The 576,716-nt window shown below is 43.3% G+C and overlaps 8 protein-coding genes, 1 long non-coding RNA gene and 14 other non-coding genes across 34 annotated transcripts in view; 11 read left to right on the plus strand and 12 right to left on the minus strand.

The window, feature by feature from the left end:
- The first annotated feature begins 27,505 nt into the window (after nt 1-27,505).
- On the plus strand, nt 27,506-27,577 carry trnae-cuc. The gene has a single exon. It is a non-coding gene; the product is annotated as a tRNA-Glu (tRNA).
- Nucleotides 27,578-27,972: 395 nt separating this feature from the next.
- Nucleotides 27,973-28,044, minus strand: trnag-gcc. The gene has a single exon. It is a non-coding gene; the product is annotated as a tRNA-Gly (tRNA).
- Nucleotides 28,045-29,112: 1,068 nt separating this feature from the next.
- trnae-cuc lies at nt 29,113-29,184 on the plus strand. Its single transcript has one exon. It is a non-coding gene; the product is annotated as a tRNA-Glu (tRNA).
- Nucleotides 29,185-29,580: 396 nt separating this feature from the next.
- On the minus strand, nt 29,581-29,652 carry trnag-gcc. The gene has a single exon. It is a non-coding gene; the product is annotated as a tRNA-Gly (tRNA).
- A 1,069-nt stretch (nt 29,653-30,721) lies between these two features.
- On the plus strand, nt 30,722-30,793 carry trnae-cuc. The gene has a single exon. It is a non-coding gene; the product is annotated as a tRNA-Glu (tRNA).
- Nucleotides 30,794-31,188: 395 nt separating this feature from the next.
- Nucleotides 31,189-31,260, minus strand: trnag-gcc. Its single transcript has one exon. It is a non-coding gene; the product is annotated as a tRNA-Gly (tRNA).
- A 1,068-nt stretch (nt 31,261-32,328) lies between these two features.
- Nucleotides 32,329-32,400, plus strand: trnae-cuc. Its single transcript has one exon. It is a non-coding gene; the product is annotated as a tRNA-Glu (tRNA).
- A 395-nt stretch (nt 32,401-32,795) lies between these two features.
- On the minus strand, nt 32,796-32,867 carry trnag-gcc. The gene has a single exon. It is a non-coding gene; the product is annotated as a tRNA-Gly (tRNA).
- A 1,535-nt stretch (nt 32,868-34,402) lies between these two features.
- trnag-gcc lies at nt 34,403-34,474 on the minus strand. Its single transcript has one exon. It is a non-coding gene; the product is annotated as a tRNA-Gly (tRNA).
- A 1,068-nt stretch (nt 34,475-35,542) lies between these two features.
- On the plus strand, nt 35,543-35,614 carry trnae-cuc. The gene has a single exon. It is a non-coding gene; the product is annotated as a tRNA-Glu (tRNA).
- Nucleotides 35,615-36,009: 395 nt separating this feature from the next.
- On the minus strand, nt 36,010-36,081 carry trnag-gcc. Its single transcript has one exon. It is a non-coding gene; the product is annotated as a tRNA-Gly (tRNA).
- A 1,069-nt stretch (nt 36,082-37,150) lies between these two features.
- Nucleotides 37,151-37,222, plus strand: trnae-cuc. Its single transcript has one exon. It is a non-coding gene; the product is annotated as a tRNA-Glu (tRNA).
- A 395-nt stretch (nt 37,223-37,617) lies between these two features.
- trnag-gcc lies at nt 37,618-37,689 on the minus strand. Its single transcript has one exon. It is a non-coding gene; the product is annotated as a tRNA-Gly (tRNA).
- Nucleotides 37,690-39,210: 1,521 nt separating this feature from the next.
- Nucleotides 39,211-39,282, minus strand: trnag-gcc. Its single transcript has one exon. It is a non-coding gene; the product is annotated as a tRNA-Gly (tRNA).
- An 11,455-nt stretch (nt 39,283-50,737) lies between these two features.
- Nucleotides 50,738-64,236, plus strand: LOC121635717 (aspartyl aminopeptidase). 3 transcript variants are annotated; one of them, XM_041979029.1, is made up of 15 exons: nt 50,738-50,852; nt 51,246-51,336; nt 52,524-52,612; nt 52,684-52,797; nt 56,062-56,187; nt 56,825-56,949; nt 57,015-57,099; nt 57,187-57,294; nt 57,475-57,552; nt 58,631-58,711; nt 58,942-59,102; nt 60,022-60,061; nt 60,144-60,245; nt 62,954-63,121; nt 63,964-64,236. In XM_041979029.1, the coding sequence occupies exons 1-15, from the start codon at nt 50,847-50,849 to the stop codon at nt 64,012-64,014; spliced, it is 1,425 nt and encodes a 474-aa protein (XP_041834963.1). In that variant the 5' UTR covers nt 50,738-50,846; the 3' UTR covers nt 64,015-64,236. The 3 variants fall into 3 exon arrangements, with proteins under 3 accessions (XP_041834963.1, XP_041834964.1, XP_041834962.1); XM_041979030.1 differs by lacking the exon at nt 50,738-50,852 and adding an exon at nt 50,961-51,060; XM_041979028.1 differs by lacking the exon at nt 50,738-50,852 and having other exon boundaries at nt 51,224-51,336.
- A 1,247-nt stretch (nt 64,237-65,483) lies between these two features.
- On the plus strand, nt 65,484-132,674 carry ptprnb (protein tyrosine phosphatase receptor type Nb). Of its 4 annotated transcripts, none has more exons than XM_041978379.1 (23): nt 65,484-65,680; nt 77,639-77,689; nt 88,652-88,762; nt 88,842-88,941; nt 89,020-89,176; nt 89,283-89,667; nt 106,515-106,661; nt 106,758-106,792; nt 106,887-107,065; nt 109,741-109,827; nt 112,213-112,292; nt 112,542-112,606; nt 113,069-113,278; nt 113,402-113,701; nt 115,317-115,464; nt 120,994-121,067; nt 121,603-121,680; nt 121,771-121,890; nt 121,964-122,130; nt 125,996-126,049; nt 128,843-128,907; nt 129,036-129,109; nt 131,941-132,674. In XM_041978379.1, the coding sequence occupies exons 1-23, from the start codon at nt 65,605-65,607 to the stop codon at nt 132,007-132,009; spliced, it is 2,832 nt and encodes a 943-aa protein (XP_041834313.1). In that variant the 5' UTR covers nt 65,484-65,604; the 3' UTR covers nt 132,010-132,674. The 4 variants fall into 4 exon arrangements, with proteins under 4 accessions (XP_041834313.1, XP_041834316.1, XP_041834315.1 ...); XM_041978382.1 differs by having other exon boundaries at nt 113,417-113,701; XM_041978381.1 differs by having other exon boundaries at nt 89,286-89,667.
- LOC121635364 lies at nt 85,532-86,004 on the minus strand. The gene is made up of 3 exons (XR_006009436.1): nt 85,992-86,004; nt 85,673-85,792; nt 85,532-85,563 (listed from the first exon to the last, which is right to left on the minus strand). It is a non-coding gene; the product is annotated as an uncharacterized LOC121635364 (long non-coding RNA).
- A 5,299-nt stretch (nt 132,675-137,973) lies between the features above and the next one.
- kynu (kynureninase) lies at nt 137,974-157,481 on the minus strand. The gene is made up of 14 exons (XM_041978421.1): nt 157,286-157,481; nt 154,274-154,452; nt 154,079-154,199; nt 153,919-154,001; nt 152,956-153,017; nt 152,799-152,870; nt 150,911-150,985; nt 150,632-150,778; nt 150,461-150,559; nt 149,328-149,401; nt 148,390-148,442; nt 148,141-148,226; nt 147,829-148,059; nt 137,974-138,329 (listed from the first exon to the last, which is right to left on the minus strand). Exons 2-14 carry the CDS (start codon nt 154,440-154,442, stop codon nt 138,210-138,212), a joined length of 1,392 nt encoding a protein of 463 aa, XP_041834355.1. The 5' UTR covers nt 154,443-154,452; nt 157,286-157,481; the 3' UTR covers nt 137,974-138,209.
- Nucleotides 157,482-164,686: 7,205 nt separating this feature from the next.
- Nucleotides 164,687-431,952, plus strand: dmd (dystrophin). Of its 5 annotated transcripts, XM_041978350.1 has the most exons (82): nt 164,687-164,934; nt 255,805-255,866; nt 269,903-269,995; nt 271,323-271,403; nt 271,662-271,754; nt 279,244-279,345; nt 283,152-283,222; nt 283,308-283,423; nt 287,409-287,605; nt 292,930-293,058; nt 298,039-298,134; nt 298,216-298,314; nt 300,986-301,167; nt 301,329-301,479; nt 304,253-304,372; nt 307,275-307,376; nt 314,794-314,901; nt 315,065-315,244; nt 316,011-316,180; nt 317,879-318,002; nt 321,563-321,641; nt 322,075-322,187; nt 322,279-322,407; nt 329,053-329,245; nt 332,020-332,165; nt 334,978-335,078; nt 335,480-335,591; nt 335,669-335,782; nt 335,881-336,036; nt 336,111-336,281; nt 336,355-336,537; nt 336,652-336,786; nt 338,458-338,607; nt 344,615-344,776; nt 346,430-346,540; nt 349,539-349,712; nt 349,797-349,952; nt 350,035-350,205; nt 350,861-351,040; nt 351,120-351,242; nt 351,312-351,482; nt 351,564-351,686; nt 351,758-351,892; nt 352,820-352,972; nt 353,619-353,789; nt 357,618-357,740; nt 358,855-359,027; nt 359,111-359,246; nt 359,329-359,504; nt 360,706-360,853; nt 361,353-361,478; nt 362,142-362,291; nt 362,408-362,506; nt 362,727-362,826; nt 362,938-363,107; nt 363,272-363,389; nt 363,532-363,743; nt 363,931-364,085; nt 364,537-364,726; nt 366,219-366,391; nt 366,506-366,662; nt 367,987-368,098; nt 368,760-369,028; nt 369,988-370,134; nt 381,077-381,137; nt 386,102-386,162; nt 393,730-393,791; nt 394,158-394,232; nt 405,609-405,810; nt 405,899-405,984; nt 406,094-406,251; nt 406,398-406,564; nt 416,088-416,199; nt 416,797-416,933; nt 417,756-417,794; nt 418,690-418,755; nt 421,665-421,730; nt 424,005-424,163; nt 425,485-425,728; nt 426,560-426,674; nt 426,744-426,833; nt 430,185-431,952. In XM_041978350.1, the coding sequence occupies exons 1-82, from the start codon at nt 164,853-164,855 to the stop codon at nt 430,292-430,294; spliced, it is 10,914 nt and encodes a 3,637-aa protein (XP_041834284.1). In that variant the 5' UTR covers nt 164,687-164,852; the 3' UTR covers nt 430,295-431,952. The 5 variants fall into 5 exon arrangements, with proteins under 5 accessions (XP_041834284.1, XP_041834285.1, XP_041834286.1 ...); XM_041978351.1 differs by lacking the exon at nt 292,930-293,058; XM_041978352.1 differs by lacking the exons at nt 164,687-164,934; nt 255,805-255,866; nt 269,903-269,995; ... (28 more) ...; nt 336,652-336,786; nt 338,458-338,607 and adding an exon at nt 344,339-344,499.
- Nucleotides 431,953-489,917: 57,965 nt separating this feature from the next.
- Nucleotides 489,918-491,157, minus strand: LOC121635924 (golgin subfamily A member 6-like protein 7). Its single transcript, XM_041979342.1, is given in 3 exon segments — nt 489,918-490,022; nt 490,704-490,778; nt 491,098-491,157. Coding segments are annotated over 3 exon segments (240 nt in total).
- A 3,728-nt stretch (nt 491,158-494,885) lies between these two features.
- Nucleotides 494,886-504,435, plus strand: LOC121635257 (NACHT, LRR and PYD domains-containing protein 3-like). Of its 2 annotated transcripts, XM_041978372.1 has the most exons (11): nt 494,886-495,195; nt 495,787-495,879; nt 496,379-496,471; nt 496,566-496,644; nt 498,962-499,178; nt 499,259-501,062; nt 501,148-501,321; nt 501,821-501,994; nt 503,574-503,620; nt 503,730-504,336; nt 504,386-504,435. In XM_041978372.1, exons 1-10 carry the CDS (start codon nt 494,984-494,986, stop codon nt 504,293-504,295), a joined length of 3,459 nt encoding a protein of 1,152 aa, XP_041834306.1. In that variant the 5' UTR covers nt 494,886-494,983; the 3' UTR covers nt 504,296-504,336; nt 504,386-504,435. The 2 variants fall into 2 exon arrangements, with proteins under 2 accessions (XP_041834306.1, XP_041834305.1); XM_041978371.1 differs by having other exon boundaries at nt 494,887-495,195; nt 503,730-504,435.
- Nucleotides 504,436-523,368: 18,933 nt separating this feature from the next.
- The window catches only part of LOC121635255 (NLR family CARD domain-containing protein 3-like), a 1,000,352-nt gene continuing 947,004 nt past the window's right edge, over nt 523,369-576,716 (plus strand). Inside the window, exons 1-14 of one of the 2 annotated variants that reach the window (XM_041978365.1) lie at nt 523,369-524,094; nt 524,170-524,274; nt 526,152-526,301; nt 526,869-526,985; nt 528,511-528,630; nt 528,702-528,797; nt 531,159-531,248; nt 535,270-535,348; nt 535,484-535,685; nt 535,811-537,596; nt 537,808-537,981; nt 541,217-541,375; nt 544,088-544,134; nt 544,241-549,583. In XM_041978365.1, coding sequence (XP_041834299.1) covers nt 523,982-524,094; nt 524,170-524,274; nt 526,152-526,301; nt 526,869-526,985; nt 528,511-528,630; nt 528,702-528,797; nt 531,159-531,248; nt 535,270-535,348; nt 535,484-535,685; nt 535,811-537,596; nt 537,808-537,981; nt 541,217-541,375; nt 544,088-544,134; nt 544,241-544,779 — 3,777 coding nt within the window. In that variant the 5' untranslated portion in view covers nt 523,369-523,981 and the 3' untranslated portion in view covers nt 544,780-549,583. Of the gene's footprint in view, nt 524,095-524,169; nt 524,275-526,151; nt 526,302-526,868; nt 526,986-528,510; nt 528,631-528,701; nt 528,798-531,158; nt 531,249-535,269; nt 535,349-535,483; nt 535,686-535,810; nt 537,597-537,807; nt 537,982-541,216; nt 541,376-544,087; nt 544,135-544,240; nt 549,584-576,716 lie in introns of those variants that run through there. The other variant, XM_041978364.1, reaches the window with a different exon arrangement.
- The window catches only part of ftcd (formimidoyltransferase cyclodeaminase), a 7,713-nt gene continuing 3,109 nt past the window's right edge, over nt 572,113-576,716 (minus strand). Inside the window, exons 7-14 of the mRNA XM_041978415.1 lie at nt 575,367-575,498; nt 575,231-575,292; nt 575,025-575,151; nt 574,112-574,273; nt 573,958-574,001; nt 572,597-572,735; nt 572,322-572,417; nt 572,113-572,244 (exon numbers count right to left, since the gene is read on the minus strand). Coding sequence (XP_041834349.1) covers nt 572,158-572,244; nt 572,322-572,417; nt 572,597-572,735; nt 573,958-574,001; nt 574,112-574,273; nt 575,025-575,151; nt 575,231-575,292; nt 575,367-575,498 — 849 coding nt within the window. The 3' untranslated portion in view covers nt 572,113-572,157. The remainder of the gene's footprint in view (nt 572,245-572,321; nt 572,418-572,596; nt 572,736-573,957; nt 574,002-574,111; nt 574,274-575,024; nt 575,152-575,230; nt 575,293-575,366; nt 575,499-576,716) is intronic.

The raw sequence follows: 576,716 nt of genomic DNA on the forward strand, positions 1-576,716 counted from the left end.
GTTACATGTGTTGGACATGTTATATGGGTTTCACATGGTATATGCGTTGGACATGTTATATGGGTTTCACATGTTACATGTGTTGGACATGTTATATGGGTTTCACATGTTACATGTGTTGGACATGTTATATGGGTTTCACATGTTATATGCGTTGGACATGTTATATGCATTGAACATATTATATTGGTCTCGCATGGTATATGTGTTGGATATGTTATATGCGTTTCACATGTTACATGTGTTGGACATGTTATTTGGGTTTGACATGTTACATGTGTTGGACATATTATATGGGTTTCACATGTTATATGTGTTGGACATGTTATATGCGTTTCACATGTTACATGTGTTGGACATGTTATAATGGTTTCACATGTTATATGCGTTGGACATGTTATATGGGTTTCACATGTTACATGTGTTGGACATGGTATATGGGTTTCACATGTTATATGCGTTGGACATGCTATATGGGTTTCACATGTTATATGTGTTGGACATGTTATATGCGTTTCACATGTTACATGTGTTGGACATGTTATATGGGTTTCACATGTTATATGTGTTGGACATGTTATATGGGTTTCACATGTTATATGCATTGGACATGTTATATGGGTTTCACATGTTATATGTGTTGGACATGTTATATGGGTTTCACATGTTGTATGCGTTGGTCAAGTTATATGCATTGGACATATGATATTGGTCTCGCATGTTATATGTGTTGGATATGTTATATGCGTTTCACATGTTACATGTGTTGGACATGTTATATGGGTTTCACATGTTATATGCGTTGGATATGTTATATTGGTCTCACATGTTATATGTGTTGGATATGTTATATGCGTTTCACATGTTATATGTGTTGGACATGTTATATGCGTTTCACATGTTACATGTGTTGGACATGTTATATTGGTTGGACATGTTATATTGGTCTCACATGTTACATGTGTTGGACATGTTATATGCGTTTCACATGTTACATGTGTTGGATATGTTATATTGGTCTCACATGTTATATGCGTTTCACATGTTACATGTGTTGGACATGTTATATGGGTTTCACATGTTATATGCGTTGGACATGTTATATGGGTTTCACATGTTATATGCGTTGGACATGTTATTTTGGTCTCACATGTTATATGTGTTGGACATGTTATATTGGTCTCACATGTTATATGTGTTGGACATGTTATATTAGTTTCACATGTTATATGCGTTGGACATGTTATATGGGTTTCACATGTTACATGTGTTGGACATGTTAAATGGGTTTCACATGTTAGATGCGTTGGACATGTTATATGGGTTTCACATGTTACATGTGTTGGACATGTTAAATGGGTTTCACATGTTAGATGCGTTGGACATGTTATATGGGTTTCACATGTTACATGTGTTGGACATGTTATATGCGTTTCACATGTTATATGTGTTGGACATGTTATATGGGTTTCACATGTTATATGCGTTGGACATGCTATATGGGTTTCACATGTTATATGTGTTGGACATGTTATATGCGTTTCACATGTTACATGTGTTGGACATGTTATATTGGTCTCACATGTTATATGTGTTGACATGTTATATGCGTTTCACATGTTACATGTGTTGGACATGTTATATGGGTTTCACATGTTATATGTGTTGGATATGTTATATGCGTTTCACATGTTACATGTGTTGGACATGTTATATGGGTTTCACATGTTATATGCATTGGACATATTATATTGGTTTCGCATGTTATATGCGTTGAACATGTTATACGAGTTGGGCATGTTACATGGATTTCATATGTTATATGGGTGGGGTATGCTTTATTGGTTTCACGTGATTAAATGAGTTTCTGAATAGATTTTTGATTTTTTCATCTGTTATATTGTTTTCCTGATGTGATCATACGCGTTTCGCTTGTCATTATAACAGTTTCCCATGCTATTATATAGGTTTCATATGTTATTGTATGAGTTAGACATTGGATTGAATGGGTTTCACATGTGATCATTTGGGTTTTTACATGCTGTTATGTGAGTTGGGCATTATACAGCAGGAACGACCAGAGGAATAAAAAGGTAAATATCTGTAATATTTAGGATAGAACAGAAGAGAGACAAACTAAAATGTAAAGTGTAAATCAGAACAGAAAGGAGAAAAAAGGAACTAAGAGATATGATAACATACTGAGAGTCTTTCTGATGCTAATTTGCAAAAGGTTACCAGTGAAGGACAAAGGGATTAACGATGGTAAATGAGGACAGGAGAGAGGGAAAGATGTAGAGAAAGAAATATACTTTGTGGAAAGAAAGCATAGTTTTTTGTCAACAACTTACATTTCTCCTGATGTAAACACTTAAAGTGGTTCGTTTTATGTTCATTTTGTGCTCATTTCAGGCTAATTTTAATATGACGAGTCCACAATGTCAGGAATTAATCCAGCATTTTTCACAAACCCCTTTATTTATTTTATATGGATTCTCTGCGTAGGCCCTCACATCAGCTTCTGCCAGCAACAAGCTGAATGAGACTCTTCCATCCCAAGCCCCGCCTCCCCCTGATGCAGGCTGCTTCTGATTGGTCAACTGCCGAGAGTAGTTGTTGGGCGTGTGCACTGTTTTCATTATACAAAACACTCGTAAACAAACCGAATGAAGCCGTAAATGTTCGAGCCCAAATCAGATCCCAAAAACGAGAGTGAACAACCTTGATTGTAGAAACAGATCCTCCTTTCAGCTAAAGCCTGGTCGCAGATCCCTGGTGGTCCTGGCTCTCGTTCATACAGCAGTCTTCAGTAAAATGCCAGTCACAGATACAAGGGTTTGTGCAACTCTGGCTGGCTCCCAGAAACCAACTCTATCCATTGCTGTTTAACCGTTGTTAGCTTTGGAAACTTGAACAAATGTAGTTTTCCTCACAGCTGAAGAAGCATTTCTTGTGTAACATGTTAAAACAAACTTATACTCACCAACATCTTTCATTAACTATCAGCTTGGTGAAAACTGTGGATGCATGACTAATGGAGGAGCAATGTAGCTGCTTCGAGCTACAACTTCAAGCTAGCATCGCTCAAATCTCCACCACCACCCAGAATGACTCACTGTCCATGTCCTTTATGTCTCATTTAGTCCTCACACAATGCCCGTCTGAGGTCTCGATGTCATATCCTTCGCTGCTGTTACGGATGGACCGCTTGGAGACAAAGGTAGGTTAACATAACTTTATTTACAAGGGAGAATGAGTGTCATCTTACGGAGGCAGGCAGCGGGAGGGCTGGCTGAAGAGCCACAGAGCGAAAACAGGAGAGGAGCTGGGTCCATGCAGGGATGAACGTCAAGGTCCGACGGGGAATGAACATGGACCTGGGGAATATGAGGACTAGTGAGTTGATGGGAGACAGGTGTGACTGATCAGGGATCCGGGGAGTGATTGGCTAAAGAGCAGGACTGGAGTGAATGTGGCAGGGTGAGATGATGAGGAACAGATGTGGAAGATCAGGGAATTGGATGTGGTGGCTGGCTAGATCAGGTGAGGGCGTGACAGCTGCCACTTAATGCTGGGATAATAGTTTTAAAATGAGCCCTTTTCATTTAGCTGAGTCTCCTGTGTTCATTTCTATGAGCTACTGGTTTGTTCAGTACCTCTCTTTTGGTTAAATATACACACAAAGTAGAAATTGGGGATACAAACTTACTGTTTGATAGATCCAGCAAACGGTCCTCCAGTATTACACAGTATTCTCAGTAATGACATCGAGCTTAAATAATTTAAGTATATTTTATAAAACTGTTGAAGTAAAGAAAAGATGTCGGATGAGTGAATACACCCATACACCTATGCACCATGGGTGAGGGGGGATTGGGGTTTCTCATTTACTTCACCTGCTCCTCATTACTCATTCTGTGTATATATGCCCCTTGGTTTTCAGTTGTCTTTGTCAGATCCTTATGTGGTTCCCAGGCCAGCCGAGACATGTAGTTCGTCCAGCGTGTCCTGGGTCTTCCCCGGGGCCTCTTTCCGGTGGGACGTGCCCGGAACACCTCGCCAGGGAGGCGTCCAGGAGGCATCCTAACCATATGCCCGTGCCACCTCATCTGGTTCCTCTCGATGTGGAGGAGCAGCGGCTCTACTCTGAGATCACCGAGTTTCTCACCCTATCTCTAAGGGAGAGCCCGGCCACCCTGCGGAGGAAACTCATTTTGGGCGCTTGTATTCACGATCTCGTTCTTTTGATCACTACCTACAGGTCGTGACCATAGGTGAGGGTAGAAACATAGATTGGCCGGTAAATCGAGAGCTTTGCCTTTTGGCTCAGCTCCTTCTTAACCACAAATGACCGATGCAGAGTCCGCATCACTGCAGACGCCGCACCGATCCACCTGTCCATCTCCCGCTCCATCCTTCCCTCGCTCATGAACAAGACCCAGAGATACGTAAACTCCTCCACTTGGGGCAGGACCTTATTGCAGACCCGAAGAGAGCACTCAACATATTTCCGGCTGAGGACCATGGTCTCGGACTTGGAGGTGCTAATTCTCATCCTAGCCGCTTCAAGAAGATACTGGCCCGATGAAGCCAACAGAACCACATCATCCGCAAAGAGCAGAGACCTAATCCTGAAGCCACCAAACCGGATCCCCTCAACACCTCGACTGCACCTAGAAATTCTGTCCATAAAAGACAAAGGGCAGCCTTGGTGGAGTCCAACCCTCACTGGAAATGATTTTGATTTACTGCCGGCAATGCGGACCAAGCTCTGACACCGGTCGTACAGGGACCGGACAGCTTGTATGAGTGAGTCCGGCACTCCATACTCCCGGAGTACCCCCCACAGGAGTCCCCGGGAAACAAGGTCAAATGCCTTCTCCAAATCCACAAAAAACCATGTAGACTGGTTGGGCAAACGCCCACGCCCCCTCAAAGACCCTGAAGAGGGTGTAGAGCTGGTCCACTGTTCCACGACCGGGACGAAAACCACACTGCTCCTCCTCAATCCGAGATTCAACTAGCCGATGGACCCTCCTCTCAAGCACCCCTGAATAGACCTTACTGGGGAGGCTGAGGAGTGTTTCCCCTGTAGTTGGAGCACACCCTCCGGTCCCCCTTTTTGAAGAGGGGGACCACCACCCCAGTCTGCTAGTCCAGGGGAACTGTCCCCGATGTCCACGCAATGCTGCAGAGGCGTGTCAACCAAGACAGCATCCAGAGCCTTAAGGAACTATGGGCGGACCTCATCCACCCCCGGGGCCTTGCTTTTTAACCACCTCAGCGACCTCAGCCCCAGAGGTGGCAGAGCCAGCACCAGCTACCCCAGACTCTGCTTCCTCACCAGAAGACGTGTTGGTGGGATTGAGAAGGTCTTCGAAGTAATCCCTCCACCGCCTCACTACGTCCTGAGTCGAGGTCAGCAGCTCCCCATCCCCACGGTACACAGTGTTGACGGAGCACCGCTTTTCCCTCCTGAGACGCTGAATCTCCTCGAAGCCGTCCGGAAGTCAGTTGCCTCTGGAGTCCCACAGGCCAAAAAGGCCCGATAGGACTCCTTCTTCAGCTTGACGGCATCTCTTACTGCTGGTGTCCACCAACGAGTTCGGGGGTTACCGCCACGACACGCACAGACGACCTTACGGCCACAGCTGCGGCTGGCCGCCTCAACAATAGAGGCACAGAACACAGTCCATTCGGACTCAATGTCCCCCACCTCACCTGGGACATGGTTGAAGCTCTGCCAGAAATGGGAGTTGAAACTCTTTCTGACAGGAGACTCTGCTGGGTCTACCAGCCTGACCGGCAGCCTCCCCCACCATCTGAGCCAACTCACCACCAGGTGGTGATCAGTTGACAGCTCCGCCCCTCTCTTCACCTGAGTGTCCAGGACATGCGGCCCTCCCCTAGACACCTGTTTGCCATGGGTGACCCTACCAGGGGCATGAGCCCCCGACAACATAGCCACTAGGATCGTCAGGATGCACAAACTCCTCCACCAGCCGCCACCTTATCGTGGCACCAATTCTGCCTCCTGCCTTATCCCCCTGCATTTGGGTCCTCACCTCTGCTCACACGTGACAATCAGCCTGTACTGATCATAACTTATTTTCTTGGATTCTGTTAGCACTTGTCTTGATTAGAAAAGTCTTTTTATTTTACAGATTCAGCCTAAAGTTTAGCACTTTTAACTAAAGTGATCCAGACTCACAACAGAGTAAATAATAATGCCATGATTACACAGCAGCACCGGGGCCTTTAGAGGATTTCCTAAATTATCCTAATGCATTTGTTCTTCAGCCTGTTGCTCACACATCTATTAATAGTCTGGTTGAGTGTTTCCATCCCCCTGGGCTTTTTCAAGAGCAGCTGAGACGATGTAAACTGACAACTGAGGCAAAAATCTCTTCATCGTCTGCCGAGTCTCCTCCTCTTCCTCTGTCTCCCGTTTGCTCCACATGTCCCCTCCACCCTCTGCATTCACAACTATATAAGGCTGGATCCTGTGGAGATTTAGTGATAAATAGTGACATGGTAAGAGGGCCATAGATAAACCTTAAACAAAGAGGTCTTTGGGCAGACAGTAGAGCCAAAACAGAAAACAAATGAAAGGAAATTGCTCTCATTTGTCCTATGAAAAAATGAATATGGAATGGCATTTCTAAGATCCATTATTAACATTGGAAACATTTCAAATCAAGTCAAATTCGACATCTTTAAGTGGAGCTTTGCTACAGCATTCATGTCCAAGTTTACAGAAGTCTGTTATTAGGCATACGTATATGATATATATATATATATATATATATATATATATATATATATATATATTACAAGCATTTTTAGAACCAAAGATATAGACATGATAATCAGAGGTGTAACAGATGGATAGATGGATGGATGGATGGATGGATGGATGGATGGATGGATGGATAGATAGATAGATAGATAGATAGATAGATAGATAGATAGATAGATAGATAGATAGATAGATAGAAATGATAGAAATGATAAATAAATATTAGTAAAAGCAACAGTTTAATAGCAGTTTATAATGGTAGCAGCAACACATCGCTGCAGTGTGATGGGCAGCAGGTGACAGAGTTAGGCCAGGTGTGGCTCTGACAGGTAGAGGAGTTGTAAAGTGTGACTGCAGCAGGTAGGGAGGATTTCCTGCATCGGTCTTTAGAGCAGCGGGTGAATGAGTCTGAAGCTGCTCTTTAGCTTGTCCAGTGGAGGGGGTGAGAGAGATCGTCCATGACTGCGAGCAGCTTTGCCAGCATCCTCTCCTCCGCCGCCTCCTCCAGGGTGATCAGTTTACAGCCAACCACAGACGGAGCCTTCCTGATCAGTTTGTCCAGTCTGTTGGAGTCCTTTGCCTCGATGCCTGCACCCCAGGACACCATAGCAGAGAAGATGCTCACCACAACAGACTGATAAAACACCTGCAGCATCTGGTTGCAGACATGAAGCGACATGAGCTCATCAGGAAGTAAAGCCAGCTCTGTCCTTCTTGTAAACGGCCTCTGTGTTGGTGGACCAGTCCAGTTTATTGCCCAGTGTTACACCCAATCACCAGTCATTTAGCAGACGCTTTTATCCAAAGCGACTTACGTTTGAGAGTAAGAGCAACAAAAGAATTTGCCTCTGCAGTTCAGCACCTAACAGCTTGTCCTGCACAGTTGCCAGAAGAGTGTCTGCCTTTTTCTCTTTCCCGGAAAAAACAGAAAGGTTGGAGACAGATACTTAACACACAGCAACTATAATCAAATACTTTAAATTCTAATATAGTGACACTCAAGAAGATGCATGTACAATGAAACAGGATGCTGGATAAACATTTTAGAATAAAAAGACAAGTTATAAACATGAACGTAGCTAATAAAGTCAACCTTTCATTATAATATATAGTGTAAAATCCTTTCTTTTTTAAACCTGTCCTTTCCAGCATCATAGCAGCAAAATGATGATCTGGTTGCTGTATCGTGCTGAACAAATTTGCATCTCTTGATAATCAGATTAATTAATTTATTTATTTACTTTGAATCACGGAATCTATGTAATCTTGCTGGACCTGACCGGAGGGGACAGAAAAAGATGGAAAATAGCAAAAAGAGCAAAAGGGAAAGAAGAAAGGAGACAAAAAGATCACAGACAGAAGGAAACGACCCTTCAATCCACACCATCACCAGACAACAAACTGTTACACCTGTACATGAACACACCAGAAAATTTCCTACAACTTTTACAAAAAAACAGAGCTGCTAGTCATTAAGATTTTTAAATAATAACCAAATCAAAAAGTCATATCATGAAAGTACCACAACAGCGACCAGATACTAACTCAGAAAAAAAGAAAAAGAAAAAAAAAGATGAATTATCTCTTAGTAAATAAACCCAATGGACAACTCAGTGACTGTCAGCATGCAGAGGATGAGGAAGAGGAGTGATCAGCGATGAAGAGTGGTGAGTGAGATCGAGAAATGTGACCATGCCTCTACGGAGGTCAGAGGCAGACCAGGGCTGCCCAGAGACCCAGGCCCTCAGCAGCAGCCCTGGAGCACTAACCCAAGCTACCCCATCACGAAGACGACTCCAGCCCCACCCAAAGGGCAGCAGAGGAGAGCCCCAGCAAGAGCCCCCCACGGTCTTGGGGCACAGGTCTCAGTGGGCCAAGATCGGCAGCCGCCAGCCCCGCCAGGGACCGGCCACCCAGGGCAGCCCAAGCGAAGGGCCCGGGGCACACACAACTCACCCACCATGCTCTGTGAGGGGCATCCCAGGCAGACCAGAGGGCAGCGAGCCCCAAGCACGCTCCACACCAACATGCCCCCCCCCACACACACACACACAGATGCAGCAGACTTGGCACCCCCCAGAGCCAGCAGCCCACTAGTGCAGCCAATCCGAGGCCACGACGGCCATGCACTACATGACACGCCCCCCAAAAATTGTTTGTGCGTTGTGTTTGATGTTTTGATGTCTAAGTGTAATTAAAATTGAGAGGCGAGTCACCACAGGGTGCAGCCAAGGAAGCCACTTCTGTGGCCCCCCCGCATGATGTGCTCACCTCCCAAATCCCTACGTGTTTGTGTGTGTTTCTGTGTGTGTGGGTGTGTCAGAAAGAGAGAGTGGGGAAGAAGAGGGCTCCGGGGATGTAAGTCCGAAGGGAAGCAAACCTCCCTCTGGATAGCAAGCTGCTAGCAGCACTAGGCACCCCTGCTCCCCAGGAGGCACACCAGGGAAAGACAGGCCAGGAGCAGCCGCCCCCCACGACCAGGCCACGCAGCGACTGCCAACGAGCTGCCACCGACCCCTGAAAACACCCAACCACCAGACACCCAAGGGGGAAGGAGAGGAGCAGAAGGAGAATAGAGGGAGAGAGCTCAAATCCACCCCCAGCCCCCAGACAGGGTCATGTCATCACTCCACACCCACCTACTCACCTATGAGCTTACACACTCCCACTCATCCTAACACATGCATACGCACACACACAAACATGCCCCCCCACACACATCATCCACAGCATAAACACATATACAACCTACAAATGTCCCTGTCTCACACCCCAGCACCTCCCCCTACAATCCCTGAACTCCACTCAGCCCTCCTTCAAACCTCTACATGCCTCCTGCCCCAGGGAGGAGGTCCCAGGGTGGCAACCAGACACCAGGGCATGCACCAACCCACACCATGGCAGCACATCCAGGCAGGCCCAGACCCCCAGCACATGCTGACCCCACCACCTCAGAGGGAGGGGGGACCACCTCCAGGCACCAAAGCCCAGAACCCCTGCCCAGCCCGCCCCGGAATAGTCTGGCTGCCCAGCCCAGGGCTGACGCCCACTGACCCAGGCACCACCAGTGGCCTCACCCCCCGACACAAGGCAACCTCAACCACTGGCCCCCACAGCCACCAACAGGGCCAGACCCAGAGTCGCCCCCACCGCAGAGCAGCCCTGTCCCAAACCATGGGAAACCACGAAGAACTCGCAACCACCAGTCACTCCTGGCCATTTTCCAATCCCCAAAACGACAAGGTCACAGTCCTCCACCTACACTAAGTGATGGAACTAAGCACAGGGGACCAGAGGGAATGAGATTCAGCTAAATAGTTCTTTGAGGAGGCAGACATTGTCTCACTACTGATGTGGTCAACTAAGAGATTCCTAAACTGCTGAATACACAGATTATTTTTGTTTTTCCAGTTCACAAGGATAGTTTTCTTTGCGATGCATAATGCTGTGTGTACCATGTGTGCAGAATTAATTGCCATATTAATGTCACCCAAGTCACCTAGTAGACATAATGCGGGGATTGTAGGAATATTACATTTAAACCATGTTGACATGTCCACACATACCTGAAGCCAGAACCTGCGGACAGGTGTGCAGGACCACAAGGCATGGAGATAGTTGTCAGATGTGTTTTCATTGCAGTGTGTGCAGATGTTTGATTGTGACAGACCCATCCTGAACATCCTTTGTCCTGTATAATGAGTTCTATGCAGAATTTTGAATTGTATTAGTTGCATATTTGAATTCTTAGTCATTTTAAAGGTGTTTAAACATATTTGTGACCATTTATCTTTATTAAAGTTACTGGATAAGTCACCCTCCCATTTTGAAGTTGGAAGACAGATTGAGTCTTCTAGTTTAGATAATAGTCTATATGTTTTTGATAATAGCTTTGGGGCATTGAGATTCATGAATTCTGCCACCCTAATAGGTAGCTGTAAGTTTAATTGATTAATGGTATATTTTTTACATATAATAGATTTAAGCTGGTGATATTCTAAAAATGTTTTGCTATTGATTCCATATTGTGAAGTGAGAATATTAAATGACAAGAAGTTTCCATTTTCTATTATATGTTCTGTTTTATTCCTTTATTTTTCCATTGAGTAAAATTGATAAGCTTTTTGTTTTGCAGGATGTCAGGGTTGTTCCAGAGGGGTGTAAACTTACATGGAAAAAGTGAGAATTTGGTTATTTTTAGAAATTCCCACCAAGCCACTAAAGAGGAACTGATATTGATGTTTTAAAACACTTATGTGTTTTGATGGTTGAGCTGATGAATGGCAGGTCAGAGAAAAACAGATCCTCACACAATGCTTGCTCTACATCTAACCATGATTCATCCAGACTGCTAGGTTTAAGCCATTTGCAGATATACTGCAGCTTGTTAGCTAAGAAAACATGATTAAAGTTGGGTAGCTCCAATCCGCCTCTATCTTTAGTCTGTTGTAAAGTTTATAGTTTTTAGAATGGCTTGCTTCACGTCGGAAGGTTTACGCCTCCACGTCGTCCATTAATTCATGATAATCGACACCTCGGTGGGCATTATCTCTTACTTAATAAGTTGCTGCTCCTTTTAGCCTAGAATTGTAACATGTGCAAACTGGGCTGTTGAGAGAAGATCCATTCAAAGTGTCCGACATCTGACAAATAAAAAAAGAGCTACATGCATTTCACTGAAGCATGTGTGTGCGTTCCACTGCCTCTCCGCGTGCACGTGTATCTGCCGGCTGAGTGTGTGACATGGCTGTGTTTTAAATGTTTGTATGTGTGTTTGTGCGTTTGTGTGAATCATGCAAAGTGCTAATGTGTGCTAGCAGGCTGGGCCTCATGTTCAAGTGTGCGTGCGACACGAGTGGCATTAATATAATGACGGTGGGATTATCGTTACCTTGAAAGGGTCGGAGAAAAGAAGAGTGAGAAGTGAAAAGATTGACAGTGCCAAAAGAAAAAAATTATTAAGAAAACACATCCGTGTTGAGAGCGATGCTGTGGAGACGGTGCATTTACTGTTAATGAAATGATCTTTTATGGTGGTTTCATGCATTGACAGGATTTAATAAGAAAGTCCGGGTTGCGGTACAGCTGTCCATTAATAAATAATTTATCCACCGCGATGACAGCGTGAGCACCTTCCGTGATGGATTTCCTCCTGATGGGAAACAGGACTCTTTGTCGGTCCAGAATCTCTCTGGGATATTGGTCATTTAATCCGAAGTTGGTTCCCTTCAGTTCGCGGCCCTGCTGCTCCTTCTGTTTGAAGCTGACGAACTTCGCTACAATAGGTCTTGGTCTGCTGGACCCGGGTTTCCTCCCGCCGAGCTGATGGACTCTGTAAAAGGAGATGTTTTTCACCGTTTCCTCCGGGAGCTTCAGGTGGGTTTTGATGAAGTTTTTCACCGTGGTCTTGGGGTCCTCCTCCGTCTGCTCTGGAATCCCTGCAAATACCAGGTTCTCTCTCATGCTCCGCGCCTGCAGATCGATCACCGTTTCCTTCATCTTCTTATTTTCCTCTGAGAGACGGGTCAAGCCCTCGGTGAGGGATTTTATCGACTCTCTGAGACCAGCATTTTCTACAGCCAGAGTTTCCACCTGCTTCTGGCTGAATTCTAGTGATTCAAGTAGCGCCTGGAACTCCTTGTGGAGAATTTCTACCAGGCTCAAACACGCATCAAAACTACTGAGTTTCTTATCTATAGAGATCAGAACATCTGTTGAGTCGTTCCCCAGTGGTGAAATAGCTCCAGGTGAATCCTCATTTCGCTGTCTTTTGGACTTGGATGAGGTGGAGGGGGTGGACGTATTGTTTGGTTTCCCCATGACGATTCTGTCGTAAAAAGGATCTATAAAATCTGTCAGGCTGGCCAAATCCTCCCCTCTGTGCTCCAGAGTTAACCTTTTAAAGACACTGTTTTCCTACTTTAAAGAATATTTTGATTAGGCTGGCACAAAATACAATTGAATAAAAGTATAAATGTTTGGGCGCGCCTAGTTTGAATCTGCCGTCTCCCCGGAAACTACGTCACCTACAGCATTAGCGTCACTTACCTGCCACCAGCGTCACCTACCTGCCACAGTGTAGAATTCTCAATTGTCCAGGAGTAGAAAAGTTATAGCAGTCATTTCAACTGGAATTAAACATTAAAAAAAAGAAGTTTAAGTCCAGTTGAAATAACTGATCCTGCTATTACAATCAGTTCTGTGTGGTTCCATCAGTTCCCCTTTTTCCATTTAAACCAGCATCTGTATATCAGCACATGCTCTGTTTACGTTTGACTTTGTTATCTCTATTAAATCAAGAGCAGAGATTTTTATGAGCATTAAAGCTGTTTTATTTACTTGATGCTAGTGGCAGCAGGAGCATCCAGGATGCTGTTCGGCTGCGTCTCTGATGAAGTAAACATGGATCAGAACCAGATTAGACACAAAAAAGATGGAAACATGCGAAGTAGATCAGCTCAGCTATCTGGGTGGTATCTGAGAACAACTCATAGGTCTATACATAAGCTTTAACGCTTCTTGTCCTGTTTACTAACCTCCAAACTCCTCTGAAGATGCTGTGTTTTGCTGCAGATGATCGCCTCCAGAAGCCCCGCCCAGAAGTCTTTTGCTGTAGCGTTGCCTGAGTTGGCAGGTTGGTGTTTCAAGGTGTCGAATCATTTTCTGGTTTTTCGGTTCGTCCCACTCCGGTTGTTGTGGTCCTTAATTTATTTGTTGTCTTGTGTCTGAGTTTTCTACATGCGCTGCTTCACGTTGTGATAAATCCCCGCATTCTCAGACTGAGAACTGATCATTGTGAATATTTTTATATTCTGCTGTGAGCCTTCAGAACATCTCTGAATATCCTCTGTGGCATACATGGTCAGAAGAGCTTTGACCTCCTCGTCGGTCCATTTATCCCATGCACTGTCATTGTTGTCGTCCATGGCTGCAACCGTGGCATTTTAAATATGGCGGACACAAGAAGTTGAAATCTGGCAATGGGCAGAGCTACCAGTCACCAAACACCTACATCAGGAGGGTTCCTATGGAACTTCGAAAAGACCCTGCCTTGGAGTAGGAGCTAAAATGGTTCTAGGAACTGAGGACTTTTACCCCTAGTTCCTATATGTCTGAATGCACAAAAAAACGGCCTGGTTCCTGAAAAGGTTTTAGGAACTGCAAAAGGTTCCTACAGTGGGAAAGCTCCTGTTGATGAGTATGCTGTGAATTGGCTTTTAACTATAGACAGAACCACGTCAATCTGCTAGATGGAATTTTTAGTTTCAATTATCTGAGAAAAAAGCTAAATTCAAATCACCGAACACTATTATATCAAATGTTCAGGAACACAGCAGCGGCAGTGGGACGGCAAAGGCTTCTGAACTTCTCATTGGCTCAGGACAACCAGCAGCCAGCTTCTCCAGTCCTCAGAGCAAATGTCTCTTATTTCAGTACTTTACGTAGAAACCTGCAACTAGTCTGATGGGCAGCAGCACAGGAACAGATGCAGCGATTGTCTTCACTTTCATTAACCCCCAATATTTAACTCATAAATACAAAGCTGTACTGTTTTTGGTGTTTATTTTACAAAAATTAGCACCAAATCAACAGATCTTCTGTTATATATTTTGTCCAGTTTCTAAATTTGTGTATGCATGCATGTATATTTACATAAGACTAAAGATCTCTCTGGAGACGGTTGACTTTATAAAATATCTGATCAGCTTCCAGCATCCCGACCACTACACATCCTGAGTTTTCCACATATGGATGGGTTTGTAGGTTTATTTGTGATACCAGAACGTGAAAAGTTATCTCAACAAGCAGACATTACTCCAGTTTAATGAGCGCTTTTACTGCTCTGTGAGGAGGGTTGGTTTAAAAACATCTGATCACTGATCACATTAAATAGAAACATCTGTTTATAACGACTGGTAGCTGATTGATCAGAATATATTTTCTCTAAAGACATCATCATCAAGATTTTCTCCGTTAAAACTGAACATTTCTTCCATCACATTTAACTGCATTCAGGCCATCAGCCCTCGCAAAACAAAGTTTAATGTATCAGGATATGATCAATGTGACTTGGTCTTCATCAAATTTCATGTTTTTGTTCATTAAATAACAGCATGGTTAGAGTTGTGTTTTTCATCTGATGGTGTATTTAACTCATTTTTAGAGCTGGTGAGGAGCAGATAACTTGTCATTATGTCCTGATAAATTCCACATTTGGACTCAAAGAGGCCGGACTGTCTGGTCCACATGACTGTAAAATTCAGGTGTCATGACGTAAAAATGTTTTATTTATTTATTTAATTTATTTAATACGGACAGATACAATAAACATAGATTATTGTGTGAAAATAATCTGATGCATGTATCACAGTGTTTATAGCCATGGCTAATTCGCAACACCTGTCCCTAGAAGGGCTTTAACAGTTTAAATGAAAAGTGAAAATTAACAGTAAATACAATAAAATGTCCTGAGACCAGTTAGCAGTAGTAAAAATCCGTGAGGTATATATATACACACATACTCAAGCTCACACATATGCACACCTCACATACACACACATACACACTTCAAATGACATGGTTACACTGCTGTTGCTCCATGAGCCAGGATTTGGTTTGTTTTTTGAAGGTGGACAGTTTAGTTATTGTCTTTATATTAGCCGACAGAGAGTTCCACAGATTGGCTCCTTTCACAGAAACAACATTCTGGGCAAAAGATGTTTTACAAAATGGAACTTTACCGTCTCCACATGTAGCTGCTCTTGTTGCTCTGGATGTTTCCAGTCTGTTCACAAATTTACAAAGTGGCTGAGGTGCAAGTCCAGTCAAACATTTAAAGAACAACTTTAAATGGCTAAAATGACCAAAATTAATAAAGTTTAAGATTTTGTGTTTACTTAAAATATTGCAGTGATGGAATTGAGTGGGCTTTTCATCTAAAATTTTGAAGGCCCTATTATAAAGCCTGTCAATAGGCTTTAGGGTGGTTTGACTGGTCTGAGACCAAACAGTGGTGCAGTACGACAGATGAGACAGGATCATTGTGTTCAGAAAGACATGAGCACATTCAAATGTGAGACAGCTCCTAATCATTCAGAAACAGTTTATACTGGCCTTCATTTTATTTCAGATGCTTTGGATGTGATATTTAAAGTTTAGCTGAGAATCTAATATGACTCCTAAATATTTTTCTTGCTCGTTCGATGAATTCACCATTCATTTTGATATTTAGGTTATTTGATGTTCGAATTCTTTTTATGGAAAAACAAATAGATTTAGTTTTCTTTATATTTAATGTTAAATATGAGGTTTTTTAGCCATGTTGACACTTTCTCAAGACTTTTAGTCAATGTACTGCCGATAAGAGCAGGAGTTTTTCCAGACACATAAACCACAGTGTCATCGGCGTACATTTGGAGGCAAACTTCAGGACACACATCAGGCAGTTCGTTCACATACAGGCTGAAAAGAATAGGCCCCAGTATGGGTCCCTGAGGGATTCCTGTATTAATTTTACATGGGGCAGATTTTAAATTATCAATGACTGCACATTGTTCTTGAATCTGTAAATATGATTTGAACCATGAGAGTGCCTGGTGTGACATATTGAAGGATGACAGTTTTGAGATAAGATGTCTGTGGTTTACGGTATCGAATGCCCTCTTCAAGTCCAGGAATACTGCACCCACCATGTTTCCTTTATCAAGTGGCTGCACAATATTTTCTAGTAACGTGCAAACAGCTGATTCAGTCAAATGATTCTGTCTAAAACCATACTGTTGTGGGTGTACATAGCGATGTGTTTCTAAGTACTGAGTTTGCTGTACTGAAACTATTTTTTCCAATATTTTTGACATCACTGGAACTAGACTTATTGGTCGATAGTTACTGATGTCTGTGGTATCTCCGGACTTGAAGATGGGTTTAACTAGTGATTTTTTACAAGTATCTGGAAATTTCCCAGTTTTTATAGAAACATTTATAATATGGGTCAAAGGCAAGATAATAATTTGGGCATATTTTTTGAGAAAAACTGCATCTATGTTATACATATCCTTAGGGTGGTATTCAGGTCTGATATAGCTTTCAATACCATTGACTGATCCACTTCTCTGATATTAAAATAATTCTCATCTACTGCTGGTATTATACTTAAATTGTTACTATTGGGCTCGTCATCTGAAAATTTAGAAGCAAGATCCTGTACAGATTTAATGAAAAAATTTTTAAAGAATTAGAAACTTGGATCGGGTCTAATATGTTTTTTTTCTTCTAATTTTAGTTCATATGAATTGTTTCTATTGGTATTAGGTTTAGTCAGACTATTAATTTCTTTCCATATTGCTCTACAATTTCCCTTAGCTTCAGTTAAATTTTCATGTAGTAGTTTGCTTTTGAACTCCATAATTCCTTTACTACTCGATTTCGTAAGCCTTTAAATAATAATAAATCTGTGTCATATCTGGTCTTGAGATAGGTTTTTAGAGCAAAGTCTCGTTTTTTTAATTAGCTGTCGCACTGCATCACTTACCCATGGAAGCTGTACTTTTCTTTGTGGCCTTTTACATAGTTTTAAGAACTTCTCTAAAATATTACTCATAGTTGAGGAAATATATCACAACAGTCATTCACTTGACTATGTTTCAAAACTTCATCCCAATTGTTATTTGTTAGCTTATTCTCAAATTTAGTAGTGTCCTTGCGTGGAATTATTAACTTTAGTACCTTCTGATTATTTTTATATTCAGTTAGATGCTTTTTTGTGAGTTTTCTGGAAATTAATATCATTATCGTTATCGTTATGATCTGATAAACCACACACCAAATTGTATGTTTTTAAGACTCTTTCAGGTTTATTTGAGAACACTAAATCTATTGGGGTCTGTGATGTTTTTGTTAGGCAAGTTGGTCCATTTATAAACTGATGAAAATCATATTTCAGTGTTAATTCTTTAAGTTGTTTCCTACCAGATTTATCCAACCAATTAACATTAAAGTCCCCATAAATAAGCACTTCATCGTTGGATTTAAAACTTTTGAGTATTTTTTCAAAATTTTGATAAAATGTTTTTAAGCAGCTAGATGGTGTGTTATACACTACTAGGATGTTAAACACCATATGTGGGGATAAATCAACATTTACACATACACTTTCAGTTGATAGAGTTTCATCTAATTGGACTTCCTTAGTGTTAAAAGAGTCTTTGATATAAACCAGAACCCCTCCTCCTCTTCCAGTAGCCCTGTCCTTTCTATAGCACTTATACCCAGGAACATCTATCAGTGAGGTAGGAATTCTATTGTGCAGCCGCGTTTCACTTATACACACAAATTCAATATTGGAACCAAGTAAAAGAATTCTGATTTCATCACATTTTGGAACCAGGCTTCTAATATTTAGATGACCACCCACTTGAATAGGAGTAATTCATTATCCATCTGGCCAGTTTGACGTATGTCACCTTTATAAACAGCTGTGAGACGCTACTGTACTGCCATGTTAACGGCTAAGGAGCCCTAGTTTCAAGATGGACATACAGATAGACAACAAACTTAAGTAGAAAAAACGTTTTAGTTTTAGTGAAAATGAACATCATTCAAAATAAAATGCATAGATTTAGTGTAAATCATCTTCACATGCTCTATTGTACGAGATGTATTCATTCTGTTTTTATTCTAGGCTGTATTCCTGACATCGTGTTGATACATGCTGTCCATCTTTGCTGTCCTTTCTGGTCATGGCCACCCTTCCTGAGTCGTTTATTTCATCCCACTATTTTTTTTTTTTTTTTTGAAAATAAAAAAATAATAACCATATATTCAGCTAGAACGGAACACACAAGGTTGGAAAGCAGAGGCGGGTTTGGTTTTGTTTTTCCACTTAAGGAGTTATAGACACAAGAGTGCATCCCCCTTCCTAAAGGGAGGCAGCAGTTCCCTTTTTTTTTTTTTTTTTTTTTTTAACCTGTCTTGTCCAGCATCGTTGCAAACAGAATGAATGTCTGGCTGCCGTCTGGTGCCGGGCAATTTTACTCTATCAAGCAGGGATTTATACTACATGTATAAAGTACCTCTTGATGATATGAAAAACTTTATTAAATCAAACTGTTAATGCTGGACTCGACCGGAGGGGACAGAGAGAGAGAGAGAGAGAGAAAAGAAGGGAGAGAGAAGAGGGAGGGGAGGGAGAGGGACAGAAAGGGTGTGGGGAGTGCAGGTGGGGACTTCAGACATCATACAAAAGACCATGTAATCCATACTACTTACAACATATATAGCTAAGATCATCCTAGCCAGTAGGTCATTACACAACTAGTTGATAATAGTAACAATAATAATAATCACAATAATAATAATAATAATAATAATAATAATAATAATAATAGTAATAATAATAATAATAAGAGTAATAATAATAATAATAATAACAGAAATAATAATAAAATTTTAAGAATAATTATAAGAATAGAGAGAAAAGGTATATTGAAGAGAAAAAAGAAGAAAAAGAAAAAAAAGAAAAAAAAATGATAATAGATATAAGTGAAACTGCTGTATTCAAGAACACGCGCAGAGAAACCTGTGTGGATGTGCTGGAGGACTCGGCTACACGGCGACGCAGAGACTGTGTCAACATACCGAATATACGGAGTGGAGACGTTCAGGAAGGAGTGACCATGCAGAGTGATCATGCAGATGCCACCTCACCTGAACAGAGGCCAGAGTCAGGCCAGCGGTCCCGAGACCCAGGCCACCAGCCCCCCCCTAGGCAACAGACCCCGACCGGTCCACAGAGACGACCACTCGCCCGCCCAGGAAGACAGCAGCAGGAGACCCCAGCAGGAGCCCCCCCGCGGACACAGGGCACCGGCCCCGGCAGGCCGAGGCCAGCAGTCCCCGACCCCCCCTGAGCACCGGCCGCCCGGGACAGACGGGGCAGAGGGCCCGGGCCCAGGAGCACAGGGACACCCCCCACCCCCACAGGCCGAGGGCCAGCACGCCACCCGGAGGGACCCGGCCCGCCCAGACGGCCACCGCCAGAGGCCAGCCCCACACCCCAGTGCCCAGCCGCACACCCCGAGAACTAATCCTGCCCCCCCTAGACCAACACACACACAAACAAACACACACACACACACACTCTCCTTCCACTCCTCCATTCATCCTCCCACGCATACACCATCCTTCCACCATACATTCTCCCACACATACCCCATCCTCCCACACATACATCATCCTTCCACCATTCATCCTCCCACACATACACCATCCTCCCTCTCATACACCATACATCCACCTTCACATACCCCATTCTCCCACACACACACACACACTATCCTTCCACTACCCATCCTCCCACACATACACCATTCTCCTACACATACACCATCCTCCCTCTCATACACCATCCATCCTCCCACACACACACCATCCTTCCACCATTCATCCTCCTACACATACCCCATCCTCCCACACACACACACACTATCCTTCCACTACCCATCCTCACACCATTCTCCTACCCATACACCATCCTCCCTCACATACACCTTCCTCCCACACAAACACCATCCTTTCACCATCATCCTCCCGCCACCTTATGTCCCGGGGGGACAGCCTCAGCCAGGAGGCGAGGAGACATGAGCCAGGCCCCCACCCCCCCACCCCGCCCCAGCCCCCCACTCCCCACCCCCAAAACAGCACCTTCCCCCCAGGGCCAGCAGCCAGAATCCCCCGGGACAGCCCGCCCACGCCCCGGGCCAATGCGACAGGCCACCCGGCCCGCCCCGCCCCGCCCCCGGGCCATCCATGGAGACAGGGGCGCTTAAAGACCCCATCCCCCTTCCCTCCCCCACTAGTGAGGGAATATATTATGTGCTGTTTGCAATTAAAAAAAAAAGAGTTAAAATTGGGGGGCAGTAACTGCATTGAGGAGGGGGTGGGGCCACCTGAGCAGTCCCACCCACCTGACCTCGCATGTTCCGCCCCCCAAAACGTGTTTGTATGTTGCAAATGTTATTTGTGCTCAGTGACTAAGTGGAATTAAAAGCTGGGAGGCATGCTGCCGCTTGGCGAAGCAACGGGGCAACTATGATGACCCCCCTGCCCCGCCCAGCGCAACAAGCACACCTCCCACAGCCCTACCTGTGTATGTAGTGAAGAGTGGGGGAGGGAGGGGTCAGGAGATGTAGGTCCAGAGGGGAGTAAACCTCCCCCCTGGAAGACGACCCGCCAGCGGCTTAGGGCGCCTCCGTCCTCCGCCGGCCCCGAAGGGCATCACAGGCCCGGAGCAGCCACCCAACCCAGGCACGCCACGAACCCCCCCAGGGGCCAGCCACCAGCCCAAGGGGCCACTTTCCTCTTTCTGAGTGGGAGGGGGGCGAGGCGAAGGAAGGGAACCCCAGGCCCACGCCCCCGACACCCGGCCAGGGCGCCCCCCAGAGGACACGTCCTAACCCCTGCAAACACACACACCCTTTTTTTTTTTTTTTTTCCTCCAGCCACTCACACACCCTCTCACACACCTCTATACACAAACACCTCAATACGTGCACATACCTCCACACACACACGTCAGGCACATACCTATAAACAAACACACCGGTGCCTCCATACACACACATGGAAACTTTCATACACACACGCCCACATACACACACACTCTCATACCCCTCCATACACATACACCACTACACACAGACTCACATACATACCTGCATATACACACAAACACCTCCATACATACTCACGCCTCCACCCACACCATCACTCCTCCACACACACATCGACCTCCACATGCACACACTCACATATACACACCTTCACACACACACACATACATCCCACATAGACCTCCACACATACACCCGCACACCCCTCACACACACACACATAGACGCACACACCCAGACCTTCATACACACCTACACACACGTACAGCACACACATCCCTCTACACCCACCCACACACACACATACCTACAGACACACACACACACACACCCACTTATATACACACACACCCCCACCCAGGTTCCGGGGCTGCGACCAAGCACCAGGGCACGGACCAACCCCCGGCACGGCACATCCGGACGGGCCCAGCCCCCCCCAGCAGCGGCAGACCCCCCACCCCCAGGAGCGGGGGGAGACCCGACGCCCCAGAGCCTGGGGCCCCCACCCGGCCCACCCCGGGCCCGACCGGCCACCCGGCCAGGGGCCGACGGACACCGACCCAGGCACCCCGGCAGCCACCCCCCACCGCCACGAGGCAGCCCCACCCCGGGGCCCACCCAATGCCGCCCGCCCAGATCGGAACCCCCAGCCGACCCAACAGTGGAGCAGCCGAGATCCCCACCCAGGAGACAACCGGAGACCCGAAGCCACCAGGGACCCCCCACCCACATCCACCGTCATCCCAGCGAAGCCGCAATCCTCCACCTACATTAAGTGATGTAGCCAGTCACAGGGGACCAGAGGGAATGAAAGTCATCTGATTGGTTCCTGGAGGAGGCAGACATTGTCTCAATGCTGATGTGATCTAACAGGAGATTTCTAAACTGCTGGATAGACAAATTATTCTTATCTTTCCAGTTCACAAGAATAGTTTTCTTTGCAATGCATAAGACTGCGAGGACCAAGTTTATGGAGTGTATTCCTATGTTGGTGTCACCCAGGTCGCCCAGTAGGCAAAGTGTGGGGTTTGCAGAAAAACTGGTTTTAAACCATTTTGAGAGATCTTCACACACCTTAATCCAGAACCTTTGGACAGGTGTGCAGGACCACAGCGCATGGATGTAGCTATCAGAAGTGTTCTCAGAGCAGTGTGGGCAGATATCTGATGGTGAAAGGCCCGTCCTGAACATCCTGTGTCCTGTATAATGAGTTCTATGGAGAATTTTGAATTGTATTAGTTGTATATTTGAATTCTGAGTCATTTTAAACGTGTTTAAACATATTTGTGACCATCTTTTCTGATCAAAGTGATTAGATAAATCATCTTCCCATTTTGAAGTTGGGAGAGATATCCTGTCTTCTAGCTTTGCAAGTAATCTATATATTTTTGATAATAATTTTGGAGTATTAAGATTCAAGAATTCTGCTATTCTGACAGGAAGCTGCAAGTCTAACTGTACAGGGGTATACTTCTTATATATAATTGATTTTAGTTGGTGGTACTCTCAGAATTTATTACTGATGATTCCATACTGTGAGATTATTGTGCTGAAAGATCCCAAGTTTCCATTTTCTATTATCTGTCCTAACTGTTGTATTCCTTTAGTCTTCCATTGAGTGAAGTTTATCATCTTTTTGTTCTGTAGGATGTCAGGGTTGTTCCAGATGGGTGTAAGTCTACATGGAAAGAGGGAAGATCTGGTTATCTTACAGAATTCCCACCAAGCCATTAAGGAAAAACGGATGTTAAGGCTTTTAAAGCACTTATATGGTTTAATGGTTGAGCTGATGAACGGCAGGTCAGAGATGACTAAGTCCTCACACAAAGCCTGCTCCCCATCTAGCCACGGCTCATCCAGATAACTGGGTTTGAGCCACTTTGAGATGTACTGCAGCCTGTTAGCTATAAAGTAGTGATTAAAGTTTGGTAGGTCCAGTCCTCCTCTATCTTTAGTCTGCTGTAAGGTTTTAAGACTGATACGTGATGGCTTGTTTTTCCAAAGAAACTTGGATATGAAAGAGTCCAGAGATTTAAACCAACTGGTGGAGGGTTTAGTGGGTATCATTGAAAATAAGTAATTAACTTTAGGTAGGATCATCATCTTAATGGTGGCAACTCTCCCCATTAGTGAGATGGGTAAGCGCCTCCACCGTAAGAGATCATCTTCTATTGTTTTTAGTAGCTGAACATAGTTTAATTTTGTTAAATCTGATAATCTGGGGGAAATATTTATACCTAAATATCTAATGTTTCCTGTCTGTATTTTGATATTAGGGATGTTTTATAGGTCACAGTTGATGGACATGGCTGTAGTCTTAGCCCAGTTAATAGAATAATCAGATATTGATGAGAACTTATTAATAACCGTGATTGTCTGAGAGAGTGATGTTTGTGAGTTCTGAAGGAAGAGTAATACATCATCTGCATAAAGACTTATTTTATGTTCTATATTTTTGCCCTGGATTCCTTTAATTTCTATATTTTGTCTAATAGCAGCTGCTAACGGCTCTATGAAAATGGCAAAAAGTGAGGGGGAGAGTGGGCAGCCCTGTCTGGTGCCTCTCTGTAAGCGGAAGCTTGGAGAAGTTTGATCGTTGGTTTTCACACATGCATTTGGGTTATTATACAATATTTTAATCCTCTCTATGAAAGAAGGCCCAAACCCAAATTTGTCTAGTGTTGCAAATAGAAACTTCCAGTTTACCCTGTCGAAGGCTTTTTCTGCATCTAGAGAAATGATTGTGGATTCTAGATTATGTAAAGTAGAGTAATCTATGAGGTTAATTAGTCTACGCGTGTTAGTAGATGAATGTCGACCTTTTATAAAACCTGTCTGGTCCGGATGTATTATAAGAGGGGTTATTTTTTCTATCCTTCTGGCAAGAGCTTTACTAATTATTTTCAGGTCTAGATTTATTAAAGATATGGGACGGTAATTGCATGGAAGTGCGGGGTCTTTGCCTGGTTTTAGCAATAGTGTTATATTAGCTAAGTTCATATTTTGCGGTATTTTTTGTTTTTCCTGTATTTCTAACAATATATTATAAAATGTAGGAGCTAGCGTTGTCCAGAATTCCTTGTAAAATTCTGCTGAGTAACCATCTGGACCCGGGGCTTTATTGTTGGGCATATGTTGGAGAGCTTCGTGGAGTTCATCTACAGTAATAGGTGCATCTAAATTTATTTTATTTTCATTTTTTAGTTTTGGTAGATTAATGTTGTTTAAAAATTGTTCAATATGTTCATCTGTTGGATTAATCTGTGATTCATATAATGTTTTATAGAAGCTTCTAAACGTGTCATTTATCTTGTCTGGGTCATGGCTGATGTTTCCGTCTTGATCTTTAACAGAGGAGATTGTTGTTTTCTCCTTGTTTGTTTTTAGTTGATTTGCTAAAAACTTTCCAGATTTGTTACTATGTTCAAAGTTCTCCAAGCAAAGTCTTTGCACTAAAAATTGTGTTTTTTTATCTATAATTTCTTTAAGTTGCAATTTAGTTTTCCTTATATTATTCATTGTGTGCTCTTCAGGGGAAATGCGGTAAGCCTCCTCCAATGATTTAATCCTGAGTTCTAATTCTAAAACTCTTGCTGTTTCCTTCTTCTTCTTATGTGAGGAGAAGGAAATTATTTTCCCTCGCATTACTGCTTTTCCTGCTTCCCAAAGGAGACACGCTGAAGTTTCAGGCATGTCATTTTTTTCTATATAAATTGACCATTCTTTTTTAAAATAATCAATAAACTCAGGATCTTTCAATAAAGAGGTGTTAAATCTCCAGCTTTGACCAATCGGTTTATTATTTTTGTTTCTCAGAGTGAATGAAACTGGTGCGTGATCGCTGATGCTGATTGGATGTATCGGAGTCTCTGAAATGTCGCCCATTAGTGAGTTACTATTTAAAATATAATCTATTCTAGAGAAGGAGTGGTGAACTGAAGAGAAGAAGGTGTATTCTCTTAGTTTAGGATGGTGAGAGCGCCAAGCATCGCAAAGACCAAAATCCTTCATGTACTGTTTGATAGTTTCTGACGACTGCCAGACTCGATGACTGCCTGATGTGCTGCAGCGATCTTGTTCAGTCAAGACTACATTAAAATCACCAGCTAACACTATTCTGTTATCTGAATAATTCTGGAGTGTAGCAAACAGGGAGTGGAAAAAGGAGGGATCATCTACATTGGGACCGTACACATTGGTAATACATAATTTGATATTGCAAATAGATAATAAAGTTATCAGAAATCTGCCTTCCGGATCCACTACTGTGCTATCTATGTCAAAATTTAGTCTCTTATTAATAAGAGTAGCTACTCCTCTCTGCCTAGAATTGTAACAAGCTGAATAAACATGAGGAAACTGAGCTGTTTGAAGAAGATCTATGGTTGAGTTTGTTAGATGAGTCTCTTGTAGTAAGACAATGTCAGCCTGCAGCTCCTGTAATTTATTAAAGATCTTCAACCTCTTCTCCCTGGAACCGGCTCCATGTACATTCCAACAGACGATTTTTAACATGGTTATTGTGAACGGTTTAATGCTTCATGCGTGTTACTGACGCGTGTGTCTTTGTGCGCCCCTCTGCGTGTTCGCGCGTCTTTGCGTGCAGCCTGACTGCGTGTGTTTATCCGTGTGTTAAATATCCGTATATGTACCTTAATGCGTGTTCTCTCATACATAAAACGCGAGTATTTATATGTATCATGTATGGTGCGGCTGTGCGTCCTGACGGTGTTCGACCGGCTGCGTGCGCTGCTAATATTACGAGCTGGATTACAATTAACAGTGAAGGCGTGAAATAGAAAGAGAGTGAAAAGTGAGAGTGGTTGTGTGTAAGAGAAAAACAAAACAGAAAAAAAATACATCAATCTAGGTGTAGAGGCTGTGGTGAGGACGAGCGGTGTGTTCTACTGTCAGTGATCTATAATGGGTTAACTGCTTGGCAAGCAGCTATGCTGTCCACTATACCACCAATGCATATACAGACCCTGCCAGGAGGCAATATGTGGCTCAAGGCATGAGTTATCCGGCCTGGTGAAAATGCAATCCTTAATGCAACCGTGCTATTTAACATCATTGAACCGTCTGGTGTGGCTAAATAAATTCGATTTACCACTCAGTAGCAAACGATGTACTCACATGCAAATCACACGACCCAGCCTTAAGAACCAAGCCCATTGCAAACAGTGACAAAGGAACCTGAGAATGGGACCCATTTCACTGTTTAGCAAGCAGTGATGACTACCAGAAAATCTACCAGGAATGCTGCGTTTGCGGTTTAGTACTTGGGTTCCACACCAGAAAGTCAGATTTTGGTTTCCCAGCTTGGAACCCTTCCATCTTGTCACTCTTCCACTTTAAATAGAATGGAACACACAAGGTTAGAAAGCAGTTGGAGAGAATAGAAGAAAGCAGAGCAAGGCAGAAAAGAATAGAAAATTTAAGAACAGATCATTAAAGAAGCAGGGATCCAGGGAAGAGCACCTACTCAGCACATACAATCCAGCCCTGACCATCCTCCCCATCCCGTTTCACAGCCACTCTGACCTTGTTTGGTGAGGCAGGAAACCAACTCCCAGTGGTGGAGTGAGTCAGTGTTACCTTAAGGACCCTCCAAGTGTAAACGGTCTTTTGAGAATTTAAAAGCAGAAATGCCCCATGAAAAGGTTACAGCTGAGGGAGCCATTGGGATGGGAGTAGCTGTGTACATGCAGAGCATGCTGTGCCGGGTTCGTTGATGTTCTAGTGGCCAGGATTTGGCTTTTTCACTGGCCTAGGTTAAATTGCCTGTCAGGGATCTCTCGCTTGATCCCCGAACACACTCAGGTGTTTTTTATATTCCTGAAAAGGGTGAAGTTTGCCAAGCGTGCACACCGTGCTTGTTTGAGTCAGTGTTTGAGCCTCACAAAATTTGAGTGAGATCACTAACATGCTAACACTGCCAGCATATAGTCAGTGTAAGGCGGGTTTGGTTTTGGTTTTCCACTTAAGGAGTTATAGACACAAAAGTGCATCCCCCTTCCTAACAGGAGGCAGCAGTTCCCTGATTGTCTAGTGGTTAGGATTTTGCGCTCTCACCGCCGCGGCCCGGGTTCGATTCCCGGTCAGGGAATAAATAGATCTTAGGACAGTCGCATCAGACTACAGCCAAAGCCGGATACGCACATAGAGAATGAAGGGCTTCTTCTGCCCCAATTTTGCCCCTTCCCAGCCAAGGATGGCAAACACCTTATAATCTTAAGTCTCATAAGATTTTCATATAAAATAATCGTTTCGTCTGAGGTGTGTTCTGTTAAGCAAATTCGTCCCGACAAAAGCGTTCCGAAAGGGCTCATGGCCGACTAGCGGAAGTATTGAACATATTCAATATTTACAACCAAATATCTCAGCTTGTGTGATGAATGATGCCGACTCCTGAGTTGTGACTTTTCTTAGTCGGGTACATTCTATGGACAGTCTAACCCTCTCCTCAGGATGTTACCAAGGCCCGTACAAATGTACGCATCTTGCATTGGCCAGGAATCGAACCTGGGTCAACTGCTTGGCAAGCAGCTATGCTGTCCACTATACCACCAATGCATGTACAGACCCTGCCAGGAGGCAATATGTGGCTCAAGGCATGAGTTATCCGGCCTGGTGAAAATGCAATCCTTAATGCAACCGTGCTATTTAACATCATTGAACCGTCTGGTGTGGCTAAATAAATTCGATTTACCACTCAGTAGCAAACGATGTACTCACATGCAAATCACACGACCCAGCCTTAAGAACCAAGCCCATTGCAAACAGTGACAAAGGAACCTGAGAATGGGACCCATTTCACTGTTTAGCAAGCAGTGATGACTACCAGAAAATCTACCAGGAATGCTGCGTTTGCGGTTTAGTACTTGGGTTCCACACCAGAAAGTCAGATTTTGGTTTCCCAGCTTGGAACCCTTCCATCTTGTCACTCTTCCACTTTAAGTAGAATGGAACACACAAGGTTAGAAAGCAGTTGGAGAGAATAGAAGAAAGCAGAGCAAGGCAGAAAAGAATAGAAAATTTAAGAACAGATCATTAAAGAAGCAGGGATCCAGGGAAGAGCACCTACTCAGCACATACAATCCAGCCCTGACCATCCTCCCCATCCCGTTTCACAGCCACTCTGACCTTGTTTGGTGAGGCAGGAAACCAACTCCCAGTGGTGGAGTGAGTCAGTGTTACCTTAAGGACCCTCCAAGTGTAAACAGTCTTTTGAGAATTTAAAAGCAGAAATGCCCCATGAAAAGGTTACAGCTGAGGGAGCCATTGGGATGGGAGTAGCTGTGTACATGCAGAGCATGCTGTGCCGGGTTCGTTGATGTTCTAGTGGCCAGGATTTGGCTTTTTCACTGTCGCGGCCTAGGTTAAATTGCCTGTCAGGGATCTCTCGCTTGATCCCCGAACACACTCAGGTGTTTTTTATATTCCTGAAAAGGGTGAAGTTTGCCAAGCGTGCACACCGTGCTTGTTTGAGTCAGTGTTTGAGCCTCACAAAATTTGAGTGAGATCACTAACATGCTAACACTGCCAGCATATAGTCAGTGTAAGGCGGGTTTGGTTTTGGTTTTCCACTTAAGGAGTTATAGACACAAGAGTGCATCCCCCTTCCTAACGGGAGGCAGCAGTTCCCTGATTGTCTAGTGGTTAGGATTCGGCGCTCTCACCGCCGCGGCCCGGGTTCGATTCCCGGTCAGGGAATAAATAGATCTTAGGACAGTCGCTTCAGACTACAGCCAAAGCTGGATATGCACATAGAGAATGAAGGGCTTCTTCTGCCCCAATTTTGCCCCTTCCCAGCCAAGGATGGCAAACACCTTATAATCTCAAGTCTCATAAGATTTTCATATAAAATAATCGTTTCGTCTGAGGTGTGTTCTGTTAAGCAAATTCGTCCCGACAAAAGCGTTCCGAAAGGGCTCATGGCCGACTAGCGGAAGTATTGAACATATTCAATATTTACAACCAAATATCTCAGCTTGTGTGATGAATGACAGCCGACTCCTGAGTTGTGACTTTTCTTAGTCGGGTACATTCTAAGGACAGTCTAACCCTCTCCTCAGGATGTTACCAAGGCCCGTACAAATGTACGCATCTTGCATTGGCCAGGAATCGAACCTGGGTCAACTGCTTGGCAAGCAGCTATGCTGTCCACTATACCACCAATGCATGTACAGACCCTGCCAGGAGGCAATATGTGGCTCAAGGCATGAGTTATCCGGCCTGGTGAAAATGCAATCCTTAATGCAACCGTGCTATTTAACATCATTGAACCGTCTGGTGTGGCTAAATAAATTCGATTTACCACTCAGTAGCAAACGATGTACTCACATGCAAATCACACGACCCAGCCTTAAGAACCAAGCCCATTGCAAACAGTGACAAAGGAACCTGAGAATGGGACCCATTTCACTGTTTAGCAAGCAGTGATGACTACCAGAAAATCTACCAGGAATGCTGCGTTTGCGGTTTAGTACTTGGGTTCCACACCAGAAAGTCAGATTTTGGTTTCCCAGCTTGGAACCCTTCCATCTTGTCACTCTTCCACTTTAAGTAGAATGGAACACACAAGGTTAGAAAGCAGTTGGAGAGAATAGAAGAAAGCAGAGCAAGGCAGAAAAGAATAGAAAATTTAAGAACAGATCATTAAAGAAGCAGGGATCCAGGGAAGAGCACCTACTCAGCACATACAATCCAGCCCTGACCATCCTCCCCATCCCGTTTCACAGCCACTCTGACCTTGTTTGGTGAGGCAGGAAACCAACTCCCAGTGGTGGAGTGAGTCAGTGTTACCTTAAGGACCCTCCAAGTGTAAACAGGTCTTTTGAGAATTTAAAAGCAGAAATGCCCCATGAAAAGGTTACAGCTGAGGGAGCCATTGGGATGGGAGTAGCTGTGTACATGCAGAGCATGCTGTGCCGGGTTCGTTGATGTTCTAGTGGCCAGGATTTGGCTTTTTCACTGTCGCGGCCTAGGTTAAATTGCCTGTCAGGGATCTCTCGCTTGATCCCCGAACACACTCAGGTGTTTTTTATATTCCTGAAAAGGGTGAAGTTTGCCAAGCGTGCACACCGTGCTTGTTTGAGTCAGTGTTTGAGCCTCACAAAATTTGAGTGAGATCACTAACATGCTAACACTGCCAGCATATAGTCAGTGTAAGGCGGGTTTGGTTTTGGTTTTCCACTTAAGGAGTTATAGACACAAGAGTGCATCCCCCTTCCTAACAGGAGGCAGCAGTTCCCTGATTGTCTAGTGGTTAGGATTCGGCGCTCTCACCGCCGCGGCCCGGGTTCGATTCCCGGTCAGGGAATAAATAGATCTTAGGACAGTCGCTTCAGACTACAGCCAAAGCCGGATACGCACATAGAGAATGAAGGGCTTCTTCTGCCCCAATTTTGCCCCTTCCCAGCCAAGGATGGCAAACACCTTATAATCTTAAGTCTCATAAGATTTTCATATAAAATAATCGTTTCGTCTGAGGTGTGTTCTGTTAAGCAAATTCGTCCCGACAAAAGCGTTCCGAAAGGGCTCATGGCCGACTAGCGGAAGTATTGAACATATTCAATATTTACAACCAAGAATCTCAGCTTGTGTGATGAATGACGCCGACTCCTGAGTTGTGACTTTTCTTAGTCGGGTACATTCTAAGGACAGTCTAACCCTCTCCTCAGGATGTTACCAAGGCCCGTACAAATGTATGCATCTTGCATTGGCCAGGAATCGAACCTGGGTCAACTGCTTGGCAAGCAGCTATGCTGTCCACTATACCACCAATGCATGTACAGACCCTGCCAGGAGGCAATATGTGGCTCAAGGCATGAGTTATCCGGCCTGGTGAAAATGCAATCCTTAATGCAACCGTGCTATTTAACATCACTGAACCGTCTGGTGTGGCTAAATAAATTCGATTTACCACTCAGTAGCAAACGATGTACTCACATGCAAATCACACGACCCAGCCTTAAGAACCAAGCCCATTGCAAACAGTGACAAAGGAACCTGAGAATGGGACCCATTTCACTGTTTAGCAAGCAGTGATGACTACCAGAAAATCTACCAGGAATGCTGCGTTTGCGGTTTAGTACTTGGGTTCCACACCAGAAAGTCAGATTTTGGTTTCCCAGCTTGGAACCCTTCCATCTTGTCACTCTTCCACTTTAAATAGAATGGAACACACAAGGTTAGAAAGCAGTTGGAGAGAATAGAAGAAAGCAGAGCAAGGCAGAAAAGAATAGAAAATTTAAGAACAGATCATTAAAGAAGCAGGGATCCAGGGAAGAGCACCTACTCAGCACATACAATCCAGCCCTGACCATCCTCCCCATCCCGTTTCACAGCCACTCTGACTTTGTTTGGTGAGGCAGGAAACCAACTCCCAGTGGTGGAGTGAGTCAGTGTTACCTTAAGGACCCTCCAAGTGTAAACGGTCTTTTGAGAATTTAAAAGCAGAAATGCCCCATGAAAAGGTTACAGCTGAGGGAGCCATTGGGATGGGAGTAGCTGTGTACATGCAGAGCATGCTGTGCCGGGTTCGTTGATGTTCTAGTGGCCAGGATTTGGCTTTTTCACTGTCGCGGCCTAGGTTAAATTGCCTGTCAGGGATCTCTCGCTTGATCCCCGAACACACTCAGGTGTTTTTTATATTCCTGAAAAGGGTGAAGTTTGCCAAGCGTGCACACCGTGCTTGTTTGAGTCAGTGTTTGAGCCTCACAAAATTTGAGTGAGATCACTAACATGCTAACACTGCCAGCATATAGTCAGTGTAAGGCGGGTTTGGTTTTGGTTTTCCACTTAAGGAGTTATAGACACAAGAGTGCATCCCCCTTCCTAACAGGAGGCAGCAGTTCCCTGATTGTCTAGTGGTTAGGATTCGGCGCTCTCACCGCCGCGGCCCGGGTTCGATTCCCGGTCAGGGAATAAATAGATCTTAGGACAGTCGCTTCAGACTACAGCCAAAGCCGGATACGCACATAGAGAATGAAGGGCTTCTTCCGTCCCAATTTTGCCCCTTCCCAGCCAAGGATGGCAAACACCTTATAATCTTAAGTCTCATAAGATTTTCATATAAAATAATCGTTTCGTCTGAGGTGTGTTCTGTTAAGCAAATTCGTCCCGACAAAAGCGTTCCGAAAGGGCTCATGGCCGACTAGCGGAAGTATTGAACATATTCAATATTTACAACCAAGAATCTCAGCTTGTGTGATGAATGACGCTGACTCCTGAGTTGTGACTTTTCTTAGTCGGGTACATTCTAAGGACAGTCTAACCCTCTCCTCAGGATGTTACCAAGGCCCGTACAAATGTATGCATCTTGCATTGGCCAGGAATCGAACCTGGGTCAACTGCTTGGCAAGCAGCTATGCTGTCCACTATACCACCAATGCATGTACAGACCCTGCCAGGAGGCAATATGTGGCTCAAGGCATGAGTTATCCGGCCTGGTGAAAATGCAGTCGTTAATGCAACCGTGCTATTTAACATCACTGAACCGTCTGGTGTGGCTAAATAAATTCGATTTACCACTCAGTAGCAAACGATGTACTCACATGCAAATCACACGACCCAGCCTTAAGAACCAAGCCCATTGCAAACAGTGACAAAGGAACCTGAGAATGGGACCCATTTCACTGTTTAGCAAGCAGTGATGACTACCAGAAAATCTACCAGGAATGCTGCGTTTGCGGTTTAGTACTTGGGTTCCACACCAGAAAGTCAGATTTTGGTTTCCCAGCTTGGAACCCTTCCATCTTGTCACTCTTCCACTTTAAATAGAATGGAACACACAAGGTTAGAAAGCAGTTGGAGAGAATAGAAGAAAGCAGAGCAAGGCAGAAAAGAATAGAAAATTTAAGAACAGATCATTAAAGAAGCAGGGATCCAGGGAAGAGCACCTACTCAGCACATACAATCCAGCCCTGACCATCCTCCCCATCCCGTTTCACAGCCACTCTGACCTTGTTTGGTGAGGCAGGAAACCAACTCCCAGTGGTGGAGTGAGTCAGTGTTACCTTAAGGACCCTTCAAGTGTAAACGGTCTTTTGAGAATTTAAAAGCAGAAATGCCCCATGAAAAGGTTACAGCTGAGGGAGCCATTGGGATGGGAGTAGCTGTGTACATGCAGAGCATGCTGTGCCGGGTTCGTTGATGTTCTAGTGGCCAGGATTTGGCTTTTTCACTGTCGCGGCCTAGGTTAAATTGCCTGTCAGGGATCTCTCGCTTGATCCCCGAACACACTCAGGTGTTTTTTATATTCCTGAAAAGGGTGAAGTTTGCCAAGCGTGCACACCGTGCTTGTTTGAGTCAGTGTTTGAGCCTCACAAAATTTGAGTGAGATCACTAACATGCTAACACTGCCAGCATATAGTCAGTGTAAGGCGGGTTTGGTTTTGGTTTTCCACTTAAGGAGTTATAGACACAAGAGTGCATCCCCCTTCCTAACGGGAGGCAGCAGTTCCCTGCATGTCTAGTGGTTAGGATTCGGCGCTCTCACCGCCGCGGCCCGGGTTCGATTCCCGGTCAGGGAATAAATAGATCTTAGGACAGTCGCTTCAGACTACAGCCAAAGCCGGATACGCACATAGAGAATGAAGGGCTTCTTCTGCCCCAATTTTGCCCCTTCCCAGCCAAGGATGGCAAACACCTTATAATCTTAAGTCTCATAAGATTTTCATATAAAATAATCGTTTCGTCTGAGGTGTGTTCTGTTAAGCAAATTCGTCCCGACAAAAGCGTTCCGAAAGGGCTCATGGCCGACTAGCGGAAGTATTGAACATATTCAATATTTACAACCAAAAATCTCAGCTTGTGTGATGAATGACACCGACTCCTGAGTTGTGACTTTTCTTAGTCGGGTACATTCTAAGGACAGTCTAACCCTCTCCTCAGGATGTTACCAATGCCCATACAAATGTACGCATCTTGCATTGGCCAGGAATCGAACCTGGGTCAACTGCTTGGCAAGCAGCTATGCTGTCCACTATACCACCAATGCATGTACAGACCCTGCCAGGAGGCAATATGTGGCTCAAGGCATGAGTTATCCGGCCTGGTGAAAATGCAATCCTTAATGCAACCGTGCTATTTAACATCATTGAACCGTATGGTGTGGCTAAATAAATTCGATTTACCACTCAGTAGCAAACGATGTACTCACATGCAAATCACACGACCCAGCCTTAAGAACCAAGCCCATTGCAAACAGTGACAAAGGAACCTGAGAATGGGACCCATTTCACTGTTTAGCAAGCAGTGATGACTACCAGAAAATCTACCAGGAATGCTGCGTTTGCGGTTTAGTACTTGGGTTCCACACCAGAAAGTCAGATTTTGGTTTCCCAGCTTGGAACCCTTCCATCTTGTCACTCTTCCACTTTAAATAGAATGGAACACACAAGGTTAGAAAGCAGTTGGAGAGAATAGAAGAAAGCAGAGCAAGGCAGAAAAGAATAGAAAATTTAAGAACAGATCATTAAAGAAGCAGGGATCCAGGGAAGAGCACCTACTCAGCACATACAATCCAGCCCTGACCATCCTCCCCATCCCGTTTCACAGCCACTCTGACCTTGTTTGGTGAGGCAGGAAACCAACTCCCAGTGGTGGAGTGAGTCAGTGTTACCTTAAGGACCCTCCAAGTGTAAACGGTCTTTTGAGAATTTAAAAGCAGAAATGCCCCATGAAAAGGTTACAGCTGAGGGAGCCATTGGGATGGGAGTAGCTGTGTACATGCAGAGCATGCTGTGCCGGGTTCGTTGATGTTCTAGTGGCCAGGATTTGGCTTTTTCACTGTTGCGGCCTAGGTTAAATTGCCTGTCAGGGATCTCTCGCTTGATCCCCGAACACACTCAGGTGTTTTTTATATTCCTGAAAAGGGTGAAGTTTGCCAAGCGTGCACACCGTGCTTGTTTGAGTCAGTGTTTGAGCCTCACAAAATTTGAGTGAGATCACTAACATGCTAACACTGCCAGCATATAGTCAGTGTAAGGCGGGTTTGGTTTTGGTTTTCCACTTAAGGAGTTATAGACACAAAAGTGCATCCCCCTTCCTAACAGGAGGCAGCAGTTCCCTGATTGTCTAGTGGTTAGGATTTTGCGCTCTCACCGCCGCGGCCCGGGTTCGATTCCCGGTCAGGGAATAAATAGATCTTAGGACAGTCGCATCAGACTACAGCCAAAGCCGGATACGCACATAGAGAATGAAGGGCTTCTTCTGCCCCAATTTTGCCCCTTCCCAGCCAAGGATGGCAAACACCTTATAATCTTAAGTCTCATAAGATTTTCATATAAAATAATCGTTTCGTCTGAGGTGTGTTCTGTTAAGCAAATTCGTCCCGACAAAAGCGTTCCGAAAGGGCTCATGGCCGACTAGCGGAAGTATTGAACATATTCAATATTTACAACCAAGAATCTCAGCTTGTGTGATGAATGACGCCGACTCCTGAGTTGTGACTTTTCTTAGTCGGGTACATTCTAAGGACAGTCTAACCCTCTCCTCAGGATGTTACCAAGGCCCGTACAAATGTACGCATCTTGCATTGGCCAGGAATCGAACCTGGGTCAACTGCTTGGCAAGCAGCTATGCTGTCCACTATACCACCAATGCATGTACAGACCCTGCCAGGAGGCAATATGTGGCTCAAGGCATGAGTTATCCGGCCTGGTGAAAATGCAATCGTTAATGCAACCGTGCTATTTAACATCACTGAACCGTCTGGTGTGGCTAAATAAATTCGATTTACCACTCAGTAGCAAACGATGTACTCACATGCAAATCACACGACCCAGCCTTAAGAACCAAGCCCATTGCAAACAGTGACAAAGGAACCTGAGAATGGGACCCATTTCACTGTTTAGCAAGCAGTGATGACTACCAGAAAATCTACCAGGAATGCTGCGTTTGCGGTTTAGTACTTGGGTTCCACACCAGAAAGTCAGATTTTGGTTTCCCAGCTTGGAACCCTTCCATCTTGTCACTCTTCCACTTTAAATAGAATGGAACACACAAGGTTAGAAAGCAGTTGGAGAGAATAGAAGAAAGCAGAGCAAGGCAGAAAAGAATAGAAAATTTAAGAACAGATCATTAAAGAAGCAGGGATCCAGGGAAGAGCACCTACTCAGCACATACAATCCAGCCCTGACCATCCTCCCCATCCCGTTTCACAGCCACTCTGACCTTGTTTGGTGAGGCAGGAAACCAACTCCCAGTGGTGGAGTGAGTCAGTGTTACCTTAAGGACCCTCCAAGTGTAAACGGTCTTTTGAGAATTTAAAAGCAGAAATGCCCCATGAAAAGGTTACAGCTGAGGGAGCCATTGGGATGGGAGTAGCTGTGTACATGCAGAGCATGCTGTGCCAGGGTTCGTTGATGTTCTAGTGGCCAGGATTTGGCTTTTTCACTGTCGCGGCCTAGGTTAAATTGCCTGTCAGGGATCTCTCGCTTGATCCCCGAACACACTCAGGTGTTTTTTATATTCCTGAAAAGGGTGAAGTTTGCCAAGCGTGCACACCGTGCTTGTTTGAGTCAGTGTTTGAGCCTCACAAAATTTGAGTGAAATCACTAACATGCTAACACTGCCAGCATATAGTCAGTGTAAGGCGGGTTTGGTTTTGGTTTTCCACTTAAGGAGTTATAGACACAAAAGTGCATCCCCCTTCCTAACAGGAGGCAGCAGTTCCCTGATTGTCTAGTGGTTAGGATTCGGCGCTCTCACCGCCGCGGCCCGGGTTCGATTCCCGGTCAGGGAATAAATAGATCTTAGGACAGTCGCTTCAGACTACAGCCAAAGCCGGATACGCACATAGAGAATGAAGGGCTTCTTCTGCCCCAATTTTGCCCCTTCCCAGCCAAGGATGGCAAACACCTTATAATCTTAAGTCTCATAAGATTTTCATATAAAATAATCGTTTCGTCTGAGGTGTGTTCTGTTAAGCAAATTCGTCCCGACAAAAGCGTTCCGAAAGGGCTCATGGCCGACTAGCGGAAGTATTGAACATATTCAATATTTACAACCAAAAATCTCAGCTTGTGTGATGAATGACGCCGACTCCTGAGTTGTGACTTTTCTTAGTCGGGTACATTCTAAGGACAGTCTAACCCTCTCCTCAGGATGTTACCAAGGCCCGTACAAATGTACGCATCTTGCATTGGCCAGGAATCGAACCTGGGTCAACTGCTTGGCAAGCAGCTATGCTGTCCACTATACCACCAATGCATGTACAGACCCTGCCAGGAGGCAATATGTGGCTCAAGGCATGAGTTATCCGGCCTGGTGAAAATGCAATCCTTAATGCAACCGTGCTATTTAACATCATTGAACCGTCTGGTGTGGCTAAATAAATTCGATTTACCACTCAGTAGCAAACGATGTACTCACATGCAAATCACACGACCCAGCCTTAAGAACCAAGCCCATTGCAAACAGTGACAAAGGAACCTGAGAATGGGACCCATTTCACTGTTTAGCAAGCAGTGATGACTACCAGAAAATCTACCAGGAATGCTGCGTTTGCGGTTTAGTACTTGGGTTCCACACCAGAAAGTCAGATTTTGGTTTCCCAGCTTGGAACCCTTCCATCTTGTCACTCTTCCACTTTAAATAGAATGGAACACACAAGGTTAGAAAGCAGTTGGAGAGAATAGAAGAAAGCAGAGCAAGGCAGAAAAGAATAGAAAATTTAAGAACAGATCATTAAAGAAGCAGGGATCCAGGGAAGAGCACCTACTCAGCACATACAATCCAGCCCTGACCATCCTCCCCATCCCGTTTCACAGCCACTCTGACCTTGTTTGGTGAGGCAGGAAACCAACTCCCAGTGGTGGAGTGAGTCAGTGTTACCTTAAGGACCCTCCAAGTGTAAACGGTCTTTTGAGAATTTAAAAGCAGAAATGCCCCATGAAAAGGTTACAGCTGAGGGAGCCATTGGGATGGGAGTAGCTGTGTACATGCAGAGCATGCTGTGCCGGGTTCGTTGATGTTCTAGTGGCCAGGATTTGGCTTTTTCACTGTCGCGGCCTAGGTTAAATTGCCTGTCAGGGATCTCTCGCTTGATCCCCGAACACACTCAGGTGTTTTTTATATTCCTGAAAAGGGTGAAGTTTGCCAAGCGTGCACACCGTGCTTGTTTGAGTCAGTGTTTGAGCCTCACAAAATTTGAGTGAGATCACTAACATGCTAACACTGCCAGCATATAGTCAGTGTAAGGCGGGTTTGGTTTTGGTTTTCCACTTAAGGAGTTATAGACACAAGAGTGCATCCCCCTTCCTAACGGGAGGCAGCAGTTCCCTGCATGTCTAGTGGTTAGGATTCGGCGCTCTCACCGCCGCGGCCCGGGTTCGATTCCCGGTCAGGGAATAAATAGATCTTAGGACAGTCGCTTCAGACTACAGCCAAAGCCGGATACGCACATAGAGAATGAAGGGCTTCTTCTGCCCCAATTTTGCCCCTTCCCAGCCAAGGATGGCAAACACCTTATAATCTTAAGTCTCATAAGATTTTCATATAAAATAATCGTTTCGTCTGAGGTGTGTTCTGTTAAGCAAATTCGTCCCGAAAGGGCTCATGGCCGACTAGCGGAAGTATTGAACATATTCAATATTTACAACCAAAAATCTCAGCTTGTGTGATGAATGACGCCGACTCCAGAGTTGTGACTTTTCTTAGTCGGGTACATTCTAAGGACAGTCTAACCCTCTCCTCAGGATGTTACCAAGGCCCGTACAAATGTACGCATCTTGCATTGGCCAGGAATCGAACCTGGGTCAACTGCTTGGCAAGCAGCTATGCTGTCCACTATACCACCAATGCATGTACAGACCCTGCCAGGAGGCAATATGTGGCTCAAGGCATGAGTTATCCGGCCTGGTGAAAATGCAATCCTTAATGCAACCGTGCTATTTAACATCATTGAACCGTCTGGTGTGGCTAAATAAATTCGATTTACCACTCAGTAGCAAACGATGTACTCACATGCAAATCACACGACCCAGCCTTAAGAACCAAGCCCATTGCAAACAGTGACAAAGGAACCTGAGAATGGGACCCATTTCATTGTTTAGCAAGCAGTGATGACTACCAGAAAATCTACCAGGAATGCTGCGTTTGCGGTTTAGTACTTGGGTTCCACACCAGAAAGTCAGATTTTGGTTTCCCAGCTTGGAACCCTTCCATCTTGTCACTCTTCCACTTTAAGTAGAATGGAACACACAAGGTTAGAAAGCAGTTGGAGAGAATAGAAGAAAGCAGAGCAAGGCAGAAAAGAATAGAAAATTTAAGAACAGATCATTAAAGAAGCAGGGATCCAGGGAAGAGCACCTACTCAGCACATACAATCCAGCCCTGACCATCCTCCCCATCCCGTTTCACAGCCACTCTGACCTTGTTTGGTGAGGCAGGAAACCAACTCCCAGTGGTGGAGTGAGTCAGTGTTACCTTAAGGACCCTCCAAGTGTAAACGGTCTTTTGAGAATTTAAAAGCAGAAATGCCCCATGAAAAGGTTACAGCTGAGGGAGCCATTGGGATGGGAGTAGCTGTGTACATGCAGAGCATGCTGTGCCAGGTTCGTTGATGTTCTAGTGGCCAGGATTTGGCTTTTTCACTGTCGCGGCCTAGGTTAAATTGCCTGTCAGGGATCTCTCGCTTGATCCCCGAACACACTCAGGTGTTTTTTATATTCCTGAAAAGGGTGAAGTTTGCCAAGCGTGCACACCGTGCTTGTTTGAGTCAGTGTTTGAGCCTCACAAAATTTGAGTGAAATCACTAACATGCTAACACTGCCAGCATATAGTCAGTGTAAGGCGGGTTTGGTTTTGGTTTTCCACTTAAGGAGTTATAGACACAAAAGTGCATCCCCCTTCCTAACAGGAGGCAGCAGTTCCCTGATTGTCTAGTGGTTATGATTCGGCCCTCTCACCACTGCGGCCCGGGTTCGATTCCCGGTCAGGGAATAAATAGATCTTAGGACAGTCGCATTCAGACTACAGCCAAAGCCGGATACGCACATAGAGAATGAAGGGCTTCTTCTGCCCCAATTTTGCCCCTTCCCAGCCAAGGATGGCAAACACCTTATAATCTTAAGTCTCATAAGATTTTCATATAAAATAATCGTTTCGTCTGAGGTGTGTTCTGTTAAGCAAAAGCGTTCCGAAAGGGCTCATGGCCGACTAGCGGAAGTATTGAACATATTCAATATTTACAACCAAAAATCTCAGCTTGTGTGAGGTGAGGTCTGGTGAGGCAGGAAACCAACTCTTAAATGACACATTTAACCTATTATTTAATGATATATTTAATTATTTTATCATGGCACTTTTACTCCTCTTTAGTCTCCACGCTATAACATGCTATGTTATGATAAACACAGCATGTCAAAATTCTGCAACACACTAACAAAGACCAATGTCATCCTCATGACAGAGATGAGGCTCGTACACCAAAGAATGTTTTTATTGTGAAACTAAATCCTTGTAGAATTGTCGGCCGGAAAGTTTCTTGTCCAAAGACATCCATCTTTTAGGCCCCTAAAGATCAGATGCGTACACTGGCCAACCGTGGCAACTGCTGGCTGTCTTGGCTTGGCAGAGGGCCATGAACCTGTGCCGTAGGCTGTAGAAAAGCTCAGAGTTTCTGAGCTGTGCCCCCCTTTCTCCACCTCAGAAGTCATGCTCATAAATGCTTTGACCTGGTGACTTTGGTTGGGGGGGTGAGTTCTGTGATTGAATGGTGAATACACATCTCCCCAGAAATATCAGAAGTTCAACAATGTGGAGAAATCTACTCACAGTTCTCTGTGTGTGTGTGTGTGTGTGTGTGTGTGTGTGTATGGGGGGGTTAGACTAAGGCCAGTCACATTCTGCACTGGAAGGGAATCAACCCCGGGTCAGCTACTTGGCAAGCAGTGATGTTCACCACTGTACCACCAATGTTCAGGCATTGTCACTTAAATTTCCTGAAATAGGAAATAGGCACGGTTTCCCATGCAGGCCATGCTTGTTTGGACTGAGACCACTAACAGGCTAATTTTGCTAGCATATAGTCAGTGCAAGGCGCTGAGGAATTGTCCACCATAAAGAGCTCCCCCTAGCATGCGTATGGATTGAAATCTTTAGGACATACTGACTGAGATTCAGCCTTGTAACAAGGCAAGGCAAATTTATTTCTACAGCACATTTCATGTACAAGACAACTCAAAGTGCATTACATAAAACATTATACCATCACAGTCGGAAGCAATGACAAGTGCATTAAAAAACATTAAAAGAAAGAAAATAAATAATAACAGAAAGAAAAAGCTAAGATAATGCAGATAAACATGCAAGAAATAAACTTACCACTGTGGGGAAAAACTTGATCAAGAAACCAGATACAGACCAGGGGCCTCATTTATCAAACTGTACGCAGCAAAGCTAACTACAGGCGGCGTTCTGCCGCACAACAAACAAATGCTGCACTTCTACTTCCACATTTATCAAAGCGTGGCACACACACGTCCTCCAACCTGTTTTCTGTTTTATAAACCAGAATCAACTCTAAAGCTGGTTGCAGGTGAGGGACGCCTTGCCCCGCCACATGGTGGGCTAATAAAAAGCGTCAGGTGGTACCGTCTGTAATACAATATTCATCAACATCATTTCATGATGGACTCGGGAGGGAAACAAGAGGGAACGAAGTGGAATTGTTTATGGGGGTGTGAGGACTGAGATCCTTGATGGACGCACGTTGGAAAAGTTAAAAATGTTTTATTGGTGTGGGCTTTAAAACCTGGTGTTGAGAAAGACAGAATAAGTAGGCAAGTCAGGTAGAGATGGCTGTCAGTCAAGAACAAACGCGTCAGAAGGGAAAGAAACACACCAGAGGAAAGTTGGAAACATAGGGATGGATGTCTCAGTTGGTAGAAATCATACCGTCTGTCATGCAGGAGGTCAAATGCGATTCCGATATCGGACCAACAGGGGTGAAGGATCGCTTGGAGAATAGCGCATGGCTTGCTAAACTGACAGTAATGATGCTGGTAATTTAGTCTTTGTTTAAATGTCTAAAATAAATATGTACACGATCACATCTGATATTGGTACAGTTTCTTTAGTGTTAAATAATATTTCTTTCTAGTTGCTGGGTGCTCCAGCTGGGTGGGCGGTGCAGAGGGACACCATCACCTCTATAAACCAGGTAGACAATGAGTTGTAGGAAATAAAGACCATCCGGACATAAATTGGGACAATAATAAAATCATTGTGTAAGAATAAATAAAGGAAATCCTCCTCTTGTGTGTTTTGTTAGTGTAGCATCACTTCTAGACCTCCAGCCTCCAGTCTGGTCCCGCTCTGCTGGAATGAGGGACCAAAGCTACTGTAGTGAGTGGGCATGGTGACGTGCCCTGATTACTGGAGTGGGATCACCTGTGGTGGAGGGGAGTGGTGAGAGGTATGAAAAGGAATTGTGTGTGTGTGGCCAGGTTGTTCTGGAGAGTGGAGCTTGGCGTGTGTCAAAGGGGAAACCCCGCCAGGCAAACCGTAAGCGTTCACGGACTTGGACTGTTTGGGAGGGTGCCGATCGCAGCCAGATAGGGCTGCCGGCGGCGAAGATAGCTAGAGGGGCTAGCGGGTTAGAACCGCCAATAGGCAGGCTAAGGTGGGTTAGAGAGGGAAAACTTAGGAGCGCGACTTTGCCACTCTCCAGCGGAAGGAGGACCCCTCCTGCAGTCAGTGGAGGCGTCTCGCAGCGCTGGACCGGCATCCCGGGGAATTGTTATATCTGTTGAGCCGGACCAGCGCTAAGCTCAGACCCCGGGGGAGGGTCTCGCAACCCGGGAAAGTTAAGTGTTTTGTTTATTCCTATTTGTTATCAGATGTATGTGTGTATGTGTGGGAGGGTGGGGTCTTATACACAGCCGCTTCGCCCACGGTGTGGGAAGCAGTGTTGGATTGGGGCGCGCTGGGCCCGAGGTGCGCGTAGCTTGCCTCCTCCTCACAGGTGTTTGATTCTTCCGGTTTGGGGGTAGAATCCTGAGTGGCAGATTGATGTGCACTTAATGTGTGGTGCAGTGCCTCGTTTATAGAGGGTGGTGTGACACTGAGTGGCTTGCGGTGTACCCTAACGCATGCTAGGTGTGTGTTTGGAAACAGTGCGTCTCCTCTCTGTAATACTGTAGGCTCGCCGGGCTAGCGCAAGCTGTTTTTATATATGCGTGCAAATAATAAGGTGTTGATTATTTCTATGATCTCCTTGTGTTCTCTGCTCCTGGTATATTAACCTTCAGAAGGCATTCCTCTAAATTACTGAGTATTACACTGGTGGCAGCGGTGGGATTGTTGGAGCCCACAGACTCAGTAGGGTGCCCTGATGATGTCAGAAGCAGAGGAAATGCAGCGTCCCGATGGGGCCCGTGACAGTGATTCCCCCTCTACTAGTGGAGGGGGTAATATACAACCGGCTGCGGTGAATACGCCACGCCCCGTGTTCATGCCGGATACCTTTACCGGGACGGGGCGAGATTGGTCTGATTGGTCAGAGCAGTTTGATTTAGCTGCAGAAGTTAATCACTGGGATGAGGCACTTAAAGTTAAATTTATGTCCCTTTTGTTGGCTGGGCGAGCCAGGGATATGTATAGTGGTCTGCCCCAGGAAGCTAAAAATAACTATGCTCTATTAAAAGCAGCCCTGACGCGATGCTTTGAGCCCCAGGACAGTGATGACTGGTGTCGGGCCAGTTTTACATCTCGTCGTCGTCAGCCCAATGAAACGGCAAGAGAGTTTGGAAATGCGCTGAGAAGGTTGACTGCCCGAGCATACCCCAGTGTTGATGGGATTACCCGAGATATGTTAGCCAGAGATCAGTTTATTCTGTATTTTGCGACAGGAGACTTCCGGGTAAATTTAAGAGCTGCGACGCCTAAAACCTTGGAAGATGCAATTATTTTGGCCTCGGAGATGGAACTGCTGAGAAGTTTAGAGCAGACACATTTGGCTGCAGAGCCTAGAGTAATGGGGGTGTCAGTAGTGAAACCTAGTGGTGAAGAGCAGATGGGGGTGTTGGTGGGGATGGTAGAGGAGCTCAGGCAGGAAGTTTGGGGCCTACAGTCGACTGTTAGACAATTGCAGTCTGCCCAGTTGACAGCAAATCCCAGGTCAAGTGAAAATGTTGCTGGTAATCGGGCAGGGCCCTCTTAGAGTGCCAATAATAAATCTAAGGAGATAAGGGGGGGATGTTGGGAGTGTGGTTGTAATAGACATATCAAACGGGATTGCCCCTATCTGCAGGGAAACTAGAAGGGGCAGGTACAGTAGGCCAACTGCCTGCCCCTGATTGCAATTTTGCTGCCGTGGCCGCCGTTAGCAGACATGGTGCTGCAGGATATATTACAGGAAAAGAGGGGGGATTGGAAACCTCGTTGCTGGTAGATAGTGGTGCAACACTGTCGGTCATTCCAAAGTCGATTTGGTTGGCTATTACAAAGGGGGGGTCAGAGTTGACTGGTTATGAGGGAAATGTTTCTGCTGCAAATGGGGGAGGAATGGGAATTCTGGGTAAGTGGCAGACAGTATGTCAGTTTGGATCACTAGCATTAATAGCAGAATTTTTGGTGGCTGATATCCCTGCCGAGGAGATTCTCCTTGGATTTGATTTTCTGTGTAAATACGGGGTAGTGCTTGATTTTGGAAAAAAAGAGTGTGCCATGATGGGCAAGTCACTTCCTCTTTTTGTGCCAGCTGACATGGATAAGCCAAAGACAGTTTTAGTCCCAGCTGACACGGTTATTCCCCCACGTAGTGAGGCCATTATTACTGGCAAAATAGAGGGGGTGTTTGTGCCTGGGCAGGTTGGCATGTTGGAGCCTATGGACTCTGTGGCCGATCATTGTGACATCATGGTGGCTCGAGTAGTCTGTACTGCAGAACAGGGCTCTGTGCCAGTCCGGGTGATTAATGTGACTAAGGATCCCCTCACCCTTAAGGAAGGAATGAGATTAGGGAAGTTGCATACTGACATTGAAGTGGGAAATAAGGCAGAACATCTGGGGGCAGAAAAGAGTGGCAGAGCTACGCCGGTAGCTTGGATAGTTGATGCACTGTTAACACAGTTGGGGTTGCATCAGGGAAATTTTAAAGCACCAGAATGGGCAGCTATCCGGGATTCACTTTTGCATAACCTGTCAGTGTTTAGCACAGGAGATCATGATTTGGGTAGGACCCATCTGACCGCACATGAGATTGACACTGGGGATGCTAAACCAGTAAAGTTGCCCCCTCGTAGGATTCCCCTCCACCTCCAGCAGGAGGTGTCGGAGCAGCTGGAGCAAATGTTGGATAATGACATCATTCAGCCATCTCATAGCCCCTGGGCAGCGCCAGTTGTTCTCGTGCGTAAACGTGATGGTAGTCTTCGTTTCTGTGTAGATTATCGCAAACTGAATGATGTAACCCGCAAGGATGCCTATCCTCTTCCCCGCATAGATGATGCTCTTGACTGTTTGAGTAAAGCCTGTTGGTTTTCTACACTGGACTTAGCTAGTGGCTATTGGCAGGTGGAGGTGGATCCTAGTGACAGGCAGAAGACGGCTTTTATTACGCGACAGGGTCTCTTTGAGTTTAAGGTGCTGAGCTTTGGGCTGTGTAATAGCCCAAGTACTTTTCAGAGGCTGATGGATTTAGTGTTGGCAGATCTGCAGTGGACCACATGTCTAGTCTATTTGGATGACATAATTGTGTTTGGGCGTACATTTCATGAGCATCTGTCTAGGTTGGATGAAGTTCTGACCAAGCTGCGGCAGGCTAATCTTAAGGTGAAGCCGGCCAAATGTCATTTATTTTCAACACAGGTGAAGTACTTGGGACATGTAATTTCAGCCGGGGGGGTAGAGGCAGACCCTGAGAAAGTGGAGGCAGTGCGACAGTGGCCGACACCAAAGAATCAGACCGAGGTCAAGAGTTTTGTGGGGCTGGCCTCTTATTATAGGCGGTTTGTGAGAGGGTTTGCTGAAATTGCTCGACCCTTGCACCAGTTGACTGAGAAGGGAAGGCAGTTTAAGTGGACGGAGCAATGTCAGTCAGCCTTCGAAAAACTTAAAGTGAGTCTTATGTCAGCTCCAATTCTGTCATATCCTGACCCTCATAAAATATTTATATTGGATACAGACGCGAGTGATGCTGGGATTGGGGCCGTATTGTCACAGGAGGAGGCAGGACAAGAGCGAGTGATTGCTTATGCCAGCCGGGCCTTGACAAAACAGGAAAGGAGATACGCTACCACAAAAAAGGAATTATTGAGTGTGGTGACTTTTACAAAACATTTTAAGCATTATTTGCTTGGTAAGGAATTTGTGCTAAGAACGGATCATAGCTGCCTTAGGTGGCTGCACAATTTTCAGGGGTTAGAGGGACAGTTGGCCCGCTGGTTAGAACAGCTAGCTAGTTTTCAGTATAGGATTGTGCATCGTCCTGGCCGAGTTCATTCTAATGCAGATGCGTTATCGCGACTTCCAGCTTTTCTGCCATCCTCTCCCCCTTGTTCAGAAACGGCTGGGGGGATAGGGCCTGGGGGGAATCAGGTCATATGTGCTGTACAACCTAATGCAACCAATGGGCGGCAGAACCTACCAGAAATGGATGAGCTGGCTCAGGCTCAAAAGGAGGATGTGGATCTGAAAAAAATTATTTTGCTGAAGACGAGTTCAGAAGGGCATAGTTCAGGTCCTCCGGAAGAGTTGAAGAAATTTGCACCAGTGTGGGGCCAGTTGTGCATGGAGGGTGGTAGGTTAGTGCGGGTACCACCTGCAGGCTCAGATGCAGCCAAGTCGGTCCAGGTGGTGCTTCCTGAGGCACTGGTGCCCGAAGTGCTGAAGCAGCTTCATAACTCGGTGACGGCTGGACATTTAGGGGTGCAAAAACTGCAGGCTAAAGTGAAAGATCGTTTCTACTGGCCGGGATGATTTAAGGATGTTAGGCGCTGGTGCAGAGAGTGTTTAGAGTGTGGTTCCCGCAAATCAACAGGGGCGCAGCCTTGTGCCCCTTTGCAGATAACTCCTGCTTCAAGGCCTTTCGAGCGGGTGGCCTTGGATATTTTGGATCCCCTACCAGTTACACCATACCATAATAAGTATATTTTGGTGATTGGGGACTACTTTGCCAAATGGACGGAGGCTTTTTCCCTTCCTAACCAAGAAGCCCAGACTGTGGCTAAAGTCTTAGTGGAGCACTGGGTGTGTCGATTCGGGGCACCACGGACAATTCACACAGACCAAGGCAGGAACTTTGAGTCGGGGTTGTTTAAGGAGATGTGTCAGTTATTGAATATTCACAAGACCCGTACTTCACCATACCATCCACAGTCTGATGGTATGGTGGAAAGGTTCAATCGGACACTGCTGTCCATGTTATCCCTGTTTGTGCAAGAGAACCAAACTAACTGGGATGTACTACTGCCATATGTAATGTTGGCATATAGAAGTAGTGTTCATGCCAGTACAGGGTTTACACCCTATAAGGTAGTGTTTGGACAGGAGATTGTACTCCCAGTGGATGTCATGTGGGGCCTTGGGGAGGGGGAGGGGTTCTCAGCTGTTTCAGAATATGTGGCGAGACTGAAGGAGACATTGTCTACAGTGGTTGACGCACTGAAAAGGCACCAGGCACGGGCTTCGGGATGGCAGAAGGAAGCTCATGATGTACAGGCTCAGTGGCAGTACTATACGGAGGGAGAGTTGGTCTGGGTGCGTTCTACGGCCAGGTGTAGGGGTGTGTGCCCTAAGTTGCAGAAGCGATATAAGGGTCCTTTTAAAGTGCTAGAGAGGATTACAGATGTGTTGTATAGGCTGGCGCCAGTGGCAGGGGGAGCAGAAATTACTGTTCATTACAACCGTCTCAAACCTTGTCTTTCCCCTGTACCAGAGTCCCCGGTACCAGAGTCGGAAAATCCAAGGATGGAGGAGAGACGTAGTACCAGCTGGGTCCCTTGGCATGTCCCTGGCTCAGTTGCATTGGCGGAGGGGAGAAAGGACAGGCAGCCGGCACGCAGGCCGCAGGATCTTTTGGTGAACCCCGATGCGGATGCTCAACAGACAATGGAGTCAGCAAACCGGCAAGGCCACGATCAGGACGACACGCCAGATGAGGGCAGCCTGCTGGTGGGTGGTCAGTCTGAGGAGGTAATCCAGGGGGACAGTGACAATGAACAGAGCGAGGACCACCAGCAGGGTTCACAGCTACAGCATCAGCGGCTGCCTCAAGAACAACGACCACAGCGACAAAGGCGACCACCAGTGTGGTCTAGGGACTATGTGTTATGACTCTGGGACGAGTCACGTTGAAGGGAGGGAGGAGTGTAGTGAGTGGGCATGGTGACGTGCCCTGATTACTGGAGTGGGATCACCTGTGATGGAGGGGAGTGGTGAGAGGTATGAAAAGGAACTGTGTTTGTGTGGCCAGGTTGTTCTAGAGAGTGGAGCTTGGCGTGTGTCAAAGGGGAAACCCCGCCAGGCAAACCGTAAGCGTTCACGGACTTGGACTGTTTGGGAGGGTGCCGATCGCAGCCAGGTAGGGCTGCCGGCGGCGAAGATAGCTAGAGGGGCTAGCGGGTTAGAACCGCCGATAGGCAGGCTAAGGTGGGTTAGAGAGGGGAAACTTAGGAGCGCGACTTTGCCACTCTCCAGCGGAAGGAGGACCCCTCCTGCAGTCAGTGGAGGCGTCTCGCAGGGCTGGACCGGCATCCCGGGGAATTGTTATATCTGTTGAGCCGGACCAGCGCTAAGCTCAGACCCCGGGGGAGGGTCTCGCAACCCGGGAGAGTTAAGTGTTTTGTTTATTCTTATTTGTTATCAGATGTATGTGTGTATGTGTGGGAGGGTGGGGTCTTATTAGTTTTAAATACACAGCCGCTTCGCCCACGGTGTGGGAAGCAGTGTTGGATTGGGGCGCGCTGGGCCCGAGGTGCGCGTAGCTTGCCTCCTCCTCACAGGTGTTTGATTCTTCCGGTTTGGGGGTAGAATCCTGAGTGGCAGATTGATGTGCACTTAATGTGTGGTGCAGTGCCTCGTTTATAGAGGGTGGTGTGACACTGAGTGGCTTGCGGTGTACCCTAACGCAGGCTAGGTGTGTGTTTGGAAACAGTGCGTCTCCTCTCTGTAATACTGTAGGCTCGCCGGGCTAGCGCAAGCTGTTTTTATATATGCGTGCAAATAATAAAGTGTTGATTATTTCTATGATCTCCTTGTGTTCTCTGCTCCTGGTATATTAACCTTCAGAAGGGATTCCTCTAAATTACTGAGTATTACACTACTTTCCACACTGGCTGCTACATACTGGCAGCAGACTGGCTCCTTATTTATCTGGATGGGTTTTATAACATGAAGTTTTGTTTCACAATGACAGAACATGTTTTAGTGGTTGAGGTTCTTAATAATATCATCTCCCTTTTTCCTGAAATCCTGGTTTCCCCGAGCGTGGCTCTAAGGAGGATTAATATGGAATGTGTGTTTATTTCTACAAACAGCTTTAATATCTAACATGTGGTGTGAAAGGTAATAGTGGATTGTGTACAAATGTCTCACATTTCACATCATTTCCTTGATTTTATTCTGGACCGTTGGTGTCACCGTTTCCCGTTTTCCCAGATTATATGTACGCCTGGGTCAGAGTTGCCGTAGAGGTAGGAACATTTTTCTGTTAAGTTTGGTTTTCATAAATCCCAGATGTTGACTAGGTCCCTGACTTCTAAATAAAAACTAGTCCATGCAGCAGAGAACAGGTGGGTTTTTAACCTGGATCTAAATAAACTGAGTGTTTCAGCTGATCTGAGGCTTTCTGGGAGTTTGTTCCAGACATGTGGAGCACAGAAGCTGAATGCAGCTTCTCCATGTCTGGTTCTGACTCTGGAACTGATAAGAACCTGGATCCAGATGACCTGAGGGTTCTGGTAGGTTCATACTGGGTCAAAAGGTCTCTGATGTGTGTTGGTCCTAAACCATTCAGAGCTTTCTAGACATATATATATATATATATATATATATATATATATATATATATATATATATATATATATATATATATATATATATATATATATATATATATATATTTCAATTGTGAATACAAATTTTTTTTTTATCTCGGTGAGTAAAGCTGATTTTGAATGGAAAATTGGGGGGAGTATAGTAGTTTCTTCTGACTAGTTTTCTTCAGGCTTATCGCTCGTTTTACTTGCAAGCTAATGCTGAAGTGAAATGTGTGATGTTATTACACCTCCTGTCCGCGGGGTGTCGCTAGCGTCACGTTTTACAATCAGTAGCTGCTGTTTATTCTACTGCTTCCAGTTTATCTCTGGCTTTCTTTTCCTTGCCTCACTGCGCCGGAGTTCAGACTTTGGAAAGTGCATTTAATGCAGGTAAGGGCCATAAACATGATTGCTGTTGGTGTGTTAAGTGGAGCGGTTGACTCTGAGCTGCCTTGACTTTGGTCAGCAGAGAAAAAGGAGCGCAGAAGAAGAGACGGAGAGTTTTTCCGTTCAGGTTAGCTAGCAGAGGGTTATCATTGTCCCGTGCTTCCATTATCAGACTAAAGCTGTTTGTAGGCGGTTCTTTGTGTTTCTGAAGGTTCGGTTGCATCTTAGTTTGTTGCGGTTTTATTTAGCCTGCTAGATATTTTAATTTGTTGTAAAGTTGTAAAATGTTTGTAATCGGAGCTTGCAGCAAGAAGCTGATTACTGCTAGCTGTGGCGTAACTGAGCTGGTTTTCAGACATTCTTCTCTCTTTTTTCTTTTTCATGTTTTCTCTTCAGTCTTCGATCATGAAGAGCTCCAAAGAGGCCGTTCAGTCTGCAGCCAAAGAGTTTCTGCAGTTTGTCAACAGAGGAGTGTCTCCTTATCACGGTAATAGACAAATCTGTGGTTATTACCCGGTAACTTATTAAAAACCATGAACTAGAACACATGCCGAAACGATGATGTTCAGATATGTTTATACTGCAGTATGAGATGCTGTTACTCTTCCTCTCTGGTTGATGCTGCTTTAACTCTACCTGTAACCGGAATAATAAGAATAATGAGCTCTTTGTTTAGCCCAGTTCACCTAAAAGTTGGTTTCCTCTGTTAGAGATTTAAGATGTTAAAAGAATGGAAAAGTAGATTTCTGCCACATTTTTTACATGTTCGGAGTATTTTCGCAGTAACACAAACAGCTGATTTTAACCCCTGAGGTAAGCTGAGGAGCCTGTGTGCGCGAGGCGTTAAAAAGGTGCACGTGTCAGCGCAGGTCAGCGGCTGCTTCATCTCAGCAGCTCTTATCGTTGTTTTCTGACCTTTGTCCAACGAAATAAAGCCTCAAATCTGTAAATGATCTCATCTCATGTAGGAAGGAATTCTGGCCACAAATCTGCTCATTTAAAGCAGCTTTCTAGGATTTTTTCTGGCCTTCCAGTTGTTTTTAAACCCTTTTTGCTGCTGAAGTAAAATTACTTCATCACTAAGAAATGGTTATAAAATGATGGGGGAAAGCCGCTTGTATTCGCGATCTTGTTCTTTCGGTCTCTACCCACAGCTCGTGACCATAGGTGAGGGTAGGAACGTAGATCGATCAGTAAATCCAGAGCTTTGCCTTTTGGTTCAGCTCCTTCTTCACCACGACAGACCGATGCAGAGTCCACATCACTGCAGACGCCGCACCGATCCGCCTGTCCATCTCCCTCCATCCTTCCCTCACTCCTGAACAAGACCCCGAGATACGTGAACTTCTCCATCTCTTTTCTCACACTCGGCTGTGAATCGCTTCAGTGAGAGTTGGAGATCACAATCCAATGAAGTCCACAGAACCACATCACAGACCCAATCCTGAGGCCAGTTTAAAATCGGACTTTTCCAGCTGTGGCGGGTCTTAGTAACCATAGAAACAGATTATAGAGATGATGCTAAAGCTAACATGTTGTGTAGTAAAAAAAGCTAACGCGTGCCGTCAGCCTGGTGACTTCTCTGCACCGTGGAGTCATCCCAGGTCCAGCTGTCAGAGCAGAGCCGTGTCCGGTGTCACACAGGGTTAGCCAGAAACTCTTCTTCTTCTGCAGTGGTTGATGAATGCAGGCGGCGTCTGTTGGAGGCTGGATTTATCGAGTTGAAGGAGACAGAGCAGTGGGACATCAAGCCAACCCGCAAGGTGGGTCGGGGTTAGAGGTCCAGGTGGGTTTATCCAAGGTTCTGGTCTTCATATAATCCTCCTCTCTGCAGTACTTTGTGACCAGGAACTTCTCCAGCCTCATTGCCTTCGCCGTGGGCGGATGCTACCTGCCAGGAAATGGCTTCTCCATGATCGGGGCCCACACAGACAGCCCCTGCCTCAGGGTGAGAGCCCGCCCACCTCCACCTGTCAATCACAGGCTGCTGCTTTTAATCTGACATCCTCTGAGCAGCCAGTTGCACCATGAGTGGTTTTTATTTTCATGTCTGAGCTTCTGGAGAGTGAATCTACGCTGCCAAACAAAGATCCTGTTTCAGTGTTTTTCTGTCCTAATCACATTTAGAAAAACTCGTTATTTGACATGTCTGGACAAGTCTCGGAGGTCTGATTTCTGCTGTTAGTGGCACCAAGTTTGTCCTCATATTCTATTCTATTCTATTCTACAGTCATTTAGCAGACGCTTTTATCCAAAGCGACTTACATTTGAGAGGAAGAACAACACAAGCATGAATTCAAACAAGATGGGACGTCATCATTAAGTGATAGTCAGACCGCTTTTGAGTCCAGTTGGACCCAGGTGCTGTCGTGTAGTGCTAGTGCAGTGCATATAATTTTTTTTTTTTTTTTTTTTAAGTCATTTTATTTAAATACAGGATCACGATTTCATCACACAATATCAACTAGGTCATAAGTGCATGATTTCATCACACAATATCATCTTGGGCATAAGTGCACACAGCTTCTTCAGTACTTGGTTGAGCCAAAAAGCTGGACAAATCTTTCTGACTCATTTAGTTAAGCTAAATGTGGAAATGCTCCTTAAACAACTGAGTCTTTAGCTTGGTCTTAAAAGTGGATACGGACTCTGCGGATCGGACGGAGTTTGGTAGATCGTTCCACCACCGGGGAACAACAGAGGAGAAGAGTCTAGCTACTGATTTTGCGCCACGTTGTGGTGGGAGCACTAGGCGTCTTTCACTGGTAGAGCGTAAGTTTCGAGAGGGAGTGTAGCTCTGGATTAAGGAGTGAAGGTAGCCCGGAGCCGTTTGGGTTATTGTTTTGTAAGCCAGAAGCAGAGCTTTGAATTTGATGCGTGCTGCAACTGGAAGCCAGTGAAGAGCAATTAGCAGTGGAGTGACATGATCTCTTTTGGGCTGGTTGAAGACCAGACGTGCTGCTGCGTTCTGGATCATCTGCAGAGGTTTAACTGAGCATGCAGGCAGGCCAGCCAGTAAGGAGTTGTGTGATTGAGTCAAGCTGCACACTTATCTGTGGTGGTAAAGAAGGACTGGCTGGGAAGACAATAAGCTCAGTCTTGGACAGATTTAGCTGAAGGTGGCGATCCTTCATCCATGCAGAGATATCAGCAAGGCATGCTGATATTCGCATTGAGACGGTTGTGTCGTCAGGTGGGAAAGAAAGGAAAAGCTGAGTGTCATCTGCATAGCAGTGGTAGGAGAAACCATGAGAGCTAATGACTGCACCGAGTGAGGAGGTGTATAGGGAAAAGAGAAGAGGGCCGAGCACCGAGCCCTGAGGCACCCCTGTTGTCAGCCCATGTGATCTGGACACGCCCCCTCGCCAAGATACTTTGAATGATCTCCCTGTGAGGTAGGATGTAAACCACGAGAGGACAGATCCTGAGATGCCAAGCTCTAAGAGTTTGGAGAACAGTATATGATGGTTGACAGTGTCAAAGGCAGCCGACAGGTCCAGCAATATAAGGACTGAGGATTGACCAGTGGATCTGGCAACCCGTAGGGAATCAGTAACTGACAGGAGAGCAGTTTCAGTAGAGTGACCTTGCCTATATCCAGATTGATATGGATCTAACAGGTTGTTGTCTTGGAGGAACTGTGAGACCTGACTGAAGACAGCACGCTCTAGTAATTTAGACATGAATGGAAGCAGTGAGACCGGCCGGTAGTTTTCAACCTGAGCTGGGTTGAGTGTGGGTTTCTTCAGCAGCGGGTAACCCGAGCTTGCTTGAAGGCAGAAGGAAAGACACCGGATTTAAGAGAGGAGGTGATAATATGGGTTACTGCAGGTTTGATTGTAGGTAAAATGCTCTGCAGGATGTCAGAGGGAACAGGATCAAGAGGACAGGTTGTGGGTTTTGAGCTGACTAGAAGTTTAGAGACTTCGTCCTCATTTAGAGAACAGAAGGAGCAGAGTGAGGCACCAGTAGCTGGTTTGGTAAGGCTAAGTTGGTCCGGCTCAGTGAATTGGTTACTGATGGTAGCAACCTTTTCAGTGAAGTAGGAAGCAAACATTTCTGCAGTCAGCACAGTGGGAGGCTGAGCAGGTGGTGGAGATAGAAGAGAGTTAAACACCATGAACAGTAGTCGTGTGTTGGGAGCATTGCGGATCTTGTTCTGATAAAAGGCTATCTTGGCTGCCTTTAGGCTGGATGTGAAAGTTACAAGTTTTTGCTGCTACTCAGACAAGTCAGTGTGCTCTTTTGATTTGCGCCACTTTCTTTCAGCCGCCCTGAGTCCGGCTCTGTGATCCCTTAGAGCCTCTGTGAGCCATGGACTGGGAGGGTTTTGTCTGGCTGGTTTTGACACCAGAGGACAGAGTTTGTCCAGAGAGGAGGCGAGAGAGGAGCAGAGTGTTTCTGTAGCCTCATTAACAGACAGTAAGGAGAAGTCTGAGTGGGAAGGGAGGGCAGAGTAAACCTCATCAGACAGCTGTGTAGGTCTGAGGGATCTCAAGTTTCTGCGGTAGGACACCATTTTTGGAGCCGCTTGATTGACATGAGGAAGGAAGGCAGAGAATTTAACCAGGAAGTGGTCAGAGAGGTGCAGCGGGGTGACAGACAGGTCGGCTGTGGAGCAGTTTCTGGTCAGTACCAAGTCAAGAGTATTGCCAGCTTTGTGTGTTGGAGGAGTCTGTACCAGTTTGAGATTGAAAGAGTAGATAAGAGCCAGAAAGTCAGTTGCCTGTGGTTTGTCAATGTGAATGTTCATGTCTCCCATGACAATTAGTGGTGTGCCATCATCAGGAATGTCAGAGAGAATCATGTCCATTTCAGAGACAAACTCAGCTATACTGCCACCCGGAGGCGGTAGATGACCAGAATGTATGCAGTGATGGGTGTAGAGACCTTTACTGCGTGATACTCAGGTGATGAGCAGTTAGCCATAGGACGGACAGAAGTTAAGTTCCACTTTTTAGAAATAAGAAAGCCTGTTCCACCTCCTCGTCCAGCTGAGCGAGGTGTTTGGCTAAATTCTGCATTGACAGAAAGGGCAGCTGGTGTAGCTGTGTTTTCTGGACGGATCCAGGTTTCAGTCAGGGCTAGGACCTGAATGTCAGAGAGATTTATCTTATATTATATATTATATATTAACCGTGGAAGACCCTTTAGCAGGTGTTCATTTTCAGATGTTGGCTGTAAACGTTGTCGGGTAACTTTTTGTTTTCAGGTGAAGCCAAGGTCTAAAAGGACGAAGCAGGGCTGTCTGCAGGTGGGGGTGGAGTGCTACGGCGGCGGCATCTGGAACACCTGGTTCGACCGAGACCTGACCATTGCTGGTCGTGTGATGGTCAAGGTAACACTGCCACAGAACCAAAAACAAGAGAAGAAGATGTGAACTGGTGTGGGTGGGGTTTGTTTACAAATGCTTGTAGGATTATATAAATATGGGAGAAATGTTTTTGACCAGGGTTTAACTCTTGGACATCCTTTCCCTGGAATCAAAGAGGCCTCCACAGTGTCTTCCTAAATCAACATCACATCACAGGAAGTGGGCTGGATCAATTCCAGGGGTAATGGAAACGCAGCTAGAGTCTCACCAACTGTTGGATAGGAAGCAGTGGTGACAAGGAAGAATACAGATATGAAGCTACATACAACCATTTTCCTCCTTATGCCACCCGGGTTAGTCTTCCCAGCAGGACCCCGCTCTGTGGCCCAGCCAGGAGAAGCTAGGTCCGGACGGACATCACATGATGTCCAGCTCCACCTCCAGTCAAACACTGGAGGAGAGCACGCCACTAAATCCTGATTTCTGAACATTCTTCAGTCAAAACTTCATTATTCTGCGAACGGGGATTTATTTCCCTCTAATTTATCCCGTTCTGTGTCATTCTGTGATTTAGCCATGACAGCAGTTTAAAGTTATGCTCCAAAGAATAATCAGTCTGATATGAAAATTCTCACACCCAAGCAACACTTTCTGCCTTCAGAGTGGAGGCCGGCTCGTCCACAAGCTGGTCCACGTCCCCAGACCTCTGCTCCGGATCCCCCATCTGGCCATCCACCTGCAGAGAGACATCAACGACTCCTTCGGCCCCAACAAGGAGAACCACCTGTAAGTCAGACTTTCACACCATCATTGTTTCCGTGGAACGTGTTTAATGCGTGTTTCCGTGTTAGCGTACCCATCATTGCCACCGTGGTCCAGGAGGAGCTGGAGACGGGATTGGCCTCCTCTGGAGACACCTCCTGCGGCGCCAACACGGTAAAAACAGAGAATCACATTTGATAAAAATCAACAGAAGATGTGAGGTCAAAGATGGAAGCTGACTGAAAGTTGCCTCCTCATCAGGCAGAGAAGCACCAGCCGGTGCTGGTGAGGGCGCTGTGCTCAGAGCTGGAGGCCCAGCCTGAAGACCTGCTGGACTTTGAGCTGTGTCTGGCTGACACGCAGCCGGCGGTGAGTCCAGAAACCCGTCGCCAGTAGCCCTCGCACACGAGTCTAGTAGAAACTGGTCACAAGTTTATGCTGAAAGGTCTCATTTTGGATATTAGAAGTTTTAAATGTTTTTCTCTGGTGGATCTGAGCTGGGAATAAGAGTTTAGCTTAATTTGTGTCTCCTGTCGTGTCCTCCTCCAGGCGTTGGGGGGCGTGTACGAGGAGTTCATCTACTCGCCTCGTCTGGACAACCTGCACAGCTGCTACTGCGCCCTGAAGGTCAGACTTCGTCCTCGCTCGCATGATGCCGAGGACCTGAGCAGTAAAAAAACTGAACCTTTCAGAAGGTTTTTATTCCAGAGTCATCTTCTGGGGCTGAGGAAGATTTTTCAGTAGAGTTTTAGAAATATTTCAGACTTCAGTAGACAAAAGGGCTGAAAACAAAGATGGAAAAACTAAATAAACTAACATTAAATTATTTAATTAGATTGTATTTAGATTTGATTCTATTTAAAAAAGAATAAATAAAGAAAAATATATAAAATAATCTAACATAGTTAAAATATTTCATTTAAATTATGTAATTTTTGAATAAATGGAAAAAAATCCAATATTGTATTAATTTTAAAATAATAAAAAATGTTTAAGAATACTAGGATATAACAAATGACATAATATAACTTACTTTATATAAAATATTTCATTTAATAGCATTGAATTAATAAATAATTGAATAATCTATTTAATTAAATAAATAAGATCAAGTAACAGATTATTTTATTTATTTTAATTTAAAGAAATACAAATTCAAATATAGAAAATGTCACATATACTTTATACAAGATATTTAATTTAATTGAAAAATGAAAATAACCCGTAACACGAATAAAAAATTACATAACAAAATAAAGATATGACCAACAAAACAGATAATAATTTCCACTTGGGGAATATTAAAGTATTTTTAGTTTTTATTTCTCATCACCAGCTGATTAAGTAGTATTTTATAAAGAGGGCATCATTTGGAAGCATCCATGTTTTCTTTAACTGGAGGAGAGAAGCTGCTATAAATAACTGGCTGTGCTGAAGATGTTTTCTGATCCACATTCAGAACAGATTTTCCTTAAAGTCGGACTTCCCGCAGGTTTCAGCCACTCCGAACAAACGTCTCGGATCAGGTTTACTTTCATTTTATGTTTGTCATTTGATGACATGGACTTCGCTGAAGTTTCTGGGTCTAGAAGACCAAGAATGTCTTGTTTATCTCAGCGAAGCAGCCAGCATGTGAGGCCCTCCTCTTACTGCTTTCTCCCAGGGCTTCTCCATTCTTAGCTCTATTTATCACCTCCTGTCTCAGGGGCTGGTGGAGTCCTGCTCCGGAGACTCGCTGGACAAAGACCCCAACATCCGGATGATCACGCTGTATGACAACGAAGAGGTGGGTGCGTCACCCGTCTCTGATGGACAGAGATGGCTCCCTGTCTTAGACCTGCATACTAACTTTATCCACATCCACTGAATATCCGTCCATGTAAATAAGCTCAGTCTGATTCTAGCTTTTTCTCCATTTTATGTCCATATAAACGGAATATCTGCAGGTTTTGTCCCGTTTGTCAGTGACGTTTAAATGCTTCCTCGTCATGTCTGGAAACTTGTGTTTTCCTGCAGGTGGGGTCAGAGAGTGCTCAGGGGGCTCAGTCCAACCTGACGGAGCTCATCCTCAGCCGGCTCGCCGCCTCCTCCTCCAACCTCACCGCCTTTCAGCAGGCGGCGCCGCTCTCCTTCATGATCAGCGCTGACATGGCGCACGCCGTTCACCCCAACTACCAGTCAGTACCAACATCACCACGCCCTGCAGGCCTGCTGCAGAGGCGTCCTCCAATAACACGCTTTCATCCACGTCCCCACCCAAAGCCACTTTATTACCCCTCTACCGCAGCATCCAGGAGGAGGAGGCATAGCTCAGGAGGAGCCGCCATAGATAGGGAGGAGGCGTAGATCAGAAGGAGGAGGCGTAGATCAGGAGAAGGTGTAGTTCAGGAGGAGGAGGAGCCGTAGATAGGATGGAGGAGGAGGAGGTGGCGTAGCTCAGGAGGAGCCGCCATAGATAGGGAGGAGGCGTAGATCAGAAGGAGGAGGCGTAGCTCAGGAGGAGGTGTAGTTCAGGAGGAGGAGGAGCCGTAGATAGGGAGGAGGAGGAGGAGGCGGCGTAGCTCAGGAGGAGGTGTAGTTCAGGAGGAGGAGCCATAGATTGGAAGGAGGAGTCGTAGATCAGGAGGTGTAGTTCAGGAGGAGGAGCTGCAGTTTTAAAGGGTTAAAGTCCTAGAAATGGATTTTTTTCTGAGCAGGACTGAAGTTATTTCTGATTTAAAAAGTGAAAGCAGACATGGTGACGTGGTGAATGGATGGTCCTTATCTGCCGCTCTTCCAGTCATGTTGGCTACTTAAAGCGCTTCACACTCGTGTCACATTCACCCATTAACACACATTCATGCCCCAGGAGGCAACTTGTGGACTCTGACATAGCAAAGAACCCTGAATGATCTTCATCAGTTTGAGAGATTTTACCAGCTGGAACAACCAAAACCAGCATAAACACCAGAACCTTTCCAGCCCTCAAGAACCTGTCCACCACACCTGGACTCGCTGATCTTAACCTATGACAACTATGACATTTCACTTCCTCCTTTCTGTCACTTTTAGTCTTTTATTTATTAAATTTAAAGTTTGATGATGTTTTCCTCTCAGGGAGAAGCATGAAGAGAACCACCGCCCAGCTTTCCACCAGGTCAGGGTGTTTAATAATCCCAGAGATGAAGCAGAAGGACCGGGAATGTCATGAACTTCACTTTTTTTTCCTCCATCTTCAGGGTCCAGTGATCAAGTTCAACAGTAACCAGCGCTATGCCACCACAGCCGTCACCGCCTCCGTCATCAGGGAGGTGGCCAGCCGGGTTGGCGTGCCGCTGCAGGTACCACATGTCTGCGTGGTGGCGGTGAAGTGTTTACTCAGCAGTGGAGGCGGGTTTAGACGCCGAAGAAGGAAAAACCCAGGGACACACGTTAACCCCTAACCATGAAATCAGTATTAAATATTAGATATAATGTTGAGCCGACGTGATGATGGATCACCGTCACATTAAATCTTCTTTTTAGCAGGGAAAGATCTTTATCACATTCCTGCATGAAGAGACAGAGAAAAGAGGAGGAGTGTCCTTCGTAGGCTTCAGAGTGTCCTACGTAGATGTCGAAGTGTTCCACGTAGGCTTTGGAGTGTCCTAGTAGGCTACACACTTCGAAGTCCGCTTACCATTCGTGAAATGGGACGGCCTCCCTAGCCAACGAGTGTTTCCCATAGCAAGACGTAGGACGATGAATCACTTAACCCTTTTTAACACTAGTTTTCTTTCCTTTCGGGTCATCGCAGGACAAAAAAAAGTCCCCTTCCAAAAACTGCTATTAAAAAATGATATTTTTTACCACTTTTTTTTGGCTCAGATGTTTTAATCATCTTCAGCCCTTACCAAAAATATCCAGTATGAAATAATTTAAATATTTTTTAACCCTTTAAATGCCAGTTTTCCAACACAGTCATTGTTCTCATAAAACTAAAAGCAGAAAAGTTGCAGTTTTTTTCATATATAATAGATTTTAGGTGGTTGAGGATTTAATTTTAAGATCAGTCTTAGATATACTAAAAATGAATAAAACTGATTTAGCTGCATTTTTAGATTTTTGAGCATAGATTAATGATGTACTATCTCATTGGATTACAAATTCCTATTGACTTCCATTAATACCACACTTTTTAAATATCTCAACCACAACACAATATAACCATGCATTCGCTAATGTCGTGGTTTTATTTGAAAGAAAATGGTAAAATTTGTCATTTGGACTGTTCATCATGATGTTGTGCCATTTTCCCATCATAGGCCAATGCTTGAAAGACGTCATTTGTCAAAGGTAAAACCGTTAAAAAACTCTAATAATTCTCCTTATGAAACACTTTTTAAACCAGCATCAAATTTCTCAAATAGAACATTTCATTTGCACTTTGCAACATTTTTAATCCACAATCAATACATAAAATAACAAAATAACATTGAAAACACCAACAAATACAAAGATTGTTCCAAAAAGACTTGCTTATTCGTTTAATAATCTTTTAATGGCAGTTTTTGTCTATTTTGTCCTCCGACTGCCCAGAAGGATAGTAATTTGTCCCCAGTGACCTCTGAATATCAAAGTTCTTCAAAAGAAACTATTTCTTACAAAAAATCATACATTTAGAGCAACACAACAAAAAAAACACACAAATCCCTGATTACCCAGAAGGGTTAAAGCTCTGAAATTCCTGCTTATCAGGACACTTTAGTGACTGTTAACAGTGACCGGGTAAAAATGTAAAAAAAAACATTCTGTTGTTTTCTAGCCAGTAAATTCGTCATTAACCCTTAAAAATCCACGAATATCACATATTTACCCAAATTTCCCTGAAGGCTCTCTGAAGGGATTAATAAAGTATTTCTATTCTATTCTATTACAGGATTTTAATGCCACCATTTAACATGTTTTTAATGTGCTTGGTTTCTACCTTTCTACAAACGGCTAGTTTAAAAAATAAAACGATGTACCCTTCGGAGCTCATTCGCCACCGTCTTGTGTGCAATGAATTCTGGGAGAAAAGCTGCGTCGGTTGCACCACCAGCAGCCTTCCTACAGGCCAGACGAAGTGCGGGTTGATTGTGGCTTCGGAGGTGCAGGCGAACTTCTAGGTGCTGAGACCCTGAATCTGGACATCCTGTACAAGCCAGCAGTCCGCTTGTAAAGCCACGGGGGTGATTTACGTCCACCGCCCCCCACGCTACATGCAGCCCACCAGATGGAGTAAACTATAGAACAACGTGGATTATTGTTAAAACTAGATGAATTAAAAACATTTAAAGCGGTCATCTTTTAGATGTTTTGGTCTACAGTCTGGCACTAATCTCCCACTGTACGCCGGGGCGGGGCCAGCGAGGACCCGCCTCTTAGCTCTTCCGGGCAGGGGAGGAGCCTGCGCTAGAAGAAGTTGCTAAATTTATTGCTAAAGAGTAAAGAGTCGCTACAGAGGTCTAAAAACTGGCTAATTTTAGCGACAAGTTGCTCAGTTGTAGGGGCGGGGCTGCCCACTGCAGTGCCAGTTTATAATGGGTTGAGGGGGCTGTGTTTTCCTGAACCAGCAGATGCCAAAGTGGCATTTAAATACCGATACTCAATCTAAGAATCTGAGAATCTTTTTACACTAGCTCACGGTTAGCATCGTAACCTGCTGGTCCCAGTAGGCGGCTGTGTGGGTCGGACTGGAGGAACATCTGGACCTTGTCCACGTTGTGTTTTTAGATCTCAGTCAGCTGGCTGCTGAATTGGCCAATCACGGGGAACCTGACACACGCTGCCTCATGATTGGCTTAGCAGTAATAGGAGTGGGTCTTTCTGTCCGTGTGCAGGACGTTTGAAGGAACTGGTCTAAACTGGTCTTGTGTTGAGTGAGCTGGGTATTTTTATGTAATCGTTTATCTGATGGAACAGTGTGAACTAATGTGACAGAACATTGCTGTAAGTCCGGCGGGGAGCTGTAAACGTGGACCTTTCAGACAGAAAAGCTGGAGAATGAAGATGTGTTCTGGTCCTGCAGGACGTGATGGTCCGGAACGACAGCCCGTGTGGGACCACCATCGGGCCCATCCTGGCCGCCCGCCTCGGCGTCCCCGTGGTGGATGTCGGCGCTCCGCAGCTGTCCATGCACTCCATCAGGGAGATGTGCTGCACCTCCAGCGTGCTGCAGAGCACCAGCCTCTTCAAGGTAACATCCACCTAAAAATGTGGATCTTTACTTCGTTTAGTCAAGAAATCCATCAGCTGATCTTTATTTTCCTTTAAGTTCTTTTTGCATGATCATGTTTTTCCTCTTCTAGTCTGTCCAGACGTGGTTTGTAGTTCTTCCTTCATTGTGGTTTTCAGTACTTACATTTGCTTTGGTCTCCTCGTAGCTCCTGCCTGTAGCTGTTGGGTTGTGTTGGAGAAAACCTTAAAAATAAAGAACAGTTGATTCTTCCCACAGTGTTAAAACAGGCAGGTTCTAATTTCCCACCTTCCTAATGAATCAGGTACTGTTCCACACACTTTTTATACCTTTCTCTTTAGGGTCTTCTCCTGCATGTTCTTTGATGGATGAAAATATGACAGACTACTTCTCTCAGTTAACTAATGTATTAATTGATATGAGAAATGTGCAAATACAGAATCCTGGATTGGTATTGTCTGTCCCCTGGACTATTACAATACGGAGTCTGCTGCTGCTACAGTCAGAACTCCCTCTAACTGATCCTCAAATCCTTCATAGGTCTGATTATACACAGTTTTGCTGACTAATGCTGCAGAAGTCTGGTTGGCTGCAGTCACAGGTCCTAAAAAACAGGAAGAAGGCAGCAAGCAGGAGCTCTCCTCTGGACTCTGGTTAACTTCGACACTTCCTGTAACAAACATGTTGTTTTACCAGCAGACACAATTAATCAGCCCCTCATGTTCATGATTTACAGTTGCCAGGTGCAGGTCTTCCTGCAGGTTTTAGTGATTTCCATGAGTCTCTCTGTGGTTGCGTTTGGTTTAGGCTGATGCTAACTGGCCGTCTGCTTCCTCCTGCAGGGTTTCTTTGAGTTGTTTCCCTCTGTGAGGAGCTCGCTGGTCGTCGACTAGAAGCCTCAACAGCTGACACCAAGTCAACTCCACACTGTTTCTGTTGGAGCTGCAGATGCAACACAACAGCCCTGAGCTTTAACTGTGACGAAAGTCACTATTTTTTATAAAAATGTAACTGTTTTATTCTTTCATCTGACACCCCACCATGCCAGGCAAGTCACTGGAAGATGCAGCACTTGGGAACTTGTTTCTTAGATAATAAACTCCTTTAAGTTCTTCCCTCGTCTCCAGTTTCTGTTTCTTGCTGCAGATTTAATGCACAGAAGGTGTAAATGTCCTCCATGCTGCAGCAGAGGCTGCAGTAATCTAATCTCACCTCAGCCCTGACAGTTTCTGGCTCGGTGAGCTGGACCTGTGAGCCAAGTCATCATGCAGAGACTCTGCTTCGAGCTTCTGTCTCAGGAGGGGAAACAATGTTATTATAGTCTCTAAGATCCCAAAGTAAGACGTCCAGGTCACTCATGATGTAACGGAGCAACCTGCTGGTGGACAGAGATGTTCAGAGATGGTCTCCTGGTCTAAAAAGGTCAACCAGAGTTTGATGCGTCAGTCATCCAGGATGGGGGTGGTAAGGTCCAGCTGAGATAACCAAAGAGGAATATTAGCATGGATGGTCCTGTCCTCAAGAAAGGTAGAAGAAAACACCATGACCAAGCATCTCAGGCTGGAGACAGATACATGACTCAGCAGTTTTTGGCCTAGAGTTTATTATAAAGACTTGTGCTGATCAGAGTGCCTTGATGCTAACGTTGCTACAGAATTGCTGTCTGCAAATCAATGACGTCGGGACATGTTTCTGTTTTTGGACAAATTGCATCTCCACATAGATGTTTTATATTTCTAGTATTTTGGTGGACTAACAGTTTTTCCTGCAGTGCTGTCTAAAGGTTCAAAGATCCTCCAACAGTAGTTTCTGTCCTTTACACACTGAGATTTCCTCTGACTCCTGATTCCTTTTTTACAGTATTATAATCTATAGTTTGTTCTTTATTCGTTTGCTTGTTTTTTGTTTTGCACTGAAAAATATTGAGAAATGATTCTCAGATGGAGTCTAACACGAAGTGGTGAAGCAATTACCCAGTCTTGCTCGAAAAGATCTAACCTTTGTTGGAGGCTGCTTTTATACCAAACCCTGGCACCCTCACCATTTAATTATCGTTTTCTTTTGGGTTTTAGATCCAGTAGCTGCAGTCGTATTTAGGTTAATGGAAATGTTGTGTTGTTTCTCCTCCTGGATAACTGGCATCTCTTGACAGTCATCAGTCTTTTAGATGTTTTTATAAGCCAGTAACCGAGAACATTCCCAGTTTATCTGGTTAGATATGAAATATTTTTATTTATTATAAACATTTCATCTTTGGAGCGCCCTTTATTCTGAGAAGTTTAGTTTCCTCCTTCCTTGCCTCCTGCGGCCTGTATGTTTCCAGCAGCCCTCCCCTCCTCTGCCCTCCCACTTCTCCTCCCCTCCCCATCCATCTGTCCTCCTCCTCCAGCAGCAGCCTGTCTTCAGACATGGAGAGCTGGTAGAGGCGGCGCAGCAGCGGCGGTTCTCCCCTCCTCGCTCCGGTGGATGTTGTTGTGTGTACCATGAGGTCTCCGCGGCTCCGGTCGGCTCTGTGCCTCCTCCTCCTCACCGCCTCCTCCTGCTCCGCCACCAGACACGGTAAGAGAAGCCGCGTTTCTGCTGGTAAAATGTGATGAAAAGCAGGTGGATGCGCGGCGCGTTAATGAACTGCGAGGCGTAAATCACGACTTCCTGTTGCTGCTCCTGACAGAAGAAAGCTTAGAGCACTTTGTGCTTCTGTTTGACCCACTTCATCACATTTTGTCCAGGTTTTAAGAACGTTTGCATATGAATATTTAGATTGTGTTTGTGTAAGTTTTTCTTGTCATGGATTCTGTATTAAAGTCGAATAATGAAGCTGAAAGAAAAACATTCTCCTTTAAACGGCACAGAGTTCATTTCTCGAGTTTTTAATCAGATGATGAGCTGTGTGCGCAGCAGCTTTCCTGTTCTCCTCCCTTTAACCGTCCTCCATTCATCTCCGTTGATCTTTCTTCTGTTTACATCGGCGCCAAATCGGTGCGTCACTGACGCAAACGCTGTGACCGGGTCTGATGCTCCACTCCATGAATCATTTTCTTGTTTGTTATGCAACAAAGCGCGAGGTGAGGACGCTGCTGTCCTGTCTAGTTGTAAAATCATGCAAAGAAAAACAGACCATGAGAATTTATCTACTGGAGGTAGATGGGCCAGAAAGGAGCAGCAGTCAGGATGGAAATGCAGATAAAAGGTGTCTTTAGATGTCTGATGACCATATAGACTATACTGGATAACACAACTCAAATCCAACAATGTTAGATTTAAATGAAAACAGAATTCATCTATTGACAGATCTCATCAACCCACATTTTATTCCAGTAGAACATAAAAACATATCAGCTGTTGGAACCCGGACTGATGCAGGATTCTAGCTGCTCTACAGTCCTGGACCTTGGTTGCTGGATTCCTGCTTCCATGATGCTCCAGATGTTGTGTACTGGTGAAAGGTCTGGACTGCAGGTAGGCCAGTTCAGCAGCTGGACTCTTCTCCTGTGAAGCCATGCTGCTGTGATGGATGCAGGATGTGGTTCAGCATCGTCTTGCTGAAATCTGCAAGGCCTTCCCTGAAAGAGACGTTGTCTGGATGGGAGCAGATGTTGCTCTAAAACCTCCATGTACCTTTCAGCATTGATGGAGCTTCACAGATGTGGAAGCTGCCCACGCCATAGGCACTAATGCAGCCCCATCCCATCAGAGATGCAGCTTTTCACCTGTCCACTGATAACAAGCTGGATGCTCCCTCTCCTCTTTAGTCTGCAGGACACGCCGTCCATGCTTTCCACAAACTACTTCACATCTTCATCCAGGTTTCCACTTTGCCTCAGACCATTTTAAATGAACTTTGGTCCAGAGAAGACGGAAGAAGCTGGTTCTGGATCCTGTTCACATCTGGCTTCTTCTCTGCATGATGGAGCTTTAACCTGCATTTGTGGGTTTCAGGGTGAACTGTGTTCACAGACAGTGGTTTCTGGAAGTCTTCCTGAGTCCATGCAGTGGTTTCCAGTAGAGAATCATGTCTGCTTTGATGCAGTGCTGCCTGAGGACCCAAGATCACCAGCATCCCTGACGCACAGAGATTCCTCCTGATTCTCTAAATCTGTACACTGTAGATGGAGGATCTTCAAAGTCTGAGGAACATTTTTCTGAAATTGTTCCAGTTTTAAATCCAGTTTGTCTCAGATTGGTGAAGCTCTGTCCATCTTTCCATCTGAGAGACTCTGCCTCTCTGAAATGCTCCTTTTATACCAGTCATGTTACTGACCTGTTGCCAGGTAACCTGGTTAGTTGTTAAATGCTCCTCCAGGTGTTTCTGGTTTGTACCAGGTACTTTTCCAGCCTTTTGTTGCTCCTGTTCCAACTTTTTCCATCAGATTCACTATCAGTTCGTATTTTCATCTCATGGTGAAACGTCTCCGTTTCTTCTGACATGATGTTTATCTTCTACTGGGAATAAAATATGTTTTGATGAGATTTATAGATCATTGTTTTCTGTTTTAATTAACACAGTGTCAGAACTCTTTAGGAACTGGGCATTTATGAGATGTTTTTTTCACCATGTGTCCATGTACAAACGAGGAAGGAGGAACTGGACATGAAACCAGCAGCAACGTTAAAGACCCAGGAGACTCCCAGCCTATCAGAAAACGTTGCCTCTGTTCTAGTCTGAGCTGTAAACGAGATCCCTGTCAGCATGAAAGCTGGTGCAACATACGTCATCCAGTTATGAGTCATAACTGATCTCCCTCCTTCGGCTCCCGGTAATTACACCGACTTCCTGCCTGAGACAGACTGAGTGGGCAGATCCCAGCATCATGTTGTAGGAAGACTGGGAGGACTGGGGGGAAAGGAACGCCTGCAGGGTCCAGCAGGTCCTGCTGTTTTACTGCTGCGTGACACGATGTGTTGGTTCCTGCTGATCGTTGTTCCATCCAGATGAAGTGATTAATTCTGATGTGACAGCCATCTGCTCCTCAGCATTACAGGATGTCATGACAACGATGGGATATTAAACCAGGATGGAGAGAGGGGGGTGAAAGCAGGCTGCACAGCAGTCCAGGTCCAGACTGAATCCAGACGAGCTCAAGCCTGAAACCAAACAACACCAAGTAATGGTAGCATGCCCAGACCATCACGTGGCCACCTCCGTGCTGAATGGACCAGGCAGGCAGGATGAAAGGCTTCTTTAGACTTCAGCCATGCTAACACCTAATCTATCGTATGAGACCTATTGCATGACTTTATGGTGAAACCGCTGCTGTATTTAAACTGATACTAGTCTTCTGCCCCCTGGTGGTTGCTGTTTGCACTGCAGTAATTCAGATGGAACACGAGCAAATTATTATTTTTTTCCTTTGTTTTTGTTTTTATTTCTACATTTAGTTAACCCTTAAAACTCCACTAGATCTCCAGCGCCCTCCACCCCATCACTGATGTCATCACCACCGGCGTCTCAGGAGCGGTGGTGTGTAGCTCTGTGATGGATATTTTACCTTTTAGCTGATCTACAGAAGTTTTCCAGCATTTCTATCCGTCCAGGAGGTTTACAATCCAGCCACTAAATGTAGTTTTATTCAGAGACTCTATCTGGTAAATCCACAATGATCCATGATAACAGCATTATTTATCACATTTCACCATAAAAACATCACCATCACTACTATGTTGCTAAGAGACCTCTATTTAGACCTGGACATGATGATGAAGCCACTTCCTGTCAGACTTTCCACCAATCAGAGAGCTTAGATTGATGGTAACGTCCAATCAGGAGCAGCCAAAGATCAACCAGTGAGCAGAAAGTTCTATGTGTGTGTGAAAAGAAGAAAAATAATGCTCCTCTATGGCTGGAATAAAGCCAAGAAGACGTTTCTGATGCACGGTGGCGCCACAAAGCAGCTGAGCTGGAGTTGGTTTAGTGAGGATAGCAGGTAAATAGTAGCAGGAATAACTGGAAATGAGGAAAAAGTGGAAACATGGAAATAGTTTCATTCATTTTACATCATTTTAGCCTCATCACCTGACAGCTGAGACGCTCCAGTGAAACCAGCAGCTCCAGCTGCTTCCACCACTTTTGACTCCCCCTCTAAACTTTGCTTCCCCTGATGATGTAAAAACACCTCACAGATGCTTCCTGAGACAGCTGCCAGCTTTCACCTCATGCTAACTAATTAGTGGGAAAGCAGCATTAGTAGAGGTTCCAGCTCCAGGCCCAGAAAAACTGGCTCTGGTGCCGGACGGCCACTGGAGGCCAGATGTTATTGGGATTGTCAGTGTGTGAAGGTACGAGGTGAAAGGTCCAGCTGAGACGTGGGGGCTGTGAACCAGCTTCGAGTCATCCACCTTAAATCCCGGCCGGCCTGCAGGTAAAAGCCAGACGCTCGTACGAAGCTACGACTCCAGGTGCTCATAGCTGATGATTGACACTCAGCTACCTCCTTCCTCCTCTTGTTTTTCTAGCTTCAACACCATCATCATCATCACATTGTGTCCGAGGTGAAATGAATAAACGATGCTTCTCTTCTGGCTGCAGCTCAGACAATAAAGAAAAGCTGAACAAGCAGCAAAAAAAAAAAGAAATTCAGCTTGTTGATCTGCTGATTGATTCATCAGGACATGAGAACTAACAACATGCTGATGAAGAGCTTCATCCTGGGGAGGAAGAGCTGCCGGCATGTCTGCATGTACGCCCGGATGCTCCAGCATGCCATGCGTCTGGAGTTAGATCGATCAGACATGTCAGATGCTCCATGAAGGCTTCTGACTCACCATGGCAACCAGCTGGTTTCACCCACACCATTTTATAGTGATTTAACTCTTTATGTTCCCCTAATCAGCCTGTTGCTGAGGACTATCTCTGCAAACAGGGTCGTTTCACAGCTTCTGGAGTCGTAGGAAAGGGAGATTTGTTAATATGAGTAAATATGAGTACATATGTTTCTGGTGAAGAAGAAATGAGAAAAGTTCCAGGCTTGCCTAACAACACAAAACACTTCCAGGAGGAATATCTCCTAGGAATGAAGCAGCTGTAGCTCTAAACCTCCATCGGGTCATAGAACAATGTGTGAACTTCATCTCTGCAAACACCAACTCTGAAAGTCGGGGAGGTTTTCTCCAAGATGGCAGGTTCTGCCCGACGGGAGGACCTCAGGTTTTAAAGGTGAACATCGCTTTACTTTTCAAAAGTGTTAGACATGTGTCTGTGTTAATACGCAGAACTAGTTTCTGTTGTGTAAAGCAGGCTGTGATTCTTTTTGTATGAAAAGGGCTTTATAAATACAACTTGTCCACATCTGTCCTGGTCTGTCCTGGTCTGTCCTGGTCCATCTCAGAAGCAGCTGTAAACCGGGCCAGTGGGTTTTATTTGGGTAAAAGCTGAACTTTTTGACTCTGTGCTCATCTGGTTGTAATTTCAGCTTTTTATCTGTTTGCTGCCTAAATGTTGATGGAGGAGGTTTTGGTTTCTGAGGTTTCGGTTTCTGAGGTTTCGGTTTCTAAGGTTTCAGTTTCTGAAGTTTTGGTTTCTGAGGTTTCGGTTTCTGAAGTTTTGCTTTCTGAGGTTTCGGTTCCTGAGGTTTCGGTTTCTGAAGTTTTGGTTTCTGAAGTTTCGGTTTCTGAGGTTTCGGTTTTTTCTATTCCTGAGGTTTCGGTGTCTGAAGTTTCGGTTTCTGAGGTTTCGGTTTTTTCTATTCCTGAGGTTTCGGTGTCTGAAGTTTCAGTTTCGGAGGTTTCGGTTTCGGTGGTTTCGGTTTTGGTGGTTTCGGTTTCTGAGGTTTTGTTTCTGAAGTTTTGGTTTCTGAGGTTTCAATTTCGGAGGTTTCGGTTTCTGAAGTTTCTGTTTCTGAGGTTTTGCTTTCTGAGGTTTTGCATTCTGAAGTTTCGGTTTCTGAGGTTTTGGTTTCTGAGGTTTCGGTTTCTAAGGTTTTGGTTTCTGAAGTTTCGGTTTTCTGAGGTTTCGGTTTCTGAAGTTTCGGTTTCTGAAGTTTCGGTTTCTGAAGTTTTGGTTTCGGAGGTTTCGGAGGTTTCGGTGGTTTCGGTGGTTTCGGTGGTTTCGGTTTCTGAAGTTTCGGTTTCTGAGGTTTCGGTTTCTGAAGTTTCGGTTTCTGAGGTTTCGGTTTCTGAGGTTTTGGTTTCTGAGGTTTCGGTTTTCTGAGGTTTCGGTTTCTGAGATTTCGGTTTCTGAAGTTTCGGCTTCTGAAGTTTCGGTTTCTGAGGTTTTGGTTTCTGAGGTTTCGGTTTCTGAAGTTTCGGTTTCTGAGGTTTCGGTTTCTGAGGTTTCGGTTTCTGAAGTTTCGGTTTCTGAAGTTTCGGTTTTCTGAGGTTTCGGTTTCTGAGGTTTCGGTTTCTGAGGTTTCGGTTTCTGAGGTTTCGGTTTCTGAGGTTTCGGTTTCTGAAGTTTCGGTTTCTGAGGTTTCGGTTTCTGAGGTTTTGGTGTCTGAGGGTTTGGTTTCTGAGGGTTTCGGTTTCTGAGGTTTCGGTTTCTGAGGTTTCGGTTTCTGAGGTTTCGGTTTCTGAAGTTTCGGTTTTCTGAGGTTTTGGTTTCTGAGGTTTTGGTTTCTGAGGGTTTGGTTTCTGAGGGTTTCGGCTTCTGAGGTTTCGGTTTCTGAGGTTTCGGTTTCTGAGGTTTCGGTTTCTTAGGTTTCGGTTTCTGAAGTTTTGGTTTTCTGAGGTTTCGGTTTCTGAGGTTTCGGTTACTGAGGTTTCGGTTTCTGAAGTTACGGTTTTCTGAGGTTTCGGTTTCTGAAGTTTCGGTTTTCTGAGGTTTCGGTTTCTAAGGTTTCGGTTTCTGAAGTTTCGGTTTCTGAGGTTTTGGTTTCTGAGGTTTCGGTTTCTGAGGTTTCGGTTTCTGAAATTTCGGTTTCTGAAATTTCGGTTTCTGAGGGTTTGGTTTCTGAGGTTTTGGTTTCTGAGGTTTCGATTTCTGAAGTTTCGGTTTTCTGAGGTTTCGGTTTCTAAGGTTTCGGTTTCTGAAGTTTCGGTTTTCTGAGGTTTTGGTTTCTGAGGTTTTGGTTTCTGAGGTTTCGGTTTCTGAAGTTTCGGTTTCTGAGGGTTTGGTTTCTGAGGTTTCGGTTTCTGAGGTTTCGGTTTCTGAGATTTCGGTTTCTGAAGTTTCGGTTTCTGAGGGTTTGGTTTCTGAGGTTTTGGTTTCTGAGGTTTCGGTTTCTGAAGTTTCGGTTTCTGAGGTTCCAGTTTCTGAGGTTTCGGTTTCTGAGGTTTTGGTTTCTAAAGTTTCGGTTTCTGAAATTTTGGTTTCTGAGGTTTTGGTTTCTAAAGTTTCGGTTTCTGAGGTTTTGGTTTCTGAAGTTTCCGTTTCTGAGGTTTTGGTTTCTGAAGTTTCTTTTTCTTAAGTTTCGGTTTCTGAGGTTTTGGTTTCTGAAGTTTCGGTTTCTGAGGTTTTGGTTTCTGAGGTTTTGGTTTCTGAAGTTTTGGTTTCTGAAGTTTCGGTTTCGGAGGTTTTGGTTTCTGAGGTTTTAGTTTCTGAAGTTTCGGTTTCGGAGGTTTCGGTTTCGGAGGTTTCGGTTTCTGAAGTTTCGATTTCTGAAGTTTCGGTTTCTGAGGTTTTGGTTTCTGAGGTTTTGGTTTCTGAAGTTTTGGTTTCGGAGGTTTTGGTTTCTGAGGTTTTAGTTTCTGAAGTTTCGGTTTCGGAGGTTTTGGTTTCTGAGGTTTCGGTTTCTGAAGTTTCGGTTTCTGAAGTTTCGGTTTCGGAGGTTTTGGTTTCTGAGGTTGCGGTTTCTGAAGTTTCGGTTTCGGAGGTTTTGGTTTCTGAAGTTTCGGTTTCTGAAGTTTCGGTTTCGGAGGTTTTGGTTTCTGAAGTTTCGGTTTCTGAAGTTTCGGTTTCGGAGGTTTTGGTTTCTGAAGTTTCGGTTTCCGAGGTTTCGGTTTCTGAGGTTTCGGTTTCTGAAGTTTCGGTTTCTGAAGTTTCGGTTTCTGAGGGTTTGGTTTCTGAGGTTTTGGTTTCTGAGGTTTTGGTTTCTAAAGTTTCGGTTTCTGAGGTTTCGGTTTCTGAAGTTTCGGTTTCTGAGGTTCCAGTTTCTGAGGTTTCGGTTTCTGAGGTTTTGGTTTCTAAAGTTTCGGTTTCTGAAATTTTGGTTTCTGAGGTTTTGGTTTCTGAGGTTTTGGTTTCTGAAGTTTCGGTTTCTGAGGTTTTGGTTTCTGAAGTTTCGGTTTCTGAGGTTTTGGTTTCTGAAGTTTCGGTTTCTGAAGTTTTGGTTTCTGAGGTTTTGGTTTCTGAAGTTTTGGTTTCTGAGGTTTTGGTTTCTGAGGTTTTGGTTTCTGAAGTTTTGGTTTCTGAAGTTTCGGTTTCGGAGGTTTCGGTTTCTGAAGTTTCGGTTTCGGAGGTTTTGGTTTCTGAAGTTTCGATTTCTGAAGTTTTGGTTTCTGAGGTTTTGGTTTCTGAAGTTTTGGTTTCGGAGGTTTTGGTTTCTGAGGTTTTAGTTTCTGAAGTTTTGGTTTCTGAGGTTTTGGTTTCTGAGGTTTTAGTTTCTGAAGTTTCGGTTTCGGAGGTTTTGGTTTCTGAAGTTTCGATTTCTGAAGTTTTGGTTTCTGAGGTTTTGGTTTCTGAAGTTTTGGTTTCTTAGGTTTTGGTTTCTGAGGTTTTAGTTTCTGAAGTTTTGGTTTCTGAGGTTTTAGTTTCTGAAGTTTCGGTTTCGGAGGTTTTGGTTTCTGAGGTTTCGGTTTCTGAAGTTTCGGTTTCTGAAGTTTCGGTTTCGGAGGTTTTGGTTTCTGAGGTTTCGGTTTCTGAAGTTTCGGTTTCGGAGGTTTTGGTTTCTGAAGTTTCGGTTTCTGAAGTTTCGGTTTCGGAGGTTTTGGTTTCTGAAGTTTCGGTTTCTGAAGTTTCGGTTTCGGAGGTTTTGGTTTCTGAAGTTTCGGTTTCCGAGGTTTTGGTTTCTGAAGTTTCGGCTTCTGAAGTTTCGGTTTCCGAGGTTTTGGTTTTGGAGGTTTATTTTCAGCTTTCTAATTGGCCTGTGGGAACCCTTCGGATGCTTTCGGAGCCTAACCAAGTCAGAACCGAACCAGTGAAGGAGCTTCTCCTGACTGACCCAGAAATGGGGAAATCTGAAAGCACCATGCATGCCGTGTTGCACCAGCCCTCATTTTTCCTCCTTAAAAGACTTTATAGCTTAAAGATGAAGCTCATAACGCCTGCATGGTAAGGACCATTATGGGCTGCGTTTATTTAAGTCGTAGGATTTGTCTGTTTATAGAAAGTGTGGAGGAAACTTTTCACCAGCAGACATTCCTGACGTTTGTCTGGTGTTCGCCTCGTCTAGAGGCTTCCTGCATGGAAATCTGGATCCGGTGGGATTAGAGTTCCAGTGTGAGGGTGTGCGTGGACGTTCCTGTGGTGTGGTGTGAAATTGTGCAGCTAGATGCAAAGGTTTGGGCTCTGTGGCAGGCCAAAGGTTTCCTTTGTTCTGTTGGAGGTCTGTTTTATTCATAATGTAATAAACCTCTTCAGTTTAAGGGCAATCCAGCCTGACCGATAGCTCGGGTTCTCCTCCTGATCTGGCCTCCCCACCTTAAGGAGACTCGTAGTACTGATCTCATTTAACCAGACTGAGATTCTTCCTAACTGGTGTGTGTTTGAGGTGATGGAGGGATGCTTCTAGAAGGAGCAGGGAGCGATGGATTGGAGGCAGAGTCATGGTGGAGCTTGGCTGGAGGCAGCGCAGGATGAATGGAGGCAGCAGCATCTCAGGCCTGATGGTAAACGGAGGTTCCCTCTCTGACTGTTGTACCATATGATACATTTTTCAACAACTTCATACGGGTGTCAGAGGTCCAACAACATTGTTTTCAAAGTGTTTTACCCCAAATTCAGCCTTGGTTCTTCATCTCAGCCGTTCCAGATGTGTCTCTACTGAGAACAGCTGTTTCTGTGTCTGAACCTTTAAATGTTCATGAGTGGAGCCTGGCCACGCCCCTCTCTGGAGAGGATCCGGCTTTCGCTGGCGCCTGCTCGGTGGTTTTAGAGGCAGGCTCAGCTGGCTGGGGGGCGGGTCAATGACAGGATCCACTACCAGGGGGAGTGGTTATTTCTCTTTGTGAGGTCACTAAGGGAAAGACCTCAGCCTCACCTGTTTGAGCCCACATTCACTAGTGGTGCAAGCAGGTGAGAGAGGAGACAGAATTTTCTCATTTCTGGAGCTCATACAGGCTATGAGGACACACATGATGATAGAAAACCGTTAGAAAAAGGTTTGCATCATGTGGGAATTTAAAGTTTGATTTCAGACATTTTATGATTTTTAAATGATATAATAATATTGATAAAATCATCTAATTATTCTTTAATGTTTCCAGTTTTCAACAAATTTTTACCAAAATCCTTCAACACTGAGGATTCAACAGGAAGCATTCACACACTTTTTATTCAGATTTTTCTTTGAATGACTGAAATGCAGAGAATTTCTCAGCCAATGAGGCTTTCGCCCCAGCTGCATAAGCATATAGGCAAAAGAAAATAGTGCGGATAATTCACAGACCATGCAGGATAAAAGCGATAAGAGCCTGGAGATAAGCAGCATGACAACTGCACACATCAGTAGATGAAAGAAAAAATAGAATAAAATCAGAAACAACATCCTTGATATTTGTACCTGATGCGGGGACGAAGGAGTGCTGCACCCTGCAACTGCTCGTGTGCAGAACATGCTGATTATTTTATGGGCTGTCTGCGAGAGGCCGGCTCACGGATGGCCTGCAGGGGCTTCTGGTGCCCAGCCAGGTTACCGAACCAAGCAGTGACGCTGTATCCCGAGGCTCCAGAACAGCCCGGAAAACAACACTTCCGCTCCAAGAATTTCAAATCTGCTTGTTCCAACCCCTACAAGGTCCAGGGAAAACAGGAGGCAACACAAGCTGTCGGAGTCGGATATGTACAATAGAGGCAGATTTATTCACAATATGTGTATAAAGATAACAAAGGAATCAAAAAAGTATCCGAAGGTCTGCGTACTAAATAACTAAACACAAACTTCGACAACAAAACAATCAACATGTTTTTTGTCATTGTGTATGTATGAGATGTGTGGTGGCAAAGAAATTTCCCCTTTTAGGGTAAGAATAAAGCTTACCTTACCATACCTTATCTCATCTTATCTTATCTTATCTTATCTTATCTTATCTTATCTTATCTTATCTTATCTTATCTTATCTTATCTTATCTTATCTTATCTTATCTTATCTTATCTTACCTTACCTTACCTTACCTTAACTTAACTTAACTTAACTTAACATGAAGCCTCCTGTGACGGGAGTTAAACGCCTCAATGGCAGGTACCAAAACCACGACCCCAGCGGCAAACTGAGCTCCAATCTCAGAACGAAGGTGACCAGGGGTTCAAGGTTTGTCAACACTGGTGGGCGGGGCTTAGCCTGGAGGCAAAGGCCGAGCTAGAAGCTATGTTAACAAGTGGCAGCTAGCTATTCCCAGTGGTATTTTTGAAAATGGAGGGTTTTCAAGCAAGAATTGTCGGAACTGTACAGACACTCGTTCTACCAGACCGGGCAGCTATTTTATTTTTATTTACGCTCTTGCTAAAGCGCAGATAAAGGTAACGTCCACATATATCCCCAACATTTCATCTGTTGATGAGGGTCTCTGTCCAGGCCTTTTATCTTATTGCATTCAGCCTTAATTGCCTTTGTATTTCTACTGATATCCTAAAAAACTGTAATTTACTGCCACGGGCGTTGTTACTCCTATTCTAGCACCCAAACACACAACAAGACGACATTTTAAAGTTGTAGTAACACTTGAGACAGCTCATTTCTACAGTGCTTTTATGCGCTCCGGCTACAGTAGTGGTACAGTACTGATTACGTAGGCCATGAAAGGGTCTACTGTCCGGAGTCTTCATGGCTGAGCCGAAGCTGCCGGTGACCAATCCTGGAGGAGGAGGGCGGAGCCACAGGCACAGGGTCAGCGTCCAATCACCTACAAGCACTGGCACAGTCCCATTTCCATTCAAGCCCAGCAAGCTGACAGGCCCAGTGCTGTCACACTGCTGCAGAGCTGGTCCAGGCTGTTATTCCTGGATCAGTCGGAGCTGACCTGTTCAGTGTAGATGCCCACTGTGGTCATTTACACCATCGCCGTTACACAGCAGGGAAAAAGACCAGATTTGTTCATGTTAAACAGAATCCATTCAGCTTGGTTGCTTCCCCTCCTCTTCTGTTACGTTCACAGTTATCCGTTGGTGCCATGCTGGTCCCACAGCGTCCCGGTGCTCATTGACGACGGTTTATATTCACAGTTCTTCTCGTTGTAGTTTGAGTTCGTTCTGTTTTTTTGTTTCTTGTTCTCACCGTATAAAGATATGAGCGGTTGTTTCTGAGGTTTCCATCGTTCACGCTTGGTCTGGAAACGTCTCCAGTGTGCTCCATGCTGTGTGCGATGGCTGCTGTTACCACGACTACACGAAGGCCGAGTCAGCGAGAGCGAAACCAGGCTGAAAGCCGGACCATCGGCTCTAAAAAGTTCATGATGTTCATGGGTTTTTTGTCTTTTTGTGTCTGCAGGTTGTTTGTTTGAGAAGAAACTTTGTCCCAGAGATCAGCTGTGCGGTGATGGTGAGTATTTAACCAACTCTGGCTGGCTGGATGATATCTTAGTTTGAAGGTTGGTGAGGTCCCTCTGACTCTGTCAGGAATCTGACTCTGGAGGATATTAAAGTTGACATTTCCACCCAGAAACAATATGACAAACAATCATCTGTGTCTCATTTACCTGGGAAGATTGTAATATTTCCTTTTCCTTCACCTCTGAGTAACAGTTCATCTGAAAGTCACCCGGACTCCTGGAGTTGGAGTAAACCTGTTCGGGGTTTGTCTTATAACAGGCGTATGTGTTGCTAAACACTCAGCCAAACATCAGCTAAATTAAATAAGCTCTCAAAGTTTGAGGAAATCAGCAGTTTTTCCTGCTCTCAGGTAAATAATATTAACAGTTAGTGGGTTGCCAGGTCTGTGGCAGCTCCACATTTTGGCTTAAAGAGGTTCTGGGATCCAGGGACAATGTGTTTCCATGACGGAGGCAGCAGGCCTGAACATAACACCCCAGAATTAGCTTAATACCAGAGTTTCAGTTTAATTCAATTCAATTCAATTCAATTCAGCTTAATTCAATTCGGTTCTAATCAAATTCAGTTCAAAGCAGTTCAGTACAGTTCAGTTCATTTCAATTCAGTTGAAATCAATTCAGTTCAGTTAATTCAATTCGGTTAAATTCCATTTAATTCCATTCAAATCAATTCAGTTCAGTTTATTCAGTTCAGTTTAGTGCAATTCATTTAATTTTAGTTCAGTTCAACTTAATTCAGTTCAATTCACTTCAGATCAATTTTATTCAGTTCAGTTCAATACAATTCAACTCAGTTCAGTTTAAATCAGTTCAATTCAGTTCAGTTAATTTCAGTTCAGTTCAATGCAATTCATTTTAATTCATTTCAGTTCAGTTTAACTAATTTCAGTTCAATTCAAATCAATTCAATTCAGTTTAATTCAGTTTGGTTCTATTCAATTTCAATTCAGTTAAGATCAGTTAGTTTCAGTTCAATTCAATTAAATTAATTTCAATTCAGTTCAATTCATTTCAGTTTCATTTCTGACACAAGTTAAGCATAAATCATCTAAAGGGACTTTTACAGACACAGTCCAATTCAATCCAATTTATTGTAGTCCAGCTCTAATCCAGGTCAAACAAGTCCATTATATAATCCTGTTTATTTATATTGTATGATAATAATATAATAATAGTCTAGTTATAATAACTGTTCATTTAAACCAGCTCGTAAAAATAAGAACCAGGCTGAGAAAACCTCCCATCAGAGCCAGAATCAGAAAATAAAAACCTCCATCAGAACCAGAACCAGGAAGAAAACCTCCATCAGAACCAGAATAAGAAAATAAAAACCTCCATCAGAACCAGAACCAGGAAGAAAACCTCCATCAGAACCAGAATCAGAAAAGAAAACCTCCATCAGAACCAGAACCGTCACAGAAAACCTCCATCAGAACCAGAATCAGAAAAGAAAACCTCCATCAGAACCAGAACCGTCACAGAAAACCTCCATCAGAACCAGAATCAGAAAAGAAAACCTCCATCAGAACCAGAACCGTCACAGAAAACCTCCATCAGAACCAGAATCAGAAAAGAAAACCTCCATCACAACCAGGAAGAAAAACCTCCATCAGAACCAGAACCGTCACAGAAAACCTCCATCAGAACCAGAACCAGGAAGAAAATCTCCATCAGAACCAGAACCAGAAAGAAAACCTCCATCAGAACCAGAACCAGGAAGGAAAACCTCCATCAGAACCAGAACCAGAAAAGAAAACCTCCATCAGAACCAGGAAGGAAAACCTCCATCAGAACCAGAACCGTCACAGAAAACCTCCATCAGAACCAGAACCAGGAAGAAAATCTCCATCAGAACCAGAACCAGGAAGGAAAACCTCCATCAGAACCAGAACCGTCACAGAAAACCTCCATCAGAACCAGAGTCAGAAAAGAAAACCTCCATCAGAACCAGGAAGGAAAACCTCCATCAGAACCAGAACCAGAAAGAAAACCTCCATCAGAACCAGAACCAGGAAGGAAAACCTCCATCAGAACCAGAACCATCACAGAAAACCTCCATCAGAACCAGAATCAGAAAAGAAAACCTCCATCAGAACCAGAACCAGGAAGGAAAACCTCCATCAGAACCAGAACCAGGAAGGAAAACCTCCATCAGAACCAGAACCAGAAAGAAATACTCCATCAGAACCAGAACCAGGAAGGAAAACCTCCATCAGAACCAGAACCAGAAAGAAAACCTCCATCAGAACCAGAATTAGAAAGAAAATCTCCATCAGAACCAGAACCGTCACAGAAAACCTCCATCAGAACCAGAACCAGGAAGGAAAACATCCATCAGAGCCAGAACCAGGAAGAAGACCACCACCAGGACCAGAACCAGGAAGAAGATCACCACCAGGACCAGAACCAGGAAGAAGATCACCACCAGGACCTGAGTTTCAGGCCTTTTTACTGGATCTCTCTACATGAGGAAAACAGATGTGGCTCCGTGATTCTTTCCAACACATAAAACTTGTTTCCAGACAAATTTCTGTATTTACTTGACCTGGACTTCAATGCTTGTTTATTATCTGCAGCTTCCCACAACATCTCCATGACAACCAGACTGCACAACCTGACTCTGTTGCTACTGGTTCCTCAGTATGGAACTTACTGGTAAACTGGGTGACCATGACCGATGCCACTGGGCTCCACCTGCAGCCTCATACCTCACAACCGCTCAGACACGACTGCTGTCCATCATTCATGTCTTTAATCGTCTGTGGGTTTCTTGTTTACTTCCAAGCCAAGCTTGGCCAAGCCAAAATGAGCAGAATGAAGCGTGCATGTGCACGTGCATGGGAAGAGGTCCTGCATTACTGATAATGGTTTGTTTGGTGCCCTGGGTGGAGGAGGCTTTGTTTCCTGTTCCTGTATTTTGAGTGTTGGTGGAGCAGGGGAAGAAGATGTTGCTCTGCAGTGGAGTTTAGGGGAAACTGCATGCTCTGCATCTCTGGATGTTTTGACCTCAAGGTCCAGGAGAAAGAGATGACAGTCCATCATCCTGAAGACGTGGCTTATCTGGATTCTGTGTTACTTGCTGTCAGAATTAGAGGCCGGAGAGAAAAGTAGAACCCAGTTTATCAATCTGCAGGATATTTCAATAAATATTTCATGCTCATTAACCAATCCGATGTAGTCTGCAATATAACTTATAGATTTTGGACGCTGTGTGAAAAATAAATAAAAAATATAATGCAGTGATTTCCAAATCCCATCAACTCATTTATTCCGAGCAGAAGATAAAAACATCTCAGATGTTAAAACGGAGACGTTTCACCATGAGATAAAAATACGAGCTGATAGTGAATCTGATGGAAAAAGTTGGAACAGGAGCAACAAAAGGCTGGAAAAGTACCTGGTACAAACCAGAAACACCTGGAGGAGCATTGGACAACTAACCAGGTTACCTGGCAACAGGTCAGTAACAGGACTGGGTATAAAAGGAGCATTTCAGAGAGGCAGAGTCTCTCAGATGGAAAGATGGACAGAGCTTCACCAATCTGAGACAAACTGGATCTAAAACTGGAACAATTTCAGAAAAATGTTCCTCAGACTTTGAAGATCCTCCATCTACAGTGTACAGATTTAGAGAATCAGGAGGAATCTCTGTGTGTCAGGGATGCTGGGGATCTTGGGTCCTCAGGCAGCACTGCATCAAAGCAGACATGATTCTCTACTGGAAACCACTGCATGGACTCAGGAAGACTTCCAGAAACCACTGTCTGTGAACACAGTTCACCCTGAAACCCACAAATGCAGGTTAAAGCTCCATCATGCAGAGAAGAAGCCAGATGTGAACAGGATCCAGAACCAGCTTCTTCCGTATTCTCTGGACCAAAGTTCATTTAAAATGGTCTGAGGCAAAGTGGAAACCTGGATGAAGATGTGAACTAGTTTGTGGAAAGCATGGACGGCGTGTCCTGCAGACTAAAGAGGAGAGGGAGCATCCAGCTTGTTATCAGTGGACAGGTGAAAAGCTGCATCTCTGATGGGATGGGGCTGCATTAGTGCCTATGGCGTGGGCAGCTTCCACATCTGTGAAGCTCCATCAATGCTGAAAAGTACATGGAGGTTTTAGAGCAACATCTGCTCCCATCCAGACAACGTCTCTTTCAGGGAAGGCCTTGCAGATTTCAGCAAGACGATGCTGAACCACATCCTGCATCCATCACAGCAGCATGGCTTCACAGGAGAAGAGACCGGCTGCTGAACCACATCCTGCATCTTATTTACATTTTACAGTGTCCCGACTTAATCAGTCTAATTTCAGACCTCAGACCTTGTCTGGGCTTCAACATCTGTAATTTTCCATAATACATTCTGCTGCAGAAAAGCTGCATAAATGCAAAAATGGTTCCTGTTCTGTGTCCTTAAACATCAGCAGTTCGTGTTTCGTCTGCCATGTTCTACATTCTGTTTAAAAGAGACGTAATCATCTATGTCAGTAAAAACACAAACATTTTATTGGAGCAGATGAAGAATTAAGCGAACACACGTCTACATTTCAGCTTGTTGTGTGAGCGGTTGTTCATCACAGCAGCAGAGAGATAGATGGAGGGAGGCGGTGAGAAATAGATGGCAAAAAGGAGCGAGAGCAATGTAAACAAAGTCTCCCTCCGTCAGCCACTCTCTGCCAATCGCAGCTCCTCACGGCCGTCTCCATGACAACACTGACATCACTTGCCTGACAACCGTGTGTCGCCCTCGTGTTTCTGTGTGTGATGGGAGGTGGGGGGAGAACCAGAGGTGATGACTCACCGTGGCCTCAACACACGACTATCCACAATGATGCTACACTCACCGGCCACTTTATTAGGCACAGATCCAACAAGGTGTTGGAAACATTCCTGAGACGTTTTGCTCTATATTGATGTAACAGGCCCAGACAGAACCAGACAGAACCTGGCAGAACCTCATAGAACCTGATAGAACCAGACAGAACCTAATTGAACCTGATATAACTTGGTAGAACCAGGCAGAACCTAATAGAACCAGACAGAACCAGATAGAACCTGCTACGACCAGACAGAACCAGACAGAAGCAGACAGAACCAGATAGAACCAGACAGACCCAGACAGAACCAGATAGAACCTGGCAGAACCTGATAGAACCTGATAGAACCAGACAGAACCTAACTGAACCTGATATAACTTGGTAGAACCAGGCAGAACCTAATAGAACCAGACAGAACCAGATATAACCTGCTACAACCAGACAGAACCAGACAGAAGCAGACAGAACCAGATAGAACCAGACAGACCCAGACAGAACCAGATAGAACCTGGCAGAACCTGATAGGACCTAATAGAACCTGATAGAACCAGACAGCACCTGATTGAACCTGATAGAACCAGATAGAACCTAATAGAACCAGACAGCACCAGATAGAACCAGATAGAACCAGACAGCACCTGATTGAACCTCATAGAACAGGATAGAACCTTAAAGAACCAGATAGAATCAGATAGAACATAATAGAACCAGACAGAACCAGATAGAACATGATAAAACCTGATAGAACCTGATAAAACCAGATAGAACCTAATAGAACCAGACAGAACCAGATAGAACCAGACAGCACCTAATAGTACCAGATAGAACCTGATAAAACCAGATAGAATCAGACAGCACCAGACTGAACCTGATAGAACCAAATAGAACCAGAGAGAACCAGATAGAACCTGATAGGACCAGATAGAACCTTATAGAACCAGACAGAACCAGACAACACCTGATTGAACCTGATTGAACCTGATAGAACCAGACAGAACCAGAAAGAACCTGATAGAACCAGATAGACCCAGACAGCACCAGACAGAACCTGATAGAACCAGATAGAACCTGTTAGAACCAGACAGAACCTAATAGAACCAGAAAGAACCAGATAGAACCTGCTACAACCAGACAGAACCAGACAGAAGCAGACAGAACCTGATTGAACCGGATAGAACCTGATAGAACCAGACAGAACCTGATATAACTTGGTAGAACCAGACAGAGCCAGATATAACCTGCTACAACCAGACAGAAGCAGACAGAACCAGACAGAACCAGATAGAACCAGACAGGCCCAGACAGACCCAGACAGAACCAGATAGAACCTGGCAGAACCAGGCAGAACCAGATATAACCTGATAGAACCAGATAGCACCAGATAGAACCTGATAGAACCTGATAGAACCAGACAGCACCTGATTGAACCTGATAGAACCGGATAGAACCTGATAGAGCCAGACAGAACCTAATAGAACCTGATATAACTTGGTAGAACCAGACAGAACCTAATAGAACCAGACAGAACCAGATAGAACCTGCTACAACCAGACAGAAGCAGACAGAACCAGACAGAACCAGACAGGCCCAGACAGACCCAGACAGAACCAGATAGAACCTGGCAGAACCTGATAGAACCGGATAGAACCTGATAGAACCAGACAGAACCTAATAGAACCTGATATAACTTGGTAGAACCAGACAGAACCTAATAGAACCAGACAGAACCAGATAGAACCTGCTACAACCAGACAGAACCAGACAGGCCCAGACAGACCCAGACAGAACCAGACAGAACCTGGCAGAACCTGATAGAACCAGACAGCACCAGATAGAACCAGATAGAACCAGACAGAACCAAACAGCACCTGATTGAACCTATTAGAACCAGATAGAACCTTAAAGCACCAGATAGAATCAGATAGAACATAATAGAACCAGACAGACCCAGATAGAACATGATAAAACCTGATAGAACCTGATAAGATCAGATAGAACCTAATAGAACCAGACAGAACCAGATAGAACCTGATAGAACCAGACAGAACCTGATAGAACCAGGCAGAACCAGATAGAACCAGATAGAACCTGATAGAACCAGATAGAACCAGACAGCACCTAATAGAACCAGATAGAACCTGATAGAACCAGATAGAATCAGACAGCACCAGACTGAACCTAATAGAACCAAATAGAACCAGAGAGAACCAGACAGAACCAGATAGAACCTGATAGGACCAGATAGAACCTGATAGAACCAGATAGAACCAGACAACACCTGATTGAACCTGATAGAACCAGACAGAACCAGATAGAACCTGATAGAACCAGACAGAACCAGAAAGAACCTGATAGAACCAAATAGTCCCAGACAGCACCAGACAGAACCTGATAGAACCAGATAGAACCAGACAGAATCAGATAGAACCTGATAGAACCAGATAGAACCAGACAGCACCAGACAGAACCTGATAGAACCAGACAGAACCAAACAGCACCTGATTGAACCTATTAGAACCAGATAGAACCTTAAAGAACCAGATAGAATCAGATAGAACATAATAGAACCAGACAGACCCAGATAGAACATGATAAAACCTGATAGAACCTGATAAAATCAGATAGAACCTAATAGAACCAGACAGAACCAGATAGAACCTGATAGAACCAGACAGAACCTGATAGAACCAGATAGAACCTGATAGGACCAGATAGAACCTGATAGAACCAGATAGAACCAGACAACACCTGATTGAACCTGATAGAACCAGACAGAACCAGATAGAACCTGATAGAACCAGACAGAACCAGAAAGAACCTGATAGAACCAAATAGTCCCAGACAGCACCAGACAGAACCTGATAGAACCAGATAGAACCAGACAGAATCAGATAGAACCTGATAGAACCAGATAGAACCAGACAGCACCAGACAGAACCTGATAGAAACAGACAGAACCAGACAGAACCAGATAGAACCTGATAGAACCAGACAGCACCAGACAGAACCTGATAGAACCAGATAGAACCTGATAGAACCAGACAGAACCTAAAAAACCAGATAGAACCTGATAGAACCAGAAAGAATCAGATAGAACTTGATCGAACCAGATAGAACCAGACAGAACCTAATAAAACCAGACAGAACCAGATAGAACCTGATAAAACCTGACAGAACCAGATAGAACCTGACAGAACCAGACTGAACCAGATAGAACCAGACAGCACCAGACAGAACCAGATAGAACTTGATAGAACCAGACAGAACCAGATAGAACCTAAAAAACCAGATAGAACCTGATAGAACCAGACAGAATCAGATAGAACTTGATAGAACCAGACTGAACCAGATAGAACCAGAAATAACCAGATAGAACCAGACAGCACCAGACAGAACCAGATAGAACCTGATAGAACCAGATAGAACCAGACAGCACCAGACAGAACCTGATAGAACCAGATAGAACTTGATAGAACCAGACAGAACCAGATAGAACCTAAAAAACCAGATAGAACCTGATAGAACCAGACAGAATCAGATAGAACCTGATAGAACCAGAAAGACAGATGTTTTAACACCCACACTTTTCCCTCATTTTTTAAGATAATCCTTTTTTCGTAGTTTTGCGCAAATGTCTGGTCTTCTCTGTCTGCGCAGCACGGCTGCCTCCCCCTCCACCCACAGGTGGTAGAAATAATTTATACTTCAGCTTTGCAGGGACAGGCCTAGAAACGTTTTGATGAAAAACAATAAATAAATAAAACAAGTGAGCGTTGATACAATACAATAAAATACTGTTATAAGTCGGGAATGGTGATAATCACGATTAATTAATTTGTAAGTTGTGATTACGAAGATTAAAAATTGTAATAATTTAACAACCTTAGTAAAAACCAAGTCCTACAGATGGATGTAATGCAGCTCTGTCACAACAAAATATCCTTTATAGGACGCTGTTTGGTTCAAAGTTTTATGCTTTGACCAAAATTGGTTCAGAGCCTTTGAAAGATTTTTATACTCCATCAAGACCAATATGAGTCTTGACAGCACCAGTAGTCAGTTTCACATAAGCACTCAAGTTGAAATATGTGGTGTTAGGCCAGGTACACACACAAAGTTATATTTTAATCTGATTAGATTTTTATCCAGTCAAATCCTCACACGTGAGGAGAAAAGATCAGGCATGTACCAATTTTGATCATTCTGTGTGGTGTGCTCAGATAATTTCATCACAGAACAACACACTGGGATGCTGTCCCGCAACTGATCGAGAATCTAGTCCTCCAAGCCTGAATCTCTCTTGACCACACGTGATCTAACAAAACCATAGAAGAAGAACAATAGCAACAACCGGGAAAAACAAAGAAGCAAAACAATAGCAACAACTTCGCAAAACTGTAGAAGACCCATGGCAACAACCGGCAAAAACATAGAAGAAGAACCCTTGCAACAATCGGCAAAACCAAAGAAGAAGAACCATGGCAACAACCGGCAAAAACATAGAAGAAGAACCCTTGCAACAATCGGCAAAAACAAAGAAGAAGAACCATGGCAACAACAGGCAAAAACAAAGAAGAAGAACCATGGCAACAACCGGCAAAAACAAAGAAGAAGAACCCTGGCAACAACCAGCAAAACCAAAGAAGAAGAACCATGGCAACAACCGGCAAAAGAATGGAAGAGGAACCATGGCAACAACGAGCAAAACCAAAGAAGAAGAACCCTGGCAACAACCAGCAAAACCAAAGAAGAAGAACCCTGGCAACAACCGGCAAAATCAAAGAAGAGGAACCATGGCAACAACCGGCAAAACATAGAAGAAGAACCATGGTAACAACCGGCAAAAGCAAAGAAGAGGAACCATGGCAACAACCGGCAAAACATAGAAGAAGAACCATGGTAACAACCGGCAAAACACAGAAGAAGAACCATGGTAACAAGCAGCCAAAACAAAGAAGAAGAACCCTGGCAACAACCAGCAAAACCAAAGAAGAAGAACCCTGGAAACAACCGGCAAAAGCAAAGAGGAACCATGGCAACAACCGGCAAAACATAGAAGAAGAACCATGGTAACAACCGGCAAAACACAGAAGAAGAACCATGGTAACAACCGGCAAAACATAGAAGAAGAACCATATCAACAACTGGCAAAACTGTAGAAGAAGAACCATGGCAACAACCGGCAAAACAGAAGAGGAACCATGGCAACAACCAGCAAAATAAAATATGAAGAACCATAGCAACAACTGGAAAACAAAACACCCAGTATCGAAGGGGATATATAGGACAAGGGAATGACAGTGGTCTTGAGACTATTGTTAACAGAAAAAGAACTGAAAATACAACAGACTGGAGACGGCATAAACAAGGACTTTGTATCCTTCCTTGCTCCCCAGCCAGCTCGCTGTCTGATTGGCTACATTCCGTACCACATCACCATCCACGCAGTCACAACTCAAGAGTAGTCGGTTTTTGGCCATGACCCATTTTGGAGCTGATTATCGGGATGAATACGCTCTTAACACACATCAGACCACATGATTATTTTTTAGGAAATTCTTATAAGACTCAAAGTAATCAGGCATTTGCTGTCCTTGGTCGGAAAGAGGCAAAACTGGGACAAAAACAGCCTGATAATCTTTATGTGTGTACCAGGCCTTAGTCTTCTAACACCAGATAATACTCCGATAACGGGGCAGTATTTTATCCTGGCAATGATTAGTCAATATTTAGACAATTAAGAAATATCTTTAAACAAGTTTTGAAACACTCATTTCAAGTCTTAGTTAAGTTTAAAAAGGAACGATCTTTAAACAAGATCATTCTTCCTAACTCAAGAGGAGTTGTAATTCAGACTGAAGCAAAGTCAAGATTTGACACGATCTTTTGGTCTTAGGCTATTATTTATTATCGGTTAGCTTGTATGAACTCCCAGAGATGGTGTTGTTGTGAATTGGTGCTATTCAAATAAAACTGAATTTAACTTTATTATTTGCCTTTTTTTTTTTCAAAGTTCCACCATGTCACCCATTTCCACTACTTGTCAACACAGGGATGTTGGTACAATTGTACATGCAACGTTGAAATGTGTAAGTATCGTTTGTCCACGTCAACTTTCTTGCATCTTTCTGTCTAGATGGTTTGTTCGGACAGTGCCAGGCTCCTCACCAGGACCCTGTCCAGTACCAGGTGTCCGTCCCGGTCCTGCACAAGCTGCAGGAAGTCCTCAAAGACCTGATGGTGCAGGGTGAGTCTCGGATCTTTAAAGTCTGCTGTGAAGCAGAGATGTAGAGGCTTAAACTGGATGTCTGTGTGTGGCTGCTCAGGTCTGACCTGGAAGGACGACTTGACCCAGATGATCATCAGTCAAGAGCTGAGTCATGTTCCCACCGTCACTTCTAAACATCAGCAGAAGTCGCCCGTACAGTAAGGCCAATCCCGTTTCCTCTGGTGTTAGTGTGGGGTCTTCTAAAATGACTGAACTCTTATTTCTTGCTGGTCCAGGCTGTTGGGCCCCAGTCCACCAAAGGTTCAGGGTAAGGAGCCCTCTGGAGCTGATCCAGAGATGATGCAGCAGTACATGGACTACCTGGTGCTTGATCCGTCACGGTCCTCCGTTCACATGCAGACACCCCTGCTAGACCCGTACACCTACCACAAGGTATGGGAGGAATAAAAGCTGAACTTTTACAGCTGGATGATCAGAGTTGCTGGTTTTCTGTCACCTAGTGGTCAAAGGAAGCAACGACATGTTGTGTGTGTTGCAGCAGCAGTACGGCTACCAGGATGAGGAGGAACGCTCCCTCAACTCCCTGGACGATAACTCAGCCTTCCCTCACTCCAGATCTCCAGGAAACTCTCTGGACCGGGACCGGAAGCTCCTCCAGGACTTGGTGTCGTTATTACTCACCTCCCCTTCATCGTCCTCATCATCCTCCTCTACCTCGCAGTCGCGCCTCAGAGGAGCAGCAGCAACAGGCCTTCCCTCTTCACTGGCCTCCTCCTCTTCCTCCTTCTTCCCAGAGCTGGACTTCCCTCTGGACTACGGCGAGGATTACATTTCCCAGGTAACACAGCTCCGCGAGCAGCCGCAGCAGGAGCAGGCGGAGAAGAAGGCGCAGAAGGAGTATGACGTCCTGTCGGGACTGGACGGTGAGCTTTGACTTTCATAGTATGTGTCTGTATGTCGTCGTTACTCACTTTATTGATTTTTTTGTTTTTTTTCCTGATTTTTTTTTTTCTGTTTTGTTTGTTTTGTTTTTCTTTGTGGCCATTTTCCAACTCCCTTACAACCGTTTTCCAGCAACAGCTTTGCTGCGTAAAACTGAGATAAAAACATAATCCAATGATTTTCAAATCACATTAGTCCACATTTTATTCCCAACATGTCTGTAAAAAGTAGTTCCAGGGTGATGTTCGGCACGATGTAAAAAGTAGTTCCAGGGTGATGTTTGACACAGTGTAAAAAGTAGTTCCAGGGTGATGTTCGGCACAGTGTAAAAAGTAGTTCCAGGGTGATGTTCAGCACGACGTAAAAAGTAGTTCCAGGGTGACATTCAGTATGGTGTAAAAAGTAGTTCCAGGGTGTTGTCCAGCGTGGTGTAAAAAGTAGTTCCAGGGTGATTTTCGGCACAGTGTAAAAAGTAGTTCCAGGGTGATGTTCGGCATGACTGAAAAAGTAGTTCCTGGGTGATGTTCGGCACAGTCTAAAAAGTAGTTCCAGGGTGATGTTCAGCATGGTGTAAAAAGTAGTTCCAGGGTGATCTTCGACACGGTGTAAAAATGTAGTTCCTAGGTGATGTTCGGCATGGTGTAAAAAGTAGTTCCAGGGTGATGTTCAGCACGGTCTAAAAAGTAGTTCCAGGGTGATCAGCATGGTGTAAAAATTCGTTCCAGGGTGATGTTCAGCACAATGTAAAAAGTAGTTCCAGGGTGACATTCAGTATGGTGTAAAAAGTAGTTCCAGGGTGATGTTCAGCAGGATGTAAAAAGTAGTTCCAGGGTGATTTTCGGTACAGTGTAAAAAGTAGTTCCAGGGTGATGTTCGGCATGGCTGAAAAAGTAGTTCCTGGGTGATGTTCGGCACAGTCTAAAAAGTAGTTCCAGGGTGATGTTCAGCATGGTGTAAAAAGTAGTTCCAGGGTGATCTTCGACACAGTGTAAAAATGTAGTTCCTAGGTGATGTTCGGCACGGTGTAAAAAGTAGTTCCTAGGTGATGTTCAGCACGATGTAAAAAGTAGTTCCAGGGTGATGTTCGACACAGTGTCAAAAGTAGTTCCAGGGTGATGTTCGGCATGGTGTAAAAAGTAGTTCCTGGGTGATGTTCGGCACAGTGTAAAAGGTAGTTCCAGGGTGATGTTCAGCACGATATAAAAAGTAGTTCCAGGGTGATGTTCAGCGTGGTGGACAAAGTAGTTCCAGGGTGTTGTCCAGCGTGGTGTAAAAAGTAGTTCCAGGGTGATGTTCAGCACAATGTAAAAAGTAGTTCCAGGGTGATATTCGGCATGGTGTAAAAAGTAGTTCCAGGGTGATGTTAGGCATGGTGTAAAAAGTAGTTCCAGGGTGATGTTCGACATGGTGTTAAAAGCAGTTCCAGGGTGATGTTCAGCACGGTGTAAAAAGTAGTTCCAGGGTCATGTTCGGCACAGTGTAAAAAGTAGTTCCAGAGTGATGTTCGGCATGGTGTAAAAAGTAGTTCCAGGGTGATGTTCGGCATGTTGTAAAAAGTAGTTCCAGGGTGATGTTCAGCACGGTGTAAAAAGTAGTTCCAGGGTGATGTTCAGCATGGTGTAAAAAGTCGTTCCAGGGTGATGTTCAGCACAATGTAAAAAGTAGTTCCAGGGTGACATTCAGTATGGTGTAAAAAGTAGTTTCAGGGTGATGTTCAGCGTGGTGGAAAAAGTAGTTCCAGGGTGTTGTCCAGCGTGGTGTAAAAAGTAGTTCCAGGGTGATGTTCAGCATGGTGTAAAAAGTAGTTCCAGGGTGATGTTCAGCATGGTGTAAAAAGTAGTTCCAGGGTGATGTTCGACATGATGTAAAAAGTAGTTCCAGGGTGATGTTCAGCACGGTGTAAAAAGTAGTTCCAGGGTGATGTTCGGCATGGCTGAAAAAGTAGTTCCAGGGTGATGTTCAGCACGGTGTCAAAAGTAGTTCCAGGGTGATTTTCGGCACGGTGTAAAAAGTAGTTCCAGTGTGACATTCAGCATGGTGGAAAAATTAGTTCCAGGGTGATGTTCAGCAGGATGTAAAAAGTAGTTCCAGGGTGATTTTCGGCACAGTGTAAAAAGTAGTTCCAGGGTGATGTTCGGCATGGCTGAAAAAGTAGTTCCAGGGTGATGTTCAGCACGGTGTCAAAAGTAGTTCCAGGGTGATTTTCGGCACGGTGTAAAAAGTAGTTCCAGGGTGATGTTCCGCACAGTGTAAAAAGTAGTTCCAGGGTGATGTTCGGCATGACTGAAAAAGTAGTTCCTGGGTGATGTTCTGCACAGTGTAAAAAGTAGTTCCAGGATAATGTTCAGCATGGTGTAAAAAGTAGTTCCAGGGTGATGTTCGGCATGGTGTAAAAAGTAGTTCCTGGGTGATTTTCGGCACGGTGTAAAAAGTAGTTCCTCTGTGATGTTCGGCACGATGTGAAAAGTAGTTCCAGGGTGATGTTCGGCACGGTGTAAAAATGTAGTTCCTAGGTGATGTTCGGCACGGTCTAAAAAGTAGTTCCAGGGTGATGTTCGGCACAGTGTAAAAAGTAGTTCCTAGGTGATGTTCGGCACGATGTAAAAAGTAGTTCCAGGGTGATGTTCGGCACGGTGTAAAAATGTAGTTCCTAGGTGATGTTCAGCACGGTGTAAAAAGTAGTTCCAGGGTGATGTTCAGCATGGTGTAAAAAGTAGTTCCAGGGTCATGTTTGGCATGGGTGAAAAAGTAGTTCCTCGGTGATGTTCGACACGGTGTAAAAAGTAGTTCCAGGGTGATGTTCAGCACGGTGTAAAAAGTAGTTCCAGGGTCATGTTCGGCACAGTGTAAAAAGTAGTTCCAGAGTGATGTTCGGCATGGTGTAAAAAGTAGTTCCAGGGTGATGTTCAGCACGGTGTAAAAAGTAGTTCCAGGGTCATGTTCGGCACAGTGTAAAAAGTAGTTCCAGAGTGATGTTCGGCATGGTGTAAAAAGTAGTTCCAGGGTGATGTTCAGCACAATGTAAAAAGTAGTTCCAGGGTGATGTTCGGCATGGTTTAAAAAGTAGTTCCAGGGTGATTTTCGGCACGGTGTAAAAAGTAGTTCCTTGGTGATGTTCGGCACGATGTAAAAAGTAGTTCCAGGGTGATGTTCGGCACGGTGGAAAAAGTAGTTCCTGGGTGATGTTCGGCACAGTGTGAAAAGTAGTTCCAGGGTGATGTTCGGCACAGTGTAAAAACTAGTTCCAAGGGATGTTCGGCACAATGTAAAAAGTAGTTCCAGGGTGATGTTCAGCACGGTGTAAAAAGTAGTTCCAGGGTCATGTTCGGCACAGTGTAAAAAGTAGTTCCAGAGTGATGTTCGGCATGGTTTAAAAAGTAGTTCCAGGGTGATTTTCGGCACGGTGTAAAAAGTAGTTCCTCGGTGATGTTCGGCACGATGTAAAAAGTAGTTCCAGGGTGATGTTCGGCACGGTCGAAAAAGTAGTTCCTGGGTGATGTTCGGCACAGTCTGAAAAGTAGTTCCAGGGTGATGTTCGGCACAGTGTAAAAACTAGTTCCAAGGGATGTTCGGCACAATGTAAAAAGTAGTTCCAGGGTGATGTTCGACACAGTGTGAAAAGTAGTTCCAGGGTGATGTTCGGCACGATGTAAAAAGTAGTTCCAGGGTGATGTTCGGCACAGTGTAAAAAGTAGTTCCAGGGTGATGTTCGGCACGATGGAAAAAGTAGTTCCAGGGTGATGTTCGGCATGGTGTAAAAAGTAGTTCCTGGGTGATGTTCGGCACAGTGTGAAAAGTAGTTCCAGGGTGATGTTCGGCACAGTGTAAAAAGTAGTTCCTACGTGATGTTCGGCACAATGTAAAAAGTAGTTCCAGGGTGATGTTCGAGACAGTGTAAAAAGTAGTTCCAGGGTGATGTTCGGCGTGGTGGAAAATGTAGTTCCAGGGTGTTGTCCAGCGTGGTGTAAAAAGTAGTTCCAGGGATATGTTCAGCACAATGTAAAAAGTAGTTCCAGGGTGATGTTCGGCATGGTGTAAAAAGTAGTTCCAGGGTGATGTTCGGCTTGGTGTAAAAAGTAGTTCTAGGGTGATGTTCGACATGGTGTAAAAAGTAGTTCCAGGGTGATGTTCAGCAGGGTGTAAAAAGTAGTTCCAGGGTCATGTTCGGCACAGTGTAAAAAGTAGTTCCAGAGTGATGTTCGGCATGGTGTAAAAAGTAGTTCCAGGGTGATGTTCGGCATGGTGTAAAAAGTAGTTCCAGGGTGATGTTCGGCACGGTGTAAAAAGTAGTTCCAGGGTGATGTTCAGCATGGTGTAAAAAGTCGTTCCAGGGTGATGTTCAGCACAATGTAAAAAGTAGTTCCAGGGTTACATTCAGTATGGTGTAAAAAGTAGTTCCAGGGTGATGTTCAGCGTGGTGGAAAAAGTAGTTCCAGGGTGTTGTCCAGCGTGGTGTAAAAAGTAGTTCCAGGGTGATGTTCGACATGATGTAAAAAGTAGTTCCAGGGTGATGTTCGGCATGGTGTAAAAAGTCGTTCCAGGGTGATGTTCAGCACAATGTAAAAAGTAGTTCCAGGGTGACATTCAGTATGGTGTAAAAAGTAGTTTCAGGGTGATGTTCAGCGTGGTGTAAAAAGTAGTTCCAGGGTGTTGTCCAGCGTGGTGTAAAAAGTAGTTCCAGGGTGATGTTCAGCACGGTGTAAAAAGTAGTTCCAGGGTCATGTTCAGCACAGTGTAAAAAGTAGTTCCAGAGTGATGTTCGGCATGGTGTAAAAAGTAGTTCCAGGGTGATGTTCAGCACAATGTAAAAAGTAGTTCCAGGGTGATGTTCGGCATGGTTTAAAAAGTAGTTCCAGGGTGATTTTCGGCACGGTGTAAAAAGTAGTTCCTTGGTGATGTTCGGCACGATGTAAAAAGTAGTTCCAGGGTGATGTTCGGCACGGTGGAAAAAGTAGTTCCTGGGTGATGTTCGGCACAGTGTGAAAAGTAGTTCCAGGGTGATGTTCGGCACAGTGTAAAAACTAGTTCCAAGGGATGTTCGGCACAATGTAAAAAGTAGTTCCAGGGTGATGTTCAGCACGGTGTAAAAAGTAGTTCCAGGGTCATGTTCGGCACAGTGTAAAAAGTAGTTCCAGAGTGATGTTCGGCATGGTGGAAAAAGTAGTTCCAGGGTGATGTTCAGCACAATGTAAAAAGTAGTTCCAGGGTGATGTTCGGCATGGTTTAAAAAGTAGTTCCAGGGTGATTTTCGGCACGGTGTAAGAAGTAGTTCCTCGGTGATGTTCGGCACGATGTAAAAAGTAGTTCCAGGGTGATGTTCGGCACGGTGGAAAAAGTAGTTCCTGGGTGATGTTCGGCACAGTGTGAAAAGTAGTTCCAGGGTGATGTTCGGCACAGTGTGAAAACTAGTTCCAAGGGATGTTCGGCACAATGTAAAAAGTAGTTCCAGGGTGATGTTCGACACAGTGTGAAAAGTAGTTCCAGGGTGATGTTCGGCACGATGTAAAAAGTAGTTCCAGGGTGATGTTCGGCACAGTGTAAAAAGTAGTTCCAGGGTGATGTTCGGCACGATGGAGAAAGTAGTTCCAGGGTGATGTTCGGCATGGTGTAAAAAGTAGTTCCTGGGTGATGTTCGGCACAGTGTGAAAAGTAGTTCCAGGGTGATGTTCGGCACAGTGTAAAAAGTAGTTCCTACGTGATGTTCGGCACAATGTAAAAAGTAGTTCCAGGGTGATGTTCGAGACAGTGTAAAAAGTAGTTCCAGGGTGATGTTCGGCGTGGTGGAAAATGTAGTTCCAGGGTGTTGTCCAGCGTGGTGTAAAAAGTAGTTCCAGGGTTATGTTCAGCACAATGTAAAAAGTAGTTCCAGGGTGATGTTCGGCATGGTGTAAAAAGTAGTTCCAGGGTGATGTTCGGCTTGGTGTAAAAAGTAGTTCTAGGGTGATGTTCGACATGGTGTAAAAAGTAGTTCCAGGGTGATGTTCAGCAGGGTGTAAAAAGTAGTTCCAGGGTCATGTTCGGCACAGTGTAAAAAGTAGTTCCAGGGTGATGTTCAGCATGGTGTAAAAAGTCGTTCCAGGGTGATGTTCAGCACAATGTAAAAAGTAGTTCCAGGGTGACATTCAGTATGGTGTAAAAAGTAGTTCCAGGGTGATGTTCAGCGTGGTGGAAAAAGTAGTTCCAGGGTGTTGTCCAGCGTGGTGTAAAAAGTAGTTCCAGGGTGATGTTCAGCATGGTGTAAAAAGTAGTTCCAGGGTGATGTTCAGCATGGTGTAAAAAGTAGTTCCAGGGTGATGTTCGACATGATGTAAAAAGTAGTTCCAGGGTGATGTTCAGCACGGTGTAAAAAGTAGTTCCAGGGTCATGTTCGGCACAGTGTAAAAAGTAGTTCCAGAGTGATGTTCGGCATGGTGTAAAAAGTAGTTCCAGGGTAATCTGCGGCATGGTGTAAAAAGTACTTCCAGGGTGATGTTCAGCACGGTGTAAAAAGTAGTTCCAGGGTGATGTTCGGCATGGTGTAAAAAGTCGTTCCAGGGTGATGTTCAGCACAGTGTAAAAAGTAGTTCCAGGGTGATGCTCGGCATGGCTGAAAAAGTAGTTCCAGGGTGATGTTCAGCACGGTGTCAAAAGTAGTTCCAGGGTGATTTTCGGCACGGTGTAAAAAGTAGTTCCAGGGTGACATTCAGCATGGTGGAAAAATTAGTTCCAGGGTGATGTTCAGCAGGATGTAAAAAGTAGTTCCAGGGTGATTTTCGGCACAGTGTAAAAAGTAGTTCCAGGGTGATGTTCGGCATGGCTGAAAAAGTAGTTCCAGGGTGATGTTCAGCACGGTGTCAAAAGTAGTTCCAGGGTGATTTTCGGCACGGTGTAAAAAGTAGTTCCAGGGTGATGTTCCGCACAGTGTAAAAAGTAGTTCCAGGGTGATGTTCAGCACAATGTAAAAAGTAGTTCCAGGGTGATGTTCGGCATGGTTTAAAAAGTAGTTCCAGGGTGATTTTCGGCACGGTGTAAAAAGTAGTTCCTCGGTGATGTTCGGCACGATGTAAAAAGTAGTTCCAGAGTGATGTTCGGCATGGTGTAAAAAGTAGTTCCAGGGTGATGTTCAGCACAATGTAAAAAGTAGTTCCTTGGTGATGTTCGGCACGATGTAAAAAGTAGTTCCAGGGTGATGTTCGGCATGGTGGAAAAAGTAGTTCCTGGGTGATGTTCGGCACAGTGTGAGAAGTAGTTCCAGGGTGATGTTCGGCACAGTGTAAAAACTAGTTCCAAGGGATGTTCGGCACAATGTAAAAAGTAGTTCCAGGGTGATGTTCAGCACGGTGTAAAAAGTAGTTCCAGGGTCATGTTCGGCACGATGTAAAAAGTAGTTCCAGAGTGATGTTCGGCATGGTGTAAAAAGTAGTTCCAGGGTGATGTTCAGCACAATGTAAAAAGTAGTTCCAGGGTGATGTTCGGCATGGTTTAAAAAGTAGTTCCAGGGTGATTTTCGGCACGGTGTAAAAAGTAGTTCCTCAGTGATGTTCGGCACGATGTGAAAAGTAGTTCCAGGGTGATGTTCGGCACGGTGGAAAAAGTAGTTCCTGGGTGATGTTCGGCACAGTGTGAAAAGTAGTTCCAGGGTGATGTTCGGCACAGTGTAAAAACTAGTTCCAAGGGATGTTCGGCACAATGTAAAAAGTAGTTCCAGGGTGATGTTCGACACAGTGTGAAAAGTAGTTCCAGGGTGATGTTCAGCACGATGTAAAAAGTAGTTCCAGGGTGATGTTCGGCACAGTGTAAAAAGTAGTTCCAGGGTGATGTTCGGCACGATGGAAAAAGTAGTTCCAGGGTGATGTTCGGCATGGTGTAAAAAGTAGTTCCTGGGTGATGTTCGGCACAGTGTGAAAAGTAGTTCCAGGGTGATGTTCGGCACAGTGTAAAAAGTAGTTCCTACGTGATGTTCGGCACAATGTAAAAAGTAGTTCCAGGGTGATGTTCGAGACAGTGTAAAAAGTAGTTCCAGGGTGATGTTCGGCATGGTGTAAAAAGTAGTTCCAGGGTGATGTTCGGCACAGTGTAAAAAGTAGTTCCAGGGTGATGTTCGGCACAGTGTAAAAAGTAGTTCCAGGGTGATGTTCAGCACAATGTAAAAAGTAGTTCTAGAGTGATGTTCGACATGGTGTAAAAAGTAGTTCCAGGGTTATGTTCAGCAGGGTGTAAAAAGTAGTTCCAGGGTCATGTTCGGCACAGTGTAAAAAGTAGTTCCAGAGTGATGTTCGGCACAGTGTAAAAAGTAGTTCCAGAGTGATGTTCGGCATGGTGTAAAAAGTAGTTCCAGGGTGATGTTCGACATGATGTAAAAAGTAGTTCCAGGGTGATGTTCAGCACGGTGTAAAAAGTAGTTCCAGGGTCATGTTCGGCACAGTGTAAAAAGTAGTTCCAGAGTGATGTTCGGCATGGTGTAAAAAGTAGTTCCAGGGTGATGTTCAGCACAATGTAAAAAGTAGTTCCAGGGTGATGTTCGGCATGGTTTAAAAAGTAGTTCCAGGGTGATTTTCGGCACGGTGTAAAAAGTAGTTCCAGGGTGATGTTCAGCACAATGTAAAAAGTAGTTCCAGGGTGATGTTCGGCATGGTTTAAAAAGTAGTTCCAGGGTGATTTTCGGCACGGTGTAAAAGGTAGTTCCTCGGTGATGTTCGGCACGATGTAAAAAGTAGTTCCAGAGTGATGTTCGGCATGGTGTAAAAAGTAGTTCCAGGGTGATGTTCAGCACAATGTCAAAAGTAGTTCCAGGGTGATGTTCGGCATGGTTTAAAAAGTAGTTCCAGGGTGATTTTCGGCACGGTGTAAAAAGTAGTTCCAGGGTGATGTTCAGCACAATGTAAAAAGTAGTTCCTTGGTGATGTTCGGCACGATGTAAAAAGTAGTTCCAGGGTGATGTTCGGCACGGTGGAAAAAGTAGTTCCTGGGTGATGTTCGGCACAGTGTGAAAAGTAGTTCCAGGGTGATGTTCGGCACAGTGTAAAAACTAGTTCCAAGGGATGTTCGGCACAATGTAAAAAGTAGTTCCAGGGTGATGTTCAGCACGGTGTAAAAAGTAGTTCCAGGGTGATGTTCGGCATGGTGTAAAAAGTCGTTCCAGGGTGATGTTCAGCACAGTGTAAAAAGTAGTTCCAGGGTGATGCTCGGCATGGCTGAAAAAGTAGTTCCAGGGTGATGTTCAGCACGGTGTCAAAAGTAGTTCCAGGGTGATTTTCGGCACGGTGTAAAAAGTAGTTCCAGGGTGACATTCAGCATGGTGGAAAAATTAGTTCCAGGGTGATGTTCAGCAGGATGTAAAAAGTAGTTCCAGGGTGATTTTCGGCACAGTGTAAAAAGTAGTTCCAGGGTGATGTTCGGCATGGTTTAAAAAGTAGTTCCAGGGTGATTTTCGGCACGATGTGAAAAGTAGTTCCAGGGTGATGTTCGGCACGGTGGAAAAAGTAGTTCCTGGGTGATGTTCGGCACAGTGTGAAAAGTAGTTCCAGGGTGATGTTCGGCACAGTGTAAAAACTAGTTCCAAGGGATGTTCGGCACAATGTAAAAAGTAGTTCCAGGGTGATGTTCGACACAGTGTGAAAAGTAGTTCCAGGGTGATGTTCGGCACGATGTAAAAAGTAGTTCCAGGGTGATGTTCGGCACAGTGTAAAAAGTAGTTCCAGGGTGATGTTCGGCACGATGGAAAAAGTAGTTCCAGGGTGATGTTCGGCATGGTGTAAAAAGTAGTTCCTGGGTGATGTTCGGCACAGTGTCAAAAGTAGTTCCAGGGTGATGTTCGGCACAGTGTAAAAAGTAGTTCCTACGTGATGTTCGGCACAATGTAAAAAGTAGTTCCAGGGTGATGTTCGAGACAGTGTAAAAAGTAGTTCCAGGGTGATGTTCGGCATGGTGTAAAAAGTAGTTCCAGGGTGATGTTCGGCACAGTGTGAAAAGTAGTTCCAGGGTGATGTTCGGCACGATGTAAAAAGTAGTTCCAGGGTGATGTTCGGCACAGTGTAAAAAGTAGTTCCAGGGTGATGTTCGGCACGATGGAAAAAGTAGTTCCAGGGTCATGTTCGGCACGATGTAAAAAGTAGTTCCAGAGTGATGTTCGGCATGGTGTAAAAAGTAGTTCCAGGGTGATGTTCAGCACAATGTAAAAAGTAGTTCCAGGGTGATGTTCGGCATGGTTTAAAAAGTAGTTCCAGGGTGATTTTCGGCACGGTGTAAAAAGTAGTTCCTCGGTGATGTTCGGCACGATGTGAAAAGTAGTTCCAGGGTGATGTTCGGCACGGTGGAAAAAGTAGTTCCTGGGTGATGTTCGGCACAGTGTGAAAAGTAGTTCCAGGGTGATGTTCGGCACAGTGTAAAAACTAGTTCCAAGGGATGTTCGGCACAATGTAAAAAGTAGTTCCAGGGTGATGTTCGACACAGTGTGAAAAGTAGTTCCAGGGTGATGTTCGGCACGATGTAAAAAGTAGTTCCAGGGTGATGTTCGGCACAGTGTAAAAAGTAGTTCCAGGGTGATGTTCGGCACGATGGAAAAAGTAGTTCCAGGGTGATGTTCGGCATGGTGTAAAAAGTAGTTCCTGGGTGATGTTCGGCACAGTGTGAAAAGTAGTTCCAAGGTGATGTTCGGCACAGTGTAAAAAGTAGTTCCTACGTGATGTTCGGCACAATGTAAAAAGTAGTTCCAGGGTGATGTTCGAGACAGTGTAAAAAGTAGTTCCAGGGTGATGTTCGGCATGGTGTAAAAAGTAGTTCCAGGGTGATGTTCGGCACAGTGTAAAAAGTAGTTCCAGGGTGATGTTCGGCACAGTGTAAAAAGTAGTTCCAGGGTGATGTTCAGCACAATGTAAAAAGTAGTTCCTGGGTGATGTTCGGCACAGTGTGAAAAGTAGTTCCAGGGTGATGTTCGGCACAGTGTAAAAACTAGTTCCAAGGGATGTTCGGCACAATGTAAAAAGTAGTTCCAGGGTGATGTTCGACACAGTGTGAAAAGTAGTTCCAGGGTGATGTTCGGCACGATGTAAAAAGTAGTTCCAGGGTGATGTTCGGCACAGTGTAAAAAGTAGTTCCAGGGTGATGTTCGGCACGATGGAAAAAGTAGTTCCAGGGTGATGTTCGGCACGGTGTAAAAAGTAGTTCCTGGGTGATGTTCGGCACAGTGTGAAAAGTAGTTCCAGGGTGATGTTCGGCACAGTGTAAAAAGTAGTTCCTACGTGATGTTCGGCACAATGTAAAAAGTAGTTCCAGGGTGATGTTCGAGACAGTGTAAAAAGTAGTTCCAGGGTGATGTTTGGCATGGTGTAAAAAGTACTTCCAGGGTGATGTTCGGCACAGTGTAAAAAGTAGTTCCAGGGTGATGTTCGGCACAGTGTAAAAAGTAGTTCCAGGGTGATGTTCAGCACAATGTAAAAAGTAGTTCCAGGGTGATGTTCGGCATGGTTTAAAAAGTAGTTCCAGGGTGATTTTCGGCACTGTGTAAAAAGTAGTTCCAGGGTGATGTTCAGCACAATGTAAAAAGTAGTTCCAGGGTGATGTTCGGCATGGTTTAAAAAGTAGTTCCAGGGTGATTTTCGGCACGGTGTAAAAAGTAGTTCCTCGGTGATGTTCGGCACGATGTAAAAAGTAGTTCCAGAGTGATGTTCGGCATGGTGTAAAAAGTAGTTCCAGGGTGATGTTCAGCACAATGTCAAAAGTAGTTCCAGGGTGATGTTCGGCATGGTTTAAAAAGTAGTTCCAGGGTGATTTTCGGCACGGTGTAAAAAGTAGTTCCAGGGTGATGTTCAGCACAATGTAAAAAGTAGTTCCTTGGTGATGTTCGGCACGATGTAAAAAGTAGTTCCAGGGTGATGTTCGGCACGGTGGAAAAAGTAGTTCCTGGGTGATGTTCGGCACAGTGTGAAAAGTAGTTCCAGGGTGATGTTCGGCACAGTGTAAAAACTAGTTCCAAAGGATGTTCGGCACAATGTAAAAAGTAGTTCCAGGGTGATGTTCAGCACGGTGTAAAAAGTAGTTCCAGGGTCATGTTCGGCACGATGTAAAAAGTAGTTCCAGAGTGATGTTCGGCATGGTGTAAAAAGTAGTTCCAGGGTGATGTTCAGCACAATGTAAAAAGTAGTTCCAGGGTGATGTTCGGCATGGTTTAAAAAGTAGTTCCAGGGTGATTTTCGGCACGGTGTAAAAAGTAGTTCCTCGGTGATGTTCGGCACGATGTGAAAAGTAGTTCCAGGGTGATGTTCGGCACGGTGGAAAAAGTAGTTCCTGGGTGATGTTCGGCACAGTGTGAAAAGTAGTTCCAGGGTGATGTTCGGCACAGTGTAAAAACTAGTTCCAAGGGATGTTCGGCACAATGTAAAAAGTAGTTCCAGGGTGATGTTCGACACAGTGTGAAAAGTAGTTCCAGGGTGATGTTCGGCACGATGTAAAAAGTAGTTCCAGGGTGATGTTCGGCACAGTGTAAAAAGTAGTTCCAGGGTGATGTTCGGCACGATGGAAAAAGTAGTTCCAGGGTGATGTTCGGCATGGTGTAAAAAGTAGTTCCTGGGTGATGTTCGGCACAGTGTGAAAAGTAGTTCCAGGGTGATGTTCGGCACAGTGTAAAAAGTAGTTCCTACGTGATGTTCGGCACAATGTAAAAAGTAGTTCCAGGGTGATGTTCGAGACAGTGTAAAAAGTAGTTCCAGGGTGATGTTCGGCATGGTGTAAAAAGTAGTTCCAGGGTGATGTTCGGCACAGTGTAAAAAGTAGTTCCAGGGTGATGTTCGGCACAGTGTAAAAAGTAGTTCCAGGGTGATGTTCAGCACAATGTAAAAAGTAGTTCTAGGGTGATGTTCGACATGGTGTAAAAAGTAGTTCCAGGGTTATGTTCAGCAGGGTGTAAAAAGTAGTTCCAGGGTCATGTTCGGCACAGTGTAAAAAGTAGTTCCAGAGTGATGTTCGGCATGGTGTAAAAAGTAGTTCCAGGGTGATGTTCGGCATGGTGTAAAAAGTAGTTCCAGGGTGATGTTCGGCACGGTGTAAAAAGTAGTTCCAGGGTGATGTTCAGCATGGTGTAAAAAGTCGTTCCAGGGTGATGTTCAGCACAATGTAAAAAGTAGTTCCAGGGTGACATTCAGTATGGTTTAAACAGTAGTTCCAGGGTGATGTTCAGCAGGATGTAAAAAGTAGTTCCAGGGTGATGTTCGGCACAGTGTAAAAAGTAGTTCCAGGGTGATTTTCAACAGGATGTAAAAAGTAGTTCCAGGGTGATGTTTGGCACGGTGTAAAAAGTAGTTCCAGGGTGATGTTCGGCGCGGTGTAAAAAGTAGTTCCAGGGTGATGTTCAGCATGATGGAAAAAGTATTTCCAGGGTGATGTTCAGCATGGTGTGAAATGTAGTTCCTGGGTGATGTTCAGCATGGTGTAAAAAGTAGTTCCAGGGTGATGTTCAGCACGGTGTATAAAGTTTTTCCAGGGTGATGTTCAGCATGGTGTAAAAAGTAGTTCCAGGGTGATGTTCGGCACAATGTAAAAAGTAGTTCCAGGGTGATGTTCAGCACGGTGTAAAAAGTAGTTCCAGGGTGATGTTCAGCACGGTGGAAAAAGTAGTTCCAGGGTGGTGTTCAGCATGGTGTATAAAGTAGTTCCAGGGTGACATTCAGTATGGTGTGAAAAGTAGTTCCAGGGTGATGTTCAGCAGGATGTAAAAAGTAGTTCTAGGTGATGTTCAGCATGTTGGAATAAGTAGTTCCTCGGTGATGTTCGGCACGGTGGAAAAAGTAGTTCCAGGGTGATTTTCAACAGGATGTAAAAAGTAGTTCCAGGGTGATGTTTGGCACGGTGTAAAAAGTAGTTCCAGGGTGATGTTCGGCGCGGTGTAAAAAGTAGTTCCAGGGTGATGTTCAGCACGATGGAAAAAGTATTTCCAGGGTGGTGTTCAGCATGGTGTGAAATGTAGTTCCTGGGTGATGTTCAGCATGGTGTAAAAAGTAGTTCCAGGGTGATGTTCAGCACGGTGTATAAAGTTTTTCCAGGGTGATGTTCAGCATGGTGTAAAAAGTAGTTCCAGGGTGATGTTCGGCACAATGTAAAAAGTAGTTCCAGGGTGATGTTCAGCACAATGTAAAAAGTAGTTCCAGGGTGATGTTCAGCACAATGTAAAAAGTAGTTCCAGGGTGATGTTCAGCACGGTGGAAAAAGTAGTTCCAGGGTGGTGTTCAGCATGGTGTGAAATGTAGTTCCTGGGTGATGTTCAGCATGGTGTATAAAGTAGTTCCAGGGTGACATTCAGTATGGTGTGAAAAGTAGTTCCAGGGTGATGTTCAGCAGGATGTAAAAAGTAGTTCTTTGTGATGTTCAGCATGTTGGAAAAAGTAGTTCCAGGGTGATTTTCAACAGGATGTAAAAAGTAGTTCCAGGGTGATGTTTGGCGCGGTGTAAAAAGTAGTTCCAGGGTGATGTTCAGCATGATGGAAAAAGTAGTTCCAGGGTGGTGTTCAGCATGGTGTGAAATGTAGTTCCTGGGTGATGTTCAGCATGGTTTAAAAAAAAGTTCCAGGGTGATGTTCAGCACGGTGTATAAAGTTTTTCAGGGTGATGTTCAGCATGGTCTAAAAAGTAGTTCCAGGGTGATGTTCGGCACAATGTAAAAAGTAGTTCCAGGGTGATGTTCAGCATGTTGTAAAAAGTAGTTCCAGGGTGACATTCAGTATGGTGTAAAAAGTAGTTCCAGGGTGATGTTCAGCACAATGTAAAAAGTAGTTCCAGGGTGATGTTCAGCACGGTGGAAAAAGTAGTTCCAGGGTGGTGTTCAGCATGGTGTGAAATGTAGTTCCTGGGTGATGTTCAGCATGGTGTATAAAGTAGTTCCAGGGTGATGTTCAGCATGGTCTAAAAAGTAGTTCCAGGGTGATGTTCAGCATGGTGTATAAAGTAGTTCCAGGGTGATGTTCAGCATGGTGTAAAAAGTAGTTCCAGGGTGATGTTCAGCATGGTGTATAAAGTAGTTCCAGGGTGATGTTCAGCATGGTGTAAAAAGTAGTTCCAGGGTGATGTTCAGCATGGTGTAAAAAGTAGTTCCAGGGTGATGTTCAATATGGTGTAAAAAGTAGTTCCAGGGTGATGCTCGGCATGGTGTAAAAAGTAGTTCCAGGGTGGTGTTCAGCATGGTGTAAAAAGTAGTTCCAGGGTGGTGTTCAGCATGGTGTAAAAAGTAATTCCAGGGTGATGTTCAGCATGGCGTATAAAGTAGTTCCAGGGTGGTGTTCAGCACGGTGTAAAAAGTAGTTCCAAGGTGGTGTTCAGCATGGTGTAAAAAGTAGTTCCAGGGTGATGTTCAGCATGGTGAAGCATCTCTTCTTCTAACATGTCTGGAATCATCTGGGAAGTGAGGAGACCAGTTGCTGGAGTTTTAGGAGAGGAATGTTGTCCCATTGTGGTCTGATGCAGGATTCTAGCTGCTCTACAGTCCTGGACCTTGGTTGCTGGATTTCTGCTTCCATGATGCTCCAGATGTTGTGTACTGGTGAAAGGTCTGGACTGTGCACAGAGATTCCTCCTGATTCTCTGAATATTTTAATATTATTCACTGTAGATGGTGGGATTTTCAAAGTCTTCACTATTTTACATCGAGGAACATTTTTCTGAAATAGTTAAACAGTTTTAGATCCAGTTTGTCTCAGATTGGTGAAGCTCTGTCCATCTTTCCATCTGAGAGACTCTGCCTCTCTGAAATGCTCCTTTTATACCCAGTCATGTTACTGACCTGTTGCCAGGTAACCTGGTTAGTTGTCCAATGCTCCTCCAGGTGTTTCTGGTTTGTACCAGGTACTTTTCCAGCCGTTTGTTGCTCCTGTTCTAACTTTTTCCGTCAGATTCACTATCAGCTCATATTTTCATCACATAGTGACATGTGGCTGCATGGTGGTGTGGTGGTTAGCATCGCAGCTTCATAGCAAGGAGGTCGCTGGTTCAAGCCTCGGTTGGGGGGAGGTTCAAACCTGTGGGGCAGTGGCCTTTCTGTGTGGAGTTGCATGTTCCCCGTAAGTGTGGGTTCTCTCCGGTTTCCTGCCATGGTATATTTCTCTGTAGGAGTGAGTGGTTGTTTGTCCATATCAGTGTTGGCCCTGTGATGAACTGGTGACCTGTCCAGGTGTACCTGCCTCTCACCTGTTAATGCTGGGATGGACTCCAGCTTGCCCACTAATTGGTAAAGAATGAATGTCTCAGATTCCTCTGACATATTGTTGATCTTCTACTGGGAATAAAATGAGCTGATGAGGTTTTTCTGTTTTTATTTACATTTTGTCTCAGTCATTTGTGTTGGTTTTTCTTTGTTTATCTTTGGCCATTTATTAGTTTTTAGAGTAATATTTTGTCATTTTGTGTTGAGCTTTAAACATTAAAGTCTTGATTTTTTTAAAAATTTGGTCTTTTTTGTTTACATCTGCTTTTTGGGTTCTCGTTTGGTTTATGTACAATTTTTTTTTGTCATGTGCATTTTGTTAACTCTGCTGCTATTTGCAAAATGTGAAGTTTATTCTTTATATCTCATAATCTTTCCTTTAGTTTTTCTGTTATTTTGCAGTAATTTTTTGTGTAATTTTTCTCTGTATAAATCTTGTGTGGTAGCTACAGCGGGAAGTAGAGCAGAGGTCTCCAGTAGCTAAATATAAACAATGAAATTAAATGATTGCTCTTAAAATATGAAAGCTTATTGCTCAGTGTGACCAGACGGCATTTTTGTGAGACATTGTAGAGTAAAAACTGAAAGAGTTTTCAGACCACCTGAAGCCTTTGTTGTTGCAGTAGAAGCATGCTGTGGTTTTCTGATCTGTGCTGCTTTCAGAGCGCTCTCTGCAGAGACTGGCTCTGCTGCTCGACCACTACGGCCTGGACATGAAGGATTTGTCTGACGAGCAGAAGGAAAACCTGCCGGCTGCTCTGAAGCAGCTGCAGCTGGAGAGCTCCTCATACGGCCAGAAGCAGAGCAAAGGTGGCAGTCCTCACCTCATCAGTTGCTGCTGCAGGCTACTCTTCATCACTTTAATGTCACATCACAACATCATTAATGACTTTGTTTACTTTTCAGATAAATATGGAAACAACGGCGATTCTGGGAAGAAGGTGAGCAGGTCTCTTCCTAACTTGCACTGTCAAACAGTTTCGTTTGTTGGTACGACATAAATGCAAAGACCTGAATGTCTTTGGCTTTCATCAGGTTTCAGAAGGTTCAATGGCCTACAAAAAGGTTGGACAGGAGGCTCCGCCCACCAACGTTAAACTAGGCGGGGCTCAGAAGGAGGCCACACCCACTGATGGATTGAACCAGGACAAAGCTGGACAGGAGGAGCCGGGGGGTCAGGTGCAGGAATTCGGCTACATCGTCACCAATCAGAGGTGCAGCAGCTTTACTTCCTGTCTCATCAGCCAATCAGGATGACTGATGATGAGGATGGATGAAGAGTCATGTCTTCTGTTTGTTTATTTGTGGAGTAAAGGAAATCAGGAGATGTGGAGGGAACAAAAACTAGTTTTACAGAAGTATTCACAGAGGATAGATATACTTTCAGATCACCAGAGAGGTAAAAAAAGAGGAAAGAAATAACTGTGGGGGAAAGTTGAGAGGAAATGGAGGAAAAAAACAGGGCAAAGGTAACAGAGAGGATGAGGAAAAGGGTGAACTAGTGAGGAAAGAAGAAAAAGAAAGAAAAGCAGGGGATGAGTGCGAGAAAACCAAAGGAAGATGAAGAGAAAGGAAAAGAATATTTAGAACTTAAAGAGTAGAGGATTTAATGTGTGTATTCACCACTGTGAATATGAACACCACTAAAGAGCCTAAAAAGAGAAAGCAGAAAAACTGAGCAGAAATGGCAGAAAAATAAACTTCAAATTCACTATGAGCTGTACAAACAAAGCCTGCGTAACTATAACAATGAGCTGTGAAGGCCAGAGAGCTGCATTTATCTGAAATGATTAACAGGAACATCAACAATTCTCTCTGTTTGCTATGATTGAAAAACTTACTAATCCTCCTATACAGATAAGCCCAGAGCTCCTTTCCACTAAGGAATAAAACCAATTTACCAACTTTTTTAGCCAAAAAATTAAAACAATCAGGCAAAATATTAATTCCAAACAATCAAACAAGAAAAGTAGTCTGTGTCTAAAACCCGGAAATAATACTGAAGTTATGTCGCAATTTAAAATGGTTGATTTAAAAGTCCTACAAGAAACAGTTTGGCATCTGAAATCAACAACATGTACTCTGGACATGATACCATCCGACTTTTTAAAACCAGTTTTTACCTCAGTAGAAAGTGATCTCCTACTGATAGTTAACAGCTCACTGGCATCAGGCATTTTTCCCAAGTCACTAAAGATAGCTGCTATTAAGCCTCCTAAAGAAAAGGACTCTAGACGCCTCTATAATGAACAACTATAGACCGTCTCTAACCTCTTTTATTTCCAAGATTATTGAGAAAGTTGTATTTCATCAGCTTCATGACTTTTTAAATGAAAGTGGAAATCTTGATAAATTTCAGTCCAGCTTCCGACCTCATCACAGCCCTGAAACAGCTCTGGTCACCGTGTTAAATGACATTAGGTTGAATACCGATTCTGGTCAAGTATCAGTCCTGGTTCTGTTGGATCTCAGTGCTGCGTTTGATACTGTAGATCACAGAATCCTGTTGCACAGGCTGGAAAACTGGGTTGGACTTTCTGGAGCGGTCCTTAACTGGTTCAGGTCCTATTTAGAAGGCCGGAGTTATTTAGTTCCGATTGGCAGCTATGAATCTGCAAATAAACACCTGGATGAAGGAGAATTTTCTACAATTAAATGAAGATAAAACTGAGATTATTCTGTTTGGTAGCAAAGAGAAGAGGGTCAGCATTGGTAAACACCTGGAGACTCGGGCTCTTAAAACCACCAACCAAGTTGGTAACCTGGGAGTGTTGATAGACTCAGACCTGACTTTCAGCAGCCACATCAAAGCTTCACTAAGAAGCTTTTTACCAGCTCAGAAAAATCAACAGAATTAAAGGTTTAGTCTCCCAGAAAGACCAAGAGAAACTCATCCATGCATTCATCTCCAGTAGGCTGGATTACTGTACTGGTCTTTTAACAGGACTTCCCAGTAAGACCAGTAAACATCTGCAGCTCATCCAGAATGCTGCTGCTAGAGTTTTAACCAGGACTAAGACCTAAGAGATCAGCCTGAGAGATGATGCCGTTCGGCTTTCTGGAGGTTTTACCGCTGATTCTTGTCTATCTTCTTCCTGAAGGCAGTGGGTAGTAGATGTGAGGGGAGGGGTGTTGTGGGTCCTGATTGATGGAGATAGCTTTCTTGATGCAACGTTGCTGGTGAAACTCCACCAGGTGGGGAAGTGGGACACCATTCATTTTAATGGCTGTCTTCACTATTCTGTTCTGCTTCCGTTTCTGGGCGTGGCAGCTCCAGAACCAGGACGCGAAGCTGTAGGTGAGAATATTTCCTACATTGCCCCTGTAGAAAGAGATGAGTTGTGAAGTAGGAAGGCCAGTTTTCGTCCGTCTGCAGTTGCTGAGGCTCCACCTACCACCAGGCCACTAGCTGCCTCATCTCTTCCTGTACACACACTCATCCTTGTCCTTAATGGAACCCTCCCCCGCTGTGTCATCTGCAGATTTAATCATGTGATTGGTGCAGAGTGCAATGGAAAGATAGAAAAAAGGAAATGAAAAAAAAAGAGAAAAAAGGATGTCAGTTATGGAAAATGACCAAAAGTCACGAAAAATGTAAAAGAACAAAAGGAAGCAATAAAAAGGGAGAATGCATGAAGACAAGGGAGAAAAGGTAGATGTGTATAAAATAAGGGGGGAAAGGAGTCTGTCCAGTCCAGGCTGACCACCAAACTCACCATCATCCGTTGGTCAGCATGTGCTGCCATGGAAACAGGACAAGAAGTGCTGTAGGTGCTCCTTCCACCTCTGCTGTTTGAGTGCCTCAGTCTGTGTGTGTGTGTGTGTGTGACTCAAAGCGTGTGCATGTGTGACTGTGTTTGTGTGTCCGTGTGTGTGTTTGTCACCGCAGCCTCCTCGGTTTGAACGACGGGGTGCGGCTGCTGGTGCTGCTGTCAGAGAGGATCGGCCTCTCCACCGACTCCTTCAGCAACATCAGGTAGGACCGAGGATGGAGGCGTCCTCCAAGCATCACTTAGCTGAACCAATCAAAACTGACCCCTGGACGTTCGGCTTAACATGACTAACCCATGCTGCAGACGAGGCGTAGATGCTCTGATTGTGTGCATGTCATCTGTTTCTGTTTCCAGTCTTTCCTGCTGCTCACCCTCCAATAACCCTGCACCCAGTCTGTAAAATGTTTCTATGAAGGTCATGTAGTAAAAGGAAGGTTTTTAAGCTTAAATAATAATTTTCTAATTCTTCCCATGTCTTGCAAAGGCTGTACCACCCAACCACCCCTCTTTTCTCCTGATGAAAACTTTGTTGCTTCATAATGGACATGGTCCATTATTATGAAGGAAGTGGTTTTTCCCTTCATGATGTCACAAAGGGAAAGATCTCAGACTATAAAGTGGAGCAAGCAAGTGAGAGAGGAGACAGAATTTTCTAATTTTGGGAGGCTATGAGGACACATAACTGTTAGAAAACCTTTAGAAAGTGAATTTTGCATAACATGGGACCTTTAAGGATACAAAGGCAGGAAATACTAAGAATAAAATGTCTCCTGTTAACATCAAGGCAGTATTAACCCTTAGGTGCAAAGGTGGGGAAATAAATTACCTGGTGAGGTTGTTTTTCTTGCACTACTTTCATAATGAAAACTTATCAATTTATATTTAATTGATTTTATACTGTCACCGCCAGTTAATCATAGCTAGCTAACTAAGCTAGCTAACATCACTGAAGTCACTCGGTGTGTCCCAATTTAGGGTCTGCACACTTCGAAGTGCGGATTCATCGGCCACATACGTCATCGCGGTGCGCGAAGCACTGTCCCAATTCACTGAATTTGAAGGACCCTCCGAATCCACCCTTCAAATCTGCACTTCGTTTGGCCTCAAACGAAGGCTGCTGGTGATGCATCCTCTTTTCTCCCAGAATTCATTGCGTACAAGACGGTGGCGAATCAGCAATCTGTGAAGAGTCGTATTAAGTTTAAATAAGATGGTAAATGGTCCATATTTATATAGCACTTTACTGTACCTGGAACGATACCCAAAGCGCTTTACATTTTACATCACATTCACCCATTCACACACACACTCACACACTGATGGCGGAAGCTGCCATGCAAGGATCTCAACCATGACCCATCAGGAGCAATTAGGGGTTCGGTGTCTTGCCCAAGGATACTTTGACATGAACTCGACTTGGCCGAGGATCAAACCGGCAACCCTCAGGTTACGAGACGACCGCTCTACCTTGCTGAGCCACGCTGCCCCCAATAAAGTTTTATTTTTAAAAAAGTACGCTTTTTTTAACTACACTTTAGTCTTTAGGCTACAGAGGACACTCTGTTGTGGTCGCCGTGGTAGTCACATGGTCTGTGGCGAGGAAAAAATAGGCAGCTTTGTGTCTAAATCGCCAAGAGAATGAGTCAGTGTGTAGTGTGCTATAGTGCAGCCCTATGTAGGGAAATAGGGGTTGGGGAGTAGGGTGGGCATTCGGACACAGCCACTGTGTGTGTTTGTGTGAGTCATTCGAATGTGAAAGAACGTGTTATCAAATTAGCCTACCTTAAACGTTAGCGCACTTTAAAGTCAGTTAACACCAGATCACTAAACTAGCTAAGATTACTATACGCACTCTGTGTGTGTGTCATTCATGACTATTGTGTGAAAAGTATTAATATCATGTATCAAGAAATTAGCCTACATGAACGTTAGCACACTAAACACCAGCTAGCTAACTAAGCTAGCTAACATCACTGTAGGTACTATGTGTTTTCCAACCATGACTGTGTGAAAGCGTGAGTGTTATCTTAGGCTACTTAAAAGTTACCTCATGTTAATTTTGTGAACACCTTTTTAGCTAACTCAACAAATTTGTCTTTTTTAGTTTGCTTTACTAGCTGGCTAAACAAGCTAGCTAGTGTTTGGTACATGAGCGTTTGTGTTGGATTGTGTGTCTCTGTGTTTATATTTCCTCATCCAAGGTGCCACGACTGTTAGGTATACAGCTGAAATGGTCGTACAGATGTTGGATGGAAAGGCAGTTATGGGACTGGACTCACACACATACAAAATAAATAATACTGACATTGTTTCTTTTCTAATTTTCAAGATGTTATGAAACTTTTTTTAAGGCGAATAAAAGGGAATAAAAATAAATCAAACCTAAATCATACAAAGGATTATTCTTGACCAAAATGACAAAGTTTCATAAAAAACATTCTCACACAGGTCCTGTTTGACGCACATATTGAAGAGTTTAGTGTGCAGGGTTAATGAGGTTGGATAAAAACCTCTCACACACAGCCGATAGTTGTGTTATTCTGTGAAAATCACCATGTGGTTCTGCTCTGCTGTCTCCTCTTCTGCAGTGTGGTGGGACCCGCCATCACTTTTAGGATCAGACCCAACTCCAAGAACCTGACGGCCGCAGACTTGGCCAACAAAGCAGGTTTGTTTTTCTGTGCAAACAAAGTGAGCAACCTGCTCTTGTTTGTAGCATAGAATAGAGAAAAAACAAGAAAAGATGGAAGGAAGGAAAGAAGGATCTAAGGATGTGTGAAGATTGGTGGAACAGAGTAAAAAGAAAAGGTGGAAGGAAGAAAAAAAAGAGAACATGGATGTTGGAAAGGCTGGATTTCCACCTGGTGAGATCAGAAAGGAAGGAAACGTTCACTAAAGTTTTTCATTTGTTTTGCAGTTGCAGAAAAAAACTTTTTGGAATCTGAGGCAGGCCTGAAGGTGCTTCAGAGTGGTGTTGGAGAGGTAAGTTTTTATTAGATTCATGCCTGTAGAGAATCATATCAGAGATGTTTTCTTGTTAGGATGGGCATACTTAAGATGGCATACTCCCCCACAGGATTGTTTAAAAATCCAAATATTTTAGTCTGTTTTTCAGGTGGTTGTTGCAGCATCATTTCCAGTGTGCGCTCTGTGGTGGAAGTGTAGCACACCTGTATGCACACTGCGCGCCGAGTGTGATGTGAAATAAAAATAGGCAGATCTGTCTGACTGCTACAGCTTGGCTGAAACTGTGTCAGTGGGACAATGATCCCAAACACAGCAGCAGATCTACAACAGAACGGCTGAAAATGAAAATAATCCTTAGTAACGGTCCATTCAGATTCCAAAGCGCAGGTTTTCACTGAATTAGTTTTCAGGTTGTTTTGGTCAGATGTGGGCTGAAGTTTGAATTTGTTGTGCATCTCTTGTTCTTGTATGTCACAGAAAAATGAACCGAAGTCATTGCCCCTGGCAACAAAAGGACAGCCCAGCTCCCGCCGGGTGTTTGCAATGCTGGTGGCCATGGCCTGCTTTGGCAGCGTCCTGGTGGCAGCCATGACCATCGCCTGCCTGCGTCACCATGCGCACAGACTGGCAGCAAAGAAGCTAGGCCTGGGACCAGAGGGAGGCAGCTTCAGCCACCAGGAGTACCAGGTGAGTAGTCTTAAACTTAGAGTTAAATCATAAAACTTGAAGGAGACTCAATAAGCATTTTAAGATAATCTAAAACTAAATAAAGCTGCGTAACAATGTGATGCATGCAAACTGGCTCACCAGGACCTGTGTCGCCAGCACATGGCCTCCAAAGGCGCCTTTGGACGCCTGGAGGCTGCCGCCCTTGGTGCCGTGGGAGGAGCAAGTGGAGCAGGTGGAGGTGTTGCAGGAGGAGGTATTGGTGCCGGGGGAGGAGTGGGAGGGGCAGCGGGAGGCGGAGGCACCGACTCAAGGGTGAGCAGTGTGTCATCCCAGTTCAGTGATGGTGCCCAGCCCAGTCCCAGCTCCCACAGCAGCACGCCGTCCTGGTGCGAGGAGCCAGCGCAGGCCAACATGGACATCTCCACTGGTCACATGATACTGGTCAGTACCTGAACCCTCTATGTGTAAGGGAAATCTCCCAGTTAGTCCTCCAGCGAACCAAGTGGTGGTCAAACAAACCAAAATGGCTACTGTACAAAGAAAGTGTGACGTTGTCTGAGTAGGTTCAATGTTTAGATATGCATCATGCACATGATATCTTAAAGGTGTCATCACCTGGTCTTTTCATGTATCCACTGTCCTCTAAGTGTCCCCTAAGAAAAGAAATCAAACATTGAGCTTGTTCTGACCCTTTGCTCATACCACAACTCATGAGAGTTCATGCAAGCTTTTAACTAATGTAAATGAGGTGTGTGCTGACTGGCCGCAGGGAGGCCAGAGTTGGAAAGGGGGCTGGCCCAATGCATGCACAGTGTCCAAAGACTCCAAAACATCAACAGCTTAGTGATGGTGAGCGAACCTGACTGAGCAGCAGCTTATAGTATTCAGTCATTTATGTCGGAACCAGACTGTGAGCCTAAGAGTGAAGATACCGAGATACTGGAAGAAGCACGTTTACAAAGATTTACATGGCAAAGCACTTCACCCCACTTATAAAAAAGAAAACACGGGGCTCATTTGTACATTGCAGTGGGTTAAACTTTTAGGCTTGTCCCTTAGCATTAGCATTAGCATTAGCATTAGTTGCATCAGGAGTAAAGCATGACTTTATATCTTTTTATCATTCCAAGTCTAAAGCACGACTTCAGGTGTGGAAGAGGGGCTGGCTAATTCAAATAGCCTCCTGTGATGACGAAATCACAGGAGCAAATTAAAATCACACGTTAGCGAGAGTTTACCTTGTTGGCGGTTCTGCTGTGAACAAAGGAAAAACTCCACCGTCTTCAAAAGTCAGGGTAGTTAACGCTTCGGTCCAACACCAATACACATGTTTTAAAAAGTGTAATTACCGTGTGATGACTCCTTTAAAAAGGTTGAGCTATCTGATGACATAGTTGTTGTCCAAAAGATTGAAGATTTCATTGGGTTCAGTTCCCCACCATCTTGATGCTGCTTCAGACCAGCTTCCACACAGCGAAGCTGAACCTAGAACTTCTTGGTGCAGGGATGGGTGAAAGCATTCACAATTAAGACCTTTTTTGACAGATCCTGCTGTGTTTCTGGTCCTGTACGTATGTATTTTGGTGTTCATGGCCTAGATTCTTCATAGGAATCGAGTCTATGTGGTCTTCATCAAAAAGATTGCAGGATATCCTTGGGAATGAAGCTAAAACATTAGCTAGAGACACAATTAGCTCAACTCAAGTGTTATTTTCCTTCCTTCTTCCTTAGCAACTGCAATCCTGATGAGTAAAAGAAAGCAAGGTAGCCACAAGTTGCAGAAGCTAACACAGAGACCCTAACCAACTGAAGTCACTAACAAACCTGCAAACTCTACCATGACTCTTTTCTCCATGGCTTTCAGCAAAGTCCTTGGCTAACTCTCCCTATTTTCTGACTTGAGAAGGAACAATGAAGTAACTATGATCAGTTTCAGACTAGAATAACCAAAGCAACAGGTTCACTGCGCACCACTTTGCGAGGCGGTGTGACGTCATGTTTTCTTTTCTAATGCCTTCAGAGCCCCCAGATCTCTAATGTCACACTGTTTTTAAAGGCTTACATGGAGGACCACCTCAGGAACAAGGACCGTCTGATGAAGGAGTGGGAGGCTCTGTGCTCCTACCAGGCCGAGCCCAGCGCCGTCTCCGTGGCTCAAAGCGACGCTCATGTCAAGAAGAACCGCTGTCCCGACTCTGTGCCCTGTAAGTCCAGGTCCCACATAGTTCAAACTTGACCCTTTAAATCCCACAGGACCTGAGGCAGACCGAGGCAGTCAGGGTCGTGCTAGAATTTTATTTTCAGTGTTTTCATAACAAGTTATTTAAGAACAGAACCAGCCACATGGATAATTCCCTACTTTGTTTTTAATTGTGTAATAATACATTTATTTTTAACGTACACATGGGAATGTATTAAATTATACATTTATTTAAACTAGGTTGTAAAGTATTTTTTTAAATTGTTTAAATGATAGGAATTTCTTTATTTTTGTACAGAAATGTTTTATTGATAATTTATAATCATAATTGATTTATTCACTTATTTTTTTGAACTTGTGAATAATACCAACAATAAGAAAATGGATAAAACTAAGAGAACCAAAGCTGTGGTAGTAACATTGTTTAATTATAAAAAAACGAAAAGACAAGTTAAAGAAAACAAACAAGAAACAGTAAAAATATAAACAATCATATTAGAATTACATTTATATATCCATACGTTATATGTATAAGATTTGCTGTTTGGCATTGACAGAGAAGATTTTAGTCTCATTTTCATCGGAACAGCCCACATATTCAACTCTGATGCTCAGCCCAGAAATTAATTTTCCTTGCACGTGGCTCTGTTTAGATGGGAAATAAACAAACTTTGCAACATTCTCACATTTATTGCTAAGAATCTTTAAAACAAGGGCATTTTAGTTGCGGCACGGACAGAACCCCCTGTGCTCTTTGGGGGACCCCTTGGGGGGCCCGGACCCCAGGTTGGGAACCATCTATCCATCTTCTGCCACTTATCCAGAGTTGGGTCGGGGGGGCAGCTGCCTAAGCAGGGAAACCCAGGCTTCCCTCTCCCTGACCACATTCATCAGCTCATCCGAAGGGATGCCGAGGTGTTCCCAGACCAGCCGAGAGATGTAGTATGTTCAGCGTGTCCTGGGTCTTCCTCGGGGCCCCTTTCCAGTGGGACGTACCCGGAACACCTCACCAGGGCAGCATCTAGGAGGCATCCTAACCAGATGCCTGAGCCACCTCATCTGGCTCCTCTCGATGTGGAGGAGCAGCGGCTCTACTCCGAGCCCCTCCCAGATCGCCCAGCTTGTATTTGCGATCTTGTTCTTTCGGACACTACCCACAGCTCGTGACCATAGGTGAGGGTAGGAACGTAGATCGACCAGTAAATCGAGAGCTTTGTCTTTTGGCTGAGCTCCTTCTTCACCACGACAGAACGATGCAGAGTCCGCATCACTGACGCCGCACCGATCCGCCTGTCGATCTTCCGCTCCATCCTTCCCTCACTCCTGAACAAGACCTCGAGATACGTGAACTCCTCCACTTGGGGCAGGACCTCATTGCAGACCCAGAGAGAGCACTCCACCCTTTTCCGGCTGAGGACCATTGTCTTGGATTCGGATGTGCTGATTCTCATCCCAGCCGATTCCCCAGTGAGAGCTGAAAATCACGGCCCGATGAAGCCAACAGAACCACATCATCCGCAAAGAGCAGAGACTCAATCCTGTGGCCACCGAACCGGATCCCCTCAACACCTTGACTGCACCTAGAAATTCTGTCCATAAAAGTTATGAACAGAATCGGTGACAAAGGGCAGTCTTGGCGGAGTCCAGCCCTCACCTGAAATGATTCTGATTTACTGAAATGTGGACCAAGCTCTGACACCATTCGTACAGAGACGGGACAGCTCGTACAAGCAGGTCCGGCACTCCATACTCCTGGAGTACCCCCCACAAGAGTCCCCGGGGGACACGGTCGAACGTCTTCTCCAAGTCCACAAAGCACATGTAGATTGGTTGGGCAAACTCCCATGCCCCCTCAAAGACCCTGAAGAGGGTGTAGAGCTGGTACTCTGTTCCACAACCGGGATGAAAACCACACTGCTCCTCCTCCGATCAGACCTGAGGCCTGTCTCCATAGAGGGTGTGGAGGTGGAGTCGTTCAGTTCATATAAGTACCTGGGACTGCAACTGGATGACAGACTGGACTGGTCAGAGACCATCAACGCCATCCACAAGAAAGGACAGAGCCGTCTGTACTTTCTAAGGAGGCTGAGGTCCTTCAACATCTGCAAGAAACTGGTGCTGATGTTCTACCAGACTGTGGTGGTCAGTGTCCTTTTCTATGCTGTGGTGTGCTGGGGAGGCAGCATGAAGAAAAGGGACGCAGCACGGCTGGACAGAGTGCAGGAGGGCAGGATCTGTGGTGGGCACAGAGCTGGACTCTTTGGTCTCAGTGGCAGAAAAGAGGACCTTGGACAAGATCCTGACCATCCTGGACTCCTCCTCTCACCCTCTGCACAGAACTCTGAGCAGGCAGAGGAGTGTGTTCAGCCCCAGACTACTGTCCCTGACCTGCTCCACCAACAGACTCAGAAACTCTTTCGTACCCCGGGCCATCCGGCTGTACAACATCTCGCTGAGGGCCCAGGGGTCACAACCACAACCATAGTCTGAATAGTTTTTATGGACATGTGCCTTTTTCTCATTTGTAAGCACATTTGTTTTTCTCATTCTGTAAACACTGTTTCAGCAGTTTTTGCACATCCTGCACTTTTTCACTCATGCACCTTGTTTGACTACCACTGTCAATATATGTAGATACTCGGAGTGTGTTTTTGCGTCACAGCACATCTAGCTGAGTAGACATTACAATGGGTGTACAATAGTTTTTACCATTTTGTCTCCTTTATCTACCTTTGCTTTTATTTAATTTTGAATTAGTCTAGTTATGCTTAAGTACTAACCCCTAATGTCAAGTACTAACCTTTAATGTATGTATATGCTACTGGATGCTTGAATTTCCCTCGGGATCAATAAATTATCTATCTATCTATCTATCTATCTATCTATCTATCTATCTATCTATCTATCTATCTATCTATCTATCTATCTATCTATCTGTCTGTCTGTCTGTCTGTCTGTCTGTCTGTCTGTCTGTCTGTCTGTCTGTCTGTCTGTCTGTCTGTCTGTCTGTCTGTCTGTCTGTCTGTCTGTCTGTCTGAATCCGAGGTTCGACTATCCGACGGACCCTCCTCTCCAGCACCCCTAAATAGACCTTATCGGGGAGGTTGAGGAGTGTGATCCCCTGTAGTTAGAGCACACCCACCCTTTTTGAAGAGGGGGACCACCACCACAGTCTGGCAGTCCAGGGGAACTGTCCCTGATGTCCACGCGATGCTGCAGAGGCGTGTCAGCCAAGGCAGCCCTACAGCATCCAGAGCCTTAAGGAGCTCTGGGCGGACCTCATCCACCCCCGGGGCCCTGCCACCAAGGAGCTTTTTAACCACCTCAGTGACCTCAGCCCCAGAGATAGGAGAGCCAGCACCAGCTACCCCAGACTCTGCTTCCTCATTGGAAGACGTGTTGATGGGATTGAGAAGGTCTTCGAAGTATTCCCTCCACCGCCTCACAATGTCCCGAGTTGAGGTCAGCAGCCCCCCATCCCCACTGTACACAGTGTTGATGGAGCACTGATTTCCCCTCCTGTGCCACCAGATGGTGGACCAGAATCTCCTTGAAGCCGTCTGGAAGTCATTCTCCATGGTCTCTCCAAACTCCTCCCATGCCCGAGTTTTTGCCTTAGTGACCGCAGAAGCCGCACTCCGCTTAGCCCGCTGATACCCATCAGCTGTCTCTGGAGTCCCACAGGCCAAAAAGGCCTGATAGGACTCTTTCTTTAGCTTGACGCCATCCCTTACTGCCGGTGTCCACCAACGAGTTCAGGGGTTACCGCCACGACAGGCGCCGACGACCTTACGGCCACAGCTGTGGCTGGCCGCCTCGACAATAGAGGCATGGAACACAGCCCACTCGGACTCAGTGTCCCCCGCCTCACCCGGGACATGGTTGAAGCTCTGCCGGAGATGTGAGTTGAAACTCTCTCTGACAGGGGACTCCGCCAGACGTTCCCAGAAGACCCTCACAACATGCTTGGGTCTGCCAGGCCTGAACGGCATCCTCCCCCACCATCTGAGCTAACTCACCACCAGGTGGTGATCAGTTGACAGCTCCGCCCCTCTCTTCACCCAAGTGTCCAGAACATGCAGCCGCAAGGCCGACCACACAACTACAAAGTCGATCATCGAACTGCGGCCTAGAGTGTCCTGGTGCCAAATGCACATGTGGACACTCTTATGTCTGAACAAGGTGTTCGTTATGGACAGTCCACGACGAGCACAGAAGTCCACCAACAAAATACCACTCGGATTTAGAACGGGGGGCCATTCCTCCCTATCACGCCCCTCCAGGTCTTGCTGTCATTGCCCACGTGAGCATTGAAGTCCCCCAGCAGAACAAGGGAGTCCCCAGAAGGAGTTCTCTCCAACACCCCCTCCAAGGACCAGTCCAAAAAGGGTGGGTACTCTGAACTGCCATTGGGTGCATAAGCACAAACAATAGTCAGGACCCGTCCCCCCACCCGAAGGCGGAGGGAGGCTACCCTTTCGTCCACAGGGGTAAACCCCAAAGTACAGGTGCCAATGAACATGCCCACACCTGCTCGGCGCCTCTCAGAATGGAAGAGGGTCCAGCCCCTCTCAAGGGCAATGGCTCCAGAGCCCAAGCCGTGCGTCAAGGTGAGTCCAACTATATGTAGCCGGAACCGCTCAACCTCGCGCACCAGCTCAGGCTCCTTCCCCGCCAGAGAGGTGACATTCCACGTCCCTAGAGCTAGCTTTTGCAGCCGAGGATCAGACCGCCAGGGTCCCCGCCTCTGGCAGCCGCCCAGCTCACCCTGCACCCGACCCCTATGGCCCCTCCTGCAGGTGGTGAGCCCACAGGAGGGGAGGCCCATGTCACCCTTTCGGGCTGAGCCCAACCGGGCCCCATGGGCAAAGGCCGGCCACCAAGCGCTCGCCTCCATGCCCCACCTCCAGGCCTGGCTCCAGAGGGGGGCCCCGGTGACCCACGTCTGGGCAAGGTAAACCTTGGTCCTTGCTTTCTCATCATCATAGGGGTGATTTGAGCTGCACTTCGTCTGGTCCCTCCCTTAGACACCTGTTTGCCATGGGTGACCCTACCAGGGGCATGAGCCCCCGACAACATAGCTGCTAGGATTGTCAGGACGCAGAAACTCCTCCACCACGATAAGGTGGCGGCTCAGGGAGGAACAGGTTGGGAACCACTGGTCTAAATGGTACCTACCTATGTTAACCCCTGAGGTGCTAGAGTCTTTTTGCCTTCTTTGTGTATGTCTGTATGTGTTCACTTCATTTTTATTCATCCATCTATTTATTATTCCAACCTTTTTCTTTCTTCTGTCCTCCTTTTTTATTTTTATTCTTTTTTCTTTTTCTTATTGTTTCTGTCTTTCTTTTGTGCTCTCTTTGTTTCAGAAATGATTATGTTGGTGTGTGTACAAGTGGTGCATATATATATATATATATATATACATATTATACAACAGACGCTGAGACGATGACTTGTAGTGATCATATGATTGTATGAATGATCTTATTGGCTTATTTTAAAAGTGCTACATGTGAACTGCATCCTGCAGATGACCACTCCAGAGTGAAGCTGAAAGCGGAAATCAACCCTTCACGGTCCGACTACATCAACGCCAGCACCATTGTGAGTTTGTAGCCTTCAATGCAGAGATCTCTAACTCTGTCCTGCAGGTTTTAGATGTTTTCCTGTTTTATTAAACTTGATTCAGGTTAAATGAATTACCTCCAAAGTTTAAGCTCTGCACAAGCCTGTCAACCTGTTCATTTGAATCAGGTGTGTTGAAGCAGGGAAACATCTAAAACCTGCAAGAGTTCGACACCCCAGCTCTAATGGATGTGATGGATCCAAAACTACTGGATTTTCTTTAAAAAAATTTTCATTGTAACTTTGGTATTTCTGAAACAAACACCTGCACAAGTCTAATTATGCTAATGAGTCTGTAGTTATGAGACACTTTATCTGATTGGCTGTTGGTCCCAAGAAGAGTCCTAAGTGTAAAGGAGTATAATTCCTTCATCTTGGAGTATGGCACAAGATGGCAGTTGTTCCCAGTCAGCTGGGAAGAAGGAAAGCATACAAGTCGCCCCAGAGAGACGTCCAGGTGTCAGGATCCCTCTCACCTCGAAACCTCCTCATCTCATTCTCCACCTGTGTGCAGATTGAACATGACCCCCGGATGCCGGCTTACATCGCCACCCAGGGCCCCCTGTCACACACAATCTCTGACTTCTGGCAGGTCTGAATGAAAAACAACCCAAGTTTCAAATGTAAAAACAAATAAATGGCTTGTAGAGACACATTTAACCCTCATTTTGTTGTTGAGTAGATGGTTTGGGAGAACGGCTGCACCGTGATCGTGATGATGACAGCTCTGGTGGAAGATGGAGAAAAACAGTGCGATCGCTACTGGCCTGATGAAGGGTCTTCCCTCTACCACATCTATGAGGTGTGTGTTTACGAGAAAGTACCAGCGTGAGACTGGGATGGTGGTTTCATTGTTTTCCTGCGTGTTCCTCCAGGTCAACTTGGTGTCCGAGCACATCTGGTGTAACGACTTCCTGGTGCGTAGTTTCTACCTGAAGAACGTGCAAACCCAGGAGACTCGCACGCTCACGCAGTTCCACTTCCTGAGCTGGCCGGCACAGGGCATCCCCACCTCCACCCGCCCCCTGCTGGACTTCCGCAGGTACTGACTACACCTTCATTAACACACAATGTCATTTTTACTAAAGCTGATCTGAAATGAAGCAGAGTGTTATCAGAGCAGCTGCATGGTGGTGTGTTAGCACCATAGGCTTCACAGCAAGAAGGGTTCTGGTTCCAACCTTGTTGCTCGGTGTATGTTCTCCCTGTGATGTATGGATTTTCTGGGTCCTCTGGCTTCCTCCTACAGTCCAAAAGCTTGTTCTAAGTTCTCCGTAGGGGTGGGTGGTTGTGTTAGTGACTGGTTCTCCATTCAGGGAGTAATCTGGGATAGGCTCCAGTCGGTTCTTAACCCTGCAATGGTATAAGTGTGTTCCGACGTTCGTGAACTACAAGGTTCCAGTTTTCAGCCACCACGGGCAGTTCAGTTCCATTTCAATTCTCATTACTGAACTCTAGTTGTAACTAAGTGTGGTCTACAACAAGAAAGAATGAATGCAATCAACAACATAGCCAGAACGATAAGTACAAAATAGTCACCGCTGTATTCATGTAGTCCAGCAGAGGGCACTAAGTGACCAGAACTTAACCTTACATTAACATTCTTTACATAATTCTTCTTAGATTCAATTCAAATTATAGCTCAGTACATGAAATAACATAAATTCGGTGAACTATAGGCCCATTTCTTACAATAAATGTTTGGAGAAGTTACTTTAGTTTCATTAACTCACGCTCAAAACAAGGGGAACTGACTGAGGAAGAACAACGTTTTACACTTGGCATGCTCTGGCCATATTGCACGTAGACCTGCTAAAAGGAGTATTGTCATTGGCTACCCAAGATACATATGAACCAATCATGTAGCCTAATACTCAGTACACTGTGACAGGTCTTAAAGGGGCACACACGTTTATCTAGGGCCTTTTCACCAAAGTGGGTGTAGAACATGGGTTCTGAGAAGAGTGTGATGACCACATTTTAGTGGTTTCCTTGTTTTGTTTTTTTTTTACATAAATACATGATCTTGGATTTTAAATTTTCTATTCACAGTCACAGCTTTGGACACACCTTCCCGTTCTGGGAAAGTGTCGACAACAGTTCTGTTTTTCAGTGTTTTATATGCTGATGCTCCAAAGCTGTAGCTGTTTTTGATGCTAAACTCAGCAGGTTTTATGTTAGTTAAAGAGTTTAAAAAAACAGATTTAACCTTTGACCTTTCTCTCTGTGTTAGTATATAACACCACGACAAATTCTTTTTTTACTGTACCTGGAATTAAAACCTTTGTGATGTTGGGTTAAAGTTTGGTGGTAATCCACCGTATTTACCGTATGAGGTTATGTTCACACTGCAGGACTTCACATTTTCAAGTGTGAATGGTATGCGGCCCTAAAGCAACACACATGCACAGAGGATAACATGGCGTCACGTAGTATTTACAGATGAAATCCATGCTTCAGGTCTTTCCATCAGTTTGGACGTACTTGCCCCCTCTGACCGATAAAATGATGCACAACTGATGAATGAAAGGAGACGGAGAAAAAGGAGAGCACAAATGTTAACATGAGCTTTGTGGCTCCTCCTGCTGTACAGAGGCATGTACAGACAATGTAGCCGAGTTGGTCTCTGCAGAGTCCTGCACGGGTTCAGTTTCACCAACCCGGACCCGCCCGAACCCGTTAGGATGATCACTAAACCCAACCCGTGGAAATCTTCCAGTAAACTCTGGACCCGACTCGACCACTCATCCATCCATCCGTCCATCCATCCATCCATTCGTCTACAGGGTGTGCAGAATTATTAGGCAAGTTGTATTTTTGAGGATTCATTTTATTATAGAACAACAACTATGTTCGCAATGAACACAAAAGACTCATAAATATCAAAGCTGAATAATTTTGGAAGTTGGAGTGGGGCTTTTTTAGTTTTAGTATCTTAGGAGGATATCTGTGTGTGTAGGTGATTATTACTGTGCATAATTATTAGGCAACTTAACAAAAACCAAATTTATACCCATTTCACTTATTTATTTTCACCAGGGAAACCAATATAACAACTCAAAATTTACAAATATACATTTCTGGCATTCAAAAACAAAACAAAAACAAATCAGTGACCAATATAACCACCTTTCTTTGCGAGGACACTCAAAAGCTGCCATCCATAGATTCTGTCAGTGTCTTGATCTGTTCACGATCAACATTGCGTGCAGCAGCAACCACAGCCTCCCAGACACTGTTCAGAGAGGTGTACTGTTTTCCCTCCCTGTAGATCTCACATTTGATGAGGGACCACAGGTTCTCTATGGGGTTAAGATCAGGTGAACAAGGAGGCCATGTCATTATTTTTTCTTCTTTTAGACCTTTTCTGGCCAGCCACACAGTGGAGTACTTGGATGCGTGTGATGGAGCATTGTCCTGCATGAAAATCATGTTTTTCTTGAACGATGCTGACTTCTTCCTGTACCACTGCTTGAAGAAGGTGTCTTCCAGAAACTGGCAGTAGGACTGGGAGTTGAGCTTGACTCCATCCTCAACCCGAAAAGGTCCCACAAGCTCATCTTTGATGATACCAGCCCATACCAGTATCCCACCTCCACCTTGCTGGCGTCTGAGTCGGAGTGGAGCTCTCTGCCCTGTACTGATCCAGCCACGGGTCCATCCATCTGGCCCATCAAGACTCACTCTCATTTCATCAGTCCATAAAACCTTAGAAAAATCAGTCTTATGATATTTCTTGGCCCAGTCTTGACGTTTTATCTTGTGTGTCTTGTTCAGTGGTGGTCGTTTTTCAGCCTTCCTTACCTTGGCCATGTCCCTGAGTATTGCACACCTTGTGCTTCTTGGCACTCCAGTGATGTTGCAGCTCTGAAATATGGCAAAACTGGTGGCCAATGGCATCTTGGCAGCTTCACGCTTGATTTTCCTCAGTTCATGGGCAGTTATTTTGCGCCTTGTTTTTTCAACACGCTTCTTGCGACCCTGTTGACTATTTTGAATGAAACGCTTGATTGCTCGATGATCACGCCTCAAAAGCTTGGCAATTTTAAGAGTGCTGCATCCCTCTGCAAGACATCTCACTATTTTTGACTTTTCAGAATCCATCAAATCTCTCTTCTGACCCATTTTGCCAAAGGAATGGAAGTTGCCTAATAATTATGCACACCTGATATAGGGTGTTGATGTCATTAGACCACACCCCTTCTCATTACAGAGATGCACATCATCTGATATTCTTAATGGTAGTAGGCTTTCAAGCCTGTACCGGTTGGAGTAGAACAACATGCATAAAGAGGATGATGTGATCAAAATACTCATTTGCCTAATAATTCTGCACACAGTGTATCCATTCATCCGTCCATCCATCCGTCCGTCCATTCGTCTATCCATCCATTCGTCCATTCATCTATCCATCCATCCGTCCATCCATCCATCCATCCATCCATCCATTCGTCTATCCATTCATCCGTCCACTCGTCCATCCATCCATCCATTCGTCCATCCATCCATCCATTCGTCTATTCATCCATCCATCTGTCCATCCGTCCATCCATCCACCCACCCATCCGTCCACCCATCCATCCGTCCGTCCGTCCATCCATCCGTCCATCCATCCATCCATCCATCCATCCATCCATCCATCCATCCATCGATTTCAAAATAATTAATACATTGAAAATTTTAATTATCTCAACATCTTCAGCAACTAATTCAGATTTATTCTTCAGTAAGATCAAAGTTTGAACTTATGGCTTCTGTATTTTATTTGCCTTTCTATAAATGCATATTTCTGTTTGTGTTTTTTCCTCGTAGTAACTTTTCATCCAGAATGGACTTTCTATTTTCACTATTCATAATAATTATATGCATTATTATTAACCATTTTCTTTCTGTTTTTTTTCCCCCAGGAAGGTGAATAAGTGCTACCGAGGACGATCCTGCCCCATCATTGTGCACTGCAGGTAAAATATAAATACAATATAACATGTCATTATATTTATAACTTCTGTTTACAAAATTCCACACATTTAAAAAATTAAAGGTAATGGCAGAGAACTTTCCACATGAGGTGAATATTTAATGAAGTTTGAAAGTGTCCTTACATTGGGTTCATGTCTTCTTCCCTAACTTTTAAAGCAAAGTTCAAGTGGATTTAATTTTACAGTTTATTGTTTTTTTTGATCAGAATAAATCTTAATGTTTCTGAAAAATGAACATTTAACCTCTTTAATGCCATCTATCATATTTGGTACAGTTTCTGAGACCTTTTGCATCACTTTATGGTAAAAACTTTGCTCAAAACCCTGTTGTACACAATCTGATACTTGTCTTCTGCACTTGTCTATTGCGCTACAATAATTTTGACATATCACACGGTAATAAATCGTAAATATATATATACATATATATATATATATATGTATATATATATTTTACATTTAGTTAAAGAGTCAAATAAAGATTTCAGACAAAAAAAGAAATATTTTTGGGGGGTCGGGCTTCAAGGGGTGTGTAAAATCAGCCACAATTCTGCATGTTTTCAATGTATCCATGCGCCAACACACTTGACTCAGATTAAATGGATCTAACAGCCTATGGAGTTCTGCTCAATGCCACCCATCCATTATCTGACGCTTATCCGGAGTCAGGTTGATGGGGCAGCTGCCTAAGCAGGGAAACCCAGACTTCCCTCTCCCCGGCCACATTCACCAGCTCACCTGAAGGAATCCCGAGGCGTTCCCAGGCCAGCCGAGAGATGTAGTCTGTCCAGCGTGTCCTGGGTCTTCTCTGGGGCCTCTTTCCGGTGGGACGTACCCGGAACACCTCACCAGGGCGGCATCTAGGAGGCATCCTAACCAGATGCCCGAGCCACCTCATCTGGCTCCTCTCGATGTGGAGGAGCAGCAGCTCTACTCTGAGCCCCTCCCGGCTCACCGAGCTTCTCACCCTATCTCTAAGGGAGAGCCCGGCCACCCTGTGGAGAAAACTCATTTCAGCACTTATATTTGTGCTCTTGTTCTCTTTCGGTCACTACCCACAGCTCGTGACCATAGGTGATGGTATGAACCAACTGTCAACCTCAGGCTGTAAAATGTGAAGCCTATGCGGAAGTGTAAAAAAATTGCAGTTCCCCCCTCATCCACTAGGAGCTCCAAAACAGAGCACATCTCCATAGACTCCCTGTGTTACTTCACAGCAGAAATAAACTTGTTTAAAGCCTGCTACAAAAATCCATTTTAGGATTAATACTTCAAGTTTACCTTCATGACAACTGTGAGGGGGGTGAATTTTTTCTAACTCATTCATTTGGATGTTATTTAATCTTGAAATTCAGCATAATTAGGGGCGTGTTCTTTTGATTAACAGGTATACAATATCTGCAGCAAGAAGAGAGAGTGCAGCACAACCGCGTTTTTTAGCCAGCTAACAGCGTGCCTTAGCTTTAACCCGCCTGCCTCCGTTAGCTGGTTAGCTACCAGTAGCTTCGGGTTAGCTTGGTTAGCTCTTAGCTACAGGCAGCTCGGTGTTTGATGGGTGTCAATCGTCCACCCCCATGCTCACAGCCCCCCTCTCAGCTCTGCCTCTTTGCCGATTTTTATATTTTCCGGGAATGACAACATGCATGACGCTGTCAAGATGGCAAGAGTGGAAACCGCCCATTGAGCTTCAATTTAGCTCTTCAGAAACCTACGGGTGACGTCACAGAGGCTCCGCCCATCTTTTACATACAGTGTATGGCAGGAACGTAGATCGACCGGTAAATCGTAGAGCCTTGCCTTTTGGCACAGCTCTTTCTTCACCACGACAGACCGATGCAGAGTCCGCATCACTGCAGACGCCGCACCAATCCGCCTGTCCATCTCCCGCTCCATCCTTCGCTCACTTGTGAACAAGACCCCTAGATATGTGAACTCCTCCACTTGGGGCAGGACCTCATTCCCAACCCGGAGAAAGCACTCCACCCTTTTCCGGCTGAGGACTATGGTCTTAGATTCTCATCCCAGCTGCTTCACAATCGGCTGCAATTTGCTTCAGCTCACGGCTCAATGAAACCAACAAAACCACATCATCTGCAAAGAGTAATTCTCCATGGCCTCTTCAAACTCCTCCCAGAAAGACAAGGAAAATAACTTGTTGCTGTGGCCATGGTGTTTAATATTCTTCTGGCAAATGTTCAGTCATTGGACAACAAGTTGGATGAACTTCGGAGCGGGATGGCATTTCAACGGGAGATTAAAACCTGTAACGTTTTTGCTTTAACGGAAACTTGGCTCAACCCCTCGATCCCAGACTATGCCATTGTTCCCGTGGGACTCTCGGTTTATCGGCTGGACCGGACTATACATTAAGGAAAGAGCAAGGGAGGTGGTGTCTGTTTCATGCTGAACAACAAGTGGTGCTCAGATATGGGAATTATTTCTATGGGCTGTACTCCGGACCTGGAGCACCTCATGATCAGATGCCGGCCTTATTATCGTCCGGAGGAGGCAGAGGGAGGAACACGACCCCCTTTCCATCAACGAGGCTACGGTGGAAAGAGTCAACATGACAATAAATTCATTCATTCATTCATACTAAACCGTCTCATTAGCGCAGGATCAATCCCAACCCGCTTTCTCATCTACTTGACCTGAGTTTAAGATTAAACTGTGAGATCAGTTTGTAAATGTCCTTATTTTTGGCTTTAGTTTAGTTGGCTTATGATTATCATTAGGTGAGAGAGCAAGTTTCACTTTTGTCTTGTGTTCCCATAGCGACGGTACAGGCCGCACTGGGACTTACATCCTGATTGATATGGTTCTGAACCGCATGGCTAAAGGTGAGGGGTTTTGGTGTATGAGTATAGTCTGTGTGGCTTTGTGCTTATAAATAATTTGCTAAAAATATTTTACAAAAATACATTTAAAACTTTTGTTTGAGAACTGTGGGAACTGTGCTTTCTGGCAGGCGTGAAGGAGATTGACATTGCTGCAACACTGGAGCACGTCCGAGACCAAAGGCCCGGGATGGTGCGCACCAAGGTAATTTAAGACCAGTTTGGTTCTCTAACCTGATGTACCACATGGTTTTATACACACAGCCATCTCTATAGAAGCAAAAACAAATACTGGGTGAAACCTCTGTACTCTGAATGGACTCTAACCAATCACATCAACAAAGTACTGTAAACCCAACAAAATCCCTGAATATTAGCTGCCATCTTTAGCTCCTGTTACACCTGCAACCCATCTGTAGCTGCCAGTATTGGACACTGACTGATACAAACATATGGCAAACCTAGTGAGAATCCATTTCTCAAGGTTAATTGTAAACAGCAGAGAGGTAGATAGAGTTAATTCAAGCTTTCAGTAAGTAGCCCATACTGCTACCTACTGATGAACTACACAACTTTCATACTGTTACAGAGGTACCACTTTGTGTAGCTCTCAATATATCTTTAAAGCAGAGAGACAGGAGTGCAATCCTCTAAAACCAACACAGAGCCTGTGGAGCTGATGCTTTGCATGGCTCAATGATATTGTTAACTGGAAATGGCAGACAGCCTGAATAAGGAAGAAGCTAGAAAACTTAAAGAAAGAGACATGAAAACAACATTTTTTTAGTCACTGTATATCTATTGAACTTTTTGTTTTACATAGAAAGCAAACCATCAAAACCTGACACGATACAAATACAAAAATAACATAATAATAAAAATGAATCAATAAATAAAAAAAAACATACAACCAAAGAGTCCACAGTGTTTATTCTAGAAAACAAATGTAAAACATCTTATATAGTCAGGATGCATTTTAAACTGTTCCACATGGGAGATAAAGGGACGCCATGTTAACTCAAACAGAGCCATTCAGTGTACATCTCATTTTTTCTATTTTCAAAAATAAGATACCATCACAGATCCATCTACCAAAAGAAGGGGAGTGGTCACCTTTCCAATTCAAAAGAATAAGTTGACGTGCCAGAAGGAAAGAGTGGGCTATGCAGCTCAGTTGCAGCTTTCTGAGGAAATGTTATTTGTCAACACACCAAAGAGCCCAATGAAGGGGCGTGGGCTAATGGTAACTCCACAAACTGCTGAATAAATTGCTGTTAAACTGGAACATGACCAAAGCATGTGGTACAGAGTGGTGGGTTCTTGTTGACATCAATCACAAGTGGGATTAACATCAGGAAATATTCTTGACAGTTTAACTTTGAACATATGGAGCCTATGCCTTGCACAGATGGATTAAGACTGAATCCTGTGAAGTATGTCAGCCCATTGTTCATCAGATATATTTGTATCTATATCCCCTTCCTAATGATCTTTTATTATGGATAATGAGGAGTCCTCCATCTCAAATATTGTAGTGTACAACCGTGACATCGTTCCATTCCCCTCAGGTGAAATTTCCAGTATAGAATCAAGTGGTGAGTTTGGTGGTATTAAGGGAAACTGAGTAAAATGTAGATAATGTAGATAATGTAGAAAACTTGTAGATAACTGAAAAATAATGTGCAGGTAACGAGAATTTTTCTCTGGCCTGATCAAAAGACATGAAAATTCCATTCCTGTATAGCATCTTAACATGTAAAATCCCGTTCTTCTGCCCCAAACTGAATGCTTCATCTAGAAGAGAGGCCGGAAACAAATGGTTGGCTGTGACAAGGCAATAAACTGACAGGGAGGCCAGCCAATATTGTTTCCGGAACTGAGACCAGATTTTCAGGGAATGGCATACGACTGGGTTCTGAAATGCCTGAGATGAGAGTAGGGGAATAGAGGAGCACAGGAGAGCTGACAGCGAGACAGAACAGCAGGAGCTGGATTCAGCTTGCAACCAGCCAGGTAGGTCTTTGGAGGGTGTGTCCCATCGCCAGTACAATAAGCTGTTTATGTTGGCAGCCCGATAATAAATTTGAAAATTTGGCAACGCCATCCCACAATCTATTTTGGGTCTTTGCAAAAACAATTTCCTGATCCTGGGTGCCTTGTTCTTCCAAATAAAAGATTAAATAAGACTATCAAGCCTAGTGAAAATGTCTTGGTAAGGAAGCAAGGGATACACTAAAACAAAAATAGGAATTTGGGAAGGATATTCATTTTAATTATGCTAATTCATCCAACTAAGGAGAGAGGCAGAGTAGACCAGCGAGTAAGACTACTTTTAACAAGTGGGGTGAAGCTGGCTTTCGAGAGTTGAGAATAAAACTTGGTGATGCACCAAGATAATTGAACTTATCATTTGTCACTTTAAAAGGCAGGGAGTGAAGCGGGAGGTGACAGGCAGGCTCAGTGATGGGAAAAAGCTCGCTCTTGCTAAGATTCAATTTGTACCCTGAAAACTGCTAAAGACTTCAAGGATACCAATAATATGTGGAATAGATGTGTCTGATATATACAAGAGGACATCATCTGCATATAGGGATATTTTGTGTTCCTGATTGTCTCTAAGAATCTCTTCGATGACAGTGCACTGTCTCAAAGTAGCAGCTAACGCTCCATTGCCAGGGCAAAAAGTAATGGTGACAGAGGACAGCCCTGTCTGGTCCCACGTTGTAGGGGGATATATGGTGAATAAGTGTCATTAGTTCTGACCAAAACGAAAACATTTTTAAACCAAAATTCAACACAAAAACCAGAAACACGAAAGGCAAAACCAAGAGACACATGCATATCAAGTTGCTGCATATTTGGAGTGCTGCCCCCTGGTGGTGGTGAAAGTCAAAAATAGGCCGGCCAACATCTTAACTGTGTATATTTGCCACCTATGTTCAGCCCTAACAGCTGAGAGGACAGAACCTGTGTTGGTCTAACCTGTGTTGGTCTAATGGTAAAGCTTTGTGATTCAATCTTACTCGTTGTTCCCAGGACCAGTTTGAGTTTGCGCTGACAGCGGTCGCCGAGGAAGTGAACGCCATTCTCAAAGCTTTGCCCTAGTGAAATCACCGTGTGACGGACTGAAGCCCCGTACTCAGACCTTTCTTTTCGCTGTGCTGATGAAGAGTGGTGCTTCTTTCTGCACACCAGCTGAAACTATGAACCTCACAACATTACAAAAGAAGGCTTATGTATAGCTCAGATATGATGTTTTAAAAGAAAAAAGAAACAACAGGGAGTTATCAGAATGGGGAATTGTGTTGTTAATTGGTTTAGAATATTAAAAAAATATTACCATGAACTCTTCTCTTCTGACTGCATGTGAATGCACCACAAACCTTTAAACATCACATTTTTCTTCCCTATGCCGTGTTAACCTTCTTTTCTTCCTTCTCTGTCTGGTTGAACTTGTGTTGCTGTTGATTTCAGACTTATAGAGGAAGCTAAATAAAACAAAACACTTGCATATTGGAACGACTTTAAAATTTCAGAAAGCTCAGAGTCCTTAAAAGATGAAACTGAATGTCCACCTCCTGCTGCATCCCCTTCACACAACTAACCCTGCAGAAACAGATAAATATTTGTTTGACTGTGTGCCATTCGGAAGACGTTCTGTCTCTGGTTTGTTGTTGTTTACCTCAAGCAAAACAGAAAATGAAATGTAAAAAAAAAAAAAAAATGCTATTTTGTATCTGTGAGTCCTATAATAAATTTCTTGGTTTTTACGTGCTGCAACAACTCTGTGACTCTGTGATTTTACAACTTTTTACTTTTCCATGGATTCATGCTGACATGGTTCCAGAGCTTCAGTAGAGCTGCGAATATCATCAGTTCACATTTTATTTCCAGTAGAACACAGACATTTTAACATTTCATGGAAAATATGAGCTCATTTTGAAAAGATAGCTTCACGTCAAACATTTACAGAAATTTACACAATTTTAAAATGTGCAAAAGATTATAACAATAACCGCGTTAACCACTGATCTTTGGTAGCACCAGATTTCTTGTTATGGTACAGCAATATAAGAAACTGGTAATAGTAAAACTCCATGTGACTACAACAAGGTCCTCACACGTAAGGCTTTTAATATCCAAAAATAAAGTTTTCGAAGTTGTAATTGACTTACGCAGACTCGGGCTGTTTGGGGTCCGGCCTGAGGTCATGCTCACGTTCTATAATGCTGTTCTTGGTAGCGTCATCAGCTACAGTATGGCTACATGGTTTGGTACACAGTTCACGCGGTAAATTCTGCAGTGTTGATGCAACACTTAGTCAATTTTAACTCCAAGTCAGTGAAGATATGGCCCTGTACATTGTTAATGTTACACTGGAGTCAGTGTTAATTTAACTCTGTTGATTTGACCTTTATAGTAAAACGTGATAGACACTAATGATTGTTACTAAACTTTTACTTTATAAGATAAATAACACACTCACAGTGTTAAGAAATTACACAAAATCTCGAACTGTTCTTCAAAATTAACTTGCTTTATTTATTCAAATAAGCATAAGATTTATGTAACACCATTAATTTATTCATATAAATAATTACTACAAGCACAGTGAAGACTTGTAAGGAATTTCAGTGTTAAAAAGAATTTATTTATTTAATTCTGACACCTAGTTAATAATAATAATAATAAACAAAACACTATGTTAGTGTACTCATGAACAGAATACTTTATAGCAATGTTTTACTTAAACACTTATTAAATATGAAATGTTTGTAGGGGGAAAAAATAGACAATATGTCTTATAAATTTATTGATTAAACGTTACCCATCAAACTCTGTCTCAAATGACTATAAAAAGCTGCCTTACCCCAATGCTTAAAAAAATTCACAAATATAGTGAAAACAGAAAAGAGCTTCAATAATTGGGTCAAACAACCAGTAGCTGTTCTGGGATGCCTACAGTCAAGCCAGCAACGGATGCAGCTGATCCAGTCATCAGTGATCAATAAATCCGACTTGACTTCAAGTCACAGGCTGAAATAATATATGATAATTAAGTTAAAGCATCACTCAGTGACAGAATTATAAATCTTCACCATGACTGAGAATTATAAATCTTCACCATGACTGTAGCAGAAGTAACATGGAAAGATGCCATTGGCTGTTTGTTTTTCAAAATTCGATCCTCCGCACGTCAAGCTCATGTCAAGATGTCCCTGAGCAAGACACCGAACCCCAAGTTGCTCCTGATGGGTCGTGGTCGAGCGCCTTGCATAGCAGCTTCCACCACCAGTGTGTGAATGTGTGTGAATGGGTGAATGTGATGTATATTGTAAAGCGCTATATAAATACAGACTATTTACCATTTAAGCTGTAATATCAGCTAATTATTTACTAAAATCTCATGAAAAAGTCTGGCCCCCTCATAAGAACTTTTCTAGACCCGCCCCTACACCCTTTCCTGTCAACCACCTGGTTAGAGACACAGCACAGCACCAGTGATTTAGAGAAAACATCCCTTTGTTTTATTTTGACACTGGGTAGATATCTGATCAATCTGGCTGTATGACCAGCACATTTTACAGCTGTGTCACTCAGTTAATAATGAAAATAATATAAATGCTAACAAAAGGCTGTCTTATTGAACAGGGCTACTGTTTTGAGTCAATATTCAGCAGTCAGCCATTTATTCATTTATTTTTTCTTTGGATGCAGGTATCCTGCATTTTTTATCGCATCCTGTTACCACACAGTGCCAGATTCCCATCACTCCTTCTGGTGTGAACATTCTTACCAGGAACAACCAAATACAGGGCTTCTTGGATCTCTAGATGGCTACTGCACAGTGCCACATGGGAAAATAAAGGCAAAATGAGTGTGCTGAAATTTAACAATATATGCACCAGTGTATTCAGAGCTTAACACAGAAACAATTCAGAGAAAGAATATACATTACAGTGGCTTTTGTTAACACCTTAAAAACTTTATACAAAAAAAAGGTTTGCTCTTAAGAGTTAATACGTGATGCTAGCTTAATTACAGCACTAGCCATTAGCATCTTAATCATGACCAACATTCAACTGTTTGACTCAACAAATAACAGCAACACAGACGTAATCCAGGCAGCTAACAGGTGAAAGTTTCTTAATTCAGAACAAGAAAGAACCAGAAACTCTCTGCAGTTTTCTCTGTGCACTTCACCACATGCTCAGAAAAGACAGAGCTGGTCTTTGCCTCCATGCACGTTCACTGTGCACTGGGAAAAGTCAGCTCGTCTATTAAACGTCACTCTAAACTGCTGTTTTACATAGCAACATCATACTAAAATACTTTTCTTGAGCAGATTACTGCAAATAAAAATAAAATAAACAACACCTTCAAACTCATGAACATTTGCCCATTTTAGTGGCATATGAGATTTATAGTAGTGTTCTATGCTGACGGGTTACATTAACATGAAACTCCATCGGGAAACTGAATCACAGCTTCCATCCTTAACATTCGAGGCAACTTCGAGGACCAAACATGTACTTTCTGCTTATTTTGTGTTTTTGATTCTCAATATCTGCTTTTGTTTAAAGGCTAATTGTATGAAACTTGACCATTTTTTTCTTTTATGTTTAAAATTCCATGATTTCCTTTATAGACTTTTGTATAGAATAGGGGACAAATATTATGCCAACACTCTAACTCGGGACAGACTAATTTCATCCCATTGATTCCTATTACAAACACATATTTTTGATATTCTGTGTTTTTCTCAATTAAAAAATATATGGAATTCTTATGACAAATGCATATATAGAGATATTTTATATCTATGGTTTGGTCTGAAGAAGTTAAGAAGATCTGATGTGAAAAAAGTGGGAAAGAAAATTATATATTACATTTTTATAACACTTTTATGTCAGGTACCATTTTCGTACCTAAGGGTAAAACTGTAAGTTTTTTTTTTTAAAGTTTTTTCAGAGACCAAATCCAGAAATAAGATGTTCAGTGAATGAGGTTTTGAAGCTGTGGAGATGGCTCAGTGCATCAGATGAGACACTGTAGATGGACAGAGTGCCAGCAGGATAATCCACATACACAGCTACTCTGTTAGAGACGCGAGATGAAAGAGGATGTTTTTCTGCTACTGAATTCTGCAGAATAACCATCTTCATCAGAGCACTGCAGACTCCAGGACTGTGTATACAAGCACACATCATTACTTTGACCTTTCCTTTTGATTCCTGTGGAACTCAGTAGAAATGGCTCCGCCCCACTCCACCTCCCAGTAACAGCGACCAGTCTGGTGCCAGAAATCAAACCTGTCTGGATGATCTGGATATGACTGAAGCTTCTCCACATGTCACCTTCCTGTTGTCATCAGACAGTTTGGTTCCCTGTTATCATTGTTGGTGTCAACTGGAGATCACAATCAATCTGATGGAGAAAAAAAAAACACAATCCAGCTGCAATAATTCATCTATTGACACCAGGGATGCCATGATTACAGATTTTCTTGGTACAACAATCATGATTTTACGATCATTATTAATGTAAAAAAAATCACATGAATCACATCTGTTTGCGCATTCATGTTAGGGAAAGACCTACGTATCTTGATTCTCTTTTGTAGATTCTCTCCACCTTCTCCAGGTGGTAACACAGATTATAAGAGACAAAGTAGGTGTGTTCTCTTCTAGGATGCTCCCATCAGTGATTGGGAGAAGAAAGAAGGTGGTGCCATCAACAAGCTTGTGCTCCAAATGGGACAGCTAAAGTTTAAACCATGGCCGCTCCCCAGTAGTTTATTACTGTCCCGGCCTTCTATTATAGTCACCCTCCATATATCATTCAGACTTGTTGTATTTTTGTTCTTGACCCTCATCTGGGAGGTTGAGATCAGATTAATGGCTTGTTAATGTGGATCCTCCTATATGATATTGTATTTTGAAATGCTAATAAATTGTTAACCTGAGGAAGATTACTAATTTCAAGATGAAACAGGCTCCTATTCTATGATCGTAGCTCAGATAAGACCACATGCTGAAGTGTCCTTGGTCAAAACAACAAACCCCATGTTGTCCAGAAACGTGCTGTATAAGTACAGTCTATTTACCATTTCAGAGCCAGGTTTCCTTCAAATTTTGTAGTAGAAAAAAACATTTTTCTACTTAATTATATTTTCATTTCATTTTCTGTGTTCCAGGTAAAGTTTCTAAAGAACAATGTGTTGATTCAGACACTTCTGTAGTAATCTCCAATTCCCAAAAAGTTTAAACACTGTCCATTTTCAGGGCCACGGGGAAGCTGGAGCCTATCCCAGCAAATAGCTGGCGAGAGGCAGGTACACCTGGACAGGTCACCAGTCTACAAATGCTGAGTAAAACAAAATGAGAAAGTATTGGGCTCGGTTTCTACTTACATGTGTTACACAGGGTATCAACTTTTATGGTATTGAGTTTTTAATAGTTCTATCTTTTTTTGTAGGGCTGTCAAACAATTACAACTTTTAATCTGATTAGCATAGCCGTCACATTCCTAAATATAAACACCTAGCTTGAGGTCTGCCGACAGCTAGGTGTTGCACCTAAAATTGCAGCCAAAACAAATGCGTGCTTGCTGTAGAGAAGGTACGTCAACTTAAAGGTGCTTTGTGAAACGTCTTTCTGCAACTGAATTTTTCTTTTTATTATTCATTCTCAAACCTCCCGTGTAAAGGGCCAACAGGTGTTTCGGGTTCTTCCATCCCACTCTGGTCAGAAGCAGCCATTATGTAGACAATAGCTGCATCTTCTTCTTCTTGGCAACCAACACTTTGGAGCATTACTGCCCTACCTGGTAAATCCTGCATTAAAACTTGCTCATTCCACAAATGAATCTGTTTTCATCAACACGTTGACAGCCCTTATTTCTAAAATATTTTTTCTATTTTTCTGTTTTTCTTTTGTTTGTTTTCATCTTCTTTCGTCACTGCTTTGCTTTTTAAGCTTCTTAAAAACGGATTTAAAACATGGATTGTTATCACTTTGGGAGGTTAAAATACAAGACTTAAAGGAAGACAAAATAATTTTCTTCACGTCTTCTGTCTTCAGCTTTATTTTAAATAGTCCAGTTTATAATCACTTAAACCAGGTGTGAACAGCTCAGTGAGCGGAGGTGTTCAAATAATCTGCTTATCCATCATTACAGCGTCAATATAAGCGATCAGTAGTTTCCAAAGCCTACATATCTGGCAGCAGAACCTCCCTTTACCTGCCAGAATTGGCAGTATTCTGAAGGTTTAGTGAAGTGGTATTTCTAGAGTTTCCTCGTCTTTATTGGCTGCTGGCAGTGAGAGCCGCTCCGAGTGTCTCGATGAAGCGATGTACGTCACTGAAGGAGTTGTAGAGGGGCACCGGGGCAACTCGTAGCACGCTGGGCTCCCTCATGTCACACTGGGAAGCATAAAAAGACAAAAAAGTTTAGTTTAATTGGAGTCAAATGGTCAGTTTATGAACAATGGTTGGTATCAGTATCAATCTGTCCAACTTCATAAACTTAGCAGCCAGATGTAAGAGCTTATCACTGATCTAGTAAACCAAACACCCATGTAATCTCAACTTCAAACTCTTTGCAAGTCAAGCTTTCTTTAGATTAACCAACCAACAGGTAAGTGACGCTAATGCTGTAGGTGACGTAGTTCCGGGGGAGACGGCAGATTCAAACTAGGCGCGCCCAAACATTTCTACTTTCATTCGATTGTATTTTGTGCCAACTTAATCAAAATATTCTTTAAAGTAGGACTATAGTGTCTTTAAAAGGTCCACTCTGGAGCACAGCGGGGAGGATTTGGCCAGCCTGACAGATTTTATAGATCGTTGTTACGACAGAATCGTCATGGGGAAACCAAACAACACGTCAACCCCCTCCACCGCATCTAAGTCCAAGAGACAGCGAAATGAGGATTCACCTGGAGCTGTTTCACCACCGGGGAACGACTCAACAGATGTTCTGATCTCCATAGATAAGAAACTCAGTAGTTTTGATGCGCGTTTGAGTCTGGTAGAAATTCTCCACAAGGAGTTCCAGGCGCTACGTGAATCATTAGAATTCAGCCAGAAGCAGGTGGAAAGTCTGGCTGCAGAAAATGCCGGTCTCAGAGAGACGTAAAATCCCTCACCGAGGGCTTGACCCGTCTCTCAGATGAAAATAAGAAGATTAAGGAAACGGTGATCGATCTGCAGGCGTGGAGCATGAGAGAGAACCTGGTGTTTGCAGGGATTCCAGAGCAGACGGAGGAGGACCCCGAGACCACGGTGAAAAACTTCATCAAAACCCACCTGAAGCTCCCGGAGGAAACGGTGAAAAACATCTCCTTTCACAGAGTCCATCGGCTCGGCGGGAGGAAACCCGGGTCCAGCAGACCAAGACCATAGTAGCGAAGTTCGTCAGCTTCAAACAGAAGGAGCAGGTGAAGACCAGGGCCGCGAACTGAAGGGGACCAACTTCGGAGTAAACGACCAATATCCGAGAGAGATTCTGGACCGACGGAGAGTCCTGTTTTCCCATCAGAAGGAAATCTATGGCTAATGGCGCTCGAGCTGTCATCGCGGTGGATAACTGTTTATTAATGGACAACTGTATCGCGACCCGGACATCACTCCGTGGCTCTTCTGATCCCAGGTGCTGTAAGTCAATCTCTCCAAATGATCACTCTTAACTCGCCATTATAGATCACTGACAGTAGAACACACTGCTCGTCTCACCACAGCCTCTACACCTAGATCGATGTATTTTTTTTCTGTTTCACCACTCTTCTCACTTTTCACTTTTCACTATCTTTCTATTTCACGTCTTCACTGTTAATTGTAATCCAGCTCGTAATATCAGCAGCGCACGCAGCCGGTCGAACACCGTCAGGACGCACAGCCGCACCATACATGATACATATAAACACTCGCGTTTTATGTATGAGAGAGCACGCATTAAGGTACATATACGGACATTTAACATACGGACAAACGCGCGCAGTCAGGCTGCATGCAAACACGCGCGAACACGCAAGAGGGGCGCACAAAGACACACGCGTCAGTAACACGCATGAAGCATTAAACCGTTCACAATAACCATGTTAAAAATCGTCTGTTGGAATGTACATGGAGCCGGTTCCAGGGAGAAGAGGTTGAAGATCTTTAATAAATTACAGGAGCTGCAGGCTGACATTGTCTTACTACAAGAGACTCATTTAACAAACTCAACCATAGATCTTCTTAAAACAGCTCAGTTTCCTCATGTTTACTCAGCCTGTTATAATTTTAGGCAGAGAGGAGTAGCTACTCTTATTAATAAGAGACTAAATTTTGACATAGATAGCACAGTAGTGGATCCGGAAGGCAGATTTCTGATAACTTTATTATCTATTTGTAATATCAAATTATGTGTATTACCAATGTGTACGGCCCCAATGCAGATGATCCTCCTTTTTCACTCCCTGTTTGCTACACTCCAGAATTATTCAGATAACAGAATAGTGCTAGCTGGTGATTTTAATGTAGTCTTGACTGAACAAGATCGCTGCAGCACATCAGGTAGTCATCGAGTCTGGCAGTCGTCATAAACTATCAACAGTACATGAAGTATTTTGGTCTTTGCGATGCTTGGCGCTCTCACCATCCTAAACTAAGAGAATACACCTTCTTCTCTTCAGTTCACCACTCCTTCTCTAGAATAGATTATATATTAAATAGTAACTCACTAATGGGCGACATTTCAGAGACTCAGATACATCCAATCAGCATCAGCGATCACGCACCAGTTCATTCAGTCTGAGAATCAAAAATAATAAACCGATTGTAAAAGCTGGAGATTTAACACCTCTTTATTGAAGATCCTGAGTTTATTGATTATTTTAAAAAAGAAGGGTCACTTTATATAGAACAAACTTGACAGTGCCTGAAACTTCAGCGTGTCTCCTTTTGGGAAAGCAGGAAAAGCAGTAATGCGAGGAAAGATAATTTCCTTCTCCTCACATAAGAAGAAGAAGGAAACAGCAAAGAGTTTTAGAATTAGAAATCAGGATTAAATCATTGGAGGGAGGCTTACGCATTTCCCCCGAAAGATGCACACAATGAATAATATAAGGGACTAACTAAATTGCCAGCTTAAAGAAATTATAGATAAAAAACACAGTTTTTAGTGCAAAGACTTCGCTTGGAGAACTTTGAACATAGTAACAAATCTGGAAAGTTTTTAGCAAATCAACTAAAAAACAAACAAGGAGAAAACAACAATCTCCTCTGTTAAAGATCAAGACGGAAACATCAGCCATGACCCAGACAAGATAAATGACACGTTTAGAAGCTTCTATAAAACATTATATGAATCACAGATTAATCCAACAGATGAACATATTGAACAATTTTTAAACAACATTAATCTACCAAAACTAAAAAAATAAAATAAAATAACTTTAGATGCACCTATTACTGTAGATGAACTCCACGAAGCTCTCCAACATATGCCCAACAATAAAGCCCCGGGTCCAGATGGTTACTCAGCAGAATTTTACAAGGAATTCTGGACAACGCTAGCTCCTACATTTTATAATATGTTGTTAGAAATACAGGAAAAACAAAAAACACCGCAAAATATGAACTTAGCTAATATAACACTATTGCTAAAACCAGGCAAAGACCCCACACTTCCATCCAGTTACCGTCCCATATCTTTAATAAATGTAGACCTGAAAATAATTAGTAAAGCTCTTGCCAGAAGGATAGAAAAAATAACCCCTCTTATAATACATCCGGACCAGACAGGTTTTATAAAAGGTCGATATTCATCTACTAACACGCGTAGACTAATTAACCTCATAGATTACTCTACTTTACATAATCTAGAATCCACAATCATTTCTCTAGATGCAGAAAAAGCCTTCGACAGGGTAAACTGGAAGTTTCTATTTGCAACACTAGACAAATTTGGGTTTGGACCTGCTTTCATAGAGTGGATTAAAATATTATATAATAACCCAAATGCATGTGTGAAAACCAACGATCAAACTTCTCCAAGCTTTCGCTTACAGAGAGGCACCAGACAGGGCTGTCCACTCTCCCCCTCACTTTTTGCCATTTTCATAGAGCCGTTAGCAGCTGCTATTAGACAAAATATAGAAATTAAAGGAATCCAGGGCAAAAATATAGAACATAAAATAAGTCTTTATGCAGATGATGTATTACTCTTCCTTCAGAACTCACAAACATCACTCTCTGAGACAATCACAGTTATTAATAAGTTCTCATCAATATCTGATTATTCTATTAACTGGTCTAAGACTACAGCCATGTCCATCAACTGTGACCTACAAAACATCCCTAATATCAAAATACAGACAGGAAACATTAGATATTTAGGTATAAATATTTCCCCCAGATTATCAGATTTAACAAAATTAAACTATGTTCAGCTACTAAAAACAATAGAAGATGATCTCTTACGGTGGAGGCGCTTACCCATCTCACTAATGGGGAGAGTTGCCACCATTAAGATGATGATTCTACCTAAAGTTAATTATTTATTTTCAATGATACCCACTAAACCCTCCACCAGTTGGTTTAAATCTCTGGACTCTTTCATATCCAAGTTTCTTTGGAAAAACAAGCCGTCACGTATCAGTCTTAAAACCTTACAGCAGACTAAAGATAGAGGAGGACTGGATCTACCAAACTTTAATCACTACTTTATAGCTAACAGGCTGCAGTACATCTCAATGTGGCTCAAACCCAGTTATCTGGATGAGCCGTGGCTAGATGGGGAGCAGGCTTTGTGTGAGGACTTAGTCATCTCTGACCTGCCGTTCATCAGCTCAACCATTAAACCATATAAGTGCTTTAAAAGCCTTAACATCCGTTTTTCCTTAATGGCTTGGTGGGAATTCTGTAAGATAACCAGATTCCCTCTTTCCATGTAGACTTACACCCATCTGGAACAACCCTGACATCCTGCAGAACAAAAAGATGATAAACTTCACTCAATGGAAGACTAAAGGAATACAACAGTTAGGACAGATAATAGAAAATGGAAACTTTGTATCTTTCAACACAATTGTCTCACAGTATGGAATCAACAGCAATAAATTCTTAGAGTACCACCAACTAAAATCAATTATATGTAAGAAGTATACCCCTGTACAGTTAGACTTGCAGCTTCCTATCAGAATAGCAGAATTCTTGAATCTTAATACTCCAAAATTATTATCAAAAATATATAGATTACTTGCAAAGCTAGAAGACAGGATATCTCTCCCAACTTCAAAATGGGAAGATGATTTATCTAATAACTTTGATCAGAAAAGATGGTCACAAATATGTTTAAACACGTTTAAAATGACTCAGAATTCAAATATACAACTAATACAATTCAAAATTCTCCATAGAACTCATTATACAGGACACAGGATGTTCAGGATGGGCCTTTCACCATCAGATATCTGCCCACACTGCTCTGAGAACACTTCTGATAGCTACATCCATGCGCTGTGGTCCTGCACACCTGTCCAAAGGTTCTGGATTAAGGTGTGTGAAGATCTCTCAAAATGGTTTAAAACCAGTTTTTCTGCAAACCCCACACTTTGCCTACAGGACGACCTGGGTGACACTAACATAGGAATACACTCCATAAACTTGGTCCTCGCAGTCTTATGCATCGCAAAGAAAACTATCCTTGTGAACTGGAAAGATAAGAATAATTTGTCTATCCAGCAGTTTAGAAATCTCCTGTTAGATCACATCAGCATTGAGACAATGTCTGCCTCCTCCAGGAACCAATCAGATGACTTTCATTCCCTCTGGTCCCCTGTGACTGGCTACATCACCTAATGTAGGTGGAGGATTGCGGCTTCGCTGGGATGGGGGTGGATATGGGTGGGGGGTCCCTGGTGGCTTCGGGTCTCCGGTTGTCTCCTGGGTGGGGATCTCGGCTGCTCTGCTGCTGGGTCGGCTGGGGGTTCCGGTCTGGGCGGGCGGCATTGGGTGGGCCCCGGGGTGGGACTGCCTCGTGGCGGTGGGGGGGCGGCTGCCGGGGTGCCTGGGTCGGTGTCCGTCGGCCCCTGGCCGGGTGGCTGGTCGGGCCCGGGGTGGGCCGGGTGGGGGCCCCGGGCTCTGGGGTGTCGGGTCTCCCCCCTCTCCTGGGGGTGGGGGGTCTGCCGCTGCTGGGGGGGGCTGGGCCCGTCCGGATGTGCCGTGCCGGGGGTTGGTCCGTGCCCTGGTGCTTGGTCGCAGCCCCGGAACCTGGGTGGGGGTGTGTTTGTATATAGGTGGGTGGGTGTGTGTGTGTGTGTCTGTAGGTATGCGGGTGTGTGGGTGGGTGTAGAGGGATGTGTGTGCTGTATGTGTGTGTGGGTGTGTATGAAGGTCTAGGTGTGTGCGTGTATGTGTGTGTGAGTGGTGTGCGGGTGTGTGTGTGGAGGTCTATGTGGGATGTGTGTGTGGGTGTGTGTGAAGGTGTGTATATATGAGTGTGTGTACGTGGAGGTCGAGGTGTGTGTGGAGGAGTGAAGGAGTGGGTGGAGGCGTGAGTATGTATGGAGGTGCTTGTGTGTATATGCAGGTATGTATGTGAGTGCGTGTGTAGTGGTGTATGTGTATGGAGGGGTATGAGAGTGTGTGTGTATGTGGGCACCGGTGTGTGTGTTTATAGGTATGTGCGTGAAGTGTGTGTGTGGAGGTATGTGCACGTATTGAGGTGTTGGTGTATAGAGGTGTGTGAGAGGGTGTGTGAGTGGCTGGGGTAAAAAAAAAAAAAAAAAAAAAGTGTGTGCGTTTGCAGGGGGTTAGGACGTGTCGTCTGGGGGGCGCCCTGGCCGGGTGTTGGGGGGCGAGGCCTGGGGTTCCCTTCCTTTGCCTCGCCCCCCTCCCCACTCAGAAAGAGGAAAGTGGCCCTTGGGCTGGTGGCTGGCCCCTGGGGGGGTTCGTGGCGTGCCTGGGTTGGGGTGCCTGCTCCGGGCCTGTGACGACCTTCCGGGGCCGGCGGGGGACGGGGCGCCCTAAGCCACTGGCGGGTCGTCTTCAGGGGGGGAGGCTTACTCCCCTCTGGACCTACATCTCCTGACCCCTCCCCTCCCCCACTCTTCACTACATACACAGGTAGGGCTGTGGGAGGTGTGCTTGTTGCGCTGGGCGGGGCAGGGGGGTCATCATAGTGGCCCTGTTGCTTCGCCGAGCGGCAGCATGCCTCCCAGCTTTTAATTCCACTTAGTCACTGAGCACAAATAACATTTGCAACATACAAACACGTTTTGGGGGGTGGAACATGCGAGGTCAGGTGGGTGGGACTGCTCAGGTGGCCCCACCCCCTCCTCAATGCAGTTACTGCCCCCCAATTTTAACCTTCTTTTTTTTAATTGCAAACAGCACATAATATATTTCATCACTAGTGGGGGAGGGAGGGGGGATGGGGTCTTCAAGCGCCCCTGTCTCCATGGATGGCCCGGGGGCGGGGCGGGCCGGGCCGGGTGGCCTGTCGCGTTGGCCCGGGGCGTAGGCGGGCTGTCCCGGGGGGTTTTGGCTGCTGGCCCTGGGGGGAAGGTGCTGTTTTGGGGTGGGGAGTGGGGGGCGGGGTGGGGGGTTGGGGGCCTGGCTCGTGTCTCCTCGCCTCCTGGCTGGGGCTGTCCCCCCGTGGCGTGGGGTGGCGGGAGGATGGTGGTGGGGGGATGGTGTTTGTGTGTGTGTGTGTTGGGGGGGGGGGGGGGGGTGTGGGTGGAGTGGTGTGGGTGTGGGGGATGGGTGGTGGGGGATGGTGGTGGGGGGTGGGGTGTGTGGAGGTGGATGCGTGGTGTGTGGGAGGGGGGGTGGTGTGGGTGTGGGAGGATGAATGGTGGAGGGATGATGTATGTGTGGGAGGATGGGGTATGTGTGGGAGAATGTATGGTGCAGGGATGGGGGAGTGTGTGGGAGGATGGATGGTGGAAGGATGGTGTGTGTGCGGGAGGATGGATGGTGTATGGGAGGGAGGATGGTGTGTGTGTGGGGGAGTGGTGTATGTTTGGGAGAGTGGGTGATGGAGGGGTGGTGTGTGTGTGGGAGGATGGGGTACGTGAAGGTGGATGTTTGGTGTAGGAGAATGATGTATGTGTGGGAGGATGGGTAGTGGAAGGAAGGTGTGTGTGTGTGTGTGTATGGGAGGTGTGAAGGTGGATGAATGGTGTGTGAGAGGGAGGATGGTGTATGTGTGGGAGGATGAGTGGTGGAGGGATGATGTGTGGTGGGAGGATGGGATAGGTGTGGGAGAGTGTATGGTGGAAGGATGCTGAGTGTGTGGGAGGAAGGATGGTGTGTGTGTGGAAGGATGGATGGTGGAAGGATGTGTGTGTGTGGGAGGACAGAGTATGTGAGGGTTGAATGGTGTATGCGTGGGAGGATAAATGGAGGAGTGGAAGGAGAGTGTGTGTGTTTGTGTGTGTGTGTGTGTTGGTCTGGGGGGGGCAGGACTGGTTCTCGGGGTGTGCGGCTGGGCGCTGGGGTGTGGGGCTGGCCTCTGGTGGTGGCCGTCTGGGCGGGCCGGGTCCCCCGGGTGGCGTGCTGGCCCTCGGCCTGTGGGGGAGGGGGGTGTCCCTGCGCTCCTGGGCCCGGGCCCTCTGCCCCGTCTGTCCCGGGCGGCCGGTGCCCGGGGGGGTCGGGGACTGCTGGCCTCGGCCCGCCGGGGCCGGTGCCCTGGGTCCGCGGGGCGGCTCCTGCTGGGGTCTCCTGCTGCTGCCTTCCTGGGCGGGCGAGTGGTCGTCTCTGTGGACCGGTCGGGATCTGGTGCCTGCGGGGGGGCTGGTGGCCTGGGTCTCGGGACCGCTGGCCTGACTCTGGCCTCTGTTCAAGTGAGGTGGCATCTGCATGATCACTCTGCATGGTCACTCCTTCCTGAACGTCTCCACACAGTCTTTGCGTCGCCGTGTGGCCGAGTTCTCCAACACATCCACACAGGTTTCTCTGCGCGTGTTCTTGAATACAGCAGTTTCACTTATATCTATTATCATATTTTGTTTCTTTTTTTAATTATTTCTGTTCTTATTATTATTATTACTCTTACTCTTATTATTATTATTGTTACTATTATCAACTAGTTGTGTAATGACCTACTGGCTAGGATGATCGTAGCTATATATGTTGTAAGTAGTATGGATTACATGGTCTTCTGTATGATGTTTCAAGTCCCCACCCGCACTCCCCACACCCTTTCTGTCCCTCTCTCTCCCCTCCCTCTTCTCTCTACTTTCTTTTCTCTCTCTCTCTCTCTGTCCCCTCCGGTCGAGTCCAGCATTAAGAGTCTGATTTAATAAAGTTTTTCATCAAGAGGGACTTTATACATGTAGTATAAATCCCTGCTTGATAGAGTAAAATTGCCCGGCACCAGACGGCAGCCAGACAATCATTCTGTTTGCAACGATGCTGGACAAGACAGGTTTAAAAAAAAAAAAAAAAAAAAAAAGATTAACCAACCGATAAGCAGTCAAAATGTACTGGTGCAAGCAGTAAATCAGCCTCACCAACCATTAGCTTCAGTGTTTCTCCAACACAACACATAATCTTCCTCTACATCAGATGTTTCCAATCTATTCTTCCTGATGATGTAACTCCCAAAAAGCTGTGGACCCCTGCCCGCCCTGTGTTAAAACCACGCTTGCTTTTGTGCTTTATTAGCTGCTTCTCTGGCTGACTTTGGTAAAACCAAAGTTAAGGTAAGTACCGACATATAGCCTTCCTTTTTTCTGCACTGTGGCATTTCTCAGACATGTCTCATTAATAAAATGGTGTTTTCAAGCTCCCAAAACACTGGTTCCATGTGAATGAAATGCCCAAATGTAAACAAGTACACCTCAGCTCATCTCTGTGTGGACATGGCCTTGATTTAAACCACACTGGCTCTTTGGGGGGACCCCAGGTTGGGAAACACTGATGAGCTACTCACGACGACTCCCCTCTTCTCCAGCTCCTCGTAGACTCTTCTGATGGGAACGGAGAAGGACAGCGACAGCTGGCAGCCTCTTTGCTGAGGGTCAGAGGGGGTTATGATGTGCACATGAGGTTTGTGAGGCTGCATCGGGTCTTTAGTGTAGTAGTACTGAATCAGATACTCCAGGTAGCCTGTCAGCAGAACAGACTTCCTGCGCAACGCCTGCATGCTCGTCATGTCAAAGACCTGCAAAAGGTTTTAGTTGTTAATTAGGGAGAATTCTGTAGCCAGAAAAACACCACAATGTCAGATATTTAACTGCAGTACCTCCAGACTGGCCTGTAGGGGGCAGACTAACAGTATTGGTTGGTTTGACAGTCTGAAGCCGTTTACACCAGGCTGCAAGTCCAGCTCTGAAAATGACTTGAGTTCATTAATATTCAGTATAGTCTTAAAGACTTGATAAAAAAAAGACATGCAGCTGTAATATCCAGTAGGACCACAAGATGGTAGCAAAGAGCAATTCAACAGGCTTGAAAAAGCTTGACTGAGGGCTAATAAAAAGATTTTCTTTACCATTAGTCATCTGGAAGCGAGTTTTCAGGTCATGTCCCCACCAACCCAGCAATCTGAAGGAGATAAATGTTAAATAGGTAATATTTTCATGTGATGATACAAATCAAAAGGGGACTTTTCTGGATACTTTTGTATGTGTGGCCTTTGTTTATCATCGACTCTGTAAAAGCTCACTTCCCACTAACTGTTTAATTTCTCAGTCTGATGGACTGAGATCTGGTGGCTGTGGAGGCCGTTGGAGTCAAGTGAACTCATCGTCATGTTCTAGAAAGCAGGTGGAGATGATCTGAGCTTTGTGACATGGTGCATTATCCTGCTGGAAGTAGCATCAGAAGATGCTCCACTGTGGTCATAAAGGGATGGACATGGTCAGCAACAATACTCAGGTAGGCTGTGCTGGTTAAACCAGGCCACGTTGGTACTAAGGGGCCCAAAGTGGACCAAGAAAATCTCCCCCCACCATTACACCAGCAGCAGCCTGAAGCGTTGATCCAAGGCAGGATGGATCCATGTTTTCATGTTTCCAGCAGATTCTGAGCCGAGCATCTGAATGTGGAGCTGAAATGGAGACTCATCAGACCAGCAACGTTTCTCCATCTTCTATTGTCCAGTGTTGGTGAGTGTGTGTGAATTGTAGCCTCAGTTTCCTGTTCTTAGCTGGCAGGAGGCACCCGGTGTGTCTTCTGCTGCACCCTGGTCCAGACAACTGCTGCTCTGGATGTTTTCTCTTCTTCAGACCATCTCTGGAAACCCTGGAGATGGTTGTATACTAACAACTATGCCAAGTTCGAAGTCTCTTAAATCCCCTTTCTTCCTCATTCTGATGCTTAGTTTGAATTTCAGCAAGTCGTCTTTGCCACGTCTACATGACTAAAGTCTGCTGTGCGATTGGCTTGTTAGGTATTTTTGCGTTGGAAAAGCATAAAAATGTTACTCACGCAGGTTTGATTGTATGTTTATGCTTCTCGTGGATGAATGCTCCAGCAATACCTCCAGCACCAGAGTTTATGTACTGCAAAAAGCCAGACAGATGTCAACTACAACCTCTCCTTTGTGGTGCGTTTTCTTTTTGTTCTAAAATCTTAAATTCTGTTTCTTATGGGGTATTTTTCTATCTTTAATCTAGAGCGTAATTGTTTGCTTTGAGAGTAAGATTTCTGGTTTTCATGCTCAAATATCATCTTGCTCCCTCTCAACACTCTGCTCTTACACTCAGAAAGTCCCTCTTGCTTTCAAATATGTTGTTCTTTCTTTCAAAACTCTGCTCCAGAATTTGTTTGCTCGTGGTGGATTTCTTTTCCTGTACCGTCCTTTTCATTCATGGTGCCAAGTTTAAAATTCAAAGCGGGCAGAACTTTATAACGTTGTTTAATTGTTAACATAACACAGAAATTAAAGCACAAAATTCAAATTCATAGCACAGCAATAAAAAAAAAGGTTCAATTTCAGCTGAATCTGCATCTCCCATGAGCCTTTGCAATCGGGATATGTTGAGTTTTGAAAATAGCCCCGCCCCCTCTGACAGAAATGTTTAGTTTTCTTGGCTAATCATTATTATTACACGGCACAATGTAGAAAACTTTTAGAAACAACTTGTTTTATTAATGAGACACTGTTATATAAAACATAAAATGATAATTAGTCACTACTAAAAAGTTTATGTTCAAACAAAATCTGGGATAAGAGTGTGGAGTCACTGTGTGAAGTAAAACAAGCGCACCCTGAAGAAGGTGAGGACGATTTGCTCGAATTATCTCGTATTCTACTGGCTGGAGGAGGTTTGACAGACAGCTCTTTCAGTAACCCAAGAGAGAGGAAAAAATATCCAAGAGCAGAAGTTTTGAGAGCTGAGAAAGTGTCTGAGGGAAAGAGACCAAGTCTGAGCGCAGAGGTTTGAAAGGAAGAAGAAGATATTTGAAAGCAAGAGGGACTTTCTGAGTGTGAGAGCAGAGTTTAGAGAGAGAGCAAGATGATATTTGAGCGTGAAATCCAGAAATATTGGTTTCAAAGCAAACAATAATGCTCTAGATTAAAGATAGAAAAATACCCCCATAGTTTCTTGTCAGCTGACCTTGTAGGAGCACCAGCAGGCGAAGTCAACACTCCAGTCATGCAGCTTCAACTCAACGTTTCCTGCCGCGTGTGCGCAGTCGAAGCCGACGATACAACCCTGACAAACATAGATTAAAACATCATCAGTAAATGTTGTAACATCAGTTGTGTGAAAGTGTCGCTTTGTTACCTTTCTGTGGCCGGCTTCAGTAATGGTGGCCATGTCGAACAGCTGGCCAGTGTAATACTGGACGCCACTGAGCATCACCACGGCGATGGATTCCCCTTCTTTCTCGATCACTTTCAGTATGTCCTTTGTTCTCAGAGTCTCCTCTCCCTGAACAGACACAAAATAAGCAAACACAAAATTTTGAACCAAACCTGCTAAGAAGACGTGGGGTAGTACAGGCACAACTTTTACTTATTTGAAGATACGTTTGTGGACGATACTAAACTGTGTTTAGCGTACCGGTCTGGGTGACAGCAACCGCATGCTGTCCTCAGGGCTGAATCCTCGGAGGCAGATCTGAGACTGAACAGCATACTAACAGAAGAGACAGTTTGTTAGCTCCGTTAGCGGCTTCGCAATGGTCAGGACTGGTTGTCTACTGATCAAACATCCTGAAAAATAACCTGAGCATGTACATATGCATGCTGGATTTTACCCGTACCCCCTAGATATAATGAAGTAAAGGTCTATTGAGCATTTAGTGGTAGCTAGCAGGCTGCTTTACTCTGAAGCCAGCTACTGATCTGATCAATGATAAGTCTGCACCAGTAACTAAGCAGCCAGAGTGGAAGATGGTCATCTGTTAGGGTTGCCAGTACTAAAAGCTAATACAAAAACCTCATCAACACAACACTAAAAGAGTCTAATATTAGATTGAAGTGAACCTTTTTTCACCACAACTGAATCAGTGAATAACTGTAAGTTTAATAAAGCAGTCTGTTCTGTTGTAACTTGGTTTCACTGTGTGCTCCACGTATGCAGCATCAGGTGCAGCAATTCTCTCTTTTCTGCCTTGGATGTTGCAAAGGATGCGTTGACGTTGCTAGCACCGTTAGCTAATATGGCTGTCTTGTGCTTGTCTGTGGCAACACGCTGAGTCAGGTCATTCCTCACCTCCATGGCCGATAGAGAATTCCCAGTAGCATAAATGCGGAAAGCTTTAATCGCGTCATCACTAACAGGCCTTACCAACAACTTTTTTGCCTCCCACTGTTCATTATAGCTGCACAGTTTTTCTTTTTTTCACATGTTTATCCATATTCCAATTTCCAAGACAGTCACAAATCCACTTTACAAACCGACTTCACTCAAAGTTTTGATTTGACGTCACTAGTTGATGTAATTGGATTCATACCTGTCAGTCACCTGTTATCTGTAATCTGTGGCGTCTGACCGCCATCTAGTGGTGGAAGTGTAACAGCAGCGTAACATCCTGACATGCCAGGGTAAACACTACAAGCAGCACTCAAAATAAGGCACAACAGACATCCCGTCCGGGACAATCTTATTTAGATAAACATGCCGGATTCCTGGCTAATACGGGACCTTTGGCAACCCTATCTGCTGTCCTGGATGTACGTTAGCACCAGAGAGGCTAACAACTGGCTTCTCTAGGCCTACCAGGGGCAGTTTTAGGAATCTCAGAGAGGGCAACCTGCACTCTGTCTGACTAAGATAGAAGAAAGCTAAGATTTGTATGACAACAGTCATGGCAAACCACTGGCTGGCACACAAACAGGATAATTCTACCAGCAAACCACGAGGAAGGAAAAGCCCTAAATAGATATCTGAAATCTAGGAACAAAAAGATGAGAAAAAAAAGCTTTTGAAGATACATCTGAAACTTTTATAGGGTTTTGGCTGATGTGATGATGTAATTCAGTTAATAATTAAGTTTAAAAGTCAAACGCGGGGTCTGATATGATTCCAGATGCTACTAGTACACCCTGGTCGCCAATCCATCACAGTATTAATCAGTTAATGTATTCATACTGATCTTTGTCAGTTACAGAAACATAGATGCACACTTATCAGCCATAACTTTATGACCACCTGCCTAATACTGATCTTCATGCTGGAGAAGAAGCGCCAACCAGTCCGAGTTTGGACAAAGAACATCTGCTGGCGAGCGTTGGGATGTTAGCAACAGAAGGGCTGGGTCTTTTGGGTTGTGGTGTTTGGTCTTCATGGATTAAGTTGCTTCCCTCTGATGAGGGCAACAATCTGAGCAAATGTGACCTCAGCTCCCTACGGATGGTAACAGCTGGAGAATGGTACCACTTGCCTTTAATGGACTCTTTCCCTTAGTTAGGGATCAGGATTTTCAGACACACAAGGATGTACTCACATGATCTGAAGGAAAGGCCTTGTCCTCTAGAAGGATTTTATGTCGAGCTGCAGTGGGTTTGTAAAAGGAAAGCTGCAGAATAACACAATGAAATAACTGAACTTGTGATTTTTCTCAGAATTGTTTGGGTGAAATGTGTCCCAGCAGGTAATCTTACCATTAAAAGGTGCAGATTTACTGTCAGGCCATTCATCAGAGCTACTTCCTCAGCTTTGGCTCCTGTAAGATCAACAAACAGATTATTTTCTGATCTGATCCCTTTCTAAACACAGGACAATATTTTCCTGAAACCAGAGGAAGCCTAAATATCTGGAAGTTTTACGCTGATGATACGCTGCTTCTCATGGAAAAAGCCACACACACAACTAATAAAAGGTCTTTAGAAAGAGTTATTTTAATCTCCCAGGGGAATTTCTGGAAATCCCAAATATTTAAGGTCAAATTGATCAGAGGGAACTATGTGAGCATCACATTTCTGTAACGACAAAACTAGCATGAGAAGGAGCTAAAGCTCAGTTTATGTCATGAAAGCATCATCTACTCTTAAATAATTGTGTCCTATGAAACGACTGTATACAACAGAAACAGAAAAAAATCAAATAAATACAAAAGATATTCTTCTTCTTATGTTGGTTGTTATGTTTAATTAATTAAAATTAATATTTTAGTGGATTTTTCTCAATACTTATTGCTCTGTGCATTTTCTCCCACTTATTTTCCTTTTCTTGTCTAACATGTTTTTTTTTTATTGTTCATTTTTAAATTTTATTGTATTTACAAATGTGTTCATTTCAACCTTTAAAATTAATGTTATTTTTGATTTATTCATTGATTCACTTTATTTAAACATTTAACTCCCCAATCTAATAAATTTCATACTGTTTTTGTTCCCTAAATCCATTTTTGTATTAATATATTATTCGATTTATTTATTTAGCTTTTTGAAATGGCAAATAAACAAGTTTGTTTGTTTTCTATTTTCTCTCAGCATAATAGTTGATTTACACATTTATATGTAGTTAGTTTTGTTGGTGATTTCAGGTATTTACTTATTTATTGAACATTTTGTTGGTGTGTGCTCGGCCTTCTGATCTAATCCATCGCTGCTGCTATTTCTTACCAACAACTTTAGCCATCAGCCCCTCGATGTTGTTTTCAGCCCAAGCCCAAGGTCTGCTGCCCTGCGTGTGACCGTGAACTCCTCTGTAAGAGAACACACAGTTAAACACACACTCTAAAACGCCTCTTTGTAACACTCGTGTCAAAGGTTGAAAACATACGTTTTGGCCCACTTGTCCAGCTCCTCTTCCAGATACTTTCTGGCCATTTTTGGCTGAAGTCCCAAAGAGTTTCCCACAAGGTAAATACACTCCTTGCTGCTATCGACCAATGAGAGATCACCTACAGGAAGAAAAAGTCATGGTTTACATATTATAATTTGTCCACCCATCTTTGACATGATGCATTTTACTCACAGTTTGGTAAATCTGCTATTTTGGGCACCAGAAAGTGTTCCCTGAGATGCTTCAGTTGGTCCTGTTTGTCAAAGTAAGCAGCCACCTTACCAGAGGTGGGACTGACACCCAGATAAGCTGACACTTCCTTCACAACTTTTCTGGGATGAGAGCTAACAAACTGATCCATCTCTGCTGGTCTGCACAGAGAAAATACATCACACATTTATAAAGACATGTTTTTCTGAATCAAAACGAGATTCCTCTCACTAATCTCACAGCATGGGTGACTCACATGTCTGTGATGCCACCGTTAATGTTGAACATTACATGGTGGTTTTGTATGGAACTCAGTTGTATCACGACTGAAACTCACAAGGCACTGAGGCAGATATGTACATATTCATTTAGTCCAAAGCCATGCGCATTTGTTCTCTTTTGTAAATCCTAATCATGTTGAAACTACACATACATGTACAAGCCTGATTTCCTCTCCCATGTGTAGCCAATAGTGGCTGCTCACACCCTCCAATTAATCATTTTCACCACAACTAAAGATGCAGCAGCAACAGAATCAGTGCTGCTAGACAGTTTAGAGAGAGGACATGAGAACACAGCAGATGCAGCTGTAGAGGAATGTGGACCAGCAGGAAGAAAGGAAGGTGGAGAGGAATGTGGACAAGCAGGAAGAGAGGGAATGCAGGAATCAGCTCCTCATCAGCCACATGATTGTCAGCTGCAGGGTCGTCAGCTGCAGGGTCGTCAGCTGACAGCCAGGAACCACTGTTCTTCAGTGTTTCGTCCCTTTAATCCTGGAACATCACCTGGTGGCGGGGCAGTGGCAGAGACGTCTCCCTGTCACTCCCTGCAGCTGATAGGTGATACAGCTCTGCCAGTTATTTCACAACTTTCTTCAGTGTACCTCCTGTCACAATTTAGTCCCTCAAGAGGTGCATGGTTGACAGCCCCACAAAGGCTTGGCGTCCCACCTCAACAGGGTAGATGGTGGTCTTCCACCCTAACCCAAGGAAACAGGATTCCTCATTCCCAAACCACTGGTAGAGATTACAGGGACAGGAAAGTGTGTTGTAGGTTGCACAAATGAAGAAACTGAGCCGTGACTGTGGAATCTTCCACAGGTCTGACCAACTAATGTTCCAGTTGACAACACCCTTACAAATTGTCCAACTTCCTTGTTTGCCCTGTAACACAGCCTTGATCTTGTCTATTCTCTTTCCTCTTCCTCTATCCTCGTCACCACCATCTCCTTTCTCTCCTTGCGGCTAGTTTTGGACCAGAAACGAGGCGCTTCTCCCCACCCTGGTCCTGCTCTGCCTGCCTGGACTGATCAGTGGACTCTCTTAGTTTGAGAACTAGCCTGGTCTTTTCCTGCATGCAGCCTTGCCTGATGGATTGCAGTTGCAGTGTGTTCTTCCTGAAGAGGCCTGTTTATGAACGGCATGGTAGCAGCAATAACCACTTTCAGATGAATGAATTGGCTTTTCTGTCCATCCGTCTTGTTGTGAATGAGAAGATCTCTCTCATTATCAGCGGCCTTTTTATTCTCCTGTAGCTAAAGGACGAACTGGGTGAAGCACACCTTGTACTTTCCCTGGAGATGGCTTTTAGTCGATGCTTGTCAGGCCATCTGTTAGCTTTTGATAGGTTGTTCCGAGAGACGGGGAATTTTCTCTCCCCCAATGACAAAGGTGGTGAAGTCGCCTCTGATTCCCCTCCTGAGTGACAGGCTATGTGACTTGATTTTTATTCCTGCTCAAGCCATCAACTCATCCGAGTTGTGCATGGTGCCGTTTGGAAGAAGTTGGTCACGTCATCCATTTAGCTCCTCAGATAGCCTCTGATCAGATGACGGTTTGATCCTCCAACCATTTGTCTTGCTCTGATGAAGATTATCTCAAAGGCTGCCACAAACAAGACTGAAGAAATAGCACACCCAGTGCGATTCCTACTTGTAGCTGTTGCCACCTGGTGGCAAAGTCTTGGAGGGCAAAGCACATCTGCAGGTCACTGAAGTAGGATGCAATCAGGTTCTTTATGCATGTGGAAGAACTCCATAGTGTAACTGATCAGCTGGTGTAGGACTGATCCAAGGTCCAGCCAGATAACATGCAGGTCAGACTTTACCCCCTTGGCCTTCTTGATCTGGTTCCAGATCATTGTATCATACCCTGGGAAGCCGGGACTCCTGCTTTCTGGCAGTCGGTGTCAGTATAGATATTTTCTAGCAGGTAGGCTTCAGACCAAAATGGTAAAGAACATCTTTCCATCAGGCAATGAACAGAATTCTTTCTGAACTGACTCATCTCTCTGGAATTCGCTTTCTTTGGAGATGATAAGTATCAGTTCTGTAAAAGTAGTTCTGTAGAAATTGAAAATTGTGCAATTAAATACCAGTCGTAGTTTAAGTACCAGAGTTACCCTGTTGTTCATGTACTGCTACAACTTTTATTCATTTATAATGTTTAAATGTAATACATAAACAAGCCAGGCAGATCTATTTATATTATATTTATATTTAAGTCCCACGTCAGGTTGCATCATTAGGTGAGTCAGTTCAGGTAACAGGATTACTACCCATGTGGAAATGTATGTACATGTTTAAATACTTATTAAAATAATGTAGAATAGTGTTTCTGTTCCAGATTCCAGATCCAGTGTAAAAAACTTGTAACTGATAAACTGAGACGAAATAATGTTCAAATTTGACTTAATTTTCTACACAAATTTATGTGGCACATATAAGTTAAGTAAATTAAATATGAACATCTTTTAAAAATTGTTGTGCTTCTTTGTACTGAAAGAGAAAATTTAGGGGTTTTTAGTCCTTTTAGTGGTCTGACAGCCCTGCTCTAGTCTGGACAACAAGTCCACTGGGAAACATTTCCAGCGTTCACGTTGTTACATCTTCACGTTTAGTACAAGTTCGTCTAAATTCTCTGTAATAAGTACAGAAAATCTGCATCAGTCTTTTCTTTCTTCAGTGCAAGGATAAGCTAATGTGCTGCTGTTTACCTTGTTATAAAGTGGAAGCCAGACCTCACGTCCTCTGCAGATCTCAGCTTGAGCACTCTGAAGCGCTCTTTAACCCTCTGGACGAACTCTCAGGTTAATCATTTCTCTGTGAGCAAACCTCACAGTCCAGATAAAAGCCATGGCTGAACACACTGAAAATAAATCACATTTAGCTGCAGTCACACTGCAGTAGCTTCCTCATTTCTCTGCTTTCAGTTTCATGAAAATAACAATGCAGGTGGAATTCCCACGATGTGCAGCTGCAGCCTCCTCCTCTGCTCTGTGACTCCACCGGACTTTGAACTGCAGGATTTACTCTGATTGAGAGCTGGACCCAGCTTGGAAAACGTGTTTTAATAAAAGCTTAAGAAACAAAGGAACTGTTGCCACGCATCATGGAAAGCTGTGTGTTTTCAGTCAGACTCTTTTCTTGTTTTCATTTAAACTTCATCACGCTAATCTCATCCTCTTTTTTCTGCCTTCGGTTAGGGTTGCTTCCCCTTTCTGGGTCTGAGGAAGTTGTGGTGAACTCTGTTGAGGATCTTCATGTGGCTCTCTGTTGAACAAGCCACACCTGTCCACCAGATGGCAGCCAAGTTCTGTCCATTTGCCGCCATTAACAAGTCAAACGTCTCATCTTTAGGCTTGTTTTTCCTGTTTCTTCTATTTATATGTTAAAAAAAGTGTTTTAGAACAAAAGATGGTGAAATGGTGGTTTTCAGCCTTTTCCCTCCATACAGACGTTTTTAGTTCCAAAAGGAAAACTAAACATCACAGAGACAGCTTCCTGCTGCTTTTATTGGATTTAACCATCTCAAGCATTAGCATACACACACACACACACTATACATATATATATATATATATATATATATTACTCATTGACTCTACACAGGCTTTTATTTATTAATTTACTTAGTTTTGTAGCTACTCAAGGTCCTAGATCTTGATTTATATGAATGTTGTTTTGGGTGATTTTCTTTTGCATGTTTTTAATTATTTTCTGTTAAAGCCATTGTGTTGTTGTGTGCTGCTTTTGTTTGAATGACAGTCTTTACCAAAGGAACCCGAACCTGAAAATGCTGTTGAGCCCACATTTATCATCATATTAGAAAATTAGATTAAAAAGTTTCACTGTGTAGACAACATTGTACAGACATGAAAAACTGCTTCTCTGTCAGAGGTTGGTGGGTGGATGTAATCAGACACTTTAAGTTCTTTATAAGTCGTGGAAGGGTTTGTGTTGCATTCATTCTAATTGTTCTCACCAGCTAGTGAGATTAAAGGGTCTAGATGTGAACCAAGACCTGAAACCACGTGGTACACCTGGCAAATGGGACTGGGCAGCACCAGGACCAACCAAGAAAACTCCCACTAATGGGGTGCTTTGCCTGGAGTCTAGGGAAAGGGTGACTTCATTGATCTAACAGCCGGTAAAGTCAGGTGTGTTGGAGCAGGGACACACTGAAAACCTGCAGGACTGCAGCCCTGCTCTAGAAGATGGTGGAATCTTTGAAGTCTTCACAATTTTACATCAAGGGGCATTTTCCTGAAATTGTTTTTCTCAGATTGGTGAAGCTCTGTCCATCTTTCCAACTGAGAGACTCTGCCTCTCTGAAATGCTCCTTTTATACCCAGTCATGTTTTCCTTCTTCTGTTTACATTTTACAGAGTATCACCACTATTTTTGATGTAATGTACTCATTACTCTCACCGGCTCTCGAAGGGGATGTGGTCCTGGAAAAGAGGATGAGTCCAACAGGGGCATTGCACCAGAATCTGCAAAAACTAAATCATAAAATAAGTCTAATAACATCCGACATGGGTTAGGTTAGGCTGGAGAAGTCCAGGAAACAGGCAGGATTGATACCAGGGGGCTGAAAACAACAAGAACAACTCTGGATCTGAACAAGGTCAGTAAGCTGACCGTCTGGCAGGGAAGCAGAGACTGGAGAGTGTTTAAGCAGGCGGGGAGCAGGTGGGGAGAGGGAGCAGTCAGGGCAGGTGGAGCTGCAAACATAAAAATAATGTTCATCTGCTATAAATAAAACTTTAACAGTGAACACCTTTTAAATAATACAAACCCAGACACACAACTTCTGGCAGGCTCCAACTGAATCTATAATATCCAAATATAATAATTTCACATAGAAAATAATAAAATAAAATAAAATAAAATAAACAACATGTTGACTGTTGAACTCTAAATACTGGACCTATTTTTAAAGCCTGCTTACACATCCTTCCTGTGCTGTTGCAGTTATTTTATCACTTACAATAAATAAGAAAATAGAAATAATAAAAAACTCAAATCAGAGAAAAAAATGTATATTCGATCATCATTTTCATAATAATAATGACTAACCAAATATAAATGCCCCACATATTAAGTATTACATGCACTGAAGTCGTGAAGTCTCCTCGAGACCTGCACATGCCAGCCTGCTTCAAAACCTCCACCATCATCAGCCAGGACCTCAAGTCACCAAGAAAGCTGCAAGAAGTTCAACTGCTAAAGACAGTGATGGTTTAGTACTTCTTCACCTCCATCATCGAGTCTATCCTCAGGCTCCTCCCTCACCATCTGGTACGCTGCCAAGGACAAGAGCAGACTGCAAGCGATCATTCGCTCTGCAGCTGACTGGCTGCAAGACTTGTTCACCGCCAGGTCCCTGAGGCCTGCAGGAAGGATGGTGGCTGCACCCTCCCAACCCCGGCCTTCGAGATGCTCCCCCTCTGGTAAGAGGCTGCAGCCTCATCAACATAGACGGGACCCCCCATGACCTCTGACACGGTTCAACCATCACAACCCCACCCATGACTCTGACACGGTTCAACCATCACCCCCCATGACTCTGACACGGTTCAACCATCAACCCCCCCCCCCACCCCATGACTCTGACACGGTTCAACCATCACCCCCCATGACTCTGACACGGTTCAACCATCACCCCCCATGACTCTGACACGGTTCAACCATCACCACCCCACCCCATGACTCTGACACGGTTCAACCATCAACCCCCCCATGACTCTGACACGGTTCAACCATCACCCCCACCCCATGACTCTGACACGGTTCAACCATCGACCCCCCCCCCCCAGCCCCACCCCCCACCCCATGACTCTGACACGGTTCAACCATCACCACCCCACCCCATGACTCTGACACGGTTCAACTATCACCCCCCATGACTCTGACACGGTTCAACCATCCCCCCCACCCCATGACTCTGACACGGTTCAACCATCACCCCCCCCCCCCCCATGACTCTGACACGGTTCAACCATCACCCCCCTGCTCTGCTCTTGTTGGCACCCATGCACCAAAACAAAACAAATTCCTTGTACGAGTAAACCGACGTGGAAATAAACCTGATTGTGATTCTGATTGTAGAAGGTCACCTGAAAGTTCCAGTAACTCCAACAGGGGTGTAGCTGTCACTATGGCAAAGTGGCATAAAAACATAGCACATCACTCATGCTGGCCCGTTAGAACAGAATGAGTCAGAGAGAAACTGGAGACTTCCCAGAGATAAAAACAGAGCGATAACATTTAGGAGAAGGCCAGGAAGCTGCAGCTGATCCCCACTGTCATCCATCTGTGCAAAGCCATGATGGAGGGTTGCCCAGACGTGTTAATCATGACAACCAAAGAGAAACAACATCACAGACAAGACATTTCTTGTTTTATGGAACAAACAGTGTCAAATTTTACTCGTGGCTGGACAGAAACCAGATCTGTCAGGAGCATCTTTCCAGGCCTGCATGGATCACCAGTATGAAGTAAATTTTAGTTTCATCCTTAAAAATATTGACATGTGGCTGTACATTTCTAGAAGAGATTTTGTCCCTGTGCAGGTACAGCTACTGTTGTTATGAACGGCTGTTAACCTGATGTTAGCATGAAGCTACGTAGCAGTGCTAATCTAGTTCTACTAGATTAGTTTTAAGATATTGATGAGAAATCTGGTCATTTTTAGTTTCAGTTAGCGTGTTTAGGGACTACACATCAACTCAGTTAATCCAGATTTTCACAGTGGAAATGAAAATAAGCTATAAAGATGCTCCAAGAGAAGCTCAGTTTCCATGTTACCTGGCACCAAGCGGTAACCTCCGGCGGTAAAATGTGAAGCCTATGCGGAAGTGCCAAAAATTGCAGTTCCCCCATCATCCACTAGGGGCTCCATAACAGAGCAACTCCCCATAGACTCCCATGTTAAAAAGATCAATTTCACAGCAGAAATAAACATGTTTAAATCCTGGTACAAAAATCCATTTTAGGATTAAAAGGTCAAGTTTACCTTCATGACAACTGTGAGGGGGGTGAATTTTTTTCTAATTCATCGGTTTGGATGTTATTTAATCTTAAAATTCAGTATAATTAGGGGCGTGTCCTTTTGATTGACATGTATCCAATTTCTACTGCAAGAAGGGAGAGTGTAGCACAGCCGCGGTTTTTAGTCGGCTAACAGCACGCCTTAGCTTTAGCCCACCTACCTTCATTAGCCAGTTAGCTCATGTTAGATCGGAGTTGGCTCAGTTAGCTCTTAGCTACAGGCAGCTCAGAGTTTGATAGATGTCAATAATCCACCCCAACACTCATAGTCCCCTCTCAGCTCCACCTGTTCTTCAGAAACCTGCGGTGATGTCACGGAGGCTCTGCCCATCTTTTATATACAGTCTATGCTTAGCACTGACTAAGCTAGCGCAACATGAGAGGCTAGCAAGGCTGCTAGTTGGTTTTAAAGTAGTTACAGCATGAAACACGGAGAAGTATTTCCTGTAACCAGCCTGATTGTGTCCAGGAAGAAATAAAAATGAAGAGGAAGGAGATATTTCTGAAGTTTTAGTATAGAAGAAGGACACAGATCAGTTGGAGACAGACCCCAGACCCAGTATCAGCAGCCCCACAGCTCCCAACATTCAGCTAGCCACACTAGGATCCAGTCTACCACCAGCACCAGACCGCAGACCAGAACCGATCTCTCACTACAACATCAGGATCCAGTCTACCACCAGCACCAGACCGCAGACCAGAACCGATCTCCCACTACAACATCAGGATCCAGTCTACCACCACCACCAGACTGCAGACCAGAACCGATCTCTCACTACAACATCAGGATCCAGTCTACCACCAGCACCAGACCGCAGACCAGAACCGATCTCCCACTACAACATCAGGATCCAGTCTACCACCACCACCAGACTGCAGACCAGAACCGATCTCCCACTACAACATCAGGATCCAGTCTACCACCACCACCAGACCGCAGACCAGAACCGATCTCCTACTACAACATCAGGATCCAGTCTACCACCACCACCAGACCGCAGACCAGAACCGATCTCCTACTACAACACCAGGATCCAGTCTACCACCACCACCAGACCGCAGACCAGAACCGATCTCCTACTACAGCACCAGGATCCAGTCTACCACCACCACCAGACCGCAGACCAGAACCGATCTCCCACTACAACATCAGGATCCAGTCTACCACCACCACCAGACCGTAGACCAGAACCGATCTCTTACTACAACACCAGGATCCAGTCTACCACCACCACCAGACCGTAGACCAGAACTGATCTCCTACTACAACATCAGGATCCAGTCTACCACCAGACCGTAGACCAGAACCGATCCCCCTACTACAACACCAGGATCCAGTCTACCACCACCACCAGACTGTAGACCAGAACCGATCCCCCTACTACAACACCAGGATCCAGTCTACCACCAGACAGTAGACCAGAACCGATCCCCCTACTACAACACCAGGATCCAGTCTACCACCAGACAGTAGACCAGAACCGATCCCCCTACTACCACACCAGGATCCAGTCTACCACCACCACCACTGCCATGGACCAGCCATATAACCTCATGGTGTGCTGTGGGTGGTCAGACTCTTCAGAATGACTCAGTTTACAGTTCTGGTCCATTACTCACTGCAGCGCCATCAGCATTCTTGAGCCAAATAGAGCTGTTATTATTAGATTTGATATGATGGGTACCAGGAGCTTCTGTGGGTGGGCCATGGGTGGGTATCTGACACCAAAAAAGAAGCCGTGGCAATCCCAGTAAGCAGGCAAGACGGAGCCCAGTCTGTAAGGAGAAGCTGTGAATGGTGGGGTGGGCTGCCAGGACGGGCTGTCAGTCAGCAGCCCTCCTCCATCATGTTGATCTGAAGAGGGAGTAAACTCCTCCTTTCTCTCACATTTATGTTTTTTTAGTTTTTAGCTTGGTATGACCATCAAGTACTTTGATCAACTCTAGTGGTTTTTAAATGTGAATTCTCTGTTTGTCTTTAAAGAACTACAGTTCCAAAGAAAATGTGAGGATGCGGTGTAAAACATAAATAATAACAAAAAACAATGATTTATAAATCTCATCAACTCATCATTTATTCCCAGTAGAAGAGAAACAACATGTCAGATGAAACATACATTTTATCATTTCATGGAAAATATGAATCTTCAGTTATCACTTCCCTCTCCGTGGAAACGGCTTCTGGTTCGGCTTCAGGAAGCCAACCCCTCTCCCTTACCTTCAGATCAGGCTTCAGAACTTTCCTTTCTGATAAATCTTATAGCAGGTCTGGCTCGGTGACCCTGATCCTTCCCTTTACTCCCTGCTGCTACAGGCCAAGGCTGCTGGGGGACATCCCATGATGCACCTGGCTCTCTCCGCTGGACGTCCCACGGATGGCACCTTGCTCCTCTCCGCTGGACGTCCCATGATGCACCCGGGCTCCTCTCCGCTGGACGTCCCATGATGCACTGGGCTCCTCTCTACGTCTGAGTTATGCTGCTAGTTGTTTAGACATAAACAATCTGAAATGTTGTAATCGGAGTGAAGAAAGCAGATCTTTTCTTAAAACATTGAACCACAGAGATGTTTGTTTCAGCTCCTCTGCAAACACGTCCTGGTTCTGCTGGAGGTATTTAGCCGCCCTGTCTTTGCTCGGGATGGAGGATGGGTTTGTAAGAAGTTACTTTAAGCTGCGTTGTTGTGGATTATATAATGGATGTTTTATAACTGGAGCAGTGAATTGGATTGAACTTAACTGAATTCAGTAGCAGAGCTCAACTTTTATACACAGGTCCCCACACAGACTGTGTCCGGCCCTGTGGGAGGGCTAGTCTGGGTTATAGTCTCAAGCATGTTGATGACTTTGTGTCAGACGACCCCCCTCCACCTGGATATGCTGCTGCTGGACTACATCATCACCCCTTTGAGGAAACAGGTTGAGTATCTGCTGCTGCAGACCTGAAGGGTGTCGAGTTTTACGCAGGGCATCCGCCCATGTTATGAGGCTGTCAGCTAGCCACCTCATAGCAACTTACTATTTAGAGGTGGGAATGCTCCAGCCCCCCACCACCTGCTCCTCTGCGTCTGCCCTGAGTGACAGACCCAGAGGTCCTCCTCTTCCTCCTGCCTTCCACCCGGTCCACATCTCAGCTGTTCCGTGCGCTCGGCCTCTGAAGGTTAGGTCTGGATCTAGTTTTTCCCACCCAGCCCGGTCTGTGTAACTCCTTCACTTTCACACCTCATATCATGGCGGAGGGAGTGCGTCCCGAAGATTACTGCGACGAGCCGGTGGAGGACGAGTTTGGAGAAATCATTAAGTGTCGATCTGGTAAGACATCAAAGCCCCCCCCCCCCCCTCTCTCTCTCTCTCTGTGTGTGTGTGCGAGTCCAGAGGTCTGCTGGCCCATATGTTGGTGAATATAATGGAACCTGTTGGTTCTGCTCCACCTCTAACATCTCCAGTCATCCCAAACTTCCCCAAATTTCACATCAGCTGATTTTCTCTGTTTATGGACATCATCATCATCATCATCATCATCATCATAAACTTCATGATGAACTGATGATGCGTGGTGTGACGGGTGAACCTCAGTCTTTTTCTCAGCTCTATGTTTTTTATAAATGTTGAGGGTTTTTAACAAAGCTGCAGGTTCTGGCATCAAATGATGAAACGTTTGTGGAAAATCAGAAAAACGAGGACTAATCCAGAAGTTCAGTAAGTCTGGGCTTCACACACAGTAAAACTAAACTTCCAGTCAGAGCAGAGTGGAGGTAGTTTTACCGCTGAGCTATGCCATGTCGCACTATTACATCATTTTTAATCCTTTTTTTTGTTTTACAAAGAAATTAAAATGAAAAGTAAAAAGTAAAATGTGTCGGTTGTCCTTAAAGTAAACTTGACTTAGCTGTTTAACCCTTAAAAACCTTCAATTTCCTCCTAAACTGGGTTTTTTACGGATGAAACACTTGTTGTGGTCCAGCTACTGGACCCTTGGATGATTTATGAGGACTGTGTTGCAGTATCATCTGCTACTGGAGTACAGCGTACTGGAGTACAACGTACTGGAGTATAGCTTATTGGAGTATAGCGTACTGGAGTATAGCGTACTGGAGTACAGCGTACTGGAGTATAGCGTACTGGAGTATAGCGTACTGGAGTACAGTGTACTGGAGTACAGCGTACTGGAGTATAGCGTACTGGAGTATAGCGTACTGGAGTACAGCGTACTGGAGTATAGCGTACTGGAGTATAGCGTACTGGAGTACAGTGTACTGGAGTACAGCGTACTGGAGTATAGCGTACTGGAGTATAGCGTACTGGAGTACAGTGTACTGGAGTACAGCGTACTGGAGTATAGCGTACTGGAGTATAGCGTACTGGAGTACAGTGTACTGGTCAGAAATAAGTATTTACTGAAGCCTGGAATGGTCGCGGGCAGACGCGCGGGTGAGTATGTGCACACGCCTGACGTGCACACATCAGTTTGGATGTGGAGTTTTGAGACTCTCACAGCTCGTCACTGATGCTGCGTTCAAGTGCAGGTGGAAAGCTGTATTTGAACTAAATTTGAGTTATTTCCTCCATCGATGCTATGTCGACATAACTAATCTCAATATGAATTATGCTAAAAACAAAAAGCTGCTTTTTAGTCTTTAAAAGTGTTTTTTTCCACTCGCTGTATCAATTCTCTTTGGTTTGATGTTCCTCTGCTGGAGCTCCTCTGGACCTCTGCTGGAACTCATCTGGACCTTCTCTGGACCTCTGCTGGACCTTTTCTGGACCTCTGCTGGACCTCTGGACCTTCTCTGGACCTCCTCTGGACCTCTGGTGGACCTCCTCTGGACCTCTGCTGAACCTCTGCTGGACTTTTTCTGAACCTTCTCTGGCCCTCCTCTGGACCTCTGCTGGACCTCTGGACCTGAGTGACCCTCCACCTCCTTCCTGCACCTTTCTTTACTGCGACAACTTTTGCAATAAGTGTGCTCTCTGTAGTGGTTTGAGAGGGGCGGGGCTTGGTGATCTGCGTTTGTGATTGGCTGGGAGGAAGTAACACCTGTAGTATTAAGCTACATTATAGGATATAGTGAAAAAGGCTATCTGTGTTTTTCTGTTGAACTTTTAATCCTCTTTTTTTCTATCGCATTGACGTTTATCGATCAATATGCATTGTTATTGGATATCAGTTACCGGATATCAGTTATCGGATATCAGTTATCGGATATCAGTTATCGGATATCAGTTACCGGATATCAGCCCTAATTCATGCCTCTGCTCAGATGGACGTGGGGTACATGCTCCACAACATTCTGTACAACATCAACTCCAAAGATGTTGTGACACTGTGTAAAATGTCTCTTTAACCCGTATGTAGTAGTATGTTAGATTATAAAGCACTTTGTTATGGAACCTTATGGTTATATGGTTAAATATAAATGATAAAATTGTTTTAACAGCTGGTACGTTTTTTAGGTTCTACTGGGAATAGAACAGAAATGATTGAATTCTCTTTTATTTCTATTTTACACAGGATCCCAACTATTTTGGGAACTGAGGTTGACCCAGGAGGATAATTCAGGAATCTAAAGCAAACTGGATCATTGTGTGGACGAAGTCGTTCTTATGATGTGCAAACACAACACCAGCTAAAACCACCAGCTAAAACCACCAACTAAAACCACCAGCTAAAACCACCAGCTAAAACCACCAGCTAACACCACCAACTAAAACCACCAGCTAAAACCACCAGCTAAAACCACCAGCTAACACCACCAACTAAAACCACCAGCTAAAACCACCAGCTAAAACCACCAGCTAACACCACCAACTAACACCACCAGCTAAAACCACCAGCTAAAACCACCAGCTAAAACCACCAACTAAAACCACCAACTAAAACCACCAGCTAAAACCACCAGCTAACACCACCAACTAAAACCACCAACTAAAACCACCAACTAAAACCACCAGCTAAAACCACCAACTAAAACCACCAGCTAACACCACCAACTAAAACAACCAACTAAAACCACCAGCTAAAACCACCAACTAAAACCACCAGCTAACACCACCAGCCTAAAACCACCAGCTAACACCACCAGCCAAAACCACCAGCTAAAACCACCAGCTAAAACCACCAGCTAAAACCACCAGCTAACACCACCAGCCAAAACCACCAGCTAAAACCACCAGCCAAGCAGCGTTTTGATGTGTGTTTTGATATTTATAAAGAGAGTGAAGTTGTGGGAACTATTGGGATACCTCGGCTTTGAAGCAAACATCAGGCAGGCTTACAGTAGATGCGACGGCGGTGAGCACCACGTCATTTTCTGCTGCCGTTCATCTTCTTTTGATGTCTCCAGTTTCCTCCTTCTGCCAGCTTCCAGCAACAGGAAAGGCTTTCTGGTCTATTTTGGAAGCATTTTCATCTCTTTCTGGTCCCTCATTGAATATTTCCCTCAGGACGAACATGTCTGTCCACAACCCATCAGCTTTGCCGATCATTAGAAGCTTGGGTCTCAACGTGCCTGGAATAATTTCCAAGCCGGTGTGCCAGGAGAGGCGTTCAGGCTGGAGGCATTCAAGGTGGAGGTATTCAGGCTGGAGGCATTCAAGGTGGAGGTGTTCAGGCTGGAAGCATTCAAGGTGGAGGTATTCAGGCTGGAGGCATTCAAGGTGGAGGCGTTCAGGCTGGAAGCATTCAAGGTGGAGTTTTTCAGACTGGAGCTGTTCAGGCTGGAGGTGTTCTGGGTGGAGATGTTCAGGGTGGAGGCGTTCAGGTTAGGGGTGTTCTGGGTGGAGGTGTTCAGGGTGGAGGCATTCAGCCTGGAGGTTTTCAGGGTGGAGGCGTTCAGGCTGGAGCTGTTCAAGGTGGAGGCGTTCAGGCTGGAGCTGTTCAGGGTGGAGCTGTTCTGGGTGGAGCTGTTCAGGCAGGAGCTGTTTAAGGTGGAGATGTTCAGGGTGGAGGTGTTCTGGGTGGAGGCATTCAAGGTGGAGGTGTTCTGGGTGAAGTTTTTCAGGCTGGAGGTGTTCAAGGTGGAGGCGTTCAGGCTGGAGCTGTTCAAGGTGGAGGCATTCAGGCTAGAGCTGTTCAGGGTGGAGGTGTTCTGGGTGGAGTTTTCAGGCTGGAGGTGTTCAAGGTGGAGGCGTTCATGCTGGAGCTGTTCAGGTCGGAGTTTTTTAGGCTGGAGCTGTTCAGGGTGGAGGTGTTCTGGGTGGAGTTTTTCAGGCTGGAGGTGTTCAAGGTGGAGGCGTTCAGGTTGGAGCTGTTCAGGCTGCAGCTGTTCAGGGTAAAACTGTTCTGGGTGGAGGTATTGTGGGTGGAGGTGTTCAGGCTGGAGCTGTTCAGGGTAAAACTGTTCTGGGTGGAGGTATTGTGGGTGGAGTTCTTCAGGCTGGAGGTGTTCAGGCTGGGGGTGTTCTGGGTGGAGGCTTTCAGGGTGGGGCTGTTCTGGGTGGAGGTGTTCAGGGTGGAGGCAGTCAGGATGGAGGTGTTCAGGGTGGAGGCATTCAGGCTGGAGGTGTTCAGGGTGCAGGTTTTCAGGGTGGAGGCGTTCACGGTGGAGGCGTTCCTGGTGGAGGTGTTTGTGCTGTTTGTGACCCCTGAAATAACCTGTTACATTCAACCTGAAGTGCTTCATGGTGGGCGGAGGTGTTCTGGGTGGAGATGTTTGTGCTGTTTCTTAGATTTAACCTGAAGTGCTTCATGGTGAGTGCAGGTGTTCTGGGTGGAGATGCTTGTGCTGTTTCTTAGATTTAACCTGAAGTGCTTCATGGTGGGCGGAGATGTTCTGGGTGGAGATGTTTGTGCTGTTTCTTAGATTCAACCTAAAGTGCTTCGTGGTGGGTGGAGATGTTCTGGGTGGAGATGTTTGTGCTGTTTCTTAGCTTCAACCTGAAATGCTTCGTGGTGGGTGGAGGTGTTCTGGGTGGAGTGGTAAATACGGAATAAATCGAGGCCTGTTCGCTCCTCAGACTTTTACTTGTCTCTGGAGCCATGTCAACCCCCCCCTACCCCCCCCCCCCCAGTACAGCTGGTGGGTCACCTCATGCTGGAAATAGCATTCAGCTGGCCTGACGGAGGTCGAGGGGTGGTGTCAGATGACTGCGTTGCCTCCAGTCTTCCTGTCTTCTGTAATTTTTTCTCCATTTTTATCAGCTCTGCATTTTCCTCCATGTTTGCACCACCTTTGGTTTTATTTGCTGCCTATCGGGAGACTTCCGTTCCAAAGGCTCCTTCTGTTTTTCCCTGTCTGCCATGTTTTCCCACCCAGCTTGTTTCCCTGTCTGCCATGTTTTCCCACCCAGCTTGTTTCCCTGTCTGTCTGCAGCTGCATCCAGCCGTCTAAGTTCGTACCGCTGTCCTCGCTGTTTGATAAACACGTTTGTTACCGTGCAGAAAAAGATCACAAATTAGAAGTGAGTTCAGGTTTATTGTTCAAGCTGAAGTCCAAAGAGTTGGGTCCAATGATTTATAAATCCCATCAGCCCATATTTTATGTGCAGGAGAAGATAAACAACATATCAGATGTAGAAACGGAGACATTTGACTATTTCATGGAGAATATTAGCTCCTTGCGTCCGTAGAGGTGGAGGTCATGTCTGCGCTCGTCTGGATCACAGCCTGGATCCAGGAATTTGTTAACGGATTCTTTAGTATGGAGAGATTAGGGCTTCTGGCTCGGCAGAGCTGAGTGCTTCTAGTTTTTACTTTATTTACTCTTCTCTAACTGCGTAGGAGAGCAGTGGGCTGCCTTGTTGCTGCACCCGGTAGGGGTGAAGGGCCGTGCTCAGGGGCCCGTTGTGGCTGAACGGGACCTCCCAGTGTCCCTGTCAGGTTCTGTTAGCTTCGCTTCGCATCTCAAGTCTTTTCTGTTGACTTCCTGCTCGTCATGTTTGTCCTCAGCTGTTTGCTGTGTTTAGTCAGTTTCCATCACCAGGTCTGGCTCAGGTTCAGTGAACCCTGACCTCTGTTGTCTCCATAGCAACCGTACCATGGGCTGGATAGTATAGTTGCTTAACAGCGTGATGTCATAGCGGCGAGACACCTTCCATGAATTAAAACAAAGAAGGAGGGAACCGGAACTACGGAGGAGGATGGTGGACATTTAAACATGGAGCTGCTCCTGCTTCCTTCTCATGGCTGAGTCACACAGGAAGTGATGCTTCCACCAATCAGTAGACTGCAGTGTGTCAAGCTCCGCCCTTTAGGGTTGGATCCGTCAGTTTGGACCTTTCCCAGTTTTTGTCTGTAGAAACACAAAGTTTCTTTTTTGACTTGGTCCTATGTTTAGTTGGATTTCCGGTCTGAGCAGCAAGCCGACTGCTCGCCTCAGTCCTATGTCGCCTGGACACACGACTCTACATAACAACGCTGACTGGAACCGACAGGCAGGTTCGAGTTCTAGTGTGGACAAACATACCCGGAGGAGCCACGTGTAAAATGTAAAACAGTGCTCCCAGAAAAACCTTGGAAGGGTCTCTAAATAGTCTCTGACGGTAAACATGGAGAGCAGCATAACACAGCTCCTCACACTGCTTTTATTGACTTGGCTTCGTTTCCCTTAAACCACAGGTTCCCCGACTTTTTCTCCAGGATCCTCGTCTCATCAACAGCAATAATGTGAAGCCCCCCCGATCCCGCTACCGCCCCAATGCAAAGAAATGTGCCACGAAATGGTCTTCAGTTTACTGGCTGCTTCTTCGTTACCTACAGTTAAACCAGCCCCTCTGCTACTGTGGGGTGTTTTAAACCAGGAAAACTACTTCAGGTGAGCTTTCAATGAGCCGGATGCTGCTTCAGTAGAACAACTCTGTGTTCAGGGTGAGACGTACAGCCGCCATTGGTTATTACCATTACTGGACCATTACCTGGTCACACCTAGACCACCATGTGCTCTATACATATTTTGTTCTCGTGTTCTTGGTTATTGAAATATCTCTGGTTGATTCGTCATTGTTTGCCACAAATTTGTCCACATTTTCCTATTTTAAGAAAAAAAAGAATATAAGCTATTATTTTGGCTTAGGCTTTATGGGATGACAGGACTTATTTATGGTGAGAATCTGACTTTTGAAACATAAAACCAGTATGGTTTCAGCAGGGGTGGAGCTGGTCTGCAGCATGAGCACAGACCTGGATCTCCGCTCATTCCCGCCCATCTGAACCCCGATAGGCTGGAATTACGTCAGAAGGAAACTTTCTTCTCTGGTTAAAGGCCAACCTGGTGGCTGGACACACGGGCGACGTCGTTTCTTTGGAGAAAACGGCTGCCCTCCTCCAGCCAGGTGGCCGGCGACTTTCCAGCATTTGAAATGTTGCGCTCGTTCGCGTAGACGTGCACGTGGAGGCTTTGACGCGACACAAGGAAACAGAAAAATGTTCCATTTTTGTTGCTGTCACCTGGTGCTACAAGCAACCCGCAAGGGTTTCACTGCCTGACCAATGAGCAGGCTGGACGGCGCCATCTGCAACCACGGCATCATGGAGGATCAGGTCTAGCTGCGTCTGCCGTTCCCAGACTTTACAACGTTCCACGCAAAGATGAAAGAAACCGTAGGTCCTGGATTGATCCGGATCCGTCTGAAATGATGACGTTCACCAAGTTTCCTTGTTTGTAAAATCGGATGAGCCCAGTGTTGTCTTTTTTTAATAGAGTCAACAGCAGATTTCTGTCAATTCGAGCAAAACCTTCTGGCTCTTCATCCTTCAGGCCTCGTCTGTCACCGACTGCTTGGAAAAGGTCCAAATTCCCTCCAGCAGCCGATCACGTTGCTTGGAGAAACGTGATGCGCGTTCGGTCACCTCCCGTGTGTTGAACCCACAACGTTGTTTCTGCTCCAGCAGCAACAAGCTATCAGTGGTATGAAGAGAACGTAGTGCGATGCTTCAACCTGCTCGTATGTCTAAAGCCCATACAGCAAAGATGGCTGAACTCACCTGTACATCGTTTTTATTTAACATAGCGGGTTTATGGGTTTGAGGCATATTTCTGTGGCAGCAACCAGCACATCAGCCTATAAATGCTTTTCTCTTCCAAATGTGGCTCCATTTAACGAGACTTCCCTTGTGCTAGGTTTATAGGGCATTTCTGTTTGTTTTTCATCATTAAATCCATAAGAATGAACTGACAGCAGCAGCTTCCAGGAACACGACAGTGTTTCAATCAGCCCACAATTTAATCCCTACATTGTCTCATGTTCCCTGTACTTTCCTGCTTCCCCTTCTCTTGATTTACTTTATTTATGCTAATTTATTTATTAATCTTTGTTCCTTTTCTGACTTTTCTCTTCTGTCTGCGCAGATCAGCTGGTTAAATAGGTTCATTGGACATAAAAGCATTAACATGTACTTAAACTCATCTTTTTGGATTACCCCAGGCTAGTTTTTCATTTAGAAACTATACTGGATTAAATTCGACCAGGAAAATCAATGAATGAAAAATAAAACGCAGTCTGGATGAGATGCGTACCATCAGAAATAAGAGGAAAAGGCTGAAACTGAGGTGGAATAACTGGGGGAGGAATCTAAAGTGACGCTGACAGACAGAAGATGGCAGCACAGACAGCTGCTGACCGCTCGTCCTCGGAGACGTGTGAATGGCTGGTGATCAGGAAGCGTGGGAACCCATCCACCAGTTCTTGGAAGATGTGAGTCTGGCTCTGTGTGAAAGAAGGCAGGCTGGGGGTGAAGCAAACACAAAGCAGGAAGACTGCTGGTGAGGAGAGGAGGGGTCACCGTGTGGTCTGACCCACATGGAGTTTTTAGGTCATTACAGACCAGAAAGAAGCTGGGGGGGACGGTGGGGAGGACTGATATAAGGATCCCTGAGGAGCCCCCTCCCACATAATGTGTGAGCTTTGACTGGGATTTGTCGCTGGGGTCGGGGCCGTTTACTGGGATCAGGATTTACATGTTAACGTGTGGTTTAAGAAGTTGAGCTAACTTAGAACGATCAGTGATAAGAATCTGGAATGAACACAAAATAAATCAGAAAGCAGAAAGCACACAACAAGATGTGGTTCTTTCTGTTAAATACCAACCACCATGATGCACACATACGGCTGCAGCGCTGATCCTCACCAACATGGCTCCGGCTGATCAGATTCCACATTCTCATCAGTCACTGATCATCTGAACAGCCGGCGTTCACGCAGACGGAAAAAACAACCAGACACACTTTTGATTAAAGCATTTATCTCCTGAAGGAGTGAATGTGGGTCTAAGAGGCCGTCTGTCTCGTCGGGCCACAACGGCCTGTAACTGACATTTAGATGTTTTTTGGCTCCATCCTGTTACACTGTGTCTGTATATGGATGTTTTTAAATCTCTAAAATGTGTAAATGTTACATTCTTTGTTATCAATCATAAAAAACAAAAGCAGGATTTAAATAAACTCAGCTAAATTTAACTTTACTGTAATTTTTATCGTTCAACAAACGGACCTCATATACATATAATAAAAATGTTTCCCCAAACTTTAAACCAGAGGGGCACCCCAACACTCCCACCAGCAACCCCACTTTAACCCTATAATGCCACTTATGTCATATTCAGTACATACCTTTCGCATCATTTTGTGGTAAGAAATCCAGTTTTACACAGTCTGGTACTTTTCTTCTGCCCCCTGGTGGCAGAAGTAATGCACTACAATAATCTAGACTTATTACACGGTAATAAATGATAAATACACTACAATTATTTTTGCCAGTTATTATTTTACATTTTGTTAAAGAGCCAAATAAAGACTTCAGATTAAAAAATAGACATTTCTCCCCATTTTTTCTTGGGAGGGCCTTAAAGGCTTAGAGCCAGACTCAAACCAGCCCATCCAGACTTTTCTACGCTTCTGCTCTGATTCAGTTACAGGTGGCTGCTTTTAATCAGGCCTTTGCTCTCTACTATTTGCATTCCTTTTCTTATGTTTGCTCTCACTTCTTCTGCTCCTCTCGCTTCTGATTTATTCTGTCTGCTATTGCTGCTTGCCTCCTTTGTACCTTCAGAACTGTCTTAATTCTTGTTGTGACAGACTCAATAAGGACTTGGAGACATTCTTCAGATGTTTTGCTGCATATTGACATGACAGCATCACACAGTTGCTGTATGTCCATGATGAGAATCTCCCGTTCCACCACATCCTAAAGCTGCTCCACTGGACTACAGCGAACTGCTTAACATCTCTCATTTCTTTGAAATTTCTTCATCACTTTGGTTCACTTCCAGCCCTCTCCTAGTGTCATTCAGAGTCTCAGAGACCATTTTCAAGACCAAATTGTCAAAATTCTACAAACTGGAATAAATGTCCAAAGACATCATCACCCACAGATAGTAGAAAGACGATCTGCACATGTTTTAGTATTTTTATGCAGAAGAAACATGGTTTATCCAGTTGTCTTGAGCTCGTTAGCAAGACTCTTTAGCAGCATATAGAGTTGCTGGATTGCCTTGTATGGTTAAGTTCTCCAAGCTCTTACCTCAGCTGGAACATACATGTTATCTACCACAACCATATTAAAATTTTATACTAGAGCAAAGGACTCCTGACTACTGCTGGATGAGAGCTATAACAGATGGGTGAAATAAGAAGCTAGCACAAACCACAAGAAGACAGCCAGGAACACTAGCGGCCGGTAGCCACTTCCCAGGCCCAGCTAGTAGATGTTAGCAGTTTTCCACCAGGACTGGGTCCTGCTAAGTTAGCAGGCACTAACTGAAATCCACCTGGTCAGGAAAGTATGTGGGCGAGCAGTCTACTGCACCAGGTTACATCCAGGCCCTGCTACCATCAGCCTCTCATTCACTAGGCCTGTGTCCAGGGACTAGCAGTTTCTAGCTGGTAGCTGCCGTTCACCTGGATCGAGTCAAACAATGGACAGCAGCCAGAGGTATTTAATGGATTGGCTACTCATCCACTTGGTCCTGTCCAGCTATACTGGGACTGTTTCCCAGCTGTAGAACCCAGCAAGTGGCTGACAGCTGCTGTGGACCACCCAGCCAGGGAAACCCGAGCCAATCCCAACCACTCAAATTGAGCAAGAAGATCCAGAAATCTGGAAACACGTCATCACAAACTGACCAGTCACACTGGAGAACTTCCAGTATGAACTTCCTGCTGCATAGCAGGGGTGCGATAACATCGCATCCAACCCCGCACAAGTCTGAATCCAGCTTTGGCCTCAGGTAACAGCGGTGGAAGCATCATTACCTTTTTAGTTCTCAAAAGCAGATGTTTTTACATCAGCAGGTTTTTATAAAGCTCCCTAATCTGCACTTAATGGAGTTTACCGAAGAAAATCTATCTAGTGAGGACCGATAGGATGAAACTATCCGAAATGTTGCACATTTGCAGCCATAAGAATGTTTGCCAAACAGAACAGAGATGTCTTCCTAAAACTGGTTTACCATGCCGATCTTCACATTTGTGGCTGGTTTCGATATGATTACAACCTGTTTGCAGTTACAATTGATGCAGAGTGGGTGGAGAGCATAAGGCTGGGCCTATCATAGTTACATTATGGTGGCAGTAAGTCAGTGCTTTTTATTTCCTCTTTTGTTCCTGTTAACTGGTTTGGTTGAAGCTACTGACTTTGTCTTCCACATTAAGAAACAGTTAATAGAGTTTGATCCTTGGAGTTGATGATGATGCAACACCTCCTAGTCATATTAAGTCATATTAGCTGGGCTTTGTTTTCAGTGGCTTTGGGACTATTTGGGGGTTATTTGCTTCTCTCTCAGCTCTCTTTTTAATGTTTCTGTAATGTTTCTGTGTTCACATGACCCTGCAGTTTATTACCTCTGATGTAAAATTTGATTATGATTATGTTAGGAATGAACGGAAAATTACGGGGGAAAGGGGAAATTAGGCCAATTTTTCAAGTAACTGAACCATCATTTCCTTAGAGGGCAAAGAGACCACATGAATGCATGGAATAAAAGAGAAGAATGAGACTTATCTTCCTGCCTCTTCTCTCAGTCTTATGTAAGTTGAAAAAGAGTCCCTTTCGGATTTGGAGGTGCGGAAGGTGCAGCGGAGGTTGTGGAATATAATCTGCTTCCTAATTATAAACCAAGGCTAAGTATGAGTGAGCAGCCGCTCTACTGAGCTCAGGGCAGCATCCAGAGGCTGGGGAAGCATTAGCATAGACTGCACATGCACACACACATATACACAGCCTCATAGTGATTAGACCTGCCCTGGCTGTGAACAGCAATTAACTGCAATCAGAGCAATGTCCCATTCCTCCCAGCCCTCCCACCTTCTCTCCCCGAGTCTCTCATCCCATGCTCTTTCATCTGCATGTCAGCCATTTCACAAATTTTTATCTTGATTATTATTCTTAAATGGATCCCTTCAGAGTTTGGATTTTACTTGGTTTCCTTTTTTTAGCCCACACTGGTTGAAAAAAAGAATGACCGATTCTTAAACACTGGTTTAAAAACCTGGACATCATCTACTTCACCCTGATGAAAAAAGAAACACCACTTCAGGCAGGCTGCAGAGAATCATGTACACCCTAAAATGAATGAGCATCCAGCATCGTCTTCGTCCTGTCTTTTTTCCGAGATCTCCCCTAACGACGGCTAATCCGGCATCGTCTTCGTCCTGTCTCTTCTCCGAGATCTCCCCTAACGACGGCTAATCCGGCATCGTCTTCGTCCTGTTTCTTTTCCGAGATCTCCCCTAACGACGGCTAATCCGGCATCGTCTTCGTCCTGTCTCTTCTCCGAGATCTCCCCTAACATCGGCTAATCCGGCATCGTCTTCGTCCTGTCTCTTTTCCAAGATCTCCCCTAACGATGGCTAATCCGGCATCGTCTTCGTCCTGTCTCTTTTCCAAGATCTCCCCTAATGATGGCTAATCCGGCATCGTCTTCGTCCTGTCTTTTCTCCGAGATCTCCCCTAGCGACGGCTAATCCAGCATTGTCTTCGTCCTGTCTCTTCTCCGAGATCTCCCCTAGTGACGGCTAATCCAACGCCGTCTTCTTCCCGTCTTTTCTCCGAGATCTCCCCTAACAACGGCTAATCCGGAGCTGTCTTTGTCCCATCCCTTCTCCAAGATCTGCCTTAACGACGGCTAATCCACCATTGTCTTCGGCATCGTCTTTGTCCTGTCTCTTCTCCGAGATCTCCCCTAACAACGGCTAATCCAATGCCGTCTTTGTCCCATCTCTTCTTCGAGATCTTCCCTAACAATGGTTAATCCGGCATCATCTTCGTTCCGTCTCTTCTCCGAGATTTTGCTTAACGACGGCTAATCCGGCATTGTCTTCGGCATCGTCTTCATCCTGTCTGTTTTCTGAGATTTCCTCTAATGACGGCTAATCCGGTGTCGTCTTCTTCTCGTCTCTTCTCCTAGATACCCCCAAATGACGACTAATCCAGCATCGTCTTTGTCCTGTCTCTTCTCCGAGATCTCCCCTAACGACAGCTAATCCAACGCTGTCTTTGTCCCATCTCTTCTTCGAGATCTTGCCTAACAACGGTTAATCTGGCATCATCTTCGCTCCGTCTCTTCTCCGAGATTTCGCTTAATGACGGCTAATCCGGCATTGTCTTTGGCATCGTCTTCATCCCGTCTGTTTTCTGAGATTTCCCCTAATGACGGCTAATCCGGCATCGTCTTCGTCCCATCTCTTCTCCAGGAGATCTCCCCTAATGACGGCTAATCCGGCATCGTCTTCGTCCTGTCTCTTCTCTGGATCTCCCCTAACGACGGCTAATCCGGCATCGTCTTCGTCCTGTCTCTTTTCCGAGATCTCTCCTAACGACGGCTAATCCGGCATCGTCTTCGTCCCATCTCTTCTCCAGGAGATCTCCCCTAATGACGGCTAATCGGGCATCGTCTTCGTCCTGTCTCTTCTCTGGATCTCCCCTAACGACGGCTAATCCGGCATCGTCTTCGTCCTGTCTCTTTTCCGAGATCTCCCCTAACGACGGCTAATTCGGCATCGTCTTCGCCCTGTCTCTTCTCCGAGATCTCCCCTAACGACGGCTAATTCGGCATTGTCTTCGTCCTGTCTCGTCTCCGAGATCTCCCCTAACGTCGGCTAATCCGGCATCGTCTTCGTCCTGTCTCTTTTCCGAAATGGAGGATGCAGGACTCTGGCCCTCGAGGACCAGGACTGAGTATCCCTGTTCTAGACATTTTATTAAGACCTTGGGAAATTGTGTCAGCTTGACAATAACGAGGCTTTTCCTGCCCCACTCGCTATGGCATCCTCCTGACTGGCTTCTTTCCGTGGTGCATCCAGCTACAGCCCCATGAGCTAACAGCTGCAGTGGATTGTATCCACTGACATCTTATTGCCATAGCTACCATTAAGGTCTCCAGCAAGTATTTTATCCTTATTTAGGATCTTTCTTTAGTTTAACCAAGCAATTTTAATTCCTAGATTTAATAACCTAAACCAACTTGTAACATGTATAAAATATAATCCAGAAGCAACAGCCTGACATTAGCAACTAAAAGCTAAAAAGAAACATTTGAGATTGATGTTTACCCTTAAAGTGCTCATATGGCTCTTATTACCCTCTAGTTGTGCAAAGATGCAGTTATTATGGGCTGTCATGAGTCCTTGTAAAAGGTGTGAAGGAGGCTTGTTTTGATTGGATGGCCGGTAATGATATAAAATAGGCCTTGAAATCAAACGATGGCTAATTTACCTAATATTTCTTTTATAAGTGAATCGAAGAAATGATAGAAATATGTAAGCCCTCACTAATTAAAAACTGATTACTTCAGGCCCGTTGAATTGAATTGATGGAGAGTTGGTTTCCCAGTCATTTCATACAGAGGAGGCCTGAGGATATCAGGTGAATATCAGACAATGTAATTATGTCCTGACCTGGAAATGGGCTGCTGTTTGAATGAATATAAGTAAACAAAACCCAGGGCTGAATTATCCGTCACATTCTCCTCCGCTATCGTCAGAATGTCTTTAATAAAAGATAAATTGATTGCACCTACATAGCCCTTTTGACCTCTTAGACCGGTTTCTAATTCATCAATACACCACCTAATAGGTCTTTTTATTATGTATGTTGCATTATTTATGCATCACTTTGCCCTCTGTTATCACACTAATAACCATAGTGTTGTTTTGCCCAAGGGTATTTTGAATCCTGAATCCTGCTGGGATTGTGCTTCCAACCTTCCACATAGTCCCAGGGTGTCCTATCTGGTATCATATTAACCAAACAACCTGTTTTCAGAGCAGTAAATGCACAAGAAAAACTCTAAAAGCCTCCTCTAAGCGTCTGGATAAATGCTCTCTGTCTCAGTGTAGGAAATATTAAAATAATTTGTCACAGCCAGAGCAGCAAGTGTAATGCCAAGGAGACAATGGAGAGTGTGAGATGTTTATTTATGAAGTGAGCTGGGTAAGCAGGAAATCTGGAGATCTCTCCAGTCTGAGCCACTAAGAAGACGAGGAGTAAATAAAGAGAATTCCACTGGATAATTACTGCAGGGTGATGATGTTTCACACGCTACTTAACCCGAAACGAGTAGCTTCTCATCCTGAAACAACCGTGTAGAAAGACACATCCTGAAAATATGCTAGTCTAGTCCAGAAGGGTCAGATCATCGGCATCAAGCAGGAGAAGCAGAAACTACTAGAACTGGGTTCAGAACTGTCCAACCATCATTAAAACTGGAAGGATGGTGGGAACCATCGTCTTCCAGGAAGAAACCAGAAAAACATCCTGAATGATGGTGATTCAGCGTTTGGTGGAACCAGATAGAAGAAAAACAGCAGTAGAACTCAGGACCATGTTTAATAGTGAAAGTTAGAACATTTCAAGGGACAAGGGACTGAACAGCTGTGGAGCCAGAAGAAAACCACTAACCAGTGAGGCTTCAGGTTTCTAGGGAGCATAAAGACTAGACTCTGGAGCCGTGGAAGAAGGTCAAGTGGTCTGATGAGTCCAGGTCTACCCTGGTCCAGAGTGATGGAGCATCAGAGTAAGAAGAAAGGCGGATAAAGGGAAGCAGCCATCATGCCTAGTGCTGTGTACAAGCCAGTGGGGGCAGTCTATGAACTGGGATTGCTGCAGTGGGTCAGGTCTAAATGCAGTTCTGATGAAGGTTTTACTCCCTGGTTCTGGTCCTGATGGAGGTTTTCCTTCCTGGTTCTGGTCCTGATGGAGGTTTTACTCCCTGGTTCTGGTCCTGATGGAGGTTTTCCTTCCTGGTTCTGGTCCTGATGGAGGTTTTACTCCCTGTTCTGGTCCTGATGGAGGTTTTTCTTCCTGGTTCTGGTCCTGATGGAGGTTTTACTCCCTGGTTCTGGTCCTGATGGAGGTTTTCCTTCCTGGTTCTGGTCCTGATGGAAGTTTTCTTTCCTGGTTCTGGTCCTGATGGAGGTTTAACTCCCTGCTTCTGGTCCTGATGGAGGTTATCCTTCCTGGTTCTGGTCCTGATGGAAGTTTTTCCTTCCTGGTTCTGGTCCTGATGGAGGTTTTCCTCTCCACTGTCTCCTTGTACAGCTCAGGATGGAGAATTAAATCAAAGACGATATTTCGTAGAACCTGGTGAAGCCGTGTTGCTCAGTCAAGAGAAGAAGCTATGAAAGTTTCAAATCAGTTTTCCTCCAGATGCATGAAATAATAAACAGATGTCATGTTGTGATTCACTGATAACAGCAAAGCAGTGCAAAGGTTTGTGGAGGGATTCTCAGAGCAAGGCTTCCAGATGTTTCCATAGCAGTTATCACTGGAAAGCTGGAAAACTGAACGTGTAGCTCTGACTGGAATAGAAGGTCACTCATGGAGGACGAACTAAGCCACTCACACACTGAAGAATGAAAAGATGTGACTCCTTCAAGCTTGTGGAGGGAAGATGTGTGTTTTAGTGTGTCTCGAATTTGGTTCTGCAACCGAGCACCTTTCTGTGGGATTACGTGTCATCTGAGCAGTACTTGTTGAGCTAATGACTCCACCCTGTGCGGGATTACTCTCTGCGGGAAACATGGATTCATTTATCGTCGCTGGCACCTCAACAGTACAGAAACCATAGCAACAGTAGCTGAGATATAATACAGAAGACACTGAGGTCCTTGGCAACCCAAAATGTCTCCCCAAAACCTCCCCGTCAGCCTGATCACAGCTGGATCTGCCACATGGATGCAGAGAGTCCTACGAGTGCTGGGCTTTCTGCCTCCATGCACATCAGTCTTCCCCTAGTTTGAGTTATTCTGTCTAACAAACCCAGTTTAAGCCTTTTATGATTAGAGTTGCAGCTGAATGTTTGCCTGTGGCATCTTGTCATGTCATGCAGAGACATAAGGGCCGAGCTGAAAAGCTGGTGACGCATCACCAGAGGAAACAATGAGGCTGATAACAGCTTGACACAGACCAGTCATCTCAGTCAGACACGTCAAACTCCGTCTTCTCCCATTATGTGCTTTACATTTAATCAGGTCTGTTAGGAAGTTAATTTATCATGGAAATACAAACTGAGCGTGTTTCACAAGCTTTACCAGACAGTTGCGCCTCCTTGCAGGCCGAGGACCACAGCTTTGACCACTGAAGGTATGGAAAGAGTTTCTGTGAAGAGCAAAGAGAATTTAGAAAACAAATAATAATCATATTACAGTCAGAAATACAACCTGTTCTTGTGTACGTCAGGCTGGAGCTGCTCGTGGTTCCACGGGTGGAACTTTGTGTTGTGTTTTTAAAGCCGGTTGGTCGGGACCAAGCTCCTTTATCCTCTTTTGTCCTTCAAGACAACGCCATGTGAAATGGTTTTCTTTTAAAGAAATGATTGAATTTCCTTTGATTTTCTCCTCAGGTTTGTCCCTTCGCATTGATTTGTCACTCTTCATCTGCGCTGCACTTTGACATTTTCGCTGGCTGGGATGACAGGCTTTTATCAGTCACATTGGATAAAGAAAGAAACCAAAACAAGGCTGATTGGTCAGGGAAGCAGCTTGACCCAGCCAATGACAGAGCAGCCTCACGTATGCACCCGTCTGGCCGGCGCCTTCGCCTCTGGAGTATTTATACAGGAAGTAATTTAACACCCAGTTCTCACTGTTAGCAGATTACCGACCAGACACAACCAGGCTCCCTGTGTGAATACAAAGTTTGAATTTCATAATAACTTTGCACATTTTAATTAATTTATGTTTAATGGGGGAAGTAGAAGCTTTGATGGGGCAGCGCCCCGTAGTAACAAGCCACCACTGGTCTGCAGGACGCCTTCCATGCTTTCCACAAACTAGTTCACATCTTCATCCAGGTTTCCACTTTGCCTCAGACCATTTTAAATGAGCTTTGGTCCAGAGAGGATGGAAGAAGCTGGTTCTGGATCCTGTTCACATCTGGCTTCTTCTCTGCATGATGGAGCTTTAACCTGCATTTGTGGGTTTCAGGGTGAACTGTGTTCACAGACAGTGGTTTCTGGAAGTCTTCCTGAGTCCATGCAGTGGTTTCCAGTAGAGAATCATGTCTGCTTTTAATGCAGAAGATCACCAGCATCCTTGTCCCCTGCACACAGAGATTCCTCCTGATTCTCTGAATCGTTTGAAAACATTATACACTGTAAATGATGAGATCTTCAAAGTCTTTGAATTTGACATTTTTCTGAAATTGTTCCAGTTTTAGATCCAGTTTGTCTCAGATTGGTGAAGCTCTGTCCATCTTTCCATCAGAGAGACTCTGCCTCTCTGAAATGCTCCTTTTATACCAGTCATGTTACTGACCTGTTGCCAGGTAACCTGGTTAGTTGTCCAATGCTCCTCCAGGTGTTTCTGGTTTGTACCAGGTACTTTTCCAGCCTTTTGTTGCTCCTGTTCCAACTTTTTCCATCAGATTCACTATCAACTCATATTTTCATCTCTCGGTGAAACGTCTCCGTTTCATCTGAGGTGGTTTTCTGCTGCTGGGGATAAAAGATGAGTTGATGAGATTTATAGATCATTGTTTTCTGTTTTTATTTTCATTTTGCCCAACTTATTTAGAATTGGGCTTGGAAATAAACAATCCTTTAATGAGGGATAGTAAGTGTAAGCTTTACATCCCCCCCACACACACACACACACACACACACACACCCCTAACTGGAACCCCAGAAAGGATTTTCTGCCTCATTAGGACCAGGCTCTGGTCGCCAAAAGGACCACTGGTTCCAACAAGGTCAGTAATTATGCCAGAAGTGGCTTTAATGAGGTCACAAAGACATGAATGAACACACACACATTCAGCCTAGGAAAGACAGGAGCTTGGACGTGTCCATCCCTGGACATGTCCTCCACAGAGCCGACTGCTAATGGCCCCGTTCCACCGTCCCGCACGGCCAGAAGTGGAGTTTAATTAAGACGATATCGAGAATTGTAATAAATTCTTTTAACGACCTGCCAATGATTTCCTCCTGTGAGGAGAGTACAGAACGTGGTCCGGTCCACTTCTGGTTTTTACTCCAACCGTCTCTGCTTCACACACACTTTCAATCGCTGCTCTGTATGTTTGATATGTGGGAAAGACGGAATTTAATTAAGTATTTAGCCTGTGTAATTTAGCATTGTGTGTGTGTGTGTGTGTGTGTGCTTGAGCCAACCCAAGCAGCAGATTGAGGTGATTTCCAGCCAGCTGGTCGGTTGTTTCTCTGTCTGTCATCCCTGCCAACACACACAAACACCTTCACTGCCTCACACCAACTTTTACACACATCATCAACCAATCACAGCTTTCTGAGGAAATCTGTGGGCCAATGATCAAGCAGCTTCTCCGTCATCTCCTCCACCAGCTGACTGACGGCTGTGCTTAATGACTCTCACCATCCCTGTAAATAAAGACGTGTTTGTGAGCCGTTGTCGGCCGTGTGCCATGTTTACTCAGCAGCTGGCCGTGATAAACATCTTGTCGACTCTTACAGGTTCGACTTGTGTGAAGGTGGATGAACTGGAATGTGATCTTCTTAAATCCGGAATCTATGAGCAGGAAACGTGAAATGCTGAGCGTGTCATTGGCTTGCTGGTGAGGTGCTGGTGCTTCTTTAGACTGTCTCTGCTCATGTGTGGGCCTCAGTTTTTAAGAAAAGGGAAAATAATTTAGTTTTGTGCTCAGTGAAACAAAATAGCTCAACCTAAATCTCCGTGAAGAAATATGCTGAACAAGCTTTAAGGCATGGAAGAATTTATTAAAAATAGAAGAAGAAAAGAACAAAGTGAAGGCCGGCTGTGAAGTTCTGCATGAGAAGTAGTTTGTGCAGGGTACCAGCTGGACGTAGCGAACTGCCCACTGGTTGCTGTTAGACCCCTAAAGTTCGACTTCATCCCCACTATTGAGGCCCTGTCCATATGGACACGGGTATTTTGACAAATGCAGATTTCTGTAATGTCTTGTTTTACGGCACCGAAAGCTAAATTTTAGGAAAACGTCCTCCAGGCTGAAGATTTCAGTGCTGCCATGGCGAGACGTAGCCGTAGCCAGGCGGTGCTGCTGTTGAATTAGATTTAAATATGTAGTTAGCAGCTGACTGTCCCCGAGGACACGCCGAGCAACACGCCACAACACAGTTACCAGAAACAGCCACTCTGATTGGCCACTGTGGATTAAGAGGCGGGGCTAGATTGCCACCACTTGGCTGGGCACTTGACTGCGTTTCAATCCAGTCTGTGTTTCCATGGAAACGCTGCCATGTGAGGACATGAATATTCTGGAGGAAAGATCTACCCAGGTTTGTGTTAACATAGCTTTAGGATGCATTTACACCAAACAGTCCTAGACTCAAGAATTACTGAAGAAAAAGACAAGAAAAGTAGAGGTCTGCAGAGGCGGGTCATTCGTAAGCTACAAGTAAGCGAGAAACCTGAACCTAACCGGCAGCCACAGAGCTGAGGAACCGTTCATGATGATGCATTGTACGAAGGAAAAGCAGGAGCTTGTGTTGGGAGGGAAATCATGAGTTAATGCAGAGCAGGAAGCAGAACTAACGGGCATAAACAGGGGATTGACCAGAAGCCAGGAACTAAACACAAGCTAAACAAGCATAATAAAACCAGTCAACACATTAACCGTGTTCCCCGGGGACTCCGGGGACATGTAGATTGGTTGGGCAAACTCCCATGCCCCCTCAAAGACTCCAAAGAGGGTGTAGAGCTGGTCCACTGTTCCACGACCGGGACGAAAACCACACTGCTCCTCCTCAATTCGAGGTTCGACTATCCGACGGACCCTCCTCTGCAGCACCCCTGAATAGACCTTACCGGGGAGGCTGAGGAGTGTGATCCCCCTGTAGTTGGAGCACGCCCTCCGGTCCCCCTTTTTGAAGAGGGGGACCACCACCCCAGTCTGCCAGTCCAGGGGGACTGTCCCCGATGTCCACGCGATGCTGCAGAGGCGTGTCAACCAAGACAGCCCTACAGCATCCAGAGCCTTAAGGAACTCTGGGCGGACCTCATCCACCCCCGGGGCCTTGCCACCAAGGAGATTTTCAACCACCTCAGCGACCTCAGCCCCAGAGATAGGCGAGCCAGCACCAGCACTCCTGTGGGGGGTACTCCGGGAGTATGGAGTGCCGGACTCGCTTGTAAGAGCTGTCCGGTCCCTGTACGACCGGTGTCAGAGCTTGGTCTGCATTGCCGGCAGTAAATCAGAATCATTTCCAGTGCGGGTTGGACTCCGCCAAGGCTGTCCTCTGTCACTGATTCTGTTCATAACTTTTATGGACATCACATAAAGTCTGCAGGAACGATCCGGCTAGTAACAGTACAACCAAAGCTTTTCCCTAAACAAGCTAATACTCAGCAGGCCGATAGTTCTCAGAGGCCAATGAACCAAACTGTGGTTAAACTGGGAAGCTCTCATGAGTGAATTCAACTTTTCGCTCCCTGTCACAGCGAACAGCTGCATTGAGGTCTTTATCAGGGGTAAGGAGTCCTTCTCACCATGGCTGCAGTGATTCTGGAGGCTTCTAGACTCACCAGGGACGTCGTTGTCTCAGCAGCAGCAGCCAGTGCATTATCCTGTCAGCACAGTTTAAAGTCTAATAGATAAGGCTGCACTTGACAGAACTAGTTTCATATGACAGATCACTTTTCTCTCGTTGGAGACGGCCTGTTTCAGCCTCCTGACCTTCATCACAGCCAGGACAGGCGTTAGCCCCTCAGCAGAAATACACCACTTATATAAATATAATCTGATATTATTATCAGTAATCTTCATATGAATGTTCACTCTTCATCCACAGTAACAGTGAATCTGTCAGAAACCATCCTTCATGCAGAATTTACTGTCACTAAGAGGAAGCCTCATAAAATATCAAATATTGTAGTTCACTTCATTATTTTTGCACCATGTAAACAGGATTTCTATACTGGGAACATTTAAATGTGAGCAAATGTGTGGAAGAAGTAAAAATAATATAAATACCATAATGGATTTTAATTCTAAGGAGACACAAGTACCAGGTTGTTTCACCTTTTACACAGTTTTTAGCTTTAACACCAACTTCTGTGGTTGTTGGTGAATTTCTTAGAAGAACTGAAAGAAAAAACTCTAAACTGTGATTTGGAACTAAAACATTTTATGTAAACGCGTGACAACAAGAGACTGTAAACTAAAATGGTAAAATATGGTTCCAGTCAAGATGTTTAAACTTCATTAAGCTTGTTTTCTTTTCCTTTAATGTATTTTTCTTAGGTTTTGCTTTCTTATTCTTCTCTGTCTGCGTTTCCTGTAGTTGTATTTGTGAACCACATGAAACACCGAAGGCAATTTTCTTGGAGGAGGAATGCACTGGAAAGCAGAGCATGGATGGTTTTAACGGTGCAGCCGTGACTGGGTGGAGCATCCACGTCACCCTGGTGCAGGTCGCTCTGCTCAATAACCGTCCTTCATCTTAATTTCATCACATCTGGACAACCCAGAAAAGTCCGTCTCCTGGACTCGTTCCCTCCTGGACACCGGGATCGACTGATGTTCCACAGATCTGTGCGGTCAGCTCAGACTAGGGAGTAGAGATCCCAGTCAAGCCAGGGAATTTAGTTGTTCTGGAGCTGCCTGAAGCTGGAGCTATGGAAGCTGAGAGCGGGCATATCTGCAAGTAGTTATTTTTCATGCTGCTGTGTCAAGATCATATAATCATTGTTATCTAGAGATAAGAAGGTAGTTAACTTGTTTAGATATTATAAACTATAGCTCAGCATGTGGAAGTAAAGAGCAGCCATGGGACAGCTCCTTCAGAGACAGACTGCTGCACCCAAAATGTGAAGGACCGCTATCGCAGGTGATTCCTGCAGCAGTTAGACTGGAAACCAGCACTGCTCCCTGTAGACCACAAACAATTAATTTTTTATTGTACATTCTTCATTTGTTTTTCTCTAATATTTACTCTAATATTTTAAAATAAGGTTGCTGAGAGTTTCTGGGGGTTTCTGGGGGTTTCTGGGGTTTCTGAGGTTTCTGGGGTTTCTGGGGGTTTCTGGGGTTTCTGAGGTTTCTGGGGTTTCTGGTGGTTTCTGGGAGTTTCTAGGGGTTTCCGGGATTTCGGGGGTTTCTAGGGGTGTCCGGGGGTTTCTGGGTTTCTGGGGTTTTGAACCTTTGTGGAGGTTGCTTTATGGCTCTTCTTTATGGATGTAAATATTTATATTTATATTGTGTGCAGACCTTTTCTTATAGATGCAGATTTATTTCTAAAATTCTTTAAACACTGTCCTGTAAACGCTGGTCATGTGTATGCACCACCACCCAAGACAAAGCCCATTCAGGTTCTAGTTCTTGTTCTGGTTCTGGTGGGGGGGTGCTTACAACATGCCAAACAGCACAGCGACAAGCCTCAAGACTTCTGGAACAAAATCATTTTTAGTGATGAGACCAAAATCGAACTTTTTGGCCACAATCATAAACGTCACATTTGGATACGAGTCAACAAGGCTGATGATGAAAGGTTCACCATTCCTACTGTGAAACGTGGAGGTGGATCACTGGTGTTTTGAGGATGTGTGAGCTACAAAGAACGGGAAACTTGGTCATAACTGATGGCAAGATGAAAGCAACTTGTTATCAAAAAATACTAGAGGAAAATTTGCAACCATCAGCCCAGAAGCTGTGCATGGACCGTACCTGAACATTCCTTTTTTCTTTTTTTTTTAACTTGTCCTGTCCAGCATCATAGCAGCAAAATGATAATCTGGTTTCTGTATCGTGCTGAACAAATTTGCTCTGCCAAGGGGAGGCCTATGGGTAAGGCTCCTCTTGATAATCTGATTTATTTATTTATTTTGAATCACAGAATCTATGTAATCTTGCTGGACCTGACCGGAGGGGACAGAAAAAGAAGGAAAATAGCAAAAAGAGCAAAAGGGAAATGAAGTATCTTATTCTCAACATTTCATAATTAGAGTTACTTAAAATACATAGATTAGGACTATACTTCATTGCAGCTGTAAGCAGACGGCTCTTTGCTTTAGGATCCAAGCATGGACAGGCTTATAGGCCTCTAGGAGCATCTAAACAGCATTGTGTAAGACACACTTACAGTTGATTGTTTCCTTATAAGGGTCTGTCTTAAAGGACTGTACTCTGCAACTTAGAAACGTTCCCAGCACAGGATATAAACACACGAACATCCTATATGTAAACTTGGATCTGATCTATGATTGGCCGATTCAGGACTGAGGAATGTTCTTTGTTTGAAATCTATAAAAGAGAGACTTACACATCTAGTCAGGGGTTTTTCTATGATTGGCTTCAGAAACCTCACAGAGATGCATATCTGTTTATAATGTCACTTTTTGTAATAAACCATCATCATTTTTACATAAAGCTGATGTCTGGAGCTCTTCTTTTACCTTAAAGTATTTTTGTCACAGCATAAGCCTAAAGTAATTTACTACAAAATATCCAGAGAAGAAGATCCTCATATGATGAAGTCATCATATCACAGAAACGGCTATGAAGACACCGAGGACACTAAAGGGGAAACCACCGTACAGCACCGAGAGAGGAGAAGTTATCAACCAGATGATGGCTTCACAAAACTATAGAACGTTATTAAGGACAGTAAACTACAAAATGCCACAACAGACTATTTCTCCACAACACCTGCTTCCACAAAATAAACCCCACCATGGCATCCAGAGTTAGAAAGTTCTCTACAACAGAAACAAGAAAGGAGACAAAAAGATCACAGACAGAAGGAAACGACCCTTCAATCCACACCATCACCAGACAACAAACTGTTACACCTGTACATGAACACACCAGAAAATTTCCTACAACTTTTACAAAAGCAGAAACACACACACAGAAAAAACAGGGCTGCTAGTCATTAAGAGTTTTTAAATAATAACCAAATCAAAAAGACATAACAGCGACCAGATACTAACTCACAGGAAAAATAAAAAAAAAATTTAATAATTATCGCTTCGTATTAAAACCCACTGGAAAACTCAGTGACTGTGTCAGCATGCAGAGCATGAGAAACAAGGAGTGATCAGGGATGAAGAGTGATGAGTGAGATCATGCAAATGCGACCTCGCCTCCACGGAGGTCAGAGGCAGACCAGGGCCTGGGCCGGGCCCTCAGCAGCAGACCCGGAGCACCAACCCAAGCCACCCCACCACAAAGACGACTCCAGCCCCACCCGAAGGGCAGCCACCCCGGGACCCGGCCCTGGGGCAACCCTCCCCCTCCGCCCCCCCCCCCCCTCCGCCCGCCCCCAGCCACACACAGGGGGAACAGGGGTGTGAGAGGTCCCCAATACCCTCTCCCTCCCCGCTCCTGACTGTTTATGTAGTGTGTGTTGTGTGCAATTAAAATTGAGGGGCAGTGACTGCAATGAGCCGGGAGCCGGGCCACCTAAGTGGCCCCGCCCGACATACACCGCATGCCATGCCCCCCAGGTGTTGTTTGTGTGTTGTGTTTCTTGTGTTTTGGTGTCTTGGTGCAATTAAAACTGAGAGGCGAGTAGCCACGGGGTGCATCCAAGGAGACCACTGAATGGTCTCCTCCGTTCCACCCCGCATGGCTCCACGCCTCCCTACATGTGTGTGTGTGTGTGTGAGACAGAGAGAGCGGGAAGTAAGAGGGGTCCGGGGATGTACGTCCAGAGGGAAGCAAACTTCCCTCTGGATGATAAGCCTTTAGTGGCATTAGGCACCCCTGCTCCCCAGGAGGCCCCCCAGGGCAAGACAGGCCAGGAGAGGCCGCCCCCCACGACCGGGCCATTCAGGGACCGCAGCCAGTGAGCTGTCACCCACCCCAGAAAATACCCACCTTCCCACACCCCTAACGGGGAATGAGAGGATGGGGACAGCGGCAGACCCACGGCCCACCACCCCCAGGCCCGCCCAGCAACCCCCCCCCCACAAGTGCACTTAACCCCGCCCCAACCACACACAGAAACACATGCACACACCTATTTCCTTGCACACTCCCGCTCATCCTAACTCATATATGCCCTCTCAGCCCCACCAAAAAAATATTAACACTCACACAGCATCCAACCCTCCCACTCTCACTCCCCAGACTCACCTCCACTCATCCTAACACATGCATACACACGCACACAAACATACCCCCCCATCCACACAAACATCATCCAAAGTATAGACACACACACAACATACAAGCATCCCTGTCTCACACCCCAGCACCTCCCCCTATAATCCCCGAATCCCACTCAGCCCTCCTTCAAACCCCTACTGCCCCCGGGCCATAAAAAATTTGCACCCATCAGCCCAGACGCTGTGCATGGGCTGTACCTGAACATTCCAACATGATAATGATCCAAACACAAGGCCAAGTCGACCTGCTATTGGCTACAGCAGAATAAAGTGAAGGTTCTGGAGCGGCCATCTCAGTCTCCTGACCTCAATATCATTGAGCCACTCTGGGGAGCCCAAGAATTTACAGGAACTGGAGGCCTTTAGCCAAGAAGAATGAGCAGAGAAGATAAAGAGCCTCATCCACAACTAGCACAAAAGACTCCAAGCTGTCACTGGTGTTAAAGGGGGAACACACGGTATTAAAAACTGGGGTATGGACACTTATGATCAGTGTCATTAGTGTAGTTTCTGTTGTCATTGTGATTTGTTCATCTGGAGTTTATTTTATGACTTTGCAGGTGTTTGCAGGTGCAGATCTTGTATCTGTGTCAGGGCACCGCTTGACCTCTGCATGACTTCTGTTCCCTTTCTGATCTCTGCTGTTTCTCTGCTGTTTCCTGGTTCCTCCATGTCTGTTTCTGTGTAAACCAGGAACACAAACACTTGTCATGACAGCATCCATTGCCCGTGAAGTCTGTCACCACTGTCTCCTAAAAATAAATAAATAATTAAGGTTAAAACAAAAACGTGGCCTGTAGCTTCACAGATTCCCTAAAACCGCCATTTTTCTTGCTTGACCCGCGCTGGTACCTAAACTCCATTTAAATAGCTGCAGGTCAAACAGCCTCAGTGTGCAAACACCTGGAGCATCTGGAAATATCCTCATCTTCGCGTGTTTTGGGTGGCTTTAGGAGAAGGAAGCTGTTTGGCAGTGAGTGTCGGACACATCAACTTTACTCCATTTCCTGTTTTAGACATCAGATGTTTACAGGAAGCACGCAGGCTGGTGGTGAAAGTGGACCGTTTCCTTCCTCCTTCCCAGACTGCCAGCCACGAGCTCTTAAGTTTCTCGGCTCGTGAGAAAGCTCCTCACCTGAGGGGAACCCTGTCCCCACGCAGGGAGGCAGGAGCATCAGCCCGGTGAGAGAGGCTGGACCACAGCAGACCGAGAGCGCCGCCGCTGGAGGAGGAGTCTGTCAGCGGCACCGACACGTTACCGGGACTATTCCTGACCGACATCTGTCCAAGAACGCAGCGAGCGCGCGGATGCACGCTCAGCCCTCTGTGGCAGGCTGTAACCCGAGCACACACACTTCCAGCAGCGGTGCTTTACTTGGGAACCTGGAGGGAACCTCCGGCGTGCACCTGTTCAGCGGCTCCCCGCTGCAGAGCGGCTCAGCGGAGCTCCAGGCTGCCGACACGGAGCCGCGAGGATGGCCGCTTTTCAGGTAGGACACGGCGGCCAGGAGGCAGCGGGGGCTGGGGAAGCGGCTTCAGCCTTCCCGCATTTAATCTGGTGAAAGTTGAGCTGCGACGGTTAGCTGGAGAGATGGTTGCTGCAGACTTCATTACCTTCACGTTCAGGAATAAACTCACCAAATTCATCACACCTCCAGCATTCTGCGAGCAGCCTCCTTAAAGGTCCAAATGACCGATTTTCTTTTCAGCTGGATTCATTCTGGTTCCAGGTCTGATTAACTGTAATTAAATGTTAAATGCAGGCTTCCATCTGCCAGCAACACGCTGGGAGGGAACTGTCTGATGACGAGAAAAAAGAAGAAAATCTTAATTTATTCGCTGCTGAGAATTTATTTAAAGTTCAAAAAAATAATAATAAATAAAATTTCTCTTCAGTTCTCTAAATAAATGGAGTGACTGTAAATATATTTACATCCCCTATGCCCTCAAAACGTTGTGTAAATAAAACCAGAAGGCAATAAGTCAAACCTCATCAACTCATTTATTCCCAGTAGAAGATAAAAATATCTCAGATGTTAAAACGGAGACGTTTCATCGTGAGATGAAAATCAGAGCTGATAGTGAATCTGATGCAGCAACAAAAAGTTGGAACAGGAGCAACAAAAGGCTGGAAAAGTACCTGGTACAAACCAGAAACACCTGGAGGAGCATTGGACAACTAACCAGGTTACCTGGCAACAGGTCAGTAACATGACTGGTATAAAAGGAGCATTTCAGAGAGGCAGAGTCTCTCAGATGGAAAGATGGACAGAGCTTCACCAACCTGAGACAAACTGGGTCTAAAACTGTGGAATAGTTTCAGAAAAATGTTCCTCGATGTAAAATAGTGAAGACTTTAATGATCCCACCACCTTGTATAATAGCATGAAAAGATTCAGAGAATCAGGAGGAATCTCTGTGCGTCAGGGATGCTGGTGATCGTGGGTCCTCAGGCAGCACTGCATCAAAGCAGACATGATTCTCTACTGGAAACCACTGCATGGACTCAGGAAGACTTCCAGAAACCACTGTCTGTGAACACAGTTCACCCTGAAACCCACAAATGCAGGTTAAAGCTCCATCATGCAGAGAAGAAGCCAGATGTGAACAGGATCCAGAACCAGCTTCTTCCGTCTTCTCTGGACCAAAGCTCATTTAAAATGGTCACCCTGGAACTACTTTTTCCAGACGTGTTGCTGCATCAGATTCACTGGGGTTGTAGAATTTTAGTCTCAAAGGAAAGCTGATGTGTGAAATATGTCCAATTCATCTGGAAATTAATGAACTAATGTCTGATGTTAACAGATGTTTTAACACAGGTTTGTCCAGAACCACGACATGTGCCATTTGGGCACATTAAAGCATCATGTTTGCATTTGACCTTTCTCAGATACCACAATAGAAAACTAATATGTCACATATAAGCACTATGTACTCTGGTGGCCCCCGGACAGATGGTTCCTGGGCAGGTGATTCCTGGGATAAAGAAATATTTGTAAGGAAATATGCAGAAAGATCTGACTTTTTTTGTCTTTACAAATCTTGTAAACGTAGCTTCAACTTTAAATTTCATATCACCTGTTTTCAGAGTTCAGGTCAGGTCATGTTAGGTAGTTTCTTTTTACAGGCAAAGAGCTAAAAACATCCTCTCATGCATTAAAGCCCCCATATGATACATTTTTCAACAACTTCATACGGGTGTCAGAGGTCCAACAACATTGTTTTCAAAGTGTTTTACCCCAAATTCAGCATTGGTTCTTCATCTCAGCCGTTCCAGATGTGTCTCTACTGAGAACAGCTGTTTCTGGCCACGCCCCTCTCTGGAGAGGATCTGGCTTTCGCTGGCGCCCGCTCGGTGGTTTTAGAGGCAGGCTCAGCTGACAGGGGGGCGTGTCAATGACAGGATCCACTACCGGGGGGAGTGGTTATTTCTCTTTGTGAGGTCACTAAGGGAAAGACCTCAGACTCACCTGTTTGAGCCCACATTCACTAGTGGTGCAAGCAGGTGAGAGAGGAGACAGAATTTTCTCATTTCTGGAGCTCATACAGGCTATGAGGACACACATGATGTTAGAAAACCGTTAGAAAGGGGATTTTGCATAATGAGACCTTTAACTAATCATGCAGGTTTGACAGAATATAAAACATGTAGAAAAAATGAAATAATTGTTGTAAAATGATTAAGTAAATGAAAACCAATGAAGTCATAACAAATTTCAGAGAAGAGACCTCTTGTGTTGTTGTGAGTTCAGTCCCCTGTACGTTGTCTGTAAGGTTGGCGGTGAGGCAGCGTTACTGTTAAACACCAACCGTCTCCATCTGTTCATGGCTGGCAGCTGAGAGCCTGTCGGCAGCCTCAGAGGCTGCGAGCCAAACGTGACCAGAAAACAAACACAAACATGCCCCCCTCCCTTTGAGCCATTTGTGGAAACGTAACACAGATCGGTGGAGGGTCGTGCACCACCCGAGCACCACCCGAGCCTGATCATTTTAGGTGAGACTTTGTAGCTTTCAGGGTTGTAAGATGTGGGATTCACACTGCTGTAAACATCCAGGAGTCATGCTGGGCGATGGATCAAGTGTTAAAAGGGTCAGAAGAGGCTGGTGTCAGTCACTGAGGGTTGCCGAGGGCAACACTCAGATTATGATGTGTTGGGAATACAGGGACATGTAAATACATAAATATCTGACCCTTGGACATGAAGTGCTGCTTATGGGGAGAACTTGGAGTTAGAAAAGGTTCCTGTTCGTCTGTGGAGTTCGGCTGAGAATATTTTGCTGTTATCGCCCTGTTTGAAGCTAAGTTTGTGCTTCTCTGCAGAAACGAATGCTCTGCGTTTATGAGCGTAACCAGTAGGGGCGGTGCAGGGACCAGTAGCAGGCGGGCAAGCCATGTTCAGAACATCATTCATTAATCATCACTAGGAACAGAAATCTCTTCCTGATTCACTCAGACTTCAGTTCTTTTGTCATTTTTTTAAATTCACTGTCCATTATATCGGCGCTAGCCTCCTCCACCCTTCCACAGGTGTAGTTAGACTGGATTTATGGCACCAGTAGGGGATATATGTGAAATTTAAGTGTAACTTTCATCTGTCCTTCTATAAACCAGAAAGTTCCCATTTATATGTGAGACTTAAAGCCAACACATTGACAGATGTTAGGGTCTTGAATGAGTCCAGATATAAATGTTCCATGTTGTCTCTACAGTGCAGGACAGTGTGGACATGTGGCGTTGGTCAGTTGGTGCGTGTGCACCTATTTCTGCATACTTTATTGCTACTATCACTCCTGTTTGTTCCTCCCTGCCCTGATGTTACCTGGTTGAGATGCAGTTTTATTCGGGTTAATGCAACATATCTGAGGTGTTCTGGTACCTGGATGTTGGGTCTTGTTGGTTGTACGGTGGGATCTTTGTAATCTGCAATCAGATCCCTTATATGTTGCACTGATGAACTTCCTCCTGTCAAACCTGCCACCCTAAAGCAGAGTCACCCTCTATCCCCAGGTTTGTACTAGAGGTTGGCCTCTAACCTCAGGTATGGTTGGAACTTGCTGTTATTGATGCTAAGGTGAACTGGAAAGGGTAGTCCTCGCAAATCACATGAAACTAATGTGTGTCAGACTGTGTTCAGGTTTGTTCTCTTCCCTGTATGATGCCTTCCAGGCACCAGGTGCAGAGTGGGATTTGCCACGCTGGGTCGGCTGAGCTCCGCTCACCTCATTATCCTCTTTGGACAAGGACGGACATAATTCCCCCACCCCCTTTCTTCTCCTTCTGTCTCTTTCTTGCACCATCTCTCTCCTCACCCCATGTACCTCCCAGAATACTTGTATCTTTCATTACCTTCACCCACCTTTCCTTTCATTTTCTCCTGCCACTATATTTCTCTGCTCGCCATCTCTGACCGATTTGATCAGGCTGCTCCCGGAAAGACAGCCTACTGTCACACTTGGTTTGTTGTCCCAGGGTAGCTGATGGTAACGTGTCGAGCCGGGTGGAGGTGGGATATAAACAGGAAAAACATCACCATCTGGCCAGACTACAGCACGATTCCTTTCTGCCACCCTTGACTGTCTGCCTTTCTCCACCTAATCTGCCCCATCATGCCCTGAAGGACCCACCACAGTCAAGCAGACAAATCTTAAAACCAACAGATGTGCTGGGAATAAATGGCTGACACCAGAGAAATTGTTGCTCAGACATCTCATCACATGGGACTTAAAACCTCTAGAGCCTGAAAGCATCAGGTACATGAACTTATTATGTAATGTATATTATAACCTAAGGGTAAGAATTCATTCTGTTTTAAATTTACCATAGCAGACTAATAAACTATCCATCAGTCCACAATTGTGTTATGAACTCAATTACAAATTGGACCTATGTGGTCATATAATGGATTTGCTTCAGTAGAATTGTAACTTAACTACAATGAACTGGATTGAATTGGACTGTATCTTTAAAAGTGCCTTGACGTGACTTTGTTGTGAATTGGTTATAAGTAAAGCCGAATTGAATTGAAACACCATTTTCTTTTCTAAGAGGTCTAAGAATGTTTCTTAAAAGGCTAAGCACTTTATATTTCAAGGTAAAACATTAAGTTATGGTTTTGACCTTATTTTTCAGTCATTTAATAGTATAAAAGCAAACAGTTTATTTAACCGTCTTCTTGATATTTGACTGTCTTGTTTTAACCAGCGCCTGGTAGTAATGTGTTGCTACCACCACAAGGTGGCACCAATTTATCCACTGCCTGGATGAAACAAAGGTGCTGGTACAAAGTGAGTGGAAGAAGAAACGTGCTGACCATGCTAGCTAGGCCATAGGCAGTAATCCAACAGAAGGTCCATCCATCAGTCAGCTTTGTCACCAGACACAGACATCGGTTTCTTCATAGGGAAATTTCTTTTGCTTTGCTGGAATTTGTTGAATAGAATGAGATTAAAGAAACTGGATGATGATACCTTAAGTGAGCTAAATACTCAGTTATTAGTGTTGAAAAGTTGAATCTGACCACAGAATCATGGACAGAGTCTTAGGTCACCATCAAACACCATAACGTACTTGACTGGAAACCAGACAGATGTCATGTCGGAGAGACGTACTGCTCAATTCTATGGCGACTGAACACTGAGGACGTGTACATGACCGTGTTACCAACACAGATAGCCAGGGTTCAAATTACACTGGGGCTTTTTTTTCAGATGTGTACTGCAGTTTTGGAACTCACGTGCATGTGCTTATATATTAGTGCATGGTAGCACAGTCAAAAATACTACTGCCAAAAGCAATCTACTACTGTATGCAGCTGATCCAATCAGAAAAATCTCATATAGGGACGGAAAGTTCTTTCAAACAAACTAAATTCATACTGGCGCTATTTTAAAATCTTAGTTGGGCCCTATGTTGACGAGAAGCTGATTTTGGGCATATAGGTGCCTTGTCAAAGTGGTGAACCGAATCCACAAAAAAGTCGACAATAAAAACAGTTGATAATGACTTTACCCATCGACTATTGTCGGCAAAAAACAACACAAAAAAACAAACAAAAAAACAGCCGACCAGGGAGCAAAACGGCGGCAGAGGACGTCAGAAGTCTGAAATAACTTCACGTTAAACTTACAAAATAAATTAAATACATGTGAGGTTTGTGTACCATGAAGTACGTCTGCAACGCTCGAACATTTAAAGAGGAGGAACGTCAGACTTAACAACCTCATGCAAGATTTCAAAGCTGAAAGATAAATAAGATCCATTTAATAATCAGGAGGTACAGAATCCGATTGGTCGACTAGTCGTTTTAATAGTCGGTGACTAATCGACCATCAGAAGAGTTATTAGTTACAGCCCTAATTTAAACATGGAGCTCTTGCCACTTTGTACTGTTTTGAGATGCTATCAGGAGGCCACCAAACCAGATCCCCTCAACATCTACATCTCGTCTCCATCTAGAAATTCTGTCCATAAATTTATGAACTGAATCTGTGACAACCCCTGAGCTGCCACCTTACCATGGTGGAGGGGTTTGCACATCCCAAAGATCCTGGGATCCATGATGTTGGGGGCTTTTTGCCCCTGGTAGGCAGACCCGTGGCAAGCAGGTTTCTAGGGGAGGGACCAGACTAAGTGTGGCTCAGCAAACCCTGATGATGCAGTGCAACATTTGTTGCCCGTGATGTGGGTCACCGAGGCCCCCTCTCTGGAGCCAGGCATGGAGGTGGGGCATGGAGGCAAGTGCCTAGTAGCTCTGCCCAAGGAGCTTGGTTGGGCTCAGCCCAAAAGGGTAACATGCCCCCACCCCCATGTGGACTCACCACATGTGGGAGAGGCCATAGGGGGTCGGGTGCATTATGAGTTGGGGATGGTTGAAGGCAGGGACCCTGGCAGTCCGATCCTCAGCTGCAGACGCTAGCTTTAGGGATTTGTAACATCACCAACCTGCTGAGCAAAGAACCTGAGCTGGTTTGTGAGGTTGATCGGTTCCGGCTAGACATAATTAGACTCACCTTGACACACGGCTTGGACTCTGGACCCTGTTCCATTTTGGAGTTGTTCCCGGTGAGAGGCGCCAAGCAGGTGTGGGCATACTCTGAGCCCCGTGACTTGATGCCTGTACATTGGGGTTTACAGTGGTGGACAAGAGGGTAGCCTCCCTCCATCTTCAGGTGGGGGCACGGGCTTTGTCTGTTTTTTGTGCTTATGCACCATTTTTGGAGCCCTTGGAAAGGGTGTTGGAGAGCGCTCCTTCCAGGGATTCCCTCGTTCTGCTGGGGGACTTCAATGTGGGCAATAAGAGTGAGACCTGGAGGGGCATGACTAGGAGGGACGGCCCCCCTGCTGGTGGTGTTTTTGAAGCATTGGGGGGGGGGGCTGTATATTTGTCAGTATCGTGCAGTTAGTTAATGTCTACTTTCATATTACGCTCAAAAGCTAGATGTTTTTTTTACCAGTTTAAGAAGGCCTCCATGTGATGATCTGTTTGCTAAGTTGGACTGAGATCTGTGCATTTTGAAGCCAAGTCAACACCTTGAATCAAAGCATATCAGTTTTTTTCGTTATTCCATTAATAGTTCCGTTCTAGGGCCTTGTGTATTTTTAGGGCTTTTGGCTGTAGACTGGTACTCAGACCTTTAGTTGAGTCTGTGTTAACATGCATCAGTTTTACCAATTTGATGTTTGGATGTCTCAGATTGTTGGTCTTACATGATGCAGTTCTTCCCACTTTCCATATTGTTAATTTGCAGCATCTAGAGGGGTCGGGATGGGATGGGGCCCTGTATGCCACATGCTGCTGAAGGGACCAGTGCCAGCCATCTGTCACCACGTCACTGGTTTTGGTCTCCATGCTTGTGTCTAACCAGGTGAACAGACTGGGGTTGTGCAATTTATCAAGATTTTCAAATACACAGAGATTTATCACATGCGATATAGAATGAAGGAATATTGTTTGTATCAAAATAGCTTGTTCTGAGTTAAAAGTACCTTGTGTTTTTGCATTTTACACAACTGTATTTCTGTTATGGCTGTTGAAAAGTATTTTTCATTAACTTTGGTTTAAGAGTATTTAATTTAATATGCAGCTACTTTAATTCAAGTTGATTGTTTTAATGCACATGTGCTGCTGATCCTTAAAAAAGTGTATTTAGCACTAAAGGCTGTATATGTATGTATGTATGTATGTATATATATATTGTATATCCTGATTCAGGTAACAAATACTGAGAAATTATATTTGGTTCATATCGCCCAGCCCTAGAACAGACCAATGGAAGGAGACAGAGCCATGAATAGCTTAGCTGCTGCTTGTGCTGGCAGAAGTGGTAATTGTATTACCCCCTCCCCCCAACCTGTGCGAATGTTTGTACAATATCATAGGCTCAGGTTAACCCCCTCCAAGCGTCAGTGTGTTTGGATGTGCATTATAGACAGGCAGAGATAGTTAGAAGAGTAGAACAGGAGAAAATAAATCTTAGCTTAGAGGGGGATAATCTGATGTCCTGCAACAAATCTCGTTTGGTTTAATCTAGATAAAGGAATTCAAACTCTGGTCCTCGTGAGCTACTGTCCTGCAGGGTTTGGATTCTACCCTGAATCACTGGGTCATTAACAGGCTTGTGCAGAGGTGTGTTTTAGTAGGAGACATCTAAAACCTGCAGGACAGTAGCTCACGAGGACCGGAGTTGGAGACCCCTGATCTAGATGGTGAAAACTGCAGTTTTTGGATGTTCTCCACCTCCTGAATCTGGAGTTTATTGTAAAATGTACATTTTTGATGAATGTTAAAGACACTCTTGGATGTTCCATAAACAAGCCACCATACTGTTTCACAGTCATAGCTATCACTAGATTTATCAATGATTTTTTTGCTGCATCCTCTACACATCACAGTGAAGTAACAACAGGGTGTGTTAAGTCAGTGGCTTCTTCGGGTTCAGTGCAAGACAGAAAGGTGCTCGAGATCCTTCTTTCCAGCAGCCATCACCTGCTGGAACAAGGAAACTGTGATTTAAACTACAACTTTACAATTTTCCTTTGGGATAAAAAAAAGTATTTTTATTTCAATTCTTTTAATTTTGAAGATACTGTGAAGTAATAAAAAAAACCCTCCTTTTTATCCAGGTGGTATTAGTTAAGTCCTACCATAACAGACAGAAAGTCATGCATAAGTGGAATTAGTGTGATTCCTCAACCATTCATGCTACCAACATACCTCCAACAGATTGTGGAAGCTGTAAATATGTATTAGAATATGGAATTTCCTGTTATTCAAGCAATATTGCAGGATTAATTGTGTAAGGGAGGAGGGTGAGCTTATGGGTTAAGTTTCCAGCCGTTCAAGAAGAAGTATACGTCATTAAGGCGACAAGAACAATGTAAAAAGCCAAACTACAAATTTGCTTCTGGTACAGAGTCCAGCCAAGAAGCAGATGCTTGCCTTTCTTTTGTAAAGACGCACTACAGAATAGGGCTGCAACGATTAGTCGACGTTGTCGACAATAGTCGACAATAAAAATAGTCGACAACGAATTTAGCCGTCGACTATTGTCGGCAAAAAAAAAAAAAAACAATAAAACAAAAACTACAGAGTGAGACATCGTCTTCTAATCCTATCTCTGCTGAGAGTTGCACAATGCACATGCGCAAAGAGAGGAAAAAAATATAGAGTGAGACATCGTCTTCTTCTTTTTTTTTTTATCTCTGTTGAGAGTTGCACATGCGTAATAAAGTCTGCCAGGGGAAAAATATGGTGGCAGACCAGGGAGGAAAACCACGGCGGAGAACGTTAAAAGTCTGGGATAACGTCACGTTAAACTTACAAAATAAATTAAATACATGTGAGATTTGTAAAGCGGACCTTGTGTACCACGGAAGTACGTCTGCAACGCTCGAACATTTATAGAGGAGGCACATCAGACTTACACACAAGATTTCAAAGCTTAAAGTGAAATAAGATCCATATATAATAATCATGAGATACATAATCCGATTGGTCGACTAGTCGTTTTAATAGTCGGTGACTAATCGACCATCAGAATAGTCATTAGTTGCAGCCCTAACCCTAACCCTAACCCCCTGAGACGGGCGGGTAGCGGTACTGACTGAGGTGTGTAGGTAGCGGTAGTAGGACTGACTGAGGCGGGTGGGCGGGTAGCGGTACTGACTGAGGCGGGCGGGTAATGGTAGTGGGACTGACTGAGGCGGGCGGGCGGGTAGCGGTACTGACTCGGGCGGGGCGGGTAGCGGTACTGACTGAGGTGTGTAGGTAGCGGTAGTAGGACTGACTGAGGCGGGTGGGCGGGTAGCGGTACTGACTCGGGCGGGGCGGGTAGCGGTACTGACTGAGGTGTGTAGGTAGCGGTAGTAGGACTGACTGAGGCGGGTGGGCGGGTAGCGGTACTGACTGAGGTGGGCGGGTAACGCGTTTGAATGGTCAGATTTTTAGTGACGATTGGAAAGTACACTGCCATGCAGGGCTTTCCCATAATGTAACAGTGCCAGACATTTAAATGGATGTTTCCGATTTTATATGATGGACAAATGAAAATGAAAGTGAGTAAAACCTGTAGATGTGTGTAAAATGATCCAATGGAAAGAGTTTTTAACGCCGGCCTTTAAATTCTTTAGAGGAAAAATAGTTAAATGGAGGATTCGTCCAGCCTCCAGTGCAGGAAATATCTTCTCATTTGAACTTTTCTACCACTGCTATGTGAGAAATCGCCTGCTCTGAACAGCACAGTGAAGCCAGAGTTGAAGAGGGTGGTGTGCTGCTGTGTCGCTGTGACATTTAGACTAAAACACGTCACAAACATCCTGTTTGTACCTGAGGAAAGTGATATAAATGGATAATAGCCACGAGGACTGTAGATGCTAATGTGCAGCGAGGACTGAAATGACTTTACCAGCCATCAGTAGCTGGGTTAGAGTTTACCGGAAAAGATATGCAGGAAGACAACAAACACTCTTCTTCACAGTTTTGCTTCCCCTTCGGCTGCATTCATACTGGACAGCCTTTGATTATCTTCCCCACATAAACCAGCAGCTTTATGAAGGACCACAATGACGGACTAAAGGGGCTTTTTTTGCTCTACTCCAGCTGATCAACTCTTAGAAGGAAAAGCTGAGATAATGAAGGATAATGAACTCAGGAGTGCACTACAGTGCATTGATGTGATATTATGGTTGATTATGTTGATCTACAGGCTGAAGCATGCCACAGGGCACAGTGCAAACCCACAGCACCATTACTATCAGTTTAGCTGTACTGGATTTGTCTCCGTTTCTTCCTTCTTTTCATCCACTTAGACATGCAGCCACTAAACCGTACGGGAATGCCAAGGAAGCGGTTAGTGCACCTGACTAGAGAGTTTATTTCCACTCCACCCATCCACCCAGGATGGAGGGATGACAACCAGTGGAAGTGCTGCTGCAGGCTGATCAGTTGCAGACTATTGCCTCATCTTCCTTTCTGGAAATAAATTTGTGTTCCTTGGTTTTTCTTCATGTTGCTGTTCTGAGGTTTGAATGTTGGATCTGTTGCTCTGAACCTGACTCAAGCGTGATGAGGAAAAGGGCGACTGTCCACCAACGCAGCTCATGTGTTTGTTGAGTTGCCGGTAAAGTGCTGGAGCTCAGCATGTCCAGACAGAGGACAGTCCGTCTGTTTGTGCTTATTTTCCCTTTAGATCAAAGCCAAAGCTTCAGAAATGTTATTTTACATTTTGTTCTGAGGACTTCTTGTAGAGTCCAAATCAGTCCTGTGATGTGAAATTCAGCTTTGATTCTTTATTTCATGTTTCTTTTTCCTGCAAAGCCTCCAGAAAGCCAGAGCATTCACACGCAGTCACTGACTGCTTGAAACCTGAGAATATTACACCTGCTGCATGAATCCACATCATTTTATGCTCTGTCTAATGATCAATTTGGAATTAAAACCTTCTAAACATTTCTTTTCGCCACTTTGTCTAAAAATGAAGAATGTTCAGTTATTTCTACAATAAAACAAAATAAACAAACAGTATAATCCTGCAGCTTTTCAGCAGGCTGTGTGTGTGTGTGTTTTCATGGTGCATTTCCATGAGCAGCTAAACCAGCCTGATGTGATGGTTTCCAGTTGGAAGTGAGCTGAGCTGGGCTGCAGCAGCTTTAGAGCATGCACTAAAAATAGATCCGTCACTATCAGATGGTGCAACTCTGAATTTCAGAGGAAGGATTAACTTGTCACCTTCTGATTTAACAGGGAAAAGAAAGCACCTGTAAGTTAAACACTTTAAAGTCCCAGGCCTTCACGCATGGCAGCAGTCCTGCAGCAGCATTGATGAAACTTGATTAGTTTGATTTCTGTGCGAACATTGTGCTGCGTTCTGCAGCTTTGATTTTCTCTGTTATTTGTCGGCGTCAGAGCTCTGTCACATCTGGTCCAGACAACTGCTGTTCTGACCAATCTCTGGAAACCCTGGAGATGGTTGTGGGTGAAAATCCCAGCAGATCAGCAGTTTTCTGTCTCTCCATGACTTAATGCATAGAGTTGCTGCCTTGTGATTGGCTGATTAGCTGTTTGGCTTGACATATGTGTGGTGTTTATTGGTTTAGCTGGTATCCTATCCTAGCTGTCAGAGTCCTCATGACTGCGGTGGACTGGGAGCTGGTCCTCACCTCGTCTTCTATGACAGCTGGAAGAGACTCCTCCAACCCTGAACGGGATGAAACAGCTTAAAAAATGGATCATGTTCATTTATGGAGGTTTTTACTCCCTTCAAACAATTTATAGAGAAAATTCTTAAGAAAATAGACACAGAAGCCCAGATGAGACTGGATCCATATTCCATTACAAGGTAGAGTTTTGTTGTGTCAGCAGTTATTTTAAGGCCAGATTTGGTCCCTCATTATCTTTGTTCTTATTGCTTCATGTTAATGTACATGTCTGAATGTTTTTGTTGACATGCCTGTGTGCGCCAGTATTTGTGCATTTATTGTTGTGTATTGGACAAAGTTACCCTTGTAAGTCGCACTCAGCACCATCCATACTGCTCTTCCTATCAAAGTGGATGCTTTTAGCCTCCCAGCCGGTACTCACCGAGCTTCTTTGCTTTGTCTTGTGGTTGACTGTGGACTTAATGTATCTGTGTATACAGCAGTCGGAGAGGGATAGAGACGGGCCCCTGAGGGACAGGTGGACAGAAAATGAAAGGAAGAGCTGTAAAGAGAGAGACGGCGGGTTAGCAAAGGTTATTAAAGCGTATGCTGGTCCATGCTGAGAGGTGGGAGGGAATGATTTGCACGCATCAGATGGTAGAAAACAGGACGTGAGATGTTCCCACGTTTTTGATGGATGATAGAGTCTCTGGGACTCTACCCAGCGTTCAGCAGAGAGAACTCTACCAGCCCTGTGCTGTCAAGCTGACTGAGCCAGACCAGAGCTTTCCCTGACTCAGCAGCGTGGATCCTTAGATCCCTTAGAAGGGAGAATTTTCCCTTCAGTTCACAGTGAATAAAATGGGAGCTTCATTAATAAACTCTGAAGGGCACTCTGGCTCGACCCTCAGTCTCGCTGGGATGCCCCACTCATTCAGTCTGATTTTTATTGATCCTGTGGTCGATTGACAATGGCGAACGCGGTTTATTGTCATTTCAGTCAGCTTGTAGTTGTGGTTTTCTGCGTTCGTGTGCGTGCATATTTCAGAGAAAGCAGGGCAGGGGAAGGGAACCTGGAGGAGGGAAAGTAGTGTGAGAGGAGCCGATCCATTGTATTAACAGAGGGATGGCTTTGTGTTTGTGCATGTGTGTAATTATGCTTCTGGCTGTGTCCGTTGCTACTGGAGGCTTTTGGATAGCTTGTTTATTAGCAAATAGCAGGCTTTGTCCTACAGGAAATCAGCGTGTTTTTTCTTGTTTCTGTATCTATTAAATTCAGGGATTCAGTTTTTGGTTTCAAAGGACTTAAATAGTTAAAGGTTACTGCAAACAGCTGAAGTCTGATGTGATGTGTGTAGTAACACTGAGGTGACAACACCAGTCCAGTGATTCCCAATCAGTGTGATATGATTGACTCTAGGCACTACATCTTCTTTTGCTTTTTTATCATCTAAATAAAGCTGCATGTTTAGACAGCCGTACTCCTCCATAGCAGCATTTCATCACGTCAGAAGATAGTCTGTTAAAGCTCTGCTAGTCCTCCCAGTCCTCTACCACAGAAGCTGGTCTGCAAGCTAAAGCTGTCCACCTTGCAAGGGAGTAAGTATATTCCAGGTAGACTTGATGTTTTAACACCTGGCTGACTTTAGCTTGACAATGCTGGATGCTAATATTAGCATCTGCTGTTGCTGCTGTAATGCTGGTTCTTTACTACAGTGAGTTTGTACCTGGGAAACAACATACAGTAACATGTGAAACCCATGTGAATTACCATGTAAAGCTCATGCATTTACATATGAAACCTATGTAATCTCAGATGAAACCCATCTAAATTCCCATCTAAAAGCCATATAAACAACCTCTATAATCACATGTTAAACCCTTGTAAGTTCACATATGAAACCTGTATAAAACCCATTTGAAACTGATGTCAATCCTCATGTGAAGCCCACATATTGACATGAAACCCACATAATCACACATAAACCTATGTAAATTCACATGTAAAACCCACATATTCACATGTGAAACCTATACAATAATATCCACATGTGAAACCTATATAATATCCACATGTGAAACCTATATAGTAATATTCACATGTGAAACCTATATAATAATATTCACATGTGAAACCTATATAATAATATTCACATGTGAAACTTATATAATAATATTCACATGTGAAACCTATATAGTAATATTCACATGTGAAACCTATATAATAATATTCACATGTGAAATCTATATAATAATATCCGCATGTGAAACCTATATAATAATATCTACATGTGAAACCTATATAATAATATATATATATGTGAAACCTATATAATAATATCTACATGTGAAACCTATATAATAATAGATATATATGTGAAACCTATATAATAATATCTACATGTGAAACCTATATAATAATATATATATGTGAAACCTATATAATAATATCTACATTTGAAACCTATATAATAATATATATATGTCAAACCTATATAATAATATCTACATGTGAAACCTATATAATAATAGATATATATGTGAAACCTATATAATAGTATCTACATGTGAAACCTATATAATGATATCCACATGTGAAACCTATATAGTAATATTCACATGTGAAACCTATATAATAATATTCACATGTGAAACCTATATAAAAATATCTACATGTGAAACCTATATAATAATATCCACATGTGAAACATATATAATAATATCCACAGGTGAAGCCTATATAATAATATCCACATGTGAAACCTATATAGTAATATTCACATGTGAAACCTATATAATAATATCCACATGTGAAACCTATATAGTAATATTCACATGTGAAACCTATATAATAATATTCACATGTGAAACTTATATAATAATATTCACATGTGAAACCTATATAAAAATATCTACATGTGAAACCTATATAATAATATTCACATGTGAAACCTATATTATGATATTCACATGTGAAACCTATATAGTAATATTCACATGTGAAACCTATATAATAATATCCACATGTGAAACCTATATAATAATATTCACATGTGAAACTATGTAATCACGTGTGAAACCCTTGAAAATGTCCATGTGTAACCTGTTTATTCACACTCGAACCCAAGTGAATTCCCATGTGAATTCCCATGTGAAGCCTGTTTATTCACACTTGAACCCAAGTGAATTCCCATGTCAATTCCCATGTGAAGCCTGTGGTATTCCCATGTGAAATCCATTTAAGGACATGTGAAACCTTTGGTATTCCCATTAGAAATCCATTTAAGCACATGTGAAACCTGTGGTATTCCCATGTAAAATCCATTTAAGTGCAAGTGAAACCTGTGGAATTCCCACATGAAATCCTTTTAAGCACATGTGAAACCTGTGGTATTCCCATGTGAAATCTATCTAAGCACATGTGAAACCTGTGGAATTCCCATGTGAAATCCATCTAAGCACATGTAAACCTGTGGAATTCCCACGTGAAATCCATTTAAGCACATGTGAAACCTATGGTATTCCCATGTGAAATCCATCTGAGCACATGTGAAACCTGTGGAATTCCCATGTGAAATCCATTCAAGCACATGTGAAACCTATGGTATTCCCATGTGAAATCCATCTGAGCACATGTGAAACCTGTGGAATTCCCATGTGAAATCCATTTAAGCACATGTGAAAGCTGTGGAATTCCCATGTGAAATCCATCTAAGCACACGTGAAACCTGTGGAATTCCCATGTGAAATCCATTTAAGCACATGTGAAACCTGTGGAATTCCCACGTGAAATCCATATAAGCACATGTGAAACCTATGGTATTCCCATGTGAAATCCATCTGAGCACACGTGAAACCTGTGGAATTCCCATGTGAAATCCATTTGAGCACATGTGAAACCTGTGGAATTACCATGTGAAATCCATCTAAGCACATGTGAAACCTGTGGAATTCCCATGTGAAATTCATCTAAGCACATGTGAAACCTGTGGTATTCCCACGTGAAATCCATTTAAGCACATGTGAAACCTATGGTATTCCCATGTGAAATCCATCTGAGCACATGTGAAACCTGTGGAAGTCCCATGTGAAATCCATTTAAGCACATGTGAAACCTGTGGAATTACCATGTGAAATCCATCTAAGCACATGTGAAACCTGTGGAATTCCCATGTGAAATCCATTTAAGCACATGTGAAACCTGTGGAATTCCCACGTGAAATCCATTTAAGCACATGTGAAACCTATGGTATTCCCATGTGAAATCCATTTAAGCACATGTGAAACCTGTGGAATTACCATGTGAAATCCATCTAAGCACATGTGAAACCTGTGGAATTCCCATGTGAAATCCATTTAAGCACATGTGAAACCTTTGGAAATACCATGTGAAATCCATCTAATCACATGTGAAACTTGTGGAATTCCCATGTGAAATCCATTTAAACACACGTGAAACCTGTGGAATTACCATGTGAAATCCATTTAAGCACATGTGAAACCTGTGGTATTCCCATGTAAAATCCATTTAAGTGCAAGTGAAACCTGTGGAATTCCCACTTGAAATCCTTTTAAGCACATGTGAAACCTGTGGTATTCCCATGTGAAATCTATCTAAGCACATGTGAAACCTGTGGAATTCCCATGTGAAATCCATTTAAGCACATGTGAAACCTGTGGAATTCCCACGTGAAATCTATCTAAGCACATGTGAAACCTATGGAATTCCCATGTGAAATCCATTTAAGCACATGTGAAACCTATGGTATTCCCACGTGAAATCCATCTAAGCACATGTGAAACCTGTGGTATTCCCATGTGAAATCCATCTAAGCACATGTAAAACCTGTGGTATTCCCATGTGAAATCTATCTAAGTACATGTGAAACCTGTGGTATTCCCACGTGAAATCCATTTAAGCACATGTGAAACCTGTGGTATTCCCATGTGAAATCTATCTAAGCACATGTGAAACCTGTGGTATTCCCATGTGAAATCCATCTAAGCACATGTGAAACCTGTGGTATTCCCATGTGAAATCTATCTAAGTACATGTGAAACCTGTGGTATTCCCACGTGAAATCCATTTAAGCACATGTGAAACCTGTGGTATTCCCATGTGAAATCTATCTAAGCACATGTGAAACCCGTGGAATTCCCATGTGAAATCCATTTAAGCACATGTGAAACCTGTGGAATTCCCATGTAAAATCCATTTAAGTGCAAGTGAAACCTGTGGAATTCCCACGTGAAATCCTTTTAAGCACATGTGAAACCTGTGGTATTCCCATGTGAAATCTATCTAAGCACATGTGAAACCTGTGGTATTCCCATGTGAAATCCATCTAAGCACATGTGAAACCTGTGGAATTCCCACGTGAAATCCATTTAAGCACATGTGAAACCTATGGTATTCCCATGTGAAATCCACCTGAGCACATGTGAAACCTGTGGAATTCCCACGTGAAATCCATTTAAGCACATGTGAAACCTATGGTATTCCCATGTGAAATCCATCTAAGCACATGTGAAACCTGTGGAATTCCCATGTGAAATCCATTTAAGCACATGTGAAACCTGTGGAAGTACCATGTGAAATCCATCTAAGCACATGTGAAACCTGTGGTATTCCCATGTGAAATCCATTTAGGCACATGTGAAACCTGTGGAATTACCATGTGAAATCCATCTAATCACATGTGAAACTTGTGGAATTCTCATGTGACATCCATCTAAGCACATGTGAAACCTGTGGAATTCCCATGTGAAATCCATTTAAGCACATGTGAAACCTGTGGTATTCCCATGTGAAATCCATCTAAGCACATGTGAAACCTGTGGTATTCCCATGTGAAATCTATCTAAGTACATGTGAAACCTGTGGTATTCCCATGTGAAATCCATTTAAGCACATGTGAAACCTGTGGTATTCCCATGTGAAATCTATCTAAGCACATGTGAAACCTGTGGAATTCCCATGTGAAATCCATTTAAGCACATGTGAAACCTGTGGTATTCCCACGTGAAATTTTCCATGTAAGTCAAAGGGCGCGTCACAGGTTCTCGATGTTGCTGTTGGGGAGCGACATCCTTTATTACTAGCTTCTTTTGCAGTGTTTCAAACATCTTAGCCATCACCAGTTTAGTCTGGATCTGGAGGTTCCACAGAACCTTCTCATCATTCTCCACCACCTTTGGTGGCATCTCCCATCTCACTAGTGAGACTTCCAGCCCAGACGTGGTACATATATTCCTGTACATATGGCTAATGACCAGGTATTTGTAACCATTCTGAACAGCTGCTATGTTGCCTGTTCAGCTCCTTCAGCATCATCCAGCCACATTTATCCAGTCCTAATGACATTCCCATGTCCTTGCTGCGTCCCTTTGAAGTGGAAATTCTTGCTCCACCACAAAACCAGCATCCATCGCAACTCTGTGAGAATCTACCTGAGGGAGTCCAGGCCTATGCAGGTGGGTTAGGGTTAGGTGCATCTGCCTGGTAGATTCTCTACTTAATGGTAACCTGCCTCTAGACTAGTCTGGTAAAGGCTCTCTGTGAAGTCCCTTTGCCTCAAGACTCTTACTGCTTGACTCACTAGTTACTTTTTATTCAAATCAAGGCTTATTTATTCGTTAACTGGAGATACCTCATTTTGGGGTCACATTTTAGTAATTTTTGTGGCAAAAGTAAATAGTTTGGGCAGTGAGTGAGGACTGGACTGGTCATGAAATCGTCCAGGGACTTAGTCAACCTTTTGTTGAGTAAAGGTTAAAGGCTGAAAGGAACAAATCCAGGATCATGGACACACAGATGGCTGTCACGTGATCCTTCTCCTGTGTCCGAGCTCATCTTCATACCATTGCAGTAAACTTTTTACAGTCACTTTTCACGGCAACTCTGTGAACCTTTAACTCTGATTTCTCACATGCTTTAAAGCTGGTCGTACAGCCTCACAACTTCATCTATTCTGCTGTTGCTTAGCAACCAGTGGCAATTTTTTTCTTGAATTAGGTGTTCTTCACTCACTTTTCCAATTATAATTTCATTTAGTAATTCTTTGCATTTACTTTATACCCATAAAATGTGATGAAATTAAATGTAAATTAAATTGATCTTCATTTCTATCAGCATGAATGGGTTTTTGGCTATCATACAGCATTATTAAACCATTTCAATGAAGCTCATGCTGCTAATGAAAATGTGTTTCTAATTAGGCGAAAGAGTGTTAACTTCTAGTTTTCTTCTACCAACTTTTTCTGCTCCAAACTTCTGTGATATCAGTCAATAAGAATTCACGGTCAGTCAAGATCTAAACTTCAGTAACCGCCTGAATTATGGTCAGCATGAACGACCCCTAACAGAAAAAAACACATCTTTGCACATGTGAAAAACATGGGAAATAGAGATGGAGAACATATGAAACATATTTTGAACATGAAGAAACTAAGTGTTTTCCAGGTAGATTGTCAGGGTGATAACATGTGAAATCCATGTGAATTTTAATGTGAAATCTACATGATCACACATTAAACCCGGGAGAATTCCAATGTGAAACTAATGCATTTTCATGTGAAACCCCATATGACCACACTGACCCGTGTAAATTCCTGTGAGAAATCCCTTGAATTTTCATGTGAAGGCTGTGGGGTGACAAGTGTCGAGTGTTTTACGTTTAACACCATAGGGTTAATCTGGGATTATACTGGACTCACGTTATAAGTACGTTACAAGTATATCATGCTTTTCCTTTGCAAAATATGTTCCACATGTGAAACACATAATGGGGTGACTTGGGAAATGTTTGTTTTCTGTAAGCAGCCCTGATGACTTCACCAGGTGACCCGATGAGTTTTTATTCTGTAAATGTCAGATGAGTTTTTCTGGTTGGCAGAATCGTTCAAATGCCAAGACGAACCTGGGTGGAAAGCTGTTTATAAACCACCACATCATGGGAAAACAAGCCTTCCTGCCCAGCCCGTTAACAAAGTGAACACGCCCAGTCGCTTATCGCCTCGTAAGGGATCAGAGCAAGATAGGCTGGCCCACGTCTTCATTTCCTGTCCCTGGAGCAGGGGTCCCTTCCTGTGACAGGCCAATCTGCTGTGAGATAATAATCTGTTTGAAACGGGAGATTACAGGAAGACGGCCTCTCCGCTCGCTTGTTATGGCCGTGTGGCGTGTAAACGTGGCTGTCAATCAGGCAGCCACCAAATCTAATTACAGACATTTGCACGGGGGAAGGCTCTGACAGCAACAATAGAGTGAAGAGAAAACAAGAAGAATGGAGGTTAAAGGTCATTTTAATTCGTCTGTGCTGTTGTACGTGTTGACTTTCACATCTGTCTGCACTGCAACATGTATGTTGTGTCCCGTGTCCACCAGATCCCGTGTGTGTGGTTGTTTTCCTCTGAAAAGATGGATTCTTATGTGCCCCTGATAGCACAGATACACTTCCCATGTCTGCACCGCGGTGTGTGACAGTGTGTGTGTGTCTTATTACAGTGTTTCTATATCAGTAATAGAGGTCTTGCTGACAGACTGTGGCTCTCATAGAAAACCTCTTAGAGATGTCAGGGTAATGCCTGAGTCTCTGTAGGGCTGGCTCAGCACTGCTGCCACACATCTCTGCACACACACATGCACACACACCAGCACGGTCGGCACACACATGACTGGAAACACAGACTACATTGTTTTACATAAGAATATATAAATAAATATATAGATGGAGTATTTTGCTCCATACTGACAGCATCACACAGCTGCTGCAGATGTCGGCTGCATCCATGATGAGGTCTATTGCAGGGGTCCCCACAGAGCACCTGGTCCCTCGAGGCTGTCCGTCCAGAGCCAGTGTGGCTGTTAAAATTAAGGCCATGTCCACACAGAGATGATTTAAGGTGTGTCTGCTTCAGTTTTTAATCCTTTGGAGGTTCGTTCACGTAGAAACTGCTGTGGGAGCTTGAAAAAACAAACGTTTCTCAAAGTGAATACGTGTTCTGTGAGGTTAGTTACCTTAACTTTGGTTTTTATCAAACAGGAAGAACTCAGTCGAATGCATCATCTGTGTTGAGACGCTGACTAAAGAAAGCATAACTGTGTTAACAAGCAGATGATACGTAATAAAGTGGACGGTGTGTGTAGTGACTCCGGATATGCACGACTAATCAGCTGATTAGTTAAAATGGAGCACAGTCAACTGTTTTTTTTTGAGCTGTGGCTCAGCGTGCAGACATGGACCTGTTTCCAGCGCAGTGGTAGAAAAGGGGCGTGGCCTCTTTAAGAGTGACCCCTGATGAGGGCGTGACGTGACAAGCTTGAGCAGTAAACACCACAGCTCCTCTGCTTTCCTGTCGTTGTGCAACGTGAAGCTAAACCTGAAGCTAGCTGCAGCTTCGGGGTTAGCACAGCCCCGACCAGCAGCAAGGTTGCTAAACCATCACCGAAATGTTGCTCCAGGAGCAAAAACACCAAACAGAAATGGCTGGTTCTCCTGTAGCTGTGTGCTTAGTTCACCCGGTAGTGCAGACAGAGGCAGAGCTTCTCCATGCAGCCAGTCATGAACCCCGGCCTCGCTCTGACTCCCTTTCATACCTACCGAGCTCGTAAGCTTGTTGTACAACCAGCATTTTTCTGGTTTATTTCAGCAGTGATGACATCCTGACTAATGGATTTTCATTGACCATTTTAAATGGCCTATCGCTAGTATTGACACATCAATTCAATGATCAATGAGCCAATAACATAGATCCATAGAGGAAAAATTGATCAAACATGGAGTCATTTATCCTTCAGAAAACTGAGCTGGACCGAGTGGAGGAGTTGAAGTTTGAGAGCCTGGAGGATCTGGACGATAGTTGCTGAGCCATGGTAGGAATGTAGGCAGTAACAACATGCTGGTGTGTGTGTGTGTTACTGGCGTATGCATGCATGTATGTGTTTATGAGGCTTAGTGCAGATAGAAAGTTGGGGAAGAGTTCAGGGTATCCAGTGGAGTGTGTTCCTGCAGAGTGTATGCTCCAGTGTTTTAATTAGTGTGTGTATGTGTGTGGCAGGTAGTAAAATATCCAATAATTGGTTTATCGTCAGGAAACATCTTCATCTCTGCACAAACTAACATTTACAGCTCGTCGTCTTACACCGTTATGAGAGAGGAACTTCCAGTCGTGGGAAGATGCAGTGCTTTGTAAAATCTGCAGCCTTCTGTAAATTATGCTGAAATCTGGTAAAACCGTCCCAGAATCCCCTGCTGTGAGCGTGCATTCGTTAGCTCAGCGTGATGCAGAAGGTGCACACTTCCCAGACTGACCTGCATTTGTGATCGTCAGACATTTGTAAGGAAAAGTGCTTTTCATGGGACAATACTGGAGGACAAGAGTGAAATGAGATGTGAAAACTGTGACTCTGGAAGTTGTTCTGATAGACGCAGCAGTCTGAAATCCTGCATATGATGCAGAAATTTAAAGAAAAGCATGTTTGTCATCAGAAAGCATTCTAGCTTGTTGTATAGCTTTGCTGAGATCAGCGTACGGTCTTGTCTTTGACAAAATACCTCTGTGGCAAATATCAACTATGACTTCTTAAGTTTCTTTTTTGAAAGAAAAATTCAGAGGCTTCAAATTCTACAATCCTAATTACAAAAAAATAGTTTCAGGGTGATGTTCGACACAGTGTAAAAAGTAGTTCCAGGGTGGCCTTCGACACAGTGTAAAAAGTAGTTCCAGGGTGATGTTCGGCACGGTGTAAAAAGTAGTTCCAGGGTGATGTTCAGCACGTTGTAAAAAGTAGTTCCAGGGTGATGTTCTGCACGGTGTAAAAAGTAGTTCCAGGGTGACGTTCAGCACGGTGTAAAAAGTAGTTCCAGGGTGATGTTCGGCACGGTGTAAAAAGTAGTTCCAGGGTGACGTTCAGCACGTTGTAAAAAGTACTTCCAGGGTGATGTTCAGCATGGTGTAAAAAGTAGTTCCAGGGTGATGTTCGACACGGTGTAAAAAGTAGTTCCAGGGTGATGTTCGGCACGGTGTAAAAAGTAGTTCCAGGGTGACGTTCAGCACGGTGTAAAAAGTAGTTCCAGGGTGATGTTCGGCACGGTGTAAAAAGTAGTTCCAGGGTGATGTTCAGCACGTTGTAAAAAGTAGTTCCAGGGTGATGTTCGGCACGGTGTAAAAAGTAGTTCCAGGGTGATGTTCAGCACGTTGTAAAAAGTAGTTCCAGGGTGATGTTCAGCATGGTGTAAAAAGTAGTTCCAGGGTGATGTTCGACACGGTGTAAAAAGTAGTTCCAGGGTGATGTTCAGCACGTTGTAAAAAGTAGTTCCAGGGTGATGTTCGACACGGTGTAAAAAGTAGTTCCAGGGTGATGTTCGACACAGTGTAAAAAGTAGTTCCAGGGTGGCCTTCGGCACGGTGTAAAAAGTAGTTCCAGGGTGATGTTCAGCACGGTGTAAAAAGTAGTTCCAAGGTGGTGTTCAGAATGGTGTAAAAAGTAGTTCAGGGTGGTGTTCAGAATGGTGTAAAAAGTAGTTCCAGGGTGACATTAAGCATGGTGTAAAAAGTAGTTCCAGGGTGATGTTAAGCACGGTGTAAAAAGCAGTTCCAAAGTGATGTTCAGAATGGTGTAAAAAGTAGTTCCAGGGTGGTGTTCAGAATGGTGTAAAAAGTAGTTCCAGGGTGGCGTTCAGCACGGTGTAAAAAGTAGTTCCAGGGTAATGTTCGGCACGGTGTAAAAAGTAGTTCCAGGGTAATGTTCGGCACGGTGTAAAAAGTAGTTCCAGGGTGATGTTCAACATGGTGTAAGAAGTAGTTCCAGGGTGATGTTCGGCACAGTGCAAAAAGTAGTTCCAGTGTGATGTTCAGCACGGTGGAAAAAGTAGTTCCAGGGTGATGTTCGGCACGGTGTAAAAATAGTTCCACGGGGATGTTCAGCATGGTGGAAAAAGTAGTTCCAGGGTGATGTTCAACACGGTGTAAAAAGTAGTTCCAGTGTGATGTTCGGCACAGTGTAAAAAGTAGTTCCAGGGTGGTGTTCAACACGGTGTAAAAAGTAGTTCCAGTGTGATGTTCGGCACGTTGTAAAAAGTAGTGCCAGGGTGATGTTCGGCACGGTGTGAAAAATAGTTCCAGGGTGATGTTCAACATGGTGTAAGAAGTAGTTCCAGGGTGATGTTCGGCACAGTGCAAAGAGTAGTTCCAGTGTGATGTTCAGCACGGTGTAAAAAGTAGTTCCAGGGTGATGTTCGGCACGGTGTAAAAATAGTTCCAGGGGGATGTTCAGCATGGTGTAAAAAGTAGTTCCAGGGTGATGTTCGGCACAGTGTAAAAAGTAGTTCCAGGGTGGTGTTCAACACAGTGTAAAAAGTAGTTCCAGTGTGATGTTCGGCACGGTGTAAAAAGTACTTCCAGGGTGATGTTCGGCACGGTGTAAAAAATAGTTCCAGGGTGGCATTCGGCACGGTGTAAAAAGTAGTTCCAGGGTGATGTTCGGCACGGTGTAAAAAGTAGTTCCAGGGTGATGTTCGGCATGGTGTAAAAAGTAGTTCCAGGGTGGGTTCCAGTGTGATGTTCGGCACAGTGCAATAAGTAGTTCCAGTGTGATGTTCAGCACGGTGTAAAAAGTAGTTCCAGGGTGATGTTCGGCACGGTGTAAAAAGTAGTTCCAGTGTGATGTTCGGCACAGTGTAAAAAGTAGTTCCAGGGTGATGTTCAACACGGTATAAAAAGTAGTTCCAGTGTGATGTTCAGCACTGTGTAAAAAGTAGTTCCAGGGTGATGTTCGGCACGGTGTAAAAAGTAGTTCCAGGGTGATGTTCGGCATGGTGTAAAAAGTAGTTCCAGGGTGACGTTTGGCACGGTGTAAAAAATAGTTCCAGTGTGATGTTCGGCACGGTGTAAAAAGTAGTTCCAGGGTGATGATCGGCACGGTGTAAAAAGTAGTTCCAGGGTGATGTTCAGCACAGTGTAAAAAGTAGTTCCAGAGTAATGTTCGGCACAGTTTTAAAAGTAGTTACAGGGTGATGTTCGGCACTGTGTAAAAAGTAGTTCCAGGGTGATGTAAAAAGTAGTTCCAGGGTGGTGTTCGGCACGGTGTGAAAAGTAGTTCCAGGGTGATGTTCGGCACAGTGTGAAAAGTAGTTCCAGGGTGATGTTCGGCACAGTGTAAAAAGTAGTTCCAGGGTGATGTAAAAAGTAGTTCCAGGGTGATGTAAAAAGTAGTTCCAGGGTGGTGTTTGGCACGGTGTGAAAAGTAGTTCCAGGGTGATGTTCGGCACAGTGTAAAAAGTTGTTCCAGGGTGATGTTCAGCACGGTGTAAAAAGTAGTTCCAGGGTGATGTAAAAAGTAGTTCCAGGGTGATGTAAAAAGTAGTTCCAGGGTGACGTTCGGCACGGTGTAAAAAGTAGTTCCAGGGTGATGTTCGGCACGGTGTACAAAGTAGTTCCAGGGTGATGTAAAAAGTAGTTCCAGGGTGATGTTCAGCACGGTGTACAAAGTAGTTCCAGGGTGATGTTCGGCACGGTGTACAAAGTAGTTCCAGGGTGATGTAAAAAGTAGTTCCAGGGTGGTGTTCGGAACGGTGTAAAAGTAGTTCCAGGGTGACGTTCAGCACGGTGTAAAAAGTAGTTCCAGGGTGATGTTCGGCACGGTGTAAAAAGTAGTTCCAGGGTGATGTTCAGCACGTTGTAAAAAGTAGTTCCAGGGTGATGTTCAGCATGGTGTAAAAAGTAGTTCCAGGGTGATGTTCGACACGGTGTAAAAAGTAGTTCCAGGGTGATGTTCAGCACGTTGTAAAAAGTAGTTCCAGGGTGATGTTCCACACGGTGTAAAAAGTAGTTCCAGGGTGATGTTCGACACAGTGTAAAAAGTAGTTCCAGGGTGGCCTTCGGCACGGTGTAAAAAGTAGTTCCAGGGTGATGTTCAGCACGGTGTAAAAAGTAGTTCCAAGGTGGTGTTCAGAATGGTGTAAAAAGTAGTTCAGGGTGGTGTTCAGAATGGTGTAAAAAGTAGTTCCAGGGTGACATTAAGCATGGTGTAAAAAGTAGTTCCAGGGTGATGTTAAGCACGGTGTAAAAAGCAGTTCCAAGGTGATGTTCAGAATGGTGTAAAAAGTAGTTCCAGGGTGGTGTTCAGAATGGTGTAAAAAGTAGTTCCAGGGTGGCGTTCAGCACGGTGTAAAAAGTAGTTCCAGGGTAATGTTCGGCACGGTGTAAAAAGTAGTTCCAGGGTAATGTTCGGCACGGTGTAAAAAGTAGTTCCAGGTTGATGTTCAACATGGTGTAAGAAGTAGTTCCAGGGTGGGTTCCAGGGTGATGTTCGGCACAGTGCAAAAAGTAGTTGCAGTGTGATGTTCAGCACGGTGGAAAAAGTAGTTCCAGGGTGATGTTCGGCACGGTGTAAAAATAGTTCCACGGGGATGTTCAGCATGGTGGAAAAAGTAGTTCCAGGGTGATGTTCAACACGGTGTAAAAAGTAGTTCCAGTGTGATGTTCGGCACAGTGTAAAAAGTAGTTCCAGGGTGGTGTTCAACACGGTGTAAAAAGTAGTTCCAGTGTGATGTTCGGCACGGTGTAAAAAGTAGTGCCAGGGTGATGTTCGGCACGGTGTGAAAAATAGTTCCAGGGTGATGTTCAACATGGTGTAAGAAGTAGTTCCAGGGTGATGTTCGGCACAGTGCAAAAAGTAGTTCCAGTGTGATGTTCAGCACGGTGTAAAAAGTAGTTCCAGGGTGATGTTCGGCACGGTGTAAAAATAGTTCCAGGGGGATGTTCAGCATGGTGTAAAAAGTAGTTCCAGGGTGATGTTCGGCACAGTGTAAAAAGTAGTTCCAGGGTGGTGTTCAACACGGTGTAAAAAGTAGTTCCAGTGTGATGTTCGGCACGGTGTAAAAAGTACTTCCAGGGTGATGTTCGGCACGGTGTAAAAAATAGTTCCAGGGTGGCATTCGGCACGGTGTAAAAAGTAGTTCCAGGGTGATGTTCGGCACGGTGTAAAAAGTAGTTCCAGGGTGATGTTCGGCATGGTGTAAAAAGTAGTTCCAGGGTGGGTTCCAGTGTGATGTTCGGCACAGTGCAATAAGTAGTTCCAGTGTGATGTTCAGCACGGTGTAAAAAGTAGTTCCAGGGTGATGTTCGGCACGGTGTAAAAAGTAGTTCCAGTGTGATGTTCGGCACAGTGTAAAAAGTAGTTCCAGGGTGATGTTCAACACGGTGTAAAAAGTAGTTCCACTGTGATGTTCAGCACTGTGTAAAAAGTAGTTCCAGGGTGATGTTCGGCACGGTGTAAAAAGTAGTTCCAGGGTGATGTTCGGCACGGTGTAAAAAGTAGTTCCAGGGTTATGTTCGGCATGGTGTAAAAAGTAGTTCCAGGGTGACGTTCGGCACGGTGTAAAAAATAGTTCCAGTGTGATGTTCGGCACGGTGTAAAAAGTAGTTCCAGGGTGATGATCGGCACGGTGTAAAAAGTAGTTCCAGGGTGATGTTCAGCACAGTGTAAAAAGTAGTTCCAGAGTAATGTTCGGCACAGTTTTAAAAGTAGTTCCAGGGTGATGTTCGGCACTGTGTAAAAAGTAGTTCCAGGGTGATGTAAAAAGTAGTTCCAGGGTGGTGTTCGGCACGGTGTGAAAAGTAGTTCCAGGGTGATGTTCGGCACAGTGTGAAAAGTAGTTCCAGGGTGATGTTCGGCACAGTGTAAAAAGTAGTTCCAGGGTGATGTAAAAAGTAGTTCCAGGGTGATGTAAAAAGTAGTTCCAGGGTGGTGTTCGGCACGGTGTGAAAAGTAGTTCCAGGGTGATGTTCGGCACAGTGTAAAAAGTTGTTCCAGGGTGATGTTCAGCACGGTGTAAAAAGTAGTTCCAGGGTGATGTAAAAAGTAGTTCCAGGGTGATGTAAAAAGTAGTTCCAGGGTGACGTTCGGCACGGTGTAAAAAGTAGTTCCAGGGTGATGTTCGGCACGGTGTACAAAGTAGTTCCAGGGTGATGTAAAAAGTAGTTCCAGGGTGATGTTCAGCACGGTGTACAAAGTAGTTCCAGTGTGATGTTCAGCACTGTGTAAAAAGTAGTTCCAGGGTGATGTTCGGCACGGTGTAAAAAGTAGTTCCAGGGTGATGTTCGGCACGGTGTAAAAAGTAGTTCCAGGGTGATGTTCGGCATGGTGTAAAAAGTAGTTCCAGGGTGACGTTCGGCACGGTGTAAAAAATAGTTCCAGTGTGATGTTCGGCACGGTGTAAAAAGTAGTTCCAGGGTGATGATCGGCACGGTGTAAAAAGTAGTTCCAGGGTGATGTTCAGCACAGTGTAAAAAGTAGTTCCAGAGTAATGTTCGGCACAGTTTTAAAAGTAGTTCCAGGGTGATGTTCGGCACTGTGTAAAAAGTAGTTCCAGGGTGATGTAAAAAGTAGTTCCAGGGTGGTGTTCGGCACGGTGTGAAAAGTAGTTCCAGGGTGATGTTCGGCACAGTGTGAAAAGTAGTTCCAGGGTGATGTTCGGCACAGTGTAAAAAGTAGTTCCAGGGTGATGTAAAAAGTAGTTCCAGGGTGATGTAAAAAGTAGTTCCAGGGTGGTGTTCGGCACGGTGTGAAAAGTAGTTCCAGGGTGATGTTCGGCACAGTGTAAAAAGTTGTTCCAGGGTGATGTTCAGCACGGTGTAAAAAGTAGTTCCAGGGTGATGTAAAAAGTAGTTCCAGGGTGATGTAAAAAGTAGTTCCAGGGTGACGTTCGACACGGTGTAAAAAGTAGTTCCAGGGTGATGTTCGGCACGGTGTACAAAGTAGTTCCAGGGTGATGTAAAAAGTAGTTCCAGGGTGATGTTCAGCACGGTGTACAAAGTAGTTCCAGGGTGATGTTCGGCACGGTGTACAAAGTAGTTCCAGGGTGATGTAAAAAGTAGTTCCAGGGTGGTGTTCGGAACGGTGTAAAAGTAGTTCCAGGGTGATGTTCGGCACAGCGTAAAAAGTAGTTCCAGAGTGATGTTCGGGACGGTGTAAAAAGTAGTTCCAGGGTGATGTTCGGCACTGTGTAAAAATTAGTTCCAGGGTGATGTTCGGGACGGTGTAAAAAGTAGTTCCAGAGTGATGTAAAAAGTAGTTCCAGGGCGGTGTTCGGCACGGTGTAAAAAGTAGTTTCAGGGTGATGTTCGGCACGGTGTAAAAAGTAGTTCCAGGGTGATGTTCGGGACGGTGTAAAAAGTAGTCCAGGGTGATGTAAAAAGTAGTTCCAGGGTGATGTTCAGCATGGTGTAAAAAGTAGTTCCAGGGTGATGTTCAGCACGGTGTAAAAAGTAGTTCCAGGGTGATGTTCAGCATGGTGTAAAAAGTAGTTCCAGGGTGATGTTCAGCACGGTGTAAAAAGTAGTTCCAGGGTGATGTAAAAAGTAGTTCCAGGGTGGTGTTCGGCACGGTGTAAAAAGTAGTTCCAGGGTGATGTTCGGCACGGTGTACAATGTAGTTCCAGGGTGATGTAAAAAGTAGTTCCAGGGTGATGTTCAGCACGGTGTAAAAAGTAGTTCCAGGGTGATGTTCAGCATGCTGTAAAAAGTAGTTCCAGGGTGATGTTTGGTCCGGTGGAAAAAGTAGTTCCAGGGTGACATTAAGCATGGTGTAAAAAGTAGTTCCAGGGTGATGTTCAGCATGGTGTAAACAGTAGTTGCAGGGTGGTGTTCAGAATGGTGTAAAAAGTAGTTCCAGGGTGGTGTTCAGAATGGTGTAAAAAGTAGTTCCAGGGTGGCGTTCAGCACGGTGTAAAAAGTAGTTCCAGGGTGATGTTCGGGAAGGTGTAAAAAGTAGTTCCAGGGTGATGTAAAAAGTTGTTTCAGGGTGGTGTTCGGAACGGTGTAAAAGTAGTTCCAGGGTGATGTTCGGCACAGTGTAAAAAGTAGTTCCAGAGTGATGTTCGGGACGGTGTAAAAAGTAGTTCCAGGGTGATGTTCGGCACAGTGTAAAAATTAGTTCCAGGGTGATGTTCGGGACGGTGTAAAAAGTAGTTCCAGAGTGATGTAAAAAGTAGTTCCAGGGCGGTGTTCGGCACGGTGTAAAAAGTAGTTTCAGGGTGATGTTCGGCACGGTGTAAAAAGTAGTTCCAGGGTGATGTTTGGGACGGTGTAAAAAGTAGTTCCAGGGTGATGTGAAAAGTAGTTCCAGGGTGATGTTCAGCATGGTGTAAAAAGTAGTTCCAGGGTGATGTTCAGCACGGTGTAAAAAGTAGTTCCAGGGTGATGTTCAGCATGGTGTAAAAAGTAGTTCCAGGGTGATGTTCAGCACGGTGTAAAAAGTAGTTCCAGGGTGATGTAAAAAGTAGTTCCAGGGTGGTGTTCGGCACGGTGTAAAAAGTAGTTCCAGGGTGATGTTCGGCACGGTGTACAATGTAGTTCCAGGGTGATGTAAAAAGTAGTTTCAGGGTGATGTTCAGCACGGTGTAAAAAGTAGTTCCAGGGTGATGTTCAGCATGCTGTAAAAAGTAGTTCCAGGGTGATGTTTGGTCCGGTGGAAAAAGTAGTTCCAGGGTGACATTAAGCATGGTGTAAAAAGTAGTTCCAGGGTGATGTTCAGCACGGTGTAAACAGTAGTTGCAGGGTGGTGTTCAGAATGGTGTAAAAAGTAGTTCCAGGGTGGTGTTCAGAATGGTGTAAAAAGTAGTTCCAGGGTGGCGTTCAGCACGGTGTAAAAAGTAGTTCCAGTGTGATGTTCGGGAAGGTGTAAAAAGTAGTTCCAGGGTGATGTAAAAAGTAGTTCCAGGGTGATGTTCAGCATGGTGTAAAAGTAGTTCCAGGGTGGTGTTCAGCATGGTGTAGCATCTCTTCTTCTAACATGTCTGGAAACGTCTGGGAAGTGAGGAGACCAGTTGCTGGAGTTTTAGGAGAGGAATGTTGTCCCATTCTGGTCTGATGCAGGATTCTAGCTGCTCTACAGTCCTGGACCTTGGTTGCTGGATTTCTGCTTCCATGATGCTCCAGATGTTGTGTACTGGTGAAAGGTCTGGACTGCAGGCAGGCCAGTTCAGCAGCCGGACTCTTCTCCTGTGAAGCCATGCTGCAGTGATGGACGTCTGGTTGGGAGCAAAAAAAAAAATAAATAAAAATTAAACCTGAATTATTTTCCACATGATAAATATTAGTGAGGTGGTGATTTGACACTTGTTTGTTTAAGGACAAACCTAGTTTGATTACATTTGTGTACTTTATGTCGTGTCAGAAACTCCCTCTGATGAATTTTAATAGGAAAAATGTATATGGACAAAAACTGCTATAATGGAAAGAAATTTTATTTATATAGCACCTTTTACAGATAAGAAAGCATCATACATCAGTATAAAATCCCAAACATTCAATCATTTTAAAACTTTTAACACTTTAAATCGCAATTTAATTATTTCAACTTTAAATTTTTTTAATTTTAGTAACATACAAAACATCAAATATTTTCTATAAAATAAATACTGATGACATGAGGCCTCGGTGGTGATAAGAGTCTTGGAGATGTCAAAGATCAACAATAATATTGGTTTGATGTAATTAGTATTATTTATGTATCAGATACTTGCTTCTAGGCCAAAAGTGTCCCATTGACTTCCATTAAAACTACTTGTCCGAATCTCGCTATCATTCCAGTTTAAAACTTTTCATTCTTTAATGTCAGCGTTTTATTCTATAGAGAAGTTGTGATATTTGACATTTTTGCTGGAATCCACCAGATTCCGCTGGTTTTCCATTGGGGGCAGATTCAGGATTTCCTGATATTTTTGGGAGTTAGAGGCTAAAGTTTTAGAGGAATCTGAAAATACTATTTACAACCTTTATAGTGTGTTGGTTTGTAATTCCACAACTGTTTTCATTCTTCTGATTAGCTCCTCTTGTCCCACTGTGCTCTACAAGTATTGATTCATTTTGGGCATTGATTTCTGCCAGTAGAGATGACAGCAACAAGAGAGAGATGTTTCTGGCATGAAAAAACAAAAACAAGCTCAAAACCCAGCAGGCTTCACATCGCTGACCTTGCCTTTCATCATGAAACTGCTCTCTGTGCCTCATAAATGATGGATTTCTTGATGTATGTCGGTGGTTTATCAGCTGAATATGATTTATCTAGAAAGATATCCAGACTTGATTCTCACCAGCTGACAGCAAAACACACATTTCCTACTTGTGTTTTAAATTGCTTTGATTCTGATGAAAAAGTGCCATCACTTTGTTGTTTTAAATATCTGAATTGGTTTTCTTTGTATATAATGGGAAATAAGCAAGTTATGAGTGGAAGATGCATTATCGTGAGTTTGTATTCTCTCCATGTCACCTGTTTCCAGAAGGACTGCAGTGATGCAGCAACTACACAACAAATGCCTTCAGACAGTTCATGAAAGACACTTGCAGTCGAATTGGACTTATTAGTAGAAAATGGACTTGACAAGTGTGACCAGCCTTGCAGGGTATTGATCAGCTGCTGTCATTAGTATAGGTGATTTGAAGAGTTTAAAGTCTGTTTTAGATGGAGGTAATCTGACACTGAGGCTTTTCAAAGGCTGACTGAGGAGCAGGTCAGGAGGCTTTAGGCATTATTTAACTTTTAATTCACTTTATTTATCATTGATTCCATGAAAACGATGTTTTGTTCCAGGCTAAACTTGGAGCCTGAAACCACTTACAATATCACTGTGCTCTAATAAGTGAAGGACTATATCATACACATGTCCTTAGGGCAGTTGGGAAGGTGGCTGAGGGTAGGGGTAGTATAGGTTTTCAGGCCCTTTGCTATAGACCATTCAGTCCTTGCAAACCAGAATAAGAGCTTGGCTAAGATAGTTGGCAGCAAGCTGTTGACTCTTTCCACCGTAGCCTCGTTGATGGAAAGGGGGTCGTGTTCCTCCCTCTGCCTCCTCCTGAAGTCCACAATCAGTTCTTTAGTTTTGCTGACGTTAAGACGGAGATTGTTGTCCTGGCACCAAGATGTCAGGCCTCTGACCTCCTCTCTGTAGGCCGTCTCGTCATTACCAGTGATCAGGCCAATGACGGTTGTATAATCAGCAAATTTAACGATGGTATTGGAGCTGTGGGTGGCTACACAATCATGTGTGAACAAGGAGTACAGCAGAGGACTGAACACACAGCCCTGGGGGGCGCCGGTGTTCAGAGTCAGGGTGGAGGAGGTGGTGCCGCCCATCCACACCACCTGTGGTCTGCCTGTCAAGAAGTTCAGGATCCAGTCACAGAGGGCGCTGTTGAGCCCGAGGTCTCTGAGCTTGGTGAGAAGTTTGGAGGACACAATGGTGTTAAATGCTGGGCTGTAGTCAATAAACAGCATTCTTACTTATGTGTCCATCTGGTCCAGATGGGAAAGGGCAATGTGGAGGGTGAAGGCGATGGCATCGTCATTGGCCTGTTGGGCCTGTAGGCAAACTGAAGTGGGTCTAATGAGTCTGGGATGGAGGAAGTGATGAATGATTTGACTAACCGTGCTACTGGGAGGTAGTCATTCAGGCAAAGGATTTTGGTTCTCTTGGGGACAGGGACAATGATGGTCTTCTTGGAGCATGTGTGGACTACAGACTGGAGCAGTGACATATTGAAAATGTCTGAAAAGACATCAGCCAGCTGGTCTGCACACACCTTGAGAGCTCTGCCTGGGGATGCCGTCAGGTCCAGTAGCTTTATGTGTGTTTAACCTTTTTTATCCTTCTTAGCAGCTAAAGCTAGCAAAAATACAACAAGTTAGCACACAGCAAAAAGATCCCAAACAAATTAGAGAGAGGATAAACCCTAAATTCAATCAAATAATCTTATGAAGCAAATTTTCCACCAGCTTTTTTAAAATGAGCATACAGAACCACTGAAATGTGCATAAAACTAGGCATAACTCATCTTAATTACAAGGATGAAAACTGACTTACTGAAAATGAACTTAAAATTAAAATTTTGGTCACTGGATCAAGTAAACTTTTATAATTGACACATTAATCTGGAATTAATAGTAAAAAGAGTCCAACTTTATTCAAACAGTGTAATTAGAACAAGTGAGTCCTTCTGAAATGAAGACAAAGCATCTTTTTTGTTTGTTTGCTTGTATGAACCAACTTTTTTAACTCAGTGTGGGTAAAAACACTTTAACAACATGTACCTGCAGCTGTGACGTATGACTGAAGAGAACAACACTTTTAGTTTATGCAGCATGCATGATGCAGTACAACGATCTTGAATTAACATACATTTCCTCTCATTGCTGGATGTTGCATTTACCAAACTGCTGTCCCTAAATGTGCTGCAGCAGGCCTGGAAATAAATACTTAACTGTGAAGTTGAACAAGTGGTCTTTTTCCTAAAATAAGCCACTGGGACTTATTGGAGTACATTTTGAAGCCTGTTACTAATTTGAATTGGCTGGAATATCTTATAAAATTACAGGTTAGATGCATTAAAGTGCAGCTTTAGATATCTTCGCTGTGCAAATCAGTGACGACATTATAAAGAAAAGCATTAAATTTGTGGTAATGGATGATTTGACATGCCTGATTCTGGTTAATGATAAGAAAAATAATGATAAAGACATAAAGATCCAATAGAAAAGTGACAAAACAACATTTATTTAAACTTTTCTGTCTCCCAGTTCAGCAACTAGCACACATGGCCAGTAAAGGCTAACAAGGCATCATGCTTCAGCTACATATAGGAAGCATTTGAAATCAGATGTCTGTTGAAATTTTGGTTTCAGCCAAGGAGAGAAATAAGTTTGCTTTGTGTCAAGTTCCACCCCTCTGAAAATCCCCTCCGATCCCCTCAAGCCAATTAGGGACTAGAGACGTGAATATCAGGAAGCAAATTGGCCTTTTGGCTAATCTCTTCAGGGAATAGTTTGCAGGAGAGAAGTGACTGAAGGGTGCAGGGTGGCGAGGAATAAGGAGCACGTATGACGATGCAAGGATGTTTAAAAGAAACAAGATGCATGAGATGAAGGGAATAAGAGGGAAAAATACATTATTCTTTTTTAAACTGTGCTGCCTAAGCCTTGTCTGCATGCTCTGTATGGCTGGACATGCAGCCAGCTGGACATCGTGAGCATGCTGCACCGCACACCTGACCAACACAGCTTAATGGGATGGGACAGGAGCCATTAGTCTGGGTCATTAGTGCTGTGGTGCTACTGGAAAACACCTGCAACCAGTCTTTGCAATTACACTGGAAATACACAATTCTCTTTCTAGACAAGCGTTATTAGATTCAGTGTAACATGGAAAAAGTTCAACTAACATCTTAAATAAACAACAAAAACTTAAATAAAACATGTTATTACAGGACAAATGGCCGAGGATGTGGACATTTATAACCAAAGACGCACAAGCAAACCTACATAAGTTCAGTGCATGTAGAAACAGACGAAGATGTCTTCTGGGACATGTTGTCCACCACCACAGTTATAGAAGGCTTGTGTACAGAGACGTAAAGTAGCTCATGATGGTGCCCTGAGACTATTGTTAAAGAAACCGCGATGGTGCAGTGGAAGCATGTTAGTAACTGTGGCAGTCGGCCATTTTCAGACTGATTTTAAAAAATGTCATGTTTTAATTCAGTTGTAGCTCGACTACATTCTTCAGAGAATCAAACTATTATGCGACTAGCTAACATAAAACGTTCTGTAGCTGCGTTTTATTGCAATTTCACAAAATAACAAGTTAATTGTGATTTGCAGGTGTTTCCATTGAACAGCGTTTTGCACATTAGCCAGTACTCTGGTAAAATCTCGTCCCACCAGACTCCGCTTTGAGGAGGCAGCAGATTTCTAATTCTCAGTAAACCTCTGTACTCCCATCCATCCATCCATCCATCCATCCATCCATCCATCCATCCATCCATCCATCCATCCTTTCATCCATTTTCTTCCATTTATTGGAGATGTCCAGCTCCTCCTAGGGAATCCTAGAGAACCCACCAGTGTGTTCTGGGTCTGTCCTGGGGGTCTTGTCCTCAGAGGTTTGAGCCTCCCTATAACCCTGACAGCTGTCCCTAACCCTAGTAGGATCTCCTGAGGGAAACTGGTTTCAGGGAAGGGGTTACACTATAAGAGCTACTGAAAGCCCTTGATGGAGCGACACCAGTGACCTCGCCTGGGATTGGGAATCTGGAGCATCCCCCCTGGTGCCTGGCCTTGGCAACTGGAGCACAGCCTGATTCAGAAAGAAACCGTTGCTACCTCTACCTGCAGGAAATTCAAGGACGGATGCAATTTGAGCTGGGCATCATGGTGAAATATGGTACCACACACTGGGGTGGGACAAGCCATTTTGCTTTGCTGTATTTTAAATATTATCTATACCAGTTGGATCTCACCAATGAAATTATATTTTCACTCATTTTTTTCTCCCATTTTCCCTAAATCCTTAAATCTGATGTTTTGCCAGGATGGGCAGTCCAAAGTGAAAGTAGGGGATCTTTTCACTGCAACGTGTCGATCTTGTAAATCTGTGTGCATTTCTAGGTCTGTGTGCTTCCTGCAAACGTATGCTTAACCTGTATCTGTAGAGAGGTTAATCCATGCAAGTGGAAGACACTAGGTTAATCTGGAACAGATGGAGGAAATGTCATGTGACATAAATACACATACAGTCAGAACCGATGGAACAAAAACAAAGGAATATATATACATGGGGATATCATGAAGCATATATAATTCTGTTCTATTTTATAGGCATTCCACTTTTGAGTGGAGATTGGTATCAAGTATATCATTTAATAATCCTTTCTGATTGTGTGCTCCTGGGAATTCTGTGGGGGGGGGTGCTTTGGTAGTGCAGGGTGGCTGAGTCGCTGGTTGTTGTGGGCGTTTATGTCCTTGTATTTCCAAACTTAGAGCTGTGTCCACATTCTTAACACAAAATAGAACTCGTACACAGTTCATGTTGGACTCTTCCAAGGCTGGCTGTTTTCACCAGTCCTGTTTGTGGTGTTCATGGACAGGATCTGAGTTGGGCAGAAGAGGGTGTCTGGTTTGGGAACCTCATGGTTGCATCCCTACTTTTTGCAGATGATGTGGTTCTGTTCCATAGACCAAGATCTTCAGCCAGCACTGGGATGGGAAGCAGTCAGTCTGAGGTCATGGTTCTTGATTAGAAAAAGGCTAGAGTACATCATCCTGGCTGGAAAAAAAATTCCCTCAGATGAAGGACTATCTTGGGATGTTGTTCATGAGTGTTGGTAGGATGGAGCGAGAGATGGGCCAATGGATTGGGGCTTCGTCAGCAGTAATGAGGAAGCTGCTCCCTGTAGTGATGAAGGGTGAAGTGAACTGAAAGGCAAAGCTCTAGATGTACAGTAGATGTCTTATCTATGCTCCAATCCCCCAAATACAAGCAGCTTCCTTCGGAAGGCTCCGCCTGAGAGATCAGGTGAGGAGCTCACACATCCAGAGGACGCTTAGTGTGGAGCACTGCTCCTCTGAAAGGAATCAGCTAAGGGGGTTCAGGCATTTGATGAGGACATATCTGGAGGTTTGCCAGGTATCCTACTGGGAGGAGACCCCAGGGCAGAACCAGGACCCACTTGGGGATTATATATCCCTGTTGGCCTGGAAATGCCTTGGAATTCCCCAGGAGATGCTGGAGAGTTTCATTGGGGAGAGGGAGGTCTGGGTTTGCCTCCTGAACCTGTTGTCTCTATGACCTGAATTCAGAAAGTGTTGGAAAATAGATGGATCCCAACCAACTGAATCAATCAGGTCACAATACTGCCCCCACACGCCTGCAGAGAAGGTGAAAGGCATGATGGTGCCCTCATCTGTACAAGCTCATTTATGCTCCAGGCAGAAGACAAATACACAACAGTTTCATCACACGTCGCCGCACTAATACTTCCACGCGTCTTTTACGTTTCCATGGGTAATAAGTCAGTTCATCCACAAGTTCAGAGTTCACTTCCGTGTTTTGGACCCGGTTGGTGACGGTAATAAACCCCTATAATATAACCGTCTATATGGACTCATCCAACCACATGACCAGATTCCATCCTTTATACTCCCCAGAAAGTCTCAGAAAGGGAAAGAAGACTCTGCACTTAGAACTCATCTCTAGGTTTTACACACAACGTCACAAAACTGATTTTCACACAAGAATCTCCACCTTGTCTAACGCAGTCTCACAGCTCATGTCTGTCTAGAAATGTGTGTGTGATGTTTAGTGTAAAATAAATCCTCACCTTCTTTTCCTTCACACACCAAAGTCGCAGTAATTAATGTTTTTACTTGATATTCCTTTTTCATCATCTCTTCAGCTCTCATTTCCTAAGTTTGATCATATCCGAGTATCATCTATTCTCGTCTTCCTGAAGCTGCTTTCTTTGATTTCTCATCATCTTTTTATTCTTTTTCATGCTGAAGCTGATCGTAGGAAGCCTTTATCTGTTTACGGAGTTTATCATTTCTGGGAAAACAAGATGCACACAAGCTTGTAGCAGTGTTTGAACCAGCAGCTGGAGAACATCTGTGACAGACGCACAACTTTCTAATGGACTTAGAGAACAAGACAATGGAAAAAAGTTAAGTAGTTCATGGATGTTTGCTTTTCTCATTTCTTTTCTTCTACTCTGAAGTTTCTTCATGTCATACACTCTTTCTCTCTTCCATCTCTCTTTGTCTTCCTTCCCTCCGTTACTTCATTTCTGTCTCATCTCTCAGTAATGACCTGATCTGATTGGATTTTGTCTTCTATTCCTTCTGTGGCTAATAGCCGTAACCGTTGCCAGGCAGCTGTGGCCAAAACAGCGACAAACATGACGTTTCACTCGGCCTTGTTGACAATGTAGACAAATCTCTTGTTTGCCCTCCTGAGGCTTCTATCCTTACACTTTTACTGAGCTTCATTAGGACGCTGACAAGCCTGTTACCAGCAGCTTCCATCAGACAGTTGCTGTGTTTATCCATCAGTCACATCGTGTTAATCCATTCGCAATGCACTGCAGGTTGGTGAATGCAGGGTCTGAATAGTAACCAGGCAGTAATGTGACATATGGATGACATTTAGAATCAGACTGGGCTAATTATCATTTCATTTAAACAATATTCAGTCTCTGCGACCCTGAATTGAACTGAGTGGTATAGAAAACGAATGAATGTATTATTCTGGCTGTGGAGAGCTTGGCAGCTGACTGTAAATGTAGAACAATTCACATGAATAAAAGGAGATTTAACAAGGGGCTTAAATATAGAGCACCACAGTATTACATTAGTATATCTTAATTAATAACTAGAAGACCATAAATCAAGTTTGTCCTGGGCTTCTTACCTTTGGAATCACTTTTTTATCGTGGCTGCTCTTTTTTTTCTTCATATTATAAAAAGAAATTTAGAAACAAAATAAACTTGTTTTAATCTAAATATAGATTTTTAAAAGGGCCTTCAATCCTGCAGACTTTGGGTGTTTCCTGCTGCAACACTTGCAACTTGCTTGGTAAGAACTTAACAACAAGCTGTTGAGAAAATCCATTTAATCTGAATCAGGTGTGTGGGAGAAGGGAAACATCTAAAACCTGTAGGACTGTGGCCGTCAGGGACCAGAGGTGCCCCTCGCCGTCCCAGGTGCAGGCACCTAACAGTGGGGTGTAATAAACTGCAACGCTAGAACCAAGCAGCTGACATATGGAAACATCTGAGCAGAATTTGGACTGGAGACCCCTAGGTGACCTCCCAAGGTGGTGGAGAAGGAGAGGGGTAAGGTCCTGTGGGATTTCCAGATACAGACAGAGAAAATGGTGGTGGCCAACCAACCAGACCTAGTGGTCATGGGCAGCAGAGGAAAGCCGTAGTGATCGGGGAACACGAGAAACTGGAGAAACAACCATGGTCGTCGGCGCTCTGGGGGCCGTGGCCCCCATCCTGGAGAAGTGGCTCCAACAGATACCTGGAGAACCATCAAACATCTTCATCCAGAAGAGAGCAATCCCACGAACAGCTAAGATACTGGACCCTCAAGCTCCCAGGACTCTGGTAGAGGACCCGAGCTGGAGATGAACCCAGCCTACCCTGGAGAGATGGGAGGCTAAGGGAAGAGTTTTTATGTATATTAAAAATTCTGAAACAAACTTTGGAACAGAAGTAGTTGTGTGCTGTGTTGTTGTTTCAGATGGGTCAGTAATTTGTGCCCAGACTGTCATCCAGTCATCAGCAACGAGTTCCTACTTTAGCTGAAGTCATGAACCTGGTTGTAGAAAACATCCAACGTAGCGGAGAAAGAAAGCTTGTTTCTCTCCTTTAATAAGAACTGGGGTGTGTGTTATACGTCGTTGGAAAGCCTGATTACTCACCTTTACAACGAGGAATAACTAGGAACGATCTGTGAATGTGTAGAATGTGTGAAACAGTTAAGCATGTGGGTAGTGCCTCGCAATAAAAAAAGCCACATCTTTTTTAATACAAAGTTTTCACTGAACTTCTTTAAGAACTTCTTCTGTTCCTGTGAAGCAGTGGTGCTGTTGTTCAGCTATGATCCCTGACCACTGTTACTCAATTATTTAAGCTTAGACAAAATCAGCATCACTATTTAATGGTGTCTAGTTCTACAGAGATAGAACTTGATATTTCCCCTGCAGGTCTTTGCTGCTGTGGCTTGACTTGCAAGGCCTGTGTTGTTTAATCTGGCTGCTGACTCCAGCTGGCTACCGAGCTGGATCAAAATAACTGTCCAGCTTCCCTCGCCATCATTAGCTGAGAAAGAGATGGGTTAGAAGTACACCCCACACTGAATCCAGTTTCCTCCCACCTCATTCGACCAGACATTTGATGCAGCTCTTTTTGCAATTTCCAAACCAACTTTATTAGTAGCTATATGCAAAACCTTTTACCAGCATCCTCAGAGACAGAGTTGGTGTGTTTCTCACATCAGAATTAACATTTACACAGCACTTAGCGCATTTCTCCAAACTATTAGCGGAACCTGGTGGAAAACCTGCAAAAGCGTGTCATTTGCCAAAAGTACGCAGTTCATTCCTCAACAGCAAGTATTTAAGTATAAAAGCCATATTTCTAAGTACAGCTGCGATTTGCAGGTGTTTGCATTGAACAGCTTTTAGCATGTTAGCCGTTATTCTGGAATAATCTCATCCCGCGAGACTCCGCTTTGAGGAGAAAGCAGATTTCTAATTCTCAGTAAAACTCTATATTTAGCTGTTGCTTGCTTTACGTTTGGGGACGTGTAAATGTGTAAAAAGTGTTTCCGTTACTCTTTTGTGAAATATTCTTCATCCTCTCTGTACATTAGCTCCTCCCTCTCTTTATCCTCTCTGTATATTAGCTCCTCCCTCTCTTCATGCTGTCCATACATTAGCTCCTCCCTCTCTTTATCCTCTCTGTATATTAGCTCCTCCCTCTCTTCATGCTGTCCATACATTAGGTCCTCCCTCTCTTCATGCTGTCCATACATTAGCTCCTCCCTCTCTTTATCCTCTCTGTATATTAGCTCCTCCCTCTCTTCATGCTGTCCATACATTAGGTCCTCCCTCTCTTCATGCTGTCCATACATTAGCTCCTCCCTCTCTTTATCCTTTCTGTATATTAGCACCTCCCTCTCTTTATCCTCTCTGTATATTAGCACCTCCCTCTCTTTATCCTCTCTGTATATTAGCTCCTCCCTCTCTTCATGCTGTCCATACATTAGCTCCTCCCTCTCTTTATCCTCTCTGTATATTAGCTCCTCCCTCTCTTTATCCTCTCTGTACATTAGCTCCTCCCTCTCTTTATCCTCTCTGTACATTCGCTCCTCCCTCTCTTCATGCTGTCCATACATTAGCTCCTCCCTCTCTATATCCTCTCTGTATATTAGCTCCTCCCTCTCTTCATGCTGTCAATACATTAGCTCCTCCCTCTCTTTATCCTCTCTGTATATTAGCTCCTCCCTCTCTTCATGCTGTCCATACATTAGCTCCTCCCTCTCTTCATGCTGTCCATACATTAGCTCCTCCCTCTCTTCATGCTCTCCATACATTAGCTCCTCCCGCTCTTCATGCTGTCCATACATTAGCTCCTCCCTCTCTTCATGCTCTCTGTACATTAGCTCCTCCCTCTCTTCATGCTGTCAATACATTAGCTCCTCCCTCTCTTTATCCTCTCTGTATATTAGCTCCTCCCTCTCTTCATGCTGTCAATACATTAGCTCCTCCTTCTCTTCGTGCTCTCCGTATATTAGCTCCTCCCTCTCTTCATGCTCTCCGTATATTAGCTCCTCCCTCTCTTCATGCTGTCCATACATTAGCTCCTCCCTCTCTTCATGCTCTCCATACATTAGCTCCTCTCTCTCTTTATCCTCTCTGTACATTAGCTCCTCCTTCTCTTCGTGCTCTCCGTATATTAGCTCCTCCCTCTCTTCATGCTCTCCATACATTAGCTCCTCTCTCTCTTTATCCTCTCTGTACATTAGCTCCTCCTTCTCTTCGTGCTCTCCGTATATTAGCTCCTCCCTCTCTTCATGCTCTCCGTATATTAGCTCCTCCCTCTCTCTATCCTCTCTGTTTGAATCTGCCTTCTTTGTAACTGAGATTCAGACGTTATGTGTAGGTCTGGGTAGTGGCATGTTGTTGGCTGTTTTTGCCATAGCGACCTCTGACTGTCCACGCAGCTCTTTTTGTCTGTGTGGGTGTGTGTGTGTTTTTAAGACCTCGTTAGGACCTTCTCAGGTATAATCACTAGTCTTGTGAGGACCACAGGTTGGCTTGGCCTGGGGTCCTGTTTAGAGATGTGAAGCGAGGTTAGGGTTGGAATTTGTGTTAGCCTGTGTACAAAGACAGTAAATCAGTGTAATGGTTTAATAAAGATAGCTATGCAAGTGCGTGTGTGTGTGTGTGTGTGTGTGTGGGTGTGTGTGTGTGTGTGTAAAAGTGGCGTGGATTTCAGTAACTGAACAACAATTTAAATTGACTATTGATCGTGTTTTCTACGCTTCAGTCTCTGGCTGCTTCCTTTCCTCCCCACCAATTCTCACCAGCTCAATTTGTCTGACCGCACACACACAAGGTTTACACACATTATTTACACATATTTATGAGATCTTTTACATTTGAACGCATAAAGACACGTAACGATGCAGGCAGAAGTCAGGTGAAGAGGACAGGGTTGTTTTCAGTGAGGTGGAGCTTATCTGATAAGATCCCTGGACCCCAGAAGATGTGTAAAACCTCTCCAAGAAGCCCTCAAAATGAGCTACAAATTCCTTCAACTATCCATAAATTGTTTTGATGAATAAAATGAAATGACACCTCCTGACCCCCTCAGATGTTTCATGTTCCTACTCATTGTGTCAGTGTTACTAAAATAGAGAAAGAAGAGCTGAAACCAGCGTCTGCAGCTGAGCTGATCAATAAAGAGAGAGCACAGTCTGAATGCAGCCCACAGCAGGTCTTCAGTGCTGGTTGCTAACACCTCATCTACACATGCTGCTACTTTCCATTTACTTCCCACGTTTCAGCATCTATAATAATCACATTTACAGCTTTCCAGTGGTATGTCGCTGGCATGGCTTTGGCTGCAGAGGCTAGTAGAGTTCATGATGATGTGACATTTACAGATTTTCAGGCTTGTCCTGGTGCTTTTCTTGGTTGGACCGTCAGTTCAGTCCCAGCTAATTTCATAAAACTTAGACTTTAAACCAGATGGGACGGTGGTCTTTACGGTCGTAGTTGAGATGAGGTCCTCTTATCTAATCTTATCAAATCTAGCCACTGACTGCTGGTTTGTGGACAAGCCTTCACTCTGAAATGATCGTGCATAGACTTATGATAAACTAGCTCAGGGGTCTTAAACCCCCGGCTCTTGCACTGGCTCTAGAAGAAAATAGAGGGCAATCTGCACGGACTGATTCATTGCCAGATTAGCAAACAACAAATCATTTAACACTGAAAGACTTTTCCAGAGCGAACACGCAGCAAGTAGAGGCAAGTGGAAACGAGTGGAAACAAGCAGGAAAAGCAGTCAGAGCATTTCTTTAACTTTGAAGAAGTTAAACTGCTGAAGGTTTTGTGGTAGTTCAGGAGATCCTTAGTATTTTCTTTTATCATAACACATAAAAAGCAAGAAAATGTTAACAGTTTTGTGTATTGTAAGTTATTTTTAAGAGTCATATGAGTTTTCATTGGGATCTGAAACTCGGGTTCTTAAGAGTCACTCATATGAACCAGACCAGCTAATTCATATAAAAAGGATCCAGCAGCTTGTTGTCAAGTTCTACACAATGAATCAGGTGTTTTCAAGCAGGGAACCATCTAAAAATTGCAGTACGGTGGGCCTCTCATTTATGTCTATTTAGTAAGACAGGTGGTAAAAATGCCTCTTTCATTAGTAAATGTTGCAGGCCACTGTACTAGTCTCACCTGGTACAGGTAGCACTGGACTGCATTTTCACTTATTTTCTCAAAGCCAGACCTTGTTGATGGTTGTTGTCTTTGGCCCTGTAGGTTTCTTTAGCACCAAATCTGACAGCATCACACACTTCGTACCAGAAACTGGCGATAGTGAAGCATTTCTTTCTTGTATTAGGCGAACACCTGGATGAACTGATGCCACCTTGTGGTGCAAGTAGCAACTTACAACCACGTGTTCAAAAGTTTGCAAGTCATTATCAATGCCATTTTCATGTTGAAGGGTCCTAACCAGCCCTTCTGAAGGGATGGGTGAGGAAGTTAGGTGCAATGTGAGATTGGTGGCGGACAACATTTGGGACCTTGGTGAACCAGTCGTTAGCTACCAAAGCTGTCTCTGCTGACGTCCTGTGTCACCTCCCGGGCGGGAAAAGAGCTGGTTCACAAGTTCAAGAGGTTCTGGTAGAAATAGTCAGACTCGCTTCAATGCATGGCTTGGACTGCAGAACCGGTCTCTTTAAGAAAGGATTTTCTTCCACTCTGGAGTTGCCTCTATATAGATGACACAACCTTCTATCGCCTTCTATCACTTTCCATCACCTTTATCATCTTCTATCACATTCTATCACTTTCTATCACCTTTATCACCTTTATCACCTTCTATCACCCTCTATCACCTTCTATAACCTTTTATCACCTTCTATCACTTTCTATCACCTTTATCACCTTCTATCACCTTCTATCACCTTTATCACCTTCTATCACCCTCTATCACCTTCTATCACCTTTTATCACCTTCTATCACTTTCTATCACCTTTATCACCTTCTATCACCTTTTATCACCTTCTGTCACCTTCTATCACTTTCTATCACCTTTATCACCTTCTATCACCTTTTATCACCTTCTATCACTTTCTATCACCTTTATCACCTTTTATCACCTTCTATCACCTTTATCACCTTTTATAACCTTCTATCACTTTCTATCACCTTTATCACCTTCTATCACCTTCTATCACCTTTTATCACCTTCTATCACTTTCTATCACCTTTATCACCTTCTATCACCTTTTATCACCTTCTATCACCTTCTATCACCTTCTATCACTTTCTATCACCTTTATCAACTTCTATCACCTTCTATCACCTTCTATCACTTTCTATCACCTTCTGTCACCTTCTATCACTTTCTATCACTTTTACCACCTTCTATCACCTTTTATCACCTTCTATCACTTTCTATCACCTTTATCACCTTCTATCACCTTCTATCACTTTCTATCACCTTTATCACCTTCTATCACCTTTATCACCTTCTATCACCTTTTATCACCTTCTGTCACCTTCTATCACTTTCTATCACCTTTATCACCGTCTATCACCTTTATCACCTTCTATCACCTTTTATCACCTTCTATCACCTTTATCACCTTCTATCACCTTTATCACCTTCTATCACCTTTTATCACTTTCTATCACCTTTATCACCTTCTATCACCTTTTATAACCTTCTATCACTTTCTATCACCTTTATCACCTTCTATCACCTTTTATCACCTTCTATCACTTTCTATCACCTTTATCACCTTCTATCACCTTCTATCACTTTCTATCACCTTTATCACCTTCTATCACCTTTATCACCTTCTATCACCTTTTATCACCTTCTATCACTTTCTATCACCTTTATCACCTTCTATCACCTTCTATCACTTTCTATCACCTTCTATCACCTTCTATCACTTTCTATCACCTTTATCACCTTCTATCACCTTTTATCACCTTCTATCACCCTCTATCACCTTCTATCACCTTTTATCACCTTCTATCACTTTCTATCACCTTTATCACCTTTATCACCTTCTATCACCTTTTATCACCTTCTGTCACCTTCTATCACTTTCTATCACCTTTATCACATTCTACCACCTTTATCACCTTCTATCACCTTTTATCACCTTCTATCACTTTCTATCACCTTTATCACCTTCTATCACCTTTTATCACCTTCTATCACCTTCTATCACCTTTTATAACCTTCTATCACTTTCTATCACCTTCTATCACCTTTTATCACCTTTTATCACTTTCTATCACCTTTATCACCTTCTATCACCTTCTATCACCTTTTATCACCTTCTATCACCTTTATCACCTTCTATCACCTTTTATAACCTTCTATCACTTTCTATCACCTTTATCACCTTCTATCACCTTCTATCACCTTCTATCACTTTCTATCACCTTCTATCACCTTTTATCACCTTCTATCACCTTTATCACCTTCTATCACCTTTTATCACCTTTTATCACTTTCTATCACCTTTATCACCTTCTATCACTTTCTATCACCTTCTATCACCTTTTATCACCTTCTATCACTTTCTATCACCTTTATCACCTTCTATCACCTTTTATCACCTTCTATCACCCTCTATCACCTTCTATCACCTTTTATCACCTTATATCGCTTTCTATCACCTTCTATCACCTTTTATCACCTTCTATCACTTTCTATCACCTTTATCACCTTCTATCACCTTTTATCACCTTCTGTCACCTTCTATCACTTTCTATCACCTTTATCACATTCTACCACCTTTATCACCTTCTATCACCTTTTATCACCTTCTATCACTTTCTATCACCTTTATCACCTTCTATCACCTTTTATCACCTTCTATCACCTTCTATCACCTTTTATAACCTTCTATCACTTTCTATCACCTTCTATCACCTTTTATCACCTTCTATCACTTTCTATCACCTTTATCACCTTCTATCACCTTTATGACCTTCTATCACCTTTTATCACCTTCTATCACCTTTATCACCTTCTATCACCTTTTATAACCTTCTATCACTTTCTATCACCTTTATCACCTTCTATCACCTTCTATCACCTTCTATCACTTTCTATCACCTTTATCACCTTCTATCACCTTTTATCACCTTCTATCACCTTCAATCACCTTTTATCACCTTTTATAATTTTCTATCACCTTCTACCACCTTTTATCACCTTTTATAACTTTCTAACACTTTCTAACACACTGGATGTGTGTACTTTTATGCCACATGTTTGTGTGTAGTTGGATACCTTTATGTGTGCTGATCTGCGATCTTACGACACTTCCCTTCTCAACGTGTGACCTTTTAATTAAACGAGACGTTTCATTATGAGCTCCATTAGTCAGAGCCTGCTGGTGTCAACGTAGACGATCACACGTGGTGAAAGGCTGCCGTTAACGGAGCGGGTGTAAAATTCCACTTAATGTTCTGTTTAAAGATGAGAGTGTAATTCATTATTTGTAGTGATGGGAAGTGGCCCCATTTCTACACCAATAACAGAGAAGTGTTTTTTCACACTCCATATACGGAGCAAGCCCAACCATTAATAAAGTCACCACCACAGCACTTCGTCTTGATTTCTCCTAGATGAAGTCTAAATTATTTATTTAAGCCCTTAAAACTACGTCTTTAAAACCTTCCATAAAAGCCTCCAAGTCTTTTTTTATTCTGTTTGAGAGACTACATCCACTTCACTTACTTGGGAAAAAAATCTATAACCTTTTGAAATTCAATTAAGCTGGAAAATGCTGAAGCTGTAAAAGCAGCTGTTTTTCTTCTTTCAGAGGACCATGAGGGCTGTGTGCTGGAAGAAAATTAGCATTTGCATGAAGCCTGCTTCTTCTTTCTGAGTAATAAGGTGAATTTATTGTGCTAATCACGAATCCAGATGAACAAGCAAGTATCGTAACATAGTTCTGTTTAAGCTGTGTTTGGAATATAAACAGCTGTGTTGGTCTAAAAAGACTGGATCCAGACGACTAGTGAGCTGCACGAGACGGTTTAGAAATATGATGATCCTGTATGGCTGGAAAAAGACAAGAAGACGTTCCTGACGCCACCATATGTTGAGTGGCACTAAAAGCTGCTACAGACTGGTTTATACTGAGATTAAATATTCAGCTTCTGCAGACTGGTTTATACTGGGATTAAATATTCAGCTTCTACAGACTGGTTTATACTGAGATTAAATATTCAGCTTCTATAGACTGGTTTATACTGGGATTAAATATTCAGCTTCTATAGACTGGTTTATACTGAGATTAAATATTCAGCTTCTATAGACTGGTTTATACTGGGATTAAATATTCAGCTTCTACAGACTGGTTTATACTGGGATTAAATATTCAGCTTCTATAGACTGGTTTATACTGGGATTAAATATTCAGCTTCTACAGACTGGTTTATACTGGGATTAAATATTCAGCTTCTGTAGACTGGTTTACACTGGGATTAAATATTCAGCTTCTACAGACTGGTTTATACTGGGATTAAATATTCAGCTTCTACAGACTGGTTTATACTGGGAGTAAATATTCAGCTTCTATAGACTGGTTTATACTGAGATTAAATATTCAGCTTCTTTAGACTGGTTTATACTGGGATTAAATATTCAGCTTCTATAGACTGGTTTATACTGGGATTAAATATTCAGCTTCTATAGACTGGTTTATACTGGGATTAAATATTCAGCTTCTATAGACTGGTTTATACTGGGATTAAATATTCAGCTTCTACAGACTGGTTTATACTGGGATTAAATATTCAGCTTCTACAGACTGGTTTATACTGGGATTAAATATTCAGCTTCTACAGACTGGTTTATACTGAGATTAAATATTCAGCTTCTATAGACTGGTTTATACTGGGATTAAATATTCAGCTTCTACAGACTGGTTTATACTGGGATTAAATATTCAGCTTCTACAGACTGGTTTATACTGGGATTAAATATTCAGCTTCTATAGACTGGTTTATACTGGGATTAAATATTCAGCTTCTATAGACTGGTTTATACTGGGATTAAATATTCAGCTTCTACAGACTGGTTTATACTGGGATTAAATATTCAGCTTCTACAGACTGGTTTATACTGGGATTAAATATTCAGCTTCTATAGACTGGTTTATACTGGGATTAAATATTCAGCTTCTACAGACTGGTTTATACTGGGATTAAATATTCAGCTTCTATAGACTGGTTTATACTGAGATTAAATATTCAGCTTCTATAGACTGGTTTATACTGGGATTAAATATTCAGCTTCTACAGACTGGTTTATACTGGGATTAAATATTCAGCTTCTACAGACTGGTTTATACTGGGATTAAATATTCAGCTTCTGTAGACTGGTTTACACTGGGATTAAATATTCAGCTTCTACAGACTGGTTTATACTGGGATTAAATATTCAGCTTCTACAGACTGGTTTATACTGGGAGTAAATATTCAGCTTCTATAGACTGGTTTATACTGAGATTAAATATTCAGCTTCTTTAGACTGGTTTATACTGGGATTAAATTTTCAGCTTCTATAGACTGGTTTATACTGGGATTAAATATTCAGCTTCTACAGACTGGTTTATACTGGGATTAAATATTCAGCTTCTACAGACTGGTTTATACTGGGATTAAATATTCAGCTTCTACAGACTGGTTTATACTGAGATTAAATATTCAGCTTCTATAGACTGGTTTATACTGGGATTAAATATTCAGCTTCTACAGACTGGTTTATACTGGGATTAAATATTCAGCTTCTATAGACTGGTTTATACTGGGATTAAATATTCAGCTTCTATAGACTGGTTTATACTGGGATTAAATATTCAGCTTCTATAGACTGGTTTATACTGGGATTAAATATTCAGCTTCTATAGCCTGGTTTATACTGGGATTAAATATTCAGCTTCTATAGACTGGTTTATACTGGGATTAAATATTCAGCTTCTATAGACTGGTTTATACTGGGATTAAATATTCAGCTTCTACAGACTGGTTTATACTGGGATTAAATATTCAGCTTCTACAGACTGGTTTATACTGGGATTAAATATTCAGCTTCTACAGACTGGTTTATACTGGGAGTAAATATTCAGCTTCTATAGACTGGTTTATACTGGGATTAAATATTCAGCTTCTACAGACTGGTTTATACTGGGATTAAATATTCAGCTTCTATAGACTGGTTTATACTGGGATTAAATATTCAGCTTCTATAGACTGGTTTATACCGGGATTAAATATTCAGCTTCTATAGACTGGTTTATACTGGGATTAAATATTCAGCTTCTATAGACTGGTTTATACTGGAATTAAATATTCAGCTTCTATAGACTGGTTTATACTGGGATTAAATATTCAGCTTCTATAGACTGGTTTATATTGGGATTAAATATTCAGCTTCTATAGACTGGTTTATACTGGGATTAAATATTCAGCTTCTTCAGACTGGTTTATACTGGGATTAAATATTCAGCTTCTACAGGCTGGTTTATACTGGGATTAAATATTCAGCTTCTATAGACTGGTTTATACTGGGATTAAATATTCAGCTTCTATAGGCTGGTTTATACTGGGATTAAATATTCAGCTTCTATAGACTGGTTTATACTGGGATTAAATATTCAGCTTCTACAGACTGGTTTATACTGGGATTAAATATTCAGCTTCTATAGACTGGTTTATACTGGGATTAAATATTCAGCTTCTATAGACTGGTTTATACTGGGATTAAATATTCAGCTTCTATAGACTGGTTTATACTGGGATTAAATATTCAGCTTCTATAGACTGGTTTATACTGGGATTAAATATTCAGCTTCTTCAGACTGGTTTATACTGGGATTAAATATTCAGCTTCTATAGACTGGTTTATACTGGGATTAAATATTCAGCTTCTACAGACTGGTTTATACTGGGATTAAATATTCAGCTTCTACAGACTGGTTTATACTGGGATTAAATATTCAGCTTCTATAGACTGGTTTGTACTGGGATTAAATATTCAGCTTCTACGGACTGGTTTATACTGGGATTAAATATTCAGCTTCTATAGACTGGTTTACACTGGGATTAAATATTCAGCTTCTACGGACTGGTTTACACTGGGATTAAATATTCAGCTTCTACAGACTGGTTTATACTGGGATTAAATATTCAGCTTCTATAGACTGGTTTACACTGGGATTAAATATTCAGCTTCTATAGACTGGTTTATACTGGGATTAAATATTCAGTTTCTACAGACTGCTTTATACTGGGATTAAATATTCAGCTTCTACAGACTGGTTTATACTGGGATTAAATATTCAGCTTCTATAGACTGGTTTATATTGGGATTAAATATTCAGCTTCTATAGACTGGTTTATACTGAGATTAAATATTCAGCTTCTACAGACTGGTTTATACTGGGATTAAATATTCAGCTTCTATAGACTGGTTTACACTGGGATTAAATATTCAGCTTCTACGGACTGGTTTATACTGGGATTAAATATTCAGCTTCTACGGACTGGTTTACACTGGGATTAAATATTCAGCTTCTACGGACTGGTTTACACTGGGATTAAATATTCAGCTTCTACAGACTGGTTTATACTGGGATTAAATATTCAGCTTCTATAGACTGGTTTACACTGGGATTAAATATTCAGCTTCTATAGACTGGTTTATACTGGGATTAAATATTCAGTTTCTACAGACTGCTTTATACTGGGATTAAATATTCAGCTTCTACAGACTGGTTTATACTGGGATTAAATATTCAGCTTCTATAGACTGGTTTATATTGGGATTAAATATTCAGCTTCTATAGACTGGTTTATACTGAGATTAAATATTCAGCTTCTACAGACTGGTTTATACTGGGATTAAATATTCAGCTTCTATAGACTGGTTTACACTGGGATTAAATATTCAGCTTCTATAGACTGGTTTATACTGGGATTAAATATTCAGCTTCTACAGACTGGTTTATACTGGGATTAAATATTCAGCTTCTATAGACTGGTTTATATTGGGATTAAATATTCAGCTTCTATAGACTGGTTTATACTGAGATTAAATATTCAGCTTCTACAGACTGGTTTATACTGGGATTAAATATTCAGCTTCTATAGACTGGTTTATATTGGGATTAAATATTCAGCTTCTATAGACTGGTTTACACTGGGATTAAATATTCAGCTTCTATAGACTGATTTATACTGGGATTAAATATTCAGCTTCTACAGACTGGTTTATACTGGGATTAAATATTCAGCTTCTATAGACTGGTTTACACTGGGATTAAATATTCAGCTTCTATAGACTGGTTTATACTGGGATTAAATATTCAGCTTCTATAGACTGGTTTATACTGGGATTAAATATTCAGCTTCTATGGACTGGTGTATGCTGGGATTAAATATTCAGCTTCTATAGACTGGTTTATACTGAGATTAAATATTCAGCTTCTACAGACTGGTTTATACTGGGAATAAAATATTCAGCTTCTATAGACTGGTTTACACTGGGATTAAATATTCAGCTTCTGCAGACTGGTTTATACTGGGATTAAATTTTCAGCTTCTATAGACTGGTTTATACTGGGATTAAATATTCAGCTTCTATAGACTGGTTTATACTGGGATTAAATATTCAGCTTCTATAGGCTGGTTTATACTGGGATTAAATATTCAGCTTCTATAGGCTGGTTTATATTGGGATTACATATTCAGCTTCTATAGACTGGTTTATACTGGGATTAAATATTCAGCTTCTATAGGCTGGTTTATACTGGGATTAAATATTCAGCTTCTATAGGCTGGTTTATATTGGGATTAAATATTCAGCTTCTATAGACTGGTTTACACTGGGATTAAATATTCAGCTTCTACAGACTGGTTTATACTGGGATTAAATATTCAGCTTCTATAGACTGGTTTACACTGGGATTAAATATTCAGCTTCTATAGACTGGTTTATACTGGGATTAAATATTCAGCTTCTACAGACTGCTTTATACTGGGATTAAATATTCAGCTTCTACAGACTGGTTTATATTGGGATTAAATATTCAGCTTCTATACACTGGTTTATACTGGGATTAAATATTCAGCTTCTATAGACTGGTTTATACTGAGATTAAATATTCAGCTTCTATAGACTGGTTTACACTGGGATTAAATATTCAGCTTCTATAGACTGATTTATACTGGGATTAAATATTCAGCTTCTACAGACTGGTTTATACTGGGATTAAATATTCAGCTTCTATAGACTGGTTTACACTGGGATTAAATATTCAGCTTCTATAGACTGGTTTATACTGGGATTAAATATTCAGCTTCTATAGACTGGTTTATACTGGGATTAAATATTCAGCTTCTATGGACTGGTGTATGCTGGGATTAAATATTCAGCTTCTATAGACTGGTTTATACTGAGATTAAATATTCAGCTTCTACAGACTGGTTTATACTGGGATTAAATATTCAGCTTCTATAGACTGGTTTACACTGGGATTAAATATTCAGCTTCTGCAGACTGGTTTATACTGGGATTAAATTTTCAGCTTCTATAGACTGGTTTATACTGGGATTAAATATTCAGCTTCTATAGACTGGTTTATACTGGGATTAAATATTCAGCTTCTATAGGCTGGTTTATACTGGGATTAAATATTCAGCTTCTATAGGCTGGTTTATATTGGGATTACATATTCAGCTTCTATAGACTGGTTTATACTGGGATTCAATATTCAGCTTCTATAGGCTGGTTTATACTGGGATTAAATATTCAGCTTCTATAGGCTGGTTTATATTGGGATTAAATATTCAGCTTCTATAGACTGGTTTACACTGGGATTAAATATTCAGCTTCTACAGACTGGTTTATACTGGGATTAAATATTCAGCTTCTATAGACTGGTTTACACTGGGATTAAATATTCAGCTTCTATAGACTGGTTTATACTGGGATTAAATATTCAGCTTCTACAGACTGCTTTATACTGGGATTAAATATTCAGCTTCTACAGACTGGTTTATATTGGGATTAAATATTCAGCTTCTATACACTGGTTTATACTGGGATTAAATATTCAGCTTCTATAGACTGGTTTATACTGAGATTAAATATTCAGCTTCTATAGACTGGTTTATACTGGGATTAAATATTCAGCTTCTACAGACTGGTTTATACTGGGAGTAAATATTCAGCTTCTATAGACTGGTTTATACTGAGATTAAATATTCAGCTTCTTTAGACTGGTTTATACTGGGATTAAATTTTCAGCTTCTATAGACTGGTTTATACTGGGATTAAATATTCAGCTTCTACAGACTGGTTTATACTGGGATTAAATATTCAGCTTCTACAGACTGGTTTATACTGGGATTAAATATTCAGCTTCTACAGACTGGTTTATACTGAGATTAAATATTCAGCTTCTATAGACTGGTTTATACTGGGATTAAATATTCAGCTTCTACAGACTGGTTTATACTGGGATTAAATATTCAGCTTCTATAGACTGGTTTATACTGGGATTAAATATTCAGCTTCTATAGACTGGTTTATACTGGGATTAAATATTCAGCTTCTATAGACTGGTTTATACTGGGATTAAATATTCAGCTTCTATAGCCTGGTTTATACTGGGATTAAATATTCAGCTTCTATAGACTGGTTTATACTGGGATTAAATATTCAGCTTCTATAGACTGGTTTATACTGGGATTAAATATTCAGCTTCTACAGACTGGTTTATACTGGGATTAAATATTCAGCTTCTACAGACTGGTTTATACTGGGATTAAATATTCAGCTTCTACAGACTGGTTTATACTGGGAGTAAATATTCAGCTTCTATAGACTGGTTTATACTGGGATTAAATATTCAGCTTCTACAGACTGGTTTATACTGGGATTAAATATTCAGCTTCTATAGACTGGTTTATACTGGGATTAAATATTCAGCTTCTATAGACTGGTTTATACTGGGATTAAATATTCAGCTTCTATAGACTGGTTTATACCGGGATTAAATATTCAGCTTCTATAGACTGGTTTATACTGGGATTAAATATTCAGCTTCTATAGACTGGTTTATACTGGAATTAAATATTCAGCTTCTATAGACTGGTTTATACTGGGATTAAATATTCAGCTTCTATAGACTGGTTTATATTGGGATTAAATATTCAGCTTCTATAGACTGGTTTATACTGGGATTAAATATTCAGCTTCTTCAGACTGGTTTATACTGGGATTAAATATTCAGCTTCTACAGACTGGTTTATACTGGGATTAAATATTCAGCTTCTACAGACTGGTTTATACTGGGATTAAATATTCAGCTTCTATAGACTGGTTTACACTGGGATTAAATATTCAGCTTCTATAGACTGGTTTATACTGGGATTAAATATTCAGCTTCTACAGACTGGTTTATACTGGGATTAAATATTCAGCTTCTATAGACTGGTTTATATTGGGATTAAATATTCAGCTTCTATAGACTGGTTTATACTGAGATTAAATATTCAGCTTCTACAGACTGGTTTATACTGGGATTAAATATTCAGCTTCTATAGACTGGTTTATACTGGGATTAAATATTCAGCTTCTATAGACTGGTTTACACTGGGATTAAATATTCAGCTTCTATAGACTGATTTATACTGGGATTAAATATTCAGCTTCTATAGACTGGTTTACACTGGGATTAAATATTCAGCTTCTATAGACTGGTTTATACTGGGATTAAATATTCAGCTTCTATAGACTGGTTTATACTGGGATTAAATATTCAGCTTCTATGGACTGGTGTATGCTGGGATTAAATATTCAGCTTCTATAGACTGGTTTATACTGAGATTAAATATTCAGCTTCTACAGACTGGTTTATACTGGGATTAAATATTCAGCTTCTATAGACTGGTTTACACTGGGATTAAATATTCAGCTTCTGCAGACTGGTTTATACTGGGATTAAATTTTCAGCTTCTATAGACTGGTTTATACTGGGATTAAATATTCAGCTTCTATAGACTGGTTTATACTGGGATTAAATATTCAGCTTCTATAGGCTGGTTTATACTGGGATTAAATATTCAGCTTCTATAGGCTGGTTTATATTGGGATTACATATTCAGCTTCTATAGACTGGTTTATACTGGGATTAAATATTCAGCTTCTATAGGCTGGTTTATACTGGGATTAAATATTCAGCTTCTATAGGCTGGTTTATATTGGGATTAAATATTCAGCTTCTATAGACTGGTTTACACTGGGATTAAATATTCAGCTTCTACAGACTGGTTTATACTGGGATTAAATATTCAGCTTCTATAGACTGGTTTATACTGGGATTAAATATTCAGCTTCTATAGACTGGTTTATACTGGGATTAAATATTCAGCTTCTATAGGCTGGTTTATACTGGGATTAAATATTCAGCTTCTATAGACTGGTTTATACTGGGATTAAATATTCAGCTTCTATAGACTGGTTTATACTGGGATTAAATATTCAGCTTCTATAGACTGGTTTATACTGGGATTAAATATTCAGCTTCTACAGACTGGTTTACACTGGGATTAAATATTCAGCTTCTACAGACTGGTTTATACTGGGATTAAATATTCAGCTTCTATAGACTGGTTTGTACTGGGATTAAATATTCAGCTTCTACGGACTGGTTTATACTGGGATTAAATATTCAGCTTCTACGGACTGGTTTACACTGGGATTAAATATTCAGCTTCTACGGACTGGTTTACACTGGGATTAAATATTCAGCTTCTACAGACTGGTTTATACTGGGATTAAATATTCAGCTTCTATAGACTGGTTTACACTGGGATTAAATATTCAGCTTCTATAGACTGGTTTATACTGGGATTAAATATTCAGTTTCTACAGACTGCTTTATACTGGGATTAAATATTCAGCTTCTACAGACTGGTTTATACTGGGATTAAATATTCAGCTTCTATAGACTGGTTCATATTGGGATTAAATATTCAGCTTCTATAGACTGGTTTATACTGAGATTAAATATTCAGCTTCTACAGACTGGTTTATACTGGGATTAAATATTCAGCTTCTATAGACTGGTTTACACTGGGATTAAATATTCAGCTTCTATAGACTGGTTTATACTGGGATTAAATATTCAGCTTCTACAGACTGGTTTATACTGGGATTAAATATTCAGCTTCTATAGACTGGTTTATATTGGGATTAAATATTCAGCTTCTATAGACTGGTTTATACTGAGATTAAATATTCAGCTTCTACAGACTGGTTTATACTGGGATTAAATATTCAGCTTCTATAGACTGGTTTATACTGGGATTAAATATTCAGCTTCTATAGACTGGTTTACACTGGGATTAAATATTCAGCTTCTATAGACTGATTTATACTGGGATTAAATATTCAGCTTCTATAGACTGGTTTACACTGGGATTAAATATTCAGCTTCTATAGACTGGTTTATACTGGGATTAAATATTCAGCTTCTATAGACTGGTTTATACTGGGATTAAATATTCAGCTTCTATGGACTGGTGTATGCTGGGATTAAATATTCAGCTTCTATAGACTGGTTTATACTGAGATTAAATATTCAGCTTCTACAGACTGGTTTATACTGGGATTAAATATTCAGCTTCTATAGACTGGTTTACACTGGGATTAAATATTCAGCTTCTGCAGACTGGTTTATACTGGGATTAAATTTTCAGCTTCTATAGACTGGTTTATACTGGGATTAAATATTCAGCTTCTATAGACTGGTTTATACTGGGATTAAATATTCAGCTTCTATAGGCTGGTTTATACTGGGATTAAATATTCAGCTTTTATAGGCTGGTTTATATTGGGATTACATATTCAGCTTCTATAGACTGGTTTATACTGGGATTAAATATTCAGCTTCTATAGGCTGGTTTATACTGGGATTAAATATTCAGCTTCTATAGGCTGGTTTATATTGGGATTAAATATTCAGCTTCTATAGACTGGTTTACACTGGGATTAAATATTCAGCTTCTACAGACTGGTTTATACTGGGATTAAATATTCAGCTTCTATAGACTGGTTTACACTGGGATTAAATATTCAGCTTCTATAGACTGGTTTATACTGGGATTAAATATTCAGCTTCTACAGACTGCTTTATACTGGGATTAAATATTCAGCTTCTACAGACTGGTTTATACTGGGATTAAATATTCAGCTTCTACAGACTGGTTTATACTGGGATTAAATATTCAGCTTCTATAGACTGGTTTATACTGGGATTAAATATTCAGCTTCTATACACTGGTTTATACTGGGATTAAATATTCAGCTTCTATAGACTGGTTTATATTGGGATTAAATATTCAGCTTCTATACACTGGTTTATACTGGGATTAAATATTCAGCTTCTACAGACTGGTTTATACTGGGATTAAATATTCAGCTTCTATAGACTGGTTTATACTGAGATTAAATATTCAGCTTCTACAGACTGGTTTATACTGGGATTAAATATTCAGCTTCTATAGACTGGTTTACACTGGGATTAAATATTCAGCTTCTATAGACTGGTTTATACTGGGATTAAATATTCAGCTTCTACAGACTGGTTTATACTGGGATTAAATATTCAGCTTCTATAGACTGGTTTATATTGGGATTAAATATTCAGCTTCTATAGACTGGTTTATACTGAGATTAAATATTCAGCTTCTACAGACTGGTTTATACTGGGATTAAATATTCAGCTTCTATAGACTGGTTTATACTGGGATTAAATATTCAGCTTCTACAGACTGGTTTACACTGGGATTAAATATTCAGCTTCTATAGACTGATTTATACTGGGATTAAATATTCAGCTTCTACAGACTGGTTTATACTGGGATTAAATATTCAGCTTCTATAGACTGGTTTACACTGGGATTAAATATTCAGCTTCTATAGACTGGTTTATACTGGGATTAAATATTCAGCTTCTATAGACTGGTTTATACTGGGATTAAATATTCAGCTTCTATGGACTGGTGTATGCTGGGATTAAATATTCAGCTTCTATAGACTGGTTTACACTGGGATTAAATATTCAGCTTCTATAGACTGGTTTATACTGGGATTAAATATTCAGCTTCTATAGACTGGTTTATACTGGGATTAAATATTCAGCTTCTATAGACTAGTTTATACTGGGATTAAATATTCAGCTTCTATAGACTGGTTTATACTGGGATTAAATATTCAGCTTCTATAGACTGGTTTATACTGGGATTAAATATTCAGCTTCTATAGACTAGTTTATACTGGGATTAAATATTCAGCTTCTATAGACTGGTTTATACTGGGATTAAATATTCAGCTTCTATAGACTAGTTTATACTGGGATTAAATATTCAGCTTCTATAGACTGGTTTATACTGGGATTAAATATTCAGCTTCTATAGACTAGTTTATATTGGGATTAAATATTCAGCTTCTATAGACTGGTTTATACTGGGATTAAATATTCAGCTTCTATAGACTGGTTTATACTGGGATTAAATATTCAGCTTCTATAGAGTAGTTTATACTGGGATTAAATATTCAGCTTCTATAGAGTGGTTTATACTGGGATTAAATATTCAGCTTCTATAGACTGGTTTATACTGGGATTAAATATTCAGCTTCTACAGACTAGTTTATATTGGGATTAAATATTCAGCTTCTATAGACTAGTTTATATTGGGATTAAATATTCAGCTTCTATAGACTAGTTTATATTGGGATTAAATATTCAGCTTCTATAGACTGGTTTATACTGGGATTAAATATTCAGCTTCTATAGACTGGTTTATACTGGGATTAAATATTCAGCTTCTACAGACTAGTTTATATTGGGATTAAATATTCAGCTTCTATAGACTGGTTTATACTGGGATTAAATATTCAGCTTCTACAGACTGGTTTATACTGGGATTAAATATTCAGCTTCTATAGACTAGTTTATACTGGGATTAAATATTCAGCTTCTATAGACTGGTTTATACTGGGATTAAATATTCAGCTTCTACAGACTGGTTTACACTGGGATTAAATATTCAGCTTCTATAGACTGGTTTATACTGGGATTAAATATTCAGCTTCTACAGACTGGTTTATACTGGGATTAAATATTCAGCTTCTATAGACTGGTTTATACTGGGATTAAATATTCAGCTTCTACAGACTAGTTTATACTGGGATTAAATATTCAGCTTCTATAGACTGGTTTATACTGGGATTAAATATTCAGCTTCTATAGACTGGTTTATACTGGGATTAAATATTCAGCTTCTATAGACTGGTTTATATTGGGATTAAATATTCAGCTTCTATAGACTGGTTTATACTGGGATTAAATATTCAGCTTCTATAGACTGGTTTATACTGGGATTAAATATTCAGCTTCTATAGACTGGTTTATACTGGGATTAAATATTCAGCTTCTATAGACTGGTTTATACTGGGATTAAATATTCAGCTTCTATAGACTGGTTTATACTGGGATTAAATATTCAGCTTTTACTGACTGGTTTATACTGGGATTAAATATTCAGCTACTACAGACTGGTTTATACTGGGATTAAATATTCAGCTTCTATAGACTGGTTTATACTGGGATTAAATATTCAGCTTCTACAGACTGGTTTATACTGGGATTAAATATTCAGCTTCTATAGACTGGTTTATACTGGGATTAAATATTCAGCTTCTACAGACTAGTTTATACTGGGATTAAATATTCAGCTTCTATAGACTAGTTTATACTGGGATTAAATATTCAGCTTCTATAGACTGGTTTATACTGGGATTAAATATTCAGCTTCTACAGACTGGTTTACACTGGGATTAAATATTCAGCTTCTATAGACTGGTTTATACTGGGATTAAATATTCAGCTTCTACAGACTGGTTTATACTGGGATTAAATATTCAGCTTCTATAGACTGGTTTATACTGGGATTAAATATTCAGCTTCTATAGACTAGTTTATACTGGGATTAAATATTCAGCTTCTATAGACTGGTTTATACTGGGATTAAATATTCAGCTTCTATAGACTGGTTTATACTGGGATTAAATATTCAGCTTCTATAGACTGGTTTATATTGGGATTAAATATTCAGCTTCTATAGACTGGTTTATACTGGGATTAAATATTCAGCTTCTATAGACTGGTTTATACTGGGATTAAATATTCAGCTTCTATAGACTGGTTTATACTGGGATTAAATATTCAGCTTCTATAGACTGGTTTATACTGGGATTAAATATTCAGCTTCTATAGACTGGTTTATACTGGGATTAAATATTCAGCTTTTACAGACTGGTTTATACTGGGATTAAATATTCAGCTACTACAGACTGGTTTATACTGGGATTAAATATTCAGCTTCTACAGACTGGTTTATACTGGGCGTCTTTAATAAGCACTACTGAACTTTGGCCGATTTCATGACTGAGGTGCTCCATACGATGGCTAGGGCATCCAGCTCGCATCCTACCTGTACTCTGAGCTCTGTCCAGCCAATAAAAGTCAGTCCCGCTATTACCCTCAGAATACTGACATTTTCCTGTTGTTGCAATCATTCAGTCCACGCTGCAGCTTTTACTCCTACAGGACAAAAACATGAGGAAATACCTGCTTGAATGGTCTTTTTTTAATGAGGAATTATTAAACTATCTGAGGTAGGAACCAGGCTGAGGTAGGAAATAACTGATAAACCTCAAAGTGGAAAACATTTAAACATTATTTATCTTTTTATTAAGTCACTTTTATTTTTGTGATGTGTTTTTTTCTGACTTGTTTGTCCAAATAAAAGTTCTAGAACTTGGGTCATAAAAGACATTCAGGCCAAATGAATTAGTAAAAAACAAAACAACAATTACATGAAAAACCATATGTCTGCATTAGTTTCTGAAAGCTGAGGGTTCCTGTTTCCTCCAAGGCTGCATGTCTTCAGCATCCTGCAGAAGGTTTTCCAGTTGCTGGAGATGAAGCCACCGGAGCTGCTGCTGCTGGACGCCGGTATTTAGCTCTGGCTGGTCCAGGATCTGCTGTAGCCGCCGTCGCCACGTCTTTAGATTGTTTTTAGTGACATTTATTCCACGTACCATGGAAGGCGAGCTGGTGCTTTAGTTCAGTCTGCCGTTCCAGGTTTCTGTTGATGATGTTGATGTCCGGAGTTGCTTCTTGACACCCGGCTGGCAAAGTTTACACAATGTTCATCAGACAGAATTAGAGTTCGTTCAGTTCACCTTCACCCAAAATATGAGCGCGTTCACAAGCGATCGCTCAATGAGCGCGTTCAGGCACAACGCTGAATCTAATGCAGCTTTATCTGTACTGCACCATTTCACAACATCATCATCTAAAGTCACTGTGTCAGTCTGATTCAATCCAATTCATTATTGTTCAGTTCTAACTCAATTTAAACAATGCCATTATATGATCCCCGTTAGTCCAGTAAATAATAACTAAGTTCATATGGGTTCACTTCATAAAAATAATCACCAAGCTGAGGAAACCAATGAAAAGCGTTGAGTTTTCTCCATTCTGAAATGCATGAGGCCACAGTGAGGAGGAAAACTCCTTCAACACGAAGGAAAAACCTGTTTTGTTTTCTGTTTACAGCAGCCTCTGACTTTCCACCACATCTGTGATAAACATGACAGAGTATTTATCACACCAGCAACACGTCAAGCTGCGTGCAGCGGCTCGGCTTGTGTGATGCTAGCAGTCAGTTAGCCAAGGCCTGATGGATATGGAGCCTGGATTCAGATGTAGAAAGACCAAAAAATTTTTAGTGTGTTAGTGTGTTTCTGTTTCTGTTTTTCCTGATTGGATGTCTTTTGTTTGTCTTTGCAGATGAAAGAGAAGATGTTCAAAAGAAGACTTTCACAAAATGGGTAAACTCACAGTTGGCAAAGGTAAGACATTTTCCTGCTTCCTCCATCTTTAACTGAAGTTTTTACACCTGATGACGTAGTCTGGGATCCTTTCCACCTCCCTCGGAGTTGGTAGTGCAGTCAAGTCTTATACATTTCCCCACAACGGACAAAGTCAGGAGGAGTGAACTCTGCTTTTACTAAATCTACTCAGCCATGAAACTGATCTGACCTATCGCAGTGTGTTTAACAGTGTAGAGGATAATCCACCACGGTGGCTGTTTCCAGAAACAGACACTAGAATGAACGTGATATGATAAATGAGTTTCCCATGGGCTAAGCTGCGATGGACAAACAATTAACCAAATAAAATTATGTTTCACCTTCATTTACATGGGAATCTAAGCAAAAACCCAGCAACCATGAGCAGTTACATCACGGTTTCCACCATACTGGATGGATTTAAAGGATTTCCAGTGCTCTATATTTATAGAGATAAAACGTATTTAGCTCTTCTGTTTGAAAGATTAGATAAAAGATTGTTTGTAAGATTTTAGGGGTGTATCATACTGTATGTCCCGATGTTTTTGGCAGGTAAATAAATCAGCATACTTTTAACACTATCGTTAAAGCTGCACTTTGTAGATCTGATTGGAGGCGTCTGATCAGATGGTCCCATCATCTTCATCATTCTGCACCCACCTCAGTCTCATCACCTCCTTTTACTTCATCTATTTCCTTCTGATACGTAAAGAATGACTGGAGCCAAACAGTTTTTGTTTTTAATTCTAAGAGCATCTTCTTTCTTTCATCCTTTCAACCAAGATGTTTTCTCTCAGAGTGACAATCAGCCTCCAACAAAGCTTATTCCCACCACCCAGATGCTCTCTGGGAAGAGGTCATATGTTTTTCACCTTCCACATCATCTTCATCATCAGCGCTTCCTTTACCATGAATACCCAGTCCTAGTCCCAGTCACCGTCTGTCCTCCTGGAAAACGTGCTGAACTTTCCAGCCTCCTTTTCAAACTGTTGTCATCTGTGTGAATTAGAGGGAATGTCTTCATCCCAGCTTCCATAATTTAGAAGGTGCTGCTTCAGGTGGTGTCATCCATCACATAAATTGTAATCCTGTGAGTCTGAAGAAGCAGAAAATAAACGGTGGACACATTGAGCAGATGAAGTGCTGTAATTATGGTCAAAGTAGCTTATTTTCTGAGCCCAGCTGTGAAGCATCCCACTGCGAATACCCTTGAAAGTACCAATTATTCACTCTGGCTGTCCATTCAAAATACTTACTGAGAGTTAGAAATCCAAGCTTAAGTGGTTAGTGATATGAATAACATAATAAAGACGTTAACTTAGTGGAGAGCGTGAAGTTAAGGGACCTGGTTCACATACAGGATTCCTTCATTAATTCCAGTTGTGTTGAAGGCTGTTTATACAGCACTTTTCTAGTCAGGTTGACCACCCAAAGCATCACATTCACCCACACACCGCTTCCACTGGTGTGTGCTTTTGCTCTAACATACACACCCCGATACACACATCAGAAGGCAATTCGGGGCTCAGTGCCTTGCTCAAGGACACTTCCGCATGTCATCAGGGAAGCCTGGAATCAATCCACCGACTTTCCAGTTGACAGACAGCTGCTCTTCCTCCTGAGCTACAGCCGCACAACATATGTTCATTTGTGTGTGTGTGTGTGTAGGTGGGTGGGTGTGTACCTGAGTGTGTTACATGCTTACATCACTTCTATTTCTAATTTCAAAGTCAATTTGAGGTGTTGTAGAGGTGTGCCGTTGCTATGGTGATGGAGACTGGTGTATTTGGACTACATTTTGTTGCTCGTTTATATGAATAAAGTCACTGAAATGGTCTGATATAGACCACATTATACACTCTCGCCCCCCAAAAAATGGCTACCTGGATTTAACTAAGCTAACAGGTCGGAGCCTCCTATTGGTTCATTCCTGCAGGGTGATGATCTTTCATCTGGAACTCGTTATTTAACCTCAATTGATGCAACGAGCAGCTTCTCATGTCTGAAACAACCATGTAGAAAGACTCATCCTGGTCGTGGAGAAGATGTTAGTCTGGTCCCGAAGGGTCAGATCATCAAGCAGAGAAAACATCTCAGTAGAAGCAGAAACTAGAACCGGGTTCAGAACTGAACAACCATCATTAAAACTGGAAGGATGGTGGGAACCATCGTCTTCCAGGAAGAAATGTGGTCAGAAAAACGCCCTGAATGGTGATCCGTGGTTCAACGTTTGGTGGAACCAGATGGACGTTTCCACATGAGGTCAGCTGATTCCTGAATATCCTGGATGAGCAGGTTATCTTCCCTGATGGCTCAGTGCAGGATTCATGGGGCTCAGACTGTGAAAGAGTGGTTCAGGGAACAGGAAACATCATTTCATACATGGATCGGCCACCAGAGTCCAGACCTGAACCCCGTGGAGGATCTTTGGGATGTGGTGAGAAGGCTTTGCTGTCGAAGCTAAAACAGGTCCAACCTTTTTTCTGCCATTTATGGCTGCATGGAGAATGTCCTTTCATTTCTTTTCCTTATCTTCTTCTACATGATATGCTTAAACTTTTTCTCTTCTTCCATTTTCTTTCAGTCTGCTCTCATTCATTTAATTTCCTCTGTTCAAATCGCTCCTCATTTAATCGTCTTTATTCCCTTAACTTTCCTCATTTCTACACTTTTTTCTCTTCTTCTTACCTAACTTTTCATTATCTTCTTACCTTTTCCACTGATCTCTCTTTTTCTTTCTTCTCTCTCATGTTATCTCTCCCTCTGTACGTTTTGTTAAGCAAACGTCTTTCAAACATGAATGATGGGAGTCTGTGGCCTGGACACCAGAACAGAATCAATGCATTAAATTAGATTTATAACAGGAAGTACAGCTCAGATTTCATTGTGCACATAGAACAATACAGTATATCTAATGTGTGAAAACAGGCATAAATAAACACTTTTAATGTGCACGATAAGCAGCATCTTTTATAGTCTATAAGTAGGTTTTTAAATTTTATATCAGTGGATGCTTTAAGTTATTTTGAAAAAAGAAAAACTGGTCATTTAACTGGTTTTGTTGTACAACATCTTTAAAATGTACAAACACCCCAAAATGTCAAAGTTTTGCTGCACCTCATAGGAATGAGTGTAATCTGCATACTGTACAGACAGGAAATGCAAAAAACTCCAGATGTAAAGAAATGAGGCCAGCTGACACAGTAAAGGACGAAGCTGGACGTACAGAAGCGGTTAATACCAGATCTCTTGTTTAAACCATTATTTAAACCTCCGTTCACGCCAGAACAAGCCTGAGAAAAGACATGGACAGGCCACCTGATGGACGTCCCCGCTCCTGGTCAAGGTCCATTGATGGGACAGAAGACGACAGGGATCCACTTAGTTCTGACTCTACAGAGCTGTGTGATCATTAGGCCATACAGAGACCGGCTGTGTCCACTTTTTCATTTCATTTGAACATCATCAAAATCTGTCATATAATGCAACATTTTAAAACATGTACTAGAAAAAATGAATAAATAAATAAAAAGAAAGGAAGTAAGTTATTATTGCACACCTGGTTAATCCAGTCAGGGTTTGTCCGTTTAGTGAGTCCGTGAGCTGGTGGAGCTACGGTAGTGGAGTAGCTCAAGTCTGTCCTGGTAACCTGGATATTTCATTAATGAAGCATGTCGGGGAACACCACGGTGCAGACTGTTTGTGGGGGGCTGTCGTTACTTTGCTAGTATTGAAGAACAGGACTCAGCCAGAATGCATCATTTGTGGCCAGAAGCTGAAAGCATGACGCTCAGCATGGGGCAAGGCAGGGGTCTCTGGCTTTTTGGTAGATGCATGGAGGGGGTCTTTAAGGAAAATAAGCCGGGAACTACTGCTCTAAATTCAGGTTTTTTACCACCAGCCACTGTGGCAGGTATATTCTTAAAGCTACCAGCCAATACACAGGTTTTTCAGGAAAAATGAGACAGATAATATAATTATACATTTCTTTACTTTTTAAATTAACATTTCTTTTCATTAAAATGCAAAACGAGGTCATCGTGCCCTCAGCGTTTTTTACCTGTGTTGGTGGTTGTTGTCTTTAGGCTGTCTGGGTGATTCTGGGCAGGTTCATGGTCTCACTGGTCTCCTTTCTTTTCTCAAACCATTTACCAGCTACAGCCTCATTTATGATGTTTGCTCTATATGTTACTTAAGCCTCATTTACACTCTCTGTACGTACGTAAACATAGATATACATGTCAAACACTGTCAAACATCTACTTACATACTCCCATCCGGGCTTAAAGTTGGCATTGTTGTTAGGCAACACATCCACCAGAGGGCAGTGCAGAGTTCAGTTTCTGACAATGAAAAACACCGACGGTGGCAGAGGTCATGACAATGTACGTTCAGACAGACATAGAAACAGGCAGCGCAGTAGAGGGTCTACGCGGACCTTAAATACCTCTTTATTGTCCCTTGGTCTGGTCTTATATAAGCTATACTGTGCAACACTGCCCCATGGTTTTCTACGCTGTTTGCTACATCTGGGGACGCATCAGCAATCTTTCTGAAAACAGACTGAGAAACATTCATATGCAAATTTAACGTAAAGTATAAATGAGTCTGTGTTTAAATTTCGCTCCTCATTCAGCTGCACTTTGTTCAGGAGAAGGAAATTAGTCCTAATGTACCTTTTCTTATTATAGTTACAGTGAATGGACTTTGAGCTGTTTAAAAACAGTAATTATATACTATCTGTTTTCTGTGTTTAAAATTAAATGGATTCAAGTAAAATGATTTAAGACATGCAAATCTGACCGTAATGAAGCCATCCACACCTTCACTATGATGCCTAGAACATATGTTGTCTAAGGATGAGCCGATCAAAGATGCTCGCTCAGTTAAAACGGGACTAAATGAAAGGATTTACGTGGATCTGGCAGACCAACGGCACGTTGATCAGACAGTTTTTCTTTCTTTATTTTCTTTCTTTTCTCTCTAGATGAAGGTAGTCGCACCTTTTGTGATGAAAAATGAAAATATTTGCACCTTTGAGGGATTTTGTTCTCTTTGTAATTTGTCCACTATAGATCGAGGATTTCTGCAGGTTGAGGGTATGTTTAAGATGCTCGGTGGTATTTCTTATTATTTTATAATTTCAGTCTCATTCCATGACTCAGACTGTAAATGGAAGCCTGAACATTTGCAAGGCTTTCTGAAATAACATGGTCCATGAGACATGGTCTGAACATCTTTTAGGAAAACTAAGATTTGTGAATCTTAAAGAATAAACCTCTTTTAACTACCAGTAGTACTTTAAAACTTTATAAAAGGCTCATTATCCAGATGTTCTTGGAGCCACACAATATCTTCCCATCTGCATCTATCAAGTGTAGATCTCATAAATCTCGCACATTTGCAATAAAGAAATGCCAGAGCAGTTCCAGTCGTCCTCAGATCACTGCAGCATGAAGACTTCAGTCTCTCCTTCTTGTTTAGGGGCGTACGACGAGCCTTCCATGCAAGCCTGACAGCTCAAACCAACCCAGACACTTCAGCTGGACAGTGTCACCAAGCTCAGCCGTTGAACTGGAACTGCTCATCTCTGCTCATGTAAACTAGATTCACAGTAAGAACAAATCCTCCTCAGGGATGGTTGCCCTGAACAGGCTGTGCCCCAGAGAGCTGAAGGCTGGTGAGGGTCCTCTGAGGTATAATGACTGTATTTTGAGATTTATCGTAGTTTCTAAGTAGGCTCATCCTCCCTGTGTCCTATAACTTATGGGAAAGGCCCTTCTGTTACTTTATATTAATTCCTAAAATTATATAAGAAAAGTCAAACTTTTTAATTAAAGCACCAGACATGCTTAATTATTTAAAAATTCATGCCTGTAGAGCAAAGCAGTCAGATAGTTTGGAAAAACAGACAGGATTCCTTAGAGCATTGGTTCCCAACCTGGGGTCTGGGACTCCCCAAGGGGTCCCCCAAAAGAGCACAGGGGGTCCCTGAGGCTTTTGAGTCATTGTGATTAATGTCCACACATTGTCCCCATTTTAATAAATAAAAGTAAGGCTGTATGTTGTTCATTTAACTTTGGACTTATGAAAGGACAGGACCACAATACAGTATTTTTAGGAAAAAAGTCTGGGAACCGCTGCCTTACAGGGACATTTAAGAGAAAAACTACTGATAATTATTCAACCGTTCTTTGAATATTTTTCTTTATAGGATCGTAAACTCAAGCTCAACAAATCCCAACAAACTTTAAAAACTTTAAGAAAACTGATGGGAACGAGACGAGGTCTGCTCTTCGTGTTTTACATCAGACTTGGTAACCTGGACTGGTGTGATCGGCCAGGCTAAACTGGCCTGGAAGCTCTGACTCTCTTGACCATGTGTCGCCACTAAAGATGTGGATGGAGAAGCCAAGCGAAGGCGGCCCAAACAGGAGGCAGCGTGAGTCTATCGTTGTGAAAAGTACTAAGTAGACCACATCAGCACTGCATAACCAGGTCCTCTTGCCCAAATCCAAGCTGTTTGCTCTAATCTCCTCGGTACATACAGACCCACTGCATATGCCAACTGACAGCTTAGCCTTCTGACTAGCGGAAGCAGTTACAAGCATGCAGGAGTGACATATGCATTAATTACAGAAAGGGTCTATTGTGTTAACTCGGAGAAGAACTCTGAACTCTGCACTGCCCTCTGGTGGATGTGTTGGCTAACAGCCGGGCTGATGTGAGGGATAAACGAAAGCGGTGACGTTTGAAACCGATGTAACTGTTTACGTATGTAAAGGGACATAAAAGGGTCTTTACGTGGCAGAGGTTGAACTGGACTTCATTTTCATCTACTTTCTTGTTCCACACAGAAATGTTTTGGTGGTTTTCAAATCTGAAAGGCTGCCATCACTTTATACATAAAACTAGCAATGGCACTGGTACTTCTGCTGTTTTTCTTTTTGTTTTTCTGGCAGGTGGCAAACTGCCTGGTAAATTGTCACCACCATGTGGCAGAAATAACTCATTACTACCAGGTGATGGTTGGAACAAGATCATTACAAACCCTTGGTTCCTGTCAGGGAAGCCAAGCGAACCACTGCTCAGAACTGGGTCGTTAAAATAGAGGTTCAGCTTTAGAACAACTGCATTTGCTTTGAATGAATGCAGGTGGTGTTGCCACCTCAACACTTTTGCGTAAGACAGTTTTTTTACTTGGTCTCTGCAATATCCTAGCAGCCAGATGTCCATGTTGCCAAACAATCTGCAGTTTGTACAACTATCTGGTGTAACAGTGATGCTGACAGTTCAGGCTCGAACTGCTACGAATGCTTTCAAGTTGTACGATAATAGATGATGATTACCTCTTATGACTACCCACTATCCCATAAATCCTCATTGTATTATAGTATTGCATGTTAAAGTAATTCATTTATAGCTATTCTAGTATTCACAGCACACCTCCTTCCAAAAATCTGTCCTCTCCTTTCTGTGTTATTTCTTCTTCAACCATAAATAAGCAAAACATACCATAAAAATCCAGATATGATCAGACACTGAAGATGGAAGGCCTTGAGATGGAGAATAAGGCAGACAGAGAGATATGCAAGAAAAAAAGAGGTCCTCGTCATCAATCCACACTCGGTGAAGCATAATGAGTATTCCATAATAGAAAGATGAATTTGTTTTACACTGACACACAATCCTCAGGAGAGACCGAGACTGAGACAACAGATGGGACAAACTATGATTACAAGTGCACAGGAAATGAAAAGAGGCGGAGACGGGTGCAGATGAGTAAAGATAGGCAGGAGAAAGGGGGGAAAGTCTGGAGAAACAAATGTTGGAAAGCTGAAGGGAAAAGTTCGGGAATACTGGAGGAATGAGTGGAAAGGAGGCACCCGGCAAACCACGATGTTTTTCATTTTCAGTTTTTTCACAATTCCTGTTCTAAAGAAACTGGGACGCTGTGTTGAATGTAAATAAAAAACAGACTTAATTACTGCTGAATCTCAAAAAAACAATATTTTTTATTTGTTGCTGCCATCAGATTCACAATCAGCTTTGTTGGAGATCAGATTGAAGATGCAGCAGCCGTCAAAGTTTTCAAAACGCTTCAGTGACAACCGCAAACAAAATGTGGCTACTCGGAACTAACAATTAACAAACGAACAGTTATTAATCATAAAAAAATTAACATTAAAATTCAGAACTTGTTTGGAAGATCTGTCCAACTTTTGCAATATAAACAGAAATAAGATTAAAATATGTAGTTTTAATGGAAGTCGATAGGTCACCAGAGGAAGTATCTGTTACTACGTAAAATATACTAATGACATTAAATCACTTTTGTTGTTGATCTAATCCAATCACCACCAAAGCCCCATCCCCATAATATTTATTTTATTTAAAATTTTTCACGTTTTCTTTGTTTTTTTAATGAATAATTAATATTTCAAATAATTAAACTGGCATTTAAAGGGTTAAAATCATAAAAAATGATTGAATGTTTGGGATTTTTGAGCAGGGCAGAAGATGATTTATGAAAACAAAACCAAAAGAAAATATGAATGTATGAAGATTTAATAGCAGTTTTTATGCATGGACATTTTTGGCCACAAAGGTCACTAACGGGTACTAAATTTGAGGAGGGCACAAGGATTAAACATGAAAAGGAAATCGGTCTGTGTTCAAACCAAAGTTATTTTACATCCTAAAATTTCTCTTCAATTATTTAAATGTTCCCTGAAAAAATAGTTTCCCTTTGGTTGAAATGACTCCGCCTTGAACCGCGCTGAGCCTTGTGGCTGTAGAGTTGCAGTTAATGAAAATCATATTTCATCTGAAGTACTTTGGCTACTGCTGCTCTGTGTACTAATATTTGTTTACTGAAAACAAAACTACAAGATTGCACAATAGATGATTTAACTTCATAGACCCACCAGCTTTGCTCTGAGGGTTACGTTTCAGTTTGCCTGCTGTTTAGTTAAATCTTCATTCATTTAACTAAATATTCATTATGGAGTTCGTGGGTCTCAGGGTTACTAAGGAAATTATTCTGTTAGTAATCAGCCTCATTCAAATAAAATACCATATAATTAAAGCACACCTAGGGTTAGGTCCACATTGATGCAAGCAGATTTAGAGTTAACACATAAATGCACTAACATCAAAGAGCAAACATGTTTGTTTCCAGTTCTGCACATGCTTGGATTCTGGCATGTTTGTGCCAGCGTGTTATTTCAGCTGGTTACCAGCCAACCTGGTCGGATGCAGGCTGGGATTTCATACATTGCTCTTCCTCAGAGGAAATCATTCTCTCACCGGAGCAGCAGAAGTTCATGCCGGGTTACACCAGTCTGAACACCGGACCAATACCTGGCGGGTACTTGAAGTATTATACTACACGACTACTGAAGTGAAATACACATCAGCTTTTGCTTCAGGCTGAGAAACATCAGAGTAGATGTCTCATGTGATATGAGGGCCAAATATGTTGCCATGCTGAGCAGCCAATGGCTGGATTCAGTCTGATGCTCTGACATCCAAACCCCTGCTGCCAGAAACACTGAATAATAAATGAACAGTTACATGTTCACACCTTTTAACCATTTTCATATCAGGGGTAAATAAGCTAATGCCTAAAAATGACTTAGCAAAGAAAATCTTCAGTTCAATCCACCGCCCCGTGGACACACACAGTGGAGGAAAAGCTCCAACCACAATCACCTCTACCGGAGAAGATTTAAGCATCTTTATCAAGAGTACAACCCACATACTTTACTCTGCTGCTCATCCCACAAACGCATCTTCTTTACTGAACAGGCTTTCCAACGGTAGAGCATTTATTGCCGTGTTTTAGTTTTAGGAGGAAGGATGAGCTGGACGTACTGTCCACCCAAACACTGCACAGGGAGAAGGACAGTTAAGATAGAAAGAAGTAATAAATGTTAATTCTGTCTCCTAAAACGTCAGGAGGAGCTAGCTTTAGAGCAGTCTCCTCCCTTCTGCTGACGTTTCTCTAATAAAGAGGCTTCTTGGTGAAAATGCTCTAAATTGTATCAAAAGTTAGTCAGTTAGTTTCACTGCAAGTTGCAGAGAATTGAATAAAATCTAAGCCTTAAGTGTCTTAATTTGTGTCGTTTTAGATATGTTTCTGGTTTTAAACCTCTTATTCAGGAGAGCCCTCTGTACAGGGGCAGAGGAGGCAGACAACCTGCTGCAAGCCAAGAAGCACTAATCCTAAACCCATTCATTCTCCACACTAAATACACATGATGGAGCCTTTTAGTTCGACTTTCTTCTGCTATATTGGCCGTATTATAGTCCATCTTCTGAGAGTTTGCGAATGCGAACACTGGCATAGGAAATGGAGTATTACCACCAGAAAGCACAGGGGGCAGTGTTGAGCAGCCATGATGTATGATGTATTTAATGGCTGCACAGACCACTGTCTACTGTCCTGCCTCTTTTTATGCCTCCATCTGAGAATGAACATGGGTCTCCTTCACCATCTCCATGTTTGTCAGAAACGGACGTCAGACCTCAGAGGTTAACGCTGCACTGCCCTCTGGTGGATGGTTTGCCTAACTACCATGCCAGCAGAGAGGATGCATCCTGATTTATGTACATGACGGAAGCATTAAAGAGACTGAACATAGGGCTGGACGATATGGCCCGATATCTCCACGATATACATCTCCATGTTTTGAAATCTCCCCTAAGACAGATTCAATGTTGAATTCAACATTATCGTGCATATAAAGACACCAGTAGGATTTCAATAAACTCTGCTAAATGTATTGTTTCCCTTTAACAAACTTTTTATTTTGAAGCAGGCACCTGTTCTCAGACATTTAATAAAACCTAGTATTTCCTGGCCACTCCTAAAGAATCAGGTTTGCTTATTTTATTTTGTATCACATCTCAATAAATATCTTAGAAATTTTTTATTTGATTATTCTATATTCAATTAATATATATTGTTATTAAGGTTATTTTTGCTTTGCACCAGATCACAACAGAAGTAATCTAAGATCCCCTTTCCTCTAGAACAGTTTTTTTTTTGTTATTCACACACATGCCCATCAGCACAGAGAAGGTAACTCTGGAAATTGTCGCATCAATTTAAATATAAAACAGACAGAAATTTCTGGTTTAAGATCAGCTCTTATTTAATACGAGCAGCTGGAGGAGTTTGCTGCTCCGCTGTACGAAGAACTTCATGTCTATCAGGAAACGCTCAGCTCGTCATTGTCTTAATTACTGCTTAAAATGGACTTAAAATGGACGTATTCAGCTTCCATCTCTTACCACTCGTAGACTAGCAGCATATTGCTTGTCTCCATGGCTCTTTTCTCTCGCTACTGAAACAACTCTGCTGCGTAAGAAGCTGAATGACGAAGAAAACACATGTAGACGCCTTAAAACGATTCTGTGACAGTTTGTAGTCGATGTTTGAAATATAGATATTTTATATATCGTATGTAAAGTTTTCAGGATACGTTGAGTAATAAATCGAAAACCCCTTCATGTAACTTACCAAAATGACAGAGAAACTCAGCTGAAAGCCTCTACTGAGCCTTGCTACCTGACAAAACCTTAACAAACCCATGAAGTAAGTCTTACATTTGCTGGTTTGTGATTAAAGTTATAATCCAGCTGGAAAAAGCTGCTTAAGTCTCCTATTTTTACTCTGTGTTAGTTGGGAATAAACCATGAAGGTCCTGTTGTTTACATGAAGAAACTAAGATTTTTAGGATCAGGTGAGGTCTCGTCCTATAATAAACTATCTTTGGGTCTCCTTCCTTCTGGATGGTCATTGGTGTTTTTAAGGTGAATCATCTTACCTGTAACCTTATCTCCTCTGGAGCAGGTTTGGTTTCCACCAGCTGACATGGTGATGCACCCTGATAAGGCAAGACAAAAACTATTATTTCAGTTTAGTCTTCATGTAACTGAAGGAAGTTCTGGCCCATCCAATCTTTAATCTGATCCATGCAGGTGATCAGAGTCTGGATCGGACTGTGGTCTCCTGGTGAGATAGTTATGTAGATGTGTGTGTCATCAGCATAACTGGTAACATGTTTAGTTGTTTCCATAATGTGAGCAAGTGGCAGCATGTACATGTTGACCAGCAGTGGCTCCAGGATGGAGCCTTGGGGAACTCCACAGCTTATTTTGGTTCGCTTAGATTTATAGTTACCTATAGACACAAAGTAGTCCCTGTCTTTTAAATAGGACTTAAACTAGTTAGTAGCAGTACCAGAAAGTCTGACCCAGTTTTCCAGCCGGTCTGGTGAGGTGGTCTGGTTGACCGTGTCAAATGCAGCATTGAGATCCAGCAGTACCAGGACTGAAATGTTCCTGCTATCTGTGCTCAGGCGGATGTCCTTAAAGACCTGAACTAGAGCGTCTCAGTGCTGTGGTGTGGCTGGAAACCTGACAGGTCGACATCAGAACAGGTACTTAGTGTCAGGAAGTTGTGTAGCTGCTGGAAGACAGATTTTTCTAGAACCTGACTAAGAAACGGGAGGTTTGATATCGGCCTGTAGCTGCTCATGAGGGACGAGTCCAGGTTTTTCTTTTTCATCAGAGGCTTGATGACGGTTGTTTTTAGGGTCTGAGGGAAGACGCCTGAAAGCAGAGACGTGTTTACAACCTGGAAGATATCTAAGGCCATGCATCCTTAAACATTCTTAAAAACCTGGTTAGCCGTCAAACAGCAAGTGGTGGTTTTCAGATGGACAAGGATCTCATGCAGGTTTTTAGGACTGACTGGAGAAAAGTGTGTCCTGGTGTTCATGTCTCTGAGTGGACTCAGGGACATATGTCCTCCCCTGGCATGGAAGCACTGACTGACTGCCTGGTTTTCTGGATGTAGTCAGTAAAGAAAGAAGCAAACTCATTCCAGGCCCGGTTGGATAGAGGTTCTGGGTTACTGACCAGGAGGATCAGTTAGCCTGTTAACAGTAACGAACAAGGCTCGAGTTTTATTGCTGTTCTTAGCAATGATGTCATAAAGAAAGATGGTCTGAATTTCTCAGCTCCAGGTTAGAAACCCTCAGTCTCTCTTTATAGATCTCACAGTGAACCTGCAGCTTTGTTTTCCACCACCAGCTTTCCACATTCTGGTTTTCCAGCTCTTACCAGCGTGGCATTTTTCCATGGAGCTCTCTTTTTGGCAGCGATCACTTCCACCTCGATAGGAGGAAAGACATCAGTAATGCTGTAATTTTACCACTGAAATGATCCACACGCTCATCAGCTGAAGGCCGGGGGAGGGGGGGTGGAGAGAAAGCTGGTAGAAACATTTCAGTGGGATTTTCAACAATGTACCGTTTCTTGATAACCTCTGTTTGGGCTTCTTAACCTTAACCAGCTGATCCTGAAGTTACCGCCATAAGTCTCTACTTACCTTGTGTGGAAATATTTAGAGGCTGTCATTAATGGACAAGGTAGTTGTTTTTTAATGAGAGGGGTCAGGATAGTGAATGAGGGCTGCCGTTCCCGTGGTAACACTCGAAGATGATGGTAACTGTGCACAAACTCGTAGGCTGAGCCAGAAGCGAGAGGATGGAGGTTAGTGAGTCAGTGTGATTACAAAGTGGAAGAGGAGAGGAAACATGAAGAAAACAAAGCAGTGATATGATGATATGACTTGTTTATGGAAAGATACTGAAAGCAGAAACCAGAAAGATGGATTCTCTCGGGATTTTCATGTGAACCTGAATCCAGCTGCTTCATTCAGTGAAAGTAATGCTGGTAATATTTATGACTGGAAGATATCAGATACGAGTGTGAAGCAGCCGGTAGTCTGATGGAGCCTCGGACCAGCCCCCTCTGGTACAGTAAAACCCTCCTGGGGCTAAATTGCTGTCTGAGTTTCCGATTACTCCTCCTGTTGTCCTGTTTTCTACCAACGATGAGCCGAGCTCTCAGGATGAAGGCCTTAACCTTTGACCTTTACATGAGACAAGTAAACTAACTGCAACACGTCTGCAGCGCTTCATCTCAGGCCCATTTAAAGTGGTTGTGTTTTGTGTCTGTAGACAGGAAAACCGCCTGTAGAGGATCTGTTCGCAGACCTGTGTGATGGACGACGCCTGCTGGAGCTGCTGGAGGGGCTGACAGGACATCAGCTGGTACAAATAAACACACATGAACGTGTACACAGCAATATCATGGGTTAATATTCAAATTCATGCATAATCACACAGGAAAGGTCTGGAGAACAGAAAATCTTAAAAATTTTATCTGCAGATTAACTAAGAACAGGTCGGGGTGCCAGGATTAGATATAAAAGAACATCCATTAAAATCTTAATCTTTCCAAGCAAGAATGGGTTACAGTTCATCACTTTTACTCCTTTTTGACCAAAATGGTTCAAGTGCTGGTTGAGGGCTGGTGTTAGAGCTTTTGTTTCTGTAAAGAAGCAGCTAATAAAGTTTCATTTTCCACTTTAATTTTTACACCACTAAATGTGTAGAAGTTGTAGGCCTAATCTGAATTTCTGTTGAAGACAAGAGTTCAGGGTGAGTTTTTCTTAAATAATTTAACGTTTGGTTTAACGCTGTCCATGTGGTGAGTAGAGGATCAGCAGCACCCAGCTTAACCTTCAGCCTTGTCCCATGCACACAGAGATTCCTCCTGATTCTTTAAATCTTTTGATGATAGTATACACTATAGATGGTAGAGCTGGGACTGACCCAGTATCGGTACTGGGCTCCAATACTGACCTGATTCACGGATGGGATAGCGATCCAGCCTTTTGTTGCTCCTGTTCCAACTTTTTCCAGACGTGTTGCTGCATCAGATTCACTATCAGCTCATATTTTCCATAAAATGGTAGAATGTCTCCATTTCAACATCTGATATGTTGTTTATGTTCTACTGGGAATAAAATGTGGGTCAATGAGTTCAACAGCATTCAAATAAGAGAAGGCAGAGCTCGTGAGCTACTTTGACTTCAAAGCCATGTTGACACACATGCTAGATGCTCAGTCAGCCCTTGATTTTCAAACATTGCATCAGCAACATTCTTGGACCCCCAGTCCCTTAACGTAAATGTCCATGCTCTGGCCCAGTTTGCTACTAACAACAGTTATGGGGGTCTTGAAACTGAAAGGTCTGGTTCTAAGTCAGGCACCGGCTCTGAAACAGCCAGGCTGGATTTAAGTTTCAGTAGCAGTTCAGATAAGCAAGCAGATTAGCATTTGGTTTTATTCCAGTAATCCAGTACATGGTTATTGTTTTCCAACCCAGCCATATAATGCTACGGCCACAACCCAGGCAGGAGAGGTAACCTACCTGCCATCGTAAATATTGGGCACAACTGACCCAAAGACAGAAACAGAGACCAGTATAATTGGTTGTGTACTGGCAAATGATCATTTTATCATACCTCCGTCTCTGAGTTAGTTCTGTCTGTTCTAAAAAAAACCTGACTGTTTTATCTGGGTTTGTGTTTAGGTGAGATTGGAAAGAGGCTTCACGCGTGTTCACTCTCTTAACAATGTCAACCGTGCTCTGCAGATCTTGCAGAAGAATAATGTACGTATGCACACAAATGTCCCTTTATACTGCTGCACCAAGTTCATTATCCATGTACCGTGTAGAATATGTGTTTTTTTTTCTTTAATTTGACTGATATAATACATGAGAAGGTGTCCAAAGCTCCACAAGCCTGTTGTTTATAATCACTGCTTCCAGCAAACAGGAAATGTAGTTAGAAAAAGTGACAGGAGATATTTGGGTTTTGGTAAATAGAGACATTATGAGACTTTTATGCCTCTACGACCTTCTCTCCAGGTGGATTTGGTGAATATTGGAGCAGGAGACATCGTTGATGGGAATCACAAACTGATTCTTGGGCTCATCTGGAGCATTATTCTCCACTGGCAGGTATGTGACGGGATTCCCTTCATACAGCTGCACCCAGTCAAACAAACTGCTTTTAGATAGACAAAATAAATACAAGACAAACAAGCAACAGTAAATAACTTAATGATCTGTTCCCGACTATTGCTCTATAAGAGCTTCCCTCAAGAGTAAATCTCTACATTTGTTTCACATTATGGGAACATAATGGGAGCATTAGCCTCAGATGTGGATCTCAATCGTACTGGGCATAGTTACACTTTGTTAGATGATATCTGCCAAGATAAAGTCAATATTCATATTTCAGGAAACACAAAGAACCATTAGGGAGAAATTTGCTAGTCAAGAATTGTAGACTATTCCCTTCTAGACGCTCACACTAATTAAAGGTCAGCTCCACATGATAAAATAAACAATTTATTCAGATCACCACCGTGTTGGTGGCCGGGCCTTTGCCCATGGGGCTCAGCCCGAAAGGGTGACATGGGCCTCCCCTCCTGTGGGCTCACCACCTGCAGGAGGGGCCATAGGGGTCGGGTGCAGGGTGAGCTGGGCGGCTGCCAGAGGCGGGGACCCTGGCGGTCTGATCCTCGGCTGCAGAAGCTTGCTCTAGGGGCGTGGAATGTCACCTCTCTAGCGGGTGAGCTGGTGCGCGAGGTTGAGCGGTTCTGGCTAGATATAGTTGGACTCACCTCGACGCACTGCTTGGGCTCTGAAACCACTGTCCTTGAGAGGGGCTGGACCCTCTTTCATTCTGGAGTTGCTCCCGATGAGAGGCGCCGAGCAGGTGTGGGCATGCTCATTGCCCCCCAACTTGGTACCTATGCGTTGAGGTTTACCACGGTGGACGAAAGGGTAGCCTCCCTCCGCCTTCGGGTGGGGGGACGGGTCCTGCACCAAACAGCAGTTACCCACCCTTTTTGGAGTCCTTGCAGGGGGTGTTGGAGAGCACTCCTTCTGGAGACTCCCTCGTTCTGCTGGGGACTTAAACACCCACTTGGGCAATCACAGCGACACATCTGGCAGAGTCCCCTGTCAGAAGAGTTTCAACTCCCATCTCCGACAGAGCTTCAACCATGTCCCGGGAAAGGCGGGGGACATTGAGTCCGAATAGGCTGTGTTCCGTGCTTCTATTGTTAAGGCGGCCAGCCGCAAATGTGGCCGCAAGGTCATTGTTGCCTGTTGTGGCGGTAACCCCGGAACTTAGTAGTAAGGGATGCCGTCAAGCTGAAAGAGGAGTCCTATCGGGCCTTTTTGGCCTGTAGGACTCCAGAGGCAGCTGATGGGTATTGGCAGGCTAAGCGGAGCACAGCTTCAGCGGTCTCTAAGGCAAAAACTCGGGCATGTGAGGAGTTTGGAGAGGCCATGGAGAATGACTTCTGGACGGCTTCTAGGAGATTCTGGTCCACCATCCGGCGGCTCAGGAGGGGAAAGCAGAGCTCCGTCAACACTGTGTACAGTGGGGATGGGGGGCTGCTGACCTCGACAAGGGACGTTGTGAGGCAGTGGAAGGAATACTTCAAAGACCTCCTCAATGCCAAGAACACGTCTTCTGATGAGGAAGCAGAGTCTCGGGTAGCTGGTGCTGGCTCTCCCATCTCTGGGGCTGAGGTCGCTGAGGTGGTTCGCTTGTACGAGCTGTCCAGTCCCTGTACGACCGGTGCCAGAGCTTTGTCCACATTGCCGGCAGTAAATCAGAGTCGTTTCCCGTGAGGGTTGGACTCCGCCAAGGCTGTCCTCTGTCACTGATTCATTTCATAACTTTTATGGACAGAATTTCTAGGCGCAGCCGAGGTGTGGAGGGGATCCGGTTTGGTGGTCTCAGGATTGGGTCTCTGCTCTTTGCTGATGATGTGGTTCTGTTGGCTTCATTGGGCCGTGATCTTCAGCTCTCACTGGAGCGATTCGCAGCCGAGTGTGAAGCGGCTGGGATGAGAATCAGCACCTCTAAATCCAAGACCATGGTACTCAGCCGGAAAAGGGTGGAGTGCTTTCTCCAGGTCTGCAATGAGGTCCTGCCCCAAGTGGAGGAATTCACGTATCTCTGGGTCTTGTTCAGGAGTGAGGGAAGGATGGAGCGGGAGATCGACGGGCGGATCGGTGCGGCGTCTGGATGGATGGATAGATGATGGTGGATGGATGGATGGATGGATGGATGGATGATGGATGATGGATGGATGGATGATGGATGGATGATGGATGGATGGATGGATGGATGGATGGATGGATGGATGGATGATGGATGGATGGATGGATGGATGGATGGATGGATGGATGATGGATGGCTGGATGGATGGCTGGATGGATGGATGATGGATGGATGGCTGGATGGATGGATAGATGGATGGATGGATGATGGATGAATGATGGATGGATGGATGGATGGATGGATGGATGGATGGATGGATGGATGGATGGATGGATGATGGATGGCTGGATGGATGGATGATGGATGGATGGATGATGGATGGATGGATGGATGATGGATGGATGGATGGATGGATGATGGATGGATGGATGGATGGATGGATGGATGGATGGATGGATGATGGATGGATGGATGGATGGATGGATGGATGGATGGATGATGGATGGCTGGATGGATGGTGGCTGGATGGATGGATGATGGATGGATGGATGGGTGGATGATGGATGGATGGATGGATGGATGGATGATGGATGGATGGATGGATGATGGATGGATGGATGGCTGGATGGATGGATGATGGATGGATGGATGGGTGGATGATGGATGGATGGATGGATGGATGGATGGATGGATGGATGATGGATGGATGGATGATGGATGATGGATGGATGGATGGATGGATGGATGGATGGATGGATGATGGATGGATGGATGGGTGGATGATGGATGGATGGATGGATGGATGGATGGATGGATGGATGATGGATGGCTGGATGGATGGTGGCTGGATGGATGGCTGGATGGATGGATGATGGATGATGGATGATGGATGGATGGATGGATGGATGATGGATGGATGGATGGATGGTTGGATGGATGGATGGATGGATGGATGATGGATGGATGGATGGATGGGTGGATGATGGATGGATGGATGGATGGATGGATGGATGGATGGATGGATGGATGGATGATGGATGGATGGATGGATGGATGATGGATGGCTGGATGGATGGTGGCTGGATGGATGGCTGGATGGATGGATGATGGATGATGGATGGATGGATGGATGGATGGATGATGGATGAATGGATGGTATTTCTGTGTAGTAACTGCAGGTGTTGATGACATCAGTGTTGTGTTGTTTCTTAGTTTGATCATTTCATCATTGTGTTTGGTATAACAGAATCTACTGATCATTTTTCTTAATTTATACAAATGTCAAATTGTCAGGAGCATAAAAAGGCTGTAAAAGTTATTGTAATGCAGTGCTGCCTGAAGATCACCAGCTTCCAGTGTGACTTCCAGCCTTCCCCATACACACTTCTGATTCTCACAATCTTTTGATGATAAACTCTAGATATTGGGATCTTTGAATCCTTCACAGTTTAATGTTGAGGAACATTTTTCTGAAATTTTTACACAATTTTTAGATCGAATTTGTCTCAGATTGGACAGATCTTTCCATCTGAGAGACTCTGCCTCTCTGAAATGCTCCTTTTATACCAGTCATGTTACTGACCTGTTGCAGACATTTGTGTTCGAACAAGCCGCCACCCCAGATCATTTCAGAAAGATTTCAGAATTCTAGTACATATGTGGAAGTAGCCATAGTTACCATGACAACAAAGATTCTTTGATCTTTTCCTAAGCTACAGGTATAATCCTGCTGCAAGCCTCAGTCAATGCCTCAGCCACAACTATCAGCACAGAAGATGTGGAGTGAAATCAGGAGAAAAGAAAAAAAATGAATGTGTGCTGTTACACACTCACAAGACGCAACTAAATCTTTTAACAGAAGCTGGTCCACACAAGAGGACACACGATTTCTGTTTCACACAGACTCAGATTTGTTTGTGATTCCTCGTAGAGAGATGCCTGCTGGGTAAAATAGGAGACTCGTCTTGTAGTAGGTCGCTGCATGCATTTCCGCTTTAATTGGAGGGGTGCTCTGACAAAGAGTACAGTATGCAAACACCCACAACGATGCACAAACACAGAATTCCAGTCATGGAAAAGAATCCAGAGTTAAACAAATGATAACCTGCTTCCCTTAGATACGCAAATACGTGCCCCATACATGCAGCCCAAACTTACATAATCACGTCATATAGTCTATAATTAAAACGAGTGTAACTGAGATATTAGATTCTGTTCAGTTTAATGGGAAATGCAGAGAAAATGACATGTTTGGTGGGAGGAGCTGACAGGATACAGATGACGGCCCATATCCTCCAGTATCTGCTACCTGCTGTTTCTAACGTCACACTGGTGTTTCAGCAGCTTGGACTCCAGAGTCCACGTCTACAGGTGGCTCCAGGTAGCAGGCTTAAAAGCCATAAACCACGCTTACAATCCCAAAACAAGAGGACACACAAGTCCAGGTTCAAGAAATTTGTTTTAAATGTTTGCCATTGATTAATGAATTATCCTCAGTATGTAACCCAACGTCACTCAGCTGAAAAGACAAGAAGGTCATGATTGGTGGATTATTTATTCTTTGTAACAAAGCTTCTTGGTAATAAATCTGATACAGTTGGAAAGTCTGTTTCCCTGAGTATGTGGGTTATGCTCATGAAAATCTTCCCTGCTAACACCAAACAGCATTTTGTGTTTTTCATGGGTGTAACCCACACACTCACCTCTGCTGCTCATCCCACATAAGCATTTTCCTGGGTTGGTGAGTGAATGTCTGGGTGAGTCCTGGGTTGGGGTGTGAATGTCTCTGTGGGTCCTGGGTTGGTGGGTGAATGTCTGGGGGGGTCCTGGGTTGGGGTGTGAAGGTCTCAGTGGGTCCTGGGTTGGTGTGTGAATGTCTCGGTGGGTCCTGGGTTGGTGGGTGAATGTCTCTGTGGGTCCTGGGTTGGTGTGTGAAGGTCTCGGTGGGTCCTGGGTTGGTGTGTGAAGGTCTCGGTGGGGTCCTGGGTTGGGGTGTGAAGGTCTCGGTGGGGTCCTGGGTTGGGGTGTGAAGGTCTCGGTGGTAGTCCACCATCACCAGTTATGAGTGAGGAGAGGATGAAAACTGGACCAGATGTGAGCGCTTTGAGTGCCGTCAGCAGTAACGTTCAGTATAAATCTCATCTATTATCAGTATTATTGGCAGATAGAACCGTGTGGAGTCACCGGTTAGTTAAATCTGCTCTAACCTGGTAAGTCCTGTTACATCCATCACACTGGGACATTTAGATGGCCGATGTGTAGCACAGAATAATCTTGTCTTAGTACAGAGAGAATAAAAATGGTGCATTTAGTTTTGTAGCCAGAATGCAGATCATATCCCAACTTTTTGTCAGATTCTTGGGATGTGTTTTATAGTGGAAACAGAAAGGAGAGCGAAGAGGTGGAACACTGGCTGGTGAAGCCAGTAAGAGCAGAGAATGACAGCGAGGTGGGAACACAAGCTTTTCTTTGTGTGTGTGTTCAGGTATTTTTGTCTGGTAGGTAGGTGAGGTTAAAATATGCATAAGTAAAAGCAGGCAGTGAAAATATAGAACTACTCTGTGCTTCCCAAAACCCTGGACAGGTGCTCCAAAACTGTCAGTCACACCTGCCAAAAATCCAGCCTGTGAGGAAGCAGCAGCCTCCACACACACCCTGCTGCAGGGATATCTGCACGTTAGCATCTTTAACTCTGTGCACACTGACAGGCCTCATCAGTGTGCTTGCAGTGTAGCGTAACATCAGCTAGCATCATATTAGCATACATTTCAGGAGGAAACACCGGAAAGCTGTGAGTCAGCTAAGTTAGCTTCCAAACTACTGAACAAATACCTGTGTGGGCTGAAAGATGAGAAATATAACACATTATTTTACACTTCGTCAGACATACCAACTTGGTTAACTAGTTCTACAGCCGAGCTTCTTCTCTGTCAGTCTAAAAGTCTGAGTAGAAACTAGAATGTCTGCGTAGTGGGATTCATCATGACAAACCATCCAGGGTTTGATTTCTACAAGTTTCAGTCTGTATTTGTTCTAAATGAGAATTTAGTCTATTCAGAGTTATTTTCATTCTTCCTTAGAGAACGGTGAAGGTCATGAATGAAAACAAGCCGTCCTTCCTGCAGCCGGAGGACAAGACGAGACAAAAACAGCAACACATTCAAGTTTTAATTGATTTTCTTTCCCAGCACAGAAAATCAAACCTTTTCAGCCAGAGACTGCTTGATATTCATTAACCCTTTTTCATCCTTATGGACATTTTTGTCCGCTAGTGCGCTTGTTTCCTCTTCATCTGGCATCGTGGCTGCTTTATCCCACAGTTTATGTAGCAAAGTCTCTCTCAGCTTGAAATTCAGCTTTTATTGTTTCTATTAAGTCAATAGAAACAATCCTGCCGAGTCATTAAGGACAAGCATGTCCATTAAAAGCTGCTAGAAGAACAGATTCATTATTTCTTTCATAAATCTCTTAACAACTTCAGCTTGATGTGACTCGTGTATTTTCTATCAAACAGATTTCGAAAACTTTCAAATGACTTAATGACTTCTGAAGTCATTAAGTCAAACATCCACATCTACCATAACGATATTAGATTAATATTTTTTCTGCATTTCTGGGTTAAATCTGTTGATCAGCTTCAGTCCTGATCAAACATATACTGAATAATATGTAGGATTTGAACCCTGTAAATGGCAGTTAAATTCAAAGATTTATTTTTAATATAAATTATTCTCGTGTATGTGTAATAGCATATAATATATTTATTTTTTAACCAAGATGGATTTAAAGAAAATGAAAAACCTCATTTAGTGTTTAGTAACATGAAAAAATCAATGTGGCATTTAAAGGGTTAAAATCCTGATTATTATTCATTCTTTTGATCAGGCTGAAGTTGTTTAAGAGAGTTATGAAGAAAAAGACAAAAACAATATTGATCTGTAAAGTTCTTACAGCAGCTTTTTGGAAGCGGCCATTTTTAACCCTTCACCGTTTCCGACACCTTTTGCACCACTTCATGGTAAAAACTTTACCTTGATATGTGTCTTCTGCCCCCTGGTGGACACTTCTTGCACTGTAGTAATATACTTTTCTTTTTTAAATTAAATTGTTTAAAAAGGGCCAAATCAAGACTTCAGATAAAACATGAATATACATTTTTCCCCATTTTTCTTGTCAGGCTTGTTTAGTCAAGAGGGTAGTGAATGAAGCTGATGCCTGAGGGTTAACGTAGCGTTATACGACACAAAATGTGTCGCTCAAGAAGATTTCTCATGTTTCTTTTGGATGGAAATCATTTTTGTTGTAACCATGCAAGTTTTCTTCCTCTGACGGTAAAATGTAATGATGGCTGCACATCTGGGAGCTCCCAGTATATATCGTGTAGTTAATTATACACAATGATGCCATCTTGCTCTTTCTGCTCAGGTAAAGGATGTGATGAAGGATGTGATGGCGGACCTACAGCAGACCAACAGTGAAAAGATTCTGCTGAGCTGGGTTCGTCAGAACACACGACACTACCCACAGGTGAGCTCCTTCTTCAGTTTTCCTCTCCATCCAGTGGCCCGGAGCCCGTCAGGAGTCATTCTAGCAACGTTAAAGCAACATTAAAGCAACATTAAAGCAACATTAAAGCGACGTTAAACCAACATTAAAGCAACGTTAAACGAACGTAAAAGCAACTTTAAACCAACGTTAAACCAACGTTAAAATAACGTTAAACCAACGTTAAAGCAACGTTAAACGAATATAAAAGCAACTTTAAACCAACGTTAAAATAACGTTAAAGCAACGTTAAACCAACATTAAAGCAACATTAAAGCAACTTTAAACCAACGTTAAACCAACGTTAAAGCAACGTTAAACCAACATTAAACCACCATTAAAGCAACTTTAAACCAACGTTAAACCAACATTAAAGCAACATTAAAGCAACTTTAAACCAACGTTAAACCAACGTTAAAGCAACGTTAAACCAACATTAAACCAACATTAAAGCAACGTTAAACCAACATTAAAGCAACTTTAAACCAACGTTAAACCAACGTTAAAGCAACTTTAAACCAACTTTAAAGCAACGTTAAAGCAACGTTAAAGCAACATTAAAGCAACGTTGAAGCAACGTTAAACCAACATTAAACCAACACTAAAGCAACGTTAAAGCAACGTTAAACGAATGTAAAAGCAACGTTAAACCAACGTTAAACCAACATTAAACCAACATTAAAGCAACTTTAAACCAACATTAAACCAACATTAAAGCAACGTTAAAGCAACGTTAAACCAACATTAAACCGACGTTAAAGCAACATTAAAGCAACATTAAGCAACGTTAAACCAACATTAAACCAACATTAAACCAACTTTAAAGCAACGTTAAACCAACATTAAAGCAACGTTAAAGCAACATTAAACCAACATTAAAGCAACTTTAAACCAACATTAAACCAACATTAAAGCAACGTTAAAGCAACGTTAAACCAACATTAAACCGACGTTAAACCAACATTAAAGCAACATTAAAGCAACATTAAGCAACGTTAAACCAACATTAAAGCAACATTAAACCAACATTAAACCAACATTAAAGCAACTTTAAACCAACATTAAACCAACATTAAAGCAACGTTAAAGCAACTTTAAACCAACATTAAACCAACATTAAAGCAACGTTAAAGCAACGTTAAACCAACATTAAACCGACGTTAAACCAACATTAAAGCAACATTAAAGCAACATTAAGCAACGTTAAACCAACATTAAACCAACATTAAACCAACTTTAAAGCAACGTTAAACCAACATTAAAGCAACGTTAAAGCAACGTTAAACCAACATTAAACCAACATTAAAGCAACTTTAAACCAACATTAAACCAACATTAAAGCAACGTTAAAGCAACGTTAAACCAACATTAAACCGACGTTAAACCAACATTAAAGCAACATTAAAGCAACATTAAGCAACGTTAAACCAACATTAAACCAACATTAAACCAACTTTAAAGCAACATTAAACCACCATTAAAGCAACGTTAAACCAACGTTAAACCAACATTAAACCAACATTAAAGCAACGTTAAAGCAACGTTAAGCCAACATTAAACCAACATTAAAGCAACGTTAAACCAACGTTAAACCAACATTAAACCAACATTAAAGCAACGTTAAAGCAATGTTAAGCCAACATTAAACCAACATTAAAGCAATGTTAAACTAACGTTAAACCAACATTAAGCCAACATTAAAGCAACGTTAAAGCAACGTTAACCCAACATTAAAGCAACGTTAAAGCAACGTTAAACGAATGTAAAAGCAACGTTAAAGCAACGTTAAACCAACATTAAACCAACATTAAAGCAACGTTAAAGCAACGTTAAACGAATGTAAAAGCAACGTTAAACCAACGTTAAACCAACATTAAACCAACATTAAAGCAACGTTAAAGCAACATTAAACGAATGTAAAAGCAACGTTAAACCAACATTAAAGCAACGTTAAACCAACGTTAAACCAACATTAAAGCAATGTTAAAGCAACGTTAAACCAACATTAAAGCAACATTAAAGCAACATTAAGCAACGTTAAACCAACATTAAACCAACTTTAAAGCAACGTTAAAGCAACGTTAAACCAACATTAAAGCAACGTTAAACCAACATTAAACCACCATTAAAGCAACGTTAAACCAACGTTAAACCAACATTAAACCAACATTAAAGCAACGTTAAAGCAACGTTAAAGCAACGTTAAGCCAACATTAAACCAACATTAAAGCAACGTTAAAGCAACGTTAAACCAACATTAAAGCAACGTTAAAGCAATGTTAAGCCAACATTAAACCAACATTAAAGCAATGTTAAACTAACGTTAAACCAACATTAAGCCAACATTAAAGCAACGTTAAAGCAACGTTAACCCAACATTAAACCAACATTAAAGCAACGTTAAAGCAACGTTAAACCAACGTTAAACCAACATTAAACCAACATTAAAGCAACGTTAAAGCAACGTTAAACGAATGTAAAAGCAACGTTAAACCAACGTTAAACCAACATTAAACCAACATTAAAGCAACGTTAAAGCAACATTAAACGAATGTAAAAGCAACGTTAAACCAACATTACAGCAACGTTCAACCAACGTTAAACCAACATTAAAGCAACGTTAAACCAACATTAAAGCAACGTTAAACCAACATTAAACCAACATTAAAGCAACGTTAAACCAACATTAAAGCAACGTTAAACCAACATTAAACCAACATTAAAGCAACGTTAAACGAACGTAAAAGCAACATTAAACCAACCTTAAAGCACTGTTAAAGCAACGTTAAAGCAACGTTAAACCAACATTAAAGCAACGTTAAACGAACGTAAAAGCAACATTAAACCAACATTAAACCAACATTAAACCAACGTTAAACCAACATTAAAGCAACGTTAAACCAACGTTAAAGCAACATTAAACCAACATTAAAGCAACATTAAACCAACATTAAAGCAACGTTAAACCAACATTAAAGCAACGTTAAAGCAACGTTAAACCAACATTAAAGCAACATTAAAGCAACATTAAAGCAACGTTAAAGCAACGTTAAACCAACATTAAACCAACATTCAAGCAACGTGAAACGAATGTTAAACCAACATTAAAGCAACATTGAACCAACATTAAACCAACATTAAACCAACATTAAAGCAACGTTAAAGCAACGTTAAAGCAACATTAAACCAACGTTAAAATAACAATAAAGCAACGTTAAAGCAATGTTAAAGCAACATTAAACCAACGTTAAAAACCAACGTTCAAATAACAATAAAGCAACATTAAAGCAACATTAAAGCAACGTCAAAGCAACGTTAAAACAACGAATCACCGCTTTTCGTGGAAGTGGGAAATCTAAAGTATAGATTTCCAGTTCAGTATCATCATCACCATCAATATTACTGAGCGTAATGCAAGAACATCACATTATTACCAGAAGCCAGTGAGGTTTATTTTCCCTGAGAAAACGTGGAATGTTAGAAATCTTCCGTCCTCATCATTAGTCCTGGTGATAACGGAAAGGAAGCTCATGAGGACAATGGACATAAAACACTCCAGAGTTTTAGAGATGAACCACCTACTAACAGGATCACCAGCAGCATCAGTATTTTCAGCATTTCAGGCTTTCCCGTCCCTGTGATCCAGCAATCAGCTGCTCGGGTTGGTAAAAAGACGTCTTTCATCCAGTGATTTTATGTGAAAGTGGAAACGGCTGAAGCAGCCGTGGCTTTGCGGCGTGATACGTTCAAACACCAGCTCTTTAATTGTTTATCACCTCTGTCCTCAGGTCAACGTGGTGAACTTCTCCAGCAGCTGGAATGATGGCCTGGCTTTCAACGCCCTCATCCACAGCCACAGGTACTCCAGACTCACACGTCTGCTTCTTAATAGGGACGCTTAGAGGATGAGGTTTAAACAGTGATGATTCCTTCCGTTTTACCAGGCCCGAGCTGTTTGACTGGAGCTCCGTGGAGAAGAAATCCATGATCGATAGGCTGGAGTATGCCTTCAGCAAGGCCGAGGAGCATCTGGGGATAGACAGACTGCTGGACCCCGAGGGTAAATAACGCCCAGCAAACACATCAATAACTGCAGGTGTCCTGTTTCACGCCCTCCAACCAGCTGCTTTAATGGGCCATACTGGAAATGACTGGTCACACTGCCTTTAGGTCCTGGCATCCTGTGGAGGGATTTAATCAGAGGTTCACAGAAGCTGATGGTCAGTAAACTAAAAAAAGACGTGTGTGGTTTTTCTTAGACCAGTTTACCGTCAAAACAGAGTCAGACCGACCTGGGTCACACTTAATTATCAGTAAATATCAGGTTTACCCTCAGCTTCTAATGGCTGACGGAGAACGTAACCCAGCCTCACTGGTCAGGAAACTTTATTCGTATCACCATGAGCTGACGTAGCTTCACATGAGACATTACAGCACTACAGCAGGAGGGAGCATTAAAATGTAAAATATACACACACACACATATATATGTGTGTGTTCAGGGTGTGTATTTAAGGTGTGTGTGTTCAGGGTGTGTGTGTTCAGGGTTTGTATTTAAGGTGTGTGTGTTCAGGGTGTGTGTGTTCAGGGTGCGTGTTTAAGGTGTGTGTGTTCAGGGTGTGTGTTTAAGGTGTGTGTGTTCAGGGTGTGTGTGTTTAAGGTGTGTGTGTTCAGGGTGTGTGTGTTCAGGGTGTGTGTTTAAGGTGTGTGTGTTCAGGGTGTATGTCATCAGGGTGTGTGTGTTCAGGGTGTGTGTTTAAGGTGTGTGTGTTCAGGGTGTGTGTGTTCAGGGTGTGTGTTTAAGGTGTGTGTGTTCAGGGTGTGTTTAAGGTGTGTGTGTTCAGGGTGTGTGTGTGTGTGTGTGTGTGAGAGAGAGAGACTCTAACATTCGGAAAGATATGAGGTAAATCCGTTACATAAATTATAAATAAGAGTGGTCCAGGGGTAGAGCCTTGGGGGACTCCAGCAGGACCATCTAGATAGATCTAGACTCAGGGATTTCACTTGGATAAAGAAGGATTTTAATTCCATCCTGCTCCTTTTCAGAGTCTAACTGTTCTTGTTTTTCTTTTGTTTTATTTATTTTGTTGTTTATTGTTCAAAATAAATTAATAAAAGCTAAATCCCAAATAAAACTTATTTAATCCAGAAAATAGCTTCTTGAGAAAATTCCAGATGAATCACATTCGAGGAAAGAATAGAATGATTGTTGATGGTATCAAACGCCTTTGTTAAGGCTAAAAGACCGTACCAACACAACAGTTTTTACCAGCCGACATGTTACACAGATCCTGGTTCAGACCAGGACTCTGGAAAAGATTGTGTAAAACTAGTACATCGTCATGGATACGGTGCTGACAGCCTAGCTCCTCACACTTCCCTGTTGGAGTCCTGGTTGAGCTTCATCGAACTCTTTCAATCGAAGATCTAACAACAAAAACGTGGTTTCTGAGCATGCTCTCCTCCAATATCTCGTCTTTTAGTCACAGACTGGACTTCCTCCTTCCTCCTGGGCATCATTCTTGCTTTTGATCTATTTAATCTTATCTGTCTTTTTCTTTGTCATGTTTTCCTGCTTCCTTCCTCTGCTGTACAACCCATCGCCAGCCCACCCTTCTCCTTCCTCCTCTCTCATGCTGCTCTGTGATCCTAATACGTTTGCTGCCGGCTGCCCGGCCAGATCACAGCCTCCTTCCCACCCTTCCTTAAATCGCTGCTCTTTTAAGATGCACTGCTCACGCTGTATGCCACATACACGGTGTGTGAATTAGTGTTTGGTGAATTATTTCTTTGTATAAATCTTATATTGGCAGAGACGACTCGGCACGTATTTCATGGACACGCCCCATATACTTTGCTATTCAGCCCACAAATGCATTTTCCTTCCAAATGTGACTCTAAAAGGGAAATAAGCAGATTTCCAGATTTATTACTACATCTTTGCTAGAACAAAAACTTGAGGGATGTTCGTAAATATCTTTAAATGAAAAGAAAACAGACGGGGTCATTATTCCAGATACTATCGACTGTACTTCGGCCCTCTTGTTGTGGGCAGGTGAATACACAGGAGTACAATCAGGCTTTTTCCACGCGAGACGATTAGAAAGCAAAGACCAAATGTGCTCTGGTTTGGCCGAACGTGCTCTGGTTTGGCCGAACGTGCTCTGGTTTGGCCAAACGTGCTCTGGTTTGGCCGAACGTGCTCTGGTTTGGCCGAACATGCTCTGGTTTGGCCAAACGTGCTCTAGTATGGCCAAACGTTCTCTGGTTTGGCCGAACGTGCTCTGGTTTGGCCGAACATGCTCTGGTTTGGCCAAACGTGCTCTAGTATGGCCAAACGTGCTCTGGTTTGGCCGAACGTGCTCTGGTTTGGCCGAACGTGCTCTAGTATGGCCAAACATGCTCTGGTTTGGCCGAACGTGCTCTGGTTTGGCCGAACGTGCTCTGGTTTGGCCGAACGTTCTCTGGTTTGGCCGAACGTTCTCTGGTTTGGCCGAACGTGCTCTGGTTTGGCCGAACGTGCTCTGGTTTGGCCGAACGTTCTCTGGTTTGGCCGAACGTGCTCTGGTTTGGCCGAACGTGCTCTGGTTTGGCCGAACGTGCTCTGGTTTGGCCGAACGTGCTCTGGTTTGGCCGAACGTTCTCTGGTTTGGCCGAACGTGCTCTGGTTTGGCCGAACGTGCTCTGGTTTGGCCGAACGTTCTCTGGTTTGGCAAAACGTTCTCTGGTTTGGCCGAACGTTCTCTGGTTTGGCCAAACGTGCTCTGGTTTGGCCGAACGTTCTCTGGTTTGGCCAAACGTGCTCTAGTATGGCCAAACGTGCTCTGGTTTGGCCTGATCTTCTGTAGCTTCAGAATACGGATGCTGGTCTGGTGACCAGTGCGAAGCGGTGGGAGCGGATGACTTAGACCTGAATGTCTTTCACCATTATTCACTGTACAGGAAACAGAAAAAATTCCCATTTCAATGCATCTGGAATATTCTAAGGAATGAATGATATAGTGTTTATTTAACAGTATGCTGATTATTCCAGGAGAAAATTTCAGTGTCTTCTGTCTGAAACGGTTGTTTAAGACAGAGTTAAGCAGGCCAATGACTTGGGGGAAGAATCTGGTTTTCCGGTGTTAATGCTGCTGAACCTTTTCCCAGCAAGGGAAATAGTCCAGGGTGGGAGGGGGGTCTTTGAGGACTTTGAGCTCTGGTCAGGCAGCATTTCTACATCCTGGATGGAAAGAAGCAAAGACGTCTCTGCCGTCCTCACCACTCCAGGCTTCCAGACTGAGATGCAGCTGCTCAGCCGCTCTCTATGGTGGACGGTGGACAGGATTTTTGTCCGAGCAGTGATGGCTGTGACCTTTCCCTTCAGGAACTTGGTGCTGCTGACCATCTCCACAGCTGAGTTATAGATGAGGACTGGTGCATGGCTTTTCTGTGACTTCCTGAAGTCGATGATGCAGGATCTGGATCAGGCTGTTTGTTGTCCACCTCCTCATCTCCGGAAGCCGAGATGCTGTTGTCCTGGTCCTGGACCTGGACCTACCACTGCCATGTCTTCTGCATGTTTTACAGCATGGTTGGTGGAGGATCTGGTGCAGCAGTCGGGGTCATCAGGGGGACCAGCGGTGGGCCGAGGACTCAGCCCTGCTGAAGGAGATCAGGCTGGAGATGCTGCCTCCTACTCTCACATACTGGGATCTGTTAGAGAGAAAATCCAGTAGCCAGTTATGAAGGGAGATGCGTTTTGTTGCCCAGAAGTTGTGGAATGAGGTTCAGGTCCAGGGAGATGTTAAAAATTTTAGCCAGTTCTCTGGTTAGTTGGTCTATAGAGACCCTTCCTGTTATATGCAGGATCCGGTTTAAAACTTTAGCTCCTTCTTACCTTTGTGAGCTGCGGTTATTCATGTTCCTGCGAGAACAATGTGGTCCAGTTCACAGCTGGTTTTGTTCAGTCCAAGGACCTAACTCGGGGGTGACAGAGGCTTTTCTGTGGCAGGTCCCAGACTCCAGAACTTAAAAGACTTTTTTCTCCTCTCTCTGCTCTGTAGATGTGGCGGTTTCTCACCCTGACAAGAAGAGCATCATCATGTACGTGACGTCACTCTTCCAGGTGCTTCCCCAAATCGTTTCCATGGAAGCCATTCAGGAAGTGGAGACGCTGCCGGCAGCTAGTGCCGCCAATGTTAAACGAGTCACAACGGAGGAGCACTACCAGATCCAGACCCAGCAGCGCTTCTCCCAACAGGTTGGAAGCCGACTCACACTCTTCTCTTTTACAGCGAGTTTCCATCCTGGTTTTTCTTTGGAGTTTGAACATTTTCATGTAAAAACAAAGCATGACTCTCTGTTACATAATGTTCCATCCCAGTCATCTTTGCTGGTGTCCTCATGTATCACAACCCCTCCACTCTTATTTGACTGAGAGTAGCCTGGAGCTGCTCTCAGTTTCTGTCCTGCTGGAGGTGGGCAGCTCTACTTACTCCCTCCGAAGCATTACTGGTGTCAGGCTGAAGCTGTAACTTCTATAAATGAAGCAGGGATTTCTGTTGATTATTTATGGACTAAATTCCTCAATTTCTTCTTTAATTTCCACAAAAATGATCTTTTACTTTAGGTGCTGAGCAGATATATTTGTATAGTAAGATGTTTCTGCACCAGATCTGAAGAGGAAAGGACCATCAAAGTGATCTTCCAGGATGGTTCTAAGTCCTCTGCTTTATTTTAAGCATCTCACACAGATGAAGATCCAATCTTGGCTCTGAGATGACTGTGGGTGGGAAAGTGGAGCCATGAGTTTGATTCAGTGGCCACTTTACAGCAAGTCTGTGGAGGAAGGTTTGAGTTTAAACAGCTAAGTCGGTTCAAGTTTCAGTCCTCTAGGCACTTGTTCATGGTAAAAGTGGAGTACAGGGACCGTAGCACAGAACTGGATGTCAGGAGGTGGGACGCTACCTAGCTTAAGGACTGAAACCAGCAGGTAGTCTGCAGAAACCTGGACGGACAGTGTCAGGGTATCTACAGACCCTGGGATAGGCAGTGGTGGTCCATAACTCAGGACCGCTCCATGGAAGGAACAGAGGCGCTGTCTTTAGACCAGGTCACTCCTTCTACTCGACCTCTTTGGAGACTGATTGATGGGTCGCACCAGATCCCATTGGAGGCTGGTTAATGGTTCTTACACCAAATCCACGCAGGGTGGGCTGAAGTGATGTGTGGTAGGGACATTGCAGCACCAGGCTAGATGGGTAACTTCAAACCTTGCTAAAGGTCAGTAAGCTGAAGGCCATGAGCTCTCCTGGAGTCTTGTTTTCTTCACAGCTTGCTCGTCTGGAAAAGGAACTTCACCTGGGTCCAGCTGGTAATCAATCAGTGGCTGGAGGTTTTCATCTGATGCTCCTTGTAGAGAAAGAAGACTAATCTAGTGTACCGGTCTGCTGGGTCCACAGTGGCCAGTTTGTACGGCCACAGGAAACACAGGTGTGTCAGCTTCAGAGACCAGGTGGAGGAGGAGAAGCAAAATCAATCACACATGGAATAAAAAGGGCTCCACAAAACAAAACAGGAAGCAGAAAGATGGTCAACAAATCCCGCCAAAAAGCAAGATCAGCTCCAAAACAGAGAAATATGACGAAAATGTGCTAATTTCTCAAAAAAAAAAAAAACCACATGGACAGAAATCAGAAAGTTTAACGTCCCAAAATCACTTTGGAAGTAAAACCTCAGTTTGGTGTGTGTATGTGTAATCCATCTGTCCATCTATTCAGGTTCTTCTTTCAGTAGAAACGTTTTCTTGATGATTTTCTCCTGCATCCTTTTGAAGCCATGGCTGACGTTTTCATTAAGCTGCTACCGTTCTCCTTCGGTGATTCTCACGGACCAAACTGTGGCGGCTCAGCGTAGCGTCGGTGTGTGCACAGTGTGCCTGAACAATAGTTTGGCTCTTTGACTCCGTTACTGGATCAGAGGCATGTTAGTGGGAGGTCAGCTGCATCCAGCGCAGAGCAACTGTTCATCGGTCAAACCTTGAAAAGGACAGGGTAATGATGGCCACCGCCATCTGTCGAAGAGTGGAGAGAACCTTCCAGAGGAAGCCAGACCAAGAGAGATGTAGATACAGATGGATGACAGGGAGGCAACGAAGAGGGAGATGGAGCAGATACATGAAAAAGCACAATAAACAAGTAAGGCGGCAATTAAATGATTGATGGAGAGGAAAGAAGCTTCTGCCTCCACCACCTCCTTGTGATACCACGTTAACAAGACCTGAGACCCACTGAGGATGAGTTCTAACTTTTCATGAGGAAAATAACTAAGTTTGTCTCAACAGCTGCTTAAAACTGAGCTGCCTGGTGGACTAACAGCCCACTCATCTGGTGAAAACAAACCTTTAAAGGGAGCATGTGATCTGGGAGCTAGCTGGCCTCTGTACTTACAGCAGGACCGACCACATTCAGTTTTATCATGAAAAGACCAGAAACCAGACGACTCTGGTTAGTATTAAAGTGTCAAAGCAGATCAAAAAGGAGGAATGAAGCAGGAACACACCCCAGAGAATACTTATTTCCCAGATAAAAATCATGCAGATAAGACTCAAGCTGGAGCACTTCTCTCCCAATGGCCTCGTTACAAATGATGGATTTAGGGAAATGAAGCTTTCTGTCTGAGTTTGACAACATTTTTTCCGTCTTATTTTATAATAAACTCACTGGGCCACCACATTATTGCGGTGGCAAGGTTTGCACGGCTCGAAAAGCCTAAGAGCCATGTTGCCAGGAGCTTTATGCCCCTAGTAGGGTCACCCATGGCAAGCAGGTCTCTAGGGAAGGGACCAGCCCAGGTACGGCTCAAAGACCCCTGTAATGAACAAAGAACCATCTGAGCCAAGTTTTCCTTGCCCGAATAAGGGTCACTAGGGCCCCCCTCTGGAGCCAGACCTGGTGTCTGGGCCTTCGCTCGTGGAGCCCAGTTGGACTCAGCCTTAAAGGTTAACATGGGCCCACCACCTGCAGGAGGGGTTGTAGGAACTGGGCTGCGGTCGAATGTCGAACCACGACTGCACCCCCCGACTTGGCGCCTGTATGTTGGGGTTTACCCCGGTGGACGAAAGGGTAGCCTCCCTCCGCCTTCAGGTGGGGGGACGCGTCCTGACTGTTATTTGTGCTTATGCACCAAACAGCAGTTCAGGGTACCCACCCTTTTTGGAGTCCTTGGAGGGGGTGTTGGAGAGCACTCTGTCCAGGGACTCCCTCGTTCTGCTAAGGCAAAGCCTTGGACGTGGGATTAGTTCAGCGAGAACATGGAGAATGGCTTCCAAATTGCTTCAAGGAGATTCTGGTCCACCATCCGGCCGCTCAGGAGGGGAAAGCAGCGCTCCATCAACACTGTGTACAGAGGGGATGGGGGGCTGCTGACTTCGGCTCAGGACGTTGTGGGTCGGTGGAAAGAATACTTTGAAGACCTCCTGAATCCCACTAACACGTCTTCCTACGCAGAAGCAGAGCTGGTGGACCCAGGGGTGGGTTCTCCTCTCTCCAGGATGGAGGTCACTGTTGAAAAGCTCTACGCACACTCCAGATTTTCACCGGAATCGTGTGCACTGGACTTATAAATGCTCTTTATTGGTGACGACAGGTGCTGGCCAGCTCACCGACTACAAACACACAGACGAGCATCTGTTTGTTGTCGGAAGAGGCGGAGCACGGCAACGTTTCATTAACCATCGTGACAATGGGACAAGCTCTAACGAAAGGAAAGAGCAATAATACTAAGATGATAGGACAGACCTATATCACTGCGCGGAGGGGTACGCAGCCTGATCACTACTCTGCTCCATGTTTCTTCCGTGGTTTTTTAGGCTCTGCCTGATACACAGCTTCTTTTAATTCAGTCCAGTCGTCACATTGCTGGAATAACTTCCTGCTTCCTGTGGACTGACCAGCTGAGAGTTTTCCTCCTACTGGTGAAAGTATTCCTGCCCTATGTGTCTGGAGGCTGCTAGCAGCTCATTTAATTAGCAGTTAGCTCACCTGTAGCCACAGGTGTGTCTGTGTGCTTCGTGAAGACTTTAGTGGGCTGTATTCGGCACGTTGTTCATTAGATTCTAAGGGTGAACGGTGAAAAAGTTGAGGGTTATTGCGACATGCTTTCTGTGTGCGCATCGTTCCAGCGTAAAGTTCAAACTGATGATGAGTACAGAAAACGAAGAACTGCGTATCAATCAATCATTTAATATTCAATTTACAGTTAACATCTAAAAAATAATAATCCGCTTGTTTTTCTATTATTATTCTTTAATGAATCTGAAACAAAAAGTTAAAATTAGAAGATTAAACTACCTCTAATATCAAAATTAGCTGATGCTTTTTAGTTCAGATTTGGACTTAAATATGAAGTGAACGAGTGATACACGGGCCCATATCCTCCAGTACTTTTACTTCTGCTCCAGTCTAACAAACTAAGGGTGGAACATAAATCCAGAGCTGCCAGCAGCTTAGCCTTAGCTTAGCCCAGCCGCCGTCCTCTGGACCCGGTGAAGGTGTCTGGAGGGTGGTGTGGATGTGGAGGAGAGCATGACTCTGTGCTGCATCTCGCATCTGTTTCTCTTTGTCCATCTGCGTCATCTCACGTCTGCATCCACAGCCTGGTTTCCATCCAAGGACATGTTAACCCAAACACCATCAGCAGAGGTGAAAAAGCCGCTCATGAGATCAGGATTCCAGTCCACCGCGGACCAGAGGGAACGTTTTTATCTGACATTCATTCATTTATTTATATTTCATGAATTTATTCGGGTTAAATTCTAGTGTAGCGCTGCATCTGTTGGTCCAGCCAAATAAATAAATGGATAATCAAATAATTAATAACTGTTATACACACACACACACACACACAGAAATACTTCTGTTCTGTGCATTAAGTAAACTTTGCACCAAAAGTAAGGAAACTAGTGTTTGGTTGATTATTTCCCCCCTTTAATAAACCCAGCTGGTGTTGTATAAAAGTGGCTGGAAGGCTGGATTAGTCACCTTTCCAGCAGGTAGAAGGGGTGAGGATGCTTCTCTGGGACGAGTAACAGCGATGGGCAGAGCCCCCAGAAAATGGGCCCCTGTCATATTCTCCTGTTAGAGAATATTTCATTACTTTTAGTCGTTTAGCTGTTGCTCATCCCACACATGCACCATCCTTACCTTTTTGTAAAGGTGAGTAATCAGGCTTTCTAAACATGTAGAATTAAACCCTGGTCCAGTTTTCTCCTCCTCTGTCTCTACTTTGGTTGGATGGAAACCGAGCTCTTTGTTCATATTGTTCACTTTTCTCTCTTCTTTCTTTCTCTCTCTTCTGCACCTTCACCTGCAACTTTTCCTCTTTCTTTTTATCCTCCTGCTTTTTTCTCCACCTCTTGCTTTGCTGCTTCCTACTCTGTTGCACATTTTGGCTTTCGGAGCTTTTGCGCTCTTGTTTTGCATTCTTCTGCCCATCTCCTCATCCTGCCTCTGTCCTTTCTCGTCTCTCTGCCAACTCCACCTCCTTTTTCCTCTGTCATCCTCTACCTCTGTCTTTTCCTCTCAGATCACAGTGAATGTGGCTCAGGGGCGAGTGCAGAGCCCCTCTCCTCAGCCTCGTTATAAAAGCTATGCCTTCACCCAGGCTGCATATGTCAAGTCGCCAGAGCAAAAGAGGAGGCGTTTTACTGATCAGGTCCGTGTCTAGCCATGCTAACACTTAAAGCGGAACACCTGTCTGCATGTTTTGGCTGAACACCTGTTGTTTTGTCTGCCATTGTGTTTGTTTCTGTGAAAAATGTCCACGAGAGCAAGTCTAGAAACAAGTCTCGATCCCTACACTGTAAAAAGTAACAGTTAAAAATGGAGAAAAATACAGGACTTGTTACGGTGGATATTTTTTGCAGTGTGTCCTGCTACATTATTTCATGTTTTTAATGAAAAAGTCTTTTTTTATTTGACGTTATTGATGTAATATTGTTGAAATCCATCCAGCTGTGTGTCTGTCTCCCCTTTTACATCTTTAGTGAAAAAAACGCCTTTTCTTTGACAATTTTAAGACAACTTGTGTTAATTGTATTAAAAATAAATAACTTCTCCCAGTTAGGGTTGGTTGGCTCCTATAAGGGCTGAAAATGAGTCACCTGCTAGAATAAAACGGGACAACGGTGTTGATTTTCAATACTTGCTCAAGTTCACAAAACAGGAGTGAAAACCTCTAAAATCTGAAGTTCCCCATCGGGCGGCGTTGAGAACTGATGGTGTCAAACGGCCTAAATGTCTGTTTTAGAGCTACAGCTGCGTCATCACTCAGAGACGCTCATATTCACCCTGAAAGTCTTTTTCATGCAAGCCGGAGACTTTTTACATTTGTGGTATGAGCCGTCTTTATTCCTCCCCAGTAGCTCGTATGCTCACGTTCACATCCTAACAAATCTCACAAGTCTTCCCTTTTCTAAAGCCTTGTTTCCATGGAGTGGTTCGGCTCGGTTAGGAATGGCTCAGCCCGGTCAAACCGGTGCCTGGTGGGTGGGGTTGAGCCCAAATGCCTCGCATTGCGCCACACTAGCGTAAGAACAGCGATCGTAATGATACGATAGCGAGGGATGTTCAGCTCATGATTGTTAGCATGGTGGTATCCTCCTTCACATAGAGGACAGACATTCTACATCTCTCCTCGGTTATTGGATAGCTGTGTTAGCTGCTGCGCCTTGTGACATGAAACTGGATTCTGCTGCAGGGCTGTGGGTCTGCAAACATATTAGCTAATATTAACTTCCTCCAGCCCACCTCTGACATGCCAACATCCTGTATTTAAGTGTCAAAACTAAACCTAGTTAGTGGCTTAGTCCAGTTCTACAGCAAAAGAAAGACATACTGGTTGTTTGATGAGCTTCACCGGAGCTGGAAACAGGTGTCAGATCAGACGAAGCAGCGTTCAGAGGAACGTTTCTTCCATAAAATCATGCAGTAGGTCTCAGAAACAGTATGTATCAGATATGATACGTATAGTGTTAAAGGGTTAACGGGTGGCCGAGATAACGGTTAATAATACTGTAACAATAGTTAAATGGTCAAAACTTGAAACACGGTAGTGATGGGACGAACACTTATGTTTGATATTACATACCCAAACCAAGAGGTCACCGGTTTACTTCCTTCATTTTAGTCACTGGAGAATGTGGAGCAGGCAGTTAAAGGGTTGATATCTGTATTTTAGTTTTCAGTGTCAATGCTTTTTTTTTAGTATTCAAAAGTAAAAACCTGTGTTTCTGTTTTAAGTTTAAGTTTGACTTTTTTTTCAAAGGCAAAATTTACTTATAGCAACACTGAGCTGTTTCTATTTCAGCTCCATGGGCTTTCTTCAAAAAACCAAACAACGATTAAAATTTTTAATCACGATTAATCGCATGACATGCTGCGATTAATCGCGATTGCATTGTTACACACATAATGTCTCTTTCCTTTAAAAGAAGGCCTACAGCTATATAAAGAAAATGCAGTAAGTTTTGGTTTACTAACACACATCAGGGGTCTCCAACCTTCAACTCTGGACCTTCCACAATGCCTCTAAATACGTGGCTAAAATATTATTTAAATCTATCTTTCTTGTCATTAGGTTGGAAACCAGGGACTTTTTTTTCTTTTACATAATTTTCCACAAACATCTACATCCCTTAGAAGAAAGTCTGTTTATCCTCTTTTTATAAAGGTTTTATGCTTTTCTTTATTTTAAAACCTTAAAAATAGAAATAAAAATGTGGTTCTTCAAAAATAACAAACATCCTATGGTGGTTCTTCATTAAAAATATATATTAAGTTGCCTTTTTGAAAAGTCTGGTAACATCTGCGTCTCTAAAGGAGTTTTATTTAGCTGGCTGAGGGAAAAATGTCTCTTTGGATTGGAAAGGCTGCAGACCCCTGGACTAAACACATAAACAGGTTTAGCAGCAGTTTTCTCTTTAAACAGCAACAGTTAAATATTTCTTCATATATAAAATCACATATTTATGAGAAAGAAGGATGAAATGTTCAGGATTTACTAACTAAAAGGTAAAAAGTCAGCAGGATGAATTTAAAGCTGTGAAGCTGCTTCCTTCTAAACACAGAAGGAACAATATGTGATGAATATCAGCATCAGGTGAACAGACAGAAAGCAGGATGAGAATCTCACAGCTTCTAGATGGTGAGGAGAGAGAAATATTCACAATATGCACAATAACTTCCATCCATGCACCTTCACTGCTTCATTATCCACATTTCTGGATATAAATTCTCTAAACTTTCATTCTTAGCTTGACTGTTTAGCTTCACCTCTGCACCTGCAGCCTCCGCTACCGGGAGTTAAGGGTTAACATCTCGTTTCCGGGTGTAACGTCAGGTCTGTAGATGTAACTATAAACATGTGTGGTATCCACAGAAAGTCCAGAATCTCAGCTACCAGCTCAGCAAAACCATTTCTATCACCAACAAACACAGTTAAGACAACAATGATTAAAAAACCAGGTACACAAAGTCTGAAAAATACATAAACACAGATGATGTTTCCCCATGAACACGAACAAACGACTCCTCTACTGAAAGCTCACATCTCACAGATTCTACAGCTGGAAGTTTCATCTTAATATGACCAAGATTCACCGAACCAGAGGCAGAAGAAGACCCGATTTATGCTGCACGTTTGTAAAAGTCAGAAAACATGTCTCACCTTTGCTGTCTTGCATAAATTAAAACCGCATTTATTAAAATAAATAAATAAAAAGTTTCCCGTCCAAAATTCATGATGTTCTAGCATCTGCAGGGTTAGACAAAGAGAAACGTTGGTTCTTCTTCTGTCTTAAGTTCTAGACAGAAAACGTCTCTTCATGTTAATAAACAGGGATAAAGGGAGACATGGATGCCATGTTTCTGTGGTCAAAGCCAGCGGCCAGCAAAAAAAAAAAAAAAAACTTAATATGTGATTAAAAAATTAACGGTGTTATTTAATCGATGTGTTAACGCGCGATGAACGCGTTAATGTTCCCAGCCCTAAAAAAACAGAAGAAAGTACAAGCGTAGACATCCTCCAAGTCGTTGTCATTTTACTTATTTATTTTTGCCATTTTGCCATTATTTTGAGCTATTTTTAATATTCTTTTAGCTCAAATGGCCACATTATCCCCTTCCCCCCATGGGAATGTGAATCCCCACCACGGATGTCAACTCGATACATGTCTCAATACACTGCCAGCGATACGATACATTAACGATACAGTGAAGCCCCCTGCTATTACGATGCCATACGATGTGGTCGAATCGATACAATTCACCCTGTTCATGATATGATACGATTCATTAATGATTTCACAGCGATTTGATTTTGTACGATGTGATTCCGTTTGATACGATTCATAATGTCCTTCAAAACAATTCAACACAGTCACGCCCACATGTGGTTTCTAAATAACATCTGAGTTATTTTGTCCTCTCGTGTCTCCTGTGAAGGGTGTATCTGATACATCAATGTTTTCTATAAAGCAAACCAATAACTCCAACTTTTTTAAAAACAAAGATGCATTCAGCATGGTCCAGACGGACGATTGTTTTATTCCTAATAAACACTAAATCATGAAAACAGTTTTTTTTTCATTACATTTACTCAGCCAATTTGTTTTTGTCCTCTTAAAACAGCACAGACCATTTACAAACAGTCCTTTTCTCAGGTCCCCTCACATGATTCTGTCTGGAATTTTAGTTTTACAAAACACTGTAAAATGTACATACGCTGAGTATGCTGCCTCCATGTTTGCTGTTTACTAACTGCAGCTGCACCACCCAGATCCCATTTATTACAAAAAACTAATAATGTAAAAAAAATAAAATGTTAGCAAAGTTGCATCCGAACAAGACTTGTGAAACAATGCCCTTTTGGACAGGAGAGGTCATAATAACACACAGCAGCACATTTAATGAACACCAATCAGTAAACACCTCATTGTCTGGCATGGTGGTAGAGGTATGGTGATCTGGGCCCATCAACTCATCGTGGAGCTAAATGTGAAGCCATCTGTCCAGAGTACCTCGATGAACTCCGGCAACAGAAAGAATTGGACGTAAAGATCCTCCACAAAGATGAAAGAGACCAACAACACATCCAGAGAATAATTAGTCACGTTTTAATGTTAATGAATCTGCTGTTTCTGCCTTAGTTTTTATTCAGTAAACCACAGTGTAATATGCCCAGAGTAGGCTAGAGTTCATATTATAGCATTGATCCAGAGGCTGCAAATGTTGAAGTTCTTACTTTTGGACCAGTTATGATACAACTGCAGAGGCAGAGGCGGAGGCCTCGTGTATCTCTGAATTACCAGAGAACAGAGCCAACGAGGCTTGTTCATATCCAGATCAGAGGCAGAGATAAATTCTGGATAAGCTCCAGAACTTCTTGTCATGTCTTGTAAAGGGTAACAATAGGCCTTCTTCCCTTTTATCTTCCATGTCCAACCTTTTTCTACTCAGTTTCCTCATTTCATTCATCCTGTTTGGTTTTGTTTTTAATTTTTCCTCCAACTTCTTCTTTTTCTTTCTTCTCCTTCTCGACCATCTGACAATGAAACCCCCCCTTTTCCCTTCATATCCCCTCAAACCTCTAACCCTCTCTCCTCCTCTTATCTGTTACCTACTGCTTCCCTCTTAGCTGCTGAATCCCAACCAGGAGGAGCTGCAGCGGGGCCTCAGCCCTCTGCCTCCAGGCTCCACCAGCCTGGAGAGCTACCAGGCCTCGCTGGAGGAGGTATGGCACCGTGATATTTGTTAGAAGTGAGACAAAAGCCAGAAATCTACTTGTTCTTCAATCAAACTCTGCCTTGAAAAGGTGCTGACGTGGCTGCTGTCGGCTGAGGACGGCCTTCAGGCCCAGCCCCCCATTTCCAGCCATGTGGAGGAGGTGAAGGAGCAGTTCCACACACATGAGGTAGGAGCCAGTTTTTACTGTTGTAAAGTGCTTGATTTTTTCAGTTGATATTTCACCTTTTATGCTTTAGAGTTGGGACACTGTGTAAAATTTAAATAAAAACAGAATAGAAACCTCATCAACTCATATTTTATTCCCAGTAGACGATAAACACATCAGATGAAACTGAGACGTTTCACCATGTGATGAAAACATGAGCTGATAGTGAATCTGATGCAGCAACACATCTGGAAAAAGTTGGAACCGGAGCGACAAAAGGCTGGAAAAGTACCTGGTACAAACCAGAAACACCCTGGAACTACTTTTCACACCGTGTCGAACATCACCCTGGAACTACTTTTTACACCACCCTGGAACTACTTTTTACACAATGCCGAACATCACCCTGGAACTACTTTTCACACCGTGTCGAACATCACCCTGGAACTACTTTTCACACCGTGTCGAACATCGCCCTGGAACTACTTTTTACACCGTGTCGAACATCGCCCTGGAACTACTTTTCACACCGTGCCGAACATCACCCTGGAACTACTTTTCACACCGTGCCGAACATCACCCTGGAACTACTTTTCACACCGTGCCGAACATCACCCTGGAACTACTTTTCACACCGTGCCGAACATCACCCTGGAACTACTTTTTACACCGTGCCGAACATCACCCTGGAACTACTTTTCACACCGTGTCGAACATCACCCTGGAACTACTTTTTACACCGTGCCGAACATCACCCTGGAACTACTTTTTACACCACCCTGGAACTACTTTTTATACAATGCCGAACATCACCCTGGAACTACTTTTCACACCGTGTTGAACATCACCCTGGAACTACTTTTTACACCACCCTGGAACTACTTTTTACACAATGCGAACATCACCCTGGAACTACTTTTCACACCGTGTCGAACATCACCCGGGAACTACTTTTTACACCACCCTGGAACTACTTTTTACACAATGCGAACATCACCCTAGAACTACTTTTCACACCGTGTCGAACATCACCCTGGAACTACTTTTCACACCGTGTCGAACATCACCCTGGAACTACTTTTTACACCGTGTCGAACATCACCCTGGAACTACTTTTTACACCACCCTGGAACTACTTTTTACACAATGCCGAACATCACCCTGGAACTCCTTTTCACACCGTGTCGAACATCACCCTGGAACTACTTTTTACACCACCCTGGAACTACTTTTTACACAATGCCGAACATCACCCTGGAACTACTTTTCACACCGTGTCGAACATCACCCTGGAACTACTTTTTACACCACCATGGAACTACTTTTTACACAATGCGAACATCACCCTGGAACTACTTTTCACACCGTGTCGAACATCACCCTGGAACCACTTTTCACACCGTGTCGAACATCACCCTGGAACTACTTTTTACACCGTGTCGAACATCACCCTGGAACTACTTTTTACACCACCCTGGAACTACTTTTTACACAATGCCGAACATCACCCTGGAACTACTTTTCACACCGTGTCGAACATCACCCTGGAACTACTTTTCACACCGTGTCGAACATCACCCTGGAACTACTTTTCACACCGTGTCGAACATCACCCTGGAACTACTTTTTACACCACCCTGGAACTACTTTTTACACAATGCGAACATCACCCTGGAACTACTTTTCACACCGTGTCGAACATCACCCTGGAACCACTTTTCACACCGTGTCGAACATCACCCTGGAACTACTTTTTACACCGTGTCGAACATCACCCTGGAACTACTTTTTACACCACCCTGGAACTACTTTTTACACAATGCCGAACATCACCCTGGAACTACTTTTCACACCGTGTCGAACATCACCCTGGAACTACTTTTCACACCGTGTCGAACATCACCCTGGAACTACTTTTTACACCATGCCGAACATCACCCTGGAACTACTTTTTACACCATGCCGAACGTCACCCTGGAACTACTTTTTACACCACCCTGGAACTACTTTTTACACAATGCCGAACATCACCCTGGAACTACTTTTCACACCGTGTCGAACATCACCCTGGAACTACTTTTCACACCGTGTCGAACATCACCCTGGAACTACTTTTCACACCGTGTCGAACATCACCCTGGAACTACTTTTTACACCATGCCGAACATCACCCTGGAACTACTTTTTACAGCATGCCGAACATCACCCTGGAACTACTTTTTCCACCGTGCCGAACATCACCCTGGAACTACTTTTCACACCGTGTCGAACATCACCCTGGAACTACTTTTTACACCATGCCGAACATCACCCTGGAACTACTTTTTACACCATGCCGAACGTCACCCTGGAACTACTTTTTCCACCGTGTTGAACATCACCCTGGAACTACTTTTTACACCGTGTCGAACATCACCCTGGAACTACTTTTCACACCGTGTTGAACACCACCCTGGAACTACTTTTTACACCGTGCCGAACATCATCCTGGAACTACTTTTTACACTGTGCCAAACATCACCCTGGAACTACTTTTTACAGACGTGTTGCTGCATCAGATTCACTATCAGCTCATATTTTCCATCACATGGTGAAATGTCTCAGCGTTCTTCACATCTTTTAAAGCTGATGTGTAAAGTAAAGTGAACTTTGTGTGTATGTGCGTGACATGTTCCCATCTTTCACCTTCTAGGGTTACATGGTGGAGTTGACGACACATCAGGGTAGCGTTGGGCGGGTCCTCCGGGCTGGTGCTGCCCTGCTGAGGGAGGGAAACCTGAGTGAAGAGGAGGACTCAGAAGTCAGGGAGCAGATGAACCTCCTGAACTCGCGGTGGGAACACTTGAGAGTGGCCAGCATGGAGAGACAGAGCAGGTACACCAAAGATAAAATGATATGCATCCACAAACTAGTGATTTCAACTATATCCAACAATGATGGTTTTTAAAGAGCACCTGCAAAGATGGCTTTGCCTCCTTCCTTTGAGCCCATAAACAAAGCTTCAAAGCTTTAATACAGATGTCTCTCACTCCCAGACTCCATGAGGTCCTTATGGACCTGCAGCATCAGCAGCTTCAGCAGCTCACCGACTGGTTAGACAAAACAGAGACACGCATCAAGAGGATTGGATCTCAGCCACTTGGTCCTGACCTGGAAGATATCAAGCACCAAGTGGAGGAACACAAGGTGGGAATCTGCTGGGAGGGACGTAGCCCTACTAATCCAACCAAGTACATCATCATCTACTTATTCAACCAGAACATAAAACAAGATCTGATAAATTTAATTAATTCATGTGTATGCTTGCAAAAATCCCAAATATTAACCCCACCCTCTGCTATATACACATACCATGTCCTGACTCTTTTAATGCAGAACTTAATGAAGACAGGACAGAATGTCTGGACAGGTAAACAGGGATGTTGTTGCTGATAACTTTAACAATGCTTTTCTAAAACACTTCTTAATGAGTTTGCTAATTAAGTGGAAAGAGTTGAATTAAAGGCCAAGACCATGTAGAAAAAAGGAAAAAGAGGTGGTAACAATATCCTCTTCAAACATCCTTTTGTTTTAGTTTTTACATTTCATCTTTTTACATTGGCTTTTATTGTGTTAAAGTACTTTAAATATTTAATTGTAAGAAGTCTGCCTCCTTGACTGCTTGTTGTTTAAGTTCCCAAACATGTAGATGTTTCAGCATCTGTAGGTATGTTGTTATGGTGGGGTTGTTCGTGAAATGTTGCATCACTGTGGTTCAACCTTTATTGCCAAAATTGGCTGGTGTTCTCATGGTGCAGGTTTTACTATTGGTTTGTGATTTTTTTTTGTTTGTTTGTTTTACATGGAATAATTGTAGATACTGACTATTTTGGAGGCGTCCATTGGTTGGCAATTGAGTGGTAATGACATCACCTAATCTCAGGTGCTCACAATTATGTCACAACTGGAATACAGCATCTATGAACAAGGAAATGCTGGTGTTAGCATTAGAGAGGCTAATCACTAGCATGCCTTAAGTTAGCAACCTACTGGATTAGATACTCTTTCTGCTATTTATTAGCAAGCAAAAACTGTTGTTAGCATTAGAGAGTCTAAAAACTAGCATGACTTATACTAGTGAAGTACTAGATTACATATCCTCTCTGCTGTTTGTTAGCAACAAAAAGCTGGTGTTAGCATTAGAGAGGCTAATGACTAGCTTCCCTAGGTTAGTGATCTACTGGATTAGATATTCTTTCTGCTATTATCAACAAAAAGCTGTTATCATTGAAGAGGCTAATACCTAGCATATCTACATTAGTGACCAACTGGATTACATATCTTCTGTGCTGTTTGTTAGCAACAAAAAGCTGATATTAGCATTGCAGAGGCTAATGTCTAGTTTCCCTAGCCTAGTGACCAACTTGATTAGGCACTCTCTCTGCTGTTTGTTGCCCAAAGAATCTGGTGTTAGCATTAAAGAGGCTTAAAACTAGCATGTCTACACTAGAGACCTACTGGATTAGGTACTAACTCTGCTGTTTGTTACCAACAAAATGCTGGTATTAGTATTGGAGAGCATAATGTTTAGCTTCTCTAGGCTGGTGACACACCTACTTTAATACATACTCCTTCTGCTGTTTGTTAGTAACAACATGCTGATATTAGCATTGGAGAGGCTAATGTCCAGTTTCCCTAGGCTAGTGACCAACTTGATTAGGCACTCTCTCTGCTGTTTGTTACCAAAAGAATCTGGTTTTAGCATTAAAGAGGCTTATAACTAGCATATCTACATTAGTGAACTACTGCATTAAATATTCTCTCTGCTGTTTGTTAGCAACAACATGCTGGTATTAGCACTGGAGAGGCTATTGTCTAGCACCCCTAGGATGGTGACCTACTTGATTAGGTGCTCTCTGCTGTATGTTACCAATAAAATTCTGGTTTTAGCATTAAAGAGGCTAATGTCTAGCTTTCATGCTAGTGACCTACTGGATTAGATTTTTTTTTTTTTTTTTTTGCTATTTATTATCAAGGAAATACTGTTGTTAGCATTAGAGAGTCTAATAACTAGCATGCCTTAAATTAGCGATCTACTGGATTAGATATTCTCTCTGCTGTTTGTTAACAACGAAATACTGAAATTAGCATTGGAAAACGTAACAAGCATGCCTAAAATGGCGACCTACTGGGTTATTGCCTCAGTTGCCTATAAGTTTTTGATGGGTTGGGAATTTGCTTTGAGAGGCTGGGAACCATTATACTGAAGCAAATTCACAATTTAAGGATCATGCAGTATGCTGACCTCAGTATGAACCAAGATGACTGAACAACCACAATAACAACAGGTTAATTTGCGGTTTCTATTCAGTTATTTTAGGATGATAATAGATACCCATGGAATGACACACAGAGGCGAAAGCAGAACACTGGTTCTTTTCAGAAGAGTAGCATATGTTATAGCCTTTGCAAACTAATGATTATCTTTCTAAGATTTAGTGGGGAAGGTGACCGGCTGTGGCAAACAAGCTGAGAGAGGCTGTAGAAAAGTAAGCAAAGCAAGCAGACTACAAATCTTGATTAATGGATAAACTTTAGGTGTGAAGGCTGATTGTAAATCAGGAAATTGATTCCTACAGACACACCCACACACAAAGAAAAGACAACACAGGTGGTATAATCAAATTTTAAAGTAATGATCTTCCATGGCTTTTGCAATGAAAAACCTAAAGACTACAAGGAAAGATAACATGGCAAAATCATAAGGACCAGACATCTAAAAGAATCCAAATGCTCTTTCAGTACTCTAAGCTCTGATGTAGGATAGTAGATGTTAGAAAAATATTCAACAAAACTTAAACTATAAGAACAAGAAAATCAACTATATTTAGCTTCTTTCAGTCACATCTAAATTAAATCAGTATTGTAAAAACATTAATGCAGTGTTTAGTTTTTAATATATTTGTGTGTTCCTGTGCAGCTCCTTCAGGAGGATCTGGAGCTGGAACAGGTGAGGGTTAACTCCCTGACCCATATGGTGGTGGTGGTGGATGAGAACAGTGGAGACAGCGCCACTGCTGCCTTGGAGAGCAAGCTTCAGGTAAGTTCAACACATCTGGGTGAACAGATGTTCCTGCTGTTTGGGGAAAGTCTCAAGTTTTCTGGTTTGTCCCTGAAACAAATAAATCTACGTCTCTGATCATTTTATAATATCAAAGATAATATTCAACATAAGTTTTTATCCTTTAATTTTTTCTGCTTCTTAACCATGTACTGGTTGTTGCCTGACTTGTAAAGATGTCAGCCAGACAGACATGTTCTACACTGTATCTGGTACCAAACTGGAAACCATATCTTCTAAAACTAAACTATACCCTGCTAACCACTGATTTAGTAAATAGAGGTATCATCAGTGCAGTTCGATCTCCTCAGCTTAAGACAACACACAGAGACTTCTTGTTCTCAGATTTATGTTTATAGCACAGTAAAACGGCAAAGTAACACTATGGAGCACTTCCCTTTGTTGTCTATTAGCAAGTAGATGCTGGTGTAAGCATGGTAGAGGCTAACACCTAACTTCCTTAGACTAATGAAATTCTACATTAGATACTCCCTCTTCTATCTAGTAGCAAAGAGACTCTGGTGTTAGCATGAGAGGCTAACAACTATCTTTTCTAGCCTGGTGACCTATTGGATTAGATAATACCTGTTCTTTCTGTTAGCAAGGAGATGCTAGTCATTAGCAGTGTAGAGACTACAGAATAACTTCCCTAGGCTAGTGACCTATAGATGCTCCCTCTGTTGTCTATTAGCAAGGAGAAGCTAGTTGTTAGCATTCTCGAGATTAACATCTTGCTTCTCTAACCTGGTGACCCACTGGGATATATACCTTCTGTCTAGACTATTAGCAAGAGATGCATATTAGCGTTGAAGTGGCTAACAACTAGCATGCCTAAGTTGGTTACCTAGTGGATTACAGTTCCCTAGCTGGATAGGCTAAGCATTTGCATTGAGAGGCTGGCTTCCATCATACTGAAGCTTAGAGCCAATTAAATGGTCCACTACAGTAACAACCAAGTCAACGCAGCAGTGTGCTGTACAATCTGACCATACGATCTGCTGCGTAAATGCAGCAGCTAATAATTTAGCTTCAGTATGCTAGTAACCAAAGCCGTATACAGTTTAGTCGGCTGTGTCATACTGTGTGGCACAACTCTGTTTGTAGCCACGGCCCCATGAACCACCTTCATCTGAAGATTGTGTGTGTTTGTTAACAGGGGACCTGTACAGGAACCTCCAGCTGCCTCCGCTGGGTGAATTTGGTGCAAACACACCTGCCCAACTAGCAACGCTCTGTTAAGAAACTTAACACTAACAACATATGCAGGTTTGCTGAGGCTGTGGGAGCGAGAATGAGATTGTTTTTCTCAGTGATAGTGGACCCAGCAGACTTCTGCTGATGCTTTCTGTGAAATCATATTGAAGAGGATACAGTTTCGTCTGTAGTGCTGTGTTTTCGTTAGACCTTGGGAGCAGGATGTGCTTGTTTGCGGCATGTTGGTTGTACTTTTCTGCAGGCTGTGTTTACTTTTCCTTACAGAGTTCAGCCAGGCCCAGACGTTGCTGTCTCTTTTGCAGTGAACTGTGGTACTGAAATACGAATGAAAATAATTCATTTATTCAACGCTTTGTAAAGTAACATCAAATCAGCCAGTTGAACCCATCACTTCACTAAACTGAATATGATATAGTGGAACCGAAAGGAGAGACAACAAGAGAGAGAGAGAGAAAGATAGAAGAAACCGAGGGGAATAAAAGGTCTTACGGTGGTAAGGGTGCATGTATGTGCACTTTGCTTTCTGTTTCCCTATGAACAGCGACATGTGTGTGTGTTTGTGTCATTGCTTGTATGGAGACACAGAACAGAGAGGACACAGATGATGAAAATGAGGTTGAATCCCAACATGTTAATCCATCCAGAAAGATAAACAGATAGTGACCTCGGAAGGATGAAAATATCTCCATTTTCACTCGTATCCCACCGGAAAGTGGAAACAGGGATGAGGAGGAAGCTCTGTCCTGAAAAGGCAGGTGGTGAACTGGGAATTTTCATATGTATGGACCCAGAAAAAACATTTCTCTTTCAGTCAGCTGATGTGACAGTTATTGTAACCGTGTGATTAACAAATGAACAAAGCCAATAATTGTTCTTCTGCTTGTCCCGCTGGTTGGATTAGCATTTCTCTGACGGAAAATAAGTGATGCAGGAAAAAGGAAAAGGCTCATTTTGTTCTCTCCAGGGAAAGGTATGAGTGAGAGTCAGTGAAAATGAGTAGGTGTGCATAAAAATGAGCTTTTTTGTCTTGGAAATTACAGAAAGTAAGAATCTCCTAAACACAAACAGGGTTATTGAGCATTAGTGATGCAATGCTGCAGCGAGCCTCCTGATAATTATCCTGTGATATTAAGCAAATACTCTGCAGAGCGCAGCGAGGTTGTGCTGCATGCGCAGCATAATCACAGCTGATGTCATTTCAAACATAATGTGATTTTTTTCACCGTCTTGGAGTCTGAGCCAGCTCTGTTTCCTGCGGTGCAGTTTATTATTTAATACGAGATAAGGAAATACTCAGATGAGAGGGAACAATATGTGCAGGAATCCAAGTGGCTTCCTGCTTTCCCGGGTCCCCCCGCTGCTGAACTGTCACTTGATTAATTACAGGCCATTCATCGTGAGGTTAACCTGCTGTGCCTTTCTCTTTATATGCCAGCACCCTCTCCCTGAGGCTCTTTTTTCTTTTTTTAAATGTACATTTTAATGTCTTCTTGTTTCCTTTTCTGGCTTTTCTGTGCTCCTCTCTGTCACTGATGACTTTGTTCAGTGGACAAACTGTTTAGTTGTTAAATTAAATTGAAGCAGCCACCTTCTAGTGTGACGTTAGAATGAAGTAAAGACAGATCTACTTTTCTGTTTTCGAACCTGTGTGTTTGTGTGTGCGCAGGTCCTCGGCGACCGCTGGGCGGCGATCTGCAGATGGACAGAGGAACGCTGGATTTTACTTCAGGAGATTCTGTTGAAATGGCAGCACTTTACAAACGAACAGGTAGGAGCATTTAGGTCTTTGTGTTTACTTTTCCTTAGTAATGATCTGAAATAATATAGTTCATATTTATAGCCACATTTTGCAGCATATAATAATAATAATGATTAAAACTTACTGTTATATGCCACCTTTCAAGTTACCAGTCTTGTCAAATGAACTTGTTCATTGAACATCATTTTCCTGTGAACACTGAATTGAACGCAATACATCTGTAAAGAAAGTGAAGGTGAAGCGATTATGTGCGATCTTGTAACAGTCACTGCCTACAGCGCTACACCAACGTCACACTACATTACCCATTATGCACTGCGCTCTCCAGCATAACAACGTAAAGTCGGTGCACCCCGCTCTGAAAGGGCGAGTGGAGGTGAAAGAGAAGGAGCTGCAGCCAACGTGCTGCCTGCAGAAAATCCTGACAGTAAAAAGTTGTGTCTGCCTGCACTTAAAAAGCAAGTTAGAACATCAGCCTCATCGACTTCTTAAGAGACGTGGAGTTGAAGCATGTTTGAGAGGATATCTGCAAGTCCTTGTCATAAAAAAAGCCATTATTAAAGGGCAAGACCCCCTACAACAGCCCCAAACCACCCGGATCACACTGCCTGCAGCCTTCAGGGGTTTGACTTCCCAGCAACGGGTTAGTTGGTTAGTTACAAGTTTCTCTAGTTCAGTTCTTCATTTTCACTCCTAACTTAACCCTTGATGAGTTTTTAAAGTTTTTAAGGCGTACTGTAAATGTGAAAAAATTTTGATTATGAATGATGGCAGTAAAATTACTCCTCTGATCTCATATTGTGACATCAGAGGTTGGCAGCCATTTTAGATTTCATAGCTTTCACTATGATCATTGATGACCACGGCCAATTGAAGGCCGTTTCACATGTCGTGTGGTAACAAGTTTAAGCCCTCTTTCTAGAGACATGATCTGGAGCTCGTCGCAATTAGAGGGGTTTGAACATTTGAAATGATCTGAACTATGAACTAGTTCAAATTTGAAATGGTAACTATGAACGTGACTCTTCATTTTAAACTGAATGAACTGAACTTTGAACTAGTTCATGAGAAGCATGAACTTGCATGACACAGCAAGTTACCCAAAGATGCTTTACAACAACAAATAAAAAGTCAAACATGCCCATCACACGGCCTTCATACGAGTGATGTTAGATATTATGGATTCTCACCCATTCTAGTACAGACTTACTTTAGATTTAATCATTGAAAGAATGCTGTTCTAGCGCTTGTTTTGCTGTTGAAAATGTTCACTTTAGGCTTATGGTTAATTAAATATGAGCTTCCCAAAAAAGTTCTACATACTACAAAGCTGCAATATTTTAAGACTTCAAACAGACTGGGATAAAAAAAAACAGTAAAACAAAAGCTTAGGCTGAAAATATACTTGCTTTTTAACTTATTGTTCATGTCATTAGCATAGTTGTTTATGTACTTGCTTGTTACCAGTGCATTCCACTTGGGACGGACGCATTAGAGAACTCAGATTGGATAGAGTTGAAGAATTTGTAGGGTGTAAACATATCGATTACCATTACGATGTTGTAGAAGAAATTACCAAGAGTCTGGGATGAGTAAAAGTATATAAGGTTTATTACAGGAGAAGAATTAAAATACAGGCAATACTTGCAAGTTCCAGAGCTGACCTGCTGACCCCAGAAGTCGACAAGAGGACTCTGCCTTGCTGCATTTTAGGAATCAGTTTTATACAACCTGATCCAAGCTGAAGGCCAGTCTCTGAACTGATAAAAGGAGACGAGAGACTAGAAGGCGCCGATCTCTTACTGTCTCGCCCAAACAGGCTGACATTTTCTAAACAACTGTTTGTATCTAGTAGCTGCTCATCGGTCTCAAACTTTTCCCCAAATCACGAGTCTGGAAGAAAAGTGGTCAGCCTGACCTCACACAAGAACACACCAGGAGAATAATAACTTCAGTGTTCTATATAAGGAAAATACACATTATGAAATGTAAGTGAGAGTAACAAATGAATAAATGTATTATATGAATAAAAGAATGATTACACTTGTGATTGTTATATGAGTAAATATGATCGATTACCATATGCATTAAAATTACTTCCACACCGACAATAGAGGTAGTTGGCATTGTATTGAATTTGAGATCATGGCAGTAAAAACAAACAAACAATGGTATTGTAGATGGTATTTATTCCAGCAAAATGCACAGATTGTGTCTTGTCTTAGAAACCCTCCATAATTTTTGCTGCTATCAACCCTGTGACCTTACATCAGGTCATAGTAGTCCCTGTACTGCGCATTGCAGTTACTTACATATTGCAGCTTGCAAATGCATAGACTTGATTGCTGAGGATGTGCATGAGACAACAAATACAAAAATTTTGTGGCAGCCATGTTTAAAAACGTGTACACATAGTTAGAAGTCAACATGTTTTTTGCCTAAGGGTTGAAGGCCCTGCTGAAGAGCTGAGTTTTGAGGAGTCTCTTAAGTGTCTAGAGTCAGGGCGTTGCAGAGAGATGGAAGAAGGTTCCAGAGGGTCAGAGCTGCCATACTGAAAGCTGTGCCCCCGACAGATACGGTGCCAGTTGAGAGTTTTATAGGTGGGGGTGTTGTGATAAAACTTTCCATTCAATCTTTCATATCAGAAGAAAAACAGAAATGACAGTTTTCTGCTTCTGGCTTTTCCACATTAACCACACCCACTTCAAACTTGCAACCAATCACATAATTGTTAAAAAAAAAGTTCTACCCACATGATGTGTCAAAAATAAGCTGCAAGAACTCCCAAACCAGGGCTGCAAGAACAAAACTATGTCATCTTACCTTTGCCATATCCCAAATGTGGAAAGCTGGAAATCCCGGACAGGACCCCATTGCAGTAGTCCAGCTGGGTGGTGATGAAAGCATAGATGAAGTTCCTGGCCAGAGTCGGCGAGTTACAGTCAAAGTCGAGATGGGTTTTAGGTGGAAAAATGCTGGTTTGATGTAAATCTGGTATTAAGTGCTGAATCCAGAACAACAGAAAACAATTGTCTGCAATAATTTTATGTAGTGTCGCTTATGTAACCTCCATCTATCCATTTTCTAATCAAACATCACGCAGTCAAATATTTTAATGTATAAAAGCCAATCATTAATAATCACATTATCATAGATGATATTTGAAGGAAACAGAGAAGCAAGTATACTGTTATTTAGATTAAAATGATTAACTAGTTACGATGTAAGCATTGTAACAGTTTGTCTAACAGTTGGTAAGGTTGCAGATTATTTTTCACATTTTAACTCCGAGCTCTTCGATATCCTGCAGTGGTGAAAAGATCAGATTTTAGATGTCCTAGTCAGACTTGCTGCAATGATTGTTGGATACTTGCAGTCAAGAACAGAACAATTAAATGTGGTAAAAAGATCCTGATTAGAGGACTATGAGGCCAGACTTCTTTAGTGCCCTCAGGACGTATAGCAATATTTGCCACTGGCGTTTTCCCAATTCAACTCAGGAGACTTGTTTAAAAACGGAACAAAGATCTGATCACAGCATCCTCTCCAGATGTGGAGATACTCCAGTTGTTGGGTCCCGTTACAAACTAAATTAGCCTAAAACTGGCAAATTATAAAGAGTTTATTTGCATTAAGAACATGAAAAAAGAAACACTTCATTTTTTTTTTCAAAGTTTCATTGCTATCCATACTTAATGATCCATAAAGTGAGCAGGATTTGTCCTCTGTGAAATATTTATATTTAATTTGTTCAGTATGTTCTCTGGGCATCAAGTAGTCCAATTTTCAAACGTTCAGTTCTCTGAAAATGTCTGAAGATCAGACAAGTGCTTTGGGGATTTGTTTGGACAAGGTTGGAAACATCGATTTTTATTATGAGTATTTGTAAAGATGATCTTTTCACTAATACTGACTACAGGTTTGTCTAAACTTTTGCATCTTTGCATCAGACCGAACCAGAGCTGTAGACCAACTGTCACAGCAAATACATTCTAAATGTAAACAGTACCTTTAGCAACAACAAATATACCAACAATGCATAGATCAGACATATTAATTAGATTATCTTCTGTTTTAGAAGGAGCTTACTTTTCTGTCCTTCATCACTGGCTTTGCAGATATTTTTATTCAGAGCAGACCTTGAAAAAGGAAATTAAATATGTTATCTAGTGTACTCATCCTGTGTGAGTAATAATTTAGGACTGTATAATCAAAAACATGGGATTATCCATGATAAACAGATAAGCCTTAATTAAAACTAATTTCCATTCCTTCCTTTGGATCAAAACAAGCCGTTGTTTTAACAGTCTAATTCTCTAACATGGGCACTTCCAGTTACCCTTACATAAAAATCAAGTGTTGCATGTAAAACACGTGTGAGATGTATGTTTAACATTGTTTTGAAACATTTTCATGATGATAATGTGAAATGAGAATTTACATGAGTTTCACATGTGATTGTTTGGGTTTTACATGGAAATTTACACGGGATTCACATGTAACTGTATGGGTTTAACATGGGAATTTACATAGGAAATTACATGAGATTCACATGTAACTGTATGGGTTTAACATGGGAATTTACATAGGAAATTAACATGGGATTCACATGTAAATGTATGGGTTTAACATGGGAATTTACATAGGAAATTAACATGGGATTCACATGTAATTGTATGGGTTTAACATGGGAATTTACATAGGAAATTAACATGGGATTCACATGTAATTGTATAGGTTTTACATAGAAATTTACATGGGATTCACATGTAATTGTAGGGGTTTTACCTGGAAATTTACATGGGATTCACGTGTAATTGTATGGGTTTTACCTGGAAATTTACATGGGATTCACATGTAATTGTATGGGTTTTACATGGAAATTTACACAGGATTCACATGTAACTGTATGGGTTTAACATGGGAATTTACATAGGAAATTAACATGGGATTCACATGTAATTGTATGGGTTTAACATGGGAATTTACATAGGAAATTACATGAGAGTCACATGTAATTGTTTGGGTTTTACATGGGAATTTACATGGGATTCACATGTAATTGTTTGGGTTTTACCTGGGAATTTACACAGGATTCACATGTAACTGTATGTGTTTTACCTGGAAATTTACATGGGATTCACATGTTATTGTATGGGTTTTACATGGGAATTTACATGGGATTCACATGTTATTGTAGGGGTTTTACATGGGAATTTAACATGGGATTCACGTGTAATTGTATGGGTTTTACATGTGAATTTAACATGGGATTCACATGTTATTGTAAGGGTTTTACATGGGAATTTACATGGGATTCACATGTTATTGTAGGGGTTTTACATGGGAATTTAACATGGGATTCACATGTAATTGTATGGGTTTTACATGTGAATTTAACATGGGATTCACATGTTATTGTAAGGGTTTTACATGGGAATTTACATGGGATTCACGTGTAATTGTATGGGTTTTACATGTGAATTTAACATGGGATTCACATGTTATTGTAAGGGTTTTACATGGGAATTTACATGGGATTCACATGTTATTGTAGGGGTTTTACATGTGAATTTAACATGGGATTCACATGTTATTGTATGGGTTTTACATGGGAATTTAACATGGGATTCACGTGTAATTGTATGGGTTTTACATGTGAATTTAACATGGGATTCACATGTAATTGTATGGGTTTTACATGTGAATTTAACATGGGATTCACATGTAATTGTATGTGTTTTACATGTGAATTTAACATGGGATTCACATGTAATTGTATGCGTTTTACATGTGATTATGAGGGTTTCAAATAGGAATTTAAATTACTTTCACGTTACCATGACAGTGTTTCATAACTGCGTTTTCTGTATATAAATTATGTGTTTGACATGTTATCCACATTTTTATTATTATATATATTTCACATGTGCCAAACCACACAGGGTCACATGTAAAAACTGTTTTTTCTGAAACATATTTTCTTCTTCTTTCTCTCTTTTTGTTTTTTGCGTTGTCTGCTTTTCTTTCTTCTTTATTTCTTTTAACCTTCTTTCATCTCTACGTTTTTTAATGCTCCTCTCTCATCATTCCTGTTCATGGTGGTCTCACTTCCTCACACTCGTATTTTTCTTTCCTCTAATTTCTGACTCCTTTTTGCTTCTGTTGGTTATCCTGAATTTATTTCCCGCCGTTTGTTTTTCTCTTTTCCTCTGGCATCTCCTCTTTACTCCTTACCTCATCTTCCATTTGTAGTTCATATCTTCAGCCTTCTGCTCTCCTCCTCCATTCTTCTCCTTTGTCCTCCTCTTTCTATGACTTCTGTCCTAACCAGATCACTTTGGTTCCTCCACTTTTACCTCTTTCATCATTAACTCTCAGTCTTTTTGTTGTTTGCTGCTTTCCTCGCCATCATTTTAGCCTCCCTGCTCTCCTTTTACCCTCTCACCTTTTCTTATATTCCATCTTCCCTTTCCAGTTTTCTGCTCTCTCCTTCAGTTGAATTCATTTCATTCATGTCTCTACTTCACATGTTGAATTTCGAGGCACTTTAAACAGAAAAAGCAAATTAACAAGTGAAAGGAGCAAGGTGAGGATCAAAGATGACCCCCAGGCAACCTAGAAGATTCTAACTAAGTGGATGACTTCTCTAACAGAGAGAAGTTGTCTTCCTCCTACGAGGTCTTTAAGGTTGACCGTGGTCATAAACAACCTTAATGAAGGGGGTGAAACTACATATGAAAAATATTGTTTTGTTGTTGTTTTTTTTTATTTTATTTTATTTATTTATTTATTTTTTGTGCCATCAATGACTTAATATCTAAAGTCTTCATGATTAGTGCCTCGGTCTTTAGTTTTCAAATACTGCCTTGGCTTTTTTAGCTTCAAGGTTCGGATCAGATGCTAGCCTCCTGCTACGTACGTAGCCATTAATGGCCGTTCAATAGTCATTCAATAATGTTATTATTGGCCCTTTTACTGCACTATAATACTGCGTCATAGTTCTGCAACAACAGGACTATTGGATCGTTTCATCTACTGTGAACTCTTCGGTATGTATAGAGTAGATCTGGAGATATGCTTTTTCTAGATGATGCCTTACATCAGCTTCCTTCAGCTGGAAGCTGAATGTCTTCAGAGATGTTATGGGACATATCAATAATAAGGGATTACAACCCAAACATGAAATAACACAAGTACGGAGTATTTTTTCAGCAGTTGCTCTGAGGTGAGACATGACGTAGATAAAAGATGGGCATCATAGAAACTCTTCCTGGTCAAAAAGTAGCCTCTCTTCTCTAAATATTCCCTTTTTTCTCCTATTCTTTTCTAATATCCTTCCCTTGTCAGTTCTTTTGCTTTTATTCCTCTTTTCATGCACTCCTTTTGTCATCCTCTCATTTCTCCTTCTTACCTTTCCTGACAGATTTTATTTGACTCCTGGCTAACTCAAAAGGAGGAGCTAGTTCGTTCCATCAAGACCTCCAACCTGAAGGACCAGGAGGACATAAATGCCTGTTTGCGTCGTCTTGCTGTGAGTCTTCCTGCACCAGCATTACTTTTCCAAAAGAGAAGAACCATGCAGACATGGCTACAGGGCAACACTCAGAAAATGGCATGTGTATGTGAAATGTGTGCATGTTACAAGGGGCATGGCTGGAAAGCTGATATTAGCCTTTGCTTGCTCATTTCACCAGGCGGTGAAAGCCGAATTGGAGGCGAAACATCCCACGATGGACAAGCTGTGCTCCATAAGCCAGGACCTGCTGTCCAGTGTCAAGAACAAAGATGTTGCCAACAAACTGGAGGCCAGACTGGAAAACTTTGCCCAGCGCTGGGACTGCCTGCTCCAGAATCTGGAGATGAACATCTCCCAGGTACGTCAGGCATCATCACATGCTGTTTTGTTGTCAGTAGACCCGTGGTTCTCTACTTTTTCTACTGCGCCCACCTTCGGCCCCCCACACCCTTTTATACACAGGGTGAGGGGACCAAGTACATATATATATATATATATATATATGAATTACTTACTATAACTACGTAACTTACTATAGTCATAACATCCCAGACGTGAGGAAGGTGTAATAAGAAAAACATTTACTATTAAATCAGGAGCCAGATATCTGTCCTCTTCCATCCTCATTACCTTTTCCTCCATCTCTCTCTTTCTTTTCTCCTTTCGATGGGTTCAGTAAACCCTGATCTGTGGTCTGCAGTTGTTGTTGTTGCTGTTGTTGTTGTTGTTGTTCTTCTTCTTCTTCTTCTTTATATTTTTTGGTGGTTGGCAAAGCCGAATTGGTGCCCTACTGCCACCTAGTGGTCTGGAATGTTGACCAGAATGTTTCCAAGAGACCACGTTATCAAAACATTAACTTGTCTGCTAGATTTTTCAAATCCCATGTCATGTTGCCATGCCCCCCCAGTGAGGGTGCACCTACAGTTTGAGAACCACTGCAGCAGAGAAGGTTAAATTAGTCATCTTTACCATTCACCAGTACTTGAAGCCCTTTCACCTTTAGAGCCTTAAATGCTCATTATTTCTATAGCTTTTGTGCTTGTGCCAGCTGTCAGTATATAAGCTGTGTAATACTTTACTACTTTATAATACTAAAACACCGTGGCTGCTTCGTTTGCATTCAGCTGTCGTCATCTGCCAGCGTGGCCAAGCAGTCGGAGCTTACCCACTCTGTCAAAGCAACCGTGACCAAGGTGACGACCAGGGAGAAGGTGTCAGCTCTACGGCTCACGCGCGAGTCACCGCCACCACAGAAGAAGAGACAAGTGGTTGTGGATTCTGAGCTCAGGAAAAGGTTTGTGTTAGTTATCATATTTGGATTCATCGCTAGTGACTTTAAATGTGTTCTAACTGATGTGAAATGTTCAGTTTCATGCACCCTTTTCTGCTGTCTTATCTCAGCAGGTAGGTGATGCAACACTGCAGATCTGATCCCGTGTGATGGTGATCATAACGGCCAGCTTTATTCTGAGCATTTATAAGCAGCTTATGAGATTTTTAAATGCTCTTGCACCTCTTAGTAGAGAAGTATAGAATCAAAGCAAGCCTAGAAGTAACTGTGTAGGTGTAGAGAGCAATATCTGTAGAATATTCATTCATTATTAGTTTCTTTTCAGGGATGGATTGAATTTATTTTCAGTTCATACAATTACAATACGATTTTTTGCCCCATCGATGATTTAATTTCTAAAGTCTTCACGCCTCGGTCTTTAGTTTTTCACATACTGCCTTGGCTTTTTTAGCTTCAGGGTTTGGATCACCATCCTAGAGATGCTAGCCTCCTGCTACAAGTACGTAGCCGCCAATGGGCGTTCAATAGTCTTATTATCGGCCCTTTTACTGCACTATAATACTGTGTCATAGTTCTGCAGCAACAGGACTTTTAGATCGTTGCATCTACTGTGAACTCTTTGACATGTTGTAGTATTCATGAGTCAGATCTGTCTGAGAGCTAAACCTAGCCTGAACATGGGTCATGCTGACTGAAATGCTAAGAGATGTATCGAGATGTGGATGTGGACGATTCAGAATTGACGTACAAATGTTAAAAAATTGATTTTAAGGAACACAAAAGGTGGAACTAGAAATTGTGGAAGTACCAGGCATGATGGCTGAGCCTTAAATCCAACCTCTACATTAAAAGCTAGCATGTGGAGGTAGTTCGGCTTCTGTGTGGGGCTTTGTTTGCTCGGAAAGTCCAGTACGAGGTGGGAATGAACAAACCCTGAGGCGGAGCAAAGGTCCACCTAAAAATGTATCTTTCGGATAACTTCTCATGAAGCAAATACAGGAAGTGGACTACAACGCAAGGCATTGTGGGTAAAGACAACCAAATAGCCGGGAGAAATGTCTCGCAGTCAGACGTCAAAGAATTCGATAAAAGCTGCGATAGAAACGGGATCAACTCAACTAGGGTCTGACGTTTTACTCTGATGGAAGCAGAAGTCGTCCTGCTTTCCAGCAGATGAACCAGTTTTCTTCTTCGTCGTTTGTCACCACAAATTTGAGAAACCATGTTACAGGTTCATACTCCAAACCTGTCGTACTCACGTAGTCACCCAGGAAGAAAATCCGCATCAGTAATCACTTTATGATCCCAACCATCTGAATTTCATCGAATAGAACTGCGATGTGCTGAAAGACTCCTGCCACGAATGTCTAGCAGTCCACAGTCCACCAGCAAATCTACATGAGCATGAAGTAAACAGGATGTAGGGTAGGGGACTATAATGGTCCAAGTCCAGAGCTCAACTGCTGGGACTAGAGAAAGGTGTACGTGGACGAATGCTGCAGAAATCAATGAGTCGAAGCTGCTGCTCCTAAAGTCAAAACAGAAGGTGTGATACACCCTGGACAGGTTCCTCCTCCGGGGTAAACATTCATTTAGGGAAAACATAAACTATGAAACCCAACCACATCAGTGTAGCGATGGATTTCACAGTGTGTATGTCTGTGTGTGCGTTTGCCTGCATGCGTTCGTGTGTGTTGTCAGGTTTGACGTCGACTTCACAGAAGTCCACAGCTACATGACTCGAGGCGAGGCGATCCTCCAGAGCCCCGAGTTCTCCGTGTCACGCAAGGACGGCAGCATTCAGGAACTATACGACAAAGTGCAGGTAACACCGAGGGGCCAACCGGAAGCATCTCCATTAAATCCAGTTATGATCCGTTCACTGTAATCCATGAAGAATCCAGATCGCTCTCATTTATTGTCGTTGTGTTCTTATGATGCCACCTCAGACCTTTGGTTGGATTCAGGGTGTTGGGTCTGTGTGGACATGATCCTCCTGCTGCACTCAAGTTTTATTAACACTAAAGGACCTGAGAACCGGATCTCAGCCTTTCGTGATTTGCTCTTCTTAGGTTAATTTCTTATTTAATTCCAGTGGTCAACAAGCAGACACAGGCCATGTCCACATGGAGACTAGTTCAGGTGTTTCCACTAAAGATGTCTATTGTTTGGACGTTTTCATCCACATGGCGTTCTGGGAGCCTGAAAATACTCAAATACTCACTAAATACTCACTAAAAACAGGCTCCAAAGTAAATAAATTGTAAAGACACTACCTTTTCCTTTCCATGCTTACAGCCCGCATACGTAGAGCCCCACAATTAAATTAAATTAAATTAAATTAAATTAAATTAATCCATGTCACATGATTACAACCTATCAGATGTCATGATGTTGATGTTTCTGTTAACTTATGAAATTGTATTAATTTTATGTTCATTTGTAGACTTAATTTTTATTATGATTTAAAAATAATTAATTTTAACCTTATTTTGATTTAAATTACTTATTGATATATTTTGTTTTTATATTTATCATTTATAAGCATTTCTTTCAAGTATTAATGTTCATGAGCTTAATTAATGTCATATAAGCCATGTAATAAAGATATTAATGCACACTATACAATCTTGTCTTTTTCCTTTAGAGCCAAAAAGTATCAGCATCTGTATCAGTATGGATAAAATTAACCATAATAGTATTATGTTGTAGGGAGAATGTTGGTATCACCTGTCCCTAGCACCACTTACAGGCCTGGCATGTAGACAATCCACCTGGATGTAACTTAGCAAACAGGCCGGAGCCTCCTGTTGGATGATTCCTGCATGGATGCAACAAGTTATTTAACCCCGACTGATGCCACGAGTAGCTTCTCATTCCTTTAACAACCGTGTAGAAAGACCCATCCCATGGAAAGATGTTATTGTGAAACATAGCAGAACTCTATTAGAAACATAGCAGAACTCTATTAGAAACGTAGCAGAACTATATTAGAAACATAGTAGAACTCTATTACAAACATAGTAGAGCTCTATTAGAAACATAGCAAAACTCTATTAGAAGCATAGTAGAACTCAATTACAAACATAGTAGAACTCTATTAGAAACATAGTAGAACTCTATTACAAACATAGTAGAGCTCTATTAGAAACATAGCAGAACTCTCTTAGAAACATAGCAAAACTCTATAAGAAACATAGTAGAACTCTATTACAAACATAGTAGAGCTCTATTAGAAATATAGTAGAACTCTATTAGAGACATAGTAGAGCTCTATTAAAAACATATTAGAGCTCTATTAGAAACATAGTAGAGCTCTATTAGAAATATAGTAGAACTCTATTAGAGACATAGTAGAGCTCTATTAAAAACATATTAGAGCTCTATTAGAAACATAGCAGAACTCTATTAGAAACATAGTAGAGCTCTGTTAGAAACATAGTAGAGCTCTATTAAAAACATATTAGAGCTCTATTAGAAACATAGTAGAACTCTATTAGAGACATAGTAGAGCTCTATTAAAAACATATTAGAGCTCTATTAGAAACATAGTAGAACTCTATTAGAAACATAGTAGAGCTCTTTTAGAAACATAGTAGAGCTCTATTAGAAATATAGTAGAACTTTATTGGAGACATAGTAGAGCTCTATTAAAAACATATTAGAGCTCTATTAGAAACATAGTAGAACTCTATTAGAAACATAATAGAGCTCTATTAGAAACATAGTAGAGCTCTATTAAAAACATATTAGAGCTCTATTAGAAACATAGCAGAACTCTATTAGAAACATAGTAGAGCTCTGTTAGAAACATAGTAGAGCTCTATTAAAAACATATTAGAGCTCTATTAGAAACATAGTAGAACTCTATTAGAGACATAGTAGAGCTCTATTAAAAACATATTAGAGCTCTATTAGAAACATAGTAGAACTCTATTAGAAACATAGTAGAGCTCTTTTAGAAACATAGTAGAGCTCTATTAGAAACATAGTAGAACTCTATTAGAAACATAGTAGAACTCTATTAGAAACATAGTAGAGCTCTTTTAGAAACATAGTAGAGCTCTATTAGAAACATATTAGAACTCTATTAGAAACATAGTAGAGCTCTTTTAGAAACAAAGTAGAGCTCTATTAGAAATATAGTAGAACTCTATTAGAGACATAGTAGAGCTCTATTAAAAACATATTAGAGCTCTATTAGAAACATAGTAGAACTCTATTAGAAACATAGTAGAGCTCTATTAGAAATATAGTAGAACTCTATTAGAGACATAGTAGAGCTCTATTAAAAACATATTAGAGCTCTATTAGAAACATAGTAGAACTCTATTAGAGACATAGTAGAGCTCTATTAAAAACATATTAGAGCTCTATTAGAAACATAGTAGAACTCTATTAGAAACATAGTAGAGCTCTATTAAAAACATATTAGAGCTCTATTAGAAACATAGTAGAGCTCTATTAGAAACACAGTAGAGCTCTATTACAAACATAGTAGAGCTCTATTAGAAACATAGCAGAACCCTATTAGAAACACAGTGGAGCTCTATTAGAAACATAGCAGAACCCTATTAGAAACATAGTAGAGCTCTATTAGAAACATAGTAGAACTTTATTAGAAACCGAGTAGAACTCTATTAGAAACATAGTAGAGCTCTATTAGAAACATAGTAGAACTCTATTAGAAACATAGTAGAACTTTATTAGAAACCGAGTAGAACTCTATTAGAAACATAGTAGAGCTCTGTTAGAAACCTAGTAGAACTATGTTTAATATTAAAAAAACGATCATTTCCACATGAGGCCAGCTGATTCATGAATCTACTGATTGAGCAGGTTATTCCATCTTCCCCGGTGGCTCGGGTCCAGGATTCGTGGGGATCAAATTTTGTCAGGGGACAGGAGACATGTTCACATTTGGATCGGCCACCAGAGTTCAGACCTGAACCCCATGGAGAATGTTTGGGCTGGAGAAGACTGTGCAGGGTTCAGACTCTCATCAGTACCAGATCTTGGAGAGAAATTAAATTGTTCATCTTTGCCCAGCCTCCACTAACTAGTCTTTGTGGACTAGTTAGTGGTAATTTTAGGACCAGGGCTTCTCTGGATCGCCGCTCACCTCGCTTGGGGGCCAGCTGATGTGATTGGCTAGGCTTGGTAGTGCTGCACTTACAAATAAAACCCGATTTAAAACATAAAACACTGGTTTATTTTAGTAAAATGTGCAGAAAAAAAAGTTTAAAGTGACTTATTCTGAAATAAAGTGTAATTAAATTCTCACTGTTTTGACCACTTTCCTGTCAGTGGCTGGAGCGTCATCCTGTTTGCCTCTTCGTCCTCTGACTCCTCCTCCTCTTCCTCCTCCCTGTTTCTTCTCCACAGGCCATCGACAGAGAGCGGCCGGAGAAGTACAGGAAGCTCCAGGAGGCGACGCGCACGGCGCAGACCCTCGTCGAGCAGGGTAACGTGCACACTCACACACTGCTCTACAGCCGTGCACACCCTGTCTGTCCCCATGGTAACGCCTCCACCTGTCCCACCTACTCTCCTTGTCTCCATAGAAACACTGATAGAGAGGGAAGTAGAAAGAGGCAGAGAAAAAGATGTGTCTCATGGTGTGTCCTTTCTGTCCTTGTGTAATTGTTGGTGTTCCTGAAAGCAAATAAAAAGCTCCGTCTATACTTTTTTTTTTTTTTTTGCCCTGACCTTCAGCTAAACAAAACAAGCCAGAACAGAGAAAAACTTCCCGATCAGGGTGTGAAGAGAGGGAATAAAGAGCTGGATGTCTAACTTTTCCTATAGATGGCTCTCTGTTTCTCACCATTTGTGCCAATGTGATATGTGGAACCTTGTTCATTAGAAACTGTCTCTCTTGTCCTGCCCGTCCACCCCAGAGGGAACCCGTGCTGAAGACATTGCTCAGGCAGCGGACCAGCTGAACCAGCGCTGGCTGGGATTCTGTGCCCTGTTAGCAGACAGGCTAGCGTGGCTAGCTTACCAGACAAAGGTACACATGCTGCATGTGCACCGTCGTGTCATCATTTAGACGACCTAATATGGAACAGTGTTGTGTTTTAATAGAAATGTGTGTGCTGCAGGTGCTGGCCTTTTACAGCTTGTTTGAGCAGTGTGAGCAGGGGGTGGACACCAGTGAGAACTGGCTCAAAGTCCAGGCCCCTCCAGCGTCAGAGCCAGAACCGCTGAAGGTCCAACTGGATCGATGTCGAGTGAGTGATGGAAGAAGCCCAGAGTTTGTCCACCATGTCCATTAGCTGATGCTCAGCTCAGCATAAGTTAATAAGAAATAATTCCTCCAATTCCAGAAAGTTGGGATGCAGAAACAGAAACTCATCAACTCATATTTTATTCCCAGTAGAACATAAACAACCCGTCAGAGACGTTTTACCCTTTCATGGAAAATATGAGCTGGTCTGATGCAGGATTCTAGCTGCTCTACAGTCCTGGAACTTGGTTGCTGGATTTCTGCTTCCATGATGCTCCAGATGTTGTGTACTGGTGAAAGGTCTGGACTGCAGGCAGGCCAGTTCAGCAGCCGGACTCTTCTCCTGTGAAGCTGCTGTGATGGATGCAGGATGTGGTTCAGCATCGTCTTGCTGAAATCTGCAAGGTCTTCCCTGAAAGAGACGTTGTCTGGATGGGAGCAGATGTTGCTCTAAAACCTCCATGTACTTTTCAGCATTGATGGAGCTTCACAGATGTGGAAGCTGCCCACGCCATAGGCACTAATGCAGCCCCATCCCATCAGAGATGCAGCTTTTCACCTGTCCACTGTAATATTGTAATATTATACAACGTAAGTTCCACAGTTTTAGATCCAGTTTGTCTCAGATTGGTGAAGCTCTGTCCATCTTTCCATCTGAGAGACTCTTCCTCTCTGAAATGCTCCTTTTATACCAGTCATGTTACTGACCTGTTGCCAGGTAACCTGGTTAGTTGTTAAATGCTCCTCCAGGTGTTTCTGGTTTGTACCAGGTACTTTTCCAGCCTTTTGTTGCTCCTGTTCCAACTTTTTCCATCAGATTCACTATCAGCTCATATTTTCATCTCATGGTGAAACGTCTCCGTTTCATCTGACAGGATGTTTATCTGGGAAGAAAATATGTTGCATCCTAACTTTTGTGGAACTGTGGTTGTGTTTAATTTTAAGCATTTTTCTTTTAAATCTATTGGTTTCTTTGTAGTTCCTTAATTTTGCATTCAGTGTTTATTTTATTGCTTGAATTTCTGTATTTTTTCATGCATCCTACCTCAGCTTCATTCTGTAAGTACTTTATGCACATATCCAATGCAAAGATAGATTTTTAGATAGAAATAGTTCTTCCTCTCCTCTTTAAGCTCAGATCCTCCAGATGTTCGGGGAGCATTTTAATCCACCGGAACATCTGGAGTGTGTTAAACATTTCAAAGTCATGTCCTGTTTAACGGGGTGAGTGCGCTGGCTGAGCGAGCTTCAGAATGAATGAGGAGAGAGAGCTGAATGAATCTATTGGACGCTCATTTATCACCATTGAGAACATTTATGTGCAAAGTGTGAATTTAGCGTCTTGGATTTATACGTAGAAAAATTATGAGAACAGCTCGGACAAGGCGTAGACACCGGGCCTAGTGGTAGAACAGGAAATCTCCACATCCGCATCCTTTCTCTGCTCCAAATACAGTAGTAGCGGTTTAAAAGTTCCCATCCAAGCTGAAAGCCAGCCGAATACCTGCCGGCTTCCAGCCCAGTTCCATTCCAGTTCCAGCCAGCTGCCTTCCAACTTCCAGCCGCCAGAGAGGCCCCCTCCTTCTCCTGGGAGTGACGATGTTTTAATCAAACTCCACCCATTCCTTGTAATATAGGGTAGACCCAGAAGATGGCGCTTCTCTCACAGACTTCTCATCGCCCGTAGTCTGTCAGATTTTATCTGAATTTACACTGACCGGCAGAGGCGCCACTCAAAGCACCTCTGATGGCCAGTCACAATTCATAAAAATGCATAAAACTTAATACATAATCATCGTTTGACGTGGAATGTGAAATTGTAACATGCATGTGCGCTGCCAATTGTTTTATTCAGAAATGAATGCTAGTAGGTTAATAAAACCTTTCAAATACTGGATCACAGCCCCTAGCTCTATTCTCAATAGGATGTATTTATCATACTGATTAATCTTTTAATATTAGCATTATTAACATAGACAAATCAGATTTGGATCAAGCAACACAGAATCTGTTTGAGGTAGCTAGGAAGGGTTATTTTATTCTCATATTATTTATTTCACCTCCATAAGAAGACAGGGCGACAGATAAAAGCCCCACGCAGGATCGGAGATAATTTCTTCCACTTCAATGTGTCTAATCGCGGGGGGACATCCAACACTCGCTGTGCTGCGACTTCCTGCTCGCCGGGAATCCCGATTACGTCACCCCTCCAGGTGGGCTATTCCCCGACACGCTCTGATTACCATTCCAAAAGGTACTGTATGCAGCCCCCAACTTGAACATGCGCCTTCTTCAACATTCGCACCTGCTCCAGAAAATTACCATCTCTTAGGCTCCTCCACCACCACTTTGACTGTGGATTGATACGTAAATGAGCCGCAATGAGGCAGCTGAACAAGTGGCCCAGTTTTGTGATTGTTGCACATTGGGTAAGAGTGGTCAAACGAGTCCAGTTTGTGTTGTCATGCTACCAGAAATTCAGTAGGCTAGTCGGTCCTAATGCAGTGAATTTCCATGTTAATGTTGCCAAATTCAATAGCATAGCAAGAGATGAAAAAAGAAACAACGATATTTCTTCAACATGTTAACCAAAATATTTACCTCTTAAAGCATAAACCAAGTATTTACAACAAGCAGTGTGCTTTTTAACGTTAACGTGTGCCATAGCCTACTGCACCGCTGTTCCTCCTTCCAAGTCTTCTTTTTTATTATATTGTTGTTTTATCATCTGAATATACTACAACAACACAGAGAAAATATATGAAAGTTTATTTTACGCTGGTATTTGCGCAGCAGAGTTTTCTGCCGCCGGATTTGTAGTCCAGGAACGGAGAACACAGCTGCTGCCAGGAAAGGTGGATTACATTTTGTTAAAGCACAGCAATCTCCGAGTAGCCTATTATAAATACCCTCTCAGTGGCAAAATAAAACACACTGGTCTGGTTTAGTCTTCACCCTGAAATGGTTCAGTCAGAGGAATATAAAGCTGTTTTAAAAATGTTGAGCAAGCTTAAAATAAACATTCATAGGCTATCTATGTGTTTTAGATTAACACAATGATAAAACAACAATAGGCTATAATAATGGAAAAGAAGCGGTGCAGCATGGCAATGATGCGTTAATGGCTCGGGTTGCGGGTTAAACATCAGTCTGGTTCGGATTTAAATGGAATAAATACATTGGTGACGAGTCGGGTTCGGGAGTCATTCTAACGGGTTAGAGCAGGTATGTGTAGCAAAACGGAACCGTGCAGGACTCTGCTCTAAGCAGTTCGGACTTGGTTGACCTGGAACCATTTGACAATAAAATCTGGAGCCATCCTGCAACGCGCTCGTTTAGGCGTCCAGTTAAACCGTGTTTATTCAACCAGTCCCTACTTCATTGCATTCATTCTTTCCTCATAGCCTACGTGCACATTTTTTTCAAGATTGTTTATGTCAGTTTTGTTTTGGAAAACGAAAAAGGAGTCTTTGCGCAGAACTTATAACATTATTCTCATCTTGCCACTTGCCTATTTTATTATTGTGTATTTTTGTAATAACATGTAAATTCACTGCATAGGAACCAACTAGTCTACTGAATTTTGTGTGACAACACTAACAGAACTGTTTTGACAATGCAACAATTACAAAACTGCGGCTCATTTACTTATCAATCCATAGTCAAAGTGGTGGTGGAGGAGCCTTGGAGATGGTAATTTTATGGAGCAAGTGGGAATGTTGAGGAATTTAGCCTTTGTTCAAGTTGTGGGCTGCATATATGCAGCCCACAACTTGGTATACCTTTCAGAATGATAATAAACAGAACAAGACACACCAAACCAGGAGCTAAGACCACGAAGTTCAGCATCATGCTTATCTATCTTTGGCGTTTTTACACCAACATTTTTATACACTGGATAATGATAATAATTATCGATTAAAGTCACGGATAAAACTGCTGTTGTTAAAACACACCCATCTCTTACAAAATCTAAAATGTAAAACAAAAAAAACAACAAACAAAAAATCTGGATCACTGTAGAAATATCTTTATTCATTGCTGATCATCTGGCCATTGAAGCGTTTTTATCTGGAATTGGGAACAAATATTTTCCACCCTGTTATATTCTGTTCCACTCTGTTATGTTCCATTCCACCCTGTTAGTAAGGTGTTTTTTATTTTTTTTTTTTTTTTTACTAAAAACATTGAGGACTGTGAACCTTGTTGCACCATATTAGGAAGTGAGGAACATTAAATTGATTTTGCTTTTCTGTTCCCAGGTCAAAAGGAATGTAATTATCTCACATTTGAAATACTTGATTATGCTTTCCTTTTGGCCTTTGTGGAAACAGAAACGTGATAATCTCTCACTTGAAAGCAAGCTGGGCGTACAATAGTGTGATGACGATGAAAACTCACATGACCAATGCTCAATAAAGGGTACATGAAAATGTGAGAAATGGTCAAAAGCACAAATACCGTTTGTGGTGAGTGAAACTATACAGCACAGTCCACAAGGCTCTTTTCAAGCACACTCCTCCCCCCAAGGAGTATGCTTGAACAGCTAACGGCAGGTAATGGCTGTGTTTACAAATGTAAAGGTGCTAATTGTTGGCCATTGAATTGTTAATTTCAAACCGGGCAGCCTTTTGGTTGTACTCTGGGCATGGTAGAGGGGTAAGAAATCTCTGGGTTTTCTAGTGTTAAACACTGGAAGCGCCGCCAGCGGTCTTTTGATGACCGCCAGTCATGCTATCATGCTTATAGTGTATTAAAAACTAAACGGCTGAACCTGGTATTTTAGGACTTTTATTATATAGTTGTTGTCTATAGTTTTACCTGCTTACTTGTTTGGAAAAGTAAACACATCAATATTTACGAGCAGTTTAGCACGTCTAAACTTCCACAGAGCCGCTCAGGGAGACTCTTTCTCAGCCAAACTGTCGTATATCACGGCTATGGAGTTGTAATAAATGGCCGCCCTACTCTGCTTCTGATTGGCTGTAAGATCACAAACCCTGTGTGCTGATAGGCTGCTGGTTCCTGTCATTCCTACCAGCCTTTGCGCATGTGCCTGCTTCAGACAGCGGGCAGGCAGCTGTCCCACCACTGAGACACAGTTGTATGACGTTTTATCACGTTTTATCACTAGATCGCTATGAATAAAATCCAGGGACACTTCATTTCACAGTATAAACCATTTATTTACTTATCTACTTAGGATAATAGCACTTTGAGGCCTAATTCAGAATATAGGTTGGGCTGGGTCCGGACTTTTGTGATCCCTGCTTTACACATTATCAGTATTATGTTATTTTTACCTGCCGATATTACGTTATGATTTTGTCAATATTCAGTTATGCAGCAGCTGTATCAACCCCCACTGTGAATAACTTACGTTGCAGTCAAATGACCGCTGGCAGCGCTCCTCGGGATGTTTAGAAAGCTCGCTGCTAGTGACATTCACCACTTAGCCGACTTGAGGAGGTTGTGCTTTGCCTCATAACACCATTAGCTACACATGTCGGCTTTTTTGATACATTTATTTGACGCCATTTTCAAATCAAATCATTTTTTAAATGTTGGCAAAAATGCAACAAATGAGCGACACAGCTCATTATAAACTGTTTAGAGAGCAGCAAGATCAAATCACTGCTCCTCCCCGTGGACAAAAGAGGGATTGCAGCTGTTTTTTTACTTGGGCTGCTTAGGGGCAGAGCCTCGCTGACGACGTCATTGCGGGGGATTACATTACCCCCACAGACCTGTGAAGGATCGGCCAAGGATCAGTCAAGGACCAGTCAAGGACCAGTCAAGAACCAGTCAAGGACCCATCATGGAAACAGGGGAACTTTTAAACCGCTACTACTGTAATAATTATTCAGTTAGTAAACTTTAAGAAAAGAAGATTAACAAACGTGTAGCTTCACTGGTTTCCAAACATAAAAGCGCCACTGAAACCAGCCCGGGCAAGCAAAGACCTTCGCAGGGTGAAAACCTGTCTGCATGAGGTGGAAGCTGTGCAGGTTTCTGTCCTCCAGCTGCAGATACGTCGCGTCCGCGAGTTGCACAACATGCTTCTTCAGTTGTTTTTATTGTTTCATACCAGATTATCCTGAATCTCATTTCTCTCTGCAGCGTTTATTTTTTACTTTTTTAAGTTTTAGAGGATGGTTAAATAATATTTATCTCCTGCCCTGAAAGCCGGCTGCTGGTGTATTTTTTAAAATAAAGGTTACCCGACCTTGAATGAACAGAAATGAAAAGTTTGGTTCTCTCCATCCCCCTGAGGGAAAATGAGGCCGTTTCTGGAGGCAAATCACCACGAACGAACCAGATGGTGATTTCAAACAAACATTTCCTGCAAACAAACGTTTTGCTGCACGTTTGATAAATCCAGATTTTCTAAATATCTTTTGTAGGATGGAATTTAGGACAGTTTCTAGGAGCGGTTGATAAACGAGAGCCCTGGTTTGATGCTACTTTAGGCCACTCAGCATGTGGAAGAAACTTTATATTCCCAACATCAACAACCTCTGCATTAAAACCTGGAGATCTGATTTCACCGCAACAATTTTAACTAAATCAGCCAGACGATTGATCTTTTGTTGATTAATAAGGTTGATTAACACAAACTTTGTCCCTCAACGCTTCAATGTCCCGACAGGAAGAGGTGGGCCGGCTGTCCTCCCTCCAGCCCCAGGTGGACTTACTGGAAACTCGGCTACAGGAGCTGAAGGAGGAGAAGGAAGGGGACGAGGACCCTTCAGCCTTTCTGGATGCTGACATCAGTGCCTTCAAAGAACATTACTACAAGGTCCTGGAGGACCTGCGGGCAAGAGAGAGGCAGCTACAACGAGGTGAGACCATAGACTGTATAAAAACGATGGGCGGAGCCTCCGTGACGTCTCCCCTAGGTTTCTGAAGAGCTGAACTGAAGCTCATTGAGTGGTTCCCAACGTCGCCATATTGGCAGCATCACGCGTGTCGTCATTCCTAGAAAATCCAAAAATGGGCAAAGAGGTGGAGCTGAAAGGGGGGCTGTGAAGGTGGGGTGGATGATTGACACCCATCAAACTAAGTAACTGCTAACTGAGTTAACCGAGCTAACCTGGAGTTAACGGAGGTAGGTGGGCTAAAGCTAAGGCGTACTGTTAGCCGGCTAAAAGCCGCGGTTGTGCTACACTCTCCCTTCTTTCCGCGGATATTGGATACCTGTCAATCAAAAGGACATGCCCCTAATTATGCCGAATTTGAAGATAAATAACATTCAAACAGATGAGTTAGAAAAAAATTCACCCTCCTCACAGTTGTCAAGAAGGTAAACTTGACCTTTTAATCCTAAAATGGGTTTTTGTACCAGGCTTTAAACATGTTTATTTCTGCTGTGAAGTTGGTCTTTTTAACATGGGAGTCTATGGGGATTTGCTCTGTTTTGGAGCCCCTAGTGGACGAGGGGGGAACTGCAGTTTATTTGTACTTCCATATAAACTTCACATTTTACTGGCGGAGGTTGCCGCTTGGGTGAGACAGGAGGGGTCCTTTACTTCTTCATCTGCTACTGTCTTCCATTTTTACCACGTTTATAGCGGCATCACGGTCATTAGGACACAATCTAAATAATTACTGTTCGCTAGCTCGATTCTGTTCAATACTGCAAATTTAGCTGAAGAAGGGAGACAAAAAGACTAATTAACACTATAAAAATGGACTTTTTTTCCGTTTTTGTACATTGGTGACTAACAGAGTGGTGACTGTCTCGTCTGGTAACATAAAGAAATCATGTCATGTCAAACCCTTATTGTATTTTATTTCATATGAAGTTAAATAAATTTTAATTGATTTAATTTTGACATCAGACTGATAAATGTTGGCTACTTAAGCTAGCTCATCTAAAAGCGATACTTTGGGGTAAATATGTGCCGGTGTGAACCCTGAAGTTTCCTCCTTAGCTGAACGACAAACGAACGAAACAAGAGAGATGATGCTAGCGACAGAAATCTTAGTGACGTTTGTACAAAGCTATGCGAAAAGTTTTTTGGTTTTTTAATGCGGGAAAAGTGCGGGTGTTAAAACATCCCCACGGATGTGATGTCCTTAAATCCATCAATAGAGCCAGTTCATCTTGTTCCAGCTGATCACCTCCATGTCTCGCAGTCTACACGACGGACGCTGCACACGCGTTAAATACGTTAAAAATTTTAACACAATCAATTACATAAATTAGTTAACATGATAATTTGGACAACCTTAGAAAAATATACACATAAAATGAGTTATTCTGACTGAGGAGGTAATCACTAGAGGCCTGGCAGAACATGAACCATGACAATTTTAGTCCCCTAAGGACCTAAAAGGGTAGTAGATTTTACATTACATCACAGTCATTTAGCAGACGCTTTCATCCAAAGCGACTTAAGGGTGTTAACTGTGGTGTTAACGGTCTTTTCCAGGCACCTGACTAGAAGGTGTTAATGTTCGTCCCCTGGGGGAATCAAACTCTGATCTCCTGCATGGGAAATGGACGCTCTGCCAACTGAGCCATCCAGCACAGACATTGCAAACACGAACTATCTAGTCAATGTTGCATATTTTTTAAGTCTTTTAGTCTCATCTTTTAGTTCCCCTCATATATGATGTGGAAAATGACTCATCTGATGTGTATTTTGTCTTTTAGAAAATGTGACATCATGTGATTAAGACAGTGTTAAAAGGGTTAAAATAATTTTATTAATTTCTAATTTTAGCTTAGTTAAGTGTTAAGTGATGTATCCTACAAGAGTTAAAAAAAAAAGCAAACAAAGATTTCTTTACTTTTAGTGCAAAGTTGGGCGGCGTGGATCAGTGGGTAGGGTGGTCGTCTTGTTGCCTGAGGATTGTCGGTTCGATCCTCGGCCTGTTGAGCTCATGTCGAGGTGTCACTGAGCAAGACACCGAACCCCAAATTGTTCTTGATGGGTCATAGTTAGCTCTGTGGCTAGCATCATGGTTAGTGTCGTGGCTAGCATCGTGGTTAGCGCTGTGGCTAGCATCAGGGTTAGCGCTGTGGTTAGCGTCGTGGCTAGCATCAGGGTTAGCGTCGTGGCTAGCATCGTGGTTAGCGCCGTGGCTAGCATCAGAGTTAGCGTCGTGGCTAGCATCGTGGTTAGCGCTGTGGCTAGCATCATGGTTAGTGTCGTGGCTAGCATCGTGGTTAGCGCTGTGGCTAGCATCAGGGTTAGCGCTGTGGTTAGCGTTGTGGCTAGCATCATGGTTAGCGCCGTGGTTAGCGCTGTGGCTAGCATCAGGGTTAGCGTCGTGGCTAACATCGTGGTTAGCGCCGTGGCTAGCATCAGAGTTAGCGCTGTGGTTGGCGCTGTGGCTAGCATCAGGGTTAGCGCTGTGGTTAGCGTCGTGGCTAGCATCATGGTTAGCGCCATGGTTAGCGCCTTGCATGGCCACATCTGCCATCAGTGTGTGAATGTGTGTGTGAATGGGTGAATGTGATGTATGATGTAAAGCTTTGGGTATCATCCCAGGTACAGAAAAGTGCTGTATAAATACTGACCATTTACTATTTAGATGATTTTATGTTTGTAGTTGTATCTGTGGTGGTTAAGATGCTCCGTCTTCCTGTCTCTCTGCCTTCATCCAGTTTTGGAAAGTTTGCCTCCAGCGAGATATAAGGAGACCATAGCGACACTGTTGGCATGGTTACAGCAGTGTGAAGCCAAACTGGCCATCCCATCAGCAGCTGTTGCAGAGTACCCTGTCATGGAGCAGAGGCTGAAGGATGTTCAGGTACACACACATAAATATACATCTATGGCTTTCTTTGTATAAATAATTAAAAATATTCTTTATGTGTGTTTTTGATGTAAAAAGATGAAAACTCGTTAGAAATATTTTAAACCCTGAAGAGTGAAATGGCTCATGATGCAGAACCAGACGGAGCATCGACTCAGTTATCATTATTTTCTGCTCAGGAAACATGCAGCTGTGATAATTTTCACACTGCTTCAGGCTTATAAGCACAAAAATAACCCGAACTTCCCGTTAGCACCTCTGTCCCTTCACCAGACACAAATACTCTACAACGGTACGTCAGGGATTCAGTGGATTCAGGTGATAGTCTGTAATGTTTTAATCAGGTTTTTACTACAAGTAATTAAATTATATGGCTGCCGGCATGGCCGAAGTACCACAGCCGATCTGAAAAGCATGGTTTCTTCTCTGAGAGAAAAACTTTAACTGTGTGAGAGCAATGAAAGCCTCTGATGTCCCCAATCACCTTTTATCAATAAACTCCTCTCAGAGTGAATCCGTAGGACTCAAACTACCCCAGTTTCACGTTTTCTTCTTCTACGCCTGTAGACCTACTCTGCACGTGGTTTTCGGATGGATGGGCCTCATTCACCAACATGTAGAAATGCTTTATGTTTTCTGTTTGTTTGAGCAGGTCTGACATTGTTCAAGTGATGTCTGAAAAAAAGAATTGTTTGATGATTTAATTGCAGTTTATTTATTTATTTATTGGGGTGCATATACATTTTTGCATTAAAAACTGAAATTTGTCCCTATTGGTTTTAAGACAGCAAAAATAAATCAATGTGTAAAGCTGTGACATACTGACATCATTTCAGTTTAAACGAGGTCACTGGTATGAAAAGCCCAGGCTAATAACGCCTTCAATGAAGAGCATTTCCAAAGACTTTACTAAACCTGTGACGATGGATTCTCCTGTCCTGTGCAGCCTAGGGGCCCATTATAGGCTCGACAGACGGGAGGAGACCAACAGCAGCGAAGGCGGCAGGGTCGCGTTCTGACATCCCGTTCTGACATCACACTGTAACATGTTGCTCTGACATCATGCTCTGACATCACGTTCTGACATCACGCTGTAACATGTCGCTCTGTCATCATGCTCTGAGATCATGCTGTGACATGATGTTGGAGGAAAAGTACGACGGATGAAGAGTCAGAGTGACCTGAGTTTGTGCACATGTCTATGTATATATATATAAATAATAAAATGAAATTTACCCTTTTTTTGATTTGCTGTGCTATAACTTTTAGTTTTGTGCTTTAATTCCTGTGTTATGTTAAAAATTAGATGTTATAAAGTTCTGCCCTGTTTGAATTTTAAACCATGAATTAAAAGGACAGCACAGGAAAAGAAGCCACCACCAGCAGTAATGCATTGCATCATGGGTAAAACAGTGATGGTTACTGATACAACCCATCGCCACCTTCTCAGTGCTGCTGATGCGGTTCTGGACCTGCAAGTTGATGCGAATATGCATCTACAAATTATCGTTAGATGTATGTCACATGAAAGAACTACACGGTATGAGTAAATCTCATGTAAGAGAACTAATTCAAACTACTAGAGGCTTTAAAGAAGTGTAGATAAGTGAACTGATGGGTTTTATATACTAATGGTTGCCCATGTTGGTACAGCTTGACGTGTTTCAGCATTTGTAAAAACTAGAATGGTTTAAGGGGTTTCCATGAAACTTTCTAGTAAACTCAACTAATCCAGAGTTGATTTAATCAGTGTAATCTGGTGAGATAGATTTCTAGTTACTGGCCACAGCTTTATGTGCTTTCACCAAGTCATCTTAGTTGAAGCAGTAGCCAATCACATAGCTCTACCAGAGGCCCAATGACTTTCATATTATCAGAACCAGAAATTCTGCTCTCAAATCAAACAATTACGCTCTTGATTAAAGATAGAAAAATACCCCCAAACATGTGCACATGCACGTGCTCAGCTGCTCATCCCACAAAAGCATTCTTCTTATTTGCATGGCTCCATTTAAAGGGAAATAAACAGGCTTACCAACTTAACAACAAAGAAATAATCCACGGCACAGATGTCCCGACGTTTTGTGCTAACCTGCATACATTTTAAAGTTTGTGTTGTAAACTCCAGCTGTAATTGAAGCAACAGGCAAATGATGCCTTCAGGGACCTGAAGCCAACCAGGAATTTCATTCAAACTAATGATTAAATGAGGTCCAGCATGCATCTGCTTAACATTCAGCGGAGGGAGCTTTTCTGTGCAGTAATACCATTACTTGGTCACGGTGCTGAGATCAAGTCTTCCACTGTAGCTTCACATTAATTAGAATGGTAGATAATTATCAGATTCATTCTGCATGCTGATGAGTTATTAAAATTCATCTGATAACTTATAAATTCAGGATTTCACACACACGTCATCCATGTCCACACTTCACCGCTGCTCATCCTTCACGTGGACTTCCCTGCTGACGGACTGCGTGACACAAGATTGTGTTTGTTTTCTCCAAACTCTGCTCCGCTACCTCTTCCTGACTGAGGATGTGCTGCTGGGCAGAGGAGCATTAAACTGTACCTGAACAAGCACAGCTGATTTGGGTCAATAATCCAGAAAAATAATTTCATAAAAGGTGATTCTCTAAAAACGTGGAGTTGATTCTAGTCGCTGCATTACAGACACAAACACGGGTGTACTTCTCCAGCAGCTGAAACCGCTACGAAAACCTTTCTTTGGGACAGCAGCTGTACTTTGTCGATCATTTTTTCCCCTCTTTTTCATTCTATCTGTCCACCTCCATCTTTCTTCCAGGCTCTCCAGCTGGCTCTGGCTGAGCACCAAGGGGAGGTTGACTACCTGACCTCAGCCGTTGAGCAGGTCTTTCAGAAAGCGCCACCAGACATCAGCCAGAAGTAAGTAGGCTCCACAAAACAAGCACCGGGGTCTAAAGAATCAAGTTTGATTTATAAAGCACCTTTCATACATAATGTAGCACAAGTGTTTTACATAATAAAAAATCATTTTTGTCACGTTGAAAACAGCATATAAGCTAAAATGTTTGTAAAGCTCCATCCATGACTTTATATCTAAAATACAGTCTTAGATAACAGGAGACGTGGCGATGTAAAGCTGCGTATCATCAGCGTAGTGTATGCCTTTTGATGACGTCCCCAAGTAGCTGTATGTTCAGATTAACAATGATTGGGCCTAAACTTGGTCCTTGGGGACAAACAAACCAGCGGTGCTGAACACGTGACCTCCACCTTGGCTGAGGTAGTAAAAAACGGCTCCATGAGTTCCTGTTGTGTTGTAGGTATCGCACAGAGATGGACGCCATCATGGCTCGTTGGAGACGACTGGGCTCCACACTGACGGACAACGCTACGAGAATCCAGGAGCTCATGGCCAAACTGATGCAGTTTGAGGTGAGCGGGATGAGAGGCTCTGTTCTGCTTCTGGGGAGTTAAGTAAAACACAAAAAAGACGTTTCCGTTTTCTCCAGAATGATGTCAAGACTTTGAAGAAATGGATGGCGGATGTGGACGTCTTCCTGAATGAGGAGTGGCCGGCTCTGGGAGACTCTGAAGCGCTGGAGAAACAGCTGGAGCAGTGCACAGTAAGGAAAATATGCATCTGGGGCCAATTTCAGACCAAACGTTTGCTGTTAAATATCAGCTGCTATGAGACATGAGACCAACTGGATCCTCTCTGTAGGCTCTGGTGAACGACATCCACACCATCCAGCCCAGCGTCAACGGCATCAACGAAGTGGGCCTGTACCTCAAGAAGGAGGCCGAGCCTCCGTTTGCCGTCCACATCCAGAAAGAGCTGGATGAGCTCAACGCTCAGTGGGAAAACATCTGCAAACAGGTAAATTACTTCCTCTGTGCTTCGTATTTTCCTGCATGTGCCTTTTTTGGTAATTCTTCTCTTTCTCTTTCCAGGCCTATGCGAAGAAGTCGGCTCTAAAAGGAGGGCTTGATAAGACCATGGCGCTGAGGAAGGAGATGCAGGAGATGCAGGAGTGGATTAACCAGGCTGAAGAAGACTACCTGGAGAGAGACTTCACCTACAAGACGCCTGAAGAGCTACGAAAGGCTGTGGAGGAGCTGAAGGTGAGTAAGAGGAGCATAAAGAAAAGACTTTAGCTTGAGCCATCGGGTTAAATTCTTCCTTTCTGTGTATCAGAGGGCCCAGGAAGAGGTCCACTCCAAGGAGCTGAAGGTCAAACTTCTGACGGACAGCGTGAACAGTTTCATCGGCAAAGCCCCTCCCACAGCCCATGATGCTTTGCGCTCAGAGCTGGACATACTGACAGCCAACTACCAGCGCCTGTGTAGTCGTCTGGATGGGAAATGTAAAACACTGGAGGTAGCGAATCCCGATGTGTCTGTTGGCACCTTTGCTCGTATTTCACAAAGTCATGGATGTATGTAACAACGCTGGTTGTGGTAGTTTTCATTCATACATGCGAGTGTTTTGCAGGAGGTGTGGGCATGCTGGTGCGAGCTGCTGTCCTACTTAGAGCAGGAGAACGCCTTCCTGGACCAGCTGGAGCAGAAACTGGATGAGACGGAAAACCTGCAGGGAGGAGCAGAGGAGCTGCAGGAGGCGCTGGATGTGAGTAGGAGACGACTATGCATACAGAGATTCCTTCTGATTTTTGGAATCATGTATTATTATCATTATTATTTTTGTTATTATTATTATTATTTTATTATTATTATTATTAATATTAATATTATTGTTATTATTATTATTGTTATTATTATATTTTACATATTGTCTCAAGTTTTTGGATAAGGGAAGTAGAAAGACTCATAGGAAGTAAAAAATGAATTCCCTATAAAAGTAGCAAGTACGTTTTTTTTGCAATACTTGCTACACAGATATTTTCTTTTTTTTTAACTGAAAAACTTGGCCATCATTAAAACATGAATTAACCTCAGTTAACCCAGGATTGGACAGTCCGGATCATGAAGGATCCTCAGAGAGGGGAGATTCAGTCCAATAACCTGCTTTGTGCAACATAAAAGCAACTTTCAGGCATCAGTGCGGATAAAAAGAGGCTTAATACATGAGCTGGGCCCAGAGGGGTATTGGGAGTAACACCAGAGGAGCTAAACACCAGCTTCTGATTGACAGAACTGTCACACAAGATTGTCAGACGTACAAATCTGTGCACTGGATAGACTGACTATGAGGACAATGACTCACTGTGACACCCATGTATGCAGGACTGCTTGGAGCTCTGCAGCGTCAACAGGACCTGAGAGCCTCCAGAGGGAATGTTGGAGACAACTCTGCAGGCCAATTAAAGCACAAATTATTCCAGCACACATCTCCTAGTTCCACTTAGTGTTCCACTTACTGTTCCACTTAGTGTTCCACTTAATATTCCACTTTGTGTTCCACTTAGTGTTCCACTTAATGTTCCACTTACTGTTCCACTTAATGTTCCACTTACTGTTCCGCTTAATGTTCCACTTAGTGTTCCACTTACTGTTCCACTTAATGTTCCACTTACTGTTCCACTTAATGTTCCACTTACTGTTCCACTTAATGTTCCACTTACTGTTCCGCTTAATGTTCCACTTAGTGTTCCACTTACTGTTCCACTTAATGTTCCACTTACTGTTCCACTTAATGTTCCACTTAGTGTTCCACTTATTGTTCCACTTAATGTTCCACTTACTGTTCCACTTAATGTTCCACTTAGTGTTCCACTTACTGTTCCACTTAATGTTCCACCTAGTGTTCCACTTACTGTTCCACTTACTGTTCCACTTACTGTTCCACTTAGAGTTAGAATAAGACAAAGCCTGCTTGTTGAAGATTTTCAGTTAGACTGAGCTTCATCCAGAAGATACCGATCGGTCTGAGTCTAGGAGGAAGGACCGTAGACCGGGTCGACGGGGCCCGGTTCACCGATCTGAGTCTAGGAGGAAGGACCGTAGACCGGGTCGACGGGGCCCGGTTCACCGATCTGAGTCTAGGAGGAAGGACTGTAGACCGGGTCGACGGGGCCCGGTTCACCGGTCTGAGTCTAGGAGGAAGGACCGTACACCGGGTCGACGGGGCCCGGTTCACCGATCTGAGTCTAGGAGGAAGGACCGTAGACCGGGTCGACAGGGCCCGGTTCACCGGTCTGAGTCTAGGAGGAAGGACTGTACACCGGGTCGACGGGGCCCGGTTCACCGGTCTGAGTCTAGGAGGAAGGACCGTACACCGGGTTCTTGCAGCAGTAAAGAAGCATCTCTGCTAACATACTTTTTCTGTCCATGTCTCCAGAGCCTTAACGTTCTTCTGCAACACCCAGAGGACAACCGGAACCAGATCAGAGAGCTGGCCCAGACACTGATGGACGGAGGTGTTCTGGATGAGCTGATTCAGCAAAAATTGGACGCATTCAACACCCGATGGGATGAGCTCATGGCGAGGGTAAGAGTCAGTGTGTCTACACACTAAACACAGTGGTTCATGTATGCTGGAAATGTGCTCACACACACATCCCTCTGAAAGATCTGTGGGACAGGTCAGGACTACATGTGGACAAGGTTGTAGATCTGCTTTCATCTGGTCTAACGTGTTGTTTTAGAAGATGAAGCCCTTTAAATACGTCGAGGGCTCGGTGATTTGGACATTTTCTGGTTAAATCTCATCTGTAAAAACATTCGTCTCCATGTGAAAAACGTTTGCGTCGCATCAAAGTCATGACAGTCATCAGAAATGGAGCAACCCCTAAACTGGGGATCACCAAATCTGGGCCTCTTGGGCCAGTGTCCAGCAGGTTTTAGATGTTTCCCTGCTGCAACACACTGGATTCAAATGAGATGGTTCTCCACCAGAGAGCCATTCTACATCATCAAGTTCTGGACCAGCTTCTTAATCTGAATCAGACGTGTTGCAGGGAAACATCTAAAACCTGCAGGACACTGGCCCGTAAGGATGTGAGGAAAATCATATGAACTCCTCTTACAGGTCTTTTATTAATTAATGCAGATGAAAGCGATTTATCTATGGAATTAACACATTTTCTTTTTGTTTCTCATAAACATCGAAGTTCATAACGACAAAATAAAAATCCGAACTTGGCATGATCCCTGCGAGAGAAGCTCCTTCTGGGCATGTGAACCAAATCCACCAAAAACCAGCTTATCCTTTCACCTGTGAAGATTCTGACAGTTTTCCAGCCTTACATTTAGACCAGCGTTTCTGTCCTGGTCCTCGTGGACCACTGCCCTCATTCTTCCATGCGTCTCAACGTTAGTGTGGTAGCAGTGAAATACTGGTCTACAGCCGTACTGCTCCACACTGTCCCCATGGTCTACAGCCGTACCGCTCCACGCTGTCCCCATGGTCTACAGCCGTACCGCTCCACGCTGTCCCCATGGTCTACAGCCGTACCGCTCCACCCTGTCCCCATGGTCTACAGCCGTACCGCTCCACCCTGTCCCCATGGTCTACAGCCGTACCGCTCCACGCTGTCCCCATGGTCTACAGCCGTACCGCTCCACGCTGTCCCCATGGTCTACAGCCGTACCGCTCCACGCTGTCCCCATGGTCTACAGCCGTACCGCTCCACCCTGTCCCCATGGTCTACAGCCGTACCGCTCCACCCTGTCCCCATGGTCTACAGCCGTACCGCTCCACGCTGTCCCCATGGTCTACAGCCGTACCGCTCCACGCTGTCCCCATGGTCTACAGCCGTACCGCTCCACCCTGTCCCCATGGTCTACAGCCGTACCGCTCCACGCTGTCCCCATGGTCTACAGCCGTACCGCTCCACCCTGTCCCCATGGTCTACAGCCGTACCGCTCCACGCTGTCCCCATGGTCTACAGCCGTACCGCTCCACGCTGTCCTCATGGTCTACAGCCGTACCGCTCCACGCTGTCCTCATGGTCTACAGCCGTACCGCTCCACCCTGTCCCCATGGTCTACAGCCGTACCGCTCCACGCTGTCCCCATGGTCTACAGCCGTACCGCTCCACGCTGTCCCCATGGTCTACAGCCGTACCGCTCCACCCTGTCCCCATGGTCTACAGCCGTACCGCTCCACGCTGTCCCCATGGTCTACAGCCGTACCGCTCCACCCTGTCCCCATGGTCTACAGCCGTACCGCTCCACGCTGTCCCCATGGTCTACAGCCGTACTGCTCCACGCTGTCCTCATGGTCTACAGCCGTACCGCTCCATGCTGTCCCCATGGTCTACAGCCGTACTGCTCCACGCTGTCCTCATGGTCTACAGTGTTTTTTCTCCATTTGCTGTGTCTGGGTGAGCTCTGAAAATTTACTGAAGTCCACACAATAAATGCAGAGGATGTGCAGGAGGCTCCTTCTGCATCTCTAACATGCAGCGATAAGGAGGCTTTTCTCCTGCTAGCGGCTACTTTAACTTGCTGGACCAGCGGCCTAAAGGCAGGCAGCGTTATATTCCAGAATAAACCACACTAGTGGTGGCAGGCTGCAGCAGCTGTGATCCTGTCCCCTATGCGTCCTGAGGTTTTTTACCTTCAGGTTTTTCTGACAGATTTTTTTAGTGCGGGTTTTCAAGCTGAGCTGATTGTTGTATTTCTAATATTTTTTAATATCCGTTATAATAATGAGAATAGGCTGAGTTTGCCCCTTTCTAACAAAGGCCTGGAAAAGACCTGAAATAGTCATATACCAGAGTAGTGCTTTCAGACCGTAACAAACCTTTAACCCTGCAGGAGAGCACCTGCCACAATGATCCGCTAGCAGCGACGTCCCGTCCATGTTATCTACTGAGCGCGTGCAGTCGCGGTGTGTATCTCTCCCTGCCACCTGACATCATTACTTCAGTCGTTGCCAGACCACAAACACAACAACCAATGCATGCATGCGATCTCTGCACACATCAGCCACATCTGCCTTTCTGCTACCTATCAGCTCATCAGCGGCTCCGTTAGCATGTTTCTGGGGCTATTCTGCGCTAACGTAGAGAGATGAATACGGCCATCTTATCCTGCCTCCACACCATAATCTGGACACAGTCTGGCTCACCTCCATCTATGTACCCCTGTTAAACAGGAACCCGAGCCTTAACGGACTTGGAGGACGTGGTCTCGGAAAGAGTTCCCTTCAAACACCCCGTTACTACTACAGATTTGCACATCGACTATAACACTGAATATTAAATGGCAGGGTAAATAAGTAGTTGGAAAAAAAACCAGGAAGGCCCTTTATTTGACATTCTGTGCTTCTATTATTACATGAATGTATTTTTTATTGGCATTGATCCATGAAGATGTTCTTTTTGTTCATGGCAGCTTCAGTCCTCCTTACCCACAGACTCTACTCCTCATTTATCAAAGCTATGCATCTTCTTCACTTTCACTTTTATATCTTTTTATTTATGATGCAAATTCCATTTTTATATGCAAATAATGAATTATGGCGTCATCAGCACCTGCTTGTGGCTGCAGCCTGGAGCAGAAACTGGCTTGTGCACACGTGCAGGTTTAATACGTGGGGATAAAGCTTTGTGTAGTTTTGTATTAAAAAGTTGATGAATGGAGGAGAAACGGAGGCTATGATCACGCAGACGGTCATGTGTGTGGTGATGACGTCCAGGTGGTGGAGTCTCAGAAACACCTGCTCGGTGTTTGATTTTAAATTAAATGTGATGTAAACACAACAAAGTCAGCAAAGAATTTACTTTCTGAGGAAGATGACGTCGGGCTGGACGGTGGTGTGGTGGTTAGCACCGCAGCCTCCCAGCAAGAAGGTCGCTGAGTCGAGCCTCGGCTGGGGGGAGGTTTGAACCTGGGTGGTGGTGGTGGTCTTTCTGTGTGGAGTTTGCATGTTCTCCCCGTGTATGCGTGGGTTCTCTCCGGGTTCTCCGGCTTCCTCCCACCGTCCAAAGACGTGCATGTTAGGTTAATTGGTTATTCTAAATTCTCCCTAGGAGAGTGTGTGTGTGTGTGTGAATGGTTGTTTGTCTGTATGTGTGGGCCCTGCGGCGGACTGGTGACTTGTCCAGATGTACCTGCCTCTCACCTGTTAAAATGCTGGGATAGGCTCCAGCTCACCTGCAACCCAAAAATGGACTAAGCGGTTCAGAAAATGGCTGGATGAAGTCTTTTAATGTTTCTGTTTTATGTACTTTGTATATTGAAAGTCTTTGAAGGTTTTCTTTTGTCTCTCGGTTTTATGGACTCTGTTAAGCCTGAACAACTTGAAATGCAGCATGACGTTCAGACTGAGGTCGCTTCCACACAGATCGGATTCAGGATTTGTGGCCGGTCGGGTTTAAAAGAATCTGATTTGTGCCGTTCAGACTGTCATTAAACAAATCCTAAATCTATCATGTGTTTTTTGGGGCAGTGGTAGACTTGTGGTTAGCAGGGGAGAGGCAGGTACACCTGGACAGGTGTACCTGTCCATCGCAGGGCCGACACAGACCGACAAACACTGCTGGGGAGAGTTTGACCAATGGACCTAGTAACCAGTTAACCTAACACACCAGCAATCGTTGTAAAGAGAACCTGGAGAGAACGCATACACGAGGAGAACATGGAAACTACACACTGACAGGCCGCTGTTCGAACCCCCAGCCGAGGCCCAAACCAGCGACCTTCTTGCTGTGAGCCGCGGTGCTAACCACCACGCCACCACGGGAAAAAAAGGAACTGAACTGCAGTGTGAACGTGGCCAGTTCTGAGTTCTCTCTGGTCTCAGGTTAAAAGGAAGCAGCCACATGATGGCTGATGAGCTTCCAGTCGAAGCTACCATGCGTCCCTGATGTTCAACCACCGTCTTTTTAATTAACTGGGATTCTGGACTTTGAGCTTTTCTGGTTTTATTATTTTTTAGTTTGGACTGCTGGTATCGACGGTGATGTTGGTGAGTTACACATGAACCTTTTGGGATCAATAAAGTTGTCTTGAGTCTTGATTTCTTAAAGGTCCCATATTATGCAAAATTCACTTTTTAATGGTTTTGGAACAGTCATACTGGTCCCCCCGCATGTGTAGGAGACCCGTAAGTGTGAAACTCTTTCAGGCGCTCTCTCTCCCCCCTGCTCCACCTCTAGGGAAGTAAGCGCTGAAATGAGCTTGTTTGAAAGCGTGTACGTTATGACGTCATAAGGGACAATAACCACTCCCCACAGAGCGATGGACCCGTCTACCGGCTCTCAAAGCCCGCCCTCTAAAAATCACCTAGCGCCCAGTGTTTTTCCCTCTTCGGCAACCCTCGTTAGCGGACATGGCTAAGCGACAGAAGCACTGTTCTGTTTGTGGCTGCATAAATGAACACGAAAACGTTTTTTTTACTTCCATCCACTGAACCCACGAGGACTGAGTGGATTAATTTTATTTTTGGAGGAAATGTACCCGGAAAACTTCCAAAGGTTTTGCATGTCTGTGGCCAGCATTTCAAAGAGGACTGTTTCCACAACATGGGGGCATGGAAAGCAGGCTTCACCAACCGTTTGAAGCTGAAGCCAGGTTCAATACCAACTGTCCGTGACACAGCTGGAGAGGTAAGAGCTGGCAGTTATTTTATCGTTTCGGCCTTATTAGTCTGATAGCTTGAAAAGATATTAACCTGTCAATCACCTCATGACGGGCGATGCGATGGGCGGAGCCAACAGCTGAGCTGCTCCACCAGGGTTCCGCCCACCATAAACGGCACATTTCTGAAGCTGCTAAAAAGAGGGAGGTGAAGAGAAGCCGCTGCACTCAAACTGAGGGTCGATTTGTCCATACCATGGCGGAAATATTTCATTTAGATATTAATGAATGGTCTCAGATTGGGAATAAAGTGTATAATATGGGACCTTTAACTAGCATCACTGAAACCCAATCTCAGCTTCCTCGTAAACATTATGTGTCTGTGTGTGTGTCTGTGTGTGTGTCTGTGTGTGTGTGTTGTGTGTTGTAGGGTCTCCTGAATCTTTATCCAATTTATAACCGATAAACTAATCGTAGTTTCAGAGGTCTAGAAAGCCTCGCATGCATCCATTGCTCATATTGGAGGAACATTGTGTGCAGCACAAGGGGCTCAGGGCTAAACTTAGAGCCATTATCCTTCTGTGTGAGATTAGCATGCTCATTGCAGCCACACACTCCGTCTCACACACACCAGCTCACATGGGCTCCTGTATGAGGTAATGAGTGCGTTTACAAGTTAATCTTGTGGCCAGTCAGTCAGCGGTGAGAAGAGTGAGAGGAGCTCTGCAGGCAGCCGGCGTTGGAGGAGCAGCGTTATTGGTTATTGGTTCTGGTATTGATGAAGGTGGCTTGATGTGGCGGGTCGCACAGAGGCAACATGAAGGACAAATCCCGGAGTCCCACTTTGAAGAGGGTACACTCGGGGGGTGGTGTTTGCTAGCTAGTTTAGCTAGTGATTGCTAACAGTCTGTAAACGTTTCCATGTCTTCATCCCAGAAGCCCCTAATGTGTGATGTTTGGTTCCCCAGGCTGCACTCAGGCAAAGGGAGCTGGAGAAGGGCGTCCAGTGGGCTCAAGAGAATGACAAGGCCCTCAGACAGATCCAGGACTCGCTGGCCAACACAGACCGCCACCTCACCGCGTACCTGGCTGACCACGTCGATGCCCAGCAGATCCCACAGGAGGCTCAGGTAGACCACTTCACATGCATTATTTTCTCCTTTCCATCCTCCAGTGGAGCATCATGGGAGGTACACAAGCACGGAAACGCCCACATCTACAGAACGGTACACGAACCTGATCCTGCACACCTTTTCTACGTAAAGCTCATCGACTGGAACTAAGCAGACACCAATAAGCCTCTAACTGCTCCAGAGGAGTATGAAGGACCTCACCGAGCAAACCTGTTAATGATCCATTAGTCTGAGTCAGGGAACATGGAAAACCTGCAGCACCCTGGAGGACCAGAGCGGGACATCCCTGGTCCAAGGAAGTTATTTATAGCACTTTTCTGGTTTTCCCTCAGAACACTTTTCCATTACAGCCTGCATTCACACAAACTTCACCTCTTATTTTACAAAAGAGTCAATAAAAAGGTAAAGAGGAGGCTGGAACTGGTCCACGCTGGCCTGGATGTAAGTGAAATGAAACAGATTGTAGGCGTGGACCCTGCAGGAGTGCAAAGAAGATCAGGTCCAATCAGCAGCTGTAATTCTCTCCACCATGAAGCAGATCCTAGTCCAGTTTGGCTTCAGTCGTTGCCATAGCAACCACCGAAGCTTGTGCTGCTGTTTTATGTAGATGTCACAATGCAAGTACTGTGGCAAACATCCAGCATGGCCGCTGCAGCTTGTTTTGGGATAAGAGGTAAAACTGAGCAGATATGCGGTTTACTTAAAACTTAAAACTTTAAAGGACTCAGATGTCCGGTTGCAGCGCTTCATGTGATTCGTTTTTCACTTTGCTTTTTAAGAAACTTTTTCCTTTTCCTCCCTCTAATTAATAACACTTAAAGAATGTTTGATTTGCGAAGCGATGAGCCGAGTTAGAGAGGTTGGGGGGGGGTTAGTCGTCCTTAAAACACATTGGTTTGTTTTGGAAGGAGCTGCTCAAGTGTGACACCCAGTTGTCACTCCAGGTTTTACACAATCCTTTCACGCCTCCAGCTACTGAGATTTCATCTCTAACTCGGCACAAAGTCAAGACATGAGAGTTTGCTGGATTATTTCTTTGTTGTAACAAACTTCTTGGTAATTAACCGTTACAAGACGGTCTCCTCCCTTGTCGACTCTTAGGACCCGTAAAAACACTTCTCACATTTCACGGTTTTCCTCCGATCGGCCGGAAACTTCCAGGAAACGTGTCATCAGTAATTAGTTTATGTCTCTATCTGGTTAAAGAGACCAGCTGTTCCCTGGTCCTAATTAAGCCTGAACACCCTGAACACACACCCTGAACACACACACCTTAAACACACACCCTGAACACATACACCTTAAACACACACCCTGAACACACACACAGACTAATCAGCAACTAGAGGTAATGACCGGCTGTGATGGAGGTAGAGATAATGTGAACGATAAGGACGTGTGTATGTGTGTGTGGATGGTTGACATTTCTGTCTTTAACACACACACACAGTCCCGAGGACGAGGGGATGGTTAGTGCGTGGGTGAGCATCAGTAATGAGAGGAAAGGGAGGGTTTTATTGGTTCAGTCGTTTTGTCTCTTGTTGGTTCACACCGCCTCCTGGTGGTGAGACGAGGAACTGCAGACACTGTTTTCTAGGAAGAGATGGAGGATGGGTGGAGTAATGGAGGGAATGTTTGTGTGTGTTCCAGAAAATCCAGACGGAGCTGAATGGACATGAAGCGACGCTGGAGGACATGAGGAAGAAGAACCAGGACAAAGAGGCTTCACAGAGGATCATGGGACAGATTGACTTGACTCAGGTGCGTCTGAAGTTCACCATTTTCCAGACTTCAGGCTGTTTGTCTCCTCCTGCTGTTTAATATTTGGTCCCGTTTTCCAGACTTCAGGCTGTTTGTCTCCTCCTGCTGTTTAATATTTGGTCCCGTTTTCCAGACTTCAGGCTGTTTGTCTCCTCCTGCTGTTTAATATTTGGTCCCGTTTTCCAGACTTCAGGCTGTTTGTCTCCTCCTGCTGTTTAATATTTGGTCCCGTTTTCCAGACTTCAGGCTGTTTGTCTCCTCCTGCTGTTTAATATTTGGTCCCGTTTTCCAGACTTCAGGCTGTTTGTCTCCTCCTGCTGTTTAATATTTGGTCCCGTTTTCCAGACTTCAGGCTGTTTGTCTCCTCCTGCTGTTTAATATTTGGTCCCGTTTTCCAGACTTCAGGCTGTTTGTCTCCTCCTGCTGTTTAATATTTGGTCCCGTTTTCCAGACTTCAGGCTGTTTGTCTCCTCCTGCTGTTTTATATTTGTTCCCGTTTTCCAGACTTCAGGCTGTTTGTCTCCTCCTGCTGTTTAATATTTGGTCCCGTTTTCCAGACTTCAGGCTGTTTGTCTCCTCCTGCTGTTTAATATTTGGTCCCCGTTTTCCAGACTTCAGGCTGTTTGTCTCCTCCTGCTGTTTAATATTTGGTCCCGTTTTCCAGACTTCAGGCTGTTTGTCTCCTCCTGCTGTTTAATATTTGGTCCCGTTTTCCAGACTTCAGGCTGTTTGTCTCCTCCTGCTGTTTAATATTTGGTCCCGTTTTCCAGACTTCAGGCTGTTTGTCTCCTCCTGCTGTTTAATATTTGGTCCCGTTTTCCAGACTTCAGGCTGTTTGTCTCCTCCTGCTGTTTAATATTTGGTCCCGTTTTCCAGACTTCAGGCTGTTTGTCTCCTCCTGCTGTTTAATATTTGGTCCCGTTTTCCAGACTTCAGGCTGTTTGTCTCCTCCTGCTGTTTAATATTTGGTTCCCGTTTTCCAGACTTCAGGCTGTTTGTCTCCTCCTGCTGTTTAATATTTGGTCCCGTTTTCCAGACTTCAGGCTGTTTGTCTCCTCCTGCTGTTTAATATTTGGTCCCGTTTTCCAGACTTCAGGCTGTTTGTCTCCTCCTGCTGTTTAATATTTGGTCCCGTTTTCCAGACTTCAGGCTGTTTGTCTCCTCCTGCTTTTTTTTTATTTGTTCCCGTTTTCCAGACTTCAGGCTGTTTGTCTCCTCCTGCTGTTTAATATTTGGTCCCGTTTTCCAGACTTCAGGCTGTTTGTCTCCTCCTGCTGTTTAATATTTGTTCCCGTTTTCCAGACTTCAGGCTGTTTGTCTCCTCCTGCTGTTTAATATTTGGTCCCGTTTTCCAGACTTCAGGCTGTTTGTCTCCTCCTGCTGTTTTATATTTGTTCCCGTTTTCCAGACTTCAGGCTGTTTGTCTCCTCCTGCTGTTTTATATTTGTTCCCGTTTTCCAGACTTCAGGCTGTTTGTCTCCTCCTGCTGTTTAATATTTGGTCCCGTTTTCCAGACTTCAGGCTGTTTGTCTCCTCCTGCTGTTTAATATTTGGTCCCGTTTTCCAGACTTCAGGCTGTTTGTCTCCTCCTGCTGTTTAATATTTGGTCCCGTTTTCCAGACTTCAGGCTGTTTGTCTCCTCCTGCTGTTTAATATTTGTTCCCGTTTTCCAGACTTCAGGCTGTTTGCCTCCTCCTGCTGTTTAATATTTGTTCCCGTTTTCCAGACTTCAGGCTGTTTGTCTCCTCCTGCTGTTTAATATTTGGTCCCGTTTTCCAGACTTCAGGCTGTTTGTCTCCTCCTGCTGTTTAATATTTGGTCCCGTTTTCCAGACTTCAGGCTGTTTGTCTCCTCCTGCTGTTTAATATTTGGTCCCGTTTTCCAGACTTCAGGCTGTTTGTCTCCTCCTGCTGTTTTATATTTGTTCCCGTTTTCCAGACTTCAGGCTGTTTGTCTCCTCCTGCTGTTTAATATTTGGTCCCGTTTTCCAGACTTCAGGCTGTTTGTCTCCTCCTGCTGTTTTATATTTGGTCCCGTTTTCCAGACTTCAGGCTGTTTGTCTCCTCCTGCTGTTTAATATTTGGTCCCGTTTTCCAGACTTCAGGCTGTTTGTCTCCTCCTGCTGTTTTATATTTGGTCCCGTTTTCCAGACTTCAGGCTGTTTGCCTCCTCCTGCTGTTTAATATTTGGTCCCGTTTTCCAGACTTCAGGCTGTTTGTCTCCTCCTGCTGTTTAATATTTGGTCCCGTTTTTCAGACTTCAGGCTGTTTGTCTCCTCCTGCTGTTTAATATTTGGTCCCGTTTTCCAGACTTCAGGCTGTTTGTCTCCTCCTGCTGTTTAATATTTGGTCCCGTTTTCCAGACTTCAGGCTGTTTGTCTCCTCCTGCTGTTTTATATTTGTTCCCGTTTTCCAGACTTCAGGCTGTTTGTCTCCTCCTGCTGTTTAATATTTGGTCCCGTTTTCCAGACTTCAGGCTGTTTGTCTCCTCCTGCTGTTTAATATTTGGTCCCGTTTTCCAGACTTCAGGCTGTTTGCCTCCTCCTGCTGTTTAATATTTGTTCCCGTTTTCCAGACTTCAGGCTGTTTGTCTCCTCCTGCTGTTTAATATTTGGTCCCGTTTTCCAGACTTCAGGCTGTTTGTCTCCTCCTGCTGTTTAATATTTGGTCCCGTTTTCCAGACTTCAGGCTGTTTGTCTCCTCCTGCTGTTTAATATTTGGTCCCGTTTTCCAGACTTCAGGCTGTTTGTCTCCTCCTGCTGTTTAATATTTGGTCCCGTTTTCCAGACTTCAGGCTGTTTGTCTCCTCCTGCTGTTTAATATTTGGTCCCGTTTTCCAGACTTCAGGCTGTTTGCCTCCTCCTGCTGTTTAATATTTGTTCCCGTTTTCCAGACTTCAGGCTGTTTGTCTCCTCCTGCTGTTTAATATTTGGTCCCGTTTTCCAGACTTCAGGCTGTTTGTCTCCTCCTGCTGTTTAATATTTGGTCCCGTTTTCCAGAAAATGCTGGCGGACGTGTGGACGAAGTTCCGTCTCTTCCAGAAGCCGGCCAACTTCGACTCCCGGCTGTCGGAGTGCGAGCGCGTGCTGGCAGGCGTGAAAAGTCAGGTGGGGCTGCTGGACATCGGCAGCGTGGAGCAGGATGTGGTGCAGTCCCAGCTGGAGCAGTGCATGGTGGGTAACTACGCCGTAGGCAACGCTGCTGACTTTTACACGGGATGGTGCTTCTAGCAGCAGCTGCCTCTTTGTGTCCAACAGAAGCTGTACAAGGTGCTGAGCGAGGTGAAGGGCGAGGTGGAGACGGTGATTAAAACAGGAAGGCAGATTGTCCAGAGGCAGCAGACGGAGCAGCCCAAGGAGCTGGACGACAGAGTTACGGCCCTGAAACTGCTCTACAACCAGCTGGGATCGCAGGCTAGTCCACACACACATTTCCACACCAACACGATCCCACAGCAGCGCTCACCGGGCTGCTCTGCTGGTTCTGGGTTCGCAGGTGACGGAAAGTAAGCTGGAGCTGGAGAAGAGCCTGAAGCTGGCGAAGAAGCTGCGAAAGGAGCTGAACGGGCTGACGGAGTGGCTCGCGGCCACGGACGCGGAGCTGACCAGGCGCTCCGCCGTGGAGGGCATGCCCAGCGACCTGGAGGCCGAGGTGGCCTGGGCGCAGGTACAGCCCGACCAGAAAGCTGCTTCACCAAGTTTACATCAATACAGAAACTTAACACACCACTTATTCACTTTGGATTAATGAGTATGTGGATGAAAAAACTGTTACGTAAATAAACCACAACCTAAGGTCAAGATAGTCGGGCGCTGCATCAAGTGTAAATAAAAACAATGATGATCTTTCCCAGATGGAAAGATGGACAGGTTCAATAATCTCAGACAAACTAGGTCTAAAAACGTGGAAATAAGTTGAGAAAAATTATCCTCAATGTAAAATTATGAAGACTTTTAAGCTCCCAGCATCTACAGTGAATGTTATAAAGAGGAGGAATCTCTGTGCGCAGGGGACATCCCTGCATGGACTCACTTGTCAGAGGCTCCTCCAGTTGTTTTTGGTGCTGACATCTGAGAGACTCTGCCTCTCTGAAATGCTCCTTGTATACCGAGTCGTGTTAATAACCTGGATAGTTTACATTTACTGGTAATAAAATATGAGTTGAGATTTTTAAATCGTTGCATGTTGTGTTTATACTTCACACAGCGTTGCATCTTTTTTGCTTTGTAGAAAACATTGTAATTCAAGTAATGGTAGTAGTTATATGCTAGTTATCGTTTCCTTCGGGGTAATGTTGTGTCTCCCGTGTCTCCTGGATCAGTCCGTCCATGCGGAGAAGGAGCGGCGGCAGCCTCAGCTGCAGGCGGTGGTGGACCTGGCCGAGGCCCTGAAGGCGGTGCTGCGGGGCCATGGCGGCCTGGTGGACGACAAAGTCAGCCTGCTGCGCTGCAACTGGATCGCCGTCACGTCCAGAGCAGAGGAGTGGCTCAACCTGCTGCTGGTCAGACACGCAGACCATAAGACCATAAGACCAGTCTGCTGGAACCACCGAACTCTGAGCCTCTGTCTCCCTCTAACAGGACTACCAGCAGCAGATGCAGAAGCTCGATGGAGAGATGAAGGAAGTGAATGGATGGATAGACGGAGCGGAGAAGAAGATGGATGAGATCGACAGCCAGGGACCGAACGACGCCGTCCTGAAGGTTCTGCCTCCAGCTGGTCCTCTGCTGGTGCCCTCCCCGGCTACTTGACCAGACCTGTTTGTGTTGCAGGTGTTGCGTGCCGAGCTGGAGCTGACCAGAGGGAAGATGGAGGACCTGAGGGATCTGGCCCAGGAGCTGATGTCCACCAGGGGGGAGAACTGCCAGGCCCAGGTGGGACCCAAGGTGGAGCAGCTCAACCAGAGATTCCACATCATCTCCCAGCGCATCACCTCCGGACTGGTAAGTAGCTCCTCCTGTTATCTTAACTCCATTACACCGTTCCACATCTTCCTGCTTCATGGGCGGGTCTCTGTGAGGCAGACGGCTGCGACGGCCGCGGAGCTGGAGCAGTACCACCGGGAGGCCCAGGTCTGGCTGGAGCTCCTGGAAGAGGAGGCCAAACAGGGGGAGAACCTGAAGGAGGAGGACTTCCAGGAGAACAAGGTGAGGAGAGGAGGCGCAGTCGGCTCGTGTGGATTAGTCTGAGTGCACTTACAGATGAAATGTGTGTGTAGAGCTGTGAGGAGGACGCGGTGAAGGAGTTACTGCTGAAAGGAGAAACTCTGCAGAAGAGAGCGCCGGATGCAGACAACCGAGAGCAGATCAGACGGAAACAGAGCCAGCTCAGCAGCAAGTACAACGCTGTGAAGGTAACACACACCTCTGCTTCTTGTCCTCTCTTCCATATTTCTGTCCCAGATGTTGACACTGAGACGTTTTACCATTTAATGGAAATATGAGCTGATTTTTAATCTGATGCAGGATGTGGTTCAGCATCGTCTTGCTGAAATCTGCAAGGCCTTCCCTGAAAGAGACGTTGTCTGGATGGGAGCAGATGTTGCTCTAAAACCTCCATGTACCTTTCAGCATTGATGGAGCTTCACAGATGTGGAAGCTGCCCACGCCATAGGCACTAATGCAGCCCCATCCCATCAGAGATGCAGCTTTTCACCTGTCCACTGATAACAAGCTGGATGCTCCCTCTCCTCTTTAGTCTGCAGGACACGCCGTCCATGCTTTCCACAAACTAGTTCACATCTTCATCCAGGTTTCCACTTTGCCTCAGACCAAAAGATTATGAGATTCCAATTTTGAACTTCAGTCTTGTCCTTTGCATACAGAGATTCCTTCAGATTCTCTGAATCTTTAGATATCATACACTATAGATGGTGGATCTTCAGAGTCTTCATAGTTTTATGATGAGGAACATTTTTCTGAACTTGGAATGTTTTAGATCCAGTTTGTCTCAGATTGGTGAAGCTCTGTCCATCTTTCCATCTGAGAGACTCTGCCTCTCTGAAATGCTCCTTTTATACCAGTCATGTTACTGACCTGTTGCCAGGTAACCTGGTTAGTTGTCCAATGCTCCTCCAGGTGTTTCTGGTTTGTACCAGGTACTTTTCCAGCCTTTTGTTGCTCCTGTTCCAACTTTTTCCATCAGATTCACTATCAGCTCATATTTTCATCTCATGGTGAAACGTCTCCGTTCGATGCTGTAACATGAAGTCCAGCAGGACAAAAACCTGCCAGATGTCCGACACCACGGTGTGTATAGATATGTGTGTGTGTGCGTTTAGGACCTGCGTTTACTCAGGAACAGGAAGGCGTTGGCCATTGCTCCCCAGTGGTACCAGTACAAGAGGAAGTCACATGACCTGCTGGCCTGGCTGGACGACATCCAGCGCAGTGTGGACCAACTTCCTGACCCCCCCGAAGGAGAACGGGTCAAGGTGACAGAACCGCACACGCTCACACACCGGCTTTCTAGTGTTTACTGTCACATACAGCTGTTTCTCCGTGTTGCTCCACACCTGGACTTGTTTGATCTTGTCTCCGTTAACCCAGCTTCTGCTCCTCTTCCTCCATCTTTGTAGGTACAAAATAAACATGTGAAGAAGTGTTTCTGTTTTCCTCCCGTACAGGTGAGGCCTGGACTCTCTCCGGCCTCACCTGGCCTCCGGCAGCCCCTCTGACTCTGTATGTCTTTGACTTTCAGATGATCACTATGACATTTCGCTAAGCAGCCGCCTCAGACTCACCTGTCATGGAAGAGTTCACATCCACCTGTGCTCCAGCCTCTCCATACACTTACCTGCTTCCCTCCACCGCCCCGCCCACTCTGTACTCTGTCTCTGTGTAAATAAAGTTTTCAGGCAGTGTGGTCCGCTGTCTTGTTGTAATGGATAAACCAGAGCTCTGGAGATGCATCATGTTGTGTTTTTGTGTGTGTGCTGGCCGGTGAACGAACGTCTTTATTTTGTGTGTAAGTGTGTGTTTGTGTGTGTTTTTCCAAGCACATCCACGTGCCTCTGTGTGCTTAACCCACCGGGTCCACCCGCCTGCAGGTGACACTTCCTGCTTCATTCTGTCCAATAGGAAATTGGCTCAGAGTTCGAGAAGAAGAAGGAGGAGCTTAAGGAGGTGCAGGGCTTAGCCAATCAGCTGTCAGAGGCTGGAGCCGCCAGTCTAGTGGAGCCCCGTCAGCTCCAGCTCAACACACGCTGGGTTGAGGTGGAGGGCAAGTTCATTCCCTTCAAAAGACAAAGTGTGAGTCCCCGTAGGCACCACCTGTACGTCCACGATCAGACCACTAACGCTCAGCAGCAGTTTGCCACTAAAAGCATGAATCTGTCCGAGAAGCTTCAAAGCGTGCAGCTGCAGAAGCAACACATGGGATGATTAAAGCTTTTATTTCACTCATGTCTGAGCGTTAGTACGAGCGCAGAGCTCAGAGGCAGTCCAGGTCGCCAGCATGAGGACAGGAAGGGAAATAAGTCAGAGCGAACACGCTAACCGCTAACTGGAAGATAAGTCAGGTTCATCATGTGGTGCAGACGTAGTCGCTCGGGAAGATAAATCCTAACATAGTTTTCCACATTCAGCCCCAAACGTTACGTCATTTTCTTTGTGTAGGAGCAGCAGCGAGGTTCCTGTTTCTGTGCTTCTTCGAACTACGTCACACAACGTTAAAAACGATCATTTTCATAAGACAGACGTGTTACACGGTAAAATAGTGTGTGTTCCTGCTGATAAAGGAACTTTCAGTCCACCAAAAATATCTGGCACACCGCTTTAGTTTATTTTATTTTTAGTTTAATTTCTAGTCAAGTTCCTTTTAATTTAATTTCTATTTATTCTTAATTTAATTTTTTTATTTTATTTTATTTATTTATTGTGTCTTTGTTTTATTTTGTTTATTTTTATTTGATTATTTTTATTTGTTTTGTTTAACTGAAGTGGTTTAGTTTCATTTTTTGTTTTATATTATTTATAATTATTTTTCTTTAATATGATTTTGTTTATTTTTTTTATTATTTTTATTTAATGTTATTTTATTTCCTTTTAAAACTGAAAGCCATCCTAACAGCACCGTTGGTCAGATCAGCTTTAATCAGAGATTTTAACGGGAAAACATCTCAACTTTTTCTTGGAGATTAAAGTTTCATGTCAGAACAGAAGTGTGGAAACCAGAAAGTACAAGTTTATTATTTTTTAAAAGGTTGACGATATTTTCAGAAATGTTCCCACTGACTTCAGGTTAAAGAAAATAAAACTTAGTTGAAATGAAAAGCTAGTTTATTCCCCAGAAACGACAGGACGTTGCTTTCTGTTTTTCTTTGCTACATACATGTGAAGCATGGTCACACGTCTGAAGTCTCTCTGTCTGGATTTGTGTCGTGCATGCTCCCCTCCACCAACCAATCACGTTCCTGGCAGTTCCCTGATCTTCCAATCACGGAGGATGTATGTATTCTGTGAGCCAGTAGCATCCAGCCACCACCTTCAGGACGTTGTCCTTGGACTAATACACATCTGGACTGTCGTTTCTCAGAGACCAAACAGAAGTAAAAAATTAGACCGTTTCCATGGTGATGCTCATGATGCTATGAGTTGATAGTTTCCGACATGGTGTGGTTTTGTAATCACACACCTCGTTTAACTTTAGCACCACAGCCAGCGTAGACGCGGTAAAAGATTCATTTAGTCTCATTTTAGCTCATTAGACTGATCATATGAGGGTTAAATATAACGTCACCATGACAGCAGGAGCGAGGTCAGAAAAAGAGGTCTGAAAGTACGTTTCTTAAGAGCTCGACAGGAAACTTAGATCTTATGGTTTGTAATGATTCAGAGTTGGGCGTAGATTTATAAAGCCCCTGTTCCTGAATAAAAGCAGCTTCTAAACATCTGCATCAGCTGCTGCTTCTGAACCAGCTCAGATGTGTATTCATCCAAGGTGTCGGAGGAAAGCCGATTACATGATGAGACCGAGATTTCTTTAACGCTCGAGGCACCTTCCAGGACTACATTAGTACTTACTTTGTGTTTTTTTCTTTATTTTGTGTTTATTCTGTATAGAGTAAGAGACGCTCTGTAGCTCAGGACTGAAACAGTCCCATTGATTCCCTTTATAAAAATAGATTTTAATACACTATAATCCTCATATATTATATGGCTTATTCTGTGTTAATCAGGGCGTAAAAAATGAAAAATATAAAGTTTTTAATGATATTTTTATATCTGTGTTTAGGTGAAAAGTTTGTAAAAGATCTAATGTAAAGAAAAGGGAAAAAAATAGATTTAATTTTTATAGCTCTTTGATAAGAGGGACCGTTTTGGTACCTAAGGGTAGAAAACGTAAGTTTTTTTAAGGTGCCTCAAGGGTTGAATTTATATATTTTGTTCACCTTTATATTTGCTCAGAAGCTGTGAAGCTTTGTTTACCAAAGTGTCTGAATCTAAGCCTGTTTCCGTGATCCCTTTATGTTAATGAAAGTCCAACATGGATACTTTCTGTCTCATCATCTCAGCTTTACTCTGGTCCAACATCCAGTGACACAAACATACAGACAGGATCCAACGTGAGAAGCCCGGCTCTTAAAAATGATGTCAAACATCAGAATCTGCAGTGAATGTTTGAGTTAAATCATATGGATGAGAACTTAAAGACATTTGGTATCAGAATAATTCCTGATCGCTGACTGCAGGAACAGATGTGCCTGTTTTAAGTTATATCACTTACATTTGAATTGATTTTATAGTTGAATTTAACCTTGTCTGAATATTTTGGAACACTTTTGAGGTCTGTGTAATTATCAGTAAATTTGGTGAAAAACACGAAAAATGGCACAAAGCACAAATGAAAAAGTTTCAGGCTTGCCCAAAGAAAAGACACGAATTCCAGCCTGACTATAGAAATCTCTTTGGAATGATGCATCTGTAGCTTTTAGAGGTTAAGTAAGGATAAACATCCCCTCCAGCATACATTATGTAAAACATATGAGTATCATACCAAACCGCGGCTAACACGACCTTTTAATAACATTTTGATGCACTTTAGAAAAAGGTTTATAATGTTAAATAGTGAAGTTTTCTCTTTCCAAGCTCCAACTTTGTCCTGTTTTCATTTATTATGGAACAATTAATTCACTTTTCAAAGGAAACCCCACCCAGAAAAACGCAGAGAAAATTCTGGAATCTGTTTTTGGCCCTTTAACGAAAGTGAGACAAATGTAGTTTTGTGTATTTGCCCTTTATGACCGTGTGATGTGTCAAAAGTGGTTGTAGTTAAAAAGATGGCCACCAGGGGGCAGAAGACACGTATCTGATTGTTTGTAACAGGTTTCTGAGCAAAGTTTTCACCAGAAAGTGATTCAAAAGCTCTCAGAAATGTACGTTTGCATTAAAGGGTTGAAGCACTTCTCGTCTGTGCTGACAGTAAGCTTCATTAAGGAGATGTGGTCTTTATGTTTGACATCATTTCTCAGAGTCACGGTGCCTTTTAGGCTTTATTTTCCTAATCATTTCTTCTAAAGATATCTGTAAAACACCAGGAAGCTTTAGTACTTATCCCACTTAGACTCAGTACCTCCTCTTATACGTAGCCAGCAGTTGGCAGAGAAACCGGGACCAACAAGCTCAACAATCAAGGGTTAAATTTCCTCAGACTCTAGTCACCGGTCTAATCAACGGCTCAGATTCAGGTCCTGGTTTCTCTGCCCCCATGTCCCCATGGCCAGGTTTAGTTCTCCGTTTCAGCTGCCAGCAGAAACTAAATGATTTCACTAAGCTGAGGCTCTTCTGGAAAAGTCTGGAACGTGATCATGGATAATATTAAAGATGGCATCTTTGATAGGTTTAAAATATTTACCTAAGTGTAGACTGGAGCGTCCACAGTTTATCTTCTAAAGTAAATCAGAGTAAATCCTGGTACCTGCAGCTGAAAAAGCCTGGAGTTAGTTTTCCTGCTGAGCTCTGAGATCGCTGGGATCTGCTTTGTAGCTGCGTAGAGAAGCAAGCATGATGCCAGAGGTCATTTCCCGATCGTAACCTTTCTGTTTCCTCTCTGATCTGTTTGCTGTGTGGTGGAACCAGGAGTACCTGACGGAGCTGCAGGTGTTGCTGCGTTCCGTGTCGGAGACGGACTTCCAGCTGAACTCTCCGGAATACTGGCCTGCAGCCTATTATAACCTACCTCAGCAGGAGCTCTGCCTGAAGGTCAGCCCCGCCTGAGCGCTTTACTGGTTTCTAATGGAACTGCTTTACTGGTTTCTACTGGAACCGGATTACTGGTTTCTACTGGAACCGGATTACTGGTTTCTACTGGAACCGGATTACAACCAGTTTACTAGTTTCTACTGGAACCGGATTACCGGTTTCTACTGGAACCGCTTTACCGGTTTCTACTGGAACCGGATTACAACCAGTTTACTGGTTTCTACTGGAACCAGTTCACTGGTTTCTACTGAACCTGGTTTACCGGTTTCTACTGGAACCGGATTACCGGTTTCTACTGGAACCGCTTTACCGGTTTCTACTGGAACCGGATTACAACCAGTTTACTGGTTTCTACTGGAACCAGTTCACTGGTTTCTACTGAACCTGGTTTACCGGTTTCTACTGGAACCGGATTACCGGTTTCTACTGGAACCGCTTTACCGGTTTCTACTGGAACCGGTTTACCGGCTTCTAATTGGTTTTTGTTAATTTATAATAATTTATTTTATTATTATAATTAATATTAATAAAATAATGATCATAACATATTTAGGTTTTTAGAATTTATTCGATAATTTTACAAAAATATTTTGTCATTTGTTTTCAGAAAATAAGATTTTAAAAATTATATTTATAATTATAATAATCAGTTTCTAAAGGAATGAAATTCTTTTACTAAAAGAATTCTTCTCTGAGAAAACAAGATCATTTGATTTAGAAATAAAACACAAACTCACTGTTAGCAGCTGGGACATTAGAAATAAGGGCTAGCCACGTTTCTGAGCGTGGGTCTAGTTTTGTAGGTGAATAACGTGTTTCCAGCGTGGGGGGGTCATGGCGTTTCTGCAGCACCAGAGGCTGAAGTCTCAGAGCAGGTCTGAACCTGGTGCTCAGGGTTCTGCACAAACTACTAATACCATCTAGAAAGCTCCGACCAGAGAATCTTCCAGTGTTTATCACCCAGTTATTCATAAATAAAGAAATTATTTTAAATTTAAGTGCAGTAACCAACAGAAACACCTTATAATGGTGGAACAGAGGTATAAAGCAGAGCAGCTTGGAGCATTACTCACCACCATGCATCCTTGGTAACCAAATGCCTCCTCCAACACAGGAGGTGAAGGAGAACACCCAGAAGCTGCAGGGTCCGGTTGAGAGAGCTTTGGCCTTCAGAAAAGAGGTGGCGTCCGGCCCTCGGCCCCTGGAGGGCCAAAGAATCCGGGAGACCGCCGCCCTCCTCAGTACTAACTGGGACAAACTGAATAAACTCTACCAGGACAGACTGAAGTAAGAGGGGAGACACGTCATACATGGAATAAATGTGTCTGTAATAAGTAAAGCTGGACATCTGCTCTGACCTGTGTGTGAAGGCGGTGGCAGGACTGCAGCAGCAAGTGGCAGAAATTTGCTTCAGATCAGAAAACTCTGGAGGAATGGCTGAGTAACGCTGAGAACGCCTTAAAACTAGCCGAGACCCAACCGGAAGTCCACAGACAGCAACTCAGGGTAACACACATTGCTTATGGTCTCCCTGGTTCCCCCTGAGCCATGGTCTTATCCAACCCACTTTTTATCTGTGTGTGCTCAGGACCTGACGGAGGCCATACCCGTCCAGGAGGTGTTGCTGGCCAGAGTGAACGCTGCAGGGGAGGAGATCAGCCACCTGAGCACACCAGACGATGCTCTGCACCTCCGATCACAGCTTAAATCACTCAACGCTCGCTGGGCCAACGTATGCCAACAGCTCAAGGAGCGCAGGAGAAGGTCTGCCTGCCCCCCCGAACACATGACATATCTCTGAATCAGCTGATGTCACTACAGATATGTACTCCCAGACTTTTAGCCCAAAACAGGCTGAAACTAACACTTAACCTTCTGTGCGCTGTCATGGTTGCTAGCCCCTTCATATAATTTCCCAATCTATCTATATTTGTGGCCAGACTAGGCAGTGTTTAATTCATTGTGTCACCAAATTAGATATGCTAGTCCTTAGCCTCTCTAATGATGTTAGCCTCTCCAATGCTAATGTTAGCATCTCCTTGCTAATAGACAGCAGAGGGATTATCTAATCCAGTATGTCACCAGTTTAAGAGAAGCTAGTTGTTAGCATCTCCTATGCTAATGTTAGCATCTCCTTGCTAATAGACAGCATAGGGATTATCTTATCCAGTATGTCACCAGTTTAAGAGAAGCTAGTTGTTAGCATCTCCAATGCTAATGTTAGCATCTCCTTGCTAATAGACAGCAGAGCGATTATCTAATCCAGTATGTCACCAGTTTAGAGAAGCTAGTTGTTAGCATCTCCAATGCTAATGTTAGCATCTCCTTGCTAATAAACAGCAGAGGGATTATCTAATCCAGTATGTCACTAGTTTAAGAGAAGCTAGTTGTTAGCATCTCCAATGCTAATGTTAGCGTCTCCTTGCTAATAGGCAGCAGAGGGGATTATCTAATCCAGTATGTCATCAGCCAAAGGAGAAGGTGTTAGCCTGTATAATTCTAACAGTAGCATCTACTTGCTAATAAACAGCAAACAGCTGTAATTGTTACAAAAGGTGACTTTACAAAGTGACTTTGGGTTGTGTTCATACATGGATGCTCCACTTCTAATTTTTTAACAGCTTTTAGTTTTTTATTTTTGAAGCCACTGTAGGACAAGGAGTGTACTTACTAAGCATGTAAAGTGTTAACTGAGTGTTAACCACTGTTAACTGGTCAGAAGCGGTGGATTGTCGTGTTCCTGTTCAATCACCCAACCTGTTTCTTTTCCACAGAATCAGATTATATACGCAAAAACATATTTAGAGGAACATTGCACACTATTATTATATGAAGTAAAAGAATGAGCTCCGCTCATACCCTGTGGTTATGTCAGCTTTGTCAGATTAGGTGTATGTAAATCTGAAGTGGACGCTTTATGGCATAGTTTGTGGTAATGTAGTGAATCAATATTTCTGCTCTGCAGGTCTGCTGAGGCACGAACGGCAGCTGCTGAACTACAAGAGGATATGGGCTCAATGCTGGGCTGGTTGGATAAGGCAGAGGGGGTGCTGGCGATTCCTCTGCAGCCAGCAGAGCCACAGCACATCAGAAACACTCTGAGCAAAGTCCAGGTACCATCACAACACGACACACAGGACTAGTTTGAGACTTGTTAGCACATTAAGGCTTCCTGTATGTAGCTGAACTCACCAAAGAGTATCAAATAATGTCTGTATGTTAATATTCAGCTCGCTATTTACAGCCACAGAAATATATTATTGTTTTCTTTCACTTCATATAGTTCGTATAGTTAGTACCCACACCAACAATTATGTGGACCAAAATACCAAAAACAAGCCACTTTTGTTTCATCTGTACATTCTCTAAAGCTGTTTTATCCAAAGCTGCTGTGGGGTCAGATCCCAACCGGTCCTTCACAGGGCTAACACGGAGATCAGCATACACCCAGGAAGAGGAGCAGCACAAGAAAATACTCAGGATATCACAATTTTAACCAGAATGAGTCAAGTTTTCTACGTTTACCGTATTAATGGTGTGTGTGTGTGTGTGTGTGTGTGTGTGTGTGTGTGTGTGTGTGTGTGTGTGTGTGTGTGTGTGTGTCCATGTCAGTCTCGTGTGGAGGAGATTCCTGCAAAGAAGGCCGCCATGGAGGATCTGAACCTGAAACATAAACAGATGACTCGTCTAGCTGACAAAGAGAAAGACGTCAGGATCATCAACACTCGCTGGTCTCAGGTCAGCTGCTGTCAGTAAAATATCAACATCAGTATTTAGAATAGTTCATTTACAATAATCATGTATTTATTCCCCATCAGTGTGTGAATGTAGGTATTCTGTAGATGCCCAGAGAACGTGCTTCTCCTCGGCATGCAGGCAATACATTTAATGTTTTGTACCAGTTAGCCTAAGCTAACTAAATTAGCTTAGGCTAACTGGTACAATGCTAAATAAATTAGCCTAGGCTAACTGGTTTAATGCTAACAAAAATTAGCTTAGGCTAACTGGTACAATGCTAAATAAATTAGCTTAGGCTAACTGGTAGAATGCTAACTAAATTAGCTTAGGCTTGTTTACATCTGCAGTCCTCTGGCAGGGCACCCTAAAAACCAAACAATTACCATATACGGCTACACCCACCAATCATGCTGAGTCATTCGTGGCCTTTTCTAGATCTGTTCTTCAGGTTGGAAAAGGATTCATTTGCGTCCTGCTTTAATATGACTGTTAAAATGTAGCCGAGTCCTTAATGACTCGTATAAAACCCTCTCAGCATAGAAAACCGAACATGTGCTTCCATGCTTCTATTTTATTTTCCTTGTACAGTCAGTCTCTAGCAGTCAGCGTCGGCTTCAGTGTTTCTAAATACTGTACTTGACTCATGACAGACTCTCCTTTTAGGTGTCCAAGGCTCTGCCTGAGCGTCAGCTGGAGCTTGAGGGTCTGCTGAAAGAGCTTTTGAAGCTTCAGGGACAGCTGGACGACCTGCACATCTGGGCATCAAACACCAGAACCAAGCTAGAGCACAGTCCAGGGGAAGCACCATCGGGCGTGAGACACACACCCCGTCATCCCTTATAAAGCGTTGTAACTGTAACCAGCCCAGCCTGGTGAAATGAACTGGATGTGTCCGTGTTGCCTGACTCTGACTCTGTTTGTTGCCACAGCTCTTGGAAGAAGTTCAAGCCAAGCGGCTCGAAGTGGAGCTGGTTCTGGAGCGAGCCAGTCAGCTGTTCACGGACATTCCTCCCGGCCACGCAGACAATGTAAAACTACAGCCTCACATTTCCCCTCGTCACCATCAGCTCTGCTTTAAATGTCATAGCCAGTCCTTATTATGTACTTTAAATGTAAACTTTCAACTGTGCTGAGCTTTCTCAGCTGTACTTGGTGTAAATGAAAAGCAGGATCTAAGACGGTACGAGATCATCTGACCCGGTGTGATCAGCTGGGAATGACGGTTTGTTTGTGTTGTTGTGGCTGCAGGTGAAGTACGTTAAACTGAGGGAAGACTGGATGGTGATCCTGGAGCTGCTGCGGCAGCATGAAGAGAGGATGGAAGCCCTGCTGATGGCCAGAAAAGCCAGTAAGATGTTCTGTTTTTCATTGCAGATGTTCTTTGTTTCTCATGTTTGTAGATTTTAAATTCAGGTATTCAGGTATTAGTATTTCTTCCTATCTTAAATGTGTCTACCAGATGAAAGTCTGACAGGAAGTTCCCAGCCTGAATCTGCGGCGCTGGCTCAGTTCAACAAATCCTGGGCTGAGCTCACCGATTGGCTGACCATGCTGGATAACATGGTGCAGAACCGGCGAGTGGTGGTGGCCGACCTGGATGACATCAACGAAAACATAAGCCAGCTCAAGGTCAGGACCCCAGTTTTTACAGATTTGTTTTCTGTAGAAAAATTGGTTCATTTTTGAGTTTCCTGTCTGTCTTTGTACAAACGTTCCGTCATGGCTGCCCTTATGCAGGCACCAAAAGAATCCAGAAGCTTTTTAGCTCGGTTTGTTGCCTGTCTTGTTTCCAGGCATCACTGCAGGAGCTTGAACAGCGTCGCCCCCTCCTGGAGAAACAAGTTACAGCAGCACAAAACCTGAAGAACAAAACCAGCAACCAGGAGACACGCAACGCCATTACTGAGCGCAGTAAGCTGCTCACACACCCACACAGCTGGCTTACTTCGTACACAAACGCTGCTCTGTAGCTGCACGCTAACGTCACATTTCCTAGCTGCTGAAACATTTTCAAATGTCCATGTTTGTTTTTAAAGCTTTCTTTCTTTGCTAGTTGACAGGCTTCAGACTCACTGGGAAGACTCCCAGACCAAGCTCTCTGACAGGACGAAGCAGCTTCTGAACATGCTGCAGGACTCCACCAACTGGTTAGATGCCAGAAAGGAGGTGGATCATGTCATCAAACAGGCCAGTGACAGGCTGGAATCATGGCAGGAGATCACGTACACTGTGGACGCTCTGAAGAAGCAGCACGCTGATCTGAGGGTGGGCTGGACATCCGTTCACTGACTGCATGAATGTCTGAAAACTCCCGCAACTCTCTCATATGCTGGTGTCTAGATGACCTTTATAACTACCTCTAATATACACACACAGCTTTTCCACCTTGCATGAGATGTACCAATAGACATAAATATGATCACTTTCCTGGTTTGATTATTTCCTTTTCCAGCTCTTTATGAACGTGCTGAAGCAGTGGCATGAGCAGGTGGCTGAAACTAAAGCCCTGGCCAACAAACTGCTGACACTGTACGCCAACGATGACACACACAAGGTCACCCAAGTCAACGACAACATGGTGGCAACATGGATGCACATCAACCAGCGGTAACCGCGCAGTCTTCTTGATTCATGTTACAATCCCTTCCCAGCACTCGGGGACCAGGTCCCTGCAGCTGGAGCAGCTAGTGGAAAGGTTTGTCAGCATACTGACATCAGGCAGTGTCATGAGAAACACCTGCATCCCCCCTAACCTAACTGGAGGAGCACTGGACAACTAACCAGGTTAACTGGCAGCAGGTCAGTAACATGGCCAGGTATAAAAGGAGCATTTCAGAGAGGCAGAGTCTCTCACATGGAGAGGGGTTCACCAATCTGAGGTGAAGGAAGTCATTATTCAGGAAGTCTCTGAAAAGACAGGATATTGGAAACAGGACCAGACCTAAATAAATTTAAAACTTCTAAGAAGTCCCGTAGGAACCAATTTTAAAGTGAATAAGAATCTCTTGTCTTGTGGCGCCACCGTCGTGGTTACTGAGCATCGTGTGTGTGTTTCCAGTGTTGCAGACCGGGAGACGGCTGTGGAAGCTGCTCTGAAGCTGCTGCAGCAGTTCTACCTGGACCTGGAGAAGTTCCTGAACTGGCTGACTGAGGCGGAGACCACCTGCAATGTTTTAATAGACACCACTAACAAGGAGAGACTGCAGGAGCAGCCTGAGGCCACCAGGAGTCTGCTGGCTCAGTGGGAGGTATGACTGCTCCACTCAGGGCTTCCCAGGTCACACAAGCGAGCCTTTAACACCGGGCCTATCACACATGCTGTTTCTGAGACCTAATACATCACTTTAAGGTAAAAACTTGGCTCAAAACCCTGTAGTATCCAATCTGATGGTTGCTTCTGCCGCCTTGTGGATGATTTTTGCACTGCAATAATTCTGACAACTCGCACGCAGATTAACACAAATGCAAAATGTTTTAATTTATTATTATTATTTACATGTTGTTAAAGGAAACATAAACAAACTTTAGATGATGAAAATGAGAACTGTCTGCCCATTATTTCCTGGGTCAGGCTGCGCAACCAGGGTTTAACCTGTTTACACACGTTTCACGTGTTCTTTATGCACAGCGTTTGCTGGACGCCAACGTTAGTCCTTTCCCTCCTGACTGAAGCCTAGCTGCTGGGTCCATGGTCCCATTCACTTTGCTAGAAAGAAAACTTGTTGGAGATGAAGGTTGGGTGGAATTAACTAGCATCAGTCAGTCGGGTGTGGTGGCATCTTTCAAACAGCCTGACTCTTCCAGGACACCCTGGTCCGGCTGGTATGACAGTAATGTTGACGCGGTAGCACGGAGACATTTGATTGGCCGGTCCCTGCCTGCCAGACAAATGCTGAATATCCCCCACAGCATGGTGGGTGTTGAATAGTGGTCTCTGTTCTTCGAAAGGAACAAATTCTGATCCTCACCCCTCGTCCTCCACCCACACACACACACTTTCTGCAGAAATGTTCCTGGACACATGCTAACCCAAGCCGAGCAGCTAGCAGATGGCATGCAGCATCCAGAGAGGACATGCTGGTGGAAATGGAAAGAGATGAGAACAATCGTGGTTTTATGCTCACTTCCCTCCTCCGACTCTGAGCAGCAGTTCCCTCCATCCAACTGTCCCGTCCAAGCTCAGCCAGCAGCACTGGGAGCTCGTGTCCGAGGAAAGCAGGAAATGATCCTGGTTATTTTTATTTTCACACCTAGTTTTGATGTTCTGCTTTAAAGGATGCCTCGCAGGAGAATCTACTACGTTCAGGTTGGACATATTCATAGCTAGTGGCATGAATGAGTCTAACTTCACCAGCAAGGTTCACTTTCTTCTTTATGTGTTTCTCATTGTGGAGAAACTCTTCTAAAACTCTGAGAGGCGACTGGTATGGTAGCATCCTCTCAGAAAGGCAGGATGAGGGAGCTGGATTCGACGTGAAGCTGCTGGCTGGATGTGGCTCAAAGCCGACATCAGAGGACGGCTGGATCACAGGAAAATCTGGGCTGTGTTTGGTGCAGCGTGTTCCTGACATCCCTCAGACCTTCTCTGTTAAATGAATCGTTTTCCTGCAGGTTTCATTGCTGTTCAGGGATTTCTCCTTGTTCCAGGATTTTCTTTACTACTCTGATCAGCTTCTGAGCCGTTAAATCCGATGCCTAACAGAACAAACTCTCTTCTCTTATTTTTTCTTGTGAAATCAGGAGCTCCAGGCGGAGGTCAATAACCACACAGAGCTGTATCACTCCCTGGATGAGAACGGCCAGAGGATCCTGACCTCGCTGGAGGACTCCGGGGACAGCGCCCTGCTGCAGAGACGGCTGGACAACATGAGCCAGCGCTGGAACGACCTGCGCAACAAGACTCTCAGCATGAGGTGGGAGAAGAACGGGGATCCCGGCACTGGGGATCCCGGCAGCGGGTATCCCAGCAGAGGGAAGCGGTGCGAGGGTTCTGGATGAGGACTGAAGCTCTTGTGTTTGTGTTGCAGGTCCTACCTGGACTCGGAGATGGCACCCTGGAAGAGGCTCCACATGTCGCTGCAGGAGCTGTTAAACTGGCTGAGGCTTAAAGGTCAACAGCTGGAGCAGGAGCAGCCTGTAGGGGGCGACGTTCCCGCCGTGCAGACACAGCTGGACACACACAGAGTACGAATACACAACATTTACTTTTTAACCTCTGATTTATACTTTGTCTTTTCTCACTTCTGGAATGTGGAGAAAAGAAGAGATGAGCTCATTTTTTTTAAAGTTGACAACAGAAACTGTGTACAATCCCAATTCTAACAAAATTAGCACGCTGTGTAAATATAAATAGAACAGAAAACAATGAATTATAAAACTCCTCAACTCATATTTTATTCCCAGTAGAAGATAAACGTGTCAGATGAGACGGAGACGTTTCACCATGAGATGAAAATATGAGCTGATAGTGAATCTGATGGAAAAAGTTGGAACAGGAGCAACAAAAGGCTGGAAAAGTACCTGGTACAAACCAGAAACACCTGGAGGAGCATTTAACAACTAACCAGGTTACCTGGCAACAGGTCAGTAACATGACTGGTATAAAAGGAGCATTTCAGAGAGGAAGAGTCTCTCAGTTTTAAGGCACAAAAAAAAAAAAAAAACTGGAGGTAGATATGACAAGTGATTCTGAGTCCATGTTGTGACTTCCAGCACAGAACCATGCCTGAAGATCACAAGTGTACCCTGCGCACAGAGATTCCTCCCGATTCTCTGAATCTTTTGATATTCTAATCAGTACATGCTGGGATCTTCACTGTCTTCAGTTTTACATTCAGGAACATTTTATGAAATTGTTCCACAGTTTTAGATCCAGTTTGTCTCAGATTGGTGAAGCTCTGTCCATCTTTCCATCTGAGAGACTCTGCCTCTCTGAAATGCTCCTTTTATACCAGTCATGTTACTGTTCATTTTACAGAGTCCCAACTTTCCAGGAATGAAGTTTTCCTTCGTGTAAGTCTGTAGTCTTGGAAAGTAGCGAGGAGTATCAGATATAGTGACGAGCACATTTTCAGGTTAAAATATCGACATAGCCGGGATGTAGCTCAGTGGTAAAGCGCACGCTTTGCACGTATGAGGCTCAATCCCTGGCATCTGTAGCCCCAAGGGGGACACAAGCCAGTGATCTGTGAGGGCCGGTCCCGAGCCCGGATAAACGCAGGGTTGTGTCAGGAAGCGTGTCCGGCGTGAACATGTGCCAAAGAAACGTGCGAATACATCCTACGACATCCGTACCGGGTCAGATGGAAGCGGGGCATCGCTGAGGTGAGCCCGGAGGGGAAAAGCCGAAAGGAAAGAAGAAGAAGGCATTTCAGGCTTGTTATATCTGGTTGTAGGCCGACTGTTGTTTCTTCCCTATCGGCCTTCTCCTCATTAGGCACCGTGACTGCCGGCAGAGTGCGAGCAGCATCGGGTTTATCAGCTTAAACCAGCACGTTTGTGTCCACAGGGCTTCAAGAAGGACTTGAGAGCGAAGGAGCCGGCTGTCACCAAGGCTCTGGATGATGTGTCCATCTTTCTGTCTGAGCTGCCTCCAGACTCACCGTCAGCGGATCAGAGAGGTGAGGCATCATCAGAGGCCTGAACTCCAGCGGCTGGTCGTTTCTGGTCTGAAAACTTTATCGTAGAACCATGAATAATGACTTTGTAATAAAAAGACTGGATTAGAAGTTTCTTCCCAAACCTCAACACAGTCCGTCATCTATGGTCAAATTAACGGATGATGATATAAACAGACTTCTATCCAACAGGTCAGCAGTTTTAGACTGTTTTTTTCATATAGTTTATGGTTCCAGGTGAGTTTGTTCTCAACAGTAACTGCTGAGGGCCGACATACAGACTACCACTCACACTCACTCCTAGAGAGAATTTAGAGAGCAGTTAACCTAACATCACGTCTTTGGATGGTGGGAGGAAGCCGAAGAGAACCCACGCATACATGGGGAGAACTCCTCACAGAAAGGCCACGCCCTCCAGGTTTAAACCTTCCTGCTCCCGGGACTCGAACCAGCGACCTTCTACACTTTATATTAATCATAAAGCAGACATGATGGATCCCAGCAGCCATGCAGACTTCCCTGATGTCAGTGTTTGGATCCTAAGGCTGAAACTGGATTTGTCTAAATCCCGATGAGTTACCAGCTGTCTTTGCTAGATGCAAACACCAGCAGAGGTCTGGGTCGGTTAGTTTTTCTTTACGTCCTGTTTTCCTGTGACCACCAGATATCAGTCCGGAGGAGCGTGCTCAGAACGTGGGGCGGGTCCTGCAGAAGGAAGCAGATGATGTGACCATCAAATGGGACCAGCTCAAAACCAACTCGGCCGCCTGGCAGAAGAGGCTGGAGCTGGCTCTGGACCGACTGATGGAGCTGCAGGAGGCAGAAGACCTGCTGGACGCCCAGCTGAGGCAGGCAGAGATGGTGAAGGAGTCCTGGGACCCAGTGGAGGAGCTGATGGTCAACTCCCTGCCTGAACACATTGAGAGAGTTAAGGTGAAACGGAGGGTTTTCTCATCGATGTGATGCATTTAAAGCTGCTGGATCTGAGAGTTTGCATCTGTATTAACATATTCTGACACACAGCTAACACAGCAGCCTGGCTGTTATTACAGAGGTTTTCCAAAACCTTCATATTTTTATTTTCACTTTTTAAAAATAAAAAATAAAGAAAAGAAATGCTAGTTACGTGGATTAGAGATTAGCTTAGTTTTTCCAGTGCTTTTACAGAGAAAAGATGAGCAAACAAAGCTAAAAGCTCTTACTCCCACTTGTCTTTTTACCTTTAACATAAAACTAAACTAAGGAAATAAGTTAATTTGTTTTAGTTTTGATTGATTGTAGTTGAATATACAAGCTAATATATAGCTAACCCACATAAAGCTAAAGGTACAAGCTGTTAAAGACTTGAACTGAATAAAACTTTATCAATCCTGAGGGGACTTTAATGAGAACTGCTAACAGTCATTAGTGATGATAAAACGGTGTGGTGGTTTTTTACTCCTGAACTGTTTCCACTGAGCTGAAGAAGCCTCTGTCTGAACACAATTAATAGCACCATGTTGTCCTTCATGATGTGGAGCAGTCTGGAGAATAAACATCAGTAAAGTACATTCGTACCTGGAGTAAAACAGACAAACACAAACCAGGAGGAAAGAAGAGAACTTGTAACAGAAAAAACATGTTTTTTATTCCACATATCGAAGGGAAAACTTATTTCAAACTTCTATCTAAAATGTTTTAAATACTTACTTTCTAAAAGTTCAAAAACAACTTACAGTAAAAGCTAAACATTCTATCAAATATTAGTGTAACCTTCAGTTTCTAATGTTTACGTTTCTAATGTCAGCAGCCGACCAATCAGAGCAGACTGTGTGTTCAGGCCCGTTAGCAGTCAGCTGTTCGTCATCAGATATGAGCAAAACTAAAACTGAGATTCTGTTTATGTGTTTCAGGAGTTCCAGGAAGAGATCGCACCCATTAAAGACGACGTCACACACATGAACCAGCTGGCGTCTTCCTTTGATCCCACTGACATCCAGCTGTCGCCTAGCAACCTGGAGCGCATCGAAGATCTCAACGCCCGCTGGAGGATGCTCCAAGTAAACACACTCACACACACACGCACGCAAACATACATGTATGTTCATCATTAAAGATGTAATAGGGAAACATTGGGAAACTTGTTTGTTGAGGACTCAACTGTCATTGTTAATGAAGCAGGTCGTACCATCAAGGCTGCATATGATGTCTTATTATCTACCAAAGATCTTAGCTGCTGGTATAAAGAAGCTCCCGCATGTTCACCCTGCTCGACATAGACACAGTAACTTTAGAATACATCCTGGTGTAAGGCCAGCCATACACAGGCCCGACACACCAGGTGACCCAGTCAAGGGTTACGGTGCCTGGCAGCAGAGCTGGAGCGTCAGCATTACCTGTGCTCTTCTGCCTCCACTAACCTCAGGCCGGACCTTGTTCTATCTTCAGCACTGAGCTTACTGTGCTATGGGAGGATGCTGTAGAGGAAGCCCATGAGCGGGAAGTTCATGACCTTTCACAGTCTGTCCAGTTGAAGCAGGTTGCAGAGCTTCTGGGAGTGAGAGGAAACACCCTTCGCCCGGCGGTGAAGGGTGTTTCCAGAGCTGCTGAGGACAGCAGTCAGTCGCTCTGCTGCACAAAGCTGGGCCTCAACTGGGTACTCAGACCTCAGAGGGTTCTGACTAGAACCTTTCATGAAGGGTTACACCTGGAACCATCAGTAGAAGGTTCTACCCAGAACCCTGCAATGCAGCAATGGTTCCACTAATAACCCCTACTGGGGCTATAGTCAGAACCCTTTTATATCCCTACAGTTTCATCCAGATATTTTATGGTAGACATTAAACAATGAATAGTTTTGGTTTGGCTATTTGACTTTTTTGACCTACCGTATTTTCTGCACCATAAGTTGCACAGGATTATACGGCGGTCTCAATTACGGGGTCTATGTCTGTACTTACCCTATACATAAGTCACGCCGTATTTTAAGGTGCATGCTAAAACATACGGTCATTGGCCTTAACGATGACTCCAGCTGGAAACTTTTCTTTTGGTAGTGTCTCCCACTTAGAAATGACCATAGGTGGTAGTTTTTGTCCATTACTGTGGCAACCAAGAACAGTGAAAGCCGACTTCTCATGTCCCGTGGTGCGTATTGATACCGTGCTGCTCCCCCTTTTCTCCACAGTATGGTTCACAGGGATGTGAAAAGTCAGGGGGACCTGGTCCATGTTGATGTGGTTGGCAGGGTCTTTGTCGGGAATCTTCTTACTGCAGTAGGTGAGGAAGATGGCCAGCTTTCCTTTGTAATCCACTAGCAGTTGCTGCGCCACGGTAGTTCTTGTGTGGATGGAGAGATGACGCCGTATCATAAAACGAAAGCACCAAGGCAGACCTCCGTGGAAGTGTTCGATCTTCATGTCTTGTGCTATCGTTGCCTTCGGTCGAATGGTGACTGTAGAGACGCTTCTGCTGGCTGTTCTTTGTTCAGTAATCCATTGTTTAAGCTGGTCTTCTAACTGTGGCCACCTCGCTTTGTTACCACGGAAACACTGTTTCATTTTCTCAACTTGCCGCAGTTCATTTTCTTGCTTCCTCCACTTCCAAACCATAGATCCATTGATGTTGAATTGTTTCACAGCTGCTCTATTCCCATGTACAACCACGTAACCAATAGCCTGTAGTTTGAATTGTGCTACGTAAGCATGTCTCTTCACTGGTGCCATTTTCAGGGGTCCTTAGACAAACAAATGTTGTTTTGCAGCATACTGTACCTTTATTATACCTACCGGGGGCGTGGCGGAGGTAAGTGTACGTGATCCAACAGTCAATCAAGCGGAACGCTTACCAAAGTCGTACAACAACATTTTTACAGATTTTGCACTTTATGTGTGCACCGGATTATTAGGCACACGGCCGATTTTTCAGAAGATTTAAGACTCTTAGGTGCGTCTTATAGTGCAGAAAATACGATAATTAAATGGTTCTTTAATGAACCCTACTGGTTGAATTTATCACTTTATTCAACATACTTCTTTGCATGTGAGGGGGCTCAGGGGTACACCTGTTTGTTGGCACATGAATTAGTTTCTTCAGTGAGAATACCTTGATAGATGGAGTAATGGAGCTTTATGGGCTCAGTATTAAGCCATAAAGATGTTGCAGTTGTAAATGTTTGCATCTGTGAATCAGCTGGTCTTCCTTTAAAAACAATCTGCCTGAAAATTTCAGGTTGGCAAATGTGCAGAAAGGATCTGCAAGGCTGTTTCATGAAAAACTGGATGCTTTTTTTTGGATGGAGAATTGAACAAAAGTAAAAATGTACCGTGAGGCGTTGGGAATGCGTGACATAAACCGACATCCGCACCACGTGACCGCAGCGGACCAGTTGTTTCCGGGTCCTTCTATGGTACCGAATTTCAACATCAAACATACATCAAAGTGATGAGAAGCCACTACACATGATCCCTGAGGGAGGGGGGTCGGGTCGCGACCAAATGATGTGATACTGTCGTCAGTGGGTTTAATTCAGGGGGGCAGGATTCTGGGGGCGTGCTTCAGGCAATTAGCGATGCATTTTGTCTTGAAGTCAGAGAATGGGGACATTTGCAGCACAATTTTCCCAAATGTTGATTGGTGGATGTCCTGACGTGCTCATGCTAAAGCTTTTGGTGGGCTTGGAGGTAAACCTGGAGACATGGTGGAAATTCTGCCTCATTAATTTCCATTGCCAGTGACAGGCTACCAAATTCAGGCAAAGAAAAGGTGCATCCATGTTTCAAGATGGCTGCTCATGGGACTGATTTCTAGAACCATTTTTATGACAGCCAACCGGCAGTTCAATAAAGCTCATGCCAGACCACAGCTTAAACACATGTCATAACATCCACCAATCAGCATTCAGGAAAATGGTGCTTGACATGACTGAGCTCCTGGGAAGCGTCAGCGGCTAAATTTCATGCTAACTGGCAGAAGCTAACCCCTAAAGTTCTGCCACCTGGGGCATTCCTGTGTCACCTACACTGCTGACTGGCTCTCTGGTGCTGGAAGTCAGATCCTTGTAGAACTCTTGATGGACCCTTTCAGTGAAAAAGGGATTTTCAGACACAAGCGATTCTGGGTAGAACCTCTGCCATTCACGGAGAACCCATTTGGAACCCTTATTTCTCAGAGTGTGGGAGTGAGTCCAGGACGCTGGGATTCGCTGCTGAACCCTCTGAGGACGCCGTGGGCCTGTCAGCATAATGTTGAGGAAGGAGGGCACCCACCTGACAAGCCAATAAGAAACCTTAACTCGGTTTAAAAACCAGGTAGAAGAGTTCAGTGTATAAATTTGCAACATCTGTCCTGTTACAGAACTTTTCCCTACTGTGTTTCTGAGAAGAAATTGTCCAGTTAGCCCTGAGAAAAGGACTGGGAGATATGTCCCTCTCTACATGGTTACCAATTCTTTTCACGAATTACTAGTATGTCGTTATTTTTAGCTTGTGAGGTAGAGAAAGCTTATTAACAAGCTGCCATGACATATCTGCTCACAATGAAACTCCAGCTCGCAGGAAAACCACAAAACCACCGAAGAAAAGCCGCTGTCCTACAAGCCAGACATAGTAGATCTGGAGGACTGGAGTAGGAGGTACAGTACTCCAATTTACAAAGTTCTGGAGAAGGCGAACAATCTCTGTGCAGTATCTGGAGCAGATGATTCCCGTCTCTAATGGCACAGAAGGAAAGGAATCATGAGACGAGCATGCTCTCATGATTTACAGCAAAGGTCCCTCAGAAATGGCCTTTACTTAACAAGCCAAGACAGGAAGCACTGCAGCTCTCATCACACAGCTAAACATCAGAGAACAACCTCTTCTCATCCAGAAGGCGCCGAGGCTTTCTGCCTTTATAGTTTAACTTTGATGAGCATCCACTTTTCTGGTATTGTAGTTGAATTGTAGTCTCTTGCTGCTAGTGTTTTACTCTACCTCATCCTTGGTGCATGCTGTGCTGTATCTTTAGTGGGCGATGTCGCTCCTCCCGCTGCCTTCAACCATCACAGCGCCGTTGTTGCAGCCATTAGCATCTTCATGGAGCATCCACGACAGTAAGAGTCCATCTGATTTGCCAGAACGTAAAGCAGCGTTTGGAACAACGTCACTTCCTTAAAATATGCAAATATGGACGACTGTTTATGTCAGTTTATTGTCAGTGTGACATGTAGTTAGTGCAGGGAATAAAGGTACATTTTGATATATTGTTCAGCCCTAGTTTGCTTCATAAATTGCCAGTGATCAGAATATTACTCTTTGATTATAACCTTATTTAATTATCAGTCTTTGCTTTTCCTCACCATGTGCTGCTGTTGTGAAATTTTTTATTAGTTCCTGTCTATGATGTTAGATTTTTTGGAAAGATTTGCTCACCAAGGGTTTTGACAGATTCCCCTAAACTAGTCAATGTCAGCTTGATTGTATGGAGAAAAGTGATAAAGGGCAAAAAGCATGCATATCAGGCATCGGTGATCAAAGGCAACACAAGCTGTGCTTCTGTCGTTCTGCTGGAAGCCTAGCAGTGATCACATCAAGACATGGCAGACAGAGCCAGTCAGCTGTGAATATATGCATGGAAGCTGCTGCTGACAGGACCAGAAGCCTTTCTGAAGTTAGCGTATGAGCAGATGCTTGTGCATGCACATGCACACAAACATACAACCGTGTCATCAGCGGCTGCATCATCAGCGGCCGCATCATCGGCGTCGTGTCATTGGTGGTGTGTCATCCATGGCTGATCATCCAGTCATTTGGGTTGCACATGAAAGGCTGGCTGCTTAATCAGCGAATCTGACCACAAATCGGTCTCTGCTCATAACTTTCTTGACATTTAAGCTTTCCTTTAAAAATGAAAACAGTTATTTGGCTAAATTATAGTAGACGATATGAATAAGAATGAATATGTTGATGTGTTTAGTTGATGTGTTTAGATTCAAGGAGTTATCTGGTTAAGACACTGCTGTCAAGGCCGAGTCAGATAATTAGATATTGGATGAAATCTGGGCTTTGACTCGCTTTAAACTGACTGTGATTCGCTGCATTATTAGGCTGAGAATGTTTTTGCTTTTTAATCTCACATTCGTGGAGGCAACCAGCTCCATTGTTCGAGTAAATGTTGCAGTACTTGCTCGTGTACCACATGTGTTACCAGAGGAGTCCACTAAGGGGCACTGTTGAGAACTACCTACTGTTTTGCTGAAAACTATCCTCAGTAGACTGGTGGTTGATGAAATTGTAGAGCCAACTCAGATGTCTGTAGACTGGGGGATAAAACACCCCATCGGCTTCCCCCACTCCGTTTCTTGTCTCCATTTTGAACCCTTGGCACAGACAACTGGACAGCTCGGTACATTTATCCTGTAAGGCAGTGTTTCTCAATCCTGGTCCTCAGGGACCACTGCCCTACATGTTTTAGAGGTGTCCATCTTTAACACACCTGACTCAAATGAATGGCTCATTAGCAGGCTTGCAAAGAACTTGACAAGCAGTTCAATTAATCTAAATCAGGTGTGCTGGAGTTGGACAGAACTAAAACATGCAGGGCAGTGGTCCCTGAGGACCAGGATTGAGAAACACTGCTGTAAGGACTGATTGCTATGTGTTGATTTTTACTTATGATAATCTTTTGTATTTATATTTTTGCTGAGAGCATTTGCGAGCCTTGTAAAATCAAATATCTTACATATATTTAATATAACTTGAAAGTAAGTAAAGGATTATTCTTATTTACACTCTGCTGTGCTCTATTGTTTTTGATGTCTTCTCTGTATGTATCAGGATACTGGTGTGAGATCACGTTTTCATCATTCTCGGACAACAAATTAACAGTTTTTTGCCCTGACATCTTGTTTTTGAGACTTTGCTAAGGAATTCCTGCTAGAGTTTTTAATGGTTCAAATAAAGTTATGGAAGGTAAAGACACATTAAGTAAATTAAGTTGGAACGCTGTGTAAAACGTTAATGAAACCAGAATCTTATAATTCAATAATTTAGTGCCAGTAGAGCATCAACAGCATATCAAATGTTGATGCGCTGAGACATCTTACCATTTTATTTTGAATTTGATGGCAACGTTTTTGGACTTGGAGTTGTATTTTTGTAACATTTACTTCACACCAGGATAGTCCAGGGGATTTTGTTCGATTGGGCGTGAAATTCCAACATTTTGCACCACTTGATTTGGTTCCATGCTGCACTTTACTCAAGCAGATCAAAACTCCCTGGACAACATCACGCAGTTACAACAACTGCTCACTAGGGGGCAGTATTCCTCTAAACGTCCACTGACCAACAATTAAGAAGAAGGACATCTGGCACACTCATTGGCCAGAACTGAAACCGTCTCGTTGAGTGCTTGCAAACAATGGCGCAAACCTAAGCTCAATCCCAGACCACCCAATATACACAACCCCTACACACTACCCCAACACCCAACCCCAACACCTAACCCCTACACACAGCCTCTGCACACTACCCCTACACACTACCCCTACACACACCCTCTACACGCTACCCCAACACACTACCCCTACACATTGCCTATACACACTACCCCTACACACTACCCCAACACCCAACCCCTACACATAGCCTCTACACACTACCCCTACACACTACCTCTACACACTACCCCTACACACTACCCCAACACCCAACCCCTACACACACCCTCTACACACTACCCCAACACCTAACCCCTACACACTACCCTTACACACTACCCCTACACATAGCCTCTACACACTACCCCTACACACTACCCCAACACCCAACCCCTACACACACCCTCTACACACTACCCCAACACCCAACCCCTACACACTACCCCAACACCTAACCCCTACACACAACCTCTACACACTACCCCAACACCTAACCCCTACACACAGCCTCTACACACTACCCCTACACACAGCCTCTACACACTACCCCAACACCCAACCCCAACACCTAACCCCTACACACTATCCCAACACCCAACCCCTACACACTACCCCAACACCCAACCCCTACACACACCCTCTACACACTACCCCAACACCCAACCCCTACACACTACCCCAACACCTAACCCCTACACACAACCTCTACACACTACCCCAACACCTAACCCCTACACACAGCCTCTACACGCTACCCCTACACACTACCCCTACACACAGCCTCTACACACTACCCCAACACCCAACCCCTACACACAGCCTCTGCACACTACCCCTACACTACACACACCCTCTACACGCTACCCCAACACACTACCCCTACACATTGCCTATACACACTACCCCTACACACTACCCCAACACCCAACCCCTACACATAGCCTCTACACACTACCCCTACACACTACCTCTACACACTACCCCTACACACTACCCCAACACCCAACCCCTACACACACCCTCTACACACTACCCCAACACACTACCCCTACACATTGCCTCTACACACTACCCCTACACACTACCCCAATACCCAACCCCTACACACACCCTCTACACACTACCCCAACACCTAACCCCTACACACTACCCTTACACACTACCCCTACACATAGCCTCTACACACTACCCCTACACACTACCCCAACACCCAACCCCTACACACACCCTCTACACACTACCCCAACACCCAACCCCTACACACTACCCCAACACCTAACCCCTACACACAACCTCTACACACTACCCCAACACCTAACCCCTACACCCAGCCTCTACACACTACCCCTACACACTACCCCTACACACAGCCTCTACACACTACCCCAACACCCAACCCCAACACCTAACCCCTACACACTACCCCAACACCCAACCCCTACACACTACCCCAACACCCAACCCCTACACACACCCTCTACACACTACCCCAACACCCAACCCCCTTCACACTACCCCAACACCTAACCCCTACACACAACCTCTACACACTACCCCAACACCTAACCCCTACACACAGCCTCTACACACTACCCCTACACACTACCCCTACACACAGCCTCTACACACTACCCCAACACCCAACCCCTACACACAGCCTCTACACACTACCCCAACACCTAACCCCTACACACTACCCCAACACCCAACCCCTACACACTACCCCAACACCCAACCCCTACACACACCCTCTACACACTACCCCAACACCTAACCCCTACACACAGCCTCTACACACTACCCCTACACACTACTCCTACACACAACCCCTACACGCTACTCCTATTTTTTTATTCACAATACTTTTTAGTGGTGTCCCAATTTCCCTCCAGATGGCCTTTTTCTCCTGCAGCTCCTTGCCCACCTGGTTAATAGCAGTGATGGTGTCTTTCTGCACCTGCAGGACTTCCTCTGAGGACACGGTGCTGGGTGGAGTCTCTGGTCTCACCCTTTTCAACCACAGCTGCAGCCCCGCCCACCCAGCTGGACCACCAGGAACTAGAAAGAAATATTATCTAACACTAAATAAACTGCTACCAGTCGCAGGTGTATCTGTACATGTTCTTTTTCTGGATGAAACAAAGGAATAAATGAGCTGATCCTCCTCTCTGCCGTGTCTTCCTCTGACACGGCGTTGACAGCATCTCCACCTGCTGCCCTCCACCTTTCTGACCCTAGTGATGACCACGTTGTCCCCACCAGATAAAACCTGGTCTAGTTTTCCATCAGGATCTCAGTCCCACATTCCGGAGAAATCCTCTTCTTCTCTCTTTTCCCTCCTGAGCCATCATGGAAATGATGTGATGAATATTTATTACAGGCGGTCACCTGACCATTTATAGCCACCATGTGGTCGGGGCAAGGCATTTCCTCACGTGCTCCCACTTTACAGTTAAGTCTGATTTATAAACGGAAACAGGTGTGGGGCATGCGTGCCCACGCTTTTAAAAGTCTGGAAGTTTTTGTGCACCACATTTCCTTTTTTCCCTGCGTATGCCACCTGTAATCTGCTTTGCTACGCTCCGGTTTAGACATGAGGCCCCCGATCCGGTTTTCACCAGAAGCTGACCCGTATGTGCAGCCAGTTTTCCAGCATGCTGCTCTGTAACGTGTCCTACGTCATTTCCTTTCTTTGGTTAACTGGATGGTCCGTTGCTTTCACACTGCAAGAAACATCACACCAGGGTTCACTTCAAGTGAACCTAGACCCTCGGTTTTCAAGGGACCAGAGTTTACTTCTCTGATCCACAGCAGAGTCCAGGTTTACGTTGACACGGCTCCAAACGAATGTGGGCATGTTCCAAACAGACCAAATAACAGCAGAGTGAATATGTCCTAAATTTGTATTTAGATTTTATATGAAATAAATAACTGGTTTTATATTATTTACAAATTTATTATACACAAATAAATAGGTTTTTATATTAGGCCCATGATTTTGAACAAGAACAGCTGTGTTGATTTGACACTATTATCTCATCTCAGGTTCGATAGACAGCTCATTTAGATCAAAAGGAGACTCACATCCTCTCTGATTACACACTAAAAATGAATTTATATCTATCATGTCTATCATTACAAGCCTCTGTTTGTGTCTAGTGGTTGTTTCAGTAAAACACTTCTACTGCTACTTTACAGCCATTATCACATTATCATTATAACAGAAGGAAGATTTCTAAAAGTTTCTTGAAATGACTAAATTTTACCTTTGCATTGTTTAGGAAATCTGTCTCCTGTTAAATTAGTTCCCTAAAAAAGCCAGAAAATTATTGCATGACTGTGACTGTGCATGTTGGTACTTGGCTTCAGTAACCCACATAACAAAACAACCAGCAGTGTAGCTGCATTCCTCTTAAAGTTGACTGTTTTACATCAACCCTCTGTGTCAGGAATAGTGTGCAACAGGGGACCAGATTTTTACCCTTGCAGAGCTGCTGAGGAAGCCATGGTAGTTTGACCATCCCGTCTACATGTGTTTGTGACTGGCGTAGGCTTATGACCATGATCCCTGGGGGATTCTGTGGGGGGTGTTATTGGAGTAGAGGGAGCTGGAATCACTGTTGTGGGCTTCTAGGTTCCTGAGCTGTGTCCACATGTGTACACAGTCTATGGTAAAATAAGATAGAAAAAAAAAACAAAAATTATTGCATCTGGCAAACTTATCGTGCTCATTTTTTCTTACCGTACAATTAATTGACTCAGTTTCCTGAGTTTGAGAAAGCTCTAAACAACACACAGGCTGTTTTGAACGCCCACCATGGCTGATTCATCAAAGAAACACAAGAGGAGGAAGCAAGGAGAAGAAAGAGAGAAAAGGGCAGAGCAAGAGATAAGACAAGAGTCAACAGAGATTTCTCTAGTGCTTATTTTAGTTTCTCTGGGTCTTGTTCATGAGGGATAGTCAGATGGAATGAGATGGACCATCAGATTGGGTGATCATTAGCAGTAATGAGGACGTTGCTCTGTATATGCTCTATGCTCCAACCCTCACCTATAGTCTTCCTGGTCACCTCCTCTTGGAGGTTTTCCAGGCAGGTTCTACTGGGAGGAAACCCTGGGGCAGACCCAGGACCCACTGGAGCGATTTTATTTCCCTTTGGCTTGGGAATGCCTGGGAATCCCCAAAGAAAAGCTGGAGTGTTGCAGGGGAGAGAGAGATGTAGTTCTCCCTCCTGAACCTCGATGCCTCCACAACACAACCTTGGCTAAGTGGAAGATAATGGGTTGAATCCAAATTCACATGTATATATCAAATAAGCTGTTCACTATAATGTAAAATAATGTCTCCCCCCATTAAACCAGCCAAATGAAATGTGGCATGAAGGCTCACAGTGAACGCTAACTACGTTGTAATAAAGTGTAAACACAATTGTTGTTGTTCATATTTTGAAAACAATACAACTAACTTTTGTTAGTGCCATTCATTTGATATTGTTTAGTGAATTTTGGTAAAGTCAGTTTAAATTAAATATTCTAAGTTTAACATGTTAATTAACTTATTTATTTTCTTCTGTCTACCTTAGATTTCCGTGAAGGAGCATCTGAAGCAGCTGACAGACGCTCACAGGGACTTTGGCCTGCATGGTGAGTTTAATCCTGTTAAGTTTCTTTGAAGAAGATGATAGTAGTGTATCTAAGTTCATTTTTTTACACTTATATGATACGATAGGACAGAACAAGACAGGACAGGCTACAATACAATAAGATATGATGCAATATGATATGATATAATGAGAAAGGATAGGGTAGGGTAGGGTAGGGTAGGGTAGGGTAGGACAGGAAACAATCCAATAGGATGCAAAACAATGACATAGGATAGGGTTAGATAACAATGCTCTTTATTATCCCAAAAGGACAATTTGTCTTGGACTCAGTTGCACTTTTCTGGTCAAATCATTGACTTCACCTCACCTGGACCGGTGGTCTTTATTGGAACCAAAGCCCACTTCTAATGAGGCAAAAATTTTACCCTGGTTGGACGGTTGGAACTGAGCTAGGAATTGTGGTTATGTCATGCTTCGGATGGTTGGACTCAAAAATACTCAGTGTCCCAGGGATGGGTTTAAGATATTTATTGTACAGAGTTGAATACTGAAAATGTGCGCTCCGGCTTTTCTCCGCTCAGGGTCTGTGGACACACAAGACGGCAGTTAGAAGGCAGGCAGCTGATGAGAACTCAAAGAGGGAGTATGAGTTAACGTACCAGCAGTGGAATCCAACAGGGCACAGAATGTTTCATCCAGTGAACAGAGAAGGGCCGCCGGGAGGTCGACTGCGGGAGGAAAAGCTGCTGAACAGAGGAGAGGTTAAAGGAGGGATAAAGGTTTCTGGCAGAAGCCCTGAATAAGAGGACACCGAGGCCGGGATGGCTAGTCCTGTCTTGGGGTGCAGATAGTTCAGTCCGTAATCCAAAATCCAATCCTAAAGACAATCCAGGGGTCAGAAAGCCAAGATATCCAAATAATAAATCAGGGCAGAGTACCAGACAGGGAGCAGGCAGAATCAAAATCCAGGTCCAAAATCAGGTCAACGTCAGGCGGGTAGGAAGGCAGGAATATACAGGCTGGAAACGTGCAGGGAAGAACCAAGACGATCTGGCACTGGAGGGATGTCACAGAGCTGTATATATAGGGCTTGGTACAGGTGTAGTGCATCAGCCCTAATCAAGAGCTGGTGGAGATGAGGCGTTCAGGGCAGCTGGAAAAACTGAGCCCCACACCACAGATCATGACAGGTTAAGGTTGGAGTTTGTTGTGCAGTACAAGGAAAACGACACTATCACAACTTCTCTGACCAATGATATGTCCAAATTGGTAACTAATCAGCCAGCTGTGGTAAATGTGGGGAGTAGCTACACATTCAACTTGGGAACCAGCCTATGCATCCACCACAGCTACCCATTGGATCATCTGTTCATTAGCTTAGAGAGTCTAACAACCATCTTCTCTAAACTGGTCACCGGCTGGATTAGACATTACTATGGCTGGATATTTGCATGGAGAAGCTGGCAGCTATCATACTGAAGCTGACAACCTACTAAACTGCTGACTGCTTTGGTTTCTAGCTGCTTCTTTAGCTTGTCATCTTTTCTATTTAGCATCAAATATGCTGCTACACTGCTGAGTAAATAGCTCCAGTAAATACAGGTATTTGGCTCACCAATTATCTGGTGGTGTACTGCCTTAAAATCATAAAGAACGTCCTCACCTTGAATGTTGACAAGACAAAGGAATGTACAGGGTTTTAGGGGTTTTTGGCTCCACCCCAGTGCAACATCTAGAGCCTCACAACACCAGAGACAGGAACCAGAGGCAGAGGAGAAGCGACCTTCTCGGAGACAGGAACCAGAGGTGGAGGAGAAGACTAAATGACGGGAAGGCCACAAGATGTGAAGACTACAATGAACTTGCAGATAATATATGAAATGGAAGCCTATATATTCACAGAGGAGAACTAACAACAAACAAGTGAGAGCAGATTGTGCAATCTTCTCTTTGCACACTTAGCTCCAGAGGCTGCACAGAACCAGCCTTCTTCATCAGCTTGTCCAGCTTCTGCAAGTCACTGACTGATGCTGCAGAACAGACCAGTACCACTCTCCACCTCAGATCTATTAAAAGAATTACATCGTGCTGCGATGTTCCCGCACTACATGTAAATGTTCAACCTCCATTTTTTATGAGTTTATGTATTGTTATTTAAATAAGAGATTTTCATAAATGCCTTGTAAGTTTCACTTACAAGGCATTTATGTTTGGGATTAATAATTACGACTGAGCCACCTAGGCTTCGATATAACAATAAAAAACCATGGTTGTCAGCACTGAAAAGCCCCCGAACCCCCGAACTCGCTGGTGGACACCGGCAATAAGGGATGCCGTCAAGCTGAAGGAGGAGTCCTATCAGGCCATTTTGGCCCGTCGGACTCCAGAGGCAGCTGATGGGTATCGGTAGGCTAAGCGGAGCGCGGCTTTGGCGGTTGCTAAGGCAAAAACTCGGTCAAGGGAGGAGTTTGGAGAGGCCATGGAGAATGACTTCTGGACGGCTTCGAGGAGATTCTAGTCCACCATCCGGCGGCTCAGGAGGGGAAAGCAGTGCTCCGTCAACACTGTGTACAGGGGGGATGGGGGGCTGCTGACCTCGACTTGGGATGTTGTGAGGCGGTGGAGGGAAGACCATCTCAATCCCACCAACATGTCTTCTGATGAGGAAGCAGAGTCTTGGGACCCTGGCGTGGGCTCTCCCATTTCTGGGGCTGAGGTTGCTGAGGTGGTTAAAAAGCTCCTAAGTGGCAGGGCTCCAGGGGTGGATGAGGTCTGCCCAGAGTGCCTTAATCTTAACAGCTTTGGATACTGGCAGACTGGGGTGGTGGTCCCACTCTTCAAAAAGGGGGACCGGAGGGTGTGCTCCAACTACAGGGGGATCACACTCCTCAGCCTCCCCGGTCAGGTCTATTCAGGGGTGCTGCAGAGGAGGGTCCGTCGGATAGTCGAACCTCGGATTGAGGAGGAGCAGTGTGGTTTTCATCCTGGTCGTGGAACAGTGGACCAGCTCTACACCCTCTTCAGGGTCTTGGAGGGGACATGGGATTTTGCTCAACCAATCTACATGTGCTTTGTGGACTTGGAAAAGGTGTTCGACCATGTCCCCTGGGGACTCTTGTGGGGGGTACTCTGGGAGTATGGAGTGCCGGACCCGCTTGTACGAGCCGTCCGGTCCCTGTACGACCGGTGTCAGAGCTTGGTTCGCATTGCCCGCAGTAAATCAGAGTTGTTTCCTAAGCGGGATGGACTCCGCCAAGGCTGCCCTTTGTCACCGATTCTGTTCATAACCTTTATGGACAGAATTTCTAGGTGCAGTCGAGGTGTTGAGGGGATCCGGATTGGTGGCCTCAGGATTGGGTCTTTGCTCTTTGCGGATGATGTGGTTCTGTTGGCTTCATCGGGCCGTGATCTTCAGCTCTCACTGGAACGATTTGCAGCCGAGTGTGAAGCGGCTGGGATGAGAATCAGCACATCCAAATCTGAGACCATGGACCTCAGCCGGAAGAGGGGGGAGTACCATCTTCGGGTCGGCATTGAGGTCCTGCCCCAAGTGGAGGAGTTCACGGGGTCTTGTTCACGAGTGAGGGAAGGATGGAGCGGGAGATGGACAGGCGGATCAGTGCGGCATCTGCAGTGATGCAGACTCTGCATCGGTCTGTCATGGTGAAGAGGGAGCTGAGCCAAAAGGCAAAGTACTCGATTTACCGGTCGATCTATGTTCCTACCCTCACCTATGGTCACGAGCTGTGGGTAGTGATCGAAAGAACAAGATCACGAGTACAAGTGGCCAAAATGAGTTTTCTCCGCAGGGTGGCCGGGCTCTCCCTTAGAGATAGGGTGAGAAGCTCGGTGATCCGGGAGGGGCTCAGAGTAGAGCCGCTTCTCCTCCACATCAAGAGGAGCCAGATGAGGTGGCTCGGGCATCTGGTTAGGATGCCTCCTGGACGCCTCCCTGGTGAGGTGTTCTGGGCAAGTCCCACCGGAAAGAGGCCCCGAGGAAGACCCAGGACACGCTGGACGGACTACATCTCTCGGCTGGCCTGGGAACGCCTCGGGATCCCTCCGGATGAGCTGGTGAATGTGGCCGGGGAGAGGGAAGTCTGGGTTTCCCTGCTTAGGCAGCTGCCCCCGCAACCCGACTCCGGATAAGCGGCAGAAAATGGATGGATGGATGGATGGATGGATGGAAATCTGGTAAAACCAGTCAGAAGCAAACTGATTTAAAATAAATTAGTTTCTTCTGGTTTTGGTTGTTTTCTGTCTTTTGTATTTTTGCCTCCTCTTTTCATCAGGTCCAGCAATAATATGTAAATTCAGGAATGAACATATTTAAAAATAAAGTATTAAGTAAGTAACAGCAGCCTCATATCGAAAGGGTCGTCTGGTGGACATGATGATTATTCAATGATGAAACAAGGTTGTGGAGAAATTAGGCAACTGATGCCGATAAAAGTTAAAGGCAGGAGTTATAACCTGCTTTTCTGTCCTTTCTACAGCATGTATTTATATATACGTATTTATATGTATTTATAAGTATTTATGTGTATTTACATATACAAATGTATATATGTGTATTTAAATGTATTTATATATACATATTTATATGTATTCATATATGTATTTATATGTATTTATATATATATATAGATATATATAGATATATATATCTATATATATATTTAAAAAAACGATGCCAACAATATGCACTTAAAACAGAGAGAAAAAAATCATCAGAACATCCATTTATACATATATTGATATTTAGTTTAATAATAAATATGCATATTTGCAGCTGGAGAGAAAAAAAAAGAAAATGTTTGTCTTGGATAAAATTCAAGATAAAAAAAAAACCTTTATTTAATTCTGTTATATGTACAGGACACATTATAATATTTTGGTAAATGCTGCATACATATTTCCTGGATGCTACAGGTGCTGCTTATACGTGAAATGTATGAAAAGTTTGTTTTTTTTGTTGTAAACCTGCTCTTCTGTCTCCTTCAGGTTCCGTAGAAAGTCCCTTCGAGCAGGGCGTCTCTCCAAACAACGTCCCGTATTACATCAAGTAAGTACGATCCAGGCAAACCTCCTGTTACCATGGTAACTAATGTCACATTAAAAATCTTCCATCAATCCAATGATACTATATGATGGTGTGATATGTTAGAGCTTGTAGTTGGATGGATGGGTGGATGGATGGATGGATGGGTTGATGGATGGATGGATGGATGGATGATGGATGGGTGGATGGGTTGATGGATGGATGGATGGATAGATGGGTTGATGGATGGATGGATGGATGATGGATGGGTGGATGGGTTGATGGATGGATGGATGGGTGGATGGATGGATGGATGATGGATGGGTGGATGGGTTGATGGATGGATGGATGGATGGATAGATGGGTTGATGGATGATGGGTGGATGATGGATGGATGGGTGGGTGATGGATGGGTGGATGGTGTGTTTGTTGGTACCAGTTTGCAGCACTTTATATGTTACTGCTAAACGTAACAACGGGTGGAGCTTTTATAACTAAACTCCATCCGTTTTTCTTCTTTCAGTTATTGGTACGTGTACTTTAACTTTGGTACGTGTACTTTAACTTGGTTAATATTACATTATACGTATATTCTTGATGATATCATCTTTAAATCCTGTAATATGTAAATAGTTTCGTATGATTTGGTCATATTTCCCATTAGAAGGTGCGGAGACATTAGCGTCTCTACGAAGCCTGCTGATGTCTTTCCTCCGGGGCATGGCGTTGCTACGGCAGTAAGAAGCTGTATGAACAAAAGCTGTTCTGCTTTATGAGATTTGAAATGATGACATTTTTCTTTCCACTGTTACAGAATTGGGATGTAAAACTCAGGTGCAGGACTGCTACTTACACCCGGTTTCATGTTTGTGGTTATCGTTCATTCTTTGATATGAGGGAATGATTCTGGACGTCCAGACATGGTTTGAATCCATGAAGAAAAGGGAAATCTGGTAGAGTTCAGTGATCAGAAGCTTCCAGGTCAGAAAGCTTCATCTCCAGGAAGAGACCCAGCCAGACAGCAGAGAACTTCATGTCTTTGTAACGTTCTCCGACGTATCAGCAGGATGTGGTGGGGATCAAACCGCTGACATCCACCTGTACATGAGCTCTCCGCTCTGATTCCCTCAGCTAAAATACTCCTCCTCCCTCTTCCTCCTCCCCCTCCATCTTTCCTCTCTTTCTCTCCTCTCCGCTGTGTGTTTGCAAAGCTCATTTCTCTCTGCCTCCCCCTCCTCCTGTTTTTGTCTCGTCCTCTCTTCCTGTCCCTTCCCCTCCCTGCTGGGTTTCGCTGTCTTCTTTGGTGGTTTCGAACGTGGACGTTTGTCTTCTGTCCACACCTGTCCTCTGTCTCTGCTTTCCAATGATACCTGAAACAGCTAGAAGGGGGAAGGGACTGGGTCTGAGTCTTGTCTGGCGAAGCTGCAGGTTTCCCAGAGACAGCAGGAATAAAACAGGAAATAGAAGAGGCATTTCAAAATAAAGCTGCTACATTTTTTTTTTTAGACTTGCTGTAGTTTCAAAGTAATGTAGAAGAAAACGTCAGTTTAATCTTTTTCTGGCACCAAAACTACATATAAAACCTAAATCTAGTAGCTTTGTTAATGAGGGAAATCTGAGGCGCCGCGGTCGCTTTCATCCATGTGGTGTTGTGGCTAAATAGATTTGTGCATCTTCTCGGTTTTTTAAGCAGCAGACTAAGTTTATACATGCAGACAGGGCTCTTTTTATTTATTCTATCTGCAGCCAGTGTGGCTGCTAGATGCCTCGAGTTTCCACTGGAAAATAATCCACATCCTAAGAACTCAGTGTTTTTTTATTTTAAATGTTGCTTCAAATTCTTTTTATGTTTTTAATGAAAATGCCAAACAGCAACGAGTTTTTCCTGTTTTCCTTTCTAACAAAGTAACTTTTACTCTGAAAATATTAGAAACAATTGACTTTAAACTGAAGATTAGTAGATTTTTTACAACATAACTTGTAAAGAAAGAAAAGTTTTGACTCTGACATTTTTAATATATGAATAGATAAAAGTTAAATAAGTAAATTCAGTCATGTGAACTAAATGCTCGCCTTATTTTTGCAGATTTAAGTAACGTGAACAGATTTGACTGCAGCCTCTGTCTGAATCTGCTGCTCGGGATTTTCACCGTTTCGTAGCCTCGTTTGTTTTTACATGAACTAACCACAGGCGTCGCCAGAGCTCTTTAAAAAAGTCTTTTCAGGTTTAATCGCACATTCATGTAACACATAACAGGAAAAAAATAAGATTTTGTACAGTTTAGTGATGATTTTACTAAGAAAAGAAATGATCTGGTAGCTTTAGATCATACAGACTGATCGAAAAGCAGCAGAACAAAGTCTCCACATATACCTGCATAAAGCAGGTGTGAAGGCATCATGATGAGAGGGAATCTGCACATACAGGTTAATGTTATATTCATATATTTACTGCTTCTATTCTCTAGTTTTTATTTGCTTTTATTTTTAAATTTTCTCACTTTTAAATGAGCATCAAATTCTCTGAGCGTGCAGACTTAAATAAATAAATGATTCGGATTTAAACAGGTGACATTCACCTGCAAATTATAATTATTAAGAAAAGAAAGAAATTTAAATAAAATAAAGGAATTAAACTGAAAAATAACTAAACTAACTCAAATAAGTTTAAGTAAGTTAACTTTGAAATAAAACAAAAACATAAAGAATTAAACATAGAATGAAAATAAATGAATGAAAGTAAATTAAAACATTGAAGCTGAAACCAACTCATCAGAAGTAAAAAATAAAAGACGCTGCGCCTCCGTCTTATTTTGAAAGCATGGTTGGAAGCGGTGCTTCCGGTATTCCTGTAGACCTGATCCATGTTGTACCTCTGCAGCCCACCGCGGCTACATGCTGAGGACGAACGCGGACTAACACCGAGCGTCCTCGCGGCCTTCTCCCCGGTCAGAGGGCGCGAGCACCGGGCGACGCCTCCGCCGCTTCGCCCCTGAACCCGCTTCGTTTGCTCCGGACTCGGAGGGCTGAGGTCTGCGGCGATGCGGGAGCAGCTTCGGACGTGAGTCCTGTGAGGGCCGGTGGGGGTGGGGGTGAATCCTGGTGATGTGAACCGTGCTGGTGCAGGAAACCGTTTCAGAGGAAACGAGTCCCGCTGGACCCTGATCCGGTCCAGCGGTACGTGAAGGCGAGCTGCGGGGACGCAGACCTCTGGACGGGGATGCTGATCCAGGATCAGATCGCTGTAACGCCGCGGCGATGATGCGTTTAAGGCCTGTTATACACCGCGTAACTTTCAGCGTTTCCCCGCGCAGCGGCGCTTGTGTCCCGCAGCAGAGAGCAGCTTCTACCCGCTTCTTCCCGTCATGTCAGGCAGGCGCAGCCTGCGCGCGCTCTCTGCGGGGCAGCTTTGCGGGGAACGAGGCGAGGATTCCGGCAGCGAGGCTCTTCTCGACCCCCTCCTGCCATCCTGGCATGAAAGAGACTAACGGAGCTGGAAACATATTTTAAAGAAACGGAGCTGCTGCCTCTTTATGTGCCAGTGTGCGCACGCGCTCGTATAACGCGAGCTGCAGGAGAAAAGAGCCTCGTGAGCAAACCGTAAATGCACCAGTGTTACATTCCTTCACAGCCCAAGCTGCACGCGCGCTCACCAGCGACGGTGCACGCACAGAGGTGCGGTTTTAAGCGCAGCTGCGGCGTTTTAACGCACATTTGCGGCTATATTTAGTTTTTTCCTGCACCTGCGCAGTGGGCATTTCTGCTGGGACCTGGTGATGAAGATGCGGGCGGAGTGTTGCGCTAATGTGATACTAGGAGTGTGTGTTTGCACTAAAACCAGCTGCTTAGATAAAACATCTCTCTCTCAAACACACACACACGCTGTGCTGATGTGTTCGGGCAGGTTCGCTGGTTGTGTGTGTGTGTGTGTGTGTGTATTGGTGACAGCCTCCTCTTTTTAAAGGTGCATTTGGAGGCTGTAGGTGTAGCTGGAACGGCTTTACTGGGGAACTCCAGCCTCTTGGACTTAGTGGTTCTGGGATGGTTTCAGGGATTTTCTCTGCAGATGGGAGCGATGGACTTACGTAACCTCCACCCAGCAGGCTTTACAGCAGATGTGTACCATAGAGAGGTAAGGTGCAAAGCAGAGGTGGAGTTACAGCAAGCCGGCCACGCCGGGCGCTTCCCTCAGAACCAGAGGCATCCTTTTACCTCTGCTACAGACAACATCTGGATTTTATAGGAACAAATAAATAATGGAAAGCCTGCAGGGCATCAGTCAAGCACAGTGCACGCTCTGCAGCTCTGAACACACCAGAGGACTCTGCATGGCGACGCATGCCGCTGGTGCAGAACGAGGACATGCGAGTTCTCACGCGAGAAGTAGCTGGAACATGTTTAAAATGTAAATAAAACAAGTTCATTGTTGTTGATTCACATAAAAGCCACGTTATTCCCGGGAGAACATGAGCTGCGTTCCCATCAGGCCTAGAAAAGCTAAACCTAGATGTCACCATGGAAACGGAAACACCGACGTTTCTAAAAACCTCTCAAATGTCACTAAAAGGTTTTCACGCTTCCAGGTGTTTTTTAGACGTTAGAAATATATTTCACACGGTGTGATGGAAACACTTTTTCTCATGGTGACGTAGGCGGTCATGTGACCACGTCACGTTAAGACGCAGGAGACGGAAATCTTTTTACAAACACTTAAAGAAAAAATCTAACCTCCGTCCTTCATGCGGCGTTTTAAAGTCTGGCGGGACGAGATTTTTCCAGAATAACGGCTAACGCGCTAAACGCCGTTCAATGCAAACGCAGCACTTTGTCTAAATTTGAGAAATATTTAGTTTTATTTAGTGAAAATGGAAACGCAGTAAAAATGTCTCATTTCATCTTCTGGTGTGTTTATCTTCTACTGGAATAAAATGTGGGCTGACGAGGTTCATGAACGGGTTTATGTCCTGACCTTCAGCTGTTAACCATCGACCAGCCTGCAGCTAAATGCTAACTAGCTTGACGCGGCGTTCATTGAAAGGCTGAGTCATGGTTCGTTCTTCCATGACCCTCCACAGTTCCTGGACCTAGACGGCCACTCTCTGGATGTTTCGCCTTCAGACGGCTCACGGTGCATGATGCCATCATTTTTACTGTCAGGAAAAATCTCTCTCACGCTTCGTTAGAGAAAAGTGCCATGTCATCCTCTGCTTTAAGCCTTTCACTCATGAGGCTTTCTCCCTCTGGTTTGTCTCCCGTAGGTTTAAGAACATGCCTTTCACGCAGCTTTTAGTCATTAAAGTTAAGACGGCCGAGGGGGCGGGCGTGATAGTTACCTTCTGTTTAACACAGATTTCCACTGATGGGTGCAGAGCCGCATGTACATCCTCCAGCACATCCTTTATGGTCCACATGTGGCATTTTAGTGGACTGCGTTCATGGTTTTGTAGACCAGCACCAACCAGACCCCTCGCTTTGGGTCCCAGTCTTCCCCACTGTGGGCTGGTCGTGGACCTTCCACATCGGGTCCCTCCCAAATATGGTACCAACCACTAGGGCGGAGGGGTCGGGCAGCATGTTCATGTCAAGTTTTTGGGGGGTTTTACGGTATATGACGGTATTCTTTTCTCATACTTCGTTCCTCTAATAAGAAAAGATTCCTGCACCTGATTGGCTTTCGATAGTTTTACTGTCATGGACGACTTGTGTCAGGACACGTCTACATCCGGTAGGACATGCCTGGATCCAAAGTTTGAACCGTCGTCTTGCCACCGTCTTTCTCTACAGCGTTTATAGGAGCTGTGACGAGGTGGAATGAGATGGCGTTAGTTATCTCCACCCACCGCTTGGGTGCGGAGCTGAAGACGTTCTTCCTCTACACCGTGGTTACGGCTAAGGTGGTGAAGCGTTACCACGTTGGAAGAACTTCCCAACTACAGACGTGGCTTCTCTGTTTGGAAAAGTTGCTTTGAGTCAGCAACATGTGCGTCGCTTCGAGCGCTCGCCGGCGGCCATTTTCTGTTCACGACGTTCCTTTTCACACGCGGTGGTGTTGGTGTGCAGCAGTGAAACCGGTCCCCACTGAAACACTTTCCCACTGCATGCGTTCCGGATGTTGTTAGAGCTACGGTATAGCTTATTTAAAAAATGACAATAAACACCGGTTGTCTGTACGCGCCGGCATACCGCGCCAGCATACCGCGCCTGTCCGCTGTGGAGACGTGTTAGAAACTACATTCACGAAATCATTGTGATGTCTGTGACGTGCTTTGGAGGCATGTGACATATTAAAGGTCGATCATTGCAAATGTGCAGTTTAGCTTTAGCTTCTTAGCTGGAACCTGTAGCAGGTGCAGGATCGTCAGAGGCGGTGTCGTCAGGGTGACGCGCCATTGGCTGTTTCAGGGTCGCATAACTGCTGCGTTGCACCGGTTCAACGTCACGCTGTTACGTAGCTGATGTATAATTAAATTAAACACACACACACACACACCCCCAACCCACCCCTTCATTCCACATCTCACATTAAAAAGGTCACATATACTCATTTATGTTCATTAGAATAAAAGAAAGAGTAGAAAGTGGATAAATAGTACTGTGTACACAACACTGTACACATAGATCAGTGGGTCGTTGGGTGACACACATCAGCGTAATAATCATTTTTAATACAGCTGGAAAATTCTCAACATTTATAAATGGTTGTCAGGGAGCGTAGAACCAGAGTCCCGCCACAGCAGAGAAGCTATCATGTTTAAATAAAGTTTATTCAGGAAGAATTCTGAAGGAATCGCACCAAACGGGGAAATCAGAGTTGTGGTGGGTCGTCCAGTTATTTAGGAGTAAGTCTCAGAGACGGGATATAGCATATCGGTGGTAAACTGGAGCACAGTCAAGCTACAGGAGGCGGTAGTTTGGCACCCAGCAGGGTTTCGTGGAGCCCTGCTCATCCAGGGTAACTGGGCTAGTATTTCATGTGGAGCAGAGAAGCCACCGTTTGTTCGAGGTATCTGAAGAGTTTCTTTCCATGTTCGTGGTTGTTTTTAAGTCCATATAAAACCGGATATCTGGCTAGCCAAGCTGCAGGAAAAGGATTTTGTCGGGAAGACTTGGAAACGTGAAGAAATGTAGGAAGCACAGACATTAATCCTTCGTCCTAGAGACGGTAGAGTGTCCATCTGTCCGAATCCAGCCAGGTCGCTGCTTTAAAGAAACGCAGCAGAACTGAACCTGAAGTATCCATCAACGTAGCTACAGACATAATCCATGTTTGGATCGATCCACCCAGTAACACAGTGAGTTTCACTCAGTCAGAGAGGAATTTAGGGAAAAGTTGTCATTCCCTCTGAGTCCATGTCCACACACAGACACTTTCACATGGTGGTTCATCGTTTGGAGGCTTCATGCTCATGGAACTGGGCCCAGAAATTAAACCATGTGTCAAAAGACCACCATGTAGTTTCTGTGTGGATTCTCAAGCATAACTTTAAAATCGTGCATCAGCTGCTTTGTCACCCCTGCTGATTCGTTGTCTTTGGGACGCACCGGGTTGTTCTAACAGACATGTCCCCCTTTCCTTTCTGCCATGTTCCAGCCACCAGACCCAGACGACATGCTGGGACCATCCCAAGATGGCCGAGCTCTACCAATCTCTGGGTAAGATCAACTTCACACACATTTTAAATGTTTACAAAAACTCTGAAAGGCCACAAAATCTGGCAACAAGGATGTCAAGCTGGCAACGCGAGCGCTGCCCCTCCTGTCCGGGTCAGTGTGTGTGTTACACATGTTGGTGTGTCGTGGGGAGAAGGGCTCTGCACACACACACGTCCTTCAGTAACGAACTGTTTCACAAATGAAAAATAACAAAACACAGAGATATGCAGCCTTCCCTCACGGTGGATGTGGAGGTTGTCCCATCTGCTGGTCTCCAGTCTGCCTCAGGACTGGGATCAACACGGAGGACATCCCACCCCTGAATGTGACTGCAGATGACATAAAGTTGTCTTTTGTTTCCTGCAGCCGACCTGAACAACGTTCGCTTCTCAGCCTACCGCACAGCCATGAAGCTCCGACGTCTGCAGAAAGCTCTGTGCTGTAAGTACGCCTCCACCGACCCGCAGGCGCACGCCTCATGATGCGTCTCAGCTGCAAACACCGGTCTTACCCCTTATTTACCACTCTAAACATATAAAACCACAGGAACTCCTCATCGCTCCTTAAGTTTTATTTACCACTCTAAACATATAAAACCACAGAAACTCCTCATCTCTCCTTAAGTTTTATTTACCACTCTAAACATATAAAACCACAGAAACTCCTCATCGCTCCTTAAGTTTTATTTACCACTCTAAACATATAAAACCACAGGAACTCCTCATCGCTCCTTAAGTTTTATTTACCACTCTAAACATATAAAACCACAGAAACTCCTCATCGCTCCTTAAGTTTTATTTACCACTCTAAACATATAAAACCACAGAAACTCCTCATCGCTCCTTAAGTTTTATTTACCACTCTAAACATATAAAACCACAGAAACTCCTCATCGCTCCTTAAGTTTTATTTACCACTCTAAACATATAAAACCACAGGAACTCCTCATCGCTCCTTAAGTTTTATTTACCACTCTAAACATATAAAACCACAGGAACTCCTCATCGCTCCTTAAGTTTTATTTACCACTCTAAACATATAAAACCACAGGAACTCCTCATCGCTCCTTAAGTTTTATTTACCACTCTAAACATATAAAACCACAGAAACTCCTCATCGCTCCTTAAGTTTTATTTACCACTCTAAACATATAAAACCACAGGAACTCCTCATCGCTCCTTAAGTTTTATTTACCACTCTAAACATATAAAACCACAGAAACTCCTCATCGCTCCTTAAGTTTTATTTACCACTCTAAACATATAAAACCACAGAAACTCCTCATCGCTCCTTAAGTTTTATTTACCACTCTAAACATATAAAACCACAGAAACTCCTCATCGCTCCTTAAGTTTTATTTACCACTCTAAACATATAAAACCACAGAAACTCCTCATCGCTCCTTAAGTTTTATTTACCACTCTAAACATATAAAACCACAGAAACTCCTCATCTCTCCTTAAGTTTTATTTACCACTCTAAACATATAAAACCACAGGAACTCCTCATCGCTCCTTAAGTTTTATTTACCACTCTAAACATATAAAACCACAGGAACTCCTCATCACTCCTTAAGTTTTATTTACCACTCTAAACATATAAAACCACAGGAACTCCTCATCGCTCCTTAAGTTTTATTTACCACTCTAAACATATAAAACCACAGGAACTCCTCATCGCTCCTTAAGTTTTATTTACCACTCTAAACATATAAAACCACAGAAACTCCTCATCGCTCCTTAAGTTTTATTTACCACTCTAAACATATAAAACCACAGAAACTCCTCATCGCTCCTTAAGTTTTATTTACCACTCTAAACATATAAAACCACAGAAACTCCTCATCTCTCCTTAAGTTTTATTTACCACTCTAAACATATAAAACCACAGGAACTCCTCATCTCTCCTTAAGTTTTATTTACCACTCTAAACATATAAAAACCACAGAAACTCCTCATCGCTCCTTAAGTTTTATTTACCACTCTAAACATATAAAACCACAGGAACTCCTCATCGCTCCTTAAGTTTTATTTACCACTCTAAACATATAAAACCACAGGAACTCCTCATCGCTCCTTAAGTTTTATTTACCACTCTAAACATATAAAACCACAGAAACTCCTCATCGCTCCTTAAGTTTTATTTACCACTCTAAACATATAAAACCACAGAAACTCCTCATCGCTCCTTAAGTTTTATTTACCACTCTAAACATATAAAACCACAGAAACTCCTCATCGCTCCTTAAGTTTTATTTACCACTCTAAACATATAAAACCACAGGAACTCCTCATCTCTCCTTAAGTTTTATTTACCACTCTAAACATATAAAACCACAGAAACTCCTCATCTCTCCTTAAGTTTTATTTACCACTCTAAACATATAAAACCACAGAAACTCCTCATCTCTCCTTAAGTTTTATTTACCACTCTAAACATATAAAACCACAGAAACTCCTCATCGCTCCTTAAGTTTTATTTACCACTCTAAACATATAAAACCACAGAAACTCCTCATCGCTCCTTAAGTTTTATTTACCACTCTAAACATATAAAACCACAGAAACTCCTCATCACTCCTTAAGTTTTATTTACCACTCTAAACATATAAAACCACAGAAACTCCTCATCGCTCCTTAAGTTTTATTTACCACTCTAAACATATAAAACCACAGGAACTCCTCATCACTCCTTAAGTTTTATTTACCACTCTAAACATATAAAACCACAGGAACTCCTCATCTCTCCTTAAGTTTTATTTACCACTCTAAACATATAAAACCACAGAAACTCCTCATCGCTCCTTAAGTTTTATTTACCACTCTAAACATATAAAACCACAGAAACTCCTCATCGCTCCTTAAGTTTTATTTACCACTCTAAACATATAAAACCACAGAAACTCCTCATCGCTCCTTAAGTTTTATTTACCACTCTAAACATATAAAACCACAGAAACTCCTCATCGCTCCTTAAGTTTTATTTACCACTCTAAACATATAAAACCACAGGAACTCCTCATCGCTCCTTAAGTTTTATTTACCACTCTAAACATATAAAACCACAGAAACTCCTCATCGCTCCTTAAGTTTTATTTACCACTCTAAACATATAAAACCACAGGAACTCCTCATCTCTCCTTAAGTTTTATTTACCACTCTAAACATATAAAACCACAGAAACTCCTCATCGCTCCTTAAGTTTTATTTACCACTCTAAACATATAAAACCACAGGAACTCCTCATCTCTCCTTAAGTTTTATTTACCACTCTAAACATATAAAACCACAGAAACTCCTCATCGCTCCTTAAGTTTTATTTACCACTCTAAACATATAAAACCACAGAAACTCCTCATCGCTCCTTAAGTTTTATTTACCACTCTAAACATATAAAACCACAGGAACTCCTCATCGCTCCTTAAGTTTTATTTACCACTCTAAACATATAAAACCACAGAAACTCCTCATCGCCTCCTTAAGTTTTATTTACCACTCTAAACATATAAAACCACAGAAACTCCTCATCTCTCCTTAAGTTTTATTTACCACTCTAAACATATAAAACCACAGAAACTCCTCATCGCTCCTTAAGTTTTATTTACCACTCTAAACATATAAAACCACAGGAACTCCTCATCGCTCCTTAAGTTTTATTTACCACTCTAAACATATAAAACCACAGAAACTCCTCATCGCTCCTTAAGTTTTATTTACCACTCTAAACATATAAAACCACAGAAACTCCTCATCGCTCCTTAAGTTTTATTTACCACTCTAAACATATAAAACCACAGGAACTCCTCATCACTCCTTAAGTTTATTTACCACTCTAAACATATAAAACCACAGAACTCCTCATCGCTCCTTAAGTTTTATTTACCACTCTAAACATATAAAACCACAGAAACTCCTCATCGCTCCTTAAGTTTTATTTACCACTCTAAACATATAAAACCACAGAAACTCCTCATCGCTCCTTAAGTTTTATTTACCACTCTAAACATATAAAACCACAGAAACTCCTCATCTCTCCTTAAGTTTTTATTTACCACTCTAAACATATAAAACCACAGAAACTCCTCATCGCTCCTTAAGTTTTATTTACCACTCTAAACATATAAAACCACAGAAACTCCTCATCGCTCCTTAAGTTTTATTTACCACTCTAAACATATAAAACCACAGAAACTCCTCATCGCTCCTTAAGTTTTATTTACCACTCTAAACATATAAAACCACAGGAACTCCTCATCGCTCCTTAAGTTTTATTTACCACTCTAAACATATAAAACCACAGAAACTCCTCATCGCTCCTTAAGTTTTATTTACCACTCTAAACATATAAAACCACAGAAACTCCTCATCGCTCCTTAAGTTTTATTTACCACTCTAAACATATAAAACCACAGGAACTCCTCATCGCTCCTTAAGTTTTATTTACCACTCTAAACATATAAAACCACAGAAACTCCTCATCTCTCCTTAAGTTTTATTTACCACTCTAAACATATAAAACCACAGAAACTCCTCATCGCTCCTTAAGTTTTATTTACCACTCTAAACATATAAAACCACAGAAACTCCTCATCTCTCCTTAAGTTTTATTTACCACTCTAAACATATAAAACCACAGGAACTCCTCATCACTCCTTAAGTTTTATTTACCACTCTAAACATATAAAACCACAGGAACTCCTCATCGCTCCTTAAGTTTTATTTACCACTCTAAACATATAAAACCACAGAAACTCCTCATCGCTCCTTAAGTTTTATTTACCACTCTAAACATATAAAACCACAGAAACTCCTCATCGCTCCTTAAGTTTTATTTACCACTCTAAACATATAAAACCACAGAAACTCCTCATCGCTCCTTAAGTTTTATTTACCACTCTAAACATATAAAACCACAGGAACTCCTCATCACTCCTTAAGTTTTATTTACCACTCTAAACATATAAAACCACAGAAACTCCTCATCGCTCCTTAAGTTTTATTTACCACTCTAAACATATAAAACCACAGGAACTCCTCATCGCTCCTTAAGTTTTATTTACCACTCTAAACATATAAAACCACAGAAACTCCTCATCGCTCCTTAAGTTTTATTTACCACTCTAAACATATAAAACCACAGGAACTCCTCATCGCTCCTTAAGTTTTATTTACCACTCTAAACATATAAAACCACAGGAACTCCTCATCGCTCCTTAAGTTTTATTTACCACTCTAAACATATAAAACCACAGGAACTCCTCATCGCTCCTTAAGTTTTATTTACCACTCTAAACATATAAAACCACAGAAACTCCTCATCTCTCCTTAAGTTTTATTTACCACTCTAAACATATAAAACCACAGGAACTCCTCATCGCTCCTTAAGTTTTATTTACCACTCTAAACATATAAAACCACAGAAACTCCTCATCGCTCCTTAAGTTTTATTTACCACTCTAAACATATAAAACCACAGAAACTCCTCATCACTCCTTAAGTTTTATTTACCACTCTAAACATATAAAACCACAGAAACTCCTCATCGCTCCTTAAGTTTTATTTACCACTCTAAACATATAAAACCACAGAAACTCCTCATCGCTCCTTAAGTTTATTTACCACTCTAAACATATAAACCACAGAAACTCCTCATCGCTCCTTAAGTTTTATTTACCACTCTAAACATATAAAACCACAGGAACTCCTCATCGCTCCTTAAGTTTTATTTACCACTCTAAACATATAAAACCACAGAAACTCCTCATCGCTCCTTAAGTTTTATTTACCACTCTAAACATATAAAACCACAGAAACTCCTCATCGCTCCTTAAGTTTTATTTACCACTCTAAACATATAAAACCACAGAAACTCCTCATCGCTCCTTAAGTTTTATTTACCACTCTAAACATATAAAACCACAGAAACTCCTCATCGCTCCTTAAGTTTTATTTACCACTCTAAACATATAAAACCACAGGAACTCCTCATCGCTCCTTAAGTTTTATTTACCACTCTAAACATATAAAACCACAGGAACTCCTCATCGCTCCTTAAGTTTTATTTACCACTCTAAACATATAAAACCACAGAAACTCCTCATCGCTCCTTAAGTTTTATTTACCACTCTAAACATATAAAACCACAGAAACTCCTCATCTCTCCTTAAGTTTTATTTACCACTCTAAACATATAAAACCACAGAAACTCCTCATCGCTCCTTAAGTTTTATTTACCACTCTAAACATATAAAACCACAGAAACTCCTCATCTCTCCTTAAGTTTTATTTACCACTCTAAACATATAAAACCACAGGAACTCCTCATCGCTCCTTAAGTTTTATTTACCACTCTAAACATATAAAACCACAGGAACTCCTCATCGCTCCTTAAGTTTTATTTACCACTCTAAACATATAAAACCACAGAAACTCCTCATCGCTCCTTAAGTTTTATTTACCACTCTAAACATATAAACCACAGGAACTCCTCATCGCTCCTTAAGTTTTATTTACCACTCTAAACATATAAAACCACAGAAACTCCTCATCGCTCCTTAAGTTTTATTTACCACTCTAAACATATAAAACCACAGAAACTCCTCATCTCTCCTTAAGTTTTATTTACCACTCTAAACATATAAAACCACAGAAACTCCTCATCGCTCCTTAAGTTTTATTTACCACTCTAAACATATAAAACCACAGAAACTCCTCATCTCTCCTTAAGTTTTATTTACCACTCTAAACATATAAAACCACAGAAACTCCTCATCGCTCCTTAAGTTTTATTTACCACTCTAAACATATAAAACCACAGGAACTCCTCATCTCTCCTTAAGTTTTATTTACCACTCTAAACATATAAAACCACAGAAACTCCTCATCGCTCCTTAAGTTTTATTTACCACTCTAAACATATAAAACCACAGGAACTCCTCATCGCTCCTTAAGTTTTATTTACCACTCTAAACATATAAAACCACAGAAACTCCTCATCTCTCCTTAAGTTTTATTTACCACTCTAAACATATAAAACCACAGGAACTCCTCATCGCTCCTTAAGTTTTATTTACCACTCTAAACATATAAAACCACAGAAACTCCTCATCTCTCCTTAAGTTTTATTTACCACTCTAAACATATAAAACCACAGGAACTCCTCATCGCTCCTTAAGTTTTATTTACCACTCTAAACATATAAAACCACAGAAACTCCTCATCGCTCCTTAAGTTTTATTTACCACTCTAAACATATAAAACCACAGAAACTCCTCATCGCTCCTTAAGTTTTATTTACCACTCTAAACATATAAAACCACAGAAACTCCTCATCGCTCCTTAAGTTTTATTTACCACTCTAAACATATAAAACCACAGGAACTCCTCATCTCTCCTTAAGTTTTATTTACCACTCTAAACATATAAAACCACAGAAACTCCTCATCGCTCCTTAAGTTTTATTTACCACTCTAAACATATAAAACCACAGAAACTCCTCATCTCTCCTTAAGTTTTATTTACCACTCTAAACATATAAAACCACAGGAACTCCTCATCGCTCCTTAAGTTTTATTTACCACTCTAAACATATAAAACCACAGAAACTCCTCATCGCTCCTTAAGTTTTATTTACCACTCTAAACATATAAAACCACAGAAACTCCTCATCTCTCCTTAAGTTTTATTTACCACTCTAAACATATAAAACCACAGGAACTCCTCATCGCTCCTTAAGTTTTATTTACCACTCTAAACATATAAAACCACAGAAACTCCTCATCGCTCCTTAAGTTTTATTTACCACTCTAAACATATAAAACCACAGGAACTCCTCATCGCTCCTTAAGTTTTATTTACCACTCTAAACATATAAAACCACAGAAACTCCTCATCACTCCTTAAGTTTTATTTACCACTCTAAACATATAAAACCACAGGAACTCCTCATCTCTCCTTAAGTTTTATTTACCACTCTAAACATATAAAACCACAGGAACTCCTCATCGCTCCTTAAGTTTTATTTACCACTCTAAACATATAAAACCACAGAAACTCCTCATCGCTCCTTAAGTTTTATTTACCACTCTAAACATATAAAACCACAGGAACTCCTCATCGCTCCTTAAGTTTTATTTACCACTCTAAACATATAAAACCACAGGAACTCCTCATCGCTCCTTAAGTTTTATTTACCACTCTAAACATATAAAACCACAGGAACTCCTCATCTCTCCTTAAGTTTTATTTACCACTCTAAACATATAAAACCACAGAAACTCCTCATCGCTCCTTAAGTTTTATTTACCACTCTAAACATATAAAACCACAGAAACTCCTCATCTCTCCTTAAGTTTTATTTACCACTCTAAACATATAAAACCACAGAAACTCCTCATCTCTCCTTAAGTTTTATTTACCACTCTAAACATATAAAACCACAGGAACTCCTCATCTCTCCTTAAGTTTTATTTACCACTCTAAACATATAAAACCACAGGAACTCCTCATCGCTCCTTAAGTTTTATTTACCACTCTAAACATATAAAACCACAGGAACTCCTCATCGCTCCTTAAGTTTTATTTACCACTCTAAACATATAAAACCACAGGAACTCCTCATCGCTCCTTAAGTTTTATTTACCACTCTAAACATATAAAACCACAGGAACTCCTCATCTCTCCTTAAGTTTTATTTACCACTCTAAACATATAAAACCACAGAAACTCCTCATCGCTCCTTAAGTTTTATTTACCACTCTAAACATATAAAACCACAGAAACTCCTCATCGCTCCTTAAGTTTTATTTACCACTCTAAACATATAAAACCACAGGAACTCCTCATCGCTCCTTAAGTTTTATTTACCACTCTAAACATATAAAACCACAGGAACTCCTCATCGCTCCTTAAGTTTTATTTACCACTCTAAACATATAAAACCACAGGAACTCCTCATCGCTCCTTAAGTTTTATTTACCACTCTAAACATATAAAACCACAGGAACTCCTCATCACTCCTTAAGTTTTATTTACCACTCTAAACATATAAAACCACAGGAACTCCTCATCGCTCCTTAAGTTTTATTTACCACTCTAAACATATAAAACCACAGAAACTCCTCATCTCTCCTTAAGTTTTATTTACCACTCTAAACATATAAAACCACAGAAACTCCTCATCGCTCCTTAAGTTTTATTTACCACTCTAAACATATAAAACCACAGAAACTCCTCATCGCTCCTTAAGTTTTATTTACCACTCTAAACATATAAAACCACAGGAACTCCTCATCGCTCCTTAAGTTTTATTTACCACTCTAAACATATAAAACCACAGAAACTCCTCATCTCTCCTTAAGTTTTATTTACCACTCTAAACATATAAAACCACAGGAACTCCTCATCGCTCCTTAAGTTTTATTTACCACTCTAAACATATAAAACCACAGAAACTCCTCATCTCTCCTTAAGTTTTATTTACCACTCTAAACATATAAAACCACAGAAACTCCTCATCACTCCTTAAGTTTTATTTACCACTCTAAACATATAAAACCACAGGAACTCCTCATCGCTCCTTAAGTTTTATTTACCACTCTAAACATATAAAACCACAGAAACTCCTCATCGCTCCTTAAGTTTTATTTACCACTCTAAACATATAAAACCACAGAAACTCCTCATCGCTCCTTAAGTTTTATTTACCACTCTAAACATATAAAACCACAGGAACTCCCGACGTCAGCTTTAGACAGCGGTTAGCGGCGGAAACGCGTTGCTATGACGTCGTTTCCAACCAGCCAACACACCCTAAACACTCACATTCCGTCTTTAAAAGCTCACACAGAACAGTCTACAGTCCTGATCTTCCTGATCCTCTTCTTCTTCTCTGGTTTGTTTCTTTCGCTGGTTGCATGTCAGCTGTTCTGCTCAGCGCTGCCCCCGGTGGTTTGGCTCCATCATCTGCGTCATGCGACAGATAGCTAAGCTTCGCGAAAACAGATGAAATTACGAGGATAAATGGGCCTTTAGGAGGCTTCTTTCTGGAAACGACATCATGAAAAAGGTTTTAAACTTTTCTTCAGAAAGCAGGAGAAACATGTAGCTCGCTTTGACTTGCAGCTGCTGTTTGACGCATAGATCAGTCAGGTTACGTCAGGTTCCTGAACTCACCACGTTGCTGTAAATCCAGCTCCAGGACATCGATGACGTTGCATGTCGCTGAGTAGACATTATCAAATCAAATCAAATAAAACTTTAATTATATAGCACTTTTCATGCAGGATTGCAGCACAAAGTGCTTCACATAATAAAAATGCATCTTAAAAACCTAAGTCACAGCAAAGTTTCAATCAAAGCACACACATGCAGATAAAATAAAAAAAAAGCACAATTCAATTCATGCATATTAAAACCAAAATAAGCCTTTACCTGCCCAAACAGGACAGACCAGGGCAGACCAGGACAGACCAGGACCCACACCACCGCCATATTGGCCATTAAGTTTGTTTATGCTCAACAAGACAGACGCAGCATTTCGTCCATCTTCTGCATCATTTACGTCATTTCAGTGTCAAGAAAACTGAGTTTTAACAAATGATTAACTAAAAATCTGTAATGAAAGTTTAACAGGAATAAGTTCCTCAGGCTCCAACATGGAGACATGTTCAGGTTTCTCTGTAGGGTTGCTTTATAAAACCAGGCAGGTTGTAAGTAATGAAGCACTGTGTCGCTTCTAATTAGCTCTTCCAAATAAATCTACTGGAGAAACGAGTCACGAATTATTCTTACAGCGGACGTACGATTCTGAATTCTCACCTTATGAAATAATGATTTGTTGTGTAATTACTGTTCTGAGCCGAGCTGAAAGGTTGTCTTCAGCTCGGGAAGCGAGGCTTCCAGGTTTACCACAAGCTGGGCCTTGAAGAGATGCTTTTCTGGTTTGGGGTGAAATTGTGGAATAACATTAGTGCATATTTACAGTCAAGCCTTTTCCTGGTTTTCAACATTTTGAGGGAAGCAGCAGGAAGGATGAGTGGTGAAATAAACTGAGATTAACCTGAACGTAGGCGGGGCTTAAATCAGCTTCGGCGTGTTCAGTCCCAGAAGAAGTCAGTTTGACATAAAGTCAGCCTCATCTCCTCCACGACGCCACGTTTGTCTGAAACCACGCCAGAACTCGGAGGTGAACTGCCCTCTAGTGGACGCGTTGCCTATCAACCATGAAGCATGGATGCTCCTGGCTGAAGATGAGTTGTCGCTTCGCTTGTGCGTATATACGAAGGTGAAGACGTGTTTGCCAAGCGAGACCATGGAAACATGACTGGTATAAAAGGAGCATTTCAGAGAGGCAGAGTCTCTCAGAGGGAAAGATGGACAGAGCTTCACCAATCTGAGACAAACTGGGTCTAAAACTGTGGAACAATTTCAGAAAAATGTTCTTCAGACTTTGAAGATCCTCCATCTACAGTGTAGAATATCATCAGATTCAGACAATTAGAAGGAATCTCTGTGCACCAGGAAAGCTGTTGATCTTAGGGCTCTCAGGCAGCACTGCATTCATTTAAAGAGTTCTGTTTAATATGATTCAATAATTACATTAATTAATTAATTTGTTATTGAAAAAAATAATCCTCAACGTAAAATTCTGAAGACTTTAAAGATCCCACCATCTCCAGTGTATAATATAGTCAGTAGGTTCAGAGAATTAGGAGGAATCTCTGTATGCGTGGGACGCTTCATTATCTTCAGGCTGATATAAAACCAGACATGATTCTCTGTATGTGTGTCCACTGACCTTGGTGCTCTCTCTGTGTAGTGGACTTGCTGAGCATGCCGGTGGCGTGTGAGGTGTTTGACCAGCACAGTTTGAAGCAGAACGAGCAGCTACTGGACATCTCTCAGCTGGTCACCTGTCTGACCAGCCTGTACCAGCGGCTGGAGCAGAACCACGCCCACCTGGTCAACGTCCCGCTGTGCGTGGACATGTGTCTCAACTGGCTGCTTAATGTCTACGACACGTATGTAGAGCCCGGTCGACACGAGCAGCAGGATTTCACTGTTTCTGGGGAGATGTTTTTCTGATATGTTCAATCATCTCATTACCAGTGGACGGACTGGAAAAATCCGGACCCTGTCATTCAAAACTGGAATCATCTCACTCTGCAAGGCTCACTTGGAAGATAAATACAGATGTAAGTCTTTACATGACACAGGAAGGTGTCATCAACATGTACATAGAGGCTGATGGGCTAGATCCAGCCCGTTATCACCACTTCTTCATCATATCCTTTTTCTCTGCAGTCTTCTTCCGGCAGGTCGCCAGTGCAACAGGCTTCTGTGACCAGCGCCGCTTAGGCCTTCTGCTCCACGACTCCATCCAGATTCCTCGGCAGCTCGGCGAGGTCGCGTCCTTCGGCGGCTCAAATATTGAACCCTCCGTCCGCAGCTGCTTCCAGTTTGTACGTCAAAACTCGTCCAAGCGTTGGAGCCACAAACCATTCATTCATTCATTCATTCATTCATTCATTCATTCATCCACTCCTTTGTGTCTCTTTATGAAATTATACGTAGTTAAGTAGTTATATTTCTTGTTTTTCTTTTCTAGGCCAATAACAAACCTGAGCTGGAGGCTGCTGTGTTCCTGGACTGGATGCGTCTGGAACCCCAGTCCATGGTGTGGTTACCCGTCCTGCACCGGGTTGCAGCTGCCGAAACAGCCAAGCACCAAGCCAAATGTAACATCTGCAAAGAGTGTCCCATCATAGGATTTAGGTCAGTAGAGTCAATACCACTTCATGTCTGCTGTACCATACCGGTACCATACCGAACCGTATGTACCATATCGGACCGTATGTACCATACCGAACCGTATGTACCATATCGAACCGTATGTACTATACTGTATCATACCGAACCGTATGTACCATATCGTACCGTATGTACCATATCGTACCGTATGTACTATACTGTACCATATGTACCATACCGAACCGTATGTACCATATCATACCATATGTACCATATCGTACCGTATGTACTATACTGTACCATATATACCATACCGAACCGTATGTACCATATCGTACTGTATGTACATACCGAACCATATGTACCATACCGTACTGTTTGTACCATATCGTACTGTATGTACCATATCGTACCGTATGTACCATATCGAACCGTATGTACCATATCGTACCGTATGTACCATACAGAACCGTATGTACCATATCATACTGGATGTACCATACCGTACTGGATGTACCATATTGTACCGTATGTACCATACCGAACCGTATAAACAACACCGAACAGTATGTACCATATCGTACCGTATGAACCACACCAAACGGTATGTACTATACAGTACCGTATGATCCACACCGAACAGCATGTACCATACAGTACCGTATGAACCACACCGAACGGTATGTACCATACCGAACCGTATGTACCATATCGGACCGTACGCACTAGGGTTGGGCATCTAAGGTATAATGCCGATCCAATACGCATCTCGATACTAAGTATCCGATGCGATATATTAACGATACATGTGTGGCATTTTGCGATGCGGTATGATACGATTTACACCCATATCACGATATGATGTAATAATTCCGTACTATTTAAATAGATCAATTTCATGTAGTAATGTGAAAGAGGATGCAGTGCCAATGAATTAGTTTGATTTTTTATTAACCAAGTAAAGCCAAGACATTTTTACAAACTGTTTTTTCTCTCAGAGCTTGAGTGTTGGTTTACAGTAAGGCCATTTTAAAACACATGGCACATACTACTTAGGCCATTTTAAAACACATGGCACATACTACTTAGGCCATTTTAAAACACATGGCACATACTACTTAGGCCATTTTAAAACACATGGCACATACTTAGGCCATTTTAAAACACATGGCACATACTACTTAGGCCATTTTAAAACACATGGCACATATTTAAGTATTTCCAAGAAAAACAATGTATGAGTGCAATATATACTAAAATATATATGTATTTGCACTCTTTAGAAAGAAGGCTTACAGTTGCACAATAACTGTGATTTCACTTTTCAACTCTGAAAAAACAAGTTTTACAAAGATATATTTTGTCACTGAATATTCAAAACTTAATGTCTTGAACTAGCAGCATTATGCTGCTTTGACTTTTAAACATCAATAACACTGTAAACAACAGGCTAATAAAAAATAAAAAAAAGTTATTGCCATAGAGCGCGCGGAACTGGTGGCAAGCGGGGCATGGAAAAAATTTTCAATACTTTTCTCACCGCTTCTGGAGCTCGTAGCTACAGGGGGATCCGAGCTGGAGGAAGGGGATGCAGGGACACTGGCAGACGCTTCCACAACAACACCGTGGCGCCGCTTCAAGTGAGATATCAGATTAGTCGTACTGCCCGTGTATTTTACAGATGCGCGGCACATTTTACAAATTGCAGCTGTCTTGTCAAGTCGTCCTTCTTTCTTGTAAAATCCATAGTGTTCCCAAACTTTGGACTTGAAACTAAGTGGAGGATAAATGATCTTGGCGTCCGACATGTTTGTTTTGCTAATTCGCGCTTCCTGACAACTACCTGTGGGCGCATCACTGGCTTCATCCGCGCAGCCCCCATGAGTTGTAGTGTAAACATCCGCAAGTCCGTTGCTTAGGCCTACTTTATGTAGGTCGTTTAAATTATGCTCTAAAACAGGTTGACAACACTTGTTAATAAATAAACACATTCTGTATTAAAAGAATAAGCCGTATCTCAGAAAAACCGATGCATCTCGCAAAAACCGATGCATCTAGATTTGCTTCAAAAGTTTCATTCATCCTCTGCTGCTCTACCGATGCACTCGCATCGTGCACGCGCACGACCGCGTATCGATTCATATCGGTTAATCTTCCCATCCCTAGTACGCACCATACCCAACCGTATGTACCATACCGAACCGTACGTACCATACCGAACCGTATGTACCATATCGTACTGTATGTACCATACTGAACCGTACGTACCATATCGTACCATATGTACCATATCGAACCGTATGTACTATACTGTACCATACCGAACCGTATGTACCATATCGTACCGTATGTACCATATCGTACCGTATGTACTGTACTGTACCATATGTACCATACCGAACCGTATGTACCATATCATACCATATGTACCATATCGTACCGTATGTAGTATACTGTACCATATGTACCATACCGAACCGTATGTACCATATCATACTGTATGTACATACCGAACCATATGTACCATACCGTACTGTATGTACCATATCGTACTGTATGTACCATATCGTACCGTATGTACTATACTGTACCATATGTACCATACCGAACTGTATGTACCATATCGTACTGTATGTACATACCGAACCATATGTACCATACCGAACCGTATGTACCATATCGTACCGTATGTACCATATCGAACCGTATGTACCATACCGAACCGTATGTACCATATCGTACTGGATGTACCATACCGTACTGGATGTACCATATTGTACCGTATGTACCATACCGAACCGTATAAACCACACCTAACAGTATGTACCATATCGTACCGTATGAACCACACCGAACGGTATGTACTATACAGTACCGTATGAACCACACCGAACAGTATGTACCATACAGTACGTATGAACCACACCGAACGGTATGTACCATACAGTACCGTATGAACCACACCGAACGGTACGTACCATACGGAACCGTATGTACCATATCGTACTGTATGTACCATACTGAACCGTACGTACCATACCGAACCGTATGTACAACATCGTACTGGATGTACCATACCATACTGGATGTACCATATTGTACCGTATGTACCATACCGAACCGTATATACCATACCATATGTACCATACAGAACCATATGTACCATACCATACCGTATGTACCATACTGTACCATACCGTACCATATGTACCATAACGTACTGTATATACCATACTGTACCATATCGTACCGTATGTACCATACCGTACAGTATGTACCGTATGTACCATACTGTACCATATTGTACTGTACCAGATCCTAGTGTATGTACCATACCGTACAGTATGTACCATATTGTACCGTATGTACCATACTGTACATTTACAGTAGCTGTTAGTTTTAAAGGAGACTTAAACTACAGCTGTAGCAGCAACTCTCAGTTTCCAACCAGTTCTTAGAAGCAGTAAAACCTTCTGATCTGCTAATCTGAGAGAGCACGACGGTGCGTCTGGGTTCAGCAGTTTCACTGAGAGACCTACGGTTCATCCACACCAGACTGGAATCCGTATGCTGGGAGAGTCCGCTTCGTTTGGGGTATTGTGAAGGCGCATTCGAATCAAAGAAGCTGACTCATTGTGGGTAAACAACCAACACATACGCCTATGTTGGGACAATAGCCAGGAAAAATGTCTGGTGGTCAGACGTGGAAGAAATATGATGAACCCGACACCGCGCCACGTTTAGCTGATTCTAGAAACCCAAGTTGTTCTGCATCAACCAGCAGATGAACAGGCCGTCTTCTTCGTTGTGTCTCCTTCAGTAATTCCTCATGCAGCGCCCCCTCTGGTGGAGAGTAGAACACATTTAAAAGGTTTGTTTAGTACAGCATGATCCGAATCCCAACCTGTAGGCCCTGTTTACACAGCAACGTTTCCACTCAAAACTTTGTCCTTCACGTGTTTTAAAAAACCCATTTACACAACAGCGGAATGAAAACTATTTATTCTTTAACAAACAGGACCAGAGTCGATGCACACGCCAGGCCTAGTGGGCGGCAAAACCTGGCAACAGCACACCGGGTGGGGGGCAACACCACGGCCGGGTGGGGGGCAGCACCACGGCCGGGTGGGGGCAACATCCTCAAAACAAAACCACTACAAAAGCGCTGCGTTCCAACTGCTAGAAAAAAAGAAGAGGAAGAGGAAGATCGGAGGATGGCAACCGTGTGTTTAGTTGTGTATGTTGAATAAAGTCGACTTTATTTATAAGCACGTTTAAAAACAACCAAAGTGCAACTAAGAGTGCTAAAATAGAAACAAAAATTCGAAATAAACATAAAACAGATGTAAAAGAAATAAAATGCTATAAAAAGACGAGCGTTACACAAATACTCCGCAGCAGGAAAAGAGAGTGAAAGTAAAAACGAAAATTGAATTTTAAATTTAAAAATTTAAAACCAGGTTGTTTTATTAGTTCCTTTCAGTGATATTCGAGTTTATTTTTCTCCCTCCATTATCCAGTTTGCTCCTGTAGTTGTGTAAGTGTGTGTTTTGTGTATTCTGTCTTTTCTGATGACCTGCATGTGGCTTCCAGTTGCTTTTGGTTTTATGTGTCATTGTCAACATGCTTGTCTCACATGGATTTCCCCTGCATACATCTAGCGTCATGTTTTGCTTCCATGGCAACTCCATACAGACAGCTCACCTCCTCCAAACACCACATTCCCAGCTTTCCAGCAGCAACCAGGAAAAGGTGCTCGACAGACACACCAGAGTCTGATCTCAGGTCAGGTTTACAGATCTAATGTATTCTGTGAAAATTAAGCCCATTCTGCCCAAACAGGCCAGTTTACCTCCAGGACCTCCTCAGGCTGGTCAGCATGAGGAGGACCCACTCAGCATCATCCAGTAAAGTTCGGACTGGTCAGTGTGTGGCGGTCTGTAAATCGGTGAGCTGCTGCATTGCAGCTGCATGTTTGTATTCACACCAGCAACCTTTCTGCTGTGGCGCTGCAGCAGCAACCAGCTGCACACACATGACGCCGGTAATGGCAGTAAATACACAAGCTTGTGTAATCCATCACTGTTGGTGTGGTTAACGAGAAATACCGGATTCATACGGTATACAGACTTTTAGCTTTTATAAATGTTTAGCTGCAATTCTAGCTCTACCTGGTTGGACTAGCCTCATTTGTTAGTGTTCATGCACAGAAGTGGTGAAGTATGTCAGATGCTGCAGTTCTGTCACTTCTAACTTTCTCTTTGGTAGATCATTGTACATGAAATATCTGGAAAATTACTACAAATTCCCATTTTAATGTACTTCAGTGGTTATTTTGTCAGATGATACTGTGGTTATTAGACAGACAGACAGACAGACAGACAGACAGACAACTTTATTTATCCCCGAAGGGAAATTGCGTTGTTACAGTAGTCCAGTAATAACATAAGAAATCCAGAGTGAAATAAGTTAGAGAAAAAAATATAAAAAATATAAATACAGAGTGAATTGGCAGATAAAGTGCAGTGGCAAGATGAAGTAATAATGAAAATAGCTATCAGATATTGATATGTAAATATGACTATGTAAATAAAGGAAGTGCAAAGATAATACAGAATTATATTATCAGAGCGACAACTATAGATTGCAGTAAGTACAGTGTTTATTAGGCAGAAACTGAGCAGCTGGTGGTGGTAAATAAGAAGGCAGCTACTTATTCTACCTGGGTGGGAATTCCTGTGGCACACACAGATCTACTGTCCCAGATAGCAAAGGAAAGGTTAGTGTATTCACACACACGTGGTCAATAGGAAATTATAGAATGGACATTTTAACACTGAAGTGTGGAAGAGTCACCCCAAGGAAGCTACTAAAACTTCTGATATATATATATATATATATATATATATATATATATATATATATATATATATATATATATTTTTTTTTTTTTTTTTTACACAAAAAACAAGAGTATTACACAAAATCTGGGCCAGGTATTCTTTCATTAAATATAACTTTAGTTGCTAACAACTGGCATCTCTTGACCAGTGACTTACTGTGTTAGACACGCTTTTTGCTGTCTATTAGCAAGAAAATGCTAGCATTAGCAAGGCTAACAGCTAGCTTCCCTTGGCTGGTGACCTACTGAATTAGATACGTCCTCTACTCTCTATTCAAGAAGATGCTAGTGTTAAATTTGGCAGGGCTAACAGCTAGCTTCCCTTGGCTGGTGACCCACTGGATTTGGCTACAGTGACAAAAAGACAACAGTAGGTGGCAGCATGCCTGCACTAATTAAGGAAGAGGACAAACATACTGCACAGCTAATTTAGCTGGCTTTGACATGCTAGTAATCAAAGTGAAGTAGTTTTCTGTCAATTTCTGATTAAGGGTGGCCATTGCAAAAACCCAGCCTCTGGTCTCGTTTTTATCATTTTTGCTTTCAGATTAGAGTTTCCATGTCATACATTGTGGTTGGTAAATGTATGTTTTTATAAAGTATGTGTTCATTCTCGTTGCTCTGCGGTGGTATCTGTGGATCAGTGGCCTATGAGCTGGACACTATAACAGAAGCTGCAGTTATTTGATGTGGACTGAACACCAGTTAAGCTCTTTCTATGGCCCTGGATGTTTTTCTTATCCATGGAAAAAGGGCCACAGTGATTAAACAATGAAAAATGCTCCTTCAGTTACAGCAAATAGCAGCACAGGCCATTTCCACAGCAACAGCCCGACACAATGGCTGCTATAATGATGAATGAATAATCAAAGATCTCACAATTCAATGTCTATTCAGTTACTACGTGTATTAGATGCACCTAGAGTGCAGTATGAGCTGGGAATTACTGCCTTTTCTGTTTTCTGTGTTCGCTGTCCAAGGAATGAGCAGTAAAATACTGTTCGCTCAGACATTCCCCCTCTTTTCTCTCTTCTCTGGCAACTGGCCAGCTCCTCTCCTCTCCATGCACAGATTCCTCTGTCACCACTTGAGTTCATTTGTTGCAACATTTAGGTCTTTTCACACTATTCAAGCTAGGCTATAAATAAGAAGTTTGTTCTTAATCACCTTTATTTACACCCACTCATTTTCTATGCTTGCTTAGTCCAGTTCAGGAGACGGCAGCTGACCTCAGCCACTGTCAGGAAGGAGGCAGGATACATCCAAGACAGGTCAAATAAAATATAAAGTCAAATTAAAGGCAACTTTTTTTCACGATAGCAGCCAGTGGAAAAATCTAGCTGCAGAGAGATAATAAAGCTCGGAGGAAGCAGTGAACGTAGCTGCAGCTCTTTTATGACGGCAGCAGCTTCACAAGGACTCGAATGTTAGCAAGACAATAATATGAAGGCGTTATGTAGGTGTTTTTATTGTACGATAAACTGTCATTGTTTTAACATTAACCCCCAGGTAGCAGGTTCAAAATCTCCAGCTGCATTCTCTAATGATGACCCACAATAAATGGGTTAACGTGGCAAGATTCTTTAAGCAAATAATTTGTTGTATTTTTTTTGTAACCTCCTTCGAACGCAGGAATTTTTTTTCTTGTTTAAATGGAGCCACATTTGAAAGGAAAATGGGTTTGAGGGATGAGCAGCAGCGTTTGGTATGTGGGTTGTGTCCATGAAAACCTGCACGTTTGGCTCTTGTTTGGACGTTTGTTGGACTGGAACATCATGTGGCATCCAAACACAGCCAGAACATCCTGCTACGTCCTCCTCATGCTGGTCACCAGCCTGGCCACACGGCTGTGGGATGGCATCCCATTCTTCAACCAGCATCTGTCACCAGTCAGCCAATGTGGTCGTGTTGGTCACCAGCACAGCGACGAGGTTGAGGTCAGGACCGCAGGCAGGTCATCACATCCTCTGGAGGTGGTCCCTGGTCAAACTGCTCTGCAGGGACCAGCATCGTCATCCCAGCACATAGAGTTCAGGTTCAGGGAGGGAGGGGCGAAGGCGGTAAATGTAAAAGATGTACATATGCAGACTGAGTAACGTTATTAATGTGGGCTTGAAAGATAAGGTGCTATGGAGAATGACACCTAGATGCTTTACCTGAGGGGAAGGAGGAACCGAAGAGTTGTCGATAGAAAATGAGAAACTGTTCGTTTTGGAAAAAGTTGAAGGTGAGACTGAACTTGGTTTTATTGTATTTAAGTTTGAGGAAATTGAAGGAGAACCAAGATTTTAAGTCGTCAAAACGGTTGGAAAAAGAGCGAAGTGAGAAGGAGACGTTTGGTTTGCCAGAGATGTAGAGCTAGGTGTCGTCTGCATAGCGGTGAAATTGAAGGTTGTGTTTCCGGAAGATAGATCTGAAGGGGGAGGATGTAGGTTATAAAAAGAAGGGGAGCCAGGACAGAGCCCTGGGGGACACCTGCAGTGAGAGGAGAGGGCTGGAAGGAGAACCGCTGGTTGCAGAATATCTCTGCATCGTGTTTTTCCAGTGAAGGAAACTAGAAGCTGTTACCCCATCGGTGCAACAATCAGCATAAAGTTCTCCACACTGGTCCAATGATCAGCTGCTGGAGACGGAAACTAGATTCGCTGCTAAACATGAGCTTTCTCCACATGTCCAGTTCTAGTGCACGTTGCTACACCTGTACCAATTAGAGATGAACAGGTAATGCTCCAACTTGGTTGGAGGAACACCAGCTTGAACTAAACTCCATCCTCTTCCCGCTGGACAGATCTGTCCAGATCAGGGATGCTTGGCTTGGATCAGACACCAACTGGCCGTCCGTGACCACAGCTGCTGTTTTTTATGTTTTCTATGAGCACATCCTACATACTCCCCTTAAAGCTAAAGAAACACACAGATTTATTACCAAGAAGCTTCGTTGCAGCAAAGAAATCATCCACAAATACTTGTTTACTGACTTAATCTGCTAAGTTTAGTTAGTGAAACGAGACCACGTTAAACGAGTTTTTTAAGGCCAGAAAGTCCAGATGACCTGTTGCTGTGGTCAGATAAAGCATTGGTGATAAATATGTTGGGTTTAGTATGTTGAAATTTAGTTTTATGCAGCCGTCTTGAGCAGGACTTCCTGGAGGAAGAGGTCTCCACTGGGACCTTCCTGGGTAAATACATCAAGCAGATCAGGATTATGGGTGGAGGTGCAGCGTGGACATGAACAGGCATTTTAAGCCTGTCTGATAAATTAGCTTTGCTAATGCGATCGGTCGCTTTTCGCTGTGAAAGTTCATGAACTCATTTGTTGCCTGAAGCAGCAAGTAAAACAGCTCACACACAACTAATGATGTCATATGAGTGTTTGCTTTGTTGGTGGGTGGCCCGTCTATTTTCATTTTTACTGTCTTTATTCGTTTTTACTGCTTTTATTTATTTTTACTGTTTTTATTCATTTTTTTTTACTGTTTTTCTGTAAACTTGTCAATGTACTCATCTCCCTCCCTCTCCCTCTCTCTCTCCCTCCCTCTCCCTCTCTCTCTCCCTCCCTCTCCCTCTCTCTCTCTCTCCCTCCTTGTCTCCCTCCCTCTCCCTCTCCCTCTCCCTCCTTGTCTCCCTCCCTCCCCCCCTCTCCAGATATCGGAGCCTGAAGCATTTCAACTATGACGTTTGCCAAAGCTGCTTCTTCTCTGGTCGCATTGCGAAGGGACACAAGATGCAGTACCCCATGGTGGAGTACTGCACTCCGGTACGGAACGTTTGCATCATCCATCTGTTCTGTGTAAATGGAAAAGTGCAGCTATTACAACCTGATACCAGCTTGCATGCTGGCTGCAGGTAAACGCTGCCATGGGGAATCTGGTCTGATAAAACCAGAACCAGCCAGTTACCTCGTCTGGGGGATGGATATTATTCTAAAGGGGAACTCGGCTCATTGTGACACAGTCTTCTTACGAGGCTACAGCCGTCTGTGTATGTTGTTCTCTTGTTGTTGCTAAGCTAACCCAGCCCCCTGCTGGCTTTAGCTGACGTTGTCTTGTGTGCTTCACATGTGCTGTGGTGTTTCAGTTTTCCTTCTCTACCGTAGACGTAAAAGAAACCACAGGAGCTTGTTAATACTTGTGCAGACATCTCAGAGCAGGTGTGCTGATAACTGCAGACAAACAAGGAAAGTCTGGTTCCTCGTGGTGGTTGTTTAACACACAAACCGCTTGTTGGCTTCTTCATCTGTTCCAAACCAGTTACAGGAGGGGTGCTCTCCACTAACTGGATGTGTGGTGATGGTCAGACCGGCTAGATTGAGGGGTGTGCCTGAATAAAGTGTCTTTCTGGTCCGTCTCTACAGACTACTTCAGGGGAGGATGTCAGAGATTTTGCCAAGGTGCTGAAGAACAAGTTCCGAACCAAGCGATACTTTGCCAAACATCCACGCATGGGATACCTGCCTGTCCAGACCATCCTGGAGGGAGACAACATGGAAACGTGGGGCTCACACACACACACACACACACACGCACACACACACACACCTTTACACACACGCACACACCATGTAAGCAAATGAGTTTGATTTCACACAGTCTGTCCTCCACATCTCATCTTCATTCAGAGACTCAAAACTCTTTCGGTGGAGAATTTATTTACATCACCTGCTGTAGACTTTCATTAGGATGGAGAGATGGATGGATGGAGGGAGGGATGGAGGGATGATGGATGGATGGAAGGATGATGGATAGATGGATGGATGGAATGATTGACGGATGGATGGATGGAGGGATGGATGGATGGATTGATTGACGGATGGATGGATGGATGGATGGAGGGATGATGGATGGATGGGTGGATGGATGGATGGATGGATGGATGGATGGGTGGGTGGGTGGATGGATGGATGGATGGATGGATGGATAGATAGATAGATAGATCACGTTGTTCCCATGGAAACAGAACTTTATCATTGCCCTCATGTTGGATGCTTCTGACCTGGACCTGGACCTGGACCTGGACCTGTCTCTGGATCACGTGGATGTGCTTGTCCATTAAGGTTCGATGTCTTCCAGCAGCCTGTTGAAAGTTACTCGTTCTGTCCTGTTAACCTGGTTAATGACGTGACCGGGCTGGATAACCAGTCCCGTATCACCAGCAGGGCTTTTAGATGTTCCTCTGCACACACATGCACTCTGTAACTTGTATTTGATAGATTGTATGTTTGATTCTTTCCACGCCACAGTTCCCAGCATGCTGTGCTGTGGTGTGGCTTCCTGTGACATCCTCTCTCATGTTTGTCTTTGTTGTGTTTTACAGTCCTGTCACGCTGATAAACTTCTGGCCCGTGGACCATGCGTGAGTACCCAGCCTGCACACGTGACCACCCTCATAAATGCCGCCAGCCTCAGCAGCCAGATGTAGAGCAGAGATCAGTCCTTCCAGGATTAACAGCAACTTTTTCTAATTGTTGCAAAACCACCTGAAATTTCTCCCAAGTAATAATTAATATTATTTATTAACTAAGAATTTACCGTCTGATTTCCCAGCACTTAGCAGAGACGTTAATCTCCTCATTAAATACGCTCACCACTACAACAAGCAGTGGGACTGCAGGGGGCAGTGTTGAGCCGTACTGCTAACATGCGACCACAAAAAGGAAGAAGAAGCTGCCAGGCCACCGCGTCTACTGTGCTGAGATCTCCACCATGTTTGCTGCTGTCTGACGCAGGAAGTCAGAAGTGAACGCTGCCCTCTAGTGGATGTGACGCCTCACAGCATGCACAAAGGACACGTGTGGGCTCTGACTTACTGATTGACAGGAGCAGAAATGAGGCTTTAAGATGACAATCTACTTGCTTTTTAACCCTGTTTGTGTAGGCGACCAGCTGTGGGAGTGTACTACACTTCAAACCAAATCAAACTTTATTTATAAAGCACTTTTCATGCTGGGGCAAACTTTCATTCATTGTCTTCACAGCTTGTAGTATTATTTCTAATAGTTACTACGTAGAACCATGTAGAATTACTGAATTCATTTATTCTAAACTGAAAATAATCTAAAATAATCATCATAGCTTTGAGCAACAAAACGATATTTCCCTTCAACACGTCAGAGATTGAAACCTTCATTTTCTAGACTGTCAGGAAGTTGCTGGTCAGGAACAACGACCAACAGCTGGATGGAGGTCGATCTGGAGCGTCTCTTCAAGTCATGGGTGGATAACAGAATTTCATGTCTTCTCTCTCCCAGGCCTGGATCGTCCCCTCAGCTCTCACATGATGACACACACACTCGGATCGAGCACTACGCTAACAGGTACCATGCTATCTATATCTACGTCCACCGGGTCCTCTCAGCATGGACTCGGTTAGTCAGCCCTGCTCCACAATAACTGCTTTCCCCTCACTGACACCAGATCTGTTAGAACTCTGAATACTGAATTTAGAAAATAAACTAACACCGGCTGAGATATGAAACATGTTACACATCATTTCCAGGGGTTGCCAGATATTTAATTTAGAAAACATAGAGCCTGCATTAATCTGACGAATGTGGGATTTTTACCGGGGCTGTAAAACCATTAATGAAGAGCTGAATCTCTGAAATGATCTGCTTCATTTTCTAACAAGGTTAGTACACGTGTCATGTTAAAAACCTTTAGAGGATGCTGCACCGACCTGGTTGGTCATCACATCCTCATCACGTGGTGTGGGGGGGGGTCTCGAACACCAACACATTTTATTATGAGGGTCGTCTGAAAAACACTGCACCCTGAAAATGAGTAGAGAAAAAAAAAGCTGTTCACGTCCTGCCCGTTGTTGCTCTAATCAGCCAGTAATTTAATTTCACAATTTCAACCTCGTCGTGTTCAACACTCGTGACTTTTAAAAGTTTTTATTCTTTACAGCAGGGTCAAACTCCTCAAGGGCCGATCTAACACGCCTGAATAAAATCACATGGATCCAACAGCTTCTTGTCAACTTCTTCCCAATAACCCATTAATTTCAGTCAGGTGTGCTGGATCAGGGAAACAATGAAAACCTGCAGGATACCGGCCCTCCAGGACCGGAGTTTAGAAATAACATTAACCATCTACAGAAATAGAATTGGTGAAGTGAAATAACAGAATTAATCATTTTAAAAATGATCAATCAATTAGTTTTATATAAACTATTAAAAAAGAAAAATCTCCCCGTTAAAGCCACTGCTCCATACAGCCTCCTTTTGCAGCGCAGTCCCATTTATGCTCTACGCTGGACGAAAGGCTCCGTCCTTTCGTCCAGCTTCTGCCTTTCATGTGTGAGATTTGGTCCATTTTCGGGCCCTTGTTTTTCCCTGAAGGAGGAGTATCACCAGAAACCCCGGGGGCAGTGTGGAGCAGGGTAGCTGATGTGTGACCAGTGAATGGAACAGAAGAAGAAGAAGCTGCCATGACACAGACAACCGCTGTCTACGACGCTGCCTCCTTCATTTCTCTTTTGGAGAATGACCATCATGATCTGCTCCACCGACGCCATGTTTGTTTAGAGGTTTCGGCTAACAGCAATGCTAACAGCAATGCTAACAGCGAAGCTACAAGCGATGCTACCAGCGATGCTACCAGCGATGCTACCAGCGATACTAACAGTGATGCTACCAGCGATGCTAACAGCGAAGCTACCAGCGATGCTACCAGCGATGCTAACAGCGAAGCTAACAGCGATGCTACCAGCGATGCTACCAGCGATGCTAACAGTGATGCTACCAGCGATGCTAACAGCGAAGCTAACAGCGATGCTACCAGCGATACTACCAGCGATACTAACAGTGATGCTACCAGCGATGCTAACAGCGAAGCTACCAGCGATGCTACCAGCGATGCTAACAGCGAAGCTAACAGCGATGCTACCAGCGATGCTACCAGCGATGCTAACAGTGATGCTACCAGCGAAGCTAACAGCGAAGCTAACAGCGATGCTACCAGCGATGCTACCAGCGATGCTACCAGCGATGCTAACAGTGATGCTACCAGCGATGCTAACATGAGAGCAGCGATGTTTGACTGATCTGGTTACGTACGTAATGGGAGCATAAATTGGCCTTTAGGGTGACTGTGTGAGCTTCTGTTAGGCCACTGGGATGTTCCCCCTAGTTAAACTGCTCCTCCTCCTTCAGGACGGGTCCTGCTGCGGTCCAGCGATCTACTAGCCATGCAGCACACTCTTAGCTGGACGGCGGTCTGGGTTTTAACTCTGCGTTTTCAGTTTACTTAATCGTTCTCCTTAAAGGACTCGAATGCTGCCACCATTGAAGGTGAACCTCGGTCTCAAATCTCTGGAACACTCAAACAGGTTTTCCTGTCTTCAGCACCATCCATGATGCTGCCACCGCCATGCTTCGCTATGAGATGGGGTTCTTGGGGTGATGAGAGGTGTTGGGGGACATTTTCCTTAATGGCCACAGATCAAATGAGACTGAAACTGTCCAAAGGTTCAGTTTTGGTTTCCTCTGATTAGAGAACCTTCTCTCAGATGTTTGTGGCCATCAGATGAACTTGGTGTGTTGTTTCAGTAAATCACGCTTCTGTAAATCCTCTAGAAACACCAGTCTCTGCTTTTCGGGTCCTTCAGGGTTATCTTCGGTCTCTGTTCCCACCGATTATCCTCTTTGCTCGAGTTTTGGTGGATGACTGTAGGATTATATAAAATTATGGATAATTTATCAATCGTTGGAGGGAATTCAGACTGATCCACTATAAAATAAAGAAGTTATCCGTGATTATATGCAGTCATTGTATAAAACAATTAGCGAGGATGACCTGCTGTACCGTTGCTACAGAGATGAAGAAACCTCTGACTGAACATACGACATTGTTTATTCGATATGTCTCCATCCTACGTGGGTTGTAAAAATAAAAAAAACATCATTGATAACATAGCTGGAGACGAGGAGGCTTAACTAGTGGCTGCAGTCAAACGTTAACAAAGTTCTGGAAAACCAAACGTCTGACCGGGATACGTCAGTACGATTTAATACATCCATGGAATTAATTAAATAAGAATAAATTGATCCAACGTGGAGGTTAATGCTAATTATAAATAGCTCATAGTGCGGTTACAGCCCTGCTAAAGGCAGGTTCTTCTGGAATGAGGCTGATGTTCCCTCGTCTGCTGCCTGCTTCTCTGTTGGTTTTCGGACTGACTGTTTTTCTTTTTTTTTGTGTTGTGTTTCTTCCCCCTTCGCAGGTTGGCAGAAATGGAGAATCGTAATGGCTCTTATCTGAATGAAAGTATCTCCCCAAATGAGAGCATGTGAGAACGATTCCTGTTTGTTTTCCCTCTGACCCGAAGCCTCTGTCCTTCATCTCCCACCTGCTCCATTCATTCACTAAAACTAGCAAACTTTCAACGTATTTTTGGACTTTATTTCAGTAAAAGTCTTTGTTTTTGCAGTAGAAGCTACTGAGAGACATGTCGTCTCGTCCGAACCAAATCAGCTGCACATATTTCTTTTCTATATTAACTCACTGTAGCTTAATGCTACTGTAGAAAGGATTAGAATTACGTGGCCGGACGTCCTGCCAGCGGCTGCACCTGCGCTCATTTTCAGGTTGTAGGGCTGAATTTTGGTGAAGTGACTTCATTTGTTCTCTTGAATTCATTTGCAAAGATCTCTACAGGTTGTGGTCTGGCTCTGATTCAGAAGAAAATCTAATGTTTTCTCATCAGGCTTTCATTAAAATTAAGGCTCAACTGCAGGAAAAAGTCAGAGCCCTTTTACCTGCAGGAGTTACAGCACCCCCTGCTGGCCAGCGTGGTGTTTGAGGTCCATCCGGTTTTTCCCACCTCTGAATTACTCGTAAAGCCAAACATGTTGGCATGAACGTTCACCACTAAAGCAGCAGCATGACTGCAGTAAATTCAGCTAAAATCTACATTCAGATCATAGTGACAGTTTCTGATTTCTTTTCTTGTAAAAATATTTTTGGGGTGTTTAATATTTTTTACATATTAAAGAAAAATAATTTACAGACGTGAGGAGGAGGGTTGTGTTGGAAGGACTTTAGTAACGATTCAGATAACCAGTGTAAGAAAACTGGGTCGTTTATTTATTTATTGTTTTTATTCATTCATTTAGCCTTTCAGTCATTAATTTAATAGTTTTATATCAAATACAATCATAACGACAATCATCAGATTTTATAAGCCATGTTCTACCTCAGGGACGCGTTGTAACAAAGAAAGCAAAATTTACAAATAAATCCACGTTTATTCATCCATTTATTTATTTATTTATTCATTCATTCATTAAACTCGTCACACACTGTGTTACAAGAACAACATTCTGCCTTCTTAACTGGAGCGTTGACCGGCTGAAATTGTGCTTCAGCAGCTTATTTATTCTTTTAGCGTGGAGTTGGACCCTCGGAGGCGTCAGCTGTGTTTGAAGCTCCGTTCAGGAACCACGTGGGAGAATATTTTAGATTTCAGGTCTGGAAACGGCTGTTTGGGAATCAAGGCCAGATGGTTTTTGCTACTAGCCTAAACGTCACCTGCTCGGTGTTTGGTGTTTGTCTCAGCGGTAGGACGAGGGTCTTTGTCCGTCCGGCTGCTTTTACAGACGGGTGCCTGGGACCCGGCATGGCCCCCGCCCCTGCAGCAAAGCCCCTAAAACAAGAAGTAAATCAAATCTCCTTCAAAACATCACCGAACATAGAATATTGTTCTCATGGAGGCGGATCAGAGATAATTCAGGGCCCTGGGTTTAACATTGGCGGCAGGTTAGCTGCTAGCATGAAGGATTGTAGCATTAACTCACTAAAACCAGGAGGCAGGAGTTGAGAGGCCGTTTTCCTCAGCTAAGAAAGGCAGACGATGCTGGTGGAGATGTGAAATCGAAGCATCTTCAAGCTTCTCTGCAGGTCTGCTTCGGTCTTCCGGTTAAACCTGCTAGCCTGCAGGGTTTGCGTTTTCACCGCTACGTTCTGGAAGATTTGCTTTGATCCACCTCGGGGCTTCAGCTTCTTTCTTCTTCTATACTTTCTTTAACTTTTCCTGAATTCAGCTCTGCGCCTGTCGGATGGATGCCGGCCTCGGTCAACACGCCCCAACAGCCTGGAACGCTGCAAGTACGATCCACCAATCAGAGGAAGTCCCTCCCCTCTGCTGGCGGCTTTTCCAGGAAGAGTCTTTGACCTGGGCAGTGTTGGCCGAGATGCTCCGAGGTGTTTAAACAGAACATCATTCCTGCAGGGGGACTAAGGTCTGAGCGTGGTTAGCGTTGGTTTGAGCAGCCGTGGCGGTGTTAGCCATGACGGTGTTACGTTTCTCCAGTCGGACGGATATTTGTCCGGGTTGAGGGGAGGATGGTTGATGAGCAGCTGCTAATGTTGGAAGTTAGACGAGTTACAGAGTTTATTTCTCAAGACTCCAGTTCTCCACTCAGACCTCACGTCTTCTCTCTGGCATCATTGTGACCATCCATCCACGTTCCTCCTCCCCCTTCACTCGCTTCCTGCTTTTCTTCTTCTCTGTTTTCCTCTGTGTGACGGGAGGATAATGTGTGTGTCTGATGTGTGTCTGCAGTGATGACGAGCACATGCTGATCCAGCACTACTGCCAGTCCCTGAACCAAGGCTCTCCTCTCAGTCAGCCCCGCAGCCCCGCCCAGATCCTCATCTCCATGGAAACAGAGGAGAAGGGCGAGCTGGAGAGGGTCCTCAATGACCTGGAGCAGGAGAACAGGTCAGTGACTAGACCCTGACCTCGGTCAGCATGTCACAGACCAGGAAAAATCTGAAACGAGTTAAACATGGAGGCTGTAACTTCACTGATTATTACGACATTCAGCACTTTCAGGTTAATTGTTTATCGATTTAGCTGAACCAGAAAAGAGGAAAACAAGAGGAAAAATAACACAAAACAGCTGAACCTGCAGCCTCCACAAAGTCTAAAAAGTAAATGAAACCAGAACACAATGATTTCCAAATGTCCCAGCGATCGAAATATGAGCTGATGGTGAATCTGATGCAGCAGCACGTCTGGAAAAAGTAGCTCCAGGATGATGTTCAGCATTTGTAGCATCCCCCTTACCTCCATGTACTTTTCAGCATTGATGGAGCTTCACAGATGTGGAAGCTGCCCACGCCATAGACACTAATGCAGCCCCATCCCATCAGAGATGCAGCTTTTCACCTGTCCACTGATAACAAGCTGGATGCTCCCTCTCCTCTTTAGTCTGCAGGACACGCCGTCCATGCTTTCCACAAACTAGTTCACATCTTCATCCAGGTTTCCACTTTGCCTCAGACCATTTTAAATGAGCTTTGGTCCAGAGAAGACGGAAGAAGCTGGTTCTGGATCCTGTTCACATCTGGCTTCTTCTCTGCATGATGGAGCTTTAACCTGCATTTGTGGGTTTCAGGGTGAACTGTGTCCACAGACAGTGGTTTCTGGAAGTCTTCCTGAGTCCATGCAGTGGTTTCCAGTAGAGAATCATGTCTGCTTTTAATGCAGAACATCACCAGCATCCAGCCTTGTCCCCTGCACACATAGATTCCTTCTGGTTCTATTATTGGTTATTGGTGAAGCTCTGTCCATCTTTCCATGTGAGAGACTCTGCCTCTCTGAAATGCTCCTTTTATACCAGTCATGTTACTGACCTGTTGCCAGGTAACCTGGTTAGTTGTCCAATGCTCCTCCAGGTCTTTCTGGTTTGTACCAGGTACTTTTCCAGACGTGTTGCTGCATCAGATTCAACATGAGCTACATTCTGTCCTGACGTTGTTGAAATGATGTTGCAGGTTTGTTGTTTTCTTGTAGGATCATGTTTGGAATTGAAGTTGTATGTTTTCTATTTTACATAACATAATCAGAAAGGTGAGAACACAGTTTTCTACAGTTTCTAACAGTTTTTAGTTTTCATTCTGGCTTTCTGATTATCTGAACGTTGAAAGCTGTGGATTGAGTCCACATCATCACCTGCTTCTCTTGGACCATTGAAGCTTCTCTGTGAAGCAGTCAGACATTTACCACCTGCTCGGTTTCTGGCTGGTTTTCTCTGCAGGAAGCTGCAGGCCGAGTACGACCGGCTGAAGAAGGCCCACGACAGAAAGGGTTTGTCCCCTTTGCCTTCGCCCCCCGAGATGCTTCCGATGTCGCCGCAGAGCGCACGAGACGCCGAGCTCATTGCGGAGGCCAAGCTGCTGCGGCAACACAAAGGCCGTTTGGAGGCTCGCATGCAGATACTGGAAGATCACAACAAACAGCTGGAGTCCCAGCTGCACAGGCTGAGACAGCTGCTGGAGCAGGTACACCCCACCATCACCCACAGGACTGGATCATCCACCAGGTTTACAATCCAGCCGAGTGAGCCACAGCTAAGCAGCGTGCACATGCACGGTGCAGCTGGCCCGCACAGGCTGGGAGTTTAACAACATGATTTACTCACCAAACCCTGATAGCCAGTGTTCCCCCTCATTTGGCTGAAATAACCAGGTTGCTTCAGATGTTTGAGGCTGCCAGTTCCACGTCACCCCCACAGCATCTCAGCTGGACTCAGATCTGGTCTTTGACTCCAGGACCTTCCATGTCTTAGATTCCAGCCTGTCATTGGTGGGTTTACTGGTATGTTCTGGCTCATTCTCAGGCTGCAGTTCTACTAACGTATTTGATACATGGGAGACACAACGGTGGATTCTGGGATGGTCACCAAACCCTGAACCTTCCACCTCCTTGCTTCACAGCTGGGATGAGCTTGTTTTCCTGGATTCCACCATACATCCTCTCTGTTCTGGTTTAGAAGTCCAGGACCCCGTTTATCCACACATTTCTGTGTGGATAAATGTGAGGAAAGGTGTGGAATTTACCACCTCGTACCTGAGCTCTGACTGGCTGAAGCAGGGTCGGAGTAGAACAGAGTAACTAATATCTTTGTAGGTTTCACGTCAACAGGCCAGTCCTGACATCTTTTAGGCTTTTGAAGACTCTTGCAGTCTGCTTTTGGGGTGAACGTGGGCGGTTTTGGGTGACTTCCCACAGCGGGACAGCTTAGCTCAGCACCTGGTGTGATAGAGTTCAGTGTTACATAAAGTTTTCTTTAGTTTTAACTCTCCAGTAATGCTGCCTGGTTTGTGTGGCAGACGGACTCCAAGGTGAACGGCACAGCGCTGTCCTCCCCCTCCACCTCGTCGCAGCGCTCCGACTCCTCCCTACCTCTTCTCCGTGTGGCTGCCAGCCAGACCACGGACACCATGGGTAAGAGAGCGCTTCACGTTCGCCCTTCGGTTCGCAGCGCAGCTCGTTCACAGCTCTTTCTGTTGTCAGGTGACGATGAGCTGTCCAGTCCTTCCCAGGACACTTCAGGGCTGGAGGAAGTGATGGAGCAGCTCAACAACACTTTTCCACACAGCCAGGGTATGAAACGCCTCTGGTCTCAGATCAGGCAGTAGCCACCTCCACTACCCTCCAATATTTGATTAAACTGTTTACTGATTAGTCCTCAGACATCATCTTCTGCTTTTATTAGGATTTTTGAATCTATGACTAGTTTTCTCTAAATATCATGCCCCAGGTCTTGTAGCTGTGAAGCGTAGGACCCGTTAGGCATCCTGCTGTCTGTGATCAACACAAGGCTGATTTTTACCTTCTTTTTCTTCCCGTTTTCTTCTTTACTTCCTTTTTCCATGAGCCAGGAGGGAGAAGGGGACATCAATGAGAGGTTAGTGGCTCAGTGTTCCCTCCTTCCACCTTCTCATTTCCTTATTCTGTCCGTCCTCTGCAGGGTTGGTGGTGGTTTAGCATGTACCACCACAGAAACAGGCCTTCTTGTTTCCTTTAATTTAACCCTCAGTAGTTATGAGGTGCATTTATTGAGATCGTTTTGGCTGTGGTTGTGCTCTACTCATGAAATTTGGGAAGGGAGTGTGTTTTTCAGTGAGTTTTGAAATTGTTGAGTTACATCCACTTCCGCTGTATTTTGACCGTGGGAGACATTTTTGTCACGTTGGGGCTCTTAACTACGAGACTTGCACCATAGACTTCCATTATAACCACATTTTTTTATCCTTGTTTTAAATTAAAGTTAAAAGACGACTTTGCTTCTAATGTCTTGTTTCTCAACAGGAAACCCGTCAAAGTTGATAAAAAAATAAAATCAGTCACAATGTTGGTCCCTTTTAGCCCCTCCCCCACCGGCCTCTTTGGTTAACTTTTACAAGGAAATGGCACCTTTTGTGTAATTCGTAGCTGAAATCCAGTTAAAACTTTTTTTTTTTAACTAAAATGGTTCTGATGTGTAGCAAGCGACAGCCTCTTTTACTGAGAAGGGTTTAGATGAAAAAGTATTTTCCAGGTATGTTTCTGTGTTATGGAAAAAACTGCTTTTTATGGACTCAAAGAACCATAAAACCAGTATTTTTCATTCCTTGGCCATGGCAGGATAAAATCAGGATTTTAATCATTTTATTTATTTATTTTGACAGTAAGGCATCGAATTTTATATTTTCATTAAAATCGTGTTGGTTTATGTGTTTATTATGGGTTCCACATGTTTTTTTCTGTCAAACTTTAGGATTACAGGCCCGGTGTTTCCTTATGGACGGTTCATGGCTCGTAGGCATATTTGTACAGTTTGTAATATCATCAGATAACTGGGCTGCAAATCAAATATTTTCAATGTCTTTGCAGTCGTGGCACAAGGCGGGGTTATAACGGAAGTCTAAGGTACAAATCTGGTAGTTAAAGTCACAGTGAAACTTTTTCTTTACTCTGACGCCTCCTGCTCTCCTGGCTTAGCTGGTGGTGGGAATCAAAGTTAAATTAGGTATTTTTCAAGAAGCTACTTGTATGACATGATCAACACTGGAATCTAAAGGGTGAATTTTTAGTCGTGATTTATTAAATGTTGATATAAACAAACTTTATCTTTAATACTGTAGTTTAACGTTCAGACTACATGTCTTGTGGTTACCAGACCCGGCGTAACGTTTTTAACAGGGCAGGAGGGCGAACTTTCCCATCAGAGCCACAGTTCTGGCCAGTTTTCTGTTCGGGCTGAGAGCACCGTCTCCTAACGGTGGAATGACTTACGTACTAAAACCTGAACAGTTTGTTTCAGAAATCCAAATTACAGGCTGATTTCTTAAGTCTCCAGAACCTTTTCTTCTACTTCATTTGAAAAAAAAAAATAGGGTACAAGTTGCAGTTTTTCTGCTTCAGTTCTAATTGAATTGCTGTACAACAGGATTACTACCACTTCACGAAACCCAGCCAGACCCAGCCAAGCTTAGTCTGATTAGATTTATCAGAAAGGGAAGTTTGAAGCTGAGAGGGGGGTCTGACCATGGCAGGTTCTACCTCCCGTTTAGATGCTGTAGAAACCAGTCAGCCAGTCAGCCTGCAGCCAGTCAACCTGCAGCCAGTCAGCCTGCAACCAGTCAGCCGGTCAGCCTGCAGCCAGTCAGCCTGCAGCCAGTCAACCTGCAGTCTGCAGCCAGTCAGCCTGCAGCCGGTCAGCCTGCAGCCAGTCAGCCTGCAGCCGGTCAGCCTGCAGCCAGTCAGCCTGCAGCCAGTCAACCTGCAGTCTGCAGCCAGTCAGCCTGCAGCCGGTCAGCCTGCAGCCAGTCAGCCTGCAGCCGATCAGCCTGCAGCCAGTCAGCCAGTCAGCCTGCAGCCAGTCAGCCTGCAGCCAGTCAGCATGCAGCCAGTCAGCCAGTCAGCATGCAGCCAGTCAGCCAGCAGCCAGTCAGCCGGTCAGCCTGCAGCCAGTCAGCATGCAGCCAGTCAGCCTGCAGCCAGTCAGCCAGTCAGCATGCAGCCAATCAGCCAGCAGCCAGTCAGCCTGCAGCCAGTCAGCCAGCAGCCAGTCAGCCTGCAGCCAGTCAGCCAGTCAGCATGCAGCCAATCAGCCAGCAGCCAGTCAGCCAGTCAGCCTGCAGCCAGTCAGCCAGCAGCCAGTCAGCATGCAGCCAGTCAGCCAGTCAGCCTGCAGCCAGTCAGCCAGCAGCCAGTCAGCATGCAGCCAGTCAGCCAGCAGCCAGTCAGCCAGTCAGCATGCAGCCAGTCAGCCAGTTAGCCAGCAGCCAGTCAGCATGCAGCCAGTCAGCCAGCAGCCAGTCAGCCAGCAGCCAGTCAGCATGCAGCCAGTCAGCCAGCAGCCAGTCAGCCAGTCAGCATGCAGCCAGTCAGCATGCAGCCAGTCAGCATGCAGCCAGTCAGCCAGTCAGCCAGTCAGCATGCAGCCAGTCAGCCGGCAGCCAGTCAGCCTGCAGCCAGTCAGCCAGTCAGCATGCAGCCAGTCAGCATGCAGCCAGTCAGCCAGCAGCCAGTCAGCCTGCAGCCAGTCAGCCAATCAGCATGCAGCCAGTCAGCATGCAGCCAGTCAGCCAGCAGCCAGTCAGCCTGCAGCCAGTCAGCCAGTCAGCATGCAGCCAGTCAGCATGCAGCCAGTCAGCATGCAGCCAGTCAGCCAGTCAGCATGCAGCCAGTCAGCCGGCAGCCAGTCAGCCTGCAGCCAGTCAGCATGCAGCCAGTCAGCCAGCAGCCAGTCAGCCTGCAGCCAGTCAGCCAGTCAGCATGCAGCCAGTCAGCATGCAGCCAGTCAGCCAGTCAGCATGCAGCCAGTCAGCCGGCAGCCAGTCAGCATGCAGCCAGTCAGCATGCAGCCAGTCAGCCAGCAGCCAGTCAGCCTGCAGCCAGTCAGCCTGCAGCCAGTACTCCTGCTGTGTCTCCTCTCTGAACCTGCCTGCCTCTGTCTTTCCTGCTCAGGTCCCAGCATCAGCAGCTTGTTCCACATGGCGGACGATCTGGGCCGCGCCGTGGAGTCGCTGGTCAGCGCCATGACCGACGAGCACCGTCAACGCCCCCCACCCCTCTGACCCCGCCCTTCCTACATATATATCGCATGCTTTTCTAGTCAAAACAACTGGATTGAAAACAGTTTACAAAGAGAATATAACGACTATTTTTGTGAAGAATCGTCGTTCCGGCAGCGAGAACAAAAACAAGTATATGATAGTTAGATTTGAGTAGTTTCTTAAAATGTCCTGCAGTCGTTTCCTTGGTAACAGGCTGGTTTTCAAACTTCTATGCAATTGTATAAAACGAAGAGTCTGAACGAGGAGGAGATGCGAGCGAGTCTGTGTCATTTCTTTGCTACGTCTTTTTAATCTGGAAACAGCTGACGCATTTCTGACATTTGTATCCTACTAATGATTGTAATCACCAGGAAGTTTTCTTAGAGGATGTCGTCTTTGTGTGTCCGAGTGTATGTGTGAGTGGTGCCTAATAACCTGTTTTCTTTGGGGGGCAGACCTCAGATTAATGTTTTCATTCATCCGTCCATCCAGACGTTTCCCTCTTTGTGTGCAAACGGACCGTCCACCCAGAACCGAGACAAGTCCAGACCTTACAGGGAAACCATTTGATCGATTTCTACCAGTTTGTAAAGAAAAGCCGTTTGAAACCCGCCGCCTGCCAGCGTTATGCCCGTTCCCGCCGTCCATGTCGGAGTCTATGAAAGAGTGAAAGTAGAAATAAAAGTCCACCGCAGGGTGGAGCAGACGGGTTGCAGCGCGTCTCCACGCCTCCGTCAGCGACAGGCTGGAGCGAGATCAGCTTTTACGCTGCAGGCCTGAAACAGCCCCTCCTGGTTTGTCCTGCCGGTACTTTCTGTGGACTTTTATTTAAATTCTGCAGAGAATCGTCGTTGCTTGGCTGCGTCGGTATTTATGGTGAAGCAAAGGGATCGTCGTCGGGTCTGCAGCAGGCAGACAAACAGGAAAACTTGCACTGATACTTGTTCTGGGTCTTGTGGTGTTGGGAGGCTGTTTCCATGCTCTTCTGTGGGGCTTGTTGAGTTCACACCTGGGTTTACCAGCGGTACTGGAGGAGTTGCTGGTTAGTGTCTAAGTGCCGCAGCGTTGCGAGGCTGATGCTTTCAGATGGGGATGAAACAGCTTCAACTAGGAAATATTAGCTTTTTAGGTTGAGGAGGTGAGCTCTACCTCATGAGAATTCTGGTAGTTATGAGGCGGTTTTCTCCACTGATATCGGCTCCATAGATGGTTAACACCTGCTGGCTGATTGGCTCACACCCGTCGTGTCTTCGCTGAGGCGAAACGTTGGAAACTGTCAGGACTTGAAATGAGAGCGAAGCGTGGGTCAGGTCGGTGCCCTGCTGTGTAACCTGGAACATGCTCGTCTGTTTTCATGTGTGGGGAAGCGTCTTTGGTTAAAAGTCTTTTTTCTGTGTGAGATGCTCCAATAATCGCATGTGTGATTAAACGACAAATATTTTTATTCATTTTCCATGAAGATGGGTCTGTTTCTGGATTTAGATTCTTTTCAGTCCAGATCTAGAAGCTGGTTTGATTTCTTTAACTTTGGATTTCTAACATTTGTTTATCATTCTAACATCATTTTTGAAATAACACGTCTGTACTTCACGACATATCAGATTCCACCAGATGTTTGCCTTACTACTGTAATATAAAATGCTTTACTGTATATCAATAAAGCACGCAGTCATGTTGAATGGCCTCTTTGCCTTACTGGATTTTTCTAACAGGACCATGTGGAGCCTTGAAGTGCTGCTGTTACGTCTTACATTTCCAGCCAAAATAAGCTCATTCTTTTAAAACTCCTCACAGCTGCTAATCAGGCAGCTGCTCGTTCATTTAAAAGTAAGTTCATCGTTTGGCTGTTTCTTACTTTTTCTGCCACGTTGATGTGATTACATCGGCCTCTACTGCCCTCTAGTGGCCACGTCTTCAGCAACATCCTCTGAAAGGATGTCTGAAAAAAAACTAAACTTGTTGCCTAAAAAGAAATGAAGATTTTGTAAAACATGAGTAACTGAGTACAATTAACTGGAATGGGGCAAATATTAACCCCTCCTGTTGGGTCCTTCGGGACGAGCCTTAACGCTACCGCCTGACCGCCTTCAGGTGTGAGATGTAAACATTCAGTAGCAGACCTCCGCCCAGACACCGTCAGCTTTGACTTTTGCCAGTGATTGTAGGACTAAATGATCCCCATCTCCCCGTAGGTCGGCGCAGACCTACGTCACCTCCTGGTCACGTGACCGTAAACAGCTTGCCAGTGAAAACAAACCATCATACCAGCATCCATGTTGAAGTGTGGAACTTCAGTTTTTGATAGAATCAAGGAATCTTTATTTAAAACACACAAACAACAATAAACAATAAAAAGACTGATATGTAGATAAAAGAAGAGCTGCTTATTCAACAGGCTTTTTTGTGTCTGTTAGTCCTTCTTGGCAGGATGAACCTGAACCCTGATGGAAGCAGCAGGAGCTCATGAGCCACGAGGGGATCCGCAAGGACCGAACAGGTCTTGTTTTAATCTTGTGTTAACCAGCTCTACTGCCTGGTTCTCAGTCCTGACAGAAGAGATGTTTGGAGGATTCTTCTGAAAGTCGATGACCATTTCTTTTGTTTTGCTGATGTTATTTAAGAAGGATGACCTGCACCAGTCAGTGAATTCCTTCACGTCCGTGATCAGAGTCGTCACTGCTCAGCAAGGACACCATAACTGACCTACCAGTTCAACAATACTCTGACCTACATGTTCCTACTTACATATAAAACCAAAAAATGGCAAATGAGCAAAATGTCATCCAGTTATATTCATCCCATCAGAGTCGAGGCTAGAAAGAGGTGTGAGGACGTGTCCTGATGTCTGTCCGTCATCACAACAAGAAACATCGAGAACTTCACAAAAACCATCAGCAGACGTTTGTTACTGTGGCTGAAACCAGACATTTCACGTTAAAACCAGCCTCCACCTTCTACACCACTTCATCCAGTTCAGGGTCGCGGGAAGCTGGAGGCTGTCCCAGGAACAGGTGAGAGGCAGGGACACCTGGACAGGTCTCCAGTCCATCACAGGTCCAACACTGAGAGACAAACATGTCACAGGGGTGACTAGTGGCGGGTGTGTGTGTGACCGCAGCCCTGACAATGATAATTAGACACAGGTGTGTGTGATGAAGAAACTTGACCACGCTTCAGACGCAGAGCGGCGTAAGGAAAAGAGGAGGTGTCCAACCTGCGTGAAGCTAATTAATGACTAATTAACCAACAATTAACCACCAGTTAACCACCAATTAACCACCAATTAACCACCAGTTAACCACCAATTAACCACCAGTTAACCACCAGTTAACCACCAATTAACCACCAATTAACCACCAGTTAACCGCAAGAACGGCTCCCTTGAAAACACACTCCATCAACTAATTCAGTAAGAATTTAAAGCAACGATTGGCCCATAAGAAACTTGTCATATCTTAAAACCAAAGCAGCGCACGGCGGAACAGAACACCTGAACGTCTAGTCCTGTATGACCACAAGAGAAAAGTGATGACTGTGCAGAACTGGTCTGACAGGCTTCTGTTACTGGGAGGTGGACTGGGGGTGTTCCTGAACTGGCCTGCTGGGACGCTGTCACTTCTGACAGCTTCATCCACCTCCACGTCTTCTACACCACCTTCATGATGCAGTCTACCAGGATTTGGGTTCTGGTCTAGTCCAGACTGCTCAGCAGCTCTCTGTGAGCAGAGCGGTTTAGATGTGCAGTATCCACAACAGAAAGTAAATAGTTAAGGATTAACATTGTGGTGAAAGAGTCTTTGACCACAGTTAAACTGGAATAGAGGAGGACTGGGTTGCAGTGCACAGAAAATCATCACTGGACTCAGAGTCCGACCCTGAAAGCAGCAACAAACCGTCTAGTATTAAACATGCCACGTCATCTCACTTTAAAGTCGTCTTCTGGTGAAGAAGTGAGGACATGGGACTGGATGCTCCTTTCTCAAGGTTACCAAGGTTACCAAGGTGGTAAATAACCTCCTCAGGGGCAAGGCCCTGGGGATGGACGAGATCCAGCCAGACCTCCTCTAGGCTCTGGATGCCTTGGGGTGGTTGGGATGCTTGGTTGTTTGGGTTTTGTAGGACCAAGTCTAGTCTAATGAGCCATCTTGTCTATGTGGTGGGTGAGTTGGCCGTCAGTGTGGCATCTACCTATAAGTCTACGGTTTGGTAGCTGTACACAAGTCCAGCACCGTACCATAAGGTTAGTATTCAGGATAAGTTGTCATGATTTAAAACCTTATTTAAATCAAAGGTGACACTTCTATCCTTATTGTTTGGTGATCTGATCTGATGGACTGTGCTGAGCATGCGTCCTGAGCTAAAAGAAAAGAAATAAAAATCAAGCTGCAATCTGTCGCTTTGGGTTTCATTTTATCTGCCAGATGAGTTTCATGCTGTTCATCTTTCCTCTGAATTCAGTTTACAGTGTGGGATGTGTCACTCCGCCTCCACACGCCACACATGCTGAAAAGACCTCCTTATAGCTCCTCCTGCAGCCTCCTCTCTCCTGCTGGTGACTTCTAGGAGCTGAGGCCTCCTGCAACATGATGAAGAGGTTTCTGATCCCGAGAGGAGCTCTGTGACCAAAGTAAATTTACCCAGAGCGCACTGCAGGATGGGCCCTTGAAAATCCTTGAATGAAGTTGATTTGAGTTTATTTTAAAATTTGTGATGAATTAAAATGAAAATGAAAGAACGAATGAAGCGAACAGTGATGATGTTAAATATTAAAATACTTCGTTACCATCAGTCTGAACAAATGATCGATGTTATTGTCTTTCTATCCTATTAAATATTTTTCATCAATATTTCTATTTTTAAAAACCCTACAATGGTTGCTTTACTGAATATTTAATTTTTATATATAAATAACCTTCCAGTACCTTGGCATATGTGTGCAGCAGTTTATGAGTTGAGGGTACGATTCCCGGGCTGACTTTTTTCCAGTCTGGCCCTGGGCCAAGCAACGCAACATGAAAACAAAGGAACCGGGGTAAAGAAAAATGACAGCAGGTGGACGGATGAGTCTAATCTTGAAATACTCGGCTGTATCAGAAGGTAGTTGGCCCCCTGAAAGACTGGAGAGCGTCTGCAGGCGACGGTGAAGCCTGCTGGAGGTTTCTTCAAGTATGGATCAGGTTTCATGTGTCCTCAATGCTGAGAATCACAGGCAGATATGTTTCCATCATCAATACCATCAGGGAGGTGTATGAAATTTTTTCTGCAGCAGGAAACAACCACAAAGTTACGACCAAGCTCATTAAGAAGGACCTTCAGCGTAAAGAAGAACAAGAAGTCCTGTGACGTGAAGGCATGGCTCCCTCAGACCCCTTATAAGTCAAGATGTTTTTAAATCTTTCTCCTGATCATGGGTGTTGGATTTTGTGGGAAGGACACACAAAGAGGTCAGGAATGATGTCTGGGCATCCCAACCTGGCTTAGATTAGGTCAGCAAAGCCAGTCTGAGATTCTGGAGAGCTTGTATCAGCTAAAAGTCCTCAGTGATGAAGCTGGAAGATGACTACGATACAAACCGGAAAGAGCTGGACTTTCACTTTCAAAGTGGGGAAGAAGCTGTGAGTTGCTCAAGATTATTAACGTGAAGAAAGAAGACTCATGAAGCTTCTGTCCAGACCAGCAGGTCTGATGTGAACCACTGATGAAAACTGTTTATCACGAACCCGTTTGTATTCATATACAAGCACTGAGTTTATGCTAATGTGTGGAAAGGCTTCTTTGTTATTAAGGAAAAATTTGCAGACAGAAGCTGCGCCATTTATTTTCTCACTGCTTATTGTAGGTTCAAGGCCGTGTTACGATATCAGGAAAAGTCAAAATCTCAAAAAATGTCCAAAACGTTTTGATGTCAAGTAAAATTCTTTGAAGAAAACAAGAAGCCTGATCTGTCGTACACGTCACTTGTTTTAGACACACAAGGAAGCTCCATCAAAATAAAGAAATCCAAGAACCTGAAAAGCAGACGAGTCATCCCTGAGATAAAAACATACTTCTAGTATGAGACGCTGGTCAGAAAGAGGCTAGAAGCTGGATTACATGATGTACTTTGACATGAGGACCAGAAGATGAAGATGGCTTCTTCTTTCCTGAGGAGCGTCTCAGAGTGGAGGCGAAAGGCTTTAGTGAGCAGACCATAAAGACCCAACATCTGAGTTATTCATCTCATCCAAGAGGAAGGAGACGCGGCCTCTGGCTGAAGCTGCTTTTCATGCAGGAAAACCTGGAGAAACCAGCCTGTGAAGACAGCTGTGTCCTTTCCTTCCTGAAACCTCTGGTTACCAGCAGAGCTTTTAGCAGCTCTGTGGTCTTTAATGAATGCAGATAAAATCAGGGAGATTTTTCAGCAGCGCCTCACTGAGAAACACGAAACATCTGATTCCCTTCATGTGTCGTTAAATGAGACGAACCCCAGTTTGATCAGATATCTGATTCCAGCTCAACAAAACGAGACGATGACCACATTTTTCCCTGTGGCTGAAACTGTTTGGATGCCTCAAAAATGTTCAAAAGATCCAAACGGGTTTCCGTGCAATGCGACATGGTTGATTAGTTTTAAATCAATAAACTGGTGGGCTTTTTAATTCTAGGTCTGACCCTCGGCCACAGCATCTGTGGAAGATCTTCCGCCTCAGTGAAGGGCAGGTGGGTTACCCGACTTTAATTCATCTGTGTGGAAAGCAGTTGCTGCTTCCAGTAGAGGGAAAGACAGAGCTGTGGAAGTCATCCAGAAGATGGACTCCTGTCTTACTGAGTCTGACTCAGTCCCTCTTCAAGGTTTTGTCGAACATTAAGTCACAAAAATAAATCTACACAGTTTTAACCATTTTACTTGTGTATATGTGTGTGTGTGTGTCAGGATGAGCACACACACATGTAGGGTCATGGCGTGCATGTCGTGCTGGGTGGAGCAGAGGCCGTCTAAGTGGCCTTCATGGCTGCACCCTGTGGCAGCTCGCCTCCCACTTTTAATACATTTTGACATCAAAACACAAAAACACAAGAACACAAACAATGTTTGGGGGGTGTGTCATGTTGTACATGGTGGGCGGGGCTACTCCCAGCCCGGCGTAGCTACTGTCCCTCAGTTTTATTTGCCAACAACAGACAGTCATGAGCGGGGAAGGTGAGGTCAATGGGGTCCTCTCACACCCCTGTTTCCTGGGCGCCAACGGGGGCGGGCAGGGGGAGGTTGAGGTTGAGGTTTTTGCCCCAGGGGCAGGATCCATGCTGGATCCACTGACAGGGTGGCTGCAGGCCCTGGGGGTGTCCAGTCTACTGCATATGGGTGGGGTGTGGTGGGAGGGTGGCGGTGGATGGGGGTGGGGGCTGGATTTGGGGCTCGCTATCCTCTGATTTGAGGATGCCTCTCACAGGGCATGGTGGGTGGGTTTAGTATGATGTGGATGTGTGTGGGGGGAGTGGTAGATGGTGCCCTGGTTTCCGAGGTGTGCGTATGGAACATTGGGGTGGTGTCTGGGGTGGCCTGGTCCTCCCCTCTACCCTCTGGACCCTCTACCTTGGGTGATTCCCAACATGATGGAAGGAATTATTCTCTGGATGTAAGTGACCTAAAGGGTCTTGTTGCTGCTCAGTGAGAACAAATGTTGTCATTTCTGTTTGACTCAAAGTGTTAACATTTTGTCTTGAGATGCTGGTCATTAGGTGCATAAATAAATATACAGCTAAATGATGCATTTATGCAAACAGTTTTCTTTACTCTGTTCGTGTATCTTAATTCATAATCATCTAGACAAAAATCAATACCTTCATCAGTACTGAACATTGTAATAACAACGATACTAAAGGCTTAATTGAACTGATTCAAATACTGATAGAATTGAAAATTTGATACATATTCCTCTGACCATAGTCACGTCCTCCATTAAGGAGCCGGGGGAGGTTTTTACATCCTCACAGTCCTCCGGAGTTGGGCTTTTCTTCGGTGGCATTCTGGTGTTTATGCTGAAGAATCCACTCACCATGACTCAGCTGTTAGCTCTAGTTTGTAGCACTGAGACAACAATCAAACTTAATATTTCAGGCAGACCTCCAAGCAGCACAAATAATATCCACGATATGATGATCCAGTGTTAATAATCAGTAGTCAGAAGGTTTGAGAAATACCGACATCCAACAAGAGCAAACAGCCTGTAGCCGTAGTAGCAGTTTAATGCTTTTTTTACTTCAAACATAAATCTGGTCACTAACTCACAATAATTTCACATCATCATGATGTTTAGGAGCAAACAAGACTTATGCTGCCACTTTGTGGCCATACATGGTAGCAACGCAAAGGACAGAACAGTGTTTTGTAGTTTTCTTCAAACTTTATACAGTAAAACCCAAACCACTGTTTACTGCTGCAGATAACCACTCAGGCATCATTTGTCTCATACATTGCCAAAACATGAAAATGGGCCAGTCATTCTAAAAAACCTTCTTCTCTTCCCAGTGGTACGATGAATATCATGCATCCAATGTCTCTCATTTATCAAATGAATGTAAAACTAAAATCTGTGTGCACCATTTCCACGCAAGGTTTGTCATTTATGAATTTGGACGTGAGCGAAGGATAGAATGAAATCTCAGGCCTGAGATCGTGTACGCAGGTTTGAGTCGGTGTGGATTTACGGTGCAGCACAGAAGACCTGAAAATAATTAAACAAACCTCAAACCGTCATCTAAACATAAGCAGCTAAATATTCAGTATTCAGAATTAACCCACTTGTAGAAAAGCATTCCCAAAATAATTAAAATAACTTACTGATACCACTTGGAGTGCACACTGACACACTCACAAAATGATTTGGATAAAGAGCCTAAGCCCAGACATGAGAGTTATAATAGCTCAAATTTAATAGGTCCATAAATTATTAAACACTACCATCTGAAATAATGTTAAATACAAAAAGAAATCTGGGGTTGCAAACAAACTCATACCTATATTCACTCTTGGAGAATCTCATCATCGCGCTGGCAAACCCTGCCACAGAGCAAGAGCAGGTTCAGCAGTGTGCACGCACACGTGCACGGTGGAGGCTGCTTCAGGATGCTGAAGGGCAGGTGGATGTGTCGAGGACCAGCGGGGGGATGAAGTTGTACTCTCCGTAGAAAGTCTGTGACATAATTCTGTCCTGTACAGTCCTGCACACCATGCTCTGGCTCATGGAGCCTTCTGATGCCCCGGCGCAGACAGTGGAGGATGTCCAGGGAACCGAGCCTCCACTGGGGCTACACGGAGGAGACAGGAGCCGATCCGTCTTTTCTAGACCTAAAAGTTGCATAAGTGCTCTATTTAATTAGTAGGCTAATGTTTCCCAAGCTGTGTTCTTTACTGGCCAGGTGAAGATGCTGCAGGTCATAAAGAGTGGCTTCATATGACAGAACCTTGAACACAACAATGCTAAGCTAGCGTAGGTAAACTGACGTTTAGCAGTTGGAAAAATCTTTATTTAATGTTTTTTAATGTTAACAATGATCTCTGTTAGCGTGTATTTATATATACACACACATATATTAGTGCTGGGCACCTTAATGCAGTAGTTAATTAACGCTGATAATTATTTTAATGGGCATTAATGCTTTTCTTTTCATCATTTCTTTAGCTCACTACCTCTGACAGCGGGTCACTGGCAGAGTAGGACATTTATCGTGGAAGGGACGTCATCACACAAAAGCAATGAAAGCAAAAGAGCTGAATCTGCTGCGGCGCTTACTTGAACCAGAAAATAAACAGTAAGAAACTGGTTGGGATGGTTAGACAGAGAAAGGTCTAACAAAACAACAGCCGAAACAGACGGGGCAGGGAGGCTTCGGCAGACGACGCTGGATACAACGTGTAGGAGAACTATAGATAAAAAAGCGAGCCAACAAATGCTATTGCAGGGTGGATAACGACAGTCTGCAGACCCTCTAGTATTGTAGAAGGTGGGGTCTGAGGAACGTTCTTAGGTTCGCAACTAATGATGGCGCGTATGAGCTTCCCTCCAGACATACAGTCACAAGAAGAATACATGAGTTGTATGAAAAGGAGAGGACCATAAAAGTGGCAGCATTAAAACAGGCACCAACTGATGCTCTCACTGGAGACTACTGGACATCGTTGGGTAACCATAATTACCTCGGAGGTACAGCTCACTATACTGATATGCAGCGGGTTATCACAGAACAACACACACATGACGATGCTGTCCTGCAACTCATCTACAATCTAGTCCTCCGAGACGGATAAACGTTGAAACATAGAAGAAGAACCATAGCAACAGCTGGCTAAAAACGAAGAAGAACCATAGTAACAGCTGGCAAAAGACGAAGAAGAACCATAGCAACAGCTGGCAATAAAACGAAGAACCATGGCAACAGCTGGCAAAAGACGAAGAAGAACCATAGCAACAGCTGGCAATAAAACGAAGAACCATGGCAACAGCTGGCAAAAGACGAAGAAGAACCATAGCAACAGCTGGCAAAAGACGAAGAAGAACCATAGCAATAGCTGGCAAAAAACAAAGAAGAACCATAGCAACAGCTGGCAAAAGGCGAAGAAAAACCATAGCAACAGCTGGCAAAAGACGAAGAAGAACCATAGCAACAGCTGGCAAAAAACGAAGAAGAACCAAAGTAACAGCTGGCAAAAAATGAAGAACCATAGCAACAGCTGGCAATAAAACGAAGAAGAACCATAGTAACAGCTGGCAATAAAATGAAGAAGAAGAACCATAGTAACAGCTGGCAAAAGACGAAGAAGAACCATAGCAACAGCTGGCAAAAGACGAAGAAGAACCATAGTAACAGCTGGCAAAAAAATGAAGAAGAAGAACCAAAGTAACAGCTGGCAAAAAACAAAGAAGAACCATAGCAACAGCTGGCAAAAGACGAAGAAGAACCAAAGTAACAGCTGGCAAAAAACGAAGAACCATAGCAACAGCTGGCAATAAAACAAAGAAGAACCATAGTAACAGCTGGCAATAAAATGAAGAAGAAGAACCATAGTAACAGCTGGCAAAAGACGAAGAAGAACCATAGCAACAGCTGGCAAAAAACGAAGAAGAAGAACCATAGCAACAGCTGGCAAAAGGCGAAGAAGAACCATAGCAACAGCTGGCAAAAGACGAAGAAGAACCATAGTAACAGCTGGCAAAAAAATGAAGAAGAAGAACCAAAGTAACAGCTGGCAAAAAACAAAGAAGAACCATAGCAACAGCTGGCAAAAGACGAAGAAGAAAAGTAACAGCTGGCAAAAAACGAAGAACCATAGCAACAGCTGGCAATAAAACAAAGAAGAACCATAGTAACAGCTGGCAATAAAATGAAGAAGAAGAACCATAGTAACAGCTGGCAAAAGACGAAGAAGAACCATAGCAACAGCTGGCAAAAGACGAAAAAGAACCATAGCAACAACTGGCAAAAAACAAAGAAGAACCATAGCAACAGCTGGCAAAAAACCAAGAAGAAGAACCAAAGTAACAGCTGGCAGAAAAATGACGAAGAAGAACCATAGCAACGACTGGCAAAAGACGAAGAAGAAGAACCATAGCAACAACTGGCAAAAGACGAAGAAGAACCATAGCAACAGCTGGCAAAAGACGAAGAAGAACCATAGTAACAGCTGCCAAAAGACAAAGAAGAACCATAGCAACAGCTGGCAAAAGACGAAGAAGAACCATAGCAACAGCTGGCAAAAAACGAAAAAGTACCATAGCAACAGCTGGCAAAAGACGAAGAAGAACCATAGCAACAGCTGGCAAAAAATGAAGAAGAACCATAGCAACAGCTGGCAAAAAACCAAGAAGAAGAACCAAAGTAACAGCTGGCAAAAGACAAAGAAGAAGAACCATAGCAACAACTGGCAAAAGACGAAGAAGAACCATAGCAACAGCTGGCAAAAGACGAAGAAGAACCATAGTAACAGCTGGCAAAAGACAAAGAAGAACCATAGCAACAGCTGGCAAAAGACGAAGAAGAACCATAGCAACAGCTGGCAAAAAACGAAAAAGTACCATAGCAACAGCTGGCAAAAGACGAAGAAGAACCATAGCAACAGCTGGCAAAAAACGAAGAAGAACCATAGCAACAGCTGGCAAAAAACCAAGAAAAAGAACCATAGTAACAGCTGGCAAAAAACGAAAAAGAAGAACCATAGTAACAGCTGGCAAAAAATCTAGAAGAAGAACCATAGTAACAACCAGAAAAACAGCCCTGTTATAAAGTTGTGATTGTGGCTCTACGCTCTAATACAAACTTGTTTTACAACAAATTTTGTTTGTAATAAAAGTTCACAAAAGATTGCTTTTGAATTCATTATTGGATTTTGTGTGCAACAATGCGATTAATTGCAATTAATAACTGATCATAATGAGCATCTTAGAAAGAGTGCTTATTTGCTCAGTTATAGTCATTCATTTGTCTATGTTTAACTAGTCATGGAGCCTTGGTTTCATTAAACTGAATGTGTGGGTCAGACCGTTCATTTCCAACAAGCTGAACTAGCTTCTAGCTTAACCTAGAGTGACATGCCCACATGGTGGCTATAAAAGGTCAGGTGGACGCCTGTAATACATACTCATCACTTCATTTCCATGATGGCTCGGGAGGGAAAAAGAGGGAAGGAGAGGAATTTTTCAGGGTGTGAGACAGAGATCCTGATGGACCACGTTGACAAACGTAAAAATGTTTTATTGGTGAGCACGGCGTGGGATGCTGCTTTTCGGTCAGGGGACAAAAATGCATTGAAGGCTGCCAGAAGGGATCTGGATGCGGGAATTACAAAAGCCAAAGCCAACTTTGCAAGGGATGTACAGGGAACCATCTCCTCTAACAACGCAAGGAGCATGTGGAAGGGCATAAAATCCATCTTGAACACAGCGCAGAAGGTGACGGTGTCCTCAGCAGACCCTTCCTTACCTGATTCCCTGAACACTTTTTATGCACGCTTTGAGGATCCTAACACCCCCCCTGCACCAGGCTCACCCTACCATCGAGTGAATCTCCACTCAGCGTGTCTCCTGATGAGGTGAGAAAGCTTCTGCTGCGGATAGACCCACGGAGAGCAGCTGGTCCTGATGGTGTTTCTGGGCGAGTCTTAAGGGACGCAGCATACCAGCTGACACCTGTGCTGACAGACATGTTTAACATCTCCCTCCTCCAGGCTGCAGTACCATCATGCCTCAAGACAGCCACCATTATTCCTGTACCCAAGACTCATACTGTGACCTGCATGAATGACTACCGCCCTGTGGCGTTAACACCCATAGTCATGAAATGCTTTGAGAGACTGGTAATGACACACATCAGGGACACCATCAGTACTAGTGTGGACCCACACCAGTATGTGTACAGGAATAACAGGAGTACGTCTGATGCAGTAGCAACTGTCATTCATCAGGCTCTCACCCGCCTGGAGAAGCAGGACACGTATGCCAGGCTCCTCTTTCTGGACTTTAGCTCGGCTTTTAATACCATCATGCCACAAACTCTTGTAAACAAACTGGCTCTGCTTGGACTGAAACCATCACTGTGTAACTGGATACTGTCTGTAAGTAAGTAAGTAAATGTTTATTTATATAGCACCTTTCAAGATAAAAATCACAAAGTGCTTAACAATAAGACAAAACACTAAATAACAGTAATACAGAGAGAATAAAAACAAATAAAACTAAGTAAAAGTAAGTTTAAAAAGATGTGTTTTTAGCTGCTTTTTAAAAGAGATCATGGAGTCCACAGATCTCAGGCTTAGAGGAAGGAGGTCCAGAGGACAGGAGCCACTGCTGCAAAGGCTCTGTCCCCCTTAGTTTTCAGCCGTGTTGGTTTAACAACCAGCAGATGACTCGATCTCAGGAACCTGCTGGGCACGTAGAGCTGTAGGAGATCCCTGATGTATTCAGGTGCCTGGTCATGTAGGGCTTGATAGGTAAAAACCAGAATTTTAAAATGCACCCTGTAATAGATGGGCAGCCAGTGCAGCTGGATTAGTAGAGGAGTGACATGGGTGAATTTGGGGGATTTAGTTATCAGCCTTGCAGCAGCGTTCTGAACCAACTGGAGACGGTCAGTCTGTAAGGATCTCCTCCTCACCAGTGACTCTCCATACGGGCTCTCCTCAGGGATGTGTCCTGAGCCCCCTGCTGTACACGCTGCTGACGTATGACTGCTCGGCTACTCGCCCAGGTTGTCATATTGTGAAGTTTGCAGATGACACGGCTGTAGTGGGTTTAATCTCCCATGATGACGAGTCAGAATACAGACAGGAGGTACAACATCTGGAGGCATGGTGTAAGAAAAACAACCTTTGTCTAAATGTGGCAAAGACGAAGGAGCTGATCGTGGACTTTAGGAAGGGCAGCCACCCTCCTCCACCCACTTTACATTATGGGCTTAGCCGTGGAGATGGTGTCCAGCCTCAAATACCTCGGTTTACATATTACAGACAGTCTCACCTGGTCTACAAACACAGCCAGCGTTATTAAGAAGGCCCACCAACGCCTCTACTTCTTGAGGAAACTCAAGGTTGCTGGACTTGGCCTCCAAGCCCTCATCTCTTTTTATAGATGTGGGGTGGAGAGTGTTTTGACACAGTCCATCATGGTGTGGTATGGCAACTGCTCTGTCCAGGACAGGAAGCCCTGCAACGCATTGTCACATCGGCTGGAAAAATCACTGGATGTAGTCTCACATCTGTTGGTGAGATCTACAACAATGGCTGCAGGAGCAGGGCTTCTGGGATTATAAAAGACCCCTCCCACCCTGCCATGGACTGTTTGTCCCCCTGCCCTCGGGGAGAAGTCTGAGGAGCATTAAAACCAGAACCTCACGGCTGAGGTCCAGCTTCTTCCCTGAGGCTGTTAGACTGATGAACACAATAACTGCTGTTTTACTCTTTTATTTATTTATTACTGTTTTATTTATTATTTCTCTCTTTGACTCTCTTTTTTTTATTTTTTATTTCACCGGCCCTCCAGTTCTTAATTTCGTTCAGTCATGTTGATGCTGGAATGACAATAAAGCACCTTGAACCTTGAACCTTGAACCTTGAACCTTGATAGTGGACCTCGAGGACCAGACTTGGGCACCCCGTCTCTAAACTAAATGTCCAAAATGTTGGATAGAGCAAGGTATTCTGGGAAATGAAGTGCTGTCTTATAATTATCCACACTGTTAAAGTTTGTATAATTATCTGTTTTGTTTTAATTTAAATAAATTTGTAGTTAAAAAAAGCCTATTTACTATCTTAAAGTATTAGAGCCATAGAATCTGTATGTCATACTCTGTATGAGATTCATCCTGTACACATACGTAATAAATACTTCTTTCTTAAATGTACCTCAGTTATGTGTCATGAATTTATTTGAATTTAATTGCAGTTCCGCTTCTTGTTTTTATCTAAATTCAAATTTAAAATTCAAATTCAAATCCAAGAATAGAAATTCTAAATTCCATTTGGGACTTTGTACAAGCCTGGTTGTTTCCATCACATCTTCACCCACCACCTGGATGTGAAATGGAAACTCAAACATTTTCTACCATAAAACACCATGAGGGGATGTTTGAGATCAGGAACCACGATGAGTCTATATGATCCAGATCTGCCATCAAAGAATCAGATCGTATAGAAAGTGTCTCTGTGCTGTTTGATCAATAAGTTTCAGCTTCAACATCTTCAAGAATAACATTTAATTATCATTTCAGATAATTACAACAAAACTAGGCTGGCACAATAGCTCCACTTTTAAACATTAAATACTGAAGTTTTAAAATATTCTTTGTTGGCTTTAAAAGATTTGTTCACCACCTGTAAATCAGAAGGAAGAGTGTTCAAAAATCCACATTTTTAAAAGAAGGCAAAAATACCAGAGTTTGAGTAGAATTGACAATTCTTTGTTAAGCCAGTAATAAGAAAACAATACATATCTTCTCGAGAAGGAGGCCTGTTAGCTTAGCTTCTGATCACTAATACACAAAGTGTCGGGACCCTTCGGTTCAGCCAAAAGACCCGCCTACCTAAGTTATCCTCCACATTTATAGTGATACAAAGCATTGTGGCTATGTGCGTGCATGTGGTGCGCATTCATGTGAATGTGTATTTTGCAAGGTGGTCCTTCCTTCTTCCGGGAATTTGATTCCTCCAGGTCCTTCGTCTGAGGTGCGTCAGAGCTGAAAAGAAAAAGATACTACGCTCTGCTTCACTATCTTTTTCTGCCTTTCTACTGACTCCCTTGTACTTTTTCTCACAATATTCACACAAAGGCTATTCTTTTAATGATTTCTGAGTTACTGGGAAATTCCGTTCTGCTAGGAGTGAATAGATAAGCAAAGAGATACAAAAATATTTACGATTCACTCCCTAGTGGCCATCTAGAACATTGTCAAGGCCGCTAATGGTCAGCTGTTTTCTCAGTATTGAACTCAGTAACCTTATATGAGTTTATGTGAATACACTATCTGTAACCTGCAAAGCAATGATGACAATTAAGCTGTAGTTCTATTAAAAGCAAAGCCTAATGCACGTTACTAAAATCTAAGGATAAAATGTAAATGAATAAATGAATAAGAATGCTTAAATGAGTAAATGAATAATAAATGAGTAAATGAATCAAAATGCTTATAAAATATTTGCAACAATACTAAATAGAAACCCAATAAGAACGAGTAGAATACATGATGGTACTTTAAAAGCATTTCATACACACATGTAAACACAAGTTAAGTTAAATGCACAGCATTAAAAACAAGTTAAAGTAACATGAAACCATTTTAAATGATGTTAAACACAGACGTTAAGCTGAGTTTTAACATGTTTTTACTAAATTCTCTGTTTTTTTTACACTTCTCACTGTTGTGTAAAAGAGGTGGCGGTCCTGGTTTGGATTGTTCGGTAACGTCGGCCTGACCGCAGTTCAAGCGCACGGTGAGCAGATGAGTCCTCCAGGATCTTCCTCACCGTTCTGAGGCGGCGTGAGGTGAAGGTCTCATCCAGAGCAGTGTCTCTGTAAAGCCTGCTGATGTCTGCAGACGGAGGCCAGCAGATGTTCAGAGGGTCTTTGTGCTTCATGTGTGCAGCTGTGCTCTTCATCATGGCGGCGGGTTGAAACCCTGGTTTAGGGTCTGGGAGCAGGTTTGGTGCAGGAGTGTGTTCAGGGGACGGCGGTGCTGCTGAAGCTTCCTGGGATGTGTTGACGTCCACCATCAGGAGCTCTGAGGAAAGTGGAAATGAGAGGAAAGATGTAAATTCTCAGGATTGATGCTTGATAACAGCGCCACGAATGAATAAATAAATAACTAAATAAATAACAGCAATAACTATCCAGGAAACACAGCTCTGCACCTGAAGCGTGAAACACAGGTAGCAGCCAGCACGTGCCCCACCATCTTCAGTCACACCTTGAAGGTGTTAAAACAAAGTTACATAATAATAATAATATTAATATAATATAATGATATAATAATATTAATATAATATAATAATAATAATAATAATAATAATATAATAATATAATAATATAATAATATTAATATAATATAATAATAATAATAATATAATATAATGATATAATAATATTAATATAATATAATAATAATAATAATATAATAATATAATAATAATAATATAATATAATGATAATATAATAATAATAATAATAATAATAATCTAATAATAATAATAATAATAATAATAATAATATAATAATATAAATTAATAATAATAATAATAATAATCTAATAATAATAATAATCTAATAATAATAATAATAATATAATAATTATATACTAATAATGTAATATAATATAATAATAATATAATAATATAATAATAATAATAACAATAATGAATGAATGAATGAAAAATACTTTATTAATCCCTTTGCAGGGAAATTCATGTCATAATAATAATATAATAATAATAATAATATAATAATAACAATACTAACAATAATAATATAATAATAATAATAATAATAATATAATAATAATAAAATTATAATAATAACAATATAACAATAAAAATAATATAATAATAACAATACTAACAATAATAATAATAATAATAATAATATAATAATAACAATACTAACAATAATAATAATATAATAATAATAATAATAATAATAATAATAACAATACTAACAATAATAATAATAATATAATAATAATAATAATAATAATAATAATAATAATAATAATAATAATGATAATGATAATAATAATAATAATACAGAAACCACGAGCCATGAGAACATTTCCCTGTATGCGGGCAAACATATCTTAATGTTGTAGTCTTTTCACTGCTTTTGGTTTGATGGTGTCGCTTAGGAAACAAAATGGCAATGGGCCATCTTTTGTAAAATGCTCTGAAGACATGGGGTGTGTCCCAATTCAGGGTCTGCACACTTCGAAGTGCGGATTCGTCGGCCACATACGTCATCGCGGTGCGCGAAGTACTGTCCCAATTCACAGAATTTGAAGGACCCTCCGAATTAGTGATGTGTCGGTCACGAACGATTCGTTCAGTATGAACTAATCCTTTATATGACTCGGGAGTAACGGGTCCTCTCAGTGAGCGATTCGTTCATTTTCATGCGGTACCTCCTCTCGCCACATGGCAGGCAGCTGCATAAACTCAGTCAGTAGGTCAGGACAGGAAACAGAAATGATTCGTTCAGGACTCGCTCAGGTCCGTCCTCAGGTCCTCGTTCTTTTGTCACGTGACAGCCAGGCTGCTCAGGCATTTGTGACAGACAGCTCGGGCTGCACGGTCTCGTTCTTGTTCTCGTTCATCATTCAGGCTGTTTGGCGAGCAGTACGTTCGCTCTCGGATTGGTCTCTCTAGTGCTTCTGTCACGTGACAGGCAGCTCGGTCTCTGAACGGGTCTTCCTTCGTTCGTTCACAGCTCAAGCTGTATCAAGCTCAGCAGTACGTTCGCTCTCGGCTCGGTCTCTTGTTCATTTGTCACGTGATAGCTACCGAGTCACTGTTGTGCTGTTAAACAATGGCAGGGAGAATGTCGGACACAAATCATTTTATTGTGGTGTGTATTTGCTTCCCTACGTTTTCACATGGTTTGAATTGCTTGTGGCATTACCAGTAGTTTTGTTGCCTTCAGTATTTACTGCTTGAGAATCGCGGACTTTTTTACAACGCCACCTGCTGTAAAAATGAACGACATGATTCGTTCAAGATTCGTTCACTTTACTGTTCGAGAGTAAAAGACCTGGGTTAGTGAAAAGAGTCGAACTTCGCATCACTACTCCGAAGCCACCCTTCGAATCCGCACTTCGTTTGGCCTCAAACGTAGCTGCTGGTGATGCATCCTTCACGGCCTCTTTTCTCCCACAATTCATTGCGCACAGGACGGTGGCGAATCAGCAACCTCAGAAGAGTCGTATTAAGTTTAAATAAAGTTTTATTTAAAAAAAGTACGTTTTTTTAACTACACTTTAGTATAAACGTTACAAATCAAGTACATTTAAAGTAGGTTTGTTAAATGGTGACATTAAAATTCGGTAATATTTGATATTCAGTGACTTTTAAGGGGTTAATGAAGTGTGTACCGGCTGGAAAACAACAGAGCCTCAAACCGTGTTTTTTTTTTTTTTTTTACTGTCGGTGTTGCCGCTCCGTGTTCAGCGTCTACTGACGTTTCCTACGAGTAATTTCTGAGGTTTAAGTGATTCAAGGTCCTGTGTTGTTGCTATGGGAAATTCTTCTAGACTAGGTAGGCTGTCCCATTTCACGAACGTTAAGCAGACTTGGAAGTGTGTAGACTACGGAGGACACTCTGTAGCACTTCAAAGTGTGCAGACCCTGAATTGGGACACAGCTAATTAATAATTAAGTACATAAAGAATTGAACTAGAGGTTCAGCAGCTTTAGTACAAATAACTGCAGCTGATTAATAGAACATGTTTTACTGGACATGATCTTATTTTACACACTGAAAGTACTCCCGAGTTTCCTCAAGAGCGTGTCTCACCTTTAAGTCGTATAAAGAACGTGTCTCACCTTATGTCGCTTCAAGAACGTGTCACCCCTCACGTCGCTTCAAGAACGTGTCTCACCTTACGTCGCTTCAAGAACGTGTCTCACCTTACGTCGCTTCAAGAGCGTGTCTTACCTTACGTCGCTTCAAGAGCATATCTCACCTTACGTCGCTTCAAGAACGTGTCTCACCTTACGTCGCTTCAAGAACGTGTCTCACCTTACGTCGCTTCAAGAACGTGTCTCACCTTACGTTGCTTCAAGAACGTGGCTTTCCATCACGTTGCTTCAAGAACGTGTCTCACCTCACGCTGCTTCAAGAACGTGCCTCCCCTCATGTCGCTTCAAGAACATGTCTCCCCTCATGTCGCCTCAAGAACGTGTCTCACCTTACATCGCTTCAAGAACGTGTTTCACCTTACGTCGCTTCAAGAACATGGCTTCCATCACGTTTCCTCAAGAACGTGTCTCACCTTTAAGTCATATAAAGAACGTGCCTCCCCTCACGTCGCTTCAAGAACGTGCCTCCCCTCACGTCGCTTCAAGAACGTGTCTCCCCTCACGTCGCTTCAAGAACGTGCCTCCCCTCCCCTCACGTCGCTTCAAGAACGTGCCTCCCCTCACGTCGCTTCAAGAACGTGTCTCCCCTCACGTCGCTTCAAGAACGTGTCTCCCCTCATGTCGCTTCAAGAACGTGCCTCCCCTCATGTCGCTTCAAGAACGTGTCTCCCCCCATGTCGCCTCAAGAACATGGCTTCCCATCACGTTTCCTCAAGAACGTGTCTCACCTTTAAGTCGTATAAAGAACGTGTCTCACCTTATGTCGCTTCAAGAACGTGTCTCCCCTCACGTCGCTTCAAGAACGTGCCTCCCCTCACATCGCTTCAAGAACGTGTCTCCCCTCACGTCGCTTCAAGAACGTGTCTCCCCTCACGTCGCTTCAAGAACGTGCCTCCCCTCATGTCGCTTCAAGAACGTGTTTCACCTCATGTGGCTTCAAGAACATGGCTTCCCATCACGTTTCCTCAAGAACGTGTCTCACCTTTAAGTCATATAAAGAACGTGTCTCACCTTATGTCGCTTCAAGAACGTGTCTCCCTTCACGTCGCTTCAAGAACGTGTCTCCCATCACGTCGCTTCAAGAACGTGTCTCACCTTACGTCGCTTCAAGAGCGTGTCTCACCTTATGTCGCTTCAAGAACGTGTCTCCCTTCACGTCGCTTCAAGAACGTGTCTCACCTCACGTCGCTTCAATAACGTGTCTCACCTTACGTCGCTTCAAGAGCGTGTCTCACCTTACGTCGCTTCAAGAACGTGTCTCACCTTACGTCGCTTCAACAACATGTCTCACCTCATGTTGCTTCAAGAACATGGCTTCCCATCACGTTTCCTCAAGAACGTGTCTCACCTTTAAGTCGTATAAAGAACGTGTCTCACCTTATGTCGCTTCAAGAACGTGTTTCACCTCATGTCGCTTCAAGAACATGGCTTCCCATCACGTTTCTTCAAGAACGTGTCTCACCTTTAAGTCGTATAAAGAACGTGTCTCACCTTATGTCGCTTCAAGAACGTGTCTCCCCTCACGTCGTTTCAAGAACGTGTCTCACCTTACGTCGCTTCAAGAGCGTGTCTCACCTTACGTCGCTTCAAGAGCGTGTCTCCCCTCACGTCGCTTCAAGAACGTGCCTCCCCTCACGTCGCTTCAAGAACGTGCCTCCCCTCACGTCGCTTCAAGAACGTGCCTCCCCTCACGTCGCTTCAAGAACGTGTCTCCCCTCACGTTGCTTCAAGAACGTGCCTCCCCTCCCCTCACGTCGCTTCAAGAACGTGCCTCCCCTCACGTCGCTTCAAGAACGTGTCTCCCCTCACGTCGCTTCAAGAACGTGTCTCCCCTCATGTCGCTTCAAGAACGTGCCTCCCCTCATGTCGCTTCAAGAACGTGTCTCCCCCCATGTCGCCTCAAGAACATGGCTTCCCATCACGTTTCCTCAAGAACGTGTCTCACCTTTAAGTCGTATAAAGAACGTGTCTCACCTTATGTCGCTTCAAGAACGTGTCTCCCCTCACGTCGCCTCAAGAACGTGTCTCACCTTACGTCGCTTCAAGAGCGTGTCTCACCTTATGTCGCTTCAAGAACGTGTCTCCCTTCACGTCGCTTCAAGAACGTGTCTCACCTCACGTCGCTTCAAGAACGTGTCTCACCTTACGTCGCTTCAAGAGCGTGTCTCACCTTACGTCGCTTCAAGAACGTGTCTCACCTTACGTCGCTTCAAGAACGTGTTTCACCTCATGTCGCTTCAAGAACATGGCTTCCCATCACGTTTCTTCAAGAACGTGTCTCACCTTTAAGTCGTATAAAGAACGTGTCTCACCTTATGTCGCTTCAAGAACGTGTCTCCCCTCACGTCGTTTCAAGAACGTGTCTCACCTTACGTCGCTTCAAGAGCGTGTCTCACCTTACGTCGCTTCAAGAGCGTGTCTCCCCTCACGTAGCTTCAAGAACGTGTCTCCCCTCACGTCGCTTCAAGAACGTGCCTCCCCTCACGTTGCTTCAAGAACGTGCCTCCCATCACGTCGCTTCAAGAACGTGTCTCCCCTCACGTCGCTTCAAGAACGTGCCTCCCCTCCCCTCACGTCGCTTCAAGAACGTGCCTCCCCTCACGTCGCTTCAAGAACGTGTCTCCCCTCACGTCGCTTCAAGAACGTGTCTCCCCTCACGTCGCTTCAAGAACGTGCCTCCCCTCATGTCGCTTCAAGAACGTGTCTCCCCCCATGTCGCCTCAAGAACATGGCTTCCCATCACGTTTCCTCAAGAACGTGTCTCACCTTTAAGTCGTATAAAGAACGTGTCTCACCTTATGTCGCTTCAAGAACGTGTCTCCCCTCACGTCGCCTCAAGAACGTGTCTCACCTTACGTCGCTTCAAGAGCGTGTCTCACCTTATGTCGCTTCAAGAACGTGTCTCCCTTCACGTCGCTTCAAGAACGTGTCTCACCTCACGTCGCTTCAATAACGTGTCTCACCTTACGTCGCTTCAAGAGCGTGTCTCACCTTACGTCGCTTCAAGAACGTGTCTCACCTTACGTCGCTTCAAGAACGTGTCTCACCTCATGTTGCTTCAAGAACATGGCTTCCCATCACGTTTCCTCAAGAATGTGTCTCACCTTTAAGTCGTATAAAGAACGTGTCTCACCTTATGTCGCTTCAAGAACGTGTCTCCCCTCACGTCGTTTCAAGAACGTGTCTCACCTTACGTCGCTTCAAGAACATGGCTTCCCATCACGTTTCCTCAAGAACGTGTCTCACCTTTAAGTCGCATAAAGAACGTGTCTCACCTTATGTGGCTTCAAGAACGTGTCTCCCCTCACTTCGCTTCAAGAACGTGTCTCACCTTATGTCGCTTCAAGAACGTGTCTCCCCTCACGTCGCTTCAAGAACGTGTCTCCCCTCACGTCGCTTCAAGAACGTGTCTCCCATCACGTTTGCTCAAGAACGTGTCTCACCTTTAAGTCGTATAAAGAACGTGTCTCCCCTCACGTCGCTTCAAGAACGTGTCTCCCCTCACGTCGCTTCAAGAACGTGTCTCACCTTACGTCGCTTCAAGAACATGGCTTCCCATCACGTGTCCTCAAGAACGTGTCTCACCTTTAAGTCGTATAAAGAACGTGTCTCTCCTTATGTCGCTTCAAGAACGTGTCTCCCCTCACGTCGCTTCAAGAATGTGTCTCACCTTATGTCGCTTCAAGAACGTGTCTCCCCTCACGTCGCTTCAAGAACGTGTCTCCCATCACGTTTGCTCAAGAACGTGTCTCACCTTTAAGTCGTATAAAGAACGTGTCTCACCTTTAAGTCGTATAAAGAACGTGTCTCCCCTCACGTCGCTTCAAGAACGTGTCTCCCTTCACGTCGCTTCAAGAACGTGTCTCCCCTCACGTCGATTCAAGAATGTGTCTCACCTTATGTCGCTTCAAGAACGTGTCTCCCCTCATGTCGCTTCAACTTCTTTTTAAGGAACATGTTTTAAAAAGTTTTTTTTTTATACCACGTCATTTTACATAAGAAGAGGAAGCTGTGCTAGGTGCTGCAGTTTGGAGAGTGGCTGGTTTTCAGGTGGAGCAGCCTGTCTGTTTTCGATTATCAATGCTTTGACTAATTTTGGACTGCATTCGTGTATCAACGACATGGTTGATATTTACATTTGCGGAGGCTGAACAAATTGTAGCTTGTCCGGACAGGAGGAAGGTAATGGTGTTTTTATGCAGCTGGACAGCCGGGGCTTTACTTTTGCTGCAGCTACGAAAACGTGGTTGTATGTAGAACAGAGGATCATCATCCCAGCGATATGATGGGGTTTAAACATGGAATGCTGAAGCAAGAAGCAGGTGGTTCCCATGTGCCGCCGCCAACATCAACTTCTGGTCCTGCAGCCGGTGGAGAGACAACCACGGATCCGTCAGAGACTCAGTTTTTCAAAAATGTGAAATCTGTAACTGTGTAAATCTTTTTTTCTAACCTTTACTAATTAGCAACTTAGTAAATATGATGATTTAGACATGAGAAGTAATGTGACAGGAACAGGTTGTTAAAGAGCAGTGCAGCATGTAACACCATGGTTAATAACGTAACGTTAGCTAACCTTAGCTGGGCTTAGCAATGCTTTTAGTGAAACCATTTTATAAAAAGGTCCCCTGTTTGCTCATTTTATAACTGTTAAGTATTTTTATAGCTTATTGACTTTGTTTGCAGTGAATAGTTTTTACATGTGTTAGGTTTGCATAAATTTGTGAAACATTGCCTGTAAAGAAGCTGGAGATGAATGACTTCATTTGCTAAGGTGAAATCTGCTTTAGGTTAGGTATTGGATGGATGTTCGCTCTGGAGCTACCTGCGTCTGTATAATGGACAATTAACAAATAACCGTCTTTTTTGTAAGACAAAAGATGTAAAACAAAATGTTCAATAAAGTGTTGCTATGACAGTGCATCCAAAGAGAAACAGAACTCTGACATAAGCAGATACTATTAACACATATTTTTTGTTTGTTATTCAGTTGCCAAATCTTTTGGATTGCTTCATCCTTTAATGTAAATTTAATAACTACTGATGTGACCGAGTCACCTCAATCCACAGCTGAAAGGAAACAACCAGACCTGGCCGTCGCCTTCCACTCAGCTCTGGTTCCAAGTGACTCATGGTTTACTAGCCTTAGCTATAGCATTTTTATTTATTTATTTTAATAAAATATTCATACAGAATAAGACAAGACGAAAAAAAAAAAAAAAAGAGGCTTGTGTCTTATTTGGATGGACTACAGACTCGTACAACTCCAGCACTCTTTGACCTCCATTTTTAGCACGTTTACTAACATTTAGTCTGCTGGTTGGACAGTTAAAGCAGCCACTGACTGTATGATATAATGGTGATAATAAATATGACCTAAAATGTTGTTTCCTTCTCCCAGCTGACACTTTGACCCTAATGGAGTCTCTGAGACAGGAATACTCATTATCACCACCGACTCGACCAGACTGCAGCATGGTCATCTCCTCTGTTCCGGCTTCCCTTTCCAGCTCCGTCCAGAGGATGAACAAGGACGAGGCTGCTGGCCTGCACCTTGTACAGAACAGGCCTACGTACAGCCACTACCTGCATGGGCTGTTTATGGATGTTATTGCATTACATGTTCATAGATGGGCACATATGTGCCTGGGTCTGATCATTTTATCAATATTTTACACAATGCAGAGTATTGTATATTGTTAGTACCTGGTAAACCAGGAAGGAGTAATGTTAGATCTCTAATGTGATGTAATGTCAAACTGTCTGAATGTGAGATGCCGTTAGTATTACTCTCTATGAGGAATGTATGCAGCTGTTTAAAGTGTTTAGTCCTGTGATTTCTCTTGATGTGACTCTATTCTGAGGACATTTTTCACTAGAAGAACAGTGTGTTTATTTTAGAAATTTGAATTGCTCCTCTTATTGCATTAATATGAAATGCATGAATGTAGATTGTGTTGAATATCCGTTATGTGCACATAAGCTTGGATCAAGTACAATGTTAAAATATATTTGTGACTTTGTGTGGCAAGCAGTGTTGTTTAAACAATTAGTGATTTGTAAGCACTTCATACTGGGCTGCACTCCCAAGTAAAACATTATTTTCTTTACATATTTTTTACATTACAGTTTTTTGCTTCAGACATTTGCACTTGTTGCAATGACAAATAAAATTCTATTCTAATTGTCTGTTTGGGTTCAAGATAAATCTGTAAAAAATCTACATTAGATCGTACGTTACATTTAATTGTGAAAACCCATTTGATAGCTTCATTACATTAAAAAAATGAATGAAATGTTTCAGAGAAATACAAGTTTGTGGAGCCGGTAGATGTTACATGTTTGATATGATACAAGGAGAAACAAACAGGCATTTATAATAATAATAATAATAATAATAATAAATTAGATTTATATAGACCTAAGTCTAAGAAAGCTTAGTTTATGTGCCAATATTAAAAACAAGTTTTTGCACAATTCTGACAAACTGTGTGGGGAAATGCCTTCATCTTTAAAAATCAATCTATAAGTGAGGTTGTGTGGTGTCAAGTTTGCTCCTGAAGAACCGGAAGACAGATGGTTTGAAAAGAATAAGGTTTATTTAGGACCAGGAGATGGAGGGAGTGAAACCCGTTGCGGTTAGTAGGGAGAGTCATGTATAAGAAGGGCAGGGAGCAGGTGAGGGAATCACAATCAGGGCAGGTGTAGGAGATCATCCTGATTGCAGCTCTGCAACAATGACAGTGTGGTGGAAGTTACTGTAAACCACATCAATAGTTCCTCAAACAACCAGCCTGTTACAGATTGAGTTTTATTGAAATGACCTGGAAACTGCAAACACTGTGTTCTTAACGCAGTGTCCAATAAGTAAGTCTTCTTTTTGTCCTCAGAAATCTGCCAAAATTGAACTGTCCTTAAACTTGCTTAAAATGTGCAAAATAAGATATTAAAATACATGTTTAAGATCCTGTCCGACAGCCAGATAAATGACACCAAGATACTGGCGTGCCACGCCCTTAACTTGCCACTGAAAAAGTCCACGGCACTATTTGACAGATAACTGTGGACAACTGGGGAACACACACAATTACAGGTTTCACAGTTTGTGGTCGGACATGTCTTCTGTTCTTCATTGAAAAAGATTATTCTGGAACATTTATAAGAATGACCACAAGTTAATTTTGCTTGGAAAAGATGATTATGAAATGCATTGTGTTGCAGTCAGATCACACAACTTTTCTGTTTTAAACTCCGACTCCGCTTTATTTACATGGCATCCCCAAATCTTCCCCATTAGTCTGCAGTTCTTTTATGTTTGCCTGGACTTTTCTTTCAGTAGTGCATCACATTCTGGAAGAAGTGGCTTAGTATGAGAAAGTTACAGACAGAATATCTCTGAAAAGAAACTTTCCTTTGATACTTGTTTAGTACAGAACCCCCCGGAAACATGGACGATTTTTCCTTTTGTGTTACATGACAAGGGCTCATCTGACAGATATGTGGCTACAAAAGCACAAACAGCCCGTTAACGCAACTTTACTTCGTTTTTTATGTGTTTCTGGTCTGCATTAGATATGGCTCTTTGAAGGGAGCTGGATCTTGAGGAGCTGTTCCTTTCAAAGAGCCATTCAAAAGACTGGCTCGTTCTCACAATATCTTACAAAACTTCACAATATATAAGAATGACAAACAATCAAAATATGTACCTATATAAAATAATAATAATGGATTAGATTTATATAGCGCTTTTCAAGGCACCCAAAGCGCTTTACATTGTGAATCCATTATTCATCCACTCCTCACTCATACCTGGTGATGGTAAGCTACGTGCGTAGCCACAGCTGCCCTGGGGCAAGCTGACGGAAACGTGGCTGCCATTCTGCGTCTACGGCCTCTCCGACCATCACCGAACATTCATCCACACATTCATACACCAGCGATGCCAACACTGGAGGCAAGGAGGGTTAAGTGTCTTGCCCAAGGACACAACGACAGATGACTGCGGGAGCGGGAATCGAACCGCCGACCTTCCGATCATTGGACGACCTGCTCTACCACCTGAGCCACTGCCGCCCATGTCTACTATACAAGATTAAATAATTATAGATAGATAGATAGATAGATAGATAGATAGATAGATAGATAGATAGATAGATAGATAGATAGATAGATAGATAGATAGATAGATAGATAGATAGATAGAAGTACTTTATTCATCCCAAGTTGGGAAATTTAGGTGTTGCAGCGGTACAGTCATTTAGCAGTTGTGCTTCTAAAGGTAGCAAAATAAAAAATAGTATAAAAAATTTCAATATCTACAAAAGACATATACAAGGAGGTATTTAGCTATACACAGTAAGAAGTGAGAATAGCCAGCAAATAATATAGTCCAGTGCAATGATTAGTAGTGTGGTGTGCGAAATTGAGCTTGTCTGTGCAAAATTAACCCGTTACACACAAAATTACCCAGTTACATACTTGACAGTTGTTTTCAATGACACAAGATGAGGAGTTTAACTGGGCAAGGTTGATCCAGTCAGTGCAAAATTCACCAGTTACAACAGTCACTCATAGGAAACATAGATTAAAAAAAGGATAAACCTGAGCGGTCAGTGTAAATTCTAGTAAATGTTTTGGATAAAACTCAACAAAACTCTCTCTCCATCGATGCTTCACATGAACGGAGCATGTTGGACGTCAGACTTCTATGATGTCACAAATGTTATTTATTTTATTTTTATTTTACTCAAACTACTTCTTATTTACTTATTTATTCATTTATTTATTCATTCAGGAATTTTTAGCTGTAAGGGGGGGATTAGGCTTGGCGTGTGTGTGTATACGTGTGTGCGTGTGACTGTGTGAAAGATTTCATTGAGTGTTTTTATTCTTATGTTTTAAATCAAGTAAAGAACTTTGTGTTGCCTATGGCATGAAAAGTGTTTTATAAATAAAGTTTGATTTGATTTGATGAAGCAGTGTCAAAAATGTGTATATAAAAAGAATGGCTCACAGCTGTGAATCGGTTCCCATTGTTCATTTTAAAGAGTCGTTCAAAAGAATCGTTCATGAACGTCACATCTCTAGTCTGCATCTCTCTCTCTCATCATCAAGTCAACATAACACACACACACACACACACACACACACACACACCTGACATTATGTCCATGTTAACAGAGGACGTGTGATGTGGAGCTTTGACGGATTAATTCCAGGTGCAGACGAAGAGGTTCGCTGTGATCGGGTACCAGGCGTGTGGCTGCTTGTCTTCAGACTGCAAAGTTTAACTGATATGATTTATTGATGATGTATCCATTCCAATTTCCATCCTTTATGACTGAATGGATTCTTTGGCGTTATCACGCAATACTTTCACCTCAGTTCAACACACACACACACACACACACACACACACACACACACACACACACACACACACACACACACACACTGAACAGCAGTGGCTGACCTGCCTACGATGGTGACAACTAGCCAATTACAGCCGGTTGCGTATAAAGTTGGTTTTTGTATGAGGCAGTCCTCTGGCATAAGAAGATAAAATATCTACATCACTTCTCGGGGCTCAGGCCGATGGAGATGACGTCATCCTGAGTCCAGCGCTGCTTCTGATTTACCTGTGGCCCGAAAGTTGAATAAATTTCTAATGATTTTGTACAGATCCTCTCCTGATTTTGTTCTCTGACTTCCAATAAAAATAAATAAATAAATAAAAATCGGATTAACGCTGTATAAAAGGGGGACAGCTAAATGACCAAAATAAAGATTTTAATATCTAATGAACTGAATTTTTAGTCAAACTCTCAGAGGACCACAAAGTGAGACTGTAATTTAGCCGTTTAATCTTGAAGCAAAAGTAGAAAATTATGGTGTCATATAAAAACACAGAAAGAAAATACACATATGTGCACAATGTAGTGTTAAAATTTTTATCTAAAAAGATTATAAACCAGACATTTAAGCAAATCTCCAAAACAAACAAACAAAAAAACAAAGAAAAAAATATGAGGCGGCGACACTATGCGTTGGAGGGAGGCGGCGTACGTCAACTCAGCTTCTCAAACGTACACGTGACACGACGCTCTCCTTAGGCAGGTAATGCGTGGTACTACCCACTCGCCATACTACATGTGCTTTGTGGACTTGGAGAAGGCATTTTATGGAGTTATTTTTGTGTTTTTATTAAATGAAAATATACATTTGATATAAATATTTTTCATACTGATACCAAAAAATAATATTTGAGACTAAAAAAAGTTTTGAGATAAAGTATTTTGTTACAGCACTTTTAAAAAATAATTTGACACTTAAAGAAATAATTTACTTAAAAAAAACTCTCTCAAAAGCCGTTTTTACTCTCAAATATATATTTTTGCTATCGGAGTGAAAACTTTTACTCTCACAATTTTTTCTCTCTCTCAAAACCGAAGTCTTCGTTTCAAGATTTTGCTATTGATTTGAAAGTGTGTCATGGTCGGGTCCGTGTTACTATTGGTCATTCTCAACCCAACTGACAGCTGGGTGGCATCATTTCTGCTTACTGATTAGTCTTTCTCATTAATATTCATGACTAACTCCTGCTTTCCCTGCGCTGTGATCCACCATTGATTCACTGGCTAAGATGCAGACGTGGTGAATATGCATTGATCTGTTGTTTTTGGCTGATGAGCAAGTTGGTTATCAAAATTAAAGTCAAAATCAAAAGAATTATTATAATAAAATCCTTTTTCTCATATAAATTTAAGAAATATTTTTTTAAACTGTTAACTGTAGACTTTGACGTTAACCAACGCGTGTATAAATAACGTGAACCCCATGTTTTTATCATCATTATTAAGCCAGCTAATGTTACGCCAACGTGCTATTGAAGGCACTTTAATGAGTGCCATCATAATTTACGTTACAGCTGTAACTTTAGCTAACGTTATGTGTGTAACTGTTAGCCTGGTCTTATGTTGCTCGCGTATCAAATAGCTACGCGTCACAACACAAACACTTTCGATGTTCATTCTTTATGGAACACTTCTTTAATTCTTGGGTTAATTATTTTTCATGTAGTCCCAAATCTGACATCTCGAATGGACAGCTGTCATTGAAATGCGCATTCTTGTATCTTTTTTTTTTTTTACAGCATGGAGAACTCCAGTGACCGCACACAATGTCCGGTAAGCCAATGCAAAGTTAGTTGCAGTGCTGTTGCTACACAAAATGTTTTTTTTAAGTTTCCTTAAATGCACATTCCGTTTCAGTCTGATGCTCATGAAACTGAGAATGTGCAACTCCTTCCTCAAGTTCAGGTATGAGGCCCAAACGTAGAATTTCTGTAGTCTATCTGCACTTTCTCCTTGTTGACATTTTTATTCTATTTTCCTTCTTGCAGGAATCAAGTGGCAGCTGTTGAGAAGGACCAGAGATAGGCTAGCTGCTGTCATCAATAGGGAGCCCGTTGATTTAACATATCTAAACTTCATCACCTTAGAGGAACTGCAGCTTTTACGGGCAGGAACAGCTTATGTGGACATTCCTCCATGTGTTATAGTTGGCTTAGAGCAGCTAAGTGAGGTCATCAAGGCTCAGCTTACCAACAGTCCTGTCACCCCGTTAGTTGACAGTGTAGCTGTAGTGGAGTGGATTGTAAATGCGGGGCAACCAAGACTGAATATCAGCAGAGATGTGATTGAAAATCTTTTAAGCAGCAACCTACCAATGACCACTCTGGCAAATGCTAACGGCGTTTTAAGCTCCACCCTGTATAAGAGGATGAGAGAGTATGGTCTCTCAGTCAGAGGCCACTACTCTGACATTACAGATCATATCCTTGATATGAAGGCAAGTATGACAGTTAATTCATAATGCTTTTAAAAATAAAAACAGTCTTTTTCATGAATTAGGCCAGATATATGTTTACTTTTAAGATGGTTAAATTAGCAACCAGAACTTTTGCCACACTGCTTTAAATTGGCATGGTTATAATAATAAGGAAATGGCAAAAGTCCAGGACCCTCATCTATCAGTCGCTTGTAGAAACTCTCCTAAATTCCATCCCTAACCCTAACCCTAACCCTACGAATGATATTTAGATGGTCAGTTGGCCAGTTGTATTCACGATAGTAAGTAATAAGCTGCTGATAAATCCCACGTTTTTTAGATCACCTGTTCATGCCCGTTCATGGTCATTTGCATTAAGAAACGCTCTCATTTAACCATTTATCGAGACAACACACCCCTTCAGAAGTCAGACAGAAATCACGTGTTCCTCCTGGAGTGAATTTTCAGTTAACATTTATTTTTAAAAAATACATTTGAAGCTCACTTGCAAAAGTGCAGGTGATAAATGTAATTTAACAATCCTCTTAAACCATATAGTAAATGCATGACGTCTTACTAAAAGAAAAAAAAACGCTGCAGAGAGAAATGAAAGCAGTAAATGATTTGGGATCAAGGAAAGATCTGACTTTTTTTTTAGAGAGTGTCTGTGAAAAAGCCTGGTTTTCAAATTATTAATTAAAAAAAAGAAAAAATAAGGGGAAAAAGCATTGCAGCATCCATGGAGGAAAGACCCAACAGAACCTCCACCTCCAGGTGTATTTTCATCCTGTGAAGCTCTTTGGTTAACCTGGTTGGTTTTACATGTTCTGTACAGATGAATGTTACTTGATTTGATGTTACCTGCATCTAGCATCATTGCAGAACTTTGATTTGATCTGATTTTAAATTGTTCAAGAGAAATGAAAATAAATATGAATATAAAAGACGCATCCAGCACAGGGGGTGTAATGCAGCTCAGTGACGGTCAGGGAACGTCCCACCAAAACCGCCTGGATATTCACTGGAATCTTAGATGATATAACTGCTCAGAAATGATGTCAGCGATCAGATCAGCTGATCGTCTGATGACGCTCACAGTAAGTTTGAAGTAACAGGTCTCTTTTGTACGTTTTGAAACTAAGTAACATCTTTTACTGTTTTCCTTCTAAAAGATTAACCTAAGTAATTATTATTTCCACCACTGCATATGCTTAGATCACTGTGACACCTGCAGAAATAATGCATTTTCCATTTTCTACCACTAGAATCTGTGCATACGTATGTAGGAGCTGTTCTTATATTTAAGAACATTTCTAAATATAAGTAGTACAAGATGCTAAATTCCACACTTTGCGTGAAAATATACAAAATTGTGCATATAAGCGGTTGATAAATGAGGGCCCAGGTTTGTGAGAGTATGTGACATGAGAATTTGGATTTGGGCTGCCTTGTCTTTGCTTAAGCCCCCCTAGAATCTGTGACGGTGTTTATCTGCTGAGCCTCCCCTGTCTGACTGTATTTTGTTAATGAATCTGGTTTTCAACAGCTCTGTGGGGTTGGGATGGAGGATAGAATTGGATAAACCAATCACAGAGTGGCCTTATGTGAATTAATCTTTTAAACTTGATCTTCAAGGTGAGATCCATAAAGGCCAGAATGCCTGATGCTGGATGTAGGCTGGTGAAAGGGGGTCTGCTGGCCCTGGGACACCGTGTCACAGACTCAAGTCATCCTTGCAGCGTGTTGGTGGAGAGGCATCGTCTCAAGAATGATCCAGTTGACATGTATTGCCAGGCGGACACACTCTGTCCCGGCTCCAATGACTCTTGTCCACATTGATACCAATCACAAGTTGATCAGGTAGTATGTATGTATGTATATATATATATATATATATATATATATATATATCCTATAATAAGGTCCTTCTTAACAGTTCTTTTAAAATGGAAACAATTTAAATTCTGCAGGGAAAACGGCTTCATGTTTACTTGTTGATTTCTGGGTCCAGCATTTTATCCTGAACAGGTGTTCAGCTAAAGCAGGCATGTCAAACTGGTCCAGCAAAGGGCCGTGTGGCTGCAGGTTTTTGTTCCAGCCAGCCAAGAGCACACAGTTTGACCAATCAGCTGTCTGAAGACTGAGATCAGTTGATTGAATCAGTCAAATCTGGTGTGCTGCTGCTAGGTTGGAACAAAAACCTGCAGCCACACGGCCCTTTGCTGGACCAGTTTGACATATGTGAGCTAAAGCGTGAAAGAGGCGTGGCTACAGGAGGCGGTGCTACAGGAGGCGTGGCTACAGGGGGAGAGGATCTTAAACACAATGGAACATCATACAAAATTCCCTGGGAAGCTGAAGTTCTGACAAACATGAGATTTTAATAACAGATTGGGGTCTTCAAGCCCTGGTTACTTCTTGAAACTGTTGCCAGTCATAACGTCCGCTCACCAGAGGCACTTTTTTTGAGGATATTAGAGATCAGATTGTTCATGAATGAATCGATTCTTTTGAACGGCTCTTTTTTTTTTTTTTTTAACTTGTCCTGTCCAGCATCATAGCAGCAAAATGATAATCTGGTTGCTGTATCGTGCTGAACAAATTTGCTCTGCCAAGGGGAGGCCTATGGGTAAGGCTCCTCTTGATAATGTGATTAATTTATTTATTTATTTACTTTGAATCACGGAATCTATGTAATCTTGCTGGACCTGACCGGAGGGGATAGAAAAAGATGGAAAATAGCAAAAAAAGAGCAAAAGGGAAAGAAGAAAGGAGACAAAAAGATCACAGACAGAAGGCAACGACCCTTCAATCCACACCATCACCAGACAACAAACTGTTACACCTGTACATGAACACACCAGAAAATTTCCTACAACTTTTACAAAAGCAGAAACACACACACAGAAAAAACAGAGCTGCTAGTCATTAAGAGTTTTTAAATAATAACCAAATCAAATCAAAAAGACATAACAGCGACCAGATACTAACTCACAGGAAAAATACAAAAAAAAAAAAAAAAAAATTCACTCACCACCACACAATCACGCCACACACAACCCTCCCACCATGCCCCGTGGGGGACACCCCAGGCGGACCAGCGGACAGCGAGCCCCAACCCCCATAGAGCCAGCAGCCCACCAGCGCAGCCACCCGGGGACCCGGCCCCGGGGCAACCACCCCCGCCCCCAGCCACACACAGGAGGAGCAGGGGTGTAAGAGGTCCCCAATACCCTCTCCCTCCCTGCTCCTGACTGTTTATGTAGTGTGTGTTGTGTGCAATTAAAATTGAGGGGCAGTGACTGCAATGAGCCGCGAGCCGGGCCACCTAAGTGGCCCCGCCCGCCATGCACCGCATGGCATGCCCCCCAGGTGTTTGTTTGTGTGTTGTGTTTCTTGTGTTTTGGTGTCTCGGTGCAATTAAAACTGAGAGGCGAGCAGCCACGGGGTGCATCCAAGGAGACCACTGAATGGTCTCCTCCGTTCCACCCCGCATGGCTCCACGACTCCCAACTCCCTACGTGTGTGTGTGTGTGAGACAGAGAGAGCGGGAAGTAAGAGGGGTCCGGGGATGTACGTCCAGAGGGAAGCAAACTTCCCTCTGGATGATAAGCCTTTAGTGGCATTAGGCACCCCTGCTCCCCAGGAGGCCCCCAGGGCAAGACAGGCCAGGAGAGGCCGCCCCCCACGACCGGGCCATTCAGGGACCGCAGCCAGTGAGCCGCCACCCTCCCCAGAAAGTTCCCACCCTCCCACACCCCTAATGGGGAATGAGAGGATGGGGACAGCGGCAGACCCACGGCCCACCACCCCCAGGCCCGCCCAGGCCCCCCCCCCACCAGTGCACTTAACCCCGCCCCAACCAAACACAGAAACACATGCACACACCTATTTCCTTGCACACTCCCACTCATCATAACTCACATATGCCCTCTCAGCCCCACCCAAAAAATGTAAACACTCGCACAGCATCCAACCCTCCCACTCTCACTCCCCAGACACACCCCCACTCATCCTAACACATGCATACGCACGCACACAAACATACCCCCCATTCACACAAACATCCAAAGTATAGACACACACACACAACATACAAGCATCCCTGTCTCACACCCCAGCACCTCCCCCTATAATCCCCCAAATCCCACTCAGCCCTCCTTCAAACCCCTACACCCCCCCTGCCCCCGGGCCATACCCTGGGTCCCAGGGTGTCAACCAGACACCAGGGCATGCACCAACCCACACCACGGCAGCACATCCGGGCAGGCCCAGACCCCGGGCACACACGGAGCCCACCACCCCGGAGGGAGGAGGACCACCCCTGGGCACCAGAGCCCAGAACCCCCGCCCAGCCCGCCCCAGAATAGCCCGGCCACCCGGCTCAGGACCGACGCCCACCAACCCAGGCACCACCAGTGGCCTCACCCCCCGCCACGAGGCGACTCCAACCGCTGGCCCCCTCAGCCCCCGACGGGGCCAGACTCAGAGCCACCCCCACCGCAGAGCAGCCCGGTCCCACATCACGGGCAACCACAAAGAACCCGCAACCACCAGTCACTCCCGGCCATTTCTCAAACCCCCATAGCAACGAGGTCACAGTCCTCCACCTACACTAAGTGATGGAACTAAGCACAGGGGACCAGAGGGAATGAGATTCAGCTAAATAGTTCTTTGAGGAGGCAGACATTGTCTCATTACTGATGTGGTCAACTAAGAGATTCCTAAACTGCTGAATACACAGATTATTTTTGTTTTTCCAGTTCACAAGGATAGTTTTCTTTGCGATGCATAATGCTGTGCGTATCATGTGTGCAGAGTTAATTGCCATATTAATGTCACCCAAGTCACCTAGTAGACATAGTGCGGGGTTTGCAGGAATATTACATTTAAACCATGTTGACATGTCCACACATACCTGAAGCCAGAACCTGCGGACAGGTGTGCAGGACCACAAGGCATGGAGATAGTTGTCAGGTGTGTTTTCATTGCAGTGTGTGCAGATGTTTGATTGTGACAGACCCATCCTGAACATCCTTTGTCCTGTATAATGAGTTCTATGCAGAATTTTGAATTGTATTAGTTGCATATTTGAATTTTTAGTCATTTTAAAGGTGTTTAAACATATTTGTGACCATTTATCTTTATTAAAGTTACTGGATAAGTCACCCTCCCATTTTGAAGTTGGAAAACAGATTGAGTCTTCTAGTTTAGATAATAGTCTATATGTTTTTGATAATAGCTTTGGGGCATTGAGATTCATGAATTCTGCCACCCTAATAGGTAGCTGTAAGTTTAATTGATTAATGGTATATTTTTTACATATAATAGATTTAAGCTGGTGATATTCTAAAAATGTTTTGCTACTGATTCCATATTGTGAAGTAAAAATATTAAATGACAAGAAGTTTCCATTTTCTATTATATGTTCTAATTGTTTTATTCCTTTATTTTTCCATTGAGTAAAATTTATAAGCTTTTTGTTTTACAGGATGTCAGGGTTGTTCCAGAGGGGTGTAAACTTACATGGAAAAAGTGAGGATTTGGTTATTTTTAGAAATTCCCACCAAGCCACTAAAGAGGAACTGATATTGATGCTTTTAAAACACTTATGTGTTTTGATGGTTGAGCTGATGAATGGCAGGTCAGAGATAAACACATCCTCACACAATGCTTTCTCTACATCTAACCATGATTCATCCAGACTGCTAGGTTTAAGCCATTTGGAGATAAGCTGCAGCTTGTTAGCTAAGAAAACATGATTAAAGTTGGGTAGCTCCAATCCGCCTCTATCTTTAGTCTGTTGTAAAGTTTTTAGACTGATACGTGATGGCTTATTTTTCCATAAAAATTTAGATATATGTGAGTCCAGTGACTTAAACCAACTGGAGGATGGTTTAGTGGGTATCATTGAAAACAGGTAGTTTACTTTAGATAGAACCATCATTTTAACTGTGGCAACCCTCCTCATGAGTGATATGGGTAAGCGCCTCCACCGTGAAAGATCATCGTCTATTGCTTTAAGTAGCTGGACATAATTTAGCTTTGTTAGTTCTGATAACCTGGGGGAAATGTTTATGCCTAGATATCTAATGTTTCCAGACTGTATTGTAGTATTGGGTATGTTTTGTAGGTCACAGTTGATGGGCATAATAATAGTCTTAGACCAGTTATTAGAGTATTCAGATATTGATGAGAATGTGTTAATAAGTGTGATTGTCTGGGGGAGAGACATCGGTGAGTTCTGGAGAAAGAGTAATACGTCATCAGCATAAAGACTTATCTTGTGTTCTATATTTTTGGCATGGATTCCTTTAATCTCTTTGTTTTGTCTTATGGCAGCAGCTAGGGGTTCAATAAAAATAGCAAAGAGTGATGGAGAAAGCGGGCAGCTCTGTCTGGTTCCTCTCTGCAAACAGAAGCTTGGAGAGGTTTGATCATTGGTCTTCACACATGCATTTTGAACGGCTCTTTAAAATGAACGATGGGAACTGATTCACAGCTGTGAGCCGTTCATTTGTGAGCCATTCTTTTTATATACAAATTTTTGACACTGCCTTCATCAAATCAAATCAAACTTTATTTATAAAACACTTTTCATGCCATAGGCAACACAAAGTTCTTTACATGATTATAAACATAAGAACAAAAACACTCACACACGCTAAGCCCAATCCCCCCCCTTCTAGCTAAAAATGACTGAATGAATAAATAAATGAATAAACAAGTAAATAAGAAGTAGTACAGTTGAGTAAAATGAAAATAAAATAAATAACGTGACATTATAGAAGTCTGACGTCCAACACGCTCCATTCATGTGAAGTATCGATGGACAGAGAGTTTTGTTTGGAAATAAATACTGTGAGTTCTATCCAAAACTACACTGACTGCTCAGGTTTATTTTTTATGCAGGTACATATTTTGATTTTTTGTCATTCTGATATATTGTGATATTATATTATTCCGTACCAAAAAAATAAAAATACGAATACGAATAAATATACTGTTACACTCCTACACTGTCTTTATTACTTATTTGCACATAGCCTATTATGGACATGTACGTATGAAGAGTATATTTACCAGCCATCTGGTGTTTGATTTTAACATTCACATAGATAACATGACGGATGGTAATGTCAAGGAATTTTGTTCCATATTGGACATGTTTGGTTTGTGGCAACATGTTAAACAACCGACCCACATTCGAGGTCACATTCTGGACCTGGTTATTTCAAAGGGTGTTGATATTTCTTCTGTTGCGGTCACTGACTTGGCCTTGTCTGACCATTTTTGTATTTTGTTTGATTTACTGATCACTCAGAATGTTCAACCAACGTGCTTCTCCGTTAGGAAGAGGTACATTAATGAAAGAACAAGTGCTAAGTTTGTGGAGGCCATAGCGATGTTACCAACAACCAGTGCAGAGTCAGTTGATGGACTCCTGGATAATTTCAATCTGAAAATCTTGAATGTAATGGATGCTGTTGCACCGATAAGAATCAAGAGCAACTTGAGCAAACAGAAAACACCATGGAGAAACACCACTGTGGTTACCAGCCTAAAAAGAGAATGCAGAAAAACTGAGCGGAAATGGCGGAAAAATAAACTTCAAATTTACTATGAGCTGTACAAACAAAGCCTACGTAACTATAACAATGAGCTGTGCAAGGCCAGAGAGCTGCATTTATCTGAAATGATTAACAGGAATGTCAACAATTCTCTTTGTTTGCTATGATTGAAAAACTTACTAATCCTCCTAAACAGATAAGCCCAGAGCTCCTTTCCACTGAGAAATGCAACCAATTTGCAAACTTTTTTAGCCAAAAAATTAAAACAATTAGGCAAAATATTAATTCCACACAGTCAAACAAGAAAATTAGTCTGTGTCTAAAACCCAGAAATAATTCAGATGTCATGTCACAATTTAAAATGGTGAATTTAAAAGTCCTACAAGAAACAGTTTGGCATCTGAAATCAACAACATGCACTCTGGACATGATACCATCCGACTTTTTAAAAACAGTTTTTACCTCAGTAGAAAGTGATCTCCTACTGATAGTTAACAGCTCTCTGGCATCAGGCATTTTTCCCAAGTCACTAAAGATAGCTGCTATTAAGCCTCCTAAAGAAAAGGACTCTAGACGCCTCTACAATGAACAACTATAGACCGTCTCTAACCTCTCTTTTATTTCCAAGATTATTGAAAAAGTTGTATTTCACCAGCTTCATGACTTTTTAAATGAAAGTGGAAATCTTGATAAATTTCAGTCCGGCTTCCGACCTCATCACAGCACTGAAACAGCTCTGGTCAAAGTGTTAAATGACATTAGGTTGAATACCGATTCTGGTCAAGTATCAGTCCTGGTTCTGTTGGATCTCAGTGCTGCGTTTGATACTGTAGATCACAGAATCCTGTTGCACAGGCTGGAAAACTGGGTTGGACTTTCTGGAGCGGTCCTTAACTGGTTCAGGTCCTATTTAGAAGGCCGGAGTTATTTTGTTACGATCGGCAGCTATGAATCCAAGCGAGTGGCCATGACTTGTGGAGTCCCCCAGGGGTCAGTTCTTGGACCTCTTCTGTTCAACTTGTATATGCTCCCTTTGGGTAAAATATTACAAAACTATAGCATTAGTTATCAAAGTTATGCAGATGATACACAACTTTATGTGTCTCTGTCACCAGATGACAGCAGTCCAATAGACTTAATGTGTCAGTGTCTGGAGCAAATAAACACCTGGATGAGGGAGAATTTCCTACAATTAAATGAAGACAAAACTGAGATTATTCTGTTTGGTAGCAAAGAGAAGAGGGTCAGCATTGGCAAACACCTGGAGACTCGGGTTCTTAAAATCACTGACCAAGTTCGTAACCTGGGAGTGTTGATAGACTCAGATCTGACTTTCAGCAGCCACATCAAAGATTCACTAAGAAGCTTTTTACCAGCTCAGAAACATCAACAGGATTAAAAGTTTAGTCTCCCAGAAAGACCAAGAGAAACTCATCCATGCATTCATCTCCAGTAGACTGGATTACTGTAATGGTCTTTTAACAGGACTTCCTAAAAAGAGCATTAAACATCTGCAGCTCATCCAGAACGCTGCTGCTAGAGTTTTAACCAGGACTAAGAGATCTGAACACATCACACCAGTTTTAAAATCTTTACACTGGCTTCCAGTCAGTCACGGAATAGATTTTAAAAGCCTTCTGCTTGTTTACAAATCCCAGAATGGTTTAGGCCCAGAATACATCTGTGATATGTTCAGAGAATATAAACCTAGCAGAGCTCTTAGATCCAAAGACTCTGGTCAACTAGTCCAGGCCAGAGTCCAGACTAAACATGGAGAAGCAGCATTTAGCTGTTATGCTGCAAACAAGTGGAACAAACTGCCAGTGGAGATTAAACTTTCCCCAAATGTAGACATTTTTAAATCCAGGTTAAAAACATTTCTTTTCTCATGCGCCTATGCATGAAATCTGCACGGTAACTTTTTTTAACTTATCTTGCTTTTAATCATTTTAATGTAATTTATTATTTTATTGTGATTATGTGTTGATTATGTGTTGATGCCTTTTACTATTCTAAATATCTGTAATGTCTTTGTTTTATGTAAAGCACTTTGAATTGTCCTATACATGAAATGTGCTATACAAATAAACTGCCTTGCCTTGCCTTGCCTTGCCTTGAATAAAGCTAAAAAGCATTACTTTTTCTATTTAAATTAAGAGCTGTTATGGTAAATGTATGATTGCAGGAACTATAAACCACCACCAGATGGCACAACACTAAATCCTGGTTGAAAATCAAGTTGGACTTACAGCTCTGTATATTTTTATCCTGTCATCTATCCATGTACCACACCAAACATATTACCTTTTATCGATAGCCAACTTAATCAAGACTGAGGGGAATGTAGTTTCAATTGATAAACTGGTACAAACAGCCTATTAGCCCATTTATTAACTACATACTTTATTGACCCTCCTGCTATCAGAGCCTCAGTCAGGATTTCAGAGGTATTTATAACAGTTTTCTTTCTAGTAACAGTTTATAATTACAGTTTGCATGAATGTAAATAAAATGATCAGGGTTTCCCCACACAGACCGATGTGTGGTGCAGGTTGCCACTAAAATAGACAAAAATTAAAGTAAATTTTGGTGAGTAATTCTTAACTTGGAACTTAAAAGACAGGTTTTCCTCCAACATAAAGTCCAGGTGTTTGTATGAGTAAAACAATTCTGGTGGCATGCCCTGTAATGTTTGGAGTAGCAGCGAGAAACTAAACAGACAGGGTTCTTGGGTGACTGTTTTTAGTTGTCTTCTCTTAAAAAAACTTATTTTAAATGAATAAGACTGAGCTGAATAGCCAAGCATACAGGTGTATATTTTATATGGCAGTTCAGAAAGTGTTTGAATGACTCGTAGTCTGACATGTGTGCAACAGGAAATGTTATGGTGTCTGTGCAAGCACTGACTGTTGGATAGCAAATAGTGTTATGAGGCATGTTGTAACAGTCATGCTCAAACTTCACTGTGATCTTAAAGTTCTGGCGGTCAGAAAGAAGAAGATGCCTGTGTGCTTGACCTGTAATCCACTGCATCACTGAAGGCACAGTTGGGTGTCTTCAGACATGGCATCTGGTTCTGCAACTTGGAAAAAAAAAATCTCCAGTCGTACATATAAGTGATGCGTGATGCTCCTAAAGTTATAATTAAATAGTGGTGATTTGTTGTTTTCCAGTTTACTCCCTTTTTTTTCCCTAATAGGGTATCCCATTATACCCAACCATCATACTATTGTCCCATGAATATTTAGGATTTGCCAAAACCTTGTGGTTGGCGATCCAAGAAGCACAGCTAGCTACTCTGTCAAGCTCAACATCATGCCAAAATGACAATAACCACCCTCTGGAGTGGCAGCCCAAATATGACTTCCCCGTGGAATCGCACATATTTGTGATCTGAAGAAAAAAGGTAAATCCTGTTCTCTGGAGGCGAGGTGCATCTGACACCTGATACTACACCAGTGTGGACCTCTGTAGTGGTAATCATGAATTACAGTTGACATTGAGGAATTGTAGACATACCTTCCAGCTCGTGTAGGAAGTCCTGAAAGTGTTCCAGAATCTGGATCTCCTTGCGGTGCTTGTTGCAGCCCCTTTCGCTCATCTCTGGCGCCAGATGGGAAGTGATGTAATGAGAGTCTATCTATGATCCAGACATATGGAAACTCATTATATTCTTCTAAAAGTTTCCAACAAAGATGTAAAAAGGAAGAAAGGACATACCATGGTATAATAAAGATGGTCCAAGGTAGCGTAGCGTTTTAAGAAAGTATATAAGGCTTTCATTTTATGTGGCTTATATTCAGCCTGATGTCGGTTTCATGAGGATGCAAGCTGCTTGAAATAAAAGCATCTTCATGAAGATCCACCTTGGACCATATCTTTCTTATTCACCTTGGATAATTCCTCTTGTGTAATGAGCACCTTCATGTTTTTTAATAGCTTATATTTACCCGAGAAGTAATGCAGCCTCCTTTTGTTTTTTTTCCCCCAACAGAGGAAATAATATGCTTTATAACTATGCTAAAGCAACATTACTGGACAGCTTTCCAACTCATCGTCTCCGGCGACGAACAGACCGCTGCACTGTTCCGTCTTTGCCTGCATAATTTGAGAGAAGCCATATATGTCCAAGCCCTCACGGAGTTGCTGAAGCATGGGTATTCTTTTAGTCATGACATGCAGACCAATTGCTCTGAATATAAAGAAATACAAAAAATCTTTCATCCTCAGGGTAAGCAAACTTTTCCTTTGTCATACAGGTATATCCATATAAATATTTTAGTGTGCATACCTTAGAATGTTCTCTTTGTGTTCCATGTCGATCTTACCATGTCTGAGTCATGTCGGACGCCTCTGCAACCTTGAATACAAATTAAGAAAAAAACTTGTGCTGATTCTACTGAAATTATGGAGAAAAGTTGAACTTTAATTGTGTAATAAATAATCAACACTTATAAAACTTTTATATGAATTAGTCAGTCCTAAAATTCAACATACTGTGGTTATTAGGGGTGATAGAGTCGGATCCAGGACATGATCAGATGAAAGCTTGCTAGTTGCTAGAAAGTCATAGCACCACGGCTGGAGGAAACGTGGCCCACCTCGGGCAATGCTGGTAGCAAAGATTTCACCAGCAATCCTTTAAAAAAAGAATGGAGAAAGAAAAATAACTTTTTATTTGCTAGGCTAAAGATTTTAACAAAAGGCTACAAATTCATGAAAAGAAACCACTGAAAATACCTGAAGAGCTCTGCATCAAGTCATTCATGGAATATTTGGGCATTTTGGACTTCCCACCTTCAAAGAGACGTTGCTCAATCCCAGATACCCTAGCTTGGAATCCACAAAAAAACAATTAAAGTCAATCAACAGCACAACACAACTGTTATACTGTATGTTGCCAAATTGGTTTTTCCCATTTTTAAAATTAACAAGTAAATGGCCACTACTTACTTGTCAGTTCTTGTGTGAGGTCAGGCTGACCACTTTTCTTCCAGATATGGGAAAAAGTTGAGACCGATGAGCAGCTGCTAGAAACAAACAGTTGTTTAGAAAATGTCAGCCTGTTTGGGCGAGACAGTAAGAGAACGGCGCCTTCTAGTCTCTCTTCTCCTTTTATCAGTTCAGAGACTGGCCTTCAGCTTGGATCAGGTTGAATAAAACTGATTCCTAAAATGCAGCAAGGCAGAGTCCTCTTGTCGGCTTCTGGGGTCAGCAGGTCAGCTCTGGAACTTGCAAGTATTGCCTGTATTTTAATTCTTCTCCTGTAATAAACCTTATATACTTTTACTCATCCCAGACTCTTGGTAATTTCTTCTACAACAATCGCCGTTTTCGACCACCCCGGAAAAATCCAGGAAAGGACCTGCATCATTCAAAAATAATTATAGTTAAAATACATCAGATAACTATATAATATGGATGTTTACTGTTACCAGCGGGTGTAGATATCTGAAAATCTATGGGGGTATTTTTCTATCTTTAATCAAGAGCGTCATTGTTTGCTTTGAGAGCAAGATTTCTGGTTTTCACGCTCAAATATCATCTTGCTCACTCTCAAAACTCTGCTCTCACACTCAGAAAGCCCCTCTTGCTTTCAAAACTCTGCGCTCAGACTTGGTCTCTTTCCCTCGCACTTAGACACGTTCTCTGCGCACTCAAAACTTCTGCTCTTGGATATTTTTTCCTCTCTCTTGGGTTGCAGAAAGAGCTGTCTGTCAAACCTCCTCCAGCCAATAGAATACGAGCTAATTCGAGCGAATAGTCCTCCCTTCTTCAGGGTGCGCTTGTTATACTTGACACAGTGACTCCACACTCTTAGCCCACATGTTGTTTGAACATGAACTTTTTAGTAGTGACTAATTATCATTTTATGTTTTGTATAACAGTGTCTCGTTAATAAAACAAATAAGTTGTTTCTAATAGTTTTCTACATTGTGCAGTGTAATAATAATGATTAGCAAAGAAAACTCAACATGTTACGTTTCTGTCAGAGAGGGCGGGGCTATTTTCAAAACTCAACATAGCCTGACCGTAAAGGCTCATGGGAGATTCAGATTCAGCTGAAGTTTAACCTTTTTTTTATTGCTGTGCTATACATTTCAGTTTTCTGCTTTAATTCATGTGTCATGTTAACAAGTAGACAATATTATAAAGTTCTGCCCTCTTTGAATTTTAAATTTGGCGCCATGAATGCAAAGGACAGTACAGGAAAAGAAATCCACCACCAGCATTCATTTTTTGCACTGTGTAATGATAAAAATAAAGTATAGTTAGCAATATGTGCCATTGTTAATGTCACAGTTTTGCTGGTTGTGGTTCTGCACCTGTCAGTGAGAACAAGCTTCTTCAAGTTACTGTTCCATCTGTGTCAAAGGTCAGTGAAAGTACTGAACAGCATGTGTAAATATGATATAAGAGAATTCAGTTAAAACTACCAGAGGCTTCAAGGAAATATAGGTAAATGAACTAATGTGTGTTAAATTCTAATGGTTGGTCATGTTGATACAACTTGACATGTTTTAGCATTTGTAAAAACTAGAATGGTTTAAGGCAACAGGTTTCCACAAAAATTTCTAGTAAGCTTTGACTTTCACGAAATCAAAGCAGATAAAAGCATTGTTTGGCAACTCGCGGTCTGCATAATATCTAGCCTACCAGATTAAATTGATCAAATAAAAAATAAAGAAGTTAACTTACCTGCACTCAAGTCCTGGATTAGTTGAGTTTACTTAACCTCCTGACTACCAGTAGTTCAAATTTGTCCTCTGTGGGGGACATTTGTAAACTTGTAAATTTGTGAATATCTCCCACCCACTGCATTCTACTGAGTTAACTCCTTTTGCTATCTACAGAGGACGTTTAGGGCTTTTCAATGATACCAAATGGGAAGGGGTGGGGCTTTGGTACCTTTTGGTAACAAAAAAAATGTGATTGGACAGTATTTTTTTTCCTGGTAGTCAAGAGGTTAAACCATTCTAGTTTTTACAAATGCTGAAACATGTCAAGTTGTATTACAGTTTTTCTCGAATGCTAAAACACATTTCACAAATGTTTCCTCCATGTTCCCCAATGCCTAAACACAACACCCTTTTCTAAAGCTACATAAACACAACCACACCTTCAAACTTCAAAGCTCAAACTTCCACACCAAAAGAGCAGCTCGAAGCTTTCACAAATGTAATCACTATACACATCATTACACACTACAGCAAAACAATTAAAAACACAATGCTCAATTTGTGAGACGGGTCTTTGTTTCATAACTGCCAATGCATATTTTTAGAAACTTTGCAGTAACAGATCTTCTTAGATCTCTGCAGAGGATTAGGCATTTAGATTTGAGAGTTTCATATGAAGAGTATAAATCTATAGAAAATACTGCATGTACACTACTGTAACACGACTCAATGCAGAATCTATTGCACACAACAGTACTCTTGAAAACATGATCAGGGTGTGAAGGTTTTTTATTGACATTGTCCCAAATGATCACATAAATGTGATGTGCGGGCCCAGGATGGTGTTGGCAGAGCAGGAGGATGTCTCTTAGCTCCTCTAGAAAGTTGAGGAGACGTTGGGTGTTGTAAGACCCAAGGACAGCATGCCGGTGGACAAGCCCTGATAATGCTGGCCACGGTGAACCTACTCAGGTTTGGACGGACTCTTAGCCCTGCTGCAGCCATTGTCATGCCATGGACAATGACATGGTCAATGACTGTTGCTCGCATCTCATCCGTAATGATGGTGTGAGGTTGTCCTGCTCTCCGTCCTGGACCTCCTCCTCTCCCGCCTGCATCTTCTCCTCTCCCTTGTTGGCCTGCTCCTCTTCCTCCTCTGATTTGAACTCCTCTTCGTCGTTGGCCTGCTCCTCTTCTTCCATGGCCAGCTCTTCTTCCTCCTCTGACTCGAATTCCTCTTCCCCTGACTCTGCCTTCATCCATTTTGTTTGTTTGGGATCTTCATCAAACTGTGCACTCTGAACTTGCTTTTATACATGTGGTCACAGCATTACCAACAGGTGTCTTCAATTTTGAGTCGTTGTGTGTAATGAACGACGCCAGGTGTGTTCATTGTGTTCAAATATTGCTGACTGTGGCAAGCATTTTGCATCACATGAGCTTTCATTTGAGAATATGAACAGAGTTCTTTTGCAACTTGTGTTTTAGCAAGGAAAAATGTGTTTAGATTTATGAGAACGGAGGATTGTGTTTTGTGAATTGTGTCTTCATGAGAAATGTGTTTATGATATTGGAAAATGATGGCTAGATTTAGTAAATGTGTTTAGACAACTGGTCATTTGGTTTAGGGGATTGGCTTTTGTGTTTTAGCATTTGAGAAAAACTGTAACATGACCAACCATTAGAATTTAACACACATTAGTTCATTTACCTATATTTCCTTGAAGCCTCTGGTAGTTTTAACTGAATTCTCTTATATCATATTTACACATGCTGTTCAGTACTTTCACTGACCTTTGACACAGATGGAACAGTAACTTGAAGAAGCTTGTTCTCACTGACAGGTGCAGAACCACAACCAGCAAAACTGTGACATTAACAATGGCACATATTGCTAACTATACTTTATTTTTATCATTACACAGTGCGAAAAATGAATGCTGGTGGTGGGTTTCTTTTCCTGTACCGTCCTTTGCATTCATGGCGCCAAATTTAAAATTCAAAGAGGGCAGAACTTTATAATATTGTCTACTTGTTAACATGACACATGAATTAAAGCAGAAAACTGAAATGTATAGCACAGCAATAAAAAAAAAAGTTAATCTTCAGCTGAATCTGCATCTCCCATGAGCCTTTACGGTCAGGATATGTTGAGTTTTGAAAATAGCCCCGCCCCCTCTGACAGAAACGTAACATGTTGAGTTTTCTTTGCTAATCATTATTATTACACTGCACAAAACTATTAGAAACAACTTATTTGTTTTATTAACGAGACACTGTTATATAAAACATAAAATGATAATTAGTCACTACTAAAAAGTTCATGTTCAAACAACATGTGGGCTAAGAGTGTGGAGTCACTGTGTCAAGTAAAACAAGCGCACCCTGAAGAAGGGAGGACTATTCGCTCGAATTAGCTCGTATTCTATTGGCTGGAGGAGGTTTGACAGACAGCTCTTTCTGCAACCCAAGAGAGAGGAAAAAATATCCAAGAGCAGAAGTTTTGAGTGCGCAGAGAACGTGTCTAAGTGCGAGGGAAAGAGACCAAGTCTGAGCGCAGAGTTTTGAAAGCAAGAGGGGCTTTCTGAGTGTGAGAGCAGAGTTTTGAGAGTGAGCAAGATGATATTTGAGCGTGAAAACCAGAAATCTTGCTCTCAAAGCAAACAATGACGCTCTTGATTAAAGATAGAAAAATACCCCCATAAAAATCAGGCCACATAGAACTACCTACAAAGCTTAAAGCTAGAGAGCTACAAAAAGTATGTGGTTGACTAGACCCATGCTACTCTATTAGATCCCTGCATCACTGACTCTGCATTTAGCATCCAAGACAATTATAACAGTACAGGCACACATATTCACAGGCTGCTAATGTAGCCCTAGACCTGCAAGTTAACTTGTCAGTTCTTGACCTCGGTCAGCCGGTGCGCAAAAAAAAACAAAAAAAAAACCTGCAAGCGGTAGACATCCTTGAATGCGCTTACCGTACACAGACTTGTCAAAGCACCGGCATTATTACAGTTTTTCTCAAATGCTAAAACACATTTCACAAATGTTTCCTCCATGTTCCCCAATGCCTAAACACAACACCCTTTTCTAAAGCTACATTAACACAACCACACCTTCGAACTTCAAAGCTCAAACTTCCACAGCAAAAGAGCAGCTCGAAGCTTTCACAAATGTAAACACTATACACATCATTACACACTACAGCAAAACAACTGAAAACACAATGCTCAATCTGTGAGACAGGTCTTTGTTTCATAACTGCCAATGCATATTTTTAGAAACTTTACAGTAACAGATCTTCTTAGATCTCTGCAGAGGATTAGGCATTTAGATTTGTGAGTTTCATATGAAGAGTATAAATCTATAGAAAATACTGCATGTACACGACTGTAACACGACTCATGGCAGAATCTATTGCACACAACAGTACTCGAAAACATGATCAGGGTGTGAAGTTTTTTTATTGACTTTATTTACACCACACACACCCCACAATCACGGTGCGGCATCATGTCGCTGAGCTGCATCGGGCCACATCACCTCATCCACGTCACAGGCTGTATTGTCTCTTGCCAGGCATCGCGGGAAAAACGCCCTGGAATGGCGAATTCATCCTTGGAAGGCCTCCACTGGGATGTCATCACAAGCCAGCTCCATTGCCCTTAGGAGGTTCTCTCTAGTGTATGGTTGTCTGTCATAAACCTTCCATCTCCACGATGAGAAGAACTCCTCTATAGGGTTCAGGAAAGGGGAGTAGGGTGGCAGACAGACATTTAAAAACTGGTTACTGTTGGTGGTGAACCACTCTCTGATTTGGTTTGTTCTGTGGAAGCTGACATTGTCCGAAATGATCACATAAATGTGATGTGCGGGCCCAGGATGGTGTATGCGGAGCAGGAGGATGTCTTTTAGCTTCTCTAGAAAGTTGGAGACGTTGGGTGTTGTAAGACCCAAGAACAGCATGCCGGTGGACAAGCCCCCCCCGAACCCATGGCCGCACAAAGAGTATTACCCCCCCCCCCCGTTAGCCAGGAACCTCAGTGATGGCTCTTTGGCCAATGATGTTACGGCCTCTTTGCCTTCGTTTCTGCAGGTTGAAGCCAGCCTCATCCAGGAAGAGGTACTCATGAGGTCTGGCCATCGCGTCCAACTGTAATATCCTCTGTGAAAATGTGAAAGTGTACAGGTGTTGAGAACAACAGTCAATCAGGTAGCACAGTATCGTCCAGAAGTAATGTAGGCCACTGAGCAACACAGTATGTGAACATGCATGTATACTTACTTGCACATACTCGTAACGTAGAACTTTGTGTCGCTCAGAGATGCGCTCAAAGGGAACCCTATAGACCCGTTTCATCCGCATCTTTTGGCGCCGGATAACTCGGTCTATTGTGGCCAAGCTGACATCATCAATGCTCTCAAAGTTTAAATTATCGGCAATGACTTTGTTTCCGATCTCCCGGAGTCTGATGAGGTTGTTCTCACGAACCATATCCGCAATGAAGGTTTCTTGTGCCGCTGTAAATATGGCAACCCTCCCACCTCTGTGGCATTCAACTCTAAAGAAAGAAACATGTGTTGTCAATTGACATGTTTTACTGTATAACTACTGATTTGAAACCAATAGACTACTTTCACAGGCTTGTAAAACTGCATTGTGACAAAGAAAGCAATAGAGTACAATACCTGTTGTGTTGTCTGAATGCCCTGATAATGCTGGCCACGGTGAACCTACTCAGGTTTGGACGGACTCTTAGCCCTGCCCAGGGCCGGCCCTAGGATTTTGATGGCCCTAAGCAAGATTTTTTTTGTGGCCCCAAAAACATGCACAGGGCAACCTCCAAATTACACGCACAGCTCATAATTGAATTAAACAGACTTGCACATGGTGAAAAGCAAATATCTTACTTTATTTTAGCTGGAATTATGTCAGAGGAGGATGTAGAGGGTTGTGGTACCTCATCTATGTCCTCTGCTGCCACACTCACATCAGAGGATGGAGTAGAATCCCCTGAAGATTCTGATGTTCCTTCAGCAGCAGATGGACCCGGTATGGCGGAGGCTGGCCCAAAATATTTCAGTAATGCCCCTGAAAAAAATAATACATTCGAATTTAATTATTTTTATGTAAGTTTATATGTTTTTATATAAGACTTAAAATATACAATTTAACAGCTTGGAAAGTAAATGGAAATTCTTAAATCTTTTGGGTCAGCTTAGATATTGGATATTATATGCATTAAAATAATAAATCAAAACACAAATTTAATGTTGCAATAAAACATTAAAACAATACTCCTGTTCATGTTATTGCTTGGCCTGCAGCTTCAACACATACTATTGATTTGATGAGTGAATGAGTGTATACACCAAAAATCTATCATTCACATTATACAAAGGTTAATTGTTAATTTTAATTACAGTCTATTTTTTCCCTGTCTTAAGTATAGTGAAAGGTCTAAATATAAGAGTTAGCTTTTGACAAAAATGTGCATCCTAAAAGATGGATTGACTATATAATATCACAAAAGAATTGTGCTTATTTGATACATTGAACTGCCTTCTGTTCATAGTCTATTCTTGATTAAAAGTTTGTTTTCACGTCTTTTTTTCACATTTGAACATGCAGCCAGCAGAGAGCCTCTTATCCCCGCCCAGGCTGCAGTGTTGAGCTTGACTGCCCGGCTATGTTACAGGCTAGCTAGCTTATGTATTATTACGTTTAATAACTACCTGCTTATTCTGTTGACAACTTGCCGACATATCGGACACAACACAAAAGTCCTCTCACGATGCTGTTTTTCAGAATAGCTGTAATGCTGCATCATGCTAGCAGCTAGCAAGAAAAACGATAGATTTCTCCAGACAGTTAATTCACTCAGATTAAAAAGTGACATGACAACATACCTTTATCTTGTGTCCTTCTCTCCATCTCCATCTTTTTTTGTCCGTCCTTCAGCACCACTTCTAAATTTTCTTTTCGGAGCCATCGGTAATGCTTGGGTTTAGCGTAATACGTTACGTTACGCCTCGGATTCCCTCCATTGCCGTGCCGTGCCGTGTCATCATGGTTACGCACGAATCAGGAAGTCAACATCTGATTTTGCTGGTTTATTTTTTCACCACCATTTTTTTCTGTTTAGTTTTCTAATTAGTCCATTTAAATTCATGTTACCGTGATTTTTGTTTAATTAGAATAAAGAAAGGGATAAAATGTGTATCAAACACTTATCATGTGGCCCCCTCTAGTGGTTGTGGCCCTAAACAACCGCATAGAGTGTTTATGCCAGCGGCCGGCCCTGGCCCTGCCACAGCCATTGTCATGCCATGGACAATGACATGGTCAATGACTGTTGCTCGCATCTCATCCGTAATGATGGTGTGAGGTTGTCCTGCTCTCCGTCCTGGACCTCCTCCTCTCCCGCCTGCATCTTCTCCTCTCCCTTGTTGGCCTCCTCCTCTTCCTCCTCTGATTTGAACTCCTCTTCGTCGTTGGCCTGCTCCTCTTCTTCCATGGCCAGCTCTTCTTCCTCCTCTGACTCGAATTCCTCTTCCCCTGACTCTGCCTTCATCCATTTTGTTTGTTTGGGATCTTCATCAAACTGTGCACTCTGAACTTGCTTTTATACATGTGGTCACAGCATTACCAACAGGTGTCTTCAATTTTGAGTCGTTGTGTGTAATGAACGACGCCAGGTGTGTTCATTGTGTTCAAATATTGCTGACTGTGGCAAGCATTTTGCATCACATGAGCTTTCATTTGAGAATATGAACAGAGTTCTTTTGCAACTTGTGTTTTAGCAAGGAAAAATGTGTTTAGATTTATGAGAACGGAGGATTGTGTTTTGTGAATTGTGTCTTCATGTGAAATGTGTTTATGATATTGGAAAATGATGGCTAGATTTAGTAAATGTGTTTAGACAACTGGTCATTTGGTTTAGGGGATTGGCTTTTGTGTTTTAGCATTTGAGAAAAACTGTAAAGTACCGTTAATACCTAAGTATAAAGTAATAACCTAAAAATGTGACTTGAGTGTTCCGCCTATTGTGATTTAATTTGGCGGTCCTAATATCCTATCTAAATATCCCTTTTAAAGACTTGTCTGCTTATTGTACTGTATGGCCTGGTAGTGCTAAGTGTGCTCTGAGTTATATTTGGTTGTATGAGAGGCACCATAGAACAAATGGAGCCATTTCTTTTGAGTTAATAATGTCTTTTTACAGCTTAAAGCATTTTTTTAGAATGTTACACAAAATAGTTCTAATAACTGTTATTTCCAAACATGTTCAAGGCAAACATGAGCTTGTGCTCGGTGAATCACTAGGTTTAGCTAGCTAAGTTAACGCTAGCTTGTTATTATAGTTACAAAGGATCTTGGTAAAAACAACTTATATAAAAAGGGGGATTATGATTATAGAAATGATTTTTATAATCAACTTACCCAAATATTGGAGTCTCTGCTGCCAAAAAAAAACAGATCAATGCATATTCACTATGTCTGCATCTTAGCCAGTGAATTAATGGTGGATCACAGCGCAGGGAAAGCAGGAGTTAGTCATGAATATTAATGAGAAAGACTAATCAGTATGCAGAAATGATGCCACCCAGCTGTCAATTCGGTTGAGAATGACCAATAGTAACATGGACCCCCCCATGACACACTTTTCAAATCAATAGCAAAATCTTTAAACGATAGCAAGGACGTCGAGCTGTCAGATGCCGTGCCGAAAAAAGCACCCCTGCCGTGAAAAGCACCCCCCTCAAGAAACAGTAACAGTATCTCGCCTTACCAAAAGCCTGAACTAACTTGCTGCAAAAAAGAAAAAAATATATATATCACACAGAGAAAAACAGTCAAACACTGATGATTAAGTGGTCTGTTTATGGTCACACAAAAAAATAGTAACAATGGGGACAGATTTACTGGGGGGTGCATATTCTGGCAGACCAGGCTGCTGGAATATGCACCCCCCAGTAAATATACCCCTGTTGGTCCTGGTCCTACTATTTCTGTGTGACCTTATACAGACCATTTAAGCATAATTGTTTTTCTGTGTTATATATTATCTGCAGGTTAGTTCAGGCTTTTGGTAAGGTTCCTTGAGAGGGGGTGCTTTTCATGGCAGGGGTGCTTTTTTTGGCACCAGACCGGTCCCTGTACGACCGGTGTCAGAGCTTGGTGCGCATTGCCAGCAGTAAATTGTGGTAAGTCGTGGTGAAGAAGGAGATGAGCCAAAACGGCAAAGCTCTCGGTTTATCGGTCGGTCTACACTCGACATTGGTTACGAGCTGTGGGTAGTGTTCTGACCTGTGAAAATACAAAACTGCAGTTGCCATTCCTGTAGCCATAGTTGACGTTCCTGTAGCCATAGTTGCCATCTCTCTAGCTGTAGCTGCCATTCCTGTAGCAGTAGTTTCCATTCCTGTAGCTGTAGTTGTCTTTCTTGCAGCCATAGTTGCCATTTCTGTAGCTGTAGATACCATTCCTGTAGCCGTAGTTGCCGTTCCTGTAGCTGTAGTTGCCGTTTCATTAGTTGTAGTTGTTGTTCCTGTAGCTGTGGTTGCCATTCCTGTAGTCATAGTTGCCGTTTCATTAGTTGTAGTTGTTGTTCCTGTAGCTGTGGTTGCCATTCCTGTAGCCATAGTTGCCGTTTCATTAGTTGTAGTTGTTGGTCCTGTAGCTGTGGTTGCCATTCCTGTAGTCGTAGTTGCCGTTTCATTAGTTGTAGTTGTCATTTCTTTAGCTGTGGTTGCCATTCCTGTAGTCGTAGTTGCCGTTTCATTAGTTGTAGTTGTCGTTTCTCTAGCTGTAGCTGCCATTCCTGTAGCAGCAGTTTCCATTCCTATAGCTGTAGTTGTCTTTCTTGTAGCCATAGTTGCGATTTCTGTAGCTGTAGATACCATTCCTGTAGCCGTAGTTGCCGTTCCTGTAGCCGTAGTTGCCATTTCTGTAGCTGTGGTTATCATTCCTGTAGTTGTAGTTGCCATTTCATTAGTTGTAGTTGTCATTTCTGTAGCTGTGGTTGCCATTCCTGTAGTCGTAGTTGCCATTCCTGTAGCTGTAGTTGCCATTCCTGTAGCTGTGGTTACCATTCCTGTAGTCGTAGTTGCCGTTTCATTAGTTGTATTTTCTCTAGCTGTGGTTGCCATTCCTGTAGTCGTAGTTGCCGTTTCATTAGTTGTAGTTGTCATTTCTGCAGCTGTAGTTACCATTCCTGTAGTCGTAGTTGCCATTGCTGTAGCTGTAGTTGCCATTTCTGTAGCTATGGTTACCATTCCTGTTGTTGTAGTTGCCGTTTCATTAGTTGTATTTTGTCTAGCTGTGGTTGCCATTCCTGTAGTCGTAGTTGCCGTTTCATTAGTTGTAGTTGTCATTTCTGTAGCTGTAGTTGCCATTCCTGTAGTCGTAGTTGCCGTTCCTGTAGCTGTAGTTGCCATTTCTGTAGCTGTGGTTGCCATTCCTGTAGTCGTAGTTGCCGTTTCATTAGTTGTAGTTGTCATATCTGTAGCTGTGGTTGCCATTCCTGTAGTCGTATTTGCCGTTCCTGTAGCTATAGTTGCGATTTCTGTAGCTGTGGTTACCATTCCTGTAGTTGTAGTTGCCATGTCATTAGTTGTAGTTGTCATTTCTGTAGCTGTGGTTGCCATTCCTGTAGGTGTAGTTGCCATTTCATTAGGTGTAGTTGTCATATCTATAGCTGTGGTTGCCATTCCTGTAGTCGTAGTTGCCGTTCCTGTAGCTGTAGTTGCCATTTCTGTAGCTGTGGTTGCCATTCCTGTAGTCGTAGTTGCCGTTTCATTAGTTGTAGTTGTCATTTCTGCAGCTGTAGTTGCCATTCCTGTAGCCGTAGTTGCCGTTCCTGTAGCTGTAGTTGCCATTTCTGTAGCTGTGGTTACCATTCCTGTAGTCGTAGTTGCCGTTTCATTAGTTGTAGTTGTCATTTCTGTAGCTGTGGTTACCTTTCCTGTAGTCGTAGTTGCCGTTTCATTAGTTGTAGTTGTCATATCTGTAGCTGTGGTTGCCATTCCTGTAGTCGTAGTTGCTGTTCCTGTAGCTGTAGTTGCCATTTCTGTAGCTGTGGTTGCCATTCCTGTAGTCGTAGTTGCCGTTTCATTAGTTGTGGTTGTCATTTCTGTAGCTGTAGTTGCCATTCCTGTAGCCGTAGTTGCCGTTCCTGTAGCTGTAGTTGCCATTTCTGTAGCTGTGGTTACCATTGCTGTAGTCGTAGTTGTCGTTTCATTAGTTGTAGTTGCCATTTCTGTAGCTGTGGTTACCATTCCTGTTGTCGTAGTTGCCACTTCTGTAGCTGTAGTTGTCATTTCTATAACTGTAGTTGCCATACCTGTAGTCGTAGTTGCCATTTCATTAGTTGTAGTTGCCATTTCTGTATCTATAGTTGCCTTTCCTGTAGCCATAGTTGCCATTCCTGTAGCCATAGTTGCCGTTCCTGTAGCTGTAGTTGCCATTCCTGTAGCCGTAGTTGCCGTTCCTGTACCTGTAGTTGTCATTTCTGTAACTGTAGTTGCCATTCCTGTAGTCGTAGTTGCCGTTTCTGTAGCTGTAGTTGCCATTTCTGTAGCCATAGTTGCCGTTTCTGTAGCTGTAGTTGCCATTCCTGTAGCCGTAGTTGCCGTTTCATTAGTTGTAGTTGTTGGTCCTGTAGCTGTGGTTGCCATTCCTGTAGCCATAGTTGCCGTTTCTGTAGCTGTAGTTGCCATTCCTGTAGCCGTAGTTGCCGTTTCATTAGTTGTAGTTGTTGGTCCTGTAGCTGTGGTTGCCATTCCTGTAGTCGTAGTTGCCGTTTCATTAGTTGTAGTTGTCATTTCTTTAGCTGTGGTTGCCATTCCTGTAGTCGTAGTTGCCGTTTCATTAGTTGTAGTTGTCGTTTCTCTAGCTGTAGCTGCCATTCCTGTAGCAGCAGTTTCCATTCCTATAGCTGTAGTTGTCTTTCTTGTAGCCATAGTTGCGATTTCTGTAGCTGTAGATACCATTCCTGTAGCTGTAGTTGCCGTTCCTGTAGCTGTAGTTGCCATTTCTGTAGCTGTGGTTATCATTCCTGTAGTTGTAGTTGCCATTTCATTAGTTGTAGTTGTCATTTCTGTAGCTGTGGTTGCCATTCCTGTAGTCGTAGTTGCCGTTCCTGTAGCTGTAGTTGCCATTCCTGTAGCTGTGGTTACCATTCCTGTAGTCGTAGTTGCCGTTTCATTAGTTGTATTTTCTCTAGCTGTGGTTGCCATTCCTGTAGTCGTAGTTGTCGTTTCATTAGTTGTAGTTGTCATTTCTGTAGCTGTAGTTGCCATTCCTGTAGTCGTAGTTGCCATTCCTGTAGCTGTAGTTGCCATTTCTGTAGCTGTGGTTATCATTCCTGTAGTTGTAGTTGCCATTCCATTAGTTGTAGTTGTCATTTCTGTAGCTGTGGTTGCCATTCCTGTAGTCGTAGTTGCCGTTCCTGTAGCTGTAGTTGCCATTCCTGTAGCTGTGGTTACCATTCCTGTAGTCGTAGTTGCCGTTTCATTAGTTGTATTTTCTCTAGCTGTGGTTGCCATTCCTGTAGTCGTAGTTGCCGTTCCTGTAGCTGTAGTTGCCATTTCTGTAGCTGTGGTTGCCATTCCTGTAGTCGTAGTTGCCGTTCCTGTAGCTGTAGTTGCCATTCCTGTAGCTGTGGTTACCATTCCTGTAGTCGTAGTTGCCGTTTCATTAGTTGTATTTTCTCTAGCTGTGGTTGCCATTCCTGTAGTCGTAGTTGCCGTTTCATTAGTTGTAGTTGTCATTTCTGTAGCTGTAGTTGCCATTCCTGTAGTCGTAGTTGCCATTCCTGTAGCTGTAGTTGCCATTTCTGTAGCTGTGGTTGCCATTCCTGTAGTCGTAGTTGCCATTTCATTAGTTGTAGTTGTCATTTCTGTAGCTGTAGTTGCCATTCCTGTAGTCGTAGTTGCCATTCCTGTAGCTGTAGTTGCCATTTCTGTAGCTGTGGTTGCCATTCCTGTAGTTGTAGTTGCCGTTTCGTTAGTTGTAGTTGTCATATCTGTAGCTGTGGTTGCCATTCCTGTAGCCGTAGTTGCCATTCCTGTAGCTGTAGTTGCCATTCCTGTAGCTGTGGTTACCATTCCTGTAGTCGTAGTTGCCGTTTCATTAGTTGTATTTTCTCTAGCTGTGGTTGCCATTCCTGTAGTCGTAGTTGCCGTTTCATTAGTTGTAGTTGTCATTTCTGTAGCTGTAGTTGCCATTCCTATAGTCGTAGTTGCCATTCCTGTAGCTGTAGTTGCCATTTCTGTAGCTGTGGTTGCCATTCCTGTAGTTGTAGTTGCCGTTTTCTTAGTTGTAGTTGTCATATCTGTAGCTGTGGTTGCCATTCCTGTAGCCGTAGTTGCCATTTCTGTAGCTGTAGTTGCCATTTCTGTAGCTGTGGTTACCATTCCTGTAGTCGTAGTCGCCGTTTCATTAGTTGTATTTTGTCTAGCTGTGGTTGCCATTCCTGTCGTCGTAGTTGCCGTTTCATTAGTTGTAATTGTCATTTCTGTAGCTGTAGTTGCCATTCCTGTAGTCGTAGTTGCCGTTCCTGTAGCTGTAGTTGCCATTTCTGTAGCTGTGGTTGCCATTCCTGTAGTCGTAGTTGCCGTTTCATTAGTTGTAGTTGTCATATCTGTAGCTGTGGTTGCCATTCCTGTAGCTGTATTTGCCGTTCCTGTAGCTGTAGTTGCGATTTCTGTAGCTGTGGTTACCATTCCTGTAGTTGTAGTTGCCATTTCATTAGTTGTAGTTGTCATTTCTGTAGCTGTGGTTGCCATTCCTGTAGTTGTAGTTTCCATTTCATTAGTTGTAGTTGTCATATCTATAGCTGTGGTTGCCATTCCTGTAGTCGTAGTTGCTGTTCCTGTAGCTGTAGTTGCCATTTCTGTAGCTGTGGTTGCCATTCCTGTAGTCGTAGTTGCCGTTTCATTAGTTGTAGTTGTCATTTCTGTAGCTGTAGTTGCCATTCCTGTAGCCGTAGTTGCCGTTCCTGTAGCTGTAGTTGCCATTTCTGTAGCTGTGGTTACCATTCCTGTAGTCGTAGTTGCCGTTTCATTAGTTGTAGTTGTCATTTCTGTAGCTGTGGTTACCATTCCTGTAGTCGTAGTTGCCGTTTCATTAGTTGTAGTTGCCATTTCTGTAGCTGTGGTTGCCATTCCTGTAGTCGTAGTTGCCGTTTCATTAGTTGTGGTTGTCATTTCTGTAGCTGTAGTTGCCATTCCTGTAGCCGTAGTTGCCGTTCCTGTAGCTGTAGTTGCCATTTCTGTAGCTGTGGTTACCATTCCTGTAGTCGTAGTTGTCGTTTCATTAGTTGTAGTTGCCATTTCTGTAGCTGTGGTTACCATTCCTGTTGTCGTAGTTGCCACTTCTGTAGCTGTAGTTGTCATTTCTATAACTGTAGTTGCCATACCTGTAGTCGTCGTTGCCATTTCATTAGTTGTAGTTGCCATTTCTGCATCTATAGTTGCCTTTCCTGTAGCCATAGTTGCCATTCCTGTAGCCATAGTTGCCGTTCCTGTAGCTGTAGTTGCCATTCCTGTAGCCATAGTTGCCATTCCTGTACCTGTAGTTGTCATTTCTGTAACTGTAGTTGCCATTCCTGTAGTCGTAGTTGCCGTTTCATTAGTTGTAGTTGCCATTTCTGTAGCTGTAGTTGCCATTCCTGTAGCCATAGTTGCCGTTTCTTTAGTTGTAGTTGCCATTTCTGTAGCTGTAGTTGCCATTTCTGTAGCCATAGTTGCCGTTTCTGAAGCTGTAGATGCCATTCCTGTAGCCGTAGTTGCCGTTTCATTAGTTGTAGTTGTTGGTCCTGTAGCTGTGGTTGCCATTCCTGTAGCCATAGTTGCCGTTTCTGTAGCTGTAGTTGCCATTCCTGTAGCCGTAGTTGCCGTTTCATTAGTTGTAGTTGTTGGTCCTGTAGCTGTGGTTGCCATTCCTGTAGTCGTAGTTGCCGTTTCATTAGTTGTAGTTGTCATTTCTTTAGCTGTGGTTGCCATTCCTGTAGTCGTAGTTGCCGTTTCATTAGTTGTAGTTGTCGTTTCTCTAGCTGTAGCTGCCATTCCTGTAGCAGCAGTTTCCATTCCTATAGCTGTAGTTGTCTTTCTTGTAGCCATCGTTGCGATTTCTGTAGCTGTAGATACCATTCCTGTAGCCGTAGTTGCCGTTCCTGTAGCTGTAGTTGCCATTTCTGTAGCTGTGGTTATCATTCCTGTAGTTGTAGTTGCCATTTCATTAGTTGTAGTTGTCATTTCTGTAGCTGTGGTTGCCATTCCTGTAGCCGTAGTTGCTGTTCCTGTAGCTGTAGTTGCCATTCCTGTAGCTGTGGTTACCATTCCTGTAGTCGTAGTTGCCATTTAATTAGTTGTATTTTCTCTAGCTGTGGTTGCCATTCCTGTAGTCGTAGTTGCCGTTTCATTAGTTGTAGTTGTCATTTCTGTAGCTGTAGTTGCCATTCCTGTAGTCGTAGTTGCCATTCCTGTAGCTGTAGTTGCCATTTCTGTAGCTGTGGTTGCCATTCCTGTAGTTGTAGTTGCCATTTCATTAGTTGTAGTTGTCATTTCTGTAGCTGTGGTTGCCATTCCTGTAGTCGTAGTTGCCGTTCCTGTAGCTGTAGTTGCCATTCCTGTAGCTGTGGTTACCATTCCTGTAGTCGTAGTTGCCGTTTCATTAGTTGTATTTTCTCTAGCTGTGGTTGCCATTCCTGTAGTCGTAGTTGTCGTTTTCATTAGTTGTAGTTGTCATTTCTGTAGCTGTAGTTGCCATTCCTGTAGTCGTATTTGCCGTTTCATTAGTTGTAGTTGTCATTTCTGTAGCTGTAGTTGCCATTCCTGTAGCCGTAGTTGCCGTTCCTGTAGCTGTAGTTGCCATTCCTGTAGCCGTAGTTGCCGTTCCTGTAGCTGTAGTTGTCATTTCTGTAACTGTGGTTGCCATTCCTGTAGTCGTAGTTGCCGTTTCATTAGTTGTAGTTGCCATTTCTGTAGCTGTAGTTGCCATTCCTGTAGCCATAGTTGCCGTTTCTTTAGTTGTAGTTGCCATTTCTGTAGCTGTAGTTGCCATTTCTGTAGCCATAGTTGTCGTTTCTTTAGTGGTAGTTGCCATTTCTGTAGCTGTAGACACCATTCCTGTAGCCGTAGTTGCCGTTCCTGTAGCTATAGTTGTCATTTCTGTAACTGTAGTTGCCATTCCTGTAGTTGTAGTTGCCGTTTCATTAGTTGTAGTTGCCATTTCTGTAGCTGTAGTTGCCATTCCTGTAGCCATAGTTGCCGTTTCTGTAGCTGTAGTTGCCATTTCTGTAGCCATAGTTGCCGTTTCTTTAGTTGTAGTTGACATTTCTGTAACTGTAGTTGCCATTCCTGCAGTCGTAGTTGCCGTTCCATTAGTTGTAGTTGCCATTTCTGTAGCTGTAGTTGTCATTTCTGTAACTGTAGGTGCCATACCTGTAGTCGTAGTTGCCATTTCATTAGTTGTAGTTGCCATTTCTGTATCTATAGTTGCCTTTCCTGTAGCCATAGTTGCCATTCTTGTAGCCATAGTTGCCGTTCCTGTAGCTGTAGTTGCCATTCCTGTAGCCGTAGTTGCCGTTCCTGTACCTGTAGTTGTCATTTCTGTAACTGTAGTTGCCATTCCTGTAGTCGTAGTTGCCGTTTCATTAGTTGTAGTTGCCATTTCTGTAGCTGTAGTTGCCATTCCTGTAGCCATAGTTGCCGTTTCTTTAGTTGTATTTGCCGTTTCTGTAGCTGTAGTTGCCATTTCTGTAGCCATAGTTGCTGTTTCTTTAGTGGTAGTTGCCATTTCTGTAGCTGTAGACACCATTCCTGTAGCCGTAGTTGCCGTTCCTGTAGCTATAGTTGTCATTTCTGTAACTGTAGTTGCCATTCCTGTAGTTGTAGTTGCCGTTTCATTAGTTGTAGTTGCCATTTCTGTAGCTGTAGTTGCCATTCCTGTAGCCATAGTTGCCGTTTCTGTAGCTGTAGTTGCCATTTCTGTAACTGTAGTTGCCATTCCTGTAGTCGTAGTTGCCGTTTCATTAGTTGTAGTTGCCATTTCTGTAGCTGTAGTTGCCTTTCCTCTAGCCATAGTTGCCGTTTCTGTAGCTGTAGTTGCCATTTGTGTAGCCATAGTTGCCGTTTCTTTAGTTGTAGTTGACATTTCTGTAGCTGTAGTTGCCTTTCCTCTAGCCATAGTTGCCGTTTCTGTAGCTGTAGTTGCCATTTGTGTAGCCATAGTTGCCGTTTCTTTAGTTGTATTTGACATTTCTATAACTGTAGTTGCTATTCCTGTAGCTGTAGTTGTCATTTCTTTAGTTGTAGTTGACATTTCTGTAACTGTAGTTGCTATTCCTGTAGTCGTAGTTGCCGTTTCATTAGGTGTAGTTGCCATTTCTGTAACTGTAGTTGCCATTCCTGTAGTCGTAGTTGCCGTTTCATTAGTTGTAGTTGCCATTTCTGTAGCTGTAGATGCCATTCCTGTAGCTGTAGTTGTCTTTCTTGTAGCCATAGTTGCCGTTTCTCTAGCCGTGTCAGTAGAGACTGGCTGAGCAGGATTTCTTCCAGATGCTCACTGGGAAAAGAAGAAAGTTTTTGGTCTTGAAGAAGCACTGATCCCTCATAAGTACAAAACATCAGAAAAAACAAGGTTAGATTCAGATTCTGGTGAAAAACCCAGTGGTCTGAATTTTACTGTTTTTTTGTGGGTCATGTGACTTTTATCATCATGATGTCACCAGGCTGATCTTTGACCTCAGATGTTTTGCTGCGCTGTAGGTCCAGATTAGATCAGATAAGTTTAGAGCAGCCATCAGACAGAATAAGGATCATTCTGAAAGAGACACCGACTAGATCCACAAGAATGACCTGAGTAAGCAGAAAATTCAACTCTTCTTGTTTTGTGTCTGTTAAATTTCCTTCAGAATAACTTCTTTCCATGTGATTTCACTTAAAATCTGATTTAATGACACATTTTATAACCAGCTGATCTCAGCTGTCATTTCTAGACTCATGATTTTTTCTATTTGATCCAGCTCGTTCATTTATTTATTTTTTCATGAACAGAAATCAAATAAAAGTCAGCTTCTCCTCTGCTTCCAGAAGTCCAGGTTTAATGCAGCGTAAAGTGTAAAATGATTATTATGACCATGTAAGAAGCTTCAGTTTGCAGCCTCTCGGATCCTCTTCTTCTCTCAGGCTGGTCTCAGATCTCCACGGCGTTGCAGCATGAGAAGGTACAGCCGTCCACACACACGGCTTGTTGTGTTTCTGCCTGGAAACATGATCAATAACTGAACGGTAGACGAAAACATGATGTTTTGGTGGAGTTTAGTCTCTGGACTAAGTGTCTTACTTTGAATGACTTTATGGGGACTGTAGAGATCTTTATGGCTTCTGGTCGCGATGATTTCAGGTGTTCCTGTAACTGCTGCCATTAAAACACATTAATGTTTACTTGATAGTGAATTTAGTTGTGATCAAATTTGTTTTCAGTACTTTACTTTGTGACCTTTATTCTTGTTTTTACTTCATTCCTCCGGCATCTGGAGATTTCTTTGTATGCAGGTGCTTCTTCCCACCGTCCAAAGACATGAATAATAAGTAAAGTGAGTGTGAGTGTTTGTTTCTCTGTGTTGGCCCTGTGATGGACTGGTGTCCAGGCTAATTGTTGGATAGACTCCAGCTTTAATGTTAGCAGATTAATCTGTGGAATTAAAGCTTTAATTATTTAACACATTAATACATGAACAACAAAGTTTTTACTGATACTATAAAATCTGGATTTGGGATCATCTCAGTGAGAAAAGCTGGTTTGGGGTGTGTGTTGTCCTTTAATCAGCTGTGAAGCAAATCCACCAAAACATACTTTATCCTTCTTATGGATGAAGACTGACTGTTTTTAAGGCTCGCATTAAAGTACTGTTATCACACTTGTACCAATCGGTATTTATGTGTTTATTTATGATATAAATATTGTTTTACAGTCATTTAACTGTTACTCTTCCTTCCCGTCTGCAGTTTGTTTTTAGAGCTCATTCTTCCTGGTAAAAGTTAATCAGTAACCGATGAACACTTACATAAGGGAAGGATTTCATACAGTGAGCAGGTCTGATCTAGTTGAGTATTTATGGTTTCTTTAAAGGAAAACAAGAACTTCTCAACAGACAGATTAATAAATGCACAGAAAGAAATGATTGATAAGGGGAATACTTTGAGTGCATCTAGAAGCTACTGAGGTTGAAAGCAGCTAAATATAATTAAGTCATTACCCAAATAAAAATGTAGTTTTAAGTGTTGAGGTTGGAGTTTCTTTTTATGTTTGTATCAGGTTTCCACGGGACAGAGCAGAGTCCCCTGAAGGCAGCGGGGTGTCCATGGCTGGTGGTCCCTCTGCTGGCCGGCCTCTGAACTCCACACACGACGGAAGGTGAAGGTTTAAATCTGTTTGCCAGATTTTACATTCTCACTCTGAAACAAGCTGAAGAAGAGGAAGATGTGCTGCTAACCAGGTTCTCTATGTTGGTAAAACTTCCAGGTCATGGAAATGTGTTTTCTACAGAAGAACACACGATACACAAGTTCTCTGTATAGATTTGTCCCTCAAATGTGTCAGCGTTCCCACCTTTCCTGTTCTTTGCTGTCCGTTTGTGTTTCTTTCAGGGTAAATACTGATGGAGAAGCCCCACCAGTCAGCTCCGTCTCCATGAGGAGCAGCCACTCCATGGGTCACCCCCTCAACATCAGTGATGGGTGAGTTCATGAAGAATGGAAGATTTTCTACCATCAGTTGAACTGGTTGTGTGTATTTGTCTACTTTTAGTTTTAGATGTCTTCTCTTGGTTCTTGGAAGAAGTGTAGTTGTCTTCTAAAGCAGTGGTTTTAGGGGTGATGTATGAAACGGATCATCTTGCAGCATCCTCTGAATATACGGCTGGAAAAGTGTCAGAATCGTCATTAATAAGGAGGATAAAGTGTTTTTTGTCTTTTACTGCTGACATGGTACCTATATGCCCCAAAATCAGCTTCTCTCATGGAGATAATGTAAAATTCAGATCTTTAATAAGGCATGTGTACTAACATTGATTTATCGCTTCATTTATGGTTTATTTTGAGGTAAAAATCCCAATTATTTGATAAATGTTGGCTATATATCTTTCTAAATGATCTGTCAGCCCCCAATTTGAAAAGAATTGTTATAAATGACCTGAAATGCATAAATCCTTTCTTCCTCTATATATTGCTCAGTTAGGACTTATGATGAACAAGTTCTTTGTTTTTGGTCATCATGTGGCTCTTCTTTACCCTGTAATCCTGGTTCTTCATCTTTTATATTTCCTACAGGGTTTATACTGACAGAAAAGCCCCATCAGTGGTCAGCTCTGTCTCCATGAAGAGTAAACACTCCATGGGTCACCCCCTCAACATCAAAGATGGGTGTGTTCTTCATAAATAAGTGTGAATAACAGGCTTCATGGTTTCTACACACTAATTTAACAGGCTGTGTGCATTTCCGTATTTTATGCAGTGTAGTGACTAAGGCATTTAGCCACTCAGCTGTTTATTACGCGCTTCAAGAATCAGTCCAAATGTCCATGTTGGGTGAAGTTAACATTTATTTTCAATGATCTTTTATAGTATGCACTGATGACAGGTCACCTGTACAATCTAAATAAAAGGTGGGTTCTCAAGCGAATTGCTGCCACCCAGTGTGAAAATAAAATCCACAAAATGCAAGCGACAAAAATAACAACAAATGGCTGCAACACATAGTTTTATCATTCTTCTCTGTGTTCTTGGAAACCATGAAAACAGTTCAGACAAAAAGTTCAGTTTCCTTCTGAAGGACTACAGATTTGTTTTTGTTATTACATTTATAACTCAGAATGTGGTGCCTCTCCTCCCATCAATGTTTTTGTCTTTCTGCTTCTTCCAGGTCTTTTCATGACAGAAAAGCCACTTCGGTAATCAGCTCTGTCTCCATGAGGAGCAACCACTCCATGGGTGAACCCCTCAACATCAAAGATGGGTGTGTCTGGTATTCATTAAATAAATGAATAACAGGGTTTTGTAAGTCTTGACTAGTTGTGTGTATTAATGGATGTTTAATACATTTCCTGTAGAGCTGATCAGGAGAGGCCAGAGATGCTCCGTGGTCAGTCTGCACATCAGGATCTAACAGATTTGGACTCCATCTTTAAGGTTTGTGTAAGAAGACTACCACACGGAATCAAAATAGGCAGTCTGATCGGTAGAATCACACATTGATTCATTACCTGAACCACTTTGTTCATTATGGGTCGCGGGGACGCTGGAGCCTATCCCGACATTTAACAGGTGAGAGGCAGGTACACCTGGACGGGTCACCAGTCCATCGCAGGGCCGACACCAAAACATCATAGGGAGAGTTAAGAGTGACCAGTTAACCTGCTATGCATGTCTTTGGACGGTGGGAGGAAGCCGGAGTGCCTGGAGTGAACCCACGGGGAGAACATGCAAACTCCACACAGAAAAATGACCTTCTGAACCGTCCCCCCCACCTGAGGTTCGAACCAGCAACCTTCTTACTGTGAGGCTGCAGTGCTAACCACCACACCACCCACCGTGTAGGACAGAACACACCACTGTGCAGAATTCTGGCAGAAAATGTCAGCAATCACATGTTTAAAGAGGTTTTATTTTCACCTACATTACTTCGTAGATGTTAGGGGTGTAATGGCACATGTATCCGTATTTGGTCTTTTCGGTAGGGAACAGTCAAGAAAAAATCTCGAGAGAAACTGCCTTATTATTTATTTTGTATGTTAAACATGTCCAGTTTGTTAAAAAAATAAATAAAAATATATATATATATTTTTTTTTGCTGATGATACAAATCTATTTTGCTGTGGTGACAATTTGGAGGAGCCTTTGGACAAGAACTTAATAAACTTAATAACGTAAAGAATCTGTTTATTTCTGATAAATTAACTTTAAATTTAATTATTTAAAAAAGTATTTATTACTTGGTAATAGATCAATCAAAACTAAATCGACACTCATGAAAAATTATGTATAAATTGAAAGAGTTTCAGCAATTAAAAGAATTGAGCTGGAACAAAGATCTAAACTATATCAATTTAAAAATATCTAAATCAATTTCAGTTCTTTGTAACATCTGGCATCATGTGTATAATTTGTACTGTTACTTCATACATCACTTGAGTCAAAATGAGGGAGAACACATAATATATAAAGAGATATTCAGTCTTTATTTTAAAAAAAAATGTGAAAGTATAATTACTAAATTAACTCGTACAAAGCCACACTGTTCGTCAGACTAAAAGAGTACTGAAATTCAAAGACACTGGTCAACTGTCAAATTCTACATTTATTGGGTTAAATGTGATCAAATGCCGAACGGTATACCAATGTTTTTCAAATGAGGGTCTAAAAGAAAGAACCTGCTGTGAGAATAAATGCTGTGTTGTATCTTTGAAAGAGTGGTTGAATTCTAGATAGCTGTAGTTAAAACATAAAGGATGTCAAACAATAGGTAGATTTAAGTAAAAAAATAATAAGCAGGATTTATTGAAAACGTGATATTTTGTATATTATGATTGTCAAGTTATCCTGGGATTTAGCTTAAAGTCTGCCTAAAGGTGAAAAAGGCATCGACGAGCTACAGGTTTAGGTGGATCAACTCAAACGACAACTTTCTTGAATTTCCTCCTCTGTTTATGTTGACATGTGCCCGTTTAGATGCCAGAGAGGCAGGTACATTGAGGAGCATGTTGAAAACCTTTACAATACAAAGAACACAAAATATATTAAACAAACTTATAAGTAACATGCTAACAAGTCTGCATACCCTCCCACTTGCTGCTGCCCCTTCAAGCTAGCACAAGAATCAGCAAAACTAGCTTAGCTTAACATTTTTCTTACATTTAGTAACAAGCCTCTGAACTGATACCAAAACCGAACATTAAAAGGTTTTCCCACCAGTAGCTTCCCTGGAGATGGCAAGTAATAAATGTTTTCCCTCTTTTTCAGCCCTTTTCCAGCTCCAGACACCTGAGTTCTCTCAACATGGGCTCTCAGCTTAGAGAGTCCTGTTTCAAAATAAAGTTCCGTCTTCCAAAGTAAAAGAATTTTCCTTTCAGGAACTGACAGTACAATGATTTGTTATGGCTGAGTGTTAACGCTGTGTATTATTATTTGTGTTAGGTAAATATTGTGATGAAATGCTGGGACAGTTTTATTATTTAAGTTATTGTAAAGAAAAGGTTAGCACTAGATAACTATTTCACTTCATTCTTTACCCTTTTTAAAACTTTGAAAGCTTTTATTTTTTGTCCTAAATGTTGACTTTTTTGTTTAAGATCTAAGTTTAAAACTGACATAAAACACTTCTCAACATAAAATATTTCATATGGGAACAACCTGGATGAGTTTATCCAGAATGTCGCGGTGGTTTATCGAGCATGATATAAAGTCAGACTTATCTGTGCTGTCTTTAACGTGAGCATTATTCTTTCAGCTTCTTGAGGAGAATATTCTCACTTTTGTGAAGACTGAGCTGAAGAGGATCCTCATGATCTTAGATAACACAAAAATCAGAAAGATGGAGGAAGAGGAAAACCTGGAGGGTGCAGATGAAGAGCAGAGGAGGAGCAGCAGAGATGCATTTTTGAAGCTCACACTTTCCTCCTTGAAGAGAATAAAGCAGCATCGACTGGCAGACTTACTGCACAGCAGTAAGAGAGCTTCATAACCTGTTACAGCTTCTGGGTTTTTATAAGTTAAGTTCATTTACAATCTGTTGCTTGTTTTTCAGAAACTGTTGCCCCACAGTGCCAAAGTAAACTGAAATCCAACTTAAAGAAGAAATTCCAGTGTGTGATTGAGGGGATTCCCAAAGCAGGAAACCCAACCCTTCTGAACCAGATCTACACAGAGCTCTACATCACAGAGGGAGGGACTGCAGAGGTCAATGATGAACATGAGGTCAGACAGATTGAAGCCGCATTCAGGAAATCAGACAGACCAGAAACAACCATCAGACAAGAAGATATCTTTAAAGTCCCACCTGGAAGAGATGAACCAATCAGAACAGTGATGACGAAGGGAGTGGCTGGCATTGGGAAAACTGTCTTAACACAGAAGTTCACTCTGGACTGGGCTGAAGACAAAGCCAACCAGGACATCCAGTTCTTGTTTCCACTGACTTTCAGAGAGCTGAATGTGCTGAAAGAGAGAAAGTTCAGCTTGGTGGAACTTGTTCATCACTTCTTTACTGAAACCAAAGAAGCAGGAATCTGCAGCTTTGAAGAGTTCCAGGTTGTCTTCATCTTGGACGGTCTGGATGAGAGTCGACTTCCTCTGGACTTCCACAACAATGAGACCCTGACTGATGTTACAGAGTCCACCTCAGTGGATGTGCTGCTGACTAACCTCATCAGGGGGAAACTGCTTCCCTCTGCTCGCCTCTGGATAACCACACGACCTGCAGCAGCCAATCAGATCCCTCCTGACTGTGTTGGCATGGTGACAGAGGTCAGAGGGTTCACTGACCCACAGAAGGAGGAGTACTTCAGGAAGAGGTTCAGAGGAAAGAAGCAGGCCAGCAGGATCATCTCCCACATTAAGACATCAGGAAGCCTCCACATCATGTGCCACATCCCAGTCTTCTGCTGGATCACTGCTACAGTTCTGGAGGATGTTCTGGAAACCAGAGAGGGAGGAGAGCTGCCCAAGACCCTGACTGAGATGTACATCCACTTCCTGGTGGTCCAGACCAAAGTCAAGAAGGTCAAGTATGATGGAGGAGCTGAGACAGATCCACACTGGAGTCCAGAGAACAGGAAGATGATTGAGGATCTGGCAAAACTGGCTTTTGATCAGCTGCAGAAAGGAAACCTGATCTTCTATGAACCAGACTTGAAAGAGTGTGGCATCGATATCACAGCAGCCTCAGTTTACTCAGGAGTGTTCACACAGATCTTTAAAGAGGAGAGAGGACTGTACCAGGAGAAGGTGTTCAGCTTCATCCATCTGAGTGTTCATGAGTTTTTGGCTGCTCTTCATGTCCATCAGACCTTCATCAGATCTGAAGTCAACCTGCTGGAAGAAAATAATAAAACCTCCAAGGACCCCAAAAGAAAAGAAAGTGCTTCTACGCTGAAAGATTTCTACCAGTGTGCTGTAAACAAGGCCTTGGAGAGTCCAAATGGACACCTGGACTTGTTCCTCCGCTTCCTCCTGGGTCTTTCACTGCAGACCAATCAGAGTCTCCTACGAGGTCTGATGACACAGACAGAAAGTAGCTCACAGACCAATCAGGAAACAGTCCAGTACATCAAGAAGAAGGTAGAAAAGAAGATATCTCCAGAGAAGTGTCTCAATCTGTTCCACTGTCTGAATGAACTGAGAGATTGTTCTCTGGTGACAGAAATCCAGCAGTGCCTCAAATCAGGAAGTCTCTCCACAGATAAACTGTCTCCTGCTCAGTGGTCGGCTCTGGTCTTTATCTTACTGTCATCAGAACAAGATCTGGAGGTGTTTGACCTGCAGAAATACTCTGCTTCAGAGGAGGCTCTTCTGAGGCTGCTGCCAGTCGTCAAAGCCTCCAACAAAGCTCTGTAAGGACATTATATCAAACAATGTTATTCCTTTGAAAACATAGGAGAACACATTTTTTTCTGATTCTCCTTGTTTTTTCTTCAGGTTGAGTTACTGTGATCTGTCAGAGAAAAGCTGTGAAGCTCTGGCCTCAGTTCTTTGTTCTCAGTCCTTCGGTCTGAGAGAGTTGGACCTGAGTAACAACGACCTTTGGGATACAGGAATAAAGAAGCTTTGTGTTGGACTGCAGAGTCCACACTGTAAACTGGAGTCACTCAGGTCAGGATTTAAATTTAAACAATTATTGGATTGCTTGAGATAAACAGTGAAATGTATGACATTTTATACGTAAAAGTGTAAGAAAACAAATGTGCAACTCTGTCAACATCCGTAAAGACTTAGACTTAGACTTAACTTCATTAATCCCTTGGGATGACTCCCTCGGGAAATTAAAAATTCCAGCAGCACATGAGAAAAAGCAGGTAAATAAGCACAAAGAGCAAAAAGAGCAACATACAGATAAATAAGATAAAAATAATGATAAATAAAGACAAAAGAGCTTGAAATGGCTTTATATAGAATATGAGTTAAAATGATTAAACTACACATGAAACTGAGGTTATTGGACCAACTCAACTCAACCTGATCAGTTTATCCAGTCTGGATGTGTCCTTCTTGGATAAGCTCCCCCCCCAGCACACCACAGTGTAGAAGAGGACACTGGCCACCACAGACTGGTAAAGTCAAAGATGTGAAAATTGTCATGTTGGTTTTACAGGCTGTCAGGTTGTCTGATCACCAAGGAGGGCTGTAGTTCCCTGGCCTCAGCTTTGAACTGCAACCCCTCCCATCTGAGAGAACTGGACCTGAACTACAACCATCCAGGAGAGGCAGGAGTGGAGCTTCTTTCTGCTGGACTGAATGGGCCACAATGGAGACTGGACACTCTCAGGTATGGCAAGGCCTGCAGCAGCCACAGTCAACAACAACTAGAACATGCTTGTTTCCTGTCTTGAGTTAGGACAATAAAGATTTCATTGTATTCTCTTGGATCAGGGGGCTGTTTGCATCCTGCCTCATTTCTTTTATGCTCATTATCTTGACTTTCATCTCAGATATTTCCCACTTAGTCCAGGTGAGTTGATATTATAGTTGTATGTCTGTATCTGTCTAGGTCAGAGGTGTCCAAGTCCAGTCCTCAAGATCTACTATCCTGCAACTTTTAAATGCAACCCTTCTCCAACACATCTGAATCAAATGACTGGCTTGTTACCAGGCGTCTGCAAAGTTGAATGACATGTGGATGAGGGAATTGAGCTATTTGATTCAAGCATATTGGGGCAGGGTTGCATCTAAAAGTTCCAGGATAGTAGATCTCGAGGACTGAACTTGGGCACCCCTGGTCTAGGTACACCCTTCCTCTCACCTGGGATAGACTCCAGACCCTGAACTAGACTAAGCAGTATAGATAGTGATTTAATGACAACTTTTTCAAATGATTAAGAACACTCAAAGGTTTTGAAAAATAGATGGATTTTTACTTTAGCCTTGAAGCAAGAGTCTTTGATTGAGACAGAAAGACTGTTCCACAGCTTTAGAACTGCTATAGAAAAAGTATGATCGCCCTTTCTCAAGCATGTTATAAACTTGACAAGTAGCGAGAAGTTTGTTCATGTTCTTCAAGAACAAAATTATGTCATTTTGTTCTTATGGCCCGGATTTAGGAGTTCTTGCAGCTTGTTCTCGATGCATCACCTGAGCAGAACGTTATTCTCCTCGGGCTTTAAGAACTATTGTGTGATTGGTCAGACCTTTGAGGTGGGCGTGGTTAAAGCAGAAAAGAATGAAATGGAAAGTTGTTACTTTTGCATTTCCGATGATGCGAAATTGAACAGAGAATTTTAATGAACAGCTGATCGAAGTTTGTTTTGGTTCGGGTAAATTCATACTCCACAAGAAGCTTGGTCTGCGAAAGGAAAGGATTAACTGCGGGACGTGTCTGTGTTTATGTTCAATGATCATTTGACCCAGTGGTGTCCGTGTCTTTATATATCACATGTTGTATTAACTTTTTACCTTCTTACAACCTTGATCAGCTGTTAATAAAACTCTCTGTTCAGCCTCATGTCATCAAAATGTGGAAGTGACAACTTTCTGCTTCATGCTTTAATCACGACCACCTCACATGTCCGGTCAATCACACGTTTCAGAGCCCTACAAGAAGATGTGTTGAGAACAAGCAAGATGTCTCCAACCACGTCTGCGAGAACAAAAATGCTCATTTTGTTCTCAAGGCCTTGGGAAGAAGAAAATAGTTCTCTCTTCTTGTCTAGTATGTAGCAGCCTTTAGACAACTAGCGGCGTTACAAGGGCAGAAATTTCAATGATGTATGAATGCACAACTTGATCTTCCAGATCTGTGTTTCAAAGCATCACTGTAGGATAATGTTAATTTGACTCCTTTACTGGAGTGTTGTCTTTGATCATATAATCTAATTGACTTTGAGGTTCTGACTTTGTTGCCACCTCAGAATGGACCATGGTGGGGCCTGGACCCTGCAAGCAGGACTGAGGAAGTGTAAGTGTTTTTTTTTTTAAAGAAATTTTATAAAGAACAAACCAGGACATTGCCGTAAGGATGATGTTCTTGCATGATAAAACTAACTGATGCTGTCTTGTTACTGTAGATACTCAACAACTCACTCTGGATTTAAACACAGCACACAGAAACCTCCAGCTGTCTGACAACAACAGAAAGGTGATGGTTATAAAGGAGGAGCAGCCTTATCCCGACCACCCAGACAGGTTTGACCAATGTCTCCAGCTACTTTGTAGAAATGGCCTGACTGGACGCTGTTACTGGGAGGTTGAATGGGAGGGCATGGTGTGTATTGGCGTGACTTACAAAGGAATCAAAAGGAAGGGAAATGATACCAGCATCCTGATTGGAGGGAATGATCAGTCCTGGAGTCTGTACTGCTCTGATGGGACTTGCTCAGTTTTTCACAACAACCATATTAAAGAGATTCCTTCAGTTCCCTCCACCTCAAACAGAGTGGGAGTGTATCTGGACTGGCCTTCTGGCACTTTGTCCTTCTACAGAGTCTATTCAGACACATGGATTCACCTCCACACCTTCAACACCAAATTCACTGCACCCCTTTACCCTGCTTTTAGGGTTGGATTTGAACGCAGCCTGTTTAGTTCTTCTGTGTCTCTGCATAAGCAGGAGGAGGAAGATTCTCTTCCATAGACACCGACATGAAAGACGGAGTTTCAGGTTGCAGCTGTGCAACAGTCAGGGTTTGAACTACAGCGAAGTGAAAGGGAGCTCGGCTCCCCTGAAAAACAGAGGAGCTCCCTAAAGGTATTCAAATGATAGTAAGGGGGGCCCTAAAAATATCCCACCTTCAGGTTATATTTATTTTTCCATAAGGTTTCAGATTTTTATTGTTTTATTTTTTAAATTGAATTCATTTCTCTGTGTTTTTAACTAATTGAATGAATGAAGTCCTCCAAACGATGCAGGTGAGTCGTTGTTTCCTTCAGCATTATGGACAGCAGCAGTTAGTTTTGTTCTCCATCCAAATGACGACCACCTGACATGCCTCTTTTTGTGGTTAAAGGACCTGCCATCCTTGTTTCTGAATAAACAAGCAGCATTTAGTAGCAGGTTTTTTGGCACTTATATTTTTGACTGTGCCACGTGCACTAATATGCATGACTTGCGAAGTTGCTGTAATCGCCCAAAATAAGGCTCCCCAAAGCCCATGTATAATTCAAGCAAAGGTTATTTTCTCCTAATATGCTGAGAGTAAATAATAAACATGACAATAAACTACTGAATTAAACAGGTCATTTAACAAGAATAATAAAACATCAATAATAGATCAATGAAAATAAATATTTAATGTTGAATGTTTCTTTAACTTGGATATTTGTCATGATATTTTTTTAATTCATTCTCTCCATTTTCAGAAGTTGTCTGTACTTATTTTCTCTTTATGGTTTCAGTTGTACGTGTTATTTTGTAAACACTGAAAAGAAAACTAGTGTTGTGAGATATTACACAAGGATGTGATTTTAAATACTAATGAAACAACCGATGACAGCTTATTTAATTGTAGATTTAGGTATATAATTTGTAATTTACGGTAAATTTATGAATTTCTATTTAATTTCTATTTAAATTCAGGTTTATACAGACTATTACTATATATGATACAACATTCTGCAGAGGGAGTAAAAGCTATATTGACTTGTTTTGACCATCATAAATAAAATGTTTTGTCCCTGATAAAATGATAAATTATGTTGTGGAGTCATCTTTATTACACCACATGGCCACCTCTGAGTAGCTGAGTAAATTTAGCTATTTTATTAAACACTGAGTAGAGTTTCTTTCCTGACAGGCAAAGCTCTGGGTAAAAAACACCTGAAAATACTTTGAACATCCATGTTGCTCAAGAAAACTGATCATTTTCATATTATTTGCAAGCAGTTTAATGCTTTTTTTTTTACTTCAAACATAAATCTGGTCAATTACTCACAATAATTTCACATCATCATGATGTTTAGGAGCAAACAAGACTTATGCTGCCACTTTGTGGCCATACATGGTAGCAACGCAAAGGACAGAACAGTGTGTTACGGCCCCTTTTTAGTCCAGGGGTGTAAAAGGGACGTGTAACACAACGAACCAAACAAAGGTCAAAAATAAATAATGATTTATTTAAATCTCGTTATAACAAAAAAAAGATCCTTTCCAGGAATGTCCTACAAACTTAAAGTGTCCTTTTCAGGAAATAAACAACACAAAATTGAGCTTTCTTAAATAGCTATAAAATAAAAAACACAAAGGAAACTTAACCGTATCAAAAGTACAATTCAGAAATCACAATCCACTAAGCTAATAACAAAAAGAGGGGAGCTTCTCCTAGTGAGAAGTCCCTGTTAACTCTACCAAAATAAAGCAGAACACAAGAAGGCACTCTGTGCAATTAACCAATAAATGCAAATCAAAAAGTCCTAACACTCTGTTGGACACTCAAGATTAACTACCATTTACAAAGTCTACACAACAGCCCAAAGGCTCGATCAAACACAAGTTCCAGAAACGCACTAAATGAGCCAATGCCCTAATGACACCGCTCCCGAGGAATGGGATATTCCCCGTTTTAAGCATCAGTCCAACAATGGTCAATCATTGCAATTGGGATCAGCTGCAGCCTCTCTCGGCCCAGCACCCAATCCGCGAAGCAGAGGGGAAGGTCGAGTGACGTCACATCCACAATCCGTTGAGTGACAGATCCCACAGCCCACCACAGAGGGCCAGCGAGGTCCCGCCTCCGCATCCACGTGTCAAAGATGATTGGCAGGTCCAGCAGCCAATCCGAAACGGCGGGAGCCGTAACACCCCCTCCCTTAAAATCTGACCTCAGATTCCTTTAAACAGGTCCAGAGGCAGCTACACAAACACAGGAGTTAGTTCACACAATACAGTACACACAAGCATACTCATACACGGGATAGGGCGTCTGCAAAGAGGTTGTCGACGCCCTTCTTATGCCGGATTTCCAAATTAAACTCCTGCAGGATAAGAGCCCATCTCATGAGCCTCTGATTCTGATTGTACATGCGATTGAGGAAGGTCAACGGACTGTGGTCCGTGAAAACCTGAACGGCCACAGGAGAAGAACCCACATACGCATGGAAGTATTGTAGAGCCAGCAATAACGACAGAGTCTCCTTCTCGATGGTAGAATAGTGCATTTGATGTTGGCCGAACTTGCGGGAAAAATAGCAGACGGGGTGATCAATCCCATCCGCACCAGACTGTAGGAGTACAGCGCCTGCCCCCACAGCACTGGCGTCAATGTCCAGCTTGAATGGGTGACTCAAGTTCGGTGCAGCTAGTACCGGGGCACTCTGCAGAAGCGCCTTTACGCTCTCGAAGGCGTGCTGACAATCAGATGTCCAGAGATAATCCTTTTTCGGACTAGTTAATGACGTCAAGGGCTCAACAATGGTCGAGTAGTTCGGGCAGAAATTACGGTAGTACCCAGCCATTCCCAGGAAGCGACGTAAAGCTTTCCTATCCTGGGGAATGGGGAATTTACTAATGGCAACAATTTTCTCTTCCACTGGGCGCACAACCCCTTGCCCTACTTGTCTGCCCAAATAGGTAACAGTCGCTCGCCCAAACTCACATTTAGCGAGGTTTAACGTAAGGTTGGCGTCTGCCAAACGAGAAAATATCGTTTTTAATGCACTGATGTGGTCTCCCCACGTCTCAGTGAAAACAACCACATCATCCAAGTACGCCGAGCAGAATGGGAGGTCTGAAAACAAAGTATTAACTAGTCTTTGGAACGTGGCCGGGGCATTGCACATGCCGAACGCCATTACGGTATACTGCAAGAAGGTATCAGGTGTGACAAAAGCTGAAATCCTGGATGCTCGGGACGTGAGAGGGACTTGCCAGTAACCCTTCAAAAGATCCAATTTGCTGTCAAATTTAGCCGCTCCTACAGTGTCCACGCAGTCATCTACGCGCGGCAGAGGGTACGCATCATTTATGGTCACCGAATTTACCTTCCGATAGTCGGTAATAAACCTAGGCGAACCATCGGGTTTTGATTCGACTAAGCAGGGCGAACTCCACGGACTAGAACTAGGTATAGCGAATCCATTCTGTAACAAATAAGCTGTTTCTTGCCTCATCTGTTCTCGTTTAGTTGGGTTACAGCGGTATGGATGCTGTTTTATCGGCCGAGCATTGTCTATGTCAATGTCATGTTGTATGACGGTTGTCTGTGAAGGAATGTCATTGAATAGTCCACGGAATGTGGGGGGGTGTCCCTGCGCTCCTGGGCCCGGGCCCTCTGCCCCGTCTGTCCCGGGCGGCCGGTGCCCGGGGGGGTCGGGGACTGCTGGCCTCGGCCCGCCGGGGCCGGTGCCCTGGGTCCGCGGGGCGGCTCCTGCTGGGGTCTCCTGCTGCTGCCTTCCTGGGCGGGCGAGTGGTCGTCTCTGTGGACCGGTCGGGATCTGTAGCCTGCGGGGGGGCTGGTGGCCTGGGTCTCGGGACCGCTGGCCTGACTCTGGCCTCTGTTCAAGTGAGGTGGCATCTGCATGGTCACTCCTTCCTGAACGTCTCCACACAGTCTTTGCGTCGCCGTGTGGCCGAGTTCTCCAACACATCCACACAGGTTTCTCTGCGCGTGTTCTTGAATACAGCAGTTTCACTTATATCTATTATCATATTTTGTTTCTTTTTTTAATTATTTCTGTTCTTATTATTATTATTACTCTTACTCTTATTATTATTATTGTTACTATTATCAACTAGTTGTGTAATGACCTACTGGCTAGGATGATCGTAGCTATATATGTTGTAAGTAGTATGGATTACATGGTCTTCTGTATGATGTTTCAAGTCCCCACCCGCACTCCCCACACCCTTTCTGTCCCTCTCTCTCCCCTCCCTCTTCTCTCTACTTTCTTTTCTCTCTCTCTCTCTCTCTGTCCCCTCCGGTCGAGTCCAGCATTAAGAGTCTGATTTAATAAAGTTTTTCATCAAGAGGGACTTTATACATGTAGTATAAATCCCTGCTTGATAGAGTAAAATTGCCCAGCACCAGACAGCAGCCAGACAATCATTCTGTTTGCAACGATGCTGGAAAATACAGGTTAAAAAAAAAAAAAAAAAAAAAAAAAATAATATTCCACGGATTTGGTCGACTAGCTGAGTAACATCCTCTCTCTGATCTTCAGGTAAATACTGTAACTTAGTGGGCAACGCTGTCAGTGCTGCTGAGTTTGATAATCGTGGCGTCAAACGAGATTCGACGCGGTCTAACAGTGTAACTTCCTGTTCCGATGTCGAAATAAGAGCAATAGGGCAACTATGACTTTTCGAATTGTCTCTATCCACGGACGGCTTCTGAGTTTCCGGACTGTCGCGAGGTACATATGCTTTAAGCATGTTAATGTGACAAACTAGGGTTTTTCTCTGACGGTCAGGAGTACAAATAACATAATCTGTGTCACTAATGCGATGCTTCACCTTATACGGGCCAGAAAATCTAGCCTCTAGGGCAGCTCCATGCAACGGAAGCAAAACTAATACAGAATCTCCTGCGTTGAATTCTCTAACCTTAGTTTGTTTATCGTAACGACGTTTCATTTCAACTTGGGTGTTTTTCAGTGCCTTGGCTGCGAACTCTCTTGCTCGATGCAAGCGTTCTCGAAATGCTGAAACGTAATCTAGCACATTTATGGGAACTGGCGTGGTATCGTTAAGCAGGGTTTCTTTCAAAACCTTTAACGGACCGCGCAGTTTGTGGCCGAAAACGAGATCCGAAGGACTATAGCCCAGAGAATCCTGTGGGGCTTCTCTGGCTGCGAATAATATGAAGGGGAGACCTTCATCCCACTCCTTGCTTTCCTGGTGACAATATTTGCGCAGCATAGACTTTACGGTCTGATGCCACCGTTCTAAGGCGCCTTGGCTTTCCGGGTGATAGGCGCTGGACGTAATATGCTTTATTCGCAATTCGTTAAGAGTGTTCTTGAACAATCGTGACATAAAATTACTTCCCTGATCGGTCTGTACTACTTTGGGTAGTCCGAAAGTGGAGAAGAATTTTAATAAAGCTCGCGTCACTGACCGAGCCGTAATCCGGCGTAACGGAACCGCTTCCGGATACCGGGTTGTCGGACACATTAATGTTAACAGGAACATATTACCGGACTTCGTTCTTGGTAAAGGCCCCACACAGTTGATGATTAAACGTTCGAACGGTTCTGTCATTACTGGGATTGGATGAAGGGGAGCTTTGGGCAGTGTCTGATTCGGTTTGCCCATAAGCTGACATACGTGACAACTACGTATGTAATGGACTACATCCGCTTTTAATCCAGGCCAGAAAAAGTGTTTTAGTATCCTTTGATACGTTTTATTAATTCCCATGTGTCCTGACCAATGGTCGTCATGGGCCAGGCACAGGATATGTTGTCTGTAGGGGGCAGGAACTACGATCTGCGTCTCTATGTTCCAATCTGCGTCCGCAAGGACGACCGTACACCAACGTCTCATCAAAATGCCACCCTCCTTGAAGAAGACTATTCGCTCATCACAATCTTCAGCTTGACTCACCACCTTCCTGAAACAAGTGCGCAGCGTAGGATCCCTCTCCTGTGCCGCGATCAGCGTCTCACGGTTGATGGGAAGCCAGGGGGCGGCCGGGGGAGGCGGAGCCCTCCGATCGCTTACGTCGGGGACCCCCTGACCCCCGTCCGTGCTCTCCCGCTTCTCTCCTTCTGTGGATGAGGAAAACAGGAAACTGTCATTCAAATCAATATCGTCGGAGTCGACAATTTGCTTTTTACGGGCTTGAGCCCGAGTTACCACACAGTCTGGAGATGACTGATCCACTCCAGGCTGATCCATTACTTCTAAGGCTGGTTTTACTTTTCCTCCAGCTATGTCATTTCCTAGGAGCAAAGACACACTGTCAATTGGCAACTCCTCACATACGGCTACCGGGAAACGACCAGATATCAGTTTTGTGTTTAGATACACGTAATGAACAGGACACGGCACATATCCCTTTCCGACTCCTCGCAGAATTACTTTGTACCCCGCATAGCTGCTGTCTGAAAAGGGCAAAGCATTCGCGAGTACCAGAGTTTGGGATGCACCGGTGTCACATAATACAACAATCCGCTGTCCCTCCTCCGTGGCACCTGTTAGAGAAATAGAACCAGGCATGGCAAATGGCTGAAAACAGGGATCTAATGTGCGACCAACCTCTTTTGCAGCACCTGTTCCCTGGGTGAATCCAACTCCTTTTTCTCTCGGGGAGGAAATCGAGGGTTTATTTTTTTCAGCCAGCTTCGGACAAACTCTTATTAAATGACCGGGCTGGTGACAATAAAAACAAGCTCTGTCATCATGGCTGTTGTTTCTCACAAAGGTTGTCACCTTTTTTTCAACAGCCTTTCCCACAGGCTGAAACACAGTTTTATGCGTCAATGCATATTCATCAGCGTAAACTGCAGCTGTAGCCAAATCTGTCACACGCTGCTCATTCAGATGAATTACCACTTTTTCAGGTAATTGCTTCTTGAATTCCTCCAACAAAATTAATTCTTTGAACTCTTCAAAAGTATTCACATCACATGAGGAACACCACTTTTCTAATAAATTACTCTTCTCACGAGCGAACTCAACATAAGTGTGCGAAACATCCTTTCTGTGTGCTCTGAATTTCTGCCTATAAGCTTCTGGAACTAGCTCATACGCTTTTAACACAGTAGTTTTTACCTTGCAGTAATCTTGGCTGTTCAACAGAGGGAGTGAGGAAACCACTTCCCGTGCTTTCCCCTTGAGTCTGCACTGAATTAGGACTGGCAAGCATTCTCGCAGCCTCTGTAATGCAATTGCCATACGTTCGAAGCAGTAAAATAACAATCAACTTCAGATTCACGAAATTCTGGAATGAACGGAATGAATTTAGACATCTCTAAAGGATTAGAGAAGGGAGGAGAACTTTGAGACCCCGAGGAGTCATTCAATATTGGTCTTACCATGGCTTGATTCTGGGCTCCCAGCTCCAGTTGACGTATACGTATGGCTGTTTCAGCCTCAATCTCCAGTCTCCTAATGTCTAGCCGCATTTGGCGTTCTTGGGCCTTTTCCTCGGCTTCCAGATGCAATCTGGCTAGCCGGATCTTTAAGCGTGCATCACCAGGAGAGAGGCTACCACTGTCCTCTGAGCGCAGCGGCTCAAAACGAGGCAGTGTGACAGGCGTGACTAGTCTATCACCAACCTGTGCAGCCGCTCCTCTCTCATCTGACCCAAGCAGGCCTTTCTGCTCAGTTTTGCCAGATTCTGACGCTCCCGAAGGACCCGCAACATCAGGACTGTCCACCAGATCACTTTCAGTCTTCTCTATAGCTGTCTCAGCTATACACAGCATGTTACGTTCTACCAAACCAGTGACCACCATAGTTCTCATTACCTCCTTCTTTACCCCTTTAGGTAACGGAATATCATAGGCGTCAGCTAGGACTGCCAGATCATCCTTTCTACAATGCCCAATCTGTTCCAGAGTGGGGTTCTCCTTGAACCGCTCCAGACTGAATCGAGCCATCGCCTCTATTGTTAACAATCCGAAGTCAGTGCAGCTCAAACTTTGTTATTTGCACTATTCACAAAAACCAAACGATTACTCCAAATGCTCAAAAGAAAGCTCCCGGACGAGCCCCCATTATGTTACGGCCCCTTTTTAGTCCAGGGGTGTAAAAGGGACGTGTAACACAACGAACCAAACAAAGGTCAAAAATAAATAATGATTTATTTAAATCTCGTTATAACAAAAAAAAGATCCTTTCCAGGAATGCCCTACAAACTTAAAGTGTCCTTTTCAGGAAATAAACAACACAAAATTGAGCTTTCTTAAATAGCTATAAAATAAAAACACAAAGGAAACTTAACCGTATCAAAAGTACAACTCAGAAATCACAATCCACTAAGCTAATAACAAAAAGAGGGGAGCTTCTCCTAGTGAGAAGTCCCTGTTAACTCTGCCAAAATAAAGCAGAACACAAGAAGGCACTCTGTGCAATTAACCAATAAATGCAAATCAAAAAGTCCTAACACTCTGTTGGACACTCAAGATTAACTACCATTTACAAAGTCTACACAACAGCCCAAAGGCTCGATCAAACACAAGTTCCAGAAACGCACTAAATGAGCCAATGCCCTAATGACACCGCTCCCGAGGAATGGGATATTCCCCGTTTTAAGCATCAGTCCAACAATGGTCAATCATTGCAATTGGGATCAGCTGCAGCCTCTCTCGGCCCAGCACCCAATCCGCGAAGCAGAGGGGGAGGTCGAGTGACGTCACATCCACAATCCGTTGAGTGACAGATCCCACAGCCCACCACAGAGGGCCAGCGAGGTCCCGCCTCCGCATCCACGTGTCAAAGATGATTGGCAGGTCCAGCAGCCAATCCGAAACGGCGGGAGCCGTAACACAGTGTTTTGTAGTTTTCTTCAAACTTTATACAGTAAAAGCCAAACCACTGTTTACTGCTGCAGATAACCACTCAGGCATCATTTGTCTCATACATTGCCAAAACATGAAAATGGGCCAGTCATTCTAAAAAACCTTCTTCTCTTCCCAGTGGTACGATGAATATCATGCATACAATGTCTCTCATTTATCAAATGAATGTATGACTAAAATCTGTGTGCACCATTTCCACGCAAGATTTGGCATTTATGAATTTGGACGTGAGCGAAGGATAGAATGAAATCTCAGGCCTGAGATCGTGTACGCAGGTTTGAGTCGGTGTGGATTTACGGTGCAGCACAGAAGACCTGAAAATAATTAAACAAACCTCAAACCGTCATCTAAACATAAGCAGCTAAATATTCAGTAATCAGAATTAACCCACTTGTAGAAAAGCATTCCCAAAATAATTAAAATAACTTACTGATACCACTTGGAGTGCACACTGACACACTCACAAAATGATTTGGATAAAGAGCCTAAGCCCAGACATGAGAGTTATAATAGCTCAAATTTAATAGGTCCATAAATTATTAAACACTACCATCTGAAATAATGTTAAATACAAAAAGAAATCTGGGGTTGCAAACAAACTCATACCTATATTCCCTCTCGGAGCATCTCATCATCGCGCTGGCAAACCCTGCCACAGAGCAAGAGCAGGTTCAGCAGTGTGCACGCACACGTGCACGGTGGAGGCTGCTTCAGGATGCTGAAGGGCAGGTGGATGTGTCGCGGACCAGCGGGGGGATGAAGCTGTACTCTCCGTAGAAAGTCTGTGACATAATTCTGTCCTGTGCAGTCCTGCACACCATGCTCTGGCTCATGGAGCCTTCTGATGCCCCGGCGCAGACAGTGGAGGATGTCCAGGGAACCGAGCCTCCCCTGGGGCTACACGGAGGAGACAGGAGCCGATCCGTCTTTTCTAGACCTAAAAGTTGCATAAGTGCTCTATTTAATTAGTAGGCTAATGTTTCCCAAGCTGTGTTCTTTACTGGCCAGGTGAAGATGCTGCAGGTCATAAAGAGTGGCTTCATATGACAGAACCTTGAACACAACAATGCTAAGCTAGCGTAGGTAAACTGACGTTTAGCAGTTGGAAAAATCTTTATTTATTGTTTTTTAATGTTTACCATGATCTCTTTTAGCGTGTATTTATATATACACACACATATATTAGTGCTGGGCACCTTAATGCAGTAGTTAATTAACGCTGATAATTATTTTAATGGGCATTAATGCTTTTTTTTTTCATCATTTCTTTAGCTCACTACCTCTGACAGCGGGTCACTGGCAGAGTAGGACATTTATCGTGGAAGGGACGTCATCACACAAAACCAATGAAAGCAAAATGGGTGAATCTGCTGCGGCGCTTACTTGAACCGGAAAATAAACAGTAAGAAACTGGTTGGGATGGTTAGACAGAGAAAGGTCTAACAAAACAACAGCCCAAACAGACGGGGCAGGGAGGCTTCGGCAGACGACGCTGGATACAACGTGTAGGAGAACTATAGATAAAAAAGCGAGCCAACAAAGGCTATTGCAGGGTGGATAACGACAGTCTGCAGACCCTCTAGTATTGTAGAAAATGGGGTCTGAGGAACGTTCTTAGGTTCGCAACTAATGATGGCGCGTATGAGCTTCCCTCGAGACATACAGTCACAAGAAGAATACATGAGTTGTATGAAAAGGAGAGGACCATAAAAGTGGCAGCATTAAAACAGGCACCAACTGATGCTCTCACTGGAGACTACTGGACATCGTTGGGTAACCATAATTACCTCGGAGGTACAGCTCACTATACTGATATGCAGCGGGTTATCACAGAACAACACACACATGACGATGCTGTCCTGCAACTCATCTACAATCTAGTCCTCCGAGCCGGATAAACGTTGAAATGTAGAAGAAGAACCATAGCAACAGCTGGCTAAAAACGAAGAAGAACCATAGTAACAGCTGGCAAAAGACGAAGAAGAACCATAGCAACAGCTGGCAATAAAACGAAGAACCATGGCAACAGCTGGCAAAAGACGAAGAAGAACCATAGCAACAGCTGGCAAAAGACGAAGAAGAACCATAGCAGCAGCTGGCAAAAGACGAAGAAGAACCATAGCAACAGCTGGCAAAAGACGAAGAAGAACCATAGCAACAGCTGGCAAAAGACGAAGAAGAACCAAAGTAACAGCTGGCAAAAAACAAAGAAGAACCATAGCAACAGCTGGCAATAAAACGAAGAAGAAGAACCATAGCAACAGCTGGCAATGAAACGAAGAAAAAGAACCATAGTAACAGCTGGCAAAAAAACGAAGAAGAAGAACCATAGTAACAGCTGGCAATAAAACGAAGAAGAACCGTAGTAACAGCTGGCAAAAAAACGAAGAAGAAGAACCATAGTAACAGCTGGCAATAAAACGAAGAAGAACCATAGCAACAGCTGGCAAAAAACGAAGAAGAAGAACCATAGTAACAGCTGGAAAAAAAGGAAGAAGAAGAACCATAGCAACAGCTGGCAAAAAACAAAGAAGAAGAACCATAGCAACAGCTGGCAAAAAAACGAAGAAGAACCATAGCAACAGCTGGCAATAAAAAGAAGAAGAAGAACCATAGCAACAACTGGCATAAAACAAAGAAGAAGAACCATAGCAACAGCTGGCAAAAGACGAAGAAGAACCATAGCAACAGCTGGCAATAAAACGAAGAAGAACCATAGCAACAGCTGGCAATAAAACAAGGAAGAAGAACCATAGGAACAGCTGGCAATAAAACGAAGAAGAACCATACTAACAGCTGGCAATAAAACGAAGAAGAACCATAGCAACAGCTGGCAATAAAACAAGGAAGAAGAACCATAGGAACAGCTGGCAATAAAACGAAGAAGAAGAACCAAAGTAACAGCTGGCAAAAAACGAAGAAGAACCATAGCAACAGCTGGCAATAAAACAAGGAAGAAGAACCATAGGAACAGCTGGCAATAAAACGAAGAAGAACCAAAGTAACAGCTGGCAAAAAATGAAGAAGAACCATAGCAACAACTGGCAAAAGACGAAGAAGAACCATAGCAACAGCTGGCAAAAAACGAAGAAGAAGAACCATAGCAACAGCTGGCAATAAAACGAAGAAAAAGAACCATAGTAACAGCTGGCAAAAAAACGAAGAAGAAGAACCATAGCAACAGCTGGCAAAAAAACGAAGAAGAACCGTAGTAACAGCTGGCAAAAAAAAACGAAGAAGAAGAACCATAGCAACAGCTGGCAAAAAAAACGAAGAAGAACCGTAGTAACAGCTGGCAAAAAAACGAAGAAGAAGAACCATAGTAACAGCTGGCAATAAAACGAAGAAGAACCATAGCAACAGCTGGCAAAAAAACGAAGAAGAAGAACCATAGTAACAGCTGGCAAAAAACGAAGAAGAACCATAAGGTGTGTCCCAATTCAGGGTCTGCACACTCGGAAGTGCGGATTCGTCGGCCACAGACGTCATCGCGGTGCGCGAAGTCCTGTCCCAATTCACAGAATTTGAAGGACCCTCCGAATCCACCCTTCGAATCCGCACTTCGTTTGGCCTCAAACGAAGGATGCTGGTGATGCATCCTTCGCGGCCTCTTTTCTCCCACAATTCATTGCGCACAGGACGGTGGCGAATCAGCAACCTCAGAAGAGTCGTATTAAGTTTAAATAAAGTTTTATTTAAAAAAAAGTAAGTTTTTTTAACTACACTTTAGTATAAACATTACAAAATCAAGTACATTTAAAGCATGTTTGTTAAATGGTGACATTAAAATTCGGTAATATTTGATATTCAGTGACTTTTAAGGGGTTATTGAAGTGTGTACCGGCTGGAAAACAACAAAGCCTCAAACCGTGTTTTCCTTTCTTTTTTTTTTTTTTTTCTTGTTTATTTTTTTTTTTACTGTCGGTGTTGCCGCTCCGTGTTCAGCGTCTACTGACGTTTCCTACGAGTAATTTCAGAGGTTTAAGTGATTCAACGTCCTTTGTTGTTGCTATGGGAAATTCTTGTTTGCTAGGTAGGATGTCCCATTTCACGAACGTTAAGCACACTTCGAAGTGTGCAGACCCTGAATTGGGACACAGCTTTTGTAACAGCTGGCAAAAAACGAAGAAGAAGAACCATAGTAACAGCTGGAAAAAAAGGAAGAAGAAGAACCATAGCAACAGCTGGCAAAAAAACGAAGAAGAAGAACCATAGCAACAGCTGGCAATAAAACGAAGAAGAACCATAGCAACAACTGGCAAAAAACAAAGAAGAAGAACCATAGCAACAGCTGGCAAAAAAAACGAAGAAGAAGAACCATAGCAACAGCTGGCAATAAAACGAAGAAAAAGAACCATAGTAACAGCTGGCAAAAAAACGAAGAAGAAGAACCATAGGAACAGCTGGCAAAAAAACGAAGAAAAACCATAGCAACAGCTGGCAAAAGACGAAGAAGAACCATAGCAACAGCTGGCAATAAAACGAAGAAGAACCATAGCAACAGTTGGCAATAAAACAAGGAAGAAGAACCATAGGAACAGCTGGCAATAAAACAAAGAAGAAGAACCAAAGTAACAGCTGGCAAAAAACGAAGAAGAACCATAGCAACAGCTGGCAAAAGACGAAGAAGAACTATAGCAACAGCTGGCAAAAAAAAAAACAAAAAAAAAAAAACGAAGAACCATAGCAACAGCTGGCAAAAAACGAAGAAGAAGAATCATAGCAACAGCTGGCAAAAAAATGAAGAAGAAGAACCATAGCAACAGCTGGCAAAAAAAGGAAGAAGAAGAAGAACCACAGTAACAGCTGGCAAAAAACGAAGAAGAACCATAGCAACAGCTGGCAATAAAACAAGGAAGAAGAACCATAGGAACAGCTGGCAATAAAACGAAGAAGAACCAAAGTAACAGCTGGCAAAAAATGAAGAAGAACCATAGCAACAACTGGCAAAAGACGAAGAAGAACCATAGCAACAGCTGGCAAAAAACGAAGAAGAAGAACCATAGCAACAGCTGGCAATAAAACGAAGAAAAAGAACCATAGGAACAGCTGGCAAAAAAACGAAGAAGAAGAACCATAGCAACAGCTGGCAAAAAAACGAAGAAGAACCGTAGTAACAGCTGGCAAAAAAAAACGAAGAAGAAGAACCATAGCAACAGCTGGCAAAAAAACGAAGAAGAACCGTAGTAACAGCTGGCAAAAAAACGAAGAAGAAGAACCATAGTAACAGCTGGCAATAAAACGAAGAAGAACCATAGCAACAGCTGGCAAAAAAACGAAGAAGAAGAACCATAGTAACAGCTGGCAAAAAACGAAGAAGAACCATAAGGTGTGTCCCAATTCAGGGTCTGCACACTCGGAAGTGCAGATTCGTCGGCCACAGACGTCATCGCGGTGCGCGAAGTCCTGTCCCAATTCACAGAATTTGAAGGACCCTCCGAATCCACCCTTCGAATCCGCACTTCGTTTGGCCTCAAACGAAGGATGCTGGTGATGCATCCTTCGCGGCCTCTTTTCTCCCACAATTCATTGCGCACAGGACGGTGGCGAATCAGCAACCTCAGAAGAGTCGTATTAAGTTTAAATAAAGTTTTATTTAAAAAAAAGTAAGTTTTTTTAACGACACTTTAGTATAAGCATTACAAAATCAAGTACATTTAAAGCATGTTTGTTAAATGGTGACATTAAAATTCGGTAATATTTGATATTCAGTGACTTTTAAGGGGTTATTGAAGTGTGTACCGGCTGGAAAACAACAAAGCCTCAAACCGTGTTTTCCTTTCTTTTTTTTTTTTTTTTCTTGTTTATTTTTTTTTTACTGTCGGTGTTGCCGCTCCGTGTTCAGCGTCTACTGACGTTTCCTACGAGTAATTTCAGAGGTTTAAGTGATTCAACGTCCTTTGTTGTTGCTATGGGAAATTCTTGTTTGCTAGGTAGGATGTCCCATTTCACGAACGTTAAGCACACTTCGAAGTGTGCAGACCCTGAATTGGGACACAGCTTTTGTAACAGCTGGCAAAAAACGAAGAAGAAGAACCATAGTAACAGCTGGAAAAAAAGGAAGAAGAAGAACCATAGCAACAGCTGGCAAAAAAACGAAGAAGAAGAACCATAGCAACAGCTGGCAATAAAACAAAGAAGAAGAACCATAGCAACAACTGGCAAAAAACAAAGAAGAAGAACCATAGCAACAGCTGGCAAAAAAAACGAAGAAGAAGAACCATAGCAACAGCTGGCAATAAAACGAAGAAAAAGAACCATAGTAACAGCTGGCAAAAAAACGAAGAAGAAGAACCATAGGAACAGCTGGCAAAAAAACGAAGAAAAACCATAGCAACAGCTGGCAAAAGACGAAGAAGAACCATAGCAACAGCTGGCAATAAAACGAAGAAGAACCATAGCAACAGTTGGCAATAAAACAAGGAAGAAGAACCATAGGAACAGCTGGCAATAAAACAAAGAAGAAGAACCAAAGTAACAGCTGGCAAAAAACGAAGAAGAACCATAGCAACAGCTGGCAAAAGACGAAGAAGAACTATAGCAACAGCTGGCAAAAAAAAAAACAAAAAAAAAAAACGAAGAACCATAGCAACAGCTGGCAAAAAACGAAGAAGAAGAATCATAGCAACAGCTGGCAAAAAAATGAAGAAGAAGAACCATAGCAACAGCTGGCAAAAAAAGGAAGAAGAAGAAGAACCACAGTAACAGCTGGCAAAAAAACGAAGAAGAAGAACCATAGTAACAACCAGAAAAACAGCCCTGTTATAAATTTCTGATTGTGGCTCTACACTCTAATACAAACTTGTTTTACAACAAATTTTGTTTGTAATAAAAGTTCACAAAAGATTGCTTTTGAATTCATTATTGGATTTTGTGTGCATCAATGCGATTAATTGCAATTAATAACTGATCATGATGAGCATCTTAGAAAGAGTGCTTATTTGCTCAGTTATAGTCATTCATTTGTCTATGTTTAACTAGTCATGGAGCCTTGGTTTCATTAAACTGAATGTGTGGGTCAGACCGTTCATTTCCAACAAGCTGAACTAGCTTCTAGCTTAACCTAGAGTGACATGCCCACATGGTGGCTATAAAAGGTCAGGTGGACGCCTGTAATACATACTCATCACTTCATTTCCATGATGGCTCGGGAGGGAAAAAGAGGGAAGGAGAGGAATTTTTCAGGGTGTGAGACAGAGATCCTGATGGACCACGTTGACAAACGTAAAAATGTTTTATTGGTGAGCACGGCGTGGACATTACTGGTGTCAGAAAGACAGAATAGTGGCAGCAGGTGGAGATGGTGTCATCACAGCATCAGAAGGAAGAAATGCCAGAGGCATCAGATCGTCCGGATGGGTATCTCAGTCGGTAGATCATTTTTCTGTCATGCGGGAGACTGAAGTTCGAATCCCACAGGGGTGAATCGCTTTGAAGAAAAGTGTCTGCTAAAACAGTAATGATGCCGGTAATTTAGTCTTTTGTTTTAATTTATAAAATAAATATGTACAGATACATCTGAGACTGGGTGTTCCAGCTGGGTGGGTGGTGCAGAGGGACACAATCACCGCTATTAACCAGGTGGACGAGGAGTTGCGGGAAATAAAGACCATCTGGACAGAAATTAGGACAAGAGTAAAAAGCATTGTGTAAGAATAAATAAATAAAAGGAAATCCTCCTCTTATCCAGCTCTTAGGAGAATTAATATGGAATGTGTGTCTTTAAAGGTGATAGCTACAACCTTAACTCCTAGTTTTTTTCATTTCTATTTTTTAAAAAAATATTTCACATACATTTTGAAGGGTTGCAGTTCGTCTTATTACCAGTAGAGGGAGACAAATCTCCATAAATAAAGGGTTCAATTCATTCCAGTCAGATGTTAAATAACTAAACTGGGTGGGAATTAATCTGATTTACTAAACCGTGACCATCAGTTTGTCCGGTTATGTTTTTAGAGACAAACTGGTCCCATATTAAAGATGATTGTTAAAGATAATTTACAGCCTGTAAAAACAAACATTGAACTAATTCTTTCACTCATATCCTCTCATTCTGATTTCCCAAAGAATGAAAACATGACCCACAAAGAAAAGTCATCTTTCATTTTATTTTAATGTTGCAGCAATGACTGTCAGCCAGGAAGAGGTGTTACCATCACAAGGAAGCATGGACCAGTCAGAACAAAGCTGGGAGAGAACAATAAAGTTCGTACAAGTTTCTGGCTGTTGTAATCTGCACAGTTCAAAAGAGGCCATTGGAGGTCTCTGAACAAATAAGGACAATGCAGAATAAAGGAGATGGATCGGGACATAACTGAACTGAACTATAAGATAAGCAGCAGAAGTTGTTTGAGGAATCATTTTAATGCGGTTATCTACTGAACTTAAGGTCACACACCAACTGTCTGATTTGTTTTTTCCCTCCATGTGTTTAATCTTTATAACAGGGATCCCCAAATCCAGTCGTCAAGACCCGATGTCTTGCAGACTTTCCATGTCTCCCTGCTTCAACATCCCTGACTTAAATGGCTCATTGGCGGACTTGTGAAGAGCTTATCAGAGATCCGTTTACTCTAAATCAGGTGTGTTGCAGCAGGGAAACTAATACCTGCAGGATAATGTACCATAAGGACCAGGGTTGGGGATCAGTGTTTATAGAACACACCTGGATCTGAGCGGGTCACCCGGTTGATCACCCGTTTTAAATGGAGGAAAAACCCCGCCCACCCGGCCAGCTGCCGGTCCATAAATGGAGCGGATCCATTGTGTACCCTGATTGGCTGATTAAATACAGAATATAACGTATTTGTTTACGTCACAAGTGTTTACGCTCAAATAAAACGTGTTTTAAGCATTTAAAACATTTAGCACAAGCCCACAGTGGATCTGATTTCTCCAGAAATCGGAGACATTTGTAAAAATATTTATTTCGTCTGATTTCTAACTTGGCCCTAAACGCCTCATTGGGTGGTCCCCTCCAAACTTTACTTTCACTTTCCGCCCGCTTGTGTCGCAGGTTTTCTCTTCATGAAGCTGCTTCTGGAGGTAAGAGCTACAGTTTTTAATAGCTTGGGTCCTGAACAAACGTCCGTTCCAGTAGAAATGTTACCGTTAACGGTAATGACGCCGCTAATGAAACAGCGAAGTCTGGACGAAGCAGGAAACTGCGCAACATGTCCGCCATTTTGTGCCAGTTTCAGTAGATTGATATGAAGATCAGCTTTACGGTGATTTTGCGGGCAGCAGGTGAACGAAGCGGACCAGAGGCAGAGTTTCCTGGCGGGATCTGGCGTGTGGAGCAGGCGGAGACGAGCCGCTGGGGTTGGGGTTAGGCGGGGTTGGGTAGGGTAGGTTGGGATAGGGTAGGGCTGTCTGAGAGACGGAAAGCGGCTCCGGCCGAGTTCACGCTGCGATAAACTGTTAGTTTATCTACAGAAACCAAAGAAGTTTTAACAGCGAGGAAGGTGTTTTTAAGCTGAACTACGGAGTTCAACGTCAGTTAAAACACAGCGTCACGGTTTCTTCGGACAACAGGACTGTCGTAAACCTGCCGTAAAGCAGGATGTGTGGAGCTTTTTTTAATGACTGTTGAATGTGTGGGTTCTTCCTCATAATATGACATAAATGGAACAGGAGCTTTAACTCTTATAGCTGTTGTTCAGCTCTCCTCATCTTCACTCTGACAGAACGATGCAGCTTCACTTACTGCTGTTTGAACGGCTTTAAGATGATGGATGGATGAGTGGATGGGTGGGTGGGTAGATAGGTGGATGGATGGATGGATGGATGGATGGGTGGGTGGATAGGTGAGTGGGTGGATGGATGGATAAGTGGATGGATGGATAGGTGGGTGGAAGGATGGATGGATGGATGGATGGATGGGTGGATGGAACTTTGTCACAAAGAAAGAGTTAAAATTTAAAAGAGAAATGGAAAGAAGGGCAGAAAGAAGAACTTGTTTGTTCTTCAGATTATTGCTGAATAAAGTTTTCTGTAGATGTGTTTCTGGCCAGTTGGACTTTGTAACGTCGGCCTGGAGGTAGAAACTGAAAGCGGGTGGAGGGGCTTTCCTGTTCTTCTCCAGCTCATGACGTAGAATCACAGCTCAACAAGCTTAAGTTAGTAAAAGTTTTCTTATCGTGTTTCTTTCAGGTCGAGTGTAGTCACCACACGTTGCTGACGACACTTTGAATCCTGACCTTTGTCTATTTGCCGGTGCGGCTGCAGAGCTGCTCCTCTTCCTGCACGTCCTCCAGATTTGAGTAAACACAGACTCAGAATTCAGTTTTCATCTGATTTTATTAAAATTAACCAGAAAACGAGGAGAATGAGGGCAGACTGAACGTCTTTGTCCTCCGCATGACGTCTCTTCCTGACATTCCTGGTACTGGGTTCCTCCAAATAAAGACTCTTCCTGTTTTCCTTGACATGATTCCAGCTTGTGAATTTTAAGTGCGTAGGAGGGCCTGATATCCTCTGAGGCCTGGGCAGCCTGGAGGAGCAGACAGAGATGGACCGCGAGGATGAGGGTGTTCTATGGTTTATAATTCTCACTGTGAAATCCAACCAGCTGGAACAAAAAGAGCAAACTTGTTGTTTGAACTTGAGTGACTGGCTAACCAGAATATTTTGATTTTCTAGAAGTTATATGGACTTGAAAATCTGGTTTTGCTGTGTTTACATGAGGCTGTAGAAGAAACGACAAATTTTATGTAAATTAGAAGAGAAACTTTACAAAATCCTGGTTTCATTTCCAACGTGCACGAGTCCAGCTTCCCTGAAGTAAGTGATGAAGTGTGAAAAGTTGTAGCTTTGCAGCAGGAAGTTGGTGTGGGATGGACTGATGTTGATATTCAGATGAATGATGTGTGTTTCCTCTGAAGGTAGAAAGTGTGTCTGGGCTGGTGTGAACAGCATGGACAGAGAGGAGGGAGCCCCTCCCTCTAAAAGCAGCCTGTGTGGGGAACATGAGCGGTAAGACAACCATCCATGACTCATGATGTATGTTAGAGCTAAGCACTTGCATCAACACACCATGTGTTTTCACAGGGAGCACCCTGAACCTGGACCTGGACCTAAACTTGAACCTGGACCTGGACTCAGCTGTTTGTCGTTTCAGAATGACCGATGGGAGGACGTCATGAATGACTTCAGGTAAGAGCAACATTCACAGTTTACGAGGTGAGCTGGATGCAACGGTTTGAAACGTGTTGAAGTTTTAAAGGTAAATGAGCACATTAACGAAACTTTAACCACTCGAGGGAAACTGAGTTACAGAAAATAAGCGATACTCCTCAGTCGTCAGGAGTTTATTCCCTGAACAGAAACAAGCTTCCGTACAGTTGCTGTTTTTATTCTATTTGCCCCTCTTTGGTAAATAAGTCAACCGTAAAGGCGCCTCTGATCACTGCTATGCAGATGACATTCCTTTTTTTCACCCAAATAAAATGTCTGAACTCCACAGTTTGTTTTAGTGTCTAAACTCTGTGAAACGGTGGATGGCAGACTGTTTTCTTCAATTAAATCCACATCAAACTGAAATAATCTTTTTAATTATTATCTTTGCACAAAAAAATGTATGTCTGGGACAAAGGACCAGAATCCTCGGTTAGGATCTTTGGTATGACCTTTGATTCTGGTTTTGCTTTGGGCGCTCATGTCAAGTCTTCAGTTCATTCCTGCTTTTATCATCTAAGAAATTTTACCGATGCTGTGTCGCATCCTGAACTAGAAATCTTTGTTTCATCCCGGTTGGATCATTAATGCACTAGACACCTCCTTGGAACGGTTGCAGGTTGTTCTAAATCCTTCTGACATAGTCCTCCCAGGTTTTCTCATGGACTCCGACCTTCATGCAGCTGCTTCCGCTTTATTTCAGGCTGCAGTGTAAGACTCTTTTACTGACTTGGAGAGCTCCTTATGGACAGACACCATCAGAGGGATTCCTCAACCATATCTCCCTGGCAGGTCCCTGAGGTCCTGGGTCCAGGGCCTGCTGATGGTTCCCCATACAAAGCTGGAAACTAAAGGAGTCGGAGCCTTCTGTCCAGACTCTGGAAATCTTTCATTAGACTTCTTGGTGGACTCTGGTTGATTTTCAAAGCCAGTTAAAAACACATCTTTTTAAATCTTTGTATTAATTTCTCTTGCTCTTATGCATTGTTTGCTCTTGTGAAACACTTTGTGGTTTTAAGTCTTGAAAGGTGCTATATAAATAAAGTTTTACATCATTATTGTTGGGAGGTGAAGAAGCCTCTGCATGAACACACTTCTTGTTTGCGTACTGTGTCACGTAGATGGTGTACAGCCGCATCGGAGCATTGTTCTCTGCACGGCCAGCTACAGAGACTCCATATAAAAGAGCCAGACCACATTTTTTAACACAAATGTGTAAAAGATGCAAACCTTTAAGGATCTTGACCTCCTAGCAACCTTATTGTACCGCTTCATTAGCATCGCATTTCCAGTCTGGACACGATCCTCTGAGGGAATCGTTCCCACAAAGTCATCTGGCACTTCCTACGTCAGTTGCTAACAACTTCCATCTTTGCTGTTGACTGATCGTTATGACGGTGTCCCCGTGTTGTCCAAAAGCAACACGGGGACACCATCATAACGTCAGGTTTTTTAAAGACCTGACGGTGTCCCCGTGTTGTCTAAAACAAGCAGAGCGGCATTAAGACCTGACGGATGCTCCATGACGAAACACATCATACGTCATTCTCGGTATTCCTGCTCTGTCTTTGTGAGCGCTCCAAGGTGCATACGGGAAAAATGTATTAAAACATGACCCACAAATAACACTTGCTGTCCCTCTGTGGGTACGAACAGCAGAGAGGGGGGAGGCGGTCCCTCCCACTAAAACCGGTCTGTGTGGGGGGCGGTCCCACGAAAACCAGTCTGTATGGGGGGCGGTCCCACTAAAACCAGTCTGTGTGGACCAGTAGAGCCAGAGCAAAGCTCAGAGGTGAGATGACCATCTCCAGCTGTACATGACTCTTCTCCATGTCACCAAGCATCTGTGTTTACAGGAAACAACCTGGACCTGAGCCTGGAGCTGGATCAGAACCTGAACCTGAACCCGAACCCGGACCTGAACCTGAACCTGAACCCAGCTGTGTGTCCATGAAGAGCAATGAATCAAAAGATCTAGTTATAACTTTTGGATGCAACCAGGCGAGGTGAGTTGTGTGTGTAAATATTGTATCAGCCAGCTTGTAGGAGCCCAGTTCAGGCCTCCGGTTAAAGTGGTCTCACTAGTTTATTTCAGACAACAATCGGCTTGCAACCAACGGACTGAGGCAAACGACAGGATTTTGAGAACTCAATAACATGTTTTTCTCTCTACAAATGTATTTACGTGTGTGGAACGTCTGATAAAAGAGGACGTATCAGCTGGACCTTCGTCATCATACAGGAAAAACTAGACTTCATCACTGAGCAGAGATCAGAGCAGGGATGTGAAGCAGTTCCTCAGTCCTACAGGACAGGCTGGAGGTTTCTTTGTGGGAGGAGCAAGACAAACAGAAGCTCTGAGCTCGTCAGAGTCCTCTACAACCATCTCTTAGATAAATCTGAGTGGTTCAAACATAAAAGTGAAGTCTTGCTGTTTTCTCTCGGGTAAATTTCCCTCCATCGTCTGCCTGCAGTGTGGCAGAGCTGCCACAAGGTGGAGCTCTAACATTGCTCAGGTGAGGACATTGAATTCATGAGTTTGGATAAAACAAAGGTGTTTTTATTTATTTCAGGAACAAAAAGAGACCGGGACCTGGACCTAGACCTGCACCTGGACCTGGACCCTGCCGAACTCTGTCAAAGCATTTTTCTGCAAAGTACAAACCAGGCCAACGTCCAGCTGCAAAGAGGTGAGCTATGTGAAGCAGGTTTACAGCGATGAAGAAGCAGCTTTACAGCGACGATGAAGCAGGTTTACAGCGACGAAGAAGCAGCTTTACAGCGACGATGAAGCAGCTTTACAGCGACGAAGAAGCAGGTTTACAGCGACGAAGAAGCAGCTTTACAGCGACGAAGAAGCAGCTTTACAGCGGCGAAGAAGCAGCTTTACAGCGACGAAGAAGCAAGTTTACAGCGACGAAGAAGCGGGTTTACAGCGGCGAAGAAGCGGGTTTACAGCGACGAAGAAGCAGCTTTACAGCGACGAAGAAGCAGCTTTACAGCGACGAAGAAGCAGCTTTACAGCGGCGAAGAAGCAGCTTTACAGCGACGAAGAAGCAGCTTTACAGCGACGAAGAAGCGGGTTTACAGCGACGAAGAAGCAGCTTTACAGCGACGAAGAAGCGGGTTTACAGCGACGATGAAGCGGGTTTACAGCGACGATGAAGCGGGTTTACAGCGACGAAGAAGCAGTATGAGAATAATTAATACTGAGTCTTTCTAAGCCATCATGAACTCAGTCAGGTATCATTATTACCTGTGGTCAGGAATGACCTACAGTAGACCTGAAGAAGCCTCTGGCTGAACACACTCACTGTGTTGTATAGAGCAGTGGTTCCCAACCATTTCCCCCAAAGAGCACAGAGGTCCCCGAGGCTTTGGCTGTTCAGAGGCCGTCCATGTCCACACACAGTTTTTTGGGTGTTTCATTGATCAGAATGTCTGAGAGATGCCAGAGTGTAGATGAGTATGTGTTGGTGATTAGCTTAACTTTGGTTTTATTAAAGGAAAGTCAGACAGAATGCTTCACTACGGTGAGAAGCCGCTAATGAAAGACAAACTAAGCATGGTCTCAGTACGGGACGGGTGGGAGGTCCACAGCTGTTTGGTAGTTGTATGAAGGGGGTCCTCGGGGAGAACAGGTGGAGAATCCCTGGTGTAGACCAGAGGATGTGAAGAACTGTCCATCATGTCCAGCACTTTGTGCAGTATTTTTCTCAGGTCCCCATACCAGAACCAACTTCTGGATCAGTTTCTTTAAGTCTCTGGTTGTGGTTCTGCTGCCCCAACCGATGCTACGTACACTCTTCACCACAGACTGACAGAAGATTGGCAGCGTCTTGGTGCAGACATGAAAGCTTCCTCCAGAAGTAGAGTCTGCTCTGTCCTGTCTTCTGTGTTGCTCTTCCTGTCCAGTCTGTTGTCCAGCTGGTCCCAGGTAGCCTCTCTCATCTCTCAGGATAGAAATGCTTCTTCCTGGTCCCCTAAAATTCAAAATAATCCACAACCTCCAAGTACAATCGTCAAGGTGTGTGGTCTGATACAAAGATAAAACCAGTGAGAAAGCTGCTGCTACCACATCCCACTGTAGAACCCGACCTGACCTGGGTGCACCAGCTCCCGGTCAGATCCATGAGCTGAAGCATGACCTGCAGATGGTGCTGGCTTTCCTCTCTGGTCTGTTGGCTTTAATAATAATGCAGATTTCTCCATCAGGATCCATCAGGACTCTGGACTCCGGCCTGAACGTGAACCCAGCTGTGTGTCCATGAAGAGCAACCAATCAAAAGATCTTGTTATAACTTTTGGAGGCCACCAGGCTGCTGCTGCAAAGAGGTGATCCGTGTGTAAATGTCATGCAGTCAGTTTGTATTCCAGCTTTAACCCCACCACTGGTCTCTTTCCAGGGTCTGTCAGGATCATGGACCTGAATCTGGACCTGGGCCCAGCTGTGTGTCTTACAACAGCAACAGATCGAAGGATATAATGAACGATTTCAAGAGGTGTCGACTCTTTTTCACATTTCTGTTCACATTCGGGCTGCAGCTAAAGACTATTCTGATAGTTCCTAAAAAGTTTAATAGTCATCGACGATTAAAAAGGACCAGTTGACCATCGGATCGGATTTTTTATCTCATAACTATTAAATGGATCTTATTTCACTTCCAGCTTTGAAGTCTTGGTTGTTAAGTCCGACGTTCCTCCTCTTTAAATGTTGGAGCGTTGCAGACGTACTTCTGTGGTACGAGAGGTCGGCTTTACAAACCTCATGTATTTCATTTATGTTGTAAGTTCAGTGTGAAGTTGTCTCAGAGTTTTGACGGCGTTTTGTTCCCTGGTTCGCCGCCACATTTTTCCCCTGGTGCAACTCTCAGCAGAGATGGGAAAGAAGACGTCTCACCCTGTAGGTTTTTTTTTTTTTTTTTTTTTTTAGTTGACAGGTAAATTCGACTAGTCCCTGCAGCCCTCGTTCACGTGTGAGGTGGTGTTTTATATTTCCCACAAGCAGCAGGATGCTGCATGATTGAGTCTCTGTAGAGCCCCCTTTCCACCGTTACATCCCGATCTCTGTTGCATTTCCACAGGCAACCGTATCCTTTCTCGGTAGGCGGGGCTTCAGCTGGACAGCGATAGGTGCTTCAGCTGCACACTGACGTGATGTCATAGCGGTGCAACGTGTGGTTTTCGTCTGTGTTTCAGTCAATGATGTAAAATGAGCCCATGATGAGGTTTGAAGATGCGGGTAGCTGTCACATGACTGTCGCACCAGGAAGACGGGGCGAGCTACGCCTGGGGCGAGCTACGCCTGAGGCGAGCGACGCCACGCCTGAGGCGGGCTACGCCTGAGGCGGGCTACGCCTGAGGCGAGCGACGCCTGAGGCGAGCGACGCCTGAGGCGAGCGAACCCTGTCCAACCGTGAACACTGCAGGTTTGAACCTGGATCAGGCACCTTGTAACGTCAGCGTTGTTCAGACTGCTTTGGGATTTGCTAATTAAAACCTTTTAAATTGTGATTTTGATTATAAAACTACTGATTGTTCAGCCTGAAGCTGACCAGCTTGGTGGAAACGGGCTTGGGACACCGGCTGGTCCCACCTTCGTTGTTGTGTAGGTAGACGGAGGAGAAGCATGAACATGTCTGTGCAGCATGAAACTGCGTTCATGTCCTGCTGAGAAGTTTGTTTTTGTGGAGGTTGCTGGATTCTTGTGTCAAACAACAAGCTGCTACTGATGGTGTTGCCATGGTTACATGAATGTTTTAGTAATCGTTTGAGGAAAAGATGGTTAAAGGTTTTGTTTTGAGTGAAAGAAACACAGATTCAGTGTAAGTCTTCATTGTTTGGCTGCTGTAGGTAGAATGTTGCTCTCTGGTGTCCTAAACATCAAACCAGACCTCATCCAGAAAAATACTCATTTAACCTTCTGAATACTGGAGCTGCTGCTCCACCACGGCTAGTTAGTTCCTGTTACTGTCCCACCTTCAAATATCAAACATCTCCTCTGAACTTTAGTGTCACTGTGAAATTATCCAGCTAAGCTTAATATTCTAAGAAACAGCCCCCTGCAGGGCTGAAAGTGTTCCTGCACCGTGCCCGATTTCCGGTTTGCAGAGATTTTACAGCGAAAAAAAAAGAAAAATACTTTAATGTTAAGGTGGACTGTGTCATGTTGAGTTCATCTAGCGATGGTGCGGGGTAAGCAGTCCACATCTGGGTGGAGGAGGTCTGTGTTTGTGTGAGCTTGTAGATTCAGGAAGGACCTGCCATCATTTAAATAAGGTAAATAACATCAAGCTGGTCCCTTTTTAAACACCGGATCTGAGTGAGGATGAGGAAATGTTCAGAGAGCCTAACGTTGCTGAACTTAGCTCCTCATGTGTTCCACTGCTTTTTGGGGACTTTGTCCACATTAGACCAGGTCCTGCTAAGAAACTACAAGATTTTGGATGTTCAAATTTGGACTCAATTATTCAGTTCTATTCAACTATTCTACAGTCATTTAGCAGACGCTTTTATCCAAAGTGACTTACATTTGAGAGTAAGAACAACACAAGCATGAATTCAAATAAGATGGGACGTCATAATTAAGTGATAGTCAGACCGCTTTTGAGTCCAGTTGGACCAGGTGCTGTCATGTAGTGCTAGTGCAGTGCATATAATTTTTTTTTTTTTTTTTTTAAGTCATTTTATTTAAATGCAGGATCACGATTTCATCACACATTATCAACTTGGGCATTAGTGCACACAGCTTCTTCAGTACTTAGTTGAGCCAAAAAGCTGGACAAATCTTTCTAACTCATTTAGTTAAGCTAAATGTGGAAGTTAGATTAACGTTCCTGATGCTTTGGTTTTGTTTTTCCCAGGAGAAAGGTGGAAAACCCTGAACGTTGCTGTGTGCTCAACAACAAACCTGCTGGGTCCTGCCAACGGAAACACAGCTGCATTAACCTGAGGTACGGCGCTTTAAAGGTCCTCTTATCACCTTAGACTTCATCCAGAGCTCAGAGAGCTTATTTTTATAAAGTGGGAAATGGATTTGTCTGGCAACCTCAAACTGTTGCTCATCAGATTACCATTTGTTAAATAGTTACTAAACCACTACCTTGGTAATTGAGTAAGATCCTTTAATGTCTTTTTAATGTGGGGAATATTTTAAATCTTAGAGAGAATGTGGTAAAGTCTTTTATGTTGTTTCTCATTTAAATTGAGTTAAAAATAAATTTAAAATAAAATTAGATTTAGATATTTTACTTTCTTTTGTGATTTGAAATAAATTGGAGTAATAGTGTTAATCAGCATCATCTTAAATTAATCACTGGATCCTGAATTGAGTAGAATCCAAATCATATTGTGGCTCGCTCCGTCCTGCCATCCCTCACGATAGTATCACGTGAGGGACGATATCATGAGTAGGCCTGTCACGATAACAAATTTTGCTGGGCGATAAATTTTCTCAGAAATTATCGTGATAAACGATAATATTGCACAAAGCGATATTGTTGTCATTTTGAGACCATTTTCAACTAACATAATGACAATGCCGTAATAAAGCAAGTCCACCCTTACAAAGAGCAATAAGCATGAGGGGAGCAGCAAAACAACAAATGAGGAAGTGCTCGCAGCTATTATTTCTCTTTTTTACATATTTCAGCATGAGAATCGAAGGTTTGGCGCGACAGCGTGAGAAGCCATTTAAATGCGCGAGTCTCACAGCCGATGTATGTCGGCAGCCCTGCAAAACAAATGCGGCGTACCGGCTCGCACAGGTGCTTCCACAGCGTTCAGTCGAAATACTCCATAGTGAAACCTGTTGTCATACACAGTCTATGGTAAAGTATGTGTGTGTGTGTGGGGGGGCAAATAAAAATGATCGTGACCGGCAAACTTATCACGCTCATTTTTTCCTATTGTGCAATTAATTGACTTATTGCTTATCGCGACAGGCCTAATCATGAAATACTTAAATTTCTCCCCTCAATGGGAAGACTCATTCCTGACCTGGAGGGAGCAATCCACCCTTTTCCAGTTACGAAGCATGGCCTCCATGTTTGCTCCCTTTACATGCGTTAACCAGTACGCCCTTTTTAAACATCAGTCTCTCGTACTTCCATGTGTCCTGTATGTTGGCATGGTTGTGAGGTAAGGCAGAGTTCAAAGTTCAGTTTTGGTCAGTAGTAAACATTGTGGCGGTGGAGGAGATCATGATAACGTATAGTCTAATGGAGAGGCATACAAAGAAGCACAGTAATGGTGGTGGTCTGTTCAGCCATTAATTACATCGCAGCTTCTTCTTCTTTGTTCCTTTCACGGCTTCAACACATCCTCTGCGGTTTCCGGTTGTACCACTCCATTTGCTCCGCCATGGCACGGCTACGCAAAGGCCCCAGAAACTGACCAAATTATGCATGTAATGATGCAGAAGATGGAGGAAATGCTCCTTATCCTTAAAATGTTCTAGCTGCACCCTGGGCAGGGCACCATCGACCACTCCCCCCTTCCTCCCCATCAACCACCCTCCACACCCTCTCTCCACCCACCCACAAATACGCTTGCCTACATGAGAAAGAGAGAGAGCGGGGACGTATGGAACTTACTTCTTGATCCTCCATTTTGAAAATGAGTATCACTACTCCACTCTGCCACTCCACAGGTGTTGTCCTGTACCTCCAGGTAAAAATGGAAAGGAGTGCCAGAGCTTTCAGCATCTTGAAGTGAATCTGGTTTGGACAGTCCATGACCAGGATAGGTCTAACAACAAAACACCACTTGGGTTGAGATCCGCTAGGTAGTTTCCCTCTATCACACCCCTCAAGATTACTTCATCATTGAACTCCCCTGAAGTCCCCTGTGGCATCGGTGGAATCCCCAGATGGCATCTCCTCCAAGACTCCACACAGGTGTTACAAGGAAATGCAGTCCGCTTAGCTGCTGCATAAGTTCAAACAGCAGTCAGACACGTCCCTGCTGCAACTTGAACCCACAGGGAGGCGACTCTCTTGCTTACTGGGGAAAACTCGAACATTGAGGGACTAAACTAGGAGCTTATGAGTCCCACCACTCACCTGAAACCTCTCCTTTGAGCAACTTCAGTACGACAGTCCAGCCAACTCTACAAGAGTTTGGTTCACGAGCTCACGCTGTGAGTTAAGGTAAGTCCACCCATACAGGATCTAGTCAGTGCCGCTCCAGCTTCCCCACCAGTGAGGTTACATTTCATTTTCCACTAGCAGTTTGGTGACACCTGGAATTAGACAGCTTAGGTCCCCACCTTCACCTGTTTCCCAGTTCACCGTGCTGAAAATCTCTCGGATGGTGAGCACACATGGAGATGGCCACCTGTGAGGCTGCTGAGCCCGAGCAAGCCCAAAATACCAAAGCTTACCCCTGGTAGTCCCCAGTAAGCTGTCTTTCTAGGCCAGACCCATGGACTGTGGCCAGGTTTACCTTTTCCCAAGTATCTAAACTATCTAGGTTCAGTCCATCAAGGTGTCTAAATGACTCTTGTTCTCAGCTCTACACTGAGACCACTTTGCCTTGGGCAATCCTACCAGAGGCTAATGCCCCCAACACCACAGCCCTCTGGAAAACCTTGGAAGGGCCGATGTCCTGTCCTTGTTATAAGATCCTAATGATGTTTGAATGTCGGAGTTGATGGTGCTTTGGAAACCACATTGACACTGTTTTATTTATTTATTCATTTTTCTAAACCTCACAAGTAAAACTGGGTGAGTAAAGGCCTGTTTATGCTCGAGACAGAAGATGGTTCGCAGATGGATGGACAGTTTCGTCCGTCTTCTGCATCGGTTACGTTCGTAATTTGGTCTGTTTTCAGGGAGCGTAGCTATCCGTCGCTTGATGCAGGAGACGGAGCAAAACCACCGGGGCAGTGCTGAGCAGACATGCAACCAGCAAAAGTACAAACCAGAGAAGAAGATGAGGATCAGGAAAGGAACAACAAAAGCAGAAGAAGAAATGAAGACAAGGACAGCTATAGAAATAGTGCGAGCTTTGGAAGAATACGAGTGTTTAGCATGTGGTGGTTGGAAACGACTTCATACCGGCATTACTGCCTGAAACGGTGTCTGAAACGGACGTGAACTCTAAACTCAGCTCGCTAGTGGAGGAATTGACTTAACCATGGCGACGCAAAAGGAACACCGAAGCATGAGGACGGTGGCGAATGATGCTGTTTGAAACGGACATCGCTAATTACGTAAATGGGCTTTAGGCTGCTGGATTACGTTTGGCTGTGTGCTTGGACCAGTATTCTGCCCACCCAGCATGCACTGGAAGGGTAATGCTGTGCCCCCAGTCTTAACGTTTTCTAATTGATTGCATCCATCCATCCATTATCTTAACCGCTTAGTCCATTTTTGGGTCGCGGGTAAGCGGGAGCCTATCCCAGCATTTTAACAGGTGAGAGGCAGGTACACCTGGACAGACTGGTGACCTGGTGAACACAGATATGGACAAACAACCATTCACACACACACTCACTCCTAGGGAGAATTTAGAATAACCAATTAACCTAACATGCATGTCTTTGGACGGTGGGAGGAAGCCGGAGAACCCGGAGAGAACACAAGCATACACGGGGAGAACATGCAAACTCCACACAGAAAGGCCACCACCCCCCCTGTTCAAACCTCCCCCCAACCAAGGCTTGAACCGGCGACCTCCTTGCTGTGAGGCTGCTGTGCTAACCACCACACCATTGCATGTTGATTGCATATTTAGCAAAAACATTCAGCCAGATTTTCGTGGTAGAACTGGGCCATCAATCGATTAATGTTGCGTTTTAAAGTTAGATCAAAATTCCAGTTGACATTGCTTAATGTTTACAACCCAATCAACCACTGCAAGATGTCTTTTCATTCATTGTTTCCATCCACACATCACGTTTTGGACCGTCATCTTCTGGTTGTCTGTCTGGACAGACAGAATATCAGTTAATCTTTCATGATTCCTCCACAGAGTGGACCAGCAGACCTCAGAGCTTCCCAGTGCTCAGTTTGCCCAGCAGCATCAAACACAGCTGGACTCCATATTTATGGTTTGTACATGTACAACAACTACTTTTCCATCTCCATTCTGCACCTTGTAGACCAGTGGATCGCCAGTGTGTCCAACATAGATGTTTGTCTCCACGATTTCAGTCTGACTCTGTCCATATTGTTTTCTGTTCCAGCGGCTGGAGGACGGCATCATCACTTTTGTGAAAAATGAACTGAGGATGATCCAAAAGGTCCTGAGTCAGAGGGAGGAAGAGGAGGTCCTGAAGGATGAGAATGAAGGGCAGAAGAGGATCAGCAGAGAGGCCATGATCCAGATCACAGTGGACTTCCTGAGGAGGATGAAGCAGGACGAGCTGGCTGAGCGTCTGCAGAGCAGTAAGAGGATTTCTCTAAAGATTTAACCTGCTGGATAAATTCCACTTTTACTGATGTCTCAATATATTTTCAGATACTTGTTCATTTGGGAGATTAAACATTTGTTGCTCTGTCTCTTCATTTAGAGCTTCTACCTTCAGTTTATCAAAGTAACTATAAATCTGCTTTGAAGAAGAAGTTCCAGTGTGTGTTTGAGGGGATTCCCAAAGCAGGAAACCCAACCCTTCTGAACCAGATCTACACAGAGCTCTACATCACAGAGGGAGGGACTGCAGAGGTCAATGATGAACATGAGGTCAGACAGATTGAAGCCGCATTCAGGAAATCAGACAGACCAGAAACAACCATTACGCACGAAGACATCTTTAAACTCCCACCTGGAAGAGATGAACCAATCAGAACAGTGATGACAAAGGGAGTGGCTGGCATTGGGAAAACTGTCTTAACACAGAAGTTCACTCTGGACTGGGCTGAAGACAAAGCCAACCAGGACATCCAGTTCTTGTTTCCACTGACGTTCAGAGAGCTGAATGTGCTGAAAGAGAAAAAGTTCAGCTTGGTGGAACTTGTTCATCACTTCTTTACTGAAACCAAAGAAGCAGGAATCTGCAGCTTTGAAGAGTTCCAGGTTGTCTTCATCTTGGACGGTCTGGACGAGTGTCGACCCCCTCTGGACTTCCACAACAATGAGACCCTGACTGATGTTACAGAGTCCACCTCAGTGGATGTGCTGCTGACGAACCTCATCAGGGGGAAACTGCTTCCCTCTGCTCGCCTCTGGATAACCACACGACCTGCAGCAGCCAATCAGATCCCTCCTGACTGTGTTGGCATGGTGACAGAGGTCAGAGGGTTCACTGACCCACAGAAGGAGGAGTACTTCAGGAAGAGGTTCAGAGAAAAGAAGCAGGCCAACAGGATCATCTCCCACATTAAGACATCACGAAGCCTCCACATCATGTGCCACATCCCAGTCTTCTGCTGGATCACTGCTACAGTTCTGGAGGATGTGCTGGAAACCAGAGAGGGAGGAGAGCTGCCCAAGACCCTGACTGAGATGTACATCCACTTCCTGGTGGTCCAGACCAAGGTCAAGAAGGTCAAGTATGATGGAGGAGCTGAGACAGATCCACACTGGAGTCCAGAGAACAGGAAGATGATTGACGATCTGGGAAAACTGGCTTTTGATCAGCTGCAGAAAGGAAACCTGATCTTCTATGAATCAGACCTGACAGAGTGTGGCATCGATATCACAGCAGCCTCAGTTTACTCAGGAGTGTTCACACAGATCTTTAAAGAGGAGAGAGGACTGTACCAGGAGAAGGTGTTCAGCTTCGTCCATCTGAGTGTTCAGGAGTTTCTGGCTGCTCTTCATGTCCATCTGACCTTCATCAAGTCTGGAGTCAATGTGATGGGAGAGGAACAAACAAGCTCACAGGAATCTGAAAAGGAGACTCTGCTTTACCAAAATGCTGTGAAGAAGGCCTTGCAGAGTCCCAACGGACACTTGGACTTGTTCCTCCGCTTCCTTCTGGGTCTTTCACTGCAGACCAGTCAGGGTCTCCTACATGGTCTACTAACACAGACAGGAAGTAGCTCACAAATCAACCAGAAAACAATTCAGTACATCAAGAAGAAGATCAGTGAGAGTCAGTCTGTAGAGAGAAGCATCAATCTGTTCCACTGTCTAAATGAACTGAATGATCGTTCTCTAGTGGAGGAGATCCAACAGTCCCTGAGATCAGGACGTCTCTCCACAGAGAACCTGTCTCCTGCTCAGTGGTCGGCTCTGGCCTTCATCTTACTGTCATCAGAGAAGGATCTGGAGGTGTTTGACCTGCAGAAATACTCTGCTTCAGAGGAGGCTCTTCTGAGGCTGCTGCCAGTGGTCAAAGCCTCCAACAAGGCTCTGTAAGTTCATACATAGTCAATAGCGATAAACATGGGTCATGTTGAGTTAATTTTCATTTATAATGTGCTACTTCACAACAAAAGGTAATGCCTGGACACTTTGTACAGTAAAAAGAGAACGATATTTTCTCACTGCTAACAGTTAAGTTTGAATTAATTTATTCCATTAAATAGTTTTAATAATGAAAGGATCTTTTCATTGTCTCTTCAGGCTGATTGACTGTAACCTCTCGGAGAGAAGCTGCGAGGCCTTGTCCTCAGTTCTCGGCTCCCAGTCCTCCAGTCTGACAGCACTGGACCTGAGTAACAACGACCTGCAGAATTCAGGGCTAAAGCAGCTATGTGATGGACTGGGGAGCCCACAATGTGAACTGCAGACTCTCAGGTCAGGATTAGTGGGATGTTTTCTTAATGCCTCTACAATGTTTTTTTTTTTTTTGTATATATGTATATATATATATATATATATATATATATATATATATATATATATATATATATATATATATATATATATATATATATATATATATATATATATATATATATATGTGTGTATATGTATATATGTGTGTATATGTATATATATGTGTATATGTATATATATATGTGTATATATGTGTATATATATGTGTATATATGTGTATATATATGTGTATATATGTGTATATATATGTATATATATATGTGTATATATGTGTATATGTGTATATATATGTGTATATATGTGTATATGTATATATATATGTGTATATGTATATATATATGTGTATATATGTGTATATATGTGTATATGTATATATATATATATATATATATATATATATATATATATATATATATATATATATATATATGTATATATATATATATATGTATATATATATATATAAAATATGATTCTCATCCCAGCCGCTTCACACTCGGCTGCGAATCGCTCCAGTGAGAGCTGAAGATCACGGCCCGATGAAGCCAACAGAACCACATCATCCGCAAAGAGCAGAGACCCAATCCTGAGGCCACCAAACCGGATCCCCTCAACACCTCGGCTGCGCCTAGAAATTCTGTCCATAAAGGTTATGAACAGAATTGGTGACAAAGGGCAGCCTTGGCGGGTCCGGGCAGCCTTGGCGGGTCCAGCCCGCACTGGAAACGATTCTGATTTACTGCCGGCGATGCGGACCAAGCTCTGACACTGGTCGTACAGGGACCGGACAGCTCATATAAGCTGGTCCGGCACTCCACACTCCCGTAATACCCCCAACAAGAGTCCCCAGGGGACATGGTCAAACGCCTTCTCCAAGTCCACAAAGCACATGTAGATTGATTGAGCAAACTCCCATGCCCCCTCAAAGACCCTGAAGAGGGTGTAGAGTTGGTCCACTGTTCCATGACCAGGACGAAAACCACACTGCTCCTCCTCAATCCGAGGTTCGACTATCCGACGGACCCTCCTCTCCAGTACCCCTGAATACACCTTACTGGGGAGGCTGAGGAGTGCGATCCCCCTGTAGTTGGAGCACACCCTCCGGTCCCCCTTTTAGACTAGTCTGCCAGTCCAGGGGAACTGTCCCCGATGTCCACGTGATGCTGCAGAGGCGTGTCAGCCAAGACAGCCCTACAGCATCTAGAGCCCTAAGGAACTATGGGTAGACCTCATCCACCCCTGGGGCCTTGCCACCGAGGAGCTTTTTAACCACCTCAGCGACCTCAGCCCCAGAGATGGGAGAGCCAGCACCAGCTACCCCAGACTCTGCTTCCTCATTGGAAGACGTGTTGGTGGGATTGAGAAGGTCTTCAAAGTATTCCCTCCACCGCCTCACAACGTCCTGAGTCGAGGTCAACAGCCCCCCATCCCCACTGTACACAGTATTGACGGAGCACTGCTTTCCCCTCCTGAGCCGCTGGATGGTGGACAAAATGTCCTTGAAGCTGTCTGGAAGTCATTCTCCATGGCCTCTCCAAACTCCTCCCATGCCCGAGTTTTTGCCTTAGCAACCTCCGAAGCTGCGCTCCGCTTAGCCCGCCGATACCCATCAGCTGCCTCTGGAGTCCCACAGGCCAAAAAGGCCCGATAGGACTCCTTCTTCAGCTTGACGGCATCCCTTACTGCTGGTGTCCACCAACGAGTTCGGGGATTACCGCCACGACAGGCACTGATGACCTTGTGGCCACAGCTGCGGCTGACCGCCTCGACAATAGAGGCATGGAACACAGCCCACTTGGACTCAATGTCTCTCGCCTCAGCTGGGACATGGTTGAAGCTCTGCCGGAGATGGGAGTTGAAACTCTTTCTGACAGGGGACTCTGCCAGATGTTCCTAGCAGACCCTCACAACACGCTTGGGCCTGCCAGACCTGACCAGCATCCTCCCCCACCATCTGAGCCAACTCACCACCAGGTGGTGATCAGTTGACAGCTCCGCCCCTCTCTTCACCCGAGTGTCCAGAACATGCGGCCGCAAGTCCGACGACACGACTACAAAGTCGATCATTGAACTGCGGCCTAGAGTGTCCTGGTGCCAAGTGCACATGTGGACACTCTTATGAGTGAAGAAGGTGTTCTTTATGGACAATCCATGACGAGCACAGATGTCCAACAACAAAACACCACTCGAATTTAGATCAGGGGGGCCGTTCCTCCCTATCACGCCCCTCCAGGTCTCTGTCATTGCCCATGTGAGCATTGAAGGCCCCCAGCAGAACAAAAGAGTCCCCGGAAGGAGTGCTCTCCAAGGACTCCAAACAGGGTGGGTACTCTGAACTGCTATTTGGTGCATAAGCACAAACAGTCAGGACCCGTCCCCCTACCTGAAGGCAGAGGAAGGCTACCCTTTCGTCCACCGGGGTAAACCCCAATGTACAGGCGCCAAGTCGGGGGGGCAATGAGCATGCCCACACCTGCTTGGCGCCTCCCATCAGGAGCAACTCCATAATGGAAAAGGGTCCAACCCCTCTCAAGGACAGTGGTTCCAGAGCCCAAGCTGTGTGTCGAGGTGAGTTCAACTATATCTAGCCGGAACCGCTCAACCTCGCGCACCAGCTCAGGCTCCTTCCCCACCCGAGAGGTGACATTCCACGTCCCTAGAGCTAGCTTTTGCAGTGTGTGTGTGTGTGTGTGTGTGTATATGTATATATATATATATATATATATATATATATATATATATATATATATATATGTATATGTGTATGTATGTATGTATGTATGTATGTATGTATATATATATGTATGTATGTATATATATATATGTATATATATATGTATGTATATATATATGTATGTATGTATATATATATATATATATATATATATATACATATATATATATGTATGTATGTATATATATATATATATATATATATATATACATATATATGTATGTATATGTGTGTGTATATATATATATATATATATATATATATATATATATATATATGTGTGTGTGTGTGTATATGTATATGTATATGTATATGTATGTGTGTGTGTGTGTGTAAATATATATATATATATATATATATATATATATATATATATATATATATATATATATATATATATATATATATATATATATATATATATATATATATATGTGTTTATTTCTGTTTTTTCTGCAGCTTGTCAGGCTGTTTGATCACAGAGGAAGGCTGTGCTTCTCTGGCCACAGCTCTGACCTCCAACTCCTCCCTGAAAGAGCTGGACCTGAGCTACAACCACCCAGGAGAACCAGGAAAGAAACTGCTGATGGATGTAATGAAGGATCCACACAAACTCAGGTGTGTGGAGAGTCACAATGCCTGATTTTCCTCTGTTCTTCATTCTACCCTTTCTGTTTGCCTCATGGTGGATATTAGGGATATATGAACAATCACACACGTAGGAACCTTTTTCTCTTTCTAACAGCAGAAACAACACATTTTTGTCAATTAAGTCACCATTGTTAGTTTATAAATAACTCACTGGGTCATAGATGGAGAATAATAGATGCACTGGGACGTATCATCAGTGATATTTTCTGAGGTCAGCAGATGTTAACATCAGAAACCCTCACTCAGTCAATCCCACCAGCGTTTATTGGACTCTGACTTGTGTCCCAGCAGCGTTGGCCCATGATTCAAACTCTTTATTTTAAATCCAAAATTACTTCAGCCTCAGTTGAAGATTTAACGGCCTTCCTCTTTGCAGCTCTTTTGGATGTAGGGCTCTTGCATCAGCAAAACTGCAGAAACAGTGAGAAATGACTGTACCAGTATATTAATTTCAGATGGATCTCTACATACTAAAGGAATGCCTCACAGTTTGTAGAATTTTATTGTTTTTATTTTATGAGATTATTCTTCGAGAGTGATCGAAAGTTAGAGTAGCCTTGACAGATCCAAGGTGGTGGCACATGGTGACACTGCACCCTATAGATCTCTAAGTTAAGTAAATAAAATAAAATTGAATAGATAAATACCTTATATCCCCCTCAAAGGCAATTTTCTACATGTCCACTCATCCATTCTCTTCCACTTATCTGGGGTCGGGCCACCGGGGCAGCAGCCTAAGCAGAGAAGCCCAGACTTCACTTTTCCTGGCCACTTCTTCCAGCTCGCAAGGGGTGATCCCGATGCGTTCCCAAGCCAACCAGTAAAACGTGTCCAAAACAACTCACCAGGGAGGCATCTAGGAGGCCACCCTCCAGTGGCACTGCGTCTCCACTGTACACAGATTTGATGGTGCTCTGCTTCCTTCTTCTGAGCTGCCAGATCTTAGACCAGAATTTTCACAAAGCCACCCGGAAGTCCTTCTCCATGGCCCCGCCAAACTCCTTTCATACATGAGTTTTTGGCTCAGCAAAGGCCTAAGCCACACTCCCCTTAACCTGTAGACACCTGGCAGCCTCCAGAGTACCTCTATGCCGGTGTCCACTAAAGGGAATTAGGGATTACAACAGGCACCGACCACTTTACTTACATGGGGAGTGGTAGCCTAGTGGTTACATAGGTGGGCTTGGGTCTGGAGAACCTGGGTTCAAGTCCCTGGTTCAACTAAGATGGGTCCCTGAGCAAGGTCCCGAAGGTAGGCTGCCTTCTTGTTTACCAGGGTGAATCCCAATGTACAGTCACCAAGCCACAGGGCAGTATGCCCACACCTTCTCTGCGCCTTTCATGTCCAGAGTGGAAAAGAGAGGAAGAGCTTCCAGAGTCCAAACGCTCAACCTCACGCACCAGCTCAGACCCCTTACCTGCCAGAAAAGGAGCTAGCAACCGAGGATTGAACAACCAGGGTCCTCGTCTTTGACCACTGCCAAGCTCACACTACACCTGACCCCTATGGTCCTGCCCACAGGAGGGGAGGCCCATATCACTTTTTGCCATGTGCCTACCAGAGGCAGAAGCCCCTGTCAACATGCGGTAGGTCTGAGGATCACTGCGACACACAAACTCTTCCACCATGGTAAAGTGACAGCTCAGGGAGGAGATTTTTGTATGTGCAGCAGCAATTTTGCAAAGCAAATACTCTCTTTATTGTCTATTAGTAAGATGTTAACATGAGAAGAGGCCAACAATTATCTTTTTAAATTTGTGGCCCAGTGGATGAAACATTGCCGTGACCATTGGTATCCTCTGGGCAGGTTGGCAACCAACGCAAACATCCTGCTTAAACGTCTGCTGCTTCGGTTGTTAGCATCCTAAAGCTATTTATATTGGTTCCAGGTCTAGTCTGGCTTCTTTTTATTGGCAGATAATGCTATACTGTCCACTGTTGCTTGGTTTTTACTGTAAGATTCCACCATAAACCAGAAACTGACTGTCAGGAACTCTGTTTCAAAAGGCACAATTGACCTCAGCTGGACTTTTTTCTTAAATTAACAAACAAAAATTATCAAACTGTAATATTTTTACCATTTAGTGATGATTTAGTCAGCTGTTAGCGTTTGTATGATGGCTGCCAGTATCTCCATGGAAACACCCAGCCTCTTCATGCTAATGGCTTCCTAGAAATCTCTGTGTGCATGATAAATTTCAATCCCTGGTCTTCTTTCACACCGAGATTCGATTAAAATCAAACAAAATCCTGTTTTATTTCTAAATCGTACTAAAAGAACCCACCCCCAAGTGCTGTGCACAAGTTTGTTCAAAGCATTTCTGGACTTTGTTTTCTTGGATACCCAGCGTCAGCAGTGTTTCAAGTATTGTTTTAAAAGGAAGTTTATTTTTCCAGTTTTCCACTTCCAGAAAAGTCTGCATCACATAAAACTAATTAGACAGAAAAGTCCCACTAAGATCGATTAAAACCATAGATGTGAAGTGACTTTAAGGGTTGCACACAGACTAAGACATTTAATAAGCTGTGAATAGGCCAAGATGATGTATCCCCTGGTTTGCACACAAAGGAGAGCCCTCTGGAAAGCATGACAGTAGACATGCAGACATCCAAACGAGTGAAGAACTGTTCTCAGTGTATGAGAGACGACGCTGCTCTGACACTACTCCTTATTTCAGGTTGGAGCCTTCTGGAGAGCAATGGTTGAGACCAGGTCTGAGGAAGTGTAAGTGTCTTTTAAATTTTTCCTTCAGACTCACGCACCATTTGTTCATGCATCATAGTGCCAACAGATCAGTAACTGTATCTGGACTGTTTGTTCTGTCCATCAGATTCCTGTCCACTCTCAGTCGACACAAACACGGTGAACAGAGACCTCCAACTGTCTGACAACAACAGGAAGGTGTCGTATGGAAAGGAGCTTCAGTCGTACCCTGATGATGACGACAGATTTGAGGTTAAACCTCAGCTTCTGTGTAAAGAGGGTCTGACTGGTCGCTGTTACTGGGAGGTGAAGTGGAGTGGGAGGGTTTTCGTGTCAGTGAGTTACAAAGGAATCAGAAGAAAAGGAAGCAGTGATGAATGCATGTTTGGATGGAATGATCAGTCCTGGAGTCTGAGATGCTCTGATGATGACGGCTACTCCGTCTGTCACAAGAAGGCCGCCACTTTTATCTCGTCCTCCTCGTCCTCCGACTCCAACAGAGTAGCGGTGTATGTGGACTGTCCTGCTGGCGTCCTGTCCTTCTACAGGGTCGAGTCTGACTCCCTGATCCACCTCTACACTTTTAACACCACATTCACTCAACCTCTGTTTGCTGGATTTGGGTTCTTGTTCAAGCCATCTGGTTCCACAGTGTCTCTGTGCTGAGTGGAAAGCGTGTGATCCTGTCAGATAAACACTAATTGTTGGATAGAGGTGCTTTTACAGTAGACAAACTAAGGCTGCACGATATTGGAAAAACATGCGATATGCAATATGGGTGTTGAATATTGCGATTTCGATATTATTGCGATATTTAACTAATTTAAAAGAAATCCATTATCTAATCAAAGAAATACATTTTTTATGTGGCAAAATAAGCAGGCTATATCTATTTATATCTAATTAATTATAATTAAGGTTAAAGTATTATGTGGTGCTAACATTTAAACTTCACAATTGTTATCATGCTGACAAATTAAAAGGCATTACTCTTAATCTATCATTTTATTCACATGTAACCATGTGTATAAGTAACAATGACGTAATTGCATCTAAGGGCAACTTGAACCAAGAGCTTTAACATACTGCTCTTTGAAACAAAACACTGCCTTACTTGCCTGGTTTTCTGTGCATATTAAATAAATAAATAAATAGATAATAAAAAAAAATCTTAGAAAACATAAAGTGCCCAGGCTGTAACAAAATCTTTTCAACATTAATGTAATAGCATGTAAACAGTAACAGGTAAACTTGCATTCTCCACAATTTGTGCTTAACACTGAAAGCAATTACTTTAGGTTTTTTGCCAGAAAGACAAGCATGTTGACTTTGATAGGTTTTAAACAAGTGCGTTGGCATGTAACAACATTTCCTGATGCACTGAAAAGTCTCTCAGAAGGTGAGCTGCTTGCAGGTATACAGAGGTATTTTCTAGCTAGTTTGCTCAGGTGTGGGAAGTTGACCTGATGGAGTTTCCACCAAGTGAGAGGGTTCTCCTCAGTGTCTACGGTGGGAGACACCAGGTGGTTGTTGAGTTCAGCCTCTACAGAGTGTGATGATACCACAGATGCAGGAGCTGGAGATGTTTTGAAGAAACTGCCCAAGGATTTTTTGGCCTTCTTTTGGATGACTTCTGATGGATCCACGCTGTCATCTTGTCTGCCTGGGTTTTGCTCCTAGAATAGTAAAATAGAAAAAAAATATGTAAATAAAATGTAGTTCAGGTTTTCAGTGATTTTTTTTACTTGATAACAAATTAACATTTACCTTTGGCACAAGTGCTTCAATTTCAGACATCACTCTGGCTTTGATGTTGAGCACCTTGTCACTTTTGATGTAGCCAGCTTTGAATCTGGGGTCCGCGAAGGAGGCCATGTCCAGGAGTTCTTGAGTCGCTGGGTTGTCGTACTTTGTGTTCATGTAGTCCAGGATCTTTTTTTTATGCTCTTTGTTAAGTCACTGTCTTCATCCTTGGCAGCAAGAAGAGAGGTGTTCATCACGTGAAGTACAGGTTTCACATATGAAACAGTTGCATATCTTTCAGCAGAGAGGGCGTCTGTGAACTCTTGCAGTGGTTGCAGTGCCTGGTTAATAGACTCCAGGACTTCTAGGTCCTGCCAAGTGGGAACTAAATGCCTTGACTTTTTGTCTGCTGATAGAACATCACATATGGCCTTCTGTTGCTCAAGAACTCTCTGAATCATGTTTTGTCTGGATCCCCATCTTGTAGGACATTCTGTGATGAGTGCGTGTTCTGGGAGGTGGTATTCTTGCTGTGCCTTTTTCAGTGCCATCTTCTCCTTCCAGCTGTGGGAAAAATGGCCTACTAATCTCTTGCAAAGACCTACGGCTCGAGTAATGCGCTCATCACCTTTAACAGCATTCTCTGTAAAGGAAGAAAACAAAAGACAGACAATTGGAGATTTAATTTAGGCTGAAAAAACACTCCATTATTAATTTAAATCACTACTACTAACTCAACTGACAGTCAAATGAAACAAAACAACATTATTGTTAAAAAGCACATGTTAAATATACAAATGTAATGTTAAAAATGTGTGTCTTTAAACAAAATAAACCATTAACACTCACCGATGGCCAGATGCAAGCGGTGGCCAAAGCACTGTAGTCTGACCCACTTGTTGAGTTCGGTAGCTTTCACTACATTAGCGCCGTTGTCTGTTGTAATAGACACCTGGTTCTCTTCTTCCAAGCCCCAGTTTGCTAAAACATCCCTTAGAGCACTTGCTATGTTTTCACTTGTGTGGGATTCAGGGAAATATGCAACTTCCAGACAGCGTGTTGTTAGTTCAAAGTCTTTGTTGAGAAAGTGAACAGTAAAGCTCATATACGGTTCAGTGGTACGACTGGACCATAGGTCCGTGGTGCTAGCGAAAAAGTCCACTTGGTGCAGCTCAGCCTTTACAGTCACAACACATGCCTCGTACATCTGTGGAATGGCGACTTGGGAGAAGTAGTTTCGCGACGGCACCTGGTATCTCCGGTCCACTTCCTTCATTAGATCCAAAAAGCCCTCTTTGTCCACGGTATTAGGGGTATCATACATTTTGCTACATAACGTGTAACAGCTGCGGTAATAGCTTTGTGGCGCTTCGAGCATTTCTCGTAAGGAGTGACACACGCAAAACTGTCATTAATGGTTGTCTGCGGATCTGTTTTTTTGTAACTTGCCTTCACGTTAGTAGTTTTGGGAGTTTTAGACTTTAAGACATCATAAAGCTTCTTGTGGTGGCGCTCCATGTGACTGTGTAGATTGTGTTTCCTCTCGACGTAGCCACTATTTTCCGACATGACTTGCACACTACCTGCGTCTGTGATACGTCTTCTCTTCTGAAGCCAAAGAAGTCCCATATTGCAGACGTGCTATTCTTTTTTGGCACGAGTTGTTCGTTGTTTTCGTCCTCGCTCATTTCGTCCACTCCCGCCATTGCTGCTCCCTCTGCTGCTGCCTGCTGAGTCAGCGCCTGTGAGTCTGCTCTAGCCAATAGGAGAACAGTATCTAGGGGGGTGATGGCTGGGTGCGCTTTTAAGGTCGTGTCTGATTGGTCAAACTCACATAAACACCAAACGCCTGCATCAAACGCACAAAGTACTATATAAAGGTATTAATTTATCGCACGTCTTTGCGATACGCATATCGCACATGCCGTTATCGCGATAGCGATATCTTTTAGATATATCGTGCAGCCTTAAGACAAACGATGCTTTTCTGCGTTCTACCTGGTTGGTAATTCATGCAACTAAAGCCTCAGCTATGTTCTACTCAAAAGACAGAGCATTTCCTCCATCTTCTGCATCATGTACATGTGTAATCAGGTGGCCATTGGGGACCCGTTTCCTGACGGAGTAGTACCACCGGAAACCGTGGGGCAGTGCTGAGCAGTAAAGCTGAAAAAGAAGAAGAAGAAGTTTGATGTATTTCATGGCTGCACAGACCACCGCCGGCTACTTTACCGCCTCGTTTTATGTCGCTTTCTGAGAATGAACATCATGATCTCCTCCACCGACGCCATGTTTGTTAATGCCTGAAATTTGTGTCAGATCTCTGAGATGAACTCAGCACTGCCCCCTGGTGGCTGTGTTGGCTAACAACAATGCTAACGTAAGAGAAGCATGAAAATATGAGCCGTGATGTTGGACAGTTAACGTACATATTTGAACCTGTTAAAAGGAGCGTTGGAGAGTCTGGCATTGGTACTGGAGAGGCTAAAAGTAAAATTTCCAAACCTGTGACCCTCTGGATTAAACCTTGCCTCGGCTGGTCATTCGTAGTGGATAGGCTGGGCGTTGTCTGCTTTATACTAGTGGCAGATAATGCTGCTGGTTGTTACTGTAATATACGTGACTTCCACTATAAGCTAGGAATGGATTGAATAAGGTCGCTCTCCAGCCTTTTTATTGGCTCTTTTGCTAAAATATTTGTCTTTCACTCAGAAGCACTTTCTCGGATTCACGTATTGAATTAGTTTCTGTTTGATTCTCCTCAAAAAGGATTTCTTGGACATTTCTACCCTTACCAGTCCTTAACAGATGGAAGATGCTTATTCTGCAGGTATCCAGATGGGATTTTTCCATTTCCAGTCAAAGCTGAAGGCCTGAAAGATTTAGAAAAATGTCATTGTTTAAAAGACAGTTTCTGTTCAGTGTTCCTGCAGAAATATGTTCTTATGAGAGATGAACCACATGAACTGCTGTGTTCTAACAAGGATGTAAAGGTGAGATATGAACAGCTTCACTTACCAGCTGCAAGATGCACCCGTAAGTTTACATTTCCAGGTTTATACGTTTTATTAAAACTAAACAGTCTGATGTTATTTATCTTATTTACACCAGCTCTTTATTCGCTCCGTCAGGAACAAGTTGGACTGTTTTCTGTATTCAGTGTTTTATTCTCACAGCATTTGTTATTTATGGAAAATGAGGTTTGAAAACGCGACTTCATCCCCGTCACATGATGCTGAAAAGCCTGCTGCACCATAAAGACGACGGGAAAACCCTCTGAAGCGAGTGGCGCAGTAAAACCGTGGTGAAACCGGGTCAGGCGCCTTGTAACGTGACTCGCATTATTTAATTTCAACGTCTTTAATAGCGACTTTGATTGAAACGATCGTTCAGCCAAACTGAATATTTACCTGATGTGTTCAAGCTGAAATCATTTAGTTTACGTGAGTTTAAGCTAGTTTGCTGCAGAGTTGCTAAATGTTTACTTTCAGCTTGTTTCATCATGTTTTGACGTGTTTTCTGGACTCGTTCTTGTGTTTTTGTTTAGTCTGTTTTGATTATTTGAGGCTCTTTTGACGACCAGCGTATCAGGATGTGAAGACAGAGGGGGACCTTTGGCGTTTTCTTTCCAAAGAGTTCAGATTTATATCCCGTTTATATCTGCTGATTAAAGAAGATTCTTGTTTTGTAAACAGATTGTTGTTTAAATAAAGTGAGTTCATCTTCACATGGTGTCTTTGTCTTTCCTGGATGGTCTGGAGAAGTCAGTGAGGCCTGGCTCGGTTTGTAAACTGCCCCTCTGTAAAAAGGACAAAGCCTTTATCTGTTGAAAACAATAAAAACTTGGTCTAATCCCAGGCTGGTGCTTAATCACATCAAGGCTGCTCTTCAGACTCCCACCGAGATACAAACCAAACGGACCAACAGGTGATGCCTTCTCCAGAATGTGCTGCTCCATTACAAACCAGGAATGTGTGAAAGCTTGCAGATTGGATATTCTAGTCCGGCTTTTCATTTCATCCCACCAAGCACAGAGTTTCACCTGATGTCCAGCTTAGACTTCATCAGAACATTTGCATTACAAGCTGTTCAGACCAAGTCGTCATCCTTGTCTCAGACCACAGAAGCCCCACAGTTTTATTTTATTTTTATTTAGCCAAGCTTTATGCAGGAAATTCCTGTTGAGATCACAGATCTTTTTCAAAGGAGTCCTGGCCAAGAGAAGCACCAACCCACGAAGAGGAGATGAACACTATTAAAGACAACGATAGAAACAGCAGTGACAGGTCCATGATCGCATCTCCAGGTCTTTCAATACATTAAACATGATTAAGAGAGACAAGGCCTTGATGTTGTACAATGTTTTTTTCCAGAAGGAGGACAATGATGAAATTTCCCACTCTGTATAAACCAAGTCCAGATCCTGAGACCATCAGACTTCTGATGGAGATGCACACACTGGTGGGGAGGGAGCAGCCCAAAAAGGCCTTTATTAATCATATTGTACCAGTGTGTCGGGTTGCCAGATCAGACCATCCAACTGAAAGTAAAGTTCATAGTGGTGAATTTAAGGTTTCCAGTTTCCCAGGTTTTACAGAGGCTGCATCTTGAGCCCTTTACTGAACTTCCTGTGCACACACGACTGCTCATTTATCCACATCATCATAATTCAGCAGGTGAGTCTGATCAGTGCAGGTGATGAGAGAGCTAACAGGGAGACTTCAAACAATCTGGTCCTAACTCCAGGAAATCCAAGGTCATTGATTTGAGGTGGAATACTTATGAGCATGTGCAGCTGAACGGGTAAAGCGTCAAGAGAGGGAAAACGTTCAAGCTCCTGAGCACACAAGCCTCACGGGACCTCACGGGACCTCACGCACCCACAACATGAACAGGTTGATCAAAAAGGCCCAGCAGTGTCTACGCTTCCTGTGAGCCATCAGGAAGGTGAACTTTATCATTGCTAGCTTAGAGCGTGCTAACTCATGGCATCCTGTTATGGTACGGACAAGGAGGCAAACACACATCCACCCGCCCTGGAGGACACCTTCACCTTCTGCTGCCTCCAGAATAATTAAGACAGATCTAAAATTACAATTACAGTGGTCTGAATTAACCACACTGACATGAAAGGAATCTTTAGCTTTAGCGTTATTCCAAGCTAGCGCGTTTTAATAACAAGTTGCTCAAATTAGCCGACAACAGGTCGTTTTGTCTCTAAAATAAACTATAAATGAGTAGCTGTAAGATGCTAATTAAGATGCTAATGGGTCAGTGGCATATATGCCAGAAAAGTGTTTTTTCAAAAAATTCAAATAACAGGCATAAAAATTGTTGACTTTTCTTCTACAAACTCTCATCTTTATAGAAACATATGTTGTTTTTAGATTTTTAATTGCATTCAGAATTTTTTGGGACAATTTGTTGTATTACTGCCTAAAATCGTCATATGGTGTGACGTGAAAATAATTCTACACAAAATGAAAATGGATTATATCTTTTAAAGTTACTCACTTTTATCAAAATCACTTATAACTAAACTGTGATCCATTAAAGTTTTGTGAAAATAAATTAAATTTGAGTTTTATTTTCTAAATCATCACTCAATGTGAGACCTATGCTGTCGGTCTTTCAACATATTTTCTATTTATTGAACAAACTTTGCTATAAAATTATAAAAATATTTGAGACTCCTGCCGATACTATTTTCTATGTTATGTTTCTATGTTTAAGGTATGTTATTTTCACAATATGGAATGTTACACAAAATGATATAGTGTCACACCATATGATCATGTGTCAATGAAAAGCATATATTAATCTACTTATTGGAAGTAATGATCACTCATATAGCAGGAAATATTTAATCACTCACTGTTCGTAAAGTAATATTCAACTTTTATTGATTTTTTTTATATTTAACAAGTAAAAGAAACATTTTTCTATCATATGAACCATATGTTGGTGCATCAAATTTCATTTAATTTTAATTCAAAACTGGTCTGCAATATGTATTATAACTAAAACAAGCAATTTTTTAATATCATATGAACCGTAAACATACACAGTAGCTGAGTGGATTCACCAATAAATCAGTTCATCTAGACTTCATTGTACATAAGCCAGTCAAATCTGGAGAGTCGCAAACCGGCGCCTTGCTGAGGTTGTGAAATGCCACAAACAACTTCCCGATCTTCATAGTAAACGCAGTCTCGCCTGTTTGGCCAGAAAAACCATTTTTGTCTCCAAGTTGTTTCATGCAGTTTACCTGCAGCCCCGACATACTTATGTCAACAATTTGTCCCACACATGGTTTTCCCTCATACTTAATTAAGACAAACTGTCCTCCTGCGTATCCTTTATCAGAAGTGGTGTCTGTATCCTCAGTTTGGGTCTCTCCAGTTGATGCACATGATTAGGCATCTGCATGCAGCACCTCAGTAGAAGAGCTTCAAAAGGAGAGATTCATGTCAGTCATGATTGTCTGCAGTGACTGCAATAACTAGCTTTTAATCCATCAAACTGGGTTTACCCAATTTACAAATATGTAGGGCTTATACTGACTGGCCTTGGGGCTCTCTAGTGGTCAAGCTGAATGGAGAAGGCAGCACCTCCACAGCAGAGCCACCATTTCTTAAGTCAAAGAGAGATTTATTTGTCAGAGAAATGTTTGTTCACAGTGAAATGTTATCACCAGCAGATCCTAAAGTTAGCTAAATACATACTCACTGGGTTTGGGAATCTGTAGTGGGCCAGCGGGGTTGAACAGAGGACACTTCAGCAGATAGACCACCACTACAAAGTCAAAGAAAGACAATTATTTATTTATTTAGCATTGTAAATGTGAATAATTTAATGGAAACTTACTCATCACTTGTCTTGTCACCTGGCACCTCATCAGGGGAAACATGGTCAAATTCAAGTTGGCGGCTTGTGACAGGTGCACATCCGTGGATACTGACAGAAACAACCAAGATCTCTGTAAAATATCTTTCCTGGAGCAAAAGACAGAACTTGCTGTGTACTACTGATTCCAGTCACTGGACGCACTGAAGGAGGGAGCTTTTCATCCATGTTGGAGATCTGCTCTTCTTCGATCCACATGATGGTGACATTTTCGGAGGACTTTTGTAAATACTCATACAGATCCCTTGGTGTCTGTAGGTCACTGCCTCCGAGGACATGCATGTCTGCCTTACGCTTCAACACTCCTCCCACACCGTCAGGTGCACCCTTCCCATGGGAACGCTCTGAAAAGTTCCAGGTGAGCCTCTTAAATCCCCATGTATAAGGAATGCTGCTCATGAGGAAGCAGTTTGATGGATTCCTGTACTGGGTTGCTGGCCCATCACTGAGGACATGTAGACTGTCGATCGCATTTTCATGTCTTCTTCGGAAATCATCAATAACTGGCTTGATGTGTGCCCATACGGCACGCTCATCATGACGCAAGGACTGGGAAATGGTGGCATGGCACTGGGAGCCGCTGACTGAGTAGGCAACTCCAGTATGCATTGTGACCTGCTGCCTATTGCCACCGAAATGAAAGACCTGAATCTCAGTGTTGAGTTTACACGCATAGTTCTCCGAAAAGTCTATGTGCAAGACCATTTCATTGGGATGGATGTTTTCTTTGATGTGTCTGAACTGTTTCACCTGATGAACCCAGTTTAACTGATGACTTGCAATTGCATTGAGGCTCTGGCTGAACACACCAGTTAGCTCTCCTACTGTCCCTCTCCTCTTTTTCTTCACCCAGTTCTTGTAGCTTCTCTCTCCAACTACAACATCCTGCTTCTCCCACTGCTCCCACGTTGCCCTGTCAGCTAGGTTGTGGTGTTCCAGGTTGGGCTCATCATAACAGCACTTTGTACACACACGTTGCATGCAGTTTGCGTTTTCAGTATCACATGTGATACCTGACAGCAGTGCTGACAGGCTTTTAGTTGTGATCAAGCATCAGTTAGGAGCGAGATGTTTGCATGTTCCCAGCAGGCACATGTGTTGCGGTCACTGGACCTAGCCTCTGTGACATAAAAAGGTTTATACCTTATGAACTGTCTGTAGGACAGCCGGTGTTCTTTTTCACATTTTTGCATGTAGGCCTTATGAAGATCCTTTAATGAGGAAGTCAGCACTCGTCTTTGTCTTTTCTCTTTCCTGCCTACTGTGTCCTTCTTCCCAGGAAGCATGGTGCTGTTTTCATCTAACAGCAGGAAGGATTCCACCCTTTTCTCATTTTTTTACTTTTTCCTGGGTGGCAAGTGGTATTTTTCTCTGACTGTTAGTTTTGTTTTGTTTTGCCTCACACATTGTTTTCTATATTTCTCAGCCTCCTTCTTTTCTTTGCTGAATTTTCTTTGGAGCCTTTTGTTCTCATCCTTCAGTCTCCTTAAAGATTTTTCCAGCTTCTTTATTGTTTCATTGTGTGGGCTTGGTGGTGGTGACGTAGGACTTGAGACTGAATCTGGGACTAGACCTGGGACTTGATGTAGGACTGGACCTGGGTCTATTTGGATGTCTCCATCATAGATGGAGTCATCTGATGGAGTCATGTTGAGTAATGCATTTTAAATTTCTTCTTTTGGCTCTATATTTTGATTGAGATTTTCTCCATATCTCCCTCAGCTTCTCTCTTCTTGACGGTGGGAGATTCTGGATTCTAAATTTAGGTATCTCCCCTTTCAGTTTTTATTCTTGATATCTGTTAACAGAGTAACAGGATGGTGTGAACATTTTAACAGCTGTGGGTCAACTGGGGCAACAAGGCTTGTTGCACCATCAGAAAATACATTTCATTTTAATAAATATGTTTATTTATTAATCAATATTTCAAATTATTCAACATGATCTGTTTTTGTAATTTCATAACTGCGTTCCTCTTAGTTGCACTGCCTACAGTGTTCTAGTCCAGTGATGCTGTAGCTATCATGTATTGTCAGGCTTCAAGAAACATGCCCCAAGGCCTTTTAAATCAACAGTGAAACCTTCCCTCAGACCTTCCTATTGGTCAATGAATAAAAAACAATAGTTTACTTTTCTTTTCTTTTCCTCAGCAACTCCTCTCTCTTTGCAGGGTCTGACTTCAGTCTCTCCCTGCATCTCTTTGTCCTCTCTGTACTTGTCATCATTATCTGCCTCAAGTTGACAAAGGAAAAGGAAATGTATGGTTTGAGATGAAGACAAAACATTGTTTAGACTTAAACAACTTTGTAAGGTTTCTGTGAAGGGGTCTGCTGTGTCTGTCGGATAAACTAGAAATCTGTATCACAGAATAAAGCTAAACTAAACTAAATACAATTTATTGTAGAATAATTACAGCTTTTATGTTATAATAGACCAAAATACATTTTAAAGGACAAAACATTCATGGACTTTGTTATTTATTGATATATCTGCAGGAAATTACCATTCTTAACATATGGTGTGACAAAAAATCATCTGGTGTGACAGACAGACATGTCACACCAGATGATGTTTTCTGCACTTAGCACAACCTAGAGTCTTGTAGCTACACATTAGCATACTAACAACATGCTGGCTATAACAAAGCAACATAGATTTCTATGCATTTATGACAAAAAACTAAAATTTGTTTGGCATTTTTGTGAAAAATGTGTCACACCAAAAGACATCTGGAACTGGGACCTTTGTCAGAGCGCCAACAAGATCTGATTTATTGTTAATATAAAAATGAAACCTTACCTCAGAAACCTGTCATTGTCTGGTTTTGCTAGTACTGAACAGCCTTGCTGAAGAAGGTCCTCTCCTACCCAAACGTGTCCAAACAGCTGCCCGTTGAAATAGTGTCACACCATATGATTTAGATTTGTGGGACAAAATCTTTTTTTATTAAAACTGACTCAAAACATTATACCTGGACTTTAAAAAGAGTAGGTTCACAAATACACATCTGTTTTACTTTTCTGTATTTTTTTGAGAATTTTTGCAAGTATTTTTCTTAGTTTTATTCAAGTTCTCACTTTGAGAAATAAATGATGGACAGTCACACCATCTGAGTTTTGTTATGTTTGGTTGTAAATTCTGAAAAAAAGAGTGATGTAGTGTTTTAATGTTAAGTATGTTCACATCCAGCATAATGTTCTGCACAAAATCTGTAAGGTTTTTGAAAATTATATTTTTTATTCATACATGTTTGACACTGTAGACAGCAAAACTGCCATGTCACATCATCCACCCTAGTACCAATGTTACATTTCTTTTAGAAAAGTAAATGTATGTAGGGCTGTCTCTGTTAGTCTCAACAGCTCCATCCAAGACGACAGCTAGCAACATTGAATGTAGCTGAAGGTCAAAATGAGTAGGGGAGAGTGGGGTAATTTGTGCCAAGGGGCAAATAGTGCCCCCTGTTAGCTAGAAAACCATGGAAGAAATTGGTCATGCGACCACATATTTTTTAAAACACATCCATTTCACTCATTCTCCAAAGACGGGAGACACATGGCTTGAGAGGGAAGCACATTTCATTTCAACAAACAATTTTTTGATCTCCAGAGTAAAATTCTAACGATTAAGGTTTTTTGATTGCTGTGTTTGAACAATTATAGACAACTCTGAAAATAGTTCACACACGTTTTAGTACTTTAGTAAGTGACACCGTGAGTCTATACAGTTAGCATGATGCTAGCTCAAAACATCTGGGGGATGCATTTTCTTTAAATGGTGGGCTTGGGGGGATTTGTGCCAAAGGGCCTGGGTTACCCCATCTTCTGATTATTTACTATGTATCACTTCATTTGAATATTATTGTTAATTGTACATTGTATTCTTACCTTTGATTACTAAAACTATGCAGCATTCTTAATTTTAGACCAAAATCCATCATAGTACACAAATACAAACGTAAGACAGACACGGTTTCAGCTCCTCTTGAGGAGTTGAAAAGAGCAGTGAAGGAGGTGCAACAGGGGAAGAGTTACGTCAGGTTGGAAAGGAATCTGCAGGATGACCATAAAAACACACAAAAATAGGAAAAATGAAAAAGTCAGGCTATGAAAAAACAGCTGGTCAAGCTGGTCCGTTATAGCCTACATGGTGTATGTACGTTACTTGAGGTGCAGATTAATCTGTGCAAACTTACGCATATTTTTCTTGTATTAGGAGTTACCACTAATGTGAAAAGACTGCAACCAGCCCACAGTGGCAAACCGCTGAGACGGTTGAGGAAACTGTAACTACCGCTACAGAAACAATAACTGCCGCTACAGAAACGGTAACTACCGCTACAGAAACGATAACTACCGCTACAGAAACGGTAACTACCGCTACAGAAACGGTAACTGCCGCTACAGAAACGGTAACTGCCCCTACAGAAACGGTAACTGCCCCTACAGAAACGATAACTACCGCTACAGAAACGGTAACTACCGCTACAGAAACGATAACTACCGCTACAGAAACGGTAACTACCGCTACAGAAACGATAACTACCGCTACAGAAACGGTAAGTACCGCTACAGAAACGGCAACTACCGCTACAGAAACGGCAACTGCCGCTACAGAAACGGTAAGTACCGCTACAGAAACGGCAACTACCGCTACAGAAACGGCAACTGCCGCTACAGAAACGGTAACTACCGCTACAGAAACGATAACTACCGCTACAGAAACGGTAACTACCGCTACAGAAACGATAACTACCGCTACAGAAACGGTAACTACCGCTACAGAAACGATAACTACCGCTACAGAAACGATAACTACCGCTACAGAAACGGTAAGTACCGCTACAGAAACGGCAACTACCGCTACAGAAACGGCAACTGCCGCTACAGAAACGGTAACTGCCGCTACAGAAACTGTAACTATCGCTACAGAAACGGTAACTACCGCTACAGAAACGGTAAGTGCCGCTACAGAAACGATAACTACCACTACAGAAACGGTAACTACCGCTACAGAAACGGTAAGTGCCATTGCAGGAACAGTAACTGCCGTTGTAGCGAGTGGCTGGCCTGGATCTTAGAGTTTCTCCATTTCTCTCTCTCTCTCTCTCCCCGCCGCCACCCTCCCCTCGCCCTCCCTCTGCTTGTAGCCGTTGAGAACAACTGCACAAAACTGACGTTACTCCATCTGAGATCGACTAGTTTTGCCTCACGTCAGGTCCCGGATGTGTGGCACAAAAGTTTGAATTTCTGATCTGAATTTGAATTTCAGATCTGAATTTGAATTTCAGATCTGAATTTGAATGGAGAGAACTGAAACTGAACTATGAAAATGAATTAGGGAATGAATTTTTTCAAATACAAAAGTTTCAACTTTACCAATATACACATTCAAAAAACAAAGATTCAATATCAAATATGGTCATTTGGATTCAGATTCGCTCCCCAGTGGCACAAAGCTTATCCCATACACTTGATCGTTATTTGGAGCGGATAGCTTCAACTTAGCCAAAGCTGAATGTAAATTACAATGTGCTGATAAACTTTGAACCTTTTCTAGACTTGACTGGTTCAATGCCTTTAAAGTACGCTACCATTTGGCATGTGGCGTTCCTGAAGCAGCCTCTGTCTGCTGGTGACTGTCATTGTGAAGTCTGCAGGTAAAAAATCCAAATCCTATAACTGGTGAGGAGATCAGAGCAAAGTTTCTGAAGCAAAGTTGTAAGAAGTCTGTTGATGGAAAGCCCATCTTCACATTTAGAGAGGATGATGAAGGAGTCATTCCTAGAGATCATGTTCTCAAGAAACTACCTACACCACAAAACCTAGTGGTACAGCCAGAAAGAGAAGAAGTTGACATTCCCTTGCAGCATTGACAAGTGGGATGTTCAGCAGAAGCTCAAATCTGTGAAGAGATTCGAATGCAGATGATTTGGTGCTGATGTTTTATTTTGTAGGATATAGGTAGGATGTAAAGTATGATGTTAAGTTATAGGCCTAGTAGGCTGGATCTGTGAGGAGTAAGAGTCAGTTAGGTGTTCATGTGACAGTACAGGCTTTGTTACAGAAAAGTGGCCTTTAATGTTAAAATTTTAAATAAACGATAACTAAAGTAATAAAAATAATTTTCCTGCTTTAATGTAACATTTTTATTTATGAGAATAAAATTATCTGTTTTACTTCAATTATCAATGGCACAACTTACCCCAGTCTGTTCTCTCTGACGGCACAACTTACCCCAGTCTGTTCTCTCTGACGACACAACTTACCCCAGTCTGTTCTCTCTGACGACACAACTTACCCCAGTCTGTTCTCTCTGACGACACAACTTACCCCAGTCTGTTCTCTCTGACGACACAACTTACCCCAGTCTGTTCTCTCTGACGACACAACTTACCCCAGTCTGTTCTCTCTGACGGCACAACTTACCCCAGTCTGTTCTCTCTGACGGCACAACTTACCCCAGTCTGTTCTCTCTGACGGCACAACTTACCCCAGTCTGTTCTCTCTGACGACACAACTTACCCCAGTCTGTTCTCTCTGACGGCACAACTTACCCCAGTCTGTTCTCTCTGACGGCACAACTTACCCCAGTCTGTTCTCTTGTGGAAGTATGAATGTATCAGAGCTGAGTTGAATAACAACAGGTGTAGCTCTGGTCAGCAGAATATTAATAGTATGACATTATAACATGATATCAAAATGATGTCAACCAGTCAGCCCTACAAGGCTGCATACCTGGGTACTGTGTGTCTGAAAATAGTGACAGGCAGGCTATATAAGCTTGGGAGAATGATTGTACGGGGTCTTTTGTCCTGAAGGGGTGTCCCCCTGGTCGGCCGAATAAAGGATCATTAAAGACCTCTGTCTGCAGACTCTTAATATCAGCAGCCCTTTTGATAAAGAATTTATCTACGACATTTGGCGAGCCAGCCAGTTAACCGCTGGGGCCGGACGCCTGGATCGCTTCGACTCACCGCTTAAGGAGGTAGGCCCCATTTTAAATCCTTCTGGGTGAAGTGAGTCGGGGCGGGGGGGCTGTCCTGGCTACAAGTTGAACTTAGTTATACAGCTGCTGTGTGACTCTGCTAGACAGATAAATTTGTGCGCACAAATAAAGTAGTTTATGAGGGCCTTACCAGAGGTAGCTGGGAGGAAGGTCAGTTTAAGGAGAAATAAAGTAGTTTTTGAGGAGCCCACCAGCTAGTGGGAAGGGGCTCAGTTTAAGGAGATATTAAGTAGGTTGAGGACCTCACCAATTAGTGGGAGGGGGGTCAGTTTTAAGGTGTAATATTTCAGGGCCCTATCAAAACCTCGGCGTTACTGGACGCGGTCGCCCGGGAACTTTGAGAGGAGGGTCAGTATAGCGGCGAAAGAAGTAATTGGCAACAAAAATAGTAGTGAAAGTGAAGTAAAAGTGAAAGTGATGAAAATGCACCGATCGATCTGTTTCGAGTTTCAAATTTAGTAAAGAGTTAAATACAGGGCCCGCAAGATTGCGAGCTATAGTCTGGTCTTGTACAGGGGGTCAGTTAAGTGGGTGTGAGTAGCTTATGACTAGGTTCATAGGAAAGCAAGGTGCAAAGATCGATCAAAAATCTGATCCTAAATTAAACAGAGCCAGTAGTGAAAGGTTTAAGCTCTGTTAACCCGGGAAATCTGCGAAAAAGGGGCTTAGCGCAGTACAGCTGTGACAAACTTTGTTGCAACATTAAATAACGTACGTAGAAAAAAGGAAGAAAAAAAAGGCTTTATAAACTGACTGTTGACATATTCCTTCTTTGGACTGCTCACTGAGAGCGAACTTGTGACTTTTAAACTGTTTTTGACTGTTCTTCTACTCTCAATGAGGGTAAACTGATGAATTGAACTGATGTATTCTGTGTGTGTGTGTGTGAAGCGGATAGGAATGGGTGTCTGAGTAAGCTGAAAATCGTCTTTTGACTGTCTTACCCCTCCAACGGAAAGTAAACTGATGTCTTCAATGTGAGGAAATAAGGGAAAAGTTTTAAACTGTGTTTTGACTGTTTTATTATCCTCTGACTAATGGTGATTTGCTCAGCTGTTGAAGTGTGTGATGCACCGGACAGAAATGTGTGACTGACTGAGTGTGTGACTATTCCTTGATTGCCTTACCTGTCTCGCTGAAAGTAAACTTATGTCCATGTGTGAGAAGAATAAGAGAAAAAAGCTTCAAAACTCTCTTTGGAGAGGAGAAAAGCTGAGGGTGAGCTTGTGTGTAAAAGTGTGGACTAAATGTAGAAAGGAATGCGTGACTGAGTGTAACTGGAGATCGAAGCAGCTGCTGGGTAAACTGGAAAAAACTTATGCATGAGCATGGACAGAGGCCTCTGTTGAAGTGATATTGCATGCTGCATGTTGGAAAAAATTAATCTGTATTGCAGTGCATAAGTTGACTCGTTCCCCAAACTCATAGTGGTCTGGTGAAATCTGACACTAAGCTACTTGCTAACGCGCATAGACACAAGCACTGACAAAAATAAAATAGTGCTCTGCTCTTGTGCAGCTACAAGGATGTAATCTGTACTATTATAACTGTTAAAATAAGACCGCTGAACTCTTTTGGTTTCCTTCCAACAGAACACGACTCCTCCCATTGGACCGACGCCTAGAAACAGGAAACGGAGCTGCGGCGCACCCAAGTGGTTTTCGTTTGAGTTGCATGATTATCATATTGTATTAAAAGCAGGGTTGATTAAATAGGATAACAATGAGCACGCCACAGGCTATTGTTGGCATCCGTCATCCCCATAGAATGAAAGAGATTCAACACATGTCTGAAAAATGGTGCAAAAGAACTAAAAATTTGATGGATCCATGGCCTGTTACAGGGGGGGGGCGACTTCAGGAGGCGGAGTTTCCATGCCTGCATGCTTGCAGAAACCCGGCACGTCCACAGGGGTCCCTAGAGACGAATATGATTTAAGATACAGGCCTAACATCAGACCTCCTGACAGATTGAGGGGGGGGGAGTTCCCAATTCTGATAAGGGGAACAAGGGCTGATTATCATCCTTTTTCAGCTCGGGACCTGACAGGTTTGGTCTCAGAGCTCCCTCAAATATCCGCAGGAGGAGGCAAGTGGATTAAGGCTTTGGAATCAAACACGGCTGGAACATTTCTTTCACTGGGTGACATCAAAGCTGTCCTCGCTCAGGTTTTGGGGTTGTCTAAAATGCAGCAGTTTTTCAGAGACAATGAACTGGACTGGATTTTGAGTGAAAGGGCAGATGGAACAGAATTAGCAGCCTATAAGGGGGTGATTTGGCAAGGAATACGCAAACAGTACCCTAATAAAATTGATGTTGATGCTTTGAAAGGGGAACCTCTGAAGGACGACCAGAACCCAGCAGCTTACATCGATACACAGTTAAAAAGGTGGCGTCAAGAGTCTCAGAAAGATGTGGAAAATGATCCTATTTTGCTCACTCTTTTCAGAAATGCAGTCATCGATTCAATGCCAAAGGATGTCAGCAGACGTTTGGAGGATGTCGTTGGTCTAACATCTATGCCAGCGCAACAGTTCCGTGATCATGTGGTTCATGCAGTAACCCGATACAGGAAAGACCTAACTAAGACTTCTGAACAGGACCTCCAGATTCAAAGGAAGCTGGCACAGATGCAACTAAATGATTTGCAAGGCAAGCTGAAAGAAAAGGTTCAAGCTGTTGTGTTCACAGATCCAGGTGCAGGACGGACTGCTGGAGTTCCTGAGTCAGCACAGGCCGCTAGGGGTCCCCAGCCGTTCCGTCCCTCATACTCAAGGCTTGGTACTCCCTTGTCTGGGGCGTGGCAGGGATCCAACCGCTGCTGGTATTGTGGCATGTATGGACATTTTGCAAGGGCGTGCCCACGGCTTATGCCCCTCCCAGCAGGTGGTCCTGGAAGAAACGGAGGCTTCCCTAGAAGAGGTGGACCCCTGGGTGGCCCACAACCAAGACCCTCTCAGTTTTAGGGGGGTCCCGAGGATCCTGCGGGTAAAGGTTCGTACCCATTGATTATGCATACACGCACCGACCCCATGATAAATGTCCAAATTGAGGATCGACAGGTCCAAATGATGATTGACACGGGGGCGACCCATTCATGCATACAGGGATCCCTTGCCAAGAACCTTCCCATGTCAAACAACTTTGTGAAGACAGTAGGATTCTCGGGAAAAAGTCAATTGGTTCCTATTACTGCTCCCGTAAAAATGAAAGTAGGAAATGATGAAATTAAAATACCCATTTTGGTCTCGGACCAAACTCCTGTCAATCTGTTGGGAAGAGATGCACTTTGTAAACTCGGGCTCAAAATTTTATGTTCACCTTTGGGCATATATGTGGAAAGTTGTGGATTAAACCTACAAATGAATGCCCAAGCAGAACCAGCAAATGTTTATTGGCTGGGGAACATAGAGGGGCCTCTGGGTTCGGAGTTGGAAAAATGGAAGGCATGCAGGAGGGCCTGGGCCCTGGAAGGTTCTCCACCAAAATTACCTCCTCACTGTACAATGTTCTTTGATCCATCAGCCAGCTCAACCTTTCAGGATAAGTGGGAAAAGGAGACGGATGGAGTGATGGTTAAAATACAGGCTCCATATATCCTGATTGGAGGCCAAGGCGCAGCATTAAAGGTAAACCGGAATACCTTTATTGATAAATGGTACTGTGTTACTCAATCCTTACCACATATTACACTGTTGGTAAACCCAGGATACCATTCAAGGGACCTCGGTCCGATGGTAAGAACTGCAGAGCATTTAACATGGAACAGTACAGAGAACCCATTAATCTCTCTTTCAGAGGATGGCTCAATGTTAAGAATTAGGTGTGATCTGTCATTACAAGCAACACCTCAGATGGTGGTGCTACCAGGGAAAAACATAATGATGACATGCAAAACCAACCCCCTTGGATTTAACAGTGATCTGGAAACTGATATTTTAACACAGGTTCCGGACCAACTGTGGTCCAGACATGAGACGGATGTGGGACTGGCAGTTTCAGCCAGCCCAGTTACTGTCAAATTAAAACCAGGTGCAGTCTTACCTTGGCGGCCACAATATAAACTTAATCCCGCAGATGAAGAAGGGATTGGAATCCTAATTGATGGGTTTTTAAAAGTAGGAGTGCTGATTGAGATTTCTAGTCCTTGTAACACCCCAATTCTTGCAGTTCTAAAAGCAGATAAATCAAAGTACCGACTGGTCCATGATCTAAGGGCAATCAATGCCATCGTTGAAGATGTCGCTGCAGACTTCGCAAATCCTCACACACTGTTGAATGCCATCCCTACTAAAGCTAAGTTTTTTACAGTAGTGGATCTTTGTTCAGCATTTTTCAGTATCCCTCTGGCAGAAGAGTCACGATATCTGTTTTCGTTTACCTTTAGAGGTCGACAATACAGCTACGCCAGAATGCCCCAGGGACTGACAAGCAGCCCCGCGTGGTTTGATCATGTGGTGAGTCAGGATCTACAGGAGCTGGATTTGAGCGGCGTCCTAATCCGGTATGTAGACGATATATTGATTTGTTCAGACACCATTGAAGATTGTCAGCGCGACTCGATCAAAGTGCTGCAGAGACTGGCAGAATGTAGACACAAAGCATCTCGGACAAGACTGCAATTCTGCCAGCCTCAGGTGGAATTCCTTGGCAGAGTAATCTCCCATGGAACAATAGCTCTGTCTCCTGACCACCTCAAAGGCATAAGTCGAGCACCGCGTCCACAGACATGCGCGCAACTAATGACCTTTTTAGGTATCACAGGATTCAGCGCGGAGTGGTTGGAGGACTACGCAGTAAAGACGGCGCCGCTTAGGGAACTCCTGAAGTCCTCTGAAGCCAAGACTTTAAAGAAGTCTTTGGAGTGGACCACAGAGGCACTGTTGGCTTTTGATGTGCTCAAGCAGGAACTGCAAAATGCCCCAGCGCTGAAAATGCCAGAATATGATAAACTTTTCTATCTTTACGTTTCAAACAGATGCAACATGTACGCAACGGCTGTATTGGCACAAGACTCATGTGCTGGTGGAAGGAAACAACCCATCGCTTACTACAGTGCAAGGTTGGACGACGTAGCACGAGGGTGGCCCCCCTGCTACCAGGGCCTCGCAGCTGTTCACATGGCGTATGAAAAGGCGTCTGCAATAACTAAGTCATATCCTGTGGTTATTTACACCCATCATAAAATCACAGAGTTGATCAATCACAGCAAACTTGTTCTGACAACAGCACGTTGCCTTCAGTATCTACCATTGCTCACCTATCCAGATGTAACAATTAAGAGATGTGAGACCACAAATCCTGCTAATATGTTACCTTTTGAATTTGAAGGTGATACACACGAGTGCGTCGCTGAGACCACGAGGTACACAAAACTGAGACCGGACTTGGAATCTGAGCCGTTGGACGACGCACAGGTTACGTACTATGTAGATGGGTCATGCCTTCGAGACCACATGGGAACTCACGCAGGCTACGCCGTGGTGCAACAAAAGGAAGGGACGTTCGTAACAGTAAAAGCTGAAAAATGTTTACAACCTTGCTCTGCACAATTAGCTGAATTGTATGGACTTACTGCAGCTTGTGAACTTGCTAAAGACTCCTCTGCTAATATTTACACAGATTCAGCATACGCTCACGGAGTCTGTCACCTGTTTGGAGCAGTTTGGAAACTGCGCGGCTTTCAAAAATCAGATGGTAAACCTGTTCGGCATGGGAAACAGATTATGAAGTTGATCTCGGCCATGATGCTTCCACATCGATTGGCCATTATCAAGTGTCCTGCTCATCGAAAAGACAACTCCATCACCACAATGGGAAACAATGCGGCAGACGAAGCTGCAAAGCACGCTTCAGGTTGCAAGGTCGCCGTCTTGGCCCCAGCTGTGGAGTTGGAATCATCTGTTACACCCGATGATATCACATTAATGCAAGCGCGTGCCAGCGCGAGTGAACAAAACATGTGGGAAAAAAGGGGTGCTACAAAAGATGGGCGAGGGTTATGGCGGTCACATACCGGCCTGATTGTCGCTCCAAACTCACTTTTGTCTCTTTTAATTCCAGAGTGTCACAAACCAGACCACTGTGGGCGAGATGAGGTGATACATCGAATACAACAACAGGGTTATTGGGCGCCGTACCTGCAGGCACTGGTGACGGATGCGCTTAATCGGTGCGAGATATGCTCGCAAAATAACATTCGAAAAGGTATTGTCACCCCCACAGCGCGAATTCCTGTCCCGGAAGGCCCGTTTCGTCATCTGATTTTAGATTTTGTGGACATGTTGGTCCCGGTACATGGTAAGCGCTACCTTTTGGTGGTTTTTGATCATTTCAGTCGTTGGGTGGAAGCCACTCCGTCAAAGGACATGGGGGCGGGAACGGTTGTGAAGTTCCTGGTCCGTGAGGTAATCCCTAGGTTTGGTTTACCGTCCATCCTTTCATCAGACTCGGGACCAGCGTTTATTAACAAGGTCTATGAGGGCGTTCTGCGCCAGCTCGGAATCAAGGTCCGTCACGGAAGTATCTACACTCCCTCCAGCCAAGGAGGGGTGGAACGAGTGAATGGCACACTTAAAGCAAAAATTAATAAGATTTGTGCATGTACTGGTTTGCGGTGGCATGACGCATTACCGTTGGCCCTAATGAGTTACCGCATGCAAGCTCATCGGGTCACACATTTGTCTCCTCATGAAATGTTAACAGGTCGCCCTATGCCGGGTCCGCAGTTTCGGGGTCCTTTCAAAGGACCCCCGCTGGAGCAGTTGGAGAAGGAGCTGCACAGTTATATGAAACAGTTGTCTGCTATCCATAAAGCGATTTATTTTCAGGAAAAAGCGAACGAACCAAAACCAGTCTCTGTGACATCTGGTCCAGTGGTGCCCGGGGATAAGGTGTACATTAAGGAGTTTCGAAGGAAGTGGAACACCCCTAGACGCCGTGGTCCTTACACGGTGGTCCGTGCCACACCGACTGCGGTCCAGGTCGAAGGGAGCGTTGCTTGGCATCATCTGAACCATTGTTCGTTGGCACCTACGACCAACAACTGCAAAACGGGCCCTGGGGACTGGTCGGATTGTACAGCGTTCTCAAATGACCAGTCCCCCGAAAGGGGAAGTATCGCCTCGCATGCATCTGATGAAGATAGTCCTGTCAGGGCAGATTCAGAGTTGCCGTCCGATGATGTTGAGGTTGACATTCCTTTGGTTTCTTCTTCTGGGCGAGACAGGGTTCTCGACAGGGACAATTCAACCAATCCGGACCCGAAGCAGCAGCCACCACGTCGTCCCATCACCAGGGCCTTCTCAAGGAAACAGAAGGGCAACAGCGCAACGAGGGAGCGCCGACCTCGGTGACCAAGGGGAGTACGACTCACATGCCAAATGTCATTATCGGTCAGGTCTCTTGCCGGCATGCACCCGCACACATCTATACACTACCCGTAACTCAGTATTTCAGACAGATGTTGCCCTTTTGGCACAACATAGGCGGAAAGTAAGATCAATTAAGGAACTAGATGTAGAGGGCCATAACATTCCAGTGAATCCTGGGGTGGATGATAAAAGCGGTGCTCAGGGAGGTGAGGTTTTGGGGTCCAGGCTAGAACCTCTGGGCTCAGACTTAAGTGTTTATGTTACCACAGCTGCAACTGCCAAGAAATGGGGAGTTCACTTTGAAAAGGAGGAGCCCACTCCCCCTCCAGCTGCGGCTCTGGTCCAAGAGCTGGATAAGGTTGGTCTTGAAGCAATCATTACTCCACGCCCACAGGCAGGAATAGGTAACCATCAGACAGTACCAGGTGTGTTGGGGTATGAACACTTAGCACATATAACATCATTAATGGTTGACCAGGTATGGGCTGCTGCTTGGAACACACTGGAAGGTCCATTGGAGATGGGGAAGGTTGTAAGTTCTTACCAGACCACAGTTAACACCCCTGTTGTGAATAAAGTTGCTTTTACACCTGAACCGCAGCCCACCGTGGTTGCTGATGGCCAACCAGACAGTGGGGTGGTTGAGTCATTCACTCTTCCCCCTCTAGGGTTAGATACTTTGGTAGATAGTTATCATGATAAAACATTAGAGGGGGGGGAGGATGTAAAGGGGCAACCGGAAGTACGAGGGTTTAGACCTAGTGAAGATTACTTATGGAAGGAAGCGATGGCCAATACTTGGTATCGCTGGGCTTGGCTGTCAGTAAAGGAAATGCTTTCTTTGGGCTCCCGATGTGTGGTATGAAGTGTAGATTACTTTATGGGGCCCAGAGGATGCATGGTTATTTGAATAAATATAGGGGTTACAAAATCCAGGAATTGTGTGAACCTTACCAGGTGGCAAATACCGCCATGGCCCCTCCCGCGGTTTACGAGGTGGACTATAACGCCGCATACGAGTGTTTTGCCAGCGGAGGATTTCTCCAGCAAAATGGAATAATGGTGGGAAACACGACGGTAAGATGTAAGGTCACATGGGTATTATCATGGTTCCCAGAGTCTGGTATGTCTCCGCTCTTCATAACTAAAGCTGTATGGTTTGAAAACCCGGAGCCCCTACATCAGGACTGTCAGAATATGTCAATCACGGTTCCAACCCTATTTTGGTTCGGAGACCAATCACATGCGGTCGCTGATAGCTTCTGGTTATGTGGAAATAATCTGCTACGTAGCACCCTACCCCCCTCTTGGGTGGGGTTGTGTGCTACTGTTCGCTTAAAGGTGCCAGCTATGGTAGTATACAATGGTGTAAATAATATTCTTAACCTAAAACAAGACAAGGGCGCGCTGCATAGGAGTAGGCGTCAGGTCTCAGGTTCTCAGGGGGTATATCGGGATGCAATTGGAATTGCTAAAGGGATTCCTGTGGAATTTTCGGCCAGGAATGAAGTAGTGGCCGGCATAGAATCTATACTACCATGGATAACTGTGAATAAAAATGTTAACTGGATAAATTATATATATTATAATCAACAGCGGTTGTTTAACCACACCATTGAGGGACTGAGTGCGCTAGGAGAACAGCTGCATGAGACTAGCAGACTCGCACTACAGAACCGGCAAGCACTAGATTGGCTTCTGGCAGATAAGGGTGGAATATGTCAAATGTTCGGGGAAGACTGTTGTACCTTTATTCCAGCTAACACAGCGCCAGATGGTTCTTTTACATCTGCCATGGACGAGATAATACGGGTGGGGAGAGAGGTGCGAGAGCATGCTGGGAAGAGCGACTGGTCCCTTGATTGGTTGGACCAGTTAATGGCTGACTGGAAAAATGTATTGATAAAGGTGGGAGTTGGGTCAGCTTTGGTTCTGATCCTTCTTTTCTTGTTTGGCATGTGCATCGTTCCCGCCCTGAGGAGAGCATGGAGTACGAGTCTCAAGAAACAGACATCCTTCATCATGGCTGCCCAATTGGTCCGTACTGAGTTGGACCTGTGACGTCTCAATAGAACTACAGTCGGTTGGACAAAGGGTCGGCAACCTGTGATGAAAGGCTGGTGACCCAACACTCCTGTTTGCCTCCGGCCTGGAAAAAGACTCTATCTTGTGTTATTCACGTGTGGTTTTTGTAGTCAGAAATCTTCTGTAATAGGTTATCCTTGTGAAAACAAATTGTAATGGAGTTTCTTTGTTGTGTGTGTATGGTTACTTTCTGTCATAGTACTTAGAAGGTCTCGTGCAGGGGTCCACTGGCCTACCCGTGCCTGAGTGTCAAGTAAGATCGAAAGTTACCGGTGCTCGCCCAACAGGGGGGGCACGGGGGAATTTTTTTCTCCCTTCGGGGTTTTTTTTTCGCCCTCGTACGGGAGGTTCAGATTGGCTCCTATGTTATGCTTGAGACCTGCGTGTGTGGACATGTGTGCATAAAAGTTTTCATAAAAGGTTTTCCCTATTGTAAGTTTCAGAGTATCGTCTTAGGGCCGATTACTCTGAAATATTTGAAAGGGGGAAATGTGGAAGTATGAATGTATCAGAGCTGAGTTGAATAACAACAGGTGTAGCTCTGGTCAGCAGAATATTAATAGTATGACATTATAACATGATATCAAAATGATGTCAACCAGTCAGCCCTACAAGGCTGCATACCTGGGTACTGTGTGTCTGAAAATAGTGACAGGCAGGCTATATAAGCTTGGGAGAATGATTGTACGGGGTCTTTTGTCCTGAAGGGGTGTCCCCCTGGTCGGCCGAATAAAGGATCATTAAAGACCTCTGTCTGCAGACTCTTAATATCAGCAGCCCTTTTGATAAAGAATTTATCTACGACACTCTCTGACGGCACAACTTACCCCAATCTGTTCTCTCTGACGACACAACTTACCCCAGTCTGTTCTCTCTGACGACACAACTTACCCCAGTCTGTTCTCTCTGACGACACAACTTACCCCAATCTGTTCTCTCTGACGGCACAACTTACCCCAGTCTGTTCTCTCTGACGGCACAACTTACCCCAGTCTGTTCTCTCTGACGACACAACTTACCCCAGTCTGTTCTCTCTGACGGCACAACTTACCCCAATCTGTTCTCTCTGACGACACAACTTACCCCAGTCTGTTCTCTCTGACGACACAACTTACCCCAGTCTGTTCTCTCTGACGGCACAACTTACCCCAATCTGTTCTCTCTGACGGCACAACTTACCCCAGTCTGTTCTCTCTGACGGCACAACTTACCCCAGTCTGTTCTCTCTGACGACACAACTTACCCCAGTCTGTTCTCTCTGACGACACAACTTACCCCAATCTGTTCTCTCTGACGGCACAACTTACCCCAGTCTGTTCTCTCTGACGGCACAACTTACCCCAGTCTGTTCTCTCTGACGACACAACTTACCCCAGTCTGTTCTCTCTGACGGCACAACTTACCCCAATCTGTTCTCTCTGACGACACAACTTACCCCAGTCTGTTCTCTCTGACGGCACAACTTACCCCAGTCTGTTCTCTCTGACGGCACAACTTACCCCAGTCTGTTCTCTCTGACGGCACAACTTACCCCAGTCTGTTCTCTCTGACGACACAACTTACCCCAGTCTGTTCTCTCTGACGACACAACTTACCCCAATCTGTTCTCTCTGACGGCACAACTTACCCCAGTCTGTTCTCTCTGACGGCACAACTTACCCCAGTCTGTTCTCTCTGACGACACAACTTACCCCAGTCTGTTCTCTCTGACGACACAACTTACCCCAGTCTGTTCCCTCTGACGGCACAACTTACCCCAGTCTGTTCTCTCTGACGACACAACTTACCCCAGTCTGTTCTCTCTGACGGCACAACTTACCCCAGTCTGTTCTCTCTGACGGCACAACTTACCCCACCCCAGTTGTGCCACAAAACCACTTTTTTTCTAAAGCTGTATTTCTCGGTTTATTTAAGATCCAAAGTGATTGTTCCTAGGGATGCACAACATCCTAAACTATATGTAATATTTTAGGTGGAGGCATTACTCTTCTCCCCTTGCTTTAAAGTAAAAATTGGCACTACTTACTCCGCTCTCCCCTAAACTTTTAATCTATTGGGCATAATTAAATCTTAGCTGGTATGAGAATGACGACATCTCACTGCAAACATGCTGATTTGTCTCAGCAGGGAAAGTATTAATTACTAAGTGCCGTTAAGGCCTCTGTCACACTCTGGATGACTTTTAACATCGACGCCTGCAGACACATTAACCTGCTTCATAGTTTACTTGGAAATCTACTCTTTAAGGTTTAGTTTTCTTCTGTAATTGTGGATTCATTTAGTTTACAGCTGAGCTGGTGTGACGAAGCATAGTGAGCCTCACATGCTTGCAGATGTGGACAGGAAGCACTCTGCAGCATCGCGTTGTAATTCCAGGAAGAAAACTCTGTTTAACTTGTCATTATTTGGCAGAATTAAAGGGTCAATGCCATGTTTTCCCATGTTTTCAGTCTTATCCGCAGTGCTGAAGCTTTGCAGTATCACCTTAAAATGTAACCTGAAGCTCAAACAGGTCAACGTTTTGTTATTTTCATGCAGGAGAAACTTGACTTGCTGCTTTCTGGAGACGTTAGTCTTCTGTAACTGTGTATGGCAAAGCATGTTTACATCCACTGCAACTGTTTTAAAAGCTGATGTTTTTACACAGCAAGGAATGAGTGATCCTTGACTTTGGTTCAGTTTCAGCTATGCCTCCAAGAAAACGTGTTAACTGAACTCTGAAGGTTTCAGTTTCTCTGACAGCATGAAAATGGATCTTCCTAGGAGCTCGAATCGAAGGTCCTGGACTTCTTGTTTGACCTCTCACCCACAAAGCTTCTACAGCTCTTCATGTCTGAGCCTTGTGGAAGAACTGAACTGGTGCTTGAACATGAAGGCAGCACTGTTTGTTTAAAGCATTTTATTCAGGCTTAGGTGACCTTGTCCAGCTTCATTCGCGTCTCTTCTCTGCAGCGTCTAGGACTGCTCGAACACTGTCCTTCGCCTCCTGCAGCAGTGCTGACACTCTTCTCTGGATCTGTTGCACACAAACACACGTCTCAGGACTGGACCAGATTTACATCAGAGTCCTTTAAAGTAAGTCGGCACACTCACGCCCACTTTGACTGCGTCATCAGTGATGTCTTTGAGGTTGATCATGACGTTGTAGTATGCTCCAAAGACAGCCGTCTCCAGGGCTTTAGCTGCCACCTGAGAGTAAAGTGGAATTTATTTTATAGATTAAAACACGGGTGATGTTAACTAAACTAAACCCTTTGGTTCAAGCTAGAAAAAGCTTAGAATAATTTTAATATTGCCACCATGATGTTTATGCTTCACACCTTCCAGACTGCAAAGAACCTGGGCAGGTATGAGGGTCTGTGTCTCACCTGTGCGTCGGACTTGCAGCTGATATTTCCGTTGGCAACGATTTCTTTCAGATGTGGCCAGAGGACGCTGACCCTCTCAGCCAGAGCCAGCGGGACTCTGATGGCCTGCTGCAGACCATCCTGCATCGCAGCTTCTCTCCTGGCAGCATCAACAAAAGATGTTACAGCCAAACATCCATCAAGCAGCAAGCTGACGTGACTGAAGCTAAACGCAGTCGTCTCCTGGTCTGTACCGAAGTTAAAGGTTAACAGTTCTACTTCTTTCACTGTTGTCCCGACGACCATCAGGTGTGTTTGCCCCTGAAGAAGAGGGATCCACACTCTACTGGAACTCTCCTAAGTGTCTTAAACACTTTAAAACCTGAATGGCTGTTAACGTTTGAGTGTTAATGATAAAAAGACAGAGGTGATAGTTTTGGTGGGACTGCTGGCACATGAAGCCACCTATCACCAACCTGAAGGTAAAAGCCGATTTTACCATCAGGCAGGTATTAAGGCAGCTGTTTTCAGGTGAGGCAGATGGCAGTGCTGGGCAGCTGACATGCAGCCAGCGAGAGAAACAAACCAGAGAAGAAGAAGAGGATCAGGAAGAGAACAAAAAGAAGAATGAAGACGAGGACAGCTGTGGAAATTGAGCAAGTGTTTGAAGGATTATGTTCGTGTTTAGGGCGTGTTTAGGGCGTGTTGAGGGCGTGTTGAGGGCGTGTTTAGGGCGTGTTTAGGGCGTGTTGGACTTCGTACAGATACGTTACCGCCGCCTGAGGCTGACGTCGGCCCGCGGGAGTGAACGCTGAGCTCAGCACTGCCCCCTGGTGGAGGAACTGACTTACGACCATGACAACGTAAGAGACGTATGGTACAAGGACCGTATGATGTTTGAAAAGTAAGGAAGCATAGATGAGCCTTAATCTGTAATTCATGTCAGGGTTAGTGGGTCCGTTGTTCAGCTTTACCCGGCAAGCATGAGACATTTGACCCATTTTAACTTACGTTACTGGCTCCCAGTTCAATTTAGGATTTATTTTAAAATTCATTTGTTTTTAAACCCTAAGTGGTTTTGCTCCACCCTGCCTCTCGAGGTATTACCCCACCTGCTCGCTCAGATCAGCTGATCAGATCCTCATAAGAAACTTAGTGGTCCTTTGCTGTTCCTGCCCCTAAATGAGGTGATAACCTCCCTCCACATCAGACCGGCCTCTTCTTTCTCCGTGGTCTTTGGCACCTCTTCAGACGTTGATTTATTCTTTTTATTGTGTCTATTTATACTCTCGTGTTTTTTATCTTATGTCAGATTTTCTGTACATTACTTTGTTCCATCACTTTTATGTGTTCTAGATAAAGCTGGATTGTAACATATTTACCTTTTTATTTCCTCTGCAGTGTTTTTTGGCATTTTTAGTGCTGCCTGCAACAGAAAACAAATATTATTAGTAGAAAATGAAGAAGAATGAGCTAAATAAATCACTGTTTGAGCGTCAAGGAAATTAGGAATAAAAACTGGAGCCCAGGACCCACCATGTAGCTGTTGAAGGCGGAGGAGTCGGCGTCCACCATGTGCAGCAGCTCGTTCATGGCCTGATGGAAGGGGGGGATCAGCTTCCTCATCAAACCGTCCAGATTCTCGAACTGTTTCTTCCCATATGTCATCTGACCCACCATAGCCCCCAGTGCTGCCCCCTAAAGGACCAACACAGGACGACAGCGTTTAAATGTGAAGGTCACACTGCTGGATAATCTATAAAACCAGATGATGGGAAAAGAAAACCAGTCAATGTGACGATGAGAGATCCTCATAGATCCAGATAATCCAGGGATTATTAATCCATTGATGTTACTGTTGTATGTCATGATTGTTTTTTTTTTGTGTTTGTTTTAGTGTTTTTGCCATGTCTTATGAATTGTCATTAATAATTTGATCTTAGTATGCATATTGTGCGAAGTTGTAATGTCATATGATGTTTTTCTCTTTGACCTGCCAGAGACTACAGATGTAAAGTAGCCTTCGGGCATATTTACATTTATATGTTCATGAATAAGCATTGTCCCTTTGAAATAAATGAATTAATAAACAGCTCTGGAGCCATTTATTAAAACGACATCTTTAAAAATGACATTTGAAATCCTGAAATGTTTGAATTTCTACCTGATATGACCACACATGTCATTTACATTCAAATTAGAGACTGTATGGGTAAAAATTATTAATATGGAAAATACATTTTACAGGTATTTGTGTGGCCTAATAAAAACTCAGATTTTTTAGGTTAAATAATCTTAAGACCCGGGGGATGTCGGGACCCCCAGTTTGGGAAAAGTTGATATAGAGGAACTGGAATAATGGAATAAAGATGAATATAGGAAACTAATGGTGGCTTGCAAGAATCCACAAAAATGATAAAAAGAAACAAGGAGAAATCGCTGTACGCACCAGAGCAGCGATGGCAGCAGAAACAGATCCTCCTCCAGGAGCCGCTGTCCGAGCTCCAACGCTGTGGACAAACTTCTGCAGCGACAACGACACCAGCTGTCCCTCCTCCTGTGACTTCACCATGTACCTGCACAGGTAGACACGCCCGCCTTTAGCAAGGCTTGAGGGCTGGATTTACGGGAGAAAACATGATGTTCAAAGCTCACTCTATGACTCTCTCCTGCGGGTTGAACGGGCCAAGCGAGTCCAGGCCGAGTTTACTGATCACCTGTCCACAAACAAATAAAAGGTTGAGGGTCTGACAACAGCTCACTGTGTTTTCACAAAGGCTGCAAAGCTGACCAGTCGGACTTTGTGCTCCTCTTCAATGATGAAGAGTTGGTCTCTGTTGATGTAGAAGTCAGCGGAGTCCAGCAGAGCCCTCAGAGGGATCAGACCGACGATCTGAGAGCCGACCACCGGCAGCTTCAGCTCCTGAACATGATGAAGTAGCATCACACAGACGGAAAACGCCAGCAGTAACTCAGACAAGCTGCTGACGACACATTTCACACCAAACCGTGGTCCACTGAGACGTTAGTGGTCCACTGAGACGTTAGTGGTCCACTGAGACGTTAGTGGCCCACTGACATGTTCGTGGTCCACTGAGACGTCCGTGGTCCACTGAGACGTTAGTGGTCCACTGAGACGTTAGTGGCCCACTGAGACGTTAGTGGCCCACTGAGACGTTAGTGGTCCACTGAGACGTTCGTGGCCCACTGAGACGTTAGTGGCCCACTGAGACGTTCGTGGTCCACTGAGACGTTCGTGGTCCACTGAGACGTTCGTGGTCCACTGACACGTTAGTGGTCCACTGAGACGTTAGTGGTCCACTGAGACGTTAGTGGCCCACTGAGACGTTCGTGGTCCACTGAGACGTTCGTGGCCCACTGAGACGTTCGTGGCCCACTGAGACGTTCGTGGTCCACTGAGACGTTAGTGGTCCACTGAGACGTTCGTGGTCCACTGACACGTTCGTGGCCCACTGAGACGTTAGTGGCCCACTGAGACGTTAGTGGCCCACTGAGACGTTAGTGGCCCACTGAGACGTTAGTGGTCCACTGAGACGTTCGTGGCCCACTGAGACGTTCGTGGTCCACTGAGACGTTCATGGCCCAATGAGACGTTCAGCAGTTAGGGGTTTGGTGTCTTGCTCAGGGACACCTCAGCATGAGCTCGACCAGGTTGGAATCGAACCAGCAACCCTTTGACTACAGGATGACCGCTCTACCCACTGAGCCACGCCGCCTCTTATCTGTTAACTGTTGTTTTATTCAGAGGGTGGCTGGTCAGATGACCGGGCCTCTGCTGGCAGAAATATTCTGATACCTGACATCCCATCATCTTTTATTCCCAGGAGAAGATGAACAACACGTCTGATGATAAAGCTGAGACATTTTACCTTTTCATGGAAAATCTGAGCTGATAGTGAATCTGTAGGGTGACGTCTCTAAAAAGTAGTTCCAGGTTGATGTTCCCATTGAATGTTGTTCCATGCTGGTCTGATGCAGGATTCTAGCTGCTCTACAGTCCTGGACCTTGGTTACTGGATTCCTGCTTCCATGATGCTCCAGATGTTGTGTACTGGTGGAAGGTCTGGACTGCAGGCAGGCCAGTTCAGCAGCTGGACTCTTCTCCTGTGAAGCCATGCTG

Source organism: Melanotaenia boesemani, chromosome 24 (assembly GCF_017639745.1).
Source record: "Melanotaenia boesemani isolate fMelBoe1 chromosome 24, fMelBoe1.pri, whole genome shotgun sequence".
NCBI classification, from domain to species: Eukaryota; Metazoa; Chordata; class Actinopteri; order Atheriniformes; family Melanotaeniidae; genus Melanotaenia; species Melanotaenia boesemani.

Bases quoted from the DNA above. Each gene is read 5' to 3' on its own strand.
- ptprnb (XM_041978379.1), top strand. From the start codon at position 65,605: ATGAGGTCTCCGCGGCTCCGGTCGGCTCTGTGCCTCCTCCTCCTCACC. The intron at 65,681-77,638 runs GTAAGAGAAGCC...TTGTGTCTGCAG, and splicing joins CTGCTCCGCCACCAGACACG to GTTGTTTGTTTGAGAAGAAA. The intron at 107,066-109,740 runs GTGCAGCAGCTT...TTGTCACCGCAG, and splicing joins TACATCGTCACCAATCAGAG to CCTCCTCGGTTTGAACGACG.
- kynu (XM_041978421.1), bottom strand. From the start codon at position 154,442: ATGGATCAGTTTGTTAGCTCTCATCCCAGAAAAGTTGTGAAGGAAGTG. The intron at 149,402-150,460 runs GTCAGCTGACAA...GGCTTTTTGCAG, and splicing joins CCTGCTGGTGCTCCTACAAG to TACATAAACTCTGGTGCTGG. The intron at 148,227-148,389 runs GTAAAGAAAATC...AGTCATTTTCAG, and splicing joins TCGCTTCCAGATGACTAATG to AGCTGGACTTGCAGCCTGGT.
- LOC121635717 (XM_041979028.1), top strand. From the start codon at position 51,231: ATGTTTTCTCTTCAGTCTTCGATCATGAAGAGCTCCAAAGAGGCCGTT. The intron at 59,103-60,021 runs GTCAGTACCAAC...TTTTCCTCTCAG, and splicing joins GCCGTTCACCCCAACTACCA to GGAGAAGCATGAAGAGAACC. The intron at 60,246-62,953 runs GTACCACATGTC...CTGGTCCTGCAG, and splicing joins GGGTTGGCGTGCCGCTGCAG to GACGTGATGGTCCGGAACGA.
- LOC121635257 (XM_041978372.1), top strand. From the start codon at position 494,984: ATGGAAATGTGTTTTCTACAGAAGAACACACGATACACAAGTTCTCTG. The intron at 496,472-496,565 runs GTGTGTCTGGTA...CATTTCCTGTAG, and splicing joins CCCCTCAACATCAAAGATGG to AGCTGATCAGGAGAGGCCAG. The intron at 496,645-498,961 runs GTTTGTGTAAGA...TTATTCTTTCAG, and splicing joins ATTTGGACTCCATCTTTAAG to CTTCTTGAGGAGAATATTCT.
- dmd (XM_041978350.1), top strand. From the start codon at position 164,853: ATGGCGGAGGGAGTGCGTCCCGAAGATTACTGCGACGAGCCGGTGGAG. The intron at 351,483-351,563 runs GTAAGTAGCTCC...TCTGTGAGGCAG, and splicing joins AGCGCATCACCTCCGGACTG to ACGGCTGCGACGGCCGCGGA. The intron at 426,675-426,743 runs GTAAGAGAGCGC...TTCTGTTGTCAG, and splicing joins CCAGACCACGGACACCATGG to GTGACGATGAGCTGTCCAGT.